Consider the following 572,259-nt stretch of genomic DNA (forward strand, 5'->3'; position numbering starts at 1 on the left):
GCCCTTTGGCCCACCGCAGCCCCATTTAATACAATTGGCTCCTCCATTTCTTCCTAATAGAAAAATCATTCTGTTGCCACAGGTAATTCAATTACTGAGCGGTGATTTACCTCTCCACAGACAGCAGCTGAATATTCTGAGAAATGAATGTCCTCTTCCTCTGAGAGGAAGAAGAATGAATGCAATTAGCTTGGGGCTTTGCTGCAGAAGGATTTTTAATGAAGAACAGATTCCTCAAGAGTTAACCCTGATCTTTGGAAATCTTCACTTTCTGGTGGCTTTCTTTGGCCTTTCTAAGGGAGAAGAAGGCATCGCTCAAAGGCGGCCGCTATAAAATATGGACTCCACAAGATGTCTTTCCTAGAATGAGATTGTTTCTGTTCTGCTCCAAAGCACAGATCTCACACCTGGCAGTGCGCAATGGCTAGTCGTGCTGCTGCGTGAATCTCGAGAGAATTACATTTTTGATGACAGGTAAAGAGCCTGGTGGGTGCCAAGTTCCCCGAGGTAGCTGTGCTTGATAGATTTCCATTCAGCAATTCTTAAAGGAGATTTTTTGAAGGCATCAAATGTCTCTCTCTGCTTCCTTATTAGCATAGGCTTTGGAGAAGCCTGCTGTTCCGTGACAAATTACACAAACTGCAGGGGACCGCTGAGCACATTGATTAGGCAGTCCAAAAGAAGAAAAAGCAACCCAGCTTTGTAGGGACAGCACAGCCCTCGCTTGTCCAGAAACTGCTGTATCCTCTGTACCTGCCTGTTTTCAGTGATAAAGGCCCACCACAGAGGTTTCTGAAGGTCTACCTTCTCCTACTCCTTGCATGGTTGCACCCCTCCAAGCAGACTCTTCTCTGGCCTCGATTCCAGCACTCTTTGGTTTCCCTCCACCCCCAGTACTAATTCAAAGGCAAAGTTAGGTGGGCCCCCTGCTCTTGCCATCCTTCAGAGGATATGCCTGCAGAGAGCCAAGGCAAGCTGCAAAAGAGAAGCACGTGTGCAGCTGCGAATAGGTCAGGCGCTGCTGCTGGAGTTCCCAGAAAGGATGAGCAACTGCAATTGGGAATGGGTTTTCAGGAGAGCTCGGCACACTTGAGGGCATGCTGGGCACTGTTTCTTGGGGAAACCTGGCTGCTGTTTGGATGGCTAAATGGGAGCTGAACTTCTCTGCAGATCTGCTCTGTGCCTGCAGGTGTGAGGCACTTGAAAAGGTGGCTTCAAGAGATACAGATCATGGCCAATCTCCCCGCACAGCATGTCCTGGGCTGCTCCACCTACACAGCACCTATGTAGGCACGTCTCGGAGAGTCTGGAAGCAGCAGCCTCACTGCTCCCTCCGGTTGCAGCCTTTCTGGCCTGGGCTTAAATCAGTGCTTCTCAGCCTTTTTGGACTTGAAGCACCCCTCGCTGGACTCCAGGCCACCTGTATAATTGAATGAAGTGGCACCAATTTAAAAAATGAATGTATATATTACAGTGCTTATCTCCTTGCGGAGGGACTGGGGGTGAGGGATCATCCAGGCAGAGACAAGCTGAGCTTGCACTTACATGCTTAGCTTATCTGCCCACACCTTGGGGCACCCTTCCAAGAATCTGGTTGAGATTCACCCTTGTTGAGAATCACTGGCCTAAGTGCATCTATCAGCCACTATTTAATACTTTACCTTGAGAATATCAAAGTCTGGGGCTGCAGAAACTTGTCTGTGATCAGGTTAGCGGTGACTGCCAAAAAGCATGTACCTATTCAAGAAGTGTGGCAAGCACACAATCTTGTAATATTATTTTATTGTTATTTTAATCTCTCACCCGTGGCCCTCCCAATCCTTACTCCCACAAAACACTTGCATATTTTTTATTTTCTTCCGAGACACCAAAGCCTTTGTGTAATTTTATCTGCTCGCCGGTAGTACTGTGAACCCCTGCAGAGTGAGTTTTATGAGGACAGATTGCTTCATTTCAGACAACTCCAGCACCTTGCCCTGCAAGCACATAAAAGTGTAGATGTTGGTAGATTCTCAAACCCTGTGATCTATTGTATAAAGAAGCCAGAAAGAAATGCACTGCTTCATGTAAGCACTAGTTGGTGGAATACAGAAGCTTTTGTTAACTAAAAATGCTTGCCCTTTTCCTTCAAATCTTACTTCTTCTTTGTGTACTACTTGTTTCCCTGCTGATCAATGGGAATCATGATGCTGACAGTTTTGTGCAGTGTGAAAGGGGCTATACCTGGAAAGCACTATGAGAGCCCAAGTAATTCCTTGACAGCAAAAAAATAATCAACTCAAGGGCCACACACTGAATTTATGTTTACACCACATTTTGAGGACAAGCGGTATCGTGCCAAGTATTTTTATGAGGCCAAATCCTGCTGATTTTTACCCATGTAAAACAACTGTGTGTCAGTAAGCCTGTCGGAGTAAAATAAGCAAGCCGTGGCCAATATTGCCAACCCCAGATGCCAAAAAAGTATTGTTCCGTAATCCTTATTTCTGTTCCTACAGAGCAGTGGCTTGATTTTTCACAACTGATTTGTCATTTCAGGGGGAACTGCAGGTGCCCAGCCTCTTTTGCTCTCCTGAGCGGCTCTGCTGGAGTCCATGAACTTCCTGAAGTCGCTGAATTTCTGAGCATAAGGCATGGTAGGCCAACAGCCCTATCTAATGACAGCCGGGCTCTCTGACAGCAAATGACAGGCACTGAAGAAGTGCTATGATTATTTCCCATTAGCTCACTAATCATGGGGTTGCAAACATGACAGCCATAAAGCCTGGAGTGCATTCACTTTGGTGTTTCACAGCAATGGGAGGCGGGGTGCGCGTGTGGGCAGGAGCGGGGCGGCTGTGCATTTGTTTGGGCAGAAAAAGGTGCTTGTCTGTTTCCATACGCAGAGCAGGAGCCGGAGCGATTTCCAAGCCCCCCCGCAAAAGGCAGCAACGCAAAACTCAAAAACGCTTGGTTCAGAGATGATACCTTTTATTAGGTCAACTAAGCAACTGCAAAAAAGATGATCTTTGCTTTTTTTTGTGATTCCTTAGTTGTTCTAATAAAAGGTATCACCTCTGAACGAAGCGTTTTAGACTTCTGCGTATTTTTTCGTCTCAGACCAACATGGCTACCACATACCCCCCTCCAAGAGGGGGGCTGCATCCCCGCCCGTTGCGTTCGAGGAGCTTGATCTGTCACCAAGTCCCTCAAGAGCGGGGCTCCAACCCTGCCCATTGCCTCCAGGACCTCGATCTCTTCCCGGGCCCCTCACGAGGGGGACTCCCATCCTGCCCACTGCACCCAGGACCTTCCCGTGTCCCTGGAGAGGACAACTCCCACCCTGTCCGTTGCATACAAGGAGCTCGATCGATCACCAGGTCCCTTCTGCCTATTGCCTCCTGGAGCTCGAGCTCTTCTTCCCAGGCCCCTCATGAGGGCCGCTCCAACCCTGCCCGCTGCCTCCAGGACCTTGCTGTCTCTCCAGCCCCCCGGGGGGCAAGTCCCATCCTGTCCCTTGCATTCAAGGACGTTGATCTATTCCCAGGTCCCTCACGAGGGAAACTCCAACCTCGCCCATTGCCTCCAGGACCGCGATGCCTTGCTAGCCGCCCCAAGAGGGCAAGTCCCGTCCTGTCCCTTGCATTCAAGGGGCTCGATCAACCCCCGAGCCCATCCTGGCCGCTGCCTCCAGGCCCCTGAGCGCTTCTTCCCAGCCCCCGCGCGGGCGGGCGGCAGGGGGCGGAGCCTCCCCGCCCGTAGCCCCGCCCCGCCGGGCAGCGCCGGGCTGGGCTGTGCCGGGCCGGGCGCTGAGGCGGGGGCGCAGCGCGGCATGGCTCCCCGGCGCCGGCGCCCGCAGCCTCCCCTTGCGCGGCAGCCGGCGCCCCGCGGCCCCCGCGCGTAGCCGAGGACGATGCCGCCGCCGCGGGCCGCTGCATTTGCGCACGCGGGCAGCTAGAGCGCGGTGCGGGGAGCGGGGCCGCGCGGCCCGGCCCGGCCGGCCCGGCCCCATGGCGGAGACCAAGATCATCTACCACATCGACGAGGAGGAGACGCCCTACCTGGTGAAGCTGCCCGTCTGCCCCGACCGGGTCACGCTGGCCGACTTCAAGAATGTGCTCAGCAACCGGCCCGTGCACAGCTACAAGTTCTTCTTCAAGTCCATGGACCAGGACTTCGGGTGAGCCGCGGCCGCTGCACCTGCGCCCGGGCCGGGCCGGGGGCAGGGCCCGCACCGCCGAGCGGCGGCAACATGGCGGCACCGGGGGCAGGGCCGGCGGCTCCGAGGCAGCGGGAGCCCCCTGCCCAGGGCTGGCCCCCCCGCCTCAGGTGCCCCCCCAGAGAAACCGGCGAGGGCTGGGCCGGGCCGGGCTGGCAGGTGCCGCCCGTCGGCCGCCCCGGCACGGTCAGGCCAAGACCTCGGCGCCCGTGGGCGAAGGCCCTTGGCGACGGGGACGCCGAAGGGCAGCTGGAACAAGAGCAGGCCCGTCCCAGACCCCTCGCCCCCCGCGTACCCGCCTTCAGGGGCGAAGCCCTGCGTTTGCAGCCGCTCGCTGGGGGAAGGGGAGCGGGGTCTTGCTGCGGGCGGCGAGGGTGGCCTCGTAGCCCGTTTCTCCGTCTGGTAGTCGGAAGGCAGCCGGCGCTCTGTGAATAAACGCGTCTCCAAAAAACAGCAAATGCTTTTGTGCGTGGCTTTCAACCCTCCGAGACTCGAGGCAGCCCTGGGTAGACTGGAGGCACCCCTCAGAAAATGCCAGCTCCTAGATTTCATTCTTATTTTTTGACTACAGGAAAATAACAGAGCCAGAGCAGTTTTCCCGTTGCCAAGACTGCAGCTATGTGTTCCTGTTTGAAATCTCTAGGTTTGCCTTGTGAATCGTGCTTGTAGGCATAAGGTTGTGTGGCACCCTTGGCAGGGTCTCGGGGCACCCCAGGGTACCCTGGCACCCTGGCTGAGAATTGCTGGGCTACCGTGTGTTTATTCAGCACCGATGCAAAGTTCAGCTCTGTTTGCATGCAGATGAAAACAAGGGGCCAGCGTCTCAAAAGCCCTGTGCGGCAGTGAGGCAGGCAGGGCAGGTTTCCAATGAGAGCTGCTCGGAGATGATATTCTGGTTCTTTCATGCTAATTTTCGCTTGCAAATGTGGCGTTTGCGTTCTTGGACTTGTTTGCATTCATTTTAAACACAGGTCTGGTACCCTTAGACAGTTTGCCATAAATCAGCTTTCAAAATGTAATAATGTCCCCGTAATAAATCACTCCACTTTTATCTATTACTGGCAAGGCAGCCTTGCATTTCTGTGTCTGCTGTGAAAGAGGAGAGATAAAATGTGTAGAAAAGTCATAATACCCTGACCCTATAGTGATTCTGTCATAAGCATATGAATGTTTAGGACGTTGAAGGTAATATTCGTACTATGTAAAATTACATTCCTTTTTTTTATTATTCTTGTGCCCTTTAATTATCACATTGTTTCTCCAGCCCTGCCAAAATACACTGCTTTGTTGCTGGATATTCTGAATTGGTGGGTGGTTTTTTATTAGCTTGTTATGCTCGGGCAAAGCAAACAGTTTAATTTAAAAATAAACACATGGGAAGAAAAACTGGTTGGTTTTCAGACCAGGCAGTCTGCTCCCTTTTTAATAACACAGTTGAATGTGGCTTTAAAATATATATGTCAGGTTGAACAAGCATCAAATCTCCTGTCCCTCCAACTTGCATTATTCATGCTGCACCTTTAAATGAAAGGTGCATGACACTGACTACACAATGCGGTACGGTCGTCTTCAAAAGCCCAGTTCTAGGGTCTTGTGATCCCGCTTAATAAAACCAGCATTATATGTTGGGTGTATTGAGGCAGTTATTAAATTCTCTCGTTACCCTAGGATCCTTTGACAGGATACTGAGAGAGATATCATTGAGTATGAATCCAGTGCGTGGTTTTCTTGTGTTCTCTTTTGTCACTGTCCCAGCCTCACCTGTTCATGGAGTTGGCAAAGGAAGGGAGAATTGCACGCTTGCAATCAGATTTTGGACCCATCAAATCTGAGCCCCTTCAATAACGTATATTCTCCGATACGACTATACATTACAGGGGCTACTTAGGAAAGGTGACTTGCTAGTCGGGAGAATGGTTGCCGTTATACTCTCAACACAGTCGGTGAACCTGAACTTACTGCATTGCAAGATCAGTGAAATCTTGCATCTGAGAATGGGAGCTGTTGGAGGGGGATGTTAGCTTGGAGCAATTTTCTGAAAGGATGTTAACTCTAGAGTTTTGATAATGTTATAATGTGTAAGTAGAAAGGTTGTGCATGTCTAGTTGCAAGGCTACAAGCTCTGGAACAGGCTTTACAGATGGTTATACCACCAGATTATGGTAGATACAGCAATGACATATGCTTTAATAAAGCATTGCATCTGTTGGATGCAATTAGATGAAATTCTGTGGCCTGTCCTATGCCAGGACATCCTTCCTGGCATTAAAATATACCAGGATATGGCTGGTAGGTCTTAGTCACTGATTGCTGCATCCTCCAATGCCTATGATAAAAGATCAAGAGTGAGCTGTGATGGAGTTACTTTTTAAGTGCCTGCATGCAAACATCCAAAAACTGATCGTTGCAATACTTATGCTAGGTTTCTTGTTCTGTTACAAGAACCAGCAGGAAGAGGAAAGTTAGCTTCTATGTGCACCTGTGAAGCATCTTAAAATTGTCTGGACTACCCACCAAACTGAGAAAAAGCTGAGTGATTTAAAAACTTTATTTGCTGCATTTTTTCCCCTGAAGTCAAATGAGACTTTCTGAGAACCCCCAAATGAAAGGCCACAATTCTCCATTCCTATCTTGACTCAGTAGCAGCAAAGTGCTTGACCATAAAATACAGAGCGCCCACAATTCCTACTGCTTTGGGGAGGTGTAGGTGTTCAGTGTCTGGTGGCAGTACTGTTTCCTTCTTTGACTGAAGCTAGTGCTGATGAGTGAATGTTCTGCTGGGATCCAGGGTTTTTATAACGTTTCTTCAAAGATAAGTTTCTAAGTTTCCTGTGCTCCAGCCTCTGTTGAAGCTCCCAAATATGTAACGCAATATGACCTTGATGTTTAGGCCTTTGCCTGTGAAAGCATCCATCTGTGCGGATCGGATTGCAAGATTGGAGCCTATGTCAAAACTTAAATGGCAGATATACTTATATTTCAAACTAGGTTCCGGCTCACAGTGAATTTTTATGGCTGAGTTATAAACCACCATGAAATTGGATTTATAATGGAAGAGCTGATGCAACATTTAACAAGGCTAACAACATCACAATCGCATTTCTTTTCCTTCCATGGCCATTGGGTATAATCACTGCTGGGCTACCAAGGATCCAGGAGTGATGCCCATTCCCTTTTCTTTTCTCCGCCCACACTTTCCAAATTGTCATCATCTTATGGTGAGGCTCTTTTCTTCAGTCCTCCTGACAAAACACTGATGACTTCTTTGCATTTCTGTTCCTTTTGCAGTTGGTGACCATGGCAGTCAAAATGGTGTCTTCATGAGCATTTTAAGCCATTGTAAATCATATTTCTGGATCTAGGCTCTGTGTGGGGTTCTTTTTTTTGTTTTTTGTAACTGTATGGACTTTCTCCATCCTATCTCAGAGACCTTTTCTACACTAAATACATAGCTGGTATGTAAGTTAACTCCTTTGCCCTTGGACCCAATGAGTACTATTCAGGTGCGATGGATGGTATGTGCATGTGTATCGATGGGGTTGTTTTTAATCCTGATCCTGTCAAAACTTACGCAAGTGCTTAACTGTATGTGTGTGAATAGTCTCCCTGTGCTATGCTGGCTATGTTCCTCTGCAGGGTCCAGCCCGAGGTAAGTACATCCCCTTGCAAATCTCACCCAAAATGCCCCAAATCTTTTTTCTTTCCTGGTAGTATCTCAATTTCTCCCTCCTGTTGTGACTGACTTAACCCTGTAATTGTGGTGATTTAGTTTTCGTTCTGGATTCAGTATAGATAAAAGTCCCTGTATGGAATATTCTAAGTATTCTTGAGGGGGAAGCTATGGGCCCGGTAGGACAAGAATATACTTGTCTATGGGATAGCGTCTGTCAAGCCAGAAAGCTGTCAGTCAGCTTTGAGTACTATTCCTACTAAACTTTTATTGCTTACTTATACCCACAAAACAAGGAATTAGAAAAAAGCCAATTTGCAGTTTGGCTATTGTGACAAAGCATTAGCAGTAAATATGGGCTTGTGTTTTCATAATCTTGTTTCCTAAAGGATACATGACTTTTTTTTGTAGTGAGGAGAGAATTACATCTGCACTTTCTGCTAACAGTAACAAAAACTGTGCATCTAATTGCCTCTGAACATCTCTGAAAACATCCCCCACAGAATTTTTTTCTGTTCTGTAAGTGGTACTTAGAGTAAATGACGGTAACATTTTGGTTTTAAATGTAGCTTTCTGTTGCTCTAGACCTCTCTTCTTGGCGCTGCAGCTCAGTGCCTATGCAGAGCTATAATTTGGCAAGTTGACTGCTGCTTGGCAGGGCAGTTTATAAATCCCTATGTGGAGTGAAAAGTAATTCTTGTGTTAGGAAGGCAAATGTTTTACTGCAGAAGTGGAGCCTTCTTGAGAAGCCAGGGATGAAGAACTGACTTTGCAACACTGCGCATGTTGTTGTAATTATGACACAGCTTTTCCTGGATACTAAATAACATACCAAATACTATGTGTTCAGAAATAATATATGCATTGAACTGTTTCCAAGCAAGAATCATCATACTCTTTAGGACAGAGGAGTGGAGTTGGAACTGGGAAGGGCCATCCATACCTGATTGCAGTGTACAAATTAAGCAGTAACTGTCATGTGCCTAATGCTTGCTGGGAAGTCTAATAGAGAAGAGTTGTACTGGGGTGTATTTCTTTTGGATGCAGTTTTTCATTATTGTGCTATTCACAACAGACTTAATGTCCCAGCTCTGGGAGCATAACCTCAGTTATAGACAGTACAGCACTGGTTTGTATTGCTGGGTGTGTTTCTCTTAGGCTGGTAACAGACTCTCCCATGCCATCTTCTGTACATGGTGACCTCTGCACCAACTGTTGAGGGAATGGCTGTGCCTTTACTCTAAATCTAGAGTGCTTTCTTACTGACTTCATACTTGTGCATCTTCAACAAATGAATGCAAACATTGCCTTCTAGGTAGAGGATATTTTATAGCTCTTTGCATGCTCCTTGAAGGCAATGGGAGAGGAAGCGAGTTGTGGCAGGTTTTATCATGTGTAGGTGCCTACCAAGACTGAATTTCTTCTTTTTTTTCTTTATTAAAGGCTGCTACTTGCATGTCATAGTTGAAAAGCAGGGTCATCTGATAGTTGGAATGTTTCACAGTAACAGATTCCTTCCTCTTGTGACAATGGACAATAAGTCACTTCCAACCTAGTGGAATAAAAGTTCACTCTGAGGTGACACCCATACATCCTTGCAGACATCTGGATAATACAAATTCCACTGATTCCTCTTCCAATTCAAAAAACCAAACCAAAACAAAACCCAATAACCAATGTAGTTGCAAATGGAACCAATGTCTTTTGTGATGCCCAGACTGATCATGGGGACTCTGACAGCTACTTGGACTGTATAGCTTGGGATCCAGACAGTTCACACTAGCTGTAACATGCATGCTGCCCTAAGACTTTCTGCTGGTCTCCTTTCTGGGGGGGAAGCTTTGGAAGAACAGCTTGTGATTTATTACATTGTAAAACACTGTCCAACAATGTATGCTTCAGAGCTGGAAAGTATGAAAGCAATAAATTTGCAAGATAAAGCAATTACTTACTGGAATGCCTATAACTTGATCATAAGATAAAATGTATGGTATTCTATTTTGGGATTTCCTTATATCTATTGCATCATTAGCTAGCACAGGACACAGCAAGACAAAATCATTCATGGCAAAAGAGATACAGGGGAGGAACTATTCGGTCTCAAACACTAACTATAGCCAGTTCCTTGGCTTACGTTGATGAATGTGCTCTGTGCTGCACACTTGTTTCCTGCCTAGCTATTTAAATGGAATATGTCACTGGGGTTGGAACAGCTGAGTGTCCCCTTAAGGACAATCCTGGCAGACAGGTTGAGAAGCCTTCTCTGTCAAGGGCCCTTTCCCACAGTACACCAGAACATCGTTTTTCTGTTCTCCTTCTGGGAGCATGTCAAGACCTCATTCTTCTCAGTGTTTCTGATGTGATGTCTTTGTTGTATCACTCCTCTTTGGGGAGGGCTGCGAGGAGGCCATTTATTTCTGCAACCACTTTGCTGTTTATTTAGTGTGGCTGGTGCTGATATCAGTCAAGAGATCAGCCTTATCTGAGTACCAGGGAGGCGTTATTGATTTTCTGAGTCCTGCGTTTTTAGTGGGGAGGAGTCTGTATGCAGGGGCTATGCCAGGCAACTCCTAGTGATACAATTGCAGCAAGGAGTGTGCCTCCCTTCCCATGACGGCTGTATTTCAGTTTTCTACCTCCGAAATAAGGCACCTAGTTTATGAGAAGCATGTGTATGCAAATGTATAAAAATGTCATTAGGTGCCCAAAAGGCTTTTGAACACGCAGAATCTTATGGCCAAGAAATTCTCTTCCTCTTCCTCCCTCTTTCTCTCTTGCTCACCCTTTTACCCTCTTGCTGGCTCGCTCACTCTCTTCGGCTTGCTCTTTCTTTCAGTAGGGGATGGAGCTTTGGAAAGTAGATTCCTTCCTTCTGGAAGCAGGAATAAGGAAGTTGTATCATGAGCGCCACTTAGGTACTTGACTCTTGCCATCTGTTTTGTCATGATTATTTCCCATCCTGAACATAGAATTCTGCATGTACCATGACAAAGATGACTGAAAATTGGTTGGGAGGCCTCAAGAAATAGAAGGTGTTGGCTCATGAGGAAAAGAAGAAATAAAATGCTTAAGAAGAGATTGATTGTTTTTTGTTCTTCAGCTAGTTTAGTTCATGTTTGAAGAGAGAAATGTCTTCTAATGGCATTTGCTGTTTGTGCTGCAAAGGTTGTATATACGTTGATCTCTGGGCAACTAGATGGCAGGTTGACTTATTCTCACTTTCATAGTATTTTAGTTGTAGAAAATTTTGCTTCTGTGACAGTTGTAGGATTTCAGTTGGATGTTATGGCTGTCTGGTCTCCATGGAACAGCTGAGCTTGTTTGGCTCATGGGATAAATCTAGTTGATTTTAAATGGAGTTTAGTTGATCCAGTTGATTTTGCTCATGGGATAAATCTAGTTGATTTAAATGGAGCTGGAGCAAAACGAGCATTCTCCAAAGTAAATTAAGGATTCATTTGGTTGAATGTTTATTGTTAGTTTATGCAGCCCGTAGCTCTTAGGAAAGTCAGTCTGCATTGTGGTAGGTCCTGTACAAACACAGAACTAGAAGACCGTTCCATGCTAGACAGCATACAATTAAAGTATAAGACCAGAGACAGCAGAGGGATAGAGAAGCTCTGGGAAACTATGAGAAAACATTGGCTAGTCTGCCAGGCAGTTGTCATAGCACATAAGCAGCTTTGCTATAGTCAAGATATTTTGTTGACATCACAGCAAAGATTTTGAATGATGAGTTCTCCCCAGGACTACAGAGGAAGAAAAAAAGGTGAAAATGCTATTTGGAAAACCTAAAAGGCAGGTGATGGAGAATATCTTGAGCTGATGGGACATTTTAGTCCATGTTTTGATAATGGAATGGGAGGTAGATCACAAAGCGCCTAGAAAACGTCTTATATTTCATGCTGTAGAGAAGATGGAGCCACTTGTGGGACGTGTAGAGAGTGGTGATGTGGTCAAAACAACATGCTAAAGAAATCCATTTTGCAACAGCATCAGGAATGAATGGATACCAGTAGGGTAAGACTGTGTTCATCAAAGCCAGAAGAAAGGCTGCTGCAATAATTGAGGCACAAATGATCCTTGTGTGGATAGATAGCAAAGGGTTTATTTTGGAAACGTCATGAAAAAAGAGTCTGTCCAACTGGCAGAGCTTGGATATGAGGACCTTGAGAACTGTCCAAATCAAAGATGGTGCCCAGATTAAGAGTATGAGTGAAGGCAGGATGGTGGTGTATGAGGCCACATCTGGAGTACTGCATCTAGTTCTTGGCACCACACTACAGAAAGGATTTGGACAAATCGGAGAGAGTCCAGTGGATGGTATTGAAAATGGTGAGGGGGCTGGGGGAACTGGGCTTATTTAGTTTGCAGAAGAGAAGACTGAGGGGGGATTGAATAGCAGCCTTCAACTACCTGAAGGGGGATTTGAAAGAGGATGGAGCTGGACTGTTCTAGGGATGGTAGATGACAGCAAGGAGCAATGGGCTCAGATTGCAGCAAGGGAAGTTAGGTTAGATATTAGAGAAATTCTTTCTCACTCAAGCCAGGTACAGACTTTACACTTTTACAGGTATAAGTGATTGGAAACTGGTTTATACCTGTAACAGAAGAGAAGTTTGGCATATACAGACTGATTTAAAAAGGCAGAACCCAGTCTAAGATTTCTCTCCCCCTCACCAAAGTGTGAACATGTGTTCTGTTCGTAGGAGGGTAGCAAAGCACTGGAACGGGTTCCCCAGAGAGGTGGTCAGATCTCCATCCTTGGAGGTTTTTAAGACCCAGCTTAGACAAAGCCCTGGCTGGGATGATGTAATTGGGAATGGTCCTGTTTTGAGCAAGGGGTTGGACTAGATCAGGGTTTTTCAACCCCCGGGTCATGACCCAAAAGTGGGTTACAGGAATGTATGAAAGGGTCACAAACAAACTTTAAAAATGGATCAACAAATTTCAAAAATGGATTCTCCTTTAAAAGAGAAAAATGTGGGAAACCATAGCTTTTCCCTTGCAGGCTGGCCCATAGTCCTGTAAATGTTTTCTTGAGGTAAAGCTAAAAGTAAGCAATACATAATCTTCAGTGGTGAGATTAGGCCCTGATCTTGCAGCTCGTTATCAGGTAGCAGAGTGTTATACCTGTACACAGCCAAACTAGTTCCATTTGAACTCCCCAAAGGCGTTGCAGTTCATTCATGAGCAAGAAGATAGGGATTGGGGCCTGCCTTCATAATAGTGTCACGTTACTTCCCACGTCTACCTTTCGTAAGTGCCTAAAACATGTCTTTGAAGTGGCACGTGTGCTTGAACAGATGCTGCAACAGATCAGTTCCTTTTAAAACCTTTTCTTTCTTTCTGGACAAATTTTGACCTTGTTTGCCGATTTGGATTATTATGTAACCACTCCTCTTAGCCTCCAGACCTCAAAGTTTTCTTAAGGTCATGCTCAGACAGCTGTTCCATGTGATGTAAACAAGCATGGCTGATCAAGAAAATGAATGCAAGGCACATTAGGGACCTGTGGCCAAGTTTTGTATCCCTTCTGTTTTTTCTAACTTCATTGGGGTTATGGTGAGGGCGTGGAGTCTGAGGGTAGGTTGCAGTAGCTTACCTCCCTTAGAGCCTGATGCAAAGCCTCTTGAAATTCACTTCCATATTTGAACTGAGAAAGTTGCTGTAAGAACCATAGGTGCAGAAATTTTGAGTACAAAATAAGTAAGGTCTTCACACAAAAATCTATATAAAATAGGTGGCTGGATAGTGTCAGGAGAAGGGAAAATTAGGGAAATTTCCCAAAGTTTTGCATCAGGTAGGTGTTGGGATTTTAACTAGTATCTCCCTCCATGGTAGTTAATTGGATTTTCATGATTTAATCCAGATTTTACATGAGTCTTTTAAGTTGCTGAATAAATCTGCTAGACATGAGCTGGGTTTTTTTCATTTTGCTGTGTGCTTTACTCTAAGACGGAGTTTGTTCTGTTCCATATCCTAGTTATGCAAAGGTAAGCTGAGAGATGCTGCTCATTAGGGAGTGCAGAATAGGGGACTCAATTCTTCTTTGAGTCAGGCCAGTGGAAATCCAGAATAATTCAAAAAAGGAGCAAGAGTTGTGCGTGAGTATTGGGGTTCAGCCAACAGCAGCTCATGGGGGGGCCTCACAAGATGGTTAATCAGTAAAGTAGGGGAGAGAGCATAGGGAAATGCTCATATGAGGCTGAAGTCCTGACACCTGGTAGGAAAGAACGACACAGCACTAAGACTCTGGCTCTAGTTCCTGTTCTGGCAGAGGTTTGCTCCATGACTTGAGCAGGGCGATTCTGCAAGGTACTTAAACGTACTTAAAGACTTGCCTAACAGGATGTGCAGTTGGGGCCTGTATCTGACATGCAGAGATCTGGGTTTTTCATTTTAATGGCGAAATGCACAGATTTTCCACTTTTGCAAAGAGCTCTCTGCAGGCTGGCAGAGCTCCAGTCTCCAAGGGGTTGGGGGAAATGGGAGGAGGGTGGTCAGGCAGGGGTGCCATGTGCATGTGCACGCACATTGGTGCCAGGTAGCCTGGAGAGCAGCTCCTGCAGGTAAGTCTGGTGGTGGGTGGAGGGAGAGTTGAGGCCCCCAGAGGGAGGGAGTTGGGCAGGGCTGGGGCTGTTTCCCAGCTAGGGTGGTACATGGGTTTTAGGGCCCATGCCCATGTGCAGCCACAGGGCCCAAACAGAGAGTGGGACAGGGTTGTGAGTGGCTCATCTAGGGGTCACAGGGGCTGGGACTGGCTATTCGCCACTGTGCACGCTTCTGGGGGAGAGGGGTCAGGGGGCGCATGCCCTCCAGATTTGTGCATGAAGAGGGGGTGGAGGAGGATATGTGTTGCCTGCTGTGGGCTCAAGCCGCCTGCCCTGCTGCCTTTCCCACCTAACCGAGGGCCTTCGCAGCCCAGCGAGTGGGATCTGGTGCAGCAGGGCCAGGAGGAGGAAGCTCCTTGCTGCTGCAAGCCCCATACCACCCTGGTGAAGCACCCCCTGCCTGCCCAGCAGCAGCAGAGGTAGTGGCAGAGTTATGAGGGGCGGGGGGAGCGGGAGTGAGTGGCCTGGACCTGCGTCCTGGTGAGCTAAGGGGGCAAGGGGAGCTATGATTTTCCATGATAAAAAACTGAAAATCAAATGCCAAAATGTATAGGTACTTAGAATTTATGTTATTATAGTGATTGAGGCACTTGTAGGCTTCCAGATTGCTTTAGAATAGTAAATATAGCAATAAAACATTGTGTTCACTTGATGCCTGTATGTATAGTGGCATTTCATTTTAATCATGAATTTGGGGGTTTTAGTTGGAGAACTTGCGATTTGTTAACAGAGAAAACCAGGATCCGTGCTGATATGTAAAAAGAAGGTATAGTTACACTTCCCTTCCTTAATTCTTTTTTTTTTTTTTTTTTTATTTGTGGTGGGGAAGGAGGATTTGTCATTTTATTTAGGTTTTGAGTTTGTAGGTGCTTGGAGTGTCTCTTGCTACTTTGTATTTGTACAGTACTTAGCAAACTGAGGCGTCAATTTTGGTTGGAGTTGGTAAGTACTATTGTAATATAAATAATGAAGGGATATACAGGGTTCTCTACCTTGTAGGGCCCAAAGCCCAGGCCCTTTGTACCTGCCCTAGCTTAGCTTACCTATGCTTTGCCAAGTTGACTTTGATAGCTGTCTACAGTACAAGTCACTACTTATTCTAAAGTGCCAGTTTCTAATCTAAATACTTAAAACAATGACTTTTTCTGTTTGCAGTAGGGCATGGATCTCAAGGACTGCCACATTTGGAGGGTGGGGTGTTATATTTATTAAAGGCTAATGCTATGAAAACATGCTGAAGGGATACAGTAGGTTTGGCCTGCTTCCTGTAGCTGGCAAACTTCAGCTAGAGGAGCTAGAAAAACAACAGCTATTCTTAGAAATTACACCCCCCACCCTCCGTTGCATGTACCATGTGCTGTCCAGCCTGCAGGTAGCTTTACTGCTGCTCAGAGCCTTGGTTTTAGACACCGGTGTCAATTTATACAGCTGTTAAACAGTAAGTGTCTCTGCAGAAGTGAGGTTCGGAAGCACATCTGTAATTTACTGCAGCCTGATGAACAAATTTGGCTGTGAAGTGGGTTGAATTAAACAAGATTTATTGAATTATAGTTTGTTGAGAGATTATTGCTCTTCTAGTCAGCCAGGGGAAAGTAAGAAAGAGCAAAAGCAGATTCACCGGGAGGGGATCCATGTCTAACTCTTCGAAATCAACCATAAATAGCAAGGGAATGGATTAAGGTTTGGATTAAGGAATTCATTTACATGCAGTATTAAAATGTGTAAAGATTGCCATGGTATATTTGAGACTGATTTTACTTGGATTCTGTTTGCCTTCAGGCACGTGACTGGAGTTTTTTAAAATGGCCTTGATCATGCTATTTTTTGGGATTCTACTTTAAATGCAGCCCATCAATGGTTACTGTGACTGTATGTCCTTGTTGGATATCATTCTGGTTTGTAGCTCCATAGTCTCAGAGATGGCAGTTGTTGGCTGACCAAGATACTGCATCTTTCTTTTTTTGGAGAATGAGTTGCATGTGTTTGGGCTGACGTGACTTACCAAGTAGAACACGCTTCCCAGGGAATCTTTCACAGAGATGAAAGAAGCAAGGATTTATGAGGCGATATCTTTTATTGGGCCAGTGGTATAGTTGGGATTAAGTTAGACAAGCTTCTTGATGCAAGGTAACAACTAGACTCTAACACTACCAAAGAGATTAAAGCGCCTCTTGCAACTGTTTGTGCCACTACCTCATATAGAGCAGTTGATGATGGGATGCAGCTGTCACATATGTGACATTTATCTATTGGCCTGTTCTAGATGCTGTTAACTGCCGGGATTCTCTGCTTGTCCTTCCAGGGTGCATCCTCCTTTTGAATCTTTTCATCTTCAGTTCAGTTGCCTTGATAGTTCAATTTGTTCTCCTTCCTCCCTTGCCTTTCCTCCCAGAGTTGAGAATTCTCAGTGCTTATCCCATGATTGCTTGTTGAGCAAGCTGGGACCACTGGTTCTAAATGGCAGGAGTGTGGCTTGCAGTAATGGATGTCCACACTACTGGCCAGTCCAGACCCTTCCCCTTCAGCTGTTTGCCTGATTGCACATATGACAAAGGAATGGACAGTTTTTGTAGACATGTACTAATTGCCAAGGCCAGCTGGTTTTGTCTCTCTTCCTTCAAAACAGTATAATGAAGGATCATAGTATATCCATTACATTTGAAGGAGCTCTTTTATAGAATATTTCAGCATTGTCCCACATGCCCGCTTAGGTGCTTCGGAAAAGTGGTATTGAAATCCTGTGCAGTTGTTCATAAAACGCAAAAACTTGGGGCACAAGTCCACGAGTCCTGAAGAGTAACCCAACTTTTCTCATTCTCTAGCTGTTTCCCATATTCTGATTGACTGCCCATAGACTCTTGCAGAATGGCACAGTGTTGATGCCTAGCTGTTTCAGACTGTTTCTGGGTGACAGCTACTTGCTGAGCCATAGAGGGTCTGGCATGTACCTGCCAATGTCAGTGGGTGAGGCATGCCGAACCCCATCTTCACCCGGCTGTGTTCCTGCAGTGGTAGAGATGAGCCCTGGGAGCTTAGTGTTGTGTGGAGTTTTCTTTCCAAATCCCATTAGTCCCTGGGATTGCCATGGTGAGCGTAGTGGGTATTCTTGTGAGAGTGTACTACCCCTGCACAGTTTTTAAGGTTTCCCCCAATGATCTTTGCTTGTGAGCTTCATTCTCCTTCCTTTTGTCTCCATGTGAGTTTTGCTTTAAGTGATGATTCTTTTAAACTCCTAATTCGGCTGTTCTCCTCTCTAAAATAACCATGATGAGGAAATTAAGGTATTCTTGCCCCAAAAGAGAAAATACATCCATCAGCACCTTGATGAAACCAATTTTTGCCTTGGAGATGTAATGGACCTTGAATAACTTATCCTGTACCATGGTCCCCTCTTGCTGCTGTCTTGAATACCTTGTAATGATTTGTATGGATTCCTGATTACCAATTAGAATTTCTCCCCAAGGGCCCAGTTTGTTAATTTGCATATATTAAATAGCTAGCCTGTCATCTTTATTGCTACCTTATCCAGCTTCACCATGGGCAGAGTAAATGTGCAGAACGATTACCTGTAATTACAGCTATGGACTTGTCTGCAGTGGTGCTCCAGCATGGTCGGCTGTCTCCGAACTGAAGGAGGTTGAGTTCTCTCTTCCATCCCTTTCTGCCTTTTAAAATTGGCTCACATCATAAATCCATGCTTTCAAAGCACTGAATGTTGTTGGACCTGTTCCTGTAAGATGTTTGCACAACACTGAGGCACACTTCTTCCAAGTAATGTTTTGCTTGCTTTATTCCAGTTTGCTCATGTTGTTTTAGTCCTTGTGTGAAGGCAGGCCTGGGATCTTCTAGCTTCATGGGGTACCCAGCCTATGCACTAAACTGTACGGCCTGAAAACATGACCTAAATCTGCCTGTCAACATGGTATGCTCGGCCAGTAACTTTGGAAATGGTTCTCATTGGGAAAATTGGTTTGTCTCATTACAGCTCTTAAGATCCAGTTGGCAGATCTCAGCTCATACTGTTTTCTTCTGATGTGCCAATACCCTTCACCTTACCTGGCATGTTGGCTCACATGGAAAAAGCAAGCAGCTGTTGAAAATGAGCTTCACTTTACTTCCACTCTGCTTTATTAAGCTGTAGTCACCTCCTGGTTGTGGTGTTTTCCTAAGAATTGACAGGGAGTGAGATGGGGGGGAGAGGCTGAAGAATATTACAGCATATTGATGCATTTTATGAACGTTAAAAGTAGCTTATACAACTTTCCCAAAAATTGCCTGATAGACTTTACCTGTAGGGGGTCTCTCGGGCATACTGGATGCCAAAGAACTGTACAGAGAACAATCCTGAGGTGGTAAAGGATGAAGTAGAGATTTTGCATATCAAGAAAACCTCTGTTTACAGTCTGTTCTACAATACATAAGTTAATGGAACTACTTGTGAGAGTAAAGCAAGTCTGTTTTTGGGCCACAGAGCACTGATGTTGATTTTTTTCATTGTTTTACCCAGTAGTGTAAGGTCTAGGACATTTTTTTTTTCCAGAAGGAAAACTTCATGTAGATAGACCACAAATCCCCATACACATTCAAATGATAAGGAAAGCAATTAAGGGGCCAACTCTGTGTATAGTAAATTCTGGTTAATTCATCAATCCAAGGGGAATGAAAATAACAGTGAGTTATCCAACAGGTGACCAACTGAGGTGATAATTTTGGGGAGGAAGCAGGAGAGTGCTAGTGGGGAATCATCTCAATGGGAAATTAACCCATACCAGTGAATTAGCCCACAGGTGAAGTAACCCAGGGTCTCCTGTATTCGGGTATGATTTAACATACAACTTATGTTAATAGCATGCATCATCCTCACCGATCTTATAAAGACATACTTGGAAACTATTTCATATAGAAAGTGACACAACAAAACTTAAAGGCCTTGAAACGTGTCTGAGATGTGAAAAGCACAAACCGATGTGGGTTTTCTTAAATATGCTGTTAACACCGTAATAGTTCTCTGTTCCAGGAGGTGGTTGAGGACTCTTCTCCCTGGCTTATTCACTCTGTAACCTTCACATTTTCAACACTGATACTAGCTAGTTTGCTGACCTATGTTGCGCAAGCCGTGTTTTGCATGTGCATCCCCAAGTTGTACTCCTATTAAATGCAAGACTAGCTACATGTTTCTGAGGATGGACTCGGATCCCTCAGTGCTGATGTTTTAGGAGTCAGTGCAGTTACTTTATGCGCCGTGGACTGACTGTTCAGACTGATGTTTCTGGAAGTCATTGTCCTGATCACAGTGGACTGATTCTTTGACTGTGTAAACCTGGAGTGCTTCGTTTGACATGGATGGATTGACACCGTTTGAGGTCAACATAATGATTTTACTTTTTAAAAGTAAAGTAACTCGTTTTTTTTCTAGTGTCACTATTCAAAGGCCCCAGCCCGTGTAATACAGCAGTGGGCTAAAAATGAATTAAAAAAATTCTTCATAAGTTATAAAAATCAAAACCCGTGTCTCTGCTTAGATCCCCAATAGACTCTCATTGGTCCCAGTGGGAGTTGTTTCTGCTGACTCAGTGAGTGTTAGATTGAATTCCTGTCTGTCATAATAAATTCAGTTCCAGGATGAACACAACTCTTTCATTTATAACCACCTGTTTAGTTTCCAGTTCTGGCCCACACTGATCCTAGTACAACATGCTGATGTCTTTACACGTCATGGCTCTGGGTAACTGTTTAGAAAGTGCCTACATCCCACTGACTTACACTGAGACTTTCACTGTTCTTGAGTGTTGAAAATGGGACTTTTAAAACTGGGGTTTTCTGGGAAGATATATTTTATTGGCCCATCTTAATGGTTGGGATAAAGTTCAACAAGCTTTTGAAAACTGGGCATTCTTCATCATGTTGCTTTATCAGGTTTGCTTTGAAAGCATGACCTTTGGTTTTGCTAATCTACGCTAAATTGATCACATTTAAATACATAGATCCCCAAGCAGAGTTAAGCTGACTTTCATCTATGTTTGAAGTAGGGATAAAAAACATTGATGGGGCAATTGAGCACCAGCCTTTGTCACTTGGGCATGTACCAGATAGTCCTGAAGTTGTATTGAATGTTTTTAAGCAGTTCATAGTGCTTTATACTTCGCTTGGGAAGCTGTGCTACCCATTGGAAATGTAGGACATGCATGCAGGATTGGAGGGCGAGCGGCATGGTACTGCTGTTACCATTTTGTCAAGATTCATGGCAACCCAGTATTTCCCCCTTGCTCATTTCCTTTACTGCTCTTCTTTTTTCTACCTTTTTAAATGGCATGTGTATGCTAAACAGATCTGCAGCACTGTTGGCATCTGACTGAAGATAAAACTTCTCGGTGTATTTTGTTCTGAGCTTGTCAAACGTTACCATTTTGGTAACCTTCTTCATGAAAAGGGTCTTTATTTTTACAAGAACTACATCCTGTTTTTTTTTGGTTTTTTTTTTGCCCTGTTCCAACTTTGTATTGGTTTTGCTTTTGAGGACAGAGCTTTCGTAAGTCAGTTTGTAATGGACTCATCTTTGTTTCAAATGTTACAAGTAACAGATATAAAAATGATTTAAAAAACCAGAAGGATGGGAGGGTGAATGGGGTCCTGGCTGTAGGTCCTGGCTTTGCCATTTGTTCACTTTGCGACCGTTCATTCTTTCATTGGGGCCCCTATTTTATCATTTCTGTGTGAATGCTTGGCTTAGAGCACCTAGGACCTGACTTTATTTTAGAGGTGAGAAGCACCCCAGCTTCCATCCATCTCCCATTAAATCATAGATGCTTGGTGCACACATGAAAAATGGGCTGAGTATCTCAGGTTCGGCACCTGAAATTAGAGGCTGCTTTTGAGGAACAGGAGCTGTGTGCTGCCCTGTCTTTTCAAAACGCTGATGCTATATTTGCTTTAGCTCCTGAAATATTGAGATGCTTGAATTGGAGAGAGCAGAACACCCTTCTCAATATAGACAAAAGTGGTCACCTTCTTTGCATGCAAGGACACACCTGATTCCTGAAAACCTGAAACAATATAAAGGTATGTTTAGTTTTGTTTCAATTCATTTTAATGCCACAGTGTACAAGGAAGGTCCTAATTTGAGAAAAACCTTAAGTAAAATCCCACTGCTTCACATCCTAAAACTGAGGAACAGTGTTGTAACTGGTATCACTGGGCTAAATTCTGTTTGTTTTGTGCACCTAAATGGCAATTTTCTATCTACAGAAGAAGTTTTTTGGCACTTTTGCTTAGGTTTGTGAATCTCGTTTTGTGTACAGTGGCATCCAAAGGGGAGCAGAATCGTGCCCACTGTTCTCCATCCCCTTCACTGATCATTTCCCATTCATATAAGCAGAGTTATTCTTGTTATAGTTTTGTAGTAGGGTAACAAGTATCATAATCCAGTTTTACAGAAAAAAAACAAGTGCCTCTGAATCTAGATCCCTGGCATCTTTCTTTCTTTTAGGGCTGATCTCTGTTGTATTTTCTCCCATGATTTGGAAAAGAGAATTGTTCTTAAGACATCCAAACTGTCAGGGTTTCAGCACATCCTTTGGGAAACAAATGTCAGCGAAAGAATATGAGGTAATAGCTATAATAGTGTATTTGTCTTGCTGAAGAGTTAATTGCTGGATTAATGAGAGATACATGCATGTTTTACGTTTATTTGTGTTTTTGGGTGCCCTGACTGTCTATAGCTGTTGGTGCCGGGAGGTGTGGGCAGTGTTTGCGCATGTACCAGATGGTCCTGGAGCTAGTGGGTACCTTATTTTTCTTTTCTTCAGGCTTTGTGATGCCTGCAGTAACCTACGCAGCATTTGCCATTAGTTGTAGATGTGTGAAACACATGAAGACAACTTGAGCGGCAGCACAAAGGTGTTGCTTTGTTGATCACTAGACTGCTGTCAGAAGGAGGGTTTAATCTGCTTTCTGTCACTTGAAATCTTCTAACCCCACACTGTCACATCTCTTTGTGTACAGTACAAGCTATTCTGCTTCCTGCATACAGCACACAACAGCTGAATATCTTGGGTAGTTTGAATCAGTTATGATAACAGCCACCAGACCATAATATTTAATAAAATTCCTAATCCTTTGTGTACACGTGGAGGTCAGTTGGTTAAGGATTATTGATAGTTAATTCATATCTGCTGTTAGTTTGACAAGTGAGTATTCAGATTCTTCCTGGCCTTGTGACTATTTGAATGGCTTTGTTGTGAATGGAGAGAGACTGGTTAAAGTGCTGGTGGGTAAAGAACTTGTGCGTGAGCCTGGCGTTCTGGCTTAGGTTTCTGCATCAGTCATTGTATCCCGTGTGTTAGTTTGGGCAGTCAGTATAATCTTGGCATCTTGGTTTGCTTCTTGGTGAAATGAGGATAATGGCGTCTTCCCCAACCCATGCTCTTACTGTGCTCGTACAGTGTCTAACACAGTGGGACCTTTCGGTACTATGATTGCACTAGCATCCATTGTCGGTGGAATGCAAGTATTTGTGCCACAGTAAAGCCTATGTGTAGCATAGTCCTACCAGATTAGAAGAACAAATAGTTCGCTTGATTTTGTTACAGCAGGTAAAGCAGAAATGTGTTATTGAACTAGGTTGTTTGCAGTGTGGGTGAGGGATGGTTTGCACCCAAATGCCATGCTTAGCATGTTATACGTACCTAGATGGTAAGAGAGCTCCAGTTTATCTGTGGGAAACAATTGCGGTCTGTGGTTGAAGGCTGTTGACCCAGCCAGCTGTCCATTTGAATTTTTGTTTCTTGGATACAGTGAGGCTCTCTTCTTTAGAAATGGGAGATGAAGGCGTGAATCACTTTTTAGAAACGGTCATCCAGGAGTAGAGAGAGGGGATTAGCCGTGTTAGTTTGAAGACTGTTGTACATCTGTTGTTCAGGTTCCTAGACCCTTTTAGGGCAGGAAATCCGATGACAATAGCTCACCTAAGTTTTCCTCTCCTCAACACCATCTCTCCTATCTGACTGATCAAACTGCTGCGTTACTCAGAAACCTGAATGAATAACAGTGGTGGCGGCTAGGTGGAATTTTTATCAAAACAGACAGCAAAATGTGTTTGAATATGTTAAGATTGTTTAACAAGCTCTACAGTGGCTTTCTAAAAGCTTAGCTGTGTATCTGGTTCGAGCCCTGTTTACCTCCATTTATACAAGGATTTCCTTGCAATTTACCAATGCTGAAGTGTAACAGGAAATGCGAGCTGCTACTTTGTGCTCAGAACAAAGGGCCTTTCCTCAGGTGGGTTAATGATAAGGAATTAGTCATACCCAGGATTGTCTGCATCCAAGGAAAAGGTACAATGCCAGCTGTAATCCAAAAAGGCCTGCCAGATTCATGCATGAATTATGCTCATGCGCTGCACCGTGGGGTTGACACACAAGTTAGTCCTCCTGCAGGAGGGAAAGCTTGGATTCTGGTCTGTTTGGAGTGTGTGTGCTTTTCTCTGGTGGTCCGTGGTAAATACCAGGGTATCTTTCTCTAAGCCCTCAGCCTTCCTCCCGTATAATGGGAACTGCAAGTACCTCCAATGTGAAAAACGTTCTTATGGTTGGTGCTTAGCAAATAACCTTTGCCGACCTCTCCAAGATGCACAATGCACAGTCCTGGCTCCAGAGACCTTAACTTTTGAACATAGAGTCTGCATAGGCAAGATGGGAACCCCAGGATAGGGGATCAACCTATTACTGGAGAAAATTTAAATGTCTGCTTGTAGTCGTCGCTATTTATGCTGTTAGCTTTTGGTCATTCAAGGTGACTTGGATTGTAAATCTGGACCGATGGTTTTACTTGCTGGAGCAGGGAGAAAATACTTCAGACTGGGTTTTGCAAAAGCACTTATAACTGGGTTGACCTTTAGTTCTTGCGAAGATCGTGGTAAAAGATCTGAAAAGTCTCACCTCTAGTAGTTAGGAATTTACTACTGTGTGTGAATATGGAAACTTTAGAGCATGTTTTCATTGAGACTTTACACATGAATTAAAACAGTTTGTTCCCATTTTTTTTTTTTTTGGCAAATTAAATCTTGACCTAAATTACTTGGTACCATCTGGATTTTCAAAGCACTTTCAGAATCACTGGTTTTCTTTTGTGGAGTTGAAGGTAAGGCCCTTCCTAATAATTTGTAATAAGAAGCTCTGTGTCTCTGGCTCTCCTTCTTTCTCTTGTATGCATGTTCGTTCCCACCAGTGTGGGACTCCTCTACTTGGCAGGTGGCTCTGTCTTCCCTCTCCTGGATCCAGCTTTCAGATCAAGCTGCTCTCCAGCACAGGTAAAGTGTGGATCTGCTGTGCAACTCTTTTATATATTCAAATGTCCCACCTCTTCCTCATCTTAACCTTCTCATTACAGCTCATCACAATCTCATGTCAGTGTAGTTTTCTTTTCAGGCTTATAAATGCTCTATCAGCACCTGAGCATCTCCTCAGGAAATTAGCTCTTGGCTTAGATGGTTTCTCTTGCTAGACAAATGGAATATTGTCCTTATTTATCTATGAGTTCTGAGGCAATTGATTTTTGCTTGGGTCAAAAATCAATGCCATGTCTTCTTTTAAAGGTTTAACACAGGCAATATTACATTTAGATTGCTCCAAGTCCTGTTTTGTCACGTTAATTGTTGAAGTAGGTAATGTAGGTTAGAATGAGTTCTAATGGGAACTAAATCAAAATTGCTGCCCAGAAGCATGCTGCTGGGTTTTAAATAAAGCTGTATAAATAATCAGCTGGGTACTGAAAAGGGCTTCATATGAAGCCTATAAGGCCCTTAACCATGGGTAGGGCTAGGCTAGGCTATCCTGGAGGCTGTCAAACTGGCCAAGCTTACAGGGCAAACTTGCTGCAAAGAGTTTGGCAGTTGGGCTAAGATTCAGTCTCTTGGGGACAAGTATCAGAGTAGTCACAGCTGCAAAGTCCCACTCAGGGACACCTTTCTCAGAAGAGGTGATTGAGAACAAGTTGGAGGCAAGTGGGGGCAGCCCTGCCTCTCTGATCGGGCTCTTTCTTTGCCATATAGCATTCTGCTCCTGCCTCCTATATCCGCACAGCCTGTGGGTTGATAGAAATTGGAGCAAATGCATCTGTACTGCCTTCAGTGAGGACTTCAGGAGTGGATGGAAACCAAGGGGAAAAGAACCTTCATAAGAAAGGGAATAAAGGATTTTGGGAACCGAGAAAAGAGAATAAATACCTAACACTACAGCCAGCACTATTTTCAAGCTTCTCCAATGCTTCTGTGTTGCAAGGACAGACAAGTTAGAAACATCGAAGACAGAAGAAGTTCTCGAGGGGGGTGCGTCTGAACACATGGAAAGTTCTCTCCAAGTTGACGGCAGCCCCCGCTGTTCTGGTCCTCTCACTTTTCCCACGGCACGGAGGAAGGAACGTTCCTCTCTGTACGCACCCTGCAAAAATTGGCAGGACTTAGATAATTTATCTCTGAGAAGTGGTGAAGAGGTCAGGTTCTATTTTGCAGATGATTTTCTAACACAGAAACTGCACCCAGAAACCTCTAGAGGAGGCCTTGCAACTTCAAAATCTACTTTCTCTTTTTATCCAGACCTGGTATTTCTGCCTTGAGATTTATTACCCAGGCTAGAGGCAGAGAGAAGTTTAGGGGAATCATTTTTTTTTTTTTTTCTGATAGACAACCAGTCCTCTGAAAACTTATGAGTCAGTGGTTGTGGTGTTGTGTCAGGGTCATTGCCATTGCTTCAAGTGCAAGGGGACAGCTTCTGTTTTTACAGCTCTTAGGACAGATTGCATCTGAGAAAAGCCTGTTCCTAGTTGTGGAAGTGCCCATGTGAAGTGAAATAAGTGGAATTTCTACCCTGGAGGCACCTAGGTTGGTGTCTGTTTGAAATCACCATGGTTCATGTCCCGGTTTCTGCCCACCAAGATGTGGCTGATATATGCTGTTAGCTGTCTCATTCCTTAGCTTTCCCACTTCTGGATCATCTCTCTTTCTCTCAATGGGTTTGATAAACTTCATTTCTCTCTCTTGTCAGAACAGTTTCTAGCAGGATCTGTCATGGCACACAGACGATCAAGAAGCTGGCACTTCTTTCCATAGTGGTTCTGGATGAAAGATCCCGGCAGATGTACTTTATATAATCCTTCTTTAAATATAGAAAACTGCTAAAAAAACAAAACAAACAAACCACCCACCCCCTGCAAAAACCCTTTGACTTTGAAGCATATTAAAAGCTGTAGAGGAAAGCACCAGCTTTATTTAATACCAGCGTGTATGTATGGGGAAATTTCCAGTATGTAGGTTTTTTCTCCCCATTTTATTGCAATATACTATATGAGGACAGTGAATGATGATGTAAGAGCAAGTTGTGGGATGTGCATCTTAATTGAAAGAGCTGTTGTTCAAAATATGGAGACTTGGGCTTGAATTTTCAGCCTGGCTCTTAGGTGTGCAAACATTGTTACATGTTGTTGTGCTTTGTGGGGAGATAGGAGGCTGGGAACTCACTGGTGTGTGCTACCAGATGGGTGCTCTCTTGGATGGGGGATGTAGGAGAGATTGTGGAGATGGGCTGGCTTGCATCAATTGCTTTGTGGCTTCCTTTCTCGGGTATTGCTGCAATTCATTTATGTTCACTTTGCAGGTGTTGGCTCATGTGTCAGTCCAGTGTTGACCAATAACTGGAATTCTTTAGAATATTTTTTTTCCGTGATGGGACAGTGCTGCTTCCATATGCTTTTGAGTAAATGGAAATATCTGCTACAGGTCTCTATGGCAGAGCAAGAAGAGTTTCAAAAGCAGTGTATATTCTTAGGGCACGCCTCATTGTGGTGTCTTAAGTGTTGATTCATAGCACATAGAAAAGTAGAAGCCTGCATACGGCCGACAATCTGAGTACGTGTTTACTTAAAGCACATGAATAAGTGCATCTCTGTGCAGCAGAGTGCTTACACAGGTACCTATTACGCAGGGGTTGGCATGTACAACATTCCTGTTGGTTTTAAGGGCATGAAGGCCTTTAAAACGAATGGATGTATTGCCTTTGACTTCAGTGGATTAGCCGGTCAGTGCTGCTAATAGTTATGGACAAGTTTTACTGGATGTTGGAAGCTGCTAGGGAGGAACTGTCTCCAGAGCCTCCCTTTAAGGGATTGTGAGTGTACCAGACAGCTGTCTGAGCTTCTGCAGACTCTGAAGGCATGAAAGCTTTTATGGCTTTACGTTTGTAACCTTCTGAGTGCAGAAAGGAGGTACAAAGTGACGGAGGAAGGATTCTGGGGACATATGTGCCTCAGGGCTGAAAAAAACAGGGAGAGAAGTCCATGCAAAACTGCCTTGATCTCTGGTAGCTGGGTTGCAAAATCCAATTAAGACCTGTAACCTAGGTCCTGGGAAAGGTCAGAGCTATTCTGGAGCTCCAGCCTTCCCGTCATGCATACTTCAGATTGCTTGCGTCTTGCAAGCTGCACCACCTATGCTGGTGTTTCAAATAAACCTCTCCTGTTTCATTAGCACCTCTGTTATGACTTGGGAATGAATTCTTCTGTGATGAAAGTCATTTTTGGAGGTAAGAGAGTAGCACACCCATGGTTACATAACTCCTTCCATTTCTGTCTCTAGCCAGATCTTGGGCTCGGGGATAGATTTTCCCTTGCATCAGATTGGCGTGGACTGTGGGGGATGAGGGTGCCTTCCTCTGTACAGTAGAATGGATTTTTTTTTTCCCTAGGACCTTCCAAGCACACGTTAACCAGTGTTTCCCTGTAGCTGCAGTGCCAGGGCATTGGCAACGTCCTCGCTGCCCATGCTTTCACTTGGAGCATGCTGTAGGAGCTCTTGGTGTTTTGCCTTGTGTTCCTGGTTGCTGCAGTTGAGGGTTGGAAACAGCAGTCGTGGGGACTCCTTTCATAGATTTCATAGACATTAGGGCTGGAAGGGACCTCGGGAGATCATCGAGTCCAGCCCCCTGCCCAAAGGGCAGGAAGTCAGCTGGGGTCATAGGATCCCAGCAAGATAAGCATCCAATTTACTCTTGAAGGTGTTCAATGTAGGTGCTTGAACCACCTCCGCTGGCAGACTGTTCCAGACCTTGGGGGCTCGGACAGTAAAGAAATTCTTCCTTATGTCCGGCCTGAAACGGTCTTGCAGGAGTTTGTGACCGTTCGACCTCGTCATCCCTTGGGGCGCTCTGGTGAACAGACGTTCCCCCAGATCCTGGTGGTCACCCCTGATAAACTTATAGGTGGCCATCAGATCCCCCCTGAGCCTGCGCTTTTCCAGGCTAAAGAGTCCCGTGGCTCTCAGCCTGTCATCGTAAGATCTGTTTTCCAGATCTGTTTTGGTCACTGACAACACAGGGGACTGGATTCAGTAGGCCAGGAGGCCTCTTCTGTTCCTACATTCCTTTTCTTTTAGCTGACCCTGAGCCTTACTGGATTTATTTTCTGTGGGACCTCATGGCACCTGCGATTCAGAGTTTTGCTGCTAGTGACTGCAAAACCTTTTCATTATTCACATCTTCTTTGAGGTTGTGATTCCCCCCCGCGCCCCCCTCCCCTTACGACAAGCATGCGCTTTAATTCGGGCATCTGAATCTTAGTGAATGCTGGCACGGGGGGGACCCAATTATCCACCTGGATGTCCTAGTGTGGACCACAGAATCCATTCACTTTCCTTCAGTCCTCTGCTTCTTCATAGCTGAAAACAAGAATGTCCATCTCTGCTTTTGACTGAAGTGTTGGCTTTCTGCCATGTTGAGGGCAGTAATGTTAATGACTAACTTCCCATTTCCTGGAGCCAGAAGCCATCCACTCCCTGCTCGAACTCTGCCTGGTTGGGGATTGAGGCCCAGCTGCAGTGTTTTGAGCTAGGATACTGTACAATCCAGGTAGCTGTTTATCCACCAGACACATTGCTGAATAAATGAGAGTAGAAGATTGTCCTGCTTTGGGATCAAGCTTTTAGGTGGGATTTTTTCAGAGCTGCCTAATGGGATGGAGGGACCCAAATCCCTTAATTTTGAATGGGAACTGGGAGCCTAACTCTATTACAGGCTCTGTTTTCTAAGCTGCTTAGTTTTCAGCGCTGTGGTCGTCTAGCTTCTGTCTGCTGAGTGTGCCTCGTTGGTCCTGGTTTATAGGATTTTTGTGTATTGCTGCAATAATCTGTTGTTAAAACTGTGTTTAAAAACCATTGTGTAAACTGAATAGGAGGCTGTTCTGCATTACTGTTGTGTTGCGTCAGTTCTGACAGCTTGGATGGCATCCTCTTGAAGGAAGAGTAATTGAATGAGACTGTTGGTGCCATTAACTTACATGGCTTTGCATTCACAGGCTTTCATTTGTGAGTGCTCACTTTGCCTTCGGTACAGCAAACACCAGTCACACTGGTTAGATGCTGCACTGCAGATGGAAATGACAGAAATTGCTTGCTTGTGTTTCCAGGGAAACGTGGTAATCGGACTTCTTCATTTTGAGAACTGGGTCTTCAGTGCAGTTCTTTGTGCAAAATTGCTTGCCTAAGGTTGAGAATACAGTCATCTTAGAAAAACAAATCTTACTGCGTTGTTACACCCATGTATCTATATGTTAACTGAGAATTTCCTGGAATTTTAAGGTTCAGGTTTGGTCTTAGCTTTTGCCTGTGTGGACGAATCCAATTGGTTTCCATCGATGTGGAGTCTGGTGAGAAAAGGGCACCATCATATGGGTTCTGTCTGGGGGTAATTGTCACCTTTGATAAAGGGGGGCAAAAAACAGACTTTTTAGATTTGCAAAACTTTTTGATTCAGAGAGTGTATTGACACTAAAGCCAGAGTTGGTGGTACCCAAGTTGCATTTAAAAGAACCCTCCACCATTCAGAATGAAAGCCAGTAAGAGGTGTTTGCACGATGACCATGCCAAACTCTCTTGAATCGGCAAGCATAGGGAATATTCTAGGACCAAGATTTAGATGGAGATTTTTTCCAAAACAAGTTAGGGAATTTGGAGTTATGATTTACTCCTTCGTTTAGCTGGATTAAATTAGCCTCTCAATCTCATGGAGACTTTGAAATTTTGGTTTTAAAATTCCACACGGGTGTTTGCCCTTAACATGAAGCCCTTAACAAAAGTGTTTCCTCTACCTGGTTCCTTGTTAGCTCGTTCTCTGTAGTCACTGGATCATGGGTCTGTTCTGGGGAATGTTCCTCCACAAAGAGAGGAAATTCAGACTGGACATCAGGAAAAAATACTTTACAGTAAGGGTTGCCAAAATATGGAATATGCTTCCAAGGGAGGTGGTGCTGTCCCCTTCCCTGGAGGTATTTAAAAGGAGATTGGACAAATACCTGGCTGGGGTCACCAGTGCTCTTTTCTGCCCAGGGCAGGGGGTCAGACTCAATGATCAAATAGGTCCCTTCCAACCCTGACATCTATGAAATTATGATACACGTGCCTGTTGGCCTTGGCTGTCAAGACATGCATGGAGCGAGTCTACCCCAGGATCCATTGGTTTTTCATGGGTTTTGTAGGCTCCTGTCTTGTCTTATGCTTTTAAAATGTATAGGAGCTTATAAAGAGTACTGAAGGCCTGAGCTTCGTTATACACATTTAATTTTACAGTGGAACTGCTCAGTGTTTAAGGCTGAGTACATGAGTGCACAACTGATTCCACTTCCACACATACATTTTGGATGGCTTCTGTCTGGTCTCCGCTTTGGATATGAAAGTTTTGCATGTGTATGTTGTGCACACTAAAAATGTGGCCCTTTGAGTCAGGCTCTGAGCCTGTAGACTCTTGTGCTGGCTGTTCAGTAAGTCTTTCAGAAATCGTAACAAAGAACCCAGTCAAAACTGGAGGGACAGGTTGTATTGGAAGATTAAAGTCACGGCAAGACTGAAAATTGCCATTGATATTAGGATGGTATGGGAAGTGCTATAAAATATTGCATTCTAAACATTGATATATTAATACTTATTTTGTTGTTTACTTAACTCATTGCAATTATTAGTTTTTATTAAGTTTAATTCAATAAATAAATAAATAATATTTTTTTTCTTTGACTTTCTGCATGCTACAAAATGTTTTGCTTGGGTCACATTTAACAAAGAACGCATAAGAAGCAATTAAGGATCTCAGAGTGATGAATCCAGTAGTTGTTTAAGATAACCCCTCATGGCTGTTTAATACATGGGCAGATCCAGGATTTTGTAAAGGGGGGTGTGGGAGTATCCAAGCTTCAAGCTCCCCCGCAACCCCAAGGTGAGCTGACCACACAGTGGGAGCAATAGATAGGGACGTTTTTAAGTCCCCAAAGCAGGTAAGAATCTCCCTCTTGGCACCCCCTCCCTTCCCGTCCATGCTCAATAGCCCCTCCCCTCCCCTCCCCTTCCCTTTCCTGCCATTCATCCACTCTCCTGAGCACTGCTGCTGCTGTCCCAGCAGCTAGGGTAGTCCAGAGTCACTCCTGCCCCACTCTAGCTGGGTTGCATGGGGAGTTGGGCTCAGCCGAAGACAACCCATGGTATCAACAGTGGTGGGTGGGTTCCCACCCCCCTGAGCCTGCTCCTGGGTTAGTGGGAACACCTGGTGGGATTGGGCAGGGGGCACCCTGCCCACTACCACCACTGCTGCTATCCTGGGCTGTGCTCAGCTCCCCATGCAGCCCAGCTGGAGCGAGGCAGGAGCAGCTCTGCCCCTGATTTAATACGTGGCTGGCATCCCTTTGTGGTGTGGTTGAGTGGTTTTAGGGAAGCTCATGCTCCAGAGCTCTTTCCTTGGCTCTGTCACTGATTCTGTTTAACCAAGTAACTTAATCGTTTGATGCCTCAGTTTCTCCAGCTGTCTCAAGTTACTGTCCTATTGCCAATGCATTATGAAGCTAAATGAAAAGTAAACAATTTGGGATTTTCAAATGAAAAACAAATGCTCTTACATGTTGTATTACATGGCAGGAGTTTTGGAATTGCAGATTTGCAAGATGATCTAGCATTTACTGCAAAATCTCATGGTAACTCCATTTCTCTAAATGAAACTAAAGCACTCATGCCCTTTTGCTCATTGGTTTCTAACAGAACAAGTATTGTGCCAACATGAATTCTGTGGCAGTGCCAAGAATAGGCTCTGTGCTCTAACTGCGGGACTCCATGGATTGTTTTCCTCTGAGAAAAAGAAGGGAGAAGATCTTGGGAAAAGTGCAATTAGTGTTTAAGCGTCTCTGATCACATGGATGCTTTCCCTTTTGGTCTACCTAACCTACTACAGAGGTGAGACGGAAGTCCTTCCTACTCTAGGCTGAGATCTCAGAATTAAAATATTCCAGTGGAGGTACAGAGATATGCTTGCAATGGGTGGCTTTGTGTGCATTTGACTGGCTCTCTTGCTTTTTTCACTGTTCTAAGCATTTTAGACTTGCCCATCTAGGAGTAGCTGTGTCATTAGCACACTTTCCTTTGCTGTGAGCAAGGGACCGCACAATTGATTTTTCTTTTCCGAATTGCTGTTAGCCCCTTTAAGAATATCCTAATACTTACAGAGGTTTAGCAGAAGGAATAAATTTGTTTTAATACATGTGCCAGGGAGGAGAATACATTGATCCCAAAGAGTGTAACCTTGAGGGTGTTCACCATCTCCTCTGGATCCAGGGCAGCAGTGTATAGTTTCCTCCTCAGCTTTTTGCATAATTGAGAGCTTTTGAGGGAGATTTTTACAAATAGGACTGTAATATTTGTTGTTTAATGCAAATTGTCTTTGCAGGCTCCTTGCTTTGCAGGGTAACTTTTCCATATGCAGATTGTCTCTGTACGTTGCATCCTGTTTACCAAGGATAAGAACATTTGGCCACAGCTAATCTTGCACTGAAAGGCAATTTGCAATTATTCCGTCACTTTTTTTTTGGTGGCGGCAGGGGAGGATTGAGGAATAAATAGGTTTTCTTTTATAGTTCCTGGCCCAGTTTCACAAGCTGTTTATGTTTTCCTGAATGTGATGTAGTGTTTGAACCTAAGGGAATATGTTGTTCATAATGAAAACAGAGGCTGTTATTAGATATCTTGCTGAAATTGTAGCATTCCCCAGTGACAGCAAAATGAATGATCTTTTCCCCCATCCTAACAAGTATCCCGTGGCAATCCTTGCCCACAGTGCTGTAAAGTTTCAGCTATGTGATCATAGCTAGAGGTTTTGGATGCTAAACTGATTACTGGAATGTCTACCAGGGGAAAAAGTATCTGTTTGTCTTCATTAATCATCAGAGCTCAGTTGGCATGACGTTCTGTGCTAGAAACAAAGGTGGTTGTTGCTAAGGTCCTGCTTTTCGAGTACAAAAGGGCATTTCCCTGCTGGTGGCCCTGAAATAAGTTGGAACATGAGTTCTTAGAGGGTTGACATTGGTTTAGGCCTAACAGTTGAGTCCTGTGCTTGTGTTTAAGGACTTCTAGGTAGAAGAGAACTGCTCTTATCTTTTTTGTTGTTTCCTTAGAATTTTTATTGGTAATGACAGGAGAAATTGCACAGAAATTTTGAGAGAGGGGAAAAAAAGGAGAGAGAGCAGGCTGTTACTGAGCAAAGCAAGCAATGATAGAGAAGAAACACAGGATATTGTATTTGAGATAGTTGAATGAAGTGTGCTGGAAGCTTCCTGGGTTTTATTACTATAGCTACTCTTTCACATGTCTATTCAGTTGATTTTATGTATTATTTTATTAAGCACACGCAGTAAGTGGTGTGCTAAGAGAAACGATGGCCTTGTAATTAAAGCCCTTGTTAGGGGTTCAGGATATACAAGTTCAGCACCTGTTGCTTGACTATCTGTGATCTTGGTCATGTCTCTTAACTTCTGTCTTCATTCTCCTTCTGTAAAATAATAATACCTACAGCTTTTCATCCGAAAATCTTTGAGCCCTTTACCAAAGAGGTCTTTTTGTATCTGTTTTTGTCCTAAGTCTGCCAATGTCTGCTCATCTTTCAACACAAGCACTCCCACTGGGCTAATTATGTGTATATCCTGCCTTTTAACCCACAAATCTTTCCTTACGGAGGTCCTCAAATTGTAAATGCTATGGAAAGGACTTTCTCTCTCAGAAGGGCCTTACCATATGGGACTTGAAATTTTTTTGGCACTTCTAGGTGCAACTATAATACTACTGTGGTTTTTCCAATATACCGTGACCACCTTTTACAGATGGCTACCAATTTCCTTAAATCTTGTTAAATACACTGATTTCCAGTGACTTTTTTGTACCTTACAATCTACTGTAGTGGGTATAGTTGCAATACTATAGACCGTTTTTTTTTTCCTTAGGAATGGTATTACTATAGAGCAGGTTGTATAGTTTAGGATATAACATTCGGTGATTTGAATCCCAAAACCACAGGCTTAATTTATGAAGCAAATTCAAATAGTTAAACTTGCATGAAGCTGGAATAACACAGGGTGCAGCAAACCCATGAATTTCAATGCATTCATCAAATATGTGTGAATAAGCAATGCAGCCTGTTGGAGGGTACAGTACCAGAGTAGTCTGCCAGGTTTAAACTATTGTGGGTTGTCTGTGCATGCATCCATGCACCCTTGCCTCTAGCCTGGACAGAATCTCCTTTAAATAGGCATTTTGTAGCCCTTTAAGAGCTGAAGACCCACGTAGTATGTTAACACTCCTACTTAAAGGAAGTTGTCCTTGCTTTTGGAGCTTGTGCTTTCAACCATGGAAGGGTCTCAAGTTCTGCAGGCACTGGTGCCAACGCAGTTGCAATGGTCTCTGTGGGTGCGTGTGCTGAGGGACTGCATAGATAGACCCTCCAGTTGCACGGCAGTGTATAGAGCCAGAGTGTAGTATCAGAAGATCTTTAATCTTTTTTATTCTTCTAATTAGAGTCCCATCTCTTCACATCAGTTCTGCGATCCAGAGATACTGGCATCTTTGAGCCCCACACTCCAGCGTGGATATCACCATTGCATGTCTAGGAACTACCATCTGCTCCGTATAAATAGAGGAATCCATCCGTGTTGCAGTACGTGAAATTTTACTCTGCAGCCGCTTGGTTATCAGCGAAGCGCAGATGTTCATTGCGTTGTCCCTTTGTGTGTGATGGAGCAATGGGAAGTCTCCTCAATGAGAGAACTGCATGTCGGGTACCTTGGTTTTCACATTACTTAGCGCAAAACCAGATGGCATTTACTGACTGGTGACTTGCAGTCGTCTCTAGCAAACAGGCTTTGTTCTTTTCCATGTGAACACACTGTATATCTGACTCTTCTTGGGTGGGATTTTCTTTTTCCTAAGAGGAGTAAAAAATGGGGAGCAGCCCGCCAGAGGAGGAAAATGGAATGTTTCTCAGATAATGAAATATGGAAAAGTACTTGGTGTAAGAAACACAGTGCACCTCTACTTCTCAGGGGGGTTGGAGGGCAAGATATTTTTTATGGGTGGAAATTTAAATTTCCTTGTTAGGATCAATTTATTGTTAAGTGTTTTCATGCTAAAGGAAAATGCTCATTTCAAACCTGCGTTGTCTTGCACGTGTCCAGTTAAATTTCCTCGTAGCTCCTGTTTTGTTAGAGACAAATTGAGAATGGGTTTGGATACACATTTGCAGCTCAAATGGGCTGAAATAGGGGAGACTGAGGAGCAGAGAGGTTGAGCTTTGAACTAGTGTTTCTGGCTTGCAGTGTTGTGTTATCTTAATAGCAGCAGCAGGAGTACAGGTGGGACAGCAAAGAGCTTTAGGATAGGAAAGGGATTTTCCCCCCTTCAACAGCACAGCTGTCCCTGTTTGAGGGTGTTGGTTGTAGCCATGTTGGCCTAGGGACATAGGCAGACAAGGTTCTTTGGGTAGACGTGATCTCTTTTATTAGACCAACGAAATAGTTGGAAAGAATGTTCTTTGCAAGCTTTCGGGTATAAACACGCCCTCAGGGTGTGTTTTCCAACTGTATAGTTGGAAAATTTTTCCAGCTATTTAGTTGGTCTAATAAAAGAGATCACGCTTACCCAAAGAACATTGTCTGCCTGCTTAAGAGGAAAATTTTATATTGTTCTACAGCTGCCCTGCATCAGTGCAAAAGGCAGTTATAAGGGGACAAATGCCTGTGTGCATGTCAAGTTTGAGACTGCTATCAAACCCAGGAAGCGTTTTCATGCTTGGTTCCTTGTGTGGTGACATGGGCATTCCTAACCAAAGCAGGTGAATTGCACATTATTTTTAGGCCCCCGTTCGGATCAGGAAGAGGATGGCTCTGAATGCTGCATATCAAGCCCATCATGTCACGGTAATCCCAGTTCTCAAGTCTATTCAATATAAGCTAACATATGGACACAGTGGGCAGTGGGTCTTGTGCTGCTTTTTTTGAGCAGTTTTAACAAGCTGTCAGTCTGCTCAGAGAGTCGGGAATCTCCCTTTCAAGAATAGCCTCGAGACTCCGCAGTGCAGCTCTACATTTTTTTTTTCAAGTGGAATATTTTCTTTACGGGTTTGGATGCTGCTGTTTTTATTGTTTAAGGCAGGCATCAATACAGTGTCTGGGCTAATCTTAACTTTCTTGCTGTTCCCTTGTCCTCCATCCTCCTGATGTTTGACTGTGCTTAGATTATAAGCCCTTTGGTGCAGGGATGGTCTTTCAGTATAGATGTTTATGTGTTCTTGTCCCAAAGGGGACCTCTAGGTGCTGTGATGATAGAAATTATCTTTTGTTTCCCCAGTTGCATGCACAAACACCAATCAGACAGAGAACTGTGCACAGTGCCCAACTCTGAGCTCTCAGAGCCCTTGGAGGATGACTTTGCTACAGCCGGCCATTGACCCAGGACTCGTCTTTCACAGACTTATTGCTGAGGGTTAAACTGGAGCCAACCCATTCGTGGGGAAGGCTTGGCACCCAGGTGCAATAGAAGCCTCCGACAGGAAATCGATGCCTTACCTATCCGAGCAAAGGTTATTTGGATACTGTGGTAGTAGATGCCTTAGGAATGCAAATGAAAGGCATCTGTTTCCATGGCAGCTATTGGAGATTTCTGGAAAAGGGATCATTCCTGATTTAATTTTCATCCAGCTCTGCTCTTTCTGGCCATGGTATATGGGAAATAGGTGTAGTTTGAACTGGGCTATTAGAAATTTTCTTTGCCAGCAAACCAGCATAAAGCTGTCCATTAGCAGCTGGTGATACAGCCATTGAGAATGGAGGAGGGTAGCTCCTACTCTTGTATTCATCAGGTCATTTAAAAAGAAAACTAAAGAAACTTTTCAGCATTTTCACAAAATAGGAACAAGTGCAGCCCTCCAACAGAAATGACTGTGTCAAAATAGAAGTTTCCATCTCTTAAAATGCGAGTAACAAGTAACACCATCAGTGAAACTCAAAAGCAGTTTGTTTTCAGGAGTGGGGGTGCATGGGAAGGATGTACTAAGATGCTGCCTTTGAATTTAGATGTGTGTTCAATTTTTGCCTCCTTATCAGAGCTTCCCTGTGTGATCTTGAGTTAAGTGATTTGGTCCTGGGGATGTAAGTGAGCGCATGCTTAGTTTAGTTTGCCTGCATGAGCTTGCAGGATTAGGGTTTTGGGGCAGAATCCTATTCCACTTTATGTACCAAAATGGCAGTTTTCTAGCCACGTTACTGCTGCACAGCTTGCTGTCCTTTTCCTCTTGCTACACAAGTCTGCTGCTCCTTGTATGGGGGTACTCTCATGCTTTAGCCCTAGTAGTTGAATGATTAATGCCCTGACTCTGGTTTTAGGCCTTTCTCCACCCATTGGAGGTTTGAACCTGCATCCCTCTGACTTTACAGCACAGTGCTCTAATTGCCAGTTTACAAGCCAGGCATTATCCAGTGCCCTCTCCAGCCCTCCTTTTGAAGCTGAGCCACTGTACCTTGCATTTAATATTCATTGGATAAAATGGATGGAGAGCAGTGGGGGAGTTTCTGCTCCACTAATGGCAAGGGTCCAGTCAAGAGCTGAATACCTGCTTCTTTCCAGGGGAGCAGCCATTTCACAAGCCATACCATCTTGAGCTTGCTCTCTTCCCTCTCGCCCCGCGATGCTGCAGGGTTAGTGATACACATGTGCAGTGCATCAGCATTGTGTGTTTGCTCTTGTGCAAAGACTGGTATAGCACAACAGCAGAAATATCACCAGCTCAGAAAGCCCTTGGTGCTGGGTAGCAAAGTGCTGCAAATGATATATGTCACTTATCTGTCAAGGAATCATGGTACCTTACTAGATTTCTCTTCCTTTTCTTTGGCTCTGCAAAACAACACTTCTCTGTGTCTTTTTCCCTGGTTTTTGGCAGTCATTGCAACAATCTCTCTGCAGTGACTGTCTGCAGAGATCATGACACTTGTACCTGCGGCAGCTTCATCTCAAACTAAGTCCTGCGGTTTGAGTTTGAAAATTAAAATCGAAACCATACAGACTGGCTGGTCAAGGCAGCACACCTGTTTTAAAATAAGTGCCCCAAGATTTTTAAATATGCCCATTTCCAATCGGTTGTTATTTCCTACGAGTTATTTTAGCTTTGGGCAACAATTGAAAATGGGTGCATTGAATGACGTTAATATCAAAGATACTAAAAAGTCCTTTTTCAAATATATAGGGAGGATGAAGAAGGCACTGGGAAATGTGGGGCCCCTGCAAGATACGCTGGGCAATCTGGTGGTTGCGCCAGAGGAGAAAGCAAACCTCTTTAACCAATTCTTCACCTCCGTTTTCTTGGGCAGGGACCAGGACTTCCCCACCGTGATGCAAGACGAACTCGAGGGGAACGCCTCCAGACCTCAGGTTGGGGAGGACCAGGTTAGAGAGCTTCTGGAGGGGCTGGACATGTTCAGATGAGAGGGTCCAGATGCTCTCCACCCCAAGGTGTTGAGGGAGCTAGCAGGGGTTAGTGTAGGGCCTTTGGCATGGCTTTATGAGCACTTGTGGTGCTCGGGCCAGGTCCCAGATGATTGGAAGACAGCCAATGTCGTCCCCATCTTTAAAAAAGGGAGGAGGGAGGACCCAGGCAACTATAGGCCTGTCAGTCTTACCTCAGTCCTAGGGAAACTCTTTGAGAAGATCATCAAGGAGCATATCTGCAATGGGCCGGCTTCAGGGATGATGCTCAAGGGCAACCAGCATGGTTTCATTAGGGGCAGGTCATGTCAGACCAACCTGATTGCTTTTGTGACCTGATCATAACAGGCATTGGATGCAGGTGTCGCCGTGGATGTAGTCTTTCTGGACTTCAGCAAGGCCTTTGACACCATCTCCCACCCCATCCTCATTAAAAAACTGGGCGACTGTGGCACTGATGCCTACACAGTCAGATGGATTGCAGATTGGCTGAAGGGGTCACACTCAGAGGGTGGTGGTGGATGGGTCATATTTGACCTGGGGAGAAGTGGGCAGCGGAGTCCCCCAGGGCTCGGTCCTTGGGCCCGCGCCGTTCAATTTCTTTATCAGCGATTTGGACAACGGGGTGAAAAGCAACCTGTTTAAATTCGCTGATGATACCAAAATTTGGGGTGAGGTGAGCACACTAGTAGGGAGGGAAAGACTTCAGCAAGACCTGGATAGGTTACAGGGGTAGGCTAACATAAAGTGGAAGCGTTTCAATACTGACAAGTGCAGGGTGCTGCACTTGGGCAGTGGTAACCAACACCACACTTATAAGATGGGGAAACTCCCTTCTTGAGAGCACGGAGGCAGAAAGGGATCTTGCAGTCATTATTGACTCCGAGGTGAACATGGGCCGGCAATGCGAGGTCACAGTTGGCAGGGCTAACCGGACCTTGTGCATCCACAGGTGCATCTCAAGTAGGGCCAAGGATGTCATCTTCCCCTTCTACATGACACTGGTCAGGCCGCAGCTGGAGTACTGTGTCCAGTTCTGTGCACCCCACTTCAAGAGGGATGTGGACAACATGGAGGGGGTCCAGAGGACTCGCATAATCCGGGGACAACAGGGCAGGCCCTACAGTGAGAGACTGCGGGACCTGAACCTGTTCAGCCTTCACAAGAGAAGGCTGAGGGGGACCTGGTGACTGTCTATAAACTCACTAGGGGGGACCAGAAGGGTTTGGGAGAGACCTTGTTTCCCCTAGCCCCCCCCCGGCATAACAAGGAATAACGGCCATAAGTTGTTGGAGAGGAGGTTTAGATTATACATCCGTAAGAACTACTTCACAGTTAGGGCGGCTAGGATCTGGAACCAACTTCCAAGGGAAGTGGTGCTGGCTCCTACCGTGGGGGTCTCTAAGAAGAGGCTCGATACCCCCCTGGCTGGAGTTATCTGAGCCCAGTTTTTCTCTTGCCCAGCCAAGAGGTCAGACTTGAAGATCTGCAAGGTCCCTTCCAACCCGACTTCTATGATTCTATGAAGTTTTGCCATGCAGGGTGGCCTGCTCCACCTGTACCTTTCATTAGAGGAGTAAGTGGTACTTCTAGAGAACAATGGTGCTTGTACCACCTTGGTGCACTGTGACAAATTCCTCCTTTCCCATGCCACATCCCTTCAGTCTTTCTGAGAAAATTAAAATGTTACTGGACCGTGTGTGTGCTGGAAGAAGTGATAGCAAGTGACGTGGTTATTTACCAAAGTTCTTCAGTACTTCAGACGCTCTAAGCCATTTCCAGAGGCAAGGTGGCTTTATTTTATACTTAGGGAGTGTGCCCTGATAGCCAGTCTCTGACTTGGCATTTCTCACTATTTTCCTGTCCCCCTTGCTTGCAGAGTTCACCTCTAACGTGAGCCTAAATGATGCAAGTCCCCAGAATATATCAAAAGATGGATCTGCTTGGTCTCTTCTTGGTCTTTACATTGTTTTTTTTTCTTTTTGCAACAAGCTGTGGGGTGAATGGGACTTCCCACTCCTAATGGGCTAGGACATAGCCGCACTCTGACAGCAGAGCAATCAAATGGTTAATTTTCGAATGCTTTCGTCCTCTGTCTTTCAAATTGTCCCAGCAGGGGTTGCATTTCATGGTTGACATTAGCCAGGCTGTTCTAGCTGCTGCTTCTTTCACATGCTGCTTTTTATCCACTCCCCTCCCCCTTTTTTTTAAGTCTCTTATTCAGTCTAGTTAATAAGCAAATTTGTCATGTGCTTATTTTTTTGTCTTTGCTAACATCCCCCCTCCTCTCCCCCCCCCCCAACAAATTAGCAGCAAACCAGTGAATTGGAGCTAATGCTGGTGTGTGAATTATCCTTTGCTGTGGGGTGGCTTTGCATGGTTACTGCCAAGCTGCTTCTAGTTTGAGAGAGAAACCAGCAAGTGCAAAGAGAACTGGATTCTTGTCCTTGAGCGGAGGGTTCACAGCCCTGCGGAGAGCAGTGACAAGAGCTTGAGGAGCTGCTGTCTTGGCAGGGTTCCTGTTTTGAGAGCCGCTGCAGCTGGACAGGCTTGGTCTTCCACTATGACTGGCTGTAAATACCAGGTGCAAGTCATACATTTGAGCAAGGGCAGCACAGTTAAAATCAGCATGGGTGGCGATCACTGTGTTATGATAATAGAATAGAAACTCTTGCAGAGATTGAGGCCCTACATTCATAGGCCGTGAGAACCAGCCCATCTCAGAGACCTTACACTTTAAATAAGCAATTTGGACAATGGGTGTCTGGACGAGGAGGTGGTAGGAAGAAGTGAACGACTTACTAGCATCTTAGTGGCACAGTGGGACTAGGAACCTGGTCTCCCGACTCCGGTCCAGTGTTGTATCCCCTGGATGCACCTGCCTCTCCAGATAGTCTGATCTCCAACTCCCACTGGGCTCGGGGGCATCCAAGTCCAGTGCTTTGTCATCCCTTTGTTTCCTGTGACACAGGACCTAAGAATGGCACATAATGTGCTATATGGGGAAACATGCCAAAAAGTGAGGTTTTTCCCACTTCAGATCTGTGCAGATATGTAAATGATACTCTCTCAACATAGAAGCATTAATTTAAACATTTCTCTTAGAAGTGCTGGTGTGAGCTTTCTGAAAGCGATCCTCTTGAGGGGTGGAAAAAGCGTCTGAATGAGAGCCAAGCATGTTAGGGTGGGTAGCTGTCTACCAAGCTCCGGTCGCTTCACCCCTGTCCCTGCAGCATGCTACTTGAGAGATGCAGGAGATGGGGAGTGTTTACCAAGTAGCCTCTTAATTTGAGACCGTAGCATTGTTTTATAATCGCTCTTTCCCTCTCCAGCCCTGAGCAGCCTGTCCCACCCCCAGAGAAGGGAGGCCTGAACGTCTGTTATCTCTGTCCCTTTGTTATGCTCTTTGTATCACCAGTGTTAGAAGCTGTATGGGTGCAGCTCTTCTGTCATCTCACCCTGTCTGTGCCCGTTCTGTGCAGCCATCAGGAAGATAAAGACGTCTCTGGACCCTGTTCCTTGCAGTTAATTGGTTCCTACTCACTGAAAGCTTTTTCACTCCGCCATAATTACCAGGATGACACAGATGTCGTAAGAAATGAGCATGTAATGAAGCTCTTGGAATAAACACTCCAGCATGCCGGGTCTCCCAACCAGTGGGTAAAGATATCCCATTGTGCCATTGTTTCCATTACGCCCATTAATCACCAGAAAAGCTGGTTGCTGGCATGGGAGGAGTCTGGAGAAGTGGGCAGCCTGTAAGATTTCAGAATAGCAGCATGGATGATGATATGATGCTAGGTCTGGGTAGTGTCCAGCTCTGTCTTTGCATTTTGAAAGGTTCCTTTTCATCAAGTTAAATCTTGACATGTTAAACTAAAATGCTATTTTTTTGGAAGACTACAGCGATGTCAAGATGTCAGAGAATAATTCTTAAGGTAGAAAGGAAACTTTGGTTCACCCTTCAAGTAAAATAAAAGGGAAAGCAATAGAAGAGGTACAAATAGGAATTGTAATCATAGAAAGGGCCATTGTGCCCAAGTCTGGGACTGTCGGGTGGATGGTATCGGACATAAGAACAAGTTTATGACATAATTGATCTACCCAAGCCTGACTGACTAAAGCCATCTTCCAGTGATTGCTTCTGGATGCAATTGGTTTTGACAACCTTGAGTCAATCACTGTCATTCCAATAAAATGTGTTGCTTCAAATTAAGCAAAATGAGACCTTTTTCTTTTTCTTTTGCCTTGGAAACTCTGGGGTCTTATTATTCCTTCCCCCCTTTTCCCTGATGGCTGGAGTAGATGGTGTGAACAGTAGCACCAGTGATTTCTTTTTTTTTTTTTTTTTGCATCTGGATGCTAAGCTGATGGCATGAGGCTTTACAGCCTGTCAGTCAGTAATTGGGGCATTGTGAACTCTCAGCAGTAGATTGAATATCATAATTAGAAGCTTGGTCTATTTGACTTTTTTGGTGTAATGTAGTGTAAACTAGTATATGGCTTCATAATTCTGCACACAATTAATCCAGATGACCCCAGGGTCAGGGGGTGAAGTTCTTTGTGTGTCTGTGAAGGTCTTTACCACGGGTTTTCGAAGCTGTTGCCCAATTTTGTAGGTAGTTTGTACTGGACTATTTTGGAACTGACGGGTAGGCTTAGTTTCAAGTAGATGGGGGTTAAACATCACAAAGGCCACCATTGCCCTAGGTCCCTTGACTACAGATTGAACAGGTCTCTGAAAGCCAGTTCCTCTGCAGTGGGGGATCCCTGTCAGGTCAGGGCTCAGGCACATCAGAGAAGTTTGAGCTGCTGCTTCTTGTCCTCTACTTGTCTGTCAGATGAATAAGGGCTTTCATCTCTAGGTGTCTGTTCAAGTAAATAGGTGAGGAAAACCAGTTTTGGGGCTGGTAACTTCAGGTAAGTGTAAGATAATCATTTTTCAGCCTGCTTGTTAAAGCCCTGGTCCCTTCAGTCAATCCCTCCCTGGTGGTTTGGCATGCCAGGTTCATTGACGTCTCACTGGCTTCAGCTTTGCAGATGAAGGGGCATGGATGAATGGGTAGCAGTGTTTTACCCATTGCTACCCATTCTGCTTAATAAATGGAGGGCTGTTTGTGGCATTACACTTTTATGCCAAGGTTTGCCCCTATTTCCTATGCCATATCATTTTACATTGTGAAATCTAACTGTAGGGGGGGCAAAGAGTTACAGCTGGAAGATACCATGCTAACAGCACCATCCATCCCTCTCTGGGTGCAGTTGGAATTTAGCTATTGTAAATTTGGCTCTAGCTAAGCACTGTGCTTTGAAGGAGCACTCAGTTTAAGCCTAATCAGCTTTAGCAATGATCTTCAAAGTAGTTTTAGCTACAGCTTCCTCCAAGTTCTCCTGTGAAAGCTTTTAGATGTCCTTGTTCACATTTTCTAACCAACCCCTCGAGGAAAACTGCCTTTACTGGGGAAAGAACAAAACTGATTGTAGGCAAAGGGTTACCAAAATGTACAATAAAATAAGTGGAAGTGATAGGACAAATGCATGTCACGATCTGGGAAAATCTCAAGTGTTGCTTTGGGTAAGGATAGGGGGAGTAAACATTTTCCACTTGAACTTTTCAAGTTGATCATTTCCTTCTTAATGTCTAAAAGAGAGAGTATGATCCACTACTGCAGGTTCTGACCTTTGGAAGGGCATCTTGTGCTCCACAGACAGGATCCAAAGATAGAGGGCCCTGCAAACAAAATAGAAAACATGAGACTATCCCTGGCCTTATGGCATGCTAGTAGAAATAGTAGATCTCCATACAAGCAGAGGCATACATCTGCCTTGGGACTTTGTCTGCCAAGAACAGCTAGTAGAAGAAAGCACTGTTGGTATAACTAGTGGGCAGTGTCCTTTTTCTAGCTCAGTTCTCTAAGGAGACGTGATCTGTCGAGAACAATTGGATAGGACATAATATAGACGGAAAGAAAAATGTATCGCACAGATATCCTAATTGAGACACTACCAGAACAGTTTAACAGCTTCTCCTTTATAGCTGTTAAGTGAAGGATGCCACCTTTCTTGTCCTAGAGAGCATGGTTAGAGCAGCAGATACACCTGTTGTCATTGACTGGTTCATACAGGGCACAGGTGACTACTTTGTTTCTCTTGTGTATCCCAAACTTGAGTCAACTTTTAGCCTTTTTCCCCAGAAGAGCAGTACCTAGTTGGTCTCTTTGGGCAAGTTAGTGAATCACCATGTGCCTTGGTTTCCTCTTGTTAAAGGGGAATGATAATACTGCAACACAGAAGTAATACGTTGAAACCAGTATCTAATCCTTTACTTCTGTTGAGTATCAAGTAATGACATTAAAATCTGGCCTATAACATTTGCATGGTCCTTTTAAAAAGGCTTGGAAAGGCACTAGGGATATAAAAACTGTAGGATGCTTACTGCTTCTACAGCAGTAAGTGCAAGCCCCATAATCTGTTCTGTCTATGTTCTTGGTTTTCTGGCTTGATCTTTAACAGTGCTAAACATCTACCATCTGCTCTGAGGGTAGAAAGTATATTCGGGGGTACGTATCTGGGCCTGTGGATGCTGGGTTTCAATTTCTAGCTCTTCCATAGGCCTCCTGTATGACTTTTTGGGTGGTGGCAGGTCTGTTTAGAAAAAATAAAATCCATTAATGAAAGTGCAGGACTGAAGCTGTGGTGATAAAGGCTGCCTAAGCAGCCGGATAGAATTAAGATATTCCTTTAAAATTATGCCACTTGTGTCTGATTCAAGTCTCTAGGAGAGCAATGGGCCAAAACCTTTGAGTGGCCTGAGGACAGCACTGGGAATCGGTAACCTGAATTTTCAAGATCAGTTAACTTACCTTTTTTTTCCAGGCCCAGTTCTATAAATCTTGATCTGACTAGCTCCAACAAAGTGTTAATGGGCCTGCTTGTGTAAGTACAGATTTCAGGATCAGGCCCTTCTTAACCAGCTAATAGATTTATCTTGCATTTTTCTCTTTAGGTAAGTACTACCAAATGAGACAACTGTCAAGCACGTAAATGTTGAGGCTTAATAACTTCCTGCTATCCTTTCTATTGATTTTTTTTTTCTTTCTTTTTTGTTTTTTTAATGGATAGATGGCAATAAATCCAAGTAGGGTTAACATCAACTCCTTTTTAATGTGCCTTTGAAGCATGTCTGTCAAATGTCACTTGGAGGAGGTTCCTGGTATTGTATGTAAGGTACAACAATGCTGGGTGCCCAGAGCTTAGAGATTTATTGGTAATAAAAGGAAGTACGCTATTTAAAGAGGAGAGATATATTAAAAAGGTTTGACTGTATTGGCTTATGTAAAGCTCTGCACAATTGAATTTTATTATGGGATCTTTATACGGAATTGCTAGCCTAAAGATATTTATAGCCACAATAACATAGTTTGACAAATTATGTGAATGACTCTTTCTAGTTATTCTGACTGGCTCCCAGAACTAATTAAATTTGTATGCAAAATAAAGCAGGCAATTTAAATGATGTCCCAGCAAAGACACTGGCTGAGTGATGGCTGCAGCACATTGAACCGGAGCTGGAAATTGGAAGAGAAAGCCACAGTGCCCCCAAGCGTTTAAGAGTCCAGGGGGTACATCCAATTACTAATGACAGCTTTAACAGGTACAGCGTGTTTAGTCCTCCGCCGACCAAGTAATTGGCAAGTGGAATGGTGTTCATGGAAGGGGCTATTGGAATAAGAGGTTGAACTTTACATTGGCTGTTTCACGCAGAAGGATCTCAAAGCTCTTGACAAATGTTGCACACAAACTCTTATTGAACAAACTCTGCTTTGGGTAGGATGCCATAGTGGACACCCTTACTTGTGCACATAGGTCTGAGGTCTTCAGTGGTGACAAGCAGTACTATTTTGATTTTGCATCTCCTCTAAAAGATTGTTTCCTTAGTGCTACAGCTCCCTCTGACATCTTAATGGCCAAGAGGGTCTCTGAAGGAGAACTCCCCCCTGAATCCTGACACCCTCTCCTAAGTGCTGAATTTGAAGCACTGACCTAGCCCATCCTAGCTCAGCTTCTGAGATCTGCCTGGTGGCACGGCTGCAGGCCATTTGGAGTATTGTGCGAATGGGGAAAGAAGTAAAAAACTGGTTTGATTTATTTATTTTTCCTTGGGAAGCTTTTGTGAAAGGTCTTTGGTGTCTTTGCACACGTGTAGCATGGGAAGACAGGTCTAATTGTCACAAACTCCTGGAAGACCATTTTAGGCTGGACATAAAGAAAACCTTCTTTACCGTCGGAGTCTCCAGAGCCTGGAACAGACTCCCCCAGAAGTGGTGCAAGCTTCTACTCTGAGCACTTCAGAATCCTAAAGTCTATGAAATCTTGCAGCAGTGACAGGTACAAAGCCACAGAGGGTCCATTTGTGTTCAGCTCTTAAGCATTCAGGTGCATGTTCAATAGATCAAAACCTCTTGGATTTGGGCAAGGATGGAACAAAGGATTCATGTTGTTGTGCTTATTTTCTTTCTCCCTCTTTCCTCCTTTTACATGCAGGACCTAGTCCCTGCCTTGTGTTGAGTAGAATCTAAATCTCTTCTGTTCTGTGATTCTAATCTGAACTGGTTTCTCTAAGCAGCCATTTAGGCACCTGAAATGACTCTTCAGGCGTGGGGGGTGGGAAACCAAGCAGTCAAGCAGAGCCAGGCAAGCCCAAAGCTTGTCACTAGTATGCTAATGGATGCCCCTCCCAGAACATTCAGCCTTTGTGCTCCGCCAGCTGCTAGGTAATAGTTACATAAGTGTAATGTTTGGAGCACAGCTTCCTAATGCGTGCTAGTTCTTGGCAGGCGCGCCGTCTGCCACTTGAAGGGCATGTTGGCTGAAAGGTTCACAGTATGTTAGGTTTTCTTTTGTTTTCCTTGAATGGGCACTGCCAAGAGGCATTGGACCAGTGCTGTGCCTGCAGTTTCACCAGCGGGGGCTTAGTGGTAGAGGAGGGACAGAGATTATGTTGCGCATACAGAAGGGCTGGAAGAGAGCATTGTTGGGGCTTCTCCGTGTAGCCTGATCAGTCCCGTGACTCAGCGGTTTCCCTGGGGTGAAGAAGTGCAAAACAGAACCCCTGATGTGAATGCCCCCGTGCTCCACAGAAGCTTGGATCCAGAGCAGGAGCACCCATCTAGTTCTTTGCAAAATGCCAAACCAAAGCTCCAGCCTGAGCACCCCAAACTCCATAGGACATGCACAGGCATGATTGGGTATGTTTGGCCTTTTCTGGATTGGGGGATTTGTCTTCTAGGGGAAAGTAGATATAGACCCTGACTAGTAGGCCATGAAAGCTGGCACATTTTAGCTCTGGTCCTGGGTGAGAACTTTGCAGCTCATATCTTTTGCTGGCCAGGACCTTAAGTACTGCGGGTTGCAACTTAGCTGTGTCTAGCACTTATCTTGTTGCACTCAGACTTGGTAGCCTAGTGCAGCAGTTCTCAACAGCTAAGTCTCATGGACTAGCCGACAGTGGAGCTGGGGCTGCTTGCTGTCATAAGACTGGGTTTTGGAACAGTCTAACCCTCACTGAAGTTTAGGATACAAATAGCACGGGAAAGGCCTTATAATAGTAAAATGCTGCAGTTGCCTATAAGGTTTGGGGACTGGTGAATTAGTAATTGCTTTCTGATAGTATTGAGTTTGATTTCTGGTTTCTTGTTGCCCAGAACGATGAGATTTCAATGCACCCTTGATAGCCTGGTAGTGGTAGTAGACTTGTCCTCTAGGAAGGAACTGGGAACCTTTTCAGATTGCTTGGCAGTAACCATTCCAGTCAAGGAATGATCATTCCCACCATCAGTGAGAAGGAATGGAGAGTGGTTGCAAAGCTGAGGCTTGGGGGAAGGAGGAAGTGGACCTTTGAGTTTGGGCCTGGATGGAGAGGACGTGCCGTACAGGAGAAGGCCTCCATTAAAAATGTGCTTCTTAATAAGGAGGAGCTTTCCAGCTTCATTCCCAGTAGATCTGGCTAATGTTGCCTGATGCTGGCTGTGGGATTAAGTGCTCAGAGCTACCTTGGATCTGGCTAATTTCCAGTAGCAATCCATTCACTTGGGTTCTAACTTCACAACAAGATCTACAGGAGGTAAAACTGGAGAAGAAAGTGAAGTGGAATAAGAGTAACTGCGAGGGGTGATGTGTATCTAGGTTATTTGACTGCTTTAAACTCGGGATAAATTTATACTTGGAAAGAAGCCCTAATCTTTCCGGACTGTAATTTTGGCAGTTAAAGGCCCTTGGCTGGAGGATTATTTGTGAGACAGTGATTGAGCTCTGTCTCTTGCATGTTTTCTATGGTTGGTATTGAAGCCTGACTGCTTGAGAGAGATTCTGTAATGAAATGGATGTGATGGATGGGGGTGGTTTAAAAAATGCTTGTGTGCGCAGCATCTCTCATTTCAGCAGCATCGCCCCATCATTCACTCCCTTCAGGTATGCGTGCCATCCCACTCTGATCACAGGCTCTTGCATTTTGTGGGGATGCTTAATTTAGGTGGCGTGTGTAGCCTTTGGGGCCATCACACGCAGTTTTTGTTCCCCACTGTGTTCAACCAAGGATTTTCTTTCCCTGCCTCTCCCCACTGCTTCTGGTAGCTGAGATTCACTGCAACTTTTTTCCCCCCTCTCTAACTGCCTATGTAAAAGTGCTGGAGTTCTTGCCCTGAATTGCTTAATGTCTTCCTAGAGAAGGCAAATAAATAGAAGGGGAACAGTGTCAGAGAGGCCCAGTGACTCACTTAAGGTCAGTAGAAGAGCCAGAAATCAAAAGCAGACCTCCTGGGGTTAGTTGGGTGTCCTGTCTGTTAGGCCACATGGCCTTTTTTAATAGTCCATGCAGTGCCCAAGCAATCTGCTTAGACTGCTAAAAAGGCACTTGCATATTCAGGGTGAAGGCTGTCTTCATATCTAGCTTTTTAGAGTGCATATCCATGTTGCCTGCTTTCGACATTAGTGTAGTGGCTGACTTCATTACTTAGCAATCTCTCTCTAACCTAGCTTTGTACTGTTGCTCATTGCATGAGCCGCAAAGACTCCTTTTACATGAATTGTGTCGGCACTCCTTACCAATCAGTTTTCCTGATTTGAAATGGTCCCATCTTCTGTGAGATTTGGGTATGCTAGTGTAGAATGGACCTGGCAATGTAATTATGCTGGGATCTTTAATGTTTAGCACATGCTAGGTATGCATGGAGGCACCAGGAAAAGTGCTTGTTATGCAGCCAGTGAAGAACTGGGCTCTGGAAAGGACTTTATCCATTGGTCTGATGGAGCCTAACTCTGATGTTCCGGGTCTTTTGAAAGCATGTGATTGGTACTAGTGGTGAACATTTTTGGTTTATCTTGGAGAAAAGGCTGGTATAATGACAAGGGTCAAACATGGATCTGGTTCCATCTGCCTCTTTGCATCGGGCTCTGAATTGTTATGGTTAGCTTTGTATCTCCTTCCTACCCCCTATCCCTTGGGCAAGTTACCCTTTAAATCTGTTTTAGGGGTGAAGTTGGGATCTACATCCAAATGTAGAGGCTTAGGCTCAATTCTTCAGTTAGTCTGAACATGTAGGGTATATGATGAGCTATCTGCAGGGAATATTAGATGAATGTAGTTGGTGGGTATCTGTGCCAATGGGGCCTGCTGCACTCCATAGGGATGTCAACCTTGGAGGAGCTTAGGCTTTAACTTTTCAGCAAGTGTGTACCTGTCAGTACTGGAGTCCTAGGCCTCAGCTTTGTGTGGGTCGGTGCCACTGCCTGCCAAACATGAATTCGTTAGTGTGTACTCCTAAATGGCAAAAATCTGTGCCCCGAGTTACGCTGGTGGAAGCTGAAATAACACAGGCCAGCGGACTTGCAGAATAGAAGTTAAGCTGTTTTCACCACATCAGTGACCGGAGGGGTGCCGTTTGATTAAAATACCTCTGAATACCTGTGAGGGAGGGTTAGGGGGGAGAGATGGTTTATAATAAAAATTGAAGGTTGCTGCATAGCCACTGCTAAATAAACGCTCTTTCAGTAACTCATGGGTGGCTCCTTTTTTGTCCCAAGTATTTTGAGCTTTGTGAGTATCGTGGCTAAAAGTTTTTTGGCAGTGCATAAATATTTCATGGAGCTGGATTGGCATTCAGATCTATGTGCTAGCATTCATAAATAGACAGTTGACAGTGTTTTCCCCTAAGGTACTGAGTGCCATTGTGGCATGTTTTGCCATTTATTTTTGGACTAAAAGTGGAATTTTTAAGAGATCTTTCAGCAGTGCAGGAAGAAACCATTTAAAAAAAAATCAAAAGTTACCGCCTATCTCTGCTTCTTCTGTGTGATGTTTTGCATTCAGCAAATTTTATAGAATTGGGATGTTTGGCAGCTGTCGCAGTGAAAGTCATGCTTGTGTGGCATTTTGTACTGATGATGGATTAAATACTTGCTCTGTTTTGAAGCTGAGCTAGAGATGGAGCTGTATCTTGAGGCTGCAGGGAACAAATGAAACAACGCATGCATTTAATTAGGCAAAGCATTTTTTCCGCGAAGGTAACAATGTGGTTGTAGAGGTAGCTAGTTTGTCCACTTATTTGTCCTCCATTCTCTTGTGGAGGGATTTAGTTGCTTTTGTTTGAAAGGAAAAAGAAGACTTCTTTATAAATGTTTTTTTTTGGGGGGGGTGGGGGGGGAGTTGTTTCCAAGTGGAGCCCAGTCCTCATGCTGACCCATTTCACAGTGAGGCTTTTATCCCTTGCAGCTCTCCTCATTTTTGTAGATCGCAAAAGGGAGACTAGTATATTCTGGGCTATTTTTCACCAAGCGTGACGACGTTGCCAGTATCAGTAGCTAATGGTGTTGACCCCTACTTGACTGGTTATTGAGTTGTTCAGCTCCCAGGTGATCCTTTTCATCTGGGCATAGCCAGTGCTAGATGTGGCTTTCTGTTTCCCTGCAATGTAGTCTGCCAACGAGGCTTATGCTTAACTCGGGAGCTTTCGCAAATGGAGTTTACACCTTCCAGCCGGAAATCCCACTTAGACCATCATTACATTAGCTTTACAGTGCTTTTGGAAACCTACTTGCCTTCCTAACCTCAGATAAAAGACAGCGCTAGCTCTTCACCAACAGAATAGATACCTGCCTCCTTGACCTGGCACATGCCCGACATTACCACGTAATCTTCCCTTGTAAAATACACATGCAAAGTCAGTGCATTTGTAAGTGGAGACTGGTGCACATACAGGGTCTCTATATGTGTGCATTCATATTTTGAGGGCACAATTACCACTGTAAGTGACTGAAAATCTCTCTCTCAAGAGCACCGGAGAGCCGATTTGTGGCTATAAAAATGGCATCTTCTAACCGAGCTGGCTTTGGGCATATTCTTTACTAAATGTCATGAAATTGGACTGATGTAATTTTATATCAAAATAGTTATATTGGAGAAGAATGTTAAAATTAGTATTCTGGTTTAAGTGCGTTCATGCCATGGTTACCGGAGACAGCAGAGGGAGTGTAACGAGACTGAAGGAACATGGCTTTATAGATTTTTTTCCTTTAGAGCAGAAAAGGGATTCTTAAGGTTTCAGTATGTGACTAGTATTATTACCTTTGAAAATAGATTGCTTGACAACCAGTAAGTCAAATAAAGTGGTGCCAGGGACAGCCATTGGCTGCAGCAGCTAGCTATTGAATGCTAAAGGCGAGACACAAGAGCATGTGACTCCAGATTATTTTAGCACAAAACCTGAATATGCTGGCTAAAGTCAGTGGCTTGTTTCCACTGGTGGATGTTGGGGGTTGTGTGTGTGTGTGCTGGATGCTTACAGGGTTGTCAGGTTGTCTGCTTGATCTTTCAGCTGTCCAGGTCCTACAGTAGCTGTCCTCGTACCCATGCCCTTTGTAGCCAGGGTTTGTATGTAAAAGTTAACCTTCCCACCCAAAATATTCAGTCCCTAAAGAGCTTCAAGGTTGCAGATTTACTGCTTGTTCATCTTGCTATATAAGGTTGTAACTCAGGCAGAAAATAACAGCTCCTACCCTTCATAAATGACTTTGACCATTTAAAAAAGGGTGTAGACGTGCAAAGATAAGGCACGTCTTCTGGTTTGTTTTGCCTTTTTTTACTGACATCCAGTATTTTGAATAAAATGGGCCACTGCTCATTAACATAACTGGAGGTCTGAGTAAAGAGCTACAGGATGGCAGACTGATGCTTTACATTTCTGTAGAATTTCTCTTGGAGCACTTCCAAACATTCACCAAAAATTACTGCATTTGCTGTTAGAAGCCCTGTAGATACAAATAGGTCCTTTTTCCGCTCACGGTTTGTAGAGCGTCACAACTGGGACCCCAAAGTGCTACTTCCATATAAATAATATATGGGGTTAAATTCATCCCTATGCAAAAGGCTGGCATGAAGCTTATATATCACTTAAGTCTGACTCTGGCAGAGCATTGAGCTTGTGCTGCTGCTTAGCAAATAGCTGAATTTCACTTTGTGGGTGAAATAGGAAAGATGACTAATGCACTGAGTAAATGATTCTCAAGATTGCACAGTAAGTTTCAGAGCCAAGAACAGAGGAAGGAAGCCTGCCTCCAAGTCCCCCGTTCCAACCATTTGACTGTTCCCAAAGTGGAAGCTGCTGTGAGCCCAGATGTTTTGCCCCACAGCTTCTGGATTTGCTGCTCTCTTCCTCACCCACTTGTCCAAGCCCTCTTCCTGATGGATAGATAACATTTGCGAGTGAGCTGCATATCTGAAAGTCCTTCCAGCCCCTTGGTCCGATGGGCCGCGGTGCTCAGATTTCAGTTGCAGGCTACACATCCAGCCCTCAGTTTTGCCCGACATGTGCGTACAGTGGTGACAGCTGCAGAATGCTCCCATGCTTCTGCTTTTGCTGCATCCAGTTGGACTGTTGTAACCCACCCTTCACCGTTTTACAAAGCAAGAATATGCTGATTCACAAAGCATATGAATCTGCTACAGCTACAGGGGGCGTGAGCTACATTGCAGCTGGGATGCATGGTTGCAGCACATTGGAGGCATATCTGTGCTACCTTTCATCCAGTCTGGCAGAAGGCAGGGCAGGGTAACAGAGACTAACTGATTTGTAGAGACATAAGCTTTCCTGGGTGAAAACCTACATCCTCAGATGCTGTGAATGGATTTGCAGAAAATAGGGATTCTGAATGGAAGGGAGTTCAAAGGAAATGAGTAGGAGGCCATGGAGGCCCAGCTGAGAGAGGGAAGGTGGGTTGCATAGGCCAGTAGGGATAAACAAGACAAGACAGTATGCCCACTGAGGAACATATGGGTGGGTAACTATTGCAGTAAAGACATGGGGACATGAGCTGCAGTATAGGCCAGCTCCCAGATTAATACCCTGATTTCTTAGTGCAACCCATGCCAAGCATGTCTTAAAACCTGCTGGCCTTTTGCATCTTTGCTACTGTTTTAACTTAGGTAGCTAGTAGTTTGGGCATACTTCCACATGCTGCAGCACACCCGAGGACATTTCAGCTATACCTGTAGTGTTATCCTTAGCTAGAGAGGCATGTGTTTTTGGATCTGGAGGTGGACTCAAGTGATAGTAATGAAGCAGTGCTTTAGGGTGTATAGGACTGCAGTGGAGGGTCTGCTTCATTTATAGTTCTGGAGGGACTGTGAAATCTAGGGTACCTGGTGAAGCTCTTGCATATGCCTCTCAGGAGGCTATAATAAAATGGCAACAGGTCATTTAAACAAGCAGTTCTAGAAACTGAATGCAATCTTCATAGGATGGTGCCTCGGCAGCTGTTATGACTAAGGCCTCTGCAAGTCAAGCAGGCTCCTTACCACTCCCCAATGGATTTTGGAGCCATTTATGATTAGTTAAAAGCACCATGAACCCTGCCCTTTAGTCTTAACTGGAGAATTGGCTTGGAAAATGAAACTTCAAGCATGTACTAAAAGCTGCAGCACCTTGGTGAATTAGCGCATAGCTCTGTGTATGCAAAGGTCATGACATGAGCTCAGTCTACAGAGGCTTAGATTTTTAACGGGCTGCTTCTCTGCCTTGGCTTTGTGTGGATGTCGCCTGTAAGTGCTATTTTGAGAATTTGCTGCTCTGGTGTTTTGAAGATAATTGCACCCTGGGGAAAGCACAATTGGAGCCAGTCATTTCAAATGGGCATTCAGCAACCAACTTGCTGTTGGCTGTGGTCCCCCATTCCCATGTTCCTTATAGGACGATAGAAGAACTATTCCATTTTTATAAGGATTTGTTAATGCAGAAAGTCCTGTGATTTAAGGTCCTAGCCTGAGATTTGAAAGCTGGATTCAGTTCTTAGGTTTACTGCTTTGGACCAGGCACTGTGCTTTTCCTGCAATACGACTTTGCCCATCATGCCTGCGATCTGTTCTCAGTTTTGCCACAGACGATCGGTGACCTTGATCAAGCCACTGTTTCTCTTTGTGTCTCCTCCCACTCTTCTTTGTAGTCAGCATAAGCACCAACTCTTCAGAGCAGGGGCTGTCTTTCACTCTGTATTTCTGTTGCCCAATTAAGTGGGTCCCTGATTTCAGTTGGCGTTTTTAGGTACTACTGTGACAGTGTTAGAATAGGAACTTTCTTGATTTTTTTTCCCCCAAAACATGGACATGCTGTTGTTGTTGCATGATACTTAAAGCCTATCCTACAATGGTTTCCATGCAGGCAGGTTTCAGTTGACTTGACTGGGGCTCTCTTCAGGGTTTTGTTTTTGTTTTTTAAATTAAGGACTCCTAGCTAGGGGAATATTGGCTGGTACAATCTTGGCTAGGATACAGCCAAGCCTATATTCTAGCAGGAGCTATGCAAGATCTAAGTGACGCAGGACACAACTATGGAAAATTTTCTCCAACAATGTGATTTAAGCAGGAAATTAGTAGAACTGTTTTTTTACAGTTGAGACTGGACTGTTTTCAAATAACTGCTCTTGGCTACACTTGCTAGGAAAGACAGCCGTTATACCCCCTTTGTATGAACGAGAGCTTCAATAGCTATCAAGGCAGTGGTTGTTGACATGTTTTGTACCACTTCTCATTTTATCGGGCGCCTTCAGATCAGTCCTTTTGGTGTGGAATGAGTAGTGAAAGATAAATTATACAGTCATGTTTGATGAGGCTTAAAAGATGCTGCACTAAATCTTCTTTTATTTATGATCTGCCAAAATAGTTGGTTCAAGGAGATGGGGGCCTCTTTCTCTTTTAATTACAAGCATTTTGTGAAAATTGATAAGTGTCTTTAAAAAAATAATAATTCAGCAGTGAATTAAGTTGTACTTTTTGCATAGGTGTCAATGCAAGTTTTATTTTTCTTGAAATTTGTATTATTTATCTTTAGTTGGCATATTTTGGAGGGAGTTTTTGCCCTAAAGTATCATATTTCACAGAACTCCTTTAAGTGACAGTTTGCTTAAATTATTAAAACTGTCTACACACTTCCCTACTGTATTAGCAGCAGATCCCAGCAGCAATGTGTTTCCAAGAGAGATTGCCCCCAATTTTGAGATCTTTTGCTTTAGAGCTGTCGTCTTTGTTTTGGCTATTTATTAAGCCAGGGCCCTGTGGAGCAGGGCTGCATTGTGCTTTCTGCTGATCTGACCCAATAAGATTGCCAGAGCTTGCAATCAGTATAGACAGGCAGAAAAAAGATGGGAGGAAGGAAGGTCCAAGCGAGCTGGTCATGGACACACAGAATCCAGATCGTCTTGAACTAAATCCAGCTCTTCTGACATTAGTGCAGTATCTTGACCACAGGGCCACCCTTCTTCTCTACTATGTAGAGGCCAGATTGATTTTTCTTGCCACGTACGGGGTTTAGTGGTAATTCTAAAGAGCTTAAACTACCTTTCCAAGCCTGGCTCTTCCTAGAGCTCCCTGGAGAACCTGCCTGCCTCTGCCCCTACTTTTCCTGCGACCTAGAAGGCCAACACGCTCTTCCTATTCCAGGCTGCAGAAAGTCAGCAAGACTCAGACTGGTGCAGCCCTAACATCCTCTTGTAGTAGGTAATCCAGGGGAGTCCTGCACCTCCACCTAGGCTTTTGGATTTCACCACATGATTATGCTTCTTCTCTTGTCCTGCCGTATACATTTCCTTATTGAGTCTTCTTTGTGTTATACCCTGCCCCTTTAAACACTTTTCTCTTGAATGTCCTGAGGCCCAAGCCTGCGAAGATTTATGCTGCTTTCAAGGTAAGCACGTGAATAACTCCATCTGGAGTAACACTATCAGGTGGGAGAAGGGGTGAGTGTCCCTCAGTACTTCTGGATTGGAGTCCTGGCCTTAGGCCTTGCTATGCAAGGTGCGATGCCATACCATGCAGCCCCATGCGATGTGTAGGCAGAGCAGTGAGCTGGAAAGCATCTTGAAACGTGGGTGACCTAAACTGCCCTGACATCTACTAGGAGGAGCAGTTAGCTAAATCTAACCACTCAGGTAGGTTCTTAACCTGCATACAGGACCTTCACCCAACGCAGGAGGTATACAATCCCACTAGGGGAGCCTTGCTGGACTTGGTGTTAGCTACAGGGGATGACCTGGTGGGGAATCTTCATGGTAACCTGAGGGATAGTGACCATCGATTGATTGAATTCACTATCCGGTGAAGGGTGGGTAAATTAACCAGCAGGGCTGAAGTGCTAGACTTCAGAAAAGCTAACTGCAGTGTGCTCAGGAGATTAGTTAGTGAGGCGTTAAAGCTCAGGAGCATTGGAGATATGGAGGTCCAGGAAGGGTGGTTGTTCCTCAAGGGAGTGATCCTATGGGCACTCCCATTGCACATAAAAGGGGGCAAAGGGGCCTAGAAGCCCTCTTGGCTGAACAGGGAGGTCCAGGAAAGCCTAAGGGCAAAGAAAGAGGCATATAGGCTGTGGAAACAGGGTAGCTACCAAGGAGGAGTATATCTCCTTGGCTCACACTTGCAGGAAATCAGTTAGGAAGGCCAAAGCAGGATTACAACTTAGGCTGGCAGCAAAAAGTAAGGACAACAAAAGGTCCTCCTTCAGGTATATAGGGAGCAAAAGGAAGGTGCAGGATAGCATAGGACCCCAACAGGGCAAACTAGGGCAATTGGTGACAGAGGGGGACAAAGCTGAGCTCTTCAATGAGTTCTTTGCATCTTTATTCCTAGACACAGATCAAGACAAATCTCCCAATAGATAGACACAGGAGGAACGCTAGCCCGCCAACTGTTTAGCGCACACTTAGTGAAGGGGCAGTTGAAGGGGCTGGATGTGTTCAAATCAGTGGCCCCGGATGAACTTCATCCCAGGGTGCTGAAGGAATTGGCCAGTGTCGTAACAGAGCTGCTGGCACAGCTGTTTGAGTGCTCGTGGTGCTCTGGTCAGGACCCAGAGGGCTGGAAAAGGGCCAGTTTTCCTATTTTCAAGAAGGGGAGGAAGGAGAAGCTGGGAAACTATAGGCCAGTTAGTCTCACCTCTGTCCTCGGGAAAACTGAAAAAAATAATTAAGCATCACATTTGTGGGAGCCCAGCAGCGGAAATAATGCTGAAAGGAAATCAGCAGGGATTCACTGTAGGTCGATCCTGCCCGACTAACTTTGTTTCTTTCTTAACGCACCAGAGGGTAGGGAACAGATCCAGGTGGATCTGGACAGGTTGGAAAATGGACAGAACAAAATAGGATGCAGTTCAATAAAGACAAGAGCAAAGTGCTGCAACCTGGGTCAAAAGGACCAGCAACACACTTACAGGCTGGGGGATGGCCTTCTCTGCAGCAGAAAGGGATCTTGGAGTCATGGTTGACTCCAAGATGAACATGAGTCGTCAGTGTGACGAAGTGATCAACAAGGCTAACTGCACTTCATCATGCATTAGCAGTTGCATGATGAACAGGTCCAGGGAGGTGATGCTTCCCCTCTATGTGGCACTGGTCAGGCCGCGGTTGGTGTACTGCATCCAGTTTTGGGTGCCTCATTTTGAAAGGGATGCGGTGAATCTTGAGAGGGTTCAGGAGACCTCTCTTATGGTCAGAGGCCTGCAGGCAAGGCCCTAGGAGGAGAGATTGAGGGACCTGGATCTCTTCAGCCTTTGCAAGAGAAGGCTGAGAGGTGATCTTGTGGCTGCCTATAAATTCCAACCCTTTGAATCTATACGCGCGTAAGAGGGGAGGAAGGGAGCATGGCATAAAAACAGGAGGTTGTTCCAGGTAAATGGAGATGGCATGCAAGATGCTATGGAGACAGGAGCAGGTAAAGGAGAGAACAAAGGAGTCGGCAGGAAAATGGGTAGAGCAAAGGGAGCAAGCAGTACAGATAACATAACCTGTCTGGCTTCTGCCAGGTCCCTGTGAAGCCTTTTCTCTCCTTGTGCAGATTGAACTCGGGCCCTTGCAATATGTCATTATATTTTCTTGCCCTCTGCTGAGCATTCTCTAAGCATCATTGTCCCTCCTGTGATTATCTCCCTGTCTGGCACAGCACAGTGTTGCAGATGAGGGCTGACAAGGGCTGCATTTGGTAATAATCTCTCTTTTGTTCAGTATTCTGTCACTCCGTTAATACATCCTTGATGCTTCCCGGGCCCGGGCAGTTCACATGACTGGCTTGTATAAAACCAGTAAGAACACCGTACCCGTTTGGCTTGTGCGCTTTTTCATGTGAAGTGACATTGTCAAAATCCCCATGTGTCGGCCCCTTTCTCGTGTCACGCAAGCCTGATTAGATCATTAGAACTGGTAAAGGGTTTTGAAATCTAATTTGCTTTCCTCTGTTTGTGCCTCTTGTTTACCTTATTTTCTTCTTGGTTCAGTGCAGTTAAAGTGATCGTTTCATTTGTAGTCCTTGTTGCCATAGGATGTTTATCTGCTCATAAGATGGTTACATTTTGGGTTCTAGTGCTGCAGGGGGGTTGTTTGAAAAACAAAAGAACTTGCACAGAACCATTTCTGTTACTCTAAAGTATTGTAAAACAGCCTTGTAGTGTGTGGGAATTAAAACCTAAAGCAGGTGAGATGGCCTTTGGCAGGTGGCCCGATCCAGAGGATCAGGGTTCTGGTGGTGGGGGCAGGACAGAAGGATTTTGTTCCTAGTTGTGCTATTGGCTGCATGAACTTGAATTGCACTCTCCAAAATGAAGATAATGGCAGGTAGAGTGTTTTTATACCTGCTGATTTAAAAGCCTTTTGTGTTGGAGGCAGTACTTATCTATTGTTGAACTTCTCAGGGTAAAGTCTCATGAATTTCATTTTTTCCCCCAACAGACATATCTTCTACTTATGCCCGTATTAATTTAGCCCTTCTAGTTTTTATGCTTATTGTCAAGAAAACACTTGACTTGCAATGCTGAGAAAGTTGCCCTGTTCATTAGGGAATAATTGCGCAGGAGCTGAAAGGACGAACTAGATGTTTTAATGGGTATGTTCCACCTCCAGCATCCTATGCAACAGCCTACTTATTATTGGTTTGGGAATAGAGAAACCACTTGCTGTGGTAGCTGGTGGGAATGGTTCCCAATTAAATATTTTAAAATATGTATGAGTAGATTGCTGTCCTGCTGTGCTGTTCTTCTTGATACCGAAGTGGCAGTGTACACTGGAACCTGCCGGTGTTCTGGCACAGTGAGATGCCTCTTCCCAGAGGGGTTATGCTGGGCTGGACTAGGCTGGGAGTGCAACCAAGTTTCTTTGGAATGTGTGGGACCGTTTATTCGGAGTCCCTGTGCCCCAGCAGTGCTCTCGGTTAAAGCCAGCGGGCTTTTTAACATGATGTGTGCGTTGCCAGACACGAGGGTGAAGTGTTCTGTTTGTTCGCATCCTGGGCAGTAGCAGGACAAGCTCTTGCAACTCCTCTGAGCACCCTCACAAGACTTATGTGGACGGGACCACGTTAAGCAGACCTGTCGTCTGCCCTTTCTCCCTGGTGAATAATGCTTAGCCCTGTGGTGGCATTTCTCTTCCATGGAGCTTTCCAGAGCAAGGTCTGCTGTTCTTCTCTTCTTGAAGATGAGGAAGTGAGTGCCAAAAGGGAAAGTGAGCTGATCAAGGTCACGCAGCAGATCGGTGGCAGAGCTAGAACTGAAACTGGTCCTCCTACCTCCCAGTCCAGGGCCCTCATGACAGGAGCTCTTCTCTTCGGACATCTCAGGCAGGGATGGCATATTGTTGGGGCGTGATCTCCTAAGTCAAGGGTGGGCAACCTGTGGGACGAGTGATACAAGTGGCACACGCAGCCTTTGTCGGCTTGCAACAGATCAGGGAGCAGAAGTAGTGCAGCAGATTGGGGAAGGGGATTGCAGTGGCACTGTGGGAAGATACAGGGCTAATTTTTCACATCACTGCCAAAAAGTTTGGCCTCCTTGGTCTTAAGGGACAAACATTGTCCCAGAGATTTCTCCCCCTAGTGCCCTTTATGCTTTTAGTCCCAGCTGTGAGCAATGGTACCACCCCTTTCCCCAAGGTAGTGCACCATGCAGAGCAAGGCCGGGTCTGAAATGGTCTGAATGTGCAGACAAAAATACTAGGCTAAGGTTAACTGTTAAGGCTTGTTCCGTTTAGACTCTCCTGCTTTTAATGAGCCATAAAATAACTGCAGTAATACAGCGGGATCTTTTTCCTTCATGTGAGCCATAAGAAGGGGTTCAGCAGTCTGACACTGGAACATGCACCAGGCTGCAGCATGCCTAGGCATTCATGCACGGGCCTGAGAGGTAGGACTCCTGGGTTATACTCCCTGACCTTGAATTAAGTTACCATTCTTCAGAAGAAGGCTGGATAAAACCTGAGACAGACCCAGGTTCTCCAGGTTGGGAGCATAGCTACTCCCTTGTCAGGGGTGCAGGTGGTGTTTGGTGGCAGAACTACTCAAAGCTGTAGGGACAGGAAGATAAGCGGAGAGAGAAGGGAATACTGCAGATCCTTGCCCTGGGTGAGCAATGTCATGCTTAGAGTGCCAGCCATGAGGACTGAAGTCGCAATGCATTTCATGCAAAGAGTCAAGGATTTTTGCGGGTGATATCTCTTACTGGACTGACTGCGTCACTGGGGTAGCCTTAGGCAAGCTGTCAAATGCCATGAAGAACGTGGTGCATTTGCAAGCCCACCCCAACCATACAGTTGGTCCAACAAACGATACCCTCCACTAAAATCCTTGCCTTTTGCATATTTCTTGGACAATCATAGCTGCATTATCTCTCCAACACCATGCGTGGCTTTTTAATAGATGTGTTGGCCACTTGCACTAGATGTACTTACCCCTTCTAGTTTGTTATGGATGTTGTGGAGAAAAATCACTTGACTTGAAGTGGTGCAGAGGTTACCTGGGGATTAGGGATAACTGTGCAGTATGGTCATTGGGGATGGTCCCTCTTGTGCTGTGCTGTGGCAACCTGGCCAGTCACTGAAATCTTGCTCTTCCTGCATCAGCACCTGCGTGCTTCCTTGTGCGTTTCCTCCTCTAATGCTGATAGTCCACCCGGTGCTGCCCCTCTGCCTGTGACTTTGAATGTTGTTTTTTCCTGGTTTTCAGTCATTTCTACCGTTCTGGAACAGTGCCCGGATGACGCAGGCCCACAGTGAACAAACCTCTTCTGTAGTTTCACCCTACTCACTGTGTGCATGATGCTCACTTCTCATATGCCTGACTTTTCACAAGGAACCCAAGCTTGTACCTGAGTTTTAGCCTGAACCCTCTTATTGACGCCAAGGGAAGAAGTCTGATTTCAGCCTGGAAGTGCTGCTGGCTCAGGTTCATTTACCTGGCTGGGGTAAGGGAGGGGGTTAGAACTTGATGGACACTTTTAACTTGGACTGGAACGACTTATTTTGCAGTGGAGCGGCAGGCTCAATCACTCGAGCACTCATGGCCCCCTCTTCCCATTTCTTTTAAGAGACAGATGAGTCGTGGCACAAATACCAGGGGAAATCGTGGAGGTCCGCTACAGTGAGGATGTAGGGATGTGGATAGAGCTGTGGGGATGTTAGCATGCAGGCTTGTAACTGGTGAAGCTGACCTGGGTGCCAGCTCCATCAATTTGCTGGGCAATGCACATAGCCACAGAAGCAGAGGAAGGTATGCTCAGGTTTCAAAGCAACTTAATTGGGATGGAGCTGAGTGCAGGGTCTTACAGGGTTGAAGGCTTGAAAAGGATCTCGTGAAGCTGCTGTAGGTCAGAAGCCTGACTCTGGGTGGAAGAGCTCTCCCAAAGTGCTGCCTGCATAAGCTTTAGGTTTGCACTTCATGTAGGACCAGTAAAACTGAGTCTAATCTGGTGTGTGCTTGAGGAGGGCTCTTTCATAACCTCAATCAGGGCAGCGTAATGAAGAGGCTAATTTGTGACGAGCGATTGGCTTCTAGTGGCTTAGCCCCCAGGAGGGATAAGAGACCTACTGCCGTCCACTGAAGGATTTTGCCTTTAGCCTCAGAGCTGCAGACCTTGGAGCTACGGGAAGACTTCTCGTACCAGCTTCCAAGCCACAGCTGTTTCTGACATTGCAATGCATTATTTATATGGCAAGTGTGTGTGGCCTGCAAATGTTCACGCGTTCAGATGAGAGTTGGCGTATTCCAGCACGTATATGGAAATGCAAAGCATTACCGGCCTCGTTATGATTAACAGCTTTAAAAAATAGTGTGTCGGTTCCGTTCCAGCTCTGCGGCATTCAGCGGAAACGTCCCTAGGCCAGGGAGTGATTTGCATGAGCTTCCACAGAGAGACACCTGCGGATCTGCCTCTGAAAGCTTCCTCCATCCAACCTAGTTTCCTGCGCAGGGGCTCAGCAGGGTGCAGCTGAGATGTGAGGCCTCCTGGCAGCATAGAAAGCTCTGGCTCTTTTTTTGTCGAGCAGAGCCCTTCTGATGCTGTGCTGCAGCATGGTGTTTATCCTCCCCAGCAAAAAGCTTCCTCCCCTCCTCCTTGCTCCCTTCACTATTTCCAGAGTAAATGCACTATCCTGGCCGTGGTGCAGCAGCTACTTTAGTCAGTGGCTTCATATTTATTAAATATTTCAAGGAGGGGGAAAGGACTAAGAGCTTTTGGCCTTGAGGCTCTGGCTAAAGAAGCAATGAGGGGGTTTCTTTGTGGGGTTTTTTTTTTTTTAAATTCTGCATCAAGTATTCCAACAGAAGTGTTAATCAGCTTTGAAAAGGACCTATTTTTAGAGCAGCAGCCTTGAATTCCTTTCCCAGTACTCCCAAGGTGTCATGTGATCAACCGGTCGGGGGTTAGTTATTTTTTTAAAGAGACATGGAAAGTGGCTGCGTCAGCTCTTTGCTATTGGTTTGCTGCATGTGCCCTGCAAGGCATTATGTCCTTACAGGAACCGCAGCTCTGCTTTGACTCTCAGCGGTGGCCATCTCCCATCCATTGTTGCTGTGAGCAATCTCACAGCAGCCGTAATGGCCAACGGTTTATACCAGGAGAGGTGGGGGAAAGGGAAGAGGGTAAATCCTTGCACATTGTGTAGCAACATCAGTCTTGCCTGATAAATCTGGGTCTTCCACGGAAACATTTCTGGAAAGGTTTAAAGTTGGAACGTCAGATTCTCGGCTAGGTACGTCAGCAGAGCTCCAGTGAGTGTGATGAATGCCTGATTTCAGTGAAACCACACGTTTCCGCTCCAGAGGATAGGGCTCCACATTTTGTGTTCGTATATGTAAGCAGATCGCAGTGTGTTTAGGAGGCTCCAAAGTAAAATTGACTTGGGGCATGGTGTGTAATCCAGAGCTGCCAAATATTTAGTAGGTTCTTATAAATAGCTTTCCGTGTTGTTTACACGTTGTAGTTGCAGAGTTATGGCGACTTGGCTGCTGATTTAAACAGCTGCTTTGGAAAAAATGCTGCTTCATATGTAGAGTCAGAGCTGACGCTCATGAGACACAATTCAATGTTAACTTCTGTTCGTAAAAGCCATGCTCTAATGCAGGGATAGGCAACCCCCGGCATGGGTGCCGGTGTGGCACATGAAGGCATTTTGCTTGGCACGCATGCCTCTGGGCAAACAGTGGGGAAGGGGCCAGGTCTGTGCTGCCACAAGGATCAGACTCCTCGCGGGCTCCCATGCCATCAGCCCCTGGCGCACCAACATCCTGCGAGTCGAGGTTGTGGTGTTTTGAGCACTGTACCCAAAAATGTTGCCTGCCCCTGCTCTAATGGATTTGTCTGTTGTCCTTTCCTATGGACCAAAACACATTATTAGCTGCTGAATTTCAGGGCAAACAATCCTACTACTTTAGCCTTCTCTCTGAGGATCTCCAAGTACTTGACTAGCATTAATGCATGGAGCTTTGTGAATCCCACCGCTCAGTGACACAAGAAAGAAGCGAGGCTGAGAAGGGATTTGCTCAAGCTCATACTGAAAAGATGGGATTCACCCCAAGTGAAGGTGTGTTAATTGCTCCCCTTTCTGGTAGTGGAAGCCTTAGCCGCTGGGTGAAGGCTGACAGTGTTTCTATCATTACGCCACCCAGCAGCTCTTTCCAAGGACGGTAAAACAGAATTGGTGCATCACAGCAGCTGCTGTCCACCTGACTGGGACCCACGTCAGTCAGCTTCCCTCCCTTCCGGATCAGAGGTAGCCGATACCTTGTGCTGCTCCAAGGCCCTTTCTGTGCCCAGATTCCTGTGAGTGAGTTCACACTGCTGGATTCGTCCCTGAAACGAAAAGATGCACTGGGGAGCCTCTCAATGGCTGATGACTGATTCTCACAGGCTTCGCCCTGGCTGCATGTTCAGCTGTTTCGGTCCAGATAGCAATGGCGCAAGCAGCACTAGGGGCTCATGTTCTGAAGGTAATGACATTTGGGCATTGTACCATTTTATGCTGAGTGATAGTCTTTGCCCCGAATTGCTTATACAAACAGATGGTGGCTCTGCTGGACATCAGGAGGGGTAATAGAGGCTGGTGTGAAACTGCCTTGTGCTTCTCCCATCCCTAGTTTGGGCTACAGGAGCATAGCCAGGTTGGGCCTGAATTTGCACAGCATCTCATTCTGGATTCAGGGCCTGCTTTTTTCCTAGCATGCTGTCAGGGACCTCTCCCTTTGACTACTTCACCCTCATCCTCAGACACAGCCTCTGGTGACCAACAACTAATAAAGTTCCCCCTGTTTTTGTCCAGCTGATGACCCCCTTTGGCTCCCCCCCCCCAATGACAGATGTCTTGTCCACAGGTGGCTATAACTGCCTTACATTCTTTTAATATAAAGGCTCCCTCCTTCTTATAGATGCTCTGTGTGAGCTACAGCCATCCGTCAAAACAGGAGAGGACATAGGCTGGTCGGATATAGAAGTACAAGTGTTAGAGAGAGGTGCAGTCTCCAAAGGGCAGCCCTAGAGCTGAACTTCTTCAGTCTTAGATGTGTGCATTCATAGCTTGGTTTGTCTCTAATACAGTGGCAGCCAGGAAAAGGCATTTGCACTCCTGAACAGTGCTGTGACCCTCCCACAGCAACCAAGGCTGTGCATCTACTGTACATGCCAGCTTGCCAGCCTCCTTCAAAGCATGGATGCCTTGTCTATAAGTGCAGTCCTTAAGGATGTGCATGCAGCTTGTGACTCAAGCAGAGGAGATGCTGATTCTTCTATGCAGGCATTAAAGAAAATCCTCCCCCTAGTTCTGGAGCTGAAATTACTCTCAGGAATGCATGGTGCAGTCAAAAGGTGAGCAGAGCTCTTAATCAACTAGTCAAATGGCTCTGAATAAGAGGCCATTTAAGCTGTGTGCTGTTCCCTTATTGCTCCTATTACATACACAACCTAAATATTGAGGCAGCAGATGGCTCATGAGGTGAATGAGGGGCTGTTCAAGTAAAATGTTGTATTGGAAGGAGAAGCGAGTGAGGCAGCAGGTAATGTAAGTGCCATTGAAGTGGGGGGGAGGGGTGAGATATGGTGGGCATAGGGTTTGTGTGGGAGTCCGTATGGGATGGGTGACAGTGAAGGGGACCCAGGCACAGTTGCAGAAGGTGAAAGGGAGAAAAGGATTGACACCATCATAGATTGTTTCACTTGGTATGGCAGTTAGATCTGAAATCTCCTCCAAGTCCAAGCAAAGAACGTGAACTTTGAGGGAGCAGGGGATGTAGGTACCTGGGGCTGGGGGTTCCTGGGCTCTATTCCAGGCTCTGCCAGTGACCTGCTGCATAACCTTGAGCAAGTCTTTTCCCCTCTGCTTCCTTCCCCTATTTCTCAACCCAAGGTTTAGCAAAGGACTACATTGTCAAGTGCACAGAGATCAATCCTCTGGTGGCAGAAAAAGGCAGTGTTATCACAAATCTCTGAAGGACAGACGGAGACTCCTTCCTTGCACACTGCTTCTGAGTCTCATCATGCCCTTGGCCCTGGGAGGGTCAAGTTCGCTTCTGAGATATACTGTGACCCCTTCTGGACCTGTTACCCCAAGGATTTGCAGCTGCTGTTTTGGTACCCAAGGTGTTTTACTCCTGGTTCCATGGTGACTGTGCTCAGTGCTTTGCGATCTGCTTCTGCATGCTAGTGCTGTCTCCACCCTCCAGCCTCAGATAGCTGACAGCTGTAGGCTATAAAAAATGGATGCATTGGGATAAACGGGGATTGCATATGACCCAGTCCTGCAAACACTTGTAAGAAAAGTATTGCTTCCTGCCCGAACTTGACCTCATCCAGGCTGCAAGATGGGGCTGAGAGACGAATACTCATTTGACTTGGTGGGAGTTTCAAGGAAGCAGAAGACTGAGCACTTGACTCTCCAGGTGCCAGATGATCTGGACCCCCTTTGCCATGGAGAAGCAGTTCCAGAAGGGACTTGCCCCCCACATGCTAATTTAGGGGCCTGCCCCTCATGCATGGGAGGTAGCATTTAGCCAAGGAGAAGCTGGACAGCATCTCAGTTCCTGCTTGCTGTGCCAGCTTAGCCTGGACTTGTGGTTGTGAGGCTGTCTCATGGAGCCCTGTGTGTTAGCCCTGGGATGCTGAGCTGCTGTTCCATGTTAGTGAAGAAAGACCTGGTGCTTCCCAGGGGCAGGCATTGGCATGTCTCAGCCATGTGTCCATGCACTAAAGAGAGGGCTTTTTTCTCACTTGATCCATGTTTTCAAAGATATCCTTGAATGGAAGCATATGGGTTCATTCATTCATGTTCCATCCCCCAGTGCCACCCCCAGCCACCGTGAAGCCAGCGTGGATTGAACAGGGCTGCCTCTTTAGCACAAATAATGATTTATAAAATGGTGACATTTGAAATTAGTGGCTGCTGCTGCACTTGATGTTCTTGGCACTGTTCACTGCTACCCAAAGCGCACTGGGAATTGCAGGCTGTTATTTTCTTGCCTCATAGCCTGGGGCTGTTTTCAATAGTTCAAGTTGCAACAGAGCTGGAAGGCCCTCCCCACCAGCAACAGAGAGCCGATCCCACGATGAGATGCATGGTTTTGGAAGCTATGGCTTCGGCGTATTGGTTTTCTATTGAGGATGCTGCCAAACTGTTCTGCACAGGGAGATCCTGCCTGGCGCAGAATATCTTGGCTTTAAAAAAAACTACTAAACCCTTTGTTTTTTAGAAGACATAGCAAATGCATGGTTGTTTAATAATGTAACTCAGTGCAGAACTGTTACTCGGAGCTTAGTGTATGGCCCCAAAATGGGCCCTGGGGCTGCATATGGGATCAAACATAACTTCAGTCACATAGGTGACCTCATGGATTTTGGTGGCCCTGGCCATGGGGGTAGAGCATCAGGTTTTGTAATACCTGGTAAGGGACATTTCCTTGCACAAAAATGGCTTCTCTGACTAAACCTGTTGCTGCCAATATATTGCCATGTGTCAGGTACCCAGGTTGTAGCTGTATTGGTCTAGAGGAATGAGGAATCATAACTCATGGAAGAGGCAACATCTTTTTATTAGACCAGCTAGATATTTGCAAACGAATTATTTTATTTATTTGCAAGCTTTCGGGCACACTTGCTCTTCATCAGGCATAGGAGAGAGCAGAAATTGTTGAAATTTTCCTACGCAGAAATGAAAATTCATATTCACAGGAGAGCTGAAGGTGCGGTAAAATCTCCTTTATGGAATAGCTCATTTTGTCCAGGTTAGGCACAGAGAAAGCTTGAAAAAGACTTCTTACCTCCAAGTTGTCTACATCCTGGTTGCTACCAGACAGCTTCAAGGTAAAAAGACTTTTTCAACCTTTCTCTGTGCCTAACCTGGACAAAATGAACTATTCCAAACAGGAGCCTTTACCATCCATACCTTCAGCTCTCCTGTGAAATATGAATTTTCATTTCTACCTAGGAGAACTTAAACAATCTTTGCTCTCTCCTATGTCTGATGAAGGGCGCGTGTGCCCCAAAGCTTGCAAATAAATAAAATAATTTGTTTTGCAAATATCTGGTTGGTCCAATAAAAGATGTCGCCTCTTCCATGAGTTTTGAATATATTACCATAGCATTTTTAGGCTCTGACATGGGATTGGATCTATGCGGAGCGCAGTAAAGATCCATTTTTGGCAAAAAGCTGAAGCGCATGGCTAAAGTGCAGCATGTGCTAGGTGCTTACGCAAGTCCAGAATCCCCCTGATAGCAAAGGATCTGTACCTGCAGATGTGATTGCAGGTGTGCGTGGGTGTATCCAACATAACAGGACACTGTCAGATTGAGATGGGGCCCAAAATGGAGTGCTTTGAACACTGATATGATGTTTCTACAACTTACCTTAAACTTCCAGTGAGCTTGTTTTACTATCCAGTATCCCCTGCTGCAGATGTTTGCAGCCTCAAAATTGCAGCTTTCTGGCAGTTTGCAGGACACCGGCAGTGAATGACTAAAAGCAAAAATGAAATTGCATAGTGAGTTGTCACTGTCCAGAGCTGCAGGAAGCAGAGATTTGTGAGCAGTTTAAATAAATCAGAATTTTAAAATGCTTTTAGTTCTGATAACGTGAAGGGACATAATCTGCTTAAAATTGCACTCCTGGCAATAAATGTATTGCCTGCCAGGATTACTAGTAACAATGTGAAAAGGAGAAAATGATTCTTATCTCTCTTACAAAGGGATGGGGAATATGAAAAGGAAGGTAGCATTATTATTGTCAATTTATTTATTTCTAGAATCTCTCCAGTAGAGGTTAAAGCAAAATGGTTTTTTCTATTTTGTTTCTCATTGGGTTTAGGCTGATCATTGGACAGCACTTTGCGGAGAGGCAGTTTCCTTGTGGTTTATGTGGGTTTTTCACACAGCAACAAGAGGGAGAAATACATAAATAAAGGAAAAAGTGCCTATTCAACCACACATGGTCTGGGAATTGATTAGATTTCAAGCTGACAATTTTTTGTTTATTAAAAGAAGTGGGGAGACTTTAAAAATGTCTATTGGATGCAGGAGTGAAGGTCCCATTGATTTGGGTGCCTAAGTCCCTTTGACACTTTTTGACATCCCACATGTATTTTCTTTTTTTCCTTTAACATACATCCTTTTAAAATCACCAGAGTTGCATTTTAATTTAGTGGAACCAAGCTAGTGTTTCACATGAGTTGCAATCAATTTAGCAAACTATTGCAAACCACAGAAATGCACAGATGAGCAAGAATTCTCTGACTGGGAAGTTACTGGAGCCAGTGTGTTCAGAGAAGACCACTTGGCTGGGACTCAGGAGATCAGTCCTGTCCCAACTCTGTCACTGCTCTGTTCTGTAACCTTGGGCAAGTCACTTTCCCTCTCTCTGCCCCCACTTTTGCCCTTTGCCTTGTCTGTGTAGACAAGGAGCAGGCAATTATTTTGAGCAGAGGGCCGCTTACTGAGTTTTGGCAAGCCATCGAGGGCCGAGTGACAGGCAGCCCAGGACAGATAAATATTAATTTTCTAAATTTTTAGGGGCCCCCGCAGGCCGGATAGAATGGCCTGGTGGGCCACATCCGGCCTCCAGGCCACATTTTGCCCACCCCGATGTAGACTGTCCCTGTCCTGAGAGCTTGCAGCTCTCCAGTTGTGTTTGGAGCTTGCAGGCATTGTACAAAGAATGGTGGCATCTGAAAATATCCAACCGAAGAGACTGCGCATAATTGCTCTGGGGGTTGATGAAGTCAGTGGGAGACGGGACTGTTCATCAGGAGGTTTGAATGCTCAGCAGTTTTCATAACTGAGTTGTATTTGTCCCGACTTGAGCTTTCCATAAAGGGACTCCCACGGAGCCAGCAGCCACCTTTGGAAATGGTCTGACGGTTTAGAGCCAGGAAGAGTCTTTCTCGGGAACTGGGAGGAGGAAGGGCCTCTCTGGCTTTCTTCCTTCTTACAAACGACTTGAAGGGCCTACTGGAAATGCTCCTGCTGTCCCTGCTTTCATTCAGTCTTGGTTTCTTATTTGGAGCAGAGCAGAAATGCAAGTGGAGGTCTCTGCATCCCGGAGGAAGCCACATACAGCACAAGCCACAGCGTGTTCCTGTAACGCTGATTAAAAGCAAGCTGTGGATTAAGTGAATCCAGATGAACTTCAGCTCTGCTTATTGTTTCACCTGTCTTGAGATGAGGGATTGCAAAGCAAGTACAGCTAAACAGACTGAAACAACAGTGAGGGCATTTGGCGAACGCCTCAGTCCGAGACCCACGTTGAAGTGTCTCCTCAAGAATCGGCAGCATCCTTCTGTGCAAGTCCTGGAGCAGCAAGACTTGAGGGGCTGTGCAGCGCACAGCAGCCAGCAGGGATGGTGAAAGGGGATCCACTCCTGAGCAGCTACTTCCATTCCTGTCTCCAGGGAGGCAGCATGGGCTGCTTTCCATCTGCCCTGCCCTGGGCTCTGCTCCTGCTGCCAGATGCTGGGTTTAGGAGTGGTTCCAACCTGCAGATTCAAAGAGGGCTTGTCCCCAAGGTCTGTTTTCAAGCACAAGTAATTTTTGCAGGGTGATCCAATTCCAGCAGAGAAACCAGGCTGGGATGTATCATATAACTCTTCACTCCCATTTCCCCCATTCCAGAAGCAGGACCTAAGCACGGAGCACCATCTCTCTCCCTCCAGCTTGTACTTGGGTCCCTGGAAAGCCACAAGGCCCAATGACTTCTACTCTGACTTCTCTGATAGGACAGTGCCCTCGCTTGTCCCATATGCACAGAAGGGACAGAATCGGCTTCCTGAGGGTATTTAGGATCCTGGTTGCTGATCAGAGCAGTTGAGCCCAAGTGATTACTCCGTCTGCCCTGCAGAGTCGGCATGGTTGTGGCGGGGGGAACAGGAGGCCATTCTGGTTTGTACATTTGCCCCCAGACCTGCTGACTAGTTCTGTCCTAGGACCGTATCAGTGATACTGATAACAGCAGATTGTAACCAAAGGGAGAGCTTGGCTGCAAAATCTTTCTGCTTGTCCATTGTCACTAGTAATAAAGAACCCAGGCTGGCTTTAATTTGGGATCGAATGAACAAAAAGAGCTGGCACCTATTTACCAGTTTTTTGGGGTGGGTTTTTTTCTTTTTTTTTTTTTTTTGCTTTCCTAGAATGTGAGCAGATCTGAAATGAAGCCATTGGGCCAAGTTAACTAAGAAGCATTGCAGTACCATTTTAGACTCTTTGGCGTGAATGGCAGTCTGGCTCCAGTTCAGCAAAGTGGTTAGGACTGTGTCAAGCCCCTCGATCTAGTTGGGAGTCTTATTTTAAACATTTGAATCTTTTTTACAATGTCTCGTCTGCCTGCTTCTGCAGATGCCGCCACAGCAGCCTGGTTTGCCTTGACATTAGAAAAGTGATTTCAGATGGATCGCTGCTGTTGTAGAAAGCGATGGGGTGGGGGGGTCGGGAGGGGGGAAGGTGATGGGATTGCACGGCTCACTTTTCCTTAATCTTAATCTTTGCTGCTTTAAGTGGAGACTCTCCAGCCTACAGCAACAGTCATAAAAAAACATAGTTTAAAGTGCCCTGCTGAAAGATGACATCTGTAACTGTTTTGTAGAGCTAGAGGCTGGCTCGCTGGGGACTTGAGAACACACAGCTTCAAGGCAATCGCTAATTACTCCCAGTAGTATGGAACCACTAGTTGATTTAGATCCTGTCGTATTCATTTGGTTGACTCCAAAGGTATCGACTCTAATGTAGTCAACACTCTCCTCCAGCCTGGCTGAATCCAGGCCGGGATTTTGGGAGGCCTCATGCAGCGATACCCAGCAGGGCAGGCTAATTTAGTTAGTCTGGGAGTGAGCGAGAACCACAGGCTTGGTCTGTGTCCAGCAGCCTCGATAAAGACCTGGTTGACCTAGATCCTGTCCAGCCTCTCTCCTCTCTTCCTCCGAAGGGGAGCATTGGATTGATCAGAGCCTCTGACCTTTTCCTTCCTGCTGTTTTTTGCTTGGGGATGCAGAGCACCTTTTTTTTTTTTTTTTTTTTTTTTTTTTACAGTAAATTGTGAGGGGCTAATTTTAGCTGATGCTGCCAAGAGCTTCTTACCACAGTTACCTGGAGCAGTGAAACTTCCGAATTCAGTTCCCTCGAACATTGTTCCTTGGTGTTTCACATTTAAAACCATGTCAGACTAACCCAGGAACACGTGTACCATGGAACATGGGCTCAGTACCCAGTCTTGTGTGTGCTGCGGTAGTACCTGTGGGCTCTGCTCCATGTCTGGGTGCCTAGTGAGTTGGGCCCTGGCTTAAAAAGTTTAATCTAAGTAGATTAAAGGAAAGCCTATGCCCCCGTTGTGAGCCTGAAGCAGAGATTGTGCCTTAGGCATGGGGCCGTTCAGGGAATCTGAGGCAGAGCTGGGACTTGGACTCTGGTCTCCAAAGGGTGCTTCCATGATTTTTTTAACCACAAGTTGATTTTTTACTTTGGGAGGGAGGGGCATGCATTGGAGTTAGCCTGGGAAGATTGCTGGTTTGGGCAGAAGTCATGAAAAATGTGGCGACTGTCCCGAGACTTTGTGTTGGATGGGTTTTTTCTTTATTCTTTCTATTTGAATTTGAGGGTTTGATTGAACTTGGGACATTCAAGGGGTGAGAAGCCTTGGTACAAAAAATCCACAGGATAAAAATGTGGAGCGACGTCTTTGAAGTGAAAGAGCCCCACTAGAGCATGTGTGTTTTGCTTCAGCAATAATTGCGTCATTTAACTATCTGATGGTTTTAGAAATTTGATTGGAATAAAAAATTTGGGTTGCTCCTAGCGTTATGTTTGGTCTTTTTGTTCTCATCCTATGCTGGCGGAGTGCTGGACCAAACTCTGAGCTATTACGTAAATCAGTGTCATCAAATATCTGCAAGCGGTGTACCGGCAGATTCAAGTATATATCTGTACCTTTTCAGAGAGCTGACTTAAAAACCATTGGACCCGAGTCTGCTCCATTTACAATGGAGTAAATCAGGAATTTAGTGGCTATGAATTCAGAATTGGGCATTTGCCAGGAGGCTTACAACACGACTCCCTCACTTTGTATCTGGTTTGACCGTTTCCTTTGACTGCAGATGTTGACAGTGTCTTCCATCTGCACACACAGCTCACATTAACATCCGTGGGAGCTGCATGCATGGATGGAGGCCATGATACAGCTGTGCATGTTTCTACATCCACTTGGCCTGCAGCCATACTGTTTTGAGCTCTGATTTGCTCAGATCTTGTAAAGCTAAAAAGGGCAGAGCCTGGTCAGTACATGGCTTGGGTGACCTCTGTCGAGCACCCTGGTGTGAGCAGGAAGTCGGAATGGGGCTGGTATTCCTGTTCCTGCCTGTGCTGGCATGCATAGCAGTGGCTCCGTGTGCTAATGACATTGCTCCCTTGAGTTGTCGCTCAGGCAGTTTTTGCAGGGGCAGGGGGATTAACCTATGTTTCTTGCTTAAATATTAATGCAGAGTATTTATGCCTTGTCTCTGTAATAGCCTGAACCACAGCCTGTTAGAAATCACCAGAAGACTTTCTGTAAGCATAATTGCTTTGGGATCAGGCCGTAAATTGCTCCTTTGGTTGCAGCTGGGATAGAGAATTCTTTTCCCTTTTTGCCCTAAAATAATGTGGTGTTTGCTGCATCCTCCTAAAGCGCTGCTATGTCCCAGGGGTGGCGGGACCTAAGTGGTGGCTGGCGTTACTCCCGTCGATAAAGCAGTTTGGCATGATGGTTGCTACATAAGTGCTTCATGTTGTTCCGCACCCGTGCTCTTGTAAAGTGGTGCATTTGGCCGTACAAGGTCCAGGCACAATGTAGCTTCACAGACTGCAGAAACTTTGCCTTGTGGGAGAGTGTGGCCCCTTGTTGTATGACGTTACAGCAGAGCTAGATGAATCTGAATCAGTGCAGCCATGGATCCTTTAGGCCTCCGCCCATACAGGACCCCTCTTCCCACTGGCACATGGATTCGAATGCCAGGGATCCACAGTACACGGGGATGTAGCAGCGTTTTAGAAGGATACAGGGACACATTATTTTAGGGCAAAAAGGGAGAAGAATTCTCTATCCCTGTTGAAACAAAAGGAGCAATTTAGGGCCTGATCCAACCCCCTTCTGTTCATTCGGACCCTTTAGCTGACCACAGAGATAGAAACAGAGTTGAAAGCAAGCCAGAGAAGGTGAGGACAACTTGGAGAAATTTTGGCACAGTAGAGGGGGTTGTACATGGGGTGGGGCGCGGTGGGGGGATGAAGGGAACGTGGAGACTTGGCTGGGCAAAACCGGAAATGCAATGAAGGAGATGCTAACTGCGACTGACCTGGGCCACAGGAGTATAGACAAGCTAAAGGAGGACTGAAGGCTGAGGGAGAGATTGTGATGGTCAAGACATTTGGTCCCTAGATCAGAGAGGCAGGTCCAGGTGGGCATGAGCTGTTTGGAGGCATTCTTCAGCCCTGAGGACTTGGGGCGGGCCAGGAGATGGCTGGCTGAGGCTCTAAGACGACAAAAAACCAGAGGAATCGTATCCCTCTTCTGCTGAACAGATGTTGGAGGGTTGCTGCTGGTTTTCCACTCGGCTATAGAGCAACAATAAAACCACATTTAAATAATTTTTTTCTTTGTGAAATCTATTTGGAATATTCCACTCCTGGGAAACTTTCAGCGGGGTGAGGAGGAAGAAGAGGCAGCAGGCTTATTGCAGAGGCTGCTGGGCAGTGGATGAATTGGACGTGCTTGCTGTCTTGGTAGCCAAAGTGTGCACCTGGCCAGGTGGTGGACTGCTGCAGTGCTGATTCGCCTCGTGCAGTTAAGATGCTTGGATTGGGACTTGGACAGTAGATGAAATATGGACCGCTTCATATCCATTGTGCCTGGCATCTTGTCTTTGTTCTCCTGCCAGGCTGTGCTGCACGCGGAGCCAGGAACTGAATAGTACCATCTCTTGCATCTCACAGTCTGCTGCTCTGGTTGCTGTCAAGCAGCTGCCCACGATGCAGGGAAAATGCTGCTGTTCTGCTCCCCTGCACTCTTGGTTTGGCCTTTCTGGAGCTTTGCTGAGCTGATTAACACCTAATTTGTGTTCTCCCTGTGATCACAAAGCTTTGGCATGGCACTTGTTAAAGGGGGAGAGAAAACTCCAAGCCGCAGCTGCACCTTGGCATGCATCCATATCCCCCTGGGGACAAGCCTCAGCTTTGCACACACTTTTGTAATGGGCAGGGGAAGAAAAAGAGGGAGGGGTGGGGAGCCAGGGAGCTTGATTAGCAGCAGGAGAAAAATGATGATACAAGAATGGAGTGAATTACGCTTGAATTAATGAGAAAAGGATGCAATTAAGGCACTTTACTGGGCTGTGGGAGCCCTGGTTCAATATCCAGTGCTGCCACAGACTGCTTCTTTGACCTTGGGCAAGTCACTAGGCTCTATCTAGAGACCTAGTTTGTAAAATGCAGTAATAGCCCTTCCTGTGGCCTGTTGGTTTCCACTTGAATTATTCGGTGTGGGGGACTGTCTCTTATTTTGCGTACCTACAGGGCCTCTGCTTTTAGCAAGGACCTTTTAAGCACTGCTCTAATATTATTAATAGTGACAAGGTAGAATTAAGACTCCAGAGTTGAGGAAATGAGTGATATTCCCTTTTGCAGGGGAGCAGTCACTGCTGGTCACTTTCTACCTACTTTGGGATGCTTTGTGCAACCAGGCTGCAAATGAGAGAGAAATATGACCCAGGCTAGGCTAGGGAGCATGGTATTCCTGTATTGTTAGATGGGACAGCTGTACTTCACCTCACCCCCCGACCGTCTCCTGAATCTTCCTCCCCTGCAGAAGGTTGGTTGGAAGAGGTAGGATTTAGGGTGGCCAGTGGAAGAGTTTAAAAAAAAAAAAAAAAAAAAAAAAGGAGAGATAATTTTAATTTTATTTTTTTACCACTCGTGGGACTGATTCTCATTCAAAGTACCCCTGCAGAGCTAGGATCTGTCTGGTTTTATGGAGAATTTCTTTCTTGTGTTTATGTTTAACTGGAAAAGATCATCATAGGCAGCCCCCTCTCTCCTCCTGAATTTTCAGCGCTCAGAACTGCAGGCCTCCAGTTGATTCATTCACAGGCATTTTCTTACTTCAGGAAGAGTTGCAGGCTGCAGTATGGTGGAACAAGAGTGGGACAGTGACCAGAGGATTTGATCCTGCAGTAGCTGTCAGTCGTAGCATCAGTAGTGATGGGGCATTGATAGTAGTGTGCATCGAGTCTAGCAGTCCTGCTGTACACCTGATCCAGAGCCCATAAAAATCAATGAATTTGGCTCTAGATGCTGGGGAAATTCACAGACACAGAAACCAACTAAGGAATTTAATGAGTGTCTGAATCTTTGCAGATCTACTGGAAAGTGATTTAATTGGAGGAAAATAACAGTTTGCCCATCAGACTTGCTGGTAGAGCTGCCTTGTACCTTTTGTCCAATAGATGACTGGTTCTTTTCAATGACTGTGCAACAAATTTAATTCTGAACAGGAAATGCAACTTGGAGGCAGAAGCTCTTTCATGAGTCTAATAGTAGAGGACATGAATAGTACACAATACAGGAGAATGCTGTTAGATCGTAATGGAAAAGTGTTTACTGTACAAGGCCTCAGGGCTGCATTGGGACCGATCAATGTAAAGACGTCTTGGGTTGGGACTGGGTTTTGTCATCTGTTAAATGGTGTCTGCCTCAATCTGTTGTTCATGCAACCTCTTTATTTTTATTTTTCAGGGTGGTGAAGGAAGAAATCTCGGATGACAATGCAAAGCTACCGTGCTTCAATGGGAGAGTGGTGTCCTGGGTATGTTGGACTGTGTGTTTTGTGTAAAGTTCTATATGGCGGGTAGAGGTTTAGCTTAGCTGTTATGTGGGTGCTGATAGAAAGGCCTGAAGCCTTGGCAGCATCTAAAAAGTACTGGCCTCTTGCCAGTAAGCAAGATCAGATGATGTAAAGGATGCGGACTCGGAGCTGGAGTATGTATTCATTCATTCATTCTGGTCCATTAGAATACTCCCGTTGTTTGTGCGGCTCCCAAATTCTGAATTTCTGTGTTGCATGAGAGCACAGCCATACATGAACACTCATGACTAGCTATATTTGAGTGAACCCCTTGACATGAATGACACTACTTGCTTGAGTGCAGTTACCCCTGCGTCTTAATATTTGCAGGACTGGGCCCCAAATCAGGAAGTAAAATTGCGTGGGTATCTATAGGTGAGGCCATCCGGAATGGGGCATAGGAGCTGGGCACTTAAATGGGTGTCCTTTTATTTATTTATTTAGAGCAGAACAGTTCTTACCCTTGCAACAGATGCTCTGCGCTTTTGGAAATCACATATTTACTCCTGGGTATTATTTCTAGAAGCACAAAACTGAATTAAGCTTTTCCCACAACGATGTCTGAGGTTTGGCGGAGAAAGCAGGCTGCACAAACAGATTCTGATGATTTCTTCAGTGCCTTAGAATTGATGTTTCTGCACTCGGGATGCATGTGTCCAGCCTGGAAGAATTTAAGATCTGCAAAGTGTGCTTTTCCATCCTTTAATCTGGAAATGAATCTGATTTTTTTTTTTTTTTGATGGCCCCAAAGTCCATGAAGACATGGGTATTAGATTAGAATACTTGAACTTTACCGATACATGTTGTTTCACCTCCAAATAAAGGAGTATCACTGAATTTGCAGGATGGGAGTTCTGCAATGAATATGATGCAACCTCCTGGAAAAAGACCATATTTATAGAGGTGGTTTAGGTGTCCAGCTTGGGTTGGGATCAGTGAGAGGGAGTGCTGAATGCTCTTGAAAATCTCCCCCATTGCATTTGAGAGGCAAATGCTAAGCATGATGGCAAAGCAGGTATGTAACAGAAGAATGGAAGCATCCTTTTTTTTTTTTTTTCCATGGTATGTTGTACCAGCAGGCAGAGTTCCTCTTGATTCTGGAGAGCAGTTTTAAATCCATCTTTATTCACTGATATAGGACTTTTTTTTTATATTCAATTTTTATTTTTATTATGGGGGTGCCTGGAGACCTCAAATGAGGCCTGACCCTACCTCCAGTGTCCTTGCCAGGCTATGTATCTCTCTCATTCGTTCTTTGGGGTATTAACATTAATTTCTCCATCAACATGCCACAATTGTTAGCTAGAAGTTGGCTTATTGTGGTTACTAATTGCAATCAGGTGTGCTTTGTATCTACCTATAACCCTTCCTGGTGTTTTCCGTTTCATGCACACGTGACCTCTTCTCTAGGCTGAGCTGAGCAGTGATTAGCAGTGCTTAAGGACACACTCTTATTGCCTAGCTGGCTTGTTCTGCTTCACACGTGGTCCTAATTGTCTTGTGTTGGCCAGAGAGATGTGAAAAATACTGGCCCACCATATGTTAGACTGTAGAAGGGGTGGTCACCCCTATATAGAGTCTTAAGTATCACTCCAGCCTTCCAGGGATGGCTTGAATGATCTCCTCTTTGATTTGAGCACCTTTCTGAGCATCAAAACACAGGGCATGGATGCCTTGTTAAAACCTTGGTCTTGATGATGGAGTCTGGGAATTACCAAACAGCACTTTTTGTCTGTGAGGTGTCCTACTGAAGTCCTTTACTACGGACACTGGGCTACCTGCCAGCAGTAAGTAAAAAGGGTTTGCAAGATTTCCTACCATGAGTACATGATAAACCAAGTTCAGGGTGGGAAAAGGAAGCAGATGGGCTCATTTGGATGCAGCAATAATTCATAAAAGTGCATGTGCTCCTGTTATTGCATGTGGGTTAACATGAGGTGTTTAGTGCATTAGCGCCTTTGGGACTGACTCTAGAATATGGGACTAGGCCCTGAGCTGGTGTAAATTGGTATAGTGTGCTGATTCCTGTGGAAGTAGACTGATTTCTGCTAGTTGAGGATTTGTCCCATGGCTTTGTCTCTTGCTCCAAAGAGAACATTGAACCTGAAGTATTCCAGCCCACCGGTTGTGTCGTCAGACCTGCTGGTACGGAGCCATCTCTGCACTGTACAAAAACATACTGGGCTGCTCCAAGCCACTGGGCCTGTCTGTTTGGAGATGAGAGTATGCGTGCTTTGCCTGTAAAAGCCCAATAAAACACGGATGACATGTTGTAACCTGCAGTGGGATTCACATATGAACTCTGCTGTTGGGGAAGGCTCTTGCAATGCTTCTTGCAGACATCTGTTCTTAATGTCTCAGATTCATCAAATGCCGAATTCTTCGCTTGGTTGCAAGAAACCAGCTGTACATGTTCATAATGGGCTTGACACTGCTCTCAAGGAAGCTGGACTGAGTTTAGCAATCCCATTGCAGTAGGACTGTACTGTGTTATCTCTTTTTTGTTTCAAGTGTGTTAACACAGCCACATTACAAAAGAGGCAAATATTGTGGTTGTCCCAAGAATTTGTGTGCACCGGTTTATATGCTTAAAGTTACGTTCATCCTTATTTAAAAAAGCAAAACAAAATGCATACGCATGTGCTTTAAGCATGAGCTCAAATGCTAGGCTGAATTCAGGCCTTTTACATTACAATGTTTGTCACTCAAATAGGGAAAGTTCTTCAGATTTTAAAAATCAGATCAAATCCAGCACATTGTTACTAAAAGTGTCAGGCAGACAAAGCTGTTACTTATGTAGGACCTACACAACTTGCTTTGTGCTCCTGTGCTTCACTGCTTTGGCTCTGCAACAGCAGATGACTAATAGGCGCTGTGATTTTTCAAAGCTGTCTAGAGGCCTTGGCCGTAGGATTCCCTTCTGTGTTATGGGACTTCAGCGGATAACTTCCTTACTTGGCTTTTAAAAACTGAAGTGCCCTTTTCAGCTGTGCCATTGTAAATCCCCGGTGCTAAGTGGTAATCAAGGACAGAGACCAATAAAAGGGGACTGCTTGGGATAATTGCCTTTGTAGCAAGGTGTAGGGAATCTGTGCGCTGTCTGCGGTGGATTAAATCAGTAGGGAAGAGAGATGCTTAAGCTTTCAGGAGCAGTTCTTATGTTGCAGAATAAAGTAGATGTTACAAATATATATGTTCCAGTTGCATCATGCAAGGCCAGCAGAGCTGGGTGGAAGACTTCTGGGCACCACGGACAGCTGTGTACTACTCGGGTTCTTGGACTGTGTCCATCGTTGGCGTGCAGGATGGGGTACTCCTTCATCAGCACTGAACAGTCGGTTTAACGGGCACTGATCCACCCAGGGTCCCTGGCTTTGGCTGAGATCTTGGGCTGCCCAGCTCCTGTGTTTTGAGGTCCCACACACATCTTCTGGAGAGTCAGCAGCATCAGCCGCTATGCCAGGTTAAATTCCAGCTCACTACGTTACATGCTACTCGCCTCTTGTAGCTTCAGTTGTGACGCTTTGGTGTTCAGTCCTGTTGCCTGTGTGTTACTCCATTACTCCCAGATGCTAGGGGAGCAGATCCCAAATGCCTGGCAGACAAAGGGTGGTCAATGCCATTAACAGTGTGGAAGGCACCTTGAAAGCTTCAGATGAAAGGGGCTGCAGAAATGCCCATCATGGTAGCGATTAGTTTGGCAGGGAAGCAGCATCCATTTTAAATGCAGAGGGAGGGAAGAGCAACTCTCTTTGGAGAAGAACCAGCTTAACCCTGAAGGCCCCTTGTTTCCATCTCAGAAGCAGGCACTGTAAAGCAACCCCTTCTTCTGTGACCCCGTCTTCAACGCTAGCCCTGTCAGTCTCTGAGCTGAAAATCATTAATGCAAACAGGCTGATCTCCAGATTGCACCGCTGAGCTGGTTGTCTGTCTTTCCCAGTGCATTCAGCATCTCAGTGGGGCTTATTTTTCTCTAGCCAAAGTTCACTCGTCTTTTTTGGAAGTAGTAACTAACACTTGCAATTTACTGTGCGGTGGGTGAGAGGCCCCCTACCTTTTCCTCTGGTGATTGTAAGAGCAGTTGATTCAATCTGAACCAGCTAGTTTGTGCGATCACATTGTATTAGGCCTCCTGCATGGAAAAGTGCCACTGAGATTATTGCAAGAAGGGCCACTGCATTTAGCGCTGTCAAGAGAATGTTTCACCAGACTGAGTTGCTTCCTTTCTTCGTGTCTCCTGTTATGTCACCTGTAAAATAGAAAGAGATAGTTTGCCATGTTAGTCTAGTCAGGGAGAAGGCAGGGCAGGGTGGCACCTTACAGACTAACTGGTTCAAAGAGGCATACGCTTACATAGGCAGCAGCCTACCTTGTCAGACACTATGATGCTTTCATTGCATCTAACAAAGTAGGCTGTTGCCTACAAAAGTTCAAGTCTTTCTAAAGCAGTTAGTCTCTAAGGTGCCACTTTGCCCTGCCTTCCATCTGTAAAATAGGATGGACCCTTCCCTCTCCTTGTGTAGCACTTCATGATCTACGTGTAATGAAGTGTGTAGAGTATTCAAATTCTGAATCTTTTTTTTAATCCCAGTGAAATTCCAAGGCTTCTAAAATGCCTCTTTAAACCATTTGATTTATCATGCTCTTAGCTTCACTATAAGTTGCTGGCCACTGTCTAATACTACAATAATGGGTAACCCCTGTTCCAAGGGTGTCTCTCGTTTCAAAACCTCTGTGCATCCCTATGTGAAAGAAAAGTGCATTATGATTTGCATTTTACTTGCACTTAAGGTTGCAACCCCGATCAGTGCTGCTGTCCCAGTTCCACATTTGGCACTGTACAAACACATAGTAGGAGACGGCTCTATAAAGCGCTTGTAGTGTAAATGCATCAGATGGAGGATGGGAAACTGAGGCACAGAAATGAAGACATTTGGCCAAGGTCACAGAGGAAGTCTTGGGGAGCTAAACCCTGATGTTCTGCATCCTTGTACAGTTCCCTGCTGAAAAGGTTATCCTTCCCTCCAGACTACAAAGACTGCTGGGAAGACTTCCAGAGAGGGGCATGGATTTTTTTTTTTAAGCACAATGTTTTATTTTCTTGACCCCTCAATGGGATTGCTATTAGCAGCCTGTGAACTTAAATGGAGGAAACTGAGGCTCCATGAGAATATCTGAAACTGCAGAGAGCTTTAAAACAAAACAAAATGAAAAACAGTCATCACCCAAACCTTCAGTGAGTCAAGCATTGAGACGAACTTCAATTCATGGAAACAGATTTCAAAAGCTTTACACTTGGATTGTCCTTGTGAAAAGATTCCAGTAAAGGTTACATTTTACTGTGTCCCCTACAAAGGGCAAATATTCATTAATTTTGTTACAATGGGGCATTTAGAGTTCGCTGTTAAATAAGAGGGCTCGATTCAGAGATGTGCTGATTGTCCTTGACTCGCACTGAAGTCGATGTGAGAATTCTCATTGATTTAAATGGTGCAGGATTGGGCCCAGTGCCTCCTACAAGCCCATTCTGTGCCAGTGATTTTGGTGGGAGCCAAGATTGGACCCGGTAGGAGTGGAAGATCATCCACACCGTTTAGGATTAGAGCCTGATTTTTATCTCATTCCAGGAGGGTCATGAATAAGGAAAGGCTGAAATACTGGGAGAGCCCCTTGGTCTTACTTGCTGGGAGCAGACTCTCCAGAGATCCCCTAACCTCCTTCACCAACAAGGTCAAGAACATCCTTATAACTAAAACTTCATGTAGCTGTCCGTTGAGAGCAGCTCTGCGCTCCGTGTTTGTGGGAGGTCAGGAGCCTTCCTTCTCCCCAGCTTTCATAAGGTAGCTTGTCTTTGCTACTGCTCTTGGCTTGGGAGCAAAAAGCAGCAGGACCTGTGAAGAGTAGGAAATGGGGCTTTTCACTGAATGGAGAAACTGAGGTACCACCTCATGCATAATGGCTATGGAGTAGCTTTGTTTTTCTGCAGGCTTGGGAACTCCTTCTGCAGAGTTCCCTGGGTGCAGAAACCTGCGAGTGAGTATGAACCTTATTTGCACGATCAGGGTCCTTCTCCTTCCTCCATGCAGGTGTCAGGACATCGTGAAAAGTGCTTTCAAGGAAGGTTGAAAGCTTCGTGCTCTGGTAAGAAATGCTGAATTGAAGACTGCCCATGTGAACATAACCCTTCCCTCTCCCTTGTGTTGCACAATGCACTTGCACGTTATAATTACTTGCTGGCATAATATTTCTCAACATGGAGAATGATTAGTATTAATTAATACGCATTTGTTTATATGGTTCTTTGAACATGCAAATGGCTGAAATAGCATCTGGACCATCAGGTAGAGATACAGCTTTAAAGGAGTCACAAAACTGGTTCCTGAAGGTCGTACTCCTCTTAAGTTCAGTGTTTGAAGTTAATACTGCAAAGTCTCTTAATTGCTTAGAGACAATAAACTTCCTTGTGAGTTAGTCTTCCAAGGGATCTGCAATCCCATGAAAGATTCTTATTTCTCTCTGGGCTTGTAAAGGTCTAATGATGCACCATGTCTCTGGCATGCTGAAAGTAGGAAATGGTGAAAATCTTGCCACAGGCTCTGACCTAGAAAGAGACCCTATCTTATTTTGCAGACATGAGGCTTGAATAGAGAGAAGCATCAGTGATATGTCCAGTATCTTTCTAGCTCAACTTGACCTGCTTTCCAAACCTTTGGCAGTTATCGCTATGGGGTTGTCTGCCCTTGGAAATTTAACGCAGAAATGATTTTGGAATAATTTATTCCTGAAGCCAGTAGATGAAGTGATTTAATTTAGATTAGAACAAACACACTCGGATTCTGGAGAAGAGTGTACGCGCAGGGCTTCTACTAAATAACTATCCCCATCAAATGATTTCAAATTGACACGGGTAGGTAATCCCTGATTATTGTCGTCTTGTTCCTTGTGTAGTTAAAGTTGCTTTGACAGTAGAGTCGTGCTCGTGAGTTGCTGGCCGTGCTTCTAACTCTCGTGCAGCCGCCTACATTGGGTTCATTTTGTTTTTTGAGTTGTTTTATTGTTATATGGCTTCAGGTTTAAATCGTTGAGTTACCAAAGCTTGCTAAGAAGCCTGGAGTGTTATAAGATGAGTAGTCTTCCGCATTCTCAGTTTTTATTTAAAAAAAAATAAATAAAAAAAAATCTGGGGGTTTATTTTCAAAATGAAAAAACCAGGATGAAATTGGGATGAAAGAAGGAAAAAGGAAAAAAAATGGTTTAAATTGGGGGGGGGGAATCAGTGGTGAAGAGGGAGGGAGTAAGGCTGGGGTGAGGGAAGGGGGAGGGGTGCAGCACAACCCGTTGGCTGCTCCCGGGGCTGCAGCAGGGAGCAAAGCTGGGGGAGCTGTCAGTGGGTGCGGGGCAGGAGGCATGGCTGTTGCTCCTATGTGCCCCCTGGGAGGTCTGTGGGCTGGGGGGCCAGTGCCGGACTCGTCCCGGGGTGCACGTGTCCCTGGATCTGTGCGTGGGACAGGAGCATGCTGCCACCTGCCCTGAGCACCAGGAAGAGCCCAGTGCCACTGCCGGCCCCAGCCAGCAGGGAACAGGGCTGGACTCACTTACCTGCCGCCCACCCCCCCAGTGGGGCTTGCAGCTCCCAGCACCCAGGGCAGGGCTGAAGCCAGAGCTGCTGTGGTACAGCTCAGACTCGCCCGCTCTGGGAGCGATTCCCATGGTCCGGCCTGCCCCACCCGGGGGCGGGAGCCCCGTGCCCTCAGGCAGTGGCTCCAGCCACCCTCCTCTGGCCCCCGCGTGGCCACCGCCATCCCACCACCCCCTGCTCCACATGTGGCCCATTCTCCACTTGTGCCGGTTAACAGGGATCTGAACTGAAAAACGGGTGTAAATCAGTAAAACCAAATACTTAAAAAAAACCAACCAAACAAAAAACCAAAAAAACAAAACCAGGGAATTTATCAGTGAAAAATCAGTAAAAAGTGAGAATGCGGAACACTAAAGATGGTGCACACACCACCACAACCCTGGTATGGGTTGATGAAATCAGGGAAAGGGGTAACTTTGCATCCTGGTTCTGTGTCCTCCTGGCTTAGCTCCCCAACTCGGAGTGTGATCCCTCGTTTAATTCTTCCAGAAAGAACATTTAGTTTAGTTTGTCCCTAGAGGATTCAGTGGGTGATGGAACGGAGGGAAGTCTTCATTGTCCCAAATGCTGAGCCAAGTATCTTACTACCAAAGGGTTGGCACGTGATGGCAGCCGATTTGTGAGCTAGGTCAACTTAATTGGACGCACTCCTTGGTCAAATTATTTGACTGTGTCAAGGAGGTGTATGTGTGTATACTTCAGAGTGGCTTAACTTAATTTAGTTAAGTTGACTTAGTTAGTATGTGAGCCTACTCCTGCTTGAGTTTGACTTCCGAGCCCAAGCGCCCTGGCTTGCTTCCACCTCCAAGTGGAGAGTAGGCCCCAGCAGTGATGAGGTCTCTTGAGGAAGCCAGGAAGTCCGTGATGAATTTGGGCTGCCTGGAGGGGAGTTCCCTCTCCTAGGTAGACCCCAGAACCCTCTTCCTCACCTTGTAAAGACCGGACGATGCCTCAGGGCATATGCTTCACTCCAGAGCATGCTGGGACGCTTGGCTTAAAGAGAAGGACTTGGACCCAATGATCTCACAAGATACCTTCCAGCCCTGCACTTCTGTGACTCTTGGAGAATGTAGATAACATCACCTGCAAAAGTCTACAAGCAAAAGCAAATGGATGCCTTGCATCTCTTGTGCCAAGCTGCCAGGAAGATAAAGTTTTTTGTGACCAGTTCACTAGTTGGTTTTGTTTGACCTTCAGTTCTCATCCAGTCCTACACCATTGCCTACTTGCCATTTAGATGTGCGTATTATGATCCATTGTAAGTCCTTCTCTTCCAGGGTAAGGGTGAGCAACAGAATGAGAGCCATTGGCCCCGATTTTCATAGACATTAATTTCATAGGCATTAAAGCTGGAAGGGACCTTGGAAGATCATGCAAATGAGCGCAGTTGCCTCAGGAGGCTTAGAGCTCCTCCTTGTCCTCAATCCGTCTCCAGGTTTACCCACACAGCCCACTGTTAAGGATCCAGTTTATAGCTCTCCTCCTCCAGATTGTTTACGATCCCCATTTGCAGATGATGTTGACAAGAGCTGCCATTTATTGTGCCGAACTATCAGCTGAAACATCTGTGCCTGACCTGCATTGCCAATTGCAAATTACTTTTTCCGCACTAACACCCATAAAATTGCAATGCTTATCTGCCTCTCCTTGACGCTAATTATTGGTGGAGGTTTATGTAAATCTTACTGTAAATTAATTGTTCACAGTTTGGAACCTTTTAATATCCTAGTCGCTGGAACAGAATAGATAATTGCATCCATACATTTCAGGGCTAGCGGAGTTGCAGCCTTACCTTATGGAATAAGCATAGTGTTGCCCAGGCTACTCCGCTGCCTGGCTTCTCACACAATGGGCTTCACTTTCTTTGTCTCCTTTTGCTGTTTTAAACGCACTTCTGCCTGTAGCAAACAGCTTGACTAGCTAAGGCTTTTCTCACCAAGTCATCTGTGATAACTGGGCTCCTCCACTGTAATTTCCTGGGGTGTGTATGCATATATTCCCTATTGAGGCAGCATGTTTAAAAACTGGAACATTAAGTATATGTGATGTGGCTTAGCTGCCCCCTCCTATCTCTTTCTCTGCAGAGGCTGGTGCAGCGAATACCGATACTTTGAAGTTTTGAAGATGACTGACATTTTGAAAGTTTGGAGTTTCATCTTTTTTTAATAACATTTGAATCATTATATTTGTCATAGGCAGGAACTTTTGATCTTAGTGTCACATGCTGGATTGGTTTCCATGGGAGATGTCATTAAAGGAAAGCTCCACAACCCTTCAGCTGTTGTCTGTCTCTACTGCCCGTGGACTCGTGTACATATTTATACAGCTAGTCTGATGGCAAATTGTGATCATGGCTTCTGATTAGCTAAGAGTTGCATGCACCTCTTGTTATGTATGTTATTCCACCTTCCCCTCTCCTGCCTTGACTGGCCTGCTTGCCTCTTTCATGTTTCATTTTGTCTTTAAATTGGAATCAATTTGGGGCAGAGACTGTCGTTTCTTAGGTTTATACAGTACTTAGCTCATTGAAGCCCAGCCTGTTTGGCCTTGAGGCACTTTAATTGCACGCCAGAGTCTTTTGTTTAGTTATTATTCTTGTTGCGGCATTAGGCATGCTGGCCCCAGCTGAGAGTACGGGGCTGCACAGACACGTAAGAACACACGGCCAGTACTTTGAAGGTCTTGCAGCCCAAATGAATGAGGGACACGGAGGATGGGAGAAAGGGAATAGTTTCCTCATTTTACAGCTGGGAACCGGAGTCATGGGGTGACAGGAAAGTAGGGCTGGAAGGGACCTTATGTGAGGTCACTTTGTCCAGCTGAGTCACCAAGTGATGAAGGGTCTTGGAGCCTGTGACTCAGCCTTGGGGATAGTTTCCCTCAAGTTGAGACCCTCCTGCAAGCTAACATGAGAATTACCATTATGATAAGAATGTCTTGTCACTGAATGAAATGGCTTCTTAAAAGAGGAAGAAGAGGTGTCTCAGAATGTCACAAAAGACTTTCTGCTATGGATTTCATTCCTGAGCATCCAGGCAAACCCAGGGTAGAAAGACCTTTCCTACAAGAAAGACAAGGAAGCCAGCAGGAAAGGGAAAGGATTTCTCCCCCCCAGCTGTAATGGAGGCCTATCGGCACCAAGCAAGTGAGCTCTGCAGTCCTCTGTGCATATAGCCAACAAACTGGAATACCTGCCCACTGGGATACTGCAGCAGTGCTACATGGCATATCTGACACGCACCACTTTTCAGACTTGCTGCTGCTGTCTCCAGCTTCACATTGACATCAGTAACTCCAGACCTATGCTGAAAAAAGAGGAAAATAAGGCCCTTACAATGGGTGGGAAGGTTCCTGTTGAGGCCAGGAGCAGAAGTGGGGCAGGCACAGCTACCCTCTCACTGACAGCATCGGGGGCTGGTTTCTTGACATCCACTGTAAGATGGAACCATACCATTTCCTGCTGATGGTTTTCCCTTGAAAATTGTGGGGAAGTGAGAAAATTGGGGAAATAGGCTAAAGGACAATCCAGCTGCCCATTTTTGCTTCATGAACATGATTATCTGTCCTGGTAGCAAGGGGCTGTGTCTTCATTTGGTTTCTTTTTTGTCAGTGCCATGCTGCCCTGCTAGTCTTTGTTCTACGAGCTTGCTCTGCAGAACTGGTTTTGGATCGAGCAGCCTACAGGAATCGCTGGGCTGGGCTGGGGTTATGGTACATCCTTGATTATGATGGAGCTGCCTCAGTTTCATACTGATGGACCTGTTGTTTAGACAGACTGTCCCCTTCGTTAGCCCCGCATTATAATTCTGCATTAGGCATCCCGAGGCACGGAGCACCAACTTCCCCTCTCTTCCTTTAGCTGTGGCCAAATGCATGAAATCACAGAGCTGCCATCCAAATGCTCTGGTTCAGGATATTGAGCCTCAGCGTGGGCCCTCATCAGCTTTTTCCACTGCCTTTTTGCTGTCGCTATTACGTCCTTCCTCCCTTTTCCTCTGCGTTAGCCGACACAATCACAGAACCTGCCGCACTCCAGGGGAGCTGATGAGCAGTTTCTCTTTGAAGTCTCTTCCAGCGCTCTTCTGCAATTTAACCAGCAGGTGAGCGTGCTCTCTGGATGGCATGGTTACGCTTCCCTCTGCCAGCCCCCGCCATTCGGAAGTTGGATGAAATAGCTATTGCTAACAAAATACATTTTACCAGAGTCCATTTGCAGGCTGGTGGGCAACTCCATTGTATCCTGCCCAGGAAAGAATAGTGATTTCTCCATCGGTGGCATTGTAAATTCAGGGACAAACTGCACAGGATTTCAGACTCTGCAGGTTAGGCACCTGCCACTGAAGGGCTGTCACCCTACTGTGCTTAACCACAGCAGTATTTCCTTCCTGGCAGTAACCTGGGGGATCTCAATTTTGACTGTTGTAACCAGTACCTGGAACTTCCTTATTCTGCCATAGGCCAGGCTCTGGCAAACTGTTGCAGCTGGGCAGACTCCTGACTTAAATGCAACCCATAAGGGTGCTGGGTTCTTGTAGGCACATCGAGCTGCTGCCTTGGAGTTGTAGCGATGACTTTTCATGCCGTGGTTCCTTGGCTCCCATTCATTTGTTCATGCTTTGATCTGTAAGGGTGTTTGGGTGCCAACCAGCTCCAGGCTTGTGGCATTGGAGAGCATGCGAGTGAATGAACAGGAAGCAGCAGGCATTGCTTGGTCTATTTGTTCATCTGTTGTGCATGTTAGTAGCTTATAAAGCAGCAACAGGAGGATGAAAGGTATGTGGAGGCCTAATTTAAAGTCCATTGGTGGAGTTTTTCTTCTGGCTTCATTGGCCTCTGGATCAAAACCTTTGAGGATATTTGTTTTAATCTGCAGGATTTCTTGCTTTATCAAAAAAGGGCATGTTAGTTATGGACTATGCTGCTAAGAGAACAAATCCTCTTATCTACTACCACTTTCATTAACCTGTTCTCTGGAGCCCCCAGTAAGCCCATTTTGGTGCCTGTCGTCTTTCTTCAGCACTCTCATAGGAACTATGACACAACTCCTCCGACACACTGGAGGGAAGAGTGCGACCTTCTCCTTTTATGAGCTAAATCGCAAATTAACTTTCTGTTTTTCTCGCAACACAACTCTAAATTACATTCCTGCTCTCGCTTTGGCTAGGCTGCTGCTTAATCAGTTTAACATGCACAGTACACTCTTTGAAAATTAAAACAGACCCAGGCAAACTCCCAAACCTCAATTCCTAATCTTAGACAGCTTGCAAACAACTTTGTTTTCTGCTCGGTGTATCTGATCAGGTGTTTGAAAGAGGTTGTAAAGACCATTTGAAGCGTGCAAGCTAGTTGGAGGAATGTATTTGTGAAATAAAGCTTTATCTATAACCCAGAGTGTTATGTAGTACAATTATTTGAATTCTCTGTTGTTTCTGTTGCTAGACTCCACTGCTTTCCATACACACATGCACCCCCCTCCCACATACTTCATTCCTCCTGATCACTTAAGCGCTACAGATCTTACAGTATTCTACCAGCACTTTTTATGATTGAGATCCAAGGCTTTCTCAAGTGGCTACGGATACCTTTTTGTTTGGGTGCCCAATTTGCGACCCTTCAAAGAGAGCATGGTTTTCACAAAGTACTGAGGGCCAGCCTTTTGAGAATCAGGTCCTTTTGGGCACCTCAGATGGTTTCAGCAGGCCAGGGGTAGGCATTAGGCAACCCCTGGCACCCATGAGAGCATGGCCCATGAAGGCATTTTGCTTGGCACTTGCACCTCGGGGAAGGGGCTGGAGCTGCACTATCACAAGATGGATTGGGCCCCTTGCAGCTCTCCAGTTGTCCATCCCGGCACACCATCTCACAGATCAAGGTTGCTGGTGTTTTTGGCACTTTGCCCAAAAACATTGTTGACCCCTGCACTGGGCTCTTCTGAGGATCTGGAGCCATGTGTCTGGGTTTAATTTAAGATAAACCAACAAAATAAATCCCTTTCAAGTTTCTCTGCTGTATGGGATAACTTACTCAGGCTCCGGACCCACAAACACTAAAGCGCATCTATCATTTTACTGCCACGTGTAGCTGCCCTTGGGTTTAGCGGAACAACTCACGTTGGTAAAGTTATTCATGTGCTCACGTGCATGCAGGCTTAGGGCTTTGCTGAGCATTTGGGCTGTGGAAAACCCACCCACAGGGATGCGAATGCATGTGACCTCCAGGTTTTGCAGAAGCTGCAGCAGCAGCCCCTGAAATATTTCCTTGTCCACAGTCCAGGCATGGCCTCCCTGTGGGTATTGAGAATCTGGAAAGAATTGGCTGGAGATAGCTGCCAATTTAGAACCAGCTGAGTGGTCTCTGCCAGCAGTTTGCACACAGTTGGTGGGTCATTAGGAAGGCTTTGCATTTTTTTTTTTTTTTTCAGGAAGGCTGTGCAACATCTGGGAGCAATTGCTTGATTGGATCTGTATGACAGGCACCATTTCTGATGGGCTCTCAGTGATGTCATGGGTCTGTGTGCATGTGTGTCTTTTTGTTGTTGTTGTTGTTGCCGCCTATATTATCTAGGAGCCAATAGGTAATGTTTTCTAAATGGGCCTAACTGCTTGTTCTGTTTGTATGTCTACTTTCTAGACAGTGCATTTCAGGGCAATTACCGCTACATTTGTCAGGTAGACTCGCTCGGCCTTCTGCCATCTAGGTGAACACCAGAGAGCTGGGGTTGTTCAGCAATCTATTGCTAAATGCCCTGTTGCCTCTTGGCACATAATTGAGGCGGTGGATGCAGAAACTAATCCAAAGTAACAGCTTCCAGTTGATTCTAATTTACAAAATGAAATTGTGGCAGGGCCTTTCCGTTTCCCCAGCACGTCGGTCTCTCTCTCGCTCGCCTACCAGGGGAAGCATGGGTTGAACATTGCAGAGATTTTGTCAGGGAAAATGTTGCGGGTTAGCAGCTGTGATGTGCAGGTTTTATTCTACTGTGGATCTTCCACACCCTGAGCTAGATTTCATAGCAAGGCCTGTATGTTGGGTACATGCTGGTTCTAGAAAATCATGGCCTTGGGTGTCAGAGTGGGAATTGCTGGGTGCTTGAAGAACTGGCAAGTCTGTGCTTCCCAGCAGGTGGTGAAACTCTGAAGATCTAGCCCTGGTGAGTCTAATGTTAGGGCAGTTGCCAGGCCTTTTCTCACTTGGCCCCAGACTTCTGTACGTCTCTGGTCCCACCTCTTTTCTAACTCCCCTTCTCTCCATGCCAACTTCTGTCTTCCCCTTCCAGCTGCACAGCTCTCTCATGCTGTTTGCCGAACCATTTCCTCCCTTCTCATTCCCACGCCCGTTAAAGCTCTTACTTCTGACCTTTTTCTTATCAGAAGCATATTAAAGAAATATGTAAAAGCAAAACAAAAAAACTCCAACAAAAAACAAAAGAAAATCCCGCAAGACCAGCCACTAATGGAAGGGAGCTATGAAGTTGTATTCTTGCGTTCAGCATGAGCACTTCACTGTAATACACTATTTCCATCTAAGTATAAAGGATGAAAATAGCCCCGTAGGGTTATTTTCCCAGTGAGAAGAGCCCCCATGCTTGCAAGCCCCATGCAACCCAGGGTGTGAACACAGGAGCTCAGCTCCCTCCCTTTGCTGTCAAGGTGCTAATTATAACCAGTTTCACTTTCCCATGTGTCAGAAGAGATGCAGGGGTGGGGGCTGCAAAATCATGGGCTGATACTCCATCTGATTAGATGCTGTCAGCGACGTGTGAACTCAGACCCTCCAGATGCTCCTGCTATGAATCTTTCTCCTGCTTTATGCTATGGCTAGGAGGAGGTAGGGCTGAGAGAGTTTTCCTTGAGGCAGAATGTTTTTAAAAGCAGCTCTGTCTTTTTTGCAAAATACCTGGTATTCATCAAGGGAAAATCTGAAGTTGGGGTAATTGATTGGAAAAGGCAGAGCAGCATTGAGCCCTGGGAATGCTTTTGGCAACACGTAGAAGGTAGGTGCCGTCTTTGAATCAGAATGTAAGGGCTGGCAGGGACCTCAGGAGGTCGCATCTAGTCCAACCCCCTGCTCCAAAGCAGGACCCTCCCCAACTAGATCATCCCAGCCAAAGTGTTGTTGAGCCAGGCCTTAAAAACCTCCAAGGATGGAGATTCCACCACCTTTCTAGGTAACCAGTGCTTCACCACCCTCCTAGTGAGAGAGGTTTTTTAAATCTTCCCTTGCTGCAGCTTGAGACCATTGCTCCTTGTTCTGTTATCTGTCACCACTGAGAGCAGATGTCTTGCTATGAGGGTCTTTTGAACAAACCACCTGGCAGATTTAGGGTATGATCCAAATCCTGCTGAAGTCCATAGGAATCTTCTCATTGCTATTTTTTTTCCATTGGGTTTTGGATGAGGCCTTTAAAATGAAAAGTGTCTGGATCATTAGGAGCACCCTTGGCAGGCAGGGAGATGCACAGAGGCCTGGAGTAGCAGGGAGTTCAAGGTCTGACTTCTGTGTAGTGCAGAGCATTGGTTGTCCTCTTGTTGGGACACAACGGAGTGCCTTGATTCCCTTAAGCAGGAAGGATTCTGCTGGGCAAGTGCACTGGATTGAAGCTAAAGCAATTTGGGTTCAGTTCCTGTCTCATCTTGAGTAAGCCCCTCGATCTGCCCTGAGCCTCAGTTCCCCATCTGTGCAATGGGGTTAACACTTCCCATCCTTGCAGGGCTGCTTGGAGGGAAAAAGCCTTGTGATGATGAGAAGTCTTGGATGTTATAGATACATCTGAGAATGTATGGGCATGTGTCTTTTTATCCACCCTTCAGTGCTGCTAGCCCCAGAGGAATGTAGTGCAGGAGATCTGACCTCGGACTCAGCTAGAGAGGTGCCCAAGCTGAGAAATTCCCTTATGGGTTTGAGTACTCAAAGGCCAGGGACTTCGCTTTCAGCAAGCATGAAGGAGCCGTTGGCTGAAGCTCACATCTGCACACAAGCTAGGGTTGCAAGTGCCTCCTACAGGATGGAGCTCATCAAATACAAAGTTTAGGTTCTGGCTCCTCCCTACCTCTGAAAAAGAGCCAGTGTGAACAGCTGCTTTACGCTTCCCTACCATCTGCCCTCATACCTTGTAGGAGTCTAGTGTGATGGGGCTAATCCAGGCACTGATGGATCTAATCCACATCACTTTTGGTTCATTTATCTCAAACGGTGGGGGGTGGCCAGACAGGAATCTCACTGCAGAAAGAGGATTGAATTCCTTTTCTGTATGTTAGAAATGCATGGATTTTTATACCAGAGCCGCAGCATCCCTAAGGGTTTGATTCCTAACACAGACCAGTGATATACAGTGACATCTGATGCTACAAGGCTGCCTTTGCTATAGCTATGGTGGCAGCATTCCCTGACATAGATGCATCTTTGCTGGCAGGGAGAGGTTTTCTGCCTCCAGAGTTGAAACCAGCTTCTGCATGTCCCAGCAGTTTTTTGCTTTTTGAAGCCAAGCTGCATCCATTCTGGACATTTTGCTAGCAGAGCTGTCGGCTGCGCAGGGCGATCTTTCTGCTAACCACTATCCAGGAACTGCAGTGTGGCCAGAAACCAGCTGTAGGGGCCAGATTGTGAATCCCTTATGTCAACTCACTATTGCTTTTGAGTAGTCCCTTAAACTGCCCCCTCATAGGAGCAGGAGCTTTTTAGTTTGGCTCTTGCAAATTGATCTTTTTTTTTTCTTTCTTTCTTCCTTTTTTTTTTTCCTTCATTTAATATTTGTTACCCTTTGAACAACCATAATCATCCAAAGCTGAAATAACAACCACTGGCCAACTCCCCACCCTACAAGTTTGACTCTCTTCCCAGCAAGATGGGATTTTTAAAGGGTTGACTCTCCTCCCAGCAAGGTGAATTTTTAAAGGAAGGGATCTGGGAACCATGACACTTCTTATGCTCTCTTCCTGTAAATGTCTTCAGTGTCTTAATAATGTAATTACCAAGCACTTTTCAACCCAAGATCCCAAAGCACTTTGTACAGCTGGAGGCAAGCAGGAGACGCTTTCCTACCATCACCCTCATTACTGTGCTTCAGCTGCCTGTGGTATGAAGCAGGAGCTGTGCAACAGCAAATTCACAGTGCATAATAATTCGATACGGGAAACAAGAAATACTGTGAACAGCTGAAGCTGAAGAAGAAAATTAAAGAGGAAGGAGCTAGCAATTCAAGCTGCTGCTTGGCCATGTTACCTGGGTAAACAATTGTATAATGCAGGAGCTAAATGAACCACAAGTGACTGGAGCCTGTTCTGTATGGAAGATAGCACCTCCAGTAATACAGGACCCCTGTTAGCAGGATAAATTTGGCATTAGGTCTTTGGGTACTGAAGGGCACATGTACACATCAAACTGGGTGCCACATTGTAGCCAGGGAAATGACCACTGAGGATGTGCCAGCACTGACTTGAACACATGGGAGCAACCCAAATGCATATCCTAAAGCCCCCAGTGGGCTTTCACTCTGCAGCCTGTGCTGCTGTAACTTCACTGCTGGTGTCTGAGCTGCAAGTGCACTAATATATTGATGCTTAGACATATTCTGAGAGCTTGGTCCTATGGCTGGGGAGGCACTATGGATAACAGTAAGCCCTACTATTGATCAGCAAGCACAGATTTTGAATAGTAAGGGCAAAGCGTACAGCACTGTCACCTACGTTAAATAAGTGTAGCCTGGCTTTTCCTCAGTAGCGCCCTAGCCAGTGCAAGGTGTGTTCTATCATTAAAAGAAATCTTCTGTCCCTGAGCTTCCTGCATTAGTCTCATAGCTGCACAGCTTCCCTCCTGATTTGTGTCCTCTGCTAACCAAATAAGGCCTGCTCACTAGCTCTTCGGATTTGCCCTTATACCCATGATACTAGGGCTTCGGGGGGGGGGACATACCCATACAGGTACTCTATGGCCTGCATCTTAACCCTTTGCAGATTATATGGTTAATCTTAATCCTTGCTTCCCTGACAGCAGTAGCCATGTTGTGCATTTTAACTAAGTGAAAGACATTGCCATTGACTGCCCTGAGTGATGCCCAGAAAACCTTAGGAGTGAATGACTAGGCCACACCTTCCAAAGCAAAGGTGATGCAAATTCATTGTGGTGACTGTAATGGAGTAATTGCACTGAGTGGAGCTGCCCCAGGGATGCATTAAGTCTTGGCGGTTCCAAGTTCAGCCATTCTTTAGCAGGTGCCTAGCAATGATGAGCAACCCTTGCCAACACAGAAAGAAATGAGAATCCTTCACAGCGCCAAGTGGGCACACGGGCTGTCTTTACACTGCATTAACTCCTTTCATTTGTGTTGAATCATCAGATGCAACTTCATGGGACTCGATAGAGTTACACCAGTGAAAAAAATCAGAAAGGAGAATTGGGCCCTTTCTGTAGCGTATACCATAGCAAGTGGGTCTCAGAAAAAGTCTTAATGCTCTGAGATCCTCATCTTGCTCTTTCTCTGAAATACATTTTAAGTGGAATAAGCATAAAGTAAAGCCACAGTTATAAATGACTCCATGTTTATTTCCCAGAGCTCACTCCTGAAAAGTAGTCCTTCCTCTGCCATAGATATGCAGCCCTGTCTGGGGTGGGATGCAGCCGGTGTTTAACAGCAAACACAAATGTTCCCCTAACAAGGCACAGCACGGCAGCAAGACAGGGAATGACTGAATGCTGCAGCCAGTCAAAACTGCTGTGGGAATTTGATGGGTGAAATGTAATGATTCAAGTTGGAATGTGGCCAGGATGGCGGGGATAAAACCCCTAGTCCTCTGGAAATGCGTGGAGATGTCCGTAATGTAGTGGTCTGTTGGTGCATTATCTTTTTCTTTCAAAATGACATACTACTGGAGCATTTCACACTACACTCTCGCTTTCTGGGAGAAAAGGATGCGATTTATCTTTAAGCGAAGCCGATCAGATACTTAACTATCTGTCTGGTGTCATTTGTTGTTGGAAGAAACGATGAATTCTTAACAAGCTTTGCCAAGCACAAAGAACAGCTTTCCCAGCACCCACCCGTGCAACTTGAACCTTCAGTTGTTCACAAAGCACAGAGCAGTAATTCACTGTGATCCCCCACCGCTTTGCTCCAGAATTCCTCCTCCGTGGTCGCAGCAAGGAGCTTTCCAAACAGCGCTGATTCAGTGAGCTTCCTGCAAAGGGACTTAGCTGATAGTTTACTGTTCTTTGTTTTATGGTAGTATTTCAAGGCTTCAACCAGTGCTAGGACCCTGTTGTGCCAGGTGCTGTACATATATATGAATCTTGTTCGGAGCAAAGTGACTGCTGCAGAAAAGTAACTCCATCATATTAAACCTGTTGCCCCTTCATTTGTGAAGCTTTCCTTCCTTACAGTAGCATAGCAGGTATTTTCTTGAAGCTGCTTTTCCCTGTTCCTATTAATATGGTCTCGAATGGTGCTTTTTATTCTAGTGCCGCTACAAGTCAAGGATGAAAGTGTCGGTGAAGGGCAGAGAATGCCCTGCTCGCTGTCACCAGGCACACGTCCAGGCAGCAGATGATTTTGTTTTAATGTTTTAATTGCTCTGAGGCCATCTTGCTAAAGTCTCTGAAGTCGAGTCATCCTGCAGGACCCCCCCCAGGCCCCAGCTTCATGGAAAAGCAAAGACAGGCTTTGCAGCCCATTTAAACTGTCACACTCCAGGCTCATTTAGAGGTACAAGACATGAGGGATTTCCTGACACTTCTAGTATCCTCAGAGAATTTCATAGCCTCCATCTATGAGGCTGGGGCATCTTACCTCTTCCTGGAAACTGACAAACAGCCATGTTTTGGCCTAACGTTTTGCAGAACCACTTCATTCCTATACACGTGTTTAGGTCATCTAGTCTAACCCCTTACTCAAAGCAGGATCATTCCCGCTAGGTCATTTCCAGCTAGGGCTTTGTCAAACCTGGCTTTAAAAACCTCCAAGGATTGTCACTGCAGCTCGTGTGTACCTGCCCAAGCTGGTTTAAAACTGGTTAGGTCAGGCACAGCTTGAAGTATAGCTGTGGTAGCAGGAATCCCAGCATGGACTTAACTGCCCAGTTTCTCCGGGCTGGGTCTGTAGCTTGCACCGAGCATTTTGCTGCTATGCTTCTAGCACTGCCAGAGCTAACTAACGCCAAGCAAATCCTCTGCACACAGCCTTTAAGAAAGGGCTTCAGAGCACTTTGCAGCTTTTATCAGGTTTCACAGATCGCAGGGAGTTAGTGTTATCTTCACTTGACAGATGGAGAGACTATATCGGAGACAGGTTAGGTCACTTGTTCAGTCCTGCGCAACAAGTCAGTGTCAGAGCCCGGAGTTCAGGTTCCCAATGCCATGCTCGAACTTCAAGATGAAGTGTCCTCTGCTAGATAAAACTCCACAACTCGAACGGATGAAGAAACCCAAGAGAAACTTCAGGATTCCCCCCTCCGCCTGTGGAATTCAGAAAGTAAGCAGCATGTTGACTAGTTCAATAAGCACCCATCTCACTTCCTTCAGGTCCGCTGTTTGATTCCTGACAAGGCTCATATCTAACCTTGTGGTCCCAACTCCAGGAGGATCGATGCTCCGACCTTTCCCTCCTCAGTACATCCTTGCAGGGTTGTCATTCAGATTTGTCAGGAGCCCAGTATGTTGCTTTTCTCACATCGGTAGAAGAACAGAGTAGGCAACTTCATCACTCATCCATCTCTGGGGCTAGAGGTGGGGAATTGTAGCCAGAGTCCAGAAGTGGGACCCTGAACTTCCTGCGCCCCGCTCCCACCTGGCCACTGACTTCCTTTGTGACCAATGAATCTCTCATTGTTAATATGCTTCAACTTGTCCGTCTGTGAAATGAGACAAATGAGTTGGTTAGTGAGAAAAGAAGGCTCTGCCATATCAGAAATAGTTGCACGATTCCTCCATAACAATAGCTATTTGCAAAGGCTGGTACTTTCAAAGGGGCCATAGCGGGTAGGGCACTATTGAATGCCAATAGGAAATGGGCACCTGCCTCCCTTTGGGAAGATCTCAGCTGCGTAGAGTTTGTCCCTAAGGCGTGGCTGTGTTGACAGCAGCTTTGAAGCTCTTGGATGTGTGCTGAGGGCGTCTTGCTGGCACAATTACCTTGTCAAGGTGCAACGCTGGACTGCCAGAGGTGGCTGTCAGTCCTACCAGCGGGACAGGTGAGATACCATACTTCTTTCTGTTTTGCTTTTCCCCTAGGAAGAGAGTGACCTTGGGTTGGCCTCTCTGTCTTTTGGCTCAATCTGCAGATAATTGGGACCAGCGTTCCTGTCAGCAGAAAGCCTTGAGAACATACTGCGTTTTCTTGCTTTGAAGCAAATGCAGCTCGACTTGTTTGAAGACCTCGTTGGGATTTGGGAGTGGGAGGAGGCGCGAGGAGTGTTCGCATCTTGTCTACATCCCATCTCTGCCTCGTTTATATGTATTTCTTGGTTTATTGTGCAAATGCTGTCCCCAATATCAGAATTCCTTAGGGGAGACCCCTTGCTCTGGAAGACGCTCGTTTTCCTGTAATGCCGATGTGCCTTCTAAATATTTTCCCATTAACTTTCCCCATGCAGAATAAATAAATACAGAAAGTTCAGCTGCCACGTTATTAGGCCACTTGCATCATCTGTCCCTTCAATATTGGCGCCGTCACTTTTTGGGTGATGCGTGGGTGATGAATAATGTCACTGGCTCTGTGCCGTTCCAGAGAGCCATTTCATCTGCAAGTTGTTCCTTGTCGTCCACCTCTGTCTTTCCCACTCCTTTCTGTGATATGTTCCCTGTCTGAGTCCGGGCTGCCTTGCAGGACTTCCATTTTCCCTCCTGCTCTCCTTATCCTGACAGCTAGTATTTACGCAAGAATTATATTAGGATTAGCCTTGATGAATTAACCAATTACAGTCAGGATCATTCACATTGTGTTAGCTCTTGTGCACACTTCTTTCTATAAAAAGAGAAGCTGAGACCTTGTTGCCTCTTAGTGTGGGGTGATAAGCTGCGTTGGTATTAGTGCATCTACTTAATTACAAGACTTCTTAAGCGTGTTGTTTAAAGGGACTCATGCAACGGGATTAGATGGCTCAGGAGATAGGTAATAAGATCTGGGCCCCTTCACTGCTAGGTCACTGGTTCAAATATAGCTTGTATTGGCAGCGGTCAGGGATTGTTAACATTTTGCACATGCCTGGTAGCCTGTGTATTGGCTGGCTATCATCCCATTTCTGGTTAATCAAGTTCTCCCTATTGCTGGGCAAAATATTCAACACTAAAGCGAGAGGAAGGGCAGTCTTTTATGATCAGAATAATGCATGGGAGCTTTGGGAGGTCTGGGTTTATTCAAGCCCTGCCATGAACTCCCTCTGTGACCTCGGGAAAGTCACCTCATCTCTCTGTGCCTCAGTCTCCCCCCTGGACAACGTTGCTGATACCGTTGCCTTCCTCCCACTTGTTCTCTAGTCTACTTGGAACTTAAGCTCTTCAGAAGGAGAACTGGGTGCCTGTAGGACAATTGATGCCTAATCTCTGTTCAGGCCACCAGGCGCCACTTTAATGTATAAATAATAATCAGTTCTTATAACTGGGAGGGTTTGCAGTTCACTTGAGGCAAAGAACAGAACAAATTGTCAAACCTGTTTGTTTCCTTCATTCTCCAGCTGAATGCCACAGTTTGCCTATCTTAGAAGCAAGGCTTGTTGCCATGTTATTTTGGGGTGGGAAACTGGTCCTCTCGTTTGCCAGTCCCCATCGGAAATGAAGTTGGATGACCCTGTGAACCAGTGTTCTGAAATCTGTGACCCCAGATTTGAGGTATTGATTTAAACAGAAGGTGTAGCCAAAGCACTTCTGGTTTTATTATATCAGTGCGTGACACAGCGGATGGCTCCTTCCACCCCAGGATTACTAATTGCGTGACAGACACTGAATTGGTCGCACAATGTTACTGTGCAAAAGGAAGTAAACACGGACTTCCTCTCACTGTTGTGGAAACTGAGGCACGGGGAGGAATTGAGTCACTTGAGCTTGCACAGGCTCGCTGGAAGAATCGGGAACAGAGCTCAGATCATGTGCGTTTCCAAACGATGCTCAGCCCTAGCGCACGCTGAAGCTAATGGACATTTTATTCACTGAGTTTAATGGAGGCAGGATAAAGTGCAATCAGGCTCTTGTGTGACCCTAGTGTCCCATTTACCCATCTCCAGGAAGTTTCTTTAGTGATTGATCACGTTGATAAGAAGTTGAAGTAATAAAGCTGTGGTGTTTGGTCCATTATCTGAAAAATTTACACTCTGTTGTAATGAGACTGGAATGCACAATAAGCCCCGAGCACACCGGGCTGTATCTGGATGCCTGTTATTAGTGGTGAGAAGATTGATTGCTATAGCTTTTCTCCAATTACCCATTTCCATGTGAGCGTTGTGTTGAGTCCTTTGCATCCTTTCTTACTACCTTGCCTGGCTGCCTGCCAGCAGCCCCTAGCTTCTGTGAATGCAGATGTCTGTGGCAGAGGGGTTTTGGAGGCAGTGGTTATAGCAACATTGTTTTATAGGAGACTTCAGGCCATTACAGGCCAGTGAGAGCACACACCCTGCAAAGGAAGAACAAATACCCAAAATCATTAAGGATACTCTGCTTAGTGAAGTTGTCCAGACATTTTGCCTGTTGGACTGTGGTTACAGATCTACTGGGAAGTGACCCTCCCTCTCTGGTAGCCATATATTGAGGGAATATTAGTTGTTGTAACCTGAATGGGCTGACATCGGGAGAGTTGGGCTGGGATTGGGATTTCAGACCTTTCCTTAATTTAGCAGGTATTTGGATTGGTGGTTTTTATCCAGGCCCTTTATGGAAGTATGGAGAGCCACAGAATGTGGATCCTGATCCAGACCAGATTCCAAAGTTGCTCAAAGTCCAGGATGATGCATCTAAGAAATCATCGTAGACTATATCTTTAGCACCTGGAGCACAAGCTCCTGCCCTGTGAATTTAGAGAGGAAATCCTCGGGCTTGGAGGATTTTGATTTTGCACATGGGGTTTGTGTTGGTTTGAGATCATCATACCACTGGTCACACTGGCGGCAGGGAGAAGGGTGAGTTCCCCAGTACATTTCATGCATGCACATTTCTCAAGGGTTCCTCAAAGCCTGCCGGGGTCCAGAGGCTTGGTTCCACCCAGGTGTTCTGTCAAGGGTCCCAGGTTTCCTTAGGAAACTCGAAGGATGTCATAAAACAAAATTTGTTCAATGCAATGTGTGCCCTACCCAGAAACTTCTGCTTCATTTGCACTAGGCAAGGGCTCTTGGGAGCTTTGTGCAAACCGTGAGTGTTATTTTCTGTCATATTTAGACCTGAAGTGATCTAGACTCAGTGAAAGGCTGGCAGAGATCCTACAAGTTTCAGTTCCAAGCCCCTCTCTCCCTCTGATTTTATTTAGACATTCCTGGATTGCACAATGAGTGGTAGGTGGCGACTTTACATCACAGCATGGGGACCCGATACAAGTGGATCTAATTCTCCCCTCTCTTTTTACAGCTGGTCCTGGCTGAAAGCTCTCACTCTGACACGGGCTCCCAGTGCACCGAGAGCCACACAGACATCCCACCTCCCATCGAGAGAACAGGCGGCATTGGAGACTCGCGCCCTCCTTCGTTCCAGTAAGACCAAGTTATTTTTAATCACAGGGTACTAAATTCTCACCTGGCTCCTTCCCCACATCGCTCTTCAGGCTCACAGCATGTCATGTTACATGCCTCTCAGCATTATGCACCACGTGTTTGTTATTTCTATTAAAATGTGGTCATTAGATTTGGGGAATAAAAATAAAGGATGGCTGAGAACATTCAGGTGAAATTAGCCTCCTATCACTTGTCATTTGAAAACCCACTTTGGGAGAGTTGAGAAGGGGGCGAAATGCTAATGCCGTTTGGAGCCATGGGTGACAGCCATTTATTATTATTATGTTATATATAATTATGCAGTGCATAGAGGCAGGAGAATATTGTTATGGAGCGGAAATTTACTCCCTCCTGACACGCACATACACATATGTGTGCGCACACTAACACCTCTGACTGTACCTCCCCTGGCTCGGGTGTGTCTGCATGAAATAGCAGCCTAATTATGTCAGCTATACGTGCGGGGTGAGAGTAATTCCATCGGTTCCTATAGAGTTACGCTGGGGTGGGGACTGAGAGCGGGATTCTGTTCCCAGTATTTTATATGCTTTTTTCAGATCTCTAGTATTGTTTCCAAACTATTCCATGAGCCCTCAAGCACTTCCCCCAAGGCTTGATAGTCTGCCCCATATACTTAAATCTGGGCCTGGACTGAAGTCTAGAACTGCTGAGTTTGGCATCTGAATTTTGCAGCTTGTCCTTTTCCTATAACAGTGACTGACTCCCCATCAGCTAGGAGTTTGGGTGGCTGGAATCCTTCCTTAGTTATCAAGAAAGAGTTAATTTCTCTCACCTATTGATCAGCATGTATTAGCTTGAGATTTTAAACAGATGGGGAAACTGAGGCAGGGAGATGCTACGTGACTTGCTGGAAGGTCACACAATTCCTGAACCCCAGCTCCAGGCTTTAAGCACCAGACTGTATTGCCTGTCTTCCAGCAAACAGGAGCTCCTGGTCCCCAAGGCTATTAGTCCTGCAGTCTTTATCAGCTCCACATTTGGTGCTGATGCAGAGATGCCTTGCTTCTCTTACTGGACTGAACAATCCTGCCCAGCATTTACTAAGACTTATTAAGCAAACAGTTCCTTGAGTGAACAGTTAGCCCATTTTTTTCTCTTGGAAGCTGGCAGAGCATTCAGTGCTGCTGGCTTTTTCTCCTGCCTGACAGATGGAGTTCCCCTGCTTATCCACTTCCATGGATGCTGATGCTGCAACATCTTCCTTCCTGCCTTCATCAGGCTTTGTGCTGCGAGAGCCGGAATGGCCGGCAGCCCTGGCACAGAGGGGTTAACATCTGTTCCATTTTCTCCTCTTCTGGCCCTGCCCCTCATATTTGGCTCTGCATTGCTGATGTTCCCAGATCGCGGGCAAGGATGGCAGCAAACGCAGTCTGAGTTCCTGCCGTGCTTGCTCATTTCCTCCATCCTGTGGCCTGGGATGCCCATGGCCTGGGAGAGCCTCTTTGTTTTGCATGTTTCTTGTGGCTAAGCGCCCTCCTGCCTTCTAGAGGGGGCGAGAAATACTGGGGAACAGTAACCCTGGCCTGATGCTGCAGTGCTTTCAAGGGTTGCACTGCCCTCTCGTGTTCAAGGTTTGCTTTCCTCTGGCAAGGAGCAGCCTGTGATTTGCAGTCACATGATCCAAGTATAACTAATTCTTTGTCTTCCTAACCTGTATGCAACTGTTAAAATTTAAGGAGGCTTTACTAAATTGTGGCTCATAATCGCACATGCTTCAGAGGCAGGATCCAGTTGGTATCCCCGCGTTTTGAAGTTGTTATTGAATAAACTCCTGCTCTGCTGTTTCACCTGCCACCTTCCCAGGTCTTTGCAGCTATGTCCTATTGAATAGCAGCTCCCCTGAATTGTCTGTGCCAGGTGTCCCCATTTCATAAAGAGGGAAGCAAAGACCCAGAGTTCAATACTTATACTAACCCAAAGTCACCCAGAGAGTCAGGGTAGCATGCAGAAGATGTAGGTTTATTAGACTTAGGCCCATCTAGACCCTTCACTGTAGAGAGAGGGAGTTGCCAGCTGGATGAATAAACAGCGGAGGGGAGAAAACTAGGACAGGAAAAAACCATGGCTTTCATGGGCCAGTGGGACACTGGCCTAATGAGGCTGTGAGGATGTGTGTGGCAGTGGGAGGAAAGAGAAACCATTGGGCACGTGGCCTGCTCCTGCACAAACCTGTGTCTGCTGCCAAGTATATTTGTCATGGTGTTGGCACTGGGCAACGGGGACAGTGCTGTAATGCTCACCATCTGTTGAGGAGAGGACCTCAGCAAAGCTGTGAATTGACTTAAGGTTGGCAGAAACCCTGTTTGAAAGACTTGGCCTATGTTTGAGTCCTTTCCCTGAAAGGCATGGTCACTGCTGAAGGAGGTTTGCCATGGAATTCAATAGGAACAGCAGCCTCCTTATGCCTGTCACTGATGGGTATCTACACTTGCAAGCCAGTTGCCTCTTAGGCTTCCCAAGTACGTAGTGTGGGTGCCTCTGCGGAGAAGAGAGAGCCCCCGGAGTAGAATTGTGTCCTCCTTGATGCCTCTTTCTCCATGTGAACATGTTTCTGTTTTTTAGTTTTTCTATTTCTTAAGCCAGAAGGGACCATTGTGACAGTGTGCGCTGATCTCCAGCACAGCCCAGGCTAGACTAGCTCTGCATTGAGCTTGTAATTTCTGCTATCCAGTCTCGCTTTAGAGACGGAGGATCCACCACATCCTAACATAAGCTGTTCTGGTGGTTAATGACCCTTGGTATTAAAAACGTGTACCTTATTTCTCATCCAAATTTATTCAGCTTCAGCTTTCTGTCATTTTCTGGTAGATTAAGAAGCCATCTCCTATCAGAAATAGTTGTTTTTAGGTAGTGATAAAGTGGTCAACCAGCTGCCTACTCAACACTGAGTTTCACCTTCCCTTCAATAAGTGAAACAGATGGAGCAGCTCTGTAAGGCATATTTTCCACACACTCCGGTCATTCTTGTAGCTTTTTTCCCTAATCTTTTCCAACTTTTCACTATTGGTTTTGAAGTGTGGCTGGAAGACCTGGACAAGTTGCTCCGGTCCCTGGAGCTGAATGCAGAGGTGATGCCCCTTCCTTGCTTTCAGTTGATATCCCCCTGCTTACACATCCAAGGTTTGTGTTCACCTTGAAGCTGAAGTGTCTTGTTAAGCTGGTGATCCATTACAGAACTATGTCCTTTTCAGTGTTATTGTATGTTGGGATATCACCTCAAACCTCATAAATGCCACTTACAGTTTTTATTTTTAGATGTACGTATTTCAAATGGATGTTTTTCAGTGTATCCAGTGATGGTCCATATCTATAGGTCCCCACATCCTTTCTCTTTTGCTGTAGCACCGTGGAGCTCCAGTTATAGCTGAGGGCCTCTCTGTACCAGTTGCTCTAGACACTCATAACCCCCCCTTTCCCCCAAAAGACATTTATGTGCTCAAATATCCAAACATAAGGCATCCAAACATTCTCATCTCCTTCTAAAACCAGGTCTCTCGCCACCTGGAGAAGGGAGACAAGGTAGACATTATACACCTAGACTTCCAGCGGGCTTTTGATCTAGTATCCCACAATATCCTTGTGGGAAAATGGGAAGATTGCGGGCTCCACTGCTCAACGGTTCAGTGGGTGGAAAACTGGCTTCAGGGTAGGACTCAGAGTTCTCATGAACTCCTGGTGTGAAGTAGCTAGTGGTGCCCCTCAGCGGTCTGTGCTTAGACCGGTGCTCATCAACATCTTTATCAATGATTTGGATGGCGGAGTGAAAAGCTCGCTGGCCAAGTTTGCGGATGACACCATGTTATGGGGCAGTGTGGCCATACCAGGAGGTGGGCTGCTGATGCAGGCGGACCTGGACAGACTCGAGAGTTGGGCAGACTGGAACCAGATGAAGTTTAACACTTCCAAATGTAAGGTGCTCCATATGGGGGCAAATAACTCTCAACATGCATACAGGCTCGGAGGTGGCAGCTTAACTTGCACCACAGCTGAAAGGGAGCTAGGGGTAATGATTGATCACCACATGAACATGAGCTGTCAGTGCGACACGGTGGCCAACAGGGCAAACAACACGCTGGCATGCATCAACCGATGCATCTCATGTAAAACTATGGAAGTTATACTCCCGCTGTACTCAGCGCTGGTGAGACCGCAGTTGGAGTACTGCGTCCAGTTCTGTGTGCCGCACTACGATAAGGATGTGGAAAAACTTGAGAAGGTTCAGAGAAGAGACACCTGTATGATCAGGGACTTGCAAGGCAAGCCATACGAGGAAAGGCTAAGGGACCTGGGCCTCTTTAGCCTAAAGAAGAGAAGGTTAAGAGGGGCCTTGATAGCGGTTTACGGCTATATCAGAGGAGTGCATCAGGAGCTCGGTGAGCAACTGTTTTCTAGGGCACCTCTGGGGAAGACCAGGATCAATGGATACCAACTCCTGGAAGGCTGCTTGAGGCTTAATACCAGGAAAAACTCCTTCACAGTCAGGGTGACCCTCCAGAGGTGGTGCAGTCACCTACCCTGCAGGTTTTCAGACTGGACAGTTACCTTGCTGGGGTCACTTGACCCCTGTTGTCTTCCTGCCTAGAGCGGGGGGTGGACCCAGTGATCTGCAAGGTCCCTTCGAGCCCCTAATGATCTATGAAAGACAGGAGACAAGGTGGATGTGCTAGGCTTGTTGGCAGAGGATGCGAGGCAACAGTGTAGTGATACCGGCCAGAGGGATAAACGGTGATCTCAACCAGCTGTCTACTCAGCATTGAGTTTTTGACCTGTCTTGACTCTTTGATTGTTTTTGGTTGAATTTGAAAGAGGGTGTTTTGCTTCTTCCTGCCTTTTGCTGCATTTGAATCAGGTTGTTGATGCTGAGCACCACAAGCACCTTAGCCCAGTCAGCATATCAGAAATAACATGCTGCTTTGGACCGTCTCACTTGGTTTCAACTGGAAGGACAGTCCTGCGGCTAGAATTGAACCCTACATCTCTGAGGATGTAGGTTCAGCTGTTTGCTCTGCCTTTCTGTGTGAGTTTAGGCAATGCACTTGGGGCTAGACTTTTCCTTAGGTGCCCAATGCCTGTTAAAGCCAAGGGGAGTTAGGAGCCTAAAGACCTTTACGGATTTGGCTCCAAGCTGTTCTGGATCTCAGTTCCCCACCTGCCAAATGGGGCTGCTAGCACCGCACTGCTTTGCGGGTGCTGTGAAGTCAGATACATTCAGGAATGAGGACTTCTGATTCTTTATAACCCTACTAACTCAGTTGTACTTTGCACCCACATGTGGGCTTTGCTCAGAGCCTGGCACAGTGAACTGGAGTCATTCAGATGAGACGGCTGTTCTAAATCAGTGTAGCTTCAGTTGCTTCAAGGAGCAGTGCTGATTTACACTGATTAAGGATCTGGCACGCTCCACCTACCCTTGCGTGCCCCACAACACGCTTGTGTTCACGTACATCTCCAGGGAGTATTTACTGGAAAACAAACCTAATTGAATTGCCCAGCAATGGGAGATAAGAGGAGCAGCATTTCACTTCCAAGGCAATGATTTTTCTTGCAGCCTTTGTGTGTGCTGGATCACTCTGTGATCCATGGTAACAGCCTGTAGTCACTAGATGGTGCTGCTGAGGTTAATTGATAAAAGCCAGCTAGGCCCTGCAAGCATAGCTCCTGATGCCCAGCTTTGTGTAGGGACAAAGAAAGGGAGTGTGTTACTCTGTTAGTAATGCCCAGGTCTCTCACATTCTTTTTTTCCTCCATCCTTTCTGTGTTAACTCACCCAAACAAATGCAGGCCTGTTTGGGCCACTACTAAAACACAGGCCTGAAGTCCCCTTTGGCTTGATCAAAATTCAAGCACGTGCTTTTTTGAATCGGGGCCTGCGTTCCATAATGGGTGCAGTAGATATTTTCACGTTATTCAGTTCATGAATGGCAAGTGCCAGGGCGTGCAGCTAGTGCAGTTCAGCAAGTGCAGCGTAGCTTATTGCCTGCAAACATGCTCAGCGCATACCTGCCTGGGACACAAAAACAGTGAGTTTATTAGTCTCAGGTGCACAGCTGTCAGGTTAGGCTACATAATAATTCGCCTCAGCAGGTCAGGAAGGGCTGCTGGTCAGGACTGAGGTCCACGGGCAGGGTTGTGGGGGGCGCAGAACAGGAGCAGTTACTCAGGACTGAAGCATCTGAGACCTGCACTGAACTATAGGGTTCAGAAGCTATATTCCCAGCCTGTCGGTGTAGTCTCTCTAAACCTCAACACAGGAAAGTCAACGGTGGGTTCTGTCATCCCCCATTTGGGTTGGAGTAAAGATGCAGTCTTAACTGGTGGTGTGGGTTTTTATGAGAAACAAACAGCAGGTTAGACGCAGGCTTTTTCTCATGAAAGCAATGCATGTTTTTTGATGCTCTTAAAAGAATTGGCCTTGGTGGCAGGGAGAATGGTAGGGTCTCTTGGATGTCTGTGTCCTGTGATGTCCAGTGGAAGTGCGTGGGTTGCTCTAGCAATTCGCGCACATGATTGTGTAACAGTGTGATGGGGCATCTCCAGCAGATCCTCAGCCTGTATGAGAAGGTGGGGGGATGCCTTCAGCAGCAGTACCCTGCCAAAATAATGTACGACTTGTCACGGCTCATCTTTAAGTTATGCCCACTCTTGTGCAGAGCTCAGTGGTTTTGGTCGCCTTGGCATTGGTTCATCACTTCCATGGGACAGACTCTCACAATCTCTAAAAGGCACCTCTATAGGTTACTACTAGTATTTACTTCCTTAAAGCTGGGAACATGACATTATCCCCAATTCACAGAGGGAAAGACTGAGGCACAGGGCAGCTAAGTAACTCCTCTAAGGTTATAGGGAATAGACCCCAGCTCTCCTAAGCCCCCACCATATGTTAACAGAGAAACCAAAAGGTACAGGGTTCCCAGTTCAGTCAGTATCCAAATATTACAGACTCTCTGAGCCTCTTTGGTGAATGCAGAAGCTGAGCTGGTGGCCATATTTAATTTGGAAAACTGCATCCCTTACGCCCAGGGCAAACTTCCAGGATCTAAAAGGAATTTTTGCCTCCTGCCTGGGGACTGAGCAGGACTCATTTATTACTGGCTGGCATATCCAGTGAGGTCAGAAGGATGTGGCGATTACCATGTGGACAGGGAGTCCCAACTCCTTGATACTGTTCCTGATTCTGTGATGGATACATCACTTAACCGCTCCTGACATCAGCTTTCCCATATATAAAATGGAGATAATGCTTTCCTCTACCATACAGAGGCAAGGAGTCTTAATTAGTGCTTGTAAGATGCTCTGAGGGCCGTAGGTGGAAGGCACAGTTGAGTGATTAAGTATATTGACTTGTTACATTTGATGGTGTTACTTGAGTTCACCGTTGTATAGCACATCAAACAGAAATGCAAAAGAAAAGAAGCAGCACAACAGGGATGTTAAATAGATGTCCATATAATGGTCTTTTAGGTCCTCTGGGATCCTGTTACATGTATGCTCTTCAGCTTTGTCAGGGTGTACAATAGTTTTCCTTTTTCAATCAACGTAATCAATAAAGTACTCCCATAATATCATTAACTCCATTTATTGTGGCCTCTCTGAAATTTATCATCCCATTATCTGTCCTTGGAACAGAGATTTCCATTTAGCTGCTGGCAGGGAGGAAGAAGGGGCAGAGTTGGAGCACTGTGATGAAGATCTTGTGATGAAGGTCCTTTAAATACCTAGTTAGTTGTGTTTTTTGCAGCGACAAGACTCCAGTGCAAACACCTTGGGGACGTGCGAGTGAAAGACAGCGTCATTCATCCACTGCCCTCCTTGTAGAGTGCCACCCCAATCGCTGCTTCTCTAGAGAAGCGCAGTGTCAGCTCGTCAGCATTATCAGCATAGCTCGGACAAATTTGTGATGCAGGTAATGCAAACCACAGCTGCATGGCACGTCCATGAACTGGGGCTGCTTTGGTGAGTAGGTGCTTGAAGAGAGCAGGAGCAGTGTCCTCTGCTCCCCCACTGTAAGGGAAATCCTCGGTGAGAGGCATGTTAGATCACATTCTGGCTGCATTTCAGGAGTGCTGTGGATCACTTTCCACAGACCAGTCCATTAAAATGAGCTTACAGCCCCCTGTGAGCCCTCTGGGAGGCTTTTCTTATTGCCTTCCCCACGAATGCTTCAATGCCATTTATGAAACATGAGACTGATAGAGAGCTATAAAACACACGGAGCCCAAAGGGAGATGTGTATAGCACAGGCTAATGCTGTTCAGGAGGGAAAAAAAAGAGCATTCTCCTCTGCTTCGGCCAACTCCATTTTGTCATGGTTCATTCTTTTTCCTCAGCGGTGGTCTCAACAGATGGGTTGCAAATAAATGGGGTTACAGACACAGTGCTATGTATTACAGCCATGGTGGCTGTCTGTCAAACTAACTGTCATTTGATTCAATTCAGATATTTAAATTGGGCGTGACGGGCATCCTGGTTTGGAAGGACTGAGCAGTAGCCCCCTGATGGCCAGGAATAGGGAGCCAGTATTGCTCATGTTGTTTGACTTGGTATTTGTCCAGATTCACCCCACAATGTCCCCCTCACCCTCCCTCTTTACCTGGATTACATCCCAGCAGCTCAGCTGAAAAGCTTGGAGTGGCAAACTTGGATCCTAAAAGAAGCTGTCCCAGAAGAGAGAGCTGGGGCTGGGTGAGGATTTGGTTGGGGTGGGCCCCAACTGGATTCTTGTCTCCTTTGTCACAGACCCCTTACTCTTGGAAGCTGCTCTCTCAACCTGGCTCTCTGCTCTTGCCATAACCCTGAGGACCAGCAGGGAGAAGGCAGGGACTGGTGGAAGATGAGGGTTAGCACTGGGACAGGGACAGGTGGCAGGAAGGGATCTTCAATAAGCTCTGCTTTATGCCATTCTGCTCCCAGGCAGCTGGTAGCCCAGCCCAGGTTGCTGTCAGCAAGGCTAGGGTCCCATTCCCTGGGTGAATGAGCAGTCAAGGTGGTGAGCTGCAGTAGAATTGGCCAAGCAGATGGCATGTGTTTCCTGCAACGAGACTCCAGTGTAAAATACCCAAGGGAGAGCTGAGCAGAAGAGTCTAACTCATGGTCACTGTCCTCTTTTCAGAGCACCTGCCCTAACTACTGCTTCTTCCCCAAATACTGCTTCTTCACTACTACCCCCAGCTTGTCACTATTAGACAAACTTACAACCAACTCTTGATTCCTATGTGCTCTCAATTGGGAGGTTTTGCAAGCTGTGTGGGGATGCCAAAATAAGTGCGAGGGCAAACGACCTTTTTTTCAGGGACCCTTTTTTTCCCAGCAGGTTGCCTTTGTATCTGCGTTATGTATTTGTTCCCAGGGGCTAGAGAGTCAGCACCTCTCCAGGGTGCTAAATGCAGTAGCGGGGTTGTCTCGAATGACTCCAGTTTGTTATCCTCCATCTTTTCTGTCACAGCCCAAATGCCGCCAGCAGCCGAGATGGACTGGACAATGAAACAGGAACAGAGTCGGTTGTTAGCCACCGACGAGACAGACATCGGCGGAGGAACAGAGAGGGGCACGAAGATGGTAAGTCCTTCTACTTTCATCCAAATATGGCATCTTTCTGTGAATGTCAGTCACCTTTGTGCACGTGTGTGCACACACTCGCACACGCTGAGGGGTATTTGTGGTGTCATTGGTTCTGAGAAAGATGGAGCAGTGCTGTGAAGTGCAGGAAAAGTAGGTTTTCCTGCTTGCTTGAACAACTTGCAGTGATGTGACTGGGGAGATCGTACTGGGGTGTACACAGAAATCACTAGGGTAATTAAAAGACCAGCCTCAGCTTTCTTGATGCTTATTGCTGCCCATATTGATGAGGAGCTACAGGGCATTTTGTTGCTGGTCAAAAATGCCCAAATAGTTATTCTTTTATTTATTTATTTTTTGCCAGTGTTACAAAAAGGGAAAGGATGATGATCTTCCTGTAATGCCCTTTTCAGCTGAATCTGATGCATTTTGCACATGTTGGAAAAAGCTGTCAGTACTAACTACTCTTGATCACAGCTTTCCATTGGAGTTTAAAAGAGATCACTGGGATACAGACAGTCACTAATATCATTTGGGCAGCTTGTGGTAGCTCTACCCTCTGAAGTATTGTGGAATAGTCCCTTGCAATTCGTTCTTACTTCCTCGGTCCCTTTCTTCTTTCTGCCACGTGGGACACGAATTTGAATTATATTCACTGCCTCACACCACTGCTTCAGGACTCAGTGCAATAGGTGTAAAGCAGTGCATACAAAGGAGTCTCTTCCCTGAGGATGCAAAGATCTGAGAGATTGCAGTGGAGAGGCTAAGGGTTATGTGTACACTTTAGACTACATTGCCTGGTAGAGGTCATCCAAGCTAGGTCATCTCAACTAGCTCAGGTCCCATAAACAATCTGGCCACCATGCCACAGAGCCAGTAGTGTGGGTTCGGTTATCCTACTTAGCTGGATAATTAAACATGTATGTATTTCATGCTGCTGTGTGTAGATTCCTGCTAGAACCAAGCTAGTGGATTTAAAACTGGCTCAGGTGTCTTTGCCCTGCCCTGCAGTCTATCGTGCAGACATATAAGTAACACCTACAAAATCCCAGCTGCCCACAGGTTTTTGCAATATAATGACCTGACAAAATGCCCATTGAGGACAGTCGGAGTTTCTGTGTTGACTTCAGTATGTTTTGGACCAACTGTGGTTTGTCCATTGGTCTGTCAATAATATGTGTCCACAAATTAAGGCTTTTAAACATGGCATGTCCAAGGTGCATGCTTAAGATACAAAACTCCATCCTTATTCCTTTCCCACGTCTGTTCTATGCTGCTAAATAAATTTGTATTTCCTTCCTTGCCAAAGCAATGTTTGAAATATCTGAGCTTAGTTTAGGATGAAGAAATGCCACCTGTCGTGAGTAAAATTGCCCAGGTTGCAGAATGCTCTGCATTGGAGTCCACAGAGGTTTAACTCATGGGCCAACCTACCAAAGTCTCTGCGACTGCCTCCCAACAGAAAACCAAAGAGGCATAAATACCGTGTCAGCTGCAGGTGTCTTTCTGTTTATCTAACCGTCCAACTTGTCAGTGGCTCAAAGAATGAATGAAAGCTCCTCAAACAGCGGGTGGAGCGGAGAGCTGTCTTCACATGGTACTGGCTGCAGATTCCTTTGGGAAACCACTGAGAAGGGGGGAATTTTCTAACAATCTTGGGTCAAAAGGTTGTTGCTTGAAGAATGTTAAAAGGTGACTTGTGTTTAAAGTTAGTTTATTGCCTCCCTCCCTCCCAGTCTCCTTAGGAGCGACTGCATTAGAGGTGCCAGTCTGAACTTGATAAGAGGGAAGCAATAAGACAGGCCTCTGGGTTTCCTTTACTCTGCTCGTCTGGCTCTGTTTCTCTTCTTGACGCTCCGCCCCGGAGAGAAACAGAAGGTGCTTTGTCAGGGGCAGCGGACTTGCTGGGATCTCTGCTCACCTCCATTTCTCTTTCTTAACATGGCAGATCTTTCATTTGAGGTCTGAATGTACCCATGTCTGACTGGCCTTTGCCTGAGACAGGGCTGCTGTCCAAACATTTCAACCAGCAGCATGTTTCTGTGTGGGGTAGTTGACGGTCACTCCTGTGGACTCTGTGTCTTGGGCATTGCTTTGGGGATCAAACCTGAAATCTCAGAGCTCCGTGATGTCACCAGCTCCCACCCCAGAGTTAGCTGATTTCTACCATTTGAACAAGAAGCCATCATGTGGCCTCTTTCCCGCTGACCCCCTTGAAATGCCAGTTCACTCTCCGTGCGTCTGTCTTCCCTGGCTCATTACAGGTTGTCTGAGTGCTCGTGAACTCTATTTGGTTTAAGCAGAGAAACTTGCTGCCACATCCTTCCCATGAAGGGCTCAACCCTGCTAAGTGCTGAGTGCCCTGACTGCTTATTGGGAAAACCTTGAGGATTACTCAGGACCTGGCAGGATTAAACCCTAAGGGCTGCTTCCCAGGGAGCTAAAAATGCCCTTCTGAGTTCACTTCTGCCTGCATGCCTGTTTTAAAGATATATTGATCTTTCCATTCATCTGCGTCTTTCACTTGCTAACCTAGTGTAGGTGGGGTATGTGTTTTAGACTGCCCTTGGCTCCTGCGGATGGATCTGTATTATTACAGCTGAGGCTAGCTTCAGCTGCAGGAGAGGGAGCTGAGAGATTGTATGTTTTCTCTGCATGGCTTGGAAGATGCTTCTCCTTCCCACTGCTCTGCATAGCCTCAGTGTTTCCTCTGTGCTGTATGTTCCCAGGCAGCGGTGGGGTAGAGGGGGTCCAGCTGCTGACCGGGGGGGATGTTCACTAGACTAGTAACCAGCTGTTTAAATCTCTGGGTCACAGAGTGGAGAGGAGCTGCAAGGACCCTGGTGGTTTGGGTCTGTGAGGCTTCAGTCCAACTGTCTGCGTTTGCCCCCATCTACGTGAGGGTTTGAAGCCAGGTTCAGATGAGACCCTCCTAAAACTCAGTGCCAGCTCAGCTGAACAGCCTGCATTTTAACCTAGTTTGCAAACTAAAATTGCTGAATTTTACAGTTTCCATCCAGATGCACAGCTCACCAAAAATGTAGCAGAGGTTTCCACATCCGTGACTTGCCTGCAGAGATGCAGTTTGGGTTCCCGTATGAAAAGTTCAAAAACTTACAGTTTTGTGGGTGAGCTAGATCACCCTAACTTTGATCCTACACAAACCAGGGTTAAAGCTAGAGCGGTTTTGCTATACTTACATCACTACAGGCTCAGGCAGGTGTAAGAGTTAGAGCATTAGGGGAGCAAGAGATCCCTCTCCCCTTTCAAAACTGTTTGTCCTTGCCCTATGCGTCCACTGTAATTGGATGCTCGTTAGAGTAGAGACTCTTTGTATGGTGCTCAGCATGCCAGTAGGGTGTTTGGTTGTAACCACCTTGGTCTAAGGACACTGGCAGACAAGGTTTGTTGGGTAGCTGTGCTATCTTATATTAGACCAACTAAATCATTGGAAAAATTGTTCTTGCAAGCTTTTGGGCTCAAGCACACTTCTTCAGGTGTAGGGAGAGTCCGCTAGTGTTTTGTGTGCTGTCCTGGGTAGAATAGAAGCCAAAATGCAAAATTCAAGTCTGTGAAAATGCAAATGCATGACAACGAGGATCAGAGGGAATGGGAGACAATATTGGCATTTAACAAAGGGAAGTTAAGTTCAGCGGAAAAATTATTCATGAACTCCTCTTCTACTGAACTTTCGTGAAGTGTTGCCATACCCACAGAGCCGAGTCTTAACGGACTTTGCATTTCCAGTATACATTTGCTGTATTCTGAACTGCCTCAGATTGTCTTGGATCCAGGGTGCTATCTGTGGGGTCTTATTGTTTTTGTTAGGCTTGGCATCAGGCTTTCAAGGCATCAGGTCGTTCTCCCCCCAGAGCAGTCCATCTGTCAACAGAAGAAGTGTTCATGAAGGAAAAGGAAAGATGCAAAAGGCTTTCTGCCAAACAGACTCTATAGTATTCTGCGTACGTCCTCCCCGGCACTCTCAGTGCAGAGCGTTGCATTTTCTCAGCTGTTGCAAAGCTCTGGCCCTCAGATTGCTTGAGCCCGTTGTGTCTGAGGTGTCGTTCTCCTCAGTATCATTAATTTACTTTCTTGTCAATCATTTGCTTTGTAACTTGAGAATTACAGTTCGCAAGGGGGAAAATCTCCTCTGGAGTTAGGTGACGTGCTAACTGCTGCTTCCAGTCACTCTTGGAGAGAGCCATAGGTCCTGACCTGGCTAATAGAAGCTGGGATGCATCTTGTCAGGCCTCCTTATCTAGTAAGCTCTTTTTCCTGTAATTTGTGTCATTTGAAACAAAGTCCCCTGGGGGCTTGTTGTGGGATTTGTCACCATTGCTTAATGTAAAGACACAGGTGGGAGATTTCTTTCTTCCTTGGGGTTGAGCCAAGTGGTGTTGGTGATCCCTTCCCTTTGTGGTGACTGTCTCATGATTAGAGAACTCAGCTTTTGAGGGGGGCAAACTGAATTGTTAGGTGCATGGAGAAATAGAAGCCTTGATTGCTATTTTCTTTGCCAAATAAGGAAGAGGTATGTACAGCTTCTCAAATGGGGGAGATTTAAATGGAGCATCATTGCTAGAATGCTGCTTTAGGAACAAAAGAATAAGCATTTTCCCATCTCAGGACCTACTGCTTCAGAGGGAGGTTCTGGGAGACCTCATCCACTGAAGTCCCAGTCAAAACCCACTAGTAGTAGTCAGGGGTTGCCTTATGCCTCCAAGCAGAATGGTTTATATCCCTTCTAATGTGTTAATCCTATCTAACATCATTGCAGCTGTTCTCATTATCTGAATAAAGCTCTGAGCCTTCCCCAGTAATCTAGAGATGGGCTAAATGCCAGAGACCCTGTATCTGAACACTCCCTGTCTTTGATGCGACTGCAGCTGTGACCCACCGCTACTCTTACTGGAGTTACAGCCCACGTAGAGAATCTCCAGTAATAATACTTGATGCTTGAATAGGGATTTCATCTTCAAAAGGCCTTGTCATCCTTAACGAATTACTAATTAATCCTCCCCCAGCCCCGGTGAAGCAGGTGAATTGGAGTGATTGCCCCTCTTTTAAAGAGGCTGTGGAGGTGAGGCATTAGAGGATTTGATACTGAAGCTGATGCAGGATTTGTCGTGGGTATCAGTAGGAGAAGAATCAGACCCGGGTGGCTGCCTAGGGCCATAGGAGGTGGCTCCCGCACTCAAGTTACTGGAACACAACAGTTTCTGACTCCCCATCCTGTTTTCTGACAATTACCCCAGGTTTCCTTTCAAGTGACAATTCAGGTTAATGCAACAAGATCCTTTCATTCCTGTACCTGTCTTAGCTCTGCAACGGCTGTTTGTTCTATGCAGTGGTCTACCCCTACTACCTGAAGCTTGCCGGACACATGGCCAAGGACACATAACATGGGAGTGGTACCTTGTGTCCAACTAAAAGCATCTCTCCAAGCTGTCCAGTTCATTACTGATTCCTCTCTGACATTAAAAGGCTGTGTAATCTACGGTGGTTAATTTTTTTTTTCCTTTCATCCTTTCTTTTTTATTTCCTTTCACCAAGACTAAACACCCCTCTCTTCTCCAAGAGAGATTTTTGAGGCCCCTTTACAACAAAGCTCATCTGTCAACAGTCTTCCTTTCCTCCAGCCTTCTGGCTGCCTGTGCCTGCAGCGTGGCTGGAATGAAAGCACACAGGCACACAGCAGCAGTATAGACAATAAGAAAAGGAGGTTGCTACACCTGGTTCACAGCCAAAGCCAAGGACAGAGTTGTTCTGTGTTACCCATTGCTGTGAAAGAATAGCAAAGGCCTTTCTTTGCTGCAGTGGAAACAAGAAAATGCAATTAGGGGTGTGTTTGATGTGGTCTTATAGAGACTTGTTTAAATAATACCAAAATTACAGTTCCAGTAATTCGCGGGGGGGGTAGGTTGAGTCTTTGGAGCTCTGCAGGTCTCTGCTTTGTTCTGTGGGCGTTTTAATTATGCTGTATTGCAAAGCCCATTGCTCACTAAGCTACAGTCACAAATGCCCTGCTATGTCCCCAGCCATCATAGTCAGTCATCATCAGTTTAAAGTGAGTGATGAGGAGTGGCCTGCCCCTGACCAAGGGGATGTCCCCAGGTGTTGGAGGGGGAGAGAATACCTTTTCTAGGATGAAGATTGAACTGCTTGTTACCTATTTCATTTTAACCAAGTACGAAGCTAGGGACGGTGAGGTACCTGGAAATTGCACAGACCCAAACACGTCTAGTGGATGGCCGTGTGGGCCAGGCAAACTTGTTTCGCCTGACACTTGATCATTCTGGGGTTGAAAGGAAGGACAGACATTAATTTTGGCTCAATTTTGGAGAGACAGTAAAACAAGGAATAGGGGGGAAGCAGGAGAAAATCAACTGGGAGTAAAGGGTGATTTCATAGATTTCATAGACATTAGGGCTGGAAGGGACCTCGGGAGATCATCGAGTCCAGCCCCCTGCCCAAAGGGCAGGAAGTCAGCTGGGGCCATAGGATCCCAGCAAGATAAGCATCCAATTTACTCTTGAAGGTGTTCAGTGTAGGTGCTTGAACCACCTCCGCTGGCAGACTGTTCCAGACCTTGGGGGCTCGGACAGTAAAGAAATTCTTCCTTATGTCCGGCCTGAAACGGTCTTGCAGGAGTTTGTGACCGTTCGACCTCGTCATCCCTTGGGGCGCTCTGGTGAACAGACGTTCCCCCAGATCCTGGTGGCCACCCCTGATAAGCTTATAGGTGGCCATCAGATCCCCCCTGAGCCTGCGCTTTTCCAGGCTAAAGAGTCCCGTGGCTCTCAGCCTGTCATCGTAAGATCTGTTTTCCTGACCTCTGATCATGCGCGTGGCTCTCCTCTGGACTCTCTCAAGCTTCTCCACATCCTTTTTGAATTGTGGAGCCCAAAACTGGACGCAGTACTCCAGCTGCGGCCTCACCAAGGCCGAGTACAAGGGGAGAATGACGTCCCGGGATTTGCTCGAGAAGCATCTATGGATGCACGCCAGCGTTTTGGTCGCTGTACTAGCCGCAGCATCGCATTGCAGGCTCATGTTCATCTTGTGGTCAATGATGACCCCCGAGTCTCTTTCTTCTGTAGTGCTAACCAACGTAGCACTGCCGAGCCTATAAGGGTGCTGCAGGTTTTTCCTCCCAAGGTGGAGAACCTTGCATTTTTCGGTGTTAAACACCATGAGGTTCTTGTCTGCTGAGCTTGTCCAGGTCAGCCTGGATCACCCGCCTATCTTCTGGCATGGATGCTTTGCCCCAAAGTTTGGTGTCATCGGTGAACTTGGCCAGTCCACTCCTGACTCCAATGTCCACATCATTAATGAAGATGTTGAACAGTATAGGTCCCAGGACAGAGCCTTGAGGGACCCCACTGGTCACAGGGCACCACGATGAGTGACTGCCATCAATCACAACCCTCTGGGTCCGACCACGGAGCCAGTTTCCCAGCCAGCGGATCGTGGTGGAGCCAAGGCCACAACTGGGCAGTTTGGCCAAGAGATGATCATGGGATACCAGATCAAAAGCTTTTTTGAAGTCAAGATATATGACATCAATCTCTTCTCCCTTGTCCAGGTGATAGGTCACCTGGTCATAGAAGGAAATGAGATTGGTCAAACAAGACCTACCCGCAACAAACCCGCGCTGGCTGTCCCTTAGGATGTTAGCCTGGGCCAGTCCCTCAAGGATGGCCTCCTTAATAAACTTTGCTAAGATCTTCCCCAGGATAGAAGTCAGGCTAATGGGCCTGTAGTTAGCCGGATCCACTCTCCTCCCTTTCTTGAAGATCGGCACCACATTGGCCTTCTTCCAGTCTTCGGGCACTACACCAGAGCGCCAGGAGTTTTCAAAGATCCGTGCCAGGGGCTGGGCTATGACGCTCGCCAGCTCCTTGAGTACCCTGGGGTGCAGGTTGTCAGGGCCAGCTGACTTGAAGGTATCCAGCTTCTCAAGGTGTTCCTTCACGAGGTCAGCATTGATAGAGGGTAGGGGATCCCCCTCACCCAGATTTCCCTGTCCCATAGCAGGCATGGGCATCCCGTGTGACTGATGAAAGACTGACGCAAAGTACCTATTTAATAGGAAATGGAACAAAGGATAACCAAGGAGCAAATCCCTCAGGAGAACGTACATAAAGTGGCAGAGGTGTTGGGGAAGCAACTTTAACCGTATCCTGAGGATATATGCCTGGCATTCGGGGCCTGCACCTGACTTTAGCACATCGCTAACAGGAAGCCTGTGCTATACCAGCGGTCCCAGAAGTCCCTAATAGATTTTCCCCCCATCTAGCCATCTTATCAATATGAGAAGGACTCTGACCCCTGCTGGCTTGACCTCTCAAGAGTTCCCAAGTTGAAAACCCAAAGGCTAGGCACTCACCTTTGACTTTAAGTGTTAATGCATTCCTTGTTGAAATCTGAATGTGGGTTGAAAGGACAAGGAACAGTGGCTCAAGCACTGAAATTATTTTCATGAACCCTCCAAAAGTGGGTTTCAGAGTTCCTATTATCACAGTCCCACTGCCTCCCCCTTTTCAGCAATTCCACTCTGAAGAATGTCTCCTGGTTAGCAGAGGACAGATGCTCATTTTATTTTATTGATACAGTCAAGTATAAAGCCAGAGGTGATCACTGGGGTATCTTGCCTGATCTCCTTCACAATACAGACCATTACATTTCACCCAGATCCACTCCTCTGTTTAGTGCCACAGGCAGAGAACACGGTGTGTAGCCTTGTAAGACCAGTGTGATCCTAGCATGTGGTCCATAGCCCTTGCTACAAAGGAAAGCAAAATATTCCCGTGGTTCCTAAAACAAAACCTCTTCCTGATGTCGATCACTTTGGCAATCACCTTGACTTTGAGCATGTGAGCAAAAGACACCAGCCAGCTGTTGAAGACAGAAGATTCTCTGCACCGTGTTGAAGCACTGGCTTACCTTCTAGCCATGGACTGTCTCTAGTTTAGAGACAGTCCTGTTCTCCTAGGCTGAGGAAGAAAGGGGAATGAATAGGGGAATTGCACTGCAAGGCCAGAGTGGGCTCCCATGGCCATCCAGCCTAAATTCACAGGCTGCCTGCAGATTGTCTGTCTAAAGCCCAGTTATAGGGGTTTAGGTTGTAGCCATGTTGGTCTAAGCACATAGGCAAGGTTCTTTGGGTAAATCTGATATCTTTCATTGGGTAAATCTGATATCTTTCATTATTACTTTATTATTTTTGAGTTGGTCTAATAAAAGTTATCAGATTTACCCAAAGATCCTTGTCTGCCTAAAGCCCAATCAGGCTCTTTTAGAAAGACAGATTTGGTCTCTACCAAAAATCCAAACACTGGCAAAACCACAATGTTCCCTAATACGCTCTTCCCAGGGTTAATTGTGCTCACTGATGGAAATCTAACTCTCATTTCAAATGGAAATTGTCCAAGTTCCAGACACTGCATCTTGCTGTGTCTCTGTCAGCAAAACTGAAGAGCCCCACACCATGAGATACCTTTTCCTTGGATAAGTACACAGTGATTGAGTCAATTCTCAATCTTTCTTTTATTAAGCAGAACGATTTGCACTCCTTAAGCCTCACATGATCAGGCTTGCTTTTCACCCCCAGGGTCATTTTTGTTTCCCTCCCTTAAAGTTTTCTGGTAGTCCACCACTTTCAGTGTGGGCATCAGCCCAGATTCCAAGTCTTGTTCTGTTTGTACTTGCAGAGGCAAGTTCATTTATCTACTTGATATTTCCCTCTTTTATACATCCAAGGATGACAGTAGTCCTTTTTGCTCCAGCATTTCAATAGAAGCTCTTGTTGAGGCAGTTATCTAGGGTGCCTTATCCTTTGCACCTGCAAAATCAAAAGTGAGAGGGACCTGACCCCATGGGTGACTTTCCGTCATGTGCATTTCTCTAAGGACAAAACTTGAATGTTCCCTTGTTGCTCACAAAGAGCTACTATTACCATCAGTTCCTAAATAATGTAACACCTAGAACACCTGTGCAACTCCTAGAATAATAATGAGTCCACAACCTTGATTGGTACCAGTAGAGTCTACTGTAGTCTAAATGTTTTTTGTGATGGCCCATTTGTGCTGTTCTTGGGCCATTTGTATGTGGGTTTGTGTGTGAGTAGGGGTGATACAAGCTTATTTCTCTGTTTCTAGGCTGGCTTACGATGATGATTGCAACAGCCAGCCACATAGGCAGGGTAAACTGTACGCTACCTTTCATTTCTTCCTGTCCTTAAGGGTTAGCATCATGGGCCTATCTCAGCTGACTTGTCACTCCACACGGCAATGGAATCATTACAGAATAATCTTCCCTGTCTTTCTTGAGCCATAGGCTTTGATAATGGAAAGCCCTGTTTAATGTTCAAATAAAGTAAGATCTTGTACAGACCAATCATTCAGGAGCAAGGATATGAGAGGGATGGGGAAGGAGCTGATTGGAAGTGGAAGGATTTAGCAGAAGACGTGCATCTCTGCATGCGGAGGCGGAGTGTGAATTTCAAAGTCTCTGTTTCATTGTTGTTAATATTTACCTGTTGTTTCACAACAGGACCTGTGGCCCAACCAAGATCCCCACTGTGCTGGGTGCATACATACAGAGAGAGAGAGAGAGAGAGAGAGAGAGAGAGAGAGAGTGTGTGTGTGTGAGCGAATACATACAGAGATCGTGTGTGTGCGCGCACATATATACAGAGATTGTGTGTGTGTGCATGTGTGTGTGCACACGCAAGTGAAAGAGAGAGAGTGCTTGTCCCAGATTGAGAACTGCTGCTATAGGTTATCTCATTAGGCTCCAGATGCCCTTCAGAAAATGCCAGTTCTTAGTTCTTCTTTTTTGACTACAGAAAACTAATAGAGCAGTTTTTCAGCTGGGAAAAACTCAAGCCACGTCAGGTCAAAATCTTTTTTAATGCTATGGATTCCTATTTTAAATCTCTGGGTTTATATTGTGAACCATGTACGAACGCCTAATAGTACTATCATTATGCAGCATCCCACAGCACCCTTAAAAGGATATTAAGGCACCCCAGGGAGGCATGGCACCTTGGTTAAGAATCATTTGCATACAGTCCCAATAGATATGACAAGGCATGGCGTGGTTAACAGAGAAGGGAAGCATGTGGCCCAAGATGAGCGTAGATTAGTGGTAGAGGTGGGAGTAGATGGACTGAGTACTGGTCCAGTGGCCTGTGCTGCTGATCTCAGTGCTATTCATATGATATTGGTCCCCCCCCTACTTGTTATAACTCCTTGGAGGCTGCAGTCAATTTGTTTGCCAATTTTTCCCCTCCATAATTTGTGCAAAATGGCTCATTGTAGAAGGAGTTGCTCTTCAAAAAAATTAGCTAATAGACTTTAAGGTCAGACAGCATCATTACCATTATCGATATAACACAGGCTAGAGAACTTCATCCAACAATTTTCCCAGAGAACCTAACGGCCTGTGGCTGCGGTCTTACTGAGATACAGTCCTAATTTAAAGATTTCCAGTGATAGGGAAATAACAATATTCCCAGTGCTGATTAGTAGTGTGTTGCCATGATAGGATTGCTTGTAAACGTTGGGCTGCATACGCTCACTCATTCTTGCAAGATTACTCATGGTGGTGGTGGTGGAGGTAATAAAAAAAGAAAAAGAAAGTACGTCTGAGTTGCTCGTATGTCTTCATGGGCACAAGTAAATAGATGCTGCCACCCTTACCTGTAATGTGCTACTGTTTTTGTGGCTCCTTGCGTTATTTTCTAGGGAAGAACAGACATGGAGGGGGGGTCATCTGGAAACGGCCTCCTACTGAATTCCTTTACAGTCTTTCTAAGTGAACGGTTTCTGAAGAAGACCTTCACAGACCACACATTTCAGCAGTGAGAGAATCTCCTTTAGAAATTTGTTTGTCATAGAGGTGGACACTAAATGCCTGGATTTCTGCTCCAGAAGGGCTGCTTCTCAAACACCTTTAAGTTCAAGTATAGTTCAGGCTTCCTTCTGTGCCTTTTCACCTATTTCCGTGATCCCCAGAATAGTGTCTAAGATCAGGCGAGGACTGGGCCATTTCGATAGCCTTTCATTGGCTATGCCAGTTTTGGCTGTTGGACCTGCTGCAGATGTCCAGGTGACCATTTCAGCCTGCTCCAGAATCAGCATCAGATCTGGTTCCCCCATCTGCAGTTGGTGCATCTGATAGCTTGGATGCCAGCAGTGCTGGAAGCTGCTTGCTTGAAATGAAAAAAAAAGAATATCCTCAGATAAGGCAGGAATTCCTCCATCTGAAAGATTTTCACTCCTCAAAGTGGAATAAATTCTTTCTTTGGGCAACCCATAACAAGTTTGACCTACTGACAGCCTAAATACTGAAAATAGTAGACTATATGCAGCTCCTGAAGGCCCAGCGTTCAGTTTTCCTGAGGTCTCTCTATCAGCTGTGTCAGTCAGTTGGAGCTGTACTCAATCTTTTCATGCCTTTGGGAGGTTTTCATGAATAAACTTAACTCAGCCCTCTTGCACAAAGCAGTGAGAGCAAAGCAGAGAATCCCACATCCTTGTCTGCAGCTGCTTCAAATACTGGTTGGGTTTGCTGGTCCTCTGATGTTTTGGTAAAAATAGGCATGAGTTTCTGTTTCTTCAATATCACTGTTCCTACAGAGAGCTACTCTGCCTTTTTGTCAGGGGTTTTAGAGCCAAATCCTTCCCCCTTGTATTCGCATGAAATCTAAATGAAAATGTTGAGAAATGGACCAGCAAAATAAGGGTAATATACTTTAATGGAAAAGCTTAATTGGACCTTTGCTGCCAGAATGATTGTCTCTGAAGTGCATGATTAGCTTTCCGTGGCGTTTCAGGAAAAAATGTTAAGGCATGCTTTTCATTAAAATAGGAATTAGAGGGGAATTTGGTTAATGCTTGATCTGGTTGTTGTGCAGGCGATGACCAGGGCTGGTAAAGGGGTTTGCAGTAGCAAGGCTTCTGTGATGCACTGCATCGGGGTAACTCTGGTCCATTTGAGGATGTTCATCTGTGACCTACTTTTCCAAAAATTTGTTACTGCTTTAAAATATAGAAATAAATGGCTCCAGGCTTCGCAATGTCTGTATCTGTTCTGCTTTTTTTTTAAGCCTTTGTAGATGATCAAAAACCTTCATAGGGTAATTTCTTCCAGGAAGTAGCTCAAGTTGCAAAGTATATGGTTTTAAATTGTTTGAAGTGGCAGCATGCATTGAAAGAGGTGTGGTGGTGTTTAGATTTAAAGCTTTAGACAAAAATCAAGGAAAACTGTATGGAAAGCTGAGCCTGTGTATGCTTACCTTCAAGCAAGTGCTTAAATCCAAACCTCATCATTCATAAGCACCTGGTTAAGCAGCGTGCTGAATCGGGCTCTCTGGGAACACTCATGCTGCTCAAGTTCTGCTCTAGGGCCCATTCGAAGCTCCTCCACGTCAGTAGGGCAGGGGAACCCCCTTTAATTATTCATGTGCTACTCCTGCATTGGAACAAGAGCTTCAATTTATGCAGGCTATGACCTTCCAATTTACCTTGCTCCCAGCAGACTGTCTTTAAATGACATTAAAATAGAATAATCCCCGTAAGTGAGTACCAGAGTGACATAACATCCTCAGATGTCAAACAATGTGATGTAGACTTTAATCTTCATCTACAGATCCCCAGTGTACCTAATAAAACAGCTAGAAAACAAAGAGGACAAGCAAGTGGCATATTTTTCCTTAGAGGGATGGTATGATTTCTAGGCTTCGGTGTTCCCAAACCAGAAAGTTACACAGCAGGCACAAAAGAAAACAGCGTTTGCACTGATGTTGGTGTTATCTCTCTCTGCCTTTAGCGTACTACAACCAGCAGACAAAGATGAGCTTTGTCAAGCAGATGTGGACAAAGTTACCTTATTAAATGTGATCTTAAGGGGGAAAAAGTACAGCAGGAGGTGGGGGGAGGCTAAAGTAAGCAGACAAATAATTGGGTGGGAAGGGGAACACCCACAAGACTCTTTGTACCAGCTTGAGGCTTTTGTGTGAGTTAGGACATATGTCTTTCAATCACCTTTTGCACTAATTAGCAACAAATCTATATTGGGGTTTAGCTGCAAATAAACATACAGGCTGAATGGGCCAGAGCTCTGCATTTCTCTCAAAGCAACAAAAAGACTTGATGCTTGGAAAAGTTGACCAAGTCCTATTAAGCGAGAGTGGAGCCCGGGCTCTTAATTAGAAATGTGGGAGGTCTGCTTGGCACATGTTCGAGGGACCCCTTGCTGACTAGGACAAAGGTCCCATGTCCATTTCCTGAGGAGGAGTGAGAATGGGGACTGTGGAAAGTCTAATTAGGGAGGTAATTAAGAGACAAGTTTCTGTTGGAGTTCAGAATGTTTTATAGCTGCTGCCCGTTTTGGACAAGTCTCCTGGTATCAAGTGCTGGTGCCATTGTTTCAGGCAAAGTTTGCACTGTGCCAGAATTAACCATTGTATGTGCAGTTGAAAAATGCTCAGTTAATGACCTGTGCTTTGGGAAATGCCTGGCACCTATGCTCAAGGGCCTGTGAATGTTTGGAAGAGTGGTGGTTCCCCGTTTCCGGTATTTGTGGTAGCGTATGTAGTTTTGGGCCTTGGAGAGGGCTGTGGGTCTGTATTCCCAAAACCCTTTGTTCAGAGCCAGTTGGAACAGCAGTGTGCACAACAGAGCTTGAAAAAAGCACCAGCTTTGCCCAACAGTCTCTGGCCTTGTTTTATTATTCCGTAAGATGCTAACCTCCAAATGTGGACGCTGTCATTTCAGCAGGTGCATGGAGGGGAGATTGCCAGGCAGGTATTATGGGTGGTGTTTGGGGAACAGCAAGATGTTTTGAATACACTAATATACTAAGCACCGTGCTGAAATCAAGGCATACAAGGAAGAGGTGCATTGGAAAACATTAACTCGTGAATGTGAGTTTTGCATGTTCAGATAAGTGTAATAGCCTATAATGGCCTGGTGTTCATTGGTCTTGGGAACCTGCAGATCCTTTTGATTTTAATTGCAGATACAGGTGCTCAAATATGTATTTTGGGACGTAATGGCCCTCTGGTGAGAAATGTTGCCTAGTGTTTATATAAAAAGAGCCAAGATCTTGGACTCTTGACATGTACTTTCAGCTCCTCTGCTGGCTTTTCAAGTGACCGTGGGTCAGTCCCTTCGGGTCTCTGCCTCAGTTTCACCACCTATGAATTGTGGATACTGAGACCTACTGTACATACTAGGAGAATAGCTTATGAGGCATAATCGATGCTCTGTGAGTTGTAGCTGGAAGTGTGAAACTGGTGGGGAAATGTATTAAAAGTTGTATAGAAAAGGAATCAAAATGTAATGTGCTGTACGGGAGGGGTATTATCCAAAGCCATCTGCTAATCCGAACTGAGACGGATTCAGTGCTGGAAAGCAATTGCTTGTGACTGATTGTGTTTGTTGTTACTTTTCCTTTAACAAATAACTGTAGCAGTTACTGCTGTTTGAAGGAAAAGCCATTAGGGATAAGTGATTACCTCCTCTTGCCAAACCAAACAGTTGCTGCATTGATACTGGAGGCAGTAACTCTCAGGGATCACTCACCCAGCTGTCCAAGGACTTAGCTTTGCTCAGCTACCACCGGCTCGTTTCCAGTTTGGCCTTGTGTTTAACATGAAGGTAGATTGCCTTCCAAAGGGTATCTCCAGTGGACTTTTGTACCCAGGTATTAAGGAGAAATAAAGAACGGCATGGGTTGCTAGCATCACTGAGCAGCAGGCTTGTGATTTTCTAAGTACGTTTGGTGATGCATGAGAGGGAGAAGTCTGTTACTGTTAATAATATATTTATCTGCGTGGAGGCAGAATTTAAAAGTCCTAGGTGCTGTACAAAAAGGTAACAAAAAAGCTATCCCTGCTCCAAAAAGCTTGCAACATGAACAGAAGGCAGTAGGTGGATGTCAATGAAGAGGACTACAAGGCAATAATAGCCTGCATTTGCATACCTGGTGCTGCAGCTGTAGGTGAGGTTGTACATGCCCATTAACAAGGTTATATAACAGGCTCAGCCTCCCTCCAGAGAGAGAGCGGTGGAGCTCTCTTATTCTGTAGCAGATTCAGGCTTAGCTGTGACATCTGTCTGTGCTAATGGAGCCCCCTTTATAACTTCCTTAAGCAGATGCCTTTTTCCTGCTTCCCCCTTTCAAGGCTCATTTGATTTTGCACTTTGAAGTGCTTTTCTCCCTCTGGGCGAGTCCTTCTCCATCATTGATAAAAGTCAAGGAGGACACGCATTAGCCTCCTGAGCTATGCCTTACCCTAATGTCATCGTGACAGATTGAAAGGCTTTTGTTAGTCTCAAGGGACTCTGCTGTCCTGTAATGAAGAAATAGGAGCCAGGGGTCAACAAGGGCAGAAAGTCCCTGGTCCTTAATAGAATAGGCCTTGAATTCCCAGATGGGTATTGGATACAAAGGCAAAGGAGGCAGAGTGCAGAATCTGTGTCAGGGAAATGCTGAGGCAAGGGGAATGATTCTCATTTACGCTGCTGTGTTAGAGACTAAGGAAAACGTTACCAGTTCAAATTACACGGATGTACGCTGGCTCATGTGAACACTTTTATTCAACCCTCAAGCCTACAGGGCTCCCCATGCATCTGGAAATTTGGCAGCAGGGTAGCAGCAATTAACACTGCCACTGCTCCCTGCCCCCAAATTTCCAGCCCCGTTGGGAGACCCACAGGCTGCATAATATGCCCTTGCAGGCTGAATCTGGCCTGCAGGCCCCAAGTCGAGCATCGCTGAGTTTAACAGTTCCCCCAGGTGAGGCAGTTTAGCTAGGAACAAAAGGCCAAAGACTGGAGAAGAGAACTCTTGCCATTCACATCTGAGGATGGTGAAGGTAAAATGGTCTTTAATCACTCTCAGATGCTGCAGTTGGGAGATTTATGGCAGCTCTTCTCTTTTTAGGTCCTACAGCTCTTCTTGGACAAGGCCTCTAAGTTGTTTGGAGGGGTGGACTAAATGTGGTGTGGGACTGACGATAGTAGTGAGGCCTCTTGTTCTGTGTCTCCAGAACAAAGCCAAGGTAGTGATTTCAACTTTTTACCACCTGATGGAGCTGAACTGAGTTTGCCACACTCAGTCGCTGAGGTCTAGAACTTAACAGGGTCAGAAAAGTGGTGGGACACCTATAAACATTGCATGAATAACCACATACTGTATAATGCTAGTGTTGGAAGGCATAAGAAATCTGATGTGTCAGGGGTTAAGCTCTCTCCATGGCCTTCTCTCCTCTCAGTTTTGCTTCTCAACTTTCATATACTCTTCTCTTGGCTATATCTGATTAGCTGGACTTGGTGTAGAGTAAAAGTTTTAGTCTTGATGTTTGTGGGCTGATATTGAGTCCCACCCCCTCAGTCCACACTCACAGTCATGAGGTATGGATCTAGCTCCTTTCAATTACTTTCCTTTGTCATTTGTTCCAGTGCCCTGATCATTTGCTCTGGGCACCTTTGAACTGGCTACATCAAGTCAGCGAATTTCTGGTGATGTGGTGCCCAGATCTGAATGCAGCATCCCAGCTGTGGTTTCACCAGAACCATCATCCTATGATGGATAAAATCATATGATGGATGGACTATGTAACGTATAAACATCTCTCTCTAATGAATCCATCCACCCAATCTTAAGGATGACATTTATCATCTTGCTACATGAAAGTCTGGATTCAGCTGTACACGGTGCATGAAGCTATTGTACGGGTTCTGTATGTGATGCATCTGTATGTGTGAGAAGCCTGCCTGCCTTCTCCACTAGGAGATAGGGATATAAGGATATAACCAAGCCTTTCTGGAGCGAACAGTACTTGCATTGTTTATATAGGGAAACCCATGTCAGGGAAAGGAGATCATGTGTCCTGGGGAGGGGTGTCTCTCTTTAGGAGGAGTCTTGATGCTCCAGGTTCATCTGTCCTGTCGATTATGTTAGGAATAGCTGGAGCCTGGAGCATTTTTTTTCACCAGCTACAAACTGTTGGAGCAGATTGTAATTTCTATGTCATATTTGTCTGAGCTCAGCTGAGTTAACGCAAGACATCACAATCTGAATCCCAGCGGCCTCTTCGTTGAGCTGATGTCATTTACTGCCACCTTTATTCTGGCTCAACAAGCCTGAGGGATAATGGAATGAATTATCCTTAGCTTCCTTAGCAGGCACCGTGGTGGTGGCTGGGGTACTCAGATAGGGACAGGGCGGGAGTGTGTTCACAGGCACATTAAGCTGTTATGCTTTGTGTGGAGCATACGCCACTGAAAGCAAAACACAGTGTTTCTTTCCTCTGTTGGCGAAGCAGCGCTTGACCTCCTGCTTCGAGCGGCGATGGAGAGAACGTGCCTTCTCACTAGAGACCCCTTTGTTGCCCTGCATGTGTCAGCTGCCTGCTGGAAGGGAGCGTACCTGTCCTCCCAGCACTGCCCTATGGGGACTCGCTACTGAAGGAGCTATTCATCACCGCAACAATGCATGCGCCAGAGGCAAGGCGGGCGGCCAGAGGAGTACAGCACATCCCTGAAACATTTGCATAGCTTTCCCCTCATTGGCTTTGCTCTGAGTGATGCAGCTGTGCCTAAGATGAAGGCAGAGTGACGGCTGTCTCAATAACCAGTGTCTCAGGTATCCTTAGGCACAGTGGGCTGAGTGCTGGGTTTTGTGGTTTTTTGTTTTTTTTTAAAGGATTTCATAGGAAATCCAGGCTGAAGTTTGTTCTGCCCAGTCTGGCCAGCAGAAGTTGTGCTTTAAAGTAAGTAACTATAGCAGCTTATTGACTCTGTGGTTGGAGGGAGTCTGTTGCAGTCTAAAGAGCTCAGGAGGTGTATGAATGCTGGGGTGCAGGTGGGTTTGGAGGGGAGCATGTGTATGTGAGAGATTGAGATCCATTTTCTTGCTTGGACACTTTGAATACACTAATGTAACACTCATTTAAAGTTAAAAAGCCCCATTGTTTTGGCAACAGTACAGAAAAATACTCTAATCTTTCTCTAGTTAGCAATTATCAACTCAGAGTCTGGTAAAATCAAGGGAGAAATTGTTCAAATATCTGATCACAGGCCATGGGTATGTCAGTACTGGAGGTGCGCTCCACAGCTCGCTGATGACAGACAGTGTTGAAATCAGCAGTCGTTTTAAATATGTGCATTCCCCAGGCAAAAAGTTGGGTACATTTTATAGCACTGATAGTTCAAATTAAAGGAAATATTTCCTAACCTGAATGGAAACAAAAGGTAGAGCTAATTGGGTGTGCAAAGTGGAAGGCATTAGGGTACTGGGGCATTTTTTTAAAACTCTATTAAGTTATTAAAATAAGTGAGTGGCAGAAATAAAAGTTAAGGAACAAGTTGCATGGCCTGGGGGAGTCATGGAGGTAGATAACAAAACAGACTTGCACAAATGTGAACTGAAGAAAAACAGTTATTGAAGCTATATGTCACAGAAAGTTCTCCGAAAGGTAGGATAGGTTTGTTTAAATTTAGCATATGTGGTAATGTATGCAATGCCACCTGGAATATAGGAATCTTTGGAGTGCTGTCATAACAAAATTTGAACCTTAATAATAATAGAAAAATATGCGTGGATTTAGTCTGTTGCAGCATCACCCCTGCACTCCCAGCCCGATTGCCTAGACATACGGAGAAAAAATAAAGGAAAGGAGGGGGAAGAGGGAGCTATAAAAAGCCTTGTAAAAAGAAAAAAAAAGCAGTTGTAAAAGCTTGCAACAAAGCTGAGAAATCTCTCCAAGCGCTCATCCTATAGTAAAATGTCCTATAGTAAAAGAGTGAGTGCTGTAATTTGTCTCTGTTGCGTGTGTTCTAATGGCCCAGGCATGGACTATGACAATCTCTTTGCAACGGGGAATAAATAATGAACTGAATCTTGAGAGGCATCAGGCCACTGTAAATCCTATTGAAATCAGTGGGTGCTGAGGATCTGCAGCACCTCTGAAAATTTGTTTCTTAGTTATATGACTAAAAACCATTCCTTGACAAATACTGTTCCCGTGTATCTGTACCGGAGCATATAACAAGAAAGCTGGGGCGGGGTTTGCGCATAAAGGGGAGTTTAGATACAAAGATAGTTTCGTTTGCTATTGGATAGTTTCCTTTTCAGCAAGCAGAAAAATGTATCCAACCAATTCCACAATTACTTTAGAGGGTGAGGAGCTAAATAACAGACTTCCTATTCAAGCATAACTGCCATCAAAGCAGGTAGAAACTTTGCCCAAGGTAGGTCCTGGATCTCAGGGTGCCCTGATTCAGGAAAAGACATATGCTTAAATCCCTTGAAGTCAAAGGGATCTAAGCACATACTTAGCACTTAAACATGGATAGACAATTGGACATGCTACGTCATTTCCTGAATAATGGACGTAGTATTTAAGATCCCGAAGTTGTAAGAATGTATTTTGGGGATCCTTACATGTACCAAACTCCCATTGACTTCATGAACAATAATCTGGTTTATCTTCTTGTGAATGAGACAGAATTTAGCCCACTATACATGATTAAAAATGCCTCTGCCATAACCCTGACAGAACAATTGGTCTGTTTTATCCGTTATTAAGCAGAAGTTCCTGGATTTCTTTTGGATCTGTACCAAGATAATTGAAGGAGTTTTCCCTGAGAAACCTGCCAGTACTCACATTAAAGTTAACAGTATATGTGAATGAAGGCTGAGCAAATATATACAAGGGGAACTCCTGCAAACATAGCATAAGGATATTATTTCTATAGTAATTTATTATATATGTTTTATCCTTTTAGGCCCCCAAATCATAATAAATTTAAATATTTTTAAAAATCACAATGAAACATAAGAAAAATCGGGCAGTATTATTTTGTTTGGAGATGAATTCCTGCAATATATTAAAAAATTTTTTAAATCCCCAAATCGCCATAATCTCCAGTAGTCCAAGCATATAGCAAAAAGTAATCATGCAAATTCCAAAGCTGTGCTTATGCATGGCCTGTTTGGCTAAAAGAGGGCTGTAGCATATATTCCCGGATCCCATTAAAAATGTGTCTGTAAAAGGATTTGGATCATAAAAAAGAGTGACTCGTATCCTGCAGCTGCGAGTGCAAAGTGCATTCTGGAAACGGCAGAGTGAAAAGGGCAGTGCAAATGATTTTTGTTCTGTCTCTCCAGTCCCTTGAAGATTCAGTGCTCACCAGATGGGCTGCCTCTCGGGCACAAGCTTCTTTGGGATTATGTCACGGAGGAAGACCAATGCAGACACACACTTCCCCCCCCCGCCCCGCAATAATCTTTGAATCTTCGGAAATGGAATTTGCTTAATGACCCAGCTGGAGCTGTGATCAGGCTTACTTTCTTTCAGAAACAATTATTGTTCAGGCACAGAGCGAGAGAACCTTGTGCGGCTGGATTTGTTTGCTCGACTTGCGCAGAGTGGCTGTCACGTTGCATACGGCGGACGCCTTCGCTGGGCACCGGGTGGGCAGGGCAATGGTTACACCCACGTTTTTGGAATGCTTTGGTAGAAGCCGATCCCGGCAGGGGAGGCAGCAGGAGCATCGCCAGCAGCCACGTCCCTCTCAAAGACCCCAGCCCGATAGGAGGCATTGCCACAAGTGGTGTCACCACCTGATGAGGCCTTTGGAACCAGTCCGATGCTACCCAGAAGCTCAGCCCCGTGTGCATCGCTGTAGGTATCAAACTCCATCCTAAATGAGATTCCTGTGCGCTCTGATGGGTTAGAGTGCCAGCAAACGCACATTGTGACCACATTGTCTTTAGGCTTGGAAACCACAGCACTCTGTATAAGCAACAGAGAATGCACCCTTGCCTCTCATTGGTTTAAGGATTTATTTCATCCTTTAGGAAACAAAGCCTCCATGTGAATGTGTAACACAGCCCTGGGGAAGCTCCCAAGCTGCACAGCCATCAAGCTGCTGTATTTGGTCCCCATCTCATGTTCTCTTCAGTTTCCCCTCCACTGAATATTTTGCAGCATTGGTTGTTTCCTTAGCCTTTCTGGCACCTCTCTCAGAACCCCTTTATGGAAATGGGATGTCATAACCCAGTTGTTCTAGACTTTCAGGGCCCATTATGGCTCTTATTAGCTGAAACACACCTTTTCCCTATAGTCCAGCTGCATGGGGATTTATAGTTTCTCTCTCCAGGGACACGTGATAGTGGAGAAAACAGATGCTTGGTTGGGCATTTGTAAGTGTCCAGAAGACCAGTTGCTCTTTGATTTCTACAAGAAACGCACAGATCCTGACAGCACACTTGAACGCTTGCCCCTGCCTCAATTCCCTCAATGTACTTAAGTATTCTTTTATCGAAGGTTAGAGTCCCCTAGTGACTCCAGCATCCACCTCCTGATCCTCTGAATCATGCTGTTTCTGACTCCCTTATAGTCAGTGTCCTTCCTCAGCCTGTCCTGAACTTAAAATGAACTTAATCCCATTGTATATACCAAGGAGTTTGAGATCTGTGCATCTAGTATTGAGCAAGAAGTCAATAGATCCCAGGCGTCCAAGCTCCCACTTCTCTACTTTACTCGGTAGATTGGGCCCTCGCCAGCTTTCTTAAACTTCCTTTCTTGCTTCCAGCTCTGGCATGGTGGCAGGGCCGACTAAAAAGAGTCTATTAGACTATACAAGAGAGGTTCTGATCTCTCCTTGCTTTTTGTTACTCTAGTTGAAGACCAGACTGGAGACACGTGGAACCGTCTCTCTGGTAAATATACAGGTGTAGCAGCCATGTAGTGCTTGCCTTCTTCTTAAAGGCTTGGCATATCGCTGAAAGATCAGCGCTTTGGTGGAAACATGCCCAATAGGCAGCGCAGCTCTGTTTTGGCCTGTGTGTTAGAAGTGGCATTCAGCAGGTTAAAATTGCCTGCTCTCACAGCTGTCCTCTGTGGGAAAGTTCCCCCTGGAGGACTAGAGCGTAGAACATTGATGTGGGCCATTAATTCTTCATAATGGCTGTGAACTGATCGCACGTATGTCTGGGATAAATTATTTACCTGATAATGAATGGGGAAACCGTGTTTGAGTCTAAATATTACACGTGGGATTAAGAGTCCCATTCCATCCGATCAGAGCACAAGTCAGAGCCTCACGTTTATAGCTCCTGAAACAGCAGCTCGTGTGCGCTGTAGGGAAATTTAAATCTTGGGATATGCTTAGATGCCAAAAGGTATCAGTTTCTCTCGGTATTAATGCAAGGTAATCGCAGCAAAGAATGTGTTCGGGCAGTGGTGTAATTCTTAATAAATCATTGGCCGGACAAAGCTCAGACAGCAGGAAAAGAGGAGTGCTGCTTATGGAAAAATGCTGATTAACACACTATGAGGGGAAGAGTCCCATGGCTCAGAGCCATGGGACTCTTTAGCCTGGAAAAGCTCAGGCTCAGGGGTGATCTGGTGGCCACCTGTAAGTTTATCAGAGTGACCATCAGGATCTGGGGGAACATCTGTTCACCAGAGCGCCCCAAGGGATGACAAGATCCAACAGTCACAAATTCCACCGCAACCGATTCAGGCTGGACATAAGGAACAACTTCACTGTCCGAGCCCCCAAGATTTGGAATAGACTGCCGCCGGAGGTGGTTCAAGCACCTTCTTTGAATGCCTTCAAGACACACTTGGATGCTTATCTTCCTGGGATCCTAGGATCCCTACTGACTTCCTGCCCCTGGGGTGGGGGGCTGGACTCAGTGATCCTCTGGAGTCCCTTCCAGCCCGAATGTCTATGAAATCTATGAGCCCAAGTGAGCTTGCCCCTGAGCTGGATGCTTGCTGATCCAAGCTAGGTGACAGCTCCAAACCCCTCCCCCCCTCCCCCAAATTTGAATCATTAAGCAGATCTGTTCTGAGCTTTTGTTTTTTGTTTCCCATGACTCTTTTGGTGGGGGAAGTTGCAAGCATTGGCATTTGTGGGATCAGTGAATTCTTTGAGCTAGCACCTGCAGATGTTAGCAGGAGACAGGTTTCAGATTTGGAGTCACCAGGAGTCTTGCCTGAAGCCTGGTTCTGAGAGCTATACCCGTCCAGCCAGAGAAGAAAACCAGAATGTGTGTGGCCTCTTGGGCCCAATGATCAGGCTCTTGTATAGTTCATCTCCTATGCAGAGCAATGAACACCATGCCCAGAATTAGCCTTCAAAATGATTCGGCAGAAAATCCTCAATGGCAGATAGGTTCAGTAGAATAGCCATCCGCTCAGGGACAATTTCAGAACAGAAAAATTCACTGGGAAAATGACTTCATTTTGGATGAGGCGCTGTGTCCTGAAGGGCATCCTGTTTTGAAAGCCACCTCCCTTCCCAGCTGTACAAGGGGCAGGAGAGAGCTCAGAGGTCTCGGTCAATAAATATCACTCTTAAACACTCTGTCCATTAAACACTCTGAAGTTCTCGGTGCTGGAGTGAATACAAGATGGAATTATACAGAGGAAAAGGTGACCCAGAAAAGCTCTTAGACCACCCAGTCTGAACGGAGTAAAGAATCTGCGCTGTCTAGTGACTGCCTGGGGCAATTTGGGGCTTCTGCAGAGAACATGGGAGTGTCCCGCCCTTTGATGCTCCGGTGCCCTCAGCTGCAAAAATAGAGAAGAGTTATGAGGCCAGGAGAGCTATGGAACGTGCAAGGGCAGAATGGGGACAAATGCTGGTTCCCTCCTGGGCAGGATGCTTAAAACTCTTCCAAACCAAATGTAAGTGAGACTTCTCTCCTTGGTGCGGGAGCTGGCTAGAGTCAGCCCCTTTGCACCAATGTAACAGAGATGAAATCCTGGCTCTTCAGTTTTACGTGATCCTTGCTGCCCAGCCAATCGGAGTTTGGGAAAGCTGTCCCCAACTGGGCTTGGTTTTTAAAATCCGGGCTCTGTTCAATGTCAGCTCCACCAAATGAAATCAAAATGGTCAGCTAACGACAATGTGATTAGTTTTATAAGTTGCAAGCAATGAATGGCAGAGAGAAGGCAGGGAGGGCAAGAACAGTCGTAAAGGGGTGCGGTGTCCAGTGGGGAAGTATTAAGTAGAGTCTTCTGGGGATTGGTGTTTGGACCTGTGCTGCTTCTAATTTATATATTGCTCCTCTACGAAAAATAGATGTTTAAAACTCATAAGGGGCCAAGTTGTTAAACCTGTCTGCTGTAAATTGTGAGCCAGTTAGTAAATCTGTAAAGACCTGCTTCGGCTACCACCGAATTGTCAGCAGGGTTGCACACTAGATTAGCTAAACTAGATACTAAAAGGATATGCAGCTCTTGGAGGCAGCTATTTTGCCTGTTGGGACTGCATTTTGCATCCTTCTTCCACAACTCAGCCTCATGTGCCAGTCTGTCATGCAGACTGCTCAGCTTGTCCTTTTCCTTCTATCCCTATTGCAAGAACCATCCCAGCTCTAAATTGTTCATTGATTTCACGACCCCCTGAGGCCCCATCCAACCCTACTGCTGTCTGAATCTATGTATTTGATTAGAATTGGCTTCTATTGCAGTCCATCCTGAATGCCCTGGTTAAAGACCATGGCCCCATTGTGCTAGGTGCTGTCCACTCATGTAATAAAAAGATAGTTCCCATGGCCAAAAGCTATCTGCTGTTTGGATTCAGTGTTCATTCAGTCCTGTCAGTGAGTTTGCCAGTGGTTCCATTATCCGGTAGCCCTTAGACATAGCAATGCATTTCTCCATCAAGACCAGTTTAAAGTAGAAGTGGTTTTAGATCAGTGCAAGAGTGCCCTTGATGTCAGGTAGGAGAGCAACTCTTGCAGCTTCAGGTGCTACCATGTTGCAGCTGCTGCTTGCTGGCCCTATAAGAAAATGAGTTGATGGGGTCAACACTGTTGTCTGTATCTAGTCAAACCTCATCCTTAGTGCCCAGAAGGATAATGGGCACTAATTAACCCCCACCATCTCTTGCTACTCTCTGCAAAGAGCCCACCATGCCCAGGTATAGCCTCCCACACTCCTTGCAAGCCCACATTGGAGTGAGTTGTTGGGAGTGGGGGGCTCAGGGGAAGCCTGCACTGCTGCTGCCTGCATTACATCTGCTCTGTGGATCAACAGAGGAAATCAGTCTCCAGACCTACTCACCTGGCACCTTTCATGGGAACTAAAATGACTTAAATTTAAAAAGAAAATGCTCCTGGAGCAGTGAGTGTGGAGACAAACACAGGGGCTATTATGCAGTGATCAGGAGCTCCCTTCACTGCCTCTGAGTTGAGAGCCTGGGGTTTTTCATTTAATGGAGAAGGGGGAATGTTGGCCAGGATTCAGGGTTAACCCCATCCCCTTTCAACCATGCCATTGGGCCTTTTAAAATGCACCAGGACCAGGCAAAAGAAATTTCAATGTAATGTAATGTAAATCAGAGACTTGGTGTAGGGCTGTTGGCCCCTGCTGAGTCTGCTTTGAAGTACACCTTTGAAAGGGTGCATGGAGATGCAGGCTGGAGAACCAGAGCTGTGTGCAGCATTTACTTCCTGGATGATATTGAAGCTCCCTTACTTGATGCCAGGATCCTTAGTACGGTGAGAGGGATCCCTACAATTGAGTTTGCACCTTCCGCCATGTGCGGCTACAGGTAGGACTAAAGTCTGAGGTCAAGAAGCTGCCTTTACTAGAGGGGAAGTGGGAGATGTGTCCCTGGAAATCTTTTCATTGCCTTCACAGTCTCCTAACAGTGCATTTTCCTGAGGTCCTTGGCTGCTTTTTTTCCTCATCTCTTTTTCTCCTTTTCTTTTCTCCATCCCTTAAGGCTCAGAACACAGTTTTTGTCTTGGATTTCAACACGTCTTTGTATCTGGGGGGTGCAGGAACCTCAGTCCTTTTCCACCCCTCACTCCTCCTCTCTTCTTTGAGTAGCTTTTTCCGTACAACTGTTCCCAGCAGCCCACACAGTGGGGAGAAGAAAGGATCGCTTCAAGTTTAGGAAGCATGACTAGGAGGCAAGGAATCTGGATTGGATTACTGGCTCTGCTACAGCCTCCCTATTTGGCCTCAGTCAAGTCCCTTGCAAGTCATGCTCTGTGCCCCTGCTACTGTTCTGTAAAGTGAAGATGAGGCTTTTCTCCCAACTTATCTAATGTAAGCTCTGTGGGGCAGGAATGGTCTTTCCCCCTAGAACAATGTTGTGCTTGGTGCTTCTAAGTGGGCTGTTATTGCAGTAATAATAATGGGAGAAGCTGTGTCCTAACACGCTTTCCGTATGATTATATGGGGTGATCCAAACCTTCTGCGGTCTGTGGGTCTGCCTTTCTTGCAATCTGTAGTTAGTTTCCGTTAACTTGACTTTCTAGGGGATCGCAGCAGTGGGTAGCAGGGGGGAGAACTGTTCTTTTGCTGCTTATGCTGCCATGTGTTCCTATATTTTGGCTTGTATAATGAGTGCCCCATCCCGCACACCTGATAAAATAAACTGGAAACCCAGTGTTTATTTTATAAGTCCAGGAGCCCTTTTTGGAATGGGAAGGGGAGGAATCCTTTGCAGCCAGTTCAGAAAGAAACACAGCGTGGAGTTTGAGCTGACCCAGAATGATGGATTATGGTAGATAGATCTCCTTAATCCTAGTGTTTATCTGCAGTGTTTGCTGAAGACCCAGTTACAGATTGATTTCCAAATACTTGCTGGCAAGCTGACCACCTCTGCTCTCTCATTTCCTCTCCGGCTGCTGGATGTGTTCAGATTCTATTACTGCCATTTTTTAATGCTGTTCAGTTGCATGGTATTTTTTCTTCCATTCATCCCCAGGAGCCTTCACAAGAGTGAGGAAAAGAGGTGAGTGCAAGAGCATCTTGGTGAGCCTCTTAGCCTAACTCCCTGCACAGGGGATGAATAGAGGATGCTGTCCACTGCTGTGATTCAGGGATGCAGTAGTTGCCCTACAGTTGCCCAGCTTAGAGCAAGGCAAGAATCTGGATTCCCCATCCTTCCCAATGCCAGCAAAATTCCTTGCAGAAAACCCCTTTCCTCTAGCCAGCAAAGCGGGTGCAAATTTGACTTTAGCACCTCTTAGATATTAAGCAATGGCTCTGAAAGGCCTGGAGTCTGGGGATTTGGGTTCTGTTCCCAGCTCTGCTGTAGACTCCCCTCTGGCCTTATCTCGCAACGCTTCCATTTCCACATTTGCACATGTAATTGTTAGTATTTCTCCTGGAGGGTGATGTGAGGGACAGTCAGTTTGACTGAGGTTGTTAGTGCTGCCCAGGGGATTTGAACATGTGATTCTTATTCATTGAACTAGAGATTGGGGCTTCTGAATGTGGGTTAGGTAGAGAGTATGTTGTGGGTACAGCCGTTTATTCTGATCATTATTGTTTCCTTGTGGCTCCCCTTTACACCTTCTTCAGGGTGTTCTGCATTTGTGCATTGTTTAGCATAATGGGGCCAGACTGGGGGTCATAAGTGCTCCTACCTGGCAAATAACCATAATGAATTGTGAACATTTTAGCCTTCTAGATCCTTGAACACAGCAAAGCCCCGAAACAAGAGGTGCTATGGAAGCAAACGAGCAAGGAATGAAGTTCATCTAACCCTCTCATATGGTTCGTGCCCTGTGTTTACTGTCAGGGAGGGTATTAAACAAAAAACTAATAAAGACAACCCTATCTTTTTCTCCAGCAAATTCAAAAGTAGAATCAAAGTAAAAGTATAGCTAACATCCACCTAAGGCAGCAGTAATCAGCACAGTAAAAGCAGGTCCAGCAATGCCTACCTAACCCCTGCCTTCCCTTTCCCTAAAACCCTTGTAACTAATGCACCTTGCCCAGGTGAGACTGCACCCGCGATGTGCCTGCTTGGAAATGCAGTCTCAAAATGACAGATGGGAATCGGTTTGCCATCTAAATCCATCTGAACAGCACCTTCGCTGTACTGCACTGCCAGGCTCAGCTTTTATTAACCAGATGCACAGTGAATTTTATAATCATGGCCAGCGCTGAAGAAGTACAAAGAGAGATGGTTTACCTCCGGACAAGTAGCTAGGGCTATTCAACCTAGTACTGACTGCGGGCTCAAAGCTAAGCTTGTGTAGAAGCCCTCTTAACTGCAGTCATGACGATGACTACAAAGCACGTCTTCAGATTGTTGCTGAATTGGGACCTTAACTTTTCTTGTGTTCTGCCTCTGTAGCGGGGCCTTTTTGCTCTTATTTTATTGAGTCACCAGGAGGAAGGAACACTGAAGGGGGAATCTAATTGCCTGGCGATTTGCCTTAAATTGCTGAAAAGGCTTTCTTCAGCAGCTGGACATTTCTTGGTGTCCTTCCCTCTCCCCACTTTCATCCCTGCCCTGCTGCCCCCCCATACTAGTAAGGGAACATTCATTCCTGTCTGGAGAGGCATGGCAGGGCTCTTCTGCCTCTTGCTTTGGCATGTGAGAATTAACAAAGCTTTTCTGCCTAGGTAGACCCAAATGTTGTGTGTGATTTAAGTTGGGAATTTTCAAAGGAGCTTGGGAACATTAACACTTAATTGTTTTGTGGGATCTGGGTGTTGCGTTCACCTAAGCCCCTCCAAATATCCTGGCCTTAGTTCAGTAACATTGCTTCCTATTTCTGTAGCACCTTCCATCGAATGCACTTGCCAGATATTAGGGCTCTCCTTCCTGGGAGCTAATGGTTTAGCATTCCCAAGTACATAGATGATGGACTGAGATGCAGGGGTGATGGGACAGGTCCATGGCCACATCGCTAATAGTGAACCCAAGTCTCCAGACCTTCTACTCATGTCATTGCATCAAGAGTTAAAGCTCTTAGTGCATACCACACGAGGGACCCTTGTTACTAGTCCAAGCTAATGGCATTCTCCTTAGCTTTAGCAGACACTGCTGTAACTGTCTGAAGCCTATTAATTTGACGAACAGAGCACTGTTTTCTCAGCTTTCGAGTCTGGAAGCCTTTCCCTTCTCCTTCCTTTTTTTTCCTGTTTTTGTCATGGATGAAAGCACCTTTGAAAGAAAAATTGTTTTTTAAAGCCTGGCTGAGTAGCTGGAGTTGAACATTCAGGGAGTCTGTAGAACAGATTACTTGACCTTGACTTTCAAAAGTCAAAGTTGGCCTATTCCCCATGAGAAGAAATAACACAGTTCAGTCTTTACTTCTTCAGTGGCCGTTCCATAAATAGACTTGTGTGAGACCACCTGCTCGATCATCAAAATAGCTTTTGCCTCCACAACATTAAACCTTCAGGTTATGAAGGACAACATTTGTCCCATCTTTAGTTTTCCTTGTATCTATTTATTTGGTGTGTGATGTGATGGCTTAGTTGCCTAGTCTCCAAGCCTTTCAAACCAGAAATAAAAGGTTATTGTGCATAGATTCCCGCTAGTTACTTTTTACCTGATCCTCTGAGATGCAAATCAGAAAGAAAGAGAGAGAAGGAAGGAAGGAAGGAAATATATAATATTTGGCCCATTTTAGCATTTAAAGAAGCAGCTGAATTTTCAGACATTTATTCAACCAGCACCTTAACTCCGAGTCCTTTAACATTCCTTGTTGCATCATGATTGCTAACAAGAAGTCATTCAATGGCTGAGCCTTACTGCTTATAGAGCTGCTTTTCAGGCCAAGAGCTCAATGAGCAGTGGCCAGTCACAGCTGGGTAGTATTTGCTCATGTGCCAAATGGCATGCCAACAGCAGGCCTCCTGATGGCACTCCTCCCCAGAGGTAGTGTTCCTTAATGGTGATCCTTAGAGGTGATTCTTAATGGTGTCAGGACACCAGGCAGCCTGTGTGCCCACCTGAGAGGAGTTTGGAGAAGAGAAGACTGAAGAGGGATTTAATAGCTGCCTTCAACTCCCTGAAGCAGGGTCGAAAGAGGATGGAGCTGGGCTGTTCTCAGTGGTGGCAGATGAGATGACAGAACAAGGAGCAATGGGCTCAAGTTGCAGCAAGGTTAGCTAGTAGGGAAAAGACTCTCACTAGGCAGGAAGTAAAGCACTGGAACAGGTTACCCAGGGCAGTGGTAGAGTCTCCATCCTTGGAGATTTTTAAGACCCAGCTTGACAAAACCTTGGCTGGGATGATCTAGTTGGGGCTTGTCCTGCTTTGAGTAAGGGGTTGGACTATTTGTGACCTGCTGAGGTCCCTTCCCACCTTCATTTTCTATGATTCTGTGATATACAAGTGTTAACTGAAGAGAAACTCCATTATGGGAATGCGGTAAATGTAAAGTCATGGATCTTATAGCAAATGAGTGTGCGTTATGTTCATTTACTGTAGAATTAACAACTTGGGGGGGCATCTGCTGCAGGTTTGGACTGGTCATTGGAATCCGCTTGAAATAAAATTGTTCCTTTCATTATGAGAAAGGGGGAAAAAGCCTGTGAACAGTTTATTATTTGAATTCCATTGGTGCTCAGAAGGTCCGGCAAAATCAGGACCACACGGTGATAGCCACTATGTAAATGCACCAGTAAAAGACATGTTTGTCATGAAGAACTTGCAGCAACATGACAAGGAAAATATTATTGTCTCAATTTCACAGATGGGGAGGTGGGTATGGAGAGGTTAAGTGATGGGGCTAAAGTGACAGGGAGCCTGAGGCAGAGCCTGGAACTGAATTCTGATATCCAGCCCAGTGCTTGAAATACAAGACCTTCCTTGATGGCCTTGGAGTTGGCCCTAGGGAAGAAGAGCCAGTCTCAGTGCCTATTACTGGAAATGGTTTTCAGTCCCAGTGGAGAAGTTGGGGCTTTGATGGATCTCGTCATCTGAATTAGCACCTCCACGCACTGAGATGCAAACATACATCTCTGGTGAGAAGCTTGATTGAACGGATGTTGAAAGCTTGGGTTGTTTTCAAGCTGCAATGGAGCCACGTTAGCCAAGAGAGGAGAAACCTGCAGCACTTGCTTTGCAAAGAGAGAGAAGGATTCGCTTTCCACAGGCTGCCAGGGTTGCATGCAGATGTGCCGCGATGGAATGAGATGTGGAAATTATGCAGTAGGGTGACTCTTTCTTTCATAGCCATAAATGTTTAAATGATAAAGAAGAATAATAGTGCTTTATGCTTCTCTAGTGCCTTTATCTGAAGATCTCAAAAGAGTTTTGCAAGCATTCATGAGGAGACAGGGAGCAAAGCAGTCAGGTTTCCATTTCACAGATGAGCAAACCAAGGTGGAGAGGTGAAGCACTTCAGAGTGGGTATCCAGATCCCTCAGCTCTTGGTCTAGCATTTTACTGTTAGTTCACATGCCCTCTTTTTAAGTAATTCTGCTCAAAAATACTTATCCAAGTTCTTGGACTGTAGATATCTTGCTGGGCATAATATAATTGCATTCTGCTTTTTATGTTTTCTGGCATAGCCATTCTTTCCTTGTGAAGCTTTTCCATTCCTGTGTATAATCTGCTTGTACCTGGGAAGGAATCCCAATGGCTGGAAAGTGGAAAGCTTGCTTTAAAATGTCAGCCCCTTTCCATTTTGTTTATTTCTTAACTGGATGCCTTATCAGCAACAGCCTTTCTAGCTTCTGGAACGAGAAAGTTCTTGGCCAGCTGTATCGCTCTTCAGATGAAGGGTCTTTTGGTGGCAAATGACTGAGTAGGAATGGGGAGAGCGGCTTGCTTTGCAGAGTGAAAACCTGAGTGTTTCTCTAATAGAAGGCAAACCACTGGTGCATTCAGGTACAAGAAACAGATCTTTGAAAGGGAAGGCCCATGCACTCCTGCGGCGTTATCACAGTGGTGTTACGGGAAACAAAATACTCTGGCATATTTGAAGCATATGAAATGGCACAGACAATGGGGCTACAATATATTTGCACTGTCTGGGCAGCGGGGAATCTAATTGCAGGTTTCAAGTTCAGGGGAAGATACCATTGGGCAGGCTGGTGCAGCATAAGTCCTGTGGTGTTCACAGCTCTTTGGGTAAACCTCACCCCTGTCTTGAGCACTCACTGCTGATCCAGTGTTGGGCTCCCTTCACTGCTTCCCTGATGCCCATCCCCCTTAACCTGCAGCCCACCCTGCTCTTTCTGCCTTGCCCTCTCTGTGACTTTTCCCGTGGCTCTTATATTTAGCTAGATCTTAATAGAGGAGGTGGAGGATAGTTAAGGAAGGGCCAGGTCAGGATTTTCCAGATGTTGAGTAAAAGCCAAACTCCATAAATAATTTTGTTTTCAAGGTGTGGCCTTCCCCATTTGGCCCTGGCCCGTGAGCAGTCCTCTCTGGCACCTTTGCATCACTACCTTCATTTTGTTGCTCTCCCCTTTGTGTCTAATGCCTGATATGCTGCTTTTCTTCTCACAGTCCCTCGAATCAATGGACACCCCAAGCTGGACAGGCACCGCGAACACCCCCCTGGTTATGACAGCTCTTCCACCATGATGAGCAGTGAGTTGGAATCCAGCAGCTTCATTGACTCTGATGACGACGATAATACAAGCAGGTAGGGAGCCAGTGTTGTGACATCTTGTGTACCCCCAGGACAGAGTCACTATGTTTTCTGGTAATTATTTAGGGTCAGATTGTGATCCTGACTCTGCACCTGGTAGGGAACTTAAGAGACCATAAGGTGACTCCTTACCCCTTATGCACACACCCTCTCTGTCACCTGTGGGGAGCAAAGAGATTCAACCTTCCCCAACACATGGGCAGTCAGGGGTGGGGACTGGGTGGAGCTGATCTGACACACCAAAGTCACAGCTGAGCACTAAGTTTACAGGGCTCTTCACACTAAGTAAAACTCCCTCCCTACTCTACGGGAGGCTTGCAATGGAAGGCCAGACATAGAATAATAGTTCAGGTGAGGGGGAGTGAGGAGAGGTGAGACATGCAAGGTAAGAAGTGTTTCTGGGGCTGTTGCAGGAGAGAAGAGCTTTTCAAGTACAGCACTGCATTAAGTGTATTAGTCATTAATTAGATGCCCTGTCCTGTGGCTCCAATGTTGGGTTCACAGTGTTGCTAGCTTTGTATCACTGCCCAGTCAGTTGATAGGATCATGTACTTAACTGGGGACTCCTTCAGAAGGATATTGCCCAGGGAGCTGATGTAAGTCCAGCAATGCTGATAATGACTGCAGCAGCATCATTGGGATATTCACCCCACCTGGAGATGACACAGGCAGCTGACTGTTGAACTAAAACTAGATGGGAGGAGTGCACCCTGGTGTCATTTCTTGAGACCCCCCCTCTGTGAAGTTGGGCGCATCTGATCACTCTTGCTTCCAAATACGAAGCAGCCTTTGGTGAAACTAAACGATGGAGATCAGAAGAAGCATCTGCTGGAGCTGACTTCTTCTGTGATCTGAATGCTGCCCTTTTCCTACTACTTTTCATTTACCTCTGAGTGCTAGGAGCTGGCTAAGAAATTTGGACCTAGATCCCAAATGCCTCCTTTTTGGAGAGCCAGTTAAGAAATTACATTTCACGTCCTTCAACTGCTCTGTCCTCCTGCTCTGTATCTTCAAAGCAAGGATGGGCACATTTTGAAACCTAAATAAAGTGCACGCATCAGGGGCTGCCACACATTTCTTTTCTGTGACTTATTGTGAGCTGCAAATCACAGGCTATTTGTAGAATTCGGCAATGGTGTGAATATTGTAGTAAAACATTTTTGTGAGATCTTCTAAATAAGTAGACACTTAATTAGTACTGTATTGGAAAGGAATTCCTATGGAATTACATATGCCCTGATCCCCAGGAGCAGAGAGGGAATTCATCCCAGTTAATGCTGTTACAAAGACAGCCTGTGTTGCCAAATATTTACATGGACTTTAATTAATCTTTACCTTGCATGGAGCCAGGGGATGAGGGAGTCTGTGGGGAAAAGCTCCTTGCTGTTTTTAAAGTGATCGTCTGTACCAAAGCACCCTTGTCTGAACATGTTTTCCTTTCCTTGAGGGGTTTATAGGCTGACAGGTCCCTCAGATTTCAGTTATGTATATTTTTAAAAGTCCCGTTACTCCGTCACTTTAAGGTCTAGAACAAAAATAGGTGTTATTTTTGCAAGACCAGCCAGAGCCGACGCTTTGCTTTCCCCCTGCCGGCCTCTCAGTAGCAGTGTGCTGTAAGTGCTATCTCTAGAGGCTTACCAACGTCCCACGCTCCCAAGCTGTCTCTTAAGGGCTGAGAAAACCCATTCCAGGTCTCTGGTCCTCCTTAGAGACCTCTAAGAAAAGCAGGAAAGATATCACTCGATGTTTTCATACTATATGTTGGAAAGGAACCAGTTTAAAAAAGCAATAAAGGGCTCTCATTCAGCAAGATACTGGAACGCACACCTCCCTCAAGTATCCCGTTGCCTTGGGTAGATTTGCTCACAGGGATGCAGACATTTGCTACTTAGTGACTTTGTCTTTGCATGTCCCTTTGAGTACACCTCCCAGGTCGGGCTTTTTAGGAGGCTGCAGTGAGGTGTTTGGCACATAAATGTCACTTTACCTGTGCACATGTGAGTTTGTGTCCTACCAGTTCACCTGTGAAAAGGGGTGACCGGTTTTGTTCTGACCTGAAAAATATTTCCTCTCAGCTTTGGATGGTGTCAGGAACACGGATGCATGGCCAGCACAGGTGGACTCACATGCAGTTAGAGATTCCCCTTGCAAATTTGAGCCTTGGGCTTGGACCAGGTGCATCTGAAGCCCGACAGCCTAATCCTTTGAGTGCCCTACACATATGAGTAATCACATTGCTGTTCAAGTACTTTGCCGGTTTGGGCACTTTGCCTTTCACCTGCCTCTGCTGTAAGCTTCCCAGAAACCTACAGGCCTCGCAAAAAAAATAATTCCTGCAGCTCATTTTGTTTCTTGTAAATAAATGAATTATTTCCATGGCAGCGAGGGGCAGTAGGGTAGGATTAGCACAGTCAGGGTAGCAGTTGAAGCACAGTGTGCTGGACCCAGCTAAATCCTGTCATAGATTTTAATAAAGAAAAATTCGGCGCCTGACCCAAGGAGAGAGAGAGGGAGGGAGGATTCCTAGAAGCTGCTGCGGGGGCCTATTCCTTTCTAGGCGATGGCAGAAGCTTTTGGCGCACACAATAGCTGGCAGCGAGCTTGTCAGGAAGAGCAGCTGAATGGAGTGCTTCAAGGTATGTTGTTCTCATCCCAAGACAATGTTCACAAGCAGAGCAAGGGATTCTGCTGGCGGGGGGGAGTAGTCTGAATAGGCAAGTGCAGCCAAATAGAAAATCAAGCACGTTCCAGTTCTGCTGGAGATCAGGGTCTGGGGAAAAGGGCCCGACGGGGTAAGTTTGCTTCACTCCTCTGGTGTCGGAGGCTGATTTGCAAAGGGAGGGTGAGAGAAGCGACAGGGACCTCAATCCAAATGGAGTGGGTTTCCTTTTGTTAGCAGCAAGGAGGATGCGAACTTGGTACTTTTCTAGGTGCATTTGATTGATTTGGACTCAGAGTGCTGCAACGGAGTTGGTTAATCTCCAAGCCAATGAAAGCTGTGCTGGGTTTGATGAAGCAGAGGAAACTTTATTTCAGTGAGCGAATTGTTCGTGGGTACTGTACGGCAGCACAGTTCCCTTCTCTATCTGCTAAATTTCTCCTTTTAACTAGCATCCTGTTAGACTGAAATTCCTTTGACTTCTATACGACATACAGTACGACGAGGCATTTATTTTTTTGTAATGCTGGCATCTCTCTGAGTCTTGGGCTCTTGAAATACAAATGCAATTTCACTGTCTCTCAGGGCTCAAGGAATTTTGTGCTTTGATCTTTTGATTCATGTTTCTATTTTTCTGCTGGAAAGCAGAAAATCACTAGTTTGTTCTTAAAGCCACTCCACTCCGTCCCCCTTTTTTAAAATCATAGGATGTTGCAGGGTGTATTGCAGCCCATTTTCAAGCCATTAAATAGTTTAAATATAGTGGTGTTTGCAGGCAGTGAGTGATATTTTGAGTATGGAGCTGGCTGGAGAACTGCTCTAAGCAGTCTGCTCAGTAAGGAGAGACTTTTATACACTCTCCTACTTAAAGGTAATAACTGGTTAGCAGCTGAGAGGTACTTGAAAGTTTTGCTTACTGAGAGCAATTTGCATTTGTTTTACATGTGTTGTACTTTACAACACCCAGAAGAACCATTGGAAATAGAGTTTTCTAAAGCATCTTTGTAAGTTGTATTTGGTTTAACCTGTTGATTATAGCATTTGTGGTCCTTTCCCCCTCCTCGTTGGAGAGAATAGATTGCACTGATTTATTTATTGATTTTTGGTAATGTTAGAGTGGTGTTGTAGCTGTGATGATTCAGTAATTATGCAAGAAGCAAGGATTTCTTGGAATGATCTCTTTTATTGGATCAACTGCATCGTTTGGATAGAGTTAGGCAAGCTTTTAGATGTAGGACATTGTGATTTGTTTTCTCACTTTAAATCTCTTCAGGGGATTTAATATCCCTTCCATTCCACAAAGTGTTAATGACATTTTGGCTACAGCAGGAGAATGGGAGGCAGGACTCCTGGCTTCCACTCATGGCCCTGACACTTTGTGAACCTGGGCAAATCACCCATTTTTTGCCTAGTTAACAAAAGGCAATGATCATTCTTACCTACCTTTCAGGGATGTTGTGAAGGTTCAATAATGAATCCTTATTAAAACGCTTTAGAAATGCTGGGAGTAAGTGTTCCTGAATATATACTTGCAGTATTTATTTATTGATGATGCTGGGAGTAGGCAGTTATATTAAGGCCATGCGTATAAAAAAGTTGGCAAGTTGGGGAGATGGCCATACTGTGTTACAGTAATGTGGGGGAGGAATTAGGTTCAATTCCTTTGATTTTTTTTCCCTAGCTATTTTTTAAAGAAATCCGCTATTTACAAATATGCTTTCATATTGTCTAGGAGTCTTGCCAAAGCAAACTGCCCTGCCTTCTGCCAACACCCAAGGTTAAGGCAGCTGAAGCCCTTATTTAAGTCCCTGCAAGAAGGCATCAAGAAGGAACTGAAGTAAATGCTTGCATATTTGCCGTTTTTCCCCTGCATAACTGTACTCTCCCTTTCTGTCTTCTACCTTTGTTCTGTGAGTACCCATTCCAGTGTTCCCCATGTGCAATGGGAAGATGCCTGGGAACAAACAGAGGCTGCCATTTTGTTTCTGACTATCACAGGCCCAGGAGTGAGAGCACCAATCCGCATCAAATAAAAAATCCCCCAAATGATTGCTTCTGCTTTAGAACGGAGACTGATTTCCACCCCTTCGCAGTTTCTGGTGCAGCGTTGCAGAACTTGCAGTATCACAGATCAAATTAATTCCACTTCTGTTAGTGCCGCGGTTCCCAATCTGTTTTATGGGTACCACTAGTGGATCACAAACAACCTGTCAGTGGTATGCATTAACAGATTTATTATAATTATATGACAAAACTTTACTGGTGATATTTAAGGTTGAACTGAAAAATTTGCTGGTAGTACTTAAGGTTGTAGTGTTTAAAATTGGTGGTGTGCAACCTGGAAAAGTTTGGGAACTGCTGCACTAGTGTATGATTGGCTCATAGCAAAAATACCAGAAATCTTACAAGGACAGGCAAGGTTCTTTGGGTGAATATGATAACTTTTGGTAGACCAACTTAAATAGTTGGAATTTTTCTTCTTAGAAAGAAATCTTACAAGAAAGTCTGTCTGTTTGGGATTTCCAGTCCAATTTGTATAGACCCATACTGTTCAGAGCTTGGAAAAATAGTCAAGTGTCAGGGTGCAGATTAAGACTAAGCGTAGATTCATTTTTTGCCATGTTAGATGGCATGCTGTCATCTTGTCCAGAATTGTTAAGGTAATGATATGCATGTAGAAAAAGATGCTGAGACTACTGTTGATAGTGGTCAGCTAATTGTTCTCATCTTCATCACCCTCACACTGAGTATCTTTTGCCAATTTACCTTGCCTCCGTATCTACTTTGTCTCTGTGGGCTCCTCTTTGGAGTAGCTCTCCCATGTAAGGTTTCAGGTCTGTGAGATAGGGTCCTGTGTCGGTCTGTTGTGTGTCCATGCTGTATTTGGTATAATAGGGCTGCAGACATTACTGGAATACAAATTAATAATAAATGAGAGCCCAGCTCCTCTTGCTTGGACTCTTGGTTGATGACATAAGCTTCCCCAACATGTTTTGCATGCTGGGCTCTATACCATGCTTCAGTAAGCATGCTGTACTCTACCATGCCCCATTCACAAGATGTAATTTATCCTTCATCTTCTGAGTCCCTTCTGTGTAACTGAGAGGTAAGCAGTGCAGAACAAATAGGGTATATTATTCCCTAAGAGATTGATGGTGAGGGCAGTACAGGACAACGGTGGTGGCACAACTTCTGGGAAGGCTCAGCAGTTTGGGTTGAATAACAAGCCAAAGTCTGGATACCAGTTCTCAGACCTCTGTATGCCCTGTGGCACTTTCTATCTCACGAGAAGCTGGGTTGTTCTCTAGACCTCAGCTGCTTTTTCCTTATGTTCACTCGGCTGTTGCTCTCAGGACAGGATTTCTTGCTGCATTTCTGCACCTCTATTTCTATAGCACCCTAGCAAAAATAGCTGGTGTCCCTATCTGCTGGCCAGTTCCCTAAAGAATAGCAGCCTGCTGTTGCTTCCTGGTAATAAAATTACTTTCTTAGCTTCAGTGGTAGAAACCTGCCTTGTGCTGCTTCAGATCACAAGTACATATACTGTTAATGACTGGTTATGTATCCAGGGCCTGGAACTACAATAGGGGTAGAAGTTAACTGAAGTAAAGGCGAACAGAAATATTTTGGCCAGCTCTCTGATCTATCATTAGCACCAGGCCACTGTCTGTGACATACCTGCCAGCTGATATTTTTGCAATAGGCTATGTTCTTCCTCCCTGTTACAAGTTAATCAGGGCCCTTTAAAACAGATTTCAATGCAATTAGGAGCCAAATTAATTTTACTCTGGGATACATCAAAGCTTGCTTTGAAACAGAGCCCTGTGCTTGATGGTGGCTTAAAATGTCACTTCTAAGTGCTCAGAAAGTCAGGAGAGCAGCTGCATTTTCCAGCAAGAATTACTACAGGCATACAAGTCATTTTAGACCAGCCTGCCTGATAAAATCAGATTGAAACCCTGCTAGAATCACTCTTGGTGTTTCTGAGCAAGCCCGTGTCCATGCTTCTAAAAGCAGAAGGGAAAAACTGGCATGACCAGTCAGCATAGGTGGTCTGGGGAGGTCTGGTTATTGACAAGAGCACAGAGATGATGAGAAAGTTGAGAGCAGTACCGCACACTGGAAGACACTTGTGTCGTACAGCTGCCAAGAAAGGGTGGAGTGAAAACTGCAATACTAGGTCTTGACCAGACCTGCTGTTGGCAAAACTGTGAGCGCCGATCTTAAAGCTCTGAAGGCCCTATCCCTTATTCCCAGAATTGCCAACACATCCTTTGGCAGGGAAGGGAAGGAAAAACTCTGCTTCTAGATGTCCCTCCCTGGTCTCTTGACATTTCAAATGTGCTATTGCATGTGGCTCTCCCTGTCCTACAACATCGGTAACTTAAGAGATGCTGTTTGCAATGGAAAGAAGCAGCCAGAGGCATTAACCCTTTCAGTGGCAGGGTTATTTGGAACTGAACAAGTTACACAGAGTGCTTCATGGGCATAGCTGAGTTTTAGGCAAACTGTGTATCCCTTGCAAGCAGGAGTCCTGCTCCTTGGGTGTGGGCAGTGTCTGCATGGGAGAACAGAACTTTCTTTCTCTATGACTCTTTGCTTCAGTAGTTTGTTGTATCTAAAAAGCAAAGGTTTCTGGAGACAGTGAGTATCACGGAAAGGCATCTAGCCACTGTTGCTTTTTTTTAAAGCAGAGTTAAAAAAAAAAAATGAAACTGTACAAATGGCCAAACCTAGCAAAAAGGTTTGCAACGCAGCACGAACAGCCCCAGACTTCAGCCTTCTCGCCGTGCCTCGCAGCTTGGCCTGGAATCTCAGCACTGAGGATTTGTTTGCACACTGGCGCGCTGAATTCCTTTTCTTATCAGTGCAAGAAAGGCACTCTCACTCACAGGTTTCTCCTTGGAAGGAATCTGGTTGTTTGACTTGTGTCCAAGGATAAAAGCTCCCTCGCAGTCTTTTTGCTTCTCTTTTCAAGGAGCAGGAAGATTGACTGGGCTCCAGCAAACCTACCTCGCCTAACTTCAAACTCACCCGCATGGCGTGGGTTGGAAAGTTCAGCTCAGATTTATATGCTATTGGGTTTGTTTTCTACTCGGGAGAGACTCTGAGAGTAGAAATCCAGTGGAGACGCTTGCTGGTGGTAAACTGGACAACATGCAAAATTAGCTTTTGTACAGCAGAGCCAGTGTGAGGTCTGGGCACCACTTAAAACATATTTGTGCCCCGTCTTTAAGGTTTATATGGGATTTAAGTGGTGAACAGGCTTTTTTGCAGGCCTTGTGTGCTTGGGGCAATTTCATTAAGAGTGAAGTACAAAGAATGGGAATGAAAGCATGCAAATATTATAATTATAATGTTATATTACATAATGATACAATAAATATAGTATATGAATAGGCTTGGCAAAATATGATCTTTTTTTTTATTTTTACAGCTAAAATTGATGATTATTTTTTAGCTTTTGTGACAGTTTATATCAATTAAAATTTTTAGTGAAATCCCTGGCTGTGCCACCCACACACTGGTGCTTTGGCAGTGGCTTGGGCAGCTGTGCTAGTAAGGCTGTACTGGGAGGGGGGTTGGAGGGCTTTTGGCAACCGGGAGCCCAGTGCTGCCAGATGCAGCTCCGCGGGAGTTTGGACCCTGTGTGTGTATGCATCTCCAGGGAAACTTGGCTGCGAGCACAGCTGGTGCCGGAGCAGCCCCCAATCAGGTGAAACCTTTCCCCTGCCATCTCCTGGTGAGCTCCTGCTGCAGCGAGCGGGTTTCCCCTGTGTACCTGCCCGGGGTCCGGGTCATCCTCTGCTGGCCTGGTACGGTGCTGGAGGAACGGCCTGGGCCCCGTTTTATCCCCCTACCTCCCATGGTGCCAACTGGGACCCAGGCTTTCTCTGTTGCTGGGGCACAGCTTTGGCCTCTGCCCACCTCCCTCTTCATATAGGTGCTGCATAGATGGTACCCCCTGCCCCATATTTCCTAACCCCTGTCCCAGATTGAGTTTTTTTCATCTCCTCTGTTGATGATTATCATCAGTAATCATTTTCTGTTGGTCTGTGATTGTGAGGCATCATCGATGTTTATCAATTAAAAAAAAAAAAAAGACTCCTACCAAGCCTGTTTATGGAGCAAATTATTCTATAGGGTACTTACATAAGTAGCCTCAATTGTAGGAACATCTTAAACATGATAAAAAACTTTTGGCCTGTACATGAATGCTGTTTTGGGAAGTCGAGACCATCATGGGGTTTGTTTTTTTCCTTCAGAAAAACCCTATAACCCTGTTGTCTGTAGTTGATCCTCTCTGAAAGTGCCTGACGTTTGGGTAGTGAAGTCACTGCTCACCTTTGCAAATGCTGACTATTGCCATCTCTTGTGGAATTGCTCTGCTTATCAGCATTGGAAAGGAAGTCCTTGAGAACGACAAATCTCTATTAGTTCTGTGTACCCAAATGAATTGTGAGGTTCACTGTGTGCTTCCCTTGTCCTCCATGTCCAGGGCGCATGTCTGAGTGGCGTTAGACTCTCGTGATGGGAGGTGTCATCGTGTGTCGTTCCCCCCCTCCCCCCCCAAGTATTCAGCCTCTTTTGCGGTATTTTAACATTTCTGAACATGAACATGGCTGTCCTTGAAGATCATGGGCATGTAGTCTTGAAAACAGGTCCAGAAGGATGTTCTTCATATTTGTGTGTGTGTGAGAGAGAGTGCAATTATTTGTTCAGTATATATTATTAATATATACAATTTATAGTATTATTTCTGATTTACACGCACACATGCACATAGATTTCATAGACATTAGGGCTGGAAGGGACCTCGGGAGATCATTGAGTCCAGCCCCCTGCCCAAAGGGCAGGAAGTCAGCTGGGGCCATAGGATCCCAGCAAGATAAGCATCCAATTTACTCTTGAAGGTGTTCAATGTAGGTGTTTGAACCACCTTCGCTGGCAGACTGTTCCAGACCTTGGGGGCTCGGACAGTAAAGAAATTCTTCCTTATGTCCAGCCTGAAACGGTCTTGCAGGAGTTTGTGACCGTTCGACCTCGTCATCCCTTGGGGCGCTCTGGTGAACAGATGTTCCCCCAGATCCTGGTGGTCACCCCTGATAAACTTATAGGTGGCCATCAGATCCCCCCTGAGCCTGCGCTTTTCCAGGCTAAAGACTCCCATGGCTCTCAGCCTGTCATCGTAAGATCTGTTTTCCTGACCTCTGATCACGCGCGTGGCTCCTCTCTGGACTCTCTCAAGCTTCTCCACATCCTTTTTGAATTGTGGAGCCCAAAACTGGACGCAGTACTCCAGCTGCGGCCTCACCAAGGCCGAGTACAAGGGGAGAATGACGTCCCGGGATTTGCTCAAGAAGCATCTATGGATGCAAGCCAGCGTTTTTGTCGCTTTACTAGCCGCAGCATCGCATTGCAGGCTCATGTTCATCTTGTGGTCAATGATGACCCCCAAGTCTCTTTCTTCTGTAGTGCTATCCAACGTAGCACTGCCGAGTCTATAAGGGTGCTGCAGGTTTTTCCTCCCAAGGTGGAGAACCTTGCATTTTTCGGTGTTGAACGCCATCAGGTTCTCATCTGCCCATTTGCTGAGCTTGTCCAGGTCAGCCTGGATCACCCGCCTGTCTTCTGGTGTGGATGCTTTGCCCCAATGTTTGGTGTCATCGGCGAACTTGGCCAGTCCACTCCTGACTCCAATGTCCACATCATTAATGAAGATGTTGAACAGGGTGGGTCCCAGGACAGAGCCTTGAGGGACCCCACTGGTCACAGGGCACCACGATGAGTGACTGCCATCAATTACAACCCTCTGAGTCCGACCACGGAGCCAATTTCCCAGCCAGCGGATCGTGGTGGAGCCAAGGCCACAACTGGGCAGTTTGGCCAAGAGGTGATCATGGGATACCAGATCAAAAGCTTTTTTGAAGTCAAGATATATGACATCAATCTCTTCTCCTTTGTCCAGGTGATAGGTCACCTGGTCATAGAAGGAAATGAGATTGGTCAAACAAGACCTACCCGCAACAAACCCGCGCTGGCTATCCCTTAGGATGTTAGCCTGGGCCAGTCCCTCAAGGATGGCCTCCTTAATAAACTTTTCTAAGATCTTCCCCAGGATAGAAGTCAGGCTAATGGGCCTGTAGTTAGCCGGATCCACTCTCCTCCCTTTCTTGAAGATCGGCACCACATTGGCCTTCTTCCAGTCTTCGGGTACTACACCAGAGCGCCAGGAGTTTTCCAAGATCCGTGCCATTCACATATATGAATCAGATGCCTGTGTCAGCTCAGTTGCTTGTAGCATTATCCTAGTTAAAGATACAGCATCGCTGAATGCTTTCCCTTTTTCAGTTTATGCTGAACAATTCATCATGACAAACAGGAAGGGTTGGTATACTTGGGGTTCCTCATCTAACCATGGTTGTGAAGTCTGTGTGTCGTTCTCACCTCTGCCATACCTTCCTTGGGTGAACTTGGGCAAATCACACTACCTCTTTCTGCAGTTCAGCTTCCCACCTGTAAAATGTAAAATAGTGAAACCCAGCTTTACAGGTTGGTGCTGAGGATAGACATTTTAGTGCATGTAGCACTCCTGGAAGCTGTGGTGATGTGGGACCTTAGGTAAGTCTGCAGCCAACATAAAAAAGAGCAGTGTGGTTACTGTTGGATATGAGTTTCTCCATCTGTCAGATCAAGGAGCCATCAGAATAAGCATAGCTATGTGCAGTAATTTGTTACCTTTGAGGCTTGATTTTAATCCTTAGTAACACGAGAGAACAGGAGCACCCTGACACACATCCACACCTCTCTCTCCATGTCCCACAGTGTATTATCACATGATTCTCCAAGGTCCTCTGGTCTGGAGCTGCTCAGAGCAAGGATTGAAAATCATTGTTTCGCCCAAGGCTATTTATACTGTGTACATTTTTCTGCACTGGGTAAGGAGGTCAGGACCACCTTTAAAGCACTGGGAGATAATGGGTGCCTGCAACCTTCAGGTGGTTAAATCAGAATGATTTGTATTTGCAGAAGTGGGGGCTGAATTCATTCTTGCTTCTGGCAAGAAGAAAGATGATAAATTATTCTCATTAATCTGTGCTGTAATTTAGACTGTAACTTCCCTGTCAGAGTGAATCTGCTACCTTGTCCATACTGCTCAGCAGAAGCCAAGATCTAACATACTCGGGGTGAGCATCAGTTCATCAGCCAGGGGTGGAGGGCAAGTTAAAAACCAGTGTCCTGTACCTTTGGGAATTAGCCTTTAGTGGCATTGCAGAGAGTTGTGAATTGTCATGGATTTGCACAGTTGAAGTGGACTCTGGATTTCCCCCAGGTTGAGTAGCTCTACTGAGCAAAGTACATCATCCCGGCTGATCCGGAAACATAAACGCAGGAGGAGGAAACAAAGGATGCGGCAGATTGACAGGGTAAGGATGAAACGGGAACATACGGCAGCATGTTTTTCTGAATAGCACAGTGTGCACATGAACGAGGTTACGGGATAGATCTACATCCCCTGAAGTCAGCAGAAAGACTCCCTTGGATCAGGTCTGTAATGACCTAGGAGATTTGAAGCTATATCTCAGATGATAACTGTTCCCTTCAGCCCTTTGCCTTTGAAGCTGAGCGACCCCAATTTTTGCTACATTTCCACAGCCACCTGCTCCCTTTAGACAGCCTCTGCCACGATGCTTTCCTGCCTCACTGTTAAAACTGGGGAGAGAGTTAGTCAAAAAATATTTCCTGAACATGCTTGTGCTGTTTCCTGGTTGTTGTCTTGCATACATTTATGGGATCACGTTTTGTTTGCAAAGCTGTTTAGGGAGATACTTTGATATCTATGAGCACAAGAACTCACAGTCACATGAATATCTTAGCAAGAGAAGAACTTTCTTTAAGCCATCCAGTCAGGAAACAGGCTCCACACCTGTGGTTAGCTCAGACAGAGGATCTCTAATACTGAGCGCATGCTCAGAGCAATTTGCATACAGCCCATGGATGAAATGTATCTTTTTCAAGAATTATAAATAATGAACCAGTTTTAAGAAATCACAGTGGGGACTCGGTTGGCTCCCAAAAAGAAGGAAGGTCTAAATTTGATCAGTTGGTTGCTCCTAACAAATTCCTCCCTACCTGTTATTTTTACTGCCATATTTTAATATATTTTTAAAAGATATGATATTTATGGCTTTTCATTTGCTTTTCTATTTCTTCCAGTCATCCTCCTTTAGCAGCATCACAGATTCCACCATGTCTCTAAACATCATCACCGTCACGCTCAACATGGGTAAGAGGGCATGTAGGATCATAAGATCATAGGAATTTAGTAGAATTGTTGTTTTATTAATAAATGGATTTATCCTAGCGCTGCATATATGGAGTGTTTGCTTTTAAAGTCAGTGTTGTCAAGGATAATTTCAGTCCCCCAGCTACTCTAAAAAGGGCCTAAGTCAGAGGTGTGCAAAATACTGGGGAGCGGATCACTGCTTTGCTTCAGGCCCCAAGCCCTTACTATCACTGCCACGCAATCCCAGCCCTGGCACTGCCCCGCTCATCTGTCCCGCTCCCAGACGTCTCTCTCCGCTCGCCTGCAGCCCCAACCCATCCAGCTGGCCATGTGCACCCTGTCCACGGGGGTCTCAGCCAGTCTCCATGAAGACCCCACCCGCCCGCTCTGTCAAGCATCCCCAGTGGTAGGTGCAGGGTGGACAGCTCCTGGGTTGGATAGGATCAATTGCCCCTCCCCGCCCCCTGCCATACTGGGAAGGGTCAGCATCTCCTGTTCCCCCTCACCCCAGTGCATAGGGTCAGAGCAGCACCCCTCCACCCTCAGCCTGCAACAGCTCACCAAAACTCCCTAAGTGGCCCTTGAGCCCAAACAATTGCCGACCCTGACCTAAGTCCTCCTTACTTCAGTGGACTCATGTCTAGGTTCAGGGAATGTGAGTTAAACGCTATGACACTTTTAACCACTGCCCAGATTCCCAAATGCAGCTTGTGTCTGGTGGCATGCCTCGGCTCCCCCACTGCAGCTGGCTCAGATTGGCCTTCTTTTGGGCAGGCAGAACAGGGCCTCTGACCCAAGCCACTGCAGGTAAAATTCTCGTCCTTGCAGAAATGGTCCTGCCAAGGCAGATGTTGCCTTCCCTGTCGGGAAGGCAGGCAGCAGGGTGGTGAAGGCCTATGCTGCTGCTGTGCATACTGTCCCCATTGTCCAGCTACACAGAAATGGGCACGGCTGTCAGTCCAGCGCTTTTCAGTAGCACCGAATTCCTGTGGCCTCAGTGAAGTATGGAAAAACAAATGCCGCCTGATGCTGATAAGTGTTTAATATCTAGGTGAAGACAGGACTTTTCAATAGAGTTTCTTTCCCTCATTTATTTAAAATGTGTACATTTTCAACATGTGCTATGAAAAAATAATCTGCAGTCAGCAGCTATCTCCTGCTACAGTGCATGTGCCAGGGACAGTCCACCAGCTCAGCTTACCCTCCCGCTCTGAATGTCGAAAACATCCCAGTTGATTAATGCAGTAGCATTAAGAGAAGACAGATGATGTCCAGGTTTCTCAAGCCCATGGGATGACTCACTGCCAGCTTTCAATGTCCTGCCAATCACCTTGTTTGCTTTCTTTCCCTCCCTCTGTCTATATAGAAAAATATAATTTCTTGGGGATCAGCATCGTAGGACAGAGCAACGACCGGGGTGACGGTGGGATTTACATTGGCTCTATTATGAAAGGAGGGGCCGTGGCAGCAGATGGTCGTATTGAACCGGGAGACATGCTTCTACAGGTTGGTCCATGTCTGAAAAATGATACTGCTGTCTGAGGCATTAGTGGCTTCAGATCAGCCTTTATATGGGGATGCTTCGCGCTGTGGTCTGTGAGCAAAATTCTTCTCTGTGCAGAGGGGCTTGCCTAAGGCATTTTATCGCTTGGGCCCCCCACTCTTTGCTGTTTGATTTGCACTCCCTTTGCTCACTGGATGACCAACTCTGCTGCAAGATAGCTGCACCTTCCCCAGCAAATGAAAACATTTTAATGCTAATCACATTTGGTGCCTCACCTACAGTTCTTGAGCGTATATTGTTAATCGCCATTCTTAGGGAAATACACAACATTAAACTAATCCAAATGGGTCCTTCCCCTGTCTGTTGCAATATGGGACCATCTGTATCTTTTGTGATCTGTTCTAGGTGAATGATGTCAACTTTGAGAACATGAGCAATGATGATGCAGTACGGGTTTTGCGGGAAATAGTCTCCAAGCCTGGGTAAGTGCCTTTCCAGATCCCTTCTTTCCTCTCCTCCTTCTCCTTCTCTTGCCATTATGAGTACTGAGAAAACTGCAAAGAGTTTGGCAGTTCAGTTGGGATAAGTATGTAGAGCATGGACACTAATCTCAACTCTTTGACCTTCTTGGTGCAAGTGCTAAACAGGTGAGATCCTGTGTGCTGATATACCTGACAAAATGAACACAAGCTGGGAGTCGTCATACTGTTTCATTCCCTGCAGGGTTTCTAGGACCTAGTTCCTTTATAGGGTGGGACTTTCAAAGACCTCCACAGCTGCCGATCCTGCATTTTTCGCCAGCACTGAATTCCTGTTGCTCAGATAATATGTGCGGATCCAGCCTGATGCTGGCACGCAGTCCCTGCACTGACTTCTTTGGAGGCAAAGTGTCTATGGAAGGACAGGGCTTCCATTGAAGAGGCAACATGCCCAACGCTCTGATTATTACAGCAGGTATGGGAGGTAGATCATCCAGCCGGTAGTATGACAATTTGGCCAACATCTCAGAAGCCTCTTTCCAAATGAAGAACAAAGATGTTTCCCGCAGTGCTGTAATGTCAGTCTCACAGCTTCTACAAGGAAGGAGAATAGAGTCATCCTTACTTGTTTTTCTTATTTTCAGACCTATCAGCCTAACAGTAGCCAAATGCTGGGACCCCACACCCAGGAGTTACTTCACCATCCCCAGGGGTAAGTGAGCAGCCAGCTTTGTGGTGTTGACAGACGCAGAGAATTCATAGCAAAAAAACCCACAGGGTCCAGGCATTTCCTCACTATTAAATCCTGGTGAGTGGAGCCTGCCAAAGTCTGATTTCTTTCTTATTGCTTTCTTTTGTTGTTTCAGCTGAACCAGTGAGGCCAATCGACCCTGCAGCGTGGATCTCTCATACCACAGCCATGACGGGAGCATACCCCCGTTACGGTATGAGCCCCTCCATGAGCACCATCACATCTACCAGCTCCTCACTAACAAGCTCAATTCCCGATTCGGAAAGTAAGTCACACTGCGGCCAGCACAGGGCAGGTATCTTCTGCTCAGGGCCGGCAGTGTAGAGCTATACAAAAAGCAAAACAAACCACAAACCAAACCACAAGCACAATGCAAACAACAGCTGCAAAGAAAACCTGTATTTTTCTATTTATTTTATTTTTGACTTTTGTGGGGAGCATAAAACTTTCCAAAGGTCAAAGGTTAAAACTGCAATAACTCAACACCAGTTGGGCAAAGGTTCACACTTTGGAGAGGATGGTTTCTGGCCCTTTAAGAGAGTTTCCTATCATCCTATCAGAAGCCAGTGGGTGGGGAGTCTTTACTTTACTTTACATCAATCCCTTAAAGGGATAGAAACCATTTTGTCCCAAATGAATAACCTTGCTTGCGAGACAGCAGGGCACCATAGCAGGAATCTTTCTATTGACATTCACGATAGACATCCCAATTGTATTAGGATTTTTAGTGGGTTTCCTCTTTATGGAACTCTATTAAACAAACAGAAAAGAAAAGAGAAAGTGAAGCTGTGCTTTCTGAAACAAAGGATCAGATTTATTCCCCTCCAACAATCTGTTCTTGGAGTTTTCAAGTTATTAACTTGGAAATTTTAGAGCTGAATACACAAAACTGAAGGAATGAAAGGCTTGACTCCTTGTGTTCTCTCTGACAAAATGCAGCCCCTGATTTGTAAGCACCCTGCCATAATGCAAGACAAGTAAATATAAATGATGTTTCCTGAGCTTTTGGCTGCAATTCAAGAAAGCTTCCTTATTCAAGATACCACTTAAGTACTTGCTTAAGCCTCTTTGAAGTCAAAGACACTCAGCACATGCTTAAATGTCCTGGATAAAAGAGGAATAAAGAGATTGGATACTAAAACTATGCAGGACTGGTTCGCCTCTTCAAGTGTGTTGCCACCTAGTGTTCTACCATGAGCCACGGAGTCTACTTGAGTTTTGGTGCTCGCATTGCAGTGAATGCTCAGCCCAACCTTGCTAAATTGTACGGGCTGGGGAGATATTTCCTAATGGCCCATGAACAGGAAATTGTAGAGTCTTTTGGCCTAAGTCAGGATCAGATTCCTGTCTCGGTCTCTTACTCACAAATGGGGAAGTCCTGAGTGAACGACAGTGCCCTTTTTTCAAGTGGAAGCGATGTTGGTGCTGGTTTTCCATAATAGTTCGTCTTTATTTACAAAATAAAGCCAGCATTTTACAAAGTGACTCTTCCAAAAGAGCTGATGTCTGGGGTATGAGTGCTTAGAATTATATACAAGTGAGGGCCCGGAGAGAGATCTCAAGTGGAACACCCAAAACCCCTGAGTTACTCCCAAATTACAGGCCCCCTTTAACCATGTGTGTCTGTGTAGATTAGAAGGAAAAACTGGTTATAGGAGTGTCACTTACTCACACCTCTTTAAATATGTGCTTTGCACAGGAAATATTCTAATTGCACATGGTAATAGTGAAAAGGCTGATTCTTTCGAAGAATCATAACACTGCTGCTCATCTCTTGACGTTCTTTCAGCTCCAAGTTGAATTTTGCAATGATGCAACCTAACTTAGACATGTTAGGGAACTTTGCATCTTTAGTAGGACACATTTCTTTCTTTCAGATTTCCACTACAGAAATATATAGAAGGGAAGAGAACCTTTCACACAAATTTTTAAACCAGTCTGTATCACAGGTCTAGCCATTCTTGATAGACTCTAGAAGTTACTTTAACTTCTAGAAGTGGAGACAGAAGGTTTTTTTTCCATGAAGGCCTTGGTCAGTATATAACCCAGGAAGCCAGTTGAACTCATATGCTCAGTTCAGCAAGCGCTGCAGCATTTGGCTAAGTTGAAACCTAAATGAAATAGGTCTTTCTGAGCAATTTCTACAAACATCTATGGAAACCCTTTTGGTTTTCTCCCCAGGACATTCTGAAGAACTTTTTCAGATGGGAGAAGGTTTACAGAAAGACAAAAGCAGTACAGACCTTGACTGATCATTTACAGAGCTTTTGGATTAATGATCACTGACCAAATCTTTCTTGGGCAGATGTTTGGTTCAAGTATGAAACCCAATAATGTCTGTGAGTTGGGGGTGCCTTTGTGATTGAAAGGACCAACAAATTCCTCCAGACTGGGTGGTTTCCCTCTCTTTCCCTTCCTCCTGTTCTCTCTGATTTCATAAGCAGGCAGTAGCTAGAATGACATTCTCACCTTGAAACTCTGAGGAGGGAGTTATCATCTCTCTTGTAGGTCTAGTGGCTCGGCATCTCTCTAGATATTAGGTGGCACCAGGAAAAGGGAAAAATATCGGCAGTCAAAGGTGAGCAAACCACTCACCCCACCACAGTTTTATCTTGAGATGCGTTTTTCAGTCTTATGCACACTAGAGATTACCGGAGTCTAGCGTCTCTGCTGATTGCTGTCAAACAATGAGAGTCTGTTACTCTGTTGACATTCCTCTTAAAACATTAATGTATCAGGTGCCTTGATGCACAGTAAAGTGATTTAGAAATGTGGAACGCAGACACCCTCTTAATCACATGCCTAAAACAAAGGTTGCGTGAGAGCACAGCTGCTCTTTTGGAGATTGCTTTTCCCTTCTATGCCTGTGGTGCAAAATTCCCCCCTTTTTTTTTTTTTTTAACTCGGGTAGGAGAAAAATCTGAAAGCAGAAGAAAGAGGGGGATTGCTTTGGAGAGGGAGTAGTCCCAATGGACTTGGAATCAGGACTCCAGTTTCCATTCCTGGCTGCCACTCGCTCAGATGAGTCCATTAGCTTCGCCATGGCTCAACGTCCCCACCAACAAGATGGACGTGGCACTGCTGACACACCCCATCACCATGTGCTGAGCTTTGATTCATTCATTCTCGTTCTCAAAGCATTTTGAGATCCCCAGGTGGCAGGTACTAGAGAAGGGCAGCATTTTCTTATAAGCAGTTTTGTTGCATATTTCTTGAAGAGCAGCAAGGTTGATAAGACGCTGCCCTGCCATTCATTCAGTTCCCTTTCCTGTCTTCTCCACTGTGGGCCAGTTCACCTGGAGGCAGAACAGAAGCAACCAATCCAGGTCTCACTGGGGAGGAAGATTGGACTTAACACGTTGACGGCTCAAGCCCTGGCCACGTGGACAGACTTGCCCTGAAACAGGGAACTTGGAGGCAAAAGCTTCTGAAGCAACTGCATACGAACAAGCTGCTATCTTGAGGAGGAATTACAAGCAGGATAACTTTTTCTGGGGGAAGGGGATAGCTTTGCTTGCCACTAAAGCAGATGAGAGCTTTAGGTCTTAAAGGAACCCACAACACAGCAGGGCATGTCTGTTCTGCTCTCCCTAATTCTTCACAGCAGTTCCCTTAAACACAGGACCCCTGAGGGTCTTGAACACCCAGTCACTGCTTCAATTATGCTCCTTCCCAGGGCATTGCTCTTGAGCCTGGCTTACCCACTCACTCCTGCTCCACACATGCTAGCCCCAGAAATGAGCTGGCGAAGCCACCAGGAGAGAGCTCCCTCCTCTGCTTTTGAGATGTCGGTCTCTGCCTTGTCTCTGCCGCGCTTGAGAGCAGGTATAGGGGGTGCCTTTAACTGCCTCATTGCCTGGTTTGGTGCCGGCAGAGTGTATCATCAGGGAGCCCTGTAGATGTATCTTATGAGACCAGACAGACCCAGATTTCCACATTAATTATTGCTGTAAAAAAACTACCTCATTTTTCTCTAATAATTTTAACTCCCTTCTAGGCAAGTGTTCTCTGGCAGTAACCTGTAGTATTCTCTGTGTGGGGCCAATTCCCATGCCAGCTTACCTATAAAAGCAGACCTGAATTCCTCTGTTTCAAATGCTCACTTGATTTTTGTGCACTTGGCCTCTCCACATTCATTCTAGACATCCTTGGGTGTAAAAGAATATATCATTCTCTAGGGAGAGCCCTGAACATTGCAAAGCTTGTCTTGAAAGTTGTAGGGCTTGAGGAGTTGATCCAAAGCCTACTGAAATCAATGGGAGTTTTTCTGTATTGACACCAGGGGGCTTGGGTCCAGACCACTTCTGTGGAACTCCATGTTGATAAAGGAACCCTGTCTGGATCTCCGTGTTCATGCCCCAAAACCAGATAGCCTGTGCCTTGACAAATGCACATGTGAGTTCAAGTGAAGATGCAAAGTAGACATGGCAAGAGGTGAGGTGTATCAGCATTGTGCTGCTGCATGTACTTTCCTTTTCTCTGATCTTTGAAAGTGGATAGGCAAAGCTGGGAGACCAGGGTGCCACTCAGAAAAGTCTGGAAAAGCCTGATAATATCTCATTCAGGAAAAAGTAGGTGTTTCCCTCCTGCCTGTACTTGCACTCATATAATCACTTAATGCAGCCATGTTGTCAGGCCTAGAGTTATGAGGCAGCGTCCAGTCCTGTTTTGGTACATTTTTTCTGATGTAACCAAGAGTTTTCCTATTTGAATAACCACCAGCAGAACTATAGCCTGCTTAATTGGTCTTGTTTTCCCTCTTGCGCTTTCTAATGACATCATGTTGAGCTAGATATAGAATATAGGTTTCCATGAAAATCCAGTTTATTGCTCCCCACATATTTACATCAGACTTTTTTTGTTTCAGAAAAAATAAAAAATGTATATTGCTTTTTGCTACTAACCAGACTAACTAAAGCAAAAGCAAGATCTTAGCATTGCTCAGCGTGTATGAAGGTATAAAAACCTCACGTGTGTTTGGTGCACGGTGCTATATTTCATGCATGTAGATGTGCATGTATCAAAATGGATGTTTTTGAGTTTTCATTGTTCCATACTTGTGCCTCTTACCAAAATCCGAGTGTGGCTGAAGTGAAATAAAACGGATTCCTTTGATGGGTGGCTCAGGGGTATATATATGAGAGATGGGCCTAGGCTGCTAAATCTGGAACCACGTGGTGGGTATGATTTTTTTCAGAGCTGGGAGGATGGGAGGCAGGGGTCGCTTTCTAGTGGGTGGCCATTAAAAACTGAGGATAAGCTGGGGATTGGATCAGTCTGCTGGCGTTTGAGGTGTGTGCCCATTTCTAAATATCGTCATCTCTAGCAAGCCCAAGAGCTGCTACGTTAACAGTCTGGGTAGAGAAAGAAGGCCTGGATGGGTGGATAACTAAATTGTAAGGTACCCACCCCAGAGTGTCATACCAAGGGCAGGGAGGCCACACTGACTTCTGCCCAGCCAGGACTGGAGATCTAGCGGGCCCTTGCTTCTTCCAGGAGCCTCTTGAACCATACACAATGCAGGAGGGTGAAAGGAGAACAGTAACAACCACTCAGTGCTACAGCTCTTCCAAACCCCTCTGCAGGAGGGAGCTGCATGGGGGAATAGATGTTCTTAGATCTCATTTCCCTGGCTTGTAAAGCTGTCTGTCATTTGTGTACCACTAAACAGGTCATTTTGCAGGAGCCCGCTAGCCTGCCTCATCTGTATTGATACTGGCTTTCTTGTACTTTCCTGATCTACTCCACTTCTTCCAGTAAGGCCTGTGGCCTGATCCTGTTAACCTGAGTGCAAGGTGCCTGCACAGTCTTTTATGTCCCATTGCAATTGGCACCATTCGTAGTAATAAACCTAAAGCCTAACGTAGAAACAATAAGTACCCATTCCTACTGCCGCTGCACATACAGCTGCCGCTCCACCTTCAGTAGATTTGAATGTGGACTGCAGTACGAACAGAAAATAGCTAGCGTCTTGGGCGTTCTCCCCTGTGATGCTAAGTGCAGAGGAGTGGAGCGAAACAGGACAGTAATAACGGTAAATCCACAGGGCTCCTGTGCTCCACGACTTAAACCAGTCTCACCAAGGAGATTCTTTTCTGAGTCTGTATGAAGGCTCTAATTCTGTATCAATAACGAGAATGAGTCTCTGGTATCTTGGGCCAGATCCTATTCTGCCCCTTAGGTGTCTAAGTGCATTCCTTTGCCACCTTGCTCGAACCCCTGAGAAACCGTTAATGCTCTATTTTGGTCATCCTACCCTTAAGACTAAGTCACAAAAGCATAAAGAGGAGGAAGACCCACCTGACTTTTTTGTTGAAGAGAAGCATACTTAGATGCCTACATACCACTTAGATGCCTGATAGATGGGCTGAGATCTGGCATCTGAATCTCACGTCTGCTTAATCCAAACAGTGAGCTGAAAAGAAGCAACTTTCTCTCTGCAAACCCAGCCGGGTTCGGAGAAGCATGTAACCTGTCTTCCTTTCAGAATTAGAAGAATCTCCCTTAACTGTGAAGAGCGACATGGCCACTATCGTCAAGGTTATGCAGTTACCTGACTCAGGCCTCGAAATCCGAGACAGGATGTGGTTGAAAATTACCATCTCCAATGCAGTAATAGGTAAGGAGTTCACAGGGGTGCTGTAGAGATCACCCAGCCTTTTATTAGGAAGCAATTGACTTTTAGAGCCATTTGGAGTGCCCATCCCACCACCATGTGTTTTATGTGGGAAAGAATCTAGTCTTGAGGGAGGCAACAGCTCTAGTTTTGAACCTGGGTGGGCAAAGGCTAGGCAAGTTTCTGTGCCCAGTATCCCATTGTAGCTTGCCCCTTACTTATAATACTCTTTCTGTTCCAGTCCTGTGTCTGCATGCTCTGGCAAAGCCCCACCATCCAGAATAGCATCACTTCCTACCACTCCAGTCCTAAATATCTTTCAGTTCTGCCAAGGCATCTCAGTCATGGCAGAAATTACCCCCTTTATTGTAGCTTTGATTAGAGACTGCCTAGATAGTCAGTATCATGGCAGTTTTCCATGAACAAGCCACTTCTAAAATATCCGAATATTAGTCAAATATGTGAATATTAATAGAATATGAATTGGTACTCCCAACTATTCATCACTCTCTAAACTGGTGCCTGGTGGTAATGGCAGCACCTAGAGCTGTGTCCCACTGGAGGATGGTTGCATTTCAAGGCTGAGGCAAATTAAAGGTGGTGTGAAAATATGCTCTTAAGGTCTTAGGTTTCTTGTGCTTTGTTTTTGTAGTCCCTAGCCCAAAGGCATGGTGACCTGAATGAAGCATGGGTACTTTGTGATAGACAAGGGTGATAGGAAGATGAACATTTGACGGCTGGAGGTGACTTTGAGATGATTCTCTCCCTCTCCTCTCTGTGCACCTACAGGGGCAGATGTGGTTGACTGGCTTTACACGCACGTGGAGGGCTTCAAAGACCGACGAGAGGCTAGAAAATACGCCAGCAGCATGTTAAAACATGGCTACCTCAGGCACACTGTGAACAAAATCACCTTCTCGGAGCAGTGCTATTACGTCTTTGGGGACCTCTGTGGCAGTAAGTTCCTCACCAGTGAAGAGCAGAGCTGTGGGGAGGGGGGGTCACAGGTGTGTCTCTGAGACCAGAGATCTCCTTTCCTCCCCAGATCAAGTTCTCTCTCCATGAGATAAACATTTGGGTCACCTGGGCAGAAAGGGTGGGTCAGTCTTGAAACAGGGCAGTTGAATGGGACTTAGGAGATCTTGGCTACGCTGTGTCACCTTGGGTCTCAATTCCCAAGCTTATTGCGGTTTACAGTTTCCCCCAGTGAGGATAATATTTCCTGTTATTTAATATAGTGTTTTTGTGGCAAGGCCATTCTATCCTGATCCACCAGGGTTGGGGTCTGATTAATCACTTGGATGGTACTACAAAGCCCCATTTTCTTTTTTTTTTTTCTTTTTCCTTGGAAATAGGTGGATAGTAAATTGGAGGGACACCCTGGCTGTTCCTGAGACACTGAACAGAAAGATCAAAATGTCTCTGGGGGCGGTTGGCAAACCTAGGCTGAGAGGATCCAAGGGTTTGCAAAGCTAGGCTGATAGCCTAATAAGAACAAGCTTTCTGAGGCATCTGGTTCAGTCTATGTCTGATCAAGTTAGAGGTGTCCTGAGAGCAGCCTCTGTCATAATATTTTGGCACTTCCTCTTCCAGCTGTGACCTGAAAGTTCAGGGACTGCACGAAGATCTGATAAGAAATAAGTTAATTGGCCCTTTCCTGATCTATAAGAGGGCTTTACCCAGGGTAGTTCAGGGGGGTTCCAAGTCATGTAACCCATCCCTTGATGTTCGTTGGCTGTTTGTGAACTCCAGTTCTCTGAAAACTTGGAGCAAGGCTTCCAGAAGGACGTGTGCACAATTCTGTGCTTCATTTCTCAGTTCTCAGTGGTGGCAGATGACAGAACAAGGAGCAATGCTCTCAAGTTGCAGCAAGGGAAGTTTAGGGTAGATGTTACGAAGAACTCTCTCGCTAGCGGGGTAGTAAAGTACTGGAACAGAGAGGTGGTGGACTCTCCATCCTTGGAGGTTTTTAAGACCCAGGTTGACAAAGCCTTGGCTGGGATGATCTAGTTGGGGACGGTCCTGATTTGAGCACGAGGTTGGACTAGATGGCCTCCTGAGGTCTTTTCTGTGGTTCTGTGATTTCCATACACGTTTGCTCTGATTGCTTCATTTCATTGACCTGCCCAAATGGTTGTTTCCACAAGTTGCACATCAAACTGGAACTTCCAGCTTTGATGAGTAATGTGTACATAGTAGAAGCTTGCAGCTGTATGCATATTTTTGCACCCGCAACTGTGCATGCAAGCTTGAGAAAACCTGAGGCTCTAGGTTAAGTATTCCTGCCTACTCTCTCATGTACAGTATTTTGACTGAACTGCTGAAACAAAGTCCCAGGCCAATGCACTGGTTGTCACGGTGCATGTTGATAGTACCACGGTCTTAACTGCTATGGGAAAGCACTGCCCTCAAGTTTCCTTTCTCTCTGCAGATATGGCTGCATTGAACCTCAACAATGGGTCAAGCGGAGCCTCAGATCAGGACACTCTTGCTCCACTCCCACATCCTGCTGCACCCTGGCCATTAGGCCAAGGGTACCCCTATCAGTACCCACTCCCTGCTCCATGTTTCCCACCAGCATACCAGGACCCAGGCTTCAGCTATGGCAGTGGCAGTGCGGGTAGCCAGCAAAGTGAAGGTAAGCTTTTGAGTTGTGCATGCGCTCTTACAGCTCCCATTATTCCTGGCCATTTGCTTGACTTCCTGAGTCCTGTCCGTGCTCCCTTCCTTGTGGTTTTGTGTGCTGCATGAGTGGATTTGGTGTGACTTCACTGAATCAAGACTCTCTTTGCAAATGCAAGGGAGTGGGTTAGCCTCTCAGCCCTGCATTGGAACTGCCAATGACAGTCTAATTGAGCCCACGCACTATGCTATCTGTATAGCTATGCCACAGCTCAGCACACCACACCACATGCAAGGGGGAGCTAGACACAATGCTGCTTGCCATGTCCAATGTGGCATGGGTGTCTGTACCTTTCCTACCCCACAGCATCTCATATGAGTCTAGCACTCGCCTATTGCTAATTAATCAAACACAAATGACTCAGTCCTCATCTGGAAGTAGGTATAGAAACATCTTTGCTGCCTCAGAGGGAAAACTAAGGCCCAGGGTGGGGGGACACCTGGTTTTCAGAGGTACGAGTCACTGGAGGGATGTTGAGACCATTCAGCTTTACTTCCACTTTGGGAGTCTGTGACTAAACTGGAATGAGAATTGAGGCTTCTGGTTTCCTCTTCCCTGCTCAGTGCAGAAGGGATGTTCACGTCTCCTTTTTGCATGAGACCAGAAAGAAGGGTGCTCTGCTCTCTGAAAAGCCATGTAGTGGGGAGCAATTGCGCTCTAATGCACACTATGCAAGTTGGATGCACTGACTTCCTCCTTTTCAACCCCAAGACCCCCTTACCACTTCGCTTCTATGAGCACCATAACAAAATAAGTCTCTTGCACAACTAGAGGAGGTCCTGTGGTTTCAGTGTGAATGCTGCGCTTGGCAACACTGCCGGTGACAAACAGCAAAGCTCTCTAGGAGTCTCCAAGTTTGGGTATGGATTTTGGTAAAGAGTAAGGTAAAGAGCCAGTCATTTGGATGCAGCCCCTTCAGATATAAACTTTGCCACTTTGGTTTTGCAAAACCAAATTGACAGTCCCATCAAAAGAGCTCTCATAGGATTTCCAACATTTCCACATTTGCCCTCAATTAGAAACAAGAAGCATGTCTGGTAGAGAAACCAAGAGTATGTTTAAAGGTTACAGGACTTTAGCCAGTCACATCATGCCCACCCTGCCTCTTGGGGTATGATTTTTTCCTCATCCACTTCACCAGTCCCTGTGAGCAATCCAGTATTAGATCCTTGCTGCTGGAGTAGGAAAGGTACAGTGTTTTCCCCGTGCAGCTTGGGCTGCCAGCTAGGAGAGCCTTGTGCAAGGCAACGAGAGTATCTCGTTTTGAAGGGTTGGACTTTCCTTGTTCTTCTTTTGGAAACTGCGCTGCTGTGGTGTTTCTTGTTTTGTAACTGTGTTATTCCCTTGTTTTGTTCTGAGCAAGCATTAGACTGAAGGATTCATAGAGGAATGGCTGTCTCTAGGGGATTGGTAAGCTTCAAATGCCTCCATAATAATGACTCCATAGCATGATCATTTAGACTCTTGTGACCCCAATGTGTAGTTGTTTCCTTTTTCTCCTGTTTTCTTTCCAATTGTCATAGGTGCTCTGCCTGTCCCAGTGCACAGTACCCTAGTCCCATGGCATTAACAAAGGCAGCAGTCTGACTGACCCCCGTGGAGAGGCTTTGATGTGCGACTGAGGCACAGCAGTCCCAAAAGGATGGCACCAGACACCTCGCTGTCAGCATACAGACTTGGCAGTTGTGTCCTTTGTCACCCTTGTTATGTCACCTTACAGAATGCAGCGTCCTGCTGTATTAGTCCTGTAAGCTGCTTCTGGAATAGAAGTACCCACCAGCGCGCTACATTTGCACTTCCACGGGCTAGCACTTGAGTATTTTCCAGTGACCCGAGATGTGCCGACTGCTGGACCCAATACAGAATCCCTCTGTGCTGGGTGTTTAGAAATCAGAGATACAGGACAGTGGAAGAACATGAACTGGGCATCAGATTTTCTTTTCTTTTTAGCCCCTCTCTCTGTGACACGGTGGATCCCTTGTACAGCAGCGCTGGGTCCATCTGTGTGTGCACTGTTCACTCAGGATGGAATTCCTCTGGTGCGGAAAGGCACAGCTCTACATGTGCGAGGAGAGCCTAGTCATTCTCAGCCTCTCATGTCCTTGAGCCAGATACAGCAAATTTCCGACAGATGCCAGACAAAATCCTGAACTCTTGAGAGGTTCGGGGTAGGAGAAAAGGCTGGCAATGAGGCGTAGGTCCTTTTCCCAATTGGCTTGACAGCTTGGGTTGATGTCCATTTAGTCTGAAACATGACACTGTCTCTCCTGGTGATACCCAGGGTGCCTGTTTCCCTTTTATGGAAGGTCTGGGCCCCCTGAAAGGAAAAGCAGCTGTGTGATGAGACCCACTAGAAATCACTGTTTGTATTAGGAAAGCACTTAGAGCCCTAAAGCACCATCAGGGCTCCATTGTGCTGGGCACCATACAGATAAGAAGTGAGAAACAACCTCTGCCCCAAAGGCCTTACAGTCTAGAGAGACAAGAAAAAGGGCAAGAGGGAAAATAAAGGCCCTGAAGGTGAAGGGACATGACAAGCCAGTGGTCAAGCAAGAAACAGGATTTGGCATTCCAGAGTCCTAATCCAGTTGCCCCAAGGGCACATCTGGACTGTTTCTGGTGCATCCAGGGAGGGCTGCTCTCAAGCAGGCTTTGCTTGCTGGGGTGTCCTCACATGCAGTAAACCTGGAAATGCAGTAGCAGAGCCACTCCAGGGATTTCCTTCAGCTATGGAGACTAGGAGTAACAGGCCTGAGTGCCAGGAAAAGAGCATAAGCAATCAGGATTTGTGGTAGAGATTATATCTTGTATTAAACCAACTCGATTTTTTTCAAAAAACATGTTTTTAATTGCAAGCTTTTGGGCACAAACACCCTTCATCAGGCATAGGAAAAAACATTCTTTAGCATTGTAGAAAATGAGGGCTGGAAGGGACCTCAGGAGGTCCAACCCCCTGCTTGGAGCAGGACTATCCCCAACGAGACCATCCCAGCCAAGGTTTTGTCTAGCCCGGTGTTAAAAACCTCAAAAGATGGAGATTCCACAGTCTCTCTGGGTCGCCTGTTCCAGTGCTTTACTACCCTCCTAGTGAGGGAGGTTATACATTTGAAAATACTGAAATTCGTTGTAAAAGTTCTCTTGGGTAGAAATGGAAGTTCATATTTCATAGGAGAGTTGAAGGTGCAGTAAAATCTCCTGCTTGGAGCAGTTCATTTTATGGGAAAACAGCACAGACACCCCAAAATGGCTCGTCTTCCCCAGCCTTCCCCTGGCTACCCCAAGAGGCAATTCCCAGGACATTTCAGAGCCTGCATGGTTTAGGAGGCAGAGCGATGGAGTGGGTTTGTGCATCCGACTGTGCCAGACAGTGAAGACCGATCATCTCAGTCATGGCAGAGTAAAACGCAGCTTTTCTCAGCTGCTAGAAAACAAATTCTTTGAAACCGAAGATGTCAGTTTAATACTGGTTTAAAATGGGCCTTTGAGACAGAAAATGCTGACACAGCTGTGCACATAGCACAGCTTTTAGGCTGAGCTGTGTGTCTTTAAGCTAGGCCTTTCCCAGCTGCCAAACATACAACAGTATCATCAGAAGGGTTTTAAACACAAAGATCAGGAAGACTTATCTTCGGCAGGATGCTTGTTCTTCGGCAGGGTTTAAAAGCACGCAAGAAATGGATCCAGTCCAGTGTGCTACTGGTATGTTGAGGGGCGACAGAGGCTGAGCAGCTGCCTTTGTTCTCGTCAGCCGCACTACAGCTGCCTTCGTGACCGATGTCTTACCTTCTGTGGCTTTGCAGTCAGTGGAGGAACCCAGGTTTCCTTGCAAAGGGAAGGTGGAGTGCACCCATTTACCTTCTGGATTAATTGCTCCTCACCTTGACCCTCGGAAAATTAAGTCAATTAGAGGCCCTGCTCCAGGCGCTTGGAGAGTCTTGACTATTGGGGGAACAGGGCCCAGAGCCTGTCCTGACCCGGCGGAGTTCTTGATGCAGGAAAGTCTCTCTAGATCAGCGTCAAGCTTTCCGCCGGGCTCTGAAACCTGCCAGGAGCTTATACCTCTGGGGAAGCCGCAGCAAGGAGGACAGAGCTGAGGCAAGAGTGGATCCAAGAGGCGGCAGGGGGATCAGTTTGTAGCAGATGGTTTGCTATTGCTCAAAGGCTAATGTAACATGGGGACTCTCTCCTGCTGCTCTTAGTGACCCAGTGCATTGGGACTTCTTTCCCTCTGGGCGCATATTGATATTTATATAAAGCAGCTATGGGAGAAGCTGCGCAGTAAGATTTGTGTGGTGGTTGCTACCGTTCGGATGGTGATGGGCACAGAGTCCGTTCAGTCTGAGATGAGTTATAATAACCGCTTTGCGGTAACTCTGTCTCTGTCACTCCTGCGTCTCTTCTGCCTGGAGGGAAGGCTGAAACAGTCAGCCTGTTAATGACTAATTATGATCCGCTGTAGATCTTTATTAGATCATTATGAGAGGTTTGATGCTAAAGCTCAGGACTTGGGTAGGGCTGTGTGTTCTCAGAAGGCCTCGCTGCCACTGTGAGATGGCTGAATAAATGTGGCTATCCCCACCAGCCGATGGGGAACTGAGGCCCAGGACAAAGAGGGAGCTTGTCTAGATTAGGATTTGGACTGGAATTAGAATTGGTTTCAGTCTCAAACCACAAACCCTCGCTGTCTTCCAGGAAAGACCATTTCAGGTTTTGTGGTTTGCTTGTACCACAACCTCTCCTGCCCTCTAAAAGAAAGGGTGAGCTCTCTGTCACCCATACCAAGCCAGCCTGGATTTCCCTTCCTTCATATCCTTCATTTGTCTCTTTGCACTATGATACCACAAGCAGAGGAAGATGTATCGTAGCAAGAGGGGTATCTTTTGGTCCCCTCCTCCTCCTTCTCCAGTGCTGAGAGCAGTCTGATGACCCAGTGCAGTAGCAGTTGTTCATCTGAATCCAAAGTCTGGCCCAGTGTTAGGAAGCAATGGTGTGAATGCAGCGGCTTTAATTTAAGTTGAGAAATTAGTCCCTAGTGAAGAAATGGATTTAATATGGAAGTGTCTATTTGCATTACCATCCCACGCTCATCCCACTGATTAGCTGAGCACCACCTGATCCAAAGCCTACATAGCTACTTGCATGCACTGATGTGCACGTACAGGGCAGGCATTATGTTTGGAAGGGTGTATAACAGTCTCTGCTGGGAACATCCTTCCAGACTTAATAGAAATGCTTTTCCCTAAAAACCACAATCTACCTGCAATTAGTGCAGCCACCAAACACGTCAGTAATGAGTTTTGTAGGAATCTGCCTTTGCCCCATTGAAGCAAATACAAAGACTCCTGTTGATTTGGGGTAAGATCCAAGTCAGGTCCTTCAGGCAACCAGAATTGATGTGGGGAAACCAACAACCTTTCTTTCTGATGCAGTGGCAGTGGTTCCAGTAGAAAACAGCTGGCCCCTGTTTCAAGGGCCTCGGGCAGTCTGAGCCTGGAGTCGGTCACAGAGTCACGTTGAACCTAATTCATTTTTTTTTATTTTAAATGTCTGCCTGCCTCCTTCCCTTTCAGCCTCTTCCCTCTCTCTGCACCAGTGTCTGGCCAGTGGGGAAGCAGCGAGCAGATGACTTTCCAGCTGCAGGCTTACACTGAGCCACCGCTTTCAGTGTGCGATCTCCGGAGGGGTTGATGTGTATCTGCACATGGCACAACCTTGTCAGCTTCATTCTAGTGGTTGTCATTGCTGAATCCTTTAGTCATCCATAGCATGCTAAGCTTGACAGAGGCCTGACCTCCTCATCGTTGCTGTGCTGGTCGTTGTCGTCATTGTGCGTTTGATTCTGTAGGGTTGCAAGAGGAGCTGATGGACAAGGCGGGAAGGAAACGGGATTGAGCTAACCCGCCCCTTCGGTTCTGTCCCTTTTGTTCGCCCTCGCAGGAAGCAAGAGCAGCGGCTCCAACCGAAGCAACAGTGAGAACAGCAGGAGGGCTCTCGGCAGGGAGAAGGACCGCAAGTCAGCCGGCAGCGGCAGCGAATCTGACCACACGGCCCGCAGCGGAGGGGGAGCCAGCGGCGTGCGGCGCGAACGGCCCGTCAGCCAGCTCAGCCACCGGAGTCACGCCTCTGCCGCCCACAGCGAGCGAAGCCACCACAGCCACCATTCGTACGGGCCTCCAGGAGTGCCCCCCCTCTACAACCTGCCAAAGCTCGGCTCCAAAGTCTACGGGACGAGCGGACCCCCCGGAGGGCCTCCCGTCAGAGAACTGAGCTCCGTGCCTCCAGAGCTGACGGGGAGCCGGCAGTCTTTCCAGAAGGCTATGGGCAACCCTTGTGAATTCTTCGTTGACATCATGTGAGAGGAAGTGCCTTCAGACTCTACTTTTCAGGGGGAGGGGGTTTGGTTTTTTTCGGTTGGGTTTTTTTGGTCGTCGTCAAACACTTTAAGAAAGAAACTTTGCATGTAACAGCTTCCTGACTCACCATCGTGTTGCAAACCCCCCCCCCCCAAACAAAACAAAAAAACCCAACAAAAAACAAAATGAAAAATCAAACAAAAGAAATAATCTGCTGGGATTGTTAAATATCTGCAAATCAGTGGTATCTTTTCTTTCCTCTTTCTCTCTTTTTTTTTTTCCCCCCCTCCTTCCCTTATTTTTTTGATTGTGAGCGACTGACCAGTGTATATTCACATTCTAATGAGCTTTGGTAATTGTGGCACCAACTTCCAGTGCAATTTAGTGTCTACTTGGTTGATTCAAGGAATATTATTTCATATCACTTCTGAATTTCCAACAATACATAGGAGCACCTTTATTTTATTTTATTTTATTTTATTTTCCTCTCCCTCTACTGGAAACAGTGGCTACCGTCTCTTATGGTTCATTTCCGTATGATATCTCTCCATTTCATATATCAACTCCACAAGCAGCTGTGACACCTGAACGTGTGTGGGTAGTGTGCCCTTGCAAAGGGAACAGGCTTGCAGCCAGTTCCCAGCACTAGGCAAAGACGTGACCGGAGATAAAGCCTTAGCTTCCTCCGCTGACCAAGGAGTATAATTGTCTTTCACCTTGTTGAATCTCTCCCATCCCGGGGAATGGTGGAATCCTGCTACTTTGCATCTTCGCTGCGTGGATCAACTATGCTGTCATTTAATTTAATGTCCTGGTGGTGACCCCATTGCTGCAGCCTGTCAACAGGCATTTCAGTCCCCCCCCACCCCGGTTAACAGCCATGTCCGTTCTTGTCGAGCTGTAATGTGCCCTTCTTGCTTTAAAAGTTCTTTCTGCAGAAATGGGACAGTTGCCGCTAGCTGGTTATGCTGGCATAGATGCAGCGTTTTTTAGGGGAGGTAAGGAGGGACCGTAGCGGTGCTGCTAATTGTGGTGGCTCCCTTTTCTTCTTCGTTTCTGAAAAAGATCTGCCTTCCTTTCTCCCTCCCCTGCTTCCCCTTTACAGTGAAAGTAAAGCCTGGATTTGGCCTTTTCCAATGGCAGCACCTCCAAGCAGCCAGGTTCACCGGCAGGGCGAGTGAGGGAAACGTTGTTGGAACAGCATGCGAACAATAAAATGAACGGTTATTTGTACACGACATAGCAAAACCTGTGCTAAGGATCCCTTATCGCTAGGCAGCGTTGTCTTTGTCGACTGCTCTTATTTATCCCCCAAAATTTCAGCCCTCTGTTTGACTTCCAGTTACACCCCACCTTTTCTAGTGAGCTACTCCTGATGGTTTCTAGGATAGATGCTTCAGATCAGACTTCCCCCTGCACATCGAAGGCTTTCCCCAAGTAAGAAGGTCCCTCTTGCCGCGTTCTTTTACATTGTCGGCATCGGTGCCTAGTCAGCAGGTCGGAGGAGAGCACCTGCTGCTGTCACATTTTCCCTTGTTACCCTGATGCAGCACTTGGGGTGTCATTCAGCCAAGTGTGGCTCCCCCTGCATTTTGCCTAGTTTGCTTTTGCTCTTTGCAGGTTTTCTCTGTGTATGTGTAAAAGAAGAGAGGTGACGCTTGCAAAAGATCCCAAATCACTTTGAGGCCAAAGTTGGCTAGACAGTGCGTTGGGCATCTGGGATCCTAAGCCCCGCTGAACCAAGGGTCGATGCCGCTTTCATATATATGACTTTGGGCCGGGTCATACTCCACCTATCGGGTACCCAAGTATGATCCTATTTCTCCCTGCTCAAGTCCCTGCTAGTAGAGAAGTTGGGCAGGTCCTCCTCCTCGCTGCTTTGCTGTGACTTAGGTTTGAGGTTGAGTTGAGGTGTGTTACAAAAGCAGATGCAGTAGGATTTTCAGGGTCTCTACAGGATGCAGTAGGATCTCCCGTAGGCACCTGGTAGGTGGAGTTAAATCTGGCCCTTAGGCTTCAAAGTCATTTGAATGCTTTTGAGAAGTTACCCAGGAAGGTAACATGTCTGGAATTGCCACTTTCCTCACAACTCATCAAAGCTGCTGACGGCCTCTGCGAAATCAAAGGAAACTTTTGAAGATTTGAGCTGTGGAGCAGCCTCCTTTTCCTTTCTTTTTCCACTTGGAAATGGCATAGACATGAACTAAACACTGAATTCAGTTTGGCAAGATCAGACTTGAAAGCAATCAAAGAAATCAGGGTCAGTCATCCCTTGCGTTGGATGCACCCCCAGCAGGCACTGGAAAGGAGGCTGTGGCTTTAATGACAATCTCTAGCGGTTCTGCCTTTAAGCCAGTTGTTATTTCTCCATTCGCTAATTTATTATCATTATCTTTTTCAATTGGCCTTTTCTTAGGGCAAAATATAGGGGGCAGATAGACGAGAATTGTGATACTCCTCTGAAGGGGTAGTTAGAAGAGAGAATGATCTTTCATCCAGGAAGCCGAACGTGTTAAATTCCCATTTCAGGAGTAGCAGTTTACGTACTTGCTGTTGGGGTGGGAGGCGTATTTGTGTTTCTTTTTCCTACTTTTCCTTTCTTTTTTCTGTTGTCGATGTAGTACGTGCTGTTGGCAGAAAAACTGTTATGTGTCTTGTTGGCCTTTGCTGCTACATTGAGAAGATTGTGTTATGTATTACTGTGTGGGAGGGGGGTATCTCTGGAAGGAGGCTGATGCAGCTCATACTGCAGGCATGGGAAGGGATTCATCTGCTGAGGGATATTTAAGCTCCCAAGTTCTCTTCTGGTTGTGAGTTAAAAATCAACCCGGTTCTGTTCAACTTGGCTCCAGCTAAGACCATGCACGCAGAATCTGCTGGCGCCGCGTGTGCCGGCAGACATACAGGTTACTGAATAGCATGTAGAAATTCTCTTCGCTGGAGACCAGCGGGAGAACATAGACACACATTTGATGAACAGTGCAATACGTAATGGCCACGGTGTATAGTACACAGGGCCTGACTCTCCTTACCTTACCCTGGTATAAAGCAGGTTACCTCCACTGAAGTCAGTGCACGTGCCAAAGCATGTGAAGCAGGAATGAGGCCCGTGAAGTCACTTAACTTCCGTGAAGGATGAGAGAGGATCTCTCTCAAATCCTTCCGATGCCTTTAAACGCAGACCAGTTGATCTGTGCCATTCGGGGGGCCTTGCAAACTGGGCAGGTGGGCGCTGCGGATGTGAGGAGGCTACTTGCTGTAGTAAGTTCTGTGCAAGGTGGAAATGATGTGAACAGATGGGGCCTTTCCGGGAGCATCTTCTTCTTAGCAGGGCTCGCTGTAGTGTGCTCCTTTCAGGTCAGGGGGCTGGTGGTAGCCTGACCCCAGGAATGTGTCTTGACCTGTCCTGTTCTGCTGCAGTGGGAAGTAACAGGCTCGCCTTTCAAGGCACTTGCAGATGTGACACCAGAAGGGCTTTGCAGGGCAAGCTGACCTCATAACAAGAGCCTTAAAGAGAGGAGGAGCTTTTTAATCCCGGAAAGGAGAGCTAAGAAAATCTGTCTGTGCACTGCCGCTGGACTCACGCTGTTGTTCCTTCCTTGGTGCCAGCAGCAGTGAATAAAGACAAGGGTGTGCTTTGTGGCTTAGAAAACATGCATGTGCTAAGGGTTTGGGGTGACGCCTCCTACTTGAATGTCAGGGTAATGCACCCACCTAACGTATTAACTTTCAAAGGAGTAAGTTATTGGCAAATGGTATTTTATAGTCTTAAAGGCACCGCTGTTGTCTTTTGACCTTCTGTTATCACATTTGCTTTTCAAATGAAATAGTCCCTGGACACTTTATCCAAAGGCATATTGGATTGCAAACAATGATGCACAGGCATTGACTTTTGATATATATATATATATATATATATTTTTTTTTTTTTTTTTTCTTGTCAAATTGACGGTCCCATCTTGAGACTGACAGCTGATGAGTTGATGTAACTGTTTTTGTTTTGCATTTAACTGGATTGTAATAAGATTGACTTAAAAAATTATTAATTCTAATCAGTGATTAGAAATATGTGTAAAGAATTTATGTACAGTAGAGGGGGGGGAAAGTAAAGCGATTTTAAATAATGAAAACCCAGACTATCACCTATTCTAGAATTGGTTCTACTCAAAGAGTGACCTTTTACTAGCATGGACTGCACTGTTCCTGTTAAATGTCTATTGCATAATTGAATTCTTTTTTTTGTAGATATTGTATTAAAGCCCAAGTGTCTGTATAGTTAATATATAGCTGCTTATGTGTAAATGCTATTTTAAACACTAAAAAGCTTTTAATTTTATGTGACAACTGCACCCTGTGTCTTTCCTTGCTTGATGTCAACAGCGATTCTTTGCACGTCTGTAGCACCTTCCCTCTAAGGATCTCAAAGCATGAGCAAAATCTTGAGGTCCTCTGGTTCTTGAAGAAGGTAAATATTATGTTTGCTTTACAGGAGAAAACGAAGGGTTACAAGAGGCTGGGGATTCAGGAGCCTTGCGTTCTCTTGCCATTTCTTGGGAGTGCTCACTCACTGAGGTATATGCCCTAAGAGCCACATTAATGCTTCCATAGGGAAACTGAGGCACAGAATGATTGCATGAGTTACCTGGGAGGTAGGAATACAAGCCAGGGGCTTTGGTTGTATCCAGGCAGGGTCTGGAAGGGTTGGCAGTGAAGAGTAGCTCTGAATATCTGGCCCTGAGCTTGTAACCAAGGGGTTTGTTTCCCCATTAAAAAAGCGGATGGCTTGACTTCTTTAGCATAACACCGCCCTCTTTACACACCTGCCTTCCCCAGCTATAGGCTGAGAGCCAAGCATTTGGGAGTTGGGGTGAGCAGGAAAGAAATGTTGAGCTCCCTGGTCAAAGGAGCCCTCAGCCCTGGGCCCAGCGTGGAGCAAGGCGTGACAAAGAAATGGCTCCTGGCTCCTTCCAGGCTGTTGCATCCCCAGCTGCAGGTGCAGCTGCCCTGGGCTCTGTGCGCCAGCTCCAGCATTCAAGGATCCCAGCCGCAGCCCAAACGCGCTCTGGGCATGGAGCAGCCTCTCTGCCAGGCCTGGGATGTGGGAATGGGTCTCCTTGGGCCTGGATGGGAGCAGCATCCCCCAGCTGGACTGTGGAGAGTGTCCTGCCCAGACTGCAGCATGGGAATGGCTCTGGCCCTCATGGGACCCTGAAGAGCCCCAGTAAGCACCTGCACAAATCATCCTGGGCCCCGTCCCTAGCTGGGCACTCGGATCTCTCCTTGCCTGCACAGGGCAGCTTGCACAGCTGCTGTTGCTCAGCTTCCCTGGCTTGTCACCTCGCCTGCCTGGCTCTGCAGCCTGCCCTGGGCATCTTAACGAGGCTTAGACTCAGCCCACCTGGCCCAGCCTGGGGCCAGGAGCAGAGCTGAACAGCCCCCTCAGCCGCAAGCAGAAGGGGGCCTGCTCTCTCCCAGATGGTACGCTGCCAGCACCGGCAGAGTGGCATGAGCTCTGCCTTCCCTCTTTCAAAACTGGGAGCCAAGCTGCAGCATTTGCTATGGAGCGGCACAAGCCATTGCCTTCGTCTACTCACCGCAGCACGTTCATTTGCATCTGGTGCGGCGGCTGGGGGGGACTTCCACGCAGGTTCTGCTACCTTTACTCACCATGAGTAGCCTGTTATTCCACCTTGCACAGCTTTGCACATATGCACCTACCTGCCGATGACAGCTTCATATGCGGGGAATCAGGAGGGAGAGCTGTGCATTGATCTGTTGCAGGACTCCTACTTCTCTAGTGTTCAGTGTCACGGTTTGCTCGCAGGGAGCTCCTCAAGCAAAGCAGGCTGCCAGGTGAGTTCTTACACAGTTTAATGACTGAACTGATACAGCCCCAGTGTTAACATGGAGGTAGAAGCAAAGAAGTTGAGCACTTCTAAGGGGGGGAATAAGAGAAATTTGGGCTGTCTAAATGCTCTGCCGTCTGGTGTTGCTGAGCAGAATTTAGCTGATGGCACCTCCAGATAATATTACTGCATTTTAACACAGGTCTCCGAGGTGCGTAGTAGTGTGAATCAGGAGTCGATCCATTTATGTCAGTGATGTTGTGTGGACATTAGATGACAGGAAAAGCAGAATTGGGAGCGGTGCGATGTGCTTGTGTGAAACATGGTACAACTGTTAAATGAGGCCTTTTTTACTGACAGGGTTGGCGTATTTTCCAGACCATGATAAGCTACGGCAATATGAGAGAAAGAAAGGGTTTATTTGGTAATATCTTTTTATTGAATCTGCTGCATAGATGGGGAGATCTTAGACAAGCCTTTGGGCCCAAAGCCCTTTTCCCTGTCATCTATGCAGAGATTATAGTGGTTTTGCCATTTAAATGTCCTGTGAATACTTTTTTTTTTTTATTGATATTCTAGAATTTTATTTCAGTAAAAATGGACCCACTTTGGATATATCCTACAACTAAGTCTACCCCAAATTCAAGTGCATGCAATGAGATTTTGCTCTGAATCCACCACTTTTACTTTTAGGCCAGCAAGGAGGGATGCCTTTTGAGTGCTAAATGAAATGAAGCACTTGCAAAGTGCTCTCGCTCTGTGACACTCAGAGGCAATGGCGTTGAACATTAGCTTTCATTAGGATGGTGGAGGAACCAAATAGCTGCTCACATAAAGTCCTGTGCTCTGAAGCAAGGCAGGGGCTCTAGGTGGTGAGTGCTTTTCTGTGGGAGGCAGCTTCCAGCCAAATCTATTTATCAGTGTGGGACCTGTTCCTGAGTGCCCCCCTCACTCGGTAGGCCTGATACCATGCCCACCGAAGTCAGCTGAAGACCTCCCGTTGCCTTCGGTGGCTTATGGATCAGGTCCAACGGCTGTAATGGGCAGTCAGAATTAAGAGGCTTTTATCGCTGTGCAGGGTCACACACTTGTCATTGGCTTTAAGAGGAGCTGGGTCAAGCCCTTGCAGCACGCTGGGAATCCTCGTGTGTCATGAAAGAGTCTCCTGGCTCGCAGGCTGTCTTTGCTGTTAACACAGAGTTGGGCGCGTCGGTCTGTACTTCGCGTGGGCTCTGTGGGGATCGGTGACTATTCATGTGCCTCCAAAGCTGCTGCCCCTTCTGATTTAGTAAGACAAGCGCCCTGGCAGGTCTGATTCCAACAAATCGCTATGTCATGAACCCTGTCCTACTCCTGGCCCTGCACCGCAGGCCGGACTCTGCTCTCACACACAAGATTAGCCCCGCTGGTTGCTGTAGTTACTCCATAGGAGAGAGCAGAACTAGCCCGATGCTCCCTGAACCTTGCAGAGGTGCCACTCTCAGTAGGATGCCTTAGAGCCAGCTTCATTGCTTGGCTTGTCTGGGGTCAAGGTAAGCGGAGATGCCCTGGTGAGAGTTTGGAGTGACAGAGCAGAATTTGGGGCTTGTTCGCCACATTTTGGCCCCTTGCGGGCTCCTGCACACCCATGCACAGCGCGTGCGGGAAGTCAGTGTACAATGCGGCCAATTGCAAACCCACCGCTTGGGAGGCACGAGTTGTTGAAAGGGTCGCGGCAGCTGGCAGAGGACGCGGGCTGCTGACACCCGCTTTCTGACTCCTGCCGGGATGTGGCAAAAGGCTTTGGTTTGTGTAGCTGCTGGAGTTCAGCCAGCAGCAAGGAGGGTGGCTCTCCCGCCATGGGGGGACTCTGGGTGCGGACACATTCGCAGCACTTGCTGTGTGTAGTGTGATGTGGACTATGCCTTTATCTCCATACCGTGCCTCAGTTCCCCCCTCTGTAAAATGGGCCCAACAAAACATCTCTCCCACTTAGAGGAGGTAGGATTATTAATGAACTGACTCTGGCATGCTTGGATTTGGTGAAGATGGGTGCCTTAAAAAGCCTCAAACGGCAGCTCACCTTGGGGGAAAAGGTGTGTGGTCAGTTCTGTGTCCCCCTAGTACGTAGGTGTGGTTTCAAACTCCCGGTCTTCTGTTGGCAAGGCTCGCGTGAACTCAAAGGAGAGCTGTGATGCTAGATGAGGCCCTGAGCTGCTTGACGCAAATAAATGTGGAGCAGCGAGAGTGAATCTGGCCCCAGCAAAGAGGGTTGAAGAGGGAGCAGGCGCCTGCCCTCTCCACTGCCTCTTTTAACTTAGGGAACAACTCCTGCAGGGTCCCGCTGCAGCTATCCACAGCGCTGGGCAGACATGAGTGGGGTACAGCCCCATTCGGCCTGCGCACGAGTGAGAGAAGGGACCTCAGGGAGGGAACGAACTTGGGCGCACATCAGTCATCTTTATCCTGGGTGCTCTGGCATGGATGTGGTAAAGCACCAGACATGAATGGAGCTCCCTGTGTAACATTTACAAAGCCATTGCAGTATCCTCCCCAAAACCTCTGCAGTGACGCCTGCAAACCATTGGTCTTTGACAGCCACTTAGGCCACTTGACAAGACGCCCTCTTGCCTGGTTTTCTCCTCGCTGAGAATTGATATCTCTGTTTCTCGCTTTATGCATACGCTGCAGACTCATCAGGACAGGAGCCGTCTCTTCTGTTTGACAGTGTCCTGTGCCCACGTGCTGGATGTCTGGGAGCCTGTTGTTAATGTTTCCCATACAGGGGAGTAGAAAGACAAGCTAATACGTTGTGGGTCTGATTCTGATGGTGGTTACGGCTGCTTTACACCCACAAAACTCCATCGACAGGGGAGTTGCACCACAGTCGAGGGAAGGATCGGGCTCAGAGGACTGAACAGCATCCCTTTGCGAGAGAGGCAGCTGCTATGCAGCCCCTCGGTGCCCTTCTCCATCTGCTCCATCAAGCGACGAAACCGAAGCGCAACGTGGCTGAAAACAAATTTCATTTAAGTGGCCCCAGGCACCAATATGCCAATCAGCAGAACGGATGGCAGGAGAAAGCCAAGCCTGCAAGTGCTTCTGGGATGGTCTGTGCAGTGCAGTGTACGGAAATGGGCCTGCTGGATGTGGGATTGCCTCTGCCACCCAGTAACAGCTAGTCTCCATTAGCTCTGTCTTTGGCACCTTCCAAGCTAATCAGGGGCTTCGCTCGGCTCCAGTGAAATGACTAGGAGGTGGCTTCAAGCCCTATGGCCCTAACAGGTTCAAAAGCATCTCTGCCCTGATGCTGCCTGCAAACCTCTACATCTCGTTAGCTGGTCTCCCAGTAGATTAAGTGGCTATAATTGTCACGGCCAGCACAGATCGTCTGGCATTACCCACTCCAGCATGGTTTTTTCCAAGCTGTTTTTTCTCGTCATCCGAGCTTTATTACAATGCCTAAAATTGGTGGAAATTGAGCCCCTGGTTCCCTTAGGTGTTTTTTGGAGATAGCAGCAGTGTTGCCTTCCAGCCTCCAGATACGCTAGACTCCTTTATTCGTTCCTTGCTGCTGCCCTTCAGGGGCCTGTATTGCACTTGTGCATTGAGGTTCATATCACCATTACAGAATGGGATCTTTTATCCCCCACAAAAAACAAAAACCCAACCCAAAACAACCTTGCTTTCTCAGGATTATTGCATTTGAAAGCTAAGTGCAGCTCAAGGCAGGGTGATGATGGAGCCATGTCATTCCATAGAGCGCAGGGCAACTGTGGGTTTGGGGAGTTTTTGCCCAGTCAGACTCGTGACCTGAGTTTTGCTTTCAAGAATATGGGGTGCAGTTTCCCCCAAACCCCTGTACCCATCTCCTTGAAACTCGGCAGGCTTCATGCGTTCAGCAGAGGCTACCACCCCTGCAATTTTCCTCCAGATCGGACCAAAAAACAACCAAGTTATAGATATTTCATTGATTCCCCATTAAACCCTATGGCCAAATCTCTGAATCAGCTCTGGAGCTTCGGAGCCGATTCGGCCGGATCGAAGCAGGAAACCGATTCAGAGCTCTGAATCGAATTGCCGGCATCCGAATCAGCTGGATCCAAACCTGAATTGAATAGTTCCCTGTTCGCACAGGCCTAGTATATACATCTTCTTGGTAGTCTTTTGCATGTTGTGGCTCTAGGAGCATTTTTCTCCGATTTGGTAGAGCACGATTTTGCATTTCCTATTTTCACTTCATTTCCATGTCCTTTGCAAATCCATGCTGGTGAAACGCAAACTAGCACAGCCAAATTTGGATGACAAATGTCCCTTGACTATGCACAAATGTGGTTTCTATAAGCATCGTGAAAAGTACACGCCGAAGAGTTGATCCAAAGTGTTCCAGTGGAGAAGTTTTCTATCAGAAAATGACATTTCACTGAGATCAAAATATTCCATGGAAAATTTTAGTTGGAAAACAAAAGGAAAGAAAGTGGCTTAAAGTCCAAATGGTATCAGAATGGAGTGTTTTGCTTTAGGTTTCAGCCCCTCCTGTCTTTAGTCTCTTCCTTACTTTCCTGGTGCTGTTGCCCATCCCGTCATATATTCCTCTGCTTTAGATCGGGCTTGTGCAAAGCTTACCCAGCTTAAGGCTGCATTTGAGCTTTGGTGTGAACTCAAGGGTCTCAACAAATTTGAGCGAGATGGCTTGGATCTCTTAACACAAAAGGGACGGCACAGAGGACTTGTAAGAAACTTGCGTGAAAAATTACCCTGATCTCTACGATATCAATCCAGAAAGGTGGAATGGCTTTGACTTGTCACTTTTTAATGAAACAATCCACAGAAACCTAATTAGCAATATATATGCAAGTTCCCATTAGGTGAGCCCCCTCACGACACCCAAGGTGCTGTCCCATAAGCCACGACGCATCTTTAAGAGGATGTTGTGCTCTACTGATGCAACAAATAGACAGGAGGAACTGAGGGTGGTGAAAGAGTGACAGCAGCTGAGGACTAATGCAGGCACCTTTATTTTTTCTAAACTAGCTGCTGGGAATGGAGGAGCTGATCCTTAAAGTGGCCTCAGATATGGTTCCCACCTTCACAGCCTGCAGAAAAGCAACTCGGTGCTTTATCTTGTCCCTAATCTATCCATTTCCCTCATCCATGCTGGCTCTGGCAAATGCTTGGAGGGGGGCAAGCCAGGATCCAGCCTTCCCTGGTCAGCGACCAACTTCCCTGGCTCTCAAACCCTCCCGCTCGGCCCCTAAAGGATCCAGAGCACCCACAGCTTCTATGATGAGCAGTGTCCTCCTCCCTCCTCCACTATTTCCTGTTTCCATATTGCTATTGTATTTCCGTGTCCTGCAGAAAGCGGGGTAGAGTTGCACCTTATAGACTAAATCGGAGACGCATAAGCTTTTGAAAGCAGCAGTTCACTTCATCGGTGTACTAAGGATTGGCTAGAAATGAGCAGGCAGAAACATCCTGAGAGAGGCAGCACTTGGTTTGGACATCTGCCCCTGTCGAGAGCCTGGTAATGTTGGAAATATGCTAAGGGAACCGATTCAGACAGAGAAGCATCAAATGGACTCTTGCTCAGACGACCCTGTGGTGGTCCTGGCTGTGAAAAAGGTATCCGAACAAGAAATTTCATCCTCTAGGGATCAGCTCGTGGAGAGGAGAGAGCACCTACTACTGCTGCCTTTAGAGATCTTCCCCTAGCTCAGCTAATAGAGCCCCGAAGCTTGAGACCTGGGTTTGAAGGTTCAGCCCAGAAGAAAGGGCTGTGCATGTTTCAGACCATCGCCGTGTCTGCGGGCCGCAGCTCGCGTGACAAACCGAACCCCTCTGCCAGCTTTGTCCTCCGCTTAGCCAGAGTCCTTGTCCTCTGGTACGTCCTGGGCGTCGTTGGGGAAACGCTCCAGCGTGTTCCAGTCGGGCTTGAACTGGAGGATGTAGCACTTGGGGAGGTAGTTAGCCAGAAGGGTGCCCAGGACTGTGCTAAGGATGGCGCCCATCTGGGCGGCGGGCTTGTAGGTGGGCTTGATGGTGGTATAAGTGGCGATGAAGAAGATCCAGGTGAAGAAATAGGTCAGCATAGTGAACGTGATGCCCCGGGCCACGTTGTACTTCTTGCCTGAGGTCTGCACCATGAACGTGCAGAGGAAGCAGACGAAGGCCACGGCGCTGTTGAACCCGTGCACCAAGATGAAGAAGAGCCAGGACTGTAACCGGCAGTAGACCAGCGTCTCTGTGGGCAGCAGCTTGTAGTCGTACTCCAGCAGGGGAGGGGTGCTGCAGAGGGACCCAAGGCACAGCAGGCCCTCGACAAGGAAGCAGGAGGCCACCAGGATCCAGGCCCTCCTCTGGGTGACCCAGGGCAGGAGGGCGCGGGCGCAGCTCTTGAACTCAGTCACCAGGGCAATCTGGAGCGACTTGACGAGGAGGGTGGAGAAGCAGATGCTGAGGCACAGGGCGTAGACAGGGTGGTACATCAGGCAGATGTAATGGCTGGGCTTCCCTGCATGCAAGGCGGTGCTCACGCTCATCAGCGAGAGGCTGAGCAAGGCGCAGACGCTCATCCAGCCCCCGGCCGCCTGCACCAGGGGGGTGCCGAGGCTCTTGTAGAAGAGGGCAGCCGCCAGGCAGCTCAGGGCCAGGGCGACGAGCGTCAGGATGAGCAAGCCAACGGTGAGCGGCTCCCCCCAGAAGAGGTACCTCTCGGTCCGGTCCCAGCACTGGATGCTTTGAGCCGGCGACCACTGGTGCCGGGGGCAGGGAAAGCAGAACATGTCTTCTGCGAAGAGCCAGGAGAAGGCAGTGATGGCCTCGTGCCCCTGCCCCAGAGAGCACGCAGGGCCCCTGGGTCACGGTTGCCCGACCCCCTTCCTCTCCAAAGACTCCCATGCTTTCTGCCTTCACTGCCTTCCTCTGATCTCCCCGCTCCGCACATGCACGCGCGCCCCTCCGAGCCGCTGTCCCGCTGTGTCTGTGGCAGAAACGCCAGCACTTGAGCGAGACCAGGCGCTCCTGTCCCTCCTGCGCACAGGCCACGTCTTTGGGGCAGGGAAGAGCACCGAGCCGGACCCCGGGTTTCCTCCGCTCTCTCGAGCGGCAGGCCAGCGGCACTCACCCTTGCTGTCCTTGTAGGTGTTTCTGGGGCAGTCGATGCAGTCGTAACAGCAGAGGTGGAAGCCCTTCACGCGTTTCATCTGCCCTGGCTTGCAGTGGCTGAAGCAGGTGGACATCGGGTTCTGGATGACAAGGCGGAGGAAGGTGGTCAGGCCTGAGCAGCCGGCCTCGGCACGCGCTGCAACCAGCTAGCTGTGGGTGGGCTCTCCTGCCCTGGAGCTCTTCAGCCATGTGTCTTGTTCCCTCTACAGCTCAGGGAGACTCACTTCCAGCACACAGCTGGGGTCTGCGTGATAGGAGCAGGAGGAACTGGGCTCAGAGCAAGCAGCCCTGAGCAGGGAGCTGAAGGTGAGGCACGGTATTCCCCTCGTCATCCTCGTCTCTCGTTACCTTGTTATCCTCGGTGTGGAACTGGATCAGGGACTCGTCGATGGACAGGGCGGTCTCGTAGTCCCCGATGGGGACGTGGTGGAGGCTGTGGTTCTGCCAGCTCCACAGCAAGATCTCGTAGCCCATGTTGGTGCTCTGGGACTGGTCGAACTTGAAGCTGTAGTTATTCACCTTGAACTGAAGCGTCCTCATGACCTCCAGCAGCTGCCGGAGGAAGGGGGAGACACGACTGGCCGCGGGCTCTGGGGGAGCAGGGCTGACCGCCCGGGCGCGGACGCCCGTGGGTGCAGCACGGCAGCAGAAGGGGAATGGGGGTCGGTCATCGCAGCCCCCGAGCTCCTGGGGAGGGGCAGGGGGCTGGAAGGAACTTCTCCATCCCTGTTTTAGCATTCGCCTTCGTGTGACGCTAACTCCGGGACAAGGCAAACGGCAACTACACCCGCTGTAGGGGCCAGGACAAGGGTGCAGGGGGCTAAGGCGCTGGCTCAGGACCTGGCTCTACTCCAGTTCCTGGGGTGACCTTGGCAAATCACTTGCTGCCCTGTGCCTCCATTTCCCGATTTGTAAAGCGTGGCCGATGCTCCCGTGTGAAGTGCTGTGCCAGCAAGACACCCTGTTGCTCTGTGTTTTTTGCACCTGGGGGTCAGTCCTTGCTGGACCAGTAGCGCCTCTCGCTCATCGACTGCGGAGTAGCCGAGGGGACACCCAGGGTCAAGCATGAGGTCAGTGGCCCTTGTCTTGTAGCTCTGCAGCTGCCCCAGGACCACACTGCGCCAGGCAGGGCAGGGCCAAGAGATGGGACCGCATGAGGCAGCAGTCTGGTCCTCTACGGCTAATCTGTGCTGTATCTGTGCTGCCCAGAGTGTGGATGCGGGACAGGGAAGAGGACGAAGCCTGCTCACGGATAGGGAAGGAGCCTGCAGGGTGACGCAGGGACCCGGCTCTCACTCACCTGCCAGGATTTGATGGGCACCATGGAGCACCTTTCCTTCGTGCAGCCGAGCGCCTTGTGCAGGGCATGGGCCACGCTGTACACAGCCACGTACACCGCGTAGGTCTGGCGGTGCATCACAAAGGAGGCCACGTCCTGCCAGCCCGCGCGGTTGCAGTGCTCGCACTGCGGGCCCAGCACCCCCGACTCCATTTGGCGGCTCCACTCCTGGGAGGCCTGGCAGAAGCTCTCCTGCTGGACGGAGGCGAAGAGCTGGGTGACGTACTCCACAAAGCCGGGTACCTCGCCGCCTTTGATGATGAAACCGATGACGGTCCCGATGGTGCGGATGCGAGGGATGGAGATGATGATGTCGGACATCACCCAGGCCTCGGTGGCAATCCAGACTTTCTGGCTCAGCCCCTTCTTGATGCAGCGCTCCAGCAGGGCCTGCGCCGGGCGGTCGATGGAGAAGAGCACGATGACGTTCACCTGGGTGGAGTTGACGTACTTAATCACCTCGTCCAGCTTCTCCCAGGAGTTCGGGGCTGGCCAGTTGGTGGGGATGACCCCCTCGTAGGCTATGCAGATCCCGTAGCTGGTGGCCAGGTTGATGAAGAGGCTCAGCCCTTCGCGGCCGTACTCGTCGTCGCTCCCGATGACGGCGATCCAGTTCCACTCGAACCTGTTGAGCAGGTGGATCATGGCCTCCACCTGCCGCTTGTCGCTGGGCACCGTGCGGAAGAAGGAGGGGTACAGCTCGCTGTTGCTCAGTTTGTCGGCGCTGGCTCCGTAGCTGACCTAGAGGGAAAGGGCGAAGCTGATTCTGGGGGCTGCGAGGATGAAAACCGGCGACTCCCCTCCGCCGAGCAGCTGCCACTGCCGCTTAATTCCTCCCTTGCACTCTCTCTCCATTTGGTTCAAATGGGGCGTCTTGCCTGTGCAAGGGTCCAGCCTCCCCCTCATCTCTCTGGTCACAGCGGGCTTCGTGCTGCAAGGGCTGAGCCCCCCATGAGTCCTACAAGCCCCAGAGGGGATCAGGAGCGCTCAGTCCCTGGCAGTGAGCAGCATTCGCCTCCATTAGACCAACAACTGCTACCGAAACAAGAAGGGGCCTTTAGATGCATCCGCTGCCCCAACACGGCCCCCTTCCTTGCTGGGCTCTCTCACCGCCCCCTTGGGCACCTCCTTATCCCCACGCCACGCCTGGGCTGTGGGACAGTGCCGGGAAACCGAGGCACAGAGGAGCCAATCCAGAAGGTATTTGGGCTCCCCTGGAGTCAGGCTGGGGATCTGCGTGCACTGCCCAGGCTGAGAGTCTCGCCCAGGGTCGCACAGGGGACTGAGCTCCGACCTCCCACGTTCCCAGGCCGATGCTGTCACCGCCGCCCCGTCCCTCCTTTGACAGCCGTCGGGCCAAGCCTCCGGCCGTGCCCAGAGCGAGCGAGCGAGCCGTGGCCCCGCCGTTACCTGCGGGGTCAGGAAGAAGCTGAAGAGCTTGGCTGTCACCATGCAGAGGTCTGACGTGTGGGGCCCGATCACAGCGGCCACGCGGGGCTGGTAGTCGGTGTAGTTGCACAGGACGTCGATCCCGGTGCTGCGCTCCCGGGTCAGGAAGAGCAGGCTGGGCTGCAGGGCCACCACGGGCTCGAAGCAGCTGTCGTAGATCTCGTAGCCCAGCTGGACCCCCGGGAGCAGCGCTGTGGAGTTGTTGATCTCGTCCACCGTGAACTTCATGCCCAGAGCCCAGATGAGCCCCGCAGCGTACAACCTGCAGAGAGAGGAGACGGCACAGCCGGGACCCCTACCCCCTGCCTCCCCCACAGCCGGGGCAGCAGGACCCTCATGTGAAGGAGGAATTTCCTCCTTGCTCTTTGCCCCCTGGGCAGCCCCCGACGGCGGTAGCTCGGCCAACCAACACGGCCGGGCCAGCTCTGGAGCAGGGCATCGCCGGTGTGACGGGACCTTTGCCGTCTATTGCCTGGGCGCTTCTTCAGCAAACCCCTTTGGCTCCCCAGCTGGGTTGGCAGGCGCCTTACCTGGATTCAGCGATTTGGCAACTGAGCTGGGAGGGGTGGCTATCACAGGAGAAACCCAGGGGCAATCGGGACCCCGTGTTCCTGGCTTGACCTTTAGGTCTGCTTGGCAGCTGTCACAGCGGGGCTGGGACATTACCCTCCGTCTTCTCATTGCTTTCACGTGGAGGGAAGTGGGGCTAACGGCGTGATGAGGAGAGCCGCCCTGGGCAGCCCACGTAGGCGCCACAAACGCAAGCGACTCCACAAACCCCGCGCAGCAATACTGACTGCAAAGCATGAGACTCCTCCGCCTCCTGCCATGCATGCCCCGTTCCGCTCCGTACAAATGAAACGTGGTATGCCGGTAAGAGCAGAGCCCAAACCACGTTTGATTCCTGGGAAACTCGTTCCCTCTGCCCCGAGGTCGACTCGAAGCAACGAATGCATCCAGAGCGGCCGGGTTTCCCACCGGGCGCTGCTGAGACGCTTCCTGCTTCCACCCAGAGCGGGCGGCTGCGCCGGGGTTTGCTTGGGAAGGGCGGGCATCTCTTCCCCATGTTTTGCTTGGGTATGCGCTCCTTTAGCAGCCTGGCTTGCCTTGCCCTGTCGCGAGTGTGAGCGTGCAGAGGCCACCAGCCAAGGAGGTTCCCCTCGTTCTCTCCCCTTGCTCTCCAGTTGAGAGCGGTGCCTACCTCCCCTTCACCTAGCTGCCTGCCTACCCCCCGTTGCAGTGCCTGCGCATTAAGCGTGGGTGTAAATGCTTTGCAGGTGGTTGCCTCTGATGGGGGAGCGAATAGCATCAGCGGGAGAACTCGTTGCAGCGTGCCAGTCGCCACCGCTATGTCCTCAGCGCTTCATCCTGCCAGGCACCATCACCCGTGCACCCAGGGTGCCCACACGGGGCACCCCCACCCTCCCCTAGGCCCCGTGTCAGCTCGGGCCAGGCCCAGGCCCCGACCCCAACCCTGACCTACCTTTCGCACACAACAGCCGTGGGCTCCACCCGCGCGCTGAGGTTCACGGTGTTGATGCCGAATGGGAACAGCCCTCCCAGGATGTAGTGGCCAGGCCTCTTGAACTGAGCCGACATGCACGTGAGCGCGTGGGCTGCCGCGCTGCCAGCGCTCAGGAGCAGCAGCAGGATGCCGGCCATGGCTTTGCTGTTCCGCAGCCGGTGCTTGCAGGGGCGTTTAAAAAGACAGAGGTGTGGGGATGGATGGAGGGGGCAAGCCTTGCTGGAGGGGAGCGGGACGCTGGAGAATTTGCTTAGCAAAGTGCATTTAAGGAGGGATTTTGTGCTCGCCGCTCGGCAGTCAAATGCACAGCTCTGCCCTCCCGGCGTCATCTGCAAACCATGAGCCCAACCCCAGGTGCCATCTCAGTGAGGAGCCTTTGTGCAGGGGGCAGGTGAGGAGGAGGTGGCATGGGGGAGACTGGCACTGCTCTGAACCAAGCTGGCTTTGCATAAAAAGAAAAAGCCTTTGCAGGGTTTTGGAGGCTGCCACCTGCTTGCAAATTCCAGGGACGCCTCATCCGGCGTCTCCTCTCGCAGCCCTCGGCCCCTGTCAGGCTCCTCCCCGCACGCGGGGCCTGGTCGGTGAGGCGCTGGGTGCCTTCTGGTTGTATCCACATTGCGTAGCAGAGCTCGGGAGTCGGCCCGTCTGTCCGGGGCGTTGGCCTCCCTCAAGCGATGCCGCCGCTCCGCCTGTCTCTTGGAGAGACGTGGCCGCGTACGGCGGCGACGGGCCAGGGTGCTCAAGGTGGGAGTGAGGCAGGCGCGCACCTTGGGGATACCCGACGGAGGTCTGAAGCTCAGAAACGGGGGAGCATCTGCTCTCGGGTCGCTCGCGTTGGGTGGAAGGACTGACTGCCGGAGCGCATTGCCCAGCCCCTGCTGGGGTCCCCCCCGGTCCCCCTGACCTGCCCATTGACTTGCGTGGCTTGCAGTGCTTGGCCCAGGGCTGGGAAATGCTCACGGGCAAGTCGGAGAGGACACAGGCACCCCCCCAAATCTTACTGGGCTACATGGGGGAGGGGGGGTGTAGTAGCACCTGGAGACCCCACTTGCGATCGGGGCCACATTGTGCCCGGTCCTGTGCAAGTGCATGGGAGAGGCTGTCCCCACCCTGAAAAGTAAGCCTAGGCTGATGGAGGGGTGGAAGGGAAGGATGGGGCATTTGGGGGCTGACCTTGTCAGAAGCTGAAGCCATTGAAAGGCAACAAGCTTCTACAGGCTGAAGACACTCTGAGCATGAGAGCTCCTAAATCACTTGGGCAGTTTTTAAATGCTTCTCTCTCTGGCCTGCCCAGGGGCGCCCGGTGTCTGTGGCAGAGCTAGCTCAGCCCACGCAGCTCCTAATCCGGCACCATAACCCCAGGACTGTCTTGCCTCTCCTGCTACCGCCCATCTGCAGCAGATGCACCTGCTCGCCTTGTCTCAGCGCTGCAGACGGGTTCGAGTTCGAGCAGCGGTTCCAGTCGTCTGTCCCTTCCTACTAAGTCAATAATTCATCTGGACTGGTGGGAAAAGGAAAGGGAGGGAAAGCAAGAAAAATTGTTGGCAGTCGAGAGTGTAAATATCCCATATCTTTTGCAATAAAAGGCTTCAGTGGGGACCATTAATCAGTCACAGCAAGCACCAGGCGCGCTGCTCTGAGGAGCCCGGGATACGATTTCCTGGCAGGGCCTGATCAGTCATCGCGTGCTGCAGTGACAGATCGCAAGGGCGCGCCACGCTGCTGCGCTGGGAAGAGCGGACCCGGTTTCTTGCTTCCGGCCGCCTTGAGCCTAGCAAGTGAGCTGGGCTTTACTTTGGGTCGAGCCTGTGAAGCTGGGTGGTCGGTCATCAGGACGTGTCTGCTCCGTCAAACGCGCCTCTGCTGCGGGGTGTCCTCCCTGCCTCTGCTGGGGCTGATGCAGGGAGACGGCAGGACTTGGGCCCTTCCTAAGTGCTTCCCACCCGGGGAAACACTGTTCCTAGTGACCCAAGGGAGGACTATGGGCAGATGGGAGTCGGGGTCAGGACTCCTGGGTTCTGGCCTTGGGGTTGCTGTCCCTTTACTGCTTGATCCGGGAAAGGTGACTTCCTACCGTCCAGGCTGCAGTTTACCTGTTAGGGGGATGATTCGGTTGCTACCTGTCTCCGAGGGGCATTTCCCAGAACATATAAAGAGGCTAACAGGCCTAGAAAACGTGGTGTAGGAGGAAAGGTTGGGAGAGGAGGTTGCTGGAAAGAGAAGAGACCAGTTGGAGAAGGATTAATGAGTTTGCAGTGCAACAAGGGGGATTTAAAGTGGAGATTGGGAAGAACTTTCTGCCCACAAGGACGGTCGAGCACGGGAACAGGTAGCGACGGAAGTGAAGTGGGAGAGGTGCAGTGGGGTGAGACGAAGCCTCTTCGGGGATGGTTTAGCCAGGGCTGGTGCAGCCTCGAGCAGGGGGTTGGACTAGGCGATCTCCTGAGGTCCCCGGCAGCCCTACGGTTTTATGAGCAGAGGAGCCCTTCTCGGCACGCAGTGCACGGGGTGTGATGGCTCCATGCTTAAGCCTTTCCAGCTGGCACAGCCGGGGAATGAACCCTCCATACCCCAAAGTCCCGGGGAGCGGCAAACCTTCCCTGGGGAGCAGGGGAGCCAAGCCGTGCACTCCTGCAGTGCAGAAGCCAAAGGGAATTGGCACCAGCCCATGCTGGCCACAGAGGCCATCCTGGCAGTGTGCCCTTGCCCAGGAGCTGGGTTTGGCAGTAAAGCAGAGCGGTCCTCACCTTGCTCAGTTAGCCTGTGGGGTCTGGCTGGGGCCGTCCTACAAGCGTAGGGCCTGACTCTGTTCGCTCGCATCAGCCCATCCAGGCCAGATCCATTCGAAGAAACGGGCTTGCGTATCCCAAGACGCGCGTCTGGCTGGAATATGCTCCCACCTGCCCTCCGATCGCCTTCCCCGGCCCTCGCCTTCTCCCCGTCTCGCTCTCTCCGCTGCACGTTAGCTCTTTTCCTGCAACGAAGGATTGTTTGCCACTTGCTGCGGTGACTCCGCGGCAGGACGAATGGGAGCGTGTGATCAGGAGCCTTATTCTGGGCCCCGGCTACTGCTCATCTCCAGCAGACGTTTTGTGCACAAAAGGGGCCCTGAATAGGACAGCAGCAGCTCAGGGCCTGTTGGCGAGAGCAGACGTCTCCAGGGAATGGTCCGATCTGCCGCCCTTGGACCTGATCTTCCCCTTCTGCTGAGCCATTGCTTTGTTTGAACTGGAAAGGAAATCCATCAGCTCATAGGTGGGCACGCAGAGTCCCCTTTGCACACGCATGGGCAGAGATGACGCGGTGACTAGTCACCCCGCATGTGCGTCTTAGGCTTCTCTGGGCACGCGCTAACCAGTCACTCCCCTGCCTTGACCAACACTGTGATGGGGGTTTCCACTTTTGCTGGTGTTGTGCTTTCCAGCTGGGTGCAAGGGGTTGGTGTGGCCGTCTACGCCAATCTTTGAGTCGCCGGCTGCCTCTGGATGCAGGGGGCTGGATCCATGGCACAGGGAGGGACTGGTGTTGCACGAGTCTGCACTCCCATGGGTGGGACGTGCGAGCCCTGTGCTCGCAGGCAGAATCGAGACCGGCTCTGGACTTCTCTCCAGACTCGGGTCTGGATCGGGACCATGCCCATCTGCATGCACCGGAGGGAGGGGTGAGCATTAGAAAGCCCCGTAGCCGCTCTGCCTGGGATGAGTGCGTCTCCCTGTGCAGAGCAAAGTCACACTATGGTTTAGACGTGCCTGAAGCCCTTGAGAGACTAAGAAATGAAAATGCTGTGTTGTTACAATAAATACAGCCCCTTCCTCACTTGGTGCTTTGGGAGAGCCAACTTTAAGCACCAAAGCAATTCAGGTGGGCACAAATGCACAGGATTCCCCCTCTTCCCCCCAGCCCCAGCTTGAACCAGGTGAAGACTTCAGTGCGATGGCAAAGGCTGGCAATCTGGGCAGGGGAGCAGCAACGAGACGGCAGGCCCAGGCACGGTTCAGACAAGGCTGCTCCGTGACTCCGAGTTAACGATGCTGTCGTTTGCCTACCAAATAAGTGCTGTAGCTCATGTCCCTTATTGAGCAATTACAGAGGAATTATATGTCTCCCAGTCGCCTCAGACATGGGGGCAGCCAATAACTCTTCTCTCGCTTGTCACTTGCTCCTCTTACATCGAGGTCGTGCTGTTCTTTCAAGTAATAATTCCCATCCCCGGCGGGTCATAAACTCTCGCTATTGCTGTGATCAATCTAAGGGGTTTGGGGAGCCGATTAAAGCACGTGCAATTGTATTTGATGTCTCAAGTTTCACTGTGGGACGGAGCCGACCTCAGGATTATTTTTCTGCTCTCACGGAGACAACGGGAGAGAGACGTTCTGGAATGGAGATGTTTTCCCTGATAAATTCACTTTTTTCCACCCGCCTAGGGCCAGTCCTGATTTTCCTGCCAAACCTGATGCTGGGGTTGCATGGACAAAGAATGTGAGTTTGCCGGGGGTGTGGATGCCAAAAGCTTTCTTTAAGCCCCTGGGGAAAGGGACAGCAATAAAAATGCCATCCAAATCCATTTTAGAAATCCAAGCGCTGGGACTTGTTTCGTTAAGACAGTCAGTTAATGGCCAGTTGATGGTCCCTGCTCAAACCCCTAAACCTTTGTGGTCTACTGATAGTGAATTACTCCATGATGGATAAATCTCTCAAGCTCAATAGAGACAAGAAGCTGAAAGCTCGGGGGCGAAGCTCCCCCTTTGGGGTCTGCTGACATTTCACTCCATAAAGCAGTGAACAGACAGGGACAGCTCTGGCTGGGGGTTTGATCTCAAACCCACTTCGGACCAATGCTTTCCAAGAGCACTGCTCTTAAATTACAAGCGTTGTCCTCCTCAGGCTACTTTACAGGGGCTCCAGGGAACCGAGGGACTCTCCACCGGTCCTGTACCAGGATCCTACTCAACACCATGCAACTGTTTGGGGAAGCCCTTTCGTCCTGCTGAGCCTTGGGAAATAAAACAAGGAGGAGAGGAGCTATTCCTAAGCGGAGAACACATGTTCTGAAGCCGGGTCAGACGCTACGTGGCTTTGTGAATAAATTATTCAGCATTCTCCCCTGACAGGCCAGCTGGGGCTTGAGGGCGGTGGTGATAAAATGCCAGCAGAAGAATGTAAAATAGTTGTTGTGAAGACATGGAGTCAGACATTAAATACTGCCATTAAGTGCAGCCAGCTTCTCCAGGGACGCACTGCGCGTTTCTCCTGTTACAGATGCTCTCTCCTCGTCCTGGCTATTCACTCTCGTTGGGACCTATTAGTCCCCAACCTTTCAAGTTGTTTCCGAGGTACCGAATTTATTCTCCCATCCCCAGATTCTTTGAGCCTATTCATCCAAAGGCACAAAGACTCATTTTGCAGCTAAAGCTCCCTATGTCACAGCCTTTGCTGGTTTTCAAATTGCACTGGGAAAAAAAAAAACTCTACGTAAAGGTGACCTGCAGTGCAATATGGTTGAGGTTTATTTTTAAAAGAGCGGTAGATTGATGCACTCAGTGACCCAGGGTCAGGGTAGGAGCTAGTCACAGACAGGAGGAATCTCAAACACTTTTTCTCTTTAAGTCTAGGAGACTGTGGCCCACGAACCTCTGAACCTCACTCGATTGTTGCTGGACTATGCTTGGGCAGGCAGCTTCATTGTGCAGTGGGAAAGTAAGTGGTGCTGCTATTTTTTACAAGAGATGTTGGGCATATTTCTCTCCTATGGCATTGCTACATCTTTAATGGAAATAAGGGGTATGTTTTAGAGCATGACAGTGCATCTACTTTAGGACCAAGGTTTCTCCATCAGCTTCACATCACGGGAAGACTGATCATATGAGAACCTCTGGACTTAGCCCCCAGGTCCACTGCTCTTTTTATTTGCTCAGCTTTTATTTATGCCCCGGTATTAATGTAAAGCAGAGGTGCTAGTCTTCGCTTCTGGACTGAAACGCTGCTTTCCTTAAGTGGTTTAGGGATGTGATGTTGGGTTCATTCCTGTGTTGTCTCACCTTGTGAGAACAAACTAAATTGTAGGCTTCCTGAGCTGAAGTGGAAGTTATTGTACACTGCTTGATGGCAGCAGCGCAAGCTCCTTACTGAGGTTTCTTTGAACCATTGTCGCCCCTTCCAGAAAAGTCCAGGGTGCAAAGGTAGGAACAGGAGCAGTGTGAATCAGAGTTCATGGTTCAAGTGTGCAAGGTAGATTTGAAGACTAAGCACAAATTTGTGGGGGAGCAGGAGTAATTTAGCACGTGGCTGATTCAAGGGCAACGTGCATAGAAGCAGCAGATAGCTGCTCAGTTCTTCAGCCTCCTCTTCCAAAATGTTCAGCTAGTAAGCTCCCTCTGGTGTACTAGTGCACTCATTGCAACCAGATTTTTTTTTTGATCTAATAAAAAGGTAAGTCACAAAAAATTATCAGCTCTGAACTAAGAGTTCTGCATTTCTCGTTGCAACCTGACTTTAAAAAGGAGCATTCATCCCTGCAGTTGTAGTTCTGCTTGTCGCGCAACAGTCCCTGCTTCAAAGTGGGCCACCAAACCCTCTGGTAGCTTGGGCCCTGACCTGCAGACAGGCACATTCAGAAGTCAGTGGGGATCTGCACCAATTGCCAGGCTCCACCATCAACGAGCAGTCATGAACAGAGGCAAGGGGAGCTGAAGTGGCCAAGAGATCTTAGACAAGCGGCAGAGTGCACCGAGCAAAGGACAGTTGCAGTGCTGAAAGCTGCGCAGTTCTCATTTAGCAGCACACGCACGGAGGAGCCGGCTAGAGATGTTACCGAGACGGCAGCCGGGAGCTTGCCTTGTGTATTTTTGTAAGAGTGCGTTTCTGAAGCAGCCCAATATATAAACCGCCTACCCCGAATAAAAAAAGGAGAATTAGTATAAACAGCACACGGAGATGTAGCACCGACAGGCCGACTGTAATGGGAAAAAACAAGGCAAGTAAGTTATGTTTCAACTCCTGCCCTTAAACTTTTGGTCTGACAAGATGAGTACTTAGCTTGGACATATCAAGGGAGAACAAACAAACCACCTGTACGTGGTAAAACTGCTGTCTTTGTATTAGTCCCACGGAACACAAACATTACATTCATTTCCAGGCAATACATGGCACAAAACCCATCAATAAGCAACACAATATGCCCCCAAAGCACCAGCTGCCTCTCATCAGGAGAAGCTGAACTGAGAAAGTTTTTATGCTGGCTATCACAGAATAAAACATCCCCGAGTGTTTCTTAAAAGGTGGCACATGGAGCTACCTGGATTGTCTTCATGCATAATTTGCTCCATGGCACTGTGTTCAAAAGCAGCATTTTTAAAAGGTCAAAAATCTTCACGTGGAAGGAGAATAACACATTTCACAGAGCTTCCTTAGAGCATGGACACACACCTACCATGGTTAAGAGGTATTTATTATGGCTGGCACTGGACAGGAAAGCCTTCCTTTTCCAAGTCCCTTAGCTAAACAGTTTTCCATAGAGAGACACCAATCAGCCAGACAGAGGTGCTTTCTACAAACTTCAGTTAAGGGTTTGGTCTCATTTGTAATCAACACACTAAGCTGCTAATTACCCAGCTGCTCATGCTTTGCATTAAGCCAAAGGTCACACAGGCCTTCCAACATCTGAAAGAGGGAGGCATTCCTGTATGACAGCGCTCTGTGGGAGCAAGTTATTTTATGTAATTTAACAGACAATAATGTTAACTAGACTGAACCCTGTGAGGTAACACTGAATTCCTGTGTCCCACAGGATAAATCAGCAGGCATTTTAGTGTCTAGGGTTATTCTGTTTTAGTGTTTTTCAGAACACAGGTCGTGGTAGTGGCTCTCAGGATACAAAACACATCCAGGGCTTTCCAAATTCAAGTACACTGCCTTATTTACATGTCCCTTCTTATTTATCCTATACTTTAGCAAACGAGAATCCACACTAAAATAGCAACAGAACTTGCATAAATATTTGCCTTTTGTTTAAAACCTAACATTTAGTTGGTCTGGAAACCATTACAGCTTTGGCGAGAGGTGGGGGAAGAAGCTGCACACACTGATTTGATATACAACACAAGTTACAATCAGCCCAAGGCATTTTGTTTCTCCAAGCCTCCAGCATTCCCTTTGTTTCCTCAAGCTTATTATATTGTTATGCAGCCTCTATATATACAGTCCTCAAAATGCATAAAACTCTGCACAGTTTTGTAGTTTAGTATCATGAGGAAGCTGCTTTAGTGTATGCCACAAGTTAGAACAGCAAAGAGCAAGAGGGGATAGAAAGAAGGAATAGAAAAGGATTCCCTGCTCTGACATGCCTGCATAGAAACGAAGAGACAAATACGTTACAGTATCACAGTTCAATGCTCCTGAACTCTTTTTGAGTGGAGGGGAAAGCAGAGGAGAACACGCAAGAATGATCTGCTATTAATGACAAACAATTTTCAAGGAGATCTAAGCTCAACTGCTTCTTCCAAGAGAAAGCATTACAGTTACCAGAGCCCAGGAATAAAAGTGCATCAAACTAAAGAGCAAAATTCAAGGCTCTGGTATGTCCCAAGGATTTCTCCCTTGTCCCTGAACAGGAGGATGAACAGACCTCCCCAGCGTTCCTGCTTCAAGGTAAAAATTAAGTGATCCGTCATTTCTGGGTCCTACATCCAGTTTTCTAAAGAACTAGAAAAAAAAAAAATCAGATAAAGTTTGGAAAGGAACCCAAGGGACAGGAGAGAGATGAAGGATCCCTTGAAGCACGAGCAATAGCATATAGCTTTGGAATGATCTCTCTTTCTTTCAACAAAACAGAAGCCAAAACATGGATGCTATCATGAGACAAGAAAAGCACTCAGATTTGGCTGCAGTCTATTAGCAATATATGAGAGGTGACAGTGGAACAGAAGAGGAAAGACCCCAAGCTTTAGTGCATATCAGCAGGTTCTAGTTTACACGTGTGCACAGCGATAAGGAGCGTGGGTCCCTGCATGTCACACTACCGAGACAATGCAATCAAACCCCACCCTCTTCCCCCCCATCAAGGAAGGTCGAGCATTTTATGCTTTGCATACAGCTCCTCTGTGATCTCATAGACTTTGCAGACATAAGGTAAGGCTTCCCCCAGCATATCTACCGCCTCCTCGGGAGTGCCAAGATTCATGTTTTCCAGGAATGCATTTCGGGTGGGCAAAGCACAGAAAGCCAGTATGGCGGCCTTGCGAATAACCCAGGGGTGGTAGTTTGCTAAGGAGGCATTGTACGAGTTTGTGCAGATCACAGACGTCTTGGAGTCCTCTTGGCTGGTCCTCAGCCCCTCGAGAAACATCTGCAGCCAGTGAAGGGCTCGGTGGAGGCGCAAGATGGTCCGGCAGCCTGACTCTGGGCACTCCCCTCGGTTTTTGAGGCCAACCAGGCCGTTGGCCAACTCGTACTCCACCATGGACTGAAGAGTCTCGTATCTCTCCTGCTGGTCGCTGCTGCGGTACTTCTCCATGATCTGTATTTTGGTCACCGCGTCTTTTGACACGAAGGAAAAAATCGTGCCCAGGCTGTTCAGAAACCTACCATCAAACCACAAAAACCTCATTATGCAACAGGAAGAGGGAGTTGGAGAAACGCTGCTGAAACAGCAGCAACAGCAATAGAAAAAAACCCAAAGCTCTGAGATTGCATTAGTGGCCTGGCCCCTAAACTCCACTCATACAGGAAAATACAGCAGCGCTGTCTCTTGAGCAGAGCGGCACAGCCTTTGTAGACTCCTGGCTGCTTCCCATCACACCCATGGGCTCAGCAGCTCCCCATTTCAGAGGCTCAGTTATTTATTACTGTATTTACCTGCTTGAGGAGGAGCTAAAACAAAGGAAGAGCAGCAGATGGGGGGGGCAAACACAAAGCCGGGGGAGTCTATTTGGGGCAGAAAAAACCCCTCCCCCCCACTGTAGGGGTGGGGGATAAGGAACTGGTGTGTGCGGTGTGTATGATAATACAGTAGGACTTAGCAGAAGGTACGCGGGAGAATACGGTACCTGCAGGGAGGCACGGATGTACACGGGAGATTACGGTACTAGGAGAGAGGGGCATGCATATGTATCTAGGAAAATATGGTACTAGGAGCGAGGTAGTGCACGCGGGAGAATACGGTACCGGAAGGGAAGTGCGCGTGCAGGCGGGAGAATGCGGCCCCGCACCCCCGCTTACCTGATGAGCCCGTTCCAGCCGCGCAGGTAGGGGTCCATGAGTACGGTCTGCTCCGCCGTGAGGCAGGCCCGGAAGGCGGCCAGCACCTCCCGCAGGCAGAAGCCGTCCTGCCGCTCAGCCATGGCCTTGCCCCTGAGCACTCGCACCCGGCGTTTCCCACCCCTCCGCGCCAGCCAATCACCATCGAGTTCTCTTCCGCACTGTCGGGTGCAGGGCGACGGCGGCACTCGCTATTGGCTGCAGACCCGGAAGTCGCGTCTGACTTGTGGATCGTCAGATCGACTGCCGGGGGGGTCGTTAGCGCCTGCGCAGCAGACCGGCGGCACTCAAGCGGCCTTGACCCGGAAGTGAAGGAAGCGGGGTCCCTGTCTCCGGCGGCCCGTGACCTGGAAGCGAAGGGTGCAGCTAGGGTCCCTGTCTGCTTGGCGACGCGGCCTGGTGCCCCCCGGCCCGCTAATGCCTGAGATTAAAGTCACCCCCCTGGGTACGCTGCGGTGGGGCTTAGGAGCGCCCGCAGCCTTGCGCCGGGCGGGCGGGGAGAGGTGGGCGCAGCGAGGCTGCCGTGATTGATGCACCTGCCTCTTGTCCTTGTCCAGGGGCCGGCCAGGACGTGGGCCGCAGCTGCATTCTGGTGTCCATCGCGGGCAAGAACGTCATGCTGGACTGCGGCATGCACATGGGCTACAACGACGATGTGAGTTGGGCTGTGGCCTTTTTGCCATCCTCTTCCCTTGCTCTGCCGTCCCCTCCCCCTGAAACCGTCCCCATTTGTGCTGGTGGCAGTCTCCGTGATCGCCCTGTCGCGGACTCCTGACGTGCTGGACACGGCCATTTGTTTAATGACGTTGACAGCCAGCTTTGTTGATTGTGGATGACCTGCTTTTCTGTCCTGCAGAGGCGCTTCCCCGATTTCTCCTACATCACCCAGAACGGACGGCTGACGGACTTTCTGGATTGCGTCATCATCAGGTGAGAGACCTTGCAGCCCCCTTGCGATCCAGGTGGAAAGAGAGGTGCTTCGGAGGCACTTCTTGACCGTTCAGAACAGCCCCCTCCCATGATGACCAGTGCTAGTAATATCTAACGGTGTTAGTAATTCACCGTTAGTAATACTTAATAGTATTAGTGCTGGTAATACCTAACAGTTGGTAGATGGTCTAACGCCTGTGCATCGCGCATAGCTCTCTCAGCACTTGAAAAACATGAATGTTTAGCAGGCCTAATTTAATGTACATTTATATAATACAATACTTGTGTGTCTGTAATGTCTCTCAACACCCGGAGTGGGGTAGGACCTGGAAAAGTCTGACTCAAGGCCCCTGGGTTATACCTCTTATTCTGCACGTCCCTTTGCAGCCACTTTCACTTGGACCACTGTGGAGCTCTGCCATATTTCAGCGAAATGGTCGGCTATGATGGACCCATATACATGACGCACCCCACCAAGGCCATCTGCCCCATCCTGCTGGAAGACTACAGGAAAATCACCGTGGATAAGAAAGGCGAGACCAACTTCTTCACTTCCCAGATGATTAAGGATTGCATGAAGAAAGTGGTAGCTGTCCACCTTCACCAGACCGTCCAGGTGAATGACCCACCTTGGGCGCTGCTGGTGTAAACCATTTGGCCCAGTCAAGGAGCAGGACTGTTTTTGTCTCTTTGTCCCAGCAGCCCAGAGAATCATAGAAAATTTGGGTTGGAAGAGACTTCAGGAGATCATCTAGTATAGTCCAACCCCCTGCTCAAATTACAACCATCCCCAGCTAGGTCATCCCAGCCAAGGCTTTGTTTAGGCCGGGGATCTCAAACTGTGGGTCAAAACTGAGCAACTTAAAAGGGGGCTGCAAACTTCCCAGGGGATATGCGCAGTGACGCAGAGTAGCGGATGGCGGCAGTGGCTGCTGCGTGTGAGTTCCCTGTCCTCCGTCACTGCCACCTAGCACTTGGGGTTGCAGTATCACAGAGTTTGAGAACCCCTGGTCTAGGTGGCTCTTAAACCTCCAAGGATGGAGATTCCACAACCTCTTTGGGTCGCTTATTCCAATGTTTTACTATCCTCCTAGTGAGAGAGATTTTCCTAATATCTAACCTAAACTTCCCTTGCTGTAACTTGAGCCCATTGCTCCTTGTTCTGTCATGTGCCACCACTGGGAACAGTCCAGCTCTGTCCTCTTTGCAACCTCCCTGCAGGGAGTTGAAGGCTGGTATCAAATCCCCCGTCACCCAAGGTCAGGGTACATCTGCATTACAATGTGGTCAGATAAACCTGAACTAGCTTTACGCTAACTGGCTTAGGCATTACCAGCAGAATAGCTGCAGCAACCCACAGCTGGAAGCAGACCGTGTCCAAGTATTTACTCTGTTTCTTGGGTTGTACAGCATGCATTAGAGCTCTGTGCTTCTGTGCCTACACTGCTAAAGGCTCCTGTGTTGCAGTCTAGACATGTTTTTAGACAGAGGGGTAGTGCCCAATGAGAAAAGAAGGCACAGAAATCTTCTGAAACACCACTGTGTTGGGATCGTCTGCCCTAGCTGCCAGGCTTGCTCTTACTCTTCAAGATTTGTTCTGACTTCGGGGGTTCAGTGATGCCTGTCACTTTCCCTTTGCAGCCCCCAAGGTGTGCGAAGGGTTTGATATGGAGCACTGTCAGTGAAGAAGCAGAGCAATTAAATCAGTTGTTTTCAGGGTCGCATGCCCCAGCTTATGAGTTTTGCTTCCCAATTGAGACCAAGCCTCTTTTGGATGCCAGTGGACATCTTTCCATGTAGGTGGATGACGAGTTGGAAATCAAGGCATACTACGCTGGCCATGTGCTGGGAGCAGCCATGTTCCAGATCAAAGTTGGCAGCGAGTCTGTGGCGTACACAGTAAGTATCCAGATAAATATTTTATGGACACTCACGTCTCTAATGGGATATGCCCAGTTACCTTTGAGGCAGTAAATGGGTCCCTTTAATCTTTTCTCTTTTTCCATTAGGGGGATTATAATATGACGCCAGACAGACATTTAGGGTAAGTGAGAAATAGTCACCATTAATTGTATTGGGGCTGCTACAGATTGGGGGATTGTATTGGCAGGTCCTGTTAACCCGTGGGAATTTATTTGTGATGATTCCACATTCTTTGGTGGGAGACTAGACCACTTAATGCCTTCCCTGCTGGGAAGATAAATGACATTTTCGATTGCTGTGCTAAATAGGTTTCTAATGATGTCTCAGGATAGAGGTAAATGCAATGCTCTTCACTCTGGCATATGGTCATATTGATTCCTTTGTCAAGATTGCACAGCCTTTGAATTTGAGTAGTCCATACGTTGCTTCGTTGTCACAGTACGTTTTAAATGTGTTTGACCTTCTAGTGGTCCACACTTTTTTTTGTGCCATGGTTTCCTCAGCTGTAAATGGAGGCTGTTGACATCTGTTTTGAGAGCTGTGGGGGCTGTGTATTCCTTGTTGTCGTTATTAAATGGTCTTTTTTTTTTTTTTTTTAATTTGGTACTGCTTTAGTGCTGCTTGGATTGATAAGTGTCGCCCTGATCTATTGATCTCAGAGTCCACCTATGCCACCACTATCAGAGACTCCAAGCGCTGTCGGGAACGAGACTTCCTGAAGAAGGTTCATGAAACTGTGGAGAGAGGAGGGAAGGTGTGTTACGTGGCAAAAGCTAACTGGGGCTCCCCCAGCCCTGTGGGAGATGTGGGCTCCTTGGGGAATGAGAGGAGCCCAGAGATGCTTGTTGGGAAGCAGTATCTCTGCTGCATTGATTTGTTTGCAGTCATTGAGGGTATCATGGCCTAACTCTGCATCTCATCGGCAGGTCCTTATCCCGGTGTTTGCTCTGGGACGTGCCCAAGAGCTCTGCATCTTACTGGAGACTTTCTGGTAAGCATCAGCTTCACCCTTTTCATACTGGATTAGAGCAGACATCCCATTTGTTTCTCTGCAAGTTATTGATGAGAGGCTGCACGTTGGTATGACCGGGATATTGATCAATGATCCCCACCTCCCTTCTGTGAGGGTGTGCATAGAAATTTAGGGTAGTGGGACTGACTCTTGTGTGCACAGAGGGAAGAGCCCAGTGGTGCTTGCCAGAAGCAGCCAGGCCTGACTGACTGACTTGTTTCTCTTCCCAAAGGGAAAGAATGAACCTGAAGGCCCCGATTTATTTCTCCACCGGTCTCACGGAAAAGGCCAATCATTACTACAAGCTCTTCATCACGTGGACCAATCAGAAGATTCGCAAGACTTTTGTCCAGAGAAACATGTTTGAATTCAAACATATCAAGGCTTTTGACAGGGCCTTTGCTGACAACCCTGGGCCAATGGTATGTGGTTAGGAAGGTTATAGAACAGAGGGGCTGGGATAGGAACCACTTCAGTACCACTGCAGGCCTGGCTTAGCAAAGAAACTCACCCGTGTTATGGGGCTGAGCATCCGCAGCTCCTGTTATCAGTGAAAGGCTTAGAAGGAAATGGAAATTTTGAGGAATGAGGTTTGGTGGAAAGTAATTTCCACTGAATTCGATTAGGTTAAACAAATCATGTGCAAAATACAAGTGCAGAGTGCGTACTGCACTGTGTGAGAGCTGGTACAATACAGGGCCAGAAAAGGCATTTCCTTGTTCATGTTTGAAATGCTGTCTCTCAAAACTGCTTTTAAACTGCGGAGAGAAATGGTCTTTTGGGTGTGGTAGCTTCTAAGCATGTGTTCTGTCTAGGTCGTATTTGCAACTCCAGGCATGCTACATGCAGGACAATCCCTACAGATCTTCCGGAAATGGGCAGGAAATGAAAAGAACATGGTAAGAAAGCTCTGTGGCTTTGAATGACACCTGTGTGAATGCTGCATGGCCCACACAGTTTTGGGAATAAGCTGTGTATCTAATGGGGTAAGAATAGCAGGAGACTCTTTCAGGCGAGTCTTTCTGAAGAATCCATCCACTAACGGTAATAATAATTATAACCCCTGACTGGCTGCTGTATTGTGTACTAGCAGCATGATTTCAGAATAGTGGTGCTTACAGATCAAACTGTAGCTCACTGAAATGCACTGTTCCTCCCCAGGAGTCAAACTGTGACCAGCGGGAGAAGGTTAAGACCTAGTTTGTTGGTGCATATCAGTGAATATGACGCACTTGGTTCTGGTGCTAACATTTAACCTCCTCAAAGTCACCAGCTGTGTCTTGACTCCAGATTCCAAAGGTGGAGAGAGGAGATGATGATGTGTGAAGAAGAACACATTATTCATCCCCACAGACACTGCATGTGAGCTGTGCATGCTTTGCAGACCGGGTTTCCATTTATTTCAGTGGAGGCCAGGACTCGCATGTGTGCTGTTTGGGCAAGTAACCATGGGGGATAACTTTGGAAAGCAGCCCATGTTTCTAAAGCCATCCTGTTCTGAGGCTTTTAGGGGAGCCTGCAGAGAGGTACTGTTCATTTGGCTGCAATCTTTTCATGTAAAGCAATAAGGGAACACTCCTTGACTGAGACTGTGTAAAGCTCTTTTTTCCTACTGGGTATTCCAGAGGTCTTTGAAAGAGGCCTTCCTTTAAAGAGACCCCAATGAACCTGCACGATTGATCTGGTCTCTACGGGCATGGGGAGAAGGGAATCCCTTGAGGAATGACCAAAAGTGCAGGTTTTATCAACTCTAGCTGTTAGGGTTCTTAATCTGTGACATTAGGAGGTGCCTCAGAAACGAGGAGCATTGCAAGATGCTTTTGCTGGGAGTTTATTTTCAACCCTACTTGCATTCTTTTGATGGTATCCCCTGAGACACCTGTCTTAGCTGGTAACAAGCCTTGGTTAGCAACACACATTCTAACAGAAGCCATCTTTTGTTTTATTCTCAATGCTTCTTTCATCCCTGAGGATTTTGCCAGGAAGAATGCAGGGAGGGAACAGTTAAACTGAACAGAGAGTAGCAGAGGCTGTGGTGGACAGGCTCAGAACCATGGACACTTCCATCATGACTAACACCTGGGTAATTCTGCAGCTCAGGTCGTATGCAGGGGTGATGTATTTTTCTGGATTCCTTCCTAGGTCATCATGCCAGGCTACTGTGTGCAAGGAACTGTGGGCCACAAGATCCTGAGTGGGCAGCGGAAGCTGGAAATGGAAGGGAGGCAAATAGTAAGTGACTGTGACCAGACTGAGCTTTTGGGGAAGCTCTTCAAAGACGGGCAGCTACTAGGCCCTGCTGGCCATGGGTGACACTTATAACCTTACTACCTTCTGTCCAAGAAAACCTCAGTGTTGGTTGTTAGGCTGAGAAATGTTTAAACAGGAGGGATTATTCAACAGATTTCTTTCCTTGTGTTCGCGATCATTTGCCCCCTTCTGCATATGGCCTGGCAGCTGTAGATTGCATAAGCAATAGCACTGCAGTAACTCTTAAGTCTCTTAAGTCACTGAAAAGCCAAATTCTGGGGATTTTAGCATGGGTGGGCAACTATGCTGTGTCCAGAAGAGGTTTAAATCCCCTGTAACCAGAGAGGTAGCCAGCCTGTGGGCTTTGTGCAGAAGGGGGGGATGAAAAGTGTTAATTGCAGTCCTTACATGCTGATACACTGTTGCATAGTTGAACCAGTGCTGCAGGGCACAGTCTGATCCTGTAAAACATGGAGTGCTCCCGGCACAATGCCCCCCAGTGAAGCTGGGAATCAGGCTGCTTCGCCTGACCAGCTTCCTGCCATGTGGGATTTCTGTTCACTCCCACAGCGTTGTGTGCGTCAAGAGCCCTATGCTACTTCCTGCACGGTGTGGAAGTCATACGATTCCCGATGATCAGGGGCTGGGTTTGTGTGCTTCTCGCTGCAGCTGGAAGTGAAGATGCAGGTGGAATACATGTCCTTCAGTGCCCACGCCGATGCCAAGGGCATCATGCAGCTGATCCGCCAGGCTGAGCCACGCAATGTGCTTCTGGTCCATGGGGAGGCAAAGAAGATGGAGTTCCTGAAGCAAAAAATTGAACAGGAATTTCGTACGTACCATTTGTGGGGCAGATGGAGCGTGGAAGCGGGGAGGGTGTGACTGATTGGAGCATGGATAGTTTCCTGTGCTGCTGGCCCCTCTCAGACCAGTTGTGAAGATGCTTGCTGTCATGTATAGTAAGCCCCTGCTGTTGCTTCACTGAGGAGCAGGGAGTGTGTGTTGTCTGTGTGGTGTTACAGATTTATTTAAAATTGTGTTTCCTAAAGCCAGAACAGAGATGTGGAAAGGAAAACGAAGTGCTTTTGTGTCCATATTTCTGTGCTAAAGACCGGGCAAGCACTGGAGACAAACCAGACTTTTTTTTTTTTTTTAAATCAGTGACTCCTAAGTGCAGGTAGGATAGAGAGCTCCTCACATAGCTCTCTGGACATTCCTTTTTGGGCAGTTTTAGATGCCTTCCCTAGCACTGGCTTGCTTTTATTCCGTCTGCCAGCTTTGCTGTAGTCTGTCTGCAGCCTGTGATCTCAGCTGTCACTAGCCCATAGGTTCAGAGTGGGCAGTTCTCCAAAAGAAGCCCTGCATAATGCATTGATGAGGAGTCAGTAGGTAGTGGCCTTCCCTTTCAGTGGGTCTCTGCCCTCTTCCATGTTAGAATTAAGAGTCAGGCCCTGGTATGTCATAGGTGCCCTGGGAAGTCTCATTGCATGTACAGGAGTGTTAGCCTCACTGTGCCACACTCACCAGGTTGAGGAACAACGCGTCCTGCATATACAATGCAGAGCCCTTGATGATGCTGAAAGGGGGAGGCTCTGTGTGAATGTCCCTCCAATCCTCTTTGCTGTTAATACAGATGTGAACTGTTACATGCCTGCGAATGGAGAAACTACTACGTTTTTCACCAACCCCAACATCCCCGTGGACATCTCCCTTGGACTGCTGAAGAGAGAGACTGCACTAGGTAACAGATGGCTGCCATGGAGTTCCTGCTGGTGGGGCCCAGTGACTGGATTGTATTTATTTTTGTATTACTGAATGAGTGTTCCCTGGATTGTGAACGGTTAGATGCACATCTTGCTGCGGTTGTTTGACCCCAGTATTGTTTCCTGCCATGGCGGGGGGTCGGACTAGATGATCTACTCAGGTCCCTTCCGACCCTAGAAACTATGAAACTGAGGGGGGCATTTCCAAGATCCTTGTATAACTGAGTTTTATCAGGGCTAGAGTTTGCAAGGGGCTTCCAGAGAGTTGCAGTGGCTTCTCACCCTAGCAATATATCTCTGCATCTGGTGGATTCAGTGTGTGGGGATTTTTGTTTCCCCATGCAGGAAAGTTGGAGATGGTTGTTCAGCAGCCAGACACTGTGCAGAGATAACATGTCAGTTTGCTTCATGGGCAGATGTGTATGGACGTGTCACTTCTGCTCTGCTGAAATTCCCAGTTAAGCTGGGAGGGTGTAATGAGTGTGTGGCTGTCACACCTCCATTGCTTAAAGGTTGAACTCCATTGCACTTGTTTTTAAAGAGGGAGTGACTAGGACTTATTGGTCGGGCCCACAGAATGGGCCTGCTGTATTCCCACTGTGAGGCTGTACAAACCCTTCTGTCACCAGGGGCTCCGTGAGATCCCAAAGCACTCGACTGTTTCTATCAATGTGTCGGGTAAGCACAAGGTCATTAATGGCCATGCCCTCCTTTTCCATTGGTCCTGCTCTAGGTCCGCTCCCAGATGCCAAGAAGCCAAAGCTCATGCATGGCACGCTGATCATGAAGGATAATGTAAGTGACCAGGAGACTGTTCTGGTACTTGTCTTGTAGCCTTTCTGGCCTCTTGTCTCAGAGCCCCCCACTTTCTGTTTTTTTTTTTTCTTTTAAACAATCCCAGCACAGAGAACAGTAGAGAGGGTGCCCAATATTCTGGGAAACAGCCCAGCAGTGGCAGCTTTCCAGGTGCCATGTGGTTGTGAAGAAAATGTGGGTGTAAGAGGATTCCCAGTTTCCCTGCCATCTGCTTTGTAGAGAGGAGACGGGTGTGCCCGTGGCTATCTGGAAGTGGTCTCTGGAAACTGGGCTGATGCATCCACAGAACCATTGCCCATGAAGTTCTTCCCTTTGGCCAGGGAACTTTCTGCTTCCCCGCAGCCTCCTGCTATGCAGTGGGTGCATCTGATGGTTGGCCAGGCAGGCCATTCTTATCCTGCAACCTAACCTTGTAATTAGATGACTGGTTCATTCCACACAGGCAGTTTTTGTGAGCTTTATATCAGTGAGTAGCTTTGAGAAAAGGGGAATTGGTAAGAGAGAGAAGTACTCCCTGCTTTCTTTGCCCCCCCACACCCTGCCTCCTCAAGCAAGTAACCTTAGCAGACCCAGATCCAGCTGGCTGTTTCTGCTTGTGGCAGGGGCTGCAGTGTGCTTGGGCATTCCCAGGTGTTGGGAGAGGGACAGTCCCCACCTTGAGTTGGTTGCTTTGCTTTCATTACCATCCACAGCTAGCCATATAAAAATTTTGGGGGATTCCAGCCCAGTGTATAAGCGAGGCTGCAGCTCATAGACTTCTCCCTTCCCTCGGCAGAGCTTCCGTCTGGTCTCTCCTGAGCAGGCACTAAAGGAGCTGGGCCTTGCAGAGCACCAGCTGCGCTTCACCTGTCGTGTCCACATCCAGGACCCTCGCAAGGAGCACGAAACAGTGCTGCGGGTTTACAACCACCTCAAGGGGTAAGTGTAGCCTCAGTGCCAAACTTGGGCAGGGGCTTCTAGAGCTGTGAGCATGATTCACCTATGTTGATCCAAACCAGCACTGTGTAGGTACAGACTGTCAGTAGATAGCAAAAGGGCTGTCTGGGTTGGAAGAGGTGACTTGGGAATCCAGCTGCTAGAAGATATGATGGGTGGGCAGTGCTCATGTGAGCTAGCTAGTTTAGAGTTTCTGCAGGGGCATTTGCCCTGGTGAGCAGGCACCCCTGAGAAACTGTCTAGAATGAAGTTGGTGTCCAAAATCAGCTGGCCCAGGGTAGGAGCAGTACTCTGTGGCCCAAGAGAGTCCAAAATTGTACCTGAGGAGCTGATCTGGCTTGTTACTTCCACAGAAATCAAACTCTATAGGGAACGTAGGATAGACAGAAAGAGCAGCATTAGCAGGCTCTAAATGAGCCCTGCGTGGACTTCCTCAGGTGGTCAGTGTTGGCTCAGAGGCAGGGGGGTGGACGTTTGAGGTGCAGCTCGGGTTTATGCATAGCAGAGAACACTTACAAATATGTAATGCACCTTCTCCCTAGCATCCTCAAGGATTATTCAGTTCAGCACCTCCCTGATGGGTCTATAATGGTGGAGTCTATTCTCATCCAGGCCACAGCACATTCAGAGGATCAAGGAACCAAAGTTCTGCTGGTTTCCTGGACGTACCAGGTGAGAACACGTTTCACTTCATCAGCAAGATGTCTGCCGTCAGAGTGACTCTGTGGTTGGTTTGTCATCAGTGTTTGTGGAATGGGTGTGCCATCTTAAGGATTAGTTTCCATATGAATGTGGTTACAGCATTGCACCATCTTTGTGTGAGGGAGTACATGAGCCACTAAGCTAGGCACATTTTTCAGTATCTTGTTGGTGCATTCTCATTTACTTTTCTGGGTTGTTGCTACAGTCTAGTTTCCAGCTATCAATTCTGTGACTGATGTTTGCATGGAGAAGTCTTGTGGGCTGTGTGACAAGCTGAGTTGCGACAAATAGACATATAAACAAAGTCTGCAACTTAATGACTAGCAAAAATGCTTTCTGAAGTGAAGCTGCAGCTGAAGGAGGCGCTGTGTTTTTTCTCTTCATAGATGGAGTCTTATTTTAAGATGTGTTCACAAGTCTAGTTTCTGTGAACTTTTTTTTGAAAATCTTTGATCCCAGAGAGGAAACGCTTTCCTGAGAGCTAAGCAAAAATCAATAGTTCTTTCTCTGCTTTAAAAAGAGAGGCACTTATCCTCAAAACAGTCTCCTCAAAGGCATCTAAGCTCATTTCTGACACATGCAGGTTTTATTGCTAAGCCAGAAATGGGTTCAAGCTAGACAATCTGGCTCCCAAGTGCAAGCCCTGATAATTTGGGAGCTGCTTGGGTCTGGAACGTTGGTGTATAGCTGTGCCTAAAAAAGAGGTTCTGACTAACAGCGCAAGACCTGGGAGCCTAGAGCGTGCTGTACCATTGATTTCTTTGTTTTCTGTGTCTAGGATGAAGAACTGGGGAGCTATCTGACCTCCCTCCTGAAAAAGGGACTGCCCCAGTCAACAGGCTGAATGTCTGTAGCAAGGACGAGGAAGCTCCAGGTCTTTTTTACCTTTTTTTTTTTTTTTTTTTTTTGTACATTGTCAGAAGGGTGAAGCAGGGAAGGATGTAAATATGTAGGTTGTGTTTTTTAAATAAAAAAATTAAGTCTTTCCTCTGTCCCATGGTCTGTGCAGTTCAATATGCTCCAAGTCATCAGGCAGGGTTCTGATTTAGCAACAGTGGTTTCTCAACGGGAAAAACCCTCACCGAGTTTTTCTGCTTGCATTTATTTCTGAGGTATGAAAAGTCAGTTACCCTCTGACAGTAACTTTCCATGCAGCAATTAGGTTTTTATTTCACTAACAAACAAGTGAGAACATCAACCTACACACCATAGCATAGCACCATTTTCCTCTTCTAAGTCACTGCCCCATGAATTTCTGTTGTCTTGCTTGCTCTTTTAGCTCAGTTGGGTCCTTACAAGCCTTTTGAACAGGAGCCACCTGTCTTTGGTAGCTCAGTTGGACACTGCTATGGGAGTGATATAGAAAACAGGTTTGAGGCATTAACAAAAACAGTTTAAGAGCCATTTAGCTTCAGCATTAAAATGGAAAAGACCAGCTAGCTCAATCCAGTATTAACACAAAGTCCCAAGCTTCATATTGCAGCCGTAACTTAATCTATTAAAATGTCTGCAAAGCTTCTTTGTACAGTAGCTGACAAGCCTATAGTAGGGCGCTCGTACAATTTTTTGTCCCTCCATGTTTCTAATATCCCTGCTGGGTTAGAGAAAAGAGCCCTCCAATGAACTTAATTGCACCTGTGTTCTGGAAATGGTACAAGAATAACAGTGTTGGTAACCAATGGACCTCAGTAGTAACAGCCTGCTGAGGCACACGTTTATTCCAACTTCACAGATGCATGGCAGCTGAAGGAGTTGCCAAAATCTCTGAGCCAAGTTGGCAGACCTGGGGTTTGAACCCAGGGGTTTGCAACTCCTTATCCTTTTATTCTAGGCACTGCCCAGACTGCCTCCCTTGAAGTTAAAATAAGGAATACCCCAACCTTGTGAGAGAAGTTCAGATGAGGAAATGAGTCATTTCAGTTAGGTAGCTAAGTATGCCAAACAACCCTTATTGGGACAGGTCCATTTAATACTTAGAATTCAATATCTATTTAATTGTAATTAATCCACTCAGTGCAACATGAAAAATGAATACCATATACAAAAACAATGTGTTTAACAAGGCCAGTTGCTTGTGTTTTAGTTCCCCTTTTTAATTCACAGTGTGTAGCCAGCAGCCATTCAGGGCTGGAATTGTTTTTATTCTACAAGGATATGTTAAACGCCAGCAAGATAACTGCCTTGCTTGCTTTGGAAATCAGCCTAGTGTTGCCACTTTCCAATAAAGGATTTTTTAACTTAACAGTAATGTTAATATGGAAATTTTGCTCTGCAGTCTCACTTTGACATTTTGTCACTGCTTATGAAACCTGCAGTGGGACTGGGTACAAATGCAAGTCTTTCTAATTCACAGACCAGACAGCACAGGCTGCTTTGTGTGACCTCTGCTACCAGGCCTTACAGCTTGGCTGGGGCCACAAATAAAGATTGCTGTTATCAGTTGATGCTTCTTTTGGCAAGGAAGGATGGAAGCAGCTGTTTTTAACATGGATGCTGTTCACTTCAGAAGTATAGAACCAGGCATAACACAACCTTGATCTCAGGGAGTTCCCTTACTACTACTAGTGCTACAATTCAAAGTTGGGTTAAATTTAAGTCAGGAACTTAGAGGTGAATGATTGATTTACCTTGTTTTACGTAAACCAGTTTGTTTCATCCTTGTGTTTTTGCTTTCAAGGTTTGGCTCTCTTACTTTGGTAAAAGCAGGAATGGTTACTGAATTTTCTGTCACAGATGGTGTAAACCTCCTTGGGCTGGGATCGAAGCCTGATCTGAAAGTGCCACTTCTTGCTGGCAGACATGAAGTAGTACAGGATGGGGTTCAGGCAGCAATTAAAACTAACCAGAGCTAATGTAACCCGGCGCATTTTGTAGATGAAGTTGGTAAACTGGGGATTTTTGATGACCTGAGCCTTAGCCAGGAAGTGGAATAAGTGGGTGAGGTGGTAAGGAAGGAAGCTCACGGTGCAGATAAACAGGATCACGTAGATAGTCCTCAAGGCCTTCTTCTTGAACATGTTGTGCCTGATGTGGGAGATGCGCTTGGCAATAAGAGGGTAGCTGATCAGGATGATAGCAAAGGGAATGACGAAGCCGAACATCAAGGCAAGAACGTTGTAGGGCACCATGCGATGGGTCCAGCTGGTCACTGAGAAGTTCTCAAAACAGGCTGTCCTGTTCCCTGTGCTGCTGTTGTGAAGGGGCCCCTCGAGTATCAGCGAGACGGCAATGCTTATGGCAGCCAACCAGAGGGCAATGACTGCTACTGTGTAGTGGGTGCCTTTGATCTTGATGTACGTAAAGGGGTGCAGCACGGCTATGTACCGATCAATACAAATGCAGGTGAAGAAGGCAATGCTTAGGTAGATGTTGATGTAATAGAAGGTGCCAGTGATTCTGCAAGCCAGGTCACCAAAGATCCAGTGGTTCTGGTTTTGATGGTAATGGATTTTAAAGGGCAAGATGCAAACAAACAAGGTATCTACTATAGCCAGGTTCATTATGTATATGTAGGAATGAGAGGTGTGGGTGACCTTGGAGGCCAGCAGGTACAGGACAAGGATGTTCTCTATCAGTCCCAGCACAAAGACGAGGCTGTAGATGACAGTGAAGAGGGGGTACTGGAAGCTTACCTCCAAGCTGGCATTGACTGTCTCATTGGAGAGCCCCTCTGTCATGGTCCAGGGAAGGCTTGCCATGCCTTTAGCTGCAGAAAGGCAGTACCCTCAAAGTGCTCCTATGTGACAAGCATCCTTAGAAAGGAGCGGCTAGGTCTTTCTCCTTTTAGGTAAACTCCACAACTGCAAAAGCTTGATGTCCTGTGGTCAGAAAAAAAGTTGCATGAAGCTCTGTGGCCAGGAAATTTTAGTACATTTTGAAGTGCAGGCTTGTCTGCATGGTAAAAAAAAAACCTAGCAAGAGAAAATTTAAGCATTGGGGTGATACGAGGAAACATCACCTACTACAATGCAAGTGCATTTTTAGTTTAAACAGTAACAGGCAACCTGCTTATTTGCTGGCATTTAACCTCCAGCTGGAGAAGATCCAGTTAACTTAGCAAGTCAAAAATATATAAAAGGCACAGAAAAGTTCAGCTGCTGTTGGGCCAAAACATTACTCTGGCTCTGGCAGAGGACTGGTCAGTGTTTAAGTAGCACAGGACAATTCCTTTCAGTGACATACTAATAGGGACACTCCCTACCTTAGCGGGGTTTTGCTAACAGCAGTTCCACGTACAGCAGTTCTTATGGTGCCATTGACAGCTCCTGCATTGTTTGCCCAGATGATGGAAGAGATGTGTACACCCCCTCGCCTGTTCTTCTTCTCTGGCAGCTGCGACGTAGGCAAAGTCTTTTGTGTTACAGTTCAGGAAGCGGGATTTGAAAGCACAGAACTGAGACAGCTGGTGTCTGTCAGGATACTTAAGACATGCTTGCTGCAGGACCTTGCCAGTCATTAATTAGGTTCACATTACTAATTCCTTCTAATTTTGGGCACCCATGCGGGAAAGCTAAGCTAGTCCCACAGAACCAGATGAGATCTGCAAGCACTTCCATATTCTTAAAGTCAAGTCCTAGGTCTCTGAGATTAGCTATCCAAACTTTGAGCTTGGACCCATGACCCACACTAGTGGACTCACCTTTAGCATAAGTGCAGACAAGAAGCTGACTGATACTGTAAGCTCCTAACAGACATTAAGTGCCTCAGATCTGAAGCAAAGTGATCCCATGGAAAGTGTGTAGTAAAAATAAACCTGGGTCAGCGCTATCTCTGCTTTCACCCAAGAGCAGTCTGCTGTAGGTGCACAGGCTAGTGTACGCTCCTCAACCACCCAGGCGTGAAGCACAGTAATAGCATCTACTGCTAGCAGCTACTCCAGAGAGCTGCTGTTGTCTGTCCAGAACCCCACTGGAGTCAGTAGAGAGAAATGTAGGTAAGTTGACCCAGTGCAAGTGCATTGTTTATCAGACCTTTGGAGGAGGTTGTGCAGTCTAGCCTAAGGCTTGGCAGACCTGGCTTCTATGCCTGCCTCTGCAGCTGCCTGCTCTGTAACTTTGGACCAGGTGCTCCACCTGCCATTCTTTGCCTGGCCACAGCAGAGAGTTGCTGGGCTGTAAGCGAGGGTTGAATTAACAGCGGGACTCCATGATTTCTCCTGGTATAAACAACTCTTAATGAATGCTAATGCAGTCTTTCAAAACAGCATTTAATACTGGGAAGCTGCCCCAGCCATGGTCCTGGAACTGCCTGCCATGCTATGGGCTGCAGAAGAGGGAGCTGTGTAACTGCCTGTGTGAACATCGTTGAGCAGGAGGGGATAAAGCAACCTCTTACCTTAGGGAAACTCTGCAGCAGCAAGCAGTGTCTTGGCTCTGGTTAGGACTAAATAGCATGGCGCTCTGTTTAGATCAGGCACCTCTGGTCCGGTAAACCAGTTACACTTCATACTTCCACATGTGATGAACCTGGAAAGAGGAAAAAAAAGCCAATGATATGTATGTGCTGGAGCATGGCTGCAGGGATAGCAGTCAGCTTATTTACTAGCATTTGACAGCTGGTCAGAGGAGACCACTTTGGTTGAACTGGAGTATGTCCCCTCATACCACAAGGGCTAGGCTAAACCAGGAGGTGGTAGGGAGAAGCTGCCTATGCCTTTACAGTGCACCAACTCTTCTTCATTAACTCTTCCTGTTTTGAGATTCTCAGGAAGGGGCTGGACTGGCATCTGCTTGGGATAATTTAGCAGTAGTGACTGTGACCCTTGTGGTCCCTGCCAGCCCCATGGTCCTCTGATCCCTGGTGTGTCTTAGAGCGAGGTTCCCAAAGTGCACTTGTGGCCCAAGAGCTTTACAGTGCCTTGCAGGCTGCATGCAGTGGTGACTGCCAACATCAGACCTAGAGAACATACTGCAGATTCACTGGGTATGTCCTGTCCATTAATTCGCCCCTGTGAATCTAGAGGTGGTGACAGCTAGAGGACAGAAGGATTTCCCCTGCTCATGAGGGGCTTCAGCAAAGCCACCAAGGGGCAAGACATTTTCAGGGAAACAATTTGTAAAGCCTGACGTAGGGGGATATGACTAAGGGCTGAAAGAGAACCCACAGCTATTTTTAATGTGCTGGAGCATCTGAGAGGCCCCACTCAGCAGAAGCCTGAGTACACCACAGCCCTCCTGTTTGAATCTGTCTGAAAAGAGCAGGGGTGACTGGAACATCACCGACATGCTGGTGGATCAGCAGTCAGCACTGGAAACACAAACTTGCAATACAAGGGGCAGTCAGTACAACGTGCAGTGGGGGTAGAGGAGGACATTGAACAGGCTTGGAATATGTGGGCCACAAGAAATTGTAATGGCATCTCAGTGAGGACTCTGAAAGCAGGGAGTCAATGAAGTGGCCGTAGGTAGCAATCCAAGGGAAGGGACAGGTTGCACCAACAGGGATAGTTACACCAACAATGAGTGAGACTGGTATGAACTGTTCTGTCTGCACACTCCTATCATGGGATAAATGGAGCAAAACCATTGCAACTTTACCTGTTATATTTGGGGTTAAAGTTTCAGCAGTTTAGCTCAGCGGAGATGGAACAGATGGCTGATATGTGACTCTCAGTGGCAACTCCCCTCCTTTTAAAGCAGTGAGAGGTCACATCTGCAGAATAAGAGTTGGGACATACATACCTTTATTCCTGTGTGCCGATGTCATGCCTTCAACAGTGCCTTCTTGGGTATCCTTGCACACATGGGCCCTAACACCTGTGAAAAGGAAAGGAAGCAGACTGTTGCTGTCTGGTAGGCGACAGACAGGCTGGAGTAGATGGAGTCAGTTGTTGACAAGAGGCTGAGATGGCATCACACAGGAAAAGGCTCCTTCTACATGCTGAACATTGCTATGGGTGAATAAGTGGGCGTGTGTTACTTAGCTAACAGGAAGACCCAGGCTGGGTCCTGTTGAGCAGCCTTGCTGAGTTACTGCCATTTAGAAGCATATATTTATCGGCCTGCTATATCCAGCCTTTCTGTTTTCAGTTTGTTGTCCCCATTTGTCTGGGACGAGTCCAGTTTGGTGTGGCTGCTTCAGCCTACCATCTATGTCGGGTGTGAATTGAAGCTTCCCATGCTGAAAGAGGACGGCAGCCTGTCTCAGCCTCCAGGCTTCTGAGAAGGAAGCATTTGGGCTTCTGGTTGCTCATGCTCCCCAAACAAGAGTAACTGTGCTGAGAAATTTCCACTCCCCAAATGTCAACCTCCTTTAGCTCAAATACAGCCAAGTGAGGAGGAGGGGAGGAAGAAACTCACAAAATGTTCCCTGCCTGGGTCGGCCAATACTTTTCAAACAACTGCGCAATAGTTCCAGGAGGCAGATAAAATAGATTACTTGAGCATCAGCATTATGCACAAGGGAACAGAGAGGTAAAGTAACCCTCACAGTGCTGCGTAAGTAGGACTAAAACCCAGTTCTCCCACATACTGCCACCTTCATAGTCATAAACAACCCAAACCATTTACTTAGCCTATTACCCTGACAGCTAACAAGGCCAAGTGCAGGACCAGGAATTCAGTTCTGTATGAATCCAGTTCCTTTGGCATGGTTTATTATTGTCCACTTTAAATTTTACTTCTTGCACTTTGCCTCAATGGTAAAAATCATTTTGCTGTTATCAGGGAGCCAATTTTTTTTGTTTTCAAAACTGTCTGGGAGAGGAAAGGATGCATTGGATTGAAGATGTTTCTATCAGCCTTTTGACCTAGGGAAACTCATGGTGGGGCAAGTGTTTCCCTGAATCACAAGTCAGTGGAAACATTTTTCCAACTCCAAGGATGACAGACTTGATTTTTTACACGCTTGGTAATGGGTCAGGTTTCAGAGCTGCTTTGAAAGCCACCAGAGAGGCAAGTCCCAGCGTCCAAAAATTCTCTTTTGTAGAAATCACATCCAAATATCAAAAATTAAGAGAGCAACAAAAAAAGGGCTTATGTAAGCTGGTCGGCAACTTTCTAACACTTACTACAGCTTGAAAACTGATTCTGATTTAGGAACTTTCCACTTAGCACATCTTATTACAACAAGATCATACTTTCCTGTTAAAAACAAATCCATCAGCCACTGCAGTTATGTGGTTCTGCTTTTAAGGATGCAGCCTATTGCCATAGTCTGAGGCAGTGCAATGACCAACTTGCTCCTGACCCTCTGGCTAGTACAAGTCCAGTGGTTCGCACTGCAAACATGCCAGCAAGTCTATAAATGGTTGAGAACAGGGTTTTAGTTTGACTACAAGTTGAAAGGCATTGGCAGAGGATGAGAGGCCGGAGTTTTGTATCTTTTTTATGAAAAGGGCTGGAAATTTAAGGCCTTTTCTTATGGAGGTGGATGGCATTTCTGATGCCACTTGGCTTTATTTTGTGTGACATGGCATCATAGATCCAGGCAGGGGGGTAGATAATAGGAATAAACTTACCCACCAGCTGAGGCCATCTTGTCCGATCTGACCACCGCAACAAGCAGGCTGACTTCTCTGATGTTTGTACAAAGCAGAGGTGAACGCTGCGGTCTTCCACCTGAAGTGTTACAGCAGCGCGAAGTGCTTTGCAAGTTATGCAGTAAAACCTTCCCACGCTGCTCTGCAGAGAAACCACAGGAAGTGAAGATGAAAGCCAAGCACTCTGGGGTACTCCGGAGGAGCTGAATGCAAAATTTCTGTGGAGGTGCAGTGGTTGCACTGTTCACAGCAGGTGTTCTGGGAAACTTGAGCTGTGTGAAAGGCCTGGTCCAACATCCCATGTGCACAGCCCTAGCCCTCTCTCCTAAGGGCTGCCCACTTCTCAAGCAGATGTTGACACTCGAGTTTGACTTGGGCTCAGACCAAATGCCTTTCACTTGGGACCTAATCCATAGTCGAGTTGCATCTACCAGATCTGACTTAGACATCTACATTGAAGCTATATACAAGATTATTTTTAGATTATTTATAACCCTCTCCCCATATTTCAGACATCTACCAGGCTTTTCCTAACAGGGGAAATGGTGAGATTTAGGCCACTGGTATTCCCTCTGTAGGAGAAGTGGTGCACCACCTGTATAAGAGCAGATATACATGAGTCACATTTCTTGCCCACCGCAACACTGCAGCTAGCCCTTTAGCCATCTCCAGGCCCCAGATGCCTATGGCGTGAGCCTCTAGCCCTTACAGGCAGACACATGCAGCAGTAGGTGGGCACCAGTGGTCCTGCCTACACTGAGACCACACTATTCACTTTCTTTTCCTAGGTGACTGCCTGGGTGGTGTTTTCCAGGGCTCCCCGCAAGGGGAACTGCTACTGCTAAGACGGCGGCTCCCAATTCCTTCATGTGCTACAAGGCAGGGAAGGAAACAGAAGCCAACCAGTTGTGGCTGAAACTGCAACTAAGGGGGCAGTTTTTACCTCTGTTGGTTAGCAGCTGGAAGTCAGTCTCTTGATAAACCTGCTCCCAGGAATGGAAGAAAGGGGACAAAGTGCATTATTTTACCTTGGGAAACTCATGAGAATCACAGGAGTGGAGAGCAGCACTGGCCTTCCAGAGGTCAGTCAATCCATTCCACTCCTCGAGGCAGGACCAAGTATCCCTCACTGATGACCCTTGCCATCAAAGGGCCCATTCCCTCCCCCAGACAGCACCAGTTTACCTGAAGAAGCAGCTGGTGGGCTTCTGAAAAGCAGCACCAGGTGTTCAATGAGGCGTCCTGATATGTTTGCCACGTTGCATTTGACTTTTTCTCCCATTGCAAGTCGTTACCACGAGAAAAGGGGCAACAGCACTGTTGACAGCAGGTCCCATAACATGACATTAACTAAGCTTTTCACTACAGAATCTGCACATGCTGCTTTTCTGGCAAATCCAGAAGACAAAAATCTTGGCGCCGTAGAATAAAAAGCCCTGCATCACCTGCTGGGCAGCACTAAAATGAGTCTGCAGCAGCTGAGAAAAATGTGGTGGTGGAGAACAACTCCCTCTACCTAAAGGCTAAGTTCACGCAGCAAACTATCTTGGCATAAAGCATTCGCATTCAACACCTTGCTCTGACTTTCATTTGCCATGGAAATCAGTGCTCAGCATTGCTGAACTAAGGTGCCGCGGGGCCCAACTGCCTCTACTGTGGGTGTGAACAAACTGAATTTGTCTCCAAAACAGGAAAAGCTGGTGTTTGGTGCTGTTTACAAGAAAGCCAGCCATAGGCCACATGGAGCTTAGTCCCCCAGTCAGGTCTATAAGTAAAACTTGTGGTTCGTACATCAAAAACAAAAAAAGTCCCATAGCTCTTCTTTTCTCTCTCTCTACCCAGCAGTGCGTCTATGCCCGGACCACCGGTATGATGCAAAACAACCTGTAGCATGGCTCAAATAGTAAAGGTACAGGAAAGCTTCTGGTTTGCTTTCTATCTCACCCACAAACTCTGAGGCTTGTCTCAGATTCTTTTGTCTTTGGAGAAAGCAGAAATGATCTTTAGCTTAAGACAGCAGGAGCCAATCCTATAGACAGAAAAGGAGCTCTACTTATATTCCCAGTAGCTGACCTGGGAGATGAACCTTGGCCTCCTGATGGGATGAATTAAGCCTAACCCAAGTGTCATCATTAAACGTGCCCAGAATATATTACCATGCGTGTGTGCATGCACACGTGAGTGTGAGTTGTGTGTGTGCATGTGAGTGACTACTAAGATCCAGCTGCACATGGCTGAGCTAAATCTGAGCTAACGCAGCCAGCCTCCCTCTGCTCACTGCCCATCGGACAACTGCTGGTGACAACTTTTGAGACTGACCTGGGCACTGCAGCTCTAAGAGGCTGGAAACCCCCCTCTTCCCCCACGTGCACCCATACGTCTGTGTCCTTCCCTGTGGGTGGGTGGCAGGGAGGGCCCGTACCATTGCTCTGACCCATGTAGCTTAGGAGCTACAAGCCCAGCGTTACCATTCCTTGGAAGGTACCGAGGGCGAGGACAAAAGATGGAAAGATGCCTCTAGTCACAGTCAAAGGGGTTTATTGAGACCCAGACACAGATCATGGTACAAAGAGTCCTAGAAGCCTCCTCTGCACGTCCCCCGGTGCCAGGGCCATTCCCCGCGCAGCGGCAGTATGGCACAGAGATGCTATTCTCCTGCCGCGCCGGCTGCCTGCAAGTCTGCGAGGGGAAAGAAAGGGGAACATTGATATGGAAAGCAAGCGAGCTCAGCCCCACCTGGAAGCACTTAAGGCTCTGGGCTCCCTCATTTCCTGCCTGGGCTCCATCCCGTGAAGGCGGGCAGATGGCTGAGCGGCTCTGCCGCCAGCTCTGGCCAAGCTGCAGCCTTTCCAAGGCCAGGCCGAAAGCTCTGCTGTGTATATGGGCAGCTCCCACCACTCTCTGCCCTACCACAGCCTCTCTGAGGAAAACTGAAGGAGGCTTCTTGTCTGCCCGAGGAGCAGCTGGGTGAACCGGGCAGGGCAGTCAGTTTGAGGGTGTCCTTCTCCCAGTGCTCCCCCATGGCCAGGCTAGGGCAAAGGGGAGTGGCTGTGGTGAGGTGTGGGTTGAACTGCTGAAGCTTGCTCAGTCCCCCACTTTCATAGGGGGGAGAAGTGAGACTGCAGATGCTGGAAGGGGGATTTCAGTGCATTTTCTATTCCTAAAAGGGCCCTAGAGAAAGCTCCAGGGAGGTAACTTCTGTCTGCCAGCCAAAAGCAGCAGCTCTGCACGTTTCCTGCCCTCTGCAGTGACCTGGGCATTGCTCATTAAGGCAGGGAAGCAGTGACAGAAAGCATGTGGCAGGATGGCTGGGGATACCCCCAGTTCCTGCCCCTGATGTGCAACTTTGCACCTAAGACCGTCTTTCAGTGCACATTTCCCTGATCAGAAAGGCCAACAGCAGCAGCATGCATTGGGACCCACAGACAAGAGTGCTCCACACTGCGCATCACGCTGGGGGGTAGGGAGGGAGCAGAGGTGGGGAGGACGCATCTTTCCCTCAAACTGCAGGGACTGTTAGCATCACAAGGGAGCTGGAGAGTACTCCCTTGTCCCCACCTACGCCCCTAAAGAGCCCATCACTAATCTCATCGCTGGCACACAAAGTGCGGCGGCTCCAGAGTTTTCCTTTATCCCCTTTAGCAAGGAGCTGAAGCATCCTATTCATAAACCACATTGTCACTGCCGCCCAACATCGCTCCATTGCTTTCTGCCTGTGATAAACCTGCTGGTCTCATTCAGAGCATTTCATGCCTCTGGCCTTAGCAGGGAAATTAATTATTACTGTGCTCACTGATCAGCTCCCAAGCACAAGCGTGACTCTTTAAAATGTGATTAAGTAGCACTTGCACCAGCCACTTCAAAGGGCTGCCGCGGCTAGCTCTGATGCCCTGAGCACTAGACCACATCGTCTGGTCTCCGGGCAGGCACAAGCCAGGGAGAGGCATTGCTATAGTTATCTGGATGGCACTTGCTGCAGGAGACCCTCTTATCTCTTCATCCCGTCACCAGTATCAGAAGGAGATGGATGGGTCCGGCTCTAGTTCTCTGTGAAGCTGTACATACCAGTTCCAGGTTCAGTGCCCTCACTCTGGGAACAGGCTGAGAGCAGGCACCAGGACTGCTGGATTTTAGACCCTGGTTTGACCCCAACTTGCTTTGCATACACAAGTGATAGCAGCTTTCTGGGCTTTGGTTTCCCCCCATGCAATGGCCCTAGCATACAGGCAGGTATAACAAGGCACTGTCGGGTCATGCCTGCCGACACGGTGCCTTGCACTCAACCATCTGCAAGCCCTTGCAGGCACTTCTACTTACGCTGACTAGCCATCTCCCACGACCGCTCCCTTGGAGGCACCCAGGGGTGGCGATTTCCCTGTGGGACACTGGGTGTGGATTTACTCAGCCCATGGCCTGGGTAACGGTGAAGGTGGGCGACTGCTCCCCTAGAAGCCGACCCTGCTCCCACAGAAGAAGTCTTTCCAGGGTCAGCTGTTCCCTTTCACTGGTCTTCCAGGCGGTCACTTACCAGCATCATCATACTCCACAGATTTCAGGAAGAGCCCGGCAGCTGGGGCAATGGTGTTACGGGGGTAGGCCAGCGAGTCGCTCGCTTCCAGCAGCTCCTTTATGCGATAAGGCTTCAGCTTCCCCTGACCAACTGCTACCAGCGCCCCGACCATCCTTCACACCTGGAATGGCAGAGAAGTCAGCACTGATGGAAAATGTTAAGAGATCTTTGCACAACCCAAGGTGCTTCCAGCAAAACCCCTGGGAATATCACCTCCCCCAGTTCCCCGGTGGCACGGTTCCAGTGCACACCAGGACGGCTGAAGCTCAGCCCGCCAAGGACAGGCACTGTGTGCCTCTTGTCCTGGAAGGAGTCATGCTAATGCTCTGAGATGGGTTAAGCAGAGATGGCTCCCAGGAGGGCCAAGGAAATCCCCCGGCTGGCTCTAGTGGGGGGAGGACGGGCAAGTGGTGCATGTCACCAATAGGCGGGTTTGTCCCCAGGCAGCCTCTGCCTCGCAGGTGTTTTTAGTGCCCGCTGCTGGGGCATCTTGCTGCCACGCTGGTGGAGTGGGGGAGAGCTCCTGGCAATAGCTCCCCAGGTGAGGCCCCGGCTTCCTGCAACAGGATGCTGCTCGTCACCGCACCCTAGCATTGACCCAGGCCATGCAGGGGTGCAGGCCGAGTGGGGCTTGGACGCAGAGCAGCAGCACCACAAGTCCCTCTGTGGCAGGAAGCAGCTCGTGGCTTGCCCAGAACAAAGGCATCGTTTCCAGGCAGGGGCTTGCTTCTCTCTGACGGGCCCAAAACAAGCAAGTCAGGCTGGAGGCCGAGTCCCTGCAGCCACCAGCTTAGTACTTCAAATGCTTCTGAGCTCTGCCACTCGCTGCTTCCAGGCACCCAGCCCCACGGCATAAAGTGCGCTTGGGATGCAGCGCTACACAGAGCCCATGCAGGACCCAATGCCAAGCCTGTGCCCCTTGTCCTGAGCCTCTTCAGAAGAGGCCCTTTCCCCAGCAGAGCAGCTGGTGCAGCAATATGGGCAGTGTCTGCCTCCACCCATGTCGCCTGCTCCAAAAAGGGTGGTTTACTACTCAGCTGCTTCCTGTACTAGCAGCACCAACCCCGCCAGCGACCTGACGGCTGCCTGGCACGTTACCCGGGGGCCACTGCTGGTCTCCAGCAGCTGTATTAACTTAGCTCTCAACAGCCCGTCCCCTTGCAGAAGTGAAACCAAGGACACGCTGGGGAATTCTGCCTGCGATGTGCATCAGGTTGTTACTCCCATGCATCGCTGCCCTCAGCCGCTGCGGCAGGGGGGGCTGGGCTTTGGGTTCAGACCCCTCGCTGCAGCTCTCCCAGCAGCATCCCGGCCTGGACAGCGCAACCAGGGAGCTGGACCGGTGTCACTACTAGAAGACAAGTCTTCCCTCCTCCTCCCCTTAGCTGTACCTAGGTCATTCCCCAGTCCAGGTCATGGAAGGAAGCAGAGGGAAAAGGGGGTTTTCCATACTCCCAAGAAAGTTAAAAGGTAACTTCCCACGTACCCCCCATCACTAGCATCGCGGGCAGTCACTTCCCGGGGTCTCTGGGCAGAATGGAGATGAACCCAAACAGAACATGAAGGGTTTGGTCTGGCCCACCTTCCCCACCCCACAACCCTCAGGGTGCTCATCAGTCCCTGGAAATCAGGCCCTTGTGAGGCACCTCCAGGCAGGTGGCCCCAAGTCGCCAGGCCCTGCTAGAGGTTTTGGGTGGGAGTTCCTAAAGCCCTTGGCATCGGCCTAGCACTGCTCCCTCCAGATACATCTATGCCACATCCCTGACATGTCCCAGGCAAGGTGCTCTCCAGCACCTGCCTGCACAGGAAAGGTGGTGAAGCCACGCAGGCCCCAGACCAAGATGTCCAGAGCGGTATCGCCCCCACCTGGGATCCTCTGCCTCAATTCTGGACTTGGCGTGTGCAAGTGCAAGTGGAAGTGGGGCAGGGGAGCAGGGCGCGCTCAGAAGTGCCCCTCCTGGAGCTGCGGGGATGTGGTGCAGGCAGCACGGAGAGCATACATACATAGGCTGCCCTTGTGCCTTAGGCAGTGCCCACCCTAGGAAGCTGGCAGCCCAAGCTGGAGGAAGCAGTGGGATGAGAACCGGAGCTCCAGCAGCAGCCATAGCCTCACAGCTCACGGTGCAGACACAGAGCTGGGCTTGCCTCGCACCTCCCCGGGGTAAAGGCCACACTAGCCCTGTGCTTCCACATGCTGCAGGACTGTCAGGCTGAAGGATGTTCTTATCCCCAGGGTAAGTCCCACCGGGGGCCATCTGTGCCTTGCAGGGAGCTACGAGACAGCCCTGTTCTGCTGCTAACAAGAAGGGAAGCTTCTGTCTTGCTTTGATGCAAAAAAATCCCCCTCTCCCTTTTGCACTGCAGGCAGCCTGTCAGCAGCATCATGGCCATCCCCGGCTCCCCCGAAACGGCTCCAGGGGAGAATTATTCCAACATCCGTGCCATCCACAGCCGCTCCCTCCCACCGCAGCCCCAGGTGCTGGCTTCGCTCTCTCAGCACAAGACTTTAATCCCTCGTTTCCCTTTGCCCACAGGCAACAATCCCAGCAGGATTCGCTGCGGTTTCTGACAAACTGCTCTAGGCAGCTCACTGTGTGAAGCCTTTCTGGACAGGCCTTCAGAAACCAAAGCCCCACGTGGCTGTTAAAGGTCCTCTGGTGTCTCCCAGAAGAGCAGGATGAGCCCAGGCACCTGCTGTTATACACGGTGATGCCCAGCTGCTCCCCTCCAGCCCACCACACTGGAGGGAGCTAGCCGTACATGCAATTAGAGAAGCATTTTAGGATAAAAACAGCTAGCGAGGGACAGTGGGATCCTCCCACAGCCTCTCTCTGCTTCAGGGATCCAGGCCCAAACAGAGGCAGACAAAGATCTCTTCTGCCTCCCCTCGCTGTTTGTTCAGCCTTCAGCCTAAAAAATGATTTTGCTTTCCAAGATGAAGCAGGGAAACCCCACGAGTTGCCCTGTTTTTTTTGGTTTTTTTGCTGAGGAGCAGATAGCTGAAGCTAGAACTCCTTAGGCCCTGAACTGAAAGGGCAGGGGACACAGAAACACGAACAAGGATTTAAATGGGATTTTCTCCCACGTATCTGCACAGCAAAGGCATTCACAAAACAAAGCTCCCTGATTACCCCAAGTACGGCCAGCATGGCAGTGCTAGGACTTGCGGTCACATCTCCGTTAAAAACCCCTTCCTCCATTGCTGTCCGTGGCCACAGCGCTCTCACCTCCATCCACCCTGTGGCCAAATTGCCCACCAGCCTCTGGTCCCCGGGTCCTTCTCTGAACTTACCGGCCATGCACGAGAGCAGACCAAACCTCTGGGAAGGAAGCCGGGTGAGCAAATGGCTGCTAGGCTGCCACAGTCACTCATGCAAACTTGTACCACTCCCAGAGCAAGGCTCTCTGGGAATTTCTGGGAGAAGCCGTGTGGTGGGGTCGATGCTACGACTGCATGAAGGTGTGCATGTAGCAGAGGGGGTCTCTTCAAGCCAGTGGGGTGCAGAGCTGCAGGGCTGGCTGGTCTGCAAGGACTGGCTTTGTGTGTGTTTGGTCTGTGAGCACAGGGCTCTCCTCCAGGTGGGCCTCGTGTGGCTGATTGCAGCGTGCATCACGACCAGGTGTGAACCAGGCAGGCTTTGTTGGGGGGGGCGTGCCTTAAGTCAAGGTAGCCCCTTGCAAAGAGAGGACAGGGGCTGAGGGACAGACAGAGACCTGTGGAGGCAGCAGCAGCTCGTCCTGCTCTATGTTTTTGCCACATGGTGTCACTGCCGGCTGCGAATCTGCTTCGGGCTCTTGGGTTTGCCAATTCAAGAGGCTGCCAGCAGGGACCCACGCCAGCCACGTGCTTGGCTTCCACCACCACATTCACGGTACTTGGGGGCAGAGATGCCCATGCCACATGGCAAGTCTCCAGGGGCTGCTTCCTGCTCCCCTGGTAAAATCCCCCCTCCCTGCAGTGGCACAGGCCCATGCAAACGCTGGGCTGAATGCCCGCAGGGAGGCAAAGGGCAGGACTAGGTGGGACTGGGCACTGGCAGGGTTAAGGTGGATCGATTCGGGGAGCAGGCAGCCAGAACAGCCAGAGCTAGTGGGGAAATTTCCCATCTGACGCCTAAGTAGATCCTCTCGAGTTTCCCACAAATCCTCCCATGGCAGGAACCTCTGACAGGGCTGAAACGATTCCTTCCCCGTGTTACAGGCCAAGCACAAGGCTGTTTTGCTTCTGCTGTGTCAAATCTCCGGTATCAGGGAATTCCAGCAGTTTTGCTTGTCCCGGGGTGAAAACAAAGCTGGTTTGCTGTAACAGACTTGAACATGGAGGCTTGCCGTTCTCACGCATACACAACCTCTCTGCTGCTCACTGCTGCCAGAATACGACCGGCGGTGAGACCCGCAGACAGTAAATTACTCACTCTTTCCTAGCAATGAGACCCATCAAACAGCGGAGCAGGCTCTCCCCAAAGGAAGTGGCAAAAACCCCGCTCCTGAGTCATCTCAGATGGGAAAGGGTGAAGCGAGACCAGGCTGAGATAGGGGCTGTCCTGTCCTCAGGAAAGGAGCTGCAGGCTTTTCCCGCTTCCCCCTTTACGGTTCTAAGAACTCTTCCAAGCTTCAAAAGAAAAGCGAAACCCCAGGCTGTCACTGCTGGGCTCAGTGCCTTAAAAGTGAGAGAAGGCCTGTGCATCGGTTTTAACTATGAAACAGCAGGGATCTGATGAGGCAGCTCAGGTGAATAGGCACTCCCATGCAAAAATGGTCCCGAACCTACAAAACCTTGGGTGCATCTACACGTGACACTTCAGTGCACATTAGTCCAAGTTAATGTGCATTACAGGTGTGCATCTACATGTGCACGTCCTTAAATGTGCATAAAAAATGGTAGAGTTAGGCTACTTGTGCCTAAATTGGATACCTGTAAATGCAGGTATCCAGTTTAGGTGCAAATAGTTAAAGTGCATTAACGCACATGTAGATGTGTTAAAGCACATTAACACTGTGTGTGCAGACCAACTTGGGACTAATTTTAGTCCCAAGTCAGTCCACATGCGGCCTTAATGTGCTGTAATGCCTGCACATGTAGACGCCTGCCTAAACCCACTTAATTCACATCAAGCTCAGGGACATTAAATTTAGGTCTACTTACATGGATGTGTAGATGCAAACTAGAGCCAATGGTCCCAATGGAGCAAACACTACTGAGACAAAGGATGCACCTGGATTCTGGTCCTTTATCACAGATTCGCTCTGCAGCCCCAAGCGCGCACTGCACCTTTCAGCCTCAGTTTCTCCAACTGCACAATGGGAACGGCCTCTGCAAGGATGTTGTGTCTGCAGGGGGCTTTAAGATCCTGAAGGGGGGTGATGCAGGGGAGAGACAGGGGCTGATGTTCTCAGTGTATGGGGAACCCACCCTGCACAGTACCTGCTTGTAAAGGAAGGATTGGCTCCTGAATTGCAGCTCCCAAAACTGCAACCACCTAGAAAAAGACACAAAGACCAGCATTTAAAATCCTGCATCCCAGCTTGTCTTCCTTCAACTCCTGGACCCTCAAGGAAGCAGAAGTCACTAGGAAATCACAAGCGTGCAAGAAAATCAAGGTGGAGCTACGAGTTTCCATGTCTGATTTCAGACGGCCTTGCTGATCTGGAAAGGTGAACAGCAAGGTGCTGAAGTGGGAGCTAGGCTGACCTCGCACGGTCAGTTATCTAGCAAGCCCAGCTCCCCAAAGCACATCCCCAACCCAAGCTTCCCTGTAAATCTCAGTCGATGTCATGGGCCAGTTCTGACAAAACTGGCAGATTTCGCAGTGCCGAAGGAGAAGTCACATCAACGGGAGAAATTGAAATGCTGTTTCTAAGAGCGAGCAGGACAGGACCCATCCACCACCCAGCAGGACAGGACCCGTATCTCCTCCCCAGCTCACGTCCTTCCTGGAACCTGAAGGGCGCCTGCTACACACAGCACCAGGTGTAGGAGGAACACAAGAGATGGCGGGGCATGCTCTCTGCTCAGCATGCATGCAGCTCTCTTGGTTACTCTCTGGCCAGCACCATCAGGGTGTGTGGTGAGAGGATGGGTCCTATCCATACCCAACAGCGACACGCACAGAATCATGGAAAATGAGGGTTGGAAGGGAACTCAGGAGGTCATGTCTAGTCCACCCCTCTGCTCAAAGCAGGACCAGCCCCAACTACATCATCCCAGCCAAGGCTTTGTCTAGTTGAGTCTTAAAATGGAGTTTCCTCCACCTCTCTGGGTAACCTGTTGCAGTGCTTTAGTATCCTCCTAGCAAGAAAGTTATTCCTAATCTCTAATGTAAACTTCCCTTGCTGCAGCTTGAGCCCATTGCTCCTTGTTCTGTCATCTGCCCCCACTGAGAACAGCCCAGCTCCATCCTCTTTTGAACCACCCTGCAGCGAGTTGAAGGCTGCTGTTAAATCCCATCTCAGTCTTCTCTTCTCCAGACTAAATAAGCCCAGCTCTCTCAGCCTCTCCTAGCAGGTCATGTCCCCCAGCCCTTGAACCATTTTTGTTACGCTCCACTGGACATGCACGCAATGTAGCCCCAAAAAAATCATTTCTGCACAGGCAAGGCCTAGTGATGGAACAGGGAAAGGAAAGGATGCAGGGCAGGAGGGAAGGGGGGTCAGCAGGGGATTGGCAAGTCAGGAGCAAAGGGCATAGGGGTATGAGATAGAGCCAATGGGGCAGTCCAGCTTGGCAGGGGAGGTGGTGCTGTGGGTCTGGACAACAGCAGTTGTGCTGGCTTGGGTCTGCTTCCTGGCAGGAGTAATTTCAGCCTGTTACCATCCTCACTCCCACAAGAAATAATAAAGCACACTCAATCCATCACACGCATGTATTGACTCCAATGCATGGACCTAACAAAAGGACGAACAGCAAATCATTGCCAGACACAGCAGGCTTCTTCCCCAAGGCCCAGCGCATTGCAGCATTTGCCCTTTCCTGCTTGAACACAGGTGAAGTGGGGGGTAGGACCTTTCACACCTAGACCCTGCAATGTGGAAACAAATGCAGGTGCTCTGGAACCAATTCCCTGCCTAGTGAAGCAATTAAAGATCAAGGGAAAGCCTCTTCCCTCTGCTCAGGGGATTACTTCAGGCTGATGTGCTTGAGGGTGTTAGAAGGTCCCCTGCAAAGAGGGGAAGAGTCTGTTTTTGAATCCTACATCCTCTCTGCCTCCCTTTGGACAGGACCTGGGCTCCCATCCCCACTCCAAAGAAGCCAGAGTGGTGCATGGCAGAGCCGGAAGGGGAAGGGGACATAGGGGGGAGTATGGCATTCACTGGCAGGGCTGGATGGATGTTTCTAAGGCAGGGCATTTCAGGTCAGTTGGCTGGCTGGGAGAACCTTGCCCCCTTCTTGAGCTGTCCAGGGCATGTCAGAGCTGGTCTACCTGCTTCTCAGAAGCGCTAAAAACCAGCCTCCCCTCCCATGGGTGATAAACTGCTTTTAGCATCCCTGCTATTAAGCAGCTCATGTCTAGGTGGGGGAGGGGGGTCCCACGACCTATATGTCTGCTGTAGCCTGAGCAGGCATCTCCCAGGAGGATGGATAAAACACGTTCTGCTTCGGAAGATGCAAAATGGGCCTTAATTGAAGACTTTTACTTAACAGCAGGTGCCGCAGCCCTTATGCACAATTTTAACTCCTGGCATCTTGAAATGATGGGGAGTGGAGGAGGACTACTTGCAGTAGCTAGAAACACCATCCATCACCAAGCCAAGTCAGATCTCAGGGGCTGACTCTTCCCTTTCGCCCCCATGCTGCTCTCTGTTTTCAAGCACACACACATTGGATCAGGCACTCGAGCCTGGGAAAATGATGGCTCCGTTCAAGTGATGGAGATGGGCTGAGGGGGGCAGCTGCATTGGCCACGGTGCTCAGGGAAGTGGTGCTGTAGCTGAAGGAAGGAGGGGATATGACAGAAGCGTGCCAAATAACAAGTGGAAGAGGTGGTAGCAATGGAAATGGCTATTCTCTCCGTCTCACGATGCAAAAGGAGGCTACACGAGCTGCAAAAGCAGCATGCCCCAAGCTGAGCAACAGTGTTGTCCACCTGATGCACAACCAGCCAGTGGAAATCACTGCATGGGGTATCGTGTGGATTGAGAGGCAGCATGGGATTCAGGAAGGAATTAGACACTGAGACAGGTAACCAGGATAGCCAGCACTACTGATTTCCAAAGCAGAGTTTGGGAAGGAATAAACTTCCCCACTGTGTGGCATAGGCTAAGCTCCTGGGAGAAACCTTTCTGGGTGCACATAGACCAATAGATGCCCCCCACCTCCCGACACCTGTGATGCAGCTGGTGCTGGCCACTGTCACGTACTAGGAGTCCTGGTCCAGCTTGAAGGTCTTTACCTATGTCTTCAGGACCTAGCCTCACCCTGGCCCTCCCAGGAGATGCGGCTGTGGGTGCTGGACCAGGCACAGCCAGTGCTCCCAGGCTGTCTGCCGACCCTTCTGCCACTGCTGTGTTACATGGGCCATGCTTTGAAGACCAAACGTCTCCATGAACTTTGGGGCCAGGGGCAGCAGTCCTGCCGGCAGCCGAGGCAGGCTCAAGTGCTGACTTGCAAAACCCGCTTGCAATCAAATGGCAAAAAATGGTTCCTACCTGTCAAAGCAGCCTGGGATGCAGCCTCCCAATAAGACAAGCTAGTCAGAGGCTGTCAGCATGCTGTCAGGCCGAGGAGGCCTGTTTACTTCCAAACAAGCTGAACTAAACAGTTTGCCTCTAATGGCATCTCACTAGCATCTCATCAGTCATTCTGGAGGTGTCTGACCACCCTGGACCAGGGTGTGCTCTGCTGCCAGCTCTCCAGTCTCCCCACGTAAGCACTGAGCCTTTCTTAAGTATTTATTTCTAAGTAGATAGATCCCAAAGAAGGAAAGGAAATGCCTGGATATCCATCCTGCCAAGTGTTAGGTCTGCCAGATGATGCGGACAACCGCTACAACCTTGAACAGCATACGCTCAGTGACCCCCCGGGACTGGAACCATATGGCTCGCCGGGGTGTTGAATTTTCCACGACAGAGCTTTCCCCCAACCGCTGTTTAGATGGCAGATGAGTTACATGACTGCTAATGGAAACAAGGGAGCTGGAATATAATACTTCCATCCACCCTTTGTACTTCATCAGATTGCTCTGGCTTCACATCTGACATCTCAGTCCTACTAAATCCCCAGTTGTCCACAGAGCCTTCCAGAGCAGGCAAGAACTGCACTGGTATCCCAAGCAGTGATTTTTTTTAGACCTTTTTTTTTTTAATTTATTTGTCATGCAGCAATAACATTAAGAAGGGGCTATTTTCTGGACTTTTTGCACCCTCTGACAATTGCCCAACTCTTTGAAAATGAACAAGGTCCACCAAACCAGATCCTCGCACTCAATCTGCAACACCATTTTACTGTTACTCACTTCCATGTGATACAAGGCCCCCTACTTCTACACGCAGGCTGACCACTAGTTAGCTGGCATCAACCATAACCATCTTGCCTGCTAGATAGGCAGGCAAGGTTCTTTGGGGAGAAATGGTATCTTTTATTAGACCAATTAAATAGTTGGTCTAGTAAAAGATATATTAGATAAATAGTTGGTCTAATAAAATCACATCTCCCCAAAGAACCTTGCCTGTCTATGTCCTTAGACCAACATGGCTACAACCAACAACCCAGCTAGACAGGTATTTCCCTCACCCTCCCCTGAAGCAGCTGGTGCTCTCCATTAAGCTAGATGAATTGCAGTGCTCTAGTCTGGCATTTCGGCTATTCCCTTGCCACTGGAGATACACCTCCATGGTTTCCTGAAGCTGAAGAGCTTGCAACAAAGACAGGAGGTAGGAATCAATGCCTGTAGGCACAAAGGGGTAAGAAGTTTTGTCCCTTCCCTCTGCCCTCCTCGAGAATTCAAGATTTGAAGGACGAAAAGTAGTCAGAATTTCAGCCTGCTGAAGAAAGCGGAAAGGGAGCAAAGATATGGGGAAAAAGCCTGAAGAGGCTGACGAGGGAAGCAGAAGGAAGTGGGGAAGGAAGCAGCATGGGACGATGGAGAGTGCAAGTCCCTTTCATTCCAACCTTTGCTGCGGGAGACCTGGCTGGCCCTCTCCCATTCTCTGGAGATGTGCAGAAATGCTCCCTCTGCCTCTGATTTCTGCTTTAGGGCACGGGGCTCCCTGCATTGTCAGCCATTAATTGCTGCCCAGACTAACGAGCCTAAGAAGCAGGTGGTACAGATGAGCATCTTACTCACAGAGCAGCACCAGCACAATGAAAGCAGCGCATGCCTGGGTCTCTCTCGAACAGCTGGATGCCAGGGCCCTGCTGCCCACACCTTCCCACATGGCTCAGGGCTCCTGCCTGCAGAAGGGACTATGCTGTTCTGCCATGACCTCGAACATCTAGCCAGGACAGCCCCTTTGCTCTGTGCACACAGGCAGACATCTGCTGATCTCTTTGGAGCTATGGGGAGAAGAATGAGCAACACCAAGAGCTAGGAAACGGGCTGAGCCACAACCTGTGGGACCTCCAAATAGGGTCTGCAGCCCACTCCTTATGTCAGAAACCTCATGCTGTGAGCCCGGGGCAGAGCAGGGAAGAAACCCCCAAGAGTCTCGTCTCCTGGCCCCTGCTCCGACCACCGAGCAAGGCTCCTTCCCAGAGCAGGGCCAGCTTTAATAACTCCCAGCTGGATGGCTATCACTAACGCGCCGCATGTGACATCTGTAATTTTAATGTATGTTTCTCAGCCGCCGGCACGAAGGAAAAAATACAGCCAGGAAATTGCAAATGAAGAATCTTGATACCTAATGAATTGAGGCCATTTAGCAAATAACCTCTGCCAGACTAAGCCTGGAAGCAGAACCCAGACTCTTGCTGCAAGACTGCACTTCCCTGGCCCACATTTCAAACCCCATTAGGTGAGTGCTACATCACTGGCACGCTGCCCTCAAGGATCCCTCAGATGTAAAACTGCACCCTTCCCCTTCTCCTCACGCAGACAGCCAGTGGCTGCACTCCCGGTCTGTAACTTCAAACACATGCTTGCCTCCACTTGAACCCTTTCAGCTGGTAGCAACAGTAGGTCCCTTATCCTGGGCCCAGAGAGGGCAATGCCACTCTTTCCTACTCTCAGCACTGGCAAAGGAGCTCCCATCATGGGTCAGCAAGAGAGAGGGGATGAAGCCAGAAATCCTAACTCTCCCAGCTGTAACCTGCCTGCATTGGACAGGGTTTACCGCCCATCTCCAGCAAGGGAAATGGGCCTGCTGCCCCCTCGTGCTCTGATGTGCTTAGCTGGCAAGGGAGCTAGCAAGGCATGGGGGAATCGAGCCTGGAGCAGCCACCTCCAGAGGGCTGGATTGGCTCCCCTATTGGCGCTGCTAGCAACAAGCACTCAGCAAGGCAAGCGAGCGTGGATGAGTGCTGGGAGATGCACGCTCCGATGCTGCTACAGATCGGGTCCGTGGCGGAGGCTAAAAATAGAAAGAGCCCAGGAGGCAGAGACAGAGCGCAGGCATCAGCGCTGGGGAGCCTGCGAGACAGGAAGCTAAGCTGCCGGAAACCACGGCTGGGCCTGTGGGGCCAGCCACAATGAAGGGAAGGCTGGAGACAGGCAGGAGGATGAGCTTGTGGTCTATGGACTTTGGGAGGAGGGGTGAGTCCCAGCTCTGCCACCAACTCCCTGTGTGACCTTTGGCAAGTCACTTGATCACTCCCATCCTCCATGCCCATCTGTAAAATGAGGGTATGGCCCTGACTTCTCTGTCTATTCTGGCCCCAAATCCAGCAAACTGATCACTGAAGTAGATTTCAATCTGTGTTTCAGACTAAAGGAGGACTCAGGCTGTGAGCTATCCTGGACAGGGGCTGTCTCTGCTGAGCAGAAATAGGAACAACTTAGCAAGAGGCAGGGATTTACTGGGCATCAGGTGCATGCATTTACCCAGCAGTTACACAGAGTTTAACCCCAGAAATGTAATGTTCTTTTGTTAAGTCACAGAGTCATAGAAAATGAGGGGTGAAGGGACCTCAGGAGGGCACATCTAGTCCAACCCCCTGCTCAAAGCAGGACCAGCCCCAACTAGATCATCCCAGTCAAGGCTTTGTCTAGCCGGGTCTTAAAAACCTCCAAGGATGGAGATTCAACTACCTCTTTGGGTTGCCTGTTCCAGTGCTTTATTACCCTCCTAGTAAGACAGTTTTTCCTAATATCCAACCTCAACTTCCCTTGCTGCAACTTGAGCCCATTGCTCCTTGTTCGGTCATCTGCCCCCACCGAGAACAGTCCAACTCCATCCTCTCTGGAGCCGCCCTGCAGGGAGTTGAAGGCTGCTACAGAGGTAAGGGTGGACACAGGGGCAGCTGTCTTGCAGTAAAGCCCTGCTCCCTTTAACACGCTGATACGTTTTTGGCATGGTTGTGCCCTCGTGTGTCTGTACAGCAGCATGCAGGGTCTCAAATGCAGCCTCCAAGTGCAACTGGAATACAAACAGCAGCACCTCAACCCCTCCACCCTTAAAGGGGTACAAACTTCTTGGTTTCCCCTCCCTTTCCAGTGTCTATCTGACATTAGCCTGGCTGACATCCTACAAGAGGCTGTGCCCCAAAGGTACCACGAGGTCTCACACATCGGCCCACCACCGACCCTGGGTGGCAGGTGATGGTCAGCACTCCTACCCTCCTGGCTCTTATCGCTAATGATGGGGGACTTTGAGGAGCCAGCGAGAACCACGCCGTGCCCTCCTTGGCTCCCTGAGATTTCTAACCAGGCAGATCAGGCAGCACAGAGGGATTGAGCTCTGACCGTCTGCTTGGGGGACAGGCAGGGATTAATCAGATCCGGAGCTGGCTTTGGGGACTCTCTGGGCAGGCCCTCCTGCTCATGGGGACAGCGTGCTCGAAGGCAAGGGGGTGACACCCAAGGGCTGGACACAGGCAGCCTCGGGCCCTGCCCTGCAGCACAGCAGACCTATGGTGGCACCCCCATCTCTGCCTTTGATTTTCACCCTAGGAGAGTGCTGAGCAGGGAGATATTGCATTTCAGGTCCAGGGCAAGGAGCAGGCGGGTTTGGCGTTCGGCTCCGATAAGGACGAGGACGGAATTCAAAACCATCCCGACGGCCAGGGGAGAGGAGAGACAGGGCAGGGAGCCCTGCTAGCAGACAAAACAAACCTTTTCCCCTCTTCCCAGACCTTCAGCAGGATCCATCGCCGCCAAGCTTGAGATGCTCACAGCAGAGGCTCCCTGGCTCTCCGCTGAACCACAGCTCCCAGCTCCCCCATCTCCCTGCAGCGTTCGCTGCTCCCAACAAGGGCTCTTGGTTCTGGGGGTGCTGTTTCTATTGCATTAGCTAGTCCTTCCCTGCCCGGGCTGGGGGCTGAGCGACTGACCAGAGCCTTGTGCTTTGAAACGGTTTCATCCTTTGCGGCTGCACTCTCCTCTGAGACAGCAGGGCTTTGCCAGGCACTCAGGACCTGCGTGTCTCTCTCCCTGCAAGCCCCTGCTAAGCCGCAGCACTGGCGTGGCCTGCAAGGCCATTATAAATCTTGGCCTGCAACAACGAGGGGGTGGAAACTGCCGTGAATCAGGAGAACAAAAGCAAACAGGACAAGGGGAAGAGGGAAGAGGCAAGTCGGGGCCATGAATAATCCAAGCTGTAATCATCTGCCCAAATCCAGGAGGGACCGCAGCCTGGACAGCACTGTTTTGGGCTGGGCCAATGAATTATAACAGGATTTGGCCTATTCTGCTGCCAAGCATGGAACTGAGTGTGTGGTAACTATGAACTGGGGCCGTCCAGAAGCCATCTGAACAGGATGCAGCCTGTGAGTGCTATAAACCAGTGCCCCGACATGGCAATGCCCACAACGCCCGTTCTGAGAGCATTGTCTTTACGCAACGCTTCCAGTTTCCCTCAACCTCTTCTCTTGCCTCAGCCTGGCTGCGTGTTTGCTACCTCCTGAACCTCACTGTCACCAGCGCTTGCCCAGACTCCATGCAGATCCTGGCTGCACGCCGACTCACACAAGGCAACGTGGCTGTGCCGAGAGCCCTGCCTTTGCAAATTTACTGCCCTGCTCTGTATCCATTGAGGCAACATGTAGATCATCTGGACTGCTCTCTGCCGTAAAAAGCAGCAGCCAATGTGAATCAAACCTAGGAGTCCTCAGCCCTTGTAGCCTAAGTTCAGACCTAACCTCCAGCCAGCCCCAAGGCAGGCAGAGACGTGTCACGCAGGAGGGCTGAGGAAATGAGCTGTCCTGCCAAGAAGCTGGGATGCAAACTGCAGCCGCGCCGGTTCGGTCAGCCGCTGAAGTGGGGAAGCGAATGCAAAGTGCAGGGGAAGGCTGCAGCCTCTTTGACTGGACACTCTCTGTGTTTTGCAGAGCGAAGCACGGCGCACCTGCCCCAGAACAGCTACTGCAGCAAATAGAGCTGCTATTATGTTCTTCATTATAGCCCATGCCTGGCTGAACATCTGCATAAGTACCGCCAGCTGGGTGGCTGATAAGCAGAGACAGGCAGACTTCACCGGATCCCTGGGATGCATAAGAAAGGGGCTTTTCCCATCTACCTGATTAATTGCCCCTGGCTAGCGGAAGAGACGAGTGCCAGCCCCCGGTGGCAGACAGGAATTTGGAAATCTCAGTGCGGCTCTAAGAGCTCCTCCCTGGCAGCTGCAGGGCAGAATGATGCCATTCTGCACTAGAGCAGCTGCAGTCTAAACTGCATCCAAATCCAGTGCTCAGTAACCGTCCAGCTTGGCTTGAGGCCATGGCCCCAGTGAGGAACCTCCGTGCGACAGTCAGAGCAACAGCAAGGGGCAGCTTTCCCCAACAGGCCTCAAGGTGCATGGCTTGCAGGTGGAGCATCCCCCCAGAGCTGGCACTGACCCACGGCTCCAGCAGGAGGTTGGGGCGTGGCTGTGTCACAGGAGAAGCCTCTTGCAGAAGGGATGGGAAGTCACAGTCACTTGCTTTTTGGTGAAGGCAGGGGCCTTAACTTCAGTGTTGTGATCGAGTGGGATGACAGCCCCACTTTCCGCCTGTCCAAACTCTATAGTTTCTGCTGTCAGTAGCGTTGTTATTTTATTTAATGTACGCCATTTCAGCATATTGTTTCAGCCATCTTACGGCGATATTGTCACCAATGTGAAGAGGTGGAAGGCCACCAGGTAGCGTAGTAAATGGACATGAGTCAACAATGTGGGACATGGTTTGAATTTGTCCACAAGGGTATTTGTTGTTATTGCAAAGGTCCCCATTGGTATAGATCTGAGGCACGGTGACCCTATCTGGTTTGAAAATGGTTGACAAGTGCCCAGTAATGGCGTGGCCAGTTAAATCCAGGTTGACTAACTGTAGGGTCAGAGATGATGCCGTGACTGATTGGTGCTTGTGCTGACCATTGTTCGTGCCATCAAGTAAGGAAAAATCAAAGGATTTTGAAAGGGTGGACCATATTGGGTGTCTTAATGAGAGCTGAGCTATGGGTGAGTGCAGTATGTCCCAATGCACTGGCAGCGTAGGATTATCAAGGAGCCTGGCTAGTAAATTTATTTTAGCATTTGTGCAGTGGAGAGGGAAGGGGGCAATGTTACTGAGGACTGGTAACCATGGGGCACAATGTGCCTGAGAAAACGCATTGCAGCATGCAGTTGGGTGTCCATTAGTTTGCTGTGCAATGACCAAGCCCATAGAGGGGTGCAGTATTCTGCACCTGAATAACACAGTCTGAGAGCAGACAAATGAATGTCAATAATGTTTCTCCTAGCCAACCGGTAGCATTTTGTTGAGCTTCCACTCACAAATTAAAGTCACCTCATCTACCCTGGAGATGTGGGGTGATGAGCAACCCCACTGGATCTGTACGGGTGATTTCTACTGTTGCCAAGGGCTTTGGGTGTCTTAAATTTCACTTCTCTTACCCAGGCGTACAATGGTTCACAAAGATGGAGCAAGGTTACGTGATCACCGCAGGCTTTGGGGAATGTGTTTCATCACTTAGCAATTTGTGCTGCAACCTCTGCATGCTGCTGGAAAGGCCGGAGCAAGCCTGTCAGCAGACTGATTGACATGCAGAGGGAATCCATATGCCTGCAATGACAGAGGCATTCCCAGCCAGGGGTGAGAGCCTGGGATATGGCTAAACTGAGACTGGTTCAGTCATCAGTCAATACAAGATTCCTCTTCCTCCCTGAATCCTGCTGCTTGCATAGTAACAGCCCCTGCAATTAGGTTCAAAAAGCAATTGGGGGAAGCACTGATGGTGCTTGAAACAGAGCCTGCCTTGGCCCATTCCCCCATATAGGTTCACAACCCCCTCCCCACAGAGGCCAAAGGCCCAGAGCTCGCAACCAATCTGTGTATACAACTCGGTGCTCGGGAGCTAAGCTTCAAGAGCAAACCTTCCTTCTCTGCAGAGACACAGCACCCAGCGCACACAGCACAAGGCTCTGCAGCAAGCCGGAGCATACAACCCGGCTCCGAAGAGCGCGCACGCAATGCAGCCCACGCGCGTTCAATGAAAACCAAACATAGCAGAGGGATCCAGTATCCGGCATGGTCCACGGTACAAAATGCAGTGTGTGCTTAACTCGGGTTGAAGCTATGATGAAGATAAGGCTACCTGGGCTTTAGCTTGGGCCTAACAGATTGAGTTCAACCCCAGAACTCCCTGTAGGTTCAAACCCAAGCTATCAATCTGAATTAAAGCCCAAATTACCTTGACTTTACTGCTATTTAACCCAGGCTAGCTAATTTGAGTTCAGACATGCCTTCTGTTCTGCATACATACCCCTATCTCCCAAAAGTTTATGAGAAAGCTCATCTTGAAGAGGCTTTTAAAATGCACGAGGAACACCTTGACACAGCTCTAAAAGCTTCTCTCCTGCTGCTCCTCTCCAGCTCACACCATGAGGTTGGGGGTTGATGGCAGGAAAGAGCTTGTATCTAAAAATGTTAAAAAAGAGGTCTTGAAACATCCACAATGCTACAGGAGGACTTGGGCAGGGACAAAGTCTCCCATGGCTATCTTGCGTAGGCATTGTGTGTGTGCGCAAAGCCACGTGATACATGGCCTCTCTTGGTGAACTTCCCCAGGCAACCAAGTGCTGCCAGAATCCACTCAGTAACTCTTGATAGCTGATCTCGGTGTGCAAGTGGCTGTTATTTCTCCATGGTCTCTTCCCACACCCTTGCAAAATGCTTGGTATGTTGGGCGGCTATGGAGATTTGGACCATCTGTGCTTTAGGCAGATGGGGGTGGGAAGAAAGTATGGCCACCACCAGAAATTCATTTGGCTGGTTCCTCTCTCCTTTGGGCCAGCCCAGAACTGCCTGGGTTTGCAAGTCACTGGACAAGGAGCCTCCTGTGACACATTCCCATGCAACCCAAGAGAGAAGAGGCAAGTGGGAGAAGTCACATGCAGGCCCATAAGGCATTGTCAGGGCATTGCTGTGCTGAAGGGTGGAGAGGGCTGCTTGGAAACATTTGCGGATGGGAACAGCAAGACACTTTCTAACAGGTTTTATAGACAAATTGCAGCTAACATCCCACAGTAATGATGCATGTCTGCTTATCCAACTTCAGCTCCTGCCCCCAGACTTTTGCTCATATCACTAATGCCCTTGCGCTTCTATACAACTCGTACTTTCTCTTCACATAGGTGTGTGGTGCATATAGTCATGCACTTGCTGAACATGTGTACGCTGCATGTGCAATTTTAAATGCATTAAGAACCTGATCCAGCAAAGCACTGACATCATTAAGATCTGTCCTAATCCAAACTGGGACTTTACATACCTGTATTGAAAACCTTCCCCATATTGCTGGGGACCTGTGCTGGGATTGCCTAAGAAACTTAAACTCCCAGATCAGAACTAGGGGATGCCTTGTACTCAGTCAAATAGGACAAATAAGGACAACATCAATATCAAGCTACAGAAATTACTCTCTACACCTACAGACCTGAAAGAAGAACGAGCCCTTCTGTCAGTTTTCAGAGCTTGCCTATAGGTTTTGCTAAGAAAAGCTTGCATTCTCAATTAAGCTAAATGAGAGGATTTGAAACACGCTCCAGCGGTGGTTCTCAACCTTTTTAGATATGAAGCACCTGCTGATATACTTGAGCCACCCTTCAGAAAATGCCAGCTCTTAGTTTTCATTTTCTCTGACTACAGCAAAACACCAGGAGCAATTCTTCTGTTGCAAAGCACTCAGAAAGCCCACAATAGGGCAAAATGTTTTTAACACTTTGGATTCCTGCTTGAAATCTCTGGGTTTACTTTGAATCAAGTTTGTACACCTAACAGTACTAACACTACATGGCATCCCACAGATTTCAAGGCACCCAGGATGTCACAGCACCCTGATGGAGAATCACTGACCTAGGGGAAGAATCTGCTTCTCCATTAAATTCTCTGGACTTTTCCCTTTTTTTGTCATCAAGGAGAACTTTCTTTTTCTTGCTGATACCACTATCATTCTGCTTATCAGCAATACTCTGGGCTGCAGCACCCAGCACCTTGCAATGAATATTGCATATTCATTGACAAACAGGTGATGGAACGGTTACTCCCAAGGAATAAGTGATGGGATGAAATCTCCAACATGGCTTTGCATTCAGGAGGGTTTCATACAGATGAAGCATTAACTTTACTTCCACTGTTGCCAGACGATGCAGAGTTTGATGGAAGGAACCGTTCCAACAGTTGCCCTTTGAGACAGACAAGTGGTCAATTCAGAGGCTCGGTTTTAGTTTGGAAGCGAAGGAACAAATAGAAAGAAAAGCTGCATTATTTGACTGGGAGATGATGGTTTATCATTCTCTGTATTCCACCCTTCGAAAATAAAATAAATCTCCTTAGACTAGTCTGAAAATCTCTTTATATGCTGTAAACGGACGCCCGGGCCTCTCTGTGCAAGTTCAAGTCACAGTGATACATCAATAAAGAAATGCACCCAGCTGCGCTCTCATTTATGGACATAGCTCAATGTTTGGAAGTGGTGAGTACTGAGTTTTGCTTCTCCACCTGTCCCTCTAGGGAACTGTTTACAGATTAACTTTCACTGTTACCAAAACCAGCCCTCCCTGGCCACGTGCAGAATTCTGTATCTTCCCTAAAGCAAAAAAATAATATTAAGACTGATCATTAACTCTGAACTCTTCAAAGGAGTCTAAGGGAATTAAACACCTAAATCCCAATGAAATCAGCTTCTTTTCAACAGATCCTAAATGCTCATTAAATAAATTAACAGTGCAGCATTGTGAAAGTGACTCATCAAATAACACAAGCTTGACTCTGTGTCAACAGGATATGGCAGAAGTATCCCTCCAGCCACGAGTTTGATGTTTCTGCTCCAGCTTTTAGGTTCGCTCAAACTATTTTGGCAACGCATGGGATGGATTGTAGCAAGTTATACTAGAAACTGCCAAGTCCCTTTTCAAATTGAAATCAGCAGGGCTAGATTAAAAACAAGCGCACGCACACACAGAGAAAAAGAGCTGACCCACATTAGAAACTCACAGGTTCACAGATCGGAGACGAGAGAAGCAGACTTGAAGAGTGCATTTGCTCATGAAGAGCTCCATACCACCAGGGTAAGGCAGCTCCCAGCTCCCCAAGTTACCTGCTAGCCTGGTTACTTTTACAACACAGTATGTGGTGCAAGCACACTCTAAGGCAAGGGTGAGCAAAATATGGTCCATGGGTCAAATCCGGCTTCCAACTGATTGGATCTGGCCCATGGGTGAGTGCCTGCCAATTGACTGTATCTGACCCGCAGTGCTCTGCATGGGGCTGAGCCCTACCCGCTCCTGCCTGGGGCAGCTCGCACTGCACTCCCGCCTGCCCTGGCCCCAGCCCTGCCAGCGTGCAGCTTCCCAGCGGGGCTGCTCCGGGTTCTGCTGCAGCCGCCTCCGTACTGCTCAGCTCCCCCAGCCTCCAGTGGCTCCTCCTGCCCCTGCTTCTCCACTCTGGGCAGCAGGCAGCACAGGGAAGCTGTGGGAGCAAGTAGTGGGCAGCAGATGCCCAGCTAGGTTGGAGGTGATAGGGGACAAGCTGCAGCCAAACAGTTTGTGCCCCAGCTTGCAGGGCTCCAGCTCAAGCTTTCAGCTACCTTCCACCCACAGAGCTGCAGCTGCAGCTTTGCCCCTGCCTAGGGTGGCTCAGTAGGGACAGGAGGAGGAGGCGAGGAAGCACTGGAGGTGTGGGGAGCTAAGCAGTACCCAGGTGCTGCAGCCCCGCTGGGAAGCTGTGCACACTGGCCAGGGCCAGCGGACACAGGCGGGAGCGCAGTGTGGGCTGCCCCAGCCAGGAGCAGGTGGAGCTCGGCCCCACGTGGAGTGCTGTGGGGGCAGCCGCAGACCGGATGGGGGGGTGCATGGACCTCACCTGCACCTGCACCGTCCAGGTGACCTCTGCTGCATGTGGCCCCTCTCCTCCTCCCCCATCTGTGACTGCCTCCTGGGACGTAGCTGCCCCACAAACACATCAAGCCCCCCCCCCAAAACATACAAGAGTAAGACTCTACTTTGAGCTGTTATCCAATCACCTCTATATACACTACTCGAAAAACATAAATCAGGACAAAAATTATTTTTTGAGATAACATTAAAATACGTTACAGTAGATATTTGACTTTTTTTGTATATGATTTTTTTAAACCTATAATTTGTTAAAATGATTATCTTCTGAAAGATTTTATGTGTGAGGCCCTTGACAGTTCACTAAAATTCATTAAGCGGTCCTGCAGCCGAAATAATTGCCCACCCCTGCTCTAAGGCATGTGGTTTCGCAGTGGGGATCCTAGAGACCTGGGTGTTTCACCCTGTGGTGCTGTTCCTGAGCATACACGTCATGTCTTGCCGGGGGGAGTGAGAGGTGGCAGTAATGGTGCAGCCTGATGGAGCCCAGGTCTCTCTTGGTGTCCACGAGCACCTGGGAAGGGCAGCTTATTCAGCTGCCCAGTGGAGCGTGCTGGCCAAGGTTAAGACCAAGCAGAGGAGACTGACTGCCATGCCGAGAGAATGGGCCTGTGCGTGTGGATCCCCTCCAGTGGCTCAGCTCTATAAACCCCGATTGCTTTGTGGTGCCTTGCCAACACAGCCTGCCATTTCTCTTCATTTAAAACATAAGCCGCAAGTCAGCTTTCTTCTGGGCATGCAGGCCAGCCCCATCTATCCCTTTTATCCTATAAGCCAGGTGACCCCAACCAATGACCTGTTCCTCAAACCACCCCCACTTGGTCAGAGCAAGCCCAATCCTACTTGGGTTAACCTACCTGACCCAGGCAACAGCTACGGTCTTACTTATCTTGCACCCTATGAAAACAAAGGCAAACCAACTTGCACCAGGAATCTTTTCAAGGTGGTTTGAGGCTTCCCTCTTTAAAAGCAGAGGATGAGGGATGCAAAACCCCCACACGTTCTGATGTCTGGAGTCGAGCACACAGCTGACCATCCCAGGGGTCTGACTCATCAGCAAACCTGGTAAATGGTATGATGAATGAAACAGCAGGCCGTTCCCTCCCAGCCTGCAATGCAAACAAGGGGGTGGGAAAAAGCTGCTAAGCATGCACTCAGATGCTGCTTGCAAGTGTCCTTAGTTTTTTCTCTGATGCTGCTGGCAAAGTGTGGTACTGAGGCAGAGAGCGAGAGACAACAGTGGACTATTTGCAAGCAGCAGTGAGTGGTCAGCAGTGCTCAGAGGATGGTACTTACTGGTACCGACGGCTTGGAGGGTAGTGGAATCTACTGGAGGGTCTCTCTGCAAAGCTGCAAAGCTGGGGGCTTCCTCCCCCTCTGAAACCAGGAAAATATGGCTATGAAACACAAAACAGCACAGTTTGCTTTTGAAAGGCAAACCAATAAGAGTGAAAGAAAGCACCTTCCTCTGCCGAGGAGGATCCCACTCTCCCTAGGGGAAGGGCATTTAGGTTGTACCCACAATTTGCAAGAGCCAAGCAGTGGCAAAAGGCTAAGCTGGCATCCAGTGGGCAGTGCTGTGCCCTGCAGTTCCAGGACCACAAAAGCCCCATATGCAGCAGGGAAGAGTTTGGGGCCTCCTTAAAGCATTTTCAGTGCCCTTCCAGGAAGATTCCCACCCTTTTCAATGCAGCAGCCTGGATGTTGAGCTAAACAGAGGATGGATCTAGCCCAGCGATTCTCAGTCCTGCCTGACTCAGTTTTAGTCAAAGGGCCACAGAAACACAAACTTGTCCAGGCGAATTGTGGCAAACACACCCCAGTTCAAAGGACACAAGAACTGCAGAGCATCAGTTTAACTCATGCGTCGCCCAGCAGGGGATAAGATTTCAGAAGCAGTAAGCCTCTTTGGTGTTTACCAAGTGCAAGAAAGACGAATCCAAGGCGTGCAGCAAACGAAAGCCTTTGAGAGCATTTTCCGCACAAAGCCAAAGATGACACGCAGAAGACACACGTGGCTTGGCAGCTGCAGTCGAGGCACCATTGATCTATCCCCTTCATCTCAGCACAGGCTCTGAGGGCCACTGAGAATTGAAACATTTTCTGTTTCACGGCAATCAAAAGACTTCTGGGTTCCCCAATCCTCAACCCACAATCACACGGCTCCATGGGGAAGTCAACAGTAACAAACTAGGCCAGAGTGAATGGCAGAGTCAGCCAAAGTAGGGCTTTGCCGCTGGGTGGGTTCTGTATGTGCAGCCTTTGGGCAAAGCCGAGGAAGGAGCAGAAAAATCTGTCTCCTGGCAGGACTAGGGTCTTGAGTCAATGTGAATGATCAAAGAAGCTCCCTGGAGTCTTACCTCTGTATGTAGTGGTACGACAGGAAGCTGGAAAAGGGTCTGATGTCTACGTGAATGAAGGTTTTAACTGGGGACTCGGGAGGTGTGGTGGCACAGATGGAGCGGAAAGTGCTGAAATCGGGGGTGCCCAGCAGGAACTGCACAGCTTGCTGCGCGGCCGGCACATTCAGGTGGCTGAAATAACATAAAGACACAGGTATAAGAACCAGAAGAAGGAGGCGGGAGGCAGGTCTGTGGCCAGGGGAGGTTTTGATCATCAATGTCATTGGGGTCAAAGTTCAATTCAGTTGGAAAATGAATCCAAACCCATGTCCCGGGCTCAAATAGCCCAGAATTTTTCTAGGAAAGAGAGAGTTTGGTTATCCTGTAACGGCCCAAACCAAACACTGAAGTGCGGGACGGCCTTGATGCCAGGGATGTCCAGAGTCTAGATCCAGATGTGAATTCTGCCCCCCTCTAACAGCCTGTAACCTGGCAGATGGGAGTATCTATCCAAGGATTTTGATGACTTCTGTGTCCAGGTATTCCCATTAAAACTGTCCAAGCAGCATCTTAGACAGATCTTTCCTGAACAAATAGCATGAAGAGCAGAAAGCCAAACAAAGTCTTCCAATCACCCTTCAACTCTCAAGAGCTCAGAAAAAAATCTCAGTTTTTTTATTAAAAGGGTTTGGGGGGAGGTTATTTTACCCCAATGGAAGCTATCACAGAACGTGTCTGTTTTCAATCTTTTTTTAATTATTTATTGTTGAAAAAGCAGTACGTTTTTTGATTTGGGTGGAAATGTTTTAGTTTTCCAACAACAATCCAAACACTTTCTGACACATTTCAACAAAGACCTTTTTCATTAAAATTTCCTGCAGTTAAAATGAGTCCCAAACAGCTCTTAACATTGTTACTGGTGGTAAAGGGATCGGAGTCAGGTTAAGGGAATTTAACCTAATCACCTCCGTAAAATACACTTATGGACCAGGGGGGTTTTATGGGCTAATTCAGTTTCTTCGTGCAGCCAGTGGGAATTTCCCCCTGCTTTCATTTGGAGTAAGGATTTGTCCTGTTAGTAATTTGCCTCCCACTCAGAGTTTGTTACATGCTGTCCCTACCCATTGTGTGGTATTGCCATTTAAGAAAATTTAACTGCAGCATCTGGGCTAAATTAAATGGCATTTCATAAAACCCAAGATTAGGGTCTATGATGCATGCAACATATAATTTAACAATTTCAAGTAGATTTTTCCCCTTCGTAGCCTACAGAAAAGAAACCCACATATTTAACGTAGGGACAATGTTATCTTCATTCCTCTGCTGGAACTTCTGGGATTGTTGCTGGTAATGAAAAAAATGTGAAGTTATTCCATTAGTGGTGGCCAAACTATTGTAATTGGCTCAGAAACTATAAAACAACTTTACTACAAAGTCATGAAAAATCTCCATTTGTCTTGAATGTATAATTATTTCAGTATATCCTGGTTAAAAAAAGATAATGTCAGGCTCTCTTCATCAATGTTTGCTTAATCTGCTGTTCCTAATGCCTTAAAAGTTGGAACCTGGCATCTTGTTCCTTCAGCACCACTTTTATCCCCTACTGCACATTCACTGCTACATTATTAAGGGGCACTAAGTTAGGAAGTGCTCCCAAGCAGCACTAAGTTGCAATAACTCCTTCACTACCCTGGGCCTGTTGGCTAGCACTATACCCACTGTTGTTATTGTAGGGTAGCATAAAAAGACTGGGTTGCATCTAGTGCTCCAGTCGCTGGCTTGTGCCATTCACTCATCATTATTCTGGTACCCAGCACTACATAATGTAACCAGGGAAAAGAACTGCGGTGATCTTCAGAGGCAAAAACAAAAACATTTTTTTTTAAAGAGCTGGAGGCTTGAACCTTGACAATCTTTTTTTGGTACCCCACCTCTCTTATGGGATCACTGTGCCTTGACTGACTATCATACTTCATTCGCTGTATGGATCAATGAAAATGCCCATTTAGATGACTCTCACTTTTTATGGAGGATGCAAAAAGTTATTCTGGTGAGCTGCACTGTGGTTTTCTGTGCCTTAGCACTGCTGAGAACATTGGTCACAAGGTCTTGGCTTTTGAACTGAGTCACTGGAGATATTCTGCTGTTGGTTATTAGTAAGCTAAGCCCATCGTTGAAGTGAACTCAGATCCTGTTGAAAGGGGGATGCAGAGCTAGATCCTTGCCGGTGTAGCTCAGCAGGGTTTCACTAGCCTCAGCACTGAAATGCAGACACACACCAGCTGGGGATCTGGTCTCACACCTGGAAACTCTCCAAATTTTAACAAAATCCCATTCAAACAGAAGAACATCCATTCAGTCAAAGAACATGTTTTCCCAGGAAGTTTATACTTACTATCCTCTGGGAACCCAACATAGATCTCTCTCAAACACAGGTGTTTGGGAGTTGTAAGAGCAGCCCACCACTAGCCCATAAATATAGGTTCTTGACAAGGCAGAGAAGCATGCATAGAAGTCATCGGGCACCTGACAAGCACTCAGTATTCTGGAAGGAAAGGAGAGAGTCAGAATCCTTTTTAATGCACTGGTTTTGGTTTGGTCAGCTCCTTTTACACCCACCTAAACCTAATGCACATTAGCCTAATGCACATTAAGGTGACTTAGGTGCACATCTACACATGCACATGCTAATGCACATTAACATAGGTATGTGGACTGACTTGGTACTAAAATTAGTCCCAAGTCAATGGACACACAACGGGTTAGTGCATATTAGCACATCTACATGTTTGCTAATGCGATTTATTTGCGTGTACATTTAATACCTGCTTTATGCAGGTATCACATTTAAGCTTGAATAGCCTTAAATTGCCATTTTTAAGATGCATGAAGGGCGCATTAAGGGCCCTTAATGCACCTTCATTTGGGCTAATGTACATTAAATGCGCACGTGTAGACACGCCCTAAGAAATCTCTCCACCAAGAATTAAACACAGAACAGGATTCTCTAGGAAGCCCCACGGGCAATTCAGGGCATGGAAAGGTGTAAGCAGTGCTACACTATCCTAAAACAGTAACAGATAAACCCTAAACTATGATATCTTTACTGAATTCACTAAAAAAAAAAAAAGAAGAGACTCATCAGAGAATCAACATGATTCTCACTTCTCAGCCTACACTATTGTGTGACTGAGTACAGTTAAACAGCTGCTTCTTCCACCAGAGGAGGAGACACTGAATGCATGTACGTGAACCTCTGCATACATGTCCTTATACTCACCCGCATGCATGTGCATGAATCATGTACCAGGAAGTTTTCCCCTAAGAAGCCAAGCTGGAGTTTACTCGGTTTGTGGAGATCCTCTGGGATAAAATGTACTACACAAACGCAAGCTATTATGTTCCATCAGCCCCAGCAGGGTCACTGTTCAGCGGCTCCTGCAAATATCAAGGGAAGCCTTGTGTTTTTCACAAAGAATTTACTGGTTTCTCTGGCATCCCTGGTAAGTCCCAGGAACAAAGGACACTGCAATTAACTCCCTCGTTACTGATGTGGTTAACTATCTGATCCCTCAACTGCCCTATTCCCTTTCCTCTTGATTCACTGCCATCACAGTTGGATCACACAAATCACGGGGAGACCTCTGTGATCTCCTGAGCAGATCCCATTGCAGGAATGGATCTTTCAGTCGCTGGATTTCAGTGCATGGCGATCCCTCCAGCACAAATGTTTTCACACAGATTATGGTCACGTGATATGTCTAAGGAAGAGTCATAAAGGGGGCCCCCAAAGTCACAACCTGTTCCCCCGCTCCCAGGAAAGAACCAGCTTGGCTGCAAGAGCAGTTGGATGATAAAACCAGATGTCCCGGCTCCTGCTACCATTAACTGCATCGTTTCCATGGTAACATCTTCAGGTTTTGTTGCCTTGTATATTAAATAAAAAGCTCTGACTTTGAACAGAGCCTCAGCTGAAACTGCTGGAAGGAGCTGGATTTCCTTCCTAGTTTCAGGATGTTCTTTTCTAGGCTTGTTCTGTGCTCGCCCTCACCATTTCCTTTTTGCTGTCTGCTTCCTTCAAATCCCCTTGCATCTCTCTGTCCTCACATGTGTTTGAGCTTGCCAGTCCCCTGATCTTATATATTTAGGCAAGATATTGTAAAAGCTCCCACCACTTCGATGCCTGTCTTCTCACCTCTGCCTGGCTCTTGGACTCCAAGCAGTTTTGCTCCCAAAGTCTTTCCTGGCTTTGGGCTCCTTCTAAAAAGGGGGAGGATAGGATGACGGGCATACGGATGAGGCTATTATATTCAACAGCCCTAAGGACCAAGATCTCTGGCTTGTTCACACGGAAGGGTGGGGTGCAGGGAGCAGAACCGGTTTCTACACAGGATGCCTCGGCACTTTCCAAGCAAGGGTGAGGAAGAAATGAATTCCCATGGTTTGCTCCATCTCTGGCTTCCCTGCAGCGACCGCTGAAGAGCTGGCCAACATGTTTCCCCATATATTAATGGTAAATGCAGAGTGCTTCATCTGGGGAGAAATAATCGGTGACATGAATATATGTTAGGGGGGGATGTCCATCAACACCAATGGTACCATTTCCCAGACTTTCACACATAGGAGGCTAAAAGCATCTGAAAAATAACCAGGTATCTTGTTATAAATACAGTCTTGCTCTTGCTTCTTGGCAAGTTTCCACCCATGTGAGTTTTCCTGCAGTCCCTGTCTGGGCAGGCACAACAGGACACACGTACCGCCCAGCATGTGAGCACTCCCTCTGGCTGCTGTGCCATTCCAGGCACGTGTCCCATGCCTTGTGGAATTGAGGCCGCGAAGGAGGTGGCATCCAGAGAGCCACGCACTGCGCTCCTGGGCTTGTTCCTTCCAAAACGCCGTTAATCAGCTCATTGCAGCAGATGGAGATAGCAGGAAACTAGGTCACTCCCCCCCGCACTGCTCCAAGACAGACATGACTTTGCTGCAGTTGGCTATGAGCACGCAGAGAGCCCTGCTGCCTTAGATGGAGTCTGGCTGGAGCCAGGAGGAAAAGCGTGATGACTGTCCTCAAGAAACCGCCAAGAAATCACCAGCTTTTACATACTCAGCATAAAATCATGCCCAGTGACCCTCCATCGATTGCAGGGGTGTGATGCCAGGGAAGGAATCAGCCAGCTTCCTGCAGTCCTCCATTTCCTACTGCAACCCAGCTAGGGGAGAAAGAGTCCCACTGCTGCAATTATGATCCAATACAGGATGCTCTGGTTTATAAGACAGGGGGGTAACATTTCAGATGGAGGAGGGGGTTATGTGTGGTTTTCCCTCTCTGCTAAGAGCAAAGTGAGAGCACCCTTGTCTCTCCCTGGCTGGGGTGGGACCAGTGCTCTCTCTTCACTCTCGTGCTGAGTTCCCCGCTTCTTCCAGTCTACCAAACTCCTGCAGACAACACGTCACCTCAGCCTTTTCTCCTAGGGGTCTGTCCTTCTGGACTTCCACTCCTGCCAACCCCTCTAGACCCAACAGCTTTTTTATGCTGCACAAGCAGCCTGCCATGGGTCTGCTTTTGGAAGTGTGCAGGCATATGTAGCCAAGGAGAAGAGCTCAGTGTTACTGCCCATCTCCCAGGTGACGTGGGGCAGCCTCTCTGCAGCGTGCAGGGTTTCCATCAGTGCTGCCTGCCTCTGGCATCCGGCAAGGGGCATTCAGAGGTTGGCATGAAAGAGAATAAGTTGTCAAACATGATAGGAGTTCCAGTGCCCGCTGAGACCAAGAGTTAGATAAGCTTATTTATAAATATTTTTCCCATGCCCTCAGGATTCTTGCCAGATGAAGTGCCTCCAGATCCTATCCTTAGCTGTAAATGGGTTGGAGCAGAGAAAGGGAATACAGCTGAGCTAGCAGCACTGACGTAGGTTTTCTGTAACAAAGGGGAGAGTGGCTGTGGCTGTTAAAGTACTTGGTGACAGAGATGCAAACTTCCTCCCCCCAGGCTGGCTGGGGGGTCAGAACCTGGACCCTTCTGGCTCTGCCAGCCCCTGAAACCATAATTAAGCATTGCATTTCTTTTCTTCTATGCACATGTCCCTGAAAACATCTAGTTCCCCCCTGGAACCATGCTTTTTAATGCTCAGACCATTAAGAAATAAAAACCCTTTTATGCACTCTCCTAGAGTAGTTCTTTCAGAAAAATCTATTGATGCTCACATGATCCTTCTGTCCAAGTCTTCCTTCCTGGTCCTGCCCTGCAGAAGGAATGGCTACTCCTGTTACTTCATAGCTGGAAATGGGCTTCTGTGACTTCATCCACTAGACCGCTAGCTCACCCCTTACTTCAGTCATTCCTAAAAGTCCAGTTTTTACAGCTCTGTCTGCATTTTGCTTTTGGGATTTCCAAGGGAGGGCCAGCCCCTTGGAAGACTCCCAGTCTATGATGCTAACTGCATACAACACAAAGATGAACACGGGACCCAGCAGGGTAACTGCAGAATCACAGACCTCTGAGCTGTCGCCCTTCCAATGCAACGCGTGTTCTCTCTCTCAAATCTCAGATCAGGAAAAGAGTGGCTTGGAAAGAAATGGTCGGGGGGAGGGGGTTCTGGGCCAAATACTCTGAAATTTCTATACCAAAAAATCTGCCAACTTTGCCAGCATTGCGAACAGTTTGAGCAGCTCCAGCCCTTCCACAGAAATTGGCTTAGTGTTTGCTAAGGCGCTCTGAAATACTAAATAACCTTTCTGTTTATGCCAGGGACTCAGCAAAGGGAATAAGGAATAGGGACTTACTCGTCCAGCTAGGACCCCTGCTGGGATCAATGGCACTCCATGCTGCCGGCTGTCACAGCGAGATCAGAGCCTCCTGTCATAAGCCGTGTGCCTGCTGTACTCGCTTACAAGATCCATCCCTTAGCCACTGGAGTGCAGGGTTAACCCTGCTGGGGAGAGGAGTCCAGCTACTGATGGGAAACTCTGAATGAGAGTCAAATTCACGGGCTGAAGTTTCCACAAGTGACTGGTGATTGGAGGGTGTTTCAGTTTCAGAGGCCGCAGCTTGTGATGCCTAAAGGCAGTCGGTCTATGAAGGCAGATGCTCAGCCCTGTATGGAGACTGGGTCCATGTAATACATCTTAAGGTGTTCATGAAAAATCACAAGTCCCTGTAAAATTGGGCCAAGAGCTACCAGGACCTGATTCAGAGAGATGCTGCCTTGTTTGGTGGCTACGAAGGAAGCACAAGGGATATTTTTAAAGATCCCCAATCTATCCTAATGCAACATGCACAGTCTGGGCAGATGCTGCTAGTCATCCAAATGAACCAAATCCCAACTTCCTTTGTTTTCATCTGAAGCTCATATTTACCTGCTAAATCTCCCTGGCTCTCATGCGGGAAGCTTTTAATGAGCAGGCATGGAACTGAAACCAGCAGCAAAGGCAAACAAGTCAATCTTTCTGTTGTCATTCCACTGCCAGCAAACACACCTCACGGAGCCATCCTCCTTGGCTGGGGAGGAAGAGATGACTTTAATTGGGCTCCCCTATGTATGCGATATGTGCGAAGCTGTGTGGGCGTGATATTCTTTAACATGCACGTTGCATGAGATGGAGCTGTGTGAGATGAGGTGCTTGCTACAGCACGGTAACCAGACTAGCTTTTGGGGAATAACAGGATCAAGAGCCATATAAAATCCCTTTAAAGCTGACCACAGCCCAGCCTCCACTGCCACAGGGGTAGGAGCCACAGAAACAAGAGCAGATTGCAACCATGAACCCCAGCACAAGGGCCAGCAAAGGCTGTGCCCAGGTCTACACAGACATAAAGGCAGGGTTAAAGAACAGGCTTCTGCAACATCCTTTGTGTGACAAGCACCTGGCCACTGGCTCCCTACTCTGGCCTGAGTCCTGCTGCCAGACCAGGACAGCTTGGTGACCATGCAGCACAACCGGCCACACGGACAGATGAGCCCAGCTATATTCACCCTTCCTACATACAATGTCTGTGCTGGCAAGATGAGCTCCACCAGGATGAGCTGGCTTTATTGCATCCTGGAGATAGGCCAGCTACAGAGTACCATTACAAACCCTCCAGCACAGCCTAAGTAAGAGTCAGAGACTTAAGACCATAAGTTGCTGCTGTGATCACCCCAGGTGTGCTCCTTCTGGACACAGCTGAGCTGCATCACACAGCAGCTCCTGTGACTAGCCCAGTTAAAAGGAGATCCCACTGCTTTCCCATCCACTCCCATGGCAATGAAAGTGCATGCACCACTCAACCAAGCCATTGGGAGAGGCAATAAAACATAGACTCTTCAGGAAGGGAGGAGAGGGGGTGTTCAAATCAATTTGTAGCCGGTCAGGAAGCTCTGCAGCAGATCTTCATCTGCCCCCCAGCTCTCTGGGCTGGGAGGAGCTGCAGCAGCCTCTGAGACCCCTCATTCAGCACAGGGTGAGCTCTGCAAATGGCTTTCACTGCTGATAACACCACCAGTCTGTTTGGAAACCAAACTCTATCAACAATAGTAAGTTCTCCAAAGGCTTCCCCCCCCTGCCGGCTCCTCCTGCTCCCAACCACATGAAAGTGCTGAGCTTTCTGTTCAGCATTAGGAGAGAATTTTTCTAGGCAAGTAATATTTACAGAGAGGGAGGTGCAGCCACTGCTCAGACCACTCCATTTCGTGCCCATCACCACTCTCCTTAATATAAAGCAGCTGAAGTGCAGCCTGGGAAAAGACAAGAAGTGCCATCACTGAGCCTTGTCAAAGCCACGCTCCATCAGACCTATCTAGAATTGCAGATTCCAGTTCCCGTTGCTAGTTTTTACATCTCTCTCAGACCAATAAGCCAAGCAAGGAGAGAATAGTTCTCCCCATCCCTGAGATTCTCCTGCCATCTTCCATTGGGATGCTGTCTAGCTGGGAACTTGTCCACAGTGGCCACCCTGTGCACGGAAGGGGTCTGAACTGCTCTGTGGCTAAGAAGGAAGAAAAGTCGCAGCTTTTTTCATCATCATCAAACACTAGGCATCCCTCCCCTTATCTCCACCCCCATCTGGAGCCCCACACCAAAATCCGGAGGCAATTTGTCCGTCACTTCTCTGTCAGTTCTGAGTTCATCGGGTTTATTTCTACTGAATCCATTAAACCATGGTAAGGAAAATAAATCAACAGCTGACACACTTTAGGTATGAGCTAGAGAAGCCTCTGTCTCGTTAAAAGCTTTTGCAGGAAGTTTGCTACCTAGCTTTTAAATGCTGTCTTTTAATGCAAACTAGAACCATTAAGGTTGCAGAGGGATTTGAACTTAGGAACCTTTAGTACTAAAAGTGCAAGGCCCGGTTGCCTCAGCTAAGGGAAAAATATCAACAAGGGAGGATATTATCTCCTTCTGTAAAGAAAAAGCAAAATGCAGGTGTGAAGTCTCCTAATAGGGGTTTCAGGCAGACACCAGGTAAAGTACTGGGCTGACTACTGTTGTCCTTGCCTTGGAGTCCTATTAACCAGGGTCACTGCATGGCTTTTGATGGTGCTGCGCTGCTGGAGATGATGCTGTGCAGGGGAGATGGAGATCTTGCCCACGCTTGGTTAACAGCCCATGGCACTTTGTAGAGAAGCAGGAGGTTGGCCCTCTCTATACATTCAGGGACTCTGGGTTGTATCGTTAAACAGTCAACATGTTCCCACTGTCAAGGGGCTGCATTTTCACAGCAGGTGAAATGATCTCCCTCAAGCCCCTTCCTAACTTCCCAAGGTGAAGTGGAAAGGGTGGGCAGTTCCCTCTCTTAAAAAGTGCTAGACCAGTGGTTTTCAACCTGTGGTCCATGGATGCCGGGAGTCCACAGAGCTTGTCTAAGGGGTCTGTGAAAGATGACTACAACCAATCAAAAGTATGTGAATACTTATGGTTACAATTCAAAGGGTCTGGCACCTCCATTCAAAACGGCCAAAGGGGTCTACAAATGAAAAAAGGTTGAAAACCACTGTGCTAGAGAAAGGCAAGGCACCACAGTATCACGCTGCTCGAGCCCATGGGTCACCTATTAATTGCACAGCAGTGACTGGAACCACAACTTCTGGCAGCCCGCTGGACTGAAAGCTGATTCCTTCATCCTGCTCCTCTCAGACAACAGCTGAAGATATTAAAATCCAGTTCTGGAAAACACTGTTTCTCTCTCTCCCATTAACATATCAGCATCCTGCATCTCATCAGTCCCAGAGCTCTCATTTATAATGCTCAGAGGCCAGATTTCACCCTCTGACCTAGGCAAAGGATCCTATGTGCTTCCAAGAGCGCCACGTATGCTCGCCAGAAGCTGGCTCTAACCTTCAGCTCCCCCATCTCAATACTTACCTCATTCTTTTCTACAGAAAATACCCTTCTTACAGGCTCCTTTCCCCTAGCAACAAAAACCCAATTAAAACAGGGAAGAATTGCAAGGACAGATTATGCGCCATGCCTTTTCAAGCTTTACCCTCTACCCCGCCTTCCATTTGCCGTATTTTCCTATTGGAAACACTGAGAGGTGCTTCCTTCCTGAACACAGGGAAGGGAATAATGGACCTTGTTACAGAAAAGTCTTGCTTAAGAGTTTACAGCAAAAGCCAAGGAGAGGAGATGGACTCATTGAGAGAGACATGAGCTTTCATAGACAACAACCCACCGTATCAGCTGCTATGACTAGGTTAATGTTGTTTAAAGCAAGATGGTTTTAGTGGGACTGAGCAAATTAGGTTCTTTGTATTTAAAAGCCAAATCCTACTCAACTGTTTAAGGCTGTACAGTGACAGGATCACATCGGTACTTTTCACTCTCCGGGCCATTAAAAGTGAACCCAACAGGACCCACAATTATACTGGAGGAGCTGAATGGCTGTGTTACAGAGGACAGCAGACTAGATGGTTTGAGGGTCCCTTGGGCCTTAAACTCACTGAGCTCTACTTCCCAAATGACTGCTGCCCCCAACAGATCGTTCCAGACTGTCATCCAGTTGTGAACTCCAGTTTCATATCCATGCTCTCTCTTGCTTGCGAGGACAGGCCACAGCTGGCTTCCAAACCACTTGTGTCCCAGCCTAGTTTTCAGTCTGAAACTATAAGTCAAACTCCAAGTCACGGCATTTTGTTCTCTAAACTAGAGAGTAATCAGAACCCAAACCCTGTCCGAGCTCTGCCATGCAGCTGTGCTGGGCTCTTTTTTACATATGTTGTACAAGGTGAAAGCTATCGGGGGACAGTTCCCCACAGATGTTAAACACGTAACTGCAGCTGGGTTGCAAGATACTTGCTTCATGTGCTGGCCTCCCACTGTGAATTCGCAGGCCAAAAGGTAACCACAGCCACTGCCAATCTGTCTGGCTGGAGGTTTCCACTAGTGAAATTATAAAGATGCATAGGCTCTTTGCAGTACAGCTGAGAGCTATAAAGGGGCGGAGAGGTTCAAAATTGAACTTGTTCCTGCTTTTTTTTTGTTGCTTTGCATCTTTTCAATCAAGTCTGTCATTGCTTTGCTGTGTCATGCAGGTAAAAAAAAAAAATCATGTTTTCTTTTTGAGTTTAAGAGAGTGAGTGGACAGCTGGACTTGGCTGCTTGAACATGATCTCCTGGAAAGAGTGTTTCTACGGACTGGGATGGACCGTGGACACTATCTGAAGGTGTTTAAAAGGAACAGCAGTGACAAAGGCTAAGCTGATCCTGACAAGACAGCAGGCAGGAAGGTAGGCAAAAAGGATGAGAGAGCAGGGGGGTCTTTGTGGGTGCATGGGGACTGCTTGGCCACCTCTCCAAAAGACCTCCAAAATGTCAGCAAAGGAGCAGCAAACCCCTCAAAAAATAGTTCAAAGTGGTTAAAATGAGCTCTGTGCCTCTAATGAAAAGGCCCTTCCAGCACTTCCCCCTGCTGCCCCTATAGAAGTGCAGCCCAAATTCCAAGGATTCAACTTAATTTTCCTTTCTACTCTTCAGCAGAAACCATGGCACTGGCTCAGAGGCAGGAGCCTGCATCTGGCTCTGAGACGGATGCTGCAGATGCCGTGGCTCCATTTATTAACTAAGCCAAGAGTCTTCAGACAAAAGGCCTCACTGTATTAAAGACAAAGCATCAGTCATGCAGCTCCAAGAATAAAGCAAAGCCAGGGCCTGAGCTTGATCCTGAGAGGTGCTGACCACCTGAAGGCCGTGGGAGCTTCAAGCATCAGCACTTCTCCTGCTTAGAGACTAAGAGAGCTTTCACTGTCCATGGGTAGGCAATGGTGCGGCAAGCATGATTTAGGACCAGTCACTGAATTTAGAAGGCAAGTGGGCAGCTCTAACTGCAAGGCACAATGGAGGGGTCATGCATGGCTACAGCCACAGCTGGAAATTCCCTGCCAGCATCACCAAGGACAAGCCCTGGGGAACTGAGCCATGACCAGCACTGCAGCAGACCAAGCTCCAGCAACCATGACACCAGGAACAGGAGCAGGGAGAAGCAGAGAGCCCTCCCTCCTGGCCAGAGCCAGAAACAGAAGGAGCAGGCTTTGGTACCAGGACCCCCTCTGGCCTACTTCTGGCTCCAACATGGGCTCAGGATGTAGGCGGAAGTGCCTAATTGAAATCCTGGGAGTTGGGCATCTGACTTGCATGGGCACGTTGGAAACTTCTAAGCAGTGTCTTTCTGCATCTCACAGTGCTTAAACACCAGTGAGAGTCTAGCTCTCATGCCCCAATCTGCAGAGGCACTGAGCAGCACCTACACCAGAGGAAGACGGTGAGAGCTCTGGGTGAGCAGATCCTCCTCAGCCAGGCCCTGATCTCTGTCTGTCTGACCATCTCAGCTGTGAAACAAGGGCAGCCTGCGATGACCACACCACCAGTGTGTGCAAAATGTTCCCTGTGTTTCACTGTTCTGGTCAGCACAGGACAGCATTTCCTGAGCCCTAGCAAGCCCCTGGTATGGGACAGCATAATCCTGAAAATCCCAATGGGAAAAACAAGTGGCATTAAAATACCTGCCACGTGCTCCCTCCCCCTTCCATACACGTGCACAAACAACACAAAAGCCTTCAGAGCCAGCACAATTCAGAGGCATTCCCTGACTCCCAGCAACTGGGTGCGATGCCCTATGCTCGGGGCAGATGCACAGGTGACATCAGCCCTGAAAGCCCAGGCTGTGCTGAGCTGGCATGTGGACTGGGCCTTGCTATACAAACCAGAGATTAGGACATAAAAAGCAAAGAGCGTGGGCTGGCAGAAGAGGGGCGCTTCACAATACTGTTGCTGTTCTTACCAACAATCCCTCACCTCTGAAAACACAGCAGGATTTGCTTTTTGTCCTGGGCCTGCTGGCTCTGCCATTCGCCCCTGTAATCTACCCTTTGTTTAGTTTCATGCTGCCAGAGAGGGGTTGGGTCACAGTAATGTGATGGGACACGCCACACTGATCTTCACCCTGATGGACATCTTGCACTTCATTCAGATCTCAGGCCCTGGCCCAAATACTTTAGACGAGTTACTCCACTTCTGACATGCTTATTTTAAGTCATAAAGTCCCTTGGTATATTATTAATTGTGGCAGTCCCTTGAGACAAAACCCAGCAGGACTTCGTTGCACAAGGTTTTGTTCATAGGAAGCAATCCCTGCCCACTTTAAGATCTAAATCTAATCCTATTTACAATCTAAATAGGCCAGACAAACAAAGGAATAAGGGAAAGGAGTGGAGACAAATATCTTATTTCCATTTGAGGATGAATTTGTTGGGTTTTTGCTCCCAAAACAATCCCCAAAAGGCAGGATAAACATCTCTTGTAGAGTTTACTCAGCAATTATTAAATGCATCTGCCTCTGGGGAGGAATAGTCCAGCTATTTAATGGAGGACAGTAAAACCGCACTATTTAGGAAGGAAGCAGATGAACACTGAGTTTATCCAGTCCTTTGAAAAGACACAAAATTCACACAGCTTAGAAACTGCTTATGTAACTGAAGAAACTTCTTGATAAAAGCTGTCGGTTTAATGATAGTTTTTTTCCAGCAGTAATGCCTTGGAGGGTGGGTGTTTAGACTTGGGTTTTGCCCAAAATAAGCCAATTCTGTGATTCTATGAGAACTAGTAATAACTGTAATGGGGGAAGAAGGGAGGGGGAGAGAAAAAGAAAAACTGCCAGACATCCTATTCTCTTCTATATGGATTTTTCCACTGTGCTTATTGCTGTAGCTGTGCTCTCCTTTCTCTGGTCATCACCCACTTGGTATAAGAATGCAGAATTGTACACCGACCCCACTGAGCAAAGCAACCCGTTTCATTACAAGAATAATATCCTGGGGGATTCTGATTTCACTTTTCTCCACCAGGTCAAGCAGCAGAGCAGACCGTACTGAGACGGGCTGGGGCTGGGGCTGGGGCTGGAGCAGGATGGGTGTGGAGCCTGCAATTCCAGCAGCAAACCCTGTTTACTTGCTCTCAGGTTTTTATGCCGTGGGGCATGATCGTAATTTGTTGGGTTTTTTTTAAGTGCCGGATTCAAATACATGAGCGAATGGAAGGCTCCTCTGAAAAAGGGCTGGACTACAACACTGTCCACTAATAATCTAGCAAGGACTGTGTATCCCAGTTGTATGGCTAAACTCTGGTGGGGTGGCCATGCCCTGGAACTAGTGACTATAAAGGGTGGCTTCCCTAGGAGACCCACAGAAAATCTAGCTTAAGGGGGGACCCACAAAGGGGCATTACTGGGATGCGGTCATGCAGTGATGCCAGGCTGGCGGGATAGAGACCCTCTGGGTGGAGCAGGGCAGCTCTCAGAGGCGTCTGATAGAGCCCACCTGCATATGGAAAAACACAGGGCTTCTTCACTTCCTCCCCCCATGACCACAAAGCAAAGCCTCATCGCACCACCCAACTCACTGGATCTCTTCAGATTTCAGCCAGTGATTGAGAGAGGAGACGAGAATGCTCCCAGGAAAAGGCGGCTTCCCAGCCTCCTTCTGGATGTCAACCTGTGCCGAGTTGCACAAGGCATGGACGCCAGCATCCGGCCGGCTGGAGATGCAGAACTTGATGGGAACGAGAGGTTTGAGATTCTGGGCTGCCTTCTGCAATGCAACACAAGAAGGGATCGTGAGCAAGTTCCTGTGGAGCCCCTAGGATATGGTCACCCCCGCCTTCCCCCACGCCACTGAAGTCACCAGAGTTTTAAGCCACCCTCACTCCCACCAAAGGGCCTTTGTCCTGAGCAAGTGATAGAAGAGCAGTGACTGTGCCTATTTAATGCGAACATGTACAGCAAGCCTAACTGCCAGTGGCTATTCACCTATGCCTTCTTTTGAAACTAGTTTTATGCAGCTACCCTCTGGGGGAAGAGAGATTTCTCAGTTCCCACCCCCACTGTGCTTACCACGACACACTGCTAAGAACCGGCGTCAGATTGCCTGAGATATAAAAGTAGCCTCCCCCATCACTGCCAAATACAGAAGAGCCCTCTGGTCCTCATCGGGGCATCAGATTTGGATGCACCAAGGACTTCCACGATGAAGCCCAGGCACACCAACCACTGGGACCTTCTATTTCTTTAGCCAGTGGCTACAGTCGACCTGTACTTTCAGAACACGAGGGGTCATTTTTGGCTGCCTGATGCGAGGCAGTCTAAAGCAGCCTGATTTCCAGACAGTGAGCACCTGCCCTTGGGAGAATCAGGCTGTTGTGAAGGGTGTCTCAAGCTAGGCACCCAAAAATAGAGGCATGAAAAGTCACTTGCCAGTGCTGAAAATGTAGGTCACTGTTTTTCAGATGATTTACATCATGGGGAAAGAGCCGAGCACTTGTGACAGATGTTAGTCACAGCCCTTAACACTCTGCTGGCAGGTTCTCAGGTGGTCTGGGAGGGGAGAAGATGGTGCAAAAGCCTAAATAATACAGTAGAAAAGATTTCTTTCCCCTTGAGATAAAAGTTACTTTTTCCTGCGTTAGCTCTGGCCCTAAAGCTGGCTTACACCAAGATGCTATACCATTCCAAGCTTTCCCTAGCCCTGGCCACTCTTCCCATATTGGGGCAGTAGCTGGAGCAGGACTGAGTGAGCAGGGGTAAAATTAAACTCAGCAGTCCAGGTGGGCAAAACTATTCCCATGCCTTTTAAGTGACACTATAAAGGGAGGGAAGATGCTGGATTGTATTTGAAGCCACACGCTGGGCGTGACAACCGGTCAAGGTCCCCAGGGATTAGGTGAGGTACAGCAGCTCCTCAGTGGACACCAAGTCGCTTCCTTCTAGTTGTCTACAGAGAGATTTCAGTCGTCCTAGTTCATGAAGCAAGGCCCAACTCTGTTCAGGCTATTCGTGCTCCTGGAAGACTTGTGGACATGGTGTGTTCAAGAGACTGATCATCAGCGTCAAGGGACTGACTTTGGCAGGCGGGAGGTCTTTTGCCAGGTGTAGGCTTCATCCTTTGTTTTTCCATGAAGACCATCTCTGTGCAGAAAACTGCAGCTGATGGCTGCAGGCATATGTTTCCTCCCAGCCATAACGGGAGCAGGGTCATAATAAGCAACAGCACGCTTCCATTAATTTTTAAAAGCAGAGGAGGAGCCAGGGGACCAGACTAGCAATAATGTAGTGCTGATGTAATGGATTTCCTTAGGCCCACGGATTAAGGCCCTCTCCCAATTATATGCAGGAGTGAGATGCCAAAGCATGGATGTCTAGGTGGGTGCACTAGTGAAAGGACAAATGGCACAGACCCATTTCACCAGGAGGACAGGACGGAATTTCCTTCTATTCACTGCTTACAGCATTGGACGAGGTTGCTTCTGTTTGCAACATCCCTTTCTTTCATGCTGAGACCTGCCGCCACGTTGACGCGCTGTCCCACTCACGCTGAGACTTATGTCATGGAAAGACTCAAAATGGAAAATGATGCATATGTAATTTATGCAGTCTGAAGGCTGCATCTTGCTACTGCCAGAATCACCCCGCTTGGGCATGAAGCTGCAGTTGGGATGTTCGCGTTAAAAAATGTAAAATGATGCACCAGCATACTGATCCTTTCCAATTTTCAAGAAAAGGTGGGGAAGCAGCTTGGGACCAGTCAGATTTTGCATAATGACTCGGGCGGGACTGATGAATTAAAAACCTGTTTATACAGCCATCACATCAAACCTGCTTACAGGGCCATCACAGAATGGTCCGTGTGTGTGTGTGCGTGCGTGTGTAAGGGTTTATCTAGATCAGGATAAGTTAGATTTTCTTAAAACCTCTTGTGTAGTCAGGGCAGGTTTTAATTTTAACATGTTAGCCAGTCAGGGTGAACCCATGACCCATTAACACACATTAAAAGACAGCTTTCTGTCGACACTAAGGTTTTACAACAACTCAGCTCTCACAACCATACATGTTTTACCCTTTGTGTAGAATAGGTGCTTGAGACAAAAACGCGAGTGCAGCTGGCATAAGTGGGACACATCTAAAAGATAGACTAAAAAAAGAAAGAAGAAAACCAGATTGATGGTTATAAATGTCCTTTCCTCTCCCACCTCCCATCCCAAGGAGACCCAGCAGTGATCTTTATTAGATTTCAATTTGGTACCACGAGTCAATAAAGATTTAACTGCTGACTCGGAAATGCCTTCCAGACTCCCACTATTTTAGCAGACAGGATTCCAGCCTCTCTGAAACAGACTGCTGTAATGTACTGGGAGGCGAGGAAAAATGTAACTGAGCTGCAGGGGGAAGGCCTGGGAACCAGAATGCAAACGGCCCAGGCCTTTTCCTCTTCCTAATCCTTCTATTTGGAGTTCACATGTGGTTACAATTAACAATGAAAATCTTTATTTATTACCCTTAAGCAGAGAGGAGCAGACAGAAATTAAACAGTTTGCTTCAGCAGACCCTGGCATGTGGCTCAGCAATTTGTTTGAAAGCGAAGGCTGAGTTGAAAGGGTAAACTTTCTATATGATGCGTTTTGGTTTTGTAGATTTTTTTCTTTTCCAGGCATCAGGGAACCACAGCAAATCCACAACTGAGGACCCAGGATGAGAGATGGAAAACATCCTGCTCTTTGTTACAGACCACTCGGATCAACCCAGACTCCGTCCTCCACCGTTTCCCTGACTCAGCACAGTCCGTGCATCCCGTTTCGTGCCTCTGCCTGAACAAAACGGTTGGTCCCAAGGGAGCGTGTCCTACAGCAAGGTTCAGGTCCCTCCCCTCCTGGAGGTTGGCCTTTTGGAGAGCAGGCTGGAAAGGAAGAGTGGACAGGAGGAGACGAGTCCATTTAATTGTTCCCTACACCTCAGTCAATGAACCGCTGAGATGCACAGCTGGATGACTGGGACAACACAAAGCTATTTTCACAGCTGCCTCTTTCCAGCAGGATGTCCTCCCAGGCAGAGCCCTCTGGAGAGGACACCACGGGAGATACAGGCTGGACTGGACGTTGGAGGAAGAATGCAATCAAGAGCAACGTCCAAAACTAAGCTAGCGAAAGCCGCTCTCCCTCCAGGCCCGCAGGCACGTGGACCTTCAGAGACATCGCCACTCATTCCTGTCACCGATACCTTTTGGTAGTTCAGCAAAAGGATATCTTCATCCACCTTCTTGCACAGAGCATTTCTAAACCGCTGAAGCCACTTGCGGGAAACTTAGAAATGACGCCAGGACTCCCGTGAGTGTCCTCTGTGTGGCAACCAGATATCCTTTGAGCCCGTAGGCAGATGGCAGTTGGCTTGCCTTCATTCCTGTAATGCTAATCTGCTAACGTCACCTGCAGGGCATTATGAAGAGATGCATCGTTTACTCGTCAGTAACTGTGTGCGGGTCAGCTGGAATTTCTCCTGCGTTTTCAGGAAAAAACCAACAATCCCGGTGATAAAATAATACCGCTTTGGAGCTGCACAGTGCCTTTCATCTGAGCAACTCAACAGGCTTTACCAATATCAATTAAGCCTCTGAAATGCCCCTGCTGTGTATTATCTCAGGGCTCCACTGGGGAAACTGAGGTAGGGAGATTAAGTGACTTGTCAAGGTCATCCATGCCACGAGAGGGAAAGCTGGGGCTGGCATCGAGGGACTGAGCTCATCTCTCCGTCCTGGTGCATTTATGCTAGTGGAACAGTGGACTGAAATGGCTTTGCCTTCCTGAATGGCTTCTGGGCACGTCACGTCCCAGCTCCCGGCTTTCTCTTAGCCTGCATTTGACTCCAGGTTGGCACATGCCAAAGGTGCTCCATTGGTCCAATCCAGTCTCTTTTCTATTCTACTTTACTTTCTGGGATGCAGTCTCTCCAACCCACTGTATTCCCTGAGTGTCTAAGGCTGCCACTTCACATCATACATTCTCGAATACAAAGCGAAGCGGAAAACGTATCACTTGCCTATAGCAGGTCTGTTCTTGTAGCGGGGTAGTCACTAAATGGTTCCATATTTAGAACCATATTAAAGTTTCCGCTGCTGCATGCCAGCACAATACAGATTCCCATATTGCCATGATTACAGAGGGGCTCATTCCCTCCCCACACTTGCTGGAGACAGAGAAAGAGAATAAGCCCATTAATGTTCTGTGGCGAGAGCCAGGAAGAAAAGGTGTGTTTCCTTCCCTCACATTAAATACAATCTGTTTAAGATGGTCCCTTGGGAGATTCCCATCCCTACAGTTGGTACATGGTTCCAGGTCCCTCCTCTCCCCAAATCAACAACAGATGCATTGCAGAGGAATGTGCATTATAGTCAATGGTTTGGAAATATGGATCTATTCTTGCTTCTTTGCACAGGGCTGCTTGTTGGGGTAAGTTGTGGGACACGTAGCCTAAAACAGACTCTGGTTATTTATATAGACCTCTAATATTGTATCTCACTGTTGATTAAGCTGTTGCTCATTAAGGACCAATGATGCCTGGCTCCAGAGGCTGAGAACTGGCAACTCAAATGAAAGAGACGGAAGCAGTACAATTTATCCATGCGCAAAGCTGTCTGCACACAGCTTATGTACTTTTTATGACCATCTCAAACAGTCCAAAGAGGGCTTCTGGGAGACTTAAGCAATATGTTGGTTACATGTTGACCCTTCTTTATAATTTGTGGTTTTAGTAGCATCTAGAAGACCCAGCCAAGACGAGTTTGCAATCCTGACAGGCATCACAGATACAGGGTGCTGAGGCACTGCTCCGATCAGGTCTCCTGCTCCTGGGCTCGATTTCCCAACTGCCCAGACAGCAAAAGCTTTTCTGCTGAACTCTCCCTGAGAACATCTCTATTCTCTGTGCTGCTCTAAGTAAAAGCCCTGCCCGGTCAGGGCCATTAAGGAAGCTCTCGCTCCTTCACATCCCAGGACGGGGACCCCAGAGGGGACCCTGCTTTGGAGATCCCAGCCTGACTGTGATGAAGAGGCAATTCAGACAAAAGGCTGCATGGACTAAGGCTCCCTGGCAAGTTTGCTCCACAAAGTCTCTTGGCAGTAGTGTGACAGTGGAAGCCACCTGTCCACAAAACATGCCTGATCTGCAAAACCCTTTATAATAGGCAAACAGAAACCTGAAGCCTGCTCCTGAGGATCACAACCCCACTGATACCACTGACGCTCTGGTGATGTAACCGAGGGAGAAATCTGATCCTGCAAACAACAAGGCTTCCCTAAGACCCTGACACCCCGGCAAGCATATCTGAGCACCAGGGACTAGCATCCGCCCCACTGGCAACCCGTGACCTGCCCCAGGTCATGCAGAGAGCAGGCAGCAAGGCACTGAATAGAATTTGATCTTCCCAACTCTCAGCCCCATGGTCTAATGACTAAGCTAGATCTCCTCTGTGAAGATGCAGCATTAGAAATCAGATTTTAGCTGGGCTTTAGAAAGCAAAAGGGACATGCTGGGGAAACTGCACATGGAAAAGAATCCTGCTGATGGGAAAGCCCCAGCATGTGCCACAGTGGCTCAAAGCAGCCCTTGCAGACAGCTGGGGGCTTTCTTGGAACCAGAGAGCAGACCCTCGCCTAGTGTGAACAAGCCCAGCTTCATCGACCACAGCAGCACTATGTGGATTTACACCAACTGGTGTTTAATGGGATGGACATGAGCAGGGATGAATCAGAGAGGGAGCAGCGAAGTGGCTCACTCTGCCTGGATGGCAGTGTCTGCAAGCCGGCCTCCGAGATCACCAACAGCACTGTCCAACCCAAACAGGACTCGCGGATGAATATTCCCTGCGCCCACCTTCTTTTCCTTGGAGCATGTTCTAAAACGGCCTCACATGGTCCTCCTGGACTGCTCCCCCCGCGCCTGTCTCTTGCATGGGAAATGTTATCTGGATTTAGCACAAAGCTGCCGGCCAAGGCAGAGGCCTGAGCAGGAAGATTTGTTTTGGGCAGCATTCCCCAGTGCAGCGGGAGGCAGCGTGCCTGGGACACAGCTCAAACCAAACAGTGGGCGCCTTAATTTCTCCCTGCCTTGCCTACACTGAGACGAGGCAGAACTAGCATGCAATAGCCCGGGGAGCTGGGCACTGCCTGCGGGGGGGGCGGTGTCCCGACCACATCAGAAGTATAAATTGCATTACAAGTATTTCACGATGGAGACAATCAAACCGCGTGTGGCCTGCTAGCTGCGGTGCTGATAGGGTTTGATTCTCCACAGTCTCATAACTTTTATAAGTTCAGGGGACTATTTTCACACAGCAACAGCTGCTTATTTGAGTAGGGAAAGGTCCAAGTGCTTGGACTTCACATTCAGGGATCTCTTCATTACAGTTGGGTTATTTGTATGAGCAAGGAGTATAGGATAAGGTCCTGTATTATGCAAAAGTACGTGACCCAAGACGTGGCCTAGTCACAAGGGTTAGATTCTGATCCAAACGCTGGGGCAGGGCAGGTGTGTTCGGAGCTGAGCTTCTGGACTGGACACATTGCTGGACATCACAAGTCCTGAAGGCTGCAGGAGGAATTTGCTTTCACTAAGAAATAGGGTTTTAACCACCCACAAAAACCACCCCATCCAAACACATTAAAAAACTCATCTTTATCTGCCTACTTAGTTTGCAGAACCCACACTTGCCTCTATGTCCTGCAGATGGTCTCCAAACTCTGTAACAAGTCTGAGCCCACCTAAGACAAAGCAGTTGGTACCACAGGGTTCAGGTGTGGCCCTGACTGCAGCACAGAGACATCAGAGGTAGAAAATAGCATTCCTGTTCAACGGTCCTGTATCCAAGCCCTTGCGCTGCAGGAGGATCTCTCCTAGCCACCTTAGCTCTACAGCACACAGCCGAGCAGTTCAGACTCCAGGAGGCAGTGTGGCAGTGAAAGGCCTGCCCTCCCCAACTACTCCATCACAGTTTTAATTATACTTATTGATGCTACACAACAACTTCACCTCAAGGTTTATTTGCTAGTTTGCAGCTACAGCCAAATGCCAGATCTTGGTCTGCACGGAACTCATGCCCTTCTACCGAGTTAGCCTCCCAGCTTCAGAAACCTGTATTTCGGAGCTCGAGGCTGCTAGAAGGTAGAGCAAAGACAACTAAATTCCTACAGGCTCCAGAAGCTTTTTATTATCGTTTCTTTAAGACATCCCATGTGGTTCTAATAGACACAGCCCAGCTCAGCAGTGCCCAACATCAATCCGACCACATGAAAGGGAAGCATATCCAAGAATTGGCCGGCGTGCAGTTGTGGGGATCAAAATGCCGATGCCATGAAATGACAATACCAAATACACTCATCCTTCTGCTTTATTTTTAACGGCCCACTCTTCCCATTGCCTCGTTAAACAAAGTTGCTTGCTTGCATGCTGCCAAACCACTGCTGAGTTCATCCCAAATCCCAAACAGCGATAGAGGAGGGGGAAGAAGCATTGCTCAGCCTAAAGGGTGAGGTCAAGGGTTCCTTCTCTTTTGGGTTCCCTCTAGAGTTTATGCAGCATCCCAGATAAGGGCACTCACGTGCCACCAAAAAGCAGCACAATCGATCATTTGGAAGAGACAACACCAAGCCACCATGCAGATCCTTCTCAAGCCAGGCAAGGGCATTGGTTTGCTGCTGACTTGTAGAGCTCTTGCTACCGAATTGTACATGGCCACAGCCTGCAGCACACATCTTTCCTTGTGCACCCCCTACACACATGTGCACTTGTAAGGAGGGCAAAATGAGTCACTACGCTCAGACACTAGGACAGTGGAAGTCAACATAAAGAATCTAGATAGACTGGAAAAAAACATAGTTTATCTTTTGCTTCTGGCAAGTGTATACCCAAGCCAAGACATGCCAAAGGATAATCCTTCTTAAACCACAGCCTAGAACCATGCAGCCTCACGTGATACATGTTCGGGATGGCACGCATCAACCAGCTACAGCACAAGGCATCTGGACTGTCACCTCTTCCAATAGCTCACATCTCCCAAGCAAGCAACAGGCATGCCTTTCAGTTTAGCCCATGACTGATTCTGATTGCAGGGAGAAAATTAAGACAGCAGTTTCCTTTTAATTACAACCACCTGGAGGGAGGGTGAGACGTGGGAACCGCCAGCAGGGCGTACTAAGCACAGTTCGATATAGGAATGTAATTAAGCGAGTGCGATGGTACAAGAATGCCCAGATGTGCAGCATGTTCATTCTAACCTACGCAAGTGACCCACTTCCCACTGGCTGAATGAATGAATCACGGGTCCTGCTACCATCTGCTACAGAGGGCAGTGCTGACTACCGCAGGAAAGCTCCAGGAGTTAACACAACTCCTCAGTCTCTGCATGTGGCATTTGCAAGATCCTGCCTTTATGGGGTGCATTCAAAGGTAACAGTCAGGATCATTTGCAAACTCCATATTTACTCTTGGACATGCCCTTGGCCATGTAAATCTCTTCCCTTTAATGTTTGCCTCCGCAGGAAAAAATAAAGGACCTTCTGAGTTTCACTCTTGTGTACAGCGCGTTAGGTGCTTCCCTTCAAGGCAGCGGGGGCGAGGAGAGTGGGGGGAAGAGTGTGACAGTAATGAGGTGCTGCCCCCATTAGACAGTGGTTTTGCATGGGGATGTTTAGCTTAAAAAAATTTCCAGTGTGAAATTTTTTAAATCTACTGGTCTGGGGTTTCATCCCAAACTACTGCTACAGACTGAGCCTTTGAGTCAAGCTTGACCAGGCAGAAGAATGCTCTGGCTGGTGGTGGGGAAGGAGGGAAGAGGCTTGTTTCTATATTTTGTATTAAAGAGGGATCACATCAGACACGCATCAGTCGCAGGGGCAGGGTCCAGACCCCCAGTTCAGCTCCCTTTTCTGGTGCCTGTCAGGAGATACCCTATACCCACAGGCTGCACTGTCACCCCCTCCTTTGTACCCCCGTCAATTATTTTTTATTCCTATCTGCCTCGCTGCACATCCTAGGTACAGACCAGCCCACAGCCAAGCTTTTGGGGCACTCTCCAGGATGGAAACAAGAGGAGGGATCCAAACCTGTGCCTCCTGCTTCAGGGAGAGTGCTTCAGCCCTCAGGCTATCATCCAAGAGGCTGCCACCACTGGCCTTGTATTAAAAAATAATAGCAGCTACCATGGTATTTGATGAAGAACCCCATTCTGCCAATGCATGTTAGGCAGATACCTGCTGGAGCAGGCACCTCTCAGTGGCCTTGGACAGAGGAACTGTTCATTTTTGGATCCTGATAAAACTGTGTTGCAAAATGCAGGCAGTTCAGAGCCTGTACAGCAGCCCAAAACTAGGTGCTTAGGGGGATCTTTAACAACAAACAGGGAAGCTCCTTATAGTGTTCAGGCACCTCTGGGGTGAGGCGTCAGCTGGGCAGGGGTTTTCAGAAATACATTTTCGGTTTGGTCAGAAATGAAGCCCCCACGTCCTGCTTTAGACATCTGAGAACTTGGGCTGACAGAAGTCACTGTGAGGTGTGAAACAGCATACGGACTTTCCACGTGTCAGCTCCTCTACAGAAATGGTGTGCAAACTTGTTCTTATCCTGCAGTACATGAAAGCTAAACCCTAACAGCTCACCCCTCTGGCTCTTTTCTTCAGGCTCCAGTTTCTCACCTGTAAAAGGGGGATAATAATCTTTTCCCACTGGGGATTTGCAGAGATAAAAATATATTCACATTTGCATAGCACTGAGATACTACACATAGGAGAGCCATGTTGGTACATGGTCAGGCCGATCACAATCCTCTTAGTGACGGTACCGGGAAGAATGGAGTTATTTAAGTATCACATTTGTACACGTGGAAACAATTCTGTTTTGCCTGCTTGCAAAGATTCTCACTCTCTCGAGCAGCTGGTAGGAAGAAGGCAGGCAAGGTAAGGCTCTATTGCTAATTAAACACTGCCGATGGCTTTGCTTGGACATACGACCTTCTGCAGAGGGATGCACTTAAATCACGTAGCCTTGATCAAAGAATTCCTGTACATTAGACAGGTGCTGTAGCAACCAGGTGCTCCTGAGACTACAGAAAAACAGTGACTGAATCAAGGTGCCACAGCCTTACAGGATAACAGCCACTAGGGACCTGCATGAAGATTAAAGTCACGATTGCATCTCTGGTGGAACAGACTGAGCTAACAACCCCACTGCATGTTTACTTGGAAACAAAGCACACGTCATTAATGTTAACGTGCCATGAAGTAAAAAGCTTTTATGTACATGGGCTTGGAACAGAGCAGAACTTTCTGTATGGAGAGCCAGTTTAGCAAGTGCACTTGCAGGTTTGGCAACTAATAACATTTTGCACTTCTATGCAACTGGCTGAAAGCGCTTTGCAAACTTCCTTCCAGTGAAGTTCATGTGCTCAGGGAAGAGATGCCATTTAATGCTTATTCTACAGATGGGGAAACTGAGGCACAGAAGTATGTCATTGCTCTTACAAGGCCACGTAGAGAGCTAGATCTTATCTGCATATGGATCTGCACCACTTTAGCAAGTCCCTATGTGGACACTCTTAATCAACAGCAGTTTATTCTCAGTCAATTTAAACCTGCCCTAAAATGAGTGAAACAAAACTTAAAGCAGCCTGGTTTAAAAGGAGATGCTCACACAGACTTTTGCAGAGATTTGACTAAATTGGTTTGAAGTCACACCTTACATTCATCTTACACTTAGGTCAGTCCTGTGTGTGGAGCAGAACACACACAGGCAGACTGCTGGACTAGCCAAAAAAGTAAAAAAAAAGAAAAGAACTGCACTGTCCTAAATAATGCCCTGATGGGCGAGCTTGGGCAAATTCCTTAGGCTCCCTCTGCCTTAGTTCTCCCATATGCAAAATGGGAACAAGGCCCTTGATTCCCTTTGTGCAGGACTTGGAGATCTACTGTACAAAAAAGCATCATACAAAGAGTATAGTATAAATGATACATGGTTAATATTTACAGAGGTCACTGCTGGAATCTAATGTACCTCTCATACACCTTTCTTCTTTAAATCTGGTGAAATCTTCCTGACTTGTAAGAGCAGCAGGACAATGGAACAAGGTGGAATTCTTTTCGCTGGGAGTTTTCAAGAGGCTGGAGAGGTATCAGTCAGGGGAAGGGGAGATGTAGGGTTGGAGACTGTGAATCCTGCATCTCTGCAAGGGTATGGACTGGACGACTCTCCAGATCCCTTTCAGCTCTATGAATCCACTTGTGTTGCATTTTCATTGCAACAGCTGAGACTAATCAGTGTCATGAAAAATACCTACCTCCAAATAATTCTGGACCCTGAAAACGGGCTGATCTGCTGGCGTCCGTACAGCACCACTGCAGAGAAAGAGAGAGGCAACAGTTACTGTCGACGGCCAAGCTCCAGCCAAGTTCTCAACACAGACGACAGCATCACGCTGAGACACGAGGCTGGGTACACTGGCCAAAAAAGTGACAACCACCATTTTACCAAGCAACTCATTGTCACGGGGATGCAAGAAACTTTTTGTATCACTTACTCAGGGCCACATGCTACCTTTTCCTTCTGTGACGACGTGGGAGCAGCAAACAGTAGAATCCAGCTGGCAGCTTGCAGGGAGGAAAGCCAGGAAAAAAGGGCACCCTCCCACTGCCATATAATGCAGAGGCCCCTTGGCAGGTGCTACTTTGAGAAGGGGGCTCAAGTGCTGGATGGTGGAGGATGAGCCTCCCCCTAACAGCAACCGTCTCAGGTGTGGGGGGATGCCAGGAGCCAACAGAATTATCCTTTACTGCACAGGCCCAGCCCAAACCCATTAAGAGAAAAAGGCAGGTTCAGTGGGTAGAGCAGCAGCCTAGGACTTTCAAGACCCAGTTTTAAGTCCCTGCTCTGACATCAACAGTCACTAAAGACCACATGCTCAAATGTATCTAACAATGGGGACAGACACCAAGTGGGATATTCAGTGTCTCTGAGACATAGGATCACTGGTGTTTCTGACAACCCCTCCAAGGCACCTATCTGCATTTGTATGCAGTTAAATGCCTTAAGAATCTGGCCTTTACTTCCCTGACTTTAAAATGAGGAATAAAAGTGCTGACCTACCTTGCAGACACATTGTGAAAATAATGCATTAAGCACTGTCAGATCATGAGACACCAGCATAAGAGGAGCCATATGAATACCATAAATAAAAGTCAGTGCAAAAACAGCCAGCGACTGTCATGGGCTTTGAATCAAACAGCAATGATTTTCGCCCTCCTGAAGGCGGCTAGCTTCATGAGACCCATGAAGATCCTCGCTGCGCAAAGCCCTTAAGCACATGCTTAACTTTAAACCTGGGCTTATATCCCACTGCTTTCAAGGTGTCTTAAGTGCATGCTTAAGCATTTTGCTGAATTTGGCCCAAACTGAATAAGAAAGTGCATTTTAAGACTTCCAAAAATTCACATTGAATGGAGTTTGCATCTTCCAGCCATAAGAACTGTCCCATTTATAATGGCCTAATCTGATTACAGGCAAAGCTGGGTAGACAGTAATCTGCCACTATGATTTTAACAACAGATGCCATTTGCATATTTTATATCAATTAATCCTTTTCTATTCTGCCTGCATTGTTTTGCTAGGACAATGTTTCACTGAGACTTAAGGGGGAGAGAGAAACTCATTCATGGAAAAAAAAAGTGAAATAATGCAATCTCAGCTGTCAAAATGGATTACGTGGCATACACAGCATTCAAACTCTCCCCACAAAAGTGAAACGGTCCCTTTCTTGCTTCTAAAGAAGGCTTTATTCTGCCTTCGTTCTCTCCCCTCCATTCCAAGGATTAAGGGAAAAAAGAGTAAAATAAAATACTTTGCATTGGCAAAAGCTTCAGTTTTTTCCCCCTTTAACTTGGTAAAAAGACTTGCGAAGACCAAAGCAACCAAAATCCAACCTTTTCTCACTCTCTGCCCAAGTCTGGATCACCTCCTCAAACTTTTTCCTACTGTGTACCCCCTTCCAGATTTACCAGCTGCCCACGTACCCCTGCCAGCATATTATAACCTCTTATATACTAATTATTACAATGAAAATGAAATCTGCCATTGCACAATTTCTCCGGCATATCCCCCAGAGATGTCTGGGGTATGTGTACCACAGTCTGGGATCCCCTGTCCTGAACTGTTCTCAAAAAAACCCCACTTGGGACACTTCCACTGCAGTCACCAGCAGGTTTGATACAAGCTCGTGGCTGGCTTTTCAATGCCCACAAGAGGAGACAGACTTTTGTACAAACTCAGCAGCTAAATAAGAGTCCCATTTATAATAAAATTAATCTCTAGCCAGACTTCCTAAGAGCCAGGTGGTTAACGAGTAACCAATAAGCCAACTGGCAGAGGATGCTGAGTTCGGGGAATTCTTGTGACGGTCTTTCTTTTATACCCCAGGGTTTTTCTCGCTGCAAGGTGGTAGCAAAGTTTGACTAGTGAGTCCAGAAACAGAGGTACAAGCCTCAGGCCAGATGTACAGGGAAAGCTGCCCTCTGTTGTCAATGGAAAACTGGTCACGGGGCTGGGGGATGTCAAAGGCAGTCAGATGTAGTATCAGCCTCATCTTCCTTAGGCGCAGTTGGGGATGAAAACTGGACTGGTCTGGTCAGCCGTTCTCACCCATCTCTTACTTCAAGTCTGCAACCTCCCTCTGCCCGTCCCCCCCAACCGCTTTGCTTGCATCCTTCATGCAGACAGCCACGGTCATCCCACTGGGGTGAGAGGTACGTATCATCGAGCAGAACGTAGCTCCATGCGGACCCCTTGGCAAACCTCAGCGGAGTTTCTGTTCACAGGAACAGCCCTGTTGCCCGTTCTTCCTCTTCCCCAATCAACCCCATCCGCCCTCGAACTCCTTGTAGCACGGTCGGATCTTGTTAAGCGCATGGAAAGCAACCAGGTGGGAGCTACCGCACCCTGGTAAAATTAAGGATGATAAAGGCAAGGCCGGACAGGGCAAAGGCTTACTCAGCAAGGCCCCCACCCATGCTGCCCAACTCTTGTGCAGTCTTGGCTCCAGGCTGCGTCTCCCCCGGGGGAGGACCAAGAGAGGGACTATCGCTTGGACCAAACCTCCTGACAGCTGCCGGGGACGGCTCTCCCAGCAAGTGTCCTTCACTGGGGGTTTGGTTCTTAGAAACACAGCACAAGGGAGAAGCAACACCAGTTTGGAGGCCTGACCCTGGCCAGTTGCCTTTGCCAGCCGAGCCACCTCTTTTCACACCAGGGTGGCCCAGCCCCTGCCCTTGCCCCTGCCCTCCCCCAGGCGCCAGGGGCCGGGTCGGGCTGGGCCGGGCCGGGCACTCACCTATAGCCCGTCCTGCGGTACTGGAAGAGCACGAGGTAGCGCTTCGGGCCCACAGTGCAGTGATAGCTTGTGTGTGCACACGTCCGCCCCCCCCACGTACACACAGTGGCATATCGACACTCCCCCATACACTCCTGGCAGTGTACACACTGCGGTATACACCCCCCCGTACACACAACAGTATATATACAGACATGTACACACACGGCAGTGTACACATGTACACACAGCTGTATATATACACACATGCACACCCTCCCAGTATACACACACACCAGTATACAGACGTACACACAGTGGCGTACCTACACACATGTGCGCAGCCCCCCAGCATACACACACGGCAGTGTACACACATACACACAGCAGTATACATACACACGTGTACACCCACACACACATGTACACACCCACCAGTACACCTACCATGCACATATGTACACATACACCGGTATACACACATACACACACGTGTACACACACATCAACACATACACCCACCAGTATATATATAAACATATGTACTCACCCACCAGTATGCACATATGCATACACACACATCAGTATCCACACACGTGCCTATATGTATACACACATATGCACACACACACCCTGGTACACACACACGTATACCCTCAATATACACACAGACATGCATATACGTACACACATATCAGTATCCACACACATGCCTATATGTACATACACATATGTATGTGTATACACATGCACATATGTACACACGCAGCAGTATCCACACACACATGCATATATGTACACACACACCAGTACATACATGCATATATGTACACATACCCATACACACACACACACACACACACACACACATACACACTAGGGCTGTGGAAAACTTTGGATCATGATTCAGATTCAGAGATGATTTGGAGGCCAAATCTATAAATCTGAATCAAATCATGGGAAGCTTGAGGCTTTCCGAATCAATTCAGAGCTTCTGAATCGAATCGTGGGCATCCGAATTGGCCGAATCCAAACCCAAACCCAAATTGAATAGTCCCCTATTTGCACAGGCCTAATACACACACATATGTACACACACATATGTACACACACACTGGTATATGAATCCACGCATGTGTACACATCCACGGGTATATAGACACACACCTTTCTGTACACACACCAGTATATGCACACCGACATACTCCTATGTATACACACACATGTACACACACACAACACAAACATATAACAAAAATATTCTTCTGCCTGGTTTTGCAACCTGGACAGCTGTGGGAAGAACAAGAGTGCAGAGTGGACTGGAGACCTGTGGCGAACATAGGGAACCTGCCCAGGCCTAGCACTATGGCTCCCCCACAGCTGAGAAGCCTGCAAAAGCACAGTGAAAAAACACAAAACACTGGGTACCATTCTCAAAAGCACCCAAGGGGCTGCCTTAGCAATAGTCCCAGTGGCCACGCAGGACCCTTGCGCCTGAGCAGAGGTGGCTTGGAATCGGGATTATCGCGACGGCAGCGACAGATCCTGGAGTCAGGCAGGGGGACATTTCCATAGAGTGCTGAGGACACAGCAGACACAGCATGCCAGACAGGGTATGCCTTGGGGTGGAGAGTTCAGGGGTTGCTAACCTTTCAGGCTATCCTGCAGCTCTCCAGGCTTTTGTCCTACTGGCATCCTGCTCTGCTGCTGGCAGGGGCTATTTAGTTTGCATTTGTTCCTTGCAGCTCACTCCATTCTGCTTTGACCCCTCACTTGTACATGCCAAGAAAATGCCGCTGGGAGACTGCAACTGGACCCTGGAGCAGTGTGCTCCGAGTACCCCAAGGAGTGTGACTTGGGAAGATGCAGAGGGAGCACCCTCAGGCACCCGACAGCCTGAACCCCTTTGGCTGCCGGTGGGATTCAGGCTCTGAAGTGCATACATCCCTTTGGACGATGGGTCCTGGCTCTCTGAATCACTGGCCTTCGGCGTAATATTTTCTAGATGTATGTGATTTTCAACCTGTGCCTCTGCCTTCTCTGTGTCCAAGGGGAGCAGCAGGATTACAAGATACCCTTTTCCATTTGGCCGTGGACCCTTCCACCCCACGGTTCCCTGGCTCATGAAACCCACTAGAGCCCCAGGATAAAAAATAAACCGGGCTTCCACTATTCAGACCGTAATTACGATCATCCTGTGTCCATGGAACGTGCACCGTGCATTCCCTTCTAATCAATGCAAAGGCATTCAGCATCTTGTTGCAGTTTAATATCTGTATGGGGATTTGCATAGATTAACATACTAGCAGATGCAAGCAGTACTGCAGCCTACACCCAGTCACATGGGAGCAGCATAAGAACTGCCTACATTTCTTCTGACATCCTAACACCATATCCACACAACCACAAGCCAAGTCTCGGCTCATGCAGAAACCCCAAACTACTGCTGGGCACCTGAGCGAGCAGAGGAAAAGGGACACCTTGCTGTACCTATAATCCTTAACTTGGGGAACCCTAATTGATATTAGGCCAGAGTCCCTGTGTCTATTCAATACTGTTCTTCTGTGAATGCCCTTGCATGTATGGAATGGATTATCTTTTATTTTCAACAGTAATCGCTGCAAATAATCAGGGCAACGTCAGCAGGACGCACAGCTGCCATTTGATTGCATAAGTATGACGTTTAAAGTGATGCAGAAACAAAGGGTAGCTCATGGGACCAGTTCCAGCTTCTTCCTTTTGTCCCATGCATAAGGGCACAGGAGTGGGAAATAGGACACTTGGGCTCTATCCCTGTCTCTGCAGCATAGAGAATATTGGAGGAAATCAAATCAATATTCTGTACTTTGGTTCCCCTTTCTGCTAAATGGACGTAATGGCAGTGACCTGCCTTTGCAAATACAATAGCAAGAACTAGCTCTTGTCCCCCAAGGATCTCATGGCACTTTACAGCAGAGCTCAGCACCATTATCTGTTACTGACAGGGAAACTGAGGCACACAGGGGCTTACCTAGGGTCACCCAGCTGGTAAGAGAGCTAAGAACAGAACCAAATTTTTCTGAGTCCTGGGAATGTTCTGTCAACTAGGCCACATGGCTGCTTTGAGTCTTGCATGGAAAATTTTGGATAGACTTGGAAGCAGTGAATATTAGTTATTTTACTGGCAATTAGTAGTGTCATGAGAAGCCTGAGTTGGGGTTTTTCAGCTTGTTTCAGCTGCAAAAGCAATTAATCCCCATTAGGGCTAAATCAGGCCTGATCCAAGTCCCACATAAGTCAGAGAAGCATGTTGAAAAATAAGGCTCCCACTCATCAAACACCAAAGCACAAGTGTAACTTTACCTCTATGAGCACTCTTTTAGAAATATTACTTGCATGCAAGGAGTTGGCAGGACTGGACTCTCAGGGTATAACAGCTACTAGTATAGCCTTGCGTACGGCCGTGGATTTTGGTGGAGCTAATCACCGGGACAAAGTAAGCGAGCATAAGCCAGGCTTTGCAAAATCAGACTCTTTTCTGGTTTCAGAATCATTGGGTGCGTCTCCACTAGACGTTTACTGCCCGGCTGCCTAATTAGCTCTGCAGTAAAATGTCAGAGTCTACACAGGTGCTATTAGGTCCAAGCGAACCAATAAACGCTGCAGTAGGTTAGTACTGCTAGCTACAAGTATTAACCTACAGCAGAGTTATTTATCTGTCTATTTATTTTTGTAAAAGTATATATGTGTGTGTGTATATATACACATATACATATATATAAAGGTTATATATATATTTATAAACACACATACACATATATATATATATGTATATATACACACACACATATATATACACACATGCACACCTTCTGGTCACTGATCATTGCCTCCTTAACCCGCCATAGGAACTCATGCATGTATTACAATATACACACCTGCAGAATGGCATTCCTGCGCACCCGTCCACAAGGCATCATCTCCCTTAGACCCCTAGTCTCTTAGTCCTGTATCCAAATATGGGGTTCAAAACTCAGTTCAACTTGGCTTGCAATCCTAATAACTGTCACTTCCACTGGAGGACCCGCTGCTGCTGTCGCTGCTGCTGTCCTCATCGCTGTCTTCTGGTCTGGTTGTCTTAACGTCGGCTTCACTGTTGCTGTCCATTTCCCCACTGCAGGGGACAGGGGAGCGTCTTGAAAGGTCCTATGCTAAGTGTCCCTCTGCCAGGTGGATTTGGCTGTGGCCTTACCAATCTCTGCTACTGATTTCTGGTAGCAGGACTGGAGTTTGCTCAAAATGAGACTTTTTATTAGACCCACTAGGACATTGCAAAAAAAAATCTCATGTTCTCTTTTTCTTTAACCTACTGCAGCATTTATTTGTTTGCTTGGACCTCATAGCGTTCATGCAGAGAATTTTTTTTGCATTATCCTAGTTCAGGGGACAGCAACCCCTGACACGCGTGCCGGGCATGGCACGCAAGGCCATTTTGCTCGGCACACCACCGCCAGCCCAGGCTCTAAGCAACTGCTGCCAGCCACTGAGCCCAGGCTGCTCCCAGCAGGCGGCTGGGAGGCTGCAAGCCCTGCTGCAAGCAGACCGGGCTCCGTGGGCCGGCTGCAACAGGGAGGCTGCACACAGCTGCTCCGGGCTCCGGCATGGCGGCACTCCAGCACCTTCCAAGGTAGACATTGTGGTTTTTTTGGTACTTCAGTCAAAAAACGTTGCCTATCCATGTCCTAGTTGGTCTAGTGTTTCCCAACTGGTGTGGCTTGGCACTAAAGTGTGCCCTCAGAAATGAAGAGGTTCCCCAACCAGTGTGCCGTGGCACACCAGTGTTTCCCAACCGGTGTGCTGTGGTACAAAAGCGTGCCCTCAGAAACGAACCGGCGTGCCCAACCAGTGTGCTGTGGCACACCAGTGCGCCCTCAGAAACGAACCAGCGTGCCCAACCAGTGTGCTGTGGCACACCAGTGTTTCCCAACCAGTGTGCTGTGGCACACCAGTGCGCCCTCAGAAACGAACTAGCGTGCCCAACCAGTGTGCTGTGGCACACCAGTGCACCCTCAGAAACGAACCGGCGTGCCCAACCAGTGTGCCGTGGCACACCAGTGTTTCCCAACCAGTGTGCTGTGGTACAAAAGCGTGCCCTCAGAAACGAACCGGTGTGCCCAGCCAGCATGCCGTGGCACACCAGTGTTTCCCAACCAGTGTGCTGTGGTACAAAAGTGTGCCCTCAGAAACGAACCGGCGTGCCCAACCAGTGTGCCGTGGCACACCAGTGTTTCCCAACCAGTGTGCTGTGGTACAAAAGCGTGCCCTCAGAAATGAACCGGCGTGCCCAACCAGTGTGCTGTGGCACACCAGTGTTTCCCAACCAGTGTGCTGTGGCACACCAGTGCGCCCTCAGAAACGAACCGGCGTGCCCAACCAGTGTGCCGTGGCACACCAGTGTTTCCCAACCAGTGTGCTGTGGTACAAAAGCGTGCCCTCAGAAAGGAACCGGCGTGCCCAACCAGCGTGCCGTGGCACACCAGTGTTTCCCAACCGGTGTGCTGTGGTACAAAAGGCTGAGGCACGGCACACGAGCGCTTCCCGGCGTGCCCTCAGAAACGCGCAGGGCCGAGGGCGCTCCAGTTGTGCATCGCTTTTCGGGCAGGCCCGCCGAGGCCGCTCTCCCCGCGCCTGGCGCGCGCCCGGGGGAGGCCTCGGGCCGGCGGTGCCCGGCGGGCGCTGCGGCGCGGAGCGAGGCCCCGCACGGGGCTCTCCCCGCCGGGCGGGTGCAGACGAGCGCCGCGGCCGGGGAGCGGGAGGCGGCGCGGGGCTGCGAGGGGCGGGGCGGGGCGGGGCGGGGCGGCCGTGACAGCGCAGCGCCCGCCGGGCCGGCAGTGACAGGCGACCCGGGCGGCGGAGCAGGGGCCGGACCGCGCTGCCCGGGCCCGGGCGGGACATGCGCTTGCCCCCCGCGCAGCACAGCCGCCACCATGACCGTGGACTTCGAGGAGTGCATCAAGGACTCGCCCCGATTCCGGTACGGCCGGGGGGGCAGGGCCAGCACAAAGGGGAGCCGGCGGGGCCGGAGGGATGCGCCCCCTTGGCGGGCTTGGACCTTGCCGGCGAGGTCGTTTGCTGCGGGGGACGCAGGGGCTGCCCCGGCCACAGACCGCACCTGGAGGGGGGCTGGTTGGTCCAGGACCCGCCTGGGCTGCGCGGCTCGGCCACGGTCGTGTCAGATGGAAAGGCTAGAGTCCCCCCAGCCCTGCGCTTCACGCTGCAGGGAAGGTGGGCGTCCTCGGGCACGGCTCGTGGGGAGCGAGGCCGACTGGCCCTCACCGAGGAGCCAGGGAAAGGCTGCTACCGAGCCCCGGGTCGGCGTGCCTCGAGTCCCCCGAGGAGTGCGACTTGGGGAGACGCAGAGGGCGCACCCGACAGCCTGAACCCCTTTGGCTGCCGGTGGGATTCAGGCTCTGAAGCCCATCCGTCCTTTCAGCCCGCCAGGGAAGCCCGGCTCGCAGAACAAAAGCCTGCACGCTCCTCCTATTGTCGCTAGATCAGGGTGCTGGACAGACGTGGCAGGCTAGACAGACTGATGCTCCGCTGCCCGAGAGGCTGGCTGGGAAGTTGTATGGGCAGGAAGGAGGGTGAAGCCGCCAAGCTCGTAACAGAAAGATCAGCCTCTCCAGGGCTAACAGCCGCCTGCTGCTCCTTGCAGCGCGCTTCGGCGGTGACAGAAGCAGCGAGAAACAATAGACTGCAGAAGCCGGGTGGGTGGGACACCCGTGCGAGCGGAAAGGATCGCAGGGTGCTCGCAGGGACTGGCCCTCTGGTTGATTCCCCTGCCGCAGCTTTGCATGGCCTGAATGATTTCCCTTTAAGTGCATTTAAAAATAACTCAGATTCAGGCGGGTGGTGGCGGCAGGCCAGCGCGGGGCTCTTGTTCTGCGGCTGGAAGCTACATGGCTCCTTGTACAAGCGTCTGTCTGAGCGGGCGCACGTGTTTTGTCTCTGCCCATCTGAATTTGCATTTGTCTGCCAGTGCGCCTCCCACAAAGGTTTCGATCCCGGTTTCCGCTTTGAATGTAGCTGAGGGTTTAGACCCGATCCTCACTTGCTGTAAACCCTATTGCTAAAGCGCGGTGCGCAAAAACACGGACCAGGCAACAGAGAGCCAGTCCTGTGCGCTCTTCTAGTGGCATTTGAATCACAGGAGTTTGTCCATGGGGGAAAAGTTGGGAGCACAAAAAGCTGTTGCAGGATGCCGGATGCCCATTGAGTTGACCTAGCATTAGACAATTAGCCCTGCCAGACTTGTTACTATCATTGTGCTGCTGAGCCTCTGAAGTGCCCTGTGGCACCGCTCCAGGACAGTGACTTCACTGGCCAGATGTCTTGTGCCACATGGCCGTGACCCTTTCCAGAGTGACGTCAAAATTGATGGATCTGTTTATTTATTTATTTTGCGTTTGGCGCGCGTGGGCTTCGGGCCAGGCTCTCTGCATGTGGGCACTGTCCTCGCTGCTCTGTCTCCTCCATCTGTGCAAACAACAGCTCTCAGAATACCCGGCTGGACCTTTTTCGAGAGCCAGTCGTTTAAGCCTGGACTTATGAAGTATGTTCCCAAATGGCCGGACGCAGCCTGCCTGTTGCAGTGAGAAGGAGCAATTATGATAGAGAAGGCAGCTGGTACATCTCCAGAGGGGAGCATCAGGGGAAATGACTGGTGTAAACCCCTGGATGCACTGAGTGAAGAGCAGTGACACATTCAGGCTTGGGGCAATACAGAATGAGCTGTACTATCCCAAATTGAATTCACGCTCTCCTCTTCTCCCGACACTTTTCCTCCTTCCCCACCCATTCAGTTACAGTTGTGGGCGCCATACGTGCAAGAAAAGTCCTCGCCTTAAGACCTCCGTGGCCTAAACAGACAAGATGTAGAAGAAAGGCAGCATTATTACCCCTATGCTGCAGATGGGGAAACTGGGGCACTGAGATTGAGTACTTTGCCCACATAGGAATTGCCCCCCCCAGAACCAAAAGACATTGCCTTCCTTTCGTATGGCACCCACCTCATAGTATCACAGCAACACCCCCCCCAGTCACTGTATAACAATCAGTGGTTTTTTTGCCCCCCAGACCAAGTGACAGCTGCACCGTATTTGATCACTGGTTTATTCCCCTCAGCAATGATCCCTAAATCACACCTAGATAACCAGATTGGGTTTCAGTTGTTGTATACGGGAGGAAAAAATATGTGACGTGAAAGATCAGGGTATGCATAAACCCACCCTCCTTAGGAGGCATCCTGTGGTAAAGCTCCCGGTAGGATGAGGGTATTCTCCATTTGCAATCAAATCTAATTACACCTCACAGCCCCTAGGACCAAAACCACACTTTTATTTTTGCTTTTACTACTTAAATAAGCACAGGCCTAGAGATTGGCAGGTTGACCCTGTTGCTCTTTTGCACCGTGTGGAGACATGCACGATCCCGGTTCCTGTAAACAAACGTAATTACCTGGAAAGACCAGTTTTCAGTGGCATTTGCATGTAATCCCCAATAGATGCTCATGGTTTCATCTGTCTGGCTCGCAGAGCCTTTTGTGTAGCTAATCCCGCGGCCCAGGAAGCGCGGGGAGGGAGTTCTGACTTGGCACAGTTGATTATGGCAGCGGAAAAGGGCCTGCACTGAAGGGCCCCACACTGGGTGGGTGCCCGCAGGCACCGTGCCAGACTGGAGGCTCACTCCCAGTCTCTATTCAGTCTTGGCAACACTGACGTTGAAGTCACTGCGTTTGGCACTAGGGGCCACATGCTATAGCCCTTATTCATACCAAGCACAGGGATCAATCCTGTGTCCTTTCTTAGGGGTGGGGGCGGGCAGGAAAAGTATGGCCTTAATGTGCTGCGACCCATAGAAAACTTGTAAAACCCATGTGAAAGAGGGGATCGGGGAAAGAAATAGCTAGAAAGCTTCCTGCTGGAGATCTCTACCACTAGGCAAGGGTTTGCCAGGCACAAAATGCCTCTGACAAGGAACCCCCCTGGCTGTATTTATTCTAGATGTCTACCCCAGTGCCCTCTGCCATCCCTTCATCTCTACACCCATCCAGTCCTCAGCCAGCAGCAGTGCCTGGGGGGCAAGGAGGAGAGGGCAGGAGGAGAAACATGTTGAGCCTCTTCTGGTAGAGGAGGTCTAAGCCTTACATGCCACATGCAGAGATCTACAATGCCTTTCTTCACCACCCCGACGCTTGGCCATCCCTCAGGCACTCGCGGACCAACATCCTGCTCCGAGCAGGGCTGTCATCAGGCAGGGATACCGAGGCACGAGCGAAAGATGTTTGTTTTGGCGGCACATAACATTATTTGCGCGCTTCTGCTTTCTTACAAAAGAAATCAGATGCATCACCCCAGCTCCGTGCAGCAGGCAAGAGACAAGCCATCAATTCCCAAGGGTTAGCACAAAAATACGTGTTTGTAAATTCTCTTCCACTGCATATTAGCCTGTTCTACAAAAGGAAGAGTTCAGCTAATCAATAAGATGCTGTCAGTTATGTAAGGAGCTTTCCAAAAGTGCAGAGCATTTGAAGCTCCCCCCCATAATAAATACAGGCAGACTGAGAAAAAATCTGACGGCTGGTTTTCTTTATAAAGGCAAACCGCTCCACGCTGACCTTGCTCAATCTGGTTACTTCCTTAATGAAACAGGGACGGTTTAACTGGTGTAACCCGTTTAAATGCATTTGCACTAGGAGCTTGCATTGGTAACTGATTGCTTGCCTGCACACAGAGCTGTAGTGATAGAAGATGTGATTTTTCAACCAGTTTAGTTAAACTTCCACCAGAAACCCTCCCCAAAAACTCAGCCCTGCAGGAGTGCTTGTAAACTTGGATTCAACCCAAATATGCTGGTTTAGTTTACATCAGTGAGGAATGGGTTGAATCTAAACCAAAGCAAGAGTGGTCTCAGGGACATCCGCTTATTTCTCTAAACCAGGGTAAATGTGGGTGTAGATCCACAGTGGATTTCGTTACACCTGTGCACTGTTTGCTACATATGTAGGCAAGTCGCCTGATCCTTTGGTGAGCTTGGGTTCACGTAGAGCCACCCACGTAGGACTCGCTGCAGAATCAGAGCCGCCACTGTAAAGTTACCATTATAGGCTGGTGAAATGGTGTGATGCCATTGAAACTAATCCGACGGTTTTATTCTATCTAATCTGTATTTCATCTCTCCATCATTGCATTGACATCCTAATCCCAGCAGCAGACAGATGTACAAAAAGAAAGCAAAGGTCTCATCTTTTAGCTGCATCTTGTGCCGAACTTTGCACAGAAGCAATTACAATCTAAAAGTACCACAACGTAGCAGCTACAGAGAGCATCTCTCCCTCCACTCCTCACCTCTCCCGTTCGCCTCTTCCCCGCCCCTACACACTCAGGGGACGCAGTCTTTCCTTCTTCAGCAATGAGGCTAAAAAGCAGACCGGCTGAGCAGACTCAGGTTGTGTCTGAGCTTATCAGATGGTATTCAATGCAAACAGCCTGTATTTCAGACCCAGAGACTGCTGGTTTTGTGCCCTGGCTCATCTCAACATGTGGGACAGGGTGCAAGGAGAGGTGGGTCTCTAAGGCAGCCAGATCCCAAACCCTGCAGGTGAGGCCAACACCAGGAATTTCCATTGCTAGAATATCTGAGTCAGTGCCCCCCATCCATCCAGCCAAGGAAGTGGGGCATTTTGCACGGGATTAAGTTTCTTCCATGTTAGCAGTGTCCTTTCCAAATTGTTAGAGCAATTTCTTGCATAGCAAAGCACTCCAAACACTGAGCAAACAGCAAATGGATCTGGAGTGTCTACTGTGACCTGAGCAGCGTTTTGGGTAGGCAGGTAGTTCTAGGTTAGTCGCATAGTCACCTGACTCTGTGGGAGGCCGAAAGTGGCCCTTCTCCATCTGATGCAGACACATGGCGTGACTCCTCTTCACCCTGGAGGCACTTGTGTGCAGTCATGGAGAAAATACAGCGACTGCTCCGGGTTCTGAAATCCTTTTGCAACGTGATGGAAAATCTTGGGCTTCTGCCTATGCAGCAGTTCTTGCTGCCGTCCCCCTGAATGACAGGTTATAGGATAGATTCTGCTGCCAGTTCAGTGTGCATGCCACTCAAGCAGGATTTGGCCCTGTGGTGTATAAGGAAGAATGGACCAATGTTTATGGCACTAGCTGGGGGACTTGGGAGAGATCCCTGGGTTCAATTCCTTGCTCCATTACAAGGCTTCCTGTGCAACTGTTCGGGTAGCTTAATATCTCTGCATCTAGAACTCATATCCATATAGTGGTGATAAGCCCTTGTTACCATGTTGAGGCACGAGGATAAATATGCTGAAGCTCATGAAATGCAGAAGTGGGGGTGGGGACACATGAGTCTACTAGACAATATGCATGGCTTTGGGTTTGCAGAGCCGTACTGGAGCCCAAATGTCCGTGGTGTGATGCAGGGATTTCTGATGACACTCTGGTGGGTCAGGCCTTTGCTGCACCTCTGTGATGCACTTCAGCAGCCTCACGGCTCAGAGCCCCGGGGTTTTCTGTGACAGTGTGATCAGCAAGTCAGTCAGATGAGCTTGAGTCATAATTCAGCCCCCGCTCTGGTCTTTACTGGGATGTGGGGGATCTGGATCCAGGAGGAAGGTCTGGCTCCATCTCTGCTGGAAATGGAGCTTTCCGCCTCCACAAACCATCCTTTATGGCAACTGCAGTTTGCGCTTGTTGTGTGATGCACGGCCCATCATTGTGAGCAGCAGGGCCCTGGGATCTCCTCTTGTTACAGCTCCGCTGCTGTCATGTCAGGTCAGCCATACTCAGAGTAGATTGCACGAGGATCCTCGTACGATAGTTGCTTTTTTCCCCCCATGGAGATGCCATAGACAGTAGCACAGGGAAGCAGAAATGTATTTAAATTTAAGTTCACTGTCCACAGAATCCCCATGTACACCTTGCAGTGCAATTTTAAAGAGCCGAGGTCCCTCAAGCCTCCATTACTGCGGGCCAGATCCAGGAGGTCCTTATTTAGTGTTACTCGGGCAGAATCCCACTGATGTCAAAGTAAGGACTGAGTACAAACTGAGCACCGAGGTCTGGACTTGCTGCATCAATGAAGCCGCTCTCTGGGTTCCCGGGGCTTGCAGGCTTCGTGGTTTGAAGCACAGAGCGCCTTAATTCTGTCATCGGAGAGCCAGAGAGCTTGGCTTGCAATCCTAATAACATCTTGGTAACAGCCTTGTGTGTAACACACAGAATCTGATGTGAATATGGACTACATGCAAAGCACGACCTGGATGTAATTTTTGGGTGTGGCTGCCAGATCTGCTTGTTAGCTAGCCCTGGGTTGTTTTGCTTGTGATAGCTGTTCCTCTTCATTATAACCTTCTGCCGGATGGGATAAGCATGGGTATGTAGTGAGTGAAGACATGGTCTCTTGTGTCAAAGATCTTTTTCCAGAAGATTTTCCTTTCCTGCCTTTCCCACTGGACGGGATAATGTAAATGCAAGGAGAAGGCTGTGCAGCGTGAATGATTTCACAGGAGAAGGTTTTGCAGAGTGCAACCTCTGGCTAGTGCAGGCTGAGGGTGTGAGCCTGGCTTGCTTCCTTTGGAAGCCTCCCAGAGTGTGACAGCATTGGGAACAGTGGACCTTGTTTTATGCGATGGCTGAAAGCCACTCTGAAAGCCCAGATTCGGGAATGAGCTCTTTTGCTGGTAGCCAAGCCAGCTTTCTCACTGCCACAAGGAAACAGAAGAAGGTTGCCTATTTGACAACAGAGAATACTAAAAGGGGAAAAAAGAAAAGCAGTAAAACTGGAGCCGATCAGTGTAATCAGACTCGGGGGGGTGATGGGGTTGGGAGGCTCTGGAGCTAGCTTATCTCTGACACCAAAACCACATGCGTGCCTTAGTGATACTTCCTTGGAGGCTGCTGCATGGCTTGACAATTGCATTTGACTCTCTGCCTCGGCACCGTGCGGAGGCTCCGAGTTGCAGTCTCCTTCCCTTGGAGGGCCGAGGAAGGCCAAGTGCGTGCAGAGAGTAACAGCTCAATGAAACTTTATTGTGCAGAACATCACTGCTGCCCATACTGGGCCTGTTCCTGCTCGCAGTGAAATCAGCACCCTGTAAGGCTTTCCCAAACTTAATGACACCAGTGAGCGAGCACCACACGTCCACTGCTGTTGTTCCTCATAGCGACGTATCTCAGGTACGTCTTCACAGAAGCTGATAGAGAAGCCCCAGAGACTGCTTGTTGTATGGTACAGAAAACAAAGATACTGCATGGTAGAGGACCATTTTGTCTTGTGGGTCCAGCAGAAAACTGGGAGGCAGGATGCCGGGGTCCTATCGCTTGTGGTGCCACTGAGGCACTACATGACCTTGACCTTCATCTCCCCATGCTTTGGTTTCTGCAGTGATCAAAGAGGGATCGTAATACTCAATCTGTCTCAACGATATGTGCAGCAATATGTGCCAGTATGGAGCACCTTCTCTTTGAAGCCCCCAGCATGGTCTGACACATTATTCTTTTTTTTAATTTTGTTGTTACCCAGGAAATGACAGCATTTCACCATGAGGCAGTCGATAGGCAGAGGGCAAGGGGAGGACGAGGAGGAGGAGGGGAGAGGGTTGGAAAAGAGAAGGGGCCAGGAGATGCAGAGGGGCCGCTCCAGACACCGGAAGCTGAGATGGGTCTTGGCTCCATGGGTCTGGGCAAGGAGCTATCCCTGTGTGTTACTGCTAGCAGAGGCATCCTGGAGACAGGAAGGTGATGCAGACGGCCGGTGTCGTGCTGCTTTTGCTGTCTCGATGGCATCGGCAAGGGCTGCTCTCTGGCCCTGCTGGGGACAAGGAATGGATCGGTGTAGTGGAGAATACTTGGCCTCGAGTAGCTTGGACTTAGTGGCTGGCGGCTCTCCACTAACCCGCAGCCAGACAGCCCAGAGATGGAGCTCACTGCATGTTCCCAACGTAACCAGTGACGTAGCTGCTATTAATCTGGCATCCTTACGCAGCTTTGTGCTGTCAACAAGGCAGTTTGGCTTGCATCAAGTGTCTCAGGGCCCAGAGCAAAGCACTGTCTTCTCTGCAAGCGCTCTTCCCCTCGGGCCGTTTCCTTCTCCCCAAAGGAACATGAATTCCTGACAGTAGCAGCGACTGCTGCACATATCAGCTTCACAGGGGCTGGGCAGATTAGCTGGGAAGCAACACAAGTGAGCTGAGGGCTGGCCACAGGAGTTACCCAGTGGGCCTCGGTCCACTTTGTAAAGGTCCAGAGCTGTAATGACGCTGTAGGTTTACAACGTGGGCTAGCAGGGTAGCAGACAGACTCAGGAGGAGGACAGGGCATGCATGCCAGGTCGTTGGGCTCCAGAAACTGCAGACAGGTGGAGAGCTGCAGGTTGGAGCCATGAGCTGAAGCATGGGGCTCTGAGGTACTGAAGGACGGTGTTGGCTCTCGCAGGCCTGCAGTCCTCTGCTCTCCAGGGTCCCTGCAGCTGGGACCGGTGCCAGAGGACATGAGGCACATGGTCCATCTCCCAAGCTGGGTGCAGGCAGTGTCTCCCTGTGCCATGCCTACTTTGCTCTTGCTGTCAGTCCGTCTCGCACACCCTGCCCTCTGCATACTCCATCCTTCCTTTCCATTCACTTGCATCTGGCTGCTGCCTCAAAACCGGTGCAAATTTTTCCTCTTTTTGCCTGGAAGCCTTCCCGAGACACGTCTGTCTCTTTAAACCTGGTTTTGTAACACTTAGAGAATTTCAGCTGCTTTCCTGTTCTTATGCAGAAGAAAAAGCCAGGAGAACCATTTGGTTTTGGGCTCCCAGGCAACTGGCTTTGTTGAGAGCGTGAGCCAGCAGCTGGCCCGAAGGACCGACGTCTTATTCTGTGGCTGGCTGGGCAAAGGCTGGGGGCTGCTTATCCTAGACAAAGAAACAGGACTTTGGAAACATGATGGAGATGTGAAAGCAGGGAAAGCAATGTGCAGGGCTTTCAAGGGAGAGGCCGGGATCTTTCTTTGGGGTGAGGAGTGTTTGCTTCTAGGCTACTTGCCCTTTGCTTCCTCAGGGCTCTGATCAGAAGCCCTTGACATCCTAGCTACTATTTTGGAGCTGTTTGTTCTTTGCTTGGGCACTCTGCAGTTTATGTCATTTCTTTGCCTTGCTGCTTGCTTTTTGCAAGGTTTGTTTGAATCATCATAGAAAATTTGGGTTTGGCAGGGACCTCGGGAGGTCACACCTAGTCCAACACCTTGCTCAAAGCAGGACCTTCCCCAGCTAGATCATCCCAGTCAAGGCTTTGTCTAAGCCAGGTCTTAAAAACCTCCAAGGATGGAGATGCCACCACCTCTCTGGGTAGCCGGTTCCAGTATTTTGCTACCCTTCTAATGAGACGATTCATCCTAATATCTAACCTAAATTTCCTGCAACTTAAATTGGGGAGCCCCCGACACTGTGCCCAGCCCAGAGGGAGGGAGTCCAAGTGGTCACGCTTTGCCCACAGGCCCGAGGAGGGCAAGCGTGCAGGGCAAGGCTGGAGTGGGGTTGTGGACCCTTCCCCAGAGTTGTGCAGGAGTGGCCATATCCATAGGTCACTGCAGCAGGCTTCCCTGTCTCTAGGCCCCTGTTGGACGGAGCTGTTCCTCCACCTCAGGGGACATCCATGGCACTAGCAAGGGGAGTGACTGCAGCTCTCGGAGACGAGGTGGGTGGGAGCAGTCTCCTTCCACCCCATGCACCCAGTCCCAGCTGTAGGCCAGCTTGGCTCTGGGCCCAGAAGGGGCTGTCCGCAAGAGCAGTCACACAGCCCGTCACTGCTGGCTGCGTACCAGCACTGAGGAAGCACTGGCTGAATGTCTCAGCCCATGTAACGTGAGCTGCTGCAGAAAGGGAAAAAACCCCTCAAACTGCTGCTGTTTCTATCAGCACGGAGGAGGAGAGGGGAACGAATGCTGCTGCCTTTGCTCTGCTTTCAGCAGGCACACAACGAGGTCTGTACTCAGGTCAAGCACCCCGAGGCTTAGCCCCATATTTCCGTTGCATGCAGAAAATAAATATAACCCTGTGGTTTTGCATGGGCTGCAGGCTGGTGCCTGCCTGCCCTTCCACTGCAGCCCCGAAGCACCACAAATGAGCCCAGGCAGGAGGGACAGGGCAGAGACTAGGTAGGACCGTAGTGACACAGGGTTGGGGAGAACCTCACACGTTGTGGCAGGAACCCACTGCTTCTCTAAGCTGCTTCCCTGAAAAGGAGGAAATGGGGCAAGATAATTGTTTCAGCGCAGAGTCCTCCTGGCAAAGCTGCTTGATTAGCAGGGGCTGAGCTCTGACTTACTGGGCAGCCTTCGTTTTAAAGTGGTGCAAATTCCTTTTCATCTTTGCCGTCTCCTCCAGCTTCTGGTTTCAGGGTGGAAGGACTTCTGCTGAGAGACTCCCACCGGTTTCATTGCAAGGAGGGAAAGGACCAGGGGACAGTGGCTCGTGGTTCAGAGAGTTTCACAGTGCTACATATGACGTGCATTGTGCTAGCCACGCAGGCCAGCCAGGGACCTCCTGTTCTCTGCTTCCCAGAAACCAGCAGCCCCATACACACCCATTGTTTGAGGGGAGAGTCCAGAGGCTGAGGGTACAGCAGAAAATGTGCTGAATTTCCCCGCCGTAGCTCTAGTTTGAACATCACTGGAGGGTGGTGTAGGGAACAGCTCTCTATATGAGTCCGTACTCCAGGCCAAAACTCAGGGGAACCTTGCATGGGGCATGAAGCAACGCATTAGGTATTCATCCCTCTGAGAGAGCCTCCTTGTAGGTCTGTACGCAGGGGTCCCTTTCACAAAGTCCGGTTCCTTTTCAGCTGGAACAGATGCTATCCCTGCCTACTCCCCGTCTGGCTTTAAGTCTGGGTCTGTTCTGTGGGTAACCAGGAAACTTTGAGCAGTCAGTCTGACACTCTCAAGCCGCACTTAATTCACTAGGAAATAAGATACACACGCCCCTTCTAACAGTAATCACTCCAGTGCACTACTTTTAGTGGATGCTACGTGGATGAAGAGGCAGAGAACAGCGAAAAAAAACAAAGCTGGGATAATGCTGCATATTTTATTACAGTGGATTAAAGGAGCAATGTCAGAACTCATGGGTGGCACGTCCCAGGGGGGATGAATGAGTATTTTGCTAAATAAGCACAGAGTGGCACAGTATAAACAGATTATATAATATCAGAGGGTGAGATGATCCCCTCCCGGCACCCACGGAGTCTGCTTCAACACAGTACAGCTAGACTTCACGATTACCGTATCCTGTATTAGAAGCTAATGCTAATGGGAACAGCATGCATGTGGGCACACCAGAGACTGGCAATGCCAGCTGTGTGTTTGTGTGCACACACGTGTGCATCTATGTGACTGTAACCGTGTGAGACGGTGGCCATCCCATCTGTGCATGCTTGTGTGAAAGCACCCCCAGCTTTCATGTGTGCCCATCTGAAATTCAATTAAAGATAGGACATGCATATGCATGTATGAGTATGCCTCCTTTTAACACAGCTGGCTGTGGACCTACACGCAGTATTTTGGACACTTCTTATGTAGCGTATTTTTCAATGCTCAGTATTAATGTCAGTAGAAGAGCAGATGTACTAGAATATATTGGCAGCGCTGCCTTCAGGGGGGTTAGCCACACAGTTCTTGCTGGCTAAATCTCTGAACAATCATCTAAAAATACACTTCGCTGCAAATCTCTACCTGCAGACAGACTTCAAAGGGAAGTATTAAGATTATGTACCCAGTATAATTTGACTCTGTGGATACATGCAACTGCTAAGTGAATTCCTCTGCCTCGGGAACAGGGGTAAAAACTGTATGTCAGGCACACACACCCAACTGTAGCTGTATCAGGGCCTCTATATAGCCACACACTGCACACTGATACCTGTTTTTAACACCCCCCCAGCCATTCTTGCACTGTTGCAATGGAATAGCAATTACTTTAGCAGAAAACAGCTATGTAAGCCTGCCAATGTTGTCCTTTCTCCATTCCAGCACCAGCTGAACAGGCCTCTTTCCCACAGTTCAGGCTTTCTTCGACCACATAGCACCTCTTTGTCCTCTCTGTTAAACCCTCTCTTGGCAGGAAGTATGGATTTGTCCCTGGACTGACCCAGCCTAAGGATGTAGGAAACAGCCTCCGTGACAGTGCTGAGATAGCAGAAGCCTTCTCTCCCCACCCCTTTCTTTACCACTGATGTCCCCCTCTTCTTATACTAGCTGCACATTGAGATTTACATGGCGGTTTGATAGCTTATGAGGGGCAGCAGAGAAGTAGAGAGGAAGAACAGGCAGCAGGCAGGCAGACATTCATGGCTTTACCTTTTGCAAGCCTGTAATAAAGATGAGCCCACCAGAACCTAGGGCTTGGGAGTCTTGCAAAATCCCTGTGCGAATGAGGACTCCTTTGGATGCTGTGAATCAAATCCCAAGAGGATGTCTCAAGCTATGTGCCAGTTCTCTGCTGGGGAGTGGGTGTGAGCCTGCTGGACTGTGAAATGTGCTGGGAGGACTCCAAGCACAGGTCTGCATGGTGGCAAGGTAGCCCTGTGCAGAGATCCCCAAGCTGGGTCCTGAGCTAGAAGCTGCATAGCAATATTCACAGGATGCCACATGCAGGGCGATTAGCCCTGCCTCTCCACTGCTGTACTCCTGGTTCAGGACCTAGTGTACCAAGAGCTACCTCCGTGGGTGTGCCCAGCACTGCCTTGCACTGGGTACACATACTCTGAGGTGGGGTAACGCGCATCAAGGAGGTTGGAGATTAGCTTAGTTTACAATAGCAAAGTCTGGAAGAATTTGGCTTTTTCTCACCATCCTCTGAAATATTACTAGCTGTAATATTGCAGTAAGACTTGGGGACCCCGACCGGTATCAGAGTCCCATTGCACGAGGTACCATCCAAGCACCCAGTGAGAGTCTGCGCTTTCCTCTGAAACTGGAAATCCACCGCTCTATTTACTTGTATTTATTTATTAGGTTTATGTCCCAAACCCATTTGAAGGTTCAGAAGGACAATCACTAGCATATGCCGCTTTCCGTAACGTGACTGGCAGTCTCACTTTCCCAGCCAATTTTTTTTCCTGGAGTGGGAGTTCCAGCTGCTGGGAACGTCTGAGAAGCAGAGGCAGGATGAAACAAGAAGTCGAAATGTATTGACTTCTTCTCTTGACGGTTTCGAGAACATCCCAAGAATGTGGAAAGTAAGATGATGGGGGCTGAAGTCTTTAGTCACTGCTTAGCCCTGGAGCAGTAGCAATTGTGCCTGGGTGAGAATTTGGCTGAAGGGGATTTGTGGATAATCCAGTTGCGCTAATATTTAACAATAGTGCTATTTCTTCATCATCACTGAACTTGGAAGAGCTGCCCTTTAGTAAGACCCATGTCATGGGTAGATGGGGTCACAAGGTCTTCACTGTACAGCTGGCCATTGGGAACAGATCTAATACCACGAGCCTATTGAGATGAAAGGGAAGACTGCCACCAGACCCTTATGTGGTCACAGGACTACAGAAACCTGGAGATTTTCCTCCTGGATTACCAAGACTAAAGTTACAACTTCACTCACTATCCTGTAGATACTTCCAGGCTATAAGAGGTCCACAATTACCTGGACCACACAGCTCTGTGCCCTGTTAACCCAAAGTGAGCAGTGAAAGGGAGACCCAAGAGGCCCCAAAGAACTGAAGGCTCTTCCCTTTCCGAATAGGAAAATGTTGCCCTATACCAGGGAACTGGAGCCACATTCCCATGCCATGTTGTATAAACCCAGCAGCACCCAGACCCCTCGGGCAGAGCAGCAGGGCAGCGTATCAGAGCACTGTGCGTTGTTCATCCCAACTGAAGAAGAAAAGTACTGCCTGGAGTCTGGCCGGAGGAAGCGGGGAGGGATGGGAAACAGAGGTTGGGTTAAGAAAATAAATGAGGGAAGCAGCAGTAAAGCATCATGGTCACTCTGGCCCACTGGAGATAGGCGCTGAGGAAACGCAGCTTGAAAAGGGCCAGGACCGCTTTCCCCTCCTTGAGGAGTGACGTCCTGAGTTCAGCAGCTCCGGGCCTCTCAGCACCTGCCAACAAGAGGGGGCTTTTCTGAGCCTGCACAGGAGATGCCGCAGCAGAAGAGCAGGGAGGAGGGACAAGGGACGTGGGTGGCCACCCTCGCAGAGCCCTGCTAGCCAAAGTGGGATGGGATGGAAGGGGAGTATCAATGGCCCCTTCAGGGTTGAGCCCTGTTGTTCTGATCCTTGACGGCCAGCTCTAGGTTCTTCTTTGGATGCCAAGGTCCTGCCTCGATAATACGGGCATTGTTCCTCTTTGCCTGGGAAGTGCAAAGGCCACCTCCTCTGACATAGAGCACCCATTCATCTTCATGTCAAGCAGCACTGATCCAAGCTTCCTGCCTTGGTATTTCCCTGATGGTTTCATTGTCTGGCCTGGCTTGGGAACTTTCTCCCCATTGTATAGGACGAGTTGTCCTATTCCCCAGGCATGGCCCAAGATAACACTGGGTAGACGCCAGATCATGCCCGGTACAAGTGTGATGTGCTGGCTCCGAGTGATGCTGCTTTTCCATTGCAAGGGCCCAGAATGGGGATCTCTTCCTGCTACCAGCCAAGGAGATCCCGTCTCTCTGGGCTGCTAGTGAGGTGCATTTGTGAAGCTGAAGGAGGAGGGTTCAAACCCTGGCTTCCTGGCCTTGTCTGTGAGCATGACTCACTGAAGAAATTGTGCTCATCAGCTGCAACTCATCGATTCGGGATTAGGGCAGGAATTCCCACGTGCTGTCTCACTTTCCTCACTCATGTCATGACAGATCCACTTTTTGGGAGATGGGGCAGGAGTGAAGTTCAGCACCTGGAAGCCCTGTGTGAAATAAAAGGATGGGCGGTCTCCAGGTGAAACCTCACCCACTCCCTTGCAACGCAACACCACCTCTGTCTCACTTGTTTGGCCATCGTGGCCTCCGGGAGATGCAGCTGAGCTGGCACAGCCTCTGGCCGCAGGGTCTCCCTCATCCATGGGGGATGGAGCTTGTGCTGCTCTATGCTGTCAGTGTTGTGCTCAGAGGCGTGAAGTTTTGCTTGCAGCAGAGGCAGGAGGCGGCCAGAAGTGTCCATGTTCAGCACTTTGGGGATACGTAAAGGTGAGACCCAAGGGAAAAGCAGGAAGAGAGCACCCATTATTGTTCCCCGAGGGGGGCCAGTCATTACTTCTTTTGCCAGAGAGGGTGAGACCTGTGCTATGTTTGGCAGCCAGCAGCAGAGAAAAAGCCTTTCAGTGAAACACAAAAGGAGCAGAGAGGTTGGGGAGCTCCAGCTCTGAGCCAGAGCCCCGGGGAGGAAAAGAAAGAAACAAGGAGCATTCAGCACTGAAAGAGATCACTGCTGGTGGGGTTTTGATCTGAATTTCCAACTATGGGAAGTCTCAGTAAAAACCACTGGACCCCATCCAGCTCTGTTAGCGTATGAAAGCCACTGAGCTATGCTGGGCTCCTGGAGCGGAGCGGGACAGGCGGGTGCAGGGCTTTTACTGAATACGATCTGCTTGTAAAAGAAGGGCTAATGAAGGAGGGGCACGTCTACGGAGCATTTCCTTCTTCAGCTTGGTAAAGAGTGGCTGCTTGTTTCTTGGATTAAAATATTTCCCTGCTGTTCCTGTATCCCAGATGCAAAAGCAGAGAGCTCTGTCCCGAGACCCAGGAAGGGAAGCAGATTGTAATGAGAACATGGGGACTAGCCAGCCCTGAAACCATGTGTCAGCGAAGCAAAGAAATAGCTTGTGTTAGCTACTTATAACCTACAGGCAGATAAAAATGGCTTGTCCTGCATTTCCCATGCAGCTGGAAAGTACAGGTGGGCCCAGAACAAAATCAGTAGGGAGAGGTGGAGGGAGGGAAATCATTTGAGTGCTGGCAGAGCCCATTTGCAGGTATCTGGCCTGACTGAGATCACTGCCATGGGACTTGTCAGAAAGATGATGCTTGTTGGAGACTGGGAAGCACAATGGCAGGTTCAGATCAGCACAGAGGAAGAACCAGAAACCAAATGTGCATGCAGGAAAAGCACTTTGCATGCCTGAACCCTGCAGGCAGCTACTGGGGGACTTCTGCCAGACTCCTACTCAAGCGCATAACAGGTGTGGTCACGGCTGCCCGTCCCACGCTGAAACTGCCTCATCTTATGACTAGTCTCTGGGTAGTCTGCTCTCCAGCAGGCAGTGCCTTGGAGCAAGAGGGCCCAGCCCATCCTGAAAGGAAGCAAGTGCCTTTTCACTCGTGGCCTTCCATGAACTGAATTAGGATGAAAAGGGACCAGAAAGGACAGTCTCCCCTGGAGATCCCAGGCTCTGGAATTGTGTCTCCTTTGGCCTCCCTTTTCCTGCCTGGTTAGATTTCAAGGTGGGAGCTACAGTAAAGACGAGGATGAAAAAAACTAAGTGTTAGGAGGTGAAATGCTGCAACCGTTCAGCCTCCTCAGTGTAACAGCATATGAGAGGTCAGGACAGAAGTCAAGGAAAGCTCTGCATCTGGTTGAAATGACAGGGTGATCAGAATGTAATTACTAGAAAAGCCAACCCGGCAACTTTGGGCCAGAAACTGCAAAGTCTGCGCGGAGATTTGGAAGTGTGGGGGAGGGCATTTTGTTTTTTGGATATAATTATCTGCTAGGAGGAAGCCACTATACTCATCCCTTTTGGAGCCTAAATAGAATTGGAAATCTCTAGTAATGAATTGCTACCTCACTGACCTTTTGTGCCAGCGAGAGCTCCTCACATTGTACAGCATCCCTTACTGATGTGCCAATTCATCAGTGTTAGTACAGTCAGCTGGGCCATGAAGCGCACAGCATGGGGACATCAGTCACTGCGAGGTGCTCGGCTCAGCGTGTTAGCAGAAAGATAACTTCTGAATTAATTGAAGGTAAGACTAGAACAATGTTGAACAAGACGACTGTGAAACCCTTGCTGCTCTGGTGAACACAGAGCTCCCTCTGAGAATAGCGCCTTTGTAAAACTAAGCCCGTGTGAATGTCGCTGCCACCTGACTGTGGCTTTTCTGACTACAAGCAAGGCAGAAAAACCGATCGAACTGCAGAACTGTCGGAGGAACCGGTTCCTTATGGGGGTTTCCCTGCGAGAAGTACGAGATAATGGAGATTCCCCCGGCAGTGTATAAAGGCCCTTGATGTGGAACTAGATGATCTGAAACCTCTGAAAGGTCCAGCAGTCTGGGCTAGGTTTGAATCAGTTACCTAATGGGGAAGAGCGCTCTAGCTCATTACCGCCAGCCCCCTGAGACAATCCAGCCCCCAGATTAAGTTCCCCGGTGGACTGTCCAAGCTGCGTGTCACTCAAATTGAGGTATTAGGTAGATTAAAAAAGCCCTGGCATTGTTGAGCCATTTCCTTTTTCTTTCAAGATCTTGGAAGCTGCTCATATTGTATGGGAGGAAGTGAGAAATGCCTTGGGTTTATTTTGCCAGAAGCTGCAGTGAATTTCTTCCTCAAGGCAGGATGATAAGCCGGGAAAAACGAACATGAGTGAGAACTTCCATTTTTAGCATTTCCTCTTTGCTTTTTATATACTTTGGGATTGCAGCTTGGTTGTGCTTTGAAGACGAGAGGGTCAGCAGTTAGAAAAAATGCCCCCACTTCACGTTCGGAGGTCTCCTCAGAGGGAGGGGAGAGGGAAGCAGTGAGGGAGGGGAGAGGGAAGCAATGTGGGAATGTAGCACTGAGCAAAGGTTATTCAAGTCCAGAGAGGTTAGATCAAGAGACCGCTGAAACAAATTAAGGAAAGATTTTGCTTTTAAGCCTTCCAAACAGAGCTAAAGCAACCCACGTTTTCAAGCTTGGGGCTGCAGGAATTGCAAACAAACTATATCATCATGCTTAAAGCTTTGCAAACATTAATGATTTAGGGTCTAATCCTTGAGGGCAATTAAAACTGCCCTCCATTCCCATTGATTTTAGTCAGAGATAAGGACGTTCCTTGCTCTACTGACCTAGTTCAAGGATTCTTCCAACAGCCCTATGAGTCAGCTCAGAAAGATTTATCATCCCTATTTGTACTAATGGAGAAGCTGCAGACAAAGGACATGCCCATTGCCCAAAGCTGCAAAAGCAGGTTAGGCAGAGCAGTAGGACGGTTCCAGCCTTTGCTGCCCATCTGGAGCGAGCTGGCCTGCTTGTAGTGAAAGCTGTTAGCTGCAAAGGATACATGCCATGGTGGCCTTCTGCACGTCAAACATCTCTTTCCTAGCTGTTCCCATAGGAAGCTCAGGATTCGGCAGCTCTCCAAGCAGGGGGTTTCTGCTGATAGGGATGGTTTCCCTTTCCATTTTGAGATACCCAAGCATTCCTGTTGGCATTTGGCAGTGGTCTAACATGGCCACCCAAGTAGTGCGCAGGGAGCCAGCATCTCCCAGGCTGCCGGGGAGTTTTGGGGAAGGGGATGTATTTGTATGGTGATCTCACTGCTGATGTAAAATCGTGAGCCATTTTAGAAGCAGAAAGAGACCTCTGGCCTAAACTGCTCTCTTCCCTTTGCCTGTTTAGATTAGTGCAGGTATCTGCCTCCCACTGCAAGGCTCTCTATCTGCATCAGTAGGCCTCACAAGTCTCTTGGAGTTGAAAGAGTATATACAATGCAGGTAGCTTCACTCCAGTGGACTGAATGTCACAGGAATAAGGAGCCTTAGCTCCTGGCCATTATGCAAGCTCAGGTGGACACTGACTGGAGGATGCTGCGTCATGTCTGTTTGGTCATTGGCATGAAGTGAGAGGGTAGTTTGAGGCCAAATGCAGTAGAATTGCTATCCAAAGCACAGCCGCAGCCTCAGAGATGGCCCCAAGTATCTTCCCCTTGGTTGTCTCCCAAACAGGGACATGGCATCTGGATTACTCTCTCACTGCTGCTGTCATGGTCAGTGATAGCTATGCATGCAATGAAATAACTGCTGTGCACTGAATTAGAATAGAGGATGGAAGATAACTGGGCACCTCAGGCTTGCACAATGCTCTACATAGGGGCCTGGGGAGAGGGGAATCTCTTGTCTGATTTTATCCTCTGACAAATGTTCGAGACCAGCAGATGAACACGTGCACATTGTCTGTGAATTCAGCATTACTCCGCTCCTTCCATCTTAGCCAGGAAGCAGAGATGAAAGGAGAAGACAGGCCAGCTAGCCAAGCAGAAGGAATTCATAAATCCACAGACCCCACCTACTCCACTCAGTCACGCTGTTGGCGTTGGTTTGATCTTAAAAAGCATCCTCCCTTCCCAGCTTCTCAGACAATGGATTTTCTCCCTCAAGCTAATAAACAGATCCTCAAAAAGAACCATGATAACCACCCCAACCTGCATGCCACTATTCTCATACCCTCGTAGGTCTCCGTTATACATCCTGAAAATGTGTAGCTATGGCATCTTCAAAGGAAGCAAGTGCCTGTAGCCTAAAGGAAGCCATGCACCAGGAGGAGAATTTTGAACCCATACATGTGGGCTCCGGTTGTTTTTCTCCCTTCCTCCTTCCCATCTACTCCTAGTTCTGCATGAATCAGCTCTGAGTCTGTCTTAGCAAACTGTTGGGTTTTAGCATTATCTAGATCTTCAGAAAAAAAATCGGTCAAGGTAGATGTTTAGTGCTTAAGGAAGGGAGGTTCTGGGTAATGGTGTTAGGACTTTCATGATCTTAGTCCTGCTGATACACCTTGTTCTTAATGCATAGCAAACCTTATTGATCTAATCCCCACTCAGTCCAGAGCTGCCATAATAGACATTTAGGGAGATGAACTATCTGGGGCTTGGAGGTCAGCTTCGGAGCCAAATGAAGATCTGAGTCCACATTTGTAGGAGCAAACGGCGAGTGGAGTGACACAATGAGTATCACCTGACCCCCACCCAGCACCCTCTTTTGTTTTCCTAGTTCATTTGCTTGACTTATATTTGCATCTTCCAAAATTTACCCTGTCAAGTGCCACACAGGGGATGCATCTGCATGTACGATTAATGGTATTTGGCTTTACTATGCAGTGAATGTACCACACAGTACATTTTCTACTGGCATATGCAGGTAGTAAATTTAGCGTGCAGTAGACTAATTTACTGTGTAGTAAGTGCCTGCACATCGATTAGTCTGCTGCTCTGTAAAGTGTCTCATGTAGACACAGCCAGTGAGACATAACCTCACCCTTTAGAGCAGCAAGGTTCATTGTTGGCTTGAGGGATAAGATCTCCTGGTGGATTGCTGGGCATGTCTACAATGCGGTCAGAAATGTGCCTGCAGCACATAGGCAATGCCATACCCATGCTAGTTATCATGGCAGTGACAGGGACTTCAGTGCAGGCCATGAGAGCCCAGCAGGGACTCTGGGCACACTCTCTGATTGTACAGCCTGTAGCGAAAGTTGTAAGGGAGGATCTTGACTGTACTTGGTAGCGATGCCAGGGGGCATGCATTGCATGTCTGGTTGCAGTGTGGACATACTCGTAGGCTATCACAGTTGCTCACTAATTTCCCTCGGTGTCCTGGCATGCTGAACTACCTGAACTCTTCCCCCCAGTGCCATTGAAAGGGAAGGTATATCATTTGGGAATCTTCCAGGGGTCCTACAGGTGCAGGCAGATGACGGAATTTGCTGCTGTGGGAGGTGACCCAGGCAAAGGCCATGCTTAGGTGTATATGGCAGCGTGGTGATTTTATGACCAGCAACATTTCTGATTATTCACGCTGACATAAAGCTAATGAAATCTCACACTGCCGGCCCTCAGCTGATTGTCTCAGGGGCAGGAGGATGCAGGATGAATCTCTTCCCTGCTGTAGCCTCCCCTCAGAAGCCATGCTACATGCCAGGCTGATTGCATTGTGGGGCAGGGCAGAGATCGGACCTGGTGGAGCCTGTGCCTGGAAAACCCGGTGAAGCAAATACGACTGCTTTGCTGCATTCTGTAAAAGCCTCTGTATGTGCAGAAATGCAAGCAGCAGCCTAAGCATGTGGGAGAATGAATGTGGCCAGAGAGAGTGGGTGTGAAGCAGCATGAGCAAATGCACAGAAGTAGATGTATTGAGTTGGATCACTGCCTTCTAGTGAAAGATTTTTAATTAACCTAGATGCCATTTTTAAATAGAGGTGGATACCATGCAACAAAAATATAGTGATTCATTTTGTTTCAAAATACGCCATCCTAAACACACACCTTCCACCAACTGCAACCGTTTAGCTCAGTTGGATGCTGCTAATACCATGAAGGTTGCGGGTTTGATCCCCAGTTGGATTACATGAACTCATGAGGTCCTTTCTACCCTTGCTTCTCTAAGAAAATTGACCCTGCAACACATCTCCGAGGGAGATGGGGATGTGCACTGCACACAGGAACTAGGCAATGTATAAGGCCCTGTGTTTCTTTCCCAGCAAGCTGAAGTCTCTTTGCTGCAGCACATTTTCATCTGTGAAAACGTTCATTGGCTGTTTCCAGCCGAGACCCTAACTATGCAGTTCGAGAAAGGCAGATGTTCCTAAGTAGAGTGCCAGGCACAGAAAAACCGCTTGAATAAATGAGAATCAGAGGAGGGAAGGGATGCATCTCACTGGCAATAAATCCCAACAAGCAGCCATGTGATGAAGTGAAAAGCCACAAGTGTCACTATGTGCCCATGTGATGAACACATCAAAGGAACATGAAGGAAAGGTGAGCAAGCAGGTGATAGCCATCGCTAGTTACTTAACAATAATACTTTGCTTTTTGTTGCATCCCAGAATTTCAAGCAACTCTGACAACACTAATTAACTTCCATAACACCCAGGCTGGGAGGTAATTAAAATGCTATTACCCCTATTTTACAGATTAGGAAACACAAACATTATGGACCTGGTTATTAGGTGCCTACTGGTGTTCAGGATCACAGACCGGGAAGCAGTCTCTTTAACATCAGTGGGACCATGTATGATCTGTGCAGCATGATCTGTTCAGAGTCAGACCCTGTGGCTTGGCAAAGGGCACCCTCCCTCTTTAACCCATGGATAAAACCCACAAGTATGTCCCAAGCCACTCGCTCAGATTACTAAACTGAGATGCATTTTGTCCAGGGAGAAATGAGCGGTCTGGAAAGATGCCTGCTGTTGTTGAGGAACAGGGCGGGACGGGGAGGCGAAGGGTGGTTAAAAAATGCCCCTCAAAAAGAGAGCTCTCTGGAGTCAGTGCTGAGGTTTTCACCAGGTCTGATGTAGTCTAAGCATGGATTTGGGAAGTCCCTTCCTTTTTATGACACCTGTTAGCCGGACCAGATATTTTCTTTACCTGTATAAAATTATTGGGGCTCGGAGTGGGCAGCATTCAGAACCCAGGCAATGCCCTGCTTTGTTCCGAAACTGGGATCAGCCCCGTTTTCCACGCTGAAATGAGACCATTCTGTATCGGAGTTGCATTCAGTGGGAAAACAAGCACTGTCATGACTTGGCATATTTTAGTGGTGAGGTCCATGTGCTCATGAGATTCTTGCAGAAGAGAGGCTTTTTGGGCAGCATGAAAAGAAGAGACAAAACTGCAGAGAAGTGCTGCACAAATATCCTTCGAATGGCACGGAGAGCACAGTGCCAGGGTTGGTAACTCCGGGCCCTTGCAGACTCTGGATGATGCTTATTTCGGCTGGTGAATGGGCTCTGTAACTGCAACCCCCAGGAAAGCTGTGTGGCAGGGACAGAGGAGGAGGAGGCATACTCATAGTCTTCTGTGCATGTCTTTTATGGCACAAATTATTTCCCCCTACTTTTCAGGGGCTGGAATACACAAAAAACAGACTCCCGGCCTGGAGCTCCCCCCTCCAGTAATGCATGTGCTCCAGTGCATAGCTAGTGGGAGGGTGGGAAGTGTTCTCCAGCTGTCTTATGGGATCCTCTGTGATCCTTGCTGACCTCAAGCACCCCCTGCATGCCTTACAAAGGAGCTTTCCTATGCATACCGTTTACCATCCATCCTGATGGACAATACTTGGTGTGGCAGTGGCCTAGAAAGACACAGCATCCAAGGGGATGAAGAAGTCTATGTCTTCCTATATAGCTATTTAAATGCACCTTATTTCTGACCTGCTGTCCCCTTGTCCCTGTGTAGTACCTTCCCCCATATCTGTTTCCATGTCCTTCAACCCTAGCTGGCATTAAAAATCCCTGAGTTCCAAGCAAACCCTTGGAAAGGCCCTAGTGATGCAATGCAGCCCTGACAGGAAGCACACCTGGGTATTTGAATCCTGCACCTCTGCCCACATCTGCTGGCACATTTCAGTCCTGACCTACCAGCAGTTCAACATCAAATCTCATCTGATAGCTTTTTCCTTCTAACTTAGGATGCAGACAGATGACAGGCTTACCATGGAGTAATTTATCCCAGATTTTAATTGGTAGCAATTTCACCCTGTAGTAAAGAGCAGACAAACAACCACCAGCTTTCTTGAATTGGATACCCACAGTAGGTCCAGTGTACTAGGTGACGGAGGAACAAGTTTGCACTGAGCAAAAGACTAACCTAATAGGAAACAGAGTAGGGGAACAGACACATGATGCATTCTAGGTAGCAAAACTACCATGCATTTCTGAAGGGTAACTTTACATTGGATTCAAGTGATTTGCTGCATAGGAGGGTTGTGTGTCATGTGCCTGCTCCACTTTTACCACCCAGTAAAGCCAGTTTATAGGGTAGTAAACATGTTACGTGCCCGCATCCTTAATATTACATGATGGAGAAGGGAAAAAGAAGTCATGTGTCTTTGCAGTGGATGTCTAATAGCATCATCTGACTCTGCCCTCAGTGGAGAGCACAAATGGGTTTTGTGATTCAGGAAAAGGGCAAGCTCTCAGCTCTCAGCTTTCAGGATCCTGGCAATGCTTTAAGGAAAAAAAAGGCCCTGTACATAAGCCTTTAATTCTGAGTTCACAAGGCAGCCATTTGTACTCAGAGTGATGGCACCTTGATTGTGGAACCGATAACGGTGTCAGAAATGCCTAGAGACGGATGGATAGAATAAACAGGCGTTCAGAACAAAGCTTGATGAGGAATGTCACCTCTCCTCGGCTGTTTCAGCAACCCACAGACTATTATTAAATGTACAAGTCACCGGGCTTACCGTGAATGTGCACGGCTGGGCTACGCAGTCAGTCAACCTAGATAACGGCAATGGCCCCTTGAGCCCTGGCTAACATGTTCCCCTTTTGAAGTAAGGGTTGGATGTGATGAAATGTCTTGAACTTGATGCTCTTTTTGCTTCCTTGAACTGCTAGACAGCACCAGACATCACAACACCCTGCTACAAAATACCACAGCAACAAAAGGGAGGGTGGAGGGAGAGGAAATACATCCCTGGCTGAGGAGTTGCCATATGTTAGAGCCAGAGAATGGATATGGGGTTTGGAAGATGGACAGCTCCCAGGTGTTTCCCCACAACCAACCAATAGCTGCAATAGCAGCTGTAGGCAGGGATGCCTCTACCTTTGTCAAGGCAAGACATGGTTATGGGTCTGGCTGTGGTGGACTTGGTCACCCTAGTCTCAGACTGTTGCATCTAACATCCCCCTTCCTGCTTCCATCTATATCCCTCCCCATTTAAATGATCCTTTTGGACACAAAAACTGATTGGAAAGCCGGCTGGAGAAGTGCCTCCTGGGATGGGAGGTGGGGTTCAAGCTTTGCTTGCCACTAGCCCTGGAAAGGGTTTGCTTGCTTTGTCACTTAAGGTTTCTCTCTGCTCCACTGTATTTCAGACAACTGCATTGTCACTAACCAGCACAGGACACTCTGGTAATGAAGCATGACATTGCAGTAAAATTTAAGTCCATCACCCCTGTATAGTTTCCCTTTTTGGCAAAGGATCTGGCAAACAAACAACTCATCTTTGGTCTTTCGCATTCAGGGGAGGCACACTCTCAGGCAGTGTTTTTGCACTGTTGTGACCAATGAACACACCCTACTGAATCACCACTGCTGCGTTGTACAGCCAGCCCAATAGCATGGAAACACTGCAGAGAAAAACAGGCCACAGGTTGGAGGTGGGGTAAATTTTAACCCCTACATGCATCAGGATGCATTGTGATCCTTTATGGAAAACCAGAACTATGCTGGCCAGGTTGCTGTGGGTAGAGCTAGCTGATTTTGACTCCCAGTAACTTCCCTTCAGGAATCTTGACCTTCAGACTATGCTGTTTAATAATCAGAAATGCAGCTAAGAGTTGTGGGCTATTACAGAGACGTGCATGGAATGACAGCAAACTGTCAGCTAAGGTGAAGAAATGAATCGATGAGGCTTGTGTGCTTCATCCCTGCTTTATAGTTCAGAAACATGGACTACAAATGCTAGGCACATCAAGAGACTGACCAGCTTCCACATGGGACACCTGGATAAGATCCTGAAAATAAGGTGGGAAGACAGAATATCAAACAGAGGTACTGGAGCAGGTAGGACTGACACACTTAGAAACAACTGTCTAGAAGAAAAGGTTGTGATGGATCAGCCGTGTCAAGAGAATGGAAGAAGACCATATTCCGAAGAGTATTTTGTGTAGTGGGATTTAAGACGGCTCTAGAAAGTGGGGTCACCCTCTATGGCCGTACCATGATACGTGCAAGAATGATATGAAGTCATTCAATGTCAATGTAGAACGCTGGGAGGAGCGCGGATCTGGAGGCAACATCTGGAGGGAACGTCTGGAGGGAACATCTGATCTGGAGGGAACATCTGGCGCTGGGTGCAGCTCAACATGAAGCGGGTTTGATCCAGAGGATGGAAGCAAAGCGAGAAAGAAGAAAGCAGCATGGTGTAAATTCGGACTCAGACAACACCTGGATCTGTGAAACCTGTAACAAGATGCGTTGCTCTCAAATTGGGCTCATCAGTCACAGATTCATCACTTATCTGACTAGACCTTTTGTATATTCACCAACATCCAGAGGATCGATGGTTGCCTACTAGGGTTTCCCATCTAGAGAGGTATTTCTGGGTGGGAAAGCCACTGAAGTGACTTTCCCTTTGCAGTGCTGGAGCCTTGCCCAAGGGCTGTGGAGCACCCTAGAACTGTGCCCCAAGGCCATCACCTCCAAGATTTTTATGTGCAAGCCATTGCTGCACGCTGTGCCCCTTGTGGGCCCTGGCACCCAGGAGCTCTCCCCTGGATTGCACTGACTTCTCTGTCCTTCAGCAATTGGGTTTGTTCCTGGGCCAGATCACTGCCCGGTATAGAAGGCTCCTGCCAGGATCAGGATGGACCTCAGCGAGATGGAGACAGTCGACGGCAATGAGCACCACGTAGCACAGAAGCAGGAGCCCCAGCGTGCATTGCCGAGCACAGGAAGGACTTGTTCTTGCCATTGGTGTATCAGCAAGGCAGAAAATCTCATCATGAGACCAATGTTTTCTTTACAAATAAACCCTCGCCTTGTGAAGCCAAGTGGCAGCTGGGTGGGGATGTGGGTTTGCTGTGGGAAGCAGCTGAGAACAGCAAGGATGAAGGGGGGAGGGGAAGTTTTACAGCCCGTCTTCCTTCGCGTGAGGACACATGGGCAGGATGCAGATGTGGCCGTCAGCTCAGCTGCATAATAGGAGGTGAGGGCTAAAAGGATTTCCAAGGATTGACCTTTCCTTCCCCCTTCCTGCACATAAGCTACTCCAGGGGATCATAGGAGCAGGCAGCAGAGCTTTCACACACATATCGCCAGTCGCATCAGCTTCAAAGCAAGGAAGGCAAGAGCTAACAGCTTACCACTTTGCTGGCCCTGGTCGTATAAGAACCCGGACCTGTCATATCCTGCAATAACCTTTTGTCCAAGAGAGATTTGAATGCATAGACAAAAACATTAGCAATAGATGCCAAAGAAATGATGTGCTGTGGGGCTCTTTTGAACAGTACATCCCACCATGCTGAGAAGCTCCCTAAGTTTCATAGGTGTTGCTGTGCAGATGCACTTTCCGTGTTGATTTCAAGCGTTATTTTAGCTTTAATTCCAGGGTTGTGACCCTGCTGCAGTGTGAGTCTCATTTTGCAGACAGCAAGACGGAAGTGTGCAGAGCAAGTCAATGATTGCACAGCCAGTTAGGGCCGAACGGGAATAAGAACTCCGGATCCCTGGCCTTCAGCATCCCAGCTTTGCTAACAGATACCAAGTCTCCTGAAGGCCAGGCTCTGGTTCTTACCACTGGATGATGTTTCTCCATCATCTCTGTGCTCACAGGTAGCTGACTCAGCCTAATACACTGCTGTTCTGTCTGGCGGAGGGAGGCTTGCTCTACTCTCTAGTTCTTTCCATGTGCGAACGTACTGGGCTGCAACAGGCCCGATGGAGAACAGCTGTTGGAGTTTGAGTAGAGAATCCAGTGAGCGATGTTCTGGGGTCCTTCCAAAACTTGTATCTGACTATATGAGGTGTTGAGAAATATCCTAAGAAGGATTAAGCTTAATGCATGTTTCCATTTGGAGGCACTTCCCCTGTCTGAGGTATTCTCACACGACAGATTAATTTGAACTTCTAACCCCCACCCAGAAGCTGGTAAGAGGCTACCTCTGGTTACTTGTAGCTGGAGAAACTCCAAGCTCCTCTCTGCTGGCCCATCTGGGCCTGGTCTACCCAGTCTCTGCCAGCATTTGTAGGCTGTGATCTTCTTCTGACCTTGCAGAAAGCCAGGGGTCTGCTACCCTGCCCCAGTGGGACCCTTGTACAGAGCACATAGCTCCATGTGCTGATTGCTTGCGCTGGTTTGTGGGAGAGGGGGCTGATGACATGCTCAAATGGATGAGTAGGTTATTGGGCTCAAACAGGGAAAACAAGTCTTTCAAGGGAGGTTTCAGAGCTGGCAGAGCAAGGAAAAAAGCAGGAGGGAGAGGGACCACATCTGCCAGCCACCCTTGCCCTCCTAGTCTCTCTCTTCACTGACTTATCCAGAAGGCTCAACATCTGGTGTGGCCAAAACCACAGGGCACCTTCTTTGCCATGCCACAGCTTCATCTTCATGCCTGCATCAAAAATGAAGCTTATTCTCCCATCTTGGGCAAATACAGAGGCTCAAACATCCCAGACAGTTATTGCCTCACTCTCCATCAAACAGCTGGTGCCATTCACCCCAGAGACAGCTCCATGTTAATGACAAGCAGGTTCCCCACCTGTCTCTTACCTACCTCATTTGGGTGTTCTGAGATTAATTAACATTTACAAAACATGCTGGGATCCTCCAATGAGGGGAACAGCAGCAGTGCAGACTATTTTTAATTAAACAAATCTCATAGGTGCCTTCAAGTATTGCCAGTGAGATCTGTTTTTAAGGTAGGTTCCCCCCGCCCCCACCCCTCCTTTTAGGATGACAAATTCAGATGTGAACCTGAGCCACAGATTTTCAGGAGGACACAGGAGGGGATCAGCAGGGCTTACAGAAATCAGGCTATTATAGATTCAGAAAAGTTAAGAGAGCTCAGTGTACTTGTCTCCTTTAGGAGAGTCTGATGCAAATAGAGAATAAAATGGCTAGTCTGCATGTGGGTAGTTTAAAGGGGCAGGTAACAAAAAAATCAGAGCGCTTCCTCCTTTAGTCAGTATGGAGGGGTTTAGATGCATGTGGAATTAGCACAACATTTGTTTTCAGGATGTTATATCGTGGCCAAACTAAACATCAACCCAGAACAACTTGGCCAGGATCGTGAGTCATTGCCTAATGAATCAGGTCCTTGCTGCATTCAGCTTGCCGGAGGAAGCACTTCAATCGAGCCCCCCGCCATCTCTGGCGATGGACGGAAGATATAAGCAGGTTGCATCACAAACGCCAGGGATATTCACTAGACAATTCGCTTCCTATTACCTGGCTCCAAACCAGGTCATTCGCATCACGGATGCAGGCCTGTAACAGGCTCTTTACACAGTGAAACTGCCCAGTGACCATTTCCTGCACAGGCCAAATTGGAGGGACAAACGGGCAAGAGAAGCCAAGAACTTCACTGCTGTACAGGGCTCAGTGGCATTTGCTGCTGACCGAAGAGCCCAGTAGACCAACAGCCTCTGTGTATCCACCCGGCAGGTACGACAGCTCTTCAGACCCCTGTTTGACTACTGGAGCTAAACATCTTGGTGAGCAAGAACAACTCCTGTGCATCATTTCCCTGCCTTTTATCAACCTCGTCTTGTCAGGGAAAGAGCTGGGTGGCTTCTGCACTTCAGCCAGGTTCAGAAGAGCCCTCCCAAGATCAGGGGTAGTGGGAACAAGAGCAGGAAGGCACCTCCAAGGGCGAAAACCCGCTGTTCCAAATACAACCAGATTTCTTTTTACCCATGTTAATACAAGCCCTAGGATTTGTCCTCTGCTGAAGGAAACCGAGCTTGTTTCAGCATTCCCCATTTGCTGTGTCTGGACTTTCCTCCTAATGGGAACGCTAGCTACAGCTGAGTGCAGCTGCATTTCGCCTCCCCCTACCCCAGTCCAAGCTGGGTCCCCTGACCTGCAGTGACAGCAGACACCTATGATAGGTTATTTTTTAGCCCTCTCCCAGCTGGGTGGGGGGGGGGGGGGTTCACCTCTTTACTAGGACTGGTAAAGCAAAAAAATATTTTTTTGGAGAATTGGCTCTGCCTCCCCTACCAGCCTTGTCCTTCGGAGCAGAGTTGCTCCCAGCCAGGGTGGAGAGGCAGTTTAGCTCAGAGCCCAGTAGAAGTGGAATCAATTTTGGCAGGTTCTCTGCTCCCTTCCCCCTCCTCTGCATGAACCCAAAGAGCTGCCTGTCGGTGCGTTTGGCCTGTTTCTAGTCTTCTCTGAATGTTATTCTTTCATCCCGATTTATGGTATCCTGTGGGACCAGGAGGAATGCAAAGTGGCAGCAGCAGCAGCAGCAGCATTCCTGCTTTGTCACTTCTGGAGCAGGAAAGGAAACAAAGGTACAGGCTGCAGGACTTGGCTTCAATAGCTTGAATAGGCTGGTAAAGAAGTGTGAGGAAAGAGAAGGGCTGCTCGGTGGCTGTGAGCCAGAGATCCTCAACCTTGCAGAGGTGTTTGAAGGGCAAAGAGCTTCCCAGAAACATGAAATAATTGCAGGGCAGCAGCCCTGTCCAGCACATCCCAGACAGCTCTCTGCTTTCCATACACATGAAGCCACCACCTATTTTCTGTCTCAAATGACTTCTGTTAGAGATGAAGGAGAAAAACGAAATCTAGAAGCTGCCACAGTGAAGTCCTGGGGAGAGAGCACACCCGATGCAAGCAGCTCTTAGAAAACACGTGAGCCATTGGATTCCTTGCACAAGGAGAGTCTTAGAAATGTAAGGATGCGGGCCACAAAAAGCCATGCCACAGCCTCGTAGCTGTGTTCTTCCCAGGTGCTTGTACACAGCACCCTATAAACATTGCAACATGGCATCTGGATTAGAGATGAAGCCATGCTGGGCTCTGAACCCAATACCCCTGGGAGTGCTGGGGTGGTTTGGGGTCTTCACCATTTTGGTTTTGGGTTGGCTTCAAGACTGGAAGGGACTTCTGTGTCTGGACAGGCTGCAAACATATGATCCAAGGAGATTTCTTCCACTGGGACCACAGCTTGAGAGCCTGCTCATGTGCCCTTGATGCTGTAGGATGCAGGGCCTGACTCAGCCTCCAGCCAAGACCATAAACCTATTACAATGTGATATGTACTTCCTTGGACAACTCTTTCCCAGGAGATCCTATTCTGTGGCTCTGTCCAACTTTCTGTCCTCTCTCTGCCCCTTCTGGCTGTTAGGGGAGGTCTTGGCAAGATACATGGCCTGGACTCGATGGGCAAGGAGGCCCCTTTCATTCCTATGTTTTTACTTTCACAGCCTCTGCTTCCATGTATCAGACTTGGTGGGGAGCACGTGTTCCTATGTGCAAGGCCCCTTCCTTCTGGGAACTCCACTCAAATAGTGCCCTGTGAAAAATCCTCCTGGAAGCACCTGTAGACTTAGGGCCCAAGGTTTAGAATTGCTCCTCCAGCCCCCAGTGGGTTGCACCTGATTAGTTATGGGTACGCATAGCTGCTCACATCCAGATCCGAACGCAGTTTTATTTAACTTGTGTGCACAGAGATTTCTGTCTGCAAGCAGCATAGGCATACTCTGAGATAGGCTTTTCCCAGCAGGTAGTCTATGAGTTTGGACTATGAGCTGTGTTTTGCAGACCAAAACTCCCCCTTTACTCTGATTGTGCCAGCTGTGCGAGGACGTTCGATAGGCAGCATGCGGGTCACAGCTCCAAGTGCAAATGACGCCTTTGTTAATGATATCAGATGCTGTTACAGATTTAATTTGACAAGGATGTTGGGTTAAATCATGCTAGATGCTAAACAGCAGTTCACTGCTCACTTTCTCCTTCTGTCTCATTGCTGTGGGTGACTGCCAGCAACTTTACTGCACACCTTGATGGTGCCGTGTGCCTAGCGTGTTCAGTGCTGCCTGTCTGTGTGACTCAGCTGCCCTGCAGGAGAAGAGAGGGCCCATTCCAGGTACTCACCCAGGCCTGGAGATAACTGAGCCAAGATGTGTAATATAGTAAATGGGAACACTACTATAAAGGAAGGACTAAGTTGGGCCTCGCTGGGTCCTTTATGACTCCAGTTATTGTTCTGGGAATGGAGACAGAGCAGAGGAGTTTGGGCTCAATAGTCAGCCAAAGAGCTCTGGAGCTCTGTACTCAAGTCCCATCACATTTACTAGGCGAGGGCAAATGATCCTGTAAGTCATCCTCATTGGGAGGCAAGGCAACCTCTTAAATTTACATAGCAGCTTTCAACCTGGGCAACTCCAAAGCACCTTGGGTTGTGCCCGTTCCAGTCGTGCTCCCTCACACGCCTGCCTAAGAGCAAGGCAGGACTCTGATGCCCCAGGAACACATATAAGTGTTGGAGTAGCATCCCCTTCGTTGTCCTACCTGAGCCACTTCACCCTGCGTGGTTTGTAATCCAGCTGCTCACTGCCAGCTGAGCACCTGAAGACATCTGGCATCTCTCCCAAATTCTATAGCTTATGGCAAGAGCAGCATCACTTACCTTTGCTAAGGAACTGTACCAATTACACAGGGTCAGTGCAATGGCTGTTAATGAGGTGGTGGATATAGCACCAGGCTGGGAGAGTTGGAAGGACTTCCGTTCTACTCCCAGCTCTGCCACTGATGGCTCCATGATCTGGGATGAATCACTTTACCTTTCTGTGTCTATCCCCCTCTCTCCCCATGTCTGTTGTAGCTATTTCAGTTTTAAGTTCTTTGGGGCAAGGACTAGTTCCCGCTCTGACTCCGTACATCATCCGGCATAAAGGAGGTACCTTATTCTTGGGGAGCCATTGCTGGAACCGCAGTATCACTGACAATAATGGTCTTCTTTTCTTCCCATTGAACTTTTGGAAACCCAGCTTTTTTCCTCCTGGGTGTGTCACACATACATTCATTTCTGGTAACATCTTAAATCATAGCAAAACCCAGCAAAGAAAAAAGAAAAGCATAGCCTATGGCTTGATGAGTCATGCAATTATATGAATAACCACACACACAAAGAAAATGATTAAGGCAGAGGCAGTGTTCCTAATTAGATGCTGCATCCTCATTCATGGAAGGAAGGATGTGAAATCCTTTTTCTTCTGCTTGCCAGGTTTTCCTACAGGAATCACTGCTGGATTCACCTGTAGCACAGACAGGGCTGTGAAGCAAAGCTGAGGGCTGAGGTTTCGGTAAAACAGGGTGGAAACCGGATGTTCAGTTTTGGAGGAAATTCTGTGATTTCAAAATGTTTCCCTTGTGCAAGAGAATGAAAACAACCAAGAAAAGCATGAAATCTCCCATAAAATAGAACTGCAAACGACCTCTTGAGTGGGGTTTATGAGAATTTGTTCACCTTGATAAACCTGACACATTTTTTCCAGTTATTATATTATATTATATTATATTATATTATATTATATTATATTATATTATATTATATATGATAGAATAGCATAGCATATCACAGAAGCAAAGCACCAAAGATCATAGCAAGGTTTCATTCTGCAAAGGTCAGGACAGAGCACTCCATTCCATTTCTTTCTGAATGAAATGTTTCCTAAGGTAACATGATTCCCTGAAATCTTTCACTTCTGAGAACTCAGCACTTTCTGATAGAGAATGTGACATCAGAGAGCTCCCAGCCAGTTCCCTGCTCCACACAGTGTCTTATGCAATAAGCATTGTCCCAGGACAAAGTGCAACACAGGGATTTAGGTGCTGGCAGTGCAGTGATGGCAGGGGTAAACACAGCAACCCTTAAGCTGCAAGTGCAATCACTTCTGCTCAGGCCTGGGCAGAAGAACCTGTTCCCTAAAGGGGCAGTGGGGATGGTATTTGTTAAAACCCAAGTGATTCTTAGTGCTTTCCAAAAAGAGTCACAGACTATTTAGCTACCATATCCCTGCAGTATCCCAGCCTTGTAAACACGAAGAGAGTTTTCCTCACAGCTGCTGGTGAGGGTAGGGGAGAGTTTTTTGCCCCAGTTCACATTTACAGAGTGGAGGAAACAAAAGCTACATTTTTAAAGGCGTGTAAGTACCTAGGTGAGTCCTGAGATGTTGGTGTAGAATCTACTTTTCCATTTGCCATGCAAGTTAAGGCTTCTGAAAATCCCACAAGGTGCCTGCATACTATTCAAAATCTGGCCCAGAAAGACTGAGATTGACAAAGCAGGTAAAAGCTGTTACTGAACTTTGGTGAGAGTTGGGTTCCTAAACCCCCTAGACAGCTTTGAAAATCCAGGGTAGACTATAGCAGAACCAGGCATGGGAACCCAGGGTTCCTGCACCCCAATCCAGTCCATTAACATTTAGACCATCCTTCTAGTTTGATGGTAATGGGGGACCCAGCTTTAATTTCTCACCTGAAGGAGAGCGCCTTCCTTAGCAAAATGTGGTACTCTTCAGCATCAGCCTTTTCATGTCAACTAGGTTATTCTATTCGGACTTGTCTTGTAGACCTTTAGTAGCTGCTGAAGGGGGAAACTTTTTCTGCCTGCTTGCTAACTATTATTAAAGAACAGTCACAAAAGAGGTTCAGTTATATGAAAATAACCAGTAAGGGACCTTGCCAAATAGACCACAGTCTAGAAATTCCTTAAAATGCTTTAAATTCCAGCCTCATCGCATTATCTTGTGACTCTCTGTGGCAACCTGAACATTAATACACAGTAGGAACAGGTATCCTAATAGACACCATGATGTCTGGCATTCTTGAAATATGTAACTAGGCAGGCAGTATGGGATCCACATGCTTCCTAGGTACATTAAAGCAACAAATACTGAATAAATCTTGGCTTTCATGTGTGTAAGCCTGGCCCTTAGCATGTCACCCAGCTCAGTGTTTATAGAGGTTGAAAAGTAAATGAAAACTAATGGAACTGCTCTGAAGGAACATCATTAGGACTTGCCCTCGTATATCAACATGCAACTCCCACCGGTCTCAGCAACAGTCATTAATTACCAGGCCAGATTTCACTTGTATTTACTTTAGTGAAACCTCACTGAAGTTATTGGGATTGAGCTGATGTAAAAGGGGGGAGAGAATTAGGCCTGGTGCAAGGGGATGTAAACATCCCCAAAGGAAACCAGAACATTCACAAAAACAAACCTAATTCGGGCTTGAGTTTGGTTTGTGTTTTTCTCTTTTTAATCCAGGAAGAACAAGGGGAGCAGAAGGGGAAAAGAAAGGGCATTTAGATCCCAGTCTAAATGCAGCCTGCTCTGAGATCTCTCATGTAAGACATTTGTTTCTCCTGGCAAGAGGAAGAAAAAACCTTTCTAGATGTCCTCGAAGATCTACTCTGTATCTGCAGTAACAGGGAAGCAGGTGTGCATTTTTAAAGAGCAGTTGTTATTTTAACACAGCGGAAAGTTGGGGCTTTTTTTGCCTTGAGACTTAGTGGTTAGAAGATGTTGTCCCTGGGGAGATGACTCTTAAGCTAGCAAGGCATGCGCACGCCCTTTTTCTGGTGCTCAGTGGTGCTTAGATAATTTTTGTGTTGCCTCATGTTACATCTTGCACACTTCCTGGTGCTGTCTGTATCTTCAAGTGATGCAGCAGGTTTCAACAGGCCCCCTGAGTTAACCCTGGTGCACTGCTAGTGCAGGACATGCGTGCTCCAGAGAGACACTTGCTGCATTTTATGTGGCATCCCAGCATAGACAACAGCCAACTGGAGCCACAGGCAATGGGGCTCAGAGACGGAGCCTGCATGGGCTTAGAGCCTAGGCCTAAAGCAGTAAGCTGTCCTGGAGGCAGCCAGTCATTCTTTACAGCCCCATTACTCATTGCAGCTATGCTTTGTTGCAGCTAACTCAGTCCATACTGAAACAGGTTCGATTGATGCAAAGGGAGGACAGGCCAAAAAGGGACAAGTCGGGTTGGAAACCTGGCACAGACAAGACTGATTGACTTTGGGCAAGCCCCATAACCTCCTTGAGCCAAACTCCTGCCTGGTGAGTTTGGCCCAAGGAGGTTATGGGGCTCGCCCAAAGTTGGTCAGTCTTGCCTGTGCCAGGCTTCCAACCTGACATAACTACACAGTAGCCTAATAACACTGTTAAGTAGTGTGCTGGGCAAAAAACGTGCTAATATGCTGCTGAACAGTAGCATTAGGCTACTGTGCAGTAAGAGTAACCGTGCACCAGCTCTACTGTGTAGTAGCGCACATTACTGCGCATTGATTTAGTACTCGGTGAATCAAATACTAAACTTCATGCACAGTAGCTGTGGCACATTAATGAATGTGTAGATGTGCCACAGCTCTTCTGTGCCCTGGTCTGAAGTGGGGAATCACAGAACAGAAAATAAACTTGTATTTCTTGTCTCTTATGACCCATTGGGTGGAGAACCCACATTTCCTAGGGGCACCTAGAGGCCCCATTTGGACATTTGGGCAGGGCAAGGAAGTTATTACCTTTTGTCCACCAGGGACCGACTCTGCATTGCTCAGTGAAGATTTGCACACCTAGCATCACTTGTACACTGTTATTATTCCAGGAGTACAGGTTGTAGCTGTGTTGGTCTAAGGATGTGGGCAGACAGGGTTCTTTGGGTAAATCCGGTATCTTTTATTAGACCAACTCCATTGATTTCATTATATCCCTCCTGATTTGGGCTGTTCTAAGGAGGTCTAAGGAATCGTGGCCCTTCAGAGTATGCCTCCTGTGAAAATGGCAGCCAGTGACCCCCAGAGAGGGATTAGTTAAAGCATTGGGAGACCAGGGTTCATTAATTAAAGTTTAGGAAGAAGGAATGCCTCAGGGTCACCCTGGGGTCACTACTGAAAAAAGCTGAGCACTGAAGAAGTGGAAAGCTTATTTGATCAGCTGGGTTGCACTGGGGCAGAACGGCTCTTCACTCCCTGCCATGGGTTTCCACCCTCATTTCTGAAGTCTCATGCAGCTGGTGCAGGCTAGACTCTCCTGCTAGTCGCATGTTGAGTTGTTGGGCTCAATGTGCGACTAGCTGGGAGAAATGTAATAGCTTGCTGTATACAGAAGGTCAGGCTAGACAAGGGAATGGTCCTTAGCTTTGAATAGGGACCACTAATCAATAATCCATTAACAAAAGGGGCCGTGTGTGTGCCAGGGCGGAGCAGTGACCCATCTCAGGAACCTGGTCAAGTAATATGAGGCAAAGGTAGTGGAGAATGACTTACTGTCCATTAGTCTGTTACCTGCAACAGGGCTTATTTTAAACTGGGATCTGCATGTGAACTTTTCAATAGGATGGATGCCTCTGCAATTAAGGGACTTGTTAATGAAAAAGACAGACTACTATCTCGCTGGCTTGACAATGGGGCATTGCTCCTGCTGTCACTCAAGTGGAGGTGGGGGTAGGATTCAAGGGCCATAACACTGATGGGGGTTGGCTCTGACTGCATTTCGTGGCATTTAAACTGAAGGGACTAATGGTTTTGGCCTGCGAAGGACAGGGCAGCAGATGGGTGCTTCCCAAGGGTTTCTTCATGTAGAGCCTTCATCAGTGTTCACTGTTGAATCCAAATCTGCCCAAGTCCCTTTGCTATTCCAGTTCTGCAGCATCACACAGCTCTGCACTGCAGTTGCATTTTGACCTGCTGCAGTGCTTCCCTTTCTGTGCCGCATCACATCTTTTCCAAGTCTAATTTACCCCTGGTTTGAGATGGTCGTGATCACTCAGGGCTTGAAGTCCAGAGTTTCTACCAAGGGGAAGGAAAGGTCACCATGGTGATAAACTAGTGCACACAGGTAAGGGTCTTGAATGTGTGTTTGCAAGCAAATGTGGAAGCAGGCCTAAAACATTACTTCCCAGAGGAGCTAGACTGAGCCCTTCTTCTTGCTTACAAAGAAATTGTAGAGTATCTTTGACAACAAGGAACCTTTAGAAGAGATGTGCTGCAAGGAAGGTGCTGCGTTAGGTACAGCCTAGGGGATGGAAAACTACAGTAAGCCCCAAGAGACGTGGCTTCCATTCCCATCTCTGCCACTGACTTTCAAGGTGACCTCAGGCAAATCACTTCACCTCTTTGGGCCTCAATTGCACCATTTGTAAAATAAGGCTAATGAGACCAACGTGTTCGGTAAAGCACTTTGATGATGAAAAGAGCCATGTGGAGCTACATCTCCAGGGAATGCCTTCCTCCATTTGCCCACAGAACCAAGATAGCTTGGCATATAGCAAGCTATACTTCCACTACCCACTGTCTTACCAATGTTCCCTGATCCTGACTTGGAGAAATTACCTTTCAGGCAAACAGGGAGCTCAGTCTTCAGGTCCCATTCAAGCCCTGGTCTCTGTCCTGATGGTCTGGGATGCACTGGGAATTAGACTGAAATTCCCAAACTCATTTCCCACAGGTCACTTGACAGCCATTAGAATAGGTGATAATGCTTGGCTGCCGGCTCTGACCTGGACTAGGAACCATTAACTCTCTCTTTGGGGCATCCAGTTCTGCAAAAGCCGGGTTCTGCTGTTTGAACTCAAATCCTAGTGCTTCAGGGTTGGGAAAGAGTAACAGCGAAAGCTTGGAGGTGGAATTATAATAAAGCATTAAAGGGTTAGTTGTCAGGCCAGGCCTCTCTTGGTCTGCTACAGCCTGTTCCATGGTCACGTTGTTGGCAACTAAACCGGTGCCCTAACCTGGGCTAGCCTGGGTGAGGAGGTGTGTGGACACGAAGCAAGCCTAAAAACAAGACCTGTCAAAGGGCAGATAAGCTCCCTGCGAGGCAACAATGGCCATCCATACCTGGCGAGGAGATGGGCGCTGCCAGGTCACTGTGCCCAAAGAATCACCAATGATGCAAAGCAGCTCAACTGAGGAGGGTTGCTACAGCATCTAAGGTGCCCCAATGGACGCAGCGGCCTCAGAATGGACTGAACAACTGATTAAAGGGTTAACGCATAGGAGTAAGAAGGTGGCTGTTTCTCTTCTTCAAATACCTTGCTTTTTATGCAAGACCACATAGCAGGGAATACATTTTCACAGACTGACATATGAACAGCTGAGAAGGAGCTGTCACATGGTTGAATGGGTAGAAGGATGTCCAGATGCAAAGCCGATGAAGCGGGGAAGTGTTACGCAGCAGCGCAGGGTGCTAGTGCCCCTAGGCATGTGCCAATGGCACCCCCTTCCCATTGGCGCCCGGCTCCATGGGGCCCCCCAAAGTGCGTGGCCTGGCGCGGTCACCCCAATTCACCCTACCCAAGTGATGACTCTGGTTGGAAGGGACCTGAGGAAGTCACCTAGTCCACCCCCCTGCTCAATGCAGGACCATCTCCAATTAGATCACCCCAGCCAAGGCTTTGTCTAGCCAGGTCTTAAAAACCTCCAAGGATGGAGAGTCCATCACCTCTCTGGGTAACCTGTTCCAGTGCCTTATTACCTGCCTAGTGAGAAATTCTTCCTAATATCTAACCTAAACTCCCCTTGCTGCAACTTGAGCCCATTGCTCCTTGTTCTGTCATCTGTCCCCACTGAGAACAGCCCAGCTCCATCCTCTTTGGACACCCCCCGCCCCCACCAGGGAGTTGAAGGATGCTTGAAATGGACTTGAGAAAAAAACATAGAGAGTATAAAAGATGGAAGATTCCTGGAACTGAACATACATCAGGCAGAGCGCTGCAAAAACCATTTCAGGACACAAGGGCTGAGCCAGACAAGATCCTTACCGTTCTAAGGGATCTAGTCTGTAGTGAGCGTGCAGCAAAGAGTGTTTTCGATCACACTCAGTGGAGAGGGGAGTTTGGGTGTAGTTATATGGGAGACATAAATTGGACTGAATGAAACATGGCGTTTTTCCTGCTCTGCGATCTAATCTCAGCTGACTCAGTCACACTGCTGACCTATTTTATTTACTATCTTGGTGCTAAATCCTGAAGGAAATGGTCAGGGAAAACTGCCTCTTGGCCTCGAAGGGAGTGTGCATGGCTAAAAGTAGAGCAATCTGGACTTTTAACCCGCCAGTGGAGCTCTGTGGAAACTGAAGTTTCCATGTGCAGAATTTTGCTTTTCCAATTTGGCATTTTATTTCACTCTGAAAATAAAGTTGGAAATGTGACATAGAGGGTCATACCCAGAGAATGGTGGTGGTTGGGTCGGTATTAGCCTGGAAGGATGTGGGCAGTGGGGTCCTGCAGGGCTCAGTCCTTGGACCGATACTCTTCAGGGTCTTCATCAGTGACTTGGATGAGGGGTTGAAGTGTACTCTGTCCAAGTTTGCGGACGATACAAAACTGTGGGGAAAAGTGGACACTCTGGAGGGCAGGGAACAACTACAGGCAGACCTGGACAGGTTGGACAAATGGGCAGAAAACAATAGAATGTGATTTAACAAGGAGAAATGCAAAGTGCTGCACCTAAGGAGGAAAAATGTCCAGCACACCTACTGGCTAGGAAAGGACCTGCTTGGTAGCATGAAAGCAGAAAGGGACCTCAGAGTCCTAGGGGACTCCAAGATGAACATGAGTCGTCAGTATGATGAAGTCATCAGAAAAGCTATCTGCACTTTATCATGCATCAGCAGATGCATGACAAACAGAACCAAGGAGGTGATACTTCCCCTCTATGCGGCGCTGGTCAGACTGCAGTTGGAGTACTGCGTGCAGTTTTGGGTGCCACACTTCAAGAGGGATGTGGATAACCTGGAGAGGATCCAGAGAAGGGCCACTCATATGGTTAAGGGCTTGCAGGCCAAGCCTTATAAGGAGAGACTAGGGCACATGGACCTCTTCAGCCTTTGCAAGAGAAGGTTGAGAGGTGACCTTGTGGCTGCCTATAAATTCATCATGAGGGCACAGAAGGGAATTGGTGAGGCTCTACTCACCAAGGCGCCCCTGGGGGTCACAAGAAATAGTGGCCATAAACTAGCAGAGAGCAGATTTAGACTGGACATTAGGAGGAACTTCTTCACAGTTAGAGTGGCCAAGGTCTGGAATGGGCTCCCATGGGAGGTGGTGCTCTCCCCTACCCTGGGGGGCTTCAAGAGGAGGTTGGATGGGCATCTGGCTAGGGTCATCTGAACCCAGCACTCTTTCCTGCCTATGCAGGGCGTCGGACTCGATGATCTATTGAGGTCCCTTCTGACCCTGACATCTATGAATCTATGAATCTATTTCTGTGGGAATGACAATTCTTGCAAAATTCCATTTCAGAGGACACAAAGCTGCATTTTCCATGCGTTTCTGCCCATCAAGGAAGCCGGACAACCCAGGTGAATGGGAGAGTTAGGTAGACCACCTACGCTAGAGACCTGGCACTTGGAGCAGACTACCTAAGAAGACATAGATCCTGTGAGCCAACCTGCCCAGTCAACCAGATTGGGGGAAAGGCAGCAGGCTGCCGTAGAGAGGTTAGGAGCCAGCAGAGCCTAACTTTTCTCAAAAGTTGAAGCAACATAGAAGTGTTTGTCTGTCTAGGAATTAGTGTACTCTGATGAAAAACCTTCCCTTAGAGAATTCCCAACCTTCCTGAGAGAGATCCTCCACTTTGTCCAGAGGCTTGATCCAGGGGTGAGTTAGTTTGGGTGCTTCATGGAGGTCAGAATAGACAATCCTCATGGTCTCTACTGGCTTTAAAACCTGTAGATGTGCAGTCGGTTGGAGTTTTGTCATGGATTTGAATGGTTTTCCCTAGGTCGGTATTTTCCTTGAGGCCTCGCACTCTTTTCCGAGCCATGATGTGACTCGAGGTCACTGCTGCTTAACTGAGCTCTGCGCAGGGCTAGATAACCTGGGCTGGAGAAAGCCTGGTCGGCGCTGGCGGTATGAATGAAACAATCCTGACGGAAGAAGTGCAATGCTGGGAAATTATTCAAAGCCAGACACTAGGCTGGTGAGCCTGGCTCAGGGCAGGGAAATCTCGCCTAGCAGGAAGAAGGGTGGCCACCCAGCCAGGCAGCACACAGGGCTAGTGTTGCGGCTCACAACTAAGTCCCTTGTGGAGATCACAAAAGGGGATATTGTCTGGAGGCCTCAAGCATATCAGTGACCCTGCGTGGCCGCTAGCAGCCAACGAGTTAAAAATTTACAAACGAGGCTGGACACAGGCCAAAATCGTTGCAAACAGACAATCTGTCTAGAGAATGGGCCTGCGCCATCAGCTGAATGGGAACAACTGGGGTGTGTGCGTCTGCCCTCTCTGTCCATGGGAAGAGGTGATATCTGTCACAGCTGGTGGCTGGCATTCTGGCAGGGTTTTGCTGAGACATTTATCACTAGCCTAGCCTTAAAACCGAGGCTGCTGCTGCTGGCCCAGTCTCTCCCAATCTCTCACTCTTTCTTCTAACCCGGCAGATAATGACAGTGGCCAGGCAGTCGGAGGCTGCAGTTTAGAGGCAATAGCGAATGTAAAGGCCTAGTCCCCCATGTGTTGGAGCAAAGGGCACTCAGTAAAATCATGCACTTTTCTGGACTGCTCTAGGCTGCCTACCCTACCTAATTTCTGGATTTAGGGACTCACTGGGTGGCCAGGACAGCATAGACATACTGGGTGCATCTACATGTTCATTAATGCGCCTTAGGTACCACACATCTAGTTTAGTACTTGCTTAATAAAGTACTTAGTAACTTGAGTTACTGCACAGTAGCACCAGTGCACAGTTTTTTCGTGACACTAGCCTAATAACACTGCACAGTAGGCGATTAGCACAGTTTTTAACCACTGGGCTACTGCGCACTATTAGGCTAATGCTCAGTAAATGTCTCATGTAGACGTGCCCACTGTAGACTTAGCCTCAATCACCCCTAGTCCCCACGGCACCTCACTTCTGACCTGGAGCACCTCCTGTTACTCCAACGTTGTCCCTCCCCTCACAGCTCTGCCCTTGAAATGCCTGTGTCTTCCCGTCCCAGGCCGCGCGTGAACAGGCTCTGCCAAACTCTGAGTGACGGGAGAAGTGGAGCCGGGAGGAAGAGGAGGCTTGCAGAGCAGCAATAGCTATAATAGACTAAACAAAGTATTATGCACACATGCAATCCAGCTCCCCCAGGTTCTTGAGACAAAAGGCCAGGGGAATTTGGTTTGCTCTTCCTAATGCCCCCAAAATGACTTTCTTTCCCCCAGAAAGCATTTTTTTCTCTTAATTGCCTGAACATTAGCATGCAAGGCAGCATTGGTCTAAAATAGAGTGCAGGGCTGGGAAATGTTTGGTAAAGAGAGGGCTGTTCTTTGCCCAAAGACATGTTTAAACCCCATGGATGTCAGCTGATGCTGAGAGACAGAGAGATTCCACAGTGGGTATTTTTGTGCCATGAGATTTATTACTAAAAATGGGGGCCAGGGGCCAAAAATGTGACGGGGCATTGCCAAGCTGAAATAAACGTTGTTCCAGGAAGGTCCTGCCCACTTTCATGTTGGAGCTGCCTAAAACTGTGAAAGCAGAGAGAATTTGAAAAATCTGACTGAAAAATCAGAGGCATATTACAGAGTTGTTACGTTTCTGCGGCCCTGGTGTGTTTTGCGTTTCACTCAGTGCACTGACTGCAGCCAGCTCTCACTTTCAGGGGCCCAGTTTATTTTTAGGTTCATCGATTGGAGAGTTTTTTATTCAATTGGTAACTACTTCTGGTAAGTAGCTCTCTTTGCTCCACAAGTTTAGTGCCCGCTTCCTCTTTTAAAGAGATCATTTTCATTTACAATGGGGTTAAACAAAAGTACTGGTTCTACCTGTTTAGCCTAGACCTTATCTGTGTCGACATAAAGAAGAACATTTTGTGCTTGAAGGCTTGCCTGACATCTCTTCCAACTATGCAGCTGGTCCATTAAGAGATGTTACCCAATAAACCCTGCTTCTTACATAGTCCGTGGACCAGCACAGCTATAGCACTGCCACTCTAGTTACTTTCCCATTCTAGCTTTCATATTAGCTAGATTTACCTGGATTTGAATATCCAAAATTGCTGGGGGTCGTCTTCCTCTCCACCATACAAGAAGGTGAGGACATTTCCTCCTCAATTTGTTTGAACTGACACTTAAAAATAAACAGACGGAGAAAATATTCCTGTTCATAGCAACTTTGCAGACGTGCAGTTTAACCTGCTGAGACTTTGAGAAGTAAACATTTTCCGGATATTGTCTAGGTCTGGCCTTAGATGCTCAGCTGTGATGAATAGGACTGCGTTGCGGATGACATTTACACTGTGCTCCAATTTATTAGGCTGGGCGCCTCTCACACTGAGCTCCACATTGCTCTTTAATGTTAACCGAGGCTCATGGAGCCAGAATGCAGAAAGCTTTCAGTGCTTCGCTGCTTCCGCTCCAATGTGCTTTCACGCTGTGATCTCAAATAATTTGTATGATTAGGCACCCAGGGGTGCAGGCCTAGTAGCACGTGTCATTTGAACCCTGATCTTCTCCATCTCTGGGCACATTGCTGGGTCTCATTTACCCTGAAAGGCTGCTAGTATCTTTGCTGTGACTGGTTTCAGAAAGAAATGTCTTTGCTCTGGCTCCCATTCAGCCATCCAGCTTGACTCAGCAAAACACAAGTATATAAGCAAGCATGTACTTAACCCTCCACCTTCTTCTGCGGGACTGAAGCACAAGCCTCTGCCTGAGGGCTTTGCTGAATACGGATGGGCTAAAACTAGTGGTCAAATGCTTGGCTGAATTGGGGCCTATTTCCTTTCATGTTTTTAATTAAAGAATTTAAAAGGCACCCGTCTCATTAGGCCTTTAAGTGGATCTCTCAGCTTTCTTGTGGAGTAACTTCTGCAGCAAGGGGATAAGGCCAAGGACTGGGTGTTACCACTGCTGCATTTCCCCCTCTTGTTTGCCACTGAACTGCTCTTTGAGTATATCCACATTGCTTCAGCTCCCTGCCTCCGTTTTCCCATCTGTAACGTGGGGGACAACAGTGCTTTGCCTACGTAATGGGAGGCCAAGTGTTATGAAGCCTGATTACTTCCTGGAAATATTTTCTCTTCCAAGTCTCCTTCACTGAAGGCTCTTAAATGTATCATGGCATTGCCTTAGGGATTTGACAGGGCTTTAGAAAAGCTATAGCATTGCGGCTGATCCGTGCTGGAGAGCTCAGCCAAAGCAAATGGAGCATCAGCCTGGTGGGTGGACCCAGCACACGCATGCATGCGCCTCAGTGGGATACAGCAGCCTGCAGGGTGGTTGGGCACAGTACATATGGGACATGGGGACTGCAGCAATGACTCATTGCAAAGCATCTGTATCCACCTGCCTTGGCGCATACCCGTCTGTCTCTGTCCTTCGTACGCAGCCAGCTTTCTCTCCATGTTCCTAGAGCCCCGATGATGCTGTCCCTGGCTGGCACGGTCAAGCAAGGACTGATAAACAGGCTCAACCTCAGGCCTGACAAGCGTGACAGCAACTCAGTCAGCAGTGCTGTTTTGCATTCATTGAAGGCAGCATGTTTCATCCAAGGTGCTTCTTTTACAAACCTTAATGAAGGCTCACAGCCGGTAGGACAGGTAGGAATTGTGATTCCCCTTTCACAGAAAGCATAGAGCAAGCACAAGGGCTTAAACGAGCTGGCTGCATTCATGCACCCAGATACAGAGCCCAGAAACACAGGTTGCAAGTCCTCTGATGTAACCAGCAGCCACACCAGGGCTCTCTGCGACTGAGTTTACTTTGGTAGATGCCATACAACACTACACTTCACTTCACGCCCCACTGGAGCCCTGCTTTAAGACATAAGTGTTGCTTAATAGTACCCTCAGTACTTGTATGACTGTCACCCTGATGTTCAGGTGACTAAAAACACACTGGATGTTGTGAGAGCAAGTTAGGCAAACACTTGTCTAGGATGATTTAGACAGCAATGGTCCTGCCTTGAGCAAGGCTGGACTAGATGACCTCCAGAGCTCTCTTTCAGCCCAATTTTCTTGGATTCTGTGATAATTATGTACTGATAATTTATAACTTGGCGGGGGGCGATCCCCACTGCCTCCTGCTGCCACACGCCACGTGGGAGCTTCTGCATGAGTCCCTGAAGCCCCGAGGCCGCTGCAGGAGCAGTGAGTCCTGGGGCTTTTCTTGAGGATTTTTTTCTTAAAAGGCTGGAGCTGACCCAGGCAGAGTGCCCATGGCGGGGCTGGGGGAGCAGGGGGGTCGGGGGGCTCGTGAAAACCAGGGCTTTTTTTTAAAGTATCAAGCTGGGGTGGGAGGGGGCAGTCATGGCGGGGCTGGGGGAGCGGGCAGGGGTCAGGGAGGGCTGGGGGAGCGGGGGGTTGGGCAGGGGTCCCCCCATGGTCCCCTTCTGTCTCCCCCGCCCCTAATACTTATCAGTTCGGAGTGCCTGCGGTTTCCTGCTGCTGCTGCCACTGGGGGCTACCTGAATCATCACAGCTCTGAATCTTTTCTGAAGATTCGGAGAGCTTTGAATCGATTCGGACCTTTAAATTGGTCTCCTGATTTGATTCAGAATCAGAGATTTGGCCGCTGAATCAGGCCGAATCTCCTCCGAATCGAATCACCACCCGAAGCTTTGCACAGCCCTACCAAACATACCTGCCACTGAACCAGGGACATCCAATGCTGTGAACAAAGTGCTGGAACTAAGGAAACAAAACTGACTTGTATCTTCCAGGGATCAGACACATAACGTACATCACCTGTGGGTTATACTGACCTAATACAGGGCCACGACACTCTCTGCTTTGACACAATGGATATATATATGTGTGGGGACACAGAAGCAAGAAAACACACAATGGTGGAGCTTAGCATAAAGGTTTTTATTATTGTCACCATCAATGATGAGTCTGGGGTGGCTATGGTGTACTTGCAGAGTGTTGAGCTGCAGCAGATCACCCCTAACAAGGAAAAAGAGCAGACAGCAGTGGATCAGTGGTCAGAGTAAAGGTTATGTGGTTGTTTATCACATAGGGCTACAATGCCCCACATAGTTCCCACCCCTATGGAAGCTGTGGGTAAATCCTAGATCTGCTTTGCTCTTCCCATGCAAAGGAGCGTCCACCTTAAGGGCTCTTTTGCAGACCAGCCAGCTGGACTACAGCATGATAAATGGAGAGTTCATTCTTGGAAAGCTTCTCATTCCTTCCTGCTCTGGAGGGAGTTGCTTTCCTCCCCAAGCCCTTCCCATTCCTTCTGCATTAGCTGTCTGAGCCTGGCCGAAGCTGTCTGTGGACAGCAGGGCTGTCACAACGGGAGCCCTGCTGGGTGTCTATGTGTGTCTGTGCGTAAACAGCCCCACAGGGGTTATTTTTTTACCTTAAGCTTTTGTTTAAATTTCCCTCTATGATTTACTACCAGCCCTCGGGCTCTTGCAGTTTCCTTGGGTTTCTGGTTTCTGGAAGGGGAGCACAGTGAATGCCAATGGCATTTTCCCACCCTGCTTGCAAATGTTTGTGCTGGGCTGTCTTGCTTGGGGTCAGCAAGGTTAAGGGCTCAAGATAAATTTTCCTGGAACCTTCTTTTTGGCTGGGAAAAGTGATGGATTCCAGGATGCATACTGTCTGTATGGGGGTCGGATGAACATGTGTAACGCAGCAGCATTCAACTGGGAGAGGCAAAACACAGGTTCCTTCTGATCTATGCAACCCTGGGCATTCACAGCAGAGAAGGGTGCCCTTCTGCTTGACAAGTGGTGGAGGCACAGAGAAGGCCAGCTAGAAATCTGCAGGCTTCCAAGACACGTTGCTGGCTACGGCCATCCACCTCTTGGTTAATTTACCACTTGGTTGCTTGCAAGGCCAGGCGAGAATGACATCGCTACTGCCTTCAGATGCATCTTCCAATGAATGGTGTTAGCAGTGCTCTGCTTAACGACTGGAATAACTCCACTGATTAATTTTGGGAAAAATTTGCTGTGTTTCCTCCTTATTTCTCATGCATATCCGTAGATCAGGTGCTGAGAAACCTCCTCCCTTCATTCAGGAAAATCACGCGACTCGGTTTGTACCATGTGACCAAAGGCTTGTTTTCCATCAAACCAGAGAGAGAGAAGAGTCTAAGTAACCTGCATGTGCTCCAGTCTGTCATTAATTTCTTGAGCAGCCACCCTTTGCCAAGTGTAAATTCCAATTCCTGTTGCTATATGTACAGGCCACTTCATTTTCCCCTAGAGCATGAGGTTAGCAATCATGGGTATTGCACATATACATGATATAATATATATACACATTATGTATAATATATGCATTATAAATATTATACATGTATATATATGCCTGTATATTATATAGAGATATATATGTATGATATATGTATGTGTGTGTGTGTATATATATGTATGTGTGTATATATACACACATACACATATAAGCATATATATATAAAGCTTGCTAAAATTTTTTTCGAACTGTTTAAGTTAGTTTAATAAAAGATATCAGATTCACCCAAAGAACCTTGTCTGCCTATGTCCTTAGACCAACACAGCTACAACCTATACCCCTGCATGTATCTATATATACATATATCTATGTATCTACATATATACACATATATCATACACATATGCAGTATATCTATCTATCTATCTATCCACATAGACTAGAGTCACTCTTCTTGTGTTGCTGTGCCTAAGATTGGTCCTTGGTGTGGCATATTTGTGCAGTCTATTCAGACAGGATGAGAGCACTGTGCCTTGGCTATGTAATTAGCTCTCTGCTGGGGTGTTGTGTCTGCTGTTGGTGCCTTTTTGTATCCAGAAGGCAAGGAGCTGAACGGCCCCTGCAGCTTCACTCATGTAGCAGTGGCTGTGGGAAATGTACTAATCCTGATTTAATCACGGGGAAGAAAATGAGTAATAAATGTCACAGCTTCTAGCTCCTTTGAGGTGATAATCAGGTGCCTATTACAGACTTCAGGAATTTGGGCAGGAAGCGGGGATGCTGGTAACACACCTCTCACCCTACACGTGTACCGACCTTTGCATGGTAAGCTCAGGCAAGCAAGTCTCCTGCTTTAAAGACAATCCACAGGTCCCCACTGGGGTCAGGAGGAAACCTGCATCACACAGTCAGCCACGTGCACGTGGGAATTTCACCTTCATATAAAGGACTGGCCACTGCCAGAATCACAATACACGACTTTGTCCCCTGATGTAGCAAACTCCATAGGCATTTGTGTTACTAAATAGATTCACACCTAGTCTGAACTGGCGCAGCAGCTCACAATCCAGATGGGCAGTTAAACCGGGTGCTTTCTTGCTCCGGAGGAAAGGCTGATTTGCCTGTCACCACTAAGAGTTTGCTAATGCATTTCTGTAACAAGCATTAAGTGGACTTGCTAGAACACTTTTGATCTAATGATGGGGAAAGGCTATATGCAGTGTCACGAGCTGCCCCCTGAGAAGCAGAGATTTTACAGGTGGAGACGCAGGCAGGGAGCAGGTAAATGAATTACCCAAGATCCTGAGGCCCAGACTCCTGCTCGCTTTTTAGCATATGTAAGACCCCACCCTTGGAATAAGGCATGGTGACCCCAGCTGCAAGGAGACTTCCCTCTGGAGCTGTAAGCTCAGCAAGCATATACTTTGCCAAAGCGCCGGATAAGCATTTATATTTCCTTTGTGTGTGAATGCTGCAGCCAGCAGGGACTTCAGGAAGAGCTCTCTCCCTCCTCATAGCAGTAACACAAGGCTAGGAGCCCTCAGCGAGGGGCAGAGGTTCCTGGGGAAGCTGCATTCCTGAGGTTTCCAGAAAGCAAACTCAAATCCCACAGAAGCCTATGTCTGTCCATCGGCGTGGGCGAGGGGCAGCCGCTCTGCGTTGGGATGGAAGGTGTGTGTGGAAATGTGGTGGCGGGGAGAAGGAAGGGTGGGGGAATCTGTGTCCGATCTCCCTGCCGAGGACAGATGGTCTTCAGAGAGCATCCAAGGAGGAAATCCAGACCAGACAGGCAAAAGTTCAGGACAAGCTGGCTGGCTGCCTGGCAGGGATCAGAGAGTGCAGCGTTCACTGAGATAAAGGCCTCTCGTTAGGGCCCCGATGTCCTGAGGGTGCCAGTGCTGCTGAGGCTGACGTGCTCCCTAGGGAGGCAGTTCGGGTGCCACAATCCTGGCATTAGTCCCTCTGTTATCACTGGCTTGCATATGGGATTGTTTCCTTAGGCCTATGAGAGGAAACATCTATTTCCAATGCCCTCTTGAGCCTAGCGCAGAACATAATGCAAGGAGACATTCACCCTCTGTCTTCATTCAGGAGACCTGAGCACCCTGGCACTTCCTCCCTGGGTTGTCTCATGCTGAGTCCGATTCTCTAGCCGTGAATTGTGGGCTCACATGTAGTGGGAAGAGGCTGCAGATACAGGGTTATGAGCAGCAAGGTGGGCAGGCATGTGATGCTGAGCATCTGAGAAGCACAGCGCTCTCCTTGGCACGCATGAGCCAAGTTTTCTCACTTACCCTGTTGCCTTTTTTGCAGTTTGTTTCTGCGACTTTGTTTAGGGTTACCATATTTCCAGCTTCAAAAAAGAGGACACGTATTGGGCGGTAGTAATATGACTGTGTGGTAGGGGGCAGTGATATGCCTGTGCCCTGCCCCTCGCTCCCAAGCCACAGTGCCCCGCAACTTCCACCCAGCCAGTGCCCCTCACTCCCAGCCTGCAGCCCCCTAGTCCCTGCAGCGACTGCCCCATCCCTGTGAGCAAGGGCACCAGCCCTGGTGCTGTGGGGCCAGCCACGCAGCTCCCTGTGGTCCCCAAAGGGTCCCCCTCACCCCTTCCCCTGCTGGAGGGACTGGCATGTCCCCCCCACCTCCCTGACCTGCTGCAGCCCTGGTGTCCGGACAGCTTTTCCAAGCACAGGCAGGCAACCACCCTCCTTGCACACCCTGCCACACGCATGCACAAATGCATGCACACACACACACACTTACCTGGCTGCAGCTGCCAGGGCCACACGCAAAACACTTGATGCCCCAGCTTTTTATTGTCCTCCTCCCACTGCCCCAAGCCCCAAGCAGCTCCTTGGGGCTGGAAATTGCTGGGAAAAACTTTGATGTTGAGGAGCAACATGCCAGACATTTACTGGTATTTAAAAAAAAAATGCCTGGATGGAGATGGGAGGATCCGAAAAGAGGACAGGTCAGGGAAAACCCGGCCATATGGTAACCCTATTGTTGTCACTCCTGTAAGACACTATGGCCTGTAAAATCAGGACCCGGCCTTAGGATGTCAAGGGTGGAGTTTTTGTAGTATTATTTCCAACTAGTTTGAACGCAGTGGGAGTGTCACTGCTGACTCCGCTGGGAGAAGAGCAAGGCCAAGCCCTTGAGCAGTGTAAAATGCAAACCTCCAGCCTCAGAGCTGCTATGAAGTGGAATTAACAATCGGAGACACCAGATTTATTTAATCACTGCCTTGGCTCACACAGTCTGAGATACCTTTTCACCAGCATTTTCCCATGCCGTGAAAAATGGCTGACATTCTCCAAAATTCATAACTTCAGTTAGAAAGACAGGGGGAGGGCATTTTTGAAAACTGCACGGTTCTTTTCTGGTTGCCTGCTCTCCAATCAGCACAGGTAGTCAAATGGGAATGAGTGTAGTGGGCCTTCGTCCAGCTCCCGATGGGCAGCTGGTGTCAAACCATCTCCAGAGCAGGTTCTAAGCGGTCCCATTAGCAAAGGCTTAGCAGAGGAGATGATTTTCTTCTCCTTTTGATTGGGTCTACTGATTCCTTTGGAATTTGTCCCGATTTATCCTGATGTGAGAGGAGCAATAGATCCCAAGGCCATAGCAATTTCACTTCAAAGGACTGGGTTTTCCTATGGTATTGAAAGAGCCAGTGAAGCAAACATTGGAGTGATGAGACTTCCTGTAAGAGCTGTGCCTTTAAAGAGGCATGAATGCAGTGCACAAGGGCAGGGGTTAAGGACCAGTACACACAAGGGCTGCGGCTGGCAGGAGAGCCCTGGCTTGATTATAAATGGTCATTGTGCAACAGGGGCTCTGCGGATTGCTAATGGGTGGCGCAGTAGGACTGTGCTTGGTTTACACACAGGCCATTCGTGGAAGAGAACTGGCTTAGAGAGCTCGTAGGAAGAAAGAAAATGAAAAGCAGATGGCAACAGCCCTCCCCGACCCTGACCCTCCACAGGGGAAGCAGCAAAAGCCTCAGGTGCAACTTAATTCCAAATTAACACTCTGCCTCCAGCCCCCCCCAGCTCTTCTGTGTGTAATTAGGGGCCGTGAGCTCCTGGTGTCTATAACCAGCTCCTGCTGTGTGCGAGGGATGGATTAGGGATGGGTCTGAGAAAGTATCCGTGTTGGCTGTGCGGGCAGGCTCCCTGGGACCCCCCCCCTGCAGGCTGTGGGGTCTGTCAGGCTTGTGCTGCCACATTGGGCTGGTGTTTTACCATCCAGTGGCAGCAGATGTGGTTCCAGGGTCCACAGCATGCGACAGGGGTCAGGGACGCTCCCGTCCTGCTCATGGCTCTGCCAGCTGGTGCTGAGAAAGTCACTTGTCCTCTGCATGCATTATGATAACTAGGGGAGGCCTCGTTCATGTTTCCGAACAGCTGTTGCTTCCTCCGAAGAGAGGCGGTCACCTAAGTTCAAAGCATTAGCTTCAGGAGTAGCTCCTAGGGTCAGCTCCTTCCCAGCTCTCTGGGCAGTGCTGGTTCAGCACTGAGCCCTGGGGCACGGAGCATCAGCCAAGCGGTCCAGGCCTCAAAGATGAGATCTGCCCTGCTGCTTGGCAGAGGTAGGCAGACAGATGGCCACTTCATGGCGTGGGTCCTTTCTTACCTAGTGCATGAGGACGGCAAACTCATTGCAGCTGCAGCCTTGAGAAAGTAGACAATCAAAGCTTTCCTTGGCCGCTGTAGGTAAAAGATTCAGGCAGCATTTTAATTCATCTACATTTTCATTACTCAGTGAGCCCCTCAATTGCTAACCCCCTGCCCCTTTCCACAACTTCTACTTAGCCCCTCACCGCCTCTAAAATACACAACCTCATGCAACTGGTCCCATGCTATTTCTAGTAGGAAATACAAAAAGCCACACAAATCAAGCTGCAGCTTTCAGCTGGAAGCCACAGCAATTACTGGTGCTGGATGTCATGGATACTGTCACCATGGAGCTGTTGCCATGGTTTCTGCTCACATGACAGGGAGATGCAAAGTAAAGTTAAAAAAGGGAAGAGGGGCAGTGAATATGGGGTGGGGAGGGGGCTTTGAGATGCTTATTTAAGGAGGCTGATAGTTGCTCCATTAAAGCTTTCCCCAGCATCCACTGTCTGCATTTCTCAGGTTCTTTATTTTTAGCTACCTTCTGTTCCCATGTCGTCATGGTAGGGTAACAGCTGATGATGGGAAATGAGGTAGCGTTGGTGCCGGGATTCCCCACGCTGGAATTTTACCAAGGAAGTGAACACAGCACCCTTCTCCTTTTATAAATGGCCTTGCAGGACTTCCTGTGACCACAGGCAGTTGCACACCTGGCCTGGGACAGCACCGCCAGCAGCACAGTGCCCATTAGCATCTGCACAGGGGGAAGACTGGAGGGCAAGAGCCAGCTCTGAGAAACACCCGTGCTATATTTTTTTAATGCAGGAGAAAGTATTTGCTCCTCTGAAAGGGAGCGTGGCAGCTTCTTGTCGAGCGGCTGGTCCTTCCGGGTGAGGGAGGGACTGTGTCATGGCTGAACAGCCTCTTCGGGTTTGACCTAGTGATGGAAGGGGGTCGGTCCACCACCATGCAGCCTGCCAGAAGAGCCCAGGTTCACTCCAGTTCAAAGGCAAGCTTCCTAAATAAGTGTGCCCACAGCTCCTGGTTTACAGAGCACTGTTATCTAAAGCACTCTGAATAACGCCCCTAGCACCTTGTGCTGTGAGGAGGGATTAATTTCTCACTGTTTTAAATAGGTAGGGTGAAGATCAGAAATAGTGGTAAGTGGCTTCCCTAAGGCCACTCAAAGGACCTGTGACTACCTGGAATAGAAACCAGGAGTCACAACTCCCGGTCCATACTCTTTAAGCTCATCCCTTTTGGATTCAAGGAGCAAAGCCAGAGGATTTTATATGGGCACTGTAAATTTAATTCGGCCATCACAACATGGCATGGTGTCTGGGCTCTCCTTTGGGCAAAGGCTATACCAGGGGTGTCAAATTTCATAGATTTCATAGACATTAGGGCTGGAAGGGACCTCAGAAGATCTTCGAGTCCAGCCCCCCTGCCCTGGGGCAGGAAGTCAGCTGGGGCCATAGGATCCCAGCAAGATAAACATCCACATTTCTCTTGAAGGTGTTCAATGTAGGTGCTTGAACCACCTCCGATGGCAGGCTGTTCCAGGCCTTGGGGGCTCGGACAGTAAAGAAATTCTTCCTTATGTCCAGCCTGAAACAGTCTTGCAGGAGTTTGTGACCATTTGATCTTGTCATCTCTTGAGGCACTCTGGTGAGCAGACGTTCCCCCAGATCCTGGTGGTTACCCCTGATAAACTTATAGGTGGCCATCAGATCACCCCTGAGCCTGCACTTTTCCAGGCTGAAGAGTCCCATGGCTCTCAGCCTCTCATCATAAAGTCTGTTTTCCCGACCTCTGATCATGCGCGTGGCTCTTCTCTGCACTCTCTCAAGCTTCTCCACATTCTTGTTGAATTGTGGAGCCCAAAACTGGATGCAGTACTCCAGCTGCGGCCTCACCAAGGCCAAGTACAAGGGGAGAATGACGTCTCGGGATTTGTTTGAGAAGCATCTATGGATGCAAGCCAGCATTTTCTCACTTTACTAGCAGCATCACATTGAAGGCTCATGTTCATCTTGTGGTCAGTTATGTCCCCCAAGTCCCTTTCGTCCATAGTGCTAGCCAGCGTAGCACTGCCGAGCCTATAAGCATGCTGCGGGTTTTTCCTCCCAAGGTGGAGAACCTTGCATTTTTTGGTGTTAAACACCATCAGGCTCTTGTCCACCCATTTGCTGAGCCTGTCCAAGTCAGCCTGGATCACCCCCCTGCCCTCAGGTGTGGACACTTTACCCCAAAGTTTGGTGTTGTCAGCAAACTTGGCCAGTCTGCTTCTGATACCAATGTCCACATCATTAATGAAGATGTTGGATAGTATATGTCCAAGGACAGAGTCCTGGGGGATCCCACTGGTCACAGGGCACCACAACCATTGACTTCCATTAACCACCATCCTCTGGGTCCAACCACGGGGCCAATTCCCCAGCCAGTGGATCGTGGTGAAGCCAAGGCCACAATTGGCCAGTTTTGCTAAGAGGTGATCATGGGATACCAGATCAAAGGCTTTTTTAAAGTCAAGATATATGACATCAATCTCCTCTCCCTTGTCCAGGTGATAGGTCTCCTGGTCATAAAAGGAAATGAGATTGGTCAAGCAAGACCTACCCACAACAAACCTGTGCTGGCCATCCCTCAGGATGTCGGCGTCAGCCAGTCTGTTAAGAATGGTCTCTTTAATAATTTTTTCTAGGACCTTCCCCGGGATAGAGGTCAGGATGATGGGCCTATAGTCAGCCAGATCCACTTTCCTCCCTTTCTTGAAGATCAGCACCACATTGGCCTTCTTCCAGTCTTCGGGCACTTCAGCAGAGTGCCAGGAGTTCTCGAAGATCCGTGCCAGGGGCTGGGCTATAATGCTCGCCAGCTGGATGCGTGGGCTCGATGGGTGACGCAGGGCTAGTCTGCATGCTGGATTGGGCACGTGGACCTCTTCCCCTTTCCCTTTACTTTCCCCTTCCCTTGATCCAGCCTGGCTGCTCTGGCCAGTCTGGGACCCACACTGCACATGGTGTGTTAACAAGCCTGCGAACTGGCCCCATGCCATGGTCATGTGCTATATACACTGTGTGGGTCTGATCAGACCCAGGGACAGCAACGGGGGCCAGATAGCAGGGCTTTCTTGGCTGGATCCAGGCCATGGGCTGTAATTTTAGCATCCCTGGGCTATGCCGTTCCACAGATCTCTAAAATCTCTACTGTGATCCAAAAGCAAACCTTAGATCACTTTAGGCAGAGATGTGGATTGTTTGGATAGTTTAATAAGCTTGCCTCTACCCAGGCGAACTAGTTAGATCCCTGCACCCTCCAATTTTTGCTTTTCCTAGCCACCAGAAATACTTCTCGTGGGGGTGTTGTCACTGCAAGAGAATGCCCAATTCTCCTGCTAGCCCCAGGGCTCCTGTTGCCTGCTGCTGCAAGTGGATTGTGCACACACAGCTATTACTGATACGAGGTGGGTTTCCAGGAATTGCAAAGTAGCTCCCTTCCCACTCAGCATGCCGATCATGTACAGCATGAGGTACAAAATCATGGCTCCCTATGCTAGGGTTGCTGGGAACACAGACTGATTTCACGTACGGTTTCTCAAGGGTGGAGATGCTTGAGACTCAACAAGCCTGAGAGAGTCCAGCCTGGGAACAGCTGGGCTGCACGTGGGGTACCCTTCAGGGCTCCAGGGACATTGCTTTCCATTAGCGCAGGCTGGGGGAAGTTCATGCACGGCAGTGCAGACAGCCTTTAAGAGAACGGCAAGAAGGTCACAGCCAGCCTGTGAGTCAGCGGTCATGGACTGAAATTCAGTTCAATGCAGAATCAGGCCCTGGCCTGAGCCAGCCTGGGGAACAGGCTTGGAAGTGGCAAAGTGGGGCACACAAGAGAGGAACACCCAGAAAACAGGGCTTGGTTTTGAAACTGTGAGACTTGGAGGCAGATTTTCAGAGGGCGTAGGGGCAAAACTGCATGCCTAATGTGAGCAGCGGAGAGGCTCTTCAGTTAACCGTTTCTTAGGCAATTGCACCTTTTCCTGCACATGTAAGTGAGGCCTGCAGTTGTGCTCACATTTGCATGCCCCCCGGTAGAAATCTGGGCCTCTCTCTCTCTCTCTCTCTCTCTCTCTCTCGCTCCGAACTTCAGTTTCTCTATTTGGAAAAGTCGGGAATAATGATAACTACGCCTCCCAGGTTCTATAATAATGTATTGTTCACGAGATGCTGTTACAGCCTCAGATGGAAAAGATTAAGTTGCAAGACATTTTCAGCAACATTTTGCAGGGGTTCTGATTTCTTCCCCTGGCTGGTCCCAGCAGTAACCTAACATTTATAACATGGCTTTGCTACTTGTTTTATCCCATTGAGTGTCAGATATCTTACATTCTTCACTTTCTACAGTATTGTGGTGTGTGTGCACATGTCCAAGACTCTCAGTTAAGCAGGGGAACGTCAAGCCAAGCTGGGGTTATTTTTCTACCATGATGTAAAACACAGCCAACTTGCTTTCCTATGTTGATCCCTTCCGGCCTAAGCTGTTTAGTGTTATTATACTGCTTAATGCTAAGGCTTATTAATATAACACTGATTACAATATACAACGTTGCTTTCCTATAGTACCTGTCACTTGAGGATCTCCCAGAGCTTTGCAAACATGAATTAATCACTTCAGTCTCACAACACCCCTGTAAAGCACATGCCTATCCTCTCAATGATGCGGAAGTCAAGACTCAGAGCTGGCTTATGTCACCAAAGTTACATGTGTTAGTGACAGCCTCATCAGTCCTGCCTCCCTGCTCTCTCGTCCAACCAATAGACGTGCGCCTTCCCACAGGTTCACACCTGCCACTTCATCCTGTCAACACAGACAAGTCACAGGCAAGTTGTGACTAATGCTAATTAATAGCTGTTTCTGACTACATGAGGTCCCACTGAGTTACAAGGCACTCTGATCCATCAGGAAAGAATGGGATCGTCTTTCCTACCCTTCGCCGCATTTGTCCGTCCTCCTCCTCAGCTTGCACTGTGGAAGTATCCCAATCAGATAAGAGGCCCAATGTGCAAGGGGAGGTGCAAACACATAGAAGGACAATACTGCCCAGCACCACAAAGGACCACGGCGAAGTTGGACTGGCCTGCTGTTCCGCACATCGTCGCAGGGCCTGCTCCTCAGAAGAGCAGAAACTGCCTGGGGAGAGCCCAAAGAGCCAGACAGGAGCCCAGGTGCAGGTTGCCATGGCAACCAGCTAATGAGGTAATTAGCCTGCACCTGCACCTGGTCAGTTGGCCGGATGGGGCAGGGCCCTGGGCCCATATAAACCCCAGGACGGGGCTTAGGAAGTTTAGTTCTCTGCTGGTGGCTGAAGGGAAGGAGCCTTCCTAGAGTAAGTGATGGGAGGAGGCCTGACTTAAATGCTGTTCCTAGTAATGTAAAGGGGCAGAGCACACCTTCTGCAGTTTGTGTTATGTTATAGCCCGGAGGCCTATGTTTGGTTGTTGTTTTATAAGACTGGTGGTTTTGGTGAGGCTATTTGGGGAAGCAGGAGGCCTCATTGGGGGTCTGTTGCAGTGTGGAGACCCTGGTGTGAGAGAGAGTGCAGCATTTTTGGGGGGGGCACAGACCCCGGTGCTGGAGAGCCCAGGTACCAGTGAGGTGCAGAGATAAGGGGGCCAAATTACAGCAAGGCCTGGACTGTGTCAATGCCATCCCTGAGACTTGGGGTGTGGTAAAGGGGAGGTTAGAGTCACACATATAGCCCATAAGGCTGGGGTGACCCAGAGACATCTGTTTTGAAACAGACTTCCCTGAGCCCCGTGGGTCCTATCAGGACCATGCCCAAGTAGGCTTAAAGACAGCCTTCCTATATTATGAGTCCATCAAGATGTGGTGGGTGAGACTAGAGGGTGCACATAGGGTTGAACTGGCATAGTCATGGGGCCTTGGGGGTAATGTGGCCATCCTTGGGGACCCCATCCTGTGATGGACCTAGCAGCACTATTTGTGCCAATCTGCAACAGAAGTAAAGAGCTGACTCAATTCATTTATATTTTTGGATGCCATCTCTGCTCCCTGCACTAGTGAAATACTAGGAAGCCCATGGGTTTTTTTTTAGTTTTTCCTGTGGTCCACCAAGAGTAGTTGGAAGGAGCTGGATCTGGATCCTGGTCATGATGATGCTAGCAGTAGAAGTGTCTGAGGGTCTGCAAAGCAGACACCAGTGCCATTATGAGGGCCAAGAGCTTTGCTTTGGTTTTGGGACTACTTATTTCATGTCAGATAATTTAACATCAGCTTTTCAGGGATGAGGAAGGGATCTCTGATGCATGCAGAGTCACAGAAGAAGTTTCATTGGCTTGCACCAGGTATTCACATGATTATGACTTATCTTTGGGCATATTAATGAATGGGAGAGTGGGTGCTGGGGTGTGACAATCTTTAGGATTTCCTAGAAGGGCTGTGGATACTTTCAGACTCTCTGGAGGGGCCTTTTTGCATGCCTTTCTCATGCTTTGCTACCAAAATGCTTCTGAAGCCATGTGGAATTGCACAATTTTGTAACTTACAGCCAAGGTAACAGTTTAATTTTTTAAAGGCTTGTTTTGCTAGGGAGAGCGCTTTGATTTTTCTGTTGGAGAAATCTCACCCACCTTGCCTTGGCCACCTTGCTACGGAGGTGGTGGGTGGGGAGTGTGAAGACAAGTCTGCATCGTAGTTCTTTCAAAAAGATCACATCCTAGCCTGTTCACACATGAGCTGAATTCACCAATAAACCAAGCAGTTAAAAACCTTAAAAACAAAGACTTAAAAACCAATAAGCCAAAGATGATGAAGCTTACCTCTAAAGTGTCTGTGGATATAGACTTGCAATGGAGGAGTGACATGCTCCCACACTTATTTCTGATGGTGGCTAATAGACTGGTGGTTTAGTGGTGGCTACTTATGAAATATCACCTGAGCACACTCTCTGTCAGTGGCTAAACTCCAAGGCTTGCCAAATTAAAGAGAGAGCAATGCTTAGCATAAGCTGTAATTGCATTCACTCAACTGCCCCAAGACAGCATGTGTTACTCAGCCCTTGATAATATATTGACCATTTTAGCTTGTGTAACTTTAATTAGTCATCCTGGGGCTTTTTTGCTTTGGCAGTCCCTATATCCTATTTGCTACTGCTGGGCAAGTACAGCTTGGACTGGAAAAATGGCAGTTGGCAACACCCACTAGCTGTGTCCACTCATCACTGCCTTTAGGTAAGGGATGGTATTAGGGTCCTTTTGCACAGCTTTTTTACTGCACCCCAGCCCTCGCCTGTAGCACCCACCACTATTTGATCCCATCTCTATCCTCTGCCTGCTTTGCCCCAGCACTGCCAAGCGCAAGCACCACTTGTAAGTCCAGTGCTGGACTCACCCAACCAGTCTGCTAATTGGCCTTAATTTTCACCTGCCCTAGTGATTCCAGGTATCCCAGACGGGGGCTTCTGCACAGGCCCACTGATGTGGGGAATTACTGGCCTGTTGCAGAGCCTCTACACATTAGTCTCAGAGAACAGGGTATTATTTTTCACAGTGCAGCCAGCTGTCCACTAAACATCTACTGAAAACTACTTGGCTTACGGCAATGAAAATCTTCTCCTTCACTTTGATAGTGATAGTTCAGTTCCTCTGAAACAAGGGCCCCGCATCCCTTCTCTACAGTATTCAGAAGGGCCATGCTTCACACTGGCCAACTGCAGCTAAAGGTTTAGGTTCTGGATTTGCTCCCTGCTCCTCTCATGATGGAAACACCTAAGGTCTGGAAAAGCATGCGAAGGAAGAAAAGAGCATTAGGAAGCAAGGAAGGCTCACAGCCAGGAGGTGCCTAATACAGCCCAGAGCTATCTGCTAATTCAGACTTTGTTTTTTGAGGATCAGTAATGCAGTTCACTTCACTCCTGTCCTGGTTGCGTGGGTTTCCAGCCAGATGCTTGCAGCCATGTGAATTTGTGACATCTGGGTCAGGTTCCAAGACATTCTTGACAAGCCACAGTGACTGCCAACACCTATTTATACCTGGGTGTTGCTCAGAAGTGGCATGCATCACAAGGGTGGCTGGTGCCCAGGAACAGCATGGATCACAGGAGCAGCATGTAGCATCCACCCACTCTGGGACAGATTCTGATTTCTGCTGTGCCTGTGCCACTCCTTTGGTCTCAGTGGTGTTCCTCCAGGTTGGTGTCACTGCAGATCAAAATCTTGTCTTCCATCAAGGGTGCCTCAGATGGCCTAGTCGCAGGTCCCTCCAGTGACTTCAGAAAATGACCCCAGCAAAGACTTTGTCCCAAGGTCTCCATTACTCAAGAAGGGAGTTGGGGGCAATTTTTGAGTAAATTTTATTATTTCCCTCAGGATGAGGCTCTGACACCACAGCTGTGAGGGTAAGACCGTCATTCTGGTTGGGGTCCTCAGTTTACTTGCAGGACAGAAGGTCACCACCACCCTCCATGTTCTTCTCAAACCCTTTTGGGAAGGATCTGAACAGTCTGCCAAACTGGGCATGACGCAACATTACTGCATCTGCTTTAGGATGGACCCGAACCAGATGTTCCCAAAGCCTGAAAGCTGGACTGGATCCAAGCCTCGTAACTAGTCTTGGGGCAGCTAAGTGAGCACTACCTAACGCAGCAAAGCAAAAATGTTCTGTGCAGATACCAAGATCATGATCCGCATGTGGTGGGAAGACTTGGTGGGAGATTTCCCATTGACACCAGCAAGGCAGGAGCAGGCCCTGGTGCTCTGGCTACTCAGGAAGGCTGGTGATGGGCCCAATGAAGCTGTGTTCTCAGAAGCACGGGGCATTTTTGAAAAAAGATCCCCTGTCATAAAGAGTTAAAGGCCTAAAATATTTTCCTAACTTAGCCTTTTCCTCCAGGTAGATGATCTACTCAATCATCTGCTGTACGAAGCCATGTTAATGAAGATCTTTCTTGACAGGAGTGGGTTGAAACAGGAAATGGGCCTGAGAGAGCTCTTCATTAACATGGCTTGGCTTTATTACCAGCTCATTTGCAATGTGTTGGAATAGCAGGGATCCTAATGCATTTATTTGGCCTTAATGCATGTAGACCCGAGGGGGACAATGGGGAGCTCCATGCACTAGGAAGAGAGACGCCAGATGTTGCTTCCTGGCTTGTCAGAACTCACTGCAGGGCTCTGGGCCACTCGGTGTAAAGGCAGTGGGTCAGAAGGACTTCACTGATGCAAGGACAGCTAGTGCCAGGGCCAAGAGGCAGTGGCACAGCTGTGTGAGGGCCACATACAGCAAATGATTGAGGTCCTTTGGCTTGCTTTCACAGGCAACCAAGGGGAGTATTCAGGCAACATCTGGGTGTCCTGTATTCATTCTCTCTTAGCTTCCTAGCACGTCGCTCGCACAAGTCCTCCAGGCGGCTGCTCCCTCTTCTAAATAAGACAGCAGCTAAAAATATTACCAATCACATGTTCATCCCTGCCTGCTCGATGCTGAGGTTTGGATACCAAGAGCCTGCACTGGCCTCTTGGCATCCCTTTGGCACCTCAGATAAAATGTGACAGCCGTTTAGCTTCAGTTCCCTGCACCAACGTAAAGCTCAAATCTCACACATGGCGTGTCTCCCTGGACAAGTTTGCATCATTTCATGTCCCTTGGGTCTTGGGTCCATAGTCTCCAAATGCACTGGATCCTTTTTAGGGAGCGATAAAGGTGGGTGTAAACTGAAGATGCTCCCCCTGCATCTCCCAGCTTGGTCCGCCTAGAAAGCCCGACATCTTAACCACCTTGTCACAAGAGCCTCAGTTTGATGCCTTCAGCTTACCAGCATCTGCTGTTTTCTTTGCTGCAGAAATAAACCTCTGCTTTCAGACAGCTATTCTATCTATACCCATCATAGATGAGAAGAAACCGAGTGGAAAAAATGAGTCCGGATGGGACAGAAGAATGACGATGAATGAAGGCACGTGACTTCCAAGCGCAGAGCACAGAAATAGCAGGAAAAGACTGCCTGAGAGAAGCCCTTTAATTATTCTGTTTCTCAGCAAGGCTTTTGCCATTGGCACTGTCAAGCTGGCTGGCATTCCTATTGGGTATCCATCTGTGCTACAAAAAAAAGAGCTTGGCACCACATTATTTAAGGAGGAAATAGCCTTCGCTTTTGGAAACGGTTTCAAAGGGCTGGTGGTATATTGGTTATGGTCAGAAACCCCTGTAGGGAGTGGAGGAGCTATACTTGGCTCGCGAGTCACCAGGATTTTGTGTTCAGTCTGGTTGCAAGGGAGTCTTGATTTCCATTCTGATTTTAGAGTTGCTTTTGAAGAACTGCTCCAGTCAGAGGCTGAGAGAATGGGCTCGGGGAAGTGACAGCCAGATCCTTGCTTCTGGAGCTGCTTGAATGGGTTGTTGTGTGTCCATTGCTAAGGCACAGGAGATTGAACTCCTGTTGACCATGCATGGATGCCAGTGCAGGCCTTCAGGACATAGGAAAGGGTTGTAAGGTACCTTTTTAAAAAGTCCTGTAGTTCAGCCTCTTGCTCAAGGCAGGATCATGCCTGACTGACCCATCCCAGTCAAGTATCTGTGGAATTTGCTGTTGAAAATTTCTCTAGGAAGCTTGTTCCAGTGCTTGACCAGCCAAAGTTCCTCCTAATCTTCAACCTAAAGTCTCTCTGCTGCAGCTTGAGGCCATTGCTCCTACTTCTGTCTAAATTACTATAACTTTACTAGAGCTGAGTTAAAGGAATCCCTAAAATGCAGCAAGTATGGGCATGCAAATACTTCTCTGCCCTCACCAATGCCCATTCCAGTGTCATCTGCTGATTTACCTTCCTGCTAAACCTGGTATTTTATGCCTTTCATTTTGCCCAGGACTTGCATGTGGGCAGTTTTTAATGCTTGTGAGCGAGTCTGTGGATACTGAAAGGCTCAGATACACTTGTGTTAGTTCTCTCTGTACCCTGGCCTGTGCTGCAGAAGCTTGGCTTGAAGTCTCTGATTCTGCTTTCTTTGTAAAGGCCTCAGTCTTCCAGTCAGGGAACAGAAATAAACAGCCCATAGGCACGAGTCTCTTGCTAGGAGCAATGCTCAGTCCAAGTCAGTTGCTGTGGCTGCTGCATAAGCTGGAACAGGACTGCTTGAAGTGACAGCCCAAGAGTTTTGGATGGCAAAGAAATACAGAAAACCAAAATTTTTTTGCCCACACGGTCAAATGGGTCGCCAACTGGTTGGAGGGCCGCACCCAGAGGGTGGTAGTGGATGGGTTCTTCTCGACATGGAAGGATGTGGGCAGTGGGGTTCCGCAGGGCTCGGTCCTCGGGCCTGCACTGTTCAACATCTTCATCAGTGACTTGGATGAGGGGGTAGAAAGCACCCTGTTCAAGTTTGCTGATGACACTAAGATGTGGGGGGATGTGGGTGCACTAGAAGGGTGCAATAGGCTACAAGCTGACCTTGACAGGTTGCAACGGTGGGCGGATGAGAATAGGATGGGGTTTAACACTGATAAGTGCAAGGTGTTGCACATGGGGAGGAAGAACCGGCACCACACTTACAGGTTGGGGAACTCCCCTCTTGCCAGCACGGAGACGGAAAAGGATCTTGGAGTCGTCATTGACTCCACGATGAACATGGGCCGGCAGTGTGGGGAGGCAGTCAAGAAGGCCAATCGTACCCTGTCATGCATCCACAGATGCATCTCGAGCAGGTCCAGGGAGGTGATCCTCCCCCTCTATGCGGCACTGGTCAGGCCGCAGCTGGAGTACTGCGTCCAGTTCTGGGCGCCACACTTCAAGAGGGACGTGGACAATATGGAAAGAGTTCAGAGGAGGGCCACTCGTATGATCAGGGGTCAGCAGGGCAGGCCTTATGAGGAGAGGCTACGGGACCTGAACCTGTTTAGCCTCCACAAGAGAAGGCTAAGGGGGGACCTTGTGGCCTGCTACAAACTGGTCAGGGGGGATCAGCAGGTATTGGGGGAGTCCCTGTTCCCCCGTGCGCTGCCAGGAGTGACCAGGAATAACGGTCACAAACTGGCGGAGGGTAAGTTTAGATTAGATGTTAGGAGGCGCTACTTCACAGTCAGGGCGGCTAGGGCCTGGAACCGGCTTCCAGGGGAAGTGGTGCAGGCTCCTAGCCTGGGGATTTTTAAAAGGAAGTTAGATGAGCACCTTGCCGGGGTCATCTGACCCCGGTGCTCTTTCCTGCTAAGGCAGGGGGTCGGACTAGATGATCTACCTAGGTCCCTTCCGACTCTAGCTACTATGAAACTATGAAAATGGTGTGATTGAGGGCAATTTGCACAGCAAAACTGAGTTGCAATCCCATGATGGAACATCTTGTGTAACTTCTTCACAGAGGAAGACACTTATTACTTGAATTAAATTTGTTGTGGCCAGCATATTGCTGCTAACTGGCATACATACTGCTCACAGGGCAGAGATGAAAGAGGGCTGCCTCGCTGGGTTAAGAGGGACACCCTGAAAGAGTGGCATGGGGAAGCTGGAGCTACTGCTCTCTACGTATTAATTATTCTGTGGCAAGATAGACAACTTCATTCTCCCATCAAACTGCTACCTCTCAGCAACACTAAACTAATGCTTCCCCACAAACAATCCATTCAGGATTGCCCTTAAAAACTGCAAGGTCACTTGATGGCAGGGTTAGAGGTAGCAGGAGTTTTTATCTGGGTTTATTTGGCCAGCAGGACTCAAGCCAAGGTCTATGAATGCCGGCACCTCTGCTATGATATTGTAGGGAGCCCAGGGTCAGATCGTTACAGCAGAAAGGAAGCAACATGGGGATCTTGGCACTGAAGCTCAGTTCAAATAAAGTTGTGGGTTGGATTTGGATCTATTTTAGTGGCTGTCCAAAATGACCATGGCTTGCTTCCTTCTTCCCACACAGTTTGGGCAAGTGAAGCACCAGAGTTGTATTTGTGGAAAGCAAGGGTTGATATTATAGCATTATGTTAAGGAGGACCTTGCTCTTAAAAAGTCAGATTTAAAGGAAGAAGCTGACTTCGCTATACTTGTATTCTTTGCTGGTGTCACCAAAAATGATACTTGGTTGCTGCGGGGTTTCAGATCACACCCTTGCTCTGTGCAGGGGTGGCTGACATCCAGGGAGACCCTTCTGCCGGCAGAATCAAGTCCGTTCTGAAAGACCCTTTATACAGAAATAGGCTCCCCCAGGGAGCTGTCCTGCTTAGATCCTGTGGGAATAGGACCTAAGTGCAAAGTCCTCCCCCCGGTCAGGCTGAAAGCAGTGCAAGCCAAGGGGGCTCAGTCCATCGCAGGATCAGGCCCTGTGTCTGGAAACGGGCAGCCGATTAGATTAACTCTCTAGACCTGTGCAGGCTGCCTTGTCTGGAGACCCAGCTAGGAATTTCCTGAAAATACCAATTTATCAAAAGCAACATGTCAAGTGGAAAAATCTGATGAACTTCTAACAAAGGAGCCAGGTGTTTCCATTGGAGACTTACCTGGGTTCCTGCCATTTCACCTGAGAAGTCCTGCTTAAAAGGGACAAAAATCATAGCAGGGTCTAAATACAGCTCTAGGGGGGACTATAGCATGGGCTGTCTCCCAGCTTGGGGACTTGGGGGTCCCTGCTGCAGAGCCTGGATGCTCTGGCTCAAGCTGGGGCCTGGCTCCCAGCTCTGAAGCTCGCGACTCGGGGATTAGGCAGTCCGTGAAAGCTGGGGTGGCACGAGGGTCTTCAGCAGTCAGGACAGCTAACTGTTTTATTTAGTTTAGGTGGAAACCCCCCCCCCCCAAGGTTGAATGGAAACATCTCATTTCCTGAAGTGATAAATCTCTGTAATTTCCTTTCTGTGGGAAAGTTAATTTCTATTTTTTTGTTCCAAGCCAGAGTGAAATGACAGAATATCCCCTGGAAAGGAAATTGAGAGATTCAATCAGATCTAGTTGTCAGTCTCATCGACTCCTGCCTGTACCATGTATTTTCTCACCGTTGGAGTGCCTTTACATATGCTGGTGGAATTTGGCCCTCACACGGGTTTATACCCACAGATCTCAAAAGCACTTTATGAAGGAAGGTGAATATTAGCACCATTTTGCATGGGGTTAAACCGAGGCGCACAGCAGACTGTAATAGTCACAGAGGCCGAACTGGCAGCTAGATGCTTTTCAGCTGGCTTGTCCAGTGGCGTAGACAGCTGAAATAAAGCTTGGAGACATGTCCATACCTTTTGGCTTTATAATGGAGTGATGTTGTTTTGGAGCTTGCTCACTGTGGCAAAGGCCTCTCCAGCTTGATTAGATGTGGACCCCAAGGTGCAAAATTCTAGATCCTAGTTTCTCCACCTTTCCACTTCTGCAAGTTTAGGGGCGTTCAGATCCAGGATTTCCCTTTGGGCATTATAGGGATAGAGGCCAACTCTGTAAGTCAAGGTCTGGATCCAAATGCATGCTATCACTCCTGTACTAACACAGAGGAAAACATTCCCTTCCCTGCACAGTGGGAACCATCAGGGCCCAGCTGCCTTCACCTAAACTGCGAGGGGCCCTTATTTTTTCTATCCAATATGGTTGAATGAAACCAGATTCCAGGCTGTCTTCTCGAATCCAGAAGAGCAATTAATAACTCGGGGCATTTCCTCTGTATTTGAAGTTTTGGCTTCTGCTGAGAAGTAGGTTTGTTTTGGGGGAGTATCATTTTCCGAGATGAAATCATTATGCGATTGGGGACCGAGCACACTCTCTGCACAAAGTACCGATGGAATTTCAACACCTCTTGCTGTTGCAGAGAGTGGGGCAAGTGACACTCTGATTTTATGAAACCAGACAAAGAAAGGGAAGGATCATCCTGGGGCAAATACAGTCCTGGTGCCAGAGGATGCACTCTGTACTCTTCACTCTGATAAAGTTATTTGCCTTATAGTAAATTAGCTTATGGTTGGGAAGAATAGAGACAAGGCATAGAGAATTTTTAAGTGCAAAGAGACAACGATAATGTCCAAGATTCCTTCCCACTTGTAAATAATATCGTAGGCTAAAGGGGATCCTAAGTTCAGTGAAGGGGTGTTACAGCATTGCGCCACAATCCCCAAACTCGCAGTGAACGCAGATTTAACAAGATGGTTATTTGCTGCTAAGTAAACAGACTAATTAATTCTTAGGGGGGAAATATGTTCTTTGAGGCTTCTCAGCTATGAGAGATTGTTTATGGAGACCACAGTAATGGCAGACTGGGAAGTACCATATGCAATAGATAAGAGAAGAAAATTGGTGCATAAACAGCAATGCAAAAGATAAACAAGCAGCATAGCAGTTCAGCCTCAGAAAATGGAAGTCAGGTCCTCAGTTAGTCAGTCAGCTTAGCTCGAGAGACCTCTGAAGCTTTCTTCCTTCCCCAGGTAATGGATGGTGTCCCTCTACATTAAGCAAGAATCGGGCTCCAGAACTCCTGGGTTCTTTTCCTGGCTCTGCAAGATTCATACATGTTTGGATCAGAAGGGACCTCAGCAGATCGAGTCCAACCCTCTGCCCCAAGCAGGAAAGAGCGCTGGGGTCATCTGACCCCAGCCAGGTGCATGTCTAGCCTCCTCTTAAAGACCCCCAAGGTAGGGGAAAATGCAGACTCCATTGCAGTCTACATATTGGGGTCTATCACTGTCCAGGGTGATTTATGTTGGGAGGATCAGAGCTATACAAGGTGCAGAAGGCCAAGAAGCTTGATGCAACAGCAAAGGGCGAGTGAACAGGTGGGCTCAAAGGGGATGGCGTAGGACAAGAAAATGCTAGGTCAAATCCAACCCACACTGTAAGTGACCAAAAGTTATTGCTGTTTTTTGGGTCTTTCCTGACCTAGGTGAAGAGAAGGTGACAAGTCTTGCCCCATTTGGGGTAATTAGGGGAGACGGGTCTTGTTCACAGTCACATGCTCTCACATCTAGACAGTGATTCCTTCAAGAGAGGGATGGTGGTCACACTCTGGGTATGTGCACAATGCTTAACATGGCAAGATCTCCGTCCTCTCTGGGGTCTCCACTGGCTACTGTCATAGGAACAGTAATCCCTTGCACAGCAGCTCTGCTGTCATCAGCACGAGTCCTCATTGCTGGGAGGCTGAATATGAAGGGGCCGGGTGATTAATGCGCGTCCTTCCCTGTAGTCTTTCTGGAACAGGCATAAGTCGCATGGGTGGGAAGCTTGTCGCAGCGCTGCCCACACTATCCCTGTTCTAGTGACAGGCAGAAAGAAGTCTCTGATCTCAGAGCCTGCCACTCCAGCGCTTCTTGTCAGCATCCAAATCCCTTGAAATGGAAGGCGAGTGTTCCCAGAGGGCTGCCAGGTGCCAGGGACTGAAGGGATTAGCCCTGGCTTTGATGCTGCAGAGCATATTGTCTGTCTGTAGGGGTTTTTTTTGTCTTGCCTTTAAGCCAGAGCAGTGCAGCTGCCTCAATGCTCTCTCAAGATCCTTGAGACTCCAAACCCCAAGGCATTTCAGATCCAAAGTTTCAGGTCAACCCCAGTGAGGCGAAGATGGGACTGTGGGATCTAGGATGATGCCTGGTGCCAACAAGATTGCCCAGCCTCTTTCATCTGGCATCTGAATGAGGGCAGAGCAGGGTCTTGTGAGCTCCACCTCAGGGCTGCAATAAAATGGGGTATCTTGGCATGAGAGGAAGCAGGTGATTCAGACCTCTTCCATGATGCATTTAATAGTCATGTGGCCATCACGTGACACCGCTTGTGAACACCAGCGTGCAGTACTTCTGTAATCTGGGAATTGTTGCAAGCTTCAGGTGGTGGTGGAGGGGCTTATATTGAAGGGCCCAAATTCACCAAGTGCCTTCAAAACATTTGTCTACCCACCACTACCTTTGTGAATCTCAAAATTAATAATAATAAAAAATCAGACAGTATCTGAAATCCTGGGACGAAAGAAGCACTCCCTCACTGCTACCATGTTACCAGCTATGGAGCAAAAGCCTCATATTGTATAGCCTACTTCAGTATTGCAGGAGGAACCAAAAAACCCCAGTCCTAGATCAGGTCACTGTTGTGTTAGGTGCTGTGTGGTTCTCCAAAAATGAAGTGACTCCTCCAAAGTCCGTCTTGCCCTGTGTACAATGGGGGTTCCTCTTTCCAAGCAGCTTTGAGACTTAATAAAGAGGGAAAGGGGTTTGCTTCTTCCTGAAAAGTGGGGTCTGATTACAATATTACAGAATGAGGAAAAGATACTAAGATTTTCAAATGGCCTAAAGGATTTTGGTCCTTGGCTCTTGGTTGAAAAATACTGGAAAGAAGGCCAGTGAGAAATAGGATTCTCTTCTCCAGAGAGAGATGAAAATACAACACTATGTTGCTGGACATCATGAAGGACAGGCTTACTGAGAGGCCCAGCACAGTGGTGCTTGACTGGCTCCAATTAAGATCAGGAGAAGAGAGAGAGGAAAGAGGATGCTACTTGTTCTTTCTCACTGTCATTGGCTAAGTCATAAGGACAAGATCTAAAGGCAGTCAGATCCAAAGGGGAGTTTTTGGCTCCCAGCTCCATTTGATTTCTCTGTGTGTCTTTTTTGTATTTAGTCCTCGCTCATTCTCAACTTCAATTTCCCCAAATATAAAATGAAGAAAATAGTACCCCAAGCTTACAGGCATCCTGAAATCTGCGTCTGAAGCTGTCCAGTCCCCATCAGGATTCAGTCCAAAGGTCCAGTCCCATCCCAAAGAGGCAGCACTTCCTGGAAGGGATAAGTGTGATGTGCAGGGAGGAGGGTTCACAGTCACATGTTGAGTTGTCACCCGGCCATTGTCATGTCATCATCACATATTATGTGCTGTATGATGTCTGAATCATTTAGTTCCTCACTGAGGCTGTTGGTGGCTGCTCTCTCCTGAACCCTGCGGATTTTGGATTGAAAGTCTCCTTAAAAGCCAAGGACTTAGCCAACGTGGTGTAGTTCAGTGCCTAGCCTTCTAGCTGTGGGAACTGAGTTTCCGACCCCCGTCCCACTTGGATTACGTAGAAGGACAGTAATAAATGGTGGCTGCTTTGTGACATTGCCAGATGGGGACCATGCTCGCCCGCAGAAGGTATTATCCACTTGTTTCTCTCAAAATAATATTCAGGCTAAACGAGTACTGGGTTCCCTCTGCTACTTGCTGTAGATCTCCATCTGATCTTTACTTTTTATTATTATCAGCATGTATAGACATGAGCGTTTGCCCTGAACCACCACTTCAGTGGCAAATTCTCTTCCTGAACTTCATGGGGCTTGGATCTGGTTTTGTACCTTGTGACTTTGGTCTTTGATTTTTTTTCATCCTTCATGTTGTTGGGAATGAGACCCTGGGTAGCAGGTGATCCCTTTAGAAGGCAAGGTAGAGACGCACATTTATGGACTAAATAAGATATATATATAGCACAGATGTTTGTGAACCCAAGTTCACTTCATCAGATGCTGTGAAAGGATGAGCAGAAAGCAGAGTGTAGGAAGGAGAGAGAAATCTGAATACAAAAGACAAGGGAGAAGGAAGGTGGGGGTTAGGGGAAGGGGAGAATGTCATAATAAAGGCTAATCCGGGTAATAAAATAATAATCCACAGTCCCTGTTTAAACCACACTTAACCAAGTCCAGTTTGTGGATGATTTCTTGTTCCACAGTTTCCCATTTAAACTGAATTTTAAATGTGTTTTGCCTGAGAACAACAATGATGAGGTCAGTGATACCTTTAGACAGCACAGACCTTTAGAGGATAGGTTTTATGGCTTGATCTACTGAAGCCTTTGGGATGTTTTTTCCCGTTTCCCTTTGTTTCGTGCATATCTCGTCCTTGGCTGTAATAGCGGTATAGATTCTGCCTGATGCGACATTACATCCTTCCTTGTTAGTCCTTTTCCCAGCACATGCTAGCTGCTGGAATTTTTAAAATCCAGAGCCTAAGGTTTTTGTGAACCTCTTCTCTATCAAGTGAGCCATCAAGCTTCAGAAACCCCATGCAATGGAATTGGAAATGCATGCATTTGGTACCCAAGGCTGCGCAGGTTTTACTGTACCCCTTAAACACCTGGAAATGACTGTCTAGAGGTGGGAAATACAGCCTCATGCAGCTCTCGGCAAGGGACAGCTTCTGGATTACTGTGCTTGAAGATGGACTCGGGCTTCCAAGAAAAGTGGATTAATTGTGAAGTGTCAATATGGTCTTGCCTTTTGCAGGACAGTGGCTATTATTTAAATATTTAGCACATTGTGGGAGACTGACAACTGTGGACTTCTCTCTTGTTAGCACAAGTGTCTGAGAAATGGAAAGAGCATAGGCTAGATCTGTCCTTCAGACATAGGCAAGTATAAAACTCCGAGCATCGGTGAGCAATTCAAGGGAAATAATGGCTTGAGACTAAGCTGTGCCTATACTGGCTAAAGGCTCCCTTGCAGGTTTAGGACACAAACTGAAATGAAGGTGGTTTCAAAGCAACGTAGTCACTTGAGGTCCATTCTCAGCAGTGGGGCATGCATGTATGCACGGTGATGCTGACTGCCAACAAGAGGCATTCTGGTTTGCACGTGGTGTGATTGTACTCCTGGTGTGGTCCACAGATTTTTCACGATGCTTAAATGATTCCCACTTTACATGAATATAAGTGAAATTGGAGTAGGGTCCATCAGAGGACTGCTCAAGACTGCACAAGCAGTCCTGGCAACATGGATAGTAGCCACTTCCGCTGTACTACCCACTTTCCAGCACCCTTTGTTAGCTTAGAAGGAAAATTCATTCCAGATGATCTAAGTTCCTAGAAACGGGCTTCTCTCAAAATGTGAGCTCTCCACTTATACTGCAGTCTCTGGGTAGGAAACAAGATGTTGATTCCTGTCCGTATTTCCCCCAACTCCTCCCTTTCTGCTCTTTGCCTCTTACAAACCATTCAGCTTCCCTGGGCATCTGCTGCATTTAGGAAAACAGCTAATTCTTCCTTTTTGTTGTTGTTACTACAGGGCAACCATAGATGAAGTGGAAACAGATGTGGTGGAGATAGAAGCAAAGCTTGACAAGGTAAGATGCAGCGGCTTGGGGTGGGAAGGGACTGCATTTAGGTGGACGAAGGATAAGCCTTTGGTTTGACAATATGGCCCCACCAGCTTGTTCAGAAAGGGACTGTGCTTAGAAAGTCAGGAAACCACTGTGTAATATACTGGCATAGTACATATGATCGTGTCCTCCTTCTACTGGCTGCCCCAATCAGTGCAACCTGGTGATAGCCAAATTTAGCTGTTCTTTAGTGCAAGTGAATGAAGCTCTTCTTAGCATGGAAGTGTGGCTGTGTAGCTGCTGTGCCAGACTGAACCCCTGGAGATTTCCAGCTGTTAGTGACTTGCTGTATGATGATGAGTGAGTAATTTTGCCCCTCTTCCCTCCCCCCTAGAGCAATCAAGGCAGGGACCATCTCTTGCTACGTATCTACTCAGTGATCTACCGCAATGGGATCCTTCTCATTGTCGAGGCCTCAAATAGAGCCACTCTTGTGGAAGGGTCAGTCTCCAATGGTAACTGCCATGTCTGGTGGTTTGTGATTGTGATGGTCCAGGGAAAATGCAGAAAGAGATGAATGAACTCTTTTACCGGACCAAGCAATCATATAGTTGGGAGAAGATGTCAGACAAGCTTTTGGTCACAAAATGCTGTTCCTCAAGTATGGGAAAGGTGGCTGCATCTGTTCCCTAGACCTGAGGAAGGGCATAGCATGCCCAAAGGTTGCTTGTCATTTGTTCCAGCTGTAAGATTGGCTCAGTAGAAGAAGTCATCAAACAAACCTTGCTCCTTGCATATATATGGGCAGTTTTGGGTCAGGTTTGGTGCCAGGGATGGGATTCATTTGGGAATTGTTTTTTAATAGTATCTTATTGATTTTTGTTTTCACTGTAGCAAATTCCTTAAGTCCACTTGCTGTATTAACAGTCACCCCCCCCCCCCCGAAATTCCCTTTTTTGAGGGGGCTTGTGTTGTCCAGTGTTTTGAGGCAAGGACTGTGATTCACGACTCCTGGTTCTGTTCTTATCTCTCCTAACAAAGCCTGACATGCACATACCTCTCCATACCACTTTTTCTTCCATAAGTAAATTTAAGATACCTGCTTCATAGGTACTTTTATCAAGCCCAGCTTGATAATCGTGAATGCTTTGAGACTTGTGGGTGAAAAGCACTACACAAATGCTCATTAGTAGTATGTCTGTATAAGTGAGGAAGTCAGTGTGGGTACATATACCACGATCCTGTGCTGGATATAATTATAAAGGAGCTAAAGCCGAGTGGCCAGACTCCCAGGCTGCTAGCTTAGCACAAGCTAGACCTCCCCCACTGGAAGCCAGACTCTGAAGTTTGTTACCAATTTTCCCCCACTTTATGTTCACATGGCTTTGTAATTTAGGGCTATGTTTATGTAACTCAGATCTGTAATACACTAGCGTACTGCACTGGTATTACACTCCACGTGCACAATTGGTTTACTGGGCCAGACTGTGCCTACTATTTTTTTTCCTGGATGCTGGGACCAGCATTTGATAGAGAAGCATAGCAAAAACACCTTCATGTACGTACCACAAAGAATTCCCTGGATGTAACAAATAGATGCAGAAAAAAAACAAGTCTAGTCTGTGTCTCTTGACCCTGTCACTTTAAGATTTCCAACTATCTATCCATCTGTGCTACTACAGGACTTGATGAGGTCTCTGTCGGCAATTAGCAATGCAAAACCTTCCATCAGGAAAAAATATGGTTTGTAATATCCATGCACTTCGGAGTAGGGGGCAGGGAGAGAAGTGCTGAAAGAGGCTTGGATCTCAGTCAAGAGGCTTACTGATGGAAGGCTGTTTTCCCACCCTACTCCCCTCAAATATCTGAGACACCAGCCAAGATGTTTCTGAATGAGAACAGACGGACAGAAACGTGGTGGAGGAAGCCGAGAAACTATTGAATTCTTAGCAGAGACTGCATGCTGTTAGATGGAAAGGGAAATCCGGCACAGGATGGGGAAGGTGGCCTGGTTTAAGCCACAAGTTCTTGGAGGTCAGCAGCCTGTAGGAAATGAATGGATGGTTTTAGTCTTGAGTTCTCGGGACAGGTGTCTTCATGTGTTGGTGACCCCCCAGAGAGGCTCAGACGAACCATTCAAGTTGGTTTTTCAGAGACGGGATCAAAGCACATTAGCTGCCTAGCATGGGGAAAGCTTGTCTTAATGGAAGTGCTACTGCCACTGTGGATACGGGAATTTAGTTTCTTGGACTGCCCATCTGGAACCCTTCACTAGCACCAAGATCAGGCCCAGAGCAGTTACCGGGGACTGAGTTAAACAGTTAAATACTCCGTGCATATTTTCGGCCAACTATGCAACAAGATCAGAAATACAAGCTTGGCATCAGGACAGATGAGGTTGACTTGGATCTGAAGGGTCATTGAACTTCAAAGCCATTTCTCTTCACTTCTTTTTGGACTCGCCTCTCAATTTCAGCAAGATTTGGTCGTTGTTACGTAGCGCAGCACTCTGTCTAGATTTGCACATGCCCTTATGGTGTTTGCATGTTTTATAGTCATCAGTGGAGATATCCTGAGAACACACCTGTGTCCGCTCAAGTGCTTTGTCCTAGGTAACATCAGACATCTGCATCTGAATCAGAAACTGAACCTGCGTTTCCTTACTCTAGTTCAGTGCTCAGCCTACAGTTGCAGTCTTCCTCTCAGGGAAAAATTATGGAATAAGGTACTAGTGTTCAGTGTAAACATGGGAGTCAGAACCTGGCTCTTAAGACTGAATATTGAACTCTCTGAACTTCCTGTGGTTTGGTGGGTTTTTCAGTTTTTAATTGCTTTCTCCAGTTAGAGGCAGAAGCAGTTATTTCTAATGCAGTTTAAATACAGATGCTTCCTTCGCTCACATAGGCTGACCTCAGGTTAGCCTCCAGCTGTTGCAGACTGATTTCCTACCAGCGGTGCCCAAGCTTTCTAGTATTTCAGGAGTCTTTCCAAAGCGAGGGAATGCGATTTCAGAGTGTGCTCAGGTTGCGTGGCCCTCAGCTACTAGCAACACAGCCTTGGCTGTGCATGTGTGCGCACAAGGAGGTATTTTAGAAACCGCCACGTTGCAGAGAAAGCTGGATTTCCTTTCCAAAGGATCTGTTGAAAGCTCCTTGAGTCCGTCTGGGCTCCAGATGCAATAGAAGCTGGATCAGTTTGTTTTCTATCTTTGGTGTTGGATGGAGCAGTACGAGCCTGCTAGCCTGTTCTGCTAAAACTTTGTGAACAACAGAATGAGAGAAGTACAAGAACTGGATTCAGAAGCTGTCTGTTGGAGACAGCTGGGGAGATCTGCTCTCACCCCAGGGGCTAAGGGGAGAATTGGTCAATAAATAAAGGAATACATCTCTCTCATTAGGATTAGACAAAAATGACTTTATAATCATTACACAAACAAGTGACAATTTCTTAATTTCCAAAATGCTTGTCCACAGTTTTGATTTTTTTTTTTCATGTTGCCAGAAAGCCCTGAACTGCAGTAAAACATTCTGAATAACCCCAACTTTGTCACCCCGCTGATCTTCAAAAAGCATCTTGACAGACACCCACTTTGCCGAGGTCATCTGATCCCAGGTGTCTTTTCTTCCCTAGTGCCGGGGGGCTGGACCCAATGATCTGTAAAGTCCCTTCCAGCCCCTAACATCTATGACACTAGGAAATGAATACTTCCCTCCTCCCCTCCCCCCCCCCCTTTCTTTTTTTTGAGCAGCCCAAACTGTGCATGGTAGGAAAGTTGCTTTGGGCTGTGGTTCTAAAATGACAAAGAGAATCCATGAGTTCTTTTGATCTCTTTCCTGCTTTCCGTCAGGAGCTTTGGCCGTAAGCAGAAAAGCAGTCCTAGGGTGAAAAGGTCTAAAACATGCTTAGATGAATGCTGTAGTCAGCAAGCAGTTAGTCTAGGTGTGCTCAGGGGTCTGCGGTGCACGTGGGTGGCTCTTGGGGGCTGGACATGCTTCCTGTAACTGAATTAGGACAAATGGACCTCAAGGAGGGGGGTTCCCAGCAAGAAACAGCCTACAGAAGCTGGCTATTGTGGTTCAAGACTTGCTCCTGGAGCAAGGAAGTGGCCTCATTCTTGCTGTCAGACTGCTCAAGTAGCACCCTGGGCTTCAACTGAATTATTACAGCATGTGCTGGATATAAGCAGGAACAGAAGTGGGTTTGGGGTACGTGGTTCTCCAGCATAACGAGTCGCGTACTTGTTTTTAAAGTTGCTGAGCCCCAGCTTCCCTGGAGCAAGGACCTTCTAAAGCCCACCAAGCAAATGTTAAGTCATACACCGTGCAGACACAGCTTTCAAGAGTCCTTTCAGCCACTGTAACACATGCATGTGACCAGGAAAGCAAGAGCTAGCATCCTCCCAAATTGACAGGAATCCCAGTGCCTGGTTGTAGGCACATTATGCAGGTTTAAAACCAGCTTCAGTCCACTGCCTCAGAGGTTATGGTTCATCAGGACTGTAGAATCTCACCACCTCCACCCTTGTTCCTTTGTATGCTATGCATGAAGCACCCAGCTGCTGGGTAACACTCAGGACAAATCGCATGCAGGTGAGCTCTGACACATGGGCCTGGGGGCTGATTAGCATCAACGAAGTGCTTCCAGAGTACAAGTTACCTGCAAACACACAGCTGCAGCTACTCGCCTTCCAGTCAAGTGCCAGGGTGCATTTTGCTGCTTCATCATCAGGCATGTAATCGCATCCCAAGAGAGCTTTGCTGGGCAGGCTGTTTGGCCAGATCAAAAAAACCCACTCCTTCCAAAGCAAGGAAAGTCCCAAATCCTTAGGGGCTGTGCAACAGTTCAGGCTTTTCCCTGGGTGTCGGGGGCTGCTTCTCACTGCTGCCAGGAATTGCAGTTCCCCTGCTAAGTCCAACTAAATTTTTGCAAAAAAGAAATTATTATTTTGCAAAAATGTAGTTGGTCTAATAAAAGAGATCCCATCTACCATGAGTTCTGATTCCTTTTGCCTCTAGACCAATATGGCTGCAACCTGAATACCTGCTAAGTCCTGCACTTCAGATGCAAGGTTTCTGTATTACATCGTCAGGCAGCTACCCTACCTGCCCCTGCTACAAGTACTAGCCAGGAGCACCCAAAGCTGGGTAAGCTGCTCTGCAAGCTCTGAGCTGTCCTCAGATATCCCCAACCAAGCTCTTCTCTGCACACAGCCACCCCAAGTAGGCACCAAGCCCTCAAACTTGCCCTAAGCAGGCCTTGCTGTGTCCTGATGGCATGGCTCTGAGAAGCCAAGCAGGCACAGGTGGGAGTGGAGGCATAAGATGCTCTTAAGGGCCCCTCCTGGCTTGTGACAGCCTGGTTAGAGTTCCCTGTTACTGGTGGGGGCTCCTTCCATGCCTGACAATGCAATAAGGAGCCTCCCCTTCCTTTCCTGAGCAGCTGCTGTGTGACAGCTTCATAGACCCTGCAATGCCCCCTGTTCTCAGAGTAGGGCACCCCTTGGCTCTGCAGCCCTCCTCAACCAAACACCTTGGCCGTGGCACGTGGGGCATGGTTCCAAGCTTCACTTTGCACTCATGAGGGCCAGATCCTGACTGGGGGTAAATTGGCGTTGTCTCACTGTCCTTGTGCACCCCCAAGGACCTGTGCTGTCTGCAGTGGCAAGGGAGTCATTCAAAGAAGCAGCATGCACCCACCTGTGGCACCACAGGGCAGGAATTGGCCAGGCAAACCTCAAAAAAATGCTGCGTGTTGCAATGGCAGAAATGTCAGCAGACAATAGCCAAGTATTTAGGGTAGAAAATGGACATGGGGTCCTTAATGCAGGCGCTTAGTCAGTAGGAACCCCCAAATAGCATTGCACAGAGCAACGAGAGTGCTAAGTTGGTAGCACTGCCTGGCTGAGCCTTGAATCTGGGCCCAGACATCCTCCCCTGCTCATGCTACAGGCTTACTCACTGAAGTCATGTGAGTATTATGTTCTGGTCCCTGTTTGAACGTCTGTGCCTTTCTTGAAGACAGCAAAGAATGAGACTTCAGTTTGAATTTTCAGGCTAAGAATAGTCCAGGCTAAAATTTGCAAGATGCTTCAGGGGAGGTTTTCTGGTGTCAATTTGTCTTGGGGATTTTTATTTCTCTCCAGTGGGTGAGTCACGCACTTGGAGCAACCCATATCTACTGCTGCCAGTCAGTAGATCTGCTAACCTGCCTCAAGCTGTATTTGCTTTTGCTTTTAGCTGCAGAAGGAGTCCTGGGTTCAAACCTTGCTCTTACCACAAGCAGCAAGCCTGAGTCTGCAATCTTACTTGCAAGTCCACTTTGCTTGCAAATGCTTTGCCCAACTCTGTACGACTGTCCCCACTCACATCTCTCCCTCCCCTTCTCTCTGCAGCTGGTGAAGCTATGCAGTGGAATGATTGAGGCTGGGAAAGCCTACATCACCACCAACAAACACTTTGTCAGCGGGGTCCGAGACCTGTCTCAGCAATGCAAGAAGGACGAAATGATTTCAGTGAGTCTCTTTGGGGTGGTGGGCAGCAAACTTGTTGAGAGATGGACAACGCACGAGAGAATGGCATTAAAGACGGGAGGGGTATTTCTGGAAACTGGCTTTAATCTGAGCGAATGCAAATGTTTTCCAAGAGAGGCTAGCAGCCCCCATTGCTAGAGGGATGCTTTACAGCGTGAAATGGTACTTTAGGCTGTTATTTATTAGGTTGGTACCTTTAAGCCTGTACTTGCATGTTTCTAGGGAATGGAGTGGCAGAATTGAGAAGCAGGACTTTGAACATTTTTGTCCTGCTTACCATTGCCAGACTCATTCTAAAGCCCTGAAAAGGGAAGACGTAGTGGGGGGGGGGCTCCATGTGACTCAGCTTATCTTTCTGAGTGAAATGGGTTCACTTCCTGGAGGGGCCACTGAAAAGGAAATGGCTGTGAGGTTAAATTAATATTTGCAAAGTGCTTGGAGATCATTGCAGCAATATGATAACACTTTCCCCATCAAAAGCAGGGAAATCAGATCAACTCTTAGCACCATTTGGGGTCATAAATCGTATCAAAATCTCCCATAAATCCATGAGAACCATTTCACTGCTGGCTCTTCAGATGCTATGTATGGTCTAGATATTCTGAATATCAAATCCTTGGGGGTGAAGTTTATGCCTGCTCAGATTTGCTTAAAACCTATGCGTCATCTTAGTCCCACACAGGGCAGATTCAGTGTCTGGAAGAAAAATCCCCTGATTTTTTTTTTTTTTCATCGCTAAAAGGTTTGCAAGGGGAACTGTGCTTTTAAGAAGCCAGAATGCAGACAAGGTCCTTTGAATCTGGGTCGGCGAGCATTAGTTATTTAGGAAACATGTAGAACTGTCGTGCAAAAGCAATAACCAGGGGGGTGCTGTGCTCAGCACTAAACTGGAAAGAGGAGGGGAAGAAGGGCAGCTGCTCCATTAACCGCCTGCTTGCTTCTTTCACAGGAGTGCCTTGACAAATTTGGAGACAGCCTGCAGGAAATGATTAACTATCACATGGTAAGGTGCCATCTTACTCTCATGTTCTTTGCATGCTGGGGGCGAACCTGTAATGGTCTTACCTTGTTCTTTAGAGGCTACGTGATGATCTGCTGGTGTTCAGTCAGGCAGCAATGACACCACAGTGGGTCTAGGAGAGTTTTCTTGAAAAGGTCCCATTTTCTGCTTTCTTGGCAGCAGATGTGAGAGAGAGGTTCCTGTCATGTGTAAGAGGTTCTCCCCTTTCTGGGAGGTGTCCAGTAGGCCAAGTTCTGCCTCTGTTAGTCAGTGGGATTACTGCATATGCACAATGGCCAGCAGTCACGCACTGTGTGCATCAGTCAGTGCAGTGGGCTGCATGGGTACATCGATCTGTGGATTTATATCGGCTTGCGTGACTGCTGTGGCCCATGGGGGTCCACTACAGGTGTCGCCATGTGGCTTGTAGAGGACCGTATGCATGATATTAGTGAGTGGGGTTGGGTGTGGGTCTCCGAGGGCAGGACTTGTCCTAATGTCTTCAGCCAAACACACAGGACTTTAATGCTCTGCACGGTGATGTGAAGAAGATGCTTTCAGCACCTTTCCAGGTACTGGGTGCTACAGCTTTGCTCTCCCCACTCTCTTTGTTGTAAGGCTCCTTAGCTTCCATAGCAGGATGCATCTGATGAAGCATCCGCTGTGCATTGCCCATTCCAGCCACCAAAGCTATGCATGGTCTGAGAATGGTTCAAGGCAGCTGCGGCCCTCTGTGGTGTCTGGGGCAGCCAGCAGCGCGTCAGGGAGCAGAGGAGAGAACGCAGGGCACATTTCTCATCCTTGCTTGACATTTCAAAGCTTTCACTGCGGACTTGCAGCCGCCAGAGGGTCAAGGTCATAAAACCAGTGTCAGGGGAAGAGCTAGAACATTCGTCCCTAAACGGAAAGAGCAAACGTGCATAGTCCTGTGGTGCAGATGAATCATTCTTCTTTTGTGATTGTACTGGAGGCACCTTGTGAGGCCAGTGCAGGAACAGATGGGGTCCTGAAGGACCCCCAGCCCTGATGCTGCTCACTTTCAGAGCCCCTCATGGATTCCAGATGGAGAGAGCAAGGCCAGGACACACTGGTTTCCCATCAGGATGTAGCTCTTCCCCAGCCAGCAGAATGACTTGGAGAGTCGCTTGGCTGTTCCCAAAGCAGAATGTGCTTTGGAGCTTTGCACTGTGCTTGAGAGTCCATTTAAATGCAACTCCAAAGCAGGGACCCCAGATGGATAAAGCGGACTATATTAATGCTGCCATAAGATGGAAGGAAATGCCTAGGAGCAGGCTGATCCCCTAACCACGCTGAATCTCGGTACCAGAGCTCTTCCGTAGAGAGATCCTGCTGTCTTCTCCAGACCAGACACATGGGCAGAGTATTTATGGCCCTTGCAAAGTACAAAGGTGCTTCTGGTTCTGAGCCAGCCCTACAATATTTTAAGCACAGAAGCTCATAATCGATTCAAATGTTTTAAACCGAAGAAAGCTTCAGGGTGCCAGTACTGGAGTGACCCAGTTTTATCCCACAGTGCTCCTGTCACTTTATGTTAGAAAGAGGATGATGTGTGCTTTCAGGACTCAGGTTAACTGTATTGGGTGGAGGGCAAAGCAGCAATGAGTCCATTTTATTCTTTGGGAAGCAGGTTGGGAGAGTTAGTTCCTCATAGGACATGCCATGGGGAGGAGGTTAAAACACATGATGCAGAAAGCCAGCAGTGAAGGGCTGAATAAAACCATCTGAGTGTGAGTGCATGTGAGAGAGAGGGTAAAAAGGGGTTGGGAAGAGACGGCTGAGGTCAGGTCTATACTTGGGAGCCTTTCCTGATACAGCTGTCTCACCTGGTACACTATCCAAAGTGTTCCTAATGTGGCTGCAACTTGGAATATGAAACTTGTGCATAACTCTGTCTACACTAAGCGATGAAGCCAGCACAGCCGTACAGATCGCACGTCAATCCGCATTACACCAGTGACCAATAAATATAATTATGCTGGCCTCCATTTGTTGTGCAGACCTGGCTTGTGTCTGCATGTAACATGAGAGAGAAGGGGTAAGAGTTTGTAGGGATATGAGAGCGAGGGAAAGGGAATACTTGGATAAGAGACATTGTGCATGAGAGAGACTATCTGCATATAAAAGTGTTGCCAGCAAAGCAACTGCATAACCTATACCAGCCAAAGATTTTTTCCCCCTCCAGTATAACTGCTTTCTGCTAGCACAGCAAAGTCTGTTGAAAGAAAAGAAAATAATATCGCACTCCCAACCAGCACAGATGTGCTGGCAAAACTTTTTAGGGCAGAATGAGCCAGAGAAAGACAGTGATTGATGCACGCCACAGACAGCAAGAGGGGCGTGTGTGCAAAAGAAAGAGCGACAAGTGCGCGTGCATGTGTGAGAGCAGGCAAAGAATGAGGACCAAAGACAAAGGCCTGTGTTCTGGTAGAGGCACAGGATCCAGTTGCCTGCCTTGTGCCCACAGAAGGTTGCAACATCCTAGTAATATTTAATAACATGCAATTTACTAAGCTACAAGTGCCAAATATGCAACCTCAGAGGAGACTGGCTAATTAAAACCAGTGTAGCAACCACAGAGGATGTGGCAGAGAGGAGAGGGAACTACAGCTTGCAGTGAGAGCTGCATTTAGCCCAGCTGACTGGCAGCATGAGCTAAGCTCCTCTTTGGTCAGAACAGGCCCAGGCTTTGAGTCTTTCCATCTTCTACTTTGCACCAACCGTTAGGCGCAGGCTTTCCCCTGAGGTCCACCCAGGCTCCAGTGATGGTCACATCCATATGCTGGAGGACCGAACAAGGTCTCAGTCCTTGTTGTGGAAAATTGCTGCTCCATTTTAGTTTCATTAGCTAGTCTGGGCCAAGATCCCCCAGTGTGACTAGTGCCTCTGTTTTTCCAACTTGAGACCCTGTGTTGGGGCCTGGTTCTTGGCAATGCTGAGCACCCACCCTCTGAAAACTCAGGCCCCTGTAAGGAGTCTCAGTTCAAGCTTCCATACGTGGAAGCACCCGAATCACTAGGCACCTGGATGATCTTGGTCTCTGCTTTGGCCGTGGATCGCTGCATAGCAGAGTCACTGTCTTAGTGTCTTTCCTTTACCAGTAGACAAGATACTTTGGCAGTGTGGTAGAAGTGGGAATTTTTCAGATCATGCAGTAGTGCAGGGGAGGGCTGGATTCTGAGACCAAAGGGTTCCTTGTTTTCTTTACCCTGGGCGCGTCTATGCATTGATTAGTGCACTCTTGCTAATGAGCGTTAATTCAGTGGGAGCATTGGTGGGTGCAGGGCTGAATCTGAAACCCCCCCCACAGTTTTGACTTGTGTAAAGCTGGAAAGGGTCTTTTGTTAATGAGTAGGTGAGATGTGCAGGGTTTTCTTAAAACTGTGGTTTACCTTAGCTCTCCAGGGTTACACCCCAGAGGTCCACTTTATCCACTCTAACAGTGGCAGGGGTGAAGAGTACGGAAGGGCCATCTTTATAACTTTGTGGTGCTTCTTGTAGTCCAACCCTTTCCCTTGGAGCCTTCACTGTCCTGCCAGGAGTGCTTCCCAAATTCCCAACTGCCTGGGAGCATGCTTTTCTGAAATGCCAGAATCTCACTTTCACCAGCTGCATGCACAAGGGAAAACCCTTGTCTGAACACTGGCTTTCCACGTGCTTTGGAGCACATCAGTCATCCCTAGACTGTGCTTCAGCTTGAGAGCCTTCTGCAGGAAATGTCTTTGGAGTGACTGTAGCATTTTGAGTTGGCCATGGTGCCTGTACAATTTACAGTTATTTTTAGTGATTCTGCTGCTGTCTCTGTGTGTGTGTGTGTGTGTGTGTGTGTGTGTGTATGTGTATGAATATCTCGGTTCATCTATGTGCAAAGATGTCAGCTCTGAAGCAGCAATCAGTGCTTACTCCAGGCATGTGTCCAGGACAGTATGTACAACTGGAACAAGTTGAAAAGAAGGAAGAATCCCTAAAAACAGTTGGAAGAGCTTGTTCTTAACTTTATTGCTGGAGTATTGGCCTGGAAGGGATCCCTGCATCTAGGCCAACTCTGCAAAATCCACATAGGAGATGCTTTAATGAATGGGGAGGACTAGCAAGCTGGAGCTTCAAAGCATTCCAGCTTTTATATGGGACATAAGCAACGGGGAAAAATGCTGACCCAAAGGGATATAGGAGCAAAAGCAGCATCTTGTGGTTAAGGCACTGAGCTGGGATCAAGGTGATGAGGGATCAGCTCTCCCTTTCACCATTGTCCTCCACTGTGATCGCAGTCCAGTCCCTTTTTGTTGCTAAGCGTCAGTTTCCATATCTGTAAAATGGAGTTAATTTGGAGTGAGTGTTGCCTAGATATGTACATTAATGATGCTGATGTGCTCTGGTGCTGTACTGACAGAGGCCAGGTAAGGACTCGGAGAAACAGGAACATCTTACTTAATCAGTTTTTCCCAAAATAAAGGGGATGGTAGGGTGGGGTTAAGAGCAGAGGGGTGGGGAGAGCAAGGGCAACAGGCTTAATCCATATAGAAAAGCTAGGAACCAAATTCTGCGCTGGCCTCTACCAGTACAACCGTGCTTCTTTCTGTGGGATTGCACCAGTGTAAATGGAAGGAGAATTTGGGCCTTGCTGCCGGGTGGAGTTCAAGGAAGGCACCGTATGAGAAAACAAGCTTGTTCCATGGAAAAAAAACCCCGCTCTCCAGAGGAATCCCAAAGCCTCAACCACAGTCAACCTACTTAGCTGAGCACTAGGAAAATATGGTGCAAAGAGCAGCCTTGCATTGATCAAAGCCACACGCTGCGTAGGAAGCAATCCGTCTCCTCCAGCCTTGATACCAGCTGATTTGGAAAAGTGGAAGAGGAAGCAGGGAGTAGCTGGTGGCATTCTTGCTTGACCCTCCTGGATACAGATTGTTGCCTGTGGGGAACCAGGAACACAGCGTGGGTCGGTGGGGGTGGTGTGTGGCATGCCGCAGGCCGGATGTGCTGACCACCAAGTGTGGCTCACGTGGGCGACTGTTTATGGAGAGTGTGTTTGTTTTTTTTTTAGAGAGCATAGAAGAGAAGGCAAGACAAGAAGATACAATGGCCTTGATAATAAAGGATAAGGTCAGGGTCTGAGATACCTTGAACTCATCATTCTTCATCCAGGCTTGTTGGCTTTGGCTGAGTTTGCAGGGAATGGTGATTGCTCTCAGCAGCCCAGAGGAAGTGTTTCTGTAACATGCCAGCAATATGGCAGGGAGACTAATTTCACTGCCTGCTCTGGAGAGAATAACCTTCCAAAATCCTAAACAATAGGCTTTCCAAGACATTCCTTCTAGAAATGTATGCTTCAAGCCACGAAATACAAAGCTCAACTGCACCGTGGGCTGTAGCACTGGTTCCCACTCGTGCTGCAATGCTGACATCTTGAGGCATGCTGCAGCTCTTGTTCTCGCTGGCGGTCTCAGCCGAGAAGCCAAAGACTGACTTGGTCAGTGGGTCTCCTCTAAGACAGGCCCAAGACAAGATGGTGGTGAGCCTGATTCTTTCACTGCAGCTTCCCATAGTATGGATACGGAGGGAATTTGCTCCTCCGGGGTGGTCGGCTCACCCCTTCCCATGGCAGAAATCATTTTTAGGATCATGCAGCCTGCCCACTTCTTCCTTCTAATGTCAGTCCAAAGGTCTGATTCATGTGTACTTTGGCCCTTTGATGACACTTGGGCTCTGTTAGGAGGTCCACAGTAGAAATGGAGAAAAGATCTCCATTACAAAGGATCCCCCACCCCAAGCACCCTCATGGGAAAACTTCAGCACCTCCAGGAAGGAAGCATTACAGGTCAGTAATTAGAGGAGGTGTTTTCCACCCCGCTGCCGGAAAAGTCTGATGAGACTCCCCTTCTCTTGTGCTAGGACAGTGCTGCGCCATTCCCCAAAGGGAGATCAAAGGCTGCAGGGGATAGGATTTTAGAACAGTTTATTTTATGTTGTATCCTTATTAGGATCAATGCATCCTTCAGCTAGTGCACTGCATTTAACTGGGTCTTCTCTGTGAATGGACCGACTGTAACTTGTGCCCCTCAGGAGCTTAGGGGCAGATTTTCCAGGGCACTCGGGGGTAGTTAGGTACATGGCTCCTAATGAACTTGCGTGGGAAATTGTATCTTCTCTTTACAGTGTGAACAGCTTTCAGCCAAGTCTTGAGGCCCTTCTTTGGGGAAGAATCTTGGCATTTGATTCCCAAATCATGTCACTTCACCCAGGGTCAGATTTAGGCTTATGCTACTTAAACTACAGCTTTGGGCCTTACAATACGAGGGGCCTCTAAATAAGGAAAAAAAAAAATCTGGACAACTTCATTCTAATATGACAAAAATATAAATCTACATGGCTCCACAGTTGTTATTCTTACCGAGTTCATAAATTTGTGCAGAAATAACAATAATTCATCTTAAAATTTTATGAAAATCCATTTTTGGTGGGGTTTTTTTTTTTATTTTTATTGTATTGGGGCCTCTTAAGATGGACATAGCTTAGGTCCTCAGCATGTCATAATCTGGCACTGATTTCACCTGCTGGATGCTGAAGGTCTGTATCCCACCTATGTCCTACATAAATCCCCCTGTCCAGTCCATGCTGGACGAGTCTCTGGAGCACAATGGGAGGCTGCACTGGCTGGAGTTATGTCCTTACACGGAGTCGTCTACCTTTCTAGTTGCTGAAGTCACTTCTCTGCTTCCCCTGTGCTCCTCCTCTGGTTGGGTCTTCATGACCCAGCGCAAGGAAGTAAGTTACCTGCACCTGCAGCAGAGCAATAGAGCGAGGGGTGGCATCCTGGGCAGCTGAAGCCCCGCAGCTCCCTTTCCATGCAGCTTGCAGGAGATGAACAATTTTCTTTTACCCTCTGGCACAAACTGGAATTTTGCTCCAGGCCCTTGTGGTTCCCCCTGCCCCTTCCCTCCAAAAACACCAGCATGAATTAATTTGGACTATGGTTTGCCGAGTCCTTTCATGCTGGACGTGCTCCTTGCTTGTCTGCAAACAGATGCTACCCTGTCAGCTGCCAGCCATGGTCCTGCTCTTTAGTGTGGCCAGAGGCCAAGCTTACCTTTTGGGTTTAGGCTGTGGAGAGCTGCAAGGCTTCTGGGCACTCATCCCCTCCTTTGAGGCACTGCTCCTCTGCTACGGCAGGGCCTGGCTCCTCTCTGCCTGCAAGGTTCAGGGAAGACCCAGGCAGCCTGACCCATAACCACAGTCCTGAGAGTCACTGCTCAGCCAACGAATGACTCCTTGCTAGTCTGTGGCATCTCTCCTGAATGCCATCGATGGAGTGTGTCATTGCTCAGTGTCATGCGGGGAAGTGCATGGAGTGGCTTTGGAGCTGGCCTGGATTGGTCTTTCCCTTATTCCCTCTCCATTTGTTCCCATCTGTGCTGGTCCATGCTCAGGCCAGTAGGCATGTGATGCTTGCCCGATGGCACCTGAAGCTGCTGTGCAATGCCCCCTTGCTATCCCTCTCCCTGGCTTCCATCTGCCCCAGAGAAGTATACGAATCCCTAAGCCAGATCCGGCCCCTGGGGCCTTTTGATTCGGTCTGTGGACATGGGGCTTCCTTTGCATTTGGCAGCAGGGAACTTAAGCAGCCAGCATATTCTCCTGCTACCGTTGGGAAAAGCATGACAGCACCTGGGTCTCCCCCTCTGTCCCCGACCCTCATGCCTCTGACCCAAGGTGACTCAATCTGGCCCACATCCTTAACAGGTTGCAGACTGTTGTTCTAAGGCATGAACAACTTGCCGGGCCATTAAATGTGAGAAAACAACCTTTTCCTCTTTTTTTTACAGAGCCTGGTAATCATAATTAAATGCAAGTGTAATGAGATCTGCTTGTAGCTAAAGGAGCCAGAAGGCCTCTGTCAGTTTGGGATCGATAGCTTTATGGCCTGTGGGACTGTGAGCGAAGAGGCCGTGCAGTGGTGTTTAGAATTACATCAGTGCAGTAGCTCATGGATGTTTCCTACAGACCATTACTCAAGAGTATTAAAACCACACGCTTGAACTGGAGAGGGGTCCCCCAGCAGCAGTGTGATTAGAAATCCCAGTTTTCTTCCATGCTGTCAAGGGCAGTTGTTCTGCCCAGTGGAGTCACTTGTCTAATCAGACTACAATGCTACTGTAGAGGTAGCATAATCCCGCCCAGCGCGTGCCAAGAGTGGACGCAGGTGCCTGTGCTTTGTGCTAACCGCTTCGTGCTGCCCAGATTAAAGTCTGTGCAATGCGTCCATTGCTCAGGGCTGCAGCATCACATTTAAAACGGTGAGAAAACGACAGGCACAGGTTGCAGGAGGGGGAGGCAGCACAACATGGAGCGGCTGTGACTTGGCTCTTCATCAAGGAGCAGAGGTGATTTTACCATCACCTACAACACAAGCCACACATGGGCACAAGCTGGAGCTGTTCTGATGTGAACAGTCTTCCCCAGAGACCTCAGGCAGATGGAGGGGTCAGAGCTGGACTGAAAGACGACCTCTGGGCCTCCCAGCACCACTCTGACCAGAGACTAGGGTGGGAGGTGGGGGAGACATGGGTGGTTTTTCCTCTTCCCCCTGATGTAATCAGGAAGGACTGGAGGAAGTTTATGGGAGGAAACTGTGACGAGGAATGGTGCTAGGGGCAAGCAGTTGCCCCGGTCTCCAGGCAGCAGGGGAGTTGTGCAAGTCAGAAAGCAGACCTCATGCCCTACCCTCTTCATGAGGCCAGGAGACAAGCCCCAGCTCTGCCTCTGGGCCAGCTCCACCCATTTTAAATACAGCTGGGTCCAAACCACAGAGTTTACACCCCACTGCAGGGGCATTCGTACCCTGGGCTTCACCTGGCTTAAAGTGACTGATCCCTAATCCTAGCCACACCATAGCTTTCAGGGAAATTTTGTTCAGGCCAGCTCTGCTAGCAGCCAATTCCAGCTGGTCCCCTGGGTGGCTATTTACAGCAGGACTTGCTGTGCACGCAGGGGATGAGAGAGACTTGGCCATGTAATACACAGTGATTCATCCCCCCGCTGCGGATTTCAAAGCCCAGGAGCAGAGCTCCAGTCGCCAGAACCCATGAGAGGCAATTATTGAAGGAATACGTCGGGGCTATAAGGAGATGTGGATCACAGACCCTTCCAGAGGGTGTTTCTGGTTGCATTATAATCCACGAGAGCTGCCCAAGCCACAGAGCCCTTCAGGGGAAATTCTGCCTGTGAGAGTGGGGGTTGAAAGCACTTTGCCTTTATACCTCATTCCCCCTCCAGTAGCATTAATATGAAAGGAGAGTCATTTGGGGCTGATGGCACTTCTGTGGTCTCCTGCTCTATGAGAACGTGCTAACAATATGTATATGAAGTAATAAACCGTCCAGGAAGGAAGGAGCGAGTGTGAACATCCATGTATCCATCTGTGGGGAGGGAAAAAAAAAAAGGATGCAGTTTTCAGGGCAACTTTTTATGAAACTTTCTCTTCGTTGCAAAAATGGCACTGAAAAAAAATCAAAATAGGGAAAAATTTCCTCCAGCTGTACTACCTGCCTCTGTAAATAGTTTTTTTTTCTTTGTCTCGGTCTGTCTGTCCAGATCCATACGTACCCTTTTATCAATGAGATTAAAAAAAAAAAAAAAGAAAGCACGTGCCAGTGAAAACGCGGGGGCAAGATAATTACGTGGGCTGAGCCCAGTAAGTCCATCCATGGCAGTGTTGGAGCACCAGGCTCTCTCAGATGCAGAAGCTGTGACATTAGTGTTGCCCTCTGCAGCCCAGCCCTATTCTCTCTGCCTCGTCCAAGCTTAAACAGCCCCAACCATCCCTCCCTCATCAGTGTGGCTTGTCAGGGGCATCCAGCAGCGGCCTGCAAAGGAGACTCGGCTTCTCTGAGCGAGCCAGGAAGCATTTCCTGCTGTCAAGGAAAAAGCCACCCAAGCTGTGATGAGTCAGTGAGGCAGATGGCAGATGTCACAGGGCTGCGGGTGATTATGTTTGTAAGTGAAGGGAGAGAGAAATCTAAAGGACAGGCAAAGGGAAGTCCTCCAAGCTGCTTGCCCCTCACCATACTGATGGGATCCGGTGTAGTTTTCTACAACACATTAGGCTTATGCTAGAAGATATGAGTTCCCGTAACACAGAACATGTTCACGGATGCAGAATTTCTGCTTGGCACTGTGACATCTCGACATCTATATCATTATGTCATCACGAGACACTCAGCCCTTCAAAATATTTCGGAGGAGTTTAATGTCCCGAAACTTTTGATATCGCTCCATCTCAATCAGATACGGATCTACTGGGTAGAAGAAAGCTTTGGAGCTTGGAGACATACTGGATCCTTACTAGTGAATCACCCTAAGGTGGGTGGCTGGCTTCAGATGCATTAAATACAGGCCTGGGTGGTTCAATAAACTATTTGATTCACTTGGGTCTGAAGTAATGGACTGAGAGCAAGTTTTCTCACGAGGTTTTCAGAACTTCCTGCTCCTGGTTGAATAATGCAAGGCTTTCAAGGGATATCAGGGCTGCCTCTTCAGTACCTCTGGAGCTCAAGAGAAACAGAAGGGCCAGAAAGAAAGGAGCAAGTTATCTGCACTTGTTTCAGATTAGAGACAGAGTTTGTCTCTGTTTCCCTTCCATCTCGGCATGGATGCTCTGGTTGCTTCTGATTTCACCCCAGCCCCTCTCTACAGACAAGCCCAGCTAGCTGCTGACTGGGAGGAACTGCTCGTGCCTCACTTCACGTAGCTGGAAGGAGAAGGACCGAGCTGAGCCCTAAATTGTTCCCAGAATGCATAAGCCTTCAGCAGAGCTCAGGGACTCTCCGGTTAGAGACCTTGTTGGATTCAGGAACTTGAATGGCAGGGAAGTAAACTGCAGCAAGCGTCTGAGGCTGGGGAGACATGCACCATATGGTGTAATTGTTTCATTTTGTTCCTTTGTTGGAACAGCCTCGGTGGTGTTCACATGCTCTTTCCACAGGCTGGTCTGCCCCACCCAGCTTGGACGGATCACACACTGCTGAGCAAGTAGTCACAGAAGGCATATGTGAAGGGAGAGGAGACCATCACAGCTGCTAAATAGTGCAGCCAGCGGAAGAGAAAAGAAAGGGGCTTAGATGCCAGGAGCAGACTGTGCCGAGCCAACTACAGTCCTAGCTCTGACATGTTTAATAATTCACAGCTGCCTCGACCGCAGGGTGGGCCGCTGTTCTGGGAAACGTGGCAGCTACCTTGACCGAGTTGTGTGCGTTTCTCTCTCGGTTGGTAAGGTATCCAGTATCCACCACCCAGCACACCAGGGGCTCGTGGGAACTGGGAGATAGAAAACATAAGCCAGACCTTGGGCTGTTTCTGGACCCAGACAGTCTCAGGGCGCTTTTTGCTGGAGCAAAGATATTTAACACGACGCACTGGGCAAATTGGAGAATTACATTTCAGCTCCATGAACAGCTCTGCTTCTATGAAGAAATGTTACTTTTCACTTCTGGCCCTAAGGCTTGTGCAGGGTGACTCTGCTTTGAAGAGAGTTGTAATGTCCCATCTCAGAGGTGGTTGCATGGGCTTCTGCTTTGCCTAGCAATTAGGGTAAGCTTCTCTTCTTGTACAAAGTAATCCTCCCAGTTCATTTACTCGGAGGCGAAAGCCTTAGCGATATGGATCCTCCCCTTGGACGCGTCCAGGCATCAAGATAACCACGCATTGTGCTTCCTGATCCAGACTCACTGCTCCCGGGATGAAATCCTAGCCCACTAAGCTCAAAGACAAAATGTCCCAGGACTTCAAGTGGTCCAGGAACCCACCATTTTCAATGCAATGTGCATTGGCATAGCAGCAAACACAAACAGTGCCTATGTCTTTGCATTTAGTGGGGGAATATTCAGGGTCTTGCTTTTTCCCCAGATGGATAAGAAGCCTGTTTGCCCCCCCTCCATCTTTGTGCGGACCCTGTGTGCTGTTACCAGAGGTGAGTCACGGACTGCAATCCCCATGGCTAGGCTGAGGGGAGGAGAAAGGGTGGGGTGACACATAGTCTGGAAAATCTTAGCCCAAATGATTTATTCTGAACATGCCTGGGAAGTAAGAACAAGCCAGGGAATGATTTTGGATGTAAAAAGCAACCCTGTAAAACTGTTTTCATTTCATCTGCTAATTTTGTTTTGAAAATCCCATGGAGGAGCCACTGGTAAAAATTTCCCAGTTGACCTTGGCAGGCAAAATAAATGAAGAAGCAATATGAGAAGAGCTGGTATCACGGAGGGACTCTCAGCATATTTATTAAGAGCCTTTGCTGGCATGAAATGCCTATCCATTATGGCTCCCATCACAACACCATCTAGCTATCTTGACTCAGGCCTGCGGGGACCACTGCTAGTCAGAAGCGAGGGGCTTGGGCAGAGCTGTGTGGGACCTTGGGCTGAAACGGGAGCACGACTGCAGGTCAGGAGGAGAGAGGTGCTTGGCTGAAGAGGGCTGGGGATGCTGGCAGGATACCTTTCTGCACGATGCCTGGCTTCGGCCTTGTTTCTACCCATACTGAATACACCCACAGAAAGTAGTAATATTGTGTGCACTATAGAGACATCCTCCCATTCAGAAACTTTGCAAGACCTGCCCCATCTCCCAAGGCAGGCATCAGTGTGCAGAGCCAGCCTTGTCACATCCCAACTGACAGACACCCCAGCTGATGTGATCAGGACACTGGGATCACGGGCTGTTTGCTGCGGCTCTAAGAAACCATCCCTAGGCTCACGCGTGCTTTGTTTAATGCACTGCCCTGGCATTTGCACTATCCTTCAAGCTGAGCAAGCCGATCCGCCAGCTCCCTCCTTTGACATTGCATCCCTTCCAATCTACTCCTGCTCTGGAGTTTACTTGCTCATCCCCCCCAAGTGGGCCTGTCTGCACTCTTATGGCCAACAGCATCAAGCGTCCGCTCTCTCCGACTCCAGCAAATGTGTCACCCTGCCGGAAGCCAAGCGTGGAGGCTCTCCAGATGTGGGTGCAGGTGGGGACCAGATGGCCTCGTTGCTGTTTGCCTTTCCGTGCTCAGCGTTGCAAGCACAGTGAAGCGCCATCAACACATAAGCATCGCTTGGGGAGCAGCCTGCATGGGAAACATAGGCCAACAGCTCTTGTAGTATTTTCCAGGAGGGCAAATGGGTGCCAAAAGCAGCAAAGAATTTACATTGGTGAAGCCAGGAAGGTGGGTGGTCCAGGTCCTACCCCGCCTTCCTCTTGCATCTGTTCATATTTAGATGCCATTCCTAGCTGTTTGTATTCAGCTAGGCGGTGGCACCCACCCTTGCTTTGTCCTTGGCTGCAGTCGTCTGCATAATGAATGTACTTGAGGGTGCAGCCAATACTATTGCTGAAACCTCTTATCCACAATCCTTTGGGCCTTCTCTTTATTTTTTAGTGGCTGGCTACTCAGTATTTCTGATGTGTTTCTGTCCTAATAGGCCCTGACCCGCTGAGATGTTACATTAGGATGTGAAGTCTCATGGTACTGTCAGAACGTGTCAGGCAGGCACGCCACCCAAGGCCATCATTCCCTCTCTTGGTAATGGAAGTGGATTAGGAGGCACATAGCTATAGAGAGCAGATGTCCCACACTGCTGCCTTTGCCTACAAATTATAGCACTGTTTGGATCGTATCTGGTAGTCTGTGAAGCCCTTGGAGATATTGGTGTGACTGTAATACTGTTTTATGTATCACTCTGAGCTCTGTTTCAGTGGACTATCAGAGAACAGTGTTTTCCCTCAAGCAAAACAAGCATAGTAAATGCCTTGTTCTGACCAGTTTTCACCCTTAGACTAAGGGATTTAGGAGCACAAATCCAACTGAAAGACAATACAATTTATGTTCCTAAAGCCCTCTGGCACTTTTGAAAAACCTCCTTCCTTAGCTGTAACTGGCTCTTTTTGGTGCTCTTGCCAGCTGTTTGTTGCTCTTCTATTTCAGACTTCAAACATCTGGATTCCACTCCCAGATCTGCCACTGGTAGCCATAGGCTGGATATAGGCAAGTCACTTCCCTTTCCCTCAGTCTTCTCATCTGTAAAGTGGGGATAAGAGGAATGACTTCCTTTGCCAAGTGCTTAGTGATGAAAAGAATTAGGGATGGTGCATTTAGAGCCAGTAATTATCCTAAGGGTCTGCATAGAGCACTAGGAGATCTGAAAGGGTTACTCAGAGCTGATAGGTCCTTAGAACTAGCCCTTTCACTAGATTTAATATCAGTGCCTCTCATGGTAATATCTGGGTTTTGTGAAGATTGCATCCATAAATCTCCTATGCAGTAAATGATCAGAATGCTTTTTATTGACCTAAAGGTGCAAGGTCCCAGTCCTGAGGCCAGAATATGCTCTGCACAGGGTGAAGTACTCAGAGGACTTGCTCTGAAACCCAGTGCTTCTCTTGTCCTCAAAGCAAACAGCTACCTTGGGCAAAGCCAGCTGTGCTGGGCACAGTGTCTGCTGCGGTGGGTGGCCTGGGGTGGGATGACGGCTTCTTCCTCCCAGAGACAGATCCCTGGCTGGGAAGGCCGAAGCTCTGCAGTTTGCATCTCATCAGCTGCCATCTCACATAATGACCTGCATAAAAAGATGCAGCATGCACTTAGACAAGGGAGGGAGGGACAGCCGTTGCAGGGGGCATGGTATGATGTCTCAAAGCTGGGGCCTTCCTCAGCCAGGATTGCTACTAGAGGCAGTGGGAGTCAGGGCTGCCCCTGGGTGCAGAAAAGAGTTGAAGTGGGAAAAGGCGCTTTTACTACAGGGGGGTTAAAAACATCATTCTTCTGCACCACGGCCTTGCCAGAGACTCGTGGCAGCGTCACAGACATTGGCTGAGAGCCTTCCTTTGAACTTACTCTTGGGGCTGAATCAGCCTTCAAGGAAAAAACTGCAGCCAACATTAAGCAGAATAGCAGGATTTTGGAAGAGAGGACTCACACTTCAGGGAGAACCCTGGACAACCCAGTCTGAAAAGGTTCAAGCATGGGCCAAACACTTGGCATGAGTCTGGCAGGTCTCAGTCCTGTTCCCATTGAACACATGCCCTCCACATCCATAACTGGCTTTGGCCATAAGAAGTGCAAGGGGTGAATGGGACATAGGAACTATATGCACCCCTTTGCTGGTACTGTGTGTCTCCCAAGTCAGGGCTTAAGGTCCAGGGGTGAAGAGGCAGATTGAGAAGAAATGTCCCTTTCTGTAACCTTCTGAAACTCAGAGCAGCAAGATGTGCCGGTGTTTGGTCAACACTCAGCCCTGAGTCGTACCTCCGTTCCCTGAGATGCTGTGGAACATGGCTATGGTATCTCCAGTGTGTGGGGAGCTGGTGCTTACAGGGGAAGACTGGGGTGTTGTGCTCCTTGCTGTGGTGTGTCTTCAGAGCCCAGTGTCCCTACTCCCTGGGATCATTCCTAAAATCTGGAGACTGGGTGCAGTTTGAGGTGATGGTGCCCTCTGCTGGCAATATGAAAAAGCTGGAAGCACCTTTTGCAGACAAGGTTCTTTGGGTGAATCTGATCTCTTTTATTAGACCAACTTAAATAGTTGGAAATTGTTTTCTTGGCAAGCTTTTCAAATTTAAGATTTTTTTCCCCAACTGTTCAAGTTGCTCTAATAAAAGAGACCAGATTCACCCAAAGAACCTTGTCTGCCTGTGTCCTTAGATCAACACGGCTACAACCTACACCCCTGGAGGCACCTTTTGAAACTCAAGCTCCTAAGGAAAGCACGGGTACAAGTGGCCCCTTTCTGCAAAAGCTTGGGAACCCTGGGTGTGTGCATGTTAAGACATTCTGTCTTGGGGACGTCGTGACCTTCACTGGATCCTGGAAGGGAGAATGCAGAAGGCTTCTGCTGAGGGACCCTTGAATGCTAGTAGTTCAAAATTGACTGTGGTCACATCAGGTAGCAGGCCTTCTGCCAGCGTCCCACCACTCAGCATCCTAGAGAGCACTTATTGACTCTCCCGGTCAGGATTGTAGTCAATGCCTCTGGGGAGCCAACCTGTTTTTCTCAGCATAGCCAGATGCAGCAGCTCGGCATCTGCTGTCTGTTTGTGCAATGCCACCTTGCTTCTCCGAAGATTACTCAGGGCACCCAATACATTTGCAGAAATGGGGGAGCCAACAAGCTAGCTTTGACAAGGACATGCTCTTGCTTTCCACCCTCGCACTGACGGCTGGCACCCAGAAGCTGTTACCTCTGCATTGTTCTCTATGTGGGAGGCTGTGCAGATGCCCTACATGGCACAGTGTTTTTGAGTCGGCAGAAGTGGGCTGAGGATCAAACCCATGTCTCCCGTGTAAAAGTGAGGAGTCCTTCTAAACCCAAGAGCTGAGCTGGGCCCTTAGGCAGAATTAAGCCTCAACCTCCCCTATAGCACTGGCAGAGTGGAAAACCATTGCGCCAGGGCAGTTGATCCTCTCAGAGCTGTGCATTCACTTCAGGTTGGGGAAAGTTTCCTGTTTTTATTCTTTATGACGTTCTTTCTCTTCTCTCTCAGATCCTTTTTGACCAGGCTCAGAGGTCAGTCCGACAACAACTGCACAACTTTGTGAAAGAGTGAGTACCCATCTTTCCAGCGCACCTGGGGCTTCTCGATGAACTACTAACCCTGCGTATCTGTGATGGACACAGATCTGCAGCACGCTGGCTGCATACGCAGTCAAGGCCCTGCCTGGGGACAAAGGTGTCTCCAATGGGAAGAAACCATGGGGGTGGGGTGTAATTGTGCTGTCATCTCACCTTGACCTTGCATGGGATCTGCTAGGTCTAGGTGCTGTGCACATCCTTCTTCCCTAGTGTCATATTTAATGCCACACATGAAGTAAAGCTCCTCTGTGAACATGCCCCGAGTCTTCAGGGAAGTTCAGGTCCATGTCCACACCGACCCCTATTACTAAACCCACTGCTGATAGACCAGAGCTGTGCAGCCTGGGTGCAACACCATGCCTCTGTAAAGATGGGTTTTCTGCTGTCCTGGATGAGATTCATCGGCAGTTTAGTTAATGATCTAGATCAGTGGTTTTCAACCTTTTTTCATTTGCAGACCCCTAAATTTTTTTTGAATGGGGTTGTGGACTCCTTTGAATGGTAAATGTGGGTTTGTTACATACTTTTGATTGATCACAGTCATCTTTCTCAGACCCCTTAGGGGTCTGTGGACGACAGGTTGAAAATTACTGATCTAGATTAATGCAGCTTCCAAAATCCACATGGGGACAGCCCTCCACAAATTACTTCACCTCCAAATCCAGCTGTGTCACTAAGCCCCCCAAAATCACATTGGCTCCCTAGCCAAGCCTGGGACCTTTGGTGATTCTGCATTACTAGACAGCCTGTGAACACTGGCAGGCAGAGCCAATGGCTTCCCCCTGTATCGGGGATTAGCCACTGCAGTGTGGTCTGAAATCTCATGTGCATGTTGGTACCCTCAAATCCAGGCCTGACCTGATGCCCTAAGAGGGTGGTCTTTGGCACTAGATATCCTGAGCTCCTATAAAGTGTAGTATAACCCAAAGCCAGGCAACCACTTGGTCTTGCTCCTCTGCTTAGGAATTTGCTCCTCTGTTGGGAGGGGAACAAGCTTCCTGCGGCCTTTCCAGGCTTTCCTTGCTCCCTCTACATTAAAGTATATGCTCTGAGAGCATTTGCTCCCCAAGGGCAGGTACCAAGTGCAGCGTGAGATCCCAAATCAGCTGAATATAGGTCAGAGAGGCAATGGAGGCCTTCAGCTAAGAGGGAGCAGGTTTCCATGGGAACGGGTAATTAAGTGCGAATCCTTCAGCAGCGGTGGGTGGTTTGGTGTAGGGGAGGGAGGGGAAACCCAGCAATGACCCCTCTCTGAGCTCTCCCCTTCCCCCTCTCTAATCATTTATCTGATGAGCTCAGATTTAATCTGCTTAAGCCCTGGCAGCCGGAAAAGGGAATTTCACCTTCATTTGGGGGCTGTTCCCATTTCAATGTGTCTGCATTATTCCCTTGCACGTGCCCATCAGTCCCTGCACTCATGGGGCCTGGACCTTTGATTTACGGATTGCTGGGGTTGTGTATCTGAAATGGGTCTTCCACTGGGATCATTTAAAATCATTCCCCAGAGCTGCAACTGAAATTTCGTGGCTGAGAAAGGGAACAAAGCAACGTTAGCAGCTAGGTCATACCCCTCCCATCGGGTGCTGTTCATCCTCTAACCAGCCCTCCACACCATAGAGCCATGGAGGCTAAAGGCCTCTGCTTATGCAACTCAGGCCCAACATGGACCCTGCCGGGGACAGGGTACTGCCCCATGAATGTCTCCATCACCATGGGAAGGAGCTTTTCCTGGGGATGAGAGGAGAGTTCAGTCCCCCTGGACCATTCACTCTGTGGCTGCTCTAGCTCTGGTGAGGTAGCAGGTTAGGGACAATCATAGATTCGTAGATGTTAGGGTCTGAAGAGACCTCAGTAGATCATCAAGTCCAGCCCCCTGCCCTGGGCAGGAAAGAGCGCTGGGGTCAGACGACTCCAGCAAGGCGCTTGTCCAGTCTCCTCTTGGAGACCCCCAGGGTAGGGGAGAGCACCTCCTCCCTTGGAAGCCCGTTCCAGCTTCTGGCAAACCTCACCATAAACAAATTCTTTCTCATGTCCAACTAAATCTGCTGTCCATCAATTTGTGGCCATTGTTTCTAGTTACTCCAGGGGGTGCCCTAGTAAATAGAGCATCTCCTGTTCCTTGCTGCCCTCCCCTGACGAATTTATAGGCAGCCACAAGATCACCTCTCAGCCTTCTCTTGCAAAGGCTGAAGAGATCCAGGTCCCTCAGTCTCTCCTCCTAGGGCCTTGCCTGCAGGCCTCTGATGGTATGAGTGTCCTCCTCTGAACCCTCTCCATGTAGTCCACGTCCCTCCTGAAGTGCAGTGCCCAGAACTGGATGCAGCACTCCAACCGCGGCCTGACCAGTGCCGCATAGAGGGTGAGTATCACCTCTCTGGACCTGTTCATCATGCATTTGGAAATGCATGATGAAGTGCAGTTAGCCTTGTTGATCACTTGGTCGCATTGACGACTCATGTTCATCTTGGTGTCAACTATGACTCCAAGATCCCTTTCCACTGCTGTGCTGCTGAGAAGATCACCCCCAGCCTGTAAGTGTGTTGGTGGTCCTTTTGGCCCAGGTGCAGCACTTTGCACTTGTCTTTGTTGAACTACATCCTATTTTGTTCTGCCCATTTTTCTAACCTGTCCAGCTCCGCCTGGATCCGTTCCCTACCCTCTGGTGTGTTAAATTACCCCCTAATTTGGTATCATCTGCAAACTTGGACAGGGTGCTCTCCACGCCCTCGTCCAAGTCACTGATGAAGACATTGAATAGCATTGGTCCAAGGACCGAGCTGACAATCCTGTCAGTGTTTTTTGTGTTAGGGAGCAGTGACCTGCCAAGCTCCTTTTGCACCAGCCATTGACCTGCCATCAGAGAGCAACAACTCATCCCGGTCATCACTCAGCCTGGCTAGACTGGAAAGCCACCTAAATAGGACAGGCTTTCATTCCCCCTCTCCATGCTCTCCAACACACGGTCCTTTCTAAGTTGTTTGCCAGAAGTGCAAGGGAGCAGTAGGAGATGGAAACACCCTCTGCTTCCCCTCACCACTCGGGACTTCACTTTCAGGCTCTGCAGTCCAGAGATCCACCCCTCCCATCATCCTCGATAGCCTCCCACAGGAACCTGGGTGGATGCAGGCATGTGGGTGGGATGCCTGAAGCTTGGATGGAAGCAGGGGAAGGAGCATGCTGCTAAGCAGTCACGGATTGAAAGATACCTGAGTTGGCTAGAAATATTGTTGTGAGATGGGTTTGGCAGAATCAGGAATTTCTTGGAGGTGAATAATGGGGAACCTCCTAGACTGATGCAAGGTCTCCGGTCCCAAAGATCAGCCCACCATTCTCCTCCAGGGACTCCTGTCCTGATTTAATGTGTACAGGCATCCATTAGCTTACCTCTGGCTGCGAACTAGGAAACGCCCCTGATTTCCTGCCCTCCCAGCCCCAAGAGCCCCTAGAAATACCGGAAGAGCTTCCCCTCCTGCAGTCCCGGGCCTACTGCCCAGATACTGACTCCGGCTGGCTCTCTTGAACCAAATGAGTCACTCTGCCACCTTCTACCAGGCCAGCTGAAACCCTGTGTTCGGCTGCCGCATGTTAATTGAACTGTGGATGAGTATCCAACAAGCCCTGTGCAGCTGTGTGGAGAGACACCATCTGCTTTCTCCTTGTTTTCTTCTTTGCTACAATTTGGGGTGGGGGGCAGGGGATGAGGCTCAAAGCCACTCAGTTAATTTTTAGCATTACTGTTCAGGAGGGAGTTGGATGACAGCCAGATTAATAGCTAAGGAGAAGGCCGGGCCCCAGCTGCTGGATGGCTGAGATCCCCATACCACTTGGCCGTGCCAGGCCCAGGAGCAAGAGCCTGGCAGTTGTGGTAATGAGAATCCATCTCCTGATTGGGGGCACACATTTAAAATCAAGGAGGGTTTGCTTTCAGAAGGAGACACTTGTGGTACTTGAAATTCAACAGGTGTATATGCACATGCAGAGGAAGAGAGAGATCAAGGGGAATAGCAGGCTGTGTGTGGGCACACGTGTGTTTTGAGCAGTTCCAGTGTGAAGGGCACCGATGAACTTATTTGAGCCTGGCTGGACAGCAGTTGCTCACCAATGTCATGCAGGCTTGACCCTCAACCCTACAGCATTTCAGGAGCTCCCTTGCTTTGGTACCACCCTGCTGTATTTAGCTATGTTAGAGGGTGCCCCATCCTTTCATTCCCCACTTTTAATTTTGATGGGGAGTGTATTTGCACATGCACAGAAACTCCCAGGCTTGGCCACTGGAACAAAGCATAATGTATATCTCAGTATAGACAGCCTACATAAATATATGCACACGCCATGTATAAATGCACCACAGTCATTTGTATGCTAGACAGGAGCATTTTCTCCCGTTGTCTCGTGCATGAAACAATCCACTTTCAGCACAGTGCAACAGTGATTTACGCATGTGACTTTCCCTGGTATTAATGAGAGCGATGCAAGGGCTAATGAAAAGAAGCAAAAGGCAGCTAAGCCCAGTGAAAGGGTAAAGATACAGGTGCCAAGGGTTGCAACCACAGTGTTATGAAATTCCTGGCTGCAGACAGGTTAACCCTTAAGAGATCTAATCCTCTCAGCTCCTTAAAATCACTGCTAAACATGCACTTGACCCCTCACTAAGCCTGTCGTCTTCTGTCTTCATGTAGCACAACTATACCTACACACAGGCACTGACAATAGGGCTGACTTCTGCTCTTTGGACTTGATTTTGCATCACTTAATATCATTATTTACATCAGCACAGGGTAAAATCCAACCTCCTTAAATGCTAGCATCCATTTTGCATCTTGTTTGTACAGATGTAAATTCTGCCACAAGGTACAGGGCAATAGTGAACCAAGTGATTTGGGTCAGTGATGCAAGAGAGCATCACTCAGCCTGTCACCTCTGACTTCCATGGAACTTGAGTCTGGAGTTTAAATTCTCTTAATTTACTTTGTGGTCATGAAGCTCCAAGTCAATCTCCCATCCAGCTTAGGAAGGGAACCCTAAATCTATTTCTTTGTAGTCGTTCTGGGTGTGTACACATGTACTAACTTTCTGAGTTAAGCTGGCGTAACTTTTTAAAGTCAACATAACTGTCAGAGCATACACACGCATGTGGAGCAGAGTTGACTTAAATGCAACACAAGATAATACACCTCTGAGATGTATTATCTTGAGTCACATTAGTGAAGGTGACTTAGCTCATTCATTGTTGGCTGGATACTAAGATTTAGTTTGTCCTCTGTTATTTGTGGGTCTTGCTTCAACCTATGGGGAAGATACATGCTTTAAAAAAAATCAGGACAAGCTGATACAACGGCAGATGCTGGCAGGAATGCTGTAGGGCCCTAAAGCTTTGTGACCATTTATGACCTTTTTTTTCAGTTGAGTAGATTTCAATTTAAAGATATCTAGAGGACTCTCTGGCACATGTCTGCATAGCCCTTAGCACAGAGGGGCTCTGATGTTGATTGTGGTCTGTAAGCACTAATATTAATTCATAAAGCTCTCAGGGTAGATTGCCTCTCTCTCAACATGGATATTGAGAACATTGTAGGGGGCAGAAGAATCTGAAAAATCAAACTTTTACTTTTTAATACTCAGAACAGACCCACCCACTCTCCGCACAGAAGAGGACATACAATAATGGCCAACATGTGTGTGCTAGGCATTGATTCGTAGGATCACACACAGCTGGCTTCATGCTGTTTTCCTGGGCTCAAATACAGGGCCATCTTTGAAAAGGCCTTTGTTTCCTATGAAGTAGGTTGTAAAACATCCTGCTTCTTGTCCTGAGGGCTGTCAGAGAACATCATTAAGGTTGGATGCTGCTTGGATAGCTTCTGTGGTGTTGACTTTGGTGACGTTCCTCAGGGTTTCGAGAGCTGCAATTTGTTCTTGATCCCATCTCTATTCTCTACACCCAGTTTAAGGTGCAATGCCATTGGTTGGCAGCCACATCAAAGACTTATGCTTGGGGCAGAATCTCCTCTTGCTTGCTCTGGGTATAATACAGAATAATGGTGTTCTGGGTGCACAGAGTATGGTGCAAATGAAATCAGGATGTGGTTCTTCCAGAAATACCTGATCTAATGTTGCTTCCATAATTGCCCTGGTTGTAATGCAGTGCTAGTTTCCATTGTTCTCTTCCTCCCTGTGTTTCAGTGATGTTCGGAAGTTCAAGGAAACGAAGAAGCAGTTTGACAAGGTGCGAGAGGACATGGAGATCTCTCTGGTGAAGAATGCGCAGGCGCCACGGCACAAGCCCCATGAAGTGGAGGAAGCAACGGGCACCCTGACCATCACCAGGAAGTGCTTTCGACACCTGGCCTTAGACTATGTGTTACAGGTGAGATTGAGCTGCCTGCCCCTACGCTCCTCCTGACCACAGGACCAGGGGATAAATGCTGGGCATTCGGGAGGTGAGAGTAGAGAAACATCTTTGGTGGGATGCAACAGAGGATGGTGCAATATCTGGGTCTGAAATAGCACCTGATCTTGAAGTTGTCCAGCATTAAACCCTGGGCATCAGATGGCAGTGAGACCAGATAAACAGACCTGGAACCCAGTGTCATAGTTGTTTTGCCCCACTTTTAGACCCTAGTGTCACTGGACTACTTCAAACTCCAAGCAGAAAGTTACAATTTGCAGTAGATCCCATCTCTGCTCCCTGCATCCTTTAAATTGTATACCTTAGTCTGACCACATCATATACTTTATCCTGGCTGGAAACTGGGGTAAGCTTTGCTGTAGTGGGCCATTGATCGATTGGAAATGTTGCAAATCTCCCATACAAAGAAGACACGAGAGCCGGCAGGTTCCTCTCAGGGTCTCTGCCACAGGAGGTATCTCCAGGGGGGCTTGCAAAACAGGGCTGTGTAATTCTTCAAAGCAAGAAGAAGAGGGGCAACTCTTTTGAGTGCTTTCTGCCTCCACATTTTGACGGCATGTTATAGTGCAGCCCTGTTTGTGTTGTTTCCTTAAGGAAAACCTCTGTGCAAATGTATGTAGATATTCTTGCAGATAGATATGCATATGTGTGCAGACATGTATGTGTGTAAGCACATGTGTGTTTAAATGGGCATGAGTATGTGTGTGTGCGCTCATGCCACACCCATTGCTAAACACGACAGTCTAGCTAAAACAGTAAATGTCACCATTATTTCCTATAAAGAAAAATTAAACCAAATCCTTTGAATTAAGCTCTTTTTAGCATTAAAATCTCCCCTGGGAGTGCATAGTTATTGTCCCAACAATTAGCCCCTCTGGTAGCCAAGGTTTTTTTTGCATCATTTGCAGATTTTAACACCCAACTTTGGGACCTTTCTTCCAGGCAATGAAGTGCACACATTCAGTGTGAATATTGATCTATGTGCCACTCCACTAGCTCTTACTCTCTGCAGTACCAAATTGAGACCATCTGCCAGCACCTTCTGCCTGATCATGAGATAGTCTATGTATGATGTCACATCCTCTTATGCTGTGAATCAGGGGCACATAGAAAAGGGACTCTATCCCTTTAACTGTAAATTATGCATGCTTTGCTAACCTTGGGGGATTGTAGTTCTTTCAGCTTCTAGGATTTACAGATAAATGCAGCTGTGTTCACTGGCAAGGTCACAAGGAAGAATTTCCTGTGTCATATTCCTCTTTCTAATGCTGATGAAGTGGGAGAGCTCCACTGCTGTGGAGATCAGTGAGATTTCTGGGTCAGTTCCACAGGGATGTAGCAATTTAAACCCAAAATAGGCACAGGCAAGTGAAGTGGCACAGGGTTCCCTTTGCATCTGTTCAGGATCACAGGAATGAAATGGAAAAGGTTTATCATTTTATTGATTGGTATTTAGATGCTAGAAGGTGGCTTGTATCCAGGCACTCTAAACATCCTGGCCATAACTCAGATATACCACCATTGGTGCAGCAATGGAAGATGACTCCCAGGAAACCCACCTTAACCCCATTTTCCAATACACAGGGAAAAAGAGAAGAGCCTTGCTCAGGTGGCACAAAGGAGCTAGGACATCATGCATAATCCAGCCCTTTGCCTGTTTGCTAATGTACCTCATACCTTGACTACAGATAAACCAGATCCAGAAGGAGCAGGCAGGTCCATGCTACATTGAATCTGGCTGTAGGAGGGAACAGTTCCTCTGCTCCAAACCCAGCAGAAGTATTACCAGTACCCTGTGCCTGGCACTAGTCTTAGTTACTCCAGTACAGTGCTGTCTATGCTAACTGGTGCCATATTTATAAATGAGTTATTAACACTCTGGGACCTATTTTGCAGCTGTCATGGTAACATATTGTTCACGACACTGACAGCTGAAACCCCATAGAAACCTTCTGCTACATTTGAGAGTCTCTTTAGTGCTAATTACAGCACTTGTAAGACTTCCCAGACTTGCCCATGGGATCCAAGGAGAAGGCATTATATAACTGCATGCAATTCATTTTTTATTTTTAAAATGATGCTGTCCCAAGTCACTTGGCAGCCTCTTACACTCTGCTCCCTGATTTATTTTTATTTTCAATTGCAGAGGCATTGTTCATCTCCTGAGCCTTGATCCAGGACTAGCAGTCGGAAGAGTTTACTTTACTGCTTCTCGTGGCATTTAAACTCATCCACTGACCAAAGAGCTTTGCAGCAGTCCTGCACACATGATTTTGATAACTGGTATCTTGTGAACCACTACTGCTCCCTACAGAGTTCATTGCATAGTGCAGCTGAATGCTAGCTTGGCTTTATACCTCTTCCTGTATACTTTGTATCCTCTACCATCCCAGTCCTTGTGCCTTTTATGGGGAGAGACCATCTGTCTTTCTAAAATAAGGAGTAATTTTGTGATCAGGTTCCATGTGGAGTTAGTTGAAGAGCTACTAAGCATCTTTCATTTGTAATGTAAGGCAGGTCGACAAAGCTAAGAAGGCTTTAACCTGCTGCATGTTTCCCCATCGTTTGTAATAGGGATTAAAGCTGGGATTTTCCTGATCAAGGTTTCATTCTCCAGGCTGAGAGATGTTACAGCCTGCTCTTGAATCCCCTTGCTGGGCACCTGTCGATGGAGCACAAGGGTGGCAAAGCTCTAGACCCAGCGCAGTGTATTTTGCAGGCAGACGTTGCAGCTGTACAGCACATCTCAGGAGCGGTACGCTCATGTTATCACACGGTGGTGCTGTAGTGCTTCTCTGGCTGTGAAAACACAGGGAAGGCAGAACCAAAAAGGACATAAGGACTGTTTTTCCGTTCTGAGACCTAACTACATTGAGGGCCATGATGGGGGAGCCTGAATGGCAGCAGCCTCTTCTCTGAGGAGTCTCCAGGGCTCTCAGGCTGACACTGATGTTACTGAAACAGTTTCCTTTGTAAACCACAATATGGTATTAATAAATTTTAGGAGCAGGGTCCCTGGGCAGGCACTGTGCAAGCTGATTCCTTGGCTGGCTTAACAATGGCTAATGGGGAGTGATGTGCTATCAAACTGGAGCCCAAACATTAGCCATCCCGTGGCTTCCCATCTACTTGACTTTGAGCAATACTCAGCAGTTTTGACCACCTGCGCTTACATGCTGGGCAGCATCTTCAAATGACCCTAAGTCACTTAGAAGACAGAGCCTGAGCAGTTTAGCCAAGTCCTTTAAATGATCATCATCACCATCACCATCGTCGTCATCATTTCTAACATGGGTTCTACTTGGATTGCATTGCGAGGGGTACTGCTGACAGTATCTAGCTCCTGGGCTGATGCGGATTGCTGACATCCTTGTCTCTGTTCCCTTACAGATCAATGTGCTACAAGCTAAGAAGAAATTTGAAATACTGGATGCGGTAAGAGCTCTATTAAGTTGACCATATTGACGCTGCTGACTTCATGATATGCAGGCCTCGGTGTTGCATCCTGCATAGGCAAACACACTTGTGCGGCACCCATAGCATGGAGATAATGTAGTTTCTTTGACACCGGCAGGACAGCTGATGTGGGCTGCAGGGTGTTGTTACAATAGCAGATCATGAAAAAACAAAAGACACTCAGTGTACTGGAAGGTTGAGGGCTGTCAGGGATGAGTGATGCCGATGCTATTATCTCTGTGGGCTCACAGTGGGGCATGTAAGCTTAGCAAGGTCCGTGATATGAAGACAGGACAAGAAGGGAGTGCAGGAAGGCAGGAAGGGATGAGATGAAGTCTAGGGAGAGAGGTTATATAGCTAAGCCTTGGAAAGAGATGTTTAAGGGCAAAATTGACATGGTATATACTCCATGAGTGCTTATATAGCTATCATTGCCATGGTGCTGTAGCACCCTGCAGACAGTTCCCTTCCCTGCACAGTATTCCTGTTAGGGAGGATGTATTATTATCTCTATTTTACACAAGTGTTGAGAGAGCACATGACTTGCAGGGAGTCTGGGGCAGTACCAGGGGTAGCAGCTGGGTTCTGGTCTGGCTTATGAATCACAGAAACATACTATTTCTCGAGAAAGTATCTCCTTTGTGCTTAGCATGGAAAGGACCCTGCTGAAAATGGGATTTGTCTGGAGTGTAACCCCTTGGAAGCCCTCAGCATGACTACTGGGATTCATTTGGACCTGGGGGAGGGAGGGAGGAACTCGGTCTTCCAAAGATAGCTCCTTCCAAGAGAGCCGTCTCCACGCAGGCTGATGCTCTAGGCCAAAGCTGGGGCTGGCACTGCAGTGGTGTGAAAAGGTGGTCTGCACCTTAGGAGCTGGGATCTGCTGAGAGCTCATCTCTCTACTTCACATCTGACTCTGTGCTTTGTTTCCTACCCTCAGATGCTGTCTTTCATGCAAGCCCAGTACACTTTTTTCCAGCAGGGATACAGCCTTCTTCATGAACTTGATCCTTACATGAAGAAACTAGCCACTGAGGTGAGGAGGTTGCGGGGGCAGTGATCTTTCATATGTCCCTATTGTCAGCTTAGAAACCCTTTGCCATGAAAGACCTCCTCCTTTAAACCCAGGTGCCAGGTAGCTGCAGGAGAGCAATGCTCAGGAGCCTGTGTTTGCCAGCTATATGGCCACCACAGGGATCCTTCTGCCAAGAGGTCAACCTTAATTAAATCAGACTGGGTATGTCCTGCTCACTGAACCGAACCATCAGGTCCACAGTCCATCTGGGGCTGGGCAGACCTCCCAGACATAAAAGCATACCTCACCCTGGGGTTGTTTTGCATTATATCTTTCCTACCTCAAGATAGGATCTGGGATTGGAGACATCTCTGAGATCTGACTGGAGAAAGGATATTTCCCCCAGAGGGCCCATCTCCAGTCCTATTCTGAACTCAGTTGACGCTGGGACAGGACTGCAGGGGTTGAGAAGGCTGTGGGCTGGTGCAGAAGTGATTGGTAAAGTTTGCTCCCAGCTCTGTGCCTCAGCATCAAGTCTCAGAGCTTTAGGGTAAGGAGCTCCCATTAATCAGGGAGATGACAGAGCATTACACTGAATCCCTCGCTGTCGGATGAGCCAGGGTGGTGAGCTAAGTGCTGCGCCAGCCCTCAGTGCCCACCTGAATGCAGCTTCACTTCGCTCCATTGCTTCCGGCGACTAAGGTGATTGGGTGGGCGGACGTCTTCCCAAGGGAGGAGAAGCGGCAGCGATGGCCGCTGGCGTCCTAGTGGGAACGATCGGCTGAATTTCCCATCTCGTTTTCTCCTCCTTGCCTTCAGCTGGACCAGCTGGTGATTGACTCTGCTGTGGAGAAGAGGGAGATGGAGCACAAGCATGCACTGATTCAGCAGAGGGTGAGTCCTGGGCTGCAAGCTGGCATGAGGGGACCCAGGAGAGGACACAGCTTCCTATCAGACAGGGAGAACTGAGAGGTCGCAGCACCTCGGGAGGCCTGGCTGAGGCAGTCCTAACCAGCCTGGCAGTGCCGAGAGGGCAGCAGCTGCTGCAAGAGGGGTTAGCGATGTGACGGTAATGCCCCTGCAGGTGCTGAGATATGTCAGCATGGTTCAGCACCACATGATCAGGCATTAGATCCTGCTGCAACCATGTTGCAAAGCTCAGTTTGAAATGGGGGTGCAGTGAGCGGAGGGGCGGTAGGTCGTAGCAAGTGAATATGGGGCGCTCACAGCCAAGACTATCCTAGCTTGCGGACTGGGAGGATGACGTGGGATTTCAAGCAGAAAAGAATCAGGACTCTTTTCCCAGCTCTGTGGCTGACCCGTTTTAACCTTCTACCTGCCTCAGTTTCCCCTGCCCTGGGATGCTTCTTCCCCTCACTGGTGCCACTGTCTGGGAGACTCACTGAGGTCTCTGAGTGCATGGGGCTGTTCCCAGCACGTGTTATCATCATTCATTCCTGCATTAAAACAGTCTCAATAACCAGGCCAAGACCGTGCCATGAAACTGCCTTTGGGCTTGGAGAGCAGTTGCAGCTGGAGTCTGTCCCCCTCCTGCTCTTGCCCTTCTCTGCCTGTCCTTGGGTGAGTCGGAGTGAATTGGGAGGAGTGTCTGGTGAGGCCTGCAATCTGCAGCTGCTGCAGTGGCGGCCCAGCCCTCCTGACGCTTCCCTCTCTGCTCACACATCTGTCCAGCCAGCTTCCTTCTTCCCCCCGCCGCCTTTCCCCTCCGCCTTTCTCCGTGAGGGAGCCGCCGCGGCAGCTCGCCTCACTGCCCAGCTCCACCAGATGGTCAGCGCCCCCTTTTAAATCAGCTAGCTGACAAATGCATGCATGGAGCCATTTGTTCCCTGAGGGCTGAGCCGACTTCAGGGCCCGTTCTTCATTCACATGGAGATCACAGTTAGCTTAATGGGTTGTGAGAAGGGGAGGCAGGCTTTACTGCCACATCTCACTTCCCTCCCTTAGGAGGGATTCCCAGCTTCCAGGGAGGTTTCTTGCTTGCTAATCAGATTTCTCTACACCCTGCCCAATGGGGCAGAGCACAGCTATTTAAGCCATGTCTTCCAGACAGATGCAGGGATTTGAGGCACCAAGCTGACTTTCACAATACAATTGCATGAGGGGTGGGGAGAGGGAGAAAGAGGGGTACATGTGGCAGCGGATGGATGGACGCTGTGTTTGAAGTGAACCCCTTCAGCAGAGGGTCCATCAGAAACTGGCATTCGCTGTAAAAACTTCCTGCCTTTTTCAAAAGTTCACTCTCTACCTTTACTCTCTACCTTTTCCCAGCACCTCCCATCTGCAGATTTCAGAGTCCTTCCCAGACATGGATTGCTAAGGCTGACAAAGTCTCTGTGAGCTGCCAGTCAAAATGTTGTGACCCTAGAGATGCAGAAGTCTAAGTGACTAGTGCAGGGTCATGCACTGAGTCTGTGATGGGGAGGTTTCAATTCAAATGTGGCTGGACACCTGGGGGAAGTATCCTTCTTATGGCAAGGTCCTTCCTTGACTGGCCAGGACCTCAGAGGTCCATCTGATCTGAAAGACACCCCTTTCTAGCAGCTTCCAGTGTCTGCACAGATATACTTTTGTCCCACAGCAAGCCAAGGGAAAAACAACCTATTTCCAACAGTATATGCATGGCTCCCCTGAGATTCCTGCTGGAGTGGTGGTTTGCTGTTGATTAAGAGGGAAGAATTCCCTCCTGGGACTTAACAAGTTCGTTCTTTCCATTTTCCTTGAAAGTCTCCTTTTTGAGGGACAACTAGGATTATCCCTGTGACATGGCCAGAGCCCTGAGTAGTATGGCTTCAGAGGTAATTTCACCCTGTGTGTTACCTGGATCAAAAGTAGCTAGCAGAACAGGGAATAATATTTAACAGGGAGAACTTGGAGGTTGGGCCCGTCCAGGTCATTATGTCTCCAAGGAGGAGGGGGGTGGAGGAGATCCTTGGAGCGACATTCGAGGGACAGTTTCTAACACAAATCTGATGTTTTCCTTGGAAGAGGTATAGCCAGGAGATTGCAGAATTGTGGGGAGCCAGCAGGGTCTGCTTCTCTCTCACTCCCTGGGGCCCATGCAGATTGCTTCATTTGCACTTCCCAGAGGTGTGTGAATGAAGATGCCCAGCTAAAATTGAGACAAAACTTGATATTGATTTTTCTCCACGTGTGGGAGGAAGAGGGTTGTACAAGGCCTTTGACAGGCAGGGAAGGGAGAGTGCAGGACGTATCATCTGCAGAGGGGCCTCTTGAGGGATGTGTGAAGATAGATTCCTGTCTTTTGCTGCCCGAGCAATGTCTGGGCTCTGTGCTGAATGTCAGGCTGTGCTTCCTGTAGTCCCAGAGCAGGCTGAACTGGAAAGACTTCACATGAACCAGGCATTTTGAAGTGATACCGTGCCAAAGTCTGCTTGGTTTTGCGGATGTCTGAATGGCCCCATGGAAATCAATGCGTATGGCACATGTACCCCAGGGCAGTTGGAATCCCACTGTGCCATCTTCCATTCCCATTTATATCAAAGTAAATCCAGAGAAACTCATCTGCAGTCAGAGGAACATGGGACACAGGGCTGGAAGGCACCTTTAAGTTGTCAGATTCAGTCCCCAGCTGTTGCATGTAACCTTATCAGGGTTGTAGGCAACCATGTCATGTTTAGTCTCCATTGGCTTTGATACAGCCCAGGCTGTTCCAGCTGGAAGAACTCTTGATTCTTGGCCTGCCAGCTATTGTTTCTAGCTTTACACCAGGATTTTGAATAACTCATTCTCAACCAATTGTAGGGACAAAGGATCCCACAAGAAGGGATAAACCAGTCTGCCTCGGCCTCCATTTGCTTCTAGCACAGGTTTTCCTGTGGCCTTTGCAGAGTATATAACAGCTTCTGCCTTTGCAGCTAGTTCGTTGCTCTGCAATGCTAGGGAAAACCAAATCGAAAGCTGTTGCTTCATACTACTGCTGGAGCTTCAATACTGAGCTCCAAAAGCAGCTTCAGCCCTACCTTCTGGATTTGCATTCACATGTTCCTGGTCAGGGCCAAAATCAAACAGACCTGTCTGAGGCCTTCATGAGACACAGTTTTGGGGAAAATATGGCCCTTAAATCCTTTTACTCCTGAATGATGTCAAATGTGAACTGGGCAGAACTGTTAAGTAATGTATTTTTTCTCTTCTTTTCTCTCTCCATCACCAATTATGGATGTGCCTCCTCCAGACTCTCCTGCAGGTAAGTACACACACACTGTACTGTGGTGTCTTAAAGAGCTTGCTTGCTTCCTGTCATGAACTGTAGAAATAGTTGCGTAGAGTCACATCTGTCTCCTGCTTTTGGAAAGATGCTGGCAATTGGAGTTGATCATGGCCCTGCTCATCAGTGCACCAGCTCGTCACTTCTGGACACTTCATTTCCAAAGACAATTGCAGCTGAATTCAGTAGTTTCATCCTAATCCCTAGTGGACTTTCATTCACTAAATAAAACATCCATGGGGGTTTATCCCTATTCCAACTTTTGAGTCATTTTGAGGCATGATGAAATAGCAGGGGAGCCCTGAGCAGGGCTGAATTGAATCTATGTACACTAGGCATCTATCTACATCTCTAATAGCTTTAAAAGTCTAACTGTGCCTGACCGAAGTGAGGAGTGCTGCGATTCAGGAATGAGGTGCGTTGGGAGAGTTATGGGCCTGGAAGCTTTCCTAGCTGAGGTGGCCTGAGAAGAACTTAGGACTGCAATGATGAATGATGTGGTTAGTCAGGACTTCAGTACCACGTATAGAAGTATGGGCAAGATTTGCATGGTACATACCCATGTTCTTCCCGGGTCTCACCAGGCCTGCTCTATCTAGCACTACCACGAGCATGAGAATTGCAGGAGTGAGGAATACAGGACCACAGTGGATGTGTTTTGCCCTGATAATGAAGGTCTTGCCTACAAAGCGGAGTAAACTTCTTTCTACAGAGGTGGCTGCAGGAAGTGTGTCCACAAAAGGAGATAGTGCAGAGCAACTTGCTTCTCCTGATCTTCCCTCTCCGGAGGGATCGCAGGGCTCAGGACCATGGACACCTCCTCCTGTTCTTTTCACCTGTGCCCACCAAGCCTCTGCTCCCCCAGTGACAGCAGAGGTAGCTGAAAGGCAGCAGCGTGTCTGTCTGCTTCTTCCTGCTGAGTGAAAGAGTGTCCTCAGTCATGAAAGTCAATAATTAACCAGTCTGGGGCTCACCCTGCTCTGCATCAGCTGGAATGAGGAAGCACATCTTTCCCCGCTCCTCTTGCTCCACGGATCGCTCTGCTACAGCATGCACTTCTGCCTCCATAACCTTGTTGGTTCAATGCATTTTCTTTCACAAAAGAAACCTTGGAAACTTCTCAAAAGGACAGGGTGGGCGAAGCAGCTGGTGGATCTCCTGTTTGTGCTCTTGGAGCTCGGCAATCCTTCGATACTGCTGCTTCTTGCCCATCAGGGTGTTTCAGGGAAGACCGATGGGCTTGGGTCCCAGGTATACCAGTGTGCCAGGGGTATGGGGTGCAGTGCATGGGGAACCTCAGCTCATTAGCTAGGAAAGACATCAGTCTACAGGCCCTATATCCGAGTCAAAATCCAGACTTAAGTTCAGCAAGGAGAATCCTGCCTGTGTTGTATATGCCCAACAAAGGGCGTGCACCACTCTGTGGGGGCTTGGTGCTGGAAGAGAAGTGAGCTTGGCCACAAGGCCTTTTCCTGTTCATGAGCCATAGCACCTGCCATCATGGCCAGTGCCTGCATTTTGGCTGCCCTTGTACCCCCTTTTGGCACTGACATTGCAGAGAGCAGGCCCTGCACAAGACTGGCCATTGCTTATGGCAGCTCATCCTATCCCCTCAGTACAGGCAGATGAGCCAGTGAGGCTTTTTTCTTCTGGTGCACTCTGGTCCTCTTCCACAGGGGAAGACAACAGTGAGGCCAGGGAATTAAAGACCCTTTTCTGATGAGATTAAGGAAATGCCTTCAAAGTGAGATGATCTGCAGCTGAACTGAGTAGCAAAATGAGGGTGAGAAAGTCTGATGGCTCCTTTTAATCCACTGTGCAGCAGAGAAATTGGGCAGGATTTAACTTGGCAGCTTGCTGGCAGATGGTATTTGAGGACTAGTCATTCTCTCCAGGGCTGGAGCTACAGGCCCAGCTACAGACCACTCTGAGTCCTGTGGCATTAGTAGGAATTGCCAAATGGAAAGCAGGACAACAGGTAACACACCAGGGGGGAAATCTGGTGGCTAGAAGGATCCAAACTAGACCCCTTAGATCCTAGTTTTCCCTCCATATAGTTGGCCGAACTAAATTCCAAGAACCAAAAGTGTTTTGTCCTCTAAGATTTGTGTGTGGTACTAAAATGGGTAGTTTCATCCCACCTCTGGTTTCCTTCTGCAGTTGGGGAAAGCCCAGGTAGCTCACTTTGGAAATCAAACAACTGGAGGTGTGAACCTCAGCTCCTCACCCCAGTCCAAGTGAGAGAAGTTTGCATGGACAAACTTTGTTTAGCATCATCTTTATGGGTTGAGAAATCGAATTAGCTGCCTTTTAGCTGTGATGGGTCCAGCCCAGAGCTCCAGTCCCTAAACTCCACCAGCAGCAGCAGGATTCAAAATGTGAGTTTAGAAGCACGTCCGTATTTTGCTTCCTTCTGAAAATCCAGACTTGTAGTCAGGTGCAGCCCTGAGCACTGGAAACCCAGGCTTGATTTCCGTAGCATGAGTCCATTCCTGGTCTTCTTTGAAAGCAACACAAGAGACACACTGGAAATATTTGTGCCATCTGGGCCCCTTTTCTGAATCCCTGACAAGGTGTGCTGAACCATTCAGAGTCAAACCTAGAAACCCCGTTGTACCTGCCAGAACTTCCCTGTGGGCTGCAGGTGATGCTTCGGAGGTGCAGGAAGCAGGAACGGATTCAGGAAATGTAGAGAGGGGAGAAGCAGCAGCTGCGCAGGGCGTGGAGTTCATCGATCATTCCACATCCATCCAGGCAGTCATGCAGACTGGTGCTCCTCAGCAGGAACAAAATGTGGAGTGCTTTCTTGGCTTTCTTTTTGTAATGCTCTCTCTGGAGAACATCATGCCCCAGGAGCTGAAAGTGTAACAGAATTTGAAGGCTACTGACAAGTGTTCCCTGAGTATTGGCTTGTGCACGTGCTCCTTTTGCCTAATTGCCCTATGGGAGGTAGCGGGAGGAGTGGAGAAAAGGTGGGGGGGATTCATTTGTGAGCTTTCTGTTCCCAGGGGCATTACACAGAAGTGATGACTTCATCCAGTAATGCAGGGAGGGTCTCTCTAATGCAATGCATTTAAAATAAAGCACTTCACACAACTTCTCTGCTAAGCAGATGCCCAGGGGAAGGCTGTGGGGTTACTAGGGGTCAGGCTTAAAGGTGGGGAGGAGGCAGTTATTCAACACCAGATCTCAAGACACAGAATCATAGAAAATGAAGGTTGGCAGGGACCTCAGGAAGTCATCTAGTCCAACCCCCGGCTCAAAGCAGGATCAGCCCCAGCTAGATCATCCCAGCCAAGGCTTTGTCCAGCTGGGTCTTAAAAACCTTCAAGGATGGAGACTCTGCCACCTCTCCAGGTAACCTGTTCCAGTGCTTCACTACTCTCCTAGTAAGAGAGTTTTTTTCTAATCTCTAACCTAAATCTCCCTTGCTGCAACTTGAGCCCATTGCTCCTTCTTCTGTCATTGTCCCCACTGAGAACAGCCCAGCTCCATCTTTTGAACCCCCCTGCAGGTAGTTGAAGGCTGCTATTAAATCCCCTCTCAGTCTTCTCTTCTCCAGACTAAATAAGCCCAGCCTCTCCTCACAAGTCATGTCCTCCAGCCCCACAACCATTTTTGTTGCCCTTCACTGGACTCTGTCCAATTTGTCCACATCCTTTCTGTAGTGGCGGGGCAAAACTGGACACAGAATTGCCCACTGCCTTAGCTTCTTACGCAGGTCGCCTTGTGATAAACAGTGGAGCACCTATACTGGAGCTTAGGATGGGTCATTCTCCCCATCCTGCACTGTTATAGGGAGCCACACAATGTTACCCCCATGCTGAGCTAGAGAGAAACCCCAGATTTGATAGCCCTAGCCCAGTGCTTGCTCTGGGCAAACTTGACTTCCTTTTCAAGGTCACTGGTACCAGTAAGCTGGTGCCTGTGTATGCTTTGTGTGAAGGGACCAGCCTGTCTTCCTGGGCATCCGGGAAGTGCTGATAGCAGGTTGTGCTGAGAGTATTGTGGCTGCATTGGATGTAGATTTAAGTGAGGTAGGGAATAGGATATGGCCTACAGTGTACTAGATGCATTATGATTTTGATGCAGAAAACAGTCCAAAAATAGACCTTGGAACTGGGTGTCGAGAGAGGGGTTTGTTCTCAGCTGTCACTGAATTGCTGTCCCCTGCTCTAACCAGCTCTGTTCCTCAGTTTCCCTGCTTGTAAAGCAGAAAAGGTGATGCTTATCCACTTTTGTGCAAAGCTCTGATATCTGCAGATGAAGTGCAGTTAGAGGAGGCAGTTACTGCTTCATGTCTTTGCATATGCTGTGCTTAGGCTTGGATGCAAGAGAAAAATAGGATGGCATCATATCATAAGAGCCTCCAAACACTGCAGCAATGATGTGGGAGCCAGCTGTGGAGCCTGTCTGATTTATTCCCCACCCTTCTTCAAAGCTTTGGGCACCCATGATTGCACTTCACACTGGAAAGATAAGCGGCAATATCATTTATCCCCCTCCTGATACCTTCCCCAGCAATACAGTGCTAGGTGGGCTGTGGCAGGAGGAGAGGGAATCCAATCTTAAAATAATATGCTATGGGCCTGCCTTGGGGATAGCTGTAATGATGGTGCTGTACTACTTGAATTACCCATGGGCAGTTTGGTGAGGCATAGAAAGTGGCCCGTTAAGTACCCCATTTGCTTGTAGGAGCTGCTGTTTCAATTTAGAGTTCCCCCCACTCTCAAAAACATAGAAAACAGAAAAAAAATTCTCAGGGGCAGGGGGAGAAATCGGGCATGGACCCTGGTTGTTTTTCTTTCTGTTGTTATCCCAGTGTCTTTTCCCCATCCCTCTTCCCCTCCTCTCTCCAGGGGCATCTGTCACCTTTTGTGAGGAGTCCCAGGTGGCTATCATTTCAAGCTGCCTTTGTTATTGTAACCATTGCCCCCCCTGCTACCCACCCCACCTCTCTGACAAGCTCCATTTGCTGTTTCACAGCTCCCTGAAAACAAGCCTGACTTAAACAGAAAGGATCCCAATAAAATGGGAGCACAGAGGGCGGGGAAGAGTGTGGATGCTTGTGGTTTGGAGCTAACTGTTTCAGACTCTCCAATATGGTAAGAAAAGAGAAGAGGAGAGCTTTAACAAGGGGCCAATGGGCTGCTCTGCATTTGCTGTGTGCACATGGGTGTGCAAGGGGAAAGTAGCATGACATTTAAATGAGGGCAGAGGCTGGGGACACAGTGTGATACTGCCCTGGCAGCTCTTTTGGGGCAGACTGGAGTTCAGATTTGTTTTAAGCCACAAGTAAAATGAATTTGTGCATTTTCTTCCTACTTTGAGTACCACAAAGTGGACGTGCGCACACAGACAGTAACAGATACAGATGTGCATGCGCACACACACACACATACACAAGCTGAGATTTGTTGGAAGTTGCAGTTTGGGACATTTAAGGAAGAAACTTGAGAGATGAGCTTTTAAACTCCTTTAAAAGATACTGGCTTGCAAAAGTTTTATGAAGGAACTGAAGGGAAAAGGAGAAATATTTTAGCTTAGAAACAAACGGCCCCATTTAAAACAGCTTTAGTCTGGCATGACGGGTAGTCTGTGCCTAGGAGAAGCCTGCCGGATGGACTAGGGGGTGCCTGCAGGGAAGCTGCAAGGCGCTCATGACTGTAGCTGGAGCTAGATAAATAAGCATAATTACCAGTCATAAGGAATTTTTGGCCCTGTCCCTAGTGCCCTTTGTTGGAGGGCCTCAAAGCATGCTGCAGCCTGGCAACCACCCTGCCTAGAAGGGAAGACTTATTGCCATTCTCCATTTTACTGATGGGAAAACTGAGCCCCAGAGTGATTAAATGACTTGCCCGAATTTACAGTGCGAGTCCACACCATAGAGCCAGGCCTCTTGTCTGCTCGTCTTGTATGTTAACTGTGAGCTTGTCGTCACTCTCCCCTCCTGTCCTCCCATAGACATTGCCTTACAGCCTCTTAATTCACCTCCTGGCTGAAGGGATGTAGGGGGAAGCACATGCTGTCCGTCATATGGGTGAGGGCAGGCATGCATGTCAGGGCAGTGCCGTCTGCTTGATTAAGTAGGGACAGTAATTAATAAACCAGTTGGCCATATGGCACTTTTAGCAGGCCAGCATGCCAGGGCCCAGGCTGAGCATGCTAGCCTCCATGGGCCAATGGATGGCTCCTCTTTCCTGGGGAGGGGTCCCGTGATTTGGGGGCAGGGGGAACATGGCTCCTTCCAGAAGCATGCCAAGTCCTTTGAAGCTTGGCTCCGCTGAGGTCAAGGGACATAGGCTCCCCCTGTCAGCTTTGCTCTGTCTTTGTTGGCTTCCCCCATCCCACAGTGACAGCTGTATGATAATTAGCCTTTGCTCTAAGCTGATTGACTGTGAATGGGAAGCACGAGGAGGGGCCAGGCAGGTGGTCCCTAGAGTCCAGCACGCTTCCCCGCCCAGTGTCCCTGCTTTGACAGGAGCCAACGGCAGCGCTTGCAGCCACCCAAAAAAGGAGGAGGAGGGGAGAGGAGAAGGGAAGGGAAAAAAAAAGAATCCCTCCTTCCTTGCCTGCCAGCCGCAGAGGCTGCTTTAGAGAGCGATCTAAGGAGACGCACACAGCAGCTCCCCACTTCTTTGGCTGGAGCATCAGAGCATCCCCCTCGCAGCTGGCGGCATGAAGATTTTCGGCAGGCTCGAGTACCTCCTGGTAAGGAGCTTGGTCTGGAGGGGATTTGGCTGACGGAGCGAGCGTGCGGGAGCTTTGGAGAAGTTAGCGGTGTTAGCAGGACTGGTTCTCCCTGTGTGCCGGTGGGGGAGGCGAGTTAGTACTTTGGAGACTTGAATGCGTTTGGCACCTGGTGCACAATTTGAAGGTCTCTGAGCACCTTTCTCCCAGCTGGTTGGAGAGTGGGGGCACCATGCCTCTGCAGACAGGAACAGAAACAAAAGGACTGTCAATCAGACTCTTCCAGGTCTGTCGGTGGATGCTGTATAGGAATGTGTTTGGCTGGGTTTGCCTGCAGGACCTGTCTGTGCTCACAGGGTCGTGATGTCTGCAGTGTGTCTGCACAAAGAGGGGTTACAGAGACACAGGGATCATCACCTTTAGAAAGTGCTTTATTATTCATGTGTGTCTGGAGCGTGTATGTCCTTGTGTCCCTTTGTGAAATGTGTCTGTGTGCATACATGCCGAATATGCAGAGCCATGTGATTTTACACGTAAAATGGGCAGTTACGGCTACAGAATGCTCACACCTCATACCGTAGTGACATGCAGAATCATGCATAGCATCATGCTGCATTTACTTGCACATACCGTATATTATATATGGACACATGTCTGTGTGCAATGCAGCGTGCATGACATAACTGTTACTTAGGAGAACCACTCAATGCTTTGAAAATAAAGAGGGTACTTTTGGGTAAAACTACTGGGTCGCCTCTGAGGCAATGCACCGCAGGTGCTTTCTATTTCCTATTGCTCAAATCATCATTAGTAAGGAGGTTTGCTTATAAAGAAAGTATACACAAGCCCATTGGGGCATCTTTCCATCTCTGCAATAAAAAGCATGAAATGGTGAATATGACGATTAATTCCGAGCTCTTATACAGCACTTTTCATCCTAACAAAGGAGGTCCGTATTGTCATTAGAATTCATATGACGGGGGGTGGGGGCATCGCTATAACATCGTGTGCTGTTTTAGAGAAGGTCCCATCCTACGGCTCTCCTCTCCTCCAGCTACTGCCCTTACTAGGACAGGGTGAAAAACCTTTTCTAGGGAACTTACTTCACCAGCATGGAGTTGCCAGAGGTTCACAGCCTGGGCTCTCCCTCTGAAGAAGACTTGCCTGAAAGGGGCAGAGGGGATGTCTCTGCTCTTCATTGTACATCTGTTCACTTTAACTGGAGGTTTATTGAATTGGACTGGTCTCCTCTGCATGCATGGTTGGCGCCGCATAAGCAATTGAATGAACTTGTCTGCCACATCCAGTGCAAAGCCCCTGCTGTGGATGCCTCCTGGATAGGGACAACTGGATGCTTAAAGAGACAGCCCTTGGAGGAACCTTTTAATTTCTTTTTCCCAGTGTCCTTTGCAAGTGACCATGCCCTTGCTGATTTTTCTGCCGTTTCATTCGCCGGTTTAAAAGTATGCTTACTGAGGCCTTTTTTCCATGTCCCTCTGGATGGGACTCTTGGAATTCGTTACCTCATTGTTGTTCCTTCAGCAGAATTCAATGAACTGCCATGGAAACCATTGTGATGTCATTTATTAAAAGCCATCAGCTCCCAGCCTCGAGAGTGTAAATTCAAAGCAATGGGGCTGGAAGGGGCAGGGGCCATGAGGTAGGCCCAGCTTGATTTATTGAAACTATGTGCAAGCAAAGAGAACAGAAGATGCCAGATCTGCTTTCTTATTTTGGAGTGTGGCTGGTTTCTTTTCCTGTTGTGCGCTCCAAATGGTTGCCCTGGTAGCTACCTCACCATCGCACAGACAATTGTAGCCAGATACTATTTGGAAAGTGATTCCCCCCCCCTCAACCTCCCAGGCTGTTTCCCTGACCTAATGGTGATAGAAAATAACATGGTGATACACAGTCAAGCAGCAGAGATGAGCATGGTGCAAAACATGCCAGTGGAGCAATCAGTTTAAATTGAACTAAAAACTAGAGCAAGCTTGTCCGGTCGTCTCACACAGCAATGATGTTAGGAGGCTGACAAAAGACAGTCCATTAAAACCAAAGCTGATTCCCCTTCTAGGGCATGTGCGCTTAGGTAGGAGATGAAACAACAGCAGAAGACCCCTGTAGAGCCTGTAATGTGAGCCTTTTGCCTTGCTCATTCAGCCCCTTTAAACTCTCAGGAAGGTCACTCTATGGGAACGGCTTGGTGGGGTTACCTATTCTTTCCCCCTCAGTGAGTCCCACAGATGGGCTGCTTGGTTTGCAAAGAAAAAGCCTGATTTTTTTTCTCCCTCTGCTTGGAGTAGAAATCTCCAGCTGGGTTTGTTGTATCCCCTCTGCTGGAGGGCTGGCTGAAGGGACTCCAGCCAAGGCTCTTTGAGTTGTCCCCACAAAGCCAGCAGCAATAAATGCTTCTTTCAGTGAATGGTACCCAGGTTGTAGCCGTATTGATCTAGAGGAAAAGGCAATCAGGACTCGCAGTAGAGATGATATCTATTATTAGCGATTAAAGACTTTTTTTTACAAAAATCTTGTTGTTTTAAGAATAGATATTAGCTCTACTACACATCCTGATTGTCTTTCAGTGAATAGCACATGTGAGGGTCAGATAAGAGAGCACATCTACACGAGATGTTTACTGTGGAGCAGACTAATTAGCTGTAGTAAATGTCTCGGCATCTACACATGCAGTGCTATTAGGCTGGAGTAAACTAATAAACTCCGCAGCAGGATAGTATGTGTAAATACAAGTACTATTCTACTGTGTAGTTTTTTACTCCACAGCAGCTTATGTGCAGATGTTGCCTGTGGCTGGCTGGGGCACAAGGGTGCTTCAGTGCAGGGGCTGCCCGCCAGCTAGCACCACACTGGAGCACCCTTGTGCTCCAGCCAGCCCCTCTGCAGCGTGTTGAGCCACGTTGGAGCAGCCCCAGGCTGGCAGGCTGATCCCCAGGCCCCTTGCCAGCCAGGGCGGCTCCAACCTGGCTCAATATGCTGCAGTCCTGACCACATATGTAAACACAGCATGTGGGAGCAATAAACTCCTGTGTAATAAGTGCCAAGTCTTACAAGGAAAGGCTGAGGGACATGGGACTCTTCAGCTTGGAGAAACGAAGGCTCAGGGGGGACTTGGTGGCAGCCTGTAAGTATGTTAGATGTGTGCACTGGGAACTGGGAGAATGTCTGTCCATCCGGGCACCACCAAGGGAAGACAAGGTGTAGTGGTCACAAACTCAAGGAAGACTGTTTTAGGTTGGACACAAGAAAAAACTTGTTTACCATCTGAGTCCCCAGAGTCTGGAATAGACTCCCTGGAAGTGCTGGAAGCACCTGCTCTGGACACCTTTAAGATACCCTTGGATGTTTATCTTGCTAGGATCGTTTGACCCCAGCAGCCTTTCATCAGCTTAACCCGATGATCTTGCAAGGCCCCTTCCAGCCGTAATATCTATGAAATGTATTAATTTTGCACTTGTACACATGCCCAGAGAAGGGCAAGTTTGTCGGGTATAGTTTGCAGACCAACAATATGTAGCTAGGACTGCCCCGTGGTGTTATTCAAACCCAACTGGCCATATTATTTTCTCAGGGGCCTGAAAAAGCTCTTCAGGGGCTTGAAAAAACTTTCCCTGCTGACGCTGGGAAGACCCTGAGGATCAGCATTTGGGAATGCGACTTTGCCAGTTAGGCAGCTATTCTAGCAGCAATTCCTCTGTTCAAACCCTGTTTCTCTGTCCCCTCTACTTTCAGTGGCCGGCGTGCCAGGGTGAGGTACAACCATGAATGCACTGGACTCAGTTTTTAAAGCAGCCCAGCTGATTTTCAGTGTCAGATTTTTTTAATATTGATTAACTTTAATTAATAATGTGATTAGATTTTTAATAAAAGAGGAGTAAGGAGTTGAGAAGATGCTAGGGGCTTAGATCCAGCAGGGTTGCCCAGATGCTATGCTACCAAGGCATTGAACTGGAAGGGTTAAACCTCTCTTTAAGACAAAAGGTTATTTTGCCTCTGTGTGTCTCTCTTAATGGATTTGACTTCCATTTTCCTTCTGCAGATAGCAATCAATCCTCTCTGATGCCATCTGTGACTGGAAGGGGTGTTTAACGCACCACGCAATCGAATTGTGCCTTGGTTACCTTTAAGTTATCCAAGCCGTTTCCAAAATTTCTGTTTTTCTCTGCCTTGTTGACAAAGGGAAAATGATTCTTGGGTTTTTTGTTTTTTGGGGGGTTTTTTTTGGAGGGGGGGATTCTGGATTTTTCCCTTTTCTCCCACTGCAGCGTGGTATATAGCAATGTGCTCCCTTCTCAAAAACCAGAGCGGCTAAATGAAACATAGTCAGTGATACCTACGGGATATGCACAAGGGTATGTTATCAGAGACAGTGTGGACAGGTGCTATCCCTCACATCTCTTCCTCTACTTAGATGTAGTTCGCAAATCCAGCTTATTGCTCCAGGGCCCGCATGCTGCCTTCCGCTGCCCTTGTGTATCTTGGCTGATGTCAGTGGAGCTTCCTGGGAATTTCACCACTGCAAGTATGCAAAGAGTTTGTCCCACAGACTGTTCTTGATAAAGAAAAGGGGTTCGAAGAGAAAAAGGGTTCTTGAACTAGTGCAGCCAGATGTCTTTCTCCTTAGCCATGTGCAGCTTTCAGTTTCCTATTAGTAGTGTATATACTACGTGTGTGTGTGTGTGTGTGTGTGTGTGTGTGTGTGTGTGTGTGTAACTCTCTAGACTGGTACAAGTCAGAGATCTTTGGAAGGCAAGGAAGCTCTCTACATGCTGTTGATCATTTTGTGCCCGAATGCATGCTGTCACCAATTTTTTTTTGAACGACGTGCCGCACAATCCTGGCTCAAGCTAATTAAAACGGAGCAAAGTGCCATTCGTATAAACAAACGCAGGGCTCAGTTCACACCTGGGTTGACCCCAATTGACTTTTTTGTTGATTTACCCCCACAATGCATATGGCCCATCTGTTCTCGCCTTCATCAGCAAGCCTCTTGCCTTTCCCTTAACAAGTGGTGTTTATCTGGGGGCAGCTGAAGAAGTCCTGCTAGCATACAGGGTCCCCGGTAGGAGCTCTTCTCGAAAGTGAAGCACTGCAGAGTGACTGTTTAAAGAGCATTTGCCGTCCACTGGGAAGCATTTGCCGTCCACTCTGGAGGGTGGCGCTGGTTGGGTGCTCATGGTATTTACGGTAAAACACACAGGCCGGATTCTCATCCCATTCACACCAGCCTCGAGCTGGAGCGATTCCACCGCCACCAGTGGAGCCAGCTGGGGATTTGTGCTTCTTCAAGCAAGATCCTTCCAGCCTTTGTTTGCGATACGACGGAAAAGCAGCCACAAAGGAGACCACATGGGATTTACCTCCTTTAATGGCAAGTAAATTTGAGGTGGAGTGGCCCTCTGTAATTGGAGCCTTACAGCATAGCTTCCCCTGGCTAATTGGGCATCCTGCTGTCTTTTCAAGGAATGACTCAGGCTTGTCCCATTATATCTCCTCCTCCTCTATCAGTATTATTCTTATTATGACACCTCCCTGGCAAGCTGGCATCATCACCAAACATAGAAATAAGTCATCCTAATGAGACTGAAGTGCATGTTGCCTAGCAACCCAACCTCGCTGGGGTCTTTATATGCTGAGCTGGGAAAGGCACTTAAGCTAATGGTGCCGCTTCTCACCATAGTGTGGTTGGTCCTGTGAATCAAGCAATGCAAGGAGAAATATTTGTGCACGGGGGAAGCACCTGGAATTGGAGTACTTGAATATAGTGGACGAGAGGTTGGCTTAGTGCTCCAGGGCGGTGGGGGAAGTCATTCAGAGTCCATGACCCGGTTTCCCATGTGCGGGAGACATGATCCTCTCCAGGGAGCAGACCTTCCCATGTATTGCTGTAGCCTTCTCCCTTCCTGGCTGTCCCCATCTGGGAGGACTGGTGTAACAGTGTCAAGCACAGAAAGGCAGCTCAGGTTGGTAGAGTAGCATGGTATCATGGGATACGGGGTAGAGAGAGATGTGACTGAGAAGCCTCTGTTTGCCTGGGAAATTAGAAATAGCACGGACTGCTAAGAAACGAGTGAGTTACTATTTCCTTTATTCCTCTTTTTGCTGTGATCGGAGCCATAGGCACTGGCAGGGCACACCATCACCAGATATACAGGGTACCTTCACTGAGCAGCACCCCACTGTCAGTTCCCTTCCAGCTGAAGGTTGCATTTAGAGCTTGGAAATTTTCAGCCATCAAGAGATACCAACCCACCGAGCCTCTCTTTCCTTAGCTGCTGGCATAACCACAGCCTTCCCTGGAGGAGGAGCAGTAGTTAACCACATTTATGTGGCTTCCTCTGAACAATAGAAACAGCTAAGTCTGTTGGAGTGAAAATAGCTAATGGCTCCCAGTGATGGTTGCAATCTGCTAAAGTGGGGGCTGCTGGAGTGGAGCGTCCTGTGAGGCATGGATTCTGCTGGGAGGGTTTTCAGGAGCATTGTGTGCAATACACCTGCCCAAGGACAGTGCTTTGTGGAGAATCCTCGTATCAAAATGCTGATGACCGTCTTCAGAAGAGGGTGCACTTGTGCCTAAGCCTGGCCAGTTGGATTCTAACCCCAGGAAAGAAAAAGCATTTGGAGCTGCAACAAACTGACTGAGTCCAGTGCCCCGCTGACAATTAGGGTGGCCAGGCAGTTGGAGGAAATAAGGCAAGCACAAATTATGGAAGGGGACATCCATCACCATGACTGCGAAGGACACGGGATCGTATAAATATGCCTACTTCTCTTCTGCCCTGCCTGACCTCAGCTATTTTACCGCTTGGCTTTCACGCGGCTGGCCCCATGCCTCTGCCCACGGAAGAGCACTTCTTGTTGCCCCAGTCCTATAACCCTCTGCAATTCCAGCCAGGGCTCCTCAAGCCTGATGTGTATTGCTGTTCCAGTCCTGGAATCACCCAACACTTTCTCACTACATCTCACTTCCGACTTGAAGCCCTCTGTCTTTCAACCTCTGCACCTCAGACTTCTGGACCAGAGCAAGATGCCATCGTGATGATCATTGCTTAGTACCAAAATGGGAGTACTTTCATGATGTAAACTAGACTGCTTTGAAGACAAAGGCACAGACCATCAAATCTGTTTTTTCTAGTACCCTAGTCAAGGTTTGGAACTTAGGCCTCCAGAGGGAGACCCAAGTTAAACCATGTTAAACCACTAAGTCAACTACAGGACCTTTTTCTATATTTTCCCTTGGGATATTAGTCCTCCCAATCCTAACCCCAATGTGCTGCTGTGGCATCCAGATTTCCCATGTAGGTCGGGATTTTGCTCATCCTCATCACCAGAGCTTCTGTGGCATGGAGTGGTACCACTGTTGCACATGTTTTCTCAATCTGTTTAAATCTGCAGGACTTCTCCTATGACGACTCCAAGGTGGAATTTAACGTTGATGCCCCCAATGGAGTGGTGATGGAAGGCTACCTCTTCAAGCGAGCAAGCAATGCTTTCAAAACGTGGAACCGGTGAGTAATCAAACCTGATGCATTTGGTGGCTGGATGAGGGTTTTGATTTTGGCTCAGGACTGGAAGGGCATCTAGCAGTGCCTGGCACTGATTTGGTACATCTCTTGTGACATCTGCCTTTGCTGAGATGACTTCAGCAGCTCCAGGCTGATGAGCTTTTCAGTACAGAGATTTCCTACTGCTAAGCTGTGCTATTGCTTCTCTCTGTGAGTGCTGAACTTGTGGGATTTTGTGATATAATGGTGGGGAACGGGACGGGTCCTGCAATTCTGGCCTGTTTGGGATAGAAATGACTAAACCTATTAAAAAGAGCTAAATGTTTTATGTTTTGTACGCTGTGAAGATAATTTGAAAGATAAAATGGCTTTTCCTGGCTTCTTAATGCTAAAAGGGTTTCCACCGAAAGTCAGGAAATCTTTCTTTTAGTATCACTTCCATATTTTCCCACTTTCCTCCAATCCAGTGAAGTGTTACTGCTGGAAATGGCACGTGAGACTGCTTGCTTTCATTGGGACTAGCCTGTTTCTTTTTTTGTTTGTTTTTTTTACCGAGAACTGGTATACTCCTAATGGGCTGGGCTTGAGAAACAAAAACCTGCCTGAGGTTCACTGCACCTTTGCAAAGTCAGAAAGCATGACAGTGAGCAGCTTCCTTGATGAGCCAGCTACCAGGCTCCATGCTTGGAAGGCAGGACACAAAGCAGCTGGAGTCGGGCCCCAGGAAAGCTGTACAGTTGTAACCATCAAGAGGAACATCTAACACAGCAGGACAAACATGACTTTCAAGAGCTGCTCGTATCAGACAGCCTTGCTTTGCAAGGCAATGAGAGGTGGGAGCCTGGAAACGTCAGCTGTGCAGCAAGGAGTGGAGATCTGCTCCCTCCAGGCACTGACCCTTCTGCTAGTCCCTTATAAATATTTCAGATGATGTTTCATTTGAAATGCTAGCCTGCCTTCTACAGTAGAGCTTCCCGGGACCTTGGCGAAGTGCAGGCAAGAGGGGGATTTCATGTTCTTTCTTTGATTGATGTCAGTAAGCCTGGCATCTCTTGGGCAAGGCAGGGGGCTTCACTTGAACAGCTGCAAGTGAAAGTGGGGTTCAAGCCATCAGATTCTACTTCTAGCATGTGAAATCAGTGCCTCTTTGACCCCCAACTCTTGACATGGCAGTATAATGACAGGCTCCTGAGAGCATGGGTTTCTGAGCATGATCAGGATATATTCTGCAGTGAGGCAGAGATGTATTGCTGCCCTGTTGGAGCAAACCGAACGTGCTGAACAGTTCCTGGCATGTGCATACATGGCCCACCCTTTCTCAGCCAGGAGGCGGCAAGTTGATGTCGTGCCTAGGGGGAGAAATGTTGTTCAAAGTCATTCCGTCCCTCTCCAGATCGTTACCCCAGACTCACACTGAGCCTGTCTTGCAGAGTCCAGCATGGTTTGGTCTAATGTTTCTGCACCAAGGCTTTTCCATTTTCATGACATTCAAGTGCATTGTGTGCACCTCAGGGGCTCCTGAGGGACCTAAAGCCAGAGTGACATATTCCTGTGAGAACAGCTGTTCCCCGGAGATACTCAGCCCAGCATTGCGGAGGTTTGCACATGGTGCTCGCAGGCCCATGAGCTATAACTCATCTGAGCCAGACCTCAGAATGATTCGTGGGTCAGCCCTCAGCATTTCTGATGTAAAGCTGGAGAAGGTACCCTAGACTTATCCCAAAGGCACCTTCTTCTGCAGGGAGCCAGGCTTTTGTTTCTGTCTAATACACCTGACAAATCTGGGGCGAAAGTGGGATGCTTCAGCTATTCATAGCAATCTGTATCCCGCACATTCAAATTCAAGCTATTCGCAGCCATCTGCATTCTCCCTACACATTCCAGCTATTCATAGTCTCCCATACCTCCACATCACAGCTATTCACAGCCACAGCCCCCCTTCATCCCACCTACTTAGAGACCTCCACACCCCCCCCGCCCACCCCATACATAGAGAGATGTGACTGTGATTTCAGGATCCCTGGGGAAAAAGCCTCTGTGAGAAACTGCGGATGCTTTCTCAGCCTGGCAAAGGGTGTTTGTGCCCAAAAGCTTGCAAAGAAGAATGTTTTCCAACTATTTGAGTTGGTCTGATAAAAGGTACCAGTTTTACCCAAAGCACCTTGTCTGCCGATGTCCTTAGACCAACACGGCTACAACCTCTACCCCTGTGAGACACATATGCACCTGTACAAACCAAAGCCTAAGAGTTCAGGGTAAGAATCAGCCCTGTATGCCAGTGCATGCCCTAAAGCTGTTGCCCCAGCCAGGAAATCCAAATGGAAAGAGACTTGGGACTGCAAGAAGCGGCACCCAGGCTCACAGTTTCAGAAACCAGACTTCTTCTTGGCTTCCTGTGACAGAAAAGATCCTGGAGGATACACCACTGCCATTGTCAGGGGGGGTGGCTGTCACAACAGGGAGCGCAATGAGCTGCAGATCCAAGCATATTCACAGGCTGATCAAAAGGGGCTACTGAGCAAGCGAAAAGGCCTCTCGTTACCTCCGTTCCTCTGATTCCTGGCAGACAGTTCATCTTTTATTAATGTCACCTTTTATGTCTCTCTAATGTCTCTGCAAAGATAGAAATAGAAGTGTCGCTCATTTTGTTTTCCCAGGAAAATGAATTCTCTTGCACGTTGAGGGCAAGGTGCAAGTCTAAATAACGTTTAAATTCAAGGCTTTCTGACCCTTTCCTCACCCAGCTGCATGCCCATCCTTCATGGAACGTAGCCGCTCAGCTCCCTGCTTCCCAGAGAGATGACTTTATAGGGAAATCACAGGAATGGAGTGAGACCATCTGCATTATATTCCTTAGTTTGACATAGACTCAGACAAATCAGTTAGCTTCTGTGCGTGCCTTCATTTTTCCAGCGTAAGATGCTCAGAAATTCTGTGGTGGTGTGTGCTACTAGGGATGATAGGTGAGTGGATGGGTAGACTTCCATAACATGCTGATAAAATCCAGAAACATTTGCCCTGGCAAATCAAAGCTGTACCCTTGACTCAGTGGCATTTCTCTGGTGGTCCCTCCTTTTGTTATACAGTGGATTTTGAAATTTTCGTGGACTTTTCAGGGAATATCCTGGATAACAATGATCAGAACTCTGTTGATTTTGGTGAAAGACAACTGCCCCCAGAAAAGCCTAATTTCCTCTAATCTAAATGTTATCTAGGCTCTGGGGCAGTGACCTCATGTGGGATACATAACTGAGGCAGTGACATCAGGGACAGAGCTACCCCGGAGATGGGGTAAGGCTGTGACTTTAGGGTTAGGGTTAAAGCCAGGGATTGGAACGCACATTTGGTGAGTCCGATTTGGGTGGAAATCAGACTGTTGGAAGCTTGTAGCAGATCATCATGGACTCGATGATCTCCCGAGGTCCCTTCCAGCCCTGATGTCTATGAAATCTATGAAATCCCTCACTCCTGTTTCAGCCAGTTCCCTGATCCTAATGCAGCCATATACCACCCTAAAGTGACGCTTGCAGCCGCCTCACTGGCTGTAATGGGGGCAGAGGGACTACTTGGGTGGATATATCTGTGCAAACAATAAAGTATATAATTTTCTAACACTACCTCTTTCTCTCAACCTGTCTTTCCTTTCTAGAAATGTATCCACAGACATATCTAGGACATGTGTCCCCATAGCATCTTAGTGCTAAATGCTGTCATTCGCTCATCTTGCAAAGTACTTGTTTGTTCTCAGAAGGATAGTGCTATAAAAATGCAAGGCTTCATTACCTGGGTCATATCTTCCATGCTTCTTGGAATGAATGGCATTATTTTGCAAAAGCAGAGATGTCCTGTCCTTCAGGGGAAAGGTGGCTGCATCTCACCTTTTCACATTGTTACTAGTCACTTGCTCCAATGCCTCTTCTTTCCTCCCTGTCTCTCCTCAGGAGGTGGTTCTCCATACAGAACAGCCAGCTGGTATACCAGAAGAAGCTAAAGGTCAGTGAGCTTGCCCCAGGTGACATGAGCAGATTAGTCATCTCATCTGATGCCCTGCTGTTTGGGGATGAGCAGAGGGCGGAGGATGAATTTGAAGCTCTGACAGCAAGCGTGGGCTGAAATTTCCACTCCGATATTTCCCTGCTCAGGACCCAAGCTGTTCCGAGAACCGCATGGCAGGGATCAGTGGTTAAATCACTTTGGCATTGCTGTCTAACAGAGGAAATGAGTGGCCATGTTCCCAGGACCCCTGTTTCTTAAACGTTCAGCTGATTGCTCTTTCTATTGGTTTCCCCCTGCACCTCTTTTTCACTCCTGGTATTGGAGATGCCATGAGAATACCTGTTCTTAGAGCATTTCCAGGATGGTCCGAATAAAAATGCAGCAGGAACTTGTGCTGCTGTGACGTCTGACATCCTGGTGTTGGAGAAAGTGCCAAGCTGCCTGCAGTCCACAGACAGGTGCCCATTCTCTTTCTTTTTAGGATGTCCTCACTGTAGTGGTGGAAGACCTGCGTCTCTGTACTGTCAAGCCCTGTGAAGATATAGAAAGGAGGTTTTGCTTTGAGGTTGTCTCCCCTACCAAGTAAGTTTTGGGGCTTTTTCTGGCCATAGGACAAAGTAGTGTGATTAGGTGGGGACTTGTAGGGCAACCGGCAAGTAGACACTGGCCTGGTCTACAACTCATTGGGAGAGAGCGGGCTTCCTTGTGCTCCGAGTTGCCATTCTGTAAGGAAGAGGGATTGTCCTGGAGAACCTAGAAGCAGCAACATTAGACACAGGCCCCAGTCAGAGAGTTTGAATCTGCTTTTCTAAATCCAAGCCTGCACCTGAAAGGCTGAAAAGTTAGAAGTGGGCAAAGGGATTGCAATCCAGGGCTTGTGAAATGCATAACTACATCTGGGTTTGGGCTCCAAACACCCCTAACTCTGAGAGGGTTAAAAAACTGGTGCTCTGGCTCTATACTCATCACTATAGGAATGAAGGGGCAATGCCATCCCTGCCTCCCTTGCATGGATCCAGGTAGTGAGGAGGAGTGGACACAAGCGGTGTGAAAGGGACTTTCTCCTGAGGTCTACCAGATTTTTGCTGGGAGAGACTGAGAGGTGCTTCTCGCCAAGTGGGGCAGGTGGAAAGGAGGGAGGCAGAGGAGTGCAAATGTCACCAGCTGTCACGCAGCGGTGTTTGGAGACAGCCCGTCAGACAGAGAGCAGCCAGTCCTGCTGAATAATGCCTGAAGGGAATCTATAATGGACTGGGCCAAGTGTCTGCTCTCTCTCACATGGTGCTGCGTTACCAGCATTTCTCCCTGAGTTGCATGAAAGCATCAGGGCAGATGAAGGGGGAGGGTTGAGGAAAAGGTGCTGGGGGAAGGAAGGTGTGTGTTTGGCGTGTTTGTGAGGGTCAGAAAGCTTCTGCGAATGTGGGAGGGAAAAGGGAGACGTGATGTGAAGGAAGCAAGCACGTTTGTGTCTGTGTGATGGGGAGGTGGGGGGAGTGTGAGTGCGTGTGGGAGGAAATAGGTTTCCCTTTGATATAAACTATCAGATGAAATCTTTCCTAGCCCCAGGGAGGTTCCAGCGGGGAGCTGTGGCGCTTTCATTGCTTATACTGGCCCTACAGCAGGATGTGAGCAGTGACCCCGCGGTCCAGGGCCGTGAGGGGCGCTCCAGCATCTCTCCGACCCTGCTGCGGCCGAGAGGGGCATCTTATAGTGAAACCTCAAGGAAGGAGAATGAGAGCAGCCTTGTGGGCAATGATGGGGTGGGGGGTGAATGGTGTCCAGGAAACGGAAATAATCTCGGCGAGAGATGAACTGCCGCAGGCTGCTCGCTGTCCCTGTTGGGTTTGCCCAAGGGAGTTGGGCACAGAGAAAAGTGCTGAGCTTGTCTAGCTGGCTGTAAATAAAATTCAGGTGCCCAATGCAGCTGCAGCTCCCTTCCCATGGCCTTTTACCAACCCGTTGTTCTGCGGCCTCTTCCCTGACAGAAGCTGCATGCTGCAAGCCGACTCGGAGAAGCTGCGCCAGGCCTGGATCCAGGCAGTTCAGGCGAGCATTGCCTCCGCGTACCGGGAGAGCCCTGACAGCTACTACATCGAAGTGAGTCAGACGGCAAGCACTGAGGCTAGTCGTGCAGCTCACAATGGCTAGCAGGCATGGGCACCTTGGGGAGGGCCAGGTGCTGCTGAGCACACAGGGCAGGCCAAATCAGAGCCAAGAGTAAAGAGCAGTCCTGAAGCCTTTGCCTTCCTCACATCCTTGTCCCAGGACTCACTGCCCTGCGGGACGTTTTCCCTTAAGGAGCACTGTGGCCTTTTGAAGGGGGTTGCTGCTCTGTGTTGCTGTATGGGGGCACAGGTTGGCAGCACAGGTGAATAATTCCCAGTTCATCTTGTTCCCAGACTCTGGTTCAAAGGGGATGAGCCAAACAGGTATCCTCATCCCCGGCTTTCCTTAACTAATGCTGCTTCAGGCTCCTCTCTCTGGCACTTTCCCCCTGTGACTATGAGGTATAAAGCCCACTCTGGAATTTGAGTGCTTTTCAGTATGATTGTAGAGTACCTCTGGAACGACAGAAATGACCTTCATTCAAATAATCAAGCCTCTTGAGCTACGCTACATCTAGCTTCCCAGAGTCTGGGACCAGTCAGAGGCTGGGCTGCAAAGCACACAGTCCGTCCCCTTGTCTCCCTGCAGAGACTGGACCGGACTGCCTCCCCATCTACTAGCAGCATTGACTCTGCCACGGACTCCCGGGACCGCAACGTGAAGGGAGAGACCATCCTGCAGAGAGTCCAGAGCATTCCTGGAAATGACCAGTGCTGTGATTGTGGTCAGTCGGATCCCCGGTGGGCCAGTATCAACCTGGGCATTCTGCTGTGCATCGAGTGCTCTGGGATCCACAGGTACTGTGCAAACGCAGTCTTAGCGGCTGGGTGCTTTGCTTCCCTGCCTCTGGGGGATGCCTGTGTTATAGCTGACTTGTGCTTACAGAGCCATGTTCAAAGGCACAGAAGCCTCTGTGTGTGTGTGTGTGTGCATGCATGCTCATATGCACAGGCATATCTCTCTCTCATGCACATGCATGCACACATGCACACACTCCATCAGACCTATATATTTTATGCATGTGTATATATATGTATGTATGTGTGTATACACACATACATACATATACATACACCCCCCCCCCAGGTAACAGTTTCTACCTCCTGTGTATGTTGAGTAGATCTGCACAAATAAAGAACCATAAAGCACATCACTAAATGGTCTGATTTGTGATCTTGACTGGAATGAAACTACTTCAACTTAACATTTTAAAATACAGCATCACTCAAAGTCTGCAGCAATTATAGAAGGTGCAATTATCCTGAAAGTTATCTATCCTATTTTTCCTGTGAAAATTGCAGTTAAGATAAAGGAGTATTCTGGAAGTCAGAAGACCTAGATTTTATTCCCAGCTGCTATTGACTTTCACTGGATAAATTGTTCAGCTGCTCTGGCCTTTCTGGATTTAAACCTTACATGCTGTTGTGAAGCACTTTGAGATCTTCAGGTGCAAAGTGTTGCATAAGTGTAAAGTGTTCCTGCTTTTAACCCCCTCTAATAACAAACCATGGATACCCAGCTTAGCTCTCCTAAAAAACCTTACCACAACAAGCCAGCAGGCAGGTGTCACGGTAAGATACAAATGTCAAATAAGGAAACATATTTCCCTTCCAGATTTCCAAGGGCTAATTCTAATTAGGGAGTATAAATATAAACATAAAACAATTGAAAGCTAAGTATCTCAGCAGGGTGCCTTTATCGCACAAGGCATTAAATAGAGCTATGGGAACTCCCCGCAGGGGAGGGAACTGTTCTGTGTGTGCCTGGTTCTGCCTCTCTCTCAATCTGTGACTTGCATTGTATGCGTATGAATTGCGCTCACTTCCATTCATCCTGCCACCTGCTCGGGGCTCCTCTTTGATGTACAAAGTCTGCTTTGAAGCCTACAACCCTTTCCCATCTCCCCTTTGGTTCTCCAGGAGTCTGGGCGTTCACTGTTCCAAGGTCCGATCTCTCACACTGGATTCCTGGGAGCCGGAGTTATTGAAAGTGAGTGCTGGTTTTCAGTGTCAGAGCTGGGGCAGAATCCCTCTCTTGGGGCCAAGGATGAAAGGAATTGCAGTGCCTTTGCTGACTGCTTTCTCCCTCCCCTGCCCTATCGCAGCTGATGTGTGAGCTGGGGAACACCACCATGAATCAGATTTATGAAGCACAGTGTGAAGAGCTGGGACTGAAGAAGCCCACGTCAGGGAGCTCCCGGTAAGTCTGAGCCCCTCTGCTTAGCTTCTTTCAGTGCCTCCCCACAGCTCTGTCCTTGAGGTTCTGGCTATGGGGTCAGTAGGGATCCTGTTTTTCCATGTGGAAGAGCTGCAGAAAAGGGAAAAGAAAGGGATTAGATTAGCCCTACACATGCCTGTTGGACAGCAATGGTGTGCAGTGGACGGCGCAAAAGCAGACCACTGAACAGATCACAGTACTGGTTAGTTTTGCTGCTTTGGTACTGGGAATCTGCTTCATTTTTTGCAGTAGACACCCTTCTTCCCATTTTACCTCCCCCTGCCTCCATGCTACCTGCCAAGGCACAGCTCTGGTCTCTCAATAGGCTTTTCCATGCCCCTACCATGCCCAGGTTTCTGCCTTTAACCCCTCTCAGAGTGCTGCCTCTCACAGCACTTGCCATTGAGCTGCATGGGATATCCTCCAGCCTAGATCTGTGAATGGGTGGGATCCATCTGTGGTCGTTCAGCATCTCTGTTAACCAGGCTCTTTATTAGGAAGCCTGACTGGGCCACTGGGTTTCAGGATTCTGCCTTTAGTGACATGCCCCAGGCCCAGAGCGAGTCTATGGCAGAACTGGGGACAGAGCTGTGGTGTGCTGAGGTTTAGGGCTAGCTCCTTCTTGACTTTATTTACAAGGTAGATGTAAAATCCTTGTAAAGAGCAAGAGATCAAGGGAAGCAGTGGCAAGCAAGCATCCTCACATCTTGCCCTCGTGTTACAGTCCTCACTACCCTAAATGACAGGGAGAGGAGCTGCCCTGCAGCTGCAAGGGACCCACCTTTCACCGTATGCTCCAAGGATCCTGCAGTGGCTGGGCCTTCTTGGCGCTGTGTGTCTGACATGAGCTGCAGAGTATATGCTTGCTTTGTTCTCCCTACAGACAAGACAAGGAAGCCTGGATCAAGGTCAAATATGTGGAGAAGAAATTCCTGAAGAAGCTGCCTAACACTGAGGCCCTGGTGGACAACGAGAGGAAACCCCGGCGCTGGAGTGTGAAGAAGTGCCAGCGGCACAACAGCACCACAAAAGCACCCACGGCTCGCAGGAAGTACCGCCACGAGGCAGGAAATGCATCGCCGGCAGCACTGTCATCAGGTGGGAACAGCCCCAGATTCCCATTTTCCAGTGCAACATGCTGCATGCTACACCCATCTGTCCAAACGGCTCCTCATGTTTTTGCAATGCTGGCCTCTGCTCTAGATAGATCTGCTGTGATAAAATGTGTGTGATACTGCCTCCCTCTAGCGGCTGCAGCCTTATGAGTGCTCACACCATTGCACAAGCATGCCTTTTATATAGCTTTCCAGTTCAATTCCCTTACAAGCTACCTCTTCCAGGCCAGGAAGATGGCATGACCATCTTCCAGGTGGGACCAATACATTAGGATGATCAAAGGTCTCCTCTAAACTGCTACCTTGATCCTTTACTTGCTTGTTCATCATCATGTCCAAACTATCAACACATTCAGACTAGCTTTATTGTTCTTATTCAGCTGGTCCAGAGCAGAGTCTGTCCTTATGCAGGGTCACCCACTGCCCCAAATGTCACAGTGTAACAGCGGTTTTGCCGTGTCCAACAGACTACTTATAATTTTCTTTGCATAGATCTGCAGGCTCACTTTCCAGGCTCAGATTATACAAACACAAGCATGGGGTTTTCTTTTCCCCTGCTCCTACAAGTTTAAACATCCCTCCCTTGCCAACAGCTGCCACACTGGAGAGGAAATTCAGGCGAGACTCTCTCTTCTGCCCGGATGAGCTGGACTCCCTCTTCTCCTACTTTGACACAGGCGCCGGCTCTGGACCACGCAGTAAGTATAAATAAAGGGAGCAGCTGTGCTGCTGGCATGTCTTTATTTCCCACTTCTTCTAGGGCATGTGCATTGCACCAGACTGATGGCAAGGTACCAGCCCTCACTGGAAAGGTGGCCAGTTGACTAGAGAACACACACACACTGGGGCTAACGTTTAAAGAGAGAGTGAGGGGGAGTTACTTGCACTAGCCCTGACCCATTTCCCAATTTTATCACACTTATCTTTTTTTAAATCTCTTTCCAATCAATCCCTGGTCTTGCTATTTTGGTGGATGGGATTTTTTTTCCATGCCCTTTCTCCCCAACCTGAACATCCCATCAGCTTTTTCTATTTTTTTTTTAAGCCAGCCTTACTGCTAACATTTTTTTTTTAATTATTTTTGCTTGTGACAATTAACTCCCCTCACATTCCGTCCACCTTCCTCTTAGGTGCCAGCCACATCTCTATGCAGCACCCGCTAGGAGCTGGCCCATGGAGTGGCAGTGGCATTGGTCCCGGTGGGAGCGGTACGCCGTTCCTCCTGGACGGAGGTAAGGTGACGCCATAGCAGCTAGCAGCAAGAGACCCACAGATTTCACTTGTTCCAGGCAAAAGTCAGAGGAAGCGATGTATTCTTTTAAACTACGCCATTAGAACGCTATAACAGAGGCCTCAGGAAAATGATAGGCAGACAGAGAGACAGACACATAGATATTGCTATAGGGTAGAAAGCTGAAGTGATTACAGCTCTGATTCTGCTAAGCACAAAAACAAGGGCTTCACTTTAATGCTGTATTCAGCCCTGCTGAAGTCAGTGAAGCATGCGGCTTTCATGACATGCTGAATTGAGCCTGTTCTAGTTTTGAGACTGCTGCAACTATTTTAGTGTTCAGGGAATTTATAGATTCAGAGTTTCTATCTGAACTGATACGATCCTTTCCTAGGCCCAGTTTAGGTGGGATTCTCCAAAATGCTTAGCAGTGGCCTGGCATCAAGAAAAGCTTTGCCACTGACTCAACAGAAAAAGAGTTTGTCTGGTGCCTGGCACTTTGGACAGTTCCACTTGTGCTTGTTCTGAGTCAGATTCAGGTCACTTACCTTGGTGTAAACTCAGTCCGTCTCATTGGAGTTACTCAGTATTTCCACTGATGCCGCCGAGAGCAGAATCTGGCCCCTACTGCAGATAGCTAATGATCCAGTCATGACCATGTGAAGTCCCAGTGGAGTCAACAAGGTTGCACTCAGACACACTGTATCCCTGGCTAGAAAACTAGGGTCTTAGTGACCTGAGCCAGAGGATGGTGCAAAACATTTCTCACCAACGTTCGTTCATAGTATTAAGCAACCAGGCCCTTCAACGAGGTTTGCTTCCCCTTCGAGATCACTTCCTACAAAACATTTTGGGAAATCTGTTGATGACAAATTGAAAGCAAACTATTCCAGAATATTCAAGGAACATGACAGTATAATGTTTACACTGGCCCTGTGAGTTGCATTTATCCAAGAGGAGGACAGAAACACACAGTGAGGTCTAGGAGTGCACTTGAAGTAGATCCCCTTTTGGAAAGCCAGTACCTGTACTGAATTACATTAAAACCAGTTAAGGACCAAGGACTATTTAACAAAGTGTTCACTTTTCAGCAAGTGATTAAGAAAAGCAGGATAGAATTGGCCAAAAATGAAAAAGGGCCAAGAAGCAAATCCCTTGAATACGTTACAGGCTGAGAATTGTCCTCCCTGCTCTAATTGTACCCAAGGGACTCACCAGCCTTTGTACAGACTCTGACAGCCAGGGTTCAAAATCCTGCTTCAAGGTCACAAGTGAAATGGGTCTGATATTCTCACTCTCGTGCCTGCACTGTCCTGTAGCCAATCTACCACGCAGCTTGGTAGAGTTCAGCACAACTGGCAACCTTTGGCTGACGAACTATCAGGACTGGAATATCTGCTTTTTAAGGCAAGATCATGCACTGGCAGAGCTGAGTGGAGGAAGCTTGCTTGCCTGTATCATGCCTGGCTTTAGATGATGCTATCATCGTATCATCACTCTTATGGGGACTTCATTTGCTGTATAGGAAAGGGTCCAGGAATTTGGTCCTTTGAGGTGTTAAATGTCTTTCAACTTCTGCTCACTAGAACTGAATGAAGTAGTGGTGTGTCCATAAATCAGCCACTTCAGTAAAGACTTGTTCTTTATTTGGAATAAGTGTGAAATCAAAACCCACACCTCTGCTGTGCTTACTAAGGAAAAATGCTCAACCAAATGTCATCATTCGATGAAAAATGTGTGTTTCTCTAGTCGGGGACTTACTGCCAGCTGCCCAACAGTGCAACAAGTGACACAAAATAAAGAGTGTGAAGTCTAAAAAACTGGAAAAGAATTGGTTCTTAGTTATACAAATGAAAGTTTGGATGCACTTATATCAGAGGATTTACATTGCTGTAACATTATCAGACTGGATCAAAATGCCTAGCACAAAATGATGTCCCTTTAAGAAATAATCAGTCCAAGTTAATGCCTGTTTTTCCCTTTATGCACTCATCTTTTGCTGAATCTGGCATGTCTTTTCAGTGTATCCTACTAAAAACAAACTGCCAGATTCATAACCTTTTTTCAAGCTGGTTGGAGTGTATGGTTTATTCAGAATGAAAACTTTGCTTACACAAGTCTCATTGCAATTAAAAAGGAACCAAGCCAGCAACAGGATGTCACTGAGATGCCTTATTGCCCTGATTACATCTCCAACAGCTGCCCCAAACCTTGAAGTGAGGTGCTGTGGGTTATCTCAATGGGTATAACCTCTAGAGACTGACTCTTCTCATCCTAGCGGAGATGAGCCCACCCTGCCAAGTTTGCACCCTGATCTGGATCCTAAGACCAGGTGTTGGTTTGGGCCCATCTCTCCCGTTCTGCTCTACGTTCCAAGGGATCAGATATACGTAAGGAGCTCTGTAAGGGCTATTAACCTGAGGCTTCAGGGCACAAACCAGTCCCTAGCTATTAGAAAGCAGTACAAATTCCAGTGTAGGTGAGGGGGATTGTTTCAATACCTTATGCTGCTGCAGGTGGTCCTGATCACTATTGCAGGCCAGGGGGACAGGTAGACCTCAGATCTGATTCTTTTTGATAGTTTCTTTGTCCATAGAGGGATTCTACTGTAGTTTTTGGCTCCTAGGGTGGTGAAACTACAGATGCTGAGAAATCTTCTTTGTACCAGGGTGACATGTCAGTCCCTTTGGGAGACATCTTCCATTTTCAGTTCTGCGGTGGTTTCTCCCTTCCGATGTTTCTCAACTGCTACCTCCCCACAAAGTGCAGGAAGGGCATACAAACTGCTCTGACACAGATACCCTTTGTGTCCTTGATCAAGTTGCCTCATCTTCATGCGACTCATCCTCTGTTATGTGTTTGGCTGCCCTTTAATATTTACCCATCCATCCAGGGGGTTGGAAAGGTGAATGAGTGCCTGAAAAATGTGAAGTGTGATATGACTATAGATATGAATGGGTCAGGAAGCTGGTCAAGTGACCCTCCAACCAGCAGTGATGCATCATAGCACATGCCCCAGTAAACAGTGAAGGGTTGTGGGGAAGCCTGGAGGAGGGGGAAACAGAGGCAGCAGAGGTGAAAGCAGATAGTTGTCTCTGTTTATGATGCTGCCCATCCTGCTACGAAGCTCTCCCTGCTGCTGCTCTTGTCTCTGGCCCAGTCCAAGGCCTCCAGGATCCTGTCTGAGGGGGAAGAGTGCTATTCTTCCCAGCAGAAGATGTGCTGGACACATGCTGGAGCACCCCCTCACATAGGGGGAGGCAGCCTGGGGAGATGAGGGCCCCAATGCACCAAAAGCAGGCTTTGCAGGTTGTCTGCATATTAAAATGATCTTGGTTTGTCTTCTGTTGGCCCTGCAGGTCTGAGCAGCGACAGTGGGCTGGGAGGCAGCACTGACGGCAGCACTGATGTCCTGGTGTTTGGCTCAGTGGTAGACAGCGTCACAGAGGAAGGTGGGTGTAATTCACAGCCTAACACTGGCAGGAGATGACCAGCAGGCCTAAGGCAGGGTGGATGGGCCTCAGAGTCATCCTGTTCCCTTGTACCACCCCATGTCATGCCAAGGGGCCAAAATGTCGGGTTGAGAGGCCCTCAGATACAGGACCCAATCTCTATCAAGCAGCTTATCATGCTGTTTGTATCATGACCTGACTATGTAGAGAGAAACCGCCCTCCCTCATCATACCCAGCTCTCTGAGAAGAAAAGATGTCACCGCAGAACTTCTCCTTGAGCTAGTTGCCCCTGCATTGCCCAGTTTCTTCAGTGGCAGAGCAATTGTTTCCCTCCTTCCTGGGGTCTTCAGTAGCGGGAAAGGGTCACTTATTCACCAGTGTCAAAGTTGCATATCTCCAGTGTTGCCTGAGAAAGATCTCTCAGATGCCCAGGCTGGCAAGGAGCATATGAAGCGAGGAATGTGAGGCTCTTAGTAAAGCAGGATGTGACTCACCTCTCCCACCCCTCTCTCCCTCTCAGAGTGTGAAGTGTCAGAGGAGTCTAGCGGCGAGGCAGAGATTGAACAGGAGGCCTCGGACCTGGAGGACCTAAGGGAATTGCACCCCGGCTTGCTGGTTTACAAGGCAGCCCGGGCCCGGAACCTGCCTCTCATGGCAGAGGCTTTGGCTCACGGTGCAGAAGTCAACTGGGTGAATGACGAAGATGAAAACAAAACTCCTCTGGTTCAAGCTGTGATGGGGGTAGGTTGTGCTGGCCGCTTTGAACATCTAGGCTCTGAAGGAAGAAGAGGGGACAGCTTAGTAACATAGCTAGTTAATGGCCCAGACCCTCTGTTTAGATTTATCTTAGGCACTCAGTGTGCCAATTTAGTGGATCTTTGTCTGGGCTGCTAGCACAGGAGCTGGGGGCTGCTGGCAAGAGTGAAGGGGACTGGCAGAGCTGTGCTGGTTGCAGGCCTGGGACAGCAGTGAGAGCAGCTGGCAGAGGTGAAGCTTGACCATTCCCTGCCTGCACTATGCCCCTTCTCTGAAATGAGACTTTCCTTTCTTGGTGGAAGGATTAGGTGGGCATTCAGGGACTCAAGCCTGGTTAGAGAAGGAGATTTGCTCCAAACTGCTTCAGGTTTGGGTCCCTTTGGTGAATATCCTCCAGCTGCTAAACTCTGTTAGATTCTTCCGTGGAGCCACTTTGGCCTTTACCCTCAGGTCCAGCATTGGAGCAGAACCCGGCACAACTTCTCTTTCCCTTTTCTCAACAGGGCTCCTTGATAGCCTGTGAATTCTTGCTCCAGAATGGAGCAGATGTTAACCAAAGAGATATACGGGGCCGGGCTCCTCTGCACCATGCCACATACCTGGGCCACACTGGGTAAGCCCCTCTCTTGTTGTGCTAACACACTTCAGAGCTCAGGGCTTCAGGACCAAACCTGAGAGCCAATGTGGGACCTGGGCTTTGCTGAATCAGTTGAGGGGGAGACAAACGCTTGTGTGTGTTTGGGACAGAAGAACCCAGTGTCCCCCAAACAGGCAGGCTGGCATAAGTGGGTGCCCTGTTTCCTGTCTTTCTGTTGACTTCAGCAGAGTTACGCCTGATTTACACCAATATAAATGAGAACCAGACACGTATCCAAAGCATGCATTTATTATATTACACTCTTTCTTTCCCCTTTCTCTACTGTGTTAGGTATCTGCTCTCTGCACTTGCTGCTTTTCTCCAGTCTCTGCTGTTTTCACCCAGCATTTTTCAGTGATGTGTTTGTTTTCCTCCTCTCTGCTCCCATGTCTTTGCTCTGCTGGGTGACTGTACCAATCTTGCAACGCTGAGGTTTCAACAGAGTGTCTGGTTGTGCAGCATCTGGTTGGGAGTGAAATTAAACAATGTGATTGTCAGTGCTGCTCAAATCCCATATCCCGTAGGGTAAAATCCACCCTTGTGCACAGGCTTACATGTCACCAGGGCTTCTGTTTCTCCCCAGCTGCCATGGGCATGCAGTTGTGACACCTGCCACCTGGGCTAGGCTGGGAGGGTTTCTTGTCCACATTCTCACAGTCACATGCAGAGACCTGCTGGGCCCCAGCTCTGCTCTCCTCTTGTCCTGTCTCCTAACCTGAGAGAGAGCACCTTCTCTTGCAGAGAGAGCAGAATGTCTTGGGAGAGGCCCTGTGCCTCGCTGTTCCCTCCAGTGTGGCTGTCATGGGTGCTGGATCTCCACTGGGGATTGATGCATTTGCTCTGACATCTTTGCTTTCCCTTTTGCAGCCAGGTCTGCTTGTTCCTGAAGCGAGGAGCCAACCAGCACGCAGTGGATGAGGATGGGCAGGACCCTCTCAGCATTGCAGTCCAGGCGGCCAATGCAGACATAGTCACCTTGTAAGTGTGACCCCAATCTCCCGTTGCTTGCACAAGGGGAGGCTGACAGGTGGATTTAGGATGGAGAGCAATAGGAGATCCATGCCAGGTAGCAAAAGTTACTAAAACCTTCCTCCTCTTTCTCCTTTTAGGCTGCGTCTGGCTCGGATGAATGAGGAAATGAGAGAAGCTGAGGGCCCCTTTGGACAACCAGGTCAATATCCCAGCAACAGCCCCACTGAGCTCCAGTACAGGAAGTGTATACAGGAGTTCATCAGCCTTAATATAGATGAGTGTTAGTGACAACTCCCTCCCCTGCCTCCCCTTTCCATCTTGAGTGGGCTGAATTTAGGGAAGCCCATGGAGCCCCACCCTTGGCATATTGGTGTTTCTTGCAGATTGGCCTCGTTCTGATGCCTACGGCAGATAGGTCAAGCTCCGCACAGGAGGGAGAGGGGCCTTTCTGGCTAGTGTATAATTGTCACGCTTGACTACAGGATGGTTATTTTCACGTAGGAGCTTATTCAGGGCGTACCACAGACTGTGGCTCGTGGGTTTGGGTGTGCAGTGAGTGCACGAGACTGGAGCTTAGTGTAAAAGAAATAAAAAGAAAATCCTGTAACGCCAGAAGAAAATCACCAACGCTACAAGTGAATGCTGTGTTCAGAACCTGTTGTCTATCTCCAGTGGTCTAGATTGACCGTACCCTGAATTACCGTGTGAACAAAGTTTGTTTGGGAAGGATTCCCTTGCTGGAGCCCTCTCTTACCAACGGTGGTCAGCAACTTGAAATGCTCGTTGTCCATAGGATGACCACAAGGTTTGGAAGCTGCTGGGTCTGGTCAGAATGCTAAAGCCTGGACTCAGTCTGGAACAGGCCAACTGGGGGTGATGGTCCTTTGCTACAGAAGGACACGATAGAAGGGGTAGGAACGAGAGACCTTACATGCTCTCAGGTTTATACCAGCAAAGCTCCCTTTTTTTAGCTGGTGGTAGCTAGCTGGTCAAAGCCATAGCTCATCTGCTTCCCGGACTAGGATACGATCTGTTGAGTGTAACGGAAGCAGCCGTGCACATTTTTTGAGGTTAGGAGAGGCTCGTCGCTGGCGATGGGCGTTGTGCCAGGGAACAGAAATCAAATCAGGCTCCCACCGCCTGAGTGGCTACCTGCAAACATTAACGTGAGCATCTGGGGTTTTTTCCCTGGTCACTTCAGATTTCCTACTTAGCGTTTCTGTGAAAGGGATTTCTACTTGCATGCGTGTTGCTAAATGCTGTCGTCCTTCGTGGTGATGCATGCGAGCAGGGCATCTCCACAGCAGAGCCGGGGAATCCAGGTTTCCTTGATCCCGCTGATCAGTGGGACAGTTTTTGTGTGGTTCTGTTTCCTTTTTTTGCTGGAGTGGGGACCTGCTCTTTACTGGGAGCACTTTGGTTCTTTTTTTTATGGGCTGTGTTTTTGGGGCACTCGTGGTGTCTCTGCAGAGACATGGTGCCCGTGCTGTAATTTCTTTGGAGGGCTTAAGAGATCAGGTGTAAAATTGGCTGCCCTCTGCCTCTGACTGTGAATTACCATGCAAAGCCTGGCTGTGCCTCTCCCTGAGCCCAGGCCTGTAAAGTGCTGAGTGCCCTCACCTGCCTTTTTTTTGGAGTCAGTGGTGTCTAGGGGCTCTTAGTGCTTCACAGGAAGAGCTTGGGATTGCGGAGGATCCGGATCTGAATGAGGAACACAAGAAGCCAGGAAGATGCCCCTAGTTCCTGTCCCCTCTGTGAGGTTAGCTGTGATACACTACAACACTTTCCTCCTCCCATGACTTACTACTTCACTAAAAGCCTTTCTCTGTATGCCAGCTCCTCTCAGGTTGCTGCCCAGGGTAACGCACACGATCTGCTGGTCGCTCTTGGCCCTTGGATGCTACACACGTCAGCAGCCACTGTGCCAGTCAGTGCTATACCACCAACACTGCAATAGCAAAGAAACTCCTTCCCCCTTTCAGCTTAAGAGCTGGATCCTGCTCTGTTGGAAGGCAATGAAAGTGTTGCCACTGGATCATTGGAGGCTCGCTAGGATTTGGGCCACCCGCTTCCTGGGTTTCTACTGGTCTCATGGCTTCTTTCCTGTCTTCCCTTTGGGATCATGGGATGCCCATGCCCTGTTCTTATCTCAGTTACACCCACGTGCTATACATTCAGAATAACCCTGTGGATGCTGCTTTGACCAAACTTTGAATCTGGACAAAAACAAGCCAAGCCCTCGTTCAGACTCTTGTCCTGCGCTATATCTTCTCCATCTGCACATTCATCCTTGGGTCACAGGGCACAAGAGACCACATCTATGCTCTTTATGTAACAAGGCTGGATTACTTGACCCTTCAGCCTTTATGTATTCCTGATAACTTCCTGCCATTTGCCTTTGGTGGGGCCCAGAGTATATAGCTTGCCACCTGCACTATCCCCTTGAATCACTCAGCGCCCAGTCTTGGCAAGCCAAGCAATCCTTTCTCCCTCAGGACTTTTTCGTGGGTCAGCATTGAGCAAAGGCTTTGCAATGGGCTTCTGGACCATAGCAGAGGCCACAGGCCACAGACTTTACTATTCCATACTGAGACATCACGCCCACTGGCTTCACCGGGACTGCATGCAGCATTGTGTGTGGTCACTGGTTACCACTGCAGTTCAGAGAAAGGGCATCGGTACGTAGGCCTGTAATTCGTGGTGCTAAATGCTTTCCTTCATTTGCCATCTGCTCTGCCCTCAGTTCAAGACAAGCTCGGACTTGCTTTCTGTTCAGTACGGTGCCAAAGGTTTTATTCAGCACTCCTCCACCAAGGAAATCATCTTTCCTCTCCAAAACACTTTGGGCCAGATTCCTCTCCACCGACTTGACATCTAACTGGACTAGGATGCGCAAGTGCAATCCTATCCCACCCTGCATAAACCCTTGAAAATCCATTACCACATCTGCTTTTGTAACGTGCCGTCATCTTAGCCTTAAGACTGAGTCACAAACAGCAGCAAGGAGGACCCACCCACCTCCTGTATTCATTGATTTTCAGGGACTCAAGAAGGGTAGAAGAGGGATGGTATCTGACCCTGTAAACATCAGCTGATCCATAAAACAGGCAGGCCCCTTTGAACTCGATATGACTCTTTCCTCTGACACTTCCTACTTAGTAGCCTGAGTCTGCTCCCATTGATACCAGTGGGACTTCCGCTGTTGACTCCAGCGTGAGTAAGATCAGGAGCTTGTTGAGCAAACCCATGGACTCACTGCCCCTCAGCCTGGAAGTCTCTGCTTGAAAAGAGACTCCTTTCTGCAGAGCTTTTATGCTGTAAGGGGCTGCCCAGCTGCCTCCCTGCTCTTCACCGTACAGTGAAAGAATATGAATTGCGGACCACTTTGCCCCCCGCGCAGCAAGCCACACACTTAACTTCAGCAGGAGTACTGGCACACCTGTCCTGAGTCTTCTAGCCCAATCTCGCAAAGCGCTTACGGACTCAGCGTGCGCAGGATAAAGCAGGATCCACCCATAGGTAGTCAAAAACCTGCTGCGTTTCTTGAGCTGGGAACTAGGAGGCCCCTCTGCAGCTCAGGCTAGTTGATCATCCCATCCCATTTGAAAGACCAATCTGCACCATTTCAGACATATCTCCGCCAGGACGTGGTTTTCCCCAAGCCATGTCTTCCTCCAGAAAAAGACAATACTGAATCAAAACCAGGACGTGTCAGGGTGCTTCAAAAGCTTGGAAAAGGAATAAGAAACATCTTAGTAGGAAACATTCCTGCTCTTGCTCAGCATTCACAAAACTCATCCCGGTAGTGAAATGGCTCTCTCATGTAGTACATGTTAAATGGCCCCGATCAGCTTTCCAACTCTTTGACAGGAGTTGGAAATACATTGGTAGATCCTTTCTATAAACCAGTCAGAACCGAAGGCGAGGCTTCCAATCCAGGCCATTTTATTTCACAGTCAGCGTTCCCGACTCATGAGAACAATATAGAAACTCTGTACAGTTTGGCACATATAAGCTCGGATTCTTTCACTGCCGAGGTACACGCGGTTAAAGAATATGTAAATACTGAAGCAAAAAGCAGTGCGTCTGTCAAGACAATTTATCTATTTAAAATGTATTGGTACTTTATTTAGATTCAATGTATAAAGCAACTTTGTGCACTTTTCCTACTTACAGTATTGGGGGTTTTTTTTATGTTCTTTTGTTATGGATTTTGTGCTGTCTTTTTTAATTGGTGAAATTTGTTAAGTATTTAATTTATTATTGATACGCCCAGAGGACTAGTGCAATTTTTATTCAGTACGGTTTGGCTGTATTTAATGTCAGGATTTTTTTTTAACGTGGCTAGGGCTTTTTTTTTTTTTTTTTTAAATCCACCTCTTCTCTCCCCCCGCCCCGTCTTTTTTTTCTTTTCCTTTTCTTTTTTTTCCCATTACATGCATTGTGAGGCACGTGACGCCTTGCAGCTTGAAAGACAGTATAACACTAAACAAATCCTTGAGTTTCTAAAACAAAAAGTTCTCCAGGAAAAAGAAATGTCTAAGAGGCATTTATCAATTTTTTCCCCATGTTTATGTATTTATTTTTTGGAGTATGTGTGTGTGTGTGTGTGTGTGTGCGTGCGTGCGTGCGTGCGTGCGTGTATGCACAAATTTGGAGATTTGGGAGGGTCAGGGCAGAGGGAAAATTGTACATAAAGTTTGTTTTCAGCAAAGCAAAAGGCCAGTCAGGCAACAGGGAAGTCTAGACATTAAGTCACTTAGGTTCCTTTCTTCTTTAAATAGGGATGTATTTCTCTGTGTTGTACAATCCTGTTGGCACTATCTAATGCCAAAATTTCTCCCTTTTCGTTCTTCCTTATAACTCTTCTTTCCAAAGACGTTACATGTTACCTAATACCTACCTGACAGTAACTTGGTTGCAACTGCAATTAATATTCATTAATAGATTTGCCTTTGTCTAGAAAGCAACATCCCAAGTATCGTGTACATGAAGGTGGGCCCTAAACCTAAGCCTGGATTTGAAGACTCTCAGGCTTTTTTGATGTATTTTAGGTCTGAAGCATGTTTTGCCGATTAGCCCATCCTTATAATGGGACAAACCAAAACTGTGGTTCAACAGGGGGTCGGACTTGATGATCTGCTCAGGTCCCTTCCGACTCTAGAAACTATGAAACAGTTTTGCCTCTGGGGCCCATCTCTAATTCCCAACTGGGTGGAAGCAATGGGCTGGGAGGTTGTGAAGTTGCTCGCTGCGTAAACCGATGTAAATTTTTATCTAAACCAGAGAAATTATTCCCCTATATTACTTCAATATTTATTACAAATGGTAATGGGGATATTCTGGGTCTCTGGCACTTGCATTCCTTGCAGTAATCGTGTAAAGAGGAAAAATTCAGAAATGCTGATGCTTGCAGAGAAGGCGATTCAATGAGCTGAGGCTAAGAAGGTGAGATGCTGCGAGATTTGCAGCAGCTCAGCCTGGTGATCATTGGCATTATTTATGCGAGAGGTGAAATATGGAAACTCATAAAGAAATGGATTGGAAAGCAAGAGGTGCAATACCCCCAGCTGAATCGATGCAGCCGTGGCTGTCTACTCCCAGCTGGGAGTGACACGTGGCTCCAGAGGGTCCCTGCTCTGCACCCCCTGGGCAGAATTGCTTTCAACCAAAGGCAAAACAAGAAGACTGAGCAGACTCAAGTGAGCTTCAGTCGCTGATCAGCTGATGCCCAACTTGTGCGTGTGAATGGGTGCGTGTGCGGGGTGACGTGACGTTGGCGGGTGTGACAGCAGGGAAAGGGGACCAAACGGGGCGAGGGAGGGAGAGTGGGAGTGTGAAAGGATAGGGAAAAAAATAAAAATAGAAACCAAAATACAGAGTGCTGTTTCCATAGGAACGTGATGCATATCAGTCAAAGCCCTGAAGTCTGCCGTTGCTTCCTCACTGCATTACGGACGGTTAGCCTGGGGGAAAGGCTCGCATGATGCTCAGTGAATAGGCAGTGGGAAAATGGGGCAGCCGGGCACAGCCAGGTATTCGAGGGCGGGGTGGGCAGGGGGAAATCCAAAGGCAGCTCCCCTGGTTCCTAAACGTGGCAGAGTCCTGGCTGCGACGGCGTAGGGGCCCTTAGCAAATGTATGGGTGGCTGGGAAGGTCGGCCACGCTAGTGGGCCTCCAGCACCACAGATGCAGCTCAGCTCAGCACCTTCGCGGTAGCTAGACAGAAATGGTTTATAATTCGTAGGTCCCGTGCTCCACTAGGTCGCATTGCGGGAGGTGGCAGGCCTCCCCTTTCAGCTCCATCAACCCCCATTTGTATAAAACCATCTCAGTTGGTGTCCATTTATAGCATTCATCAAGCAGCACCTGAATGTTACTGTGCGTCTTCCCAGTCCTGTGACTCCTCTGTGTTGGACCCATGGCCGTAGATGAGGCAGGCGGGAATTACAGGGGAATCGGCTTTTGTCGTGGCAAGCGTAGGCAAGCTGGCAGCAACGACCGAGGGCCTGCGAGCCACTGGTGAAAAAGCAAAGCCGAGCTGGCTTCTTTCCGGGTCCCATCACTTCCTATCTAAACAGCACCGAAAGAAAGAGGCTCTCTCAGCCAGGTCGAAGCTGCTAGATGTGGTTGTTTTATAGGCTCCGTAAGCGCGAAGGGCCGGGGCTGCCGTACAAGGGACTTGCACTTGCTGTAAATACGCTCTAGCATATTAACCTCCTTCACTTGCCTGCTTTCAGTACAAACTTTGTAACACTTTTTTTTATTTCCCCTTTGCCTATACAATCTGTACTGAGTATAACTATGGAACTGAATATTCTGTATGTTATGATCTTTGTACAATTTTAAAACCGTCGCCATGGTGTCTGCTTTTACTCTCTCCTCCCCCCCTCTATTGTCTCTTGAAACACTGTTAATAAAAATCTAGATAAACTCCTTGCCTCTTTCTGCTTGGGCTTGTTTTATTTATGGTGGGTCTCTTGCCTTATTTTCTGCATTAGCTGTGTCTAGGATATAGTACCCCCTTTCAACCTCCGATTTTTCCACTGCAGCCCATGCCCTGAGTTGTGTCAGCAAATAGGATGAAAGAAAGGCACATAAATATTCTGCATGATGCCTCCATGGCACGGTCCTATGATAACATCATGGTTTTAAGGGGCTTGAGAGGAACACTGGGTCAAAGATGACAGGCTCAAAATATCCCCAACAAAGTCTTTTCAAAGTACTTATTTAACTTATCCAGCAGAGGATCAGCCCCTGTAAAAGGACAACGCAGATAAACCCTGCTTTCCTACCCCCAGGCTGGTGCCCTGAGCCATTGTGCTGTTGCCTTCTGTTTTCCATCAGATAACGTAATTGCAGGTACCTTTGGTAAAACTCATCCTGACCTCCTGCGTTTCATCACGCTTAGAGGGGGCTAGGGTGGTGTGGGCGCTACGGCGCACAGTCGACAGCCCAGAGGATGCAGGTTTGAGACAGTAACAGCAGCAGTTGTGGCATGGCCATGTCCGATCCCAGTGAACCCGTGAAAAAAGAAGGAAGGATCATTCCTAGAGCAGCTGGAGCCAAGTTGCACTTGTATCTTCACTTCCCCCAGAAGGGCAAATAGATCTCTAAAAACGGTGCTCATAGCAGTCAGGCTGGATGAGTGGATTTATGCAGAAGGATCCTGCAGTTGGATATTGGAAAGATCTTTAGGCTTATCAGATCCACCATGATCCCTGAATGGCTCGATCCCTGCCAGCACAGCTGAAGTGCTTCAGATGCAGCACTTTGGACGGTCCAGTGGTCAGGACACTAGCATAGGACTTGGGAAATCTGCCTTCAAGGTCTGCGCTGTGTCATGGTGTATAAATCACTCACTCCTCTGGGTATCAGCTCCCCATTTATAGAATAGGGAAACTAGACTTCCCTATGTGATAGGGGTGTTTTGAGGATAAGTGTGTTGAAGACTGAGAAATGCTCAGATAATTATAAAGACATTATGCCAAAAAATGGGAGCATCTGAGTACCTAGGGGAGGTATAGTTAACCTGTGGAATTGAGTGGACCCTGTGGGATATTACTGACCCGGATAATTTTGCAGTTTGCAAAAGCATGAGTTGTCTAGATGAATAAGAATAGATAGATACATAAATAGATATGGACATGTGGGCATGATTCAATTAGCAATGCAGTCCATGGGAACGGTTCCTTGGATTTCACTGGGAAATACCTATGGAGAACTGAGCTTCTGGTTTCAAGGTGATCGCGAACAAGGTGCAATTTCACCCCGAAGCATACTCAGTTCCCATGCTTTTCCTGGATTGCATCACTAGCTGTGGGAGAAAGCATCATGCAGCAGAAGTCTTTTCCAGGACCCTCCTCTTTGGTTTTTAGTGATAGGATGTCCTGGAGTCCTGATGTGAACTGAGCTGTTGGAAATCATTTCTTCTCGGTTCATGTGCAAGGGGCAGGAAGAAATGTCCCCCTTTGAGATAAAACCGGGCAGGATCAGGTGCGTTAGAGGAGTGAAGCGTTTTCCTCAGAAGCATCTATCACTGTTTTTTGTTGGTGACAGGCTACCAGACCAGATGGGTCGCTGGCCTGGTCTGATGTGGCAACTCCTGTGCTAGCGATGACAGAATGTTCTTTCCAAGACATCTGCCAGGATGTGCTGAAATTGGAAGTCACCGCTCCTTGGTTTGCCCCAGGGTCCGTGCAGAGAAACACCATCTGCTACCAGGGAGGAGCACAGGGAGCCTGATGCCTCCTGCCTTGCCCATCACGAGGTTGTTCATGCCCGTGCCAAATGCCTGCTCAAGGCTGTCATTCTGCTTTGGCAGGAGTCTTGCACACCTCTGCACGAGTACCAATGATAGGACACAAGGTGCAAAGGGAATCTGGACTTCGGGGAACTCAAAATAGGAAGTGGCTGCAGCTGACTCAGGACTTGCCAGGGGGAGTAAATGCTAACTCCAAGGTCTTTTTTTGCTTGGGTTGTTTTGGAAGCTGCTTGGTACTTCCAAAAAAAAAGGGTCTGTTGGGATGTTAGTGATGGCTTCCTAGAGCTCAGAGGAAGGATCTGTGCCATCCAGAGCCCTGGCATGGCTAAGAATAGCCTGGGAGGTGCTCTAAATTATGTCAGCTGACTACAATCTCGTAGGACTATAAACCACCTGCGCATTGCCTGAGACCTCAGCCACATTCCCTCTTTGACCCCTCCACCACACTTGTATCACAGCTAAGTGGGGGCTGGAGAGGTAGTAAAGGCCAGCACCTGCACCGCTTGAGAGCTCCTGGGTGTGGAGGGACTTCTCCCCTGATCCAATCTGGCCACCTTCCAGCCCGTTAGTGATAGTCAGGCAATACTTAGCAGATGCAACTGGGAAAATGGCTGATTGCAGCAGTTTCTTGCTTGAATATGTTTGTCCAGTAGCTCTGTGTGTTTTGCTGTGACGCTGATCTGTTCCCCGCCAAAGGAATAAAGACCATGAAGACAGAGCAGACTCCGAATAGGATTTTTAGGTCTCTGCAGAATGCACTCCTCAGACGTTCCTGCCGAGGAGTGATAGTCTCCCATGCTCTCAACTATTGCTCCTGAAATGCAGCATCTGTTCCAAAGTCTCTCTTATCCCCTTGTCGCTCTCTAACCCATCATCACAGGATCTCTGCAGCACAGTCTTCTGATTAGCTGCTGAACAGTTTGCAGATTGACTGTTCTCCTGAAGCTGGGGTTTTTTTGGCCATTCTGGCTCCAAGGACTCAGCTGATACAATGCCTCCCTTGTTATTACCACACATACTCAGTGCATTAGCGTCTCCTTTCCAAGAAAAGTGACCCCAGCCACTTAAAGAGTTAGTTATTTTCCTATGAAGAAAATAAAAGATTATGTTGCCTATAAGTGAGGAGGGGGAAATGGCTGCCTTCCTTGCTTCCTTCCTTCCTTCCAGGGCAGGCACTTTTGCTGAGTGGGATGGAAGAAATAAAAAAGATTATTGGTAGCAGCCACTTTATCCAAGGTCAGTGCTCACCCTGCTGTTTAAGGGGATGCAAACAAGACAGAAACTGTAGCTGGGTCTGGGCAGTGACTTTGGAGACTTCATGGTAAATGAGAATGCAGCACAATCAGAAGTGATTTCAGAGGAGCTATGTCAAGCTACCCCAGGCCCTTAAACTGTTGTACTTGGTATTTATTATATGGTCTGTTATGCTGAAGGCAGCATGGTCTATTCAGTACCAGGCATGAAAAAAATATGTTCATAGTACCTGTTAACCAGTGGCAGTGCAAAACAGTCCAAATCTGGCTGAAAATGAAGCCCACATTATAGTTACAGTTCACTATTGGTATTGCTGACTGTGTTTAGGGGATGGACTGCATGACTCTGTGAAGTCCCTTCCAGCCCTACTTTCCTATGATCCCAGTTAGGGAGGACAATCCCTTTGTGCTGGGTGCTTTACAAAGAGCAAGGAGGCAGCCTCTGCCCCGAAGAGCTCTCGGTAAACATATAATGCTAACCAGGGCATTTCTGAAGAAATGAGCAACCTCAGTGCCACGTTCCCTCCCCATTGTCATATGCTCAAGCCCTCACCTCCAAGCAGCTCTGGAAAGCACGGCTGCTCTATCAATCAGTTTGTATTCAGGATCCCAGGAGCCCTCCCCCACTACAGAGAAAGATGGACCCCACTGAGGCCTGAGGATGTGATGATGAGCTAGTGGTTGATAGTGTCACTCCTGACCAGCTGCTGGAAACTTAAATATGAACCAAGCCACTAGTTTGTCTCTATATGCTACATGGGTGCACGACAGAGCAAGGAGACAAGAACCTTTTGCCCAATTCCTTTTAATTGCCCCCCAACGCCACTCCATACTGTGACTGACCACTGTCTTGGTCTATCCCCCTGTAAGGGGTTAGCCACTCTCAGAAAGGCCGGGTAGGTTGGCTCCTGATTCAACCACTACCTGGTGGAGCTGGCTTGGCTGAAAGAGGAGTGCACGCTGTACCTCCCGAAGGGACGTAGCAGCCGGTGCCGCTCACCAGCAAGTGCTGCGTGGGATTTATGTCTCTAGGTGCTCTGGCTTGAGTGGGTGCAGGTTGGCCTGACTTCTGAATGCCACTGAGTGGCTGGAAGCCAGGGTCAAGCCTTACCTAAACCAGCACAATTAAACAAACACTGCCATTGTCAAGGTAGGAAATGGCCAGAAGGGGGGACATCCCCTGTGCCAGGCCACAGCAAGATGGCACAGCTCCCTGTTGCAGTGACACTGCTGTGAGCTCACTGGGCCCATGGGAAGTACCTTATGAGGAGGGGACCAGGGGAGACCCTATCATTTCCCCTTGGGACATTGCTATGCCATGCATGGAACATAGTGGCTTGGTCTAGGCCAAAATTGTCCCACCAGACGGAGAAAAGGACATGCATGTGCTGGGATTGCTAACGGGATGTGGGCGCCTAATGATTCTTCTGGGATGGTGGTGCAGAATCTGTGCACCATGCGGGGCTTTAAGGGTTGCTGAGGGAATACCCATATTTTACCTCCTGAGTTGCAAATGTGACTGTGGTCCTGCCTTGGTGCTGCCATTTGACAGCTGTGGTGTACATGGACTGAAATGCCCTCTGTCCCAACAACCTCCGTCCAGTCCAGCAACCAAAAGAGAGGTTAAGGACAGTGAGTAATCTACTACCTTATTGCTGATCCCTGTACATCACAGAGACATGCAATGGCAGAGCCAGTAGTGGGAAATTTATGCTCCTCTGTGATGTGCTGGGGAGTAGTATGGGACATCAAGACACAAGGTGGCCCATCTGGCTCCTTTCACTTGCCCAGCTGCCTCCTGGCTCCAGGGTCTAAACACTTAAAAGAGTGGGCAAGGCATTAGGAAGGGGAATGTTTCCAAAATTATTTGAGAAGCAAGAGTCCCCCGATACAACGTGGGCCTAGCCAGCTTTAGAAACAAACCATTACAAAACACAAGCTTGTGACTATTCCTGCAGGACTAAGAGCCAGGACTCCTGGACTCTATTTTTTTCTCTCGTGGACTTTGTCTTGAAACATTGAGAGGTCATTCTGGCCCTTCCCATATCCCTCCAGCTCAAGTGTCTGGTTGTCAGACACACTGAGCACATCATGTTCCACGCATGGAAGGCATCAGAGGAAGAGAAGGGATAAACCTGGAGCCTAACTTGTCTCCTGTGTATTTCTGCAGGAGATGCAACGTACCTTGACATCTTCCGGGAGTTTTCGCACATGGCATCCAACAATCCCGAAAAACTCAACCGGAGGAGCTTACACTTCAGCCACTCCTGCAGATAGTGCCTTCCCTCCCCTTGAGGGTCCTTCTGCTGGAGCTACCAAAGCTCTGCGAGCGTGCACAGCGGGGAGCTGGCTGGCGAGGTGGGCCAGGTCGCTTGGGCTCAGCTGCTGAAGGAAGCGCTGGAAATCTGCCTCCCTGAACCAACACGCACTTACAGAGCACGCAGCGTTTTTATTCTGGTGCTGGCTCTTGTATCCACATCCCAGACCAAAGAGCGTGACTGATACAAATCAACAGCCAGGATAGCCCTGTAAAGAGCCAAGTTAACCAGGAGAAAATAATCCCCTTTTTTGAGTATTTTTTTCTTTTTTTTGCAATTCTTTCCCTCTGAACTCAGTCCTCCAGGCCTCTTCAGACCAAGCACCCACTTCATGCAACAAGATTTGGCTTTTCTCTTGTTCATTTATTAAGAGAAAGATTCCCCCATCTGCAACTAAAAATACAGTGGGGCCCAGGAGAGTCTTATTAGCCCAGAGGACTCAAAAGCCCTGTTTCTTCAGAATACATGAATCCCTTCACTGCCAACTTCTGCGGTAGCTTTGGGGTATCCATGCTGGTGAAGGAGGCAGGCAGGAGAGCAATAAATGGCTGCAAATGGTCTTTGGCACTGGTGAAAAGATCCATGCTGAGCAGCAAGAAAGTCAGTCATATTTTGTATCAGCCCAGAGGAAGCCAAATAGTCTTCCCCTCTACTAATGGACTCATTCCAGGAATGATATTCCTGCCAGGTGGATTTCATATTCAAATAGTTTCAGTCTCGAGTCAACGCAGTGCTCCAGTCACGTAGCGACCACGGGATATTGGCTCTCCTGTCGGCAGACTCCAGAAGGAAGGCTAAAGCAGTTGCCAAACAAAAGCAGTTGATGGTTGTGCCTGTTTTGGAGAGCAAGCGTTTCTTATCTGTATTGCCCATGTATTGCATTTGTACACAAAGGGGTTCTTAGTACCCCCCCACCCGGCGCTTGCCTACAGTGTGGGAAGATTTTCCTGCCTGAGGAAGGAGTGAATGTATCCTCTCAACACTCCCCCCTTGGGAATCATCCATGCGAATCTCTATGAAACCCATTTGGGATAGACTCAGATTGTTACTCCTCCAAACGAAGTTAGTAGCAGGGCAGTTTGCAAGCACAAGTGGCAGAGGATGCTGGGTCGTAGGGTTAAGCTGGCTGTGGTGAAGGTGCATGCCTTCATTTTTATGGTATTAGAGAAATGATCAGTCAGGCCGAACGGGAAACCGGATTCCACCTCAACACGGCTTTCTATGCCTGCATGACAGTGTGGTTAAATGGCTGGAGCATGTGAGGGGGACTCAGTGGCCATGAGATCTCTGCTGGACTCTGCCTCCAGTCTGCTGTGTGACCTGGACATGTCACCTCACTTTTCAGTTTACCGTCTCTGTTGCAATACCTCCGCTGGAAAGTGCGGTTGAACTATTAATATCATCCTCATCTGAAAACTGAATCTGGGCCTTGCCTTCCTTAAAAAGCTTTATATCCCCTCCTTGATGTGCACCTCCATGTTAGGAGAGCTGTACTTTTTCTGTAAGGCAGGGCTTTCATTACTATTTCTTTACCTGTAATATTATTTCATACTTACGAACAGTTATGTGTGGACTATACCGGTATAGGCACCATGACGTATAAAAGCATAATGTCTGCGTGATGTATATAAACCATGTTTACATGCTGAAATGTAATATATCATATGGCAGAAGAAATGTATTTTTTAAATAAGATGGGAATGGAAGAGTCTGGCATATGAACTACAAATAAAGGCTTGAGGTAGGTCTTTTTCTTTGGAAACCATGTGCCTACCCTCCTTCTTTCCAACCTTAGACCTTTATCAAACCCACTGAGTGTTTCCGTCTGAGAAGGGTTATCAAGTGAGATTTATGGCTGGGGGAGAGGAGAGCCAAATGAATTCCCTTCTAAGGAAATGCTCAGCTCCCATCTATTTTGGGGTACCTTTTTATCAGCTGAAGACAAAGGCTAGCTCCACGGAAGTCCAGAGGAGTTTTGCCAATGCCAGGAGTGGAGCCAGGACCATATCAGCTCCTGGAATCCTGTTCAGCAGTAGAAACAAGTTGTGCATGCTCTGGGCTGAAAGAAGACCCTCTGAGAGGGTTGGAGTGCACACAGCTAACCATAAAGAGGCATTCAGATGGCAAGCCCTGTGACTCTTTATTAAGGGAAGCAAAAAAGACAAACTTCAAAGCACTGGAACTGGGGAGTGTGCTTCAGGGAGCTGTGTGGTCCTGGGCAAAGCTGGATGGGAGATACTGCTGGACGGGGGGATGGACTGGGATGGGCAGGTCTAAGAATTGGGCAGCTCGGGTCATCTGATCCCAATGGTCTTTCCTGCCCAAGTGCAGAGAGGGCTGGACCCGATGATCTGAAAGGTCCCTTCCAGCCCCAAACAGCTATGGACCTATGAACCTCCCCAAACCGGGCCACCGCATCTCTTGGCAATCCCTTGGCTCCCTTTCCCCACCACACAGCTGTCCCCTCCCCTGCCATTTGGGTGGGTAACTGAATATCCCGTATTAGCTAGAAGCTGTTCTGTTTGCGGGGCAGGATTCATGGGGTATCTCTTGCATGTCGCTGTGAGCTTTGTAGTCTTAAAACCTTGTAGCGAGCGGTATTAGTTTGGCATGTTTGCAGCTCTCAGCTGCCCCAGAGCAAATGACACTTGGGCTGGGGGGGCCCAGCCTGGCAGCCGTAGGCACAATTCCCTTGTCAGGGTAATGCCAAACACAAATGCACCATTTAAGCAGAAAGGAAGCAACCACCAAACAATATTAGTAACAGAGCAGTTTATTAGGCAGGCCTGACATGTGGTTTCTCCTAATGGAAAGGTTAAGCTCTGCGTTTCCTATGAGTGTCTCACTAACCAGACACCCGCTTACAGTTTTCATGGATTATAAGGAGCTGCAGGAGCACCAGGGAGACACAGAGCACTGAGATACACAAGGAGGCCCCTCTTCTGATCACCCCTTTGCTATTCGGAGCGGGGATGTCCCTAGCAGAAGGGCCGGGGTCCCCTGCACCTCATAGCGGGGTGGTTCTGAAACATCGGGTTGTAGGAGAAGAGATGCTTGCGGAAGCAGCTGGCCGTCTTCTGGTCACATTCACATACCATCTTCTCGCACTGGTCCCGCGATTTCACTGTGGGACAAGACCAACAGAGCTGTCGTGTCACCTGTATGCCCTGTGAGGCTGGTGGCAGCAGAGCACAGCACACAGGAGACGTGGCTGTGGCACAACCCCGACTAGGGGAGAGGTGTCCATCTGTGCTCGGTGAGGCTCAGGGAGACCATGTCTTTATCTACCCTTCTCAAGGGAGCAATATGGCAATTGCACATGCACCGGGAGCGGTGGAGGCTGCAAGTGAGACAGGAACAGTGGGAAAAGCCCTGGTGACGCGCAGTTCACTCTGCCCTTCAGCATCCACCCGCTGCCAGTGTGTGACATAGGAGACCGGGCAAGATGGACCTAGGGTCTGACCCAGTAAATGGCAATTCTTACACTCTTATGCCCTAACCTTTGGCTCAATGCATAAAATCCCAGTTTCCTGGGAGGGGAGGTACTTTGCTTTACCCTATATGGCAGCCCCAAGGGAAGTGCTGAACAGCCAGGACATAATGCCCTGGTCTGCCTCCTTCCAGCCTCACATGACACCTCTTCTTTCCCCACCCTGCCCTGCTTCAGGACACCGATGCAGAGCAGAGACAAATAAGGCCTCACCTCAGATGCAGGTAGGATCAGACTCCTTCTGCCCTAAAGTACAACTCTTTGCTTGAGTGCCTTCTTATGGTCAGCTCACCAGCCTGGGGCAAGCTACATGCCTGGGGAGTAGCAAGCCTGCACCTCCAAGCACTGTGCTGAGGCCTCGACGCCGTGCACCGCATCAGCCCCCTGTGACGTCCGCCCTGTCCCGGGCCAGATGGCCGCGCCTCACTCACCACATTTGATCTTGTCCCCATTTGCGTAGAACCTGTAGCGGTGAGTGCCGGGAGTGCAGCCAAACATCTGGGCCTTGTTATAGCAGCAGTCATGGCTGTGGCAGCACCTACGTTTTGCAAAGAAAGGGGTAGAAGAACCGGGGGGGGTCCAACAAGGGTCAGGGTTGAGAATCCAGTTCCACCTTGAGGAGAGCCTTGGCTCCAAGTTAGTTGCTGTTAATTTTGCTAATGCCAGCGCACGTCTGGTTGTCCTTTACGTTCACAATCTATTCTGTGCCTGCGAGCAACTTTCCCACACTTGTGGCTGGAGTCATTTATTGATGAGAAGCAGAGCAAACTATCCCATCTCTTCCTTTCAGCCTATCCCCAATATTTACCCTTGGGTCCTTCTGGCCTTTTACCATCATGAGTCACCAAACCAACCCCCAGCCTTGACTTGGAGGGAACGAGGCACCAGACAAGATTCCTCATCCCAGCTTACCTGTCGACTGGGTCCACGGGCACCCCTTGCGTCCCTGGCCCACAGTGGCATCCGTAGTTGCTGAAGTTGGCCAGACTGTGAGTGAAGGTGGTCAGCCGAATCAGCTCGTCAAACTGGGTGGCGGTGCTGCTCACGAGTGTGACGCCTAAAACACCAGCAGGGAGAAGAGGTAAGCGCCGCATCACAGCAAGTCACAGAGAAGGGCAACGAGAGGACTGGAGAGCATGGATATACACTACAGTGTGATTACTACTGTGGTGTTTAACCCAGATTTTATACAAGTGTGTGTCTAGCGTGTAAAGGAGTGCACACATCACCAGCACTTCCAGGGTAGTTGTCCGTAGTAGGTGCATTTCCAGTGTTGAACCAAATTTGCATTGAGAAAACGGCTGTGCTATGCTAGAGAGGAGTGCACACATGGATGGCACGCTGGTGTGATTTTACCCTGGTGTGTAGAGTTACTCCTTACTTCCCGAGGAGTAGCTCTAGCCCAGAATGGAGTGACTTACTTTGGCTCATTGCTGTGTGTCATGTGTCCATTTTACTTTATCAGGAACAAAGTCAAATTACTCCAGAGTAAACCTATTTTGTGTCCATTCTTGGTGACATTCAGACATCATACTCTGCATAAGTTTAGAGTCCTACCTGTGTGCAGAGCTGTATAATCCATATGATGCTCTGTGCCCCAAAGAATTTATCTGTCATTTTATAACCCTGTAACTATTTCTATCTGTGCAACCCAGTCTATCTATACTGAGGTGTAATAATCAATACTACCAGTACAATCAATACAACCAATACTCCTGAGTACACCTGAGTTTTCATGCTAATGCTATTAAAAATATATATTCTCAAGCTCTTGTTTAATAATGGACCGGACACAGAAAAGAGAACCCAGTTACCACCGAGTATATAATAAAACCACATCCATGCAGCAAACATTATCTAATCACCAAAAGACCCATCTCCCTGGGTTTCCCTCTGTATTACATACACCAAAGTCAAGGGGGCTTCTCTCCTTTAAAGGCTCTTAGTGTCATAAATCAAGCCTGGTAAATCATTCAAAGGCGGCAGTGATGGGCTTCCAGAGACTGACTCTATAGTGCCAATAGCGATGAATGGGAGAAGCATGCAGTTGCCTCATTTGGCACATAGTGGAGAGGATTTTAGCCATAGAGGCCTTTTGGCTTCAACCCCCAGTGCTACCCCAGCTGAGCCATGCACCAGCCCTAGAGTGCTTACTTACCGCAAGCAAAAGTCAGCACGAAGATGAGACAGTGGCCCATCCTTGCCATTGTGTGTAACAGCTCGGGGACACCTTGAACACACAGCGTCTCCTACCTGGGTTTCTGCTGACTCTCTCGGAGGGCCGTTGTGCCTTTTTATACAACTTCGGCCAGTCTCTCACGTGGACCTGACTTTCCCCTTTTTTACGATAATTGCACATTTTTTTTACCAAGAGGCCATAATTACCTAAGAAATGAGCTAGAAACACTAGGCTATTTTCATATGGCCCAACGGGGGATGTGGGCAGCTCCCTGCAGTCAACCAGGTCTTTAAAACGTACTGGGGTTTATTGTTTTAAAAAGCCAATTTTGCCTCCCATCCACCTCTGAAACTCAAATGAGCTTCATCTTCTGAAGACCTGGAGGCCTATTATATCAGCAGGAAGTGCTGCTTAAAGTGAGAGGCTGGTAGAAACGTGCAGAGCATTAGTTGGGACTATACCAGTGAGCCATACACTGAGAAGTGTCGCTTGGGGCAGCTCCTGTGGGGCGCTCCGTAGGCTGCCCTGCTAATGCACTTCAGCTCCTCTTGACTTGTTGGAGCCTCCCATTCTCTGCCCAAACCAAAAAAGCCTTTGTGTTTTGGGATTAAGTTTATGATGGCTTTTCAACCAGTTCGGCCTGTGGGGGTGCAGCGGTGGGATGAAAGGAGGAAGCAGCATTGTCCTTTCCCTTTTCTCCTCCATGTCACTGAGCAGAGAGACAGGAAATCTCAGGCGTTTTGGTGGGACAAGCAGTCAGGAGAATATGCAGAAGTGTTAGCTGATTTCCAAACCATAATGAACAATATCTTTACCATTAGCGAGGCCTCTAATACTTTTGATACATGATTTGTACGGGATTGACATGAAATGTCTGTAAAGTCAATTGACTGGGTTCTACTTTAATGGCTGCAATTAAAAAATGTGTCTCCTGAAACACAACTGCATTTGCTATACAAAGCATACAATCTGTGTCTAAAATATTTGTGACTATGATAGACTATGGTCTATGTATGATAGACTATGATCTGAGTATGCAAATACTCTCTTTCTCTCTCTCTCTCTCTCTCTCTCTCTCTCTCTCTCTCTCTCTCTCTCACACACACACACACACACGCAGGATTAATGGTATTTTGGATGCTCATCTACCATTAACTTGTATATAATTAATTACATATAAATGTTCTCCTATGTTTACATGCACAGGGAACTGTGATTATGTGTCTTCAATTAATATTACTGCTTTCGTTGTGGATCTCTGCCTTGTGAAAGAAGCCCCTGGCTTGACCTAAATGGCTATAAAATGTAGCTCCCATAATTGTCTTCATTGTGCGAATGTAGGATGTACATGGAAAGGAGTTTTTGCTGTTATTAGAAGCTGACAATTTTACTTTGGGCATCCTGTATTTTATATGCACATGTCTTCTGCATAATGCATATAAAACTTACATGAACAGTACACATGCATTTTATAAGTAAATAAATATTCATGTATAACATGCACTACATATACATATTATTTATGCACCATCTAGTTTATAAATTCAATAAAATGTATATGTATTATATATACACACACATATATGTGTGTGTGTATGTGTGTACACATACACACACGTATATATAATACACACACACATATATATACTTCAAGCTATACTACATAGGCAGGGCAGAGAGAAAGGAGAGAAACAAAAGCATGCAATGATGCAGTATAATATACTGCTTTAATTGGAATGAGTCCTGGATGACCTCATTGCCTACAAGTGCAATGCAAACCTCACCAGAACATGGCATTGTCATGTGTTTTGTGTCACACATTTTAGAGAAATGTTAATTTTAGAAAACACTTTGCTTTCAAAAACAAATGCTATTGTGCTGTTTCTCATGTGCTTCTTTTTCTATATGTGGTGCACTGTAGTTACTTCCAAGAGGATGTGTCTACACAAGACATTAACTGTGCAGTAGCCTAAAAACACAGTAGTGTGCTGGGCAAAACTCATGCTAATATGCTGTTGTGCAGTAGTGTTAGGCTACTGCACAGTTAATGTCACTAAAAAGCTGTGCATCGGTACTCCTGCGCAGTAGCACCAGTTACGGAGCACTGATTTAGTACTTAGCAATGCAAGTACTAAACTTAATGCGCAGTAACTATAACACATTAGTGAGCATGCAGCTGCATTCAGCCACCCAGGAGACTGAAGGACTAGCTGTGATGCATTAAAAAAATTAAACCATTTTCCCGGTGGATTCTATATAAACCGCAGATTCATAGATTTTAAGACCCAAAGGGACTCTGTGATGTTAGACCTGAACTCTCACTGTGGAACAGCAGCAAAATAAATGGACCATGATTCTGAAAGAGCCTCAGCATAGCTCCAGGGACATCACTGGAGACACTGGTTTGCAACAGCTGAGAAGCGGTCCAATAGACTTTAATAAAGCTATGACAACCTATGCCAGGTCATGGCAGCCCACTGTCTATAGTCTTGTTTTTGACGTACGGGATCTTAAAATTGCCTCTAATCCAGGGCATATTATGCAATATTAAACCCATGCTTCCATCTAATCCATACGGAAAGGATTTAGAAATATTTCTGGCACCACTTTATGAAAGAAAATGATAGCCACAGAAATGTTGCTTACAAGTTTGAAGCCTCAGAGAGATCTATTTACAGGCTTTTTAAAGCTGCCATCATCACGGTACTGGAGCTGTCACAGAAGCATGAATCAATTTACCCTCACACTGCCCCAGTAAGGGGGGTAAGTGTCATTGCCTGCCTTTTACAGATCAGATCCCACTTGACTCTTAAACAGCCCTTTTCCTGAGCTCAAGCCATTTGCAAAAGGAGATAGGCATGAATCTTGAATAACCTCATTTCTCAGGTGGGGAAACTAAAGCACAGAACGGTGAAACGACTTGCTCAGGGTCACCCAGCAAGCCTAGGGCAGAGCTAGAGAAACAACCAGTTTGCCTAAGTGCCCCTTAAGTGCCTCGGTCGCCCGACCAGCCTTCCTCTGCGGCAGTGCCAGCAACGGGGGGTTTGCGGGCTGACTGCAGGGGGGATCATCATCCACAACAGACTGTTTTTTGCAGAGACCTCCCTGTTTAATCTATACCGAGGCAGCTTTACATATAGGTTAGACAGATAGATATAGGGCAAACTGGCACATGGCGAACAAGGCCAGATTTTATTTGATGGTGACCGTGCGGATCACAAGGTAAATCTCGAGACCCTCTTCCACCAGGGCTCTGGGGTGTCGATAAGGGGGCTTTGTTAGTTCACAGCGCTGAGGTCCTAACAGAAACAGAGACACCTTACATAAGGCTGAGTTATTTAATCCCACGGTTTCTTCACTTTTTGATGCTTCCGTAGGTGTCTCTGAGACGGGAACTGGCACCAGCTTGCTAGTTCAAGCCTATGTGTGAGTCATGCCTATTGCAGCATTGTCTCATCAAGAATGCCGTTCTGAACAGTTGGGGCATGCTTGCCATGAGCCATCTGCTTGCTGCCTTCCTACCTGGGGAGCAAAGGAAAGGGATGGCGGTGGAGTCTTGTCCCTGGAGAAGAGGCCAGGAGCTACAAACGAAGCTGCATGCCTGGATCTGCTGTTGACTGGGTGGCTCCAGACCTCCTAGTTGTCTTCCCTCCCCGCCTCCCTCCGTCGGATGGGGCTAGGATATCTCACAGTGGGTCTGAATCTGCACTGGTGTTTTTAGCGTGACTGGCTGGACGTATATTGGCCGCCAAGCAACTGGGGTATTGAGACAGTTGCCTCCCGCAGGGGGACAAAGTTGCTCCTACAGCATCCGTGGCCACCTGAGCAGGGAAAGGGAAAAGCACAGCCAGTCTTCGGGCTTCGGGCTAGACACTGCTCCTTCTGCTGGCTGCTCAAGCCCTCGTGGACTGCAATAGTCCCCAGATGAGGAGGGACTGCTAACATTGCTACCCCTGCCTGCAGGGAAGGGGAGTTTGTTTCAATCTATTCACTTATTGTTGTATTTAATTCTATTTTCATACGGCATTTTGCCTTTTTTTGTTGTTGCCCTGAGCCTCTTTGGGAAGGCTGGCAATACGTGTAATAAATAATCACGCTCCAGGCACATGCTCTCTAGGTGAGACTTGTGTGGGTTATGAATTGGGCTTTCCCAGTGGCAGGTTGGCACCGCTGGGATTCCCTCCCAGGAGAAAGACAACTAAGCACGAACCTAAGACCGAGCTTGGTGCCCAGCTCATATTCAGCTCATTAAATCCTGGTTTTCTGATGGGTGGAGCACAGGTTTTGGCTTTCTTTTTGCAAGGCAGTGATAATCTTAATGCATTTTTCAGATTCTGGATGTCTCAACTTAGTGTTATAAGGCACTTGCATAACCATGGAAAGGGAAGGCAAATAAACACTCCTGGAAAGCCCCTGAGAGATCTTCCCAAGCTGAATCTCAGCTGCCTTCATTTCTACATATGGAAAAATGAGAGGAGTGTATTGAATATTGGAGAGAGACAGACATGGAGCAAAGCCTGCATTGACTTTCTGGATCTTTGGGACATTTCAGATCCAGATCTAAATCTCAGTGACCCTTGGTTTTCATAAAAAAAAGATCTTCAGTAATTGGGACTGAGACACCCCACATCTCATAGCTCAGGCTTACCTCCACTGTTCGTGCAAAGGCCAGGACAGACGGAGACTAACATACAGCAGCAGTTCCCAAGGGTTTTGTGCCATGACCTCCCTCTGATTCTCATGACCCAACTTCAGGTCCACTGCATGAGACCCTAACTTTTGTCTTGACCTTTTCTGAAGGAACTGAACTTCCCTGGGGCTCTCAAACCCAGTCATATTGGGGGTGACCCATTTGGGATCATGACCCCAAGGTAAGAAGCAGCTGATATGAAGGGTAGCGTGCGCTGGATTTAGTGAAGAGGAGCTGCTTCTGGGTTTGAGTGTCAAAGTACTGGTCTCACTCCTCCAGGACCATTTCTCAGGGGTATTTCCTACATTCCTATATGTGCTTTAACAGCCTGGCGACCAGACATGGATCCTTTCTAGCAGAAAGGCCACGGTTCACTTTCCATCACTGCACACCACAGATGTCCCCTTTGTCATTTTGAGTTATCCATGAATGTGAGGGTAGATAGTAGGGCAGCAGTTAAATGCAGTATGATGATAGGGCTGCCTCCAAGCGCGTTTTGCCCGCCTGGTGACCACTGAGGCCGGAAAGTAAATAGATGACGGTGGAAAATGAGAGGCTTGCTGTGTATTTATCAGATGAGATCATTAGCCCTTGTGGGCTGGAGATGGACAGAACAAACACATGGCTTCCAAAGCCTGGCTGGAGGGCGAAGTTAGATAATTAAACACTGTGGAGCACAGGGGCACATCCCTCCCTTGCTATTACAATGAGCAATTATACCTGAGGTTTGGGAGACATTAGGGGTGTTTGGATCTCAGATTTAGCCTGGCTCAGGCTGAGTACTGCGGATGCATCCTGCAATGATTTCTTTCTTTGGTTTTATCAATCAGGTCCGTGGTGTTCATCTCCTGGTTAGCTCGGGGTATGTCTACACTGCCTTCAGATTGTGCCAGATGGTGCTACAGTAAAGCTTCATGGGCTACTGCCTCCCTAAATGGGATAAGTCCAGCTTGAGCAGCACTAGCTCCAAACAGCTACGTTAAATTTTCAGCAGCTCTTGCCTTGATACTCGCTATCCTGTTCATGCACTCAAGTTCCCTGTTTCTTGCAGTGCCTTGCAAACCATTTGACCTCTCTTTCCTCAACAGTAAACACAGTGACAGTAGCATCTGCAATACAAGGATGGGGTGAGGCTTCATTCCTCGGGTTTTGTACAATGCTTTAAGATTGTCGAGTTGAAGCTATTGCAGAAATAAAGAGCACTGTTGCTACTAAACAGGAAATAAGGCTATTTTTGACTCCAAAACATGTGTGCAGGTTATGTGGTCATTGCACGATGGTTTACAGTGTGAGATTACCAATAAAATGTTGAGAATAGTGATTGAGGCAGTCTGCCCAGTCCCAGTCCCATCTGCTGAGTTGCTTTGTCTATGGGGTTTTGGATCGAATCACTCAGATCTCTTTGCATAGTGCTGTCCATTTTTGTGAAACCCCGTCTCATGGTAGTTGACAAATTCTTCATGGATACTTCACAGTAACATGGTTTCAATGAAATTTTAGGGGAGGGAAATTAATACAATTGGTTATCATGTTCTTATTTTGTTTAATTTTGTCTTGGCTTTTATCATACAGCATTATATGATATATGTAATATTCTGTAGGATATTATAACATCACCAAACAGTCAGATTTTGGAAGTTCCAGATGTCCCAATTTTTGTTGGGGAATTTTTATTTCAGGAGACATGTTGGCCTTTGTGTGATACAGCATGGAAACTAAATTGGAAATGTTTCAACTTCCTGAAGAATCAAAATTTGGTTCTCAAGGAACTCCAGTTTTTACTAGCCTAACTTTTAAGGCTGTTTTTAAGAATGCTTTGACAGTGCAACGGCTTCTATAATACTTGACTCCTATTGCTGTTACCACTATACGGAGAATGCTATTATAGAGAATTTCAGCAGAGATCCAGCATAATTAGGACACGTGAACAAGCATTTATTATCCAGGATCTAGTGTTTGAGGCCTGGGAGTTAAAGCTAATATAATGTTATCTTAACATACTGGGGCAGGTGCCAGGTTTTCTGTTTTTTAAAGAAATTTTATCATTCTGAAATGTTTCCATTTAAAAAATGGAATCAAACCAAGAGAGTAAAAAACAATAAAAAGAAAGAAAAATGTAAAGCTGTTTGAGATTGGAAAAGGAAAACTCTCTGTCCCTTTCCAAACTCCTCAGGGTGCATCATTCTGTGTTTTCCCCCAAACTGTATTTTGATCGTGCATTTCCACAAAACATCTTGCTTTCTGTGAACTGGCATTTTCTGACGGATCAGAGAATTTCAGCCCAGCTCTCCCCAGCAGCCATCGTCCCTCTTTGTGATTCAGGAGCGTATGCATGTACATCCTTAATGCAGGCCGCGCAGTGGGCCGTTGCCTTTTTCCGGCTTCTGCCCAGCTACTACAATTGAAGTTCCCAGCTCCCACCACAAAGCAATCTCTTGGTCATGCCCATTAATTATATCGAGACATCGAACATCTGGACTCTAGTCTGTCTCAGTGGTCTGAAGCGGGGTCTCCATACTCCTCCACTCCATACTCCTGCCTGGCTGTATACGTCAAAAGATCTGATGATCTCTCATGCATACACCATCATCCAAAAGGATCCACAGTTACCTACTGCTAATCATTTCTATAAAATGAGAGGCCTGATGGGAAACTCCTAGAGGTTTCAGTGAATGCTCTGGATTCCAGACCAATGGGGTGTTGCATTAATGACAATTTAATGCAATCAATGCAGCTTTGAGTTCAATGGCTTTGTCCACAAGCAGCAGTCATGAGCTGCAAAACCTTTAAAAGCAGCAAATACAGGTTTAACAGGAGCTGAGCAGGGAAAGAAAGAATAGGGGCCAGGTTGAACAGAGAGTGACAGGACATAGGTGTAATGAATGATTGATTAACTGGCTGGGTGCTTCTCACTGGCAGTCACTGCAGCTCCAGTGAAAGCATAAGGTGGAGCAACCCACTGAGAACCCTGCTAGCGAGAGTTGGAGAACAAACAGATGTCCCATTCTGCATAATTTTTGGACCTTTTTTCTCAGTTGGGCCCAAGAAGAGTTTTTTCAAGAATGTGAAACTTTCCCCGCAACCAAACACCTGAAAGACAAAGAGAAAAAAAGTTGCAGCCGAACCATTTTGCTTCCATTCCACTCTTTAAAAATGATTTTTCAAGTATATGTCAACTTAAATTGCAAAACAGTAAATGGCTTCATCCAGAAAAAGGGAACTTCTCACACAATTCATGTCAGAAGTCCCATCTGACAATGTCTAAATATTTTTCAACGTTTTTTCATAAAGGTAAATCCCTTCAGACGGGACCATGGGATAATGTAGGGAGTCGCAGGTGGGGTTTTGATACATAGGGAATGTTCTTTAACATGAAACCATTTCACCAAAAAGGCCCTGACCTGCTATGAGTAACTGCTCTTAGCATCAGATGGGAAACCCATCCATCAGGGCAGGAAGTGGCAGAAGGGCAGCACAAAAAACACAGGGCAATACCCCAGAAAGTTATAAATAAAGGATAAAGCAAGCCCCCGAAAAAGGCAGGGGATTACTATACTAGAGGATATGAGAAATGCTATTTTGCCTCAAAACCCAGATCCAGGGGACCCTCATCTTTTTTTATGATACCCAAGAGTTCAGAGTAAATCTGGGTCTGTATCGTTGAATATTGGGTCTCCAAGAAAGGCCAATGGCCAATGCAAGACAGCTCTTGAAGGTGTCTTTTAGGACTGTGATCTGTGAGGTACGACACAGAGGAAGGAGGTTTCAAGATGATGATTAGTTTGGGGTGTCTGTGGATGAAATGCTATAAAAAACATCTCACCCTTTTTTTTCACTTCCTCACCAGAAACTCACTCACCTCGTTACACGCCTTGTTTCCAGCTCACATGGAACGGACAGGGGAACGCAGCATGGGATGTACGGTCTGACGATGAGGTCAGGGCAGTGTGGTATAAACACTAGCACGGCATTTGCATGACGTATTTCTAAGGTGCTGCAGATTAAGAGAACAGTCTGTCACAAGCAGGCAGAGAAAAACCCATGCAATCGGCCACACCTTCGGAGTTGGCTGCTCTGGGCCGTCCTCAGATGGAAACTAGCTTGTGCAAATGTGTCCCCTTTCACCCCCGCTGTCCTTTGCACTTGGCCCTATATCTGGATTTGTGCTTATTCTGTTCAAGTTTGTAGCATGGTCTGGTGCTTATGTCAGGAGGTTGCAAAATCCTCACGGGAATGCTAGAGCGGGTGGCAAAAGAAAGTCTCCCCAAACTGCCCCATCGCTGTGACGTGCAGCACCCTGTAGTATTCCATACACACACCCACACAGTTCTGCCAGTGTTATTTCTGTCTTGGTTTGCAACAGCCTTATCGCTTCAAGGGTTTTGCCAGAACACAACACTGCCAGTGCCCTGCAAGGATTACCTGCTTCAGGGTTTACTCATTCTTGATGTGGCTTGTTCACCCATTGTAGATGAGCTACTGAGCTCTGCGGTCATTTTGGACCCATGGAGATGAAACCAGACCAGTCAACTGCCTTTCCCTTCTTATCTAGTCTAATATTTGAAGCTCTGGGAGTAAAAAGTCTGAGCAGCATTACCAGGACTGCTGCACTAGTCCCACGGTTAGGATTTTGCAGAGAGAAAAAGAGCAGAGCACCTAAGGAGTTTAGATTTCAACACACCTTTTGCTAATGTTGCACAAGATAAGACTACTTAGCAAACACAGTGCACGGTATTTCAAAGCACTGCAAAGGATGAATTGGCCAACATAATGTCGAGATAACTAAGGATAATGATTCCAGCTCATACAGACTAAGGGAATGGAGATACTGAAGGCACTTGCCCAAGGCCAACCACTGAGTCAGTGGGCCCAGACTCAACTGAACAGCCCTGAACTTGGAGACGAGCTTGAACCTTCGTCTGAACCATGTGGGTCTGGGCCACCTTTGGTTACTGTGCAGCTGCAAGATCCCATCCCAGCCAGCGGGATCGGCAAAATGTTCCTGCTATCACGGCGACTGGTGGATGGGTGTCCTAGCAAAGCCTCCAAGTCTCACTCTGCCTTTACATCTACCTCACAGTCGCAGCCTACAGGGCGTGGGGCAAGATTAATCTTTTTAGCCAAGCTTTTTTTACCTTGCCATTGGAGTCCCATTCAGCAAGCTCCAGTGGCAGTAGGTATGAATGGACTGGGGGTGGGCTTTTTCCTGAGAGTTTGGTATAGGGGGGGGTGTGTGTGTATTTTTATAAATATATATACACATACACATATGTTTGGTGCATATTTTTATATATATATATATATACACATATACATACACACATACATATATACACACATACACACATATATATACACACACACACACACATATATATACACACACACATATGCGCGCGCGCACCCCCCCCCCACACACACACACACCCACACACACGGGCTTTGTAATGCTCCAGCAATGACAGCAATGCATACCGACACTTCCAAGCATTCCTATGTCTTCTGGAGTTTCCTACCCTCTTAGCATATCCAGCAGCTCTGCTTAGGGCCCAGTTTCTCCCTTCTCCCTCTTATCCCATGTCCTCAGGGCTCTCTTTCCCGGGGACCCTTTGCCCTGGGTCAGAAGCCCAGGCACTTGCCCAAGGACATCTCGGTCCTGTGTGGGCAGCTTGGCACCCTGCCTCCTCTGCCGGACCTTGCTGCTCTGGCCCAACCTAAAAGTGCAAGGCATTGGTACTGGGCAACTCTGCATTCCTGCAGCAATGCCTTTCTCACTGTACATGCCCTCCTGGTACCAAGAGGGGCTGGGGAGAAATTGCTCCCACGTTCTTCGTTCCAGCTCTTCGCTGGCTGCCCTTGGGAAATGCACTTAAACTCCCTGCCTCTCTCCTCACTTGTCAAACAGGTGTAGTGACACTGCCCTACCTCATCCTGGGTGTTGGGTAGGATTACTTAGATGTTTCCATGGTGTTATCACTGCTCTTCAAAACCTGTCTTGTGTATATTGGAGTCCTAACAAAGAAACCAGCCCATATCAGCTGAGGATTAGAGAGGTCCACATGTCACAGGGCAATAATATGGCTGTAATGGATTTTCCCTTTGGTTCATTAGACTTGTGTATTGTGCAAAGGGCCTGCAGGTGATACAAGACCTATTATTACTATGCCTCCAAACAGATGCTTTTCTTCTTTGCTCAGAGCGGTTACCACTTGGGCCTCCCATGCTACTTCCTATGGAGGAGGTACTTGGAGTGTGATCTTGCTGGGAATACTTCTTATCAGTATTAAAATAATATTCTGTCTTTTAGGTTGATGTAGACACAAGGATCATGGGGAGTAAGAGCCTGATTTTTATGGCATTTAAGGACTTACATGCATAGAAAGGTGATTTTCAAAAGTTTCTATCTAGGTGCCTAATGCCTATTGCTTTTAATGGAACTTTGTCACTTGAATATTTAGCTAGGCAAGTATTTCCATTTGCAGGGCTTGAATTCCTTTAAAGATCTGGCTGGTGTGAACAAATGCTATTAGACCAGTCGCCCAGTATTTCAGGATAGAGAGACATTTACAGACATTTCAGTGAAAATGTAACAACTGTACATTGCCTTTTCAGTCTCCCTTAAGAGACAGGTGAAGATCAAATATTAAATGAAGATGCAACAGGGTCACACTGTTTCCAGAGCATTTTATTACTTAAAAAGTTACAAAACAAAAATCAGTGCAGACTCGTTCTCGCGGAGCTCAGGATTAACTGGACTGCGACTGCAGGAGGTATTTTTTTCATCCTGAACATCAGCATCAAATATAAATATCTGTATTTTATGCATACATAATTTACCACCATGTATTAATATTACACTGTATAAATATTTCTGTATATTACAAACCTATTGCAGCAAAAATGCAGCACTATGTTCAACTTTTAAGCAATTCAGGCCACACTTATGAGAAGAAAAAAAAAGAGTTGTTCCTTCTCCCTCCTCTGAAACTGAATGCCGCTGCAAAGAATTTAGGGTCGGCTTAATGATGTCTCTGCAATGGGTTCTTCTGTATCAGTCTCAAAATGAAAAAAAGCAATGTATTAAGGAGATGAGGGCTGAAAGCCAGGCTAGAGTGACTGCAGCCTCATGTTATCAGATGCGTTGCCATCCCAAAGGTGTTATTAATGGAAAGAGCTCATGCTTGTTAATGTCTACTGGAGTCATTTTATGTATGGGTAGGTTAACATTTAACTCAAGAATATTTATGAGGTGCTGATGGGCCTGTCTGAAGTCAGAAGGTGTCCAGTCGGAGCTGGTTTCCTCAAAACAGCGTAAGCCAGAAGCTTTGAAACTGCCAGAGACACAGTATAAGTCCCAAGAAAAATGCTTCTAAAATGACAGGAGGACCTTGAATGATTCCTAAGACAAGGTCACAGATCAAGTAGATCTAAGCATGGCACCAACCTAGCTGTAGGACGATGTGTAGCATTTAGAGGCTAAGCTCTGTGCCACTAGAGAAGCAGCAAACAGCAATGCTGCCTGCCTCTGCAATTCCCATGGGCCCTCAAAGCCAGGCCTATTGAATATGTACCCTGAATAATACATATATATTTTCTGCTCTGCGCATGCAGCATTAGCTTTAGGGGTCTACATCTACACAGTGGTCTTTGATGTATCTAAATCCATTCAGCACAACTTCTGGGTACAGTTCTGGTGTGTGGATCTTGTTAGAAATTGAGTGTAAAGGTAGGTCACTATTCTTGCTTGCCACAATGGTCCCAGCATTGGGAAAAGTCTGAGCTGAGCTGCTTTCAGTACCAGGGCCCTCAGGCACAGTTCTGTAGTTTTCTAGTGTCAAACTCACACTGGAGATGACTGGGCTTTGGGCCATCTTCAACGTCTTCTTTGACCTGGACCATTTGTAGCCAAAGATGAGAGAGAAAACTATTGTATCCAAGAGAAACTCAAGCATTTCAACCACAGACAATACAGAAGACCCAAACCATAGGCTCCACTGGCTTCCCATGCTGGACAAGAGTAGATTCAACTGTGAACAGGACAAGCAGAAATGATTACAATTACAATTTGAATATTCACAGCTGATTTCTGCCCACTGCAGCGCTTGGTTTTAAATCCCCGTATGTTCCCATAGCTATGTCCAAAGCCCCAGAAGTGATGTGATGCTCAGTCTGCAAGGTCCTTTCACCCTTGTAATTCAACCTATTGCAACACCCATGCCTACACCCAGTGTAAATGCTCTGGGTTGGATTCTGCAGACCCATGGGCAATGAATAGCAGGACATGCCCAGTTACCACACCGCACTACATACGCGCACAGAAACAAGGTGTTAACATTAAGTATCAGCTGTACACAGTGGCAGTGAATAAGGCCTTTGCAGTCCTACCTCCTTCCCTGGGGTGTGGATGGAGAATGGGCATGTCTGAAAAGACATTAGCCTGTAGCATGAACAAGTTCAAAATCCTCTCTGCATGTCAGGCACTAAATGTTATCAAATCTCATGCTTCAGAGCCGATCTGATCCCATGGAACAGTTAGGAATAGGAAGCAGTCCTCTCTATGCCCCAATGCAGCCCTGCATAATTGGCTAGACATTCCCAGGGTGTTAGCTGCATTTCCTTACTAAGTTCTGATCTTGGCCATTGCCAGGAGCAGGGATGGTGATTAAAGCCATGAGCTGATCCAGTGCAACTTACTGTGAGTAATGGAGACTCATTCACGGACTGATAGTTCAGTTGATGGTAGAAGATAGTCACCTTGGCAATATCTTTCCTGCGGAGGAGAGTGGAGGTAATTAGCAGAAGCGCGATCCCTACACAGCAGTCTACCCATAGCAGGAGCTTCAGGTGCTGATGGTATGTGGATCTCCCCTCTTCTCTGCCTATGGCCCAGGGTCTAGATTTCTGGGGGCTGAAATGTAGCCTAACTAGTTTTGGGGCTCAATATAAACACACAAACCTTACTACATATAGCAGATTAGGCTAGATGATCTAACATTGCCTTCTAAGCTTAAACTCTATGAAAGCAAGGGATTCTATGAAACCATTTAGCATTGGCATTTAATTTTCTTTTAATAGAGAAACCTTGCTGTGGCAGGGCACTGTTTGTGCCTGCCACTTTAAGGGCCTGATCCTAGCAGCCAGCAGGTGCCTGATTAGGGCAGCCATTTTAGATTCAGGGCTGCCTATATAAGCAGGGCATTTTGGTGCTGGCAGAGCAGGTAACAACATTGCTTGGCTGTGAGGCTGCATGGAGCAACAGGAGGTAAGAGCAGGAGCTGCAGGGGGTGGCTAGGATGGTCCTGGTCCTGGTCCTGGTCCTGGTCCTGGTCCTGGTCCTGGTCCTGGTCCTGGTCCTGGTCCTGGTCCTGGTCCTGGTCCTGGTCCTGGTCCTGACCTAAAACTGCACCCTGCCAGGAGTGGGTGGCCTGGTGGGGCTCTCAGTGGTGTGGGAGCCACCAGGAAATGACAGGCCAGTTATCACCCAGGTGAAAGGTGGGTTGGGGTGCTTTAACCCCAGCTCCCACCTTTGGGTGGGTTGGGTGATACTGGAGGTAAGGGGGGCTAGGCATAGCTATGGCCACCTGAGCCCACTGGGGAGGAAAGCCCTGTGGCCCTGAGTGGAGGGGGTGGTGGGGAGCCCTGGTAAGGGGGAGAATAACTAGAGGGCTGAGGGCCCAGTGTATGTACATATGTACACACAGCCAGAGTATGCTTAGACCTGGTTGGGTAATTGGCTGGCCACTACCCTGGTGAGGGTTGCAGGAGAGACCCAACAGATGGTACATCTGCCCCACAAGAAATGGACTAGCTAAGCCTATGGCCAAAGAGGGCCTGTTCCAAGGAGGAGCAAGGTGGCATAAGTTCTTGATGTGTGAAAGAGACCTTGTGAGAGAGGGTGGAGTGTGTGAGGCCTGAGTGAAAGGTGGGCAGTATGGATGTATGTGTGTGACTGAGGCCTGACGGCATGGCCTAAGCTTGCTCTGACTGTAGCCTGGGAGCACTGTAACATCTGGATGCCATCTGCAAGGCTTGGGCTGTGGTGTAGGGGAGGTACAGAGCTGTGGACACCCCCAAATATTGGGCTGCAATAATGGGCAGCCTCCTGCCTTATTTAACAACTTAATAATTGCCAACAAGGCATGGCAGGCAAGACAGGAGGGCAGCACGCCCAGAGGCAGGTGGGGAGCTAGCTGCAGCTATCGGGGATGCCCGCCTTGCTATACTTGCGAATAGGTCTTTATGCTAAACTAAAAGCATGGCCTAGTGAACTGTTATACTGAAGGAAGACATGAGGCCTGATCCAGTCCTTGAAGTTGGTGAGAATCTTTCCAATGGACATCGGTGGGCTCTCAGTCAGGTCCCCAGTGCCTCTCAATGCCATGTTTTGCAGCTACATCACTTATCTGGACAACTAGGATGTCAGAATGAGCATCTCTGTTGGTGTGCACATAGGCATACTCTACATGTGCCAGTGTAGTTAATATTTCCAGTGACAGGGAAACATTTAGCTTGGGCTGTTTTTAATACTAGTCAGTCACTGTAGGATGGAATGAGTATCACTCCATGAAAAACTAGTTTGGGGGCTGTCAATCATTCAGCTATCCTTGGATGAACATCACACCCCATCCTCTGTTAGTTACTAACCTGTTGCTAGTAGAGTTGTATCCTTTCTGCTGGCTCAGAGCCTGGCGGATCCAGTCCTGAAACACAATATTTCTATATTAATGGTCATTCCCTCTCTTGGAACTGGCACCAGATTATTGCAGTTCATTATGCCTCAAGTTCTATAATTATCCATATTCTCTCGAACCTGTAGAGGAGGTACAGTAATACTGCTTTCATTAGGTATGCTTAATATTCTGTAGGGTGAAATGTCACTCATGAAAAATGACCACTGCTAAATTTGAAGACCAGCACAGCAGGATCTCAAATGGGTTCTTCCTCTGAAGACCAAGTAACAGCCAGATGTGTGTAAATGGTGACTTCTGAATGGCTACTATGAAGGTAACTCATTCTTTAAAACCAGTGCACCATTGATGATCAACCATTGTCTGTCATATTTGTACCTCTACGCAGCTCGGTATTCCATATGGCAGTCCCTAGGGTATGCATTTTAATACCCAGGTGACATTAAAATAAGAGAAACAGGAGACTGTCATCCAGAAAGTCCTGAGGCTCCCATGACAGTTTCTCAGCCCCTCATGAACAATTATGGGATAGGAGGTTATGGACAACTCCATTTTACACACGGGGAACTGAGGTACAGAGTTGAAGTGACTTGCTCAAGACTTGTAACAGAACTAAAACTTAGCCCAAATCTCCCAAGTCTCTGTCTATTAATGCCTCACCTACAAGGCTGTTCTTGAGTATCCAGCATCCTAGCCAGGATGGCTTACTTCAATCCAATTTTTCCATCTTAGTTTTGTACTAGACCATTCAGCCTCCCATCCCTTGAAACCGGCCTCGTGGGCCAGTAACGTACGTAACCACAGTAGAGACGGCTTCCCCTCCAAACAACACTGTATTGATGCAGACATTACCTCTGAGTTTGGTGACGGCCATTTAGCAGTCCCTGCAGATATCTTGTACCATGATTCACTGTTAAGGTGAAACAAAAAATGATGGTCATGATGGTTCCAGGATTTAAAAATGAATGAATAAAAAAACAGTTAACACCCTCATCTCTACCAACAGAAGTTCTTGAGACACTTTGGATGCAAGCATGAGAACAGGACAACTTAATTTTGACAAATGCTAAATTTGCTGAAAAATGGTGTTCTGGGAGGGACCAGAAATAACCATTCATAAATTTGGTGAATGACTTGGGCTGAAAAAAATAGGGGGCAAATTTTAAGAATTCCCCCAAACAGCTCATTTAAACTTTTCAATTCAAAAGGGCATTTTACCTTTTAAAATCTGGTCTATATTCAAAGAAAATAAAGGTTAAAAACAGGTCAAATAATCCCAAAATTACAAATAGCATTTTGGTTCAGGTAGAACAAAGTGTTTCTGGCTCACCCACAGCAAACCACCTCTCAATTAAATTTTTTTTCCCCCCCAGTGAAACAAATCGGTTTGTCATCCAAAGCAACTTTTTTTTTTTTTTTTTTTTTCCTATTTCTCTCTTTGCTACCAAAATGAAAATCCCATGACTTGCTTGGCTCTGAGTGTGCATGATGAGTGTGTTTCCTATGTACACCAGAGAACATGAAACGTGGTAGCCCTGAAGCAGCAGCATTTTCACAGCAGGCTTAAATAGGTCTTGATACGGACCTTCATCAAGCTAATTTTGCGGTTTCTATCCCAATATTATGGACTGACCCTACATGTTGTTACCTGCTAGCCACTCTAAATGAAGCCAGCAAGAGGTAGATAGATATCCAAGCAAAGGAGAAGGTGAGCCTTCCAATCGCAAGGGATTGGATGCCTGCCTAGAGTATGATGGACTGGACATGCACATGGGAGTCTCAAAGCTGAGCTAGCCGCACCCCTGTTGGAGCCCTTCCTCTTCTATGGGCTTAGCAATATGTGTCCTCTGCGCTAGTGACTGACCTGCATGGTTTGGGGCACTTGTTGAAACAGCTGAGGTGGTGATCCGCGAGCCGGTTGTACAGCTGGTAGAAGCAGTGACCTGGAGGAGGAAATGGAAAGGGGCATGCTCAGACAGGTGGCTCCCCTGGAAATGCACTCCCCAAACCCCATCGCTTCGCCCTCCTAGGCACACCACGTTCTCGCTCAAAGCGGGAGAGAGTGTTCTGCTCTCTGCCTCCCACTGTGGAACGGGTGCAGATGGCTCAGGATTTCATTCAAGAAACTTCAGCAAGAGTCACTTGGAAAGGCATCAATCAGAAAAGGAGAGTGTCCTCCTACAGATAATAACACTTGTATAAGGCAGTTGCTACTTGGAGTGGCAATGTAAAATTGCAAAGGAGCAGGTTGGGCTCTGGCATGCCCCACTTTCTTTTTAAACTCTTAATCTCTGCAGGAAGTGGTGCTTAATGGCATTGAGACACTCCCCTACCATCATCGTGCGTATGGATAGGAGAGTAGTAAAGCCCTGGAACAGGCTACCCAGACAGGTTGTAGAGTCTCCATGCTTAGAGGCTGTTAAGATCCTGGTAGCCAAAGCCTTGGCTGGGATGATCTAGCTGGGGATAGCCCTGCTTTGAGCAAAGGGTTGGACTAGGTGACTTCCTCAAGTCCCTTCCAGCCCAAATTTTCCATGCTTTTATATGTGTCGTTGCAGTCTAATAAGGTTTGGGCACAAGAATAAATGATACCAGCCTCTTTGGAAATGGGGCTGCCCACCAAAAGGCTTTTGCAATGTAGAAAAATGTTTATTAGACTAAACTCTTCTTTTCTCCTCCTGAGGTAAACGGCATCAATAGTTATGGTGACACACTAGTGAATTATTTCACTGGCCTACTTCTAACCAATGTTCTCCAGGCATCCTCCGAATATATGGTAGAAGAGGCATCAGTTCAGAAGTCCATTAATAACCTGTTCTTGCAAGCCGTGTCTGGGATGGCATTTCTGGTGCCCTTACCCCATGCAGGATGCTTGTTGTAGTTACAATATTCAGCATCAGGAGGCAGTGGGTAGTAATAGTATCCACAGCCACAATGTTGAATCATGATGTTCTGGAAGCAGGAATGCACACACGCCTGAAAAAAAGCAGAAAGACAAGTGAGAGACCTGGTGTCCTACTCTTTGCCCAGTAACACATGAGAAGACTTCTTCCTTGCCAGAATGCAGTGGTTGCAACCTGGGGCAAAGGGTTTTCACAAGCTCTCAAGTTAATGTCTCAAATATTCAAAGGCTGGATAAGTGTCAAAACCAGAAGAAAACAAACTTCTGAGGGCACAGGAACGCCAGTTCTGGAAGTGGAAAAGACCCACTGTCCACCTAATTCGGCATCCGCTTGTCTCCAATTCAGTCTAGTCCGACAAGCAACAGAGAACTCCAGTCTCCTGAACTCAATGTCCCCTGGCCAACGCATTAAATTGTAATGTCAATACTGCACGGGTGTATAAGCATCTTCAAAAGGGTCATAACCAACGTATTAGTCGCTGTGCTGCTAGCATCTAACTCCTTGCTTTGGAAAGCATGCAAGAGATTATCTGAGCATGAATGATGCTACGAGGAAATCAAACCCTCTGCTTTGAAATTACCTGCAGCGTGTAGGAACTTTTGTACAGGAGCTTGACATTCACATCATCTCCATTAACGGTGCATTTCCCATAATTCCCACCCAAGCGATGTACCTCATCCTGTGGACACACAGAAAAAGAGCCTCATATGATTGGGAAGCATCAATCAGATGTGTAAACATTTCAAAAGACATGTTAGGACTAAACAAATAGACCACAAAGACTGGGGAGCAAAAAGAAATAAAAATTAAAAAAAAGAGACGGACCAGAAGCTATATTTAGAGGTCAGGCTAAAATCAGGCTGAATTAAACCCTGCAAAGGAAATTAAAACAAACAGCAAAGCCATTTTGGCCAAACAAATATATAGAAAACAAGAGGTGGAGTGGGGCTGGTATGTAGAGATGATGGGGAAGAGATTAGAGACCATCAGGGGGTAGTCCAAAACCTAAATGAATAACTTGCTCCTGTGTCTACCAAAGGGAATTGGACATGGGAGTAAAAAGGCAGGATGGTTAATTCCACGAGGCTACTAAAATAGAAGCAAGTGTCGAGGAGTTGAATGTACTTGTGTTTGGGGAGAAACAGGAGAAAGATCATTTCCATCCCAGAACTTTGGAAGAGCTAGCACATGAAATTCTAGGTACAGTAGCAAGGATTTTTAATTAATCTACAAAATCATGGGTAATACTATATTATTGGAGAACAGCAAAGTTGGTACTTGTATTTAAGAAGCTGAATTCACACCGTTTGGGCAACTACAAGTCTTGTTTGACTTCAGTAGGGAGCAAGTCTTTAAAAGAAATTTTGAAAGACCTAGAGGGAAATGGTAAACACAGTCTTGCTTTATCCCAAAGTGGACTAAACCACACTAAACTCATATCTTTCCTTTAATAAGCTATCTGATGTTTAAGATAAGAAGAAAAACAAGATCTAATCTAGTTGAACTCCATTAAACATTTGATATAGTGCCATGTGGGAAATTATTAACCTGGAGAGGGGGGGATTAGTACAAACGTTGTGACACGGGCAAAAGCTAGCTAATGGGTAGGGACGCAATGGATTATGGCAAACAGGGAAGAGTTGGGCCAGAGTGAGGCCATCCCTTTGCTCATAACCTGCCATTATCACCTGAAAAAGGAACTGAACGGATGCTGATGAGCAAGGTCAGCACACCTGTTGGATCCCTATGGTAGTCGCGATCCCTGGTCTAATGTCAAACCCTTCATGCTCGAGGAACGGCGTCTGATTGTAGTTGTGGATCATCACTTTCACGCCAGCCACTGTTGACAGCAGTGCTATGTGATCCTTCTGCTCTGCTTTTAGGATTAGAGAAAGTCCTAGAAACAAAAGGAAAGGAAAGCCTTCATTAAACCTTAACTTTCAATCACAACTCCTTACACCGAGGCTGGGAATTAACATAATCTCTCGTACTCCCAATATAGCTAGAGAAGTTACGCAGGTTGTGCTCTCAGAACACAGCTTGGTGCAACCTTTGCTAGAGTCTGTGCCAAAAAGGATGTGCAATCCCTTTTCTGTGGAGTGATCTTTGCTTGGTCTTTCCTCCCTGCCCCTTCACCAGACAACATACCGTAGGCAACGCCAGGTTTTGTTGCTTTCCAAAAGGGATTTGTTCCGTCTTTGTTAAAAGTGTAGCAGCTTCCATAGACCGGGTGGTGAAAATGATCATAGTCACTGCAAAGAGAAAACACAGATATGAACCACTGAGTGGAAAAAACCTCCACTCTGTTATCTTTATGGTGGTAGTGTCATAGTTTCATAGTTTCTAGGGTCGGAAGGGACCTGAGCAGATCATCGAGTCCGACCCCCTGCCATGGCAGGAAATAATACTGGGGTCAAATCCAGCCTCCTCTTAAACACCCCCAGGGTAGGAGCCAGCACCACTTCTCTTGGAAGCTGGTTCCAGACCCGAGCCGCCCTGACCGTGAAGTTGCGCCTCCTGATGTCTAGTTTGAATCTACCCTCTGCCAGCTTGTGACTGTTATTCCTGGTCACTCCTGGAGGTGCTCGGGGGAACAGGGACTCCCCCAATGCCTGCTGATCCCCCCTGACTAGTTTACAACAGGCCACAAGATCCCCCTCAGCCTTCTCTTGTGGAGGCTGGACAGGTTCAGGTCCCGTCGCCTCTCCTCGTAGGGCCTGCCCTGCTGTCCCCTGATCATGACAGTGGCCTTCTCTGGACCCTCTCCATGCTGTCCACATCCCTCCTGAAGTGCAGCGCCCAGAACTGGACGCAGTCCTCCAGCTGCGGCCTGACCAGTGCCACGTAGAGGGGGAGGATCACCTCCCTGGCCCTGCTCGAGATGCATCTGTGGATGCATGACAGGGGGCGGTTGGCCTTCCTGACTGCCTCCCCACACTGCCGGCCCGTGTTCATCTTGGCATCAGTGATGACCCCCAGATCCCTTTCCGCCTCCGTGCTGACAAGAGGGGAGTTCCCCAACCTGTAGGTCTGGTGCCGGTTGTTCCTCCCGAGGTGCATCACCGTGCACTTGTCTGTGCTGAAACCCATCCTATTATCGTCCGCCCACCCTTGTAACCTGGCTAGGTCTGATTGTAGCCTGTTGCATCCTTCCAGTGTGCCCACGTCCCCCCACATCTTAGTGTCATCAGCAAATTTGAACAGGGTGCTTCGTACCCCCTCATCCAAATCGCTGATGAAGATGTTGAACAGTGCGGGCCCGAGGACCAAGCCCTGGGGGACCCCACTGCCCACGTCCTTCCAGGTTGAGAAGGACCCATCCATTACCACCCCCTGGGTGTGGCCCTCCAGCCAGTTGGCGACCCAACTGACTGTGTGGGTGTCTACACCACAGCCCCCCAGTTTCTTAATGAGAACGGGGTGAGAGACAGTGTCAAAGGCCTTCCGGAAGTCCAGGAAGACGATGCCCACTGCTACCCCTGCGTCTAATGATCTGGTGATCTGATCGTAGAAGGCCACCAGGTTGGTCTGACAGGACCTGCCACTGATGAACCCGTGTTGGTTGCCCCTAAGCATGCAGTCCCCAGCTGGCCCCTCCTGGATGTGTGCCAGTCTAACTTTCTCAAACAGCTTGCCTAGGATCGAGGTAAGACTGACGGGCCTATAGTTTCCCGGGTCTTCCTTCCTGCCTTTTTTGAAGATGGGGACCACGTTGGCCCTCTTCCAGTCCTCCGGTACCTCACCAGAGCACCACGAGTGCTCGTAAAGCCGTGCCAGGGGTCCCGCAATGACCTCGGCCAGTTCCTTTAGGACTCTAGGGTGGAGATTGTCTGGGCCAGCTGACTTGAATACGTCCAACCCCTCCAGAAGCTCCCTAACTAAATCCTCGCTAACTCGTGGCCCAGGTGTGCCTCCCCCGGGGCCCGAGGGGGGCCCAGCAGGGAGGTGGCTGTTCTGGTCCCTACTTAAGAAGACGGAGGCAAAGAAATCATTAAACACGTTAGCTTTGCCGTCTGGTGTGACGACCAAGTTTCCCATCGCGTCCTGCAAGGGCCCCACGTTACCCGGGACCTTCTGTCACAAGGGTCCAGCTAAACTGGACCCCCCCGCCATGCAAACATAATAAAAAGATGACTCCTGGCCCAAGCAGTTTACAATCCAGATAGAGTTACTGCCTTTCTATATTACTTTCACACTCACAAGGTAGTTTGATGCTAATTGATTATTCAGAGCACTCATAAGTAATAGGGATACTTCATTCTCCATCTTATAACTAAGTACATTAATATTGTTGAGAACAATTCAAATGGTGATAACCCTTCTTGTATTTTTAGGGCACTTGTCATCAGAAGATCTCCAAACCTTGACAATGCTTGGAAAGCATCATGCCCATGGTCAGAAGGGGAAACTGAGTCACATGAGGATCAACTTGCACAGTATAACACAGTGAGTGGCAAAAACAAGAACAGAACTGAGGAGTCCTGACTTCTTTCGTTGCTGTGACCACTAGACGTGCTGCTTTCAAAGGTCAGCACTGATTAGGCATGTTTAGCTGAAACTTAAACCAATGCTTTAAAGCAGTGGTTTTCAACCTGTGGCCCATGGACCCCTGGAGGTCTGCAGACTGTTTAAGGGGTTCATGAAAGCTGACTATGATCAGTCAGAAGTATGTGAATATCCACACTTACAGTTCAAAGGGGTCTGCACCCCCACTGAATTTTTTTAGGGGTTCATAAATGGAAAAAAAGTTTGTAAACAACCGCTTTAAAGGTTTAGGCTGCCTTAAATATCCTTCTTCTGCCATAAAGATGTGCCAAGTAATGGTGCCTTGTATGATGCCTTGCCGAGCAATGCTGAATGGGGTCTCTCTGCTATTTAGGGTCTCTTTGATCTCACGCAGTGTGGCTGCATATGACAGTTTTCATATGTGCAAAGAAGCTTCAGCTGGGTTGCAAGCGTTGGCTGCATTGTAATCGTGACTTGGGACCAAAATCAAATCAATTTATTACTACCAATCCTGAGTTTCAGCCCTTGAGCTCTGGTCCGTGTACTTCGACAGCAGTTAAGCAAACATTTCCTGGCTCTACCATGTTTGTGCACAATGTTTTGCAGCTCAAGCACATTTACTTAGTGGAATTAGGCTGAAGCGAGTGCATGCTAGCATCTACCTCTTTGGTTGCATGAAAGAAATGCTAAGGAAATATAGCTAGAGGACACTAGTAGGGGACCATACAATTATTCCCCTTCTCTGAATGGCCCAGGACAACAGGACAGTTTTAGGGAGATTCTGGTTTGGATTTATGCCGTTCTAGGCTTTGTGCAGGGTTGTGTTCCTTTACCATTAACATAGCTGATCCAGTTCACAATTCGAACATCTTTACTTCAGGGTCCTGGCATTGTCTAATAGTGATACCACAGAACTGAACATCAGGCAACCTGGCCTCTGCTTCTGATAGCTCCTGATTTGCTGTGTGGCCTTGTTGGATTCACTGAAGCTCTTTGTGCCTCTCTGTTCCCTCACTCTAAACCAGGGACAAGGTTGCAAACCCCTTTGGTAAAGCACTTTGAAAGCCTTAGGTGTAAGGTACAACTAGTCAATGCTTGAGGCACCTCTGTATAAATCATAGAGAAAATCAAGATTGGAAGGGACCTCAGGAGGTCACATCTAGTCCAACCCCCTGCTCAAAGCAAGACTATCCCCAACTAGATCATCCCAGCCAGGGCTTTGTCTAGCCAGGTCTTAAAAACTTCCAGGGATGAAGAGTTCATCACCTCTCTGGGTAACGTGTTCCAGTGCTTTACCACCCTCCTAGTGAGAGGGGCTAGATATTAGGAAAAACTAACGTCCCTTGCTGCAACTTGTGACCATTGCTCCTTCTTCTGCCGTCTGCCCCCACTGAGAACAGCCCAGCTCCGTCCTCTTTCGAACCCCGCCTCCAGGTAGTTGAAGGCTGCTATTAAATCCCCCTCAGTCTCCTCTTCTGCAGACTAAATATGCCCAGCTCCCTCGGCCCCTCTTCAGAAGTCATGTCCCCCAGCCCCCAAACCATTTCATAGCCCTCTGCTGGACTCTCTCCAATTTGTCCACATCTTTTCTGTAGTGGGGAGTTCAAAACTGAAGTCAGGACTTCAGATGTAGCTTCACCAGTGCAGAATAGAGGGGAATAACCACTTCCCTCGATCTGCTGGCAACGCTCCTACTAACGCAGCCCAGTAGCCATTAGCCTTCTTGGCAACAAGGGCACACTGCTGGCTCATATTCAGCTTATTGTCCACTGTCACCCCCAGGTCCTTTTCTGCAGAGCTGCTGCTTAGCCAGTCGGTCCCCAGCCTGCCCCGGTGCACGGGATTGTTCTGTCCTAAGTGCAGGACTTTGTACTTGCCGTTATTGAATGCGTCTGCTCCCCTAAAACTGCCCTGTGTAAACACTTTAACATAAGATTTCATAAAGAAGCGGGGGGTAGTGGGTTAAACACTGTTAAGCTTTTAGCTCATTGGCCAGGAATTTTTCTTCTCTGTCTCAAGCCTGAAATGTGATTTCAGTATGCTCCATACTCTGGGATGTACGCCTCCTGTTCTGCCGAGGAACGCGCGTATCGCCCCACAGAGAGGCACAGAGTTGCTCCTTGGCGGAGGCAGGAGAAGTTATTTTTACCAGGCATGGACAGATTTGCATTAGTTGTTCTGGATTATCCTTGGTTTTCTTTGCAGCTCTTCGATTCAAGCATCAGCGGAGGTCACTTGGCACACGGAGAAGAGTCCCTGTTACTGTAACCTTCACATGTACAGGGATTATATTCATTTTATGCCATGTTTGGGAGGTAAGCTAATGGAACTGGAGACCCGGTGTCTCACAAGCTGCATGCTTCCAGGGTGATGGTGCAGTACAGTCCCTACAGGGCCACCCACAGCCCATGGAAGGCAACATTGGCTATGGAAATCGCATTGCTTTTCCAAAACTGTGCAGCAAAAGTGCCCTTCAGAGTGCTGGTCTGTTCCCAAGGGTGGCTCTATGCCTGGCCAGACAAAACTGCCCACGTGACAGGCGTTGACACTGAGGATCCGTCTGCGTGGGCTTCATACTAGCTGCATTGTGGTGAGCACTTTGTTGCTCATTCATGATAAATACCATATTGGTATTGTGGCCCTGCTCCCCATCAAAAAAATGACTGCTATCTTCATTAACAAGGAAGTTCCAGCTCAAACTAATTGGAATCCACCTGCCTTTTTTGTTTCTTTTTATACTTAAGCCCCCCAGTAGTCTGGGGCTCCAGGGGCACAGTTTGAGACCCACCACTGCTGCGTTCCCGAGTAGCAGGGCCCACCCTTTCTTCATTAGGCCGTTCTAGCCAGCTGAAAAACTGCCCTGCTGTTTCTGCTCCACTGAAGCAGAGCTTTCATAAGTGTGCTTGTGCCTCCCCAGTTGCATCTTGATGATCTTGGGGAGATCAGACTTGGAGTTGTATTGATGCAGCTTTTGCAACCCACATCTTTCCAACACAAGCAGAAACTGGATCTTCTCTGACTCCAGCAGCATGTGACGGCAAGAGAAGAACTTGTGCCAGCCAGCTTTAATTAAAGTAGCAGGCATTTGCTCCTGTTTTGGACCTCGCTAGTTTTGCTCTGACATCAACTGCACTTTTTGCAGTGCTGCAGAAGAACATTTAAGCTTGTAGTAAAAAAAGCCAAAAACCTGGAAACAAGTCATGAAGGACTAGCCCAAATCCACTGAGACAGAAAATAAGTATGATGCTGCATTGTCGTCTTAATGCTGAAGGAAGGGGACTTTAACTGCTGTTGAATACACCAAATATGATCCTTCCCCTTTTCTACTTTGCTCCCTTCTTTCATCAATGCATTTATTAGCTACAGCAAAATAAATATTTGTCCACTCTATGTGCTGTTCATCAAGGAGAAGGCACGGAGTCCTCCAAACACACTCCAAACAGTGCCAATCAAAAGGATTAATCCCCACAATTTAATACCACCACCAGTGCTAGCTTTCCCTTCTATACTGCTGTATCAGGGGCCTGGCCTTTTCTGCTGAGGCATCCCACTGTCACATATCTTAACCAGATGAAAGGGTAATGTGCAGCTTTCCTTGTGTCATGTAAAGCAGATAATTTAACTAGTTGCAGCTGAGTTTGAAAAAGTGGGCTGGAGACTCATGAGCACAGAGGAGGTTCTGCCAGGGAAAAGCCAGGATTAGCTAAGCTGAGATCTGTCTCATTGCTGTGATGAGTTATCACAGTACAGCCAATCCCAAGGAAGGGTTGTATCTGGACTGCCCACAGAGTTGGATCCTTCCTTGGGTTGACGTCAGTGGAGCGATGCCAATTTGCAACAGCTAAGGATCTGCCCTGGAGTGTGTGCAGTTTTTAGGAGGAAGAAGACAACACCCACTGCTTGCACATGCTTTTATCCACAATCAGAAGAGCATGTGATAGGTATTTGTTCCTATTGCTACACAACCCTATTGAAAGAGAGGTGTGTACTAAGATTCACATTTTCAATGGACGGGCTTTGCCCAGAGGGCACAAGGCAGATTGATGGGGAATTGGGACTGCAGTTGAGGAGTTGGCTTCCAGCTCTGTGCTCTGTCCACTGGACCAGTTTAAACCGTGAGAAGATAATCCTCTGCTGTAGCCAGCAGGCCAGCACCATCCTCTCTCTTGCTTGTTGCTGTCTTTTAATGTGGTGAAACTTCTCTGCTCAACTCAGCCTCCCTGTTTCTACCTGCCTTGTGTGGCTCCAGCTTATTAACAGAGCCAGATGAACACAGCAACATCAAGGCAGCTGATTCATGGTGGTAATTGCAAAGCGTGCACGTGGAGGGATGTTAGGTGCAAGTGTCAGCAAGGACTTGCATCAACTTCAGAGAGCCAAAGCCATGGCTGGTTTCCCCGGGCAGGGAAAGACCTTTTGACCCTCCTGCCTAAAACTGTCCATGTGTAGGCTGCAAAGCTCCCCTCTGCTGAGGACACTAGGAAGAGAGACTGCCTTCATCTGTACCTCAGGACAACCTTTACCAGCCATTCGGCAGTCATGGGAATTGCTGCGTTGGGTCCTTTTGCTACACCCAGGCCAAGTTCCTTGTCTCTGCAGAGCTATGCATTCAAACCTGGCTCATGGACGGTCACAAGTGACCCAGGTTAAAGCCTTTTGTAGGTGTGGGGGGCATACTTTTCAAATCGTGCCCTTACCCAGGCAAGTCTGCTGGCAGCAGCTGGCCTGCAAGCAGCATGCTCCTATATGGCTCGACTCTGCCATCAGAAATGTGCCAGGCCAGGTGCATGGGGCGGTGGAGCAACCCTACACTTGTATGAGGTGGCAGCTGCTTCCTTCTTTGTGCCCAGGTCACTACAGGAGGAAGGAGTGAATAGATCGTGCCTGCTTGCCCCGTGTGGCCCTCCCCAGGTGGGAGAAGTGCAAGGGGTCTCTCCAGTTGCTTGTCTCAGTGAAGCAGCCTCTTCTTCCCACGCCTTTGCTCTGACCAACATATACCAATGGTCATGGGTGATCTTACTGTAGCCCGTTACACCGCTGAGGAGTCTTGGCACCCACGCAGGACCCCTGGCTTCTTTTCTTAAAGACAACTTAGCCAGCAATACCGCAAAGGACCTTTTAGCAGCAGGAATTTGGCGCCAAGAGAGCTGACTCTGTATCACTGACAACTGCCCTTGCTGGGGCAGGGGGTTGCGCCAAGGTGTCCAGCTCACTAGAGTTACGTAAGTTTTTCCTTTTTCCCTTTTAATGACATCTAAGAGAAGAACTAGGGGGGATGAACCGGGGTTAGCACCGTGTGCAGGAAACCCAGCCTGCAGAGGACAGACAAACCAGGGAGACTGGACTCCCTGCAGCTTATACTAATGATTGCCAGAACCTTTCCCCACCCTGGAGGATCTCGAAGTGCTTTACAAACGATGATTTTTTTAAAAAATCCCCTCATTTTTACAAACAAACAAGCCCCAGAGAGCACAGATCCCAGGCCTGGGATTTTCAGAAGAGTCAAAACCCCAATTCCCATCCTGAGTAGTTTGCTCAAGGTCACAGAGGGAACTAGGAGCATGATCCAGGCTTCCTGCATCCAGCCCTGTGCTTTAAGCCTCCCTCTTCACCACATTTCCAATATGAGCCCTCACTTATTCTGGCAGCCCATCAGGACGGATGCCAGACTTCTTTCAGCCATAAAATCGGCATCACCCTTGCAAGCTCTGGCATAATTGCAAGCCGCTTGGGCTTTGCTAATTCACCGTCAGGAGCTCTTCAGGGATTTTACCTGTTTTTACAGGGCTCCCCATCATACTGGCAGGAGTAGACCAGGTCTTCTATCTGATCTTCGTGAACAGTGATGTTGATTATCACTGGGAGCTGAGACATGATATTCATGTAGTGAAACTTGTACCACTCGAGAATGGCATCCACCCCAGACGAGTAGGTCTTGTCAAAACAGTTCTCACCTGTAGCGTTGCACTGGAGAGGAAAGAGGAGGAGAGAGGAAATGAGGCTCCAGGTGTGCAAGGTGAGGATGCGAGGGGAATTATAGCTGTGGGGCACAACATCTGTCCTGTCCAAAGATGAGCCCTGGGGAAGGTCCAGGGTATTGAGTGTGTACACACTTGGGCCCACGATGGGACCACCTCGGATATGTTCCCAATTACTGCAATTACTCCTTGGACAGAAAAGGGATGGAAGTATTCCTCTCGGTTGCTCTAACAAAAGAAAGGCTAAACTCAGTGGAGGGGCTCTATAACAGGTGAAGCACTGGCCAAGTCCTAGAAACCTCTCTCTTTTCTTGCCCAGCGTAAAACCACACTGACTGCCGTGGAAGTTGGCTTGAGTACAGAGCTGCAGAACTGGTTGTGAGAATAACAAGTAAAAACATGATCTGGGCACTTCACACCACGTCATCCTCCCTTCATCACAGTTTTTGCTTCTTGTCTAGAGGAGGGCTCTAAAGATCAGCTCTGGGCACCCCCTTTCTTTTGTATTGATGAAATAATTAATGCTGCTACTGTGTTTTCTCCGCCAGAGTCGCATGTTAGTAAAGGTTTAAGGTGGGGAAGGGACCTTCAATGGACACTGTTGCTTGACTTCAGATATTTTTCTTTGGACATTTATTGGACAGTTCAGCCAAGTTTATTGCCACACAGGTTGTGCGGTGTGGCCAACAAGGTGCTGAAGCTTTGTTACACTTACCAACCTAAAGCCCACCATGGAAATGTTCTTCTTGGACACAGGATCAATGATATACTTCCTCACCAGTGGGATGTTGCGATTCAGCTGAAAATCGGATGGACCGAAGTTGCCAGGCTCCTTTCTAGCCAAGTCCTTCACTTTGATGATTTTTTCTTCACCGTGGAATATGTTTGCTGCGGCTGAGCTGCCGTATAAACTGGCAATGGTCTCCATGGCCAAGAAGTCCAGTTCAGCCAAATTCTCACTGACTCTGGCAAACCTATGGAAGGCACAAGTAAACAGGAGTCTTGTTACCCAGATTACAGGTAACCTTGTGGATAGGCTACCGATAAGAGGCAAAAACAGGTTTACAGTCCGCCCTTGTATTTGCTTGCAACTTAAAACCTGAAAATAAGCATTTATCCCCAAGTCTGTTTGGCTGTACACAACAGCACAACACCAATTTTTACCTATACTGGCTGGGGGACTAAAGAGGTGGGAAGGAGGGTGGCGCACAGATTGGCAGCAGGTCTTTAATTTGCTGTGTTCTCCGAACTTCCCTCCAGCCTATGTCCAATGTCTATAGATGGCCTGTTCTAATAATTTTAATAAACGATCTCTGTTTGGTTTTATTTAAAAGTCTTTGCTTCACTGAAACTTTTGGAACTGGACTGAACCAGATCTCTTGTGGACTTGGAAGGTGCTAATTAGTTGGGATTTATATTCTTGAGAGAGAGGGAGGGGTTTTTTTAAATTTCCTTTCCTTCCCCAAAGTGGAATGCTGTTTTTGTTTTGTCTTTACTTACTTCTCCAACAGGGCCGTCTTTTGTTTTTACACATTAACAAAAATATACCTATTATAGCAAAAGAACATCTAATACATTTGGCTACATTAACCATTACTACTATTTTAAGATAAAGCTATGATACAGTATGTATAGAGTACAGGTACGCCTCACTTAATGTCATCCCGGTTAATGTTGTTTTGTTATTACGTCGCTGGTCTATTAGAGAACGTACTCGTTTAAAGTCGTGCAATGTTCGGTTATAACATTGTTTGGCCGCCGCCTGCTAGTAAGTAACTACTGTGATTGTAATTGGATTCGCTTAACGTCATTTCAGTTAAAGTCACATTTTCCAAGAATGTGACTCTGACATTAAGCGAGGAGTAGCTGTATTTAATGTATGGTCTTCCCTTATCTCCTTGTGCTTTGTTTAATTGTGTTTGATGGTTTCCTTTGCTTGCTGACCAAATTAGTCGTCACATCTGCAAAGGTCTACACTATGGTTACTCAGAAATAGGTTTTGGGCCGTCTGCTTAGCAACACTTTTTTGCAGTTTAGCCTTGGCCTCTTGAAAATGGCTAAGGCTGGCAATAGTTTGCAGTGGCCTTTTTCCTTCAGTTAGAAAAGCACATCTGTAGGAGCACCAATATACATGCAATCACTGGAAGGGACTTCAGAGCCACTGAATCCAGCCCCCTATCTTCCCAGATAAATCATCTGTCAAAGTGCATGGCTTTCTTTTAAAGCTGGAAACAATGTTTAATCCCCTGTCCTACTTGGCCTATGGTACCTCTGCCCTGAACCAATAATTCCAACAAATGAATGATCTTACTTCCAAAATGTAGGCTCTTAAATTGAATCCCCAGAATGTGCAGTCATTTTGGACTTAGCTGCACAAACAGGCATTTCTGAAAGCAAGCTGCTGGTAGGTAACTATTATAGGCAAGTTAATTGCTGACTAAATCATTTGATAAGCACTGAATAAAAATTTGGGCTCCATCCTGTTAGCCCACTTACAATCACATTGTCTTCCATGGAAGACAATGTGATTGTGCCCATTTCTAAATTCCCACACCTAGATATCAGAAAGGCTGAAGGATTCAGCTCGCAATCAAACAACATATAGTTTCTCACTCCAGTGGCCTATAGTTCAGATATGAATGGCTTTGGATGGGATGTGTAGTTTAAGGCAAGAACACTTTTACCAATGTAGAAAATCTGTCAAGTCCAAGAAGATGCTATGGAAAGCTCCCTTACACCTGGAAGGAAAAAGATAATCCATGGCTATGCACCCGCTAGCACTCATTCCCAAACTGAGGCCAGAGTTTAACCATCTTGCAAATAAAGATGTTGTACCCTCAGGATCCCAACTAGATCATCTTCAAATTAGGAAAAAAAAGTGATCAGACCTTTCTTTGCAACAGTACTGAAACTGTGGCAGCCCTCGGTAAATGCCAGCCTACCTGTATGGGTTGAGATTGCAGAGAGTAATGGCTGGGAACATCTTGGGCTCTGAGTGCATTGACATGGTTGTCACAACAGGATAGGTCCAGTACTGGCTGAATAGGAGTGCAAATTGCCAGTACAGCATCCCAAAGCTGGCGAGGAAGAGCAGGGTCCAGAAAGCCGTTTTCATCTTGTTGCTGTCTGAGCACACCAGACGAATGGTGCCGTGGATGGTGGTGTTCTTGCAGAAGAACTCAAACATGTCCCTGTAGGAGTCGTAAAACTCAATGAGGCCTTCCTCCTTCTCCTCCTCCTCCTCTCTCGTCAGGTCCTGATCCATCCTCTAAGGCTGTTTCAGGTTTAAAAAAAAGCAAAAAGCAAAAAAGCAAATAAATAAAAATATCTTAATTTGTTCATAAGAATGAACAGGTGTGGCCCATGTCTTTATATAGGGCATAGTGTAGTCAATGAGTTTCACCATTGTCTAGTGTGGAACATCTGGTTCCCGAACGCGGATACCAGGAAATAGCAGCACTGTTGGAGGTTTTCGGTGCTGCCATGCAAAAGAATGGACACCCAAGTAGTTTTGACTTGCTACTGGCATTTCAGTGAGGTTATTGGGAACAACTGCAAAGTCTCTTAGCATGGGTGTGTGTGGTTAGAGTGGTGAATGTGTATAACACGGAGATAAGGGCTTGTGTTAACCAGAGTTAACACAAAAGGAAGGAAGGGAATTCCATTGTTCTAGTGAATATTACTTGGTTAATGTGTAACTATGAAACACCATATACCTTTATGGAACTGTATAACATGATGAGTAATTAGAGCATCTATTGATTTTAAAATCACATCTGACCTTATTTGTTGCTGAATGCAAATGCTCCTGAAATAAATAAAACCAGAAAGAGGCCAGTCTCATCTAGTGACTTTGGCTGTATTAATGTAGGGCTGGATATAATCCCAATGGAGCTTTTTTTCTACCAGTTGGTTTTTTTTTATTAAAAAAAAAATTTCAAGTCAATTTAATCCTGGAAAAGTGCTGGATTGATGGGAATGGAGAAAAAAATTCCTTAGTTTACAAACAGAATAGGGGCAACGTGGCTCTATTCTGGACTGGAAGGCAGCCCAACCTCTGGTGATAAGAGAGGAGTTTAGTCGCCATAAATAATTTAGTCCTTGGCTTCTTTGAGGATGTTGTCTATAAGGGGAATATTCAATCAATACTAGGAATGGGGGAGTCTTTTTTCTCTGATCTAAAATAAAAGTAACTTTCAATCCCAACTAGAGAGCCTCCATTTGAACTTGTGAGTTATATCCCATTATCAACTGCAGCCACTCTTGAGGCAGAACATGGCACCTGTTTCTCAGCACAGTAGCAGACCTAAGCTCTTTAGAAAAGAAGTGACAAAAAAAAATACCGTTTTGTTGAGAAACTACAGAGAGAATTTTCCTCCTCAAAATATAATGAACCCATTTAGAGTTTGGCCATGACATTGAAGCTAACAGTTCACTTCTAGAAAAGATTCTTTGTTGCATTTACGAAAACTGGTATGTCCTTAATAGCATACTATGAATGGCTTTTCTATAATGCTCATCCAGAGAGCTCAGAATATGTTACCCCTGTTTTACAGATGGGTAAGTTGAGGCACAGGGAAGACAATGGCATGCTCAAGGTCAAACAACAGACAGTGGCAATGCTAGGAACAAAATGCTGACCTCTGGGACCCCGTTCTGGTTCTTTAGCCTGCCCATTCAACTCTGATCCCCATCCCACCAAACACATTCAAAAAACCGCTGGCTGTCTCATTTAAAAATGTGGTCATTCCAGGGCTCCTGGCACCAAATTGGGATATTATTCTAATACCGACCTAGAGGAATGAAAGCTAGCTATTGAATCACCTGCATCAACTCCTGTAGCATCCAACTTTCCAATGTTACAACACCCCTCCCTGAATCACCATCAACGGTGCTATTGAAAGAAGGGTTTAATGAAGTTTATGCTCAGCATAGACTTGGCTATTTTACACGAAATGAGAAACACCCCCGCTGACACGCAGATGGAAGGAATATTTTGCAAGTAAAAATGACTGCTGAACGCTTTTTGTTGCTGCTCAGTGCCGTGCCTATAAACAACCTTCATCCAACAAAATACATTTAGAAACGTCCTAATGGAGGTGTCCTTATCTTGGGAGGCTTCAACTTGAAGTGGCATCTTAACTCAAGAATGCATGAGCAATGAAGATGCCTAAAAGTCCTCTGAGTGATTTCAACAACAGGATCAATGCACAAGCAGTTCAGAGCACACCGAGCGTCTACTGCAGCTGAAGAATAGAGCATTAAGAAATGCAGAGAATTTGATTGAAAAGGTAGGTCTGAACAGTCTATTATTAGACGGCTTAAAAAATGTCACCCCGGCTACCTTCAAGCTTTTTTTATTCTCCAGGAAGACCCTGAAGGAAAGTGGAAGTGTCTTACCAAATTTTCTCAAAATGCATAAGAACAAAAAGCAAGCAAGCAATAAACTCCCCCCAGTACCAAAATGTTCAAACAGAAATGGAAAACCTGGCTTTCTTTACCTTCCCATCACCATAAAAGGACTGCAGTGGGCTTTGCTCTAACTTCCTAAACAACCTTACCTTTGGGCAAGCTGGAAAGTTCTAGCCAAAAAGAATGTAATAAAGCAACTACAAAGAGGGAAGAAAAATGCAGAGGAGGGGAATTAGCATGAAGATGGCAATTCCGCTTTTTGCTACAGGCAAGCGCTTTGTTATGTGCTCCATTTGGATAATGTATCTCTCTCGCATCTACGGGTATAAAAATGCACCCAGCTGCTGCACTATCTTCCAAAGAACGCAGCGGCTACAAAGCCTTATCTACTGACATCATGACAGAAGGTATAATCATTGCAAAATAGTACATACAGCTCTTTGCAACAAAAAATGTTACATGGCAAAGATGTGGGAATATTTCATAGACGTTAGGGCTGGAAGAGACCTCGGGAGATCATCGAGTCCAGCCCCCTGCCCAAAGGGGGTTGTATGCGTTTACCAGTCCTGGTAAAATAGTGTTTCCCGAGCTTTGACACTAAACTTTGTTTTTAACTCCCCTCAGATTCAAACCTTCTTCCTCCTTGTTAAATATACTATTTTAAAATAAATGAAGGCAGCCACATAGCATTAAATATGGAATTATTTTGGGAAACATTAAAAGGCAGTTGAAGGAAGTCCTGCACGTGATGAATATTTTCAGTAGTACAGAATAGTTTTACTTGCTCGATGCATAAAATTCTCGTGCATGTAACTTTACAGTCTGTGTTGCTCTAATACGTGTTTAAACTCAAATGAGGTAAACACAATACAAATGCAAACCTAAAACATAGCCCAAATATCCTTCTGTTTAACAAACTCACTTCTTACACGCATCATTAAGAACAGCGATTTTTCAAGGTGAAATCCCTAACAGGTGATCACTGATTATCATGCTTACTTTGCTTTTAAAGATGCATGTATATGGCTGGCGACTTAAAAACATTTAAATGAGAATTTAAAAAAATGAATGAAAACATCCAAATTCACCCGCAGTGCCAGAAGCTTTCACTACACATGCACATACAGAGGCTGATCCATTGCCTATTATTTCTCCGTTGTTTTCCCAGGTTACCCTGCCCTGTAGAGCTAGTTAACACAGCAATTGTAGTCGGCACCCTTGGAGTCTGTTTAATAAAGCATGATAAATAAGTCTCAGTCTTAACAAGGGCAACCATCAAAAATGCCAAACTTGGAAGAAGCTCTCAGTTAGTTACAGGAAGAAACCCTGTTCTTTGGAAGTTAAAAATTGTGCTGCAATGGGAGACAGATATATGCCCATGTCCTCTTATGACTACTATATTATATCAACTCAGTGATCAAACATACCCTGAAAGCATATATCTATATTATGCCATTGATCCAACAGAAAATCATAGACTTAAATGCATTTCAATTACTATATGATACCTCTATACATTTAAAATACTACAACTAAGTGCCAAAGCCTTCCTTACTGTACCTTTGTCTCTGTAGAGCTGTATTGGGAATGGATAACAGATTGCGCTCCAACTTTGTCCTAAACAGAAGGGCAAGTCCTGGTCCAGAGATTTCAGGCTCTCTTTTATAACTGAGCATAAACCAGGAGCTATCCAGCTTATGTAGATCAACCTGATGACATCAAAAGGGGCTGATACTTCTGAGGAAAGAGTCAATGGAAACTATTGACATTATGATCCAAGGAATAGGAAGCAAATTAATTGGACAAGACGACTGGGAGCTGCCCAGGTTATGTAGATGAAGCTGATGATGTCAAAAGGGGCTGGTACTTCAGAGGATGATGCCAATTATTTAAATACTTATCCAAGGAATAGCAAGTGCATGAACTGGATCGGTAAGCAAACACCCAAGTTATTCTGGACCTAAAGAATACTATATATGCCTCTTACGGTTTGCATTCACTTTTACAGATATTCCTTACAACTACTCATTGATTTATTTGTAACAGGGCTGGCGGAGGCTGGAAAGCTCCCTGCTCAAGAAGCCCCCATCAAGGATTCTCCTTTTCGCCTCTTTCTCCTATGGCCCACTTCAACCGTGCAACCTGCTCTGGCCTTCGGGATCAAAGGAGGGAGAGAGCATCCCAACAGCTGAGCTGGATGAATTTCACCCTTAATAACCAATCAGGGGCTTGAGATTTTGATCTGGATGTTGGGTTTCATGGGGTTTTTTTGCATTAGTCATTGGGGTTTCTAAATGCTGATGGATTTTTTTTCTCCTTTAAGATGAGTGAATTATTTCTCTGCTGTGTGGGCACTATATCAACAATGTCATTAATGTCACAAACAGGGGGGAAAGGTCAGTCACAATTTGAGCCTACTAAACACTGCCTTGTTCAGTCAAGATGCAACCATTTCAATAAACGCCCCTTAAGCTCCATTTCTGTGATGAAGGGTCTTTTACACAAGGGTCAATGCAGAGACAGACTCGGCTGGCCTGCACGCATTTATGTTGTGGAAGGTTCACAGAGGTGTTACAAGCCTACGGGATAGTTAGAGCTTAAGTCTGAAAGGGCTTGTCAAGGAAGCAAATTAAAGCATAAAGTGCTGCTTGTGAAATGTTATGTTCTCTGGTAATGAGTAATAAGTAGTGCAAAGAATTGCAGGTTTGGCCTGCAAAGCTTAATCTGCTCAGCCATTCCCCGGTGTTTGGATTTGCTGTTTCCATGGTCCTGTTTCAAAAATTGAACAAAACTAACAAAAACCTGGGAAAATTGTCAAATTTGGAAAGGATGCAATTTGGGTGGGTCCAGATGTGTCCTTTGGGTTTTGATCTTTACATTTTGTTTGGAGTGTTTTTGACCTCCTTTTGGTTCGTAGAAAAATCTATAATTTTGCTTAGAAAAGTCATTGCAAAATGCATAGTGGCAAAACTATCGGCTCTGAAAATGCTGGAGCAAGGCAGTGTAATTTTAACTCATCGTTTAATCAAATCAGATTTCAAAATCAATACGTTTCAAAATTTTTGATTTTGAATAAAGCGTGTGTGTGTGTGTATGCTTGCTTTACACTAGCCTTGATTATCATATGTAGTCATCACTAGCTGGCTTGTAAATATAGTTCTGATCCTAATAAAAGCTAGCTGAAGCATAATTGCTTGAGTAAAACCATATTGTAAGAAGGAAGCAGCATTGGATATGTAGTCCTGTGAATACTGGTGCGGACTCGGACCTTGTAATGACACAGGAAGGATGTACTAAGAAAACACTGCATGGCCATGGAGGCTACCCTTGATGGTGAGGACCCCTCTGCCAATAATAGCTATCTGTATTAGGGAAATATGCTCCTGAGTTTTCACTGCTCAACCCTTAACTTTCCATTCTAGCTGCTGCATGTCAAACAGGAGGTGGCTCTGCCCTCCCCAAAGGAAATTATTCTTCTCATGTTCCCAGTTTAGCCACATTTGATCGGACAGAGCCAAATAATCTTGAGCTTGCCGGATATTTAATTTAGGTAGTCTTAATTGTCATTCACTGCCAGTGGCCAGCTGGAGCTTAAAGAAGTCACCAGGGAGTCACAGAAATGGACGCTGGAAACGGTCTTGCCAAACCAGGATATTTTTCTATAGCTCCTTGCTAGCGTTTTGTCTAGCTGGGTCTCAAGTGTCCAAATAAAATATTACAGTGATTAGCACCTTTGAAGACTGGAGCTGTGGCAGGGCTGAAAAAGCAGATGAGATGTTTTCTTCCACGAAGCATGTTGGGCTTGTCCCCGCCACTCAGTGAAATCAATGCGGACTTCTGCTGTCAACTTAAATGAGACCGGGCTTGGGGCCATCTCTCTGTTCCCGGCTCTCTGTCACGATATTTCAGTCATCGCAAGGCCTAGAGCAAGGCATGAGATGCTGCTCACACAGGCCAAAACCACGCTCACCAGCTTTTCTTGCTGCTGCGTCACACTGCAAACTCCTCTATTGGCTGCCTGCAGGCCCCACGAGATCTCGTTCAGCAATTTCCCCTGCTTTTGCTCTCCCCGGTAAGCCTTTGTTTCATATTATTTCTTCCCAAATTACCTAACATTTAATCCCAAGGACTTTTCTGCAGTGGAAAGTCTTAGAGCAGATCTCATGTCTTCCCCTGTCTCCAAGGATCGTTTTAGCCCCATGAAATAATCCTCGGTCTCATCTTGTGCTTCCATGCAACCGCGGTTTTGTTCTCCAAAATGCCCTGCTATTTGCTCTCCACAGTTTTCCCAGTGTCTCCTCTCTTTCTCTCCAGGAGGCAGCATATCCCAATAGGTATACCCAATGCCAGATTTCCTCCCTTTGTGCATATTCCCTTCAAAATGTTTGCTTCTCAGCTCCTGATGGGCCTGTTCCTCTTCCTCCACCAAGGCTGAAAACATTGGGAAGGCAGCTACGATATTTCATCTCTGCTTTTGCCAGCTGGTTACCCCAAAGTGCAATCCAGCCAGCCATGCCCCAAGCTCTGCCAGAGTTTCTCTCTGTTAATGATAGTTCAAGCCCCTCTTTTCTCTTTTTTCCCCCCCGTGAGAGAAAAGAGACTCACGCTGCATCCACTGGTCGCCTTTCTGCTCTTGGAGAGAAAAGAGCATTGCCTAGGCGCGCTGCTGAGAGCGGTGTGAGAGGCAAGGCAAAGACGATCTCTGCCCGGAAGGAGCTTTCAGGCGTTGCACAACCTCCGCATCGTGCTGCCTTTGATCCTGTTCCCACTCTCCCTTCTCTGGATGGATGTTTTCCAGCTGCTTTCCTCAGCTGTGGGAATTTCTCAGCCCTGAAATCCTCTGCGTCCCAGCATTTCCCCTCCCCGAACGCCACTTCTTGGTGCTTCCTGACTGCTTGGGCTCCCTGAGACTCGGCTTGGGGCATGTCTACATTGAAATCACCGTGAGTCACTGCCATGGCTTCAGTAGAGCATTGGAGATAACCTTTCCCAAGCCAGCTCAGGTGCTGGTAGCTGCCGAGCTGGGGCAGCACTCAGCATGTGTTGCAGAGCCTGTAACCACACAAGTGGCTTGTCTGTGCTGAGCTCCGGGATACTTCTTTTGGGATGTGAGCTAGCGCAGATAAATCACTACTGCACTGCAGTCCTGGCAGTGTGGACATGCCTATAGTTACAAAGTGTTTGAGATGGCTTCAGCTATCACCCCCCAGTTATCAGCAATAGGTTGCAAACCCTGCCCTTTACCTTGGCGCAAAGGTTTACATTGAAGCAATGCAGGCATAGGCAAGCAATACCCTAGTGAAGCCCAGCTCGCTGGCTGCTCATCTCTGCTCACTCACCCTCTGATGTCGGCAGCTGCTCCTGTCAGTCCCATGGGACAATACCTATTATTTGCTCCTTTCCTGTTCATTACTTTCCAGGGTCATTTGATCACTGGCTTTTATACTTGCCTCAGCTCCACCTACACAAATATACCTCCTGTCGCTACCTCCCAGGACAAAGACAGTCACAGCCCTGGTGGAGCACTGCCAATTAACTTGTGTCCAATCTCGCTGGAGACCTGTCTGTACATGCTGGGCTATTTATGGCTGCTATTCTACTTTTAGGGGATGCCAATGATGTTATAGGGTCTGGCAGAGTTAGAAGAGCACTGAACGTGCTCCTTAGGCCTGTGGGCCAGCCAGACCCAGCTTGCCATTTTTCAGACACAGGCGGTAGGCTCTTTCCTAACAAATGGCTCTGGGGAGGGTGGCATAAATCTTCCCTAACAGCTCCTGTCTCTCTCAGCTGGTGGGGTTAGGTAGCAGAGCTCGGTGCAACAGCTGATAGTGATTCGCTCGGATTCATCGGGCCAATGACACCGAAGAACCAGTGCCTTGGTTAGGAACCAGAGCAGACATCACGTCACCAAGAGGAAATGATACGACTGTACAGGTACCATGGGGGAGAGGAATGAAGAAGCCGGGAACAAAAGGTGCAAGGTCAGAACACACTAATTAGCAAAACACTAATTGACTCTATTACATAAAGGTGTTTGTTGTCTGCAGTGGCGGAGTGATGCATGAAACATGATGGGTGTGACCTGCTCCATCAGAAAGTTAAACTCCCGTCAGTGATGGGAATCCACAGGATTCCTGTACTACTTAAAGCTTATCCCGTCAGGATGTCCTCTGTGTATCTGGGGCTGGCATTGTTACGTCTCAGAGGACAGTAGCAAAGTGCCGTATATTTTAGCAGACTATGGGGCCTCAGCTATATGTTAAAAGCATACTCACAGTCATCCATTTAATTCAGACAAATTCATTGTGGTTGACCAGGTATCTTGAATCAAAGAAGTCACTTGGGAACTTGGACCCCGGTTTAAAACTAAAAGAATACATCAAATCAGTCCAAAAACTGATACACAGACTGATGCAAAAGGCTGGATGCTAGAGCCGTGTGAATGATGTGCAGAATGTGTGTGAAGATGCATTCACTTTCTAACGGGGTGTTTGGTCCAACCATATCTTTTCCCCTTATTTGCATGCATGGGATTTAGTCTGGGGACTGGAGTCAAAGGTGTGAAAGGTCCCTTCCAACTTTATATTCCTATGTTCTCTGGGATGTTTTGGGACTGGTTATGCAGGTGATTAGCTGGGTATTCATGTGGAAACAAGAGGGCTTGCCATTAATCATTTGCTAGTTGTTTTTCTCACACTTAAAAAATGCTTTATTAATCAGGCATGAGGGAGAAAAACCAGCACGTGACTTGGGAAACCCATCCCACCTCATAAGTAAGTAGTAGTAGGTAATTAAACTGAATAGCTGAGAAGCAACTTTACTTTACCTGTATAGCCTATTTGACGAGCATGAGAAAGAAAGAAAAAGAAAAGCAGAAGGACCAGAACTAGTGTCGCCTGATGATGTTGTCACTTTGCATTTCCTCAATCAATGCAATATGAAACCAATAGAAAAAAGAAGTAGGGAACTCACAGCTCTCTGAACCGGCAAATATAGGGACTGAGTATTGGTTCCAGAATGAGTATTTTCGTTACCAAGTAAGAAGACATTTCAACGACATTTTGTCTGAGCAGATGTCAAAGTGAGTAAAACGGGACTTGACAATGATAGATTTTTCCTTGTCTACAAGAGTTACATGAGCAGAAGCAACAAGGAAGGGGGTGGGAGGTGGGGAATGGATGACAAAACACTTGATGGCAAACAAAAGGGACCCTGGTAGAGTCCACTGCATGAATGGCAGCATGGTCTAATGAAATAGCAAGGATCAAAAGCCTTACAAATCCTGGAGCTCTAAATCCTTCCTTACCATGTAAAGTTTGCTACCACGTCACCTTTCTACCTTTATAACCCCGTCTCTAAAATGGGTACAGTGATGCTTCCTTTGCAGGGGTGTTGAGGATTAATTATCTGGAATGTCTACAGAATGCCTTGAAGATGTAAAGTCCAATAGAAGTATTGTGATTTTGATATTGCTGGAAATTATGTGCAAGTGAGCATCTGCCATGATACTCACTTCATATAAATGGGTAGTTTTGCAAGATATTGCTAGATGTCTTCAGTTATCTTCAGATTGTCTGCATTCCCTGCTGCAAATTAATGGACCACAGAATGCTGCCTACATTAATTAGCTGGTTCAAGACTGCTTAGCCCTTTTGATATTAACACATCACGCTTTTCCTGTCTTCTGCAAAAGCCTCTCTTGGACAAATCTGAAGGATCAGGCACTATATTTTTCAGTCTCATGGACTGTTTTCAAATGCCATTTTTAGACATGATACGCCTGACTCTCCTCCCACTTCCACTGATATTAATCATTCATGTGAATAAGACCCTGGGCCTAATTCCACACCAGAGCCATTTTGCACTGCGTGAGTAGTGCAAAAGTACCTTTAAAATAGGCACCAGTGGGAGTTATGCGAAAGCCCCTTACATTGCTGAAGTAAGGACTTAGTGCAAGTGAGAGCCTGTGAGCTTGCCTGTCTCACCCCTGCCTGCTTCGTTTCTCCCTGCTTGCACTACAAAAATTTACTTTTAGAGAGGCCCATATGCCTTTCTACCAACCCTGAGTTCTGGATATTCCTCTCACCATCACCTTGAAACAATGTCCATCTTCTTCAAAGACTAGTGGTTTTCAACCTTCTTTTCATTTGTGGACCCCTAAACAATTTTGAACAATTGGAAATTTCGAATGGAGGTGCAGACCCCTTTGAACTATAAGTGTAGGTAGTCACATACTTTTGATTGAGCCTAGTCATCTTTCGCACACCCCTTAGACATAGTCTGTGGTGGGGTTTGCAGACCGCAGGTTGAAAACCACTGCCTTGCACTATGGTTCTTGCATGATGTCTGTCAAGTTTCAGCACTTCCCAGAACCTGTGCCATCACCTGGGGTGTCATATACATCTGAACTGCGTTGTGTGTGACATCGTAAGATCCCTTGGAGCAGGAACTGTGTGTCCTCTTATGTCCCTGTAGTTCCTAACACCCTGTTGGCATCCAGGACGTTGCAGGTGCAAAGACGATGGTAGCTGAGAGTACTGTGGGATAGGAAGGGATCACAACTCTAGCCACTCTGCATTGTGCGGTGGCTGCCTTATCTCCCTCTAGTTGAACCCAGTTGTCATGGGGAGACCACGTTCCTCACCTCTCTCCAACCAACCTGGATTCCCCTGGAGAGCCAAGGTCTTGATGTCCCAGCTTTACCCATGGTGTCGGTAACCCTAGGTATTTATGATCAGCATAGACTAGTGAGAAAACAGTTCCTTTGACTCAAGCTTCCACCCCACTCATGGGTATTAAAGCTCATTCTTGATTTGTTAACGTGTTTTGTATGGCATTAATATTAATACTAACTTCCTCAAACTTGTTCAGCAATTGCACCATCTGGTTTCACTTCTGTGCTCCCCATTTCATTTCATCTTTCATCTGCAGGCAACTGTCTTCACCCTGTGTCATGAATGTTGGTCATATTTCTAACGAAGTACCCAGTCATTGCATATCAATGATCTCCAGCCTATGAATCATCAGAGTCCTCTGTGTTTGATCTATCTGCTGGCTACATGGTTGTGTTTCCCACTTGTGTCACCTGGTAGTGCTTCTTCACCCTCGTTGGGTGGTTCCAAAACAGGAGAGCAACTAATAATGGGTTTCTATTGCAAACAAATGAATGAACCTTCACGTTAACAATGATGACGGTTCTTAAGTTCCACAATTTTTATGGCTGCTTACAAGTCAACTGTATCCTTATAAGCAACAAACATTTTAATTCAGCTCTTAATATTTAGTTCAAACATTGCATTGCACTTTTGGCAAATCGGTTTTGTGGTTTATCTATGCATGTGTACCTGTCTTATCTTTTATATGTAAGCTTTTTTTGGACAAGACCTGGAATCTGTCCCCAGTAAGCTCACTATTCAAATGCTATTGTGATGGCTTGGGTAGCAATACACATGAAATCTATAGATAGGGTGCCCCTCCAAAGCCAGAATATAAAAAGGAAATACAAATATGTAAAAGCAAGCCAAGGCTGGATGCTATTATGTCTTAAATGATTTAAGAATTCAGGTGGCTGAATTTCTGAATCCAAATTGAATCAGAGGACCCTTTAATCTCTCCAAATCGATTCGGAGAGATTTGGAAAGATTTGGACATAGACACAGCTTTAAATGTTTTTTCTACAGACCTCTAGGTACTAGGCGGCTCACGAGTGCTGCAATGCTGAGGCAGCAGCTAACTACTCATGTTAGGACAGTAAACGCTGCATGAAAAAAGAGCCACAGTTGCTCAGTAGAGTGTAAAATGCAACATCTCAGAAATAGATAAAAGTGGAAATCTGGGATAAGAAAACCACATGGCACAGGGCACTGGTAATGGGGTGAAACAGTCTCCTATGCACTTCATCAGTTCAAATTTATGGAAGACAAGTAATGAAAGTAACCTGATGCCATCAGTGGTTCGTATGAAATGAGAGTAGTAGCCTCTGCCCAGTCCTCCCCATGAAATGGTACCCACACATCATAAAAGCAGACATTGCACCAATGAACAACACTGCTGAGATCTCAGCAGGGACACAACGAGCTGTGAAGGCTGAATTCCCTTTTCATGGCTGGAGACAGTTCCTTCCATTCAAGGTGGAGAGGCATTTCTGAAAGAAGCCTGAAGTGTTGCTCAGTGTCCTTTCCTAATTTGATGTCTAAACAGAGGGCCTAATGCCCATAGGCATGTCCACCCAGCACCTTCCCCAGTGCTAAACTCAGTTTTAAAAGACAGGATTAGAAGAAAAGGATTTGAACACAAAAGCTTGTCCTGAGACTGCAAATAAACTTACCTGCAGACAATCACCCAGGGGGGTCCACATGGAGATAACCTAATTCTTAAAGTGTTAAATAGTAATGAAATCATGGCCATTATAACGCTCCTGATGGCATATGCCTATATGCCATGTCAACAGTGTAGCAATGCTCTATTACAGTGCACTGTGGATGACAACAACAGTGTAATCACAGAAATATTGAATAACAAAGAGAAGTATGTGGAGAGTCAATGAAGGAAGGAACATGTGGTCTACTTGAGTATAGGAGATGGAGTCACCCATCACCCTCACCCAACTGGAATTTTGGCCTTCTCAATCATTCGCCTTCAGTGACCTGCATACATTGCAAGTGAGATCAAGGCTAGTTTTCTGGACACACCGCTCTCACTTAATGTCCAACAATTATTGCAAACTATTGAGGTGAACAGACTGATTTCTCAGCTCCCCATCAAGCAGGGCAGCATCCTGCAAAAGTACAGGGAAGCAGGGTTTGTTCCATCAGATCACACCCTCCTTCAACCTGTCAGGTCCAGGGTGACCTCTGTCTGCAGCTGGAGCTGCAGAGAAAAATGAAGAAAACCTGTAATGGAACAAGTCAATTGTTAAATGCTTGGTGGAAATGTTCCTTGTGATCCCTGCCAATGTTCAAGTTGACACTGGGAAGCATGCCCATGGTGATTTCAGCCTTCAAGCTGAAAGACAGATTTCTCAGCATCTGGGAGACATCTTTGTAGGGTCCCCAAGGGGTGGAGAAGATGAATTCTTAAGTGCCAGGGATGAAATCACATAATGCATTATAGATGACTACCTTGAATTAAAACTGAAGGTGAAAAGAAAAGCAATGTGTTTTGGGAAAGCGATTAGGGTTATATAATATGTTTCTTTGTGAATGCATGCATATGTAGGTAATGGCTAACCCAAATGATTTATTTTTCTTGTAAATACAACTCTGCCAGCAATGGTTTCTTTTCTGTTGTTACTGTTGTTCCTCAGGCTTTCTGAGGTGTTTTCTTCCTGACTCATCACAATTTGGAACAGCCTGATATTATCCATTGCACTTTCTGTCTTATTATACTGTAATCTCCTCACATAAGGTACTTTATTGTCTTGCATGCACTTGTAATGCCATAGAAATGGCAGTAATAACAGTAAGCATATTCAGTTTGGTGTACCTTAACTTTTTTGGAGCAGTAGACTATGCAGTCATGAGTATGAGTAACTCAGTAGGTAGTGCTTGAGTAAATAGATAGCGTTTGAATGGAAACACGTATGTAGATAGGAGTTGCCTTATCATGTCAGACAATTGGTCAAGGTAGTTCAGTCCCTGCTTCCAACCAGTGACTGATGCATGGTGATTAGGCAAGCATCGATGAATTAAATAAATATGTGGACAATTGAGCAATATAGTAAGTGGTAGGAATATTCCTTCTTGGTTTTATAAGAGCTTAGCCTAGCCTCAAGAACACAAAATTCCACTCCCCATACCTATTCTTGGCTCTAGCTGCTGTTTGTACCTGCACGCTATATTGCAATATATGCCAATATTAGTGGGCATGGGCATTTGGTTGTGAAGCACCCAGGTTGAGCACTCTGAAAACAAAGATGTACCCTGGTCTTGACTGCTACTCAATTCACTGCTATTTAGGTGAATTCTTTTGCAATGGCTTGCCTCTGGTTGTCAGCTTGAGATGTTTCCCTCTCCTTTTGGGGCTAAGCTTCCCCCAGCAACAAATCTGACCCTTTCAAGCAGTGGCATGAGCAATCCTCAGGACTCGCGTTCTCTAGGGCTAGGGACAGAAATTCAAAAAGCCTGAGCCCGAACTGATTCAGTCTTTGCAGGTTAGTCTAACCTGGCTAGGCTAAAGCGGTTTGTAACCATATAGATATCCCTACTGAACTGAGGAAATTCAGGCACAGGCCTGCAGTGGCTCAGGCTAGAAGCCAGGGGTGCTAGAGAAGCCCTCCCTCCCCTCTCACAATGCTGAGATGAGGGGGGCATAGCAGGACTCTCTGATTAGGGAGGGGTCCCCCCCTTAATAACTAAGCATTTATCAGCTCTGTTATCAGCATTTAAAACCCCATCAGAAAACAAAGCCTTTCTAGCTAATGTTAATGCTCTTCTTAAACAACTTTTTCCAAGGAAGGAAACATTTCAAGGAGGGACATTACCAGCTACCTGCTGATTAGCTCCAAAAAGCCTTAAGCAGATCTGCCTTTGTCTCCTCTACCTTGCACAGACACCTCGCAGCATTAGCTAGCAGACCATCTTCTGGCTACAGTCCATGCTGTGGGAGAGAGGAGGGAGGGATCCCTGCTTGAGCAGCAAGCAGCAAGGGGAGGGGGTGGGGTGCAGGGACAGCCAGGCAGACGCTGCTGTGCCTGCAAGTCTCTGCTGGAGCTCCAGTGAGGGAGCAGAGGGGAGGGGCCAGTCCAGCTCTCTGAAGCAGAGCTCAGTCCAGCCCAGAGAGCATGCCGGGATGCTGGGAGACTGATTTAACTGAAATCAGGAAGGGGTCTGGGGCAGACATTGCATAAACTGGTTGGACTCAAATCAGTTAAGTCTGCTGCTACATTCAACCAGGTTTATCTCAAATTAGTTTCAACCATTTTCATACTGAATGTCTGTTCTGTTACAAGTTTAAGCCAGTTTCTGATCACTTAAACCAGTTTGTGTGTAATGGCTGACCCTAGCCTAAGTCTTGCAAGCTGCTTTTTTGAGCTTGCAAAACCCAGTTCAGTGCACACACTTTAAAGAGCAAACTGCAACAACACGAGTGTACAAAGAGCAGGGGCTGATTTGTTTTCACTACAGCTATTCAGAACTGTGAAAGCTGGGTCTCCTCTAAAATCCCCCACTCCTTGTCAGGTCTGCCCTACTGCAGAAAAGATAGATATCAGGTATCTGTTGATTTGCATCTGACTAAGTGAATGCACAGCAAGACAGCCGATTATTTGCGTTCATCTTCACAATCCTATTTCTTCACAGTCCAGGGGCAACACAACATTTAACACTTGTGTAACTTGAAGTGTGTGAGGGGTCCTACCGATTTCTCATTTCCTAGTACCTTGAACCATCATGTGTTGCAACCAGCTTGTGCATTTCCTCTTTGTTAAAGGAAAACAGCTCTCCAGCTGATGTTATTACCACAATGAGAAATGAATGAGTGAGTTGACCTAGCATCAAACAGCAGGAACAGAAACTAGGTCAATATTTTTATTTGTCTTTACAGAATGACTCCAGTGTGATGGGCTGCAATCATATGCCAGTTCTCAGTATGCAGCCTGTTAAACCCAATGTCCACATTGTAATTCAAAAGATGTTACCCATTTTATTTTCTTTCCTCGCTGAACATTGCCAGCCCTTTACACCCACCTTAGTCCACAGTCAGTGAAAGAAAATAGGTTTCCAAGGGAATAAGGGTCAAGCAGAAGGTCACCTGTGATCACTGTGACAAGCAGGAAGCCAAGTATTTTTCACTGTATTGTCGATGTGAGGTCCCCAGACCTTATGTTGGCAGGGGAATTGGTATGGCCTATTTACTAAAACCTACTCATTGCCGTTCTATGGCTTTGCTAGGGAATAAGAGAATCTAAAGGCAGAAAAGATGGTTGGAGTCCTCTGATCTATGCCCCCGTCACTGCTGGAGGTGTCTCTAATGCACATTAGAGTTTCATCCAATCTACTTTAAATGTGTCTTGCCATCAGCTTCCATCACTCCCAAGGGGGAAAAAAAATCAGTGCTCAAGCACGTTATGCAAAATGACATGCAGATCTTTATCCTCAGAGGACTGGGAAGGCTTACGGCCTTCCTCAACATTGCAGTGTACACGATGGAAACGGTTGATCTTGGGTGGTGTGGCAGATCCAGGAAAACGATGAAGAGTGCCTAGAGCTAGGGGAAACTCTTCTGTAAGAGTTCAGTATTGGAGCATGTCTGGTCTCCTTGGGTTTGAATCTCTTGAGTTGCACCAGATCTTGAAACATGATCCTATTGCCTCTCAAGTCAAAAAGGCCGATTTCTTTCTGGCAGAAAAGCAGAATGCAGTATCTAGAACTGTACTCAGGCTGCTAAATTCAGGCTTCAGTGTGATGGACAAGACCTTTGTGCCTTTTGGTTCAGGTACCATGATGACATTCATTGATGGACAAGAGGAACACCTGACTCCAGGGCAACACAGGCAACAGAGCCCAATATCAGCAGCCCTGCTACCACGGCCCTTTATAATGCTGTAGGATATAGTACTGCCTGAAGCTACCGAAGGAGTCAATATGGGGCCAGAGCTGCTGGGGCTGGTAGTGCTCTTGGCTGACACTATTACTTGTGGAAAAATGACTCCACTCTTCCCTCTGGCAGAGTGAAGTGCCATGCACATGAAGCTGCATCTCAACATGCTCATTTCTGCGACTTGGGAAGGGTTTCCTTGCATCACATTTTCCAGACAATGCAAGAGGGTGGATGAGGATTAATTTTGCCTGCAAGTCCCCCCCCCCGCACTTTTTTTCCCCTTCCCTTCTGCAAAAGAAATCCCTTTACCTTCCCTCATGTGCTAACATGCATATGATAAGCTATCTCTGTACAAAACCATCATGTGACTGGGGAGTAACAGAAGAAACTAGATCGTTATCAGTCCACATGATGAAACCTGAATTTAGAGAGCTTTGCAAATCTCTCTTCGCCAGTAATGCCTGCCTGCCTGCCAGTCGGTTAGGTTCATCTGGGCAGCTATCAGGAGACCGCGCCACAGTAGTCTCAGACACAAGCCATCTCACAGCAGCCTCATGCAAGAGATTTTAAAAGTCACTGGCAAATGTGATAAAAGTTTTGAAACCATTTTACTATCAGCTACAGGACTAAGTGGGCATGCAAACATACAGCATTCATTCCCCAACCACTGATTCAAAGCAGAAACTGCAGCCTCGGTTGCCTCCCTTTTACCCATTGTTCTGATTGCTACCAGCAGTAAGTCACCACGCTGAGTGCAGAAATCCCCTGACCAGTGCCAGAAGGGTGAAGTTCAGCCGCGAATGTAAGCAAAACCAGCGTGATGATGACACCTGCCAGATATGTAAGGATAAAAATGCATCTCAGTAAGACAAAACAGGGTGAGACACTTCCCCGGCTTCCTTGCTATATGCTTGTGTGCAGGGAGATGGTTTGAAGACATCGCTTCCCTGACTGATATACAGGAAGGAAACATTGTTCTGGCAAAGATACAAACTGCATGGTTTAGGAGGGTCAACAAGGTTACCTAGCTAGCCATCTCCGGTTCCTGTGATAGAAGACTGGCACAGAAACGACATGGGGACTTTGTAATTAAGGCCCTTTTCATCATAAAGGACCTTTGTGAAATCTGTTTTCATGCCTCTCTTTTACACATGCCCAATTTACTTCCGTTTGTTGACCATGGAAGGATAAAAGAAAAAAACCTCATGTATGACTTCTGTTTGCTGCTGCTAAATGATCCGTCATAAGGTGCATTCAATTTATGTTCTCATAGGTCTGAAAGAGAAGGTCCAGTCTGAGTGTGCAAGAACCTAAAATCACAGTCCAGGAGATGAATATTTCCTGTTCATGACTTTGGATGCTAGTGCCAAAAGCAGGATCCTGATCTGTGGGGTGGGGTTGCAGGAAGAAATTAAAACACTTTCATTTGCCTTCTGGAATATAAATGAGGGTAGTGAACCTTAAGGCTCATTTAGAAACAGCCAGCTCTTGGTATCAGATCTGACGTCTCAAAGAAAAACAAGTTTTGCAAAGCTTCTGCCCGTATTGAAGGGCAACATCTTCTCAAGGTGGCGAGCCTTCAGTCCTATGAGTTCAAAAAGTAGAAAAAAACTCCCCAAAAGAAAAAGTCTCTCTTTCTCATGACTAGTAAACGGATTCTATAATATATTACGGTTTTGCAAACTTTGATTGAAAGAGATTCATGCTACCTGCTTAACAAACTCCAGAAGTCCTTCCCTGACCTTTGTGGGCTCCACCAGCCTGATTTATATGTCAGGATTGCTGGACAATTGGGAATTGCTGTCCCCGATTACCACTTTCTTTATGAATCGCCAGCCCTTGCTGTGCCCAAGTAACAACTTGATGGTTTCCCCACTGGCTTTTTGACTTGCTACAGCAAGGTGCAATTTGACAAGGCACAGATTTTTCAGCAATGAAGCTAACGGGCCGTTAAAACACCTTACTAAGGTTTGTGGGAGAGTCTCCATCACTGGGAACTTTTGAATTAAGTTTGGTTATTTTGTGATAAAGGTCAATCAGGAATTATTTCAGGGAAATCCACTGACTTCTGCCATGCCAACACAAACGCAATTTTTCTTTCTTGTTTTGTCGATGAGGATCTCAAAGTGGTGCATTTAAAAGGCTTTGGTTATCTCCCTATGGCAGATGGGGAAAATGCAGTCCAAAAGAGGTGAAACATTAATAGTGACAGAACCAGGAAGAGAAACAAAGTCTCCTGGCTCAGTTCTTATGGAAGAAACACGGAAATGAATTGGCTGATCTGCTTTCAAAGAAAAATGGGACTGGAAAGGAACTTCTAGAAGCCCCTCCCTACTCACGGCAGAGTTGCCCCTCTCTAAACCATCCCAGACAAATGTTTAAGCTGCACGGAAAAACTCGTCACAGTGCTGAAGATGGCACAAGGTAATCTGTCCCAGCGCTCGACTACCCTCATCAACAGAACGCGCTTCCCACCTTCCAAGTGCAACCTCCCTTGTTGCCAATTAAAATGATTACTTCTCCTTTCTTTCCCAGCCATCTGAAAGAACAGCTAACTGTTCTCCTCTTTAAAACAAACTGTTCTTGTGTTTGAAAACTATTACCAAATCTCCTTTCAGTCTCCTCATCTCCAGACTAAATAAAACCCACTTCCCTACAGTTCCTCCTATGTTGCATTTTCTAAAGCTCTTATCTTTGGAGCAAGTCCGGAGGAGGGCAACAATTTGGAAACACCATTCTTAAAGCCCAGTGCCAAACATTGCTACTACAAAGGTCCTTTTCCAAATAATTAGCACCTAGAGGCTGATTAAGCTGTATATGCTCACTGTAATGGCAATTATTAACCCTGGTTTGCAGAGGAGGAGAGATATAGGCTCACCAATGCTTCTAACATTATTTTATTACGCAGTTATGATGTCCACCAATGCAATTCCAGGAAGCACGGGAACTTGTCTGTGAAAGGTAGTAAAACAGTTTGGTATAGAAGTGCTCCGCATTACTGGCAACTGACCTCTGTATGTGTTGGGGTGGGGAGGGTCTCAAATGCCTATGATAGTATTTTCCAAATCTGACAGGTTTATGCCTCACCACCATTTGCATGCAACCCTACTTCCCTACCACAGCAAATGCCGGCGAAGGGAATCAGTGGTGGCGGCTGGAACAGGGAGCATGAGAATCAGCAGCAAGTGGAGGCAGTGCAGTGATTGCAATATGGGGGCGCACGAGAAAACTGGGGGTGAGAGAAGTGTCCTCAGCGGCTGAAATACAAGGGAGCACAAGAAAATAGGTAATGAGGAAAGTGGCAGTGGCTGATGCTTGCAGAGGTGCAAGAGTGACTTAAGTAGGTGGGCATGACCGGTGGCTGCCATGCTTTACACCCCCTTCCCCTCTATGAATCTTTCACATCCCTAGGGAGGTAGACCTCAGAGTTTGAGAAACTCTGGCTTATGACACAAGTTTAAATAGATGCCCATCACTGTCACCCACTGATCTCCTGTCTTCTCTCTCTCTGTTTCAGCACAGAGAGAACTGAGGATAAAGGGCAACTGAAGTTTACAGAAAGGCTTTGAGGGAAACTAAACCAAACCTGTTAGATTCCCCATCTGAAGCCTGCAATAGTCTTTCTTGGGTACAAGTCCAGGCTACAGCTACAAAGAATGACACTGAAAACAAAAAAGGAAATTTCCCTTTGGTGCGCAATGGCACTACCTCAGGCTGAAATACAGCAAAACACTCTGCTCAATAAAAGTAGCAGTGCTCAGAGCAAAAGCATAATGCTACTCCCTTGGAGATGACAAAATAAAAATAGCACCTTGCACAACTACAGCTGTCTCTCAGCCAAGGATCCACAAAGGCTAAGCCGGCCTGGCTATGCTTCGGCGGATAGTTAAGGGATACCAGCTCCCCTTCCTGAAATGCAGCCACTTTGGAGCTAGAAAGCAGCAAGCTGTTTACAAGCAAACAGCGCTGCTCACTGTAGACCTGGAAGTGACACATCCTGTGTGTATTTGAATCTGCTCATAAATTTAGGGAGGCAGAACCAATTATCTGAGCTGGAATCTGGCTGGGGCACAATTACCCAGGCTAGTATCAATAGTGTCTTGAGACTTTTTTTGAAGGCAAGGGATGAAATTCTGACCCTAAAGTCAGAGTGCTAGCCAGGGCTGGCAAAGACCCCTGCTTTACCCCCTGCTCTGGCACAAACAACCTGTGTGGCTCTGGGCAAGTCAATCTTTTCCCGTGCTTAAGCATCCAAACGGTAGTATGGAAATATCAGCACTGCTCTGCCTCCCACCAGGGGTGTCATGAGGATAAATGCATTAAAGATAGAGAGAAGCAAGGCTTTCATAGGCTGATATCTTTTACTGAGCCAACTGTGTAGTTGGGATAAAGTTTTTGAATGCCGCAGACATGCTTCATCAGGTCTGTGATCACAGGAACTGGGCACAGCATCTTAAAAGATAGTGAAGCGCTCAGATAATAGGGTGAGGCGGGTCACCTGAGTACATGGGATAGTACAAGTCAGATATAATTCTTTGAGCGGCAGCCATGAGCTTTTGCACCTGCAAACAAACGAGGCCACATGGAACAACACATGGACATCTGACTTCAAGAAGCGAGGGCACATTCAAGCGGATGGACAAGAACCGTGCACTCATATCTACAGCCCCCAAACTGCAGCCGGAGCTCAAGTTAAGACCCTTTAGAAAACACAGGCCCCAGCATGATCAGGATACAAGTCTACAGCTCATCTGACAGGCATCTCCTCCAGCATAAAAAAGGCCCTGCCAATGCTGAGTTCAGTTTGTAGAACACGGATAACAGTCAGGATAATTAAAAGGTGCCAGTTTTTCTCGTTCTTTGACCAAGAGGTAAAGAGAGGCCCCTGTGACCTGCAACAACATCATGCCAAGCTTATTGGTCAGCCTGGCACTTCTTCCTTGACGACTTCTCTGAGGCTCATCCTTCCCTCCTGGTTCCTTCTGCAACCCCCTGGCCTGCTGCCTTGATCACTGTGCTCCTTCTCCTCCTCCTCTGCCAGTCCATCCACAATGCTCTTGCCAGAATCACTCTCCTCTCTCACCACTCAGCTTATTTCTCCAGTCCCATCCCATGATCCCCACTTCCATCCTGTGTTGCATTCAGGCTCCTTACCTCTGTTCCATGCCTCTGTTCAGCCTCACCCCCACCTATATGGGCTTCCTTGTCTCAGCCTACACCGCTGGATGCATCCTAAGAGCCACTCAAAGCTCCTGTTTCCTCACTCCCCTGGTGGTTTTGCTCACACTTGATCTTGATCTCTTTTGATGCCATTTCTTAAGGGCACTGAGCAGCTTCTCAGCACCTTTGGCCTGTGAGAGCCCTAATCCTTAGGGCTACGGAGAGCCGGCTTCTACACCTGCAGCCGTTAAAGCACAGTAACGCTGTGTGTGGATTGACTTGGGACTAAAGCTAGTCCCAAGTCAGTCCACACAAACAGTGTTACTATGCAGCAAGGCATCTATACATGCGTTACTGTGCAGTAAATACTTGGGCATAAAGTTGATACCTGCATGACGAAGGTATCAACTTTATGCCCAAGTCAGCATAAGTTGCCATAGTTACTGTGCGGTACAGATGTGCACGTGTAGATGCATGTCTGTATTGCACAGTAATTTTTTGGGTACTGTGCAGTAACCTAAATTGCAAAGTAAATGTGCATGTGTAGATGCTCCCATTGGATTTGTATTATACAGTGCCAATTACCCTGGGGAGTAAGCAGCCGAATAATAGGAACTAAATCCTTGGCCTTGATCACAGCAAGACAAAAAAAGGCTAGAAAAGGCAGTGGAACTAGCCAAATTGGACTTTCCCTTGGTGTGCAGAATCCCAGCTGGTTTACCACCCAGCGTCACTGTTAACAATGGATCCACATGACAGGTTGTCTAGGATAGAAGAGAAGAACTTGAACTTCTGCCACCTGAGTTAAAAAGACCCAGCCCCATGAAACTAAGACCATAGCAGAGTTACCAGCTTCACAGACCACCCATCTACCTTGAAAGGAGGGCAGAGCACCACGCGGAGAGGGTGTTGATTGCACAACATGACTCCATGCCACGCTCTCCCAGCCCCTGCCATGCCTTATGTATTGGTGACTTGGCTGGGGGCTGCTGTGTTTAATGGCTTCAGCTAATAAACCAGCCCCTTTGGGTAAGCCATGGCAGGTTACAGGGCTGGTGAAGAAATGGCCCGAGGACAAAGACACAAGTGGCTCCTTTGTGCTTCCTTCCATGTGTGCATTGGACCAGGCAAGGGTGAAGCATAAGGACTTTGAGTTTTAGCATCCTCCTCCTCCTCCCAACACAGTCCCTGCTCCACCCAGGCAGAGCTGTTTTCTCAAGGCCCTCTTTCTCTGTGGTCAGCATGATGGCTCAGCGCACAGGGAGGGTGAATCAACACATAGCTCTGAAGACAGAGAAAGGGAAAGAAGATTTCTGGGCGTTTGCTTTGGGCCATATCCTACGTGCACGTGTGCGTGGGTTCATGTCAGCAAGTAATGTCCACTGATGATTAACTCAAGCATCAGGGATAATGAGAACAAAGAGGCAAGCTGCCTTCTTCCTGGTTACCTACATATGCAGGACAAGGAAAAGCAGTGGCAACAGGCAATTATTATTTTTTTTTTTTAGTGAAAGAGGTTTGTCTCAGGGAGGTCAACTTCCTCTGGAAAAATACTGTCTCCGTGACGCATGGAGAAGTCTTTGAATTCTGCCTCGCTTACTGAAGTGAGTTTCTTAAAGTGTCGCTCAGGTAGATCTACTGATGAGCAGATACAATGTTGGGGGTGGAAGGAAATATTACTTCTGCTAACCTCATTAAACTGCCCGACTTGTTCCGAAGCACTGCAGACCCGATATTCTTCAGCTCTGAAATGTTTTAATCCCACAATTTCATGGAGCTTTGAGTGCATCTAGAGACGTGCGCTGCGCTTTTCTCCCCACGCTACGAAAGCAGAGAGACAGTTTTGCAGGTTGTCCAAGACCCGCCTGTGAATTGAACAAAGCCCAGAGCTCTGGAAATCTAGCCTCTTTGTTACTTGTATCTGACTTGAAAAGTTGTGGTGCTGCTAAATAATTAGTCATAAACCAGAATGCGATTTTTTTTAAGACTGGAAAGTATGAGAGAGGGAGAGAATTACACTTTTTCAAAACTGATACAAAAGGTCTATGTTCTCTCAAACTTCACACTGTTGGCAAGGCAACGGGTTGCTAAACCCATGAAGCGATGAGTTAAAATTAATAAACCTGTGCTGTTAGCTCCCACATGTTTCTGTCATCTTATTATCTTTAAGTATATGACAGATTGCAAAAATTTTCCTATGCTCTGGAAAAAAACCCACAGTGCAGACTTATTTTAAAAAAACAGCTTGAAGTGTTGATTTTTCTTTACATTGGATTCCAGACATGCTGTACATTACATAAAAGTGCAGGAGAGACGCTATCAAAATCAGGCTCTTGTTAAAAAATGCCCTGTGCATCCTTCCAGAAATGCTCTTTGTTTGCTGAGAGTTTCGCAATGCCACACTAAAGCTCCTAAATGGACCTGGACGTCCATCTACCATCTTGTAATTCAGGTTTCATCCACATACTTGAATTGTCCTCCTGAGAGCATTGATGCGAATGCCTTCCCTGCCGTGGCATCAATGCACAATTTGTGGGGGGGGGGGGGACTCCAACCAAACAAGCCACTCGCTCAAATAAATTGTTCTCTTTTAAATTAGCTCAACCTCAAATAAGGTTCATGGATAAACTCTGTTGATGAACAACAATGATTGACTGCACGCCTGTAGCTCCATAGGATCAGCTCCAGCAGAACAATAGAGAAAGCAAATTCAACAGCCTCTGTTTTATGAACCTTGCTTCCAGGCCTTGGGCTGAGTATATAGGGATGAGCAATAAAAGTGCTACAGTTGATCTCCCTTGTGATGGTCTCTCACAGGGGTAGGCAACGCCTGGCATGGGTGCCAGAGTATGGCACTCGAAGGTATTTTGCTTGACTCACATGCCTCCAGGTGGGGAAGAGGCCGGGGCTACACAGCAACAGCAAGGATTGGGCCCCTCGTGGCTCCCCCGCCATCCACCCTTGGCGTACCAACATCTTACAAGTTGAAGTTGTGGATGTCTTTGGCACTCTGCCCAAAAATGTTGCTGACCCCTGGTCTAGCACCTACAGAAAGAAGCTTCTCTATCTTGTAACTCCTGTGTGATCTAGACCAGGGACTCGCATCACTTACCGAGTGACTTCAACCTTTATAATAACAGTGTACAAGTACACAAATGAGACATGCAGACACACACACAAACAGTATCCTCCTAGATCCTCATCAATCCTCTACATCCCAAAGAGTTCCAGACGTTCCTAAGTCCTCCATTATCTGCCCCTTAAATGCCAAGAGACATATGTACTTACCATTTAATTGGTGCATTCAATGATTTTGGCCACATTAACGCCCAGGAGCACACGTGTGAGAATCCTAGGGATTTTCCCTGCCTGGATTTAAAAGAGCCATCCCAGAAATGACCATGCGAGCCCAAAAACTAATTCCAAAGGAGCAGCAATTCCAGAGCAGCATGATTCATCTGCATTTTGGAAAACAACTGGGAAGAAACACTGAAATTACCATGGGACATTATATGCTATCATTAGTGTTTAGCTTAACATACCGGAAAGGTGAGTGGAACATTAACTACAGCATACTTATAATATGCATGAAATACATTGGGTTAGGGAACATCAGTATGGGAAGTGAGAGGTAAATGGGAAGAGCTAAAATAATCCTTCAGTATTATGGGCACTTTGCTACAGGCCCATCTGGTTTTTCTCCATACTTAGATGCTTATATAGAAATTCCTGTGTAAGAAATATTGGGGGGAAATATGGTACAGGGGGAAAAACTACAGTGTAGTTGTCCTCAGGTATCAAAACAGGTACATAGTAAATCATACGAGCTGTCATTGGGAATTTATTAGTCGAATATACCTAGGTTAAAAGACCATACAGCAGCATTAACGTGCCTTATATTTATAGAGCACCTTTTATCCTGAAGCATTATAACAACAGCTTATGATGAAAACGTCGTTCTAGTCTGCAGATTTCTAAAGCATTGTATAAATTGGGAGTTAAAGTGAGGATGGGTGAGTGTCATGATGTCTAAATTGAAATGGTGGAGAATATTTTGACAAACTGATTTCCAAATGAACTGTATCACCCCATGACCTCTGAAGCTGTTCACTAAAAACGGTTTGTTTTAAGAAATGTTTCAGCTCCAAAGACATCGGAGAAAGTGCTCGAGGTCTCAGCAAGGATGGTTTCAATTTTAAAAAAATGGATTTCCTAGCACAACATTGAAATTAAAGTTCGACATAAAGGGAAAAAAAATGAAATCTAAACTTTTTTCAAAATATTGAAACAAAACATTTTGCTTAAATCTAAACCAATTTTTTTTTTCTATGTGCTGGTTTGGGGGATACAGAGGTGTTAACTTTCCATCCTGGTCTAGGGTGTGAACATTTTTGGAAACTTCCTGAGGGTGGGAAAACCACTCTATTTTTATTTCTGGGGTCCTGGCAGTGCAACCCAACCCACCTCTCCCTTCAGCCCTCTAAATCCAAGTATTTCTTCCACTTGCTGCTGAAAGGCAGTGGCCCACAGCAGTCACTTGGCATCAACAATACTATCCAGAAGTGCTGGTGGCGTGAAGCACCGTATCATGACTTCTCTTGAAATTACGGGGAACCTGAATGTACATGCCGGAGTTAGTTGGTTTTTTTTTTTAAGCACACATCATGTTTTGCAATCCCTACCTTGTAACACAAAATGGGATTTTAATGAGCACAAGTCAGCCAAACTTTGGTTCTCCATCATGTTGTGACATGTTCTGAGAAATCATTGGCGCTTCCTGGATTTCCTGGGAAATCCCCAACTAGCTTGTGCCTGCATCTGACCTAGCATAGCCCAGGATTGCAGATGAGATCAGCTGAGATCACACCATGAAGATGGCCAGAAAATGACAAACCTTCTGTCTACATTAGTAATACAACTGATGGCAGGCTAAGGAGTCTCTGTTAATCTCTTCTTTGGGTCGTTTCATTATCTAAATCTACTTGTTATCAAAACAGTGGATTTCTGAAACAAAAACGTGGTTTAACCTTTTCACAATTCCTTGGAAAATCTTCACAAGAGCATCATTGCCATTTACTGAGTCAGTCCTAGGGCCACCTTGCCCAGTACCTTGTGTCACACTGGCCGAGAGTGGATGCTGAAAGGGGGTGGGACTAAGGTTTTTTCCCACTGTCCATCTCCCATTTCCAGCCTCCAACATTTGAGGTCCAGGAAGTTTTGATTCAGAGGCTGCACCCCTGGCTTCCAGGTTCAATAGCTAGTGCTATACCTTTCCTCCAAGAATTTGGCCAATCTCTTTTTGAATTGGGCTACATTGTCAGCTTCTGCAACATCTGGTGGCAATCAGTCCCACACTTTAATTACATATGGCGTGAAAAAGAAGGTCCCTTTCTTAGTTTTAAAATTAGTACCTGCTTGTTTCATTTCATGACCCCAAATTCTTGAATTGTGAGAGATGTTAAATAATAAATCCCTATTTACATTCTCTTTGCCATTTAGTGTTTTGTAAACCCTGCTCATGCCCCTTTGCAGGCATCTCTTTTAAACTGAATAGGCCTCACCTCTTTAGTCTCTCCTCACATGCAAGCCCCTCCATAATCATCCTTGCTGCCCTTCTCTGGACCTTCCCTAGTTCTTCTACATCCTTTTTAAGGTGTGGGGAGTGGACCAAAACTGGGCATGGCATTCAAGGTGTGGACGCACCATGGATTATAAAGGGGCATAATTTTATTTTCCATTTTGTGTATAATTCACTTCTTAATAATCCCTAGCATTTTGTTTGCCTTTTTGTTGGCTGCTGAGCATGGAGCTGATGTTTTCAGCAAATGGTACACAATAACTCTTTTCTGTGCAATAACATCTAATGTAGACCCCATCATAGTGGAGGTATAGTTTGGGTTATTTTTGCCCATGCCCATCACTTTGCAGTTGTCTACGCTGAATTTCAGCTGTCATTTAGTTGCCCATTAGCTTGACAGTGCCAGATCCTTCTGTATGTAGTTCTTCTTAGTCCGCCTTGGTCTCTAGCTCACTCTCAACACATTTCAGTGAGAAGATTGAACACAATCAAACTGGAATGCAACCATGTCTATGTACCACCACTGCTCCCTGTTGGACATAATTATGTATGTCAGCCTGACTACTGCTACAAATATTAGTTGATATGGAAGGTACTCGTGATTTTTGGAACAGATACAATAGTAATAATAATTAAAAACAAGATTCCAGCCCTTGTTCTGCTCACTAAATCCTGCATGATAATGAATGCAATGCAAATTCTTTGGGCAACTGATTCACTTTTGCTTCCATCTTCTAGTCCTATTTTAGTCAAACAAGTCCTTGTTTTAGTCAAACAAGATTATCTAGTAGAGAATCATAGAAAATTGAAGACTCCGTAAGAATCACAGCCTTAAGGTCATGGGTTTTTTGTTTTTAACCAATTTTGACCTCAGTGTGTAAGGCATGATGGCCACAACTTGATTACTGCGCGCTAGAGAAAGACATAGTGCAATGTATGATTTTGGAGGCAATGGCTTGACAAAAAAAAAAAAAAAAAAATCCTAAAGGAAAATATAGTCCCTTGAATTCATTTTCTAAAATGTTATCTGTGGAACAAAGCTCAAGTGCCTGGAAAGAACTGTAAAAACAGCCGGGAACAGACAGCTCACAAGAGCCCTGAAATTGTAACAGCATATGTAGGTGACACTGAAATGTTAATCCTTTCTCAGAACATTAGCCAAAGCGCTGAAAGATACCAATGGCTTTATTCTACATGCTCGCATAGATTTGATGCTTAGGAAGTGGGCCAGACACAGCAGAGGCAGATCCTTCACAGTGCACTCCACTTAACAGCATGGACTTTTGTCAGTCTCAAGGCTATGCACTTACCTAAACTCATTGTGATACCTGGACTATGTTTCTTGCACCTCGTTAAGGCTCCCTTACCTATTTTCTTGGATTACCTGATGCATCTAATAGCTGCCATGAAACTCATGGGACTGAATCGAGTCCCAGTTGATTCAGAAGTCTTGATATTGAGTTTCCTACTCAGTTTAATCTAATATACAGTTAAATATGAACTACAAAATAGACAGTGGGGGAAAAGTTAGTGGGCATTTGCTACAATGCAAGCAACAACAAGAAAAAAGACTGATATTGTATCGTGCAATTATCCAATATGCACAGAAGTAGTGGATCACTGTATTTCTAATGCACCTTGAAATCTGACTTGCATCAAACCCTTATTGCTTGATCCTATGAAGCCTACTGCTAGGTGATTTCTAGGGTTTTCAGGAGCAGGTGCTCTTAAACCTGAAGTGATTTCATGCGTGAACAAATGGTAACATAGGAGATATAACAAAACTTAGTTTCATTCTATCTGTTATCTCTTATATCTATAACCAAAGATTTGGTTTTAAAACAAATACCAATTGTAACCTGTGTCCTGCCTCCCCTCCCAACACCCTTTGATACTATATTAGATCAGTTCCTCCTACCATCTACTTACTATTAGTGCCCTCCCTTGTCTTTGTACTTTTAAAGTCTTGTCACCCACATGGCAGTGGGTATCCAAGGGCATTAGCTTCCTCTCAGAGTAACTGATACATTGCAATATAGGTCACAGATAGCAGGCCTGGGGGAAAAAAAAAAGTCTAGGGCTGAGGGCCACAAGGAAAGCAAGAGGGCTGGTGTGTGTCCAGGCTTGTCAACAGCATATTCACACCTATTTTCCAAAGAACTGTAACACTGCAGCACAACCCTGTTTGGTAGTAAAAGGAAGTTTAAAATGATGAGTCAACTTCTGCAAAACAGCTGGGGAGGAGCATTTATATGAAATAGTACCAAACAGCAAGGAACAAAGAAACTTGTTCATGCTTTCCAAAGAACAGAGGCAAATAGCTTCTGTAACATAAACAGCTGAGAACATGTAGGATTTTTATCCCCCTACCCTCAATGACATTGTGTGTCACTATGGGAGATGTGGTGTGTTTGGTCATTAAGCCTCAAAATGTTAGAGCTACGAGCTGTTACTTAGCATATAACATCTCAGAAAGGAACATTTAACATGGCTCATTAGAGATAAGCTGATTTGATGAAACTCAAGCTGGTGAAACTGAAGCTTTATTGGAGCCAAAGGGGAGCTCTATCATTGATTTCAGTGGAATGAGAGTTCCACACAAGGCATCTATCATGAAACAAAGTAAATCCAAGAAGAAAAATGGTTTATTTTTGTTCCGATTACTAAAGTTCTCAGTGTGCCATCTGAGTTCTGGGCAGTCACCTTTCCAACTTGGAACTGATTTTTCTTTCATTTTTGAAATTGCTCCTTTATTTAAGCACAAACAACCCCCAAACAAACAAAAATACCCTACTCCCCTCCCCCAACTTCTTATGGCCCATTCCGACTTTTATGCCCTGGATGTTTCTTAGTATTTTCCTTTTTATGCAGAGGAAATGCCTGCATATAGCTCACTGATTTATTGTGGCATTTTCTTCAAGCTTAGTCTGATCTTTAGATCATCCAAATCACACCAAGTGAGGACAATTTAACCACCGGCTCCATAATACGGCTGATTTGGGAAATCTGCATAAACACATCCGCCATGCGAGGGAAATAGGTGGCCTGATAAAACTAGACTTAAGTAACTGTGCCTTTTCTTTCCTTCCTAGCGCATGAACAGGGTGTTGCATACATTTTCAGGGGAAATGCAGAGAGAATCTGTCTAGCCTTGAGGAACCAAAACCTCTTCGCTTCAGCATCCGAAATGCAAGATCTGGCATGTAGCCTCTTTACCAAAGCATACAGGAGGCAAACGGCAAGGACTGAACACCCCTTTTATTTGAGAACACGCAAGAACGTGATGGAAACAAAACCGAGCCCCGCAAGACCCGTTTCCACTGGAACATTTTCTGTGATGCATCTTCCAAGCGCTTCCAGTCCGAACCGGGTTTCCGCTTCGCTGGGGCCAGCTCCTTGCAGTGCCCCAATGCAAGCTTCATCTTCAAAAGCTGGTTGGACTTCACCCCAAACCCTACAGCTGGTGAATAAAAGATATCACCCCCCCCCCAAAGAACTCAAACCCAGAAAAGTCCCCAAACAAAAACAACCAACCACAAAAGAAAAAGCCCCAACACCCCCGCAAAAAAAGCCCCAAAACAAACTCCCGCACACCAATACAAAAACTCTAAAAGTCCCAAACCCCGGCCCGCTTCTCAAGTGTCGGAGCAGGGCAGGCACACCGCCGCCACACACGCAGGCTCCGACATACTCTGACCCCGCTGCCTAGTGCGGAAGCGGAAGTCAGCTGAGCCAAAAGCGGAAGTACGGTGAAAGGGGCGGGACCAAGCGTCACTTTTCCTGCCGGAAGGCGGGAACGCTCCGTTCCCACTCTGCCCCTGCTCTGGCGGAAGCGAGCGCGGGTTGGACCTCGCGTCCCCTCGTTTATTTCCGGTTTCCGGGAGGGGACGCCGGGCCCCGTCCGGTCCCGCCTCCCTGGGCGGCCATCTTGGATGGTAGCGACGGCGCCGAGGGGGCCCCGCTGTTGCCGCTCGCCCCTCCCCAGGCCCGGAGCGGCCCGGCCCGCGGCCCAGCGCGGAGAGGTGAGCGGGGCCGTGCGCGGGGCCCGGCTCGGGCGCCCCGGGAGTACCGCGCGGTCTGAGAATGAGGCCACGCTGCCCGCGCTCTCGAGCCTCGCCGCATCTCGGCAGCTCCTTCCCCGCGTTGCCAGGGCTAGCCGTGGCCGGAGGCAGGGTGCCGAGCGACACTCGCGGGCCTGGTTTCAGCACCGATGTCCTTTCCGCGAGATGCGCTGGTTTTTTGTTGTTGTTGTTGTTTTTTTGTTTTTTTTTAACTGAAACGTGCCTTGCGTGGGGCAGCGCTGGTCGGGGTTTCACGAGAGCCGCGTCTCGGGGCTGTTTGGGTTTAACACCAAGAGAAACTGTAGCCGCGGTTGCAGGGGTGCGGCGTTGTGGCTGCGTCCGTCAAAGGATGCCGCGTTTCCATCCAGGAAGAGCAGACGCTTCCTCCGCCAGACAAAGGGGGGTGATACCCAAAAAGCTTGCCAAGAAAACCTTCCCCCACTATTTGAGTCAGTCTAATTAAACTAAAAGGATCCCATTTACCCAGAGAATCTCGTCTGCCTCAGTCATGGCCGTTGTTTCGCTTGAAACAGCTGGGCAAGGAGGACACCCTCAATAGGTTGAGGTGTGAGTGAAGCTAAGTGGGAAACGACTGGCGAATTGGGAAAGGAAAGCGACGTAGTTTTAGGCCGAGGGTTTTCTGCTGGGCGAGCGGAGGAGAGAAATGTTCTGGTCGCTTGGAGGCTGGTGGGGAAGAAACGCGGTTGTACTTTTCATAAGTGTTGTTGCTGTTGTTGTTTCTGGCTCTGGCTTCGCTCTCCGTCTGTAAAGTCTATGAGCAAGAGACAGTTTGAGTCCTGCATTTGTACGGCATATAAGGCATGGCGGGACTGCGTCGCTCCAGAATATAGCGACTTAATTTAGTTTTTACCGAACCATTGGTGCAGCGCTTACAATCTGCGAATCCATCGGTGCATCTAAGAGCTGGAAGGCACCTTGCAAGATTGTCGGGTCCAGCCCCTTGCGCTAGGCAGGAAAGACAACTTAAGGGCTGGTGGGAGGACAGGAAAAGGGAGGGAATTGAGGGAAATCATTGGAAAAAGGTGCAGAGGGTTTAATCTATTAATTTCACGCTGCATGTTGCAGTTCTGGTACTGTGTTCAGTCTGTGTCAATATGTGTAATTTCGTAGAACAGATGAGTCTAGTGGTACTTAATGGGATTTCAGACTTTATTGCACGCAGAAAACTCTCCAGCTCAGTGGGTAAGCATGCATTTGCTTTCATGAGTAACTGCTGCTGTGTTCTCACACTGAGATCATTCCTGTTTTTTCCTAGATGAGCAACAATACTAATAAGAGAGCACCAACTACAGCAACACAGAGACTTAAACAGGACTACCTTCGAATTAAAAAAGATCCAGTGCCTTATATTTGTGCTGAACCTCTCCCATCAAATATCCTTGAATGGTAAGAATCAGAGCAAATTAGTTTTCAGAAAAGCATGGAGAGATCCAGGTCATAGAGTCTGACGCTTCCTCCCTTCCCTTTGCTCTTCGTTTTGTACTGGTGTTTTCTTTGGGGAGAGAGGTGTAAGCACCTACTCTGGACTCCTTTAAGAGTCAATTGGACGTTTATCTTGCTGGGATCCTGTGACCCCAGCTGACTTCCTGGCCCTGCTGGACTCGATAATCTTCCGGGGTCCCTTCCAGCCCTAATGTCTATTAAATCTATGAGAGGTGGTAAAAGGAGGAGGTGTTTTAGATATGAAGCAGCTTACTAAACAAATAAACACTTGTATGATTTGTTTTGTTTTCCTTTGGAAACTTGATGGCTCTCAGTGGGCTGGAGTGTGCTCCTCTAAAGCAAACTTCTTTTGCTTCCTTTAGGCACTATGTTGTACGAGGACCTGAAATGACGCCATATGAAGGTGAATATTAGCTCATAGCCAAAGTGCACATGTACTGCTCGTGGCTCTAACAGTTGTTATACATCTGTATCTGTCTGCTGACTAAAAAAGTACCTCTCCATGCAGTGATTTGCTTCAATTTTAAAACTAACCTTGGCCTGTGACTTTCATGATGCCTCTTGAAATGTGATCGTATTAGCATTATCCTCTGATGATTTCTGTTGCATCAAATGCTTCTAACAAAGACAGCAGTTTGTATGTTTGAGGGTGTTAGGATGATTAGTTTTGATGTGTTTGGTGCATATGTTTTATTTTATGTTTTATAACTGTTTCAGGAAAAAAAATGTTTCTGAGTACAAAACAAATCATTGATGTTTTTCTTTATGTAACACAGGTGGCTATTATCACGGGAAACTGATTTTCCCCAGAGAATTTCCCTTTAAACCTCCTAGTATTTATATGATAACTCCTAATGGAAGGTTTAAATGTAACACAAGGTAAGGATTTTTTTTGTAACGCTTGTGCTATTAACCCCTTTTTAAAACATGTTTAAATGTGTAAACTGTTCCTCTTTATTAATGGCAAGGAATTAAATGCATTGGTTGTTTTGTTTTTGAAGGTTATGTCTTTCAATCACTGATTTCCATCCTGATACATGGAATCCAGCTTGGTCAGTCTCCACAATCTTGACAGGCCTCCTTAGTTTTATGGTGGAAAAGGGCCCCACATTGGGGAGCATAGAAACTTCAGAGTTCACAGTAAGCACTTAATGATACTATGTTGGGTTTTCTTTTTCAGGTCAGTGTGTGTTGTTCATGGACCGATGGTTAGAGCAGAAGCCTGGAAACCATTAGTTCTGGGTTCTAAAGCTAGCTGTACCATTGTCTGTTCATAAAGGAGGGGGGCAGAAGAAAAGTTGTTTGAAAGAACTTAGGGTCAAGGATCACAGGTGGAAAATGCATGCAGTGCCTCAGTGCTGGAGTTTCTGGCTACAAAGTTAAATGTTTCAAATTGGCTATTTTTTATATTAATAGGTGGATGGAAATTCAGTGGTAGCTTGAATAAATTAGCTTCAGATTGCAGGGAGGGATTTTATAAGGTGTTTTTCTCTTGCACCCTGGATTCTCTGTAAAAACGTAGCTACTGCCTGTATTAGCATATTTCTGAGAGCGCCTCCCCAAAATGGCATAGTTGGGTAGTTGCAAACTATGGACAAACATTGAGATTAAAATAAGGAGTCTTGAAGAGTTGGGTTTAGAATGCCATTAGTGGTGAATCCATATTCAGAAATATTAGCAATTTAGTAGGTTAGTGCCTTGCAATATTCTCACTTGAAATAACCCAGTGCTTTAAGGTTTAAAGTAATATGTTTTGAAATTTTTATTTCCAAGCTGATATTTTCTCCTTTGTTGCCTTGACAGAAAAGACAACTTGCTGCACAGAGCTTAGCATTTAATTTAAAAGATAAAGTCTTCTGTGAGCTGTTCCCTGAAGTGGTGGAGGTAAGAAGGTTCATTTGACTGCCTTATTTTTATACCCTGTGTTATACATAAGCATGCAGATAGTGCAAATTAACTGGCCAAAGGCTTGCAGAAGACTAGTAATTCTTGTGGTCTACCTGCTTAGGCCTGAAGATTAGTGCCACTTTCCTTTTACTCCCCAGCTTATTGGGCATACCTTTCGCAGAGCTCCAGCCTTGTGAATATCCTGGTGTCCAGTTTGTCCTCTTCAGGGATGTGCGAATGGTGAAGCAAATGGACCCAGACTTTTTGTACAGGATTCCTAAAACAAACATTCTTTAATTTTAGGGAGCATAAGATATTTAAATTTACATGGATCAAGGTAAAAATGATGATGATGAAATACCTACATACTATATGGCATTTGATTAGTCCTCTTGAATCCAAGTATCTCTCTCTTTTCCCTCTTTTCTCTTTCTTTGGTTAACTTCCTTTAACTTTTCTTGGTCATGCACTGAACCTCCCCCCACTTTGTTCCTCTTTTTCTCCTCTGTCTCCAACTTCCCTTATCTGAATCTGTAAATGGCAGCATTGAAACACAGTTCCTTTGTTTGGCTTTTGGAGAAAATAAATTCCATCAGCTTTCCCAGAAATCTTGGGGAAAAAGCTTGGTTTCACCACCTACATTGCTGTTGGGCAGTGTCCTGTAACTTTTGAGAGGGAGAGGGGTTATGACACTTGCTAGTGTCCAGAGTTGAGGGCTGGAGTTACCCATCAAGTTCATAATCTCAAATGGAATTCATAAGTTGTACATAGACCGTCTCCCAGTCATCAGCCAAATTACTGCCAGTTGATGCAGATGCTGGAGAAGTGGGAAAATATGCAGGAAGCCCTTTTTTACTGTGCTCGTACCGAGTGTTTCAGAGCACAAAATGAGGCCAGCTAATGCTATTAGCAGCACTCATAGTGCTGGAGGGAATATTTGTAAGCCATAGTAGTAATCAGTGAATTAGTAGCTCTAGGACCTTCGTAAGAGTTTTTGAAGCAGCACATCAAAGGGATCCTGATTTCAGAAATTGGTTACCTGTGGTTTCTATTGCATCCATATTCATTCAGACGTAGAGTTGGTAGGATTTTGACAGGTAGCTATCTGCATTCATGGCTCTTCCTGTTTAGCTCTGTTCCCCCTACTGAAGAAAACAATGCATCTGTTCCTCTCCAGAGATCAAAATTCTTAAATTGTTTCTGTGGGTATGGTGATAGCTTGGTTGTCCGAGATGCATATACTTTTGGGGCATACATAAGTATTTTAACATTTTTTATATATATATATATATATATATATATATATATATATATATATATATATATATATATATACGCACGCACGCACGCACGCACGCACACACACCTGAGTACCTAGCCCTGAGACAAGGATCTCAGGATTCTGATTTCTTCTGTTTTAATCTTTTGAGAATTGCTGGCTTATTCATAATTTTTAGGAGGTACCTAAGTGCACTTTCCCACTCAAGGGTCTATACAGTGAAATTAGTCCCATTTTTAAATAAAATTAAAATGAGCATTTGACCTGGTGCTCAGGTAACGTACAGCTGAATGCTAAAAGCTGAATATATTTTTTTCTAAATGGCTCTTCAGGTGTCATAGTTACTGTCTACAAACATTTACGATTTAAGATGTAGGTTTCTAGGATTGTGCAAATGGATTTAATGTAGTTGTATTAAAAAGCAGATTTAGATCGAATGTTTTGCCAAAGTTGTCAGCAGCCAAGCTCCTTGGACTAAAGTTATTTCAGGGATATATATTGAAATGGGACATTTTCTGCCCAAATCTGTTCTTTGCAGTCATTAGACTTTAGTAACACACAAGGAATTGTTTCAGAACCTTTCATCTACTTCATTTACATTGGTTCTTTTTATTTATGTATTTAATTTCATTCCAGGAAATCAAACAAAAACAGAAAGCACAAGAAGAGCTCAATAATAGACCTCCAACTCTCCCGCTACCAGATGTTGTCCCTGATGGGGAAGCACACTATGGTCAAAACGGGGTACCACTTCTTAATGGGCATGTACCACTGGCAGCTGCCAATCATCCGGGTCTCCAACAGGCCAATCGTAACCATGGACTCTTAGGAGGAGCTTTGGCGAACTTGTTTGTTATAGTTGGTTTTGCAGCCTTTGCCTACACAGTCAAGTATGTACTGAGAAGCATAGCGCAAGAATGAGGAGCATTACAGAAATCCAAGACCAAATTAGTGGTAGTTGCAGAATGAGTGGGACTCTTTGGGCATCAGACTTTGACACTGGGATAAATATTTGTGCTACCAGGATGCAGGTAAAATACTGGTTGGCTCATGGGTTTAATTTGAAGCACGTGCAGTTTGTCAGAAAGGAAAAAAAAAAAAAAAAAGATGTTCTGCTCTCAATTCCTGTTGTCCTCACTACAGTTTGGTAGTGACTCACTGGCAAGTCAAAGCATTATTGATGAGAAGTGGCATTTTTAGTGCTTTGATTTTTATAGCACTTATCCATTCTCTTTTCAGAAATTAAAAACCTTTTAAGGAAATACGGCTTTTTATGAGATTGAACAATTTTTAAAATGATATTTGAAGACACATATCATATGTTCTGCATAAAACTTAGCTGAGAATTTCATTGGAAAGGGTCAAGGTATATACATTTGGAATAAGTAAAATGCAAGTTTCCTCACTCTGTTTTGGAAGGGCCTGGTTCATTGTGAACATTGGTGCTACAGAAAGTAGCTGGTACATTTTGTAAAATAGAATGGACATCATTGCATATCTAGTCGATACTAGTGATTTAGATGAATTGGAAAGGAACACTGAGCGTGTTGGTTAAATGTGTTTTCAAAATTGTCACAGTAAAATCTAAGAAAGTTCGATTTGGGCAAAGGGAAGCGCAGTTGCCAGCCTTTAAAGGCTCTTGGCCAGCAAAAAGCATTAATTGGTTTTGGTGTTTTTTGCATTTATTTAGTAAAAATTACGGTTTTTACATTTTGGAAGTTCTTGTCATTTAAGTGAAACGAGCTATTTTATTTTTGACCACAAGGTGCCACTGCTCAGTTTAAAATTAGTCTGCAAAGAATGAAGCATTTGTTACATTTTCAGAAGAAACATCTCTGGATTTGTTGGATTTGGGTTTTTTGGTAAGTGAAATGGCATTACCCTGAGGCTGTAAAGAGGCTGAATACCAAACCGGCTTCTTACAAGACAAGTGGATTCTTCTGAAAGGCCACTCACAACAGTAGACTTGTACTCCATGCATACAGTCAGCACTGCTTACCTTGAGCGACCCTATTTTCAAACTCTGTTACCAAAAAAAAAACCTAAACTGTAAGAGGCTTTTTGTTTTGTCTGAATTTTATAGAGCCTTTTTTTGTTTCTATTGCATTAGTTTTGCTATTGCCCCATCAGATGACTAACAGTTAAATTCCAATGGATGGTAACGAGGTTATGATTATATGAATATGCACTAAAACTACTAGCGTAGTTTGACAATCTGAAATGTTACTTTTATAGCTCATACCTTATCTTTCCCTTATGACTTAATCCTAAAGCTTTGACTTATCACAGAGACAAACTTCCTGTGCCTTTGAGAATTGGCAGTGGCTTCTAGTCACCAAGCAAATGAAATACTTGCTCGTTGTTGTGCTATCATAAAGACTGTAATAGGTGTTGGCAGGGTAAAAATATGAGCTGCATTTTTTTTTGTTAAATTTTCTAAAGAGCCCAATAAATGTTACCTCATGTATTTAAGAATGTGTTTTTTTTCCCCCTGGGCTGTTTTATTTTCCTTTACTGGTTATTGATGTTTGGTCTCTGCTTCTGCTTGGTACTTTGAAATAACCATTGAATTAGGGGGGGAAATAATGGTAAACCCATGAGCCATGTAGCATAGATAATCAGTATATATGTGCTGTGATCAGTTTTCTGGACTAGGTATGGATTAGCAGAACTAACACACATAGCTCCATACTAAAGGAATCTTAAAGCAGACATTAATGTGAGTTGGGGCAGGGGGGGAGCGTATGGGAAGGTATTGTTTTAAGACATGTATTTATAAACTTTTTGGAAAAAAATTGAATTTTGTTTTTGATCAAACTTTTATTTATAATTGGTTTTTAATTTGCCTCTTGTATGTGCTTAAACTGCTCCTGTTAAGAGAAGCGCCAGTTGTACCTGTGTCTAGAAATGATTTTGTTCTGTCAGTCTTGGAAACGTGTTATGTCTTTTCTGCAGTGATGGAGAATTTAAGATTGTTTTATATGGGCTGTTTTTTTTTTTTTTTTCCTGTGGGGGTTTTTTTTTCCCCTCCCCCCAAAGCATACAGGTCTGTAGCAAAGGTTGAGCTGCCTCTTTAAATCTTAATATCATCAAACCCCACTTGAGACCTTCGTAGTATGCTGCCTGTGCTACTATTGTCATTCACTACAGGCAGCAGTGTAAGGAGCCTGCTATGCAGAATGGGGTGGTTTTTTTTTCTTCTCTCATGGAACCTTGTTGGGCCTCAGGAATGAAGACCAAGGCTAGGAAAACGGCTATCGTACTTTTGAGCCATCTGTGAATACATCTAATTGAGGTGAAAGGATTAATAAAATCAAGAGGATATTGCTTTTCAAAAAAACAAAACAAAACAGTACTTTTATTGCGTGGCAGGGAGTTGGCCCCATAATCAGCTGTGGACATCTGAAGGCAGAGTATCTTAAAAGGAAAAAAAAAAAGTGCCTCAATTGGGAGCGCAAAATTGATACTAGTTACAAAACCCTGAATATGCTGCATTTTTTGATGATTTAGAGGTTTTTTTTTGTTTTGCTTTTTGAAACGGAGCTCGTCTTCCACCAGTGATTTTTCTCTTTGACATCCTGGAGACTGAGAATGAGTTGGTGGTGATTTCAGGTGCTATTTGGGAAAAATTAGGAGCTGAAGCTGACTTGCTGCCCCCTCCTTGTCCCCCTCCCCATCTTTTTATACATGTCCTTTGCTGTTATGCCTTTGGTAGCAGAGTACTTATCCCTTGCAGTGTAGGTTTATTAAATAACATTTATTACAATATGCAGTTTCTGATCTTTGATTTTGTTACCAAAGTCAGTAGATGAAATAAATTTTGCCATGCAAAAATATGATATCACGCCCCGAGGCAGTATGTTATCTCAACGACACAATAAAAACGAAAGCTGTCCTTTAGTGTGTTATGCTGGTATCTTTGCCCTTCACTTCCGTGGTGCATTTCCATAGAGTAAGACTGTCGTGCACAGCTGGTGGGGTGGATTTACCACTCGCTTGGAACGTCACATCTTGACTGTAGCCTTCTAAAAAATACAATTTTTTTTCTTTTTTTGAATGACGGTTTTTGGATCTGTATGTAGTTAATGTTTTCCCCTGATCTCCAGTTGACGTCACTTTAAGCATGTTTTGAGGAGTAGAAATGACTGCATTGTAAAGTTATCCATTCATAATAAAAGGAAAAATAAAACTTGTGGTAGAATGCATATTTTCTATGAGACCAGTTTCTGGGAAAGGGAATTTTGGGAGAAGTCCTAAGCTGGAACGGTGGGATGGACAGAATGTACGGAGACAGGAGCCTGGTGTTACTGAAGAAATAGGTGGTGACAATAACAGCTCCAATCCAAATATAGCATCAAAACTTAGTTTCTTTTAAATGGCTACTTTTCAAGAAGCAAAGAATTTAAAAATGATAAGGCGGGGCTTTAAAATGGAGATTGTTTCCATACAGGCTGTTGAGGTACACTACCAGAAAACAGAATTCAAAATGATTAGCAGCTACTGTAGCTGAGTGACTTACTTTCTGTCAAGTTGTGGGCATAGCTGGGCTCTCAAATGGTTCATTTGTTACTACTCTCCTTCCTCCCTGAGATGCAGCTAAGAAGTACTTAAATACCAATTGCACAAGCCAGCACTGGCAGCTTCATCTTTGAGTGCCCTCAGTGCAATTGGCCTTCTACAGGGTGTGCAAGGAAAGAAGTCTCATTTACACGAGGCAGTGGAGAAATAGCAGCGTTTCAGCTTGGTGCTTCTCTTTTTCGGGTAAGTCCTTAGACTAGTTAAAAAAAAAAAAAAAAAAAAAGGGCACTCTCCAAGTTTGGAAAATAACTTGAGACCCATTCTGCCTGAAGGGGTCTTGGCTCTGCTACGAACTAATCCATCAATGTCATTTAATCACTGCAACACAGCTGCTGCTGTGATTGGAGTGCAGCACCCAACCAAATATACCTCTGTCCTTTTGGTCTGAGAAGTGAGTAGAAACCTTCATCAACTGTCCTCATGAATAAGAGTGCCTCCTGATTTGATTTCCTTTGAGGCAGGGAGAGGTAAAGGTTTAAGACTCTGAATTCAGTAGCCCCCGATCACCGTTACACTCTGATAAACACATTATAATTCTGATATTCTCTTCTGAACCAAAAGCAGATGGATATTTCGACTGATGGACTTGGCATAGTATAAAACAGGATAATAGTATCCTGTCATTTACTTGCTCAGCTTCATTTCACTGTTTTTAGATTTTGTCATTTTTCTAATAATAGATTCAGAGGCTTCTTTCTGTTACTCTAGTGAATTGAGAGCACCTCCATGCAAGTCATGTGCCCCAGTTTCCATTATATAATAGTATTTTCTTCACAATCAGGATATCTGTGTTTCTAATTTTCGCTTGGATCTAAACTAGGCTTGGAAAGGCTGCAAAGCAGTGTAGGTGCGTCGTATTGAACCCTTAGTAGGAGATCTCTTTTAAACCTGACTGTTTAGAAAGTTAGATGCACCCATCATTGTTTTAAATTGCCCCAAACAAGGGTCCAGAACCTACGGGGTTTTTTCTTTCTTTTCTGTATTGGCAACATTGGTAAAATAGTGCATCTGTGTACTATTAAGAGAAGCGTGGCCCTTTTGCATAAACTTTTATAATGAAATGAGTATAACTACCCATGTAAAAGTCATGGTTTTACAAAGATAGACCTCTCATTCTTCATCAAAACCACAGGCACCTTCCACAGCCAAATCTATCGGAGGAAATACTCTTTTTTTCCATTGACATACGAGGGCTTGTAAGGTTTGCCAGTAGAGAGCACTGGTGAACCATGCCAGCTAGTACATGATACAGGAAACTTCACATACCCAGAAGACCCAGGAGAGAAAAGGTGGAGATGTGAAAGGCTACTTGTCACCTTGACTTGGTGCATAGAGGAGGAAACCCAAAAGGTTAAGGAACCAGCATGCTATGAGCTGTTTCTTTTTCCAAGGACAACTTAAAAACTCAGGTCGCACTGGGAAATCCATCTGTTGCAGTACATTTCAGGGGGGCAGGAGGTAGCCTTTTACCCCTTTGAATTGCTTTTGCCTGTTGGCATCTAGGTGTAACTTTTCCATAACAAAGCAATTTGTAAGGGAAAGCCAGAATACAAAAAAAAAAAGCCATGCACTAGATGCTAAAACGTCCTATTTGCTAGAGAATTTTCAAAGCATTTTTTTGAACGTGTGATCTTTAGGTGATTGGGGCTGATTTATTTGGCAATATCATGGTTTACTGAGCAAATATGTGTATTTAGGCAGGACATTAAAACTAGTTTCCTTCTCTCCCCCTCGACCCCTATTGTGCTATTCTTCCAATTTGTTTAGTGGTTCAATGAAATTAATATAAAAGCCTCAAATGGAGTTGGACTGGACCCAGAATAAGTTACATTTCCACACTGAGCTAACCTTACCTGCTATGCAACCATGTATTTAGCATGCATGTTGACCTTGAGCTGGCAGAAATTTTATGGCGTAGTTGGTAAACTGAAAGGACAGGGCTATTTTTCAGTCTCAAAAAAATACGCCGTGTCAGAATCTTGGCCCTTTATTCCCTGCCAACAATCCTTTATTTATTGGTTTATTTTTGAACAGCTTGTTTTTTAATTACTTGAGACACAAAAAAACCCCTCGATCGCAATTTGGCTTTCCCTGTTGCTCGGTGGAACGGCTCAAAATGTTCTAACTGATTCTGTTTGTTTCAGACTTCGGGGAAAGGAATCGGGGACCCTTTATTAAGATCCAGTTGGCATCCTTTTGTCTGGTGAGATCATCTTCTTGTCCTGCACTTCAGACAGTGGTTTTCTGGGGGTTTTTTTTAGACTGTTGTAACACTTCAGAAGACGGGGGAATTGTGGGAGAAACCCTCGAGGAATGGTAATGTCAAATATTACAAGCCCAAAGCTTGCCTGGAGACATAGAAGGGATATTGTTCACTTAGAGTGGTGGTGCTTAGTCGCAAGGTGGCACTGCAACATCATCTAGGTGTCAATTGTGCGACCGAACCAGACTGCTGGAAACTCCCAACTGCTTGGTGTGGTTAGGAACATATAGACAAGGGCTCCATGCAGACAGCCTGAAATATTATTGGCATACTCTGCTGTGCTGAAGTATGTTGCAAAACACAAAGAGAGCAGCATAAGCCTTCCTCCCTCCTCCCATTGCAAGCTGCTATTTGTTTCTAGCTGTCTGGGATTTATTTTGTGAAGCTGGTTTGAATAGGTAACCACCTGAATTGCGGTTGGGTTTAAGCAATGGCACATGGGCATCTGTAAATCAAAGACTTGATCGTTTAGGGTTCCACCAGACACACAGCCCTCAGAGAATAACACAGCCAGGCAGTTGCAGCAGTGGATCTAAATAAATGCTTGTGGGTTCCCAAGTGCCTTGGCATCCAGGAATCGTGATCTTTGGCGCCGGTGCCTAAGTGTCGTTCCCTGAATCTGCAATGGGCAATGCTGGAGAGGCTCTAACCCTCCGCAGACCACCTGAGATTTGGATCTTGCTATCCTTGCTGTCCTCAGACAAGATAAAGATTTGTCTTGGAAGCCAAGGTAAATCGCAGCGATCATGACTTATTCTGGGACTCCATGGTGCGTGGGCGAGGGGTGTGATGTAGTGGTCAGAGCACAAGCCCCGCAGGTTTATATATGAATCAAATCCAGGTAAAAAACAAATCTCCCTCTCAGCTAGGTTCTGTGGCTCAAAGTCAGTAATTACCTTGCCTAGCAATTCAGTTCCCTTTATATCCCGTTGTTGCTTGCCAGCTCTCAGGGATTTGGCTATGGTATTTTACGGCATCTGCAATTGTGCGATATTGCTTTGGCTTGTTCCAAATCCTTGCCATTTTGAAGTGCCACAAAGGAATGGCTGGGCACTGGGAGCCCAGGGCACTTGGCTCTGATCCCATAAGTGACAAGGGAACGAAGGGTGGCTAGCTTGACTTCTGGATGTTGCTTTCTTCCAGCGTAGCCTGACTTTAATACTGCCGAGCTTGCAGAGTATGCTGAAGCTTTGTCTTTAAGTGCTTTGAGATCTTTGGATGGAAGGTGTGAGATGGTGCACAAGGGGCTATTTTGGTTTCAGGCTGGCATGGTGCTGCTTTGGGTGTGACAGGGACACCGACAAGCTGTCCTGTCTCCACGGTCGGGCAAGGCTCAAGTATCTTGGAGCAGCTGGGCTGCAGCGATGCCGTGTGGATAGGCCTTGCTGGGAGATGCAATGCTGAGCATGCCTTTCCTCAACAGCTCAAAGGCTGAGTTTGGGGCCATAGGAGTTGTAACTTTTTCACTGACCCACTAGTCTGAGCCCATTGTGTAGGGGTCTCTGGCTGCATTGGGGTAACGCCCGCCCGTGATTTGGCAGGGTGGAAGGGATTTCCCCACAAGCTCTGCGTCGGCCTCAGCATTGGGCTTTTCGGATGGGAAAGGGGATGTTGCATGACTCGGGCTGTCTGCACCAGTAGACAAAAACGCCGTCGCCCCACTCCAGCCTCGAGAATGTCATTTCTTGCCATGGTGTGTGGATCTGTCAGGGCTGTTTAGCTGCAATATGACAGATTGTCCTATTAATGTGTCATCAAGTGCACTTTTACAAATTCATGGCTTGTCTACAACTAACCTGAAAAGGGGCTTAAGTATGAGAAGGCGCCAAAGAAAGTTAAATATTATTAAGAAATAAAGACTGCCACATAGTTGTGATGGAATGTGAGCTGGGGGTGGGGGGGTTGTTAACTGTTTTGATGGGCTGTTAACTGTTTAGTTTCTCTAGTTTTGTTTTGTTTTTTTCTTTTCCCCTTTTCCCCCTAAGATGTGGTTCTGTGATTCTGCCATTGATTCATGCTTACTTTTTTTTCCCCCCACCCGGGATGTTGTTTTACCAGCCCATACTTGGGTTTTTTCATTGGAAACGTGGAAGTAATGATCCTATCCCAGCATGATTCTCTAAGATCTGCTAATAGGTTGTGCTGCAGGCGCGCTAAGTATTTATTGCTTGGGAGATAAGTTATCAAAAAAAAAAAGTAGGGGGGACTCATTCCTGGGAACACATTGGTGTAATGAGCAGAGGAGAGGATTGGTGTTGGGGGACCCAGAGCTCATCAGAGGTTGTGGCTGTCTCACTGTGCCGAGCTGCACTCCTCCACTTCTCTGTGCCTCAGTTTCCCCATCTATAAAAACAAGTCTGTTTTTCCCTGTCTCATGAGTCGGTGAGCATGAAAAGCCCTATGCTAAATGCTTTTAGGATTTCCCCCGGGACATGACAAGAAGCCAACTTCACCCCCCGCTGAATCTGAGGCTGTCTAGAAATTTTTAATTTTTTTTTTGCATAGAGCAAAGCAGAATAAAAGACAAGCCCTGGGTGTCGTGTTGCTGTGTGCCTATTTCAAGCCATGTACTTCTAACGTTGCCCCATTTTCCTGTGTAGATTTGCAAACTTCCCTAAAAAGTGCTAATTCCCCTGAGAAAATGAAAGGGAGGTGGTAGGGAATGGGGCTGGGGGGTGCTGATTATAATATCTCTCTGGTACAAGGGCCAGGTCCACTTATCAGTGAGTCTCTAATAGGAATGTGAAGAGAATAGGCTTGACAGCTCATTAGAATATGATCCCTCCCCCTTTTTTTTTTTCTTTCTTCAAGTTGATGGAAACTCTTTCAGGAAAGAAGTGCTTATTTGCTGAGGTAGAGCAAAGGCTGAGGAGGGCTTTGCCAATTTGCAGCCAGAGAACGGAGCAAGGGGAGAAATTAGAGATGATCAACACTTAGAGAAAGGGAAAAGTACCTGAAATACTTTTGCACGGTGAGGCAAGGAACTAGGATGAGAGAGGCACAAGACTCCACATCCCCTGACAGCTGTTTACAACCCTGGGACTGAGTGCTCATCCTGCCAGGCATAGGGCTAGGCTTAGGACAACTCGGATCCTAGCGACCTGGGCGTCTTCGCCGTTTCTTTGCTTTCCCTTGCATTGTGCGAGAGACGATGTTTCTTTCCTCCAAAGACTGAGCACCTCCAGCTTCCCCGCGAGACGAGCAGTGACAACCGTCTTGGGTTTTCATCTTCCGGCATCTATGAAGGCAAAGACAACTGGCGGGAGCTTCTCGTAGACGAAGAGGGGCCACCGCTGAGCGGGCGATGGATGGAGCCCATCGAGTCACCCTTTGAATTGTGCGGCAGGGTTTCAATGACACGGGGCGAAATCTCCCACTGAAAACCAACAAACCCACGAGCCCCCAAATGGGCTTTACGGGTTTCCAGCTCCGGCCTGAGCTACCTTTCTCCTGAATCGCTGGACTTTTTCTCGGTTTCGTAGCCAAGCAAACTTCAACCGAGTCTGAAGACTTGTCAGGGCGGGGGGTAAAATTTAAAGACAGGGCGGAGGGGGAATTTCCAGGATCTCTTGTATTGATGAAAAGCCTAAAGAGCTGAACAGACTTCCTTCCCTTCCCCTTTGCCTCCTTCAACTGCTGCCGTGGATCCGAGTTTGCAAACCGACCTATCAATGTCATTTCAATGCATCCAACTTGAAGAGAGTTCTCTGCAGAAACAGGCGCGTTGGTGCACGCTGATACTTTGACATCGCCTACCAGAGTGGCTCACCTTCAGCAGCAATACTTTTTCTTTTTAGAGAGAAGTCTGTATTTATTACTTCTTTCTGCGCCTCTCATCCAGCCAGCCATCCCCCCTCAAAATGAGGAGCTGGATCTGGGTATTCGTGGCTGCATTGCTCTGCCAACAGCTGTCTCTTTTTAGAGTGATGGCAGCCAAAAAAGAAAGGAAGAAAATGAAAGAACCTAATCAGTATACAGAGCCCTTCAATGCCACCCTGTCCAACAGTGAAGAACTGCACGGGCAATCTAAGGTATGTCTTCAACTACGAGAATAGTGACCCTATCTGTAGTCAGTGCACTGTGTACAATAGTCTCTAGCTGTAATGCAATGTCAGACTTTTCCCTCCCCCCCCTTTGAACAGGCATCTTAACAAATTCCCTTCCACTTGCAAGTGAGAGATGTTACAATCTTCTTGCTCTGGCGGGACTCCAAGCTTCCCCAGAAATGACTGGAATACAATAGACAGTGATGACGACTTGCTTTATAATGTGCTCTTATTCACGTGCCCATCCCTGCAGGGTCTGAGCTATGAAAGCATCCTGTTTACTAGGAAGTGTGCAAATTACTTTTGCCCCCCGCCCCCAAGAGGGGTAGCTTAATGAGGGAAATACGACTGTGTAGTCTTGAGGCAAGTATCATGGTTTCAGTAATGATGCTGGAATAGTAGTGAGTCTGTTGCACACACGCATCTGTTGATTATGGACCACGCTGTCAAAGCTGGCTTAGACAATACAGAGGTATCAACACCTGAGTGTGCCTAAACCTTTTCTGCACCAATGGCTGCATGTGTTGGGAATTACTGGTCAGAAAAAAACCTAGCGGAGAGATGTGATCTGTAGCAGGGGGAAGAGCATGTGTGACGTATGTCAGTGCCTGCTTGTGCTCTTTTACCAGGTGTAGCAAGCGAACTCTTCAGGGTAGGATCTCTCTAGTCTGGCATCAGGGAGAATCGTCACAGCCTGAAGTTTGCAAAAAGCTGCAGAGCAGTTGTCTGGAGCCCTTTAAAATGAAGCCACTGAAGACTCCCATTGTGTGCATCTGGGATGGGGAGGGGGGAGCAAATTTATAAGTTGCTGCTGGGATGACAAGCTGGAAAGAATGAAAGAGGACTGAGTGCCGCAGCGAGACAGGATGAGTAACCTCCTCCATCGCACAGTCCCTTTTTGGCCGTTTCTCACACACGAAAATGTCCCTTATTTCAAATGTAGATGACCTCTAAAATGCAATGCCTTTGATCATGGGCATTGGGGACGGCAGTCGCTATAGCAATGGAGGAACAAACCTGTCAAAAATTGGGGCACGGCCGGGAAGGCAAATTAGAACAATTGGGCTGACATTCTCAATCTCCTATTCAAAGCCATTGTGAGAGTAATTGGTTAAGGTTGGGCAAGTCTGGGAATCTGTCCTCTATATTAAAAAGCTGGCGGCTGCTCTTAAATGGTCATTAAGGGGAGCGTAGGCAGCATCTCTTCTGTTAACCTTGTGCTGTTTGTGGGCTTTGTCATGACAGACTGTGTTACTGGGCACATTCTTGAGGGGCTCCGGCTTCTGATCTCAGTCCCTTCTCCCTGTTGCCTCTTTAAGCATTTCATTCTCCTTATGCACACTGAGCCAAATCCATCCCAGGCGTAGCTGCTGCAGTCCATCTAGGAACGAATGTGGCCCAGTGAGCAATGTATCTGGCCCTCATTGGCACCTGTCCTTATTTCAATGCCAGCAGGGGAAAAAAAATCTAGTCCAGGTTTAAATGGACATATTATTGCTAGAAGCCGCTTTGCTGTTTAAGGGCAGTGGATGTATAAAATAACATACTTCAGAAGCTGCAGCTTCCCCCACATTGAGTTGTTTTACCTTGCAAAATGCACAGCAAACGTTTGGCTACTCAGAGAGGCTAATAGTCCAGTGAAAAGAGTTTCTATCAAGTAAAGGGGGGGGGGGATCAACCCAACTCTAGACACAAACACTTTTGAGTGCTGGGGATGTTTGAGATCCAGTTCCAAATTTTGCATCTTGAGCTGATTTTTCTAGGAATGCTTCTAAAGATATCACGGATGACAGGCCATGGATGAGTGTGTGTTGTATTTTATATTTATATAGCACTTTTCAAGCCAAGGGGTTTTATCCAAATTATAAACGTACAGCACCATGGAGCTGCAACTGTCTCTGGGGTGGACAACGGCCTTTGAACAGTGTACACCACAACAAGCACTTTGGTCAAGCACCGCAAGGAAGGCAATTAAGTTGCCATGGGCCCAATAAAGGGCTGGAGTTTTTAAGGTCTCCTTTGAGAAATCCCAAGGCAACAGATTAACTCAATTTTATGTGTCCACTTGGGTCATTGACCCTATCATATTCTGAATGCGTGGTTTTACATCGCTGTGGGGTTTATACCTGATCTTGAGGCTGCAAACTGCTTTGCAAGCTCTACAGTGTGGTAGAGATAAGTACGTCCACCTCTTACTGAATGAAATGTGTTTAAGTTAATGAGTGTGAATTCAGCAGCCAAGCACAATTTTATCTATTTTTATGCATGGGCAGCTTGGTGTGGTTAGAAGTAAGTGTCTGTTAGATTAAAATATTTTTAAAATAGGGTTAAATCACCAATGCTTTCATTCAAATCTGCCTATGTGGTCTGATGGTTGCCTGGGAGTGGTTGATCACAAAGGAGATGTTACTTTTAATGGAGGATTTACATATATGCTGCCCCCTCTTCTTCTCCTCTCAGCCATGAAAGTGCGGAGATTGCCCGCATCTCCCTCCCACTCACTAGACTACATCAAAATGAAGAAACAAGGCCCTTGTGCTTCCTTTTGGTCTAGAGCAACTGAGTGTTGAAAGAAAACTGCTTAAATGTCTTATAAAATACCAGATGTGGCAGCGGAGTAGCCAGAAATTAGTGGTTTGTACATTACCCGTAATTCGTATCATACAACGAATAGTAACTGACACGGTTTGAAAAGGCAACGGCCCTCCTTAGCCAATTGGAGGGAAGAGGAGATCGGGCTGTGGTGTGAAAGACTGCAGGATTTTTTTCTATTAGGTCATTCAATATATTGAAATCATTTTCTCTTCAGTTATCCTTCTACCTATTCTTGATGATGATGATGATGACATCTACATCTCATGCAGGGGGACGGAAATCAGAAACTTGTGCTTTCAGATCTTACCCATTTAGCTTAATCACTGGCTAGAACGGCTCTCACAAAGATGGAGTTAGATTTGCTGATTTATATATCTTAAAAACCTTTCCTTCTATTCTTCCAGCCTTTTGCAATACAAATTAAGGCTTTGTCAACCCTTAAAAGCTCAGCGACCAAGTGGAGAATGGGTAGGCTTATGAAATCACAAGGATCAGCAATTTTTCACATAGGAAGGACGCACTTCTACCCTTTCAAACAGGGGCTGAGTGAGCTCCTGCTGATGTGAGCAATGTAGGAGCTACCTGGTAGGGCCTCTGAGAAAAACAGAGCCACTGAGGTTTCAATCTCCTGTTATCTTTAAGGAAATACTATGCATCATACCTCCAATATTTTCCTCTCATTGCATCACTTTTAAAGCAGCTGGCTTTTCCAGCACATGAAGAGGGTCCTCATCTTTAGTACAAACATGGATGTTCCAAGACAAGGACAGGATAAATTGATGTTGAGGTTCTGGGACACTTGTCTACAATTATGGTTTGGTTCCCACATCCTCCGCATGCACTGCTGCTTTTCCCTTTCTGAGCACAGCCTTGGGGGATCAAAAGGGCTGGAGAATAACCGTGTTAACCTCAGTGCTCATTGTGAGCCAAGTCCATCCTTGTTGTTTGTCTGTTCATCTCAAGAGAGTGGGGCAACTTGGTGTGCATGGGAGTGATGATTTACTTCCCTTTTTTTCCTCTTGAATATTTCCTTTCATGCAAAATGAATCAAATGTTTTCAGCTACAAAGTGATTCTGGGTTGGTAAATAATCTTCTGTTGAGACACAGAAGAGGCAAGTTTCCACGACTGTCAGTTTGACACCTGTCATGAGCTTTAATCACAGAACAGTCTCAGGTCTGCATCCTCCAAGCCTGGTCTGCAGGGACCTCTTCCATCAACTGGACGGGCATTTGACCTCTGCATCTTACTCAGTCCTTTGGTTCATTGCTGAGTTTGCCACATAACCCCTTGACATCGTGCTTTGACCCTTCCTGATGATGGCTGACTTGTAGATAGGGGCTGATGTTCCTGCTGTATGTTTGGTTCGTGGAGTTGGTTGTCTTAGCTCAGGTAGATGAGGCCTGTGCCTCAAGCAACAGAGATCTCGGGTCCATTCCTTGCTGCCAATGACCCATTCAAAGGTAGGGTGTTACACCCAGGAGGAGTCAGCAGCATGCATTTGTCTGCCAGGGAAACTAACCTGATGATGTCTAAACAGGCATTGAACAATAACTTTTTGATCAGTGTTGATCTGGGCTAGATTTGAGTTGGCAGCCAGAAGAGGATTAATGTGCTTGATCCTATTGCCAAGCAATTAATCCTTCTCTCACCTCCCCCCCACCCCACGTTTCTCCCTCCTTCCCTACAATCTCCCAGCTCAGTTAAGGGCTTTACTTTAATGCAAGGATCTGAGCGTGTATTTTTTTTCCTGCTTCTTCTTCAATTGGAAGTTCATCTGAGAAGCACAAAATGCTCCGACCCATCCCAAGGACACAAATCTCTTCTGGTGCCATAGATATGTGTTAATCAGTTGAGAACGAGAACCTGGAGGAGTCTTTTTATGACAAAACCCCAGTTGGGCTTTCATAGACCCAACCACCGCAAGTGCATATGGCCCACCATTTACTGTTCGGTCTTCTGCATCTTTTTGCCAAATACTATCCATTCCAGAGCTGCTGTCCTGAGAAAGGAGAGGATATGTGTTTCATATCACCCCTTCATGGTCAGCCTGGAATAGCAGTGTCTTCATCAGACATCAGCTAATAATTCATAAAGACTAAACGACAATTCAGTGAATGTAGTCTCTTGGTCTGCAAGCAGTTTAGAAGATTTTCTTGAATTCACATGGTGCATTTATTTTCCAGATGACTGCTGCTTGGACTGTGCCGTGTCATTTTATGCGTGTCGTCTACTAGTCCCTTTCTCCGAGTGTGGGTTTTCTGTCCTGGATGGGATCTCATCACTTGCCACTGCAGTGCAGCTATCTATCCCCAGAGATCACTTCTGCTATCTCCTTTCCACCCTGAAAAAAGTGAGGCGCCCCAGTGATTTCAGAGGGATTCAGTGTGGAGGTGAAGGCCTACTGGAGTCAGGGCATCCTTCTGAGCTACCCAAGGGTATTTAAATTGGAAAGTGAAGAGTAATTCTTCCGGTGCAAGGCATTAGCAGGTTTTCAACAGAAATTCCAGTTAGGATTTGGCTAGGACACAAGGCTTAACACCTCCTCTCTAGTGACATCTCCCAGGAGATCCTAAAAAATACAAGTGGTCAGGACCTTGGTTTTACATCTCATTAATAACCAAGTGTGTGTGTAACCATAAGTTATTAGTAGCTGAGAAGGGATATTCCATGCTAAAAAAAGAGTGACATGTCATTTTTAACTGGTTCCAAGCAAAATATGTTACCGGAGTTAGTCATTTGTTACTAATTATATATTGGGGCTGCTGATGCTGTCTGGTGTAAATTAGGAGCCACACTATGGATGCCCATTGCTGGGCTGCTGCAGAACTGAGTGCAAGTGAGAGAATGATGATTGGCTCCAATTTGCGTCTAGTCAAAAATTAGTAAAAAAAAAAAAGAAAATTTGTTAAACATTCTCCAATTTAGTATAAGAGTGATGATGCAAAATAACAAGTGTCCAGTGATCTGGGGACTCACAGAGCAAAGCTCAGGATGTCATAAATAGGAGCCAAAGAACAGACGCAGTTAGGCCCATGTGCATCGTAGCAACGTCTCAGAGACGCGCAAGTTTATTGGAGAAAGCTGAAGGGGCACTGTCTCAATGCAAAATCTCTTGCTCTGCCTCCCCAAATCCTCACTTGTGCTACTACTGGTGCTGGAGATGATCAGGAGGGAAAAACGTTTTAAGCCTCATTTGCGAAAGTCTAATGAATGCAACGCTGGTTTTCTTCATTTCTCATTTCGCTCAGCCCAGCCCTACGTTGGCCGGCAACTTTTTGGTTCGAGAGTGAGATGGGCTTGAACCGACTCTCAGATCCCGCACCCTTGAACTTCAGAAGAGTTCAAACATTTCTCAGGCTCCAGACTCTTCTGTTTGATACGACAGTAATATCAGCAGTTCATTGCATGACAGGGGAGTCCAGGCCAGACCCTCTGTGGTGCCTCTGGGCAGCACACGCTGTGTTCGTCTGGGAGCTGGGGAGCCAGAGGGAACCACAAGGTCTGTCTGCGCTCAACAGCTCAATTACAGCCCAGCCAGTTTCTTATCTGCCATTAGAGACGTTCTGGGGCTGGAGCTTCTTGTCAGTGTTGCAAGCTGACTCTTATGCGCGAGCAGAAATGCTTAGGCTTGAAGGCAATGTTAAAATGCCAGTTCTAACATCCATTCAAAGTCAACGGAAAGAGCCAGACTGATGTCAGTGGCCTTTGGATCAGGTCCGTGAACCCAAGCCTGGTCTCATCAGTCGACACGAAAAACTCCTACCCACTCCAACCGGGGACCTCCGCACTAAGGAACAGCAAACGCCGATGGAGGGGACCCATCTCCGGCTGTGCCGGGTGCCTGGGACTGCGCTCAGTCCTGGCGATACCTGAGTTGGCTGCAAGCACGCTGTGCTGCTGGAGCCTGCCTCTGCCAAGAAAAATAGAGAGGCTTGCATGCTTATTCCTGGGATTGCTTGTGCATGCCATAGTAATTAAATAATAATACCACAAGGATGGAACATTCATTTTAACCGTCAATCATGCTTGCTCTGGAGAGATCGGGGAGAGCCATGGCTGCCTTGCAGAGGGATTTGTAATTTAAGGAAGCCACAGGAGCGATTGTGTTGAGCTGCAAGAGGATTTCTTTGTCCTTTATTTTGCAGGGATGTGCCACTTTTTTTTTTTTCGTTTTGGTTTGCTTCTACCAAGCTGAGCCTTGGCTGCTGCAAAGGGAGCCATCTTCACACTAAATAGGTCAGCTCTGCCCAGGGCTCTGCTGGCTCTAGCCCCCAGCCTGCCTGCTTCCCAATAATTTAAGCAGGGAGAGGGCTGTATGCCCATTTCACAGCCCAATGAAACCAAAGCGAGCCTTTGAATCGGGCCCTGACTCCTTTGCCCAGCTCATTAGGTTCTGAGCCTATTTATTTGTGCAGCCCACTGGGCAACATTGCTGAGTCCTCCCGCGTGAGCCAGCTGTTTCCACTGGGGCCCAAGGCATTTTGCTTTCCTCTCCTCTGGAATCCAGTTGTTCTCTTGCTTTATTCCCTGCTCCACCTGGGATCATTTCCACCTGCTTTGCGAGCTGCACTGTGGCTTTACCGCAGACCCTCCAACCTCGCTTCCTTCTGCGGGAGAACAGCACCTGCTTGGCTCGGCCAAGCTGTATGAAGACACCTGCCAGTTCATTAATAGGGAGACTTAAGCTCCCAGAAAATTCATGCATACAAGATAGCAGAGCATGACTTAGGGCAACGTGCGCCTTCGCTCAGTGTCAGAGAACAAAACACAACCTGAAATCTCAGCTCTGAACCTTTTTGCTTTTTCCTGAAAGTTAAATGCAGATTTTTGACCTCTGTGCTCAGAAGAAGCTGAACCACACGTTCTGTTGCAAATGCTGCTCCAAACTTTGGGCAGGATCTGCCTCATACCTTTGCAGCTTGACCCCTCCGGGGTTTTTGTTCACCTCGATTTTCACAGACGTGTTTACGCCAGCAGCTGCCGGTGAAAAGGACTTGCATCCGAAGCCTTCCAGAGGCCACCTCTTTAATGTCCTTCATCCTATTTTCACAAGAGCCAAAGAAACTTGAGTGTCCAATTCTCATTTTTGGCATTTTGGTATCTGAATTTCTTGGGCTACTTGGAGACTGCAAACCACCATGAATAAAGACTACCAAAGAGTCAAAGACAGAGCTGAAATAAATAAGTTACTAAGACCACATAGGCTAAAATGCAGCCTGCAGCTGACTGCAGACCAAGTTACAAAAATCAAACTCTGCTCAGGGATATTTCTGAACAGAAACAGCGGCTTAGTTTTTTTATTTTTTTTTATTTTTTTTGAGTTCCTGTGAGATGTTACCCTTTGCTCTTGTTTTAGAGATGTTTGCTGAATCTGAGCTATTAAGGGAGTGTACCTGACAGCCGTAATTCTGACACTAATTACTTAATTATAGTGGAATGTATCAACAATTTGGAAAAATTATTTGGGATACCCTCATGCTGGCTTATTCTGTAGATACCAGTTACCTGGAGGGAAGGGGTGCCTGGATAGAGCAATTCTGGGGAGTGAATTCTGCCCGTGAGTCATGCCTGAACAGAAAATCACCTGAGATTAACTTCAAGTTTTCTGAGACTCAAATTTAACACCCCCCCGCCACGCTGCCAGATGCAGAGAACACTTTGGATTGCTTGCTGTCTATCCATTTGAAAACCATCTATTGACTCATGCTGCTGAAATAAAATAGTTGTGGTCATATCTATCTGTAATCAATGTATTGCTGCATTGCCCTGTGTTCGTGTGCCTGGACTTGTGCCAGAGAGGGTGGGTTTTTTGGGCTGTGCATCAGGTCGGAAACGCTGCCATTCTTTCTAACTGCAATCTGGACGTCCATCAGGCTCTCTCAGACTTCTGAGGGAGATAATTTGGCTCCAGACCACTTTGGCTCTGCACACATCTTGCAAGCAAAGATCGTGCAAGCTGTGGTCTTCTCTTTTTAAGGTGGATGCAAAAGAAAAGGTTTGCCTTGGTATCCTTGGCCAAAAACTCCCAGCCTTTGCCTCCATCCTCTGCTGCTGCTGTGCTGTGGCTTGTCTTCCAGTTACCTGCCTTTTTCTACCTCAACCATGACTGCTTTCTAATTGTGAATCAACTCTCTATAAATGCATGGAGTTGACAAAGTGTTTTGGATACTTCGGACTGCTGAAGGTGCCCTATGCATGTTGGGCAGTTGCATACAATATAATTAAAATAGTGCACAGGGTGATCAACGCCCAGCTAATTGCTTTAGCTAGCCACTGCATAGTTGCATTTGGCAACATTTGGCCACTGTGTCGTTGTCTGGCTTTTTCCCTGGTGGAGCAAGAACACTGCCACTACCAAGGTGACTGTATCTATTTGTTCAACTTTCCTATGAAATATGACCTTTCGTTTTTATCCAGGAGAACTTTTACAACCTTTTCTCCGATGCCTGAAGAAGGATGTTTGTGCCTAAAAGCTTGCAACTAAAGATTTTTTTTTTGCAAAAATCTAGTTGGTCTAATAAAAGATATCACCTCTACCACGAGTCCTGATTCCTTGGGTAAAGCTGGAACTTTTTGAGCAGTGGCAGTACTGCATATGTATAGCATGGCACATGTACGCAGTGCTTAGCAGATGGAGACTAAAGAGAGATTTTTAAAGCAGAATGCTTAAACTTTGAATTATCAGTAACGGCTCCTTTTCCTCTCCCTGCTTTTCCCAGTTTTCATTTTGTATCCTTCCTGAGCCACGTGAGTTTGTCTGACCTGCTGCTACATAAATTGTTGCTCACTAGTTTCCAACTCAAATGGACTTTTAGTGGTCTAGGAATCTTGTCAAATACCTATTAAATTCACTGCTGTGTTTTACTGGCTTCCTGTTTGAATGTCTCAATCCATACCCGCCCCACCTTGCTTGGGGAAGCAAAACCACATGCTCCTTGGATGATTTCCAAGGCTTGACAATAGGCATTTTTTCAGACTTGATGTGTTCATTCTAGTATTTCCTCTCCCCAGCTCTTTCAGTAATGAGTCTAAATTTTGAGGCATGATTCATTAAGCTCTGGGCTTGACAGTTCATTCTGACGAGGGCAGAGACGATTCGAGTTGGAGAAGGGCTCGTGTTGTCTTCTCCTCCCTGCAATGGGAATTTTGCAGCCGGCTGTGTGAATGGATTGGTACCTCGATGGCTGACGCTCAGTTGGCCTTGACGGGGCAGATAGCTGATGACAAAAGGGCCCACGGGGCTTACCCTTCTCCTTGGAGCTGAAACTTCAGTCCCAGCTCAGATGAACAACAGCCAGCAGGTGTGATGATCTGAGGGCTGTGGCTGAAAGCCTTTCTGAGATGAATTTGGGACTATTAATCCAGCTTCCAGTACAGCACGGATCCAAATTGTAAAACCCTCCAGAAAAAAGCTACGCATTCTGGATGGCCTTAATGAGATCCAGAAGTGGGACTGGCAGTAGGTGGTTTAACTGGGTTCAGGTGTATTCAAGATGAATCCTCTTAGGTCATGACAAGGAGTTTACACTTCCCAAGGTGCATCTATTGTGTGCCCATACAGAAGGACTGCCTTCTCCATGGCTGCCTCTCTTGGGTCTTTCCCTGGCAGGTGTTTGATTTGTAGTTTTTGTTGTTCTTTTAATTAATGACATGGGCTAATGGAATCTATATAAGGGGATCGAATCCATGGCCTAGTTTCCACCTCCCATCACCCGCCGTACAGCCAACCATGGTATGCCAGATCTTGCAATGAGAAGATAGCTGAGCACCTTCTCAGTAGGTTCACTGTATATATATGTAGTTAGAGCATCGTTGTACAGCAGGCCAGGAGCCTTATGTCCACAACTCTTCTAGTGCAATGTGGTATGGTCACAGCCTGGCTCATAGTGAAGTCCTGGCTCTAATTCACCATCCCCCTTGCATATTCAAGTCCAGGCAAGCTAATACAGCACTTCCAAAGCCATGTTAGAGTCTGTCCTATTAGGGAGGGGAAGGACGTTGAGACAAAATCTCAGGGGAGCGCCCAGACAAGCAGTGCATAGGAGATATACCCATTCACATGTCCATGGCATTGTCTTAGCTCCTTTTTTGAACTGGTGTTCTACCTCTCCCCATAAGTGCGTGCATGTGTGCACGCACACACCTGTGCACAATGTAAAAAGAGAATGAAGTGTATGATGCAAACCTCATTTTCCCCATCTGGGGATAACAAATCCTGCTTACAGTGGTTCTGAGAAAATTCACGTTGGCAAAGCTGATGGATGGCAGTCTTACTGGTAGTCATCCTGTTAAAGGAAGTCAGACTGAACTGATAGCCTTACACTCTTTTCTTTGCTTCTTGCATTGATATTAATGCCCAAGCCAGGTGCCTGAACAATGCTGCTGACAAGCATGGTAACATTATTACGCCAACCACACGCTCCTTTTGCACAGTTATAAATAGCAGGGGGGAAGCAGGGAGCTGGAACAGCACTGGATAATCAAATGCCAGCTGCTTACTGCAAAGGTATAGATCCTGCCAGAACAGGAAGGTTTCTCCATGACAGCGATGTATACATGTACCTGACACTTAAAACTTGGAAGACATTTCAGGCCCTAGTCATCTCATGGTCAAGCTGTCAGTCTCATGGTATCTCTTTGAATCCAGCCTTTTCGCTCCTGAAGGAATGCAGGTGGGTGAGCAGGGTGGTTGTCGGTGGGGGACAGTAGCAGAGGTTTCCCATGAATGTGTTAACTTGTCAGGCAGGTGAAGCCACAAATATTCTGCTTGATCACCAGGTGGAAACTGCAAACTGTTTGCATATTTCTGACCTCCATGATCTTCTCGCTGCTGCAGTTTCCCAGCCTAACAAGGAGGGCGAAGCGGCACAGCTGGCTGTGTGCTGTCCCTGCTCTGCACGGTTGTTTTCTCTCTGCCTTCAATGCATCAAGGCCATCTTTGGCTCAGTGCGGTTAAGCAAAACAAATGGGCTTGTACAACTCCAGTAGAAATGCGGGTCAAGTCGCTCACTCCAGCCGTAACCTTTGGGCTTTTTATAGATCTCAGCTGACTGTTTGCCTGGCAGGTGGCCAAGCCTAGCCCATATTGGTGCTTTTTAGAAAGTTTCAGGAGATCTCCTTGTGTCTCGTCCAGTAAAACTTCCCTTTGATTACAAGTGAAGCAGTAGCACCTCTTGCTTTGGGATTGGCATGTGTGGTCTGTATGTGTCTGCAGAAGCATGAAGTGCATGTGCATGCACACATGCATGTAAGACATATAGATGGATGTGTTTGTGCATGCCAGCATGCCTATGTTTGAGCTTGTGCGTACCACAATAGATATTTCCATATAGATACTACTGCTCAGTTAAGCAACCTTTGCTTAGGGGAGACCTGTAGGCACGAGTGAACTGTTTGGGCACAACTGGTGGCCAGGAAGACAGCATAGTGCATGCGAAGTGTTTCCCTGGTTGGGCATAGCACAGAAGGGGCATAGACATGCCGCTCATATTTATATCACGGTGGCACGCTGCAACTCCAGTGATAGCCAGGACCACACTGTGGTAGGCACTGAAGGTATCAACACTTGGGTCCAACATTTGTTAGCTTTCATTTAGTTATGGAAATGATCAATATGTACAAGTGGCCTTTTTGGCCTGGTGCAGCTTGACTTCCATTATCCGTGTGATGTGGACGTATGAGCTGCAGCAGCTGCATGGTTAGGACAGCTGCCCAGGAAGCAGGAGATTTGGGTTTGTGGAAAACCTTCACGCAGACGGCATTTGAACTTGTGTCTCTGACTTCCCAGCACAGGGATATGACCACTAGGCAGCATGTTAGGCCTTACCCCAGCTCTTCTCCACTGCCCTTTGAAGCTGGACTGTTGGGCAGCCAAGACAAGGAGATATGTGGGACCAGGAATAAGAGAACAGATGGTGTGTGGCCCACTGAAGCAGCTGATGACTTGGAAAAGGACAGGTTTCTAGCTTAGACCTTGGCTCCCAGTGGTGCAAAGAGTACCCACTGTTGTCCATGTAATGCCCGGTAAATGCAAAGGGCAGTGGCTCAGCCTCAAAAGGAAAGCACTAGATAGTATAATGTTTAACTTGTAGCGCTAGCATTCTCTGGGACAGATGCTCACTCGGGTCCATGTGACTTTGCCCAGTTGCCCTACCCATTGAACCTCACGACTCTGTCCCTTTGTGGTAGTCTTTGTGTTGAAGCAGGAGAAGCTTGTGCTTGACTATTAAATAACATAGCAACCCAAGCCTGCCGCAGGCTGCGGCCTGCAAGATAGGGTTTAATTCCTGTAGTTCAGAGCCCTGTCTTCCTATACAGAGGATGACTGCTCTGACCTCCACAGTCACTCTCCATGTCCTTACGTGACACAAACTACCCTTCCACACCCCGGATCCCAATCCCAACTGATCTTCATTGGAGGCTGTGCTGGAACTTGCCATCTCCGAAGCGCGTGTCCCTCGGCGGTCAGTGTGTTTTGGATGGAGGGGTCCGGTTCAGATCCGTTCTGCTGCAGAGGTTCATCTGAGAGATGCCCAGACAGTGGCAAGAGCCGGGAGCGCCAGCCTTCTGTACCCAAGGTTGGGATACTTGCCCGTGGCCAAAGAGACGCAATGACGTCCCTTTTGTCTTCTTGTTTCTCTTTAGATTCTAGACTCTCCGGACCCTCGAATCACAGATCCACGGCGCACCTGGATCTCATTCGTACACCGCCCGGATGATGGCAACACCTCCAAAAGGAGATGCAAAGGGAAAGACAAGAAATTAGTAGGTTACCACTAGACTGTGATGCCAGCTACTGAATATCTATGTCCCGGGCGACACTTTTCTCTCCTGTTGGTATTGCAGAAGGTGCTTTGTGGGTGACTCGGTGCCTTCCCACCCCAGGGAGGGCTGCATTTTTTGCTGTGCTGTGTGCATATATAGTTTGTAAAGCATCTGAGGAAACTTTGTGAGAAAATGTGCTATATAAATGGAGAATGAGGTACGTGTGCATGTATGAAGCGGTGCGTGCTTGTGCATAAAGGCTGTCTAATAAAGTGGGTGTTTTTAGATTCTACTGCTGTTGACAAGTATTGAAAAAAGCAGCCATTTCTTCTATTGAGTTTTTCTCCTTAACTGATAATACTAAAGTACAAAGGTGTCTTCGGTTAAACCAAGTTCTAAGCTTCTTAAAGGCTAATAATCAGTTTAGGGCCCAAGTCACACATGGTGACCATTTCTAGGAGTACACAGTAGGTATTTCACCTTCCTGCCCTGCCTCTGTGTTCCCCCATTGATGTTCTCCTGAGTTGCGCCTAACTCACTTTGTTCAAGATGGCCATCAGTGCAGACGGTGGGGTCTGATTCTCACTGTTTTCTTTTGGCTCCTTCCCCAGCGTGGCCTTGTTGGACCCCCAGGACCACCAGGACCCCAGGGACCTCCAGGTGCACCGGGAGCTGAAATCACCCGGGAAGTCCTGATGCAGGAGTTTAAGGAGATATTAAAAGGTAAAAACTCTTGGAGCTACACATCTCCCCACATCCTTCTCAGATATGGCACCTACGGCCAAGTTTCATGGCAGGAGCACCTTCATTACAGTGCAGCAAAGTGCTTATGTTGTATGTCCTTAAATCCCACTGACTTGAGTTCACAAAGCCAGTGGGGCTCTGGGTTTGTGGAGATCAGCTGGCAGGCCAGAAATTTCCAGGCTCTGGGCCTAAGTGCGTTAATCTTCTCCTTCCTTCCCACCCATGATATTAGAGGGAAATGTGGCTTCAGGTGCAGCTGAGCTTAGTAAAATGGCATTAACAGGATTGCCAGTGACAACATCCCATGTCGGACTCGATGGGGGTCCGACCCAAGCATCTATGCATCTCATGAATCTGGCCTTGCAAAATCAAGAGACTTAATTGACTTAACAATTAAGACAAGGGTAGAAAGAGTCAGTGGGGGATGCTTGCTTATCTTCTGGATGTTGAGCCTGTGGGGTGCACCTGGGGACCATGTTAAAGTTTTTTTTCCCTCTGTCCTAGGAGGAATTATTGAAAAAAAGGAAGCTGAGATTCATAGGAAGTGGACTGTCAGGGGTGGGGGAGTAGGGAACCCTACTGTGAAACGGGCTAAAATCAGGATTGTTGGCTACAGTGAGTTAAGCGAAGGATGATGTTAGACAGCGTGTGGAGAGCAGCTTTCCAAAATGTGGGATCTGTTAAACTGAAATGCTCTTTTTCCAGAGGAGCGGTGGGAGGGGAAGGGTGGAGTAGAAAATGGGCTTGGTCTACTCAGACCGGCTTGATTAGGGATGCTGTGTGGTCTTTTATTAGTCATTATTTGTCTTACAGTAGTGCCTAGGAGAGTCAGTCATGGGACTGGAAGCCTACTGTCCTAGACACTGAGCAGACACCGAACAAACTGGTGGTTGTTGCCCCAAATAGCTTGCAATTGAAGTATAAGAAGAGAGGCAACTACAGGACACAAAGAGACAGACAGAAACAATGACCTCATGTGAGACTGTGGTCTGAGCACACCCATTCTCTGTCCATTGTGAATTTTTTGGGGATGCGTCACGGCCAAGCAGCATTTTAAGGAAGGAGTTGATAGATAACACCGTGGAGGCGTTGCACTTGTATTTGACTACTATGGGCTGCTGGTGTACAAATGACTCCCATCTAGTTGATTTAGTTCAAGTCCAAGATGGTGGCCTATACGATTTCTTTTCTTTTCAGAAGCCATCGAACGGCGGGCATCTCTGGCAGTCTCGGCTCACCCCAGCCAACTGCCCCCACTGCTGCTGTCCCTGGAGGAGATCTCGCCGCACAAACGGGTGGAGGAAGCGTTTCACTGCAAGCTGAAAGGGCAGGTCGTTGTGGACAAGAAGACCTTGGTGGAGCTTCAAAACTTCCAGTCGGTGAGCGGGTGTCGTGATCTGGGCTTGCGCTGGCCTGGAGAACAGCAGTCGTCTTTGGGTCTTTTATAGGATGGCTTTTGCTTGCAGAGCTCCCGTGTAGACCTGTAGATCAGGATTTCTCCTGAAAGGGTCCTGGGAGCCCATGTCTCATATGGAGTTTGGCTGCTGGGAATATGGCACTCGTTGTTGGGGAAAGTGACGTCACTTTATCCCGTGTGGCCTCGGTTCTTTACTCATTGACATTTGGGGTTTTGCCCCGACTCCCAAGAAAGTGAGAGTGGGATGATCTCAGGCCAACCTCCAGTGCCGACCTCAGTCCTAAAACTCTGCTCCAATGGGACAAGGGTTTAACTCTGAATCCTTTCTGCTTCATATACTAGCAAAACCACAGGCACACAGTGCTCCCGCTGGACCCCAACAGGTGCAAAATGAGCCAGAATGAGCTCCAGCATCTGCTGGCAGCATCAGAGAGCTAACAGCTCTGGAGAGAAAGGACAGGGGCCAGAGCGACCTTTTGGCTCCAAACCATGGTCAGCACAGTTCTGATGGTGGCATCTTTCTTCCAATTCATGCTACCAGGGGTTGTCTGCACATGTGGTTACTCTGGACTAGCCCTTCCACTTCAAATACACACATCGTCCTATTCCAGAATAACTTCCGTGTGTGGACGAAGTGTTGGCTCAGGGGGGTCTCCAGATCCCTGGCATGAATTTGTGGCTCCCACAATTAGGAGGACCCTTGCATACTACAATTCTGTTTGTATTGGCTGATGAAGGGTTGACAAATCGCTGATATTATAAGGGCGTTCCAGACATGCTGACCGTGTCTTTCTGATGGTTAGAAATTTTTCTGTCAAAAATGTTACGGTTGATTATAAAATGGAGTTAAAAGGTTCAAGTGAACTTGTTATACGCTATAATATTCAGATAGTAAAAGACCTATCTAACTCCTTGCTCATCCTTTAGAGGCTGTTTGTAAATTGAATTCTAATGTTCTGTTATGGGGAAGGGGCATCTAGGTGCTAATTATCTTTGTTCTGTTGGCAAGACTCGATCTGAAGACTGCAATGAAACAGATATGCAGCTCTACATCTTTTACAAAGTTATTTTCGGAGCCTGACTGAGGACATTTAAAATCTTTTAATTGGCAATTAGTTCTCTTGCTAATCGCCAGCAGCCCTCAGTTAGAAGTGGCTGCATTTCTCTGGCATTTGCACAAAGCCCTGTCTTGGAAAGGTCCTGTTCTGCATGCCTTACTCTGCAAAGCTGTCTCACAGCTAATGGGACCCCTCAGATCTGCAGCTGTTGCTAGGGACGTTGTCTGCAGATGCCGGGCAGGGTTCTCCGCGGCAGGGAATCACTGCCTGCATTGTGCCAACCTGGTTAGACGGCACTGCAGGTGCTGTCTCAGGAGCAAGTTTGTACTTGAAATGCAGGCAGGGCCAGAGAGAGAGAGCCCGAGCTCCTCATTAGGAGGGAGAATGCGAATAAAGACATCTTGGCAATCGGTGCGTGGGCTGATGCTTCCCATGCCTCGTTATCATGCCTGTCAGTCCTTTCTAATTGCTGCTGGCCCCAGCGCTGGGGCGGGAGGGCCTGGCAGGTTACCTGTCCCTCTGGGTGCCAGAACTTCATTTTAGCTTTTGGACAAGAAGGGCCTGGTTCTAGCTGGTGCTGGTTTTAGCAGACTGTGCTTGCTTGAGGCTAGGTGCTTCTGGTGGGACAAGAGCATCCCCTCTTGGGCATCCAGGGGAAGGGATGTGAATCTTCCACCTCTGGTTCAGCCGTGCTAAATCTGAAAGGGCCTGCTAGTTGCAAGCAGGGAGGGAACCAGCCTAACTCCTTTCCGTTGACTTGGGGCACGGTCCAAAGCTCACCGAAATCATTGGAACAACTTCCACTGGCTCCACTGGGTTTGGGGTCAGGATCTTGCTGTCCCAAAGTGTCGAGCACTGGAGTGCAGCATCTGCACTATCTGGACCTGGGATGTATCCAAAGAGTAGCAGGGCTTTCATTCCCCTGTGAATTCCCCTCCTTCTGGGCTAGTTATTCCCTTGCCCTACCTCCCACCCTGTCTTTCTCTCTGTTACTTTAGCTGTGTTCACAAGTGTCTTCAGCATCTGAGATTAAGTGGGTAGTTTTTCTCCCCCTCCCACTGACCTGGTCCACCATGGTCCAAACATGCTGCTGCCTCAAGCATTTGCCTCTTGGACACTTGGAGTAATGGACTTTGCACAGGGAAGCTGCGATGGGCCACTGTCTCCAGAGCGCAGTGAGACTCTGGCTTTTATCTCTGGATTGACTGATGTCCAGGGAACACGATGGGAGCGATGCCAGACCCACCAGGGCTAAGAGGCAGCCCAGGTGCTTCCTGTGATGAGCAGACCTTGGGAGTTTTCCAAGGAAGAGTCCTGGTATCTCTGATGTTTGGAGGTCAAGCTAAACTTCTAGATCTGGCAGCTGAATGTTAACACTGTCTAGGAGGTCAGAGGGCTCCCTATTCATTGCAGTGGCTGCCACACAGCCTGGCTTCTTGATTTTTATTGCAAGCATTCACTGATTTAATTCAATGAGAGTTTAACTAAATTAGTGCATAAGTTTGCCAGCTCTCAGCTTTGGGGGTCCCTACCTTAAACCTTCAGTGAAAGATCCCCAGCCCCCACCAACGGGTAGAGTGTGCAGCCAGGTGGGGAGGTGACCTGTGTTTGGAGAGCAAAGGAGGGCTGGGCGTTTGCTGGGGATTTACCTGCCTTGGGGATGCCTGTGGAAATTGCCTGAGAGCAGGTTGCCAGTGTCTTGGGGAAGTTTCCCTGCAGCAGAGGAATGACTGGGGCTAGGGTCAGGCAGGGACTCCAGCGGGGAGCTCTCGTGGCTGCCGGGTTACTGGAGTACGGTGCCCAGTGAGTCCTCTCCCTTCCCAGAGCTGACACTTTGCATTATTGACTTCCACTCACAGAAGAATAACACAGGGCATGAAGAAACAGGAATGTTTTACCAGCGATAATTTACTGGTGCCTGAAATTACTTTCCACATTCAGCCGGTGGTTTTGGAATTAAGTTGCTGCTGTTAATTTAATTGCTGCAAGGAGACAGGAATGGAGGAACTCCCAGGCACTGTTCTGCTTATGCACGTGGGGCCTGGTTTTCTTGTGCCTTAGAGAGGTGTAAATCAGGAATAACACAGTCAACGCCTGGCAGCTATATTGGTATCAAGTTAGACAATGCTCTTCTTCTCTTTTTACTCCTGCTACCTTTATCTTGTAGACTACAGCTGACAAAAGTTTGTAGCAGGGGTGGGACTATACACCCATGCACCCACGCACACACACGTGGTTGTGTGTGTGTGTGGGTGCATGGGTGTATAGTGCCATCTCTGCTACAAACGTGTTTGTGTGTGTGTGTGTGTGTGTTCGTGTGCCTCTTATACATTATTGCAATGGGGACCAACCTTTTTAGCAGACATGCCACTGATTTAATTCAATGAGAGTTTAACTAAATCAATGCATAAGTTTGTCAGCTCTCAGCTCTGGGCGTCCCTACCTTGAACCTTCAGTGAAAGGTCCCCAACCCCCATCAATGGGTAGAGTGTGCAGGAAGGTGGGGAGGTAACCTGTGTTTGGAGACATGCCACTAATTAGCCCCGTACCCTCCCCAAGTGCTGCTCTGGTCCCCTTCCCCTGCCTGCTCTGCTTTCTGCCCTATCTGCTGCTCTGCCGCCTGTCCCTTTACTGCTCTGCTGTGTGCCACACACAGAGGTCTCCCGTGTCACTTGTGACACATGTACAACAGGTAGGCCACCCCTGAATTATTGTATATCATGTATACAGATAGGATATTAACAGCTGCCTGTCATATATATATATGTCTGTGTGTCTACATGTGCGTGTGTGTATATATAATAGAGTGAAGTGCGTTTGAGATCTAGGAATTACAACTGGCTCATTCTGGATAAAGGCCAAGGCTTATTTTTACTCATTTTTTTTCCCTTGCAGTGTAGAAGCACACTGAGGAGCTTGCTTGCAGGCTGCGGGTGCCCTGCCAAGGGTTGAAAATTGCCAAGTCAACTGCATGTTTCAGTCAGCTCAGCCCTTCTACCAGACACCTGCCCCTGCAGACAAATACCAGCATGCCCAGAGATCGGCAGTCCTTATCCCTCCTAAAAGGCCAGGCCAAAGAAATTGGTCTTGGAAGTTGGCACATCCAGGCTTTTTTGCATGGGAGGACATTCTAGATTCCTTCAGGGCCTTAAGACAAAAATCCTTTGTCAGATGTCTCCTTTCTTCTCATAGCAAGAGGGGATCCAGCGATCCGGTGTCCCTGTCTCAGCCGGTGGCCTCTCTGAGAGGGTGCATCCACTCCCCGTTCTCAGAGGGGGAGGCTTCTGAGCCTGCTTGTCATGTCCACCTGCTCCCACGCCTGTGTGGCAAAACCAGAAACGTGGTGGTCAAGCTGCTCCAGGGGCACCCTGCTGTCTCTGACATGCTGGAGAGCAGCCGCAGGAGGCATCCCCGAACTGCCGTGTCTCCAGGTTTGGTGCATGTGAGCAAGGAGCAGGGGCGCTTTGGGGAACCTCCCTCCTTGAGGACACCGGGGAGACGGTGTACGCATACCCGTGACGCTGGGTCGGAGGTGGGCCTATTGAGGGAAAGATACAGGCACACACCCCACACTATTCATTTCTATCAGGACTCCAAAGCGGTGTGTTGCATGCATCATCAGATGGAAATGTGGTGTACATCAGAGGGGAAGGTGGTGTACATCAGAGGGAAAGGTGGTGTACATCAGAGGGGAAGGTGGTGTACTTCAGAGGGGAAGGTGGTGTACATCAGAGGGGAAGGTGGCTTCAGGTGCAGCTGAGCTTAGCAAAAAGGCAGGATTGCCAGTGACAGCATCATGATTCTGGCCTTGCAACAGATGTTGTGTATGTGTGTGCGTGTACGTGTGCATTTGTATGTGCGTGCATGTGTGTAGCTACACATCCCCTAGTGCTGTCCAGTGTGTTAAATCAGTGCAGCGTGAACCCTGCAAGAGCATTTTATGGCTGTGTTTGTCCCAACAGACTGGCATGGCACAAAATGCCCTCACGGTAGAGACTCTCTCTCTGAGTAACAAGCTCTTTTGGCACATTGAAGTTATTCCTGCTTTTCCCTAACTCTAGCCAAACCCGTACTGAGCAGGCCAAAGCTAACAATAAACACACCGTGCCGAGTTTATATTAGGCTAAGTCAGATAATCTGCTGCGAGTCTGACTTGAGACCGCTTCCTTGCGTGGGGAGATGCCGCGTGTCACTTTGCCCGAGTTTTGCCTGCTGTTTTCAAAGAGAATTCATGCTTCGAGGACAGCGAAGCTAAATATAGATACAAGGATCAGCAAGACTGTGCAGGGTTGAGAAATCACACATGTCATCCTGAAGCCCGGAGTGGGCAGAAAACCTGTGGAGGCCCGTAACATAGTCTCCACTGTGTCTGCATCGCAAAGCCAACACGCAACTTGGCACAGCAGAGAGCCAGGACTGTAATAATAGCACGAGGGCACGGCTGGTACTGACTGAAGTACTTTGGGAGGACTAGGGAGATGCAGGACTGGGAGAGTGTGTGTGGTGGGGGTGCTGCAAGTCAAGGCATCAGAGCAAAAGGCTCCCCAGAACGGGCAGAGCCAGGGGGGCTGGGGGTAAGGCTTGAGATGCACTAGCACTGGGGGATGCTGGACCAGGGTAGCAAAGAGCTACCGTAGTCAGGACTAAGGTGCATTGGTAGACTAGGGCATGGGGCAGCTGCAGAGCACCGAGCCATGCTCTGTCTCTAATATCGGCCAGTGCTGTGAAGTTGTTCCCTTTCATGGGCATTAAATCTACTCAAAGAAAGAGCCCACACATGAGATGTTTTTTCCCGGGAGGTAGGAGAGACCTTTCCTACCTCCCTATACACACTCACTCATCCACGTTCACTTGTTTTGTCCATGATGGGCAGAGATACTGTTGTTCAGGTTGCCAAGGGATTTGTTCAAGGCCTTTTGTTCTTTCCTCCACAGCCTTTGGCCAAAGGAGCCTTCCTCCGGGGATCGGGATTAAACCTGGCAACGGGGCGCTTCACAGCACCTGTGTCTGGCATCTACCAGTTTTCAGCCAATGTCCACATTGGTGAGTGTTGCTCTCTGCTATGGCACCTTCTGATGAAGGGATGCTGCTTTATGGCTCTCTGTCTTAACACTTTACTATTAGGGACTGCTGCCTTGGACTTTGAAACGGCTTTTGGGCCAGGGTTAGGGCTGGCTGAATTATTCATAGTGAACAAATTTCTTGGTTGACTTCAGAAAGCAAAATGTTCATAAACAGATCACAGTGTTGACTCACATTTGTTAGCTGGAATTTGTTGGCAGGCGATCGGCGGGAATATGTTGCAGCCTTGGAAGTGCTTGGGATCTGCTCTCTGAGAACTGCAGCATACATCTGCTATTTGAGCAGCACGAGGCCTCTCTTCTACAGCATGAACTTTGTGTCTTCATCAACAAATCTCGGTTATGAGCCCTGAATTCCCTTCCCAAACACGTTTCTGTGTGGGAAAACGTGCCCTCCGCGAATGATTGAGGAAAGTGGGGGGAGACAAGGGGAGAAAGAGCTGCAAATTGAGCTGAAAGGCAAGGTGATTCAGAACCCGCAGGCGTATTCACTTTGTGCTTTTCCTCCCGCTTGGCCCTCCGTGACATGGCCTGTTTCAATCAAACCCCAGAAGTGTGTTTCTCTGACGGAGCCGTGAGGGGCAGGTTGATCGTATGTCGTGCTTCAGCGTGAGTTTATTTTTATGGTTTGCTTCTTTTCCAAGACCACAGTGAGCTGAAGAGTAAAGTGCAGCTCCGAGCCAGAGACAACGTCCGTGTGCTGATCTGCATCGAGTCCCTCTGCCACCGATACACGTGAGTCTCAGCAGTGCTACCATGGGGCAGCTGCTTGCTCTATCGCTTAGCGGAGTGCCCTGCATCGCCTCTGTACATGGTGGACCCTTGAACAGCTTTTGAATTCAATAAGAGGCAGTGGGATGTGAACGTACTATTATTTCTGGCCCTCCTTCGTGACATTAGGGTTCAAGGCTAACCTGCGCTCTGACAGTGCAGGTTCGGCAGGAGGCTCGGGGCTTGGCTTCCTGAAGTCAGATCCACTCCTCCGCTTCATCCCACCAAAGTTGATAGTTATGTTCTTTATGTGTGGTCTGCATTTTATCCTTGGGTTTTTCCTAGGTTTGCATCTAGGCAAATCGTTTAACTCCCCCGGCTCGAGGTCCTGCTTTGCATGGTGTGGCGGGGAGGGAATAACAATATTTCTCTGCTTCACCACAGAGCTGTGAGCTGTAATTGTCTAGTTAATGAATGAGACTGCTAGGAAGCTCTGAACAAAATCCTGGCCTCATTTAAGTCCATCAGAGTTTGAAATTCACTTTAATAGGATCGGGCTTTATTATTCTAATTATGATGTGAGATGACCTCAGAGAACTCCTTAGTTCAAACCCTCCTCGACAGGAATCCACTTCCCTGAGCTGCTCAGCCACGCCTGTTATAATTGATTTCCTTTGCACGAGTCCTTGGGCTGAGCCAGCAAAGGAAACTACTCTTCCCCTTAGCCCTAAAGCACCTGGTCCCTCTTGAGATCTGGGAGGACATCCATCCACGTGGGGCTGCCTGATGGGCGAACCTGTTCCTTTCCATGCGGACTTTGTTCTCTGTTGCTGCTTTCATGAAACTCACTGAGAAACGTTTCAGACCCTTATTTGAAAAAAAGCCAGGAGGGACGTTTGTCTCAAATCTAATAAAAGATGTGACTGCAAACTTAACAGGGTGCTTCTGCACAGATCCATTTGGCAAGTGGACATTGTAATATATTTGGCACTTGCCTTTGCAAAGCAGCAGCTTTACTGCCTGACTGGATGAGACCCTGGATAGAAAATACTGCCTTTAGTACCGTGTGGCTGGCTCACTATGGCTAAGATGTGCATTATCAAGGCTTGAAAACCAGCTCACCGGCCTCGCTTAGGCAGGAAGGCTACACAACTCTAGGCCTCTGGACCCCTGCTGCAGAGAGGCAGAGTAAACCCATCAGGCTTACTGTTAATTTTATAGTACCAGAGTTGCCATTTTTGCAAGAGCTCAGTAAATCCACTGCCACCGAGTCATTTCTGCCCCAAATGCAGAAAGCCCTATCATTTGAGCTGAAGGAGAGCCTTTGTTAGCAGGGTGAGGTCTGTGACATGCAGTCAGGCAGCACTGAGTGCATCCAGCCTTCAGCAATAAGAACTCAAACCTTTTCAGCTGTTGAGCCACGAGCTGGTAACTATAGAAGGCTTTTATCATCTTCTTCGAACCAGTCATTAGGTCCAAGAGCCGTGCTCTTCTGGGGTGAGTTACCTAAGAGATCGCGTGAAAATACACTCTGGTTAGCACATTTGTTGGCTTTCCTTCTTGTTTTTGGGAAATGTATTCTCAAAGCTGATCAATGAACGAGTTAGTTTTCTTTTTCCCCAATGATGCCATTTTACCAGCTGTAGGAAGCCTTTCTGCTGTCCCATAATTGCTGCACTAATGTACCTTTCCTTACACAAAAAAGATCTTTTTTCTGGTTGTGTTGCTCCGAAACTTTTGTCCCGTTGAAGTTCAGTGACCAGAATAGACCAGTAAATTGAAATCTTGTTTTTTGAACTTGAAGACCTACCACTTAAGTGTAACCTATTTAAGTGCTAGTCAGCACAAGGGTGATCTATGTTGTACTTACGCTCCATTATGAGCACTGACTGTCTGCTGAAGGGTAAATTTGACATGCATCTAATCCGCTGCAATGCAAACAGAGGTCATATGCTTGACACAGGAGCCCCTGGGTGCATTCTGCAGCTCATGTTAGGTAGAAAGCCGGATGGGTGATGGTCATGGTTGCTTCTCCCTTGAAAATTTTCAGGTCTCATATGATCAGCTGGCCTGAAAGAATTCTTCTTCTCCTTCCTCCACCATACACAGCGTGGCACAGTTGGATATGTCCATTTATCAGTATAGCGTAGACTTACCCCTGCTAGCTCGGGTGCGGGGGGTCGGGAGCGAAGCACAGGCAGGATTAATACTTGGGTGTTTCTCTGTGCTGAGCTCCATGCCGATGCTCCATGCATGGCACTGCCAGCAGCACCGCACCCAGCTCATTCAGGCATGCTGATACTCTGCTACAGCTGTGGCATTGACTGCAGTGAAGATGTCTACTGTAGGTCTTCAGGCATTTGGCACTCCTGGAGGCAGGTTGGTGAGTTTGAAAGACTAGTGGTTTGAGCTTGTCTGGGAAACCTTATGGACTCAACTACGTCAACCAGGAACTCTCTGCCCAAGGAGGTGGGGAGGGAATAGGACCTTGCTTAGAAAGAAACCTCTGGTCCTTGAGCTTTGTGTGAGTCTTGCTGTGAGCCCCGACTGCTTGGGAATGAATGGTGCTATCTCCTGGTTGTAGTAAGTAAATAATCTGTACCAAGAGAGAGTCATGGTCCCACAGGGGCCAGAATCGAACTTGGTGGATGGGGCTGAGTTGAGAGAGCAGTACTGAAGTGTCAGAAAGGAAAGACTGAATCTTTCATTTTGCTTCTGGGAGGAAAGAACAAGCATGTGGTTCAGAAATACAGGAGCTGCTGTGGCTTTTACAAGTTTTATTAGCTGTGAATGGAGTTTCTCCCTTGCCCTGACTTCAGACAGCCCACACCCATCAACTGCTTCCTCTGCTTAATAACTTAAGAGCCCTGCTAAATCCTGGAGATGTACAAGTTGTCATTATGGCAACCTTTCCGACCCAGGGGCCTATCAATCTTCCTGAGGAGAGGCTCCCACAAACCCACCCCTTAGATGTCACTGCAGAGAGATATCAACATGTTAATTCAGCATTGGGTGGATTAAGTTAGCTTGGTGTTTGTTATTTCAGCTGCAACCCATCTGGCTGGAGCTTAGCATCTCGTTGATACTGCCCTCCAAAACGCTGAGCTGATTGGGCGAGGGGATTGGGATGATAGTCTAGGAGTTTCTGACTAAAGTATGCTGATGCTCCTACCCATACTAGAAACCCAGAGGTTCCCGGCTGGAGGGTCTTGCTTTTCTGCTTAGCATCACACCGATCACTCTAGGTCTGAATGGCATGGACTGTAGTGTGGGGCATGGCCCCCTCTCTTCTGTGTCTGTATTAAAAGATTACTTCCCCATCTTTGTAGTGTCAGGGCAAGGGCCCTTGGTCTCCTTGGCTATTGCCTGGGGTATGTTATAGCATGTTCTAGCTGCTTTGGATATTGTTTCTTGTAGTTTTTCTTGTGGGTGTGAAGTGGTGATTTGAGAACTTCCTTGGATTAATAGTCACCTGTGAATGCAGCCATTGGGCTTGATAGCCTGTGAAGTAAGGTGTAGACGGATGATCTGTGACTCCTGGTGCTAAATGTGCCAAGAACTATAAGGCTCTTCTCCCCCATCACCTGGCGCCCATGAAATCTGTGAAAAGGCTGCTCACCACTCTATGATGGCATCCATAAATCATGGTGAGCATTTGAGTTCAAGGCACAGGTTATTGAGTTCATTGCCTCTTAGAAGAGTTTGGGCCATTCAGGAGAGGCATCAAGGGCAGCGCTGTGCAGTTGTCAAGTTTGTTCTGAATGCAGCAGTCCTAGCAGGGAAAGTGGTATAGGCATGTTAGCATGGCACTGGGGCTGGAATAATTAGGCCATCCACGTCGTCTTTGGTATGAGAACAAGCTCATACACAGCTAGCTCAGGGGGGCTCTGCATGGTACGGCATGGAGCCATGTTATTTCTCAGGGAGAGAAGGAAAAGCCATGAAAGTAAAAGACTGCAGGGAAAATTTCCAAAGGCGTCTGAGCAGCTTAGGAGCCTGCAGCCCATATTGTAAACTGACTTTGGCACGGAGGGATCTGAGTTTCACCGAGAGTCATTGGGCCTCTAAGAATGTGGAAAACAGGATGCCTGACCCTTGAGGCAGAAACACAGTGGAGGTGGGGTGGGAGGGATTGCAGGAACGATGCATTGAGCACCTTTGCCTTGTACACTAGAGCAGGCCTCACTTCTGGCAGCTAAGGGACAGCAGAGGATCAAGTGACCTTGAGGTATACCTGCATTGCACCCACAGGCATGACTCTAGCATAGGCAAGTCCACCCCATCTCGTTATCCTGGTTGCTAGTGTCAGGCACTCACACTTCAGTGCACGCTAACAACCGAAGTATGTGCCCGCTGCCCTCCACAGGTTGGCGTGCACGCTGCCAGGTCTTCCCCGTGCTCGGCAGATTAAGCCTGCCTGTTTGACTGCAGTGTAGACCAACGCTTCGGGTCTAGAGGGGCAAGCTCGGCCCTCGTCAGCTTTTCCTCGCTCGTGCAGGCCCGGCGTTTCCCCCAGCAGAGGGCAGTGCTGCTCGCCTATAGCAGCCAGCTCCTCACCGGCGAGCTCCCGGGCGAAGACGGGCTGTCCCTCCTGCCCCGCGCGCCAGCCAGGCTAGAGCAAGCAGGAGCAAGGCCCAGACAGGAACACCACCAAAAATACGTCCATGAACCAGCTTCACAGGCGTGACCTCAGCCCACGAAAGCCATCAAGCGCGCTGCCGCGCTGGCCTCTCCACCTGCCGCTTTTCCCCGCTCAGCAATGCAGGAATCGACCTCGCCGCCACCATCCTCAATGCGAGACTTTTATTGGAGGAAAGGGGCCGAAATAAGACCTTGCACAATAAATACCATGTCTCGCTCTTATGTTTCATTGGCCTGCGGAAAAGACTCAAGTCAGTGCCAAAGTACCCATTAGTAACCAGGGTGATGGGGAGGGCCAGGTGCCCATTGACCTGCGGGGAACAGGAGAAACTTGCTGGGCAAAAAAGCTGGCACCCGCTTGGTTTTGCTGACTGCTTTCTATACTGTTGGTGCCCGGTGAAGCGAGAGCTTGATGAGACTAGCTGTGGGGAACCGGAGAGTTGGACTTTTTTGCTGTCTTAGGATAGCCTCGCTGGTAGCCTTCCATTCCTGGTCCTTGCCATGTGGGACCAGGTCGAATCGAACGTCTGGCTAAGCTCCCTTCATGCCGTACATCTCTGCTGCCCTGCACCAAACCCCTGTCACCTTCACAGTCTTGTCCCTCCTGATTTCCCTGGGAATGGGTTGGAGATCGTTGGCCCTGGGACTCTGGGTGGCAGAGCCTGCCAGATGCATCACGTCTCTCATACTTTTGCGATATGGAAAAATGTTCCCAGTGGAAGAAGCTGGTCATTTTTAGTGAAGACCTTAGCCAGCATGGGTCAATGGCAGAAGTTGTCAAAATCACCTGAGGGATTTGAAAATCATAGGCTATTCATGTAGCTTGCCAAGGAAAACGGGCTGTTTTTATTTTCAGCCGAGGGCCATCTTGTTCCCCTGATTTCCTTCATTAGTAGCGCAGCTGGAAAGCTGAGTTCCCTTCTGCAGCGTGAACAGGGCTTACGTTGACTTCCTCATCCTGCTAAACCTGTAGCTGGTTTTGTGGAAGGACATTTCAGGTTTGCGGAAAGTAACTACCTAAGTAGGAATGAGAGGGGCTGTTCTGGCAGTCCTTCCTGGGGGGGGAGGCTTTATCAAAAATGCACGCAGTTTCTCCTTCCTTATGATTCACTATCAGCAAACTATTTTCTGGGTTGTTTTGAAGTTGGGCTCTCGTTCCTCAGAAGCACATTTTTCACTTGTAAGGCCCATGATGCCATTATGCCTTGGCTTGGGACGTGTTTATTTAAAAGGCCTAATATTTTTAGAGCTGTAGGCACTTGGGCCCGGTTGTCACTTCATGGCTCTAGGAGAGGAGAAGAGAAGAGAAATCATTTGTAAAAATAAACAGAGCTGGGTGGGGGGAGATTTCCTCCCTTATCAGATCCTCCGAACTCCCCGCTGCTTTGATGAAGGCACTTCAGGGAAAACAAAGTGCTTTTCATCAGGGACCAGCAGAGACTCCCTAGGTCTGACTGCACCCGAAAGCTTGCTGGGAACTTTTTTTTTCCAGCTACGCAGTTGGTCTAACAAAAGATATCACATCTACCCAAAGGACCTCGCCTGCCTTTCATCAGGGAAGTTCTTTCATCTCAACCAAAGATGAGATGGGAAGTTCTGTCCGTCTGTCTCCCCACCCTACAGCTTGCACCAGGCTAGGAGCAACAGTACTGAAAAATGGCTGCTAATCCCACATCTTTTTTGCTGCGGCTGTAGCCTGTCTTCCTTGTTTTCATGAGCGCAGGGCTAAGATCTAAGCTAAAGCAGACTAGGGACTGACCCTTTCCCCACCGACTAGGAGCTGCTCTATGGGTTATCAGTAGTGCTGAAACTGCCTCCTAGGGTCTGCTGGAGTTATCTTCAGCCAGACAGGTGCAGTCAGAGGCCTTGATCCTGCCAAAGGGTCCATTTAAACAGAGCATCTCCCACACATGCAGATCCACTGAGGCTGGCGGGATTCTCTGCGTGGTATAATGGTCTGCCCCATGCACCCTTTCTGCAGGGCTGGAGCCATCATAAGGCCAGGGCCTCTAGCATCATGGAGCAGCCATGGCTGCTGCTCCACCATGTCCTTGTTCAGTCAAAACTAGTCTAAGAAGTAGCTTTGATTCAATTAAGCTCCTTTAGGTCAGTCTTCATGAGGAAACGTGTCTACATTGGCTGTCCAATGTGTCTACATTGGCTGCCCCATCTATATTGGCTGTTGATGGTCTTATGGGGCTAACTAGGGTGTCCTGCGAGTTCAACAGTCATAGTGGCTCAGCACAGTCCATGCTTGCTTTTGACAGACATTGCTCTTGCTTTCTTATGGTGGGTGAGGACCTTCCAGGTCCTTGTGTGGCGGGAGGAAGGGCGGAGGGGCAGGGAGCCTGCCTGGACAGGCGTGCTTTTGGCACCGGCTGCACTGTGATAGGAGCCGGTGGTTTTTGCTGGGGATGCCTATATGTGCAGTCATTAGTTTTAGGGAGCTGAAAAAGCCCTTGAGGCTTTCGGCTAAGGCTGGGAGTGAGAGGGAGATGGAAACTTAGAGGGAAGGAGACGGTGAAAGAGAGATTAATGATGGGAAGTCCCCACCCAGGCTGGGCTTTGGGCAGGATATGACACATGTATTCGGCTTCTCAGTTCACTCTTGGTGCCAAGTGGTTTGTTCTCTATGGGCCAAATAGTCCCCCCACGCAAGTTATTTCCATGCAAGGGGGCTGGAAACTCTACATGTTTGCACTTGTTGTGTGTTTCTTCACAATCCTTCCATGGAAGAGAGGTAGGGTGGGGTTGGTTTCCCAAGGGAAGAGGCTACAGGTAGTACCTGTTGACACGATAGATCTTGGAGGATCACAGTCAGACAAAAGCCCTGGGCCTTTATGCAGCTTTCTTCCTCTTTAGCATGCTGTTGGCTTGGAGCTCTGTTCCAGTGGCTTGATCTGATGGTCGCTGCCCTGCCAGCTCCATTTTTTTTTGCAGAGACAGAGCATCTCCCTTGCTTCACATCCTACCAGTCTTGGCTCCTTGCCCCTGAGGGTGGCCTCTGCAGGGTAGGAGAGGAGACGGGGACCTTGCAAGAGCCCCCGGTTAGGTTCTGGCTGCGTGGAGTGCCAGGGGTGAGCTGCCCCTTGAAAATGGTTTTCTGTGCATTTCAAATGACCCTGAATAAAAATGGTAGAGCATTTGCTTGACCAACATTTGGGTAAGAGAAGAAGAGGCAAAGAATAGGGTTGGGTTGGAGGATGCCACAAGATGTGAAGCATTTTAGAAAATTCAAGGGAGATGGAATGAAAAAAAAAGCAGGCTACCAGGTGCCTAGAGTATATTTAGTGGTTTGATGCTAGACAAGGCTAATTATAGATAAGATATAACTCAGACATGGAATAAAAATAGGTATATGAATATTCATTAGAATAACACCTATTAGAAATGCTTATATAGGTATCTCTATACACCTGCGTGTCTAGATCTATATAGATACCTTTATATATCTGTATCTAGATTTAAATATATATATCTCTATATAGAGATATATAGAGATATATATATAGAGAGATAGATATATAGAGATATATGTATAGATACATTTTTTTAATGTACTTAGATTTTTACATTCTACTGTCTGACTCGATATACAAAAAATGACTGAGTTAATCTCAGTTTAATCCCAGAACTATGGTTCATTCTGAATAGCCCATGTGTAGGTGCACTAAGATAAATGCTCTTTTAAAACTCAGGTGAGAAGGCCTTTTTTCCCTAGTTAGAGGCTCTGACTATTAGAGGCTTTTTTTCAACTTTAGGTGTTAGAGAAATTAATTTAAAACCCTCTCAAATGCTACCAAGGCTGTTATTTCTTCGGATAAATGCACATTTTATACATTTTAATCATTTGCTTGATATGCCTCATTTGTACTGTTTAGTTATTTATTTCTTTTTCCGTATTATATTATTGAATTTGCTTTTAAAAATTAGGTATCTTTATGTTTGCATTTAATTTTGGTAGAGCTGGCTCTTCGGACCTTTCTTGATTCTCAGAATAGGTCTGAGGGTCAACACACTTCTTCCGAACAAATTGTGGCATGATGTGCAGAAATGCGATTGAAAAAAAGACATAGAGCTGGCTCTTTGGAGAGCGGCTACTGTACACTGACTACTAGGCCTGAATATTCTGGGGGCGTCTTTTGAAATTTGGGATTAGTGTGATTTATAATTGCAAGGGAAATGTACTGAAAGCAGAGGCCTTGCTTTCACAAGAGTTGAGCACCCAGTTAAAGTCAGCAGGAGCTGTGGGAATTGAGGGTCTCTGAAAATGCAGGTCTCTTTCATTGTGCTCTTGCTTTTTATGCATGTTCTGGTAAAACCTTATTGGCCTTCTAGGAGTTTTTTGGAGAGTAGATTTCCCTAAGGATGGAGTATCCCATAACTGTCACCGCAGGGGTTTGTACAGCTTCCTCTGAAGCACCTGTTACTGACCACTGCCAAAATCAGTTGGGTGGACTAGATGAGCCACCAGCTTGATCCAACATGGCCATGTTTATGATGACACCGGGACATCCCAAGACCAGAAATGCTGTGTGAGAAGGGAAGGCTATAAAGCAATCTGGTGACTTGCTGCTTTAATGCTTCTGTTCTGTTTTTTTTCTCCCTTCTGTGTAGGTCTTTGGAGGTTATTGCTGGCCTGGAAAGTAACAGCAAAATCTTCACAGTCTACGTGCATGGGTTGCTGCAGCTACAGGTAAGGGTTTGGCATGGAAATTGCCATGAAGGCACCATTGAGGCCCCATGGGATTGAATGACTTGCCTAAGGTGACAAAGGGGTAGGGGAGGGGTCTGTGTCAAGGCTGGGAACGCAAATCAGATCTCTTGGCTCCTAGTCTTCAAGTTCAGCCACCAAAATTCATCTTCCTTTGATGATATGAAAATAACAACTCAGTGTTTTGCATTGAGAACACATCATCCTCGCTTGGACAGCACACTGAAGAGATGGGAAAGCATCACTAATGATCTCCATCTCACAGAAGGGAAACTGAGGCACAGGGAATCATATGCCTAAAAGTGACAGAGTAGGGAATGTCTTCTGATCAGTGCTTGACTGCTCTGACCCTTTGAGCAATGCTCCTTCTTCCATCACCAGCCCCTCTCAAGACAAAGACACAACACTGCAGTGAAAAATCCCATCTCCTGCAACTGCAGCATCTTACATGACTGCTCCCTCTGGGGAGGGATCCCCCTGTTCAGCCTGGCCCGACTCTTGCTGCAGTTTGCCCTCCTTTTGACACTGGGCATCCATTTCCAATTCCTTTCTTTCCTTCTGTTTTGCATGTGCAGGCTGGACAATACACCTCCATCTTTGTGGATAACAGTGCAGGAGCTCCCGTCTCCATTCAGAATGGATCCGATTTCATGGGGATGTTCATGGGTGCATAACCTGGATAGGCTGCCCGGGGTTAGGGGAACGAAGATGAATGGAGGAGCCTTACAGCGTATATTGGAGTGAAGAAACCTTTCCTTTGCCCCTCATCAACTGCTTCTTGTTAGCCATCCTTTGCAACACAGCAAAGTAAGCAGCCTTTTTCCCTTTGCCGACACTACAACTTGCTTTTCAGAGGTGGCCACTTTTACATGTTCAGATCAGTTCTGCCTAAAATATCCCTCAGTCATTATTAGCAAAGAAAAGTAACTGTATATTATTGAAATGGCCTGTGCTTCGCTCAAAGCTCACTGCACAATACACCAAGGTCTGGAAGTGCTGCATTGTAACTGGTTGTCTAACACACTAGCTCTCGTATCCAGCATGTCTCTGGTATAGACGGGTTTGGCTTGAGTTCCTTTGCAAATTAACTGACAAAGCAGACATAAAAGAATGGATGTATTCTGTGTGTTTGGGAGGAAGGAACTGGGACTTTGCCAGCCAACTCTACTAATGTCATGCCTGAGAGGAGGTGAAAATCCCATCCCCTGTTGGATAACTGATCTGCGGCCTGTCGACTGCTTTATCTAATACCAAGCTCAAGCGATGCTCAGTGTAACTGCAGGAGCCAGAGGACTGAAGCCACACCATTTCTTTGTGTTCAAGTAGTTCCTTAATCTCTTGATGAAGCTGAATATTTTGTGTTGGCTACAGGGTTATATTTTTCTACTAGGGTAAGTCAGAAAAGCAACAACAGTTCTAGCCAACTCTCCGCTTCCCTTATTCTTATGTTTTAGTAAGATTATCTGTACGTATTTTGGGTCACATCATATATCCAGTATTCCCTTGGGCACCCCACAGCAAGTTGTAAACGTCAGACGTGTGGCGCTAGTGCCAATAGGTCTGGCAAAGTTCGGGGAACAGCGGCACCAGACCGGCAATGAGAGTGCTGTCATCTTTTTATGGTGTGAGCTTGGCAATGGAAGAGCTGAAAGTATGAATAATAACATGGGGTGAAAGTCACTTCTGTATAAAGGATGTTGCACCTTATCCCCATGTGATGGTCTTAAACGATGCAAAACTCTCTTGGATGTCACCCTGAAAACACTGAGCAGGTCCAGACTTTTGCAGAACCAATAAAATAGGTGGCTTAGTGGGTGCTACCAGTCCCAAATTCACCCCAAGATGTGAAAGTCTGACCCAAGCGGAGGTGTTGGGAGCTGTGACTTCAGGGGGGGGAGTCAGAATTTGAATCAGGATCTGCAGATTCAAATAGCCTTTGAGGCACATTGTATGGATCCTCAGCGTTAAATTCAGCCACCGTAGATAGGATTTGGATGTTTCGTTAATGCAACCACATTAGAAACCCTGCTTTGCAGGATGATGCTAAAAAGACACTGGTAAGGCAAAAAAGGAATTGAGAGTACTTTTAACATGGGTTTAAACTGATGAGGAAAATTCAACAGATCCAAAATGCCTGGGGTTTGTGTGTGTGTGTATTGTCTTTTTCTAATCAGCCAGGCTGTCTCTTCGCAATACAAGCTAAGGGCCCAAATACACCATTTTTATGGGACCTATGCAAACATGGTCCTCAGATGGATTTATAGAAAAGGACAATCGATATGCTGGGGTATTCAGTGTTTGAGACACGCTTGTCTTGAGTCTTGTGAACAAAGAAGTTGAAGTTAAGGCACTGGGGAGAGCAGATGGTTTTAAACCAGAAATTGCTACATTCATTTCAGCTTATTCTAAACACACGGAGAAAAACATTAAGATGGGAGCAAAACGCTATTTGCAGTTTACTAAGAATGTATTAAAATAGTACTGATTGGGAAAAACTGGCCCTTTTTGTTTTCCTAAACGCAATAAACTTATTTAGCATTGATGGATCAGTCCTAGATTCATAGAATCATAGACAATGAGGGTGGGAAGGGACCTCAGGAGGTCACATGTAGTCCAACCCCCTGCTCAAAGCAGGACCAGCCCCAACTAGATCATCCCAGCCAAGGCTTTGTCTAGCTGGGTCTTAAAAACCTCCAAGGATGGAGACACCACAACGTCTCTGGGTATCCTGTTCCAGTGCTTCACCACCTTCCCAGTGAGCAAGTTCTTCCTAATGGCCAACCTAAATTTCTCTTGCTGCAACTTGAGCCCATTGCTCTTTGTTTGGTCATCTGCCACCACCGAGAACAGCCCAGCTCCATCCTCTTTGGACCTCACTTCAGGGAGTTGAAGGTTGCTATGAAATCCCTCCTCAGTCTTCTCCTCTGCAGACTAAATAAGCCCAGTTCCCTCAGCCTCTTTTCACAAGTCAAGTCCCCAGCCCTCTAACCATTTTTGTTGCCCTCCACTGGACTGTCTCCTATTCCCTACAGACCAGTGTGACCGTCGAGCATCCAGCAGCAGTACCAAGGTATGTATTACACTGAGTTAGCTACCTACTGCATCATATATACTAATGTCTCCCATGGAAGCTTTTGACTAGCGTGCTTGGTTGCTGGAATCAGGCAATCAGTGGTGGCCCACCCACTAATGGAAATGAATCCCCAGCTACCAAAGGGAAGAGGCAGTAGCCACAGGTTATGGTTTCTGGTCTCAAGAGAGCACATACACGCATGCACGTAAACGCACTCAGTTGTCAGCTAAATCCAATCAGTGAAAACTGACCATTCACACTGGGTTCTTACAGAGTAGATGTAGCCAGGATGAGTAGCTTATAAGCCAACATATATTCCTATACCATTTTATATTGTGTGAATATTTGTACTATACAGGGCTGTTTCATGCATGTCTTGCAGCGACTTAATCACAGAGTGTTGTGCCACTCAACGTGTATTGTTATATGTATGGATTTTTGAACAAAGTTTCACTGTTCTTGGCAAATTGGAGTTGAAATATTTATTTTATCATAGAACTAAACCAGTTGTCTGACTCTGCCCTGTTTTTGTGTGTGTCTTTGAGCGCCTGCTTTCTCCCGCTCATAAACTCCCTCGGTTGGATCTGCACCATATGAGGTACCTGGAAGGACACAACCCTCCTTGTTGTTATTTGTATTAGCATAATGCCTGAAAGACCCAACTGTGATCATCACTGCCATTGAGCTAAATGTTGCACAACCATGGAGCAAAATACAGCTCCCTCTCTGAAAATGCTGTAGCCTAGAAGCCAGGCCTATCTCACTGCCCAGCTATGTAAGTGGTACCCAGACATCTCAGTGGGATCCTATTCTGCCCTGCCTGAGATCCTGAGAGACCATTAGTGCAAAAGGCAAGTGAGATAGATCTCCTCCTCCACCTTTGAGAGACTTAGTCATAGGCTTGTTATAAAAGTTGGTAGTTTAACCACTTTAAAAGGACTCCCCTTCACTGTCCAGGAGGATCTGGCACTAGCTACATATAGGGCTGCAGTTGCACAGGTAGGGACCTTCCCAAATTCATGCAGGATGTCATCATTAGAGCCAGGTACAGAACAGAGACCTCTTGTCTTCGGGTCTGGTGCTCTATTGACTACACAACACTGCCTCTCCAACATGGCCAGCAAACAAGCGTGCAGTGGCATGCTCTTGGTGCAGAGAAATGGGTCACACTAAGGGTCCCCACACTAAGGGCTATGCTGTGTCCCCGGCCTTCAGCCATCCTTCAAGTGAAATGTGAAAAAGAGAATGGGCGCTCCAATGGTAGGACCAGGGTGAGGAAGGTGAAAGGAGGGAGTCTTGGGAGGGAAGCTAGCAGGCATCTTGGCAAGGGAAGGTGGCGAGGAGCTGACGCAAGGTGCCTGTTTTCGGATGCAGTGCTGAGAGCGCACAGAGCTCAGGAATAATAGCTCCTAAAGTGAAAACAGAAGACACCAAAGCAGGGCATGCATGCAACGAATGCAATGAAAGGCCTGAATGCTGTTTGGAGGCAGAAGAGATTGATGATGTGAGAAGCAAAGTCTCAATGCTCCTCTGTTTGTAGCCATAAAATTTATGGTCCAAGGAACTGCAAAAGCTTGGGAGAATGGGAGTTCAGTACGAAGGAGAGGCTGTTTATAACCAGACAAAGCCAGAGCGCCTGAGCCTTGTGGATCAATGGCTGAGGGTGTAAATCCTGCATCAGCAGGACCCAGAGGGAAGGGGGGAGAGGAGGGGTGACGGCTTTTCCAGGGGCAGAAACAGAAAGAGGCACAAACTTGAATGGTGTTTTCTACTTCCCCAACCCAGTGAGATGCTGATGTTTGCAGGCTAACCATAAGAGTCGTTCGTCTGCTGCACATACATCCACACATCTCAAAAAGCGGTCTATTTTACACTTCCACGTCCCTGCTCACCATGCCATCCTCATTTGAATACTTCTGGTCTTTTATATTTGAAATGCTCCGTTCTGAAATTGTCCCCTGGAAAGCTGTCACAGTCCATATTTCACATTAATTGTTTCAAGCCCTGCAATACGCTGTGGCGATCATCCAGTTTTTTGGGCCATTACTGAAGGCTACTATATGTTGTACAGGGGGGTAGTTCTAAGCAAACGATTTGGCAAAATCTTGTCTATTATGCTAAAGAAATTGCTGCCAGCGCCATTCAGATCAGCTTTAATCACCTCTGATCCTATCGTTAGCAATCCTCTGGCACTTGCCATGTGAATCAGGGCTTGTCCTGATGTCTGTGGGCAACATTTCCCATGTTGACCAGTATATGGATCATTCAGCTGGCTTCTCTGCCCCGCTGCAGAAGTGGCTGGATTTCACTGCCGCGTGGCATGTTCTCTGGGCTCCTACGAGATGAGAAGCCCTATGTAAAATATAAGGCAGAATTATTTGAGCTCCCGGTCCCCGCTTTGTTTCTTATGCATGTGTGCATGCATTTTTTTCTCTCTCTGGCTAGGTACAGGTGTTCAAAAAGCCTGAAGCAGAATCCATTTAAGTTGTGCGGTTTTCTGCAAGCGGCATAGTTTAGATCGGCAGCGAACAGAGCACACGTTTGCCCTTTGGTGCAGGGAGGGGCAAATCTTAGACCGGTTTCCACCATTTTTAAATCAGTCTGTGTGTGCTGAACTTCTGTTCTGTTACAGGTATAGACCGGTTTCTGATCAGTCCTACTGGTAAAAGTGCAATGTCTCTCTCATTCTGAATCTTTGGTCTGTGTGCCCGACCTTTGAACTCCATCGATCTGAAAGGGAGGAGCATGCTGTAGCGTCGCCTCTATGGTGCAGTATTAGCAGCGTGAGAAGCGTACAAACATTCACTGCATTTTTTCCAAACCTCTGAAAAGTTTTGGTTTGAATCGTGGACAAAATTTCAGGCAGCGGAGGGACGGCTGTGTTTTATCTCGACATTTCTTACTAAGGAGTGTGCGCTTCCCCCTGAAAGAGGCACGATCTCCATCCCAGCTCTGACACAGCCCTCTTCATGGCCCTTGGGAGAATTTTGCGGCTGGTCTGTGCCTCAGTTTCCCCAGCTGTAAAATGGGGTTAAGATTACTAACTGCTCCAAAGAGGGGCTTGGGAGAGTGAATTAGATGATGCTTGGAAATGCCTCAGGTCATTTACCTTGTCTGCCCTACCAAGCAGCAAAGTCAATGGCATCTAGGCACCAGATACTCATTTAAGATATTTTCTGTATAGGCTACCCCAGGGGCGGGCAATTATTTTGGGCAGAGGGCTGCTTACTGAGTCTTGGCAAGCCATCGAGGGCTGCATGACAGGCAGCCCAGGACCGATAAATATGAATTTTCTAAATTTTTTAGGGGCCTCGCGGGCCGGATAGAATGGCCTGGCAGGCCGCATCTGGCCCCCAGGCTGCATTTTGCCCACCCTATGATACCCCTATCTCTTGCATTGGTTAGCTTTTTAGTGGAGTTTTTTTCCCCCTCCCACTCATGCTCCCCTTCTCCCCTTGCAGTTTTCTCCTCGTCCTTCCTCTTCCGTCAGGTGACTGGTCCAGTCTTTGCAGTAACATGCATCATTCCTTGTGCCCTCAATACAGTTGATGCATAAAAGCTAAGAGCCAGATACTAAACTGGTGTAAATCAGCCAGATGCTGCTGAAGTCAATAGCTCTTGGCTGAGTAATGCCACCTGAGAGGCTGGGGGCCATCCTTTTGGGCAGGCATGCCACTAATCAGCCCTGCACCCTCCCGAGGTGCCACGTTTATTCTTTTCCCCTTCCCAGTCCTTTGCCCTGCTTTCTGCTCTCAGCCCTGTGCTCCCTGCCTGCTTTGTGCCTGCTGCTCTGCTTTCTTCTTCCTTCCCTGTGCTCCCTGCCTAATTTGCTGCTTTGCTTTCTGCTCCTGCTCTATCTGCTGCTGCGCTGCCAGTCCCCTTTCTGACCTGCCGTATGCCACGTACAGAACCTGCCATGCCACTTCTGGCACCCATGACGCAGGTGGCAGCCCATTTTATTGTGTAAGGTACAGGGGCTTTGAACTGGATTTTTTAAAATAAGCTTCAGGGAACTAAAAATTCCTCTCCCTGTGCCAGTATACAATGCATGCCTGTGCTTTCCCTGGCTAATACCATTCTCACCGTTATTCAGACACTCACATAAACAGAGACCACCTTGCTATATAACCTTGATTTCAAGAACAATAAACGGAGCTGTCCCAGGATGAGCACTAATGCCTAATTTCAGCTCTATTATAATCATTATCTTTGCTAATAATTCCTTATTATAAACAGGGGCCAGCTAAAAGTTTCCAGCTTGGAGCTAAGGTTCCAAAAAAATCTTCCTGCCGAGTTTCGGTGGAGACGCCGCTGTTGAGTCTAAGGCTAAGGCTGCCCCGTGGCTCTAGCTGGCTCCTCCAGCTCCTACCATGCTGAGTGCCTGGACAAAAGGTGGCATGATTTCTGGTATCCAGTGCCAGGCAAAAGGCGATTGGCATCGCTTTCTGGGCTCTCTCAAGCCAACAGAAACCCGAGAAACAACGGCTAGCTGGGATGATGTGAGTTTTTTGCACCTTGTTCATCCCAGCAAAGGTACAGAGCTTAAGCACAGTTTGTGCTTCTGGTAGCTAGGGCTGCCATTGCTGCTGGCACAGGGCAGAGCATGCTTCAGGGCTGTCTTTATGTAGTGCTCCTGCTGGCCTAGCTCCTATGAGCCATCACTGGGATGCAGTATAGGTGGGACTCTATTTGCCACCAGCCTGCACCTAGGGGTCCTGCAGAAATGATCCTGTCCTGGTGTATGAGTGTGAGGAGCCCCCTGCGGTCCTACTGTCCCTTTGTCTCAGAGCCTGCTGTCACCATGTCAGTCTAGGTCCTTTGCTTTTGGGGACCTGCGTTGAGCCCCCTCCAGCTGATGTCTTATAGGGCTAGCAAGTAGGGCCACAAGCTCAGCTTCATTTGGCTTGGTAGCTTAGCAGAGGAAGCCTCCTGAACTCCCAAGTTATCCAGTCCCCAATCCCTCCCCCTCCTTTGCTCACTGCTTAAGAGAAAGAAAAGCAATCTTCCTGGCACCTAGTAAGCACAAGACTCCAATCTCAGGCAGCCTGTGAATATTTTCCCTGGCTGGGAGCTGACAGGTTATGGGGTTTTAAACCCTATTCAAATTTCAGGTTTTGTAAATGATTTCGATGCCACACTCCAGACTGACTCCAGGGGTATTTATGTTGGATTACCAGCAGATTGCCTGCCTTTCTTCACTTGATAGAAGAAAGCGCGGCATATGTAAACTCTCCTTGAATGGCGGGCTATTAAGCTTGAAGCAAAATGATTAGTTTGTCTTATAAAACTCCGTTATAAATAGGGACAGGTTATAAATCACTCCTGCGGACGATGATGAAATTGCACAGCGAGGGAGAGGGTTCCCCAGCCTCTCGACTTGCAAGCAAGAGCAGGAGGAGACTGCTAGTTAAACCGTCAGTTAGTCAGCCTTCAAGGAACGCTGCTGGGAAAGGTGAAAACTACTCTGAGGTGATGGTGGCCATGAAGAAAAGGAGGTGAAGCGAGTCCAGGCTGCGTTTTGGCCCTCTAATACTGCAGGACACTAGAATGATGCAGGGACTATAATCAAATTTGTGTTATGTATTTTGGTGCATGGAGAAGGGCCTCTAGAGAGAGTTTTGTGGGACGGAGGCTCTCTGGAAATTACACAGGAGTTATTTCTCTGAAAACGAGTCTGCCCTCCAATGAGGCTGGCTGCTTTGCTGCTTCAGGTCCTTTGTACCCCTCCCCCCGCAAAGGAGGGGGTGAGCTCTTCTGTTGGGATAGGGTCACAGTCTTTGCTTAATGTGCAGGTCACAGGTGTAAATGGGCACCGATGCTATGAGACCTCAGGGAGTCCAGTGTATTCAACAGGGAATCATTTCCTGGCAAGGAAAGGACTAAAGCCATTCCACACCCCAGCACTCAGCTAGATAGATAGATGGCAGGGCAGATGTTTCCAATAATCATATCTATTCCTGGCACCTGAGGCCCTGTGGGGTGGGAGATGTCAGTCTGCAGGGTGAGTGTCTCTGGTCTTCCTTTGTGCTTGGAGAAGCCCCCTCCCCAGGTACGGGGGCTGCAATGAGCTTTGTGTTCAGAAAGGGCACTTCCCCCATGCATTTGGTAGCAAATTCTTTTTTAAAATGCCCTATGCCAGCGTTTGTGTTTCTCTTGGCAGGTAGAGCAGGGCTGTGAGGGGTGTCCTTTCCTATCCTTTCCCTGGTTCATAAGCTCTGGTTCCCAAGAGAAGTGCCCTGGGCACCCTCCAGCTATGCCCCAGCAGGGCACGGTATGGGGAGAAGGATAGGGGGGTGCCAGCTGGGTGAGCAGCCTCAGCGGGTGTTCACTAGAAGCAGGGTTTTCTGGCAGCCAGTGGTGTTGGGAGGGCCAAAGGGCTGGGTGCTCAGAGGAGCTCAGCCCTTTCCAAAACAGATGGCCCCTTAAGATGTCATAAGCTGGAGACATAGGATTGTGAGGTTGAAATACTCGAGTGCCTGGGCTGGGGCTTGAGCTCACACCACTGCAAGGATTGAGGGGGGATTTCTCATGGCCCTAATGCAAAGTCCTCAGCCAAGCCTGTCTCCAGGGTGGGTTCAGGTGTCAGGAGATTAGCATCACAGGGGTGTCTGGTTTGCTGTTCAAACCACTGTTGTATGTGGTACTATCTTTGCCCAGTGGCCCTCGGATCCAGCTGCTCTGTGAGCACAGACAGAAAATACTCCTGTGCCCAAGCCCTGTCCTCTGGCCTACCCAACAAGCGTCCTCTGCTCCTCATGGCAAAAGCCCCCTTTGCTCCAGTGCCACGATCTCCAGTTTCCTTCTTAAAATTGTTTGCTTAAGTAATGATTCAGAGAGCGAAATGCAAGTGCATGTACAGTCAGGCATGTGTGAGTGCAGGTAGGGTATATGGCTGTGTATCTATGCAGATGCATGTGTCTGGATGGGACTGGGCGTGTTAACGGCAGCTGTGCATTTTTGCATGATCCTGTGGGGTTGTGTGTGCCTGTTATGGATGTAGCCAGGCAAGGCTCTTGGGGTAGAAGTGATGTCTTGTATTGGACCAGCTAAATAGTTGGAAAAAAGTTGCAAGCTTTTGGGCACAAGCACCCTTCATCAGGCATAGGGAGACTCTGCTGGTGTTATGTTATGGATGTAATCGCTTGGGTGTCTCTGTATGATGGTGAGCATAGCAACACACGTGTTCCTGCATCATGGAAGTATACTGTAGGTGCATGGAAGTGCGAGTTCATGCCTGTGTAGTCCCATTGTGGCTGTATTGGTTTTGTGTGTGTGACGTGTTTGCAGCTGAGTGCAGGTGGTGGATGCATGTGCTTCTGTGTGGCCGGGTATGTGTAGGGATGAGTCCCTGCGTGCTGTGCATGTACGTGACGCTGCATAACTGCATGTCTCTTGGACACATGTGCCTCTCATTGTATGCAGTGGGGGAGGGCAGTTGAATGCTGAATGTTGGTAGGGAAAGGAAAATTCCTGACATAGGTGGAATAAAACCAACATAAATCTCACAACAAAGCGTTCAAAAAGGCAATTTGGAACACGCCACAATGGCAATGCTGATTCCTTCCCCACTAACCTGCTCCCAGACAGGAACCAGCCTGTTGTAAATAATGTGGAGGCAAAGCCCAGGATGCATTTTTCACTGTCCCATGTGCCTGCTCCAGTGTCGTAAATCCCCCACTTTAAAAAGCATCAGGGTGATATATCCTACCCCAAGCCTATTTTTTCCCTCACTTGGCTTCCACCTTGCCAAATCTCCCTCCACCTCCTTCCTTCAGTCTCTGCAGATATAGACATTGCCTCAATGACGCTTTTTTTTCTGTACAAGAGCTCAAAAAGTTAAAAGTTGGTAGAAATCCAGCACCTCTGTGAAAAGGTTCTTTTACCATCAGTTTCCAAGAGCTGAAGGGAGCCCTCCTAGGGATGCTGCCCAGCAAGGAGAAGAAACTGGGTTACTTTTTGAACAAGAGCTGCCGTGAAGACCCGTAGAGTCTATGGAGGGTTTGTACAGTGCCTAGCACAATAGGAGTGCTCTCCTGTGGCCCCACAGTTGGGATCTCAGGGGGCTCCCACCATATAAATGCTACACTGAAGCAGGCATGCGTCTGTGAGAAAGGATCGACACATTAACTAGCATCTCTGAGATTCCTGAAAGGAAATTCAGACCCTGCAGGAGCTGCTTACAAAGTTCTCGTGCAGCGAAGTCCGCAGGTATGACCCAAATGGCGACCCCTCTCAGCAAAGCAATGAAGCTCATGCTCATATCCAGACCTAGGGTTCAGACTGAGAACGAGACTGCGACGTCTCTTCTGGGAGCAGGGCTCCAAGCTGCAAGGGCTGTTTGCCCCGTGGTTGGAAGTGCAACCATTGGACAAGCAGGCCTGCTACACGTGCTTTTAGCCTAGGACCGTGGATCTGGAAAAGGCCTCCTGAGCCACAGTGCTCAGTCCCCTGCGTTCTGGGGCAATCATTCACCAAAGGGATGCCCACAGTTAGCACTTCAGCCCATCACCACAGCTACCAGGAGCCACAGCCAAAGTGCCAACACCGCCCTAAACATACGACTAGAAAAAGGTTCCTTACAGGCCGTTAATCCCAGTTTTATGCCTTTGCGGGGCCCTGAGAAATATCTGTTCTTTGTAAGCACCAGGTTTAGGAGCATTTCCAGCCGAAGCATTTCAAGGCTATTGTGTGGTTTTAAGTCCATATAACATAAGTCAGTCACACCCCTGCATCCCACGCTAGGGCTGAAGCATAAGCACATTTAGACATCACCATAACCACAAAATAACTTGGTTTCTCACACACGCAGTTAAGCTTGCCCATGCAGTTGCTATGGCCCCGTAATTGCCTGGATCTATACATCTGCTGAAAAATAAGTTGTGAAATGTCTATTGCTCCTTTCCTTCACCTGTGAAATTGCTCATATAATTAACACAGGGAGTTCATGGAGATAAAAGCGGAGGGGCTCAAATGCCAGTGTAAAAATAAAATACTGAATGTTGAGATGTTTCCTGTGGCTTTTAAGATTTTTGAGCATTTTTTGGCTACTACCTCTCAAAAATCCTCTCTCTCTCTTGACCTCTGTTGTTAGCCCTCTTTCAACCCTGTCCCTACTTGGTACCCTCATGCACCTTTCTTGCAAGACATCCAGCAAAATGTTGGAGTGCTCTAATTGATGATCATTCATAACTAGCTCCTAGTAACAATGGGCTGGGTTTTTAAGCCCTTACATAGCAGTTCTTCACATGAGCAATCTCGTGGTTTTCAAATGAATCGTCCTCGTGTCAGCAAGGACCCCACAGTGTTCCATGACATAATGCTGGAAAAGCTTGTTCCAGTCTCATAATTAAGGCTGATTTGAGCTTTGTCTCTTGAAATGTATCCTTAGTTGCTTATGAAGGATGCCGCCTATGCTCTTTCAAATGCGATAAGCATCCCAGGTGCCAAATCCCATGTCCCCAGTGCCATACATATCTGAAAAGCTGTAATATTCATTCTCTGAGTACAAAATGGATTTCCTGAAAGCAGCAATGATTAGGACTGGGTGAAAAATTTTGGCCAGTAGTGATTTGACCCAAATATTGTGGGGGAACGACATTATTACAGAATTTGAGTAAAATTCAATGTCCACCTACAAAAAATAGTGTGGGGGGGGGGAAGAAATAATTTCAGAAAATGGAAGCATTTTGTCTTGACTTTTTTTTTTAATGAAAAGTTTCAGTTGGGAGGAGGATGTTATAAATGGCTTTTAAAAGTGATAAATTTCCAAGAAAATTATTAAGACAAGGATTTTTTTGTGGGTGACATCTTTTATTGGGCCAACTGCAGGGCTGGGGTGCAGTCAGATGAGCTATGTAGTACAACGCGTGCACAACCTGATGAAGAATACCTTGCATTCAAAGGCTTGCCTTACTATATCCCAACCCTGCGGTTGGTCCAGTGAAAGATTTCACCCACAAAACTCCTTGCCTCTTGCATAATTCATGGCCCATCATGGCGACACCATTACTCCACTGGTACTAAAAATGGTTACATTTCTCATTGTTTTTATAAATGATTAACCCATGCTGTCTGTTGGAAGCAGTGAATTTTCAGTTCAGTCCCCTGTGGTGGTGGTGATGATGATAGAGAAATCCAATTAAGGTTACCTTCAAATGATCTGCTACCAACAAGATGTGCTGCTGTTTTTAACTAATCACTCAAACCTCACATAAGTAACGAGCTTCTCCCTCACTTCTTGGACAAAACTGTCCAGAGATGGATCCCCAGCTACCCTCAGGAGGCGTTGTCTCTGTAGGTGTGGGGTGCATAAACCAGACCCTAATCTCCTGTATTCAGGAGATCCTGTAAAACAGGGGTGGCCAACCTCTGGCACGTGTGCCACAAGTGGCATGGGCAGCCTCTGTGTGTGGCATATGACAGATCAGGGAGGGGACAGGCAGCACCATGGCAGACAGCAGAACAGCAGATCAGACAGGGAGAAGAAAGCAGAGCAGCAGATCCGGCAGGGGAAGTTTCATGGTTTCATAGTGGTGGGAAGGGACCTAATCAGATCATCAGGTCCAACCCCCTGCCCTGGGGTCATAACACCCCAGCCAAATACCTATCCAGCCTCCTCTTGAAGACCCCCAAGGTAGGAGAGAGCACCGCCGCCCTTGCGAGCCCATTCCAGAAGGAGTCAGAGTGGCACTTGTGAGGGCATAGGGCTTAATTTGTGGCATGCCTGCCCAA

The 572,259-nt window shown here is 47.4% G+C and overlaps 11 protein-coding genes across 18 annotated transcripts; 5 read left to right on the top strand and 6 right to left on the bottom strand.

The window, feature by feature from the left end:
• Positions 1 to 3,788: 3,788 nt before the first annotated feature.
• On the top strand, positions 3,789 to 178,260 carry DVL1 (dishevelled segment polarity protein 1). Of its 3 annotated transcripts, none has more exons than XM_090024159.1 (15): positions 3,789 to 4,159; positions 78,377 to 78,446; positions 103,663 to 103,784; positions 113,269 to 113,381; positions 146,642 to 146,780; positions 158,780 to 158,873; positions 159,664 to 159,733; positions 161,100 to 161,239; positions 161,643 to 161,719; positions 162,361 to 162,428; positions 162,583 to 162,732; positions 168,955 to 169,086; positions 169,873 to 170,040; positions 171,515 to 171,721; positions 177,704 to 178,260. In XM_090024159.1, exons 1-15 carry the CDS (start codon positions 3,990 to 3,992, stop codon positions 178,120 to 178,122), a joined length of 2,139 nt encoding a protein of 712 aa, XP_089880285.1. In that variant the 5' UTR covers positions 3,789 to 3,989; the 3' UTR covers positions 178,123 to 178,260. The 3 variants fall into 3 exon arrangements, with proteins under 3 accessions (XP_089880285.1, XP_089880286.1, XP_089880288.1); XM_090024160.1 differs by having other exon boundaries at positions 3,791 to 4,159; positions 162,583 to 162,660; XM_090024162.1 differs by lacking the exons at positions 3,789 to 4,159; positions 78,377 to 78,446; positions 103,663 to 103,784; positions 113,269 to 113,381 and adding an exon at positions 134,635 to 135,084.
• Positions 178,261 to 189,329: 11,069 nt separating this feature from the next.
• TAS1R3 (taste 1 receptor member 3) lies at positions 189,330 to 200,460 on the bottom strand. Its single transcript, XM_090024647.1, has 6 exons — positions 195,380 to 200,460; positions 193,858 to 194,158; positions 192,409 to 193,188; positions 191,457 to 191,660; positions 191,068 to 191,188; positions 189,330 to 190,731 (listed from the first exon to the last, which is right to left on the bottom strand). The coding sequence occupies exons 1-6, from the start codon at positions 195,748 to 195,750 to the stop codon at positions 189,803 to 189,805; spliced, it is 2,706 nt and encodes a 901-aa protein (XP_089880773.1). The 5' UTR covers positions 195,751 to 200,460; the 3' UTR covers positions 189,330 to 189,802.
• A 2,034-nt stretch (positions 200,461 to 202,494) lies between these two features.
• On the bottom strand, positions 202,495 to 205,874 carry CPTP (ceramide-1-phosphate transfer protein). The gene is made up of 2 exons (XM_090023789.1): positions 205,637 to 205,874; positions 202,495 to 204,999 (listed from the first exon to the last, which is right to left on the bottom strand). The coding sequence occupies exons 1-2, from the start codon at positions 205,756 to 205,758 to the stop codon at positions 204,477 to 204,479; spliced, it is 645 nt and encodes a 214-aa protein (XP_089879915.1). The 5' UTR covers positions 205,759 to 205,874; the 3' UTR covers positions 202,495 to 204,476.
• Positions 205,875 to 205,964: 90 nt separating this feature from the next.
• Positions 205,965 to 216,992, top strand: INTS11 (integrator complex subunit 11). The gene is made up of 17 exons (XM_090023785.1): positions 205,965 to 206,120; positions 206,233 to 206,330; positions 206,532 to 206,605; positions 206,993 to 207,221; positions 208,406 to 208,504; positions 208,615 to 208,649; positions 209,144 to 209,282; positions 209,455 to 209,519; positions 209,773 to 209,962; positions 210,356 to 210,439; positions 211,683 to 211,772; positions 212,460 to 212,622; positions 213,424 to 213,531; positions 214,287 to 214,348; positions 215,145 to 215,287; positions 215,848 to 215,977; positions 216,786 to 216,992. Exons 1-17 carry the CDS (start codon positions 206,093 to 206,095, stop codon positions 216,849 to 216,851), a joined length of 1,803 nt encoding a protein of 600 aa, XP_089879911.1. The 5' UTR covers positions 205,965 to 206,092; the 3' UTR covers positions 216,852 to 216,992.
• Positions 216,993 to 217,088: 96 nt separating this feature from the next.
• LOC149854550 (lysophosphatidic acid receptor 6-like) lies at positions 217,089 to 226,447 on the bottom strand. Of its 3 annotated transcripts, XM_090023787.1 has the most exons (6): positions 225,672 to 225,711; positions 225,430 to 225,469; positions 224,466 to 224,628; positions 222,688 to 222,762; positions 221,342 to 221,472; positions 217,089 to 219,825 (listed from the first exon to the last, which is right to left on the bottom strand). In XM_090023787.1, exon 6 carries the CDS (start codon positions 219,703 to 219,705, stop codon positions 218,680 to 218,682), a length of 1,026 nt encoding a protein of 341 aa, XP_089879913.1. In that variant the 5' UTR covers positions 219,706 to 219,825; positions 221,342 to 221,472; positions 222,688 to 222,762; positions 224,466 to 224,628; positions 225,430 to 225,469; positions 225,672 to 225,711; the 3' UTR covers positions 217,089 to 218,679. The 3 variants fall into 3 exon arrangements, with proteins under 3 accessions (XP_089879913.1, XP_089879912.1, XP_089879914.1); XM_090023786.1 differs by having other exon boundaries at positions 225,430 to 226,447; XM_090023788.1 differs by having other exon boundaries at positions 224,470 to 226,447.
• A 637-nt stretch (positions 226,448 to 227,084) lies between these two features.
• Positions 227,085 to 281,646, bottom strand: PUSL1 (pseudouridine synthase like 1). Its single transcript, XM_090024675.1, is given in 9 exon segments — positions 227,085 to 227,165; positions 229,015 to 229,177; positions 234,482 to 234,536; positions 250,813 to 250,893; positions 251,877 to 252,050; positions 254,254 to 254,403; positions 266,730 to 266,917; positions 278,477 to 278,534; positions 281,519 to 281,646. Coding segments are annotated over 9 exon segments (1,029 nt in total). The 3' UTR covers positions 227,085 to 227,133.
• A 5,702-nt stretch (positions 281,647 to 287,348) lies between these two features.
• On the top strand, positions 287,349 to 436,631 carry ACAP3 (ArfGAP with coiled-coil, ankyrin repeat and PH domains 3). Its single transcript, XM_090023669.1, has 25 exons — positions 287,349 to 287,510; positions 359,687 to 359,744; positions 366,112 to 366,231; positions 367,199 to 367,252; positions 383,786 to 383,844; positions 390,058 to 390,241; positions 393,674 to 393,718; positions 394,680 to 394,775; positions 395,574 to 395,648; positions 398,968 to 398,979; positions 413,101 to 413,213; positions 417,152 to 417,203; positions 417,688 to 417,788; positions 419,192 to 419,303; positions 419,901 to 420,109; positions 421,232 to 421,301; positions 421,417 to 421,511; positions 422,413 to 422,627; positions 423,238 to 423,342; positions 423,775 to 423,876; positions 427,235 to 427,327; positions 427,849 to 428,069; positions 428,588 to 428,697; positions 429,589 to 429,699; positions 429,831 to 436,631. The coding sequence occupies exons 1-25, from the start codon at positions 287,464 to 287,466 to the stop codon at positions 429,976 to 429,978; spliced, it is 2,607 nt and encodes an 868-aa protein (XP_089879795.1). The 5' UTR covers positions 287,349 to 287,463; the 3' UTR covers positions 429,979 to 436,631.
• Positions 436,632 to 444,975: 8,344 nt separating this feature from the next.
• LOC149854553 (phospholipase A2 homolog otoconin-22-like) lies at positions 444,976 to 448,415 on the bottom strand. The gene is made up of 4 exons (XM_090024158.1): positions 447,677 to 448,415; positions 446,431 to 446,575; positions 445,950 to 446,056; positions 444,976 to 445,152 (listed from the first exon to the last, which is right to left on the bottom strand). Exons 1-4 carry the CDS (start codon positions 447,723 to 447,725, stop codon positions 445,007 to 445,009), a joined length of 447 nt encoding a protein of 148 aa, XP_089880284.1. The 5' UTR covers positions 447,726 to 448,415; the 3' UTR covers positions 444,976 to 445,006.
• A 10,669-nt stretch (positions 448,416 to 459,084) lies between these two features.
• On the bottom strand, positions 459,085 to 483,497 carry SCNN1D (sodium channel epithelial 1 subunit delta). The gene is made up of 13 exons (XM_090023633.1): positions 483,435 to 483,497; positions 479,405 to 479,736; positions 477,178 to 477,436; positions 476,258 to 476,451; positions 468,127 to 468,230; positions 467,712 to 467,875; positions 466,559 to 466,657; positions 465,934 to 466,051; positions 464,940 to 465,018; positions 463,928 to 463,985; positions 463,032 to 463,087; positions 461,082 to 461,157; positions 459,085 to 460,414 (listed from the first exon to the last, which is right to left on the bottom strand). Exons 2-13 carry the CDS (start codon positions 479,725 to 479,727, stop codon positions 460,007 to 460,009), a joined length of 1,938 nt encoding a protein of 645 aa, XP_089879759.1. The 5' UTR covers positions 479,728 to 479,736; positions 483,435 to 483,497; the 3' UTR covers positions 459,085 to 460,006.
• A 27,503-nt stretch (positions 483,498 to 511,000) lies between these two features.
• UBE2J2 (ubiquitin conjugating enzyme E2 J2) lies at positions 511,001 to 519,282 on the top strand. Its single transcript, XM_090024316.1, has 7 exons — positions 511,001 to 511,172; positions 512,488 to 512,618; positions 513,038 to 513,078; positions 513,452 to 513,554; positions 513,677 to 513,815; positions 514,479 to 514,559; positions 516,478 to 519,282. Exons 1-7 carry the CDS (start codon positions 511,083 to 511,085, stop codon positions 516,760 to 516,762), a joined length of 870 nt encoding a protein of 289 aa, XP_089880442.1. The 5' UTR covers positions 511,001 to 511,082; the 3' UTR covers positions 516,763 to 519,282.
• Positions 519,283 to 525,505: 6,223 nt separating this feature from the next.
• Positions 525,506 to 562,048, top strand: C1QTNF12 (C1q and TNF related 12). Of its 4 annotated transcripts, none has more exons than XM_090024509.1 (8): positions 525,506 to 526,713; positions 539,970 to 540,089; positions 540,701 to 540,812; positions 542,031 to 542,212; positions 548,243 to 548,351; positions 549,034 to 549,124; positions 558,359 to 558,437; positions 559,031 to 562,048. In XM_090024509.1, the coding sequence occupies exons 1-8, from the start codon at positions 526,543 to 526,545 to the stop codon at positions 559,127 to 559,129; spliced, it is 963 nt and encodes a 320-aa protein (XP_089880635.1). In that variant the 5' UTR covers positions 525,506 to 526,542; the 3' UTR covers positions 559,130 to 562,048. The 4 variants fall into 4 exon arrangements, with proteins under 4 accessions (XP_089880635.1, XP_089880636.1, XP_089880637.1 ...); XM_090024510.1 differs by having other exon boundaries at positions 542,034 to 542,212; XM_090024511.1 differs by lacking the exon at positions 539,970 to 540,089.
• Positions 562,049 to 572,259: the final 10,211 nt, after the last annotated feature.

Source organism: Crocodylus siamensis, chromosome 12 (genome assembly GCF_052110815.1).
Source record: "Crocodylus siamensis isolate JL-2025a chromosome 12, ASM5211081v1, whole genome shotgun sequence".
Taxonomy (NCBI): domain Eukaryota; kingdom Metazoa; phylum Chordata; order Crocodylia; family Crocodylidae; genus Crocodylus; species Crocodylus siamensis.

Bases quoted from the DNA above. Each gene is read 5' to 3' on its own strand.
- TAS1R3 (XM_090024647.1), bottom strand. From the start codon at position 195,750: ATGACGCCGGGAGGGCAGAGCTGTGCATTTGACTGCCGAGCGGCGAGC. The intron at 193,189-193,857 runs GTAACGGCGGGG...CTTTCCCTCTAG, and splicing joins GCTTCTTCCTGACCCCGCAG to GTCAGCTACGGAGCCAGCGC. The intron at 191,661-192,408 runs GTGAGTGAGAGC...TTCCTCCGGCAG, and splicing joins TGCCCATCAAATCCTGGCAG to CTGCTGGAGGTCATGAGGAC.
- SCNN1D (XM_090023633.1), bottom strand. From the start codon at position 479,727: ATGGATCAGGACCTGACGAGAGAGGAGGAGGAGGAGAAGGAGGAAGGC. The intron at 476,452-477,177 runs GTAAGTGTAACA...TTTCCTCTCCAG, and splicing joins CCATGGTGGGCTTTAGGTTG to TGCAACGCTACAGGTGAGAA. The intron at 468,231-476,257 runs GTAAAATCCCTG...TTCTCTTTGCAG, and splicing joins GGGGAGCCCTGTAAAAACAG to TGACTATGATCATTTTCACC.
- INTS11 (XM_090023785.1), top strand. From the start codon at position 206,093: ATGCCTGAGATTAAAGTCACCCCCCTGG. The intron at 208,505-208,614 runs GTAAGTATCCAG...TTTTTCCATTAG, and splicing joins GCGAGTCTGTGGCGTACACA to GGGGATTATAATATGACGCC. The intron at 210,440-211,682 runs GTAAGAAAGCTC...ATTCCTTCCTAG, and splicing joins CAGGAAATGAAAAGAACATG to GTCATCATGCCAGGCTACTG.
- DVL1 (XM_090024159.1), top strand. From the start codon at position 3,990: ATGGCGGAGACCAAGATCATCTACCACATCGACGAGGAGGAGACGCCC. The intron at 103,785-113,268 runs GTAAGACCAAGT...TTTCTGTCACAG, and splicing joins TCGCGCCCTCCTTCGTTCCA to CCCAAATGCCGCCAGCAGCC. The intron at 159,734-161,099 runs GTAAGAGGGCAT...CTGTCTATATAG, and splicing joins CACCGTCACGCTCAACATGG to AAAAATATAATTTCTTGGGG.
- CPTP (XM_090023789.1), bottom strand. From the start codon at position 205,758: ATGGCTGAGCGGCAGGACGGCTTCTGCCTGCGGGAGGTGCTGGCCGCC. The intron at 205,000-205,636 runs GTAAGCGGGGGT...GTTTGATGGTAG, and splicing joins GGCTGGAACGGGCTCATCAG to GTTTCTGAACAGCCTGGGCA.
- LOC149854550 (XM_090023786.1), bottom strand. From the start codon at position 219,705: ATGGCAAGCCTTCCCTGGACCATGACAGAGGGGCTCTCCAATGAGACA.
- LOC149854553 (XM_090024158.1), bottom strand. From the start codon at position 447,725: ATGGCAAGGATGGGCCACTGTCTCATCTTCGTGCTGACTTTTGCTTGC. The intron at 446,576-447,676 runs GTAAGTAAGCAC...CTGGTGTTTTAG, and splicing joins CGTGCTGACTTTTGCTTGCG to GCGTCACACTCGTGAGCAGC. The intron at 446,057-446,430 runs GTAAGCTGGGAT...TGCAAAACGTAG, and splicing joins CCCGTGGACCCAGTCGACAG to GTGCTGCCACAGCCATGACT.
- UBE2J2 (XM_090024316.1), top strand. From the start codon at position 511,083: ATGGTAGCGACGGCGCCGAGGGGGCCCCGCTGTTGCCGCTCGCCCCTC. The intron at 513,816-514,478 runs GTAAGCACTTAA...TTGCCTTGACAG, and splicing joins TAGAAACTTCAGAGTTCACA to AAAAGACAACTTGCTGCACA. The intron at 514,560-516,477 runs GTAAGAAGGTTC...ATTTCATTCCAG, and splicing joins TGTTCCCTGAAGTGGTGGAG to GAAATCAAACAAAAACAGAA.
- C1QTNF12 (XM_090024509.1), top strand. From the start codon at position 526,543: ATGAGGAGCTGGATCTGGGTATTCGTGGCTGCATTGCTCTGCCAACAG. The intron at 548,352-549,033 runs GTGAGTGTTGCT...TTCTTTTCCAAG, and splicing joins TTCAGCCAATGTCCACATTG to ACCACAGTGAGCTGAAGAGT. The intron at 549,125-558,358 runs GTGAGTCTCAGC...CCTTCTGTGTAG, and splicing joins TCCCTCTGCCACCGATACAC to GTCTTTGGAGGTTATTGCTG.
- ACAP3 (XM_090023669.1), top strand. From the start codon at position 287,464: ATGACCGTGGACTTCGAGGAGTGCATCAAGGACTCGCCCCGATTCCG. The intron at 390,242-393,673 runs GTGAGATTGAGC...GTTCCCTTACAG, and splicing joins CCTTAGACTATGTGTTACAG to ATCAATGTGCTACAAGCTAA. The intron at 417,789-419,191 runs GTAAGTTTTGGG...CTTCCCTGACAG, and splicing joins GAGGTTGTCTCCCCTACCAA to AAGCTGCATGCTGCAAGCCG.